At 34.5% G+C, this 576,716-nt stretch overlaps 5 protein-coding genes across 5 annotated transcripts; 2 read left to right on the top strand and 3 right to left on the bottom strand.

The window, feature by feature from the left end:
* Positions 1–2,391: 2,391 nt before the first annotated feature.
* PRSS35 (serine protease 35) lies at positions 2,392–18,230 on the bottom strand. Its single transcript, XM_051993223.1, is given in 3 exon segments — positions 2,392–3,931; positions 3,934–4,793; positions 17,678–18,230. Coding segments are annotated over 2 exon segments (1,233 nt in total). The 5' UTR covers positions 4,769–4,793; positions 17,678–18,230; the 3' UTR covers positions 2,392–3,533.
* A 133,366-nt stretch (positions 18,231–151,596) lies between these two features.
* Positions 151,597–423,201, top strand: ME1 (malic enzyme 1). Its single transcript, XM_051997329.1, has 14 exons — positions 151,597–152,143; positions 201,623–201,756; positions 217,238–217,387; positions 284,634–284,709; positions 285,891–286,052; positions 306,965–307,068; positions 368,864–368,973; positions 380,101–380,198; positions 381,941–382,054; positions 401,319–401,424; positions 403,230–403,372; positions 405,916–406,089; positions 418,107–418,205; positions 421,356–423,201. The coding sequence occupies exons 1-14, from the start codon at positions 151,688–151,690 to the stop codon at positions 421,524–421,526; spliced, it is 2,097 nt and encodes a 698-aa protein (XP_051853289.1). The 5' UTR covers positions 151,597–151,687; the 3' UTR covers positions 421,527–423,201.
* A 6,785-nt stretch (positions 423,202–429,986) lies between these two features.
* RWDD2A (RWD domain containing 2A) lies at positions 429,987–438,354 on the bottom strand. Its single transcript, XM_051997328.1, has 3 exons — positions 438,105–438,354; positions 437,518–437,749; positions 429,987–432,843 (listed from the first exon to the last, which is right to left on the bottom strand). Exons 2-3 carry the CDS (start codon positions 437,719–437,721, stop codon positions 432,166–432,168), a joined length of 882 nt encoding a protein of 293 aa, XP_051853288.1. The 5' UTR covers positions 437,722–437,749; positions 438,105–438,354; the 3' UTR covers positions 429,987–432,165.
* Positions 438,355–441,422: 3,068 nt separating this feature from the next.
* On the top strand, positions 441,423–464,420 carry PGM3 (phosphoglucomutase 3). Its single transcript, XM_051997327.1, has 13 exons — positions 441,423–441,560; positions 445,342–445,547; positions 446,728–446,912; positions 448,430–448,497; positions 454,887–455,020; positions 456,313–456,508; positions 458,202–458,359; positions 458,975–459,058; positions 459,641–459,739; positions 461,349–461,468; positions 462,059–462,181; positions 462,945–463,118; positions 464,185–464,420. Exons 2-13 carry the CDS (start codon positions 445,344–445,346, stop codon positions 464,272–464,274), a joined length of 1,635 nt encoding a protein of 544 aa, XP_051853287.1. The 5' UTR covers positions 441,423–441,560; positions 445,342–445,343; the 3' UTR covers positions 464,275–464,420.
* A 908-nt stretch (positions 464,421–465,328) lies between these two features.
* DOP1A (DOP1 leucine zipper like protein A) lies at positions 465,329–565,066 on the bottom strand. The gene is made up of 39 exons (XM_051997326.1): positions 564,770–565,066; positions 546,972–547,162; positions 542,001–542,182; positions 536,221–536,391; positions 535,372–535,561; positions 533,016–533,114; positions 530,973–531,072; positions 529,906–530,015; positions 526,520–526,628; positions 524,493–524,613; positions 522,952–523,071; positions 521,239–521,353; positions 520,813–520,842; positions 520,174–520,404; positions 513,374–513,995; positions 506,461–506,735; positions 498,172–498,324; positions 495,566–495,666; positions 493,662–493,921; positions 490,849–492,856; positions 489,699–489,810; positions 489,436–489,618; positions 488,801–488,926; positions 484,933–485,067; positions 480,106–480,161; positions 478,975–479,079; positions 478,242–478,308; positions 477,681–477,825; positions 477,436–477,515; positions 476,711–476,820; positions 476,008–476,157; positions 475,786–475,847; positions 474,481–474,633; positions 473,571–473,707; positions 472,966–473,021; positions 472,063–472,227; positions 470,447–470,576; positions 467,771–467,830; positions 465,329–465,974 (listed from the first exon to the last, which is right to left on the bottom strand). The coding sequence occupies exons 2-39, from the start codon at positions 547,107–547,109 to the stop codon at positions 465,669–465,671; spliced, it is 7,473 nt and encodes a 2,490-aa protein (XP_051853286.1). The 5' UTR covers positions 547,110–547,162; positions 564,770–565,066; the 3' UTR covers positions 465,329–465,668.
* Between the last annotated feature and the right edge of the window lie 11,650 nt (positions 565,067–576,716).

The raw sequence follows: 576,716 nt of genomic DNA, 5'->3' as shown, positions 1-576,716 counted from the left end.
ATCTACTAGCACCACTCTTGGGACATTATCAAGCACTTAATGAATGCTTGTTGACTGATTGATTGCTTGTTAAATCTAAGAGCCTATGATCCCATAGCATGTGGGGAATTCCAGTTCACATTATTGGAGGAAGTATCTTGCTCTGAGATCAAATTTGAACTCAGGTCCTCCTGACTTCAGGGCTGGTGCTCTATCCACTGTGCCACCTAGCTGCCTCCAGTCCAGCATTTTATCCACTGTGATAACTAACTGACCACATATTACTCTGGGATATAGATCTAGTTATTAGGAAATATTTCCTCAAATCCAATCGAAATAATCTTCTTCTTCTTCTTCTTCTTCAAGCAAACTCTAAGCCTTCTTATACATGATATCCCATAAAAAAATTTAATGTCAGCATGTATATCTCCCATAAGTTTTTTTTTCCTAGTTCCTTCAACAAAACCTCAGGGAGCATGGTTTCAAGTGAGTCAACCATCTTGGTTACCCTCATCTTTACCAGCTGATAAACTTTGGCTATGTCAATAGACAATGTCAAAGACATTAACAAATGTCCTTCCTATATTATTTTAAGGTACAAGAAATGGACCATATATTCTAAATGTGGTCTGATTAAGGTATATTATAGTGATCCAACTGATTCCTTTTTTCTGAATCCCATACTGTATTAACCTAAACAGACAAACTCACTGATGTTCACATTGATGCAATGGTCATATGATAATGGCATTAGCCCAACAATAAACTACAGTGCCATTCCTCTTTAACTACCCCCCTCTACATGCTTCTATTAATGCAGCTCAAGAGTGCCCTATATTTTTTCTGGCTGATATGTCACATTGAGTTTGAAATTTATTAAAACCTTAGGTTGTTTTTTTTATGTGAATTATTGTTGACTCATGTCTCTTTCCCATCATCCCATTTCTATATGGATGACACAGATATTTTGACCCCAAGTGCAAAACTTTATATTCACCTCTTTTAAATTTCATCTTAAAAATGTAGAAATATGTAGAAAAATTTAAAATATATTGGATTACTTGCTGTCTAGGGGAGAGAGTGGGGGAAAGGAGGGAGAAAAATTTGGAACACAGGGTTTTCAAGGATGAATGTTGAAACGTATCTTTGCATATATTTTTAAAATAAAAATCTATTATTTTTTTTAAAATCAATTTATTAGATTTCAGCCTAGAGAGATTTTTTTTGAACTCCCATTCTATCATCTATTAATTAGCTCTTCCTTCCAGTTTTGCTCAAATTTGACAAATCCTTGGGATGCAGAATGAAAAAGAAAGATGGATGAAGATTCTGAGTTCAAGCCCTGATTCTGCTAATTACCACTTCAGTGATCTTAAACAAGTTATTTAAACTTTCTGGGCCTCTATTTTGTAGATGTGGCATCTACAAAATGAGAATATAACAAATAACCTTCTAAATCCTTTCCAGCTCTAAAACTCTGACCGTATAACTTATATTTTTGTCAAAATCTTTGATAAAAACATTGAACAGAAGAAAATCAAGGGAAAAGCCCAGAAACATTCAAGACCTTCCTCTAGGTGGACATCAACTGATATGGATCTTGTGAAGCCAAATCTTGTTAAGGAAAAGGATGTATTATATGGCCTCAGAGGAATATGTAAATTCTTGTTCAGTCTTTTCAGGAACATTGGAATTTTTGTTTCCCTATTTGGGACTTTCTTGGAAATGATACTAGAATAGGGTTTGCCATTCCCTTGTCCAGTTCATTTTACAAATTAAAAAACTAAGGCAGATAGGGTTGTCATTCTCTGAAGCTAGATTTGAATTCAGGAAGATGTTTTCCCACTCCAGGTCCAGTACCCTATCCACTGTACTACCTATCTGCCCAATGTGTGTGTATGTGTGTGTGTGTGTGTGTGTGTACATATGTGTGTGTATGTATGTGAATATATATAATACAGTACATTTAACCTTAAGCACCTACATTTTTTAAAAGTAGAGTCTGTGATTTCATAGAAGTAGGGAGTGCCTACCAATGCTCTTTACCAATATACTTGCCTTCAATTTATAGTTTTAGAAAATTCCCTGTTGCATTGAGAGTTAAATGGCTTGCTCAGTGATACACAGCCAGCTTGTGTCAAGAGGCAAGAGCTGCATTCAGGTCTTTCTGACTACAATGCCAGATACCTAGCTACTATATCCTACTCCCTCTTGCCCAGTGTGAACATATCTAACCACAAAAATGTTTATTTCCCAGATTTGTTATTATCATATAAAAATGGCCAAGAAAAGATTTTTAGTTGTTGGATACATAATGATACATTCTTGCCTTCAATATAGCACCATCAATAAAGCACCAATCAGCAAACTAATATATAATTATTTCTCCCAACTTCACACACAGTACAAAAATAATGTGAGCTGAAACTATATTTAAGTTGATTCCTCTGAATCCTCCATTTCAGGAAGTTGTTATTACCAATGAGAAATATAGCTTGTACAAAGGTATAAAAAGATATACTTGGTCTCCTTAGAAGAAAAGATTTAAAAAAAACATTTTAATGCTAAAGCAGTGTATTAATTAGGTGAAAGTTAGGGGAGTAAAGGAAAGACAGTAATATTCCAGATACTGAATAAGGATCAAAAATCCACAAGTCTCACCTGGGCTTATCCCAAGAATTAAATTTTTTTAAATTAGGAGATCCTTAACTTGGGGCATCTTTCTGAACTAATGGATCCCCAAACCATGTCTACTCTGGATTGTGTCCCAAGGCTCTGTTTTGACTAATATTGAACTTAGGTGAATTGATGTGATTGCTCCCAGTGATGAGATGATCTGATTAGAATGACAGATCATCCAAACACATGAAAGTTTTTGACATAGAAACATAGAATATTAAAAATAGGATAGACACTAAAGAACTGGCATATGTGGCAAAAAGCTAATAATATTTGTCAGAAAAAATAACTTTCTTGAGGAGTGGGGAATAACGGAATTCCTACTTTGAAAAAAATTAGCACCTAGTAATACAGAGTAATACAGTGTTTATACTCACTGGGTTCTCAGTATCTCTCAGTTGACCTATTTTAAATATTGTCTATCGTGGTTTATCTGCTTCTGCAGATACAGTTCTACAAGTCCTATGGAGTATCAGTTATCTTAGATACTAATTAGAGCAGAACCCTGAGAACAAGTCTATTGAGAAATTACCTATTATTTAATAGTACTAGTTTGAGGCTTCAAAATTTGCCTGATTGTTTTTTTAAGGCAGAAGGAAACACATTTTGTTCACAAACAACTTAAAATGAGCACAATTTAAAGAAAAGTATAAACTTTGGCACTAGAGTGCCTGTTCCATTTTAGTAGCTATACAGACTTAAAATTCTCTTTGAAAAAAATTATGAAAATATTCTCATATGTCTTTTAGGAATACTTTTTGAAATGCTGAAATGCTGATGATAGATGTAAAAATCAATCATAACCTGAGATGAGGAGCTGTTGTAGTAACTTGAGACTGGTTTTTGGTATGTTTTGAGGATGTGACTTTTTACAGTTAGCCATAAGTACAATCAGCATCATTTCCATGGATCCATAGGCAAATCTGTGCATATTTGAGAGGAGTAATGCGTACAGCAACATTATAATCCTTCTGGACTCCGTTGATGTCCATCTGCTGGTGGCCCGAATAGACAGCAATGATCTTGCGCTTCCACTTCTTGTCTGGGTCCTTAAGGCGGAGATAGACCCCAGAGCCTGTAGAGCCAGGCTCTGCATCACAGTACTGGTAGAAGAGGTCATTAGATTCATCCGACACGCTGCAAAATCGGTAGACCAACTGCCCAGATCTATCATTGTCAAAACCTGAGAAATGAATCATGCTCCCAGGCATCTTCTTGATGGTTGGACTGACACCCAGCTCCATATACTTCTTTTTATGGGGACGTTTCAATCAAGAAGAGCATAATCATAATCCAGAGCCACATTTTCTCTTACTCCTCTAACCCAGCCTTTGGGAATGTAGGTTGTCTTGACCCTGGTCCACTGGAAAGAGGGCTTACCTTCAGAGCCTTTCTGACCCCTTCCTGATTCTTTCTTTCTTCTCCTTCCTTTGGATCTTATACCTAGCTCCTCTTGGGTATCATGTAGTGGATCTCCATATTCAGCTTCTCGTCGAATCCTCTTAGAACCTCTGGGTTTCTTGCCATTCCTCTTGGACCTCATCTTGAGCAATCCTACCCTTAGTTTTTTGCCCCCTTTAACGTAGTCCTGTCCATCATGAATACAGTGAGCTGCCGTTAAGACATGGTTAGGGGAGATGAGAATACCACTACAGCCCGTGGAGAGCTTTACTGCTGTGCTGAAAGGGAAATTGGTTACAAATCGCTTGTCCAAGATACTGAAGCGACTATCAATGCCATATACTTGTCGCTTTCTCCTGGATATAATTTTTCTTGTGGTGTTCTGAGTAGGCTCAAGCATCAATCCCTGGACATTCACTTGAGTCAAGGTTCGAGTACCATTTTCAAAGACAGTCTCATAAGAGAGAGACTCCTCCAGCTCAGAAACACTTGGCACTGGTAGTTCCTTTTGGCATTCAATACCACATACTCTGTTTAGCACCAACTTGGCATCTGCTTCAAATTTGGGGCTGGAAAGATGCAAAGTTCTTTCACTGACCACCCGAGGTATTTTTCGTAAGTGCCAGGTAAAATCCTGTTCCATTTCAGAGCCACCAATGACAGTCCATGCAGGGATAGAAAAGATCAACCAGAATAGTATATTTTCCATTTTGATAGTACAATTCAAGCTTGTCCTTCAAAAAGAAAAAGAGGAAGGTTAGTATTTTATCATCTAGAGATTCTCATCAAATTTCACTTACAGTTAGAAGTAATAGCTTCCCAAGAAGGAACATTGTACTTTCACCTTTCCAATATGTCGAGAGTCCATAAGTGATTTTTTATGTGTCTATTTGGGTATTGGCCAGAAAATTAATATACTTACAAGTACATTATCTTTTCCATTGATTTTCTTAGTCTTTCCCAAAACACCAAAGAAATGCTCATAACTCCCCTTCCCACAGAGACCCATCAATGCTAGTCAGAGGTCCTTTTCTGTAAAATTACAGAATCTGGGTTCCCTAAGACTTCAAGAATCAGCGTTTGAGGCTCTGGTGCCTGAGCAGGGATCTGGATTAGTCACATCACAATGGTTTTCTATGACCACTAGATGGCAAAATTTGATTTGTTTATTAGAATTAAACTTTTTGTGATAGTGTTTGATAAATAAAAAGAGCACTATAAAAACTAGACCCACATCTTAGTCTTATGTGTATTATAGCAATAGAGATATGCTGTACAATGATGTACACAGAGATCATATTGTATCACCAAAGTTCGTTATTATTATAAAAAGAGATCTAACAGTAAAGCTGACGTGATAGTCATAGGAAGAGCTTGGTCACTGGGAAGCAAAGAAAGGACTGTCCTTAGTGTAGTATCAAGTATTTAAGTACTAAAGAGAATTAGTCCTTCTCTTATATATATGCTAATGTAAAATGAGTTATGAGAATGGTGAAAAGCTGCAAAGTAGGTCTTTTGTTGTAGAAATCACCAACTAAGCAATAACAAGCCCTTATTAAGTCCCCATTAAATGTCAGGCACTCTGCCAGGTGCTGGGAATATTTTTTTTAAAGGTAAAAATAGTCCCTGCCTCCAAGGAGGTTTTATTCTATAAAGTAAGATAATATGTATGTGTATATATACATACATATGGAGAGAGAGACAGAGACAGAAGGAAAAAATGCTTGTTACTATCTACATGTATGTGCATGCATATGTATACATACACACCCAGACATATATAGAGAAAAATTGTAAAATAAATACAATACATTGGAGAGGGAGAGAGCAAGTTACCCTACTGTAATGGTTTAGGATCTGCATATGCCTTCTTTTTCATGTAATTTTTTGTGCTCTGCTGATACATCTTTCATCCGGGGAAAGCAAACAAGAGGGCATGTGCTATGTGTATTCTTCTAGGAATGCATTGTATGTCTGTCCTGGAGAACTATCCAAAGATCCCAGCAGAAACAATAGCAGGCAGTGATTGTGTGAATGCTACATCAACCAATCAATCAATCAATCAATATTCATTAAGCCCTCATTAGTGACAGATCCTTAGCCAGACTCAGGGTACCCAAATAATCCCAATTTGCAATGAATTCACATTTTAATGGACTAGAGATTTGGTGGTTGCTGGCTGATTTGGCTTCTCCAAACCCATTCTTTTCCCTTCAGATTGATCTCATGGCAAAAGATAGAGACCTTCTCAGCACTATTAAACACAAGCAAATGTTGCTGACACATGGAAGTGTGGCTAGGATATTACAGTACCAGAAAGCCCATGGCAAGAGAGCCTGAAAGATGACCAATGTTTAAGAATGACAGAAAATTGATGGTGATGTTAATACAATCATAGAATTTAGTTTTGGAAGGGAACACAGCGATGACTTAGTCCAGATTCCTCATCTTACAAGTGAGAAGATTAATGTCCTGATAAGCTAATAAACTTGACCTGGATCACACAGTCAATAAAGAAAGAATGAGAACTTGAAGACAGGTTTTCTGACTCTAAGGACCACAGTTATCTAACTCTGCCTTCTCATTTTTTCCCAGATTTGTCTTTTCCTTAATAGGAAGAGCTGAAATTTAGATAGTTATTAAATAAAAATAAATTTAGCCAGAGATATATAAGAATCACATGCAATATGGATTACAAGGGGGCTTATATCACAAGACAAAAATGCCATGGGAAACTTAGGCAAAAGGGACACCTCCCTCCCTGCCAGGAGAAAGCAGTGTGAAATCTTCACTAGAAACCCTGCTAGAATGGTAGAAGTAGAACTGTAACTATTAATTTACTAATTCCCATTTCTCTAGTATTTTAAGGTTTTTAGTGACATTTTCACACAATAATCCTGTGTAGTAAATAATGAAAGTATTATAATTCTCATTTTACGGTTGAATAAAACAAAATTTAGACACATAAAAGAAAAAAATTGCTGAAACTTACTTAAATTCTTAAATTATCTCATTTGATGCCCATAACAATAATGGTAGGCTAAGTGATACAGACATTACTCCATACAGTTGGCAAATGAGAAAATTGAGGTTCAAAGATATTGTGACTTAGTCATCATGAACCAGTTGGCAAGAATATAAGGTAAGATTTGAACTCATGACTCCCTATCAGTCACACTACCTCCAATATGTCAATGGTCACAAAATGGGTAAACTTCTGATACAAGATTTGAACCCAGGAATTTCTTGGCTTTACAACACCTGTTCTTCTAAAGGTTATTAGAGATCATCTTCTTCTGTCTGGCTATAAGTCTAGAAAGACTTTTTCTTAAACAAAGTAATGGCTGCTCTTTATGATAACTGATAGCTTTTCATCAATCATTCTTTTAATAATTTCATTAGAAATTAAAGCCAAATTCAGTTGCTTCTAGTTTTCAGATTATTCTCTATTCTTTTTTTTTAAATCAGAATATGTGCTCTTCTTTACTCTTGCAGTACCTGTCTTTGTCTGACATGATTATTTCAAACATCATTAATGGGGGCTCAACTATTCCAACAATTTTTAGTGCCTAAGGATACATAGTTAATCATGGCAAGGTGACTTGAATTTACTAAGGGCAGTTAGGTGCTCCCTTGCTTACATCCAGAGCATGAATTCCCTATTAGTTTCCCATTCCCATTCCCATTGTAAGTTTTCCATTCAACTAAGGCTGATTTCCTCTAAAAATTTTTTAAATTTACAGATCTTTCCTATCCTTCCTTTGAATCCTTTGAAATCTGTTATTTCAAATTTAGGTTGCATGCCAGATAATTCTCTATCTTTTCTCTCTTCTATTGTAAACTTTAGGAGGAAGTGTGTCAGTGTATATTTCTTTTTGTCTTCCTCTTGGTAGGAAGATGCAAAATTTAGATAGTGATTAAATGAAAAATAAATTTAGATAACCAAGGGTATACCACACAACCAAGAGGACTTCTGACTGGCTGAATTAAGCCAAGCATTGTAGACTTGACCAATTAATTTGACATGAAGTATACTTCTGTATTCCAAATTCCAAATTGGGTACAAGGTGGTGTTGGTAGTAGTATTTTGAGGATATAAGAGGTCATTGCCCATGGGATCTATGAGGGAAGAGATGTTTTTTACTGTGAGAGAATCATGATGGACACAAGGACCAAACTAGATACAAGGAGAGTAACTAGAGAGAAGGCATAAAAGCTAAGTACTATCCTGTCCAAGAATGGAGAGTTTTATTTTTATCTTCACTTCTAATTATCTTGCTGTGGCATATTATTTCTGAATTTGTATACTGTATTTTCTTTTCCCTTATAAATAAACTTTAGAAAACATACTCTTGTGGTCTGGAGTCTGTGGAAATAGAGTAGAAGGGAAAGAGGGGGCAGATGCCAGAATTGGGCATCTAGTTACAATGTCACTGGCAGAAGAATGGGGAAAGGGAATCATGGATTGAATATATATTGCCAAACCCATGGAGCTAAGCAGCCTCAGGGCCAGTAAAATTCAGGAGAAATTTTTCTCAAGTTGGAGTTCAGTGATTACAAGGTTAGGGGGAGAGGGGAAGGAGACATTATTAAGTATTCAGTGGTGATATCACTGGAATCACTGGAACCAAAAGTAAAACAGTACTGTGCTGTTTTGGACTGACAAGGTCCAAGGCTGGTTCCTTAACAAGTCATTCTTGCTTGTTCCTTACTCCTTACATTGTTTTCTCTGTTATGATCACATACAGAATAAGGGTCTTAGTAAAAATATTTTACATAAATATTCAGCAAGAATACATTGGGCACAGTATATATACCCAGGAGTATTCTGACGCCAGTTCATATGGTTCCAGAGAGACCACTGCTAAATTTTCAGTGTGAGCATTTATTTACACCTTGGAAATTGACAAATGCTACAAACAAGATATTTATTTATTGTTTTGGTGATTGTCTAGACTTTAAAAAATCATGAAGACAATGTTAATAAAGAAGGTTAAACTTAAAAGTATCATGTAAGAACATGTTTTCCCCAGAGAACCAGCTGATACATATTTACCAGCACACTCTGCATACTCAAGTCCCTTGGGGGTACAGAACCAAAATTAAGCAAGCTTCTTGTCACCAAAGCCCACTGGACCTTTCCATCTGACTTTGAAACTGAATTTTCCTATATGTGTTGCCTCTCCTTATTAGATTGTGGGCTGCTCTTTGAGAGTAGGGACTTCTTAGTTTTTCTATTTATATCTCTGGCATTTAGCATAATGTCTTACACATAGGAAAAATGTTCAAAATTAGTTTTTCACAAAATGTTGCAGTTTCAAGGTAATGTAAAAAAATGAGCATTACTGATCAATCAGCTTTCAGAAAGAACTAACTGCAAAGTCTGACAAAGGCCTAGGCTAGACACTGGCTTAAACCAGCCAGGGTCAATGATCTGGAGAAGGCTTTTTCTTCATGTGCTTGCTTAATAGACTCATTGCATATTATCTGACACACCCCAAAGGCAGAGATAGTCGTCATATTTGAATATGGGATGTATGATCAGGAAGGGGGAACATGTCTAAGAGCAACATGTAAGGGATAAATGAGGAACACTAAACCAGAAGGACTCTGGATTATCAGAACTCTAAGAGAGGAATAAGACTAACGTTAGAATATAAAAGCTTATTCTCCTTTCTGTACCATTGTGTGAACTCATATGAAATTCTGACAACCATTTCTGCAGGAGTATATTAAAAGCTTCATCCTGTGACTATGAACCACTACATAGAATTCCCAATCCTTCCATTTTTGTCTGCCTGCATTTTTTATTTCCTTCACAGGTTAATTGTACACTATTTCAAAGTTTGATTCTTTTTGTGCAGCAAAATAACTGTATGGACATGTGTACATATATTGTATTTAACTTATACTTTAACATATTTTACATGTATTGGTCAACCTGCCATCGGGGGGAGGGGGTGGGGGGGAAGGAAGGGAAAAATTGGAACAAAAGGTTTTGCAATTATCAATGCTGAAAAATTACCAATGCATATATCTTGTAAATAAAAAGCTATAATTAAAAAAAAAAAGCTTCATCCTGGGGCAGCCTAGGTGGTCACTTAACCCCAATTGCCTCAACAAAAAAAGAAAAAAAAATTCATCCTGAATTAATTTACTACATCCTTTTTAGGGTTCTGAATTTTATTTATAACACACATAATAAACATTCAATAAATGCTTTTTCATTCATTCATCTGAATAGCAGCATACATGTAAAAACTGCCCAACTGCTTTGGAAAAAGATGTTTACCAATGCCTTACTCTGGAAAAGTGATATTTTCAGCTACTTCTACACAAAAATAACAGTTACCACCTAATGCATCATTTTTAAACATAAAGGATGATGATTCAATTCAATAAACATTCATTGAGCATCTAATATGCTTAATACTAGCACACTATGATAGCCACTAGAGGAAACTTAAAATATATGGAGTGATTTTGATTGCTGTGGAGAGGGAGGAGAGAAGGGGAGTAATAGGAAAACTAAGTCCACATAGTCCTTTTCCAATTTGTTCCTGAGCTGAGAATCTCCTCTCTCTTATCCCACTCAGTTCCTTTACAGAGTTAAGTGGAATCCTTGGAATGAATTGAAGGGGACCCTGACTGCTGACCCAATAATAGAAGAATTCATGTAAATATTTAGACCTAAAGCAGTAGCAAAAAATAGAATTCAGAAAACATACTTAAGAATGACTAAGTCTTCTATAGTTAGCTCACTGGGTACTGCTCAGGAGGGTCCATTTGACTAAAGAAATAAAGAGAGCTCTTGGGATATATAAACCAAAAAGATGGGTAGGTATCTTTCACTTGGAGAGAAGAGGTTGCTTACCAACTGAAGACCTGCAGGTGACAGCAGGGAGCAGTTCAGCAGAGATGCCTAATAGAGAAGAGTGTCAGAAAAATGAATGGACGAATAAATGGGCATTTATTAAGCACTTAATTTATTTATTAAATTTATTTAATTAAGCACTGAAGCATTATGATGCCATTATCAGAGGACGCTGAGAAAAAAAGGAACCGTGAATCACAGTGGTCATTCACATTTCTGGCTTATACAATATCTTTTGCGTTTTCAGGGTATTATCTATCATTTCCTTTCTCCCCAATAGTTGATGTACACTATGGGACAGTTTCCTAGATAAGGAATCTTTCATGTGATGTATTTGGCTGGACTAAATAAAATAAGAAAGCTTTTTTTTTTTTAAACTTCTGTATCCTCGAACGGGAATGGAGAGGAGGGGTGGAAGGGAACATCAGTGGGAGTGTGGGAGCTGTGCTTTTGAGTGAATCCTAACCCAGTAACTTCTCACCTGAGAAAGCTTTCTCTACCTTTAGGTGAGAGGAGATTATGTGTACAATATTTAAATAAAACATAGTTTTTGCCCTCTTTGAGTTTGGATTTAAAAAACAGTGATTATGGATCACAGAATCTTAGAGCTGGAAGACACACCAGAAATTACCTAATCCATATGTCTTATTTTATAAGTGAAGAATGTTGTTGTTCAGCCGTTTATCAGTCATATGTGATTCTTTTTAACCCCATTTGAGGTTTTCTTGGCAAAGATACTATAAGAGTTTGCCTTTTCCTTTACCAACTCATTTTATAGATAAGGAAGCTGAAGTAAACAGGGTTAAGTGACTTGTCAAAAAGCTAGTAAATGTCTGAGGCCAGATTTGAATTCAGGAAGAGTAGTTCTGAAAAAGTAAGGAATTCACATAAAAGATAAAAGACCACACAGATAATTAGAGACCAATGCAGAACTAGGACTCAGGTTTCCCAATTTTTAATTTAATGCTCTTTCCACCACATTTGTTGCTTTATTGTAACTGAATTTAATTTGGGTTTTGCTTCTTTTTTTAATTAACTACATTAAGTAGCTGAAAATTGAATTGCTAAAGATATTTAATAAGAAATGATCTTTCTAAAAGCAAATCTTTAGTAAATTGTGCCACTCTACATGTTATTATCTTCAGTGTCTTAAAACCCTTATCATAATAAATGTTATTTGCCAGCTATATGAGAATACTTGGATATGTGCAATATTACTAAAACACAGAACCAAGTCTGGAAATACTAAGGTAGCTTACAAAAGGCAGGGCTTCACAATGTGACCTCAAAATCAAAGCAATTAAAGACCATGCATTTGGTTAACCTTTCTAATTTAGTCTATAATTAAGTATATTTTAAAATAGGATGAATACTGAAGAACATTTTACTTTGGAAAATCTGAGTTTGCCTTGTGGTGAACTTTAAATGCAGAATCAGTGATAGCTGGTGCCGATGAAAGAAGTGATCTTGGAGCAGGATCCCAGGTCCATCTTCACAGAACCTGCAAGTGACATTTATTTTTTAAAGCAGCCCCATCCTGGAGGGGTGGAAGCTGGCACACATTGAAGATTCAGGTATGTGTGCTCTGCCTTTTCCCACTCCCTTTTCTTTGTCCAATCTTCCTCTGTAACCATGCACTCCATTCTGACTTTGCAAAGGACCAGAGCTGTCTGCTCCAAACCCCAGCCTTGGATAATAAGGCTGAGGTCAGAACAGTCATACTATACTGTGAGTCAGCCTCCACAGTTGATTATGGGGTAGGCAGATCACAGATGGGAACATAGGGAAAGAGAGAGGCTTGCAGTAATTAAATGAGAAAAATGTATGTATGAATACATAATGTATATGTATGTACATATGCATATACACATATAAGTACTTCACAAACCTGAAGTGAAGTGAAAAAAGTGAAAACACTAGATACATATATGAGTTTTTATTATTTTTTATTATTATGCATATTTGTAGTCTGACATCAGTTAGTGATGACACAGCTATGAGTCTATGAGATGACATTTGTATATAACCTACCAATACCCCAAAGTGTCCAAACTTCATTCTAAAGGGGCATTACTTTTTTTGCATACTTAATTTTTATCTATTAAGGTAGTGGAGTTGGGGTTTTTTTTTTTTAATTTTTTTGTCCCAACTCAACTGTCCCCTCACACACCCAATGTTCCATAATCCACTTATTTCAATTTCTTTTTCCAGGCTGTTCTCCATTCCTGAAATACATTCTCTACTCCATTCTGCTTCTTGAAGTTCTTAGTTTCCTTCAAAGTTCATCTCAAATATCACCTCCTCTAAAGTGATTTCTTCCTGATTTCTACCTCCCACTACTAACTGCCTTTCTGACTCCCAAACTTACTTTGTTTGCATTTTGTATTTATGCATATGGTCTCTGTTAATAGAATGTAAGCTCTCTGAGAAAGGGATCAATTTAGTTTTGTTTTTATATCTCCAGTGTCTATATAATAAGCTCTAAGTAAATACTTATTGGCTCATTGATTGACATTTATTAGCTGTGTGATTTTAAGCAAATCACTTATACCCTCTGATCCTCAATTTTCCCATTTCTAAAATGAGGGGATTGGATCAGATCATCTCTATATTCCCTTCCAGTTATGTTATATTTTGAATATCTATTTATTTTGAAACATATGCCTACTTATTTATACATATTTATTTTTGAATACATATTGAATGAAAATATATTGAACATTTGAAGTTCTGTAACTATAACTTTATTGAAAATTTATAGTTTTATAATAATGTTACATAATAGTATTTTAGTATAATATGTATTAATATTTAGTACATATAATATATATATTTAGTATAATATTAATATAATAGCATTTTATAATAGTATCAGCTGAAGTTAGAGGAAAGCTTTGAATTATTTTAATGATCTGTGTTCTGCTATCTATATTGATAGACATTTGAGTTTTTGTAAAACTTTCTGTCCCATCTTCACTTTTTAATATTGTACCCATCTTTTAAGATCCAGTCTATGAAGTCTCTTTTACTACTCCTCAGACAATCCTTGACCCCGTAGACCTCAAATACCACTTAGTTTTTACTTCCTGTGAGAACATATCATGTAATATTTTGTATTTTAGTTATTTGTGTCTGTGTTTCCTTATGAGATTGTAAACTCCACTAAGGAAAGAACTGTCTTTTTTTTTTTATCTTTATATCTCCCCCAGAAATAGCATCAGCACAAGGATCTAGAAACAACAAATAAATGTTTCATGTAGTTCTAAAATTTTCTTATTTTCTTATTAAATGAAAAACATCATTAATTCTCCAGTTTGCAAGTACATGACATAATTTTTGGTTGCAGGCTAGAAATTCTCATGCTTTTTACCTCAAGACCACTAGATGGCAGAGCCAGACAGAACATAACAATTCTTGCCAATTAAACTTAGGGATTTAAGAATGTTCAAAAAGGAAGATTATAGGGGTCTTCTAATATGACTCTCTCATTTTACTGTCGAGGAACCTGAGGCTTACTGTATTTATTTGTATTATTATTCAGTGTGTCACGGTAGATAAAGAGCAAACCCAAACCGAGAACCCAAACCTTATGACTTAAAATTCCTATTCTAGAGGCTTTGGATAGCTTTCTAAGGAACAGAGAAGGTACTGACCTACATTGGTAGAAGGAGTGTTTTTTAAGATAATTCTCCATATCAATGAATTCACAGGTCTAATCCCTGTCTCCGTTCTCCTCCTTATTATTTACTCAGCTGTGAATTATATTTTACTTTGAAAGATTCAGCATAAAAATGATTGAGTAATAGAATAAAATGCTTTCATAATAATAATGGACATTCTTCCATTATCTCATTCAAACCCTGTTCAAAAAGTATTATTATCCTCACTTTATAAATGAGAATCCAAAGTCTTAAAAAAATTTTTTTAAAGGATTCTGTACAACTAGTTAGTATCAAGACTGGGATTTGAACTCTCACTCCAAGTCTCACCCACCATCCATTGCTTCTCACATATGGAATGGATTACATTAAGAAAACCTACCATGTAGTCTACATAGTATGAATTGATGAACTGAGGGATAATATTATCCATTAGCAGCCAACCTTCTGGTAGATGTTTGCCAACCAGAACTGCTGTGCCAATTGATTTCCCCTGATCCAGATGCCTTCTGAATCTTCCAAAGCAGCAGTCATCTCATTCATCAGGCTAAGGGGAACTTAGCCCACTCTCTATATCATGTATGTTGGGAATTAAGAATATTTGAATCAATCAACAGATATTAAGCTTTTTTGTTGGCTTTTACATGAAAATAAATGGCAAAAGACTTAAAATTGATACTGGGAATCAGTCTGTGGGCCTATTTTTAAATGTAGTTTGAAAAATGGAAATAAAACAATGTCTATGACATTTTGCAATAGTTTGGGGGTCAGGATAATGGCAGAGCCACAGTGGACTATAATTCAATCATATGTTATTTTAGTTCACTTTAAAAACTTTCTACTATTTTGGGTTCCTTGGAGTCTTATTAGTGCAGTCTCACGATATATAGTAGGTTTATTTCTAGAGAATGATAATTCATAAAAATTTGGATTGATTAATCAGGAACTTATTCATTAAAGAAATTCTGCAATGAGTTCTTTTGTAAAATAAAGATTCCTGCCAAGAATAAGGAGGGGAAAAAATAACATCAAAATGAGTAAGGCATGCCTTCTGGGTTTTGACATACTGGGTTATATTAAAGCAGAAATAAATTCTTCTTGGTAGACTATTTTCCAGGCTTTTCAATTTACTTATACACACAATGCTTTTTAGCTAAGACACAGATAACTTTTAACTAGTCACACAAAATAGGAATAGAAAATGAAACCTAGAAATACAAATCGCTACAATAGAATGTATATTTCTTGAGGTTCTGGACTTTTTAGGGTTGGTATTATTAATCTTTATTATTTTGATTTTTATATTGCCAGCACCTTGTCTAACTATATGCCTGACTACTGAATGAAATGAACTTAATAAAATAATGACATTTTTTATTTCCAGTAGAAAGTAAGCTGCTTAAGGGTAGAAATTTACATTTTTCTCTTTGTAGATCAAGTAGTAGCAAAGAGTAGGCATTTAATACATGTATGTTGACTGATTGATTCTGTGTTCTGTTACAGGATTTAAAGTTGCAAGGGATCTCAGAAGTCATCTAATCTGACCTCTGCATATTAAAGATGAAGAAACACCTTCTCAAAAAGGTAATTTGCTCACACAGTGGGTGCTCTGCAGTGAATATACCTTGCTTATCTAAGATAGGCTGAAATAAGCAAATGCTTCATTTAGTGAGAAAAAAAATTAGTGTTAACAATACTCATTACCTTTGTTCCTTCTTCCCCCTCCCCCCAACACTTTCCACAGAAAATGCAGCTAAAGTGAATTTGGAGGCAGAGGATCTAGTTGTGAATTCTAGTTCTATTACTTACTACCTGTGTGTTCTCAGATAAATTACTTAGGTTCTTCATCCTTAAAATGAAGGGGGTAGATTAAGTGAGCTTCTAAAATGCATTCCTGTAAAATGCATTTCATAAAATGAAATCTATGACTCTATGAGCATTTACTCAAAATTAGAGCAAGTGTCACATTGCCAACATTGTTTCCAAATCCAGCTCTTTACTAGATTTGAAATCCTCTGACAATTTTTAATCAAAATCAAGACTTGTAAAATGCCGGGCTACTTCTTTCAAGCCTAAATCTCATGTGGGGTGACATATCCTCTCTTCCCTCTCAAATGTTGAGTCAGTTTGGTTCTAAAAAAATACTACAGATGGCAAAGTCATTTTCAAGAAAAGATCTGCTCATTCCTTGAACCCCTTATTCTCCAGCCATGAAAGCCATCAGGTTAAAAGGGGCAACTCCTATTTCAGAACTCTGTAGGGGAAATTTAAGATAGAGAATAAAGCCAAACTGTACTTAAAATCTCTTCTTCTCCAACAGAGGCACTAGTGGGGAAATGGTGGAGGGGATGAGCAGCCCAGGCTCTGAAAGACTTTGTGAATGCTCCCTCTGGGACCTTTTACTGGTCTGTATGCAGCTAGGTTCATAGAAAAAGGAAAACAGAGAAAAAGAAAACCGCCCATTATAAATCTGCCAAAGATACTTTCAACAAGAAGAGAAGGCTTTCCAGGAATGGGTTTTACACCTTTTTTTTTTTTAATGGCATCTGTTAATAATTATATAAATTAAAAGAAAGGCAAATCCTTCGATACTACTTAACTAGCAAGAATTTCTTTTGGATTCCAAATGAAATACTGTCACTTAATATTTAAAGCATCTGTAGTAGCAAAAAAGTTTTCTGCAAGCCTATTGCCCAGCCTAGAAGCTGTCCAACAGAAAATTTCTGGAAGTGCTGAGCTTGGTCCTTATCTTTGGGGGCACTTAAAAGTTGCCTCAAGAGTCACATCCTTTTTCCAGGAATACTCCCCAGGTGTTTAAGAACATGGAAATGTAAATTAAGCACAAGTGAGAAAAATTCTCATGTACTAGAGTCTTGGAATCAAAGAATCATAGTTTTGCACTGGAGAAGACTTCAGAAACCATCTAACTCAATTTCCCTTCATTTTACAAATGGGGAAACTGAAGCCAAGGAAATGACTTGCTCAAGATCTGTGATAGGCAGAATTTGAATCAAGATCCTCTGACTCCTAACCCGGTATTCTGAGTCATGCACATGCATCATGAGAAAGGTGGCTTGTTCCCTACCTGTTGGCTCCAGAAAAGTGAGTGGAATGACAGTCGCAGAGAAGTTACCCAGCTTGGCTTAGGAGATTCCTATTTCGGACATGGAGCCTCGTGGGTAGGATAAAGGAGAGCTCCAGTACCATGGGCTACCAGGGCTGGAGTCACCCCCAAGGAGCACTGGAGGAGACTGAGGAGGCGAAGTGGAAGCCGGGTGGTTCTTTCCAAAGAAGGGGGGTGTGGGGAGGAGGAAAGAGAGAGGGGGAGAAAAAGGGGAGGAGAGAAATAGAAGGGGAAAGTGAATGACTCCCAGACTTCGGAGCGAACTCAGGGTGAAGAGACTTGGGAGGGGTCTTTCTCTGGAAAGGAAGGAGAGGAAAATGAGAAGAGGGTGGGGAAGGAGAGAGGGGAAGGAATCTGAAGGGCAGGGGGAGGGAATTCTTCGGGGACTGAAAGAAGAGAGAGAGGGAGGGATCAGAAATTCTAGGGAGTGCCCTCTCCTCAATGAATTAAAAAGGGATAAAAGCGAGGAAAGTGACCTTGCTCTAGGAATTCAGTCTCAGCATCTCCCGGCAGGGATGCCCGCTTTCCTGGGTGAAAGGACGGAGCTATCAATGCTGAATTAAAGGGTCCCTTAGGCTCTCATGGGGATGGAAGGGAAGAGGAAAGAAGGGAAGCATGGGCGGGGAATGGGGTGGGAGCTTTCGGAGGAATCGGGAGACGAAGCTAAAATCTGCAAGAACTAAATAAGATTTGGCTTTTTTGTACTTAAGACTTAAGCTCACTACTTATTTTTCCCCCTAGGGCAAACCCTTTTTCACTAACTTTTCAGAAAGACTTCCCCTCCACTTTCAAGGTAGCTGGCCTTTCTGGAAAGTGAGACCCTACGGGCTGGTGCACCCTGTCCCCAGTTCTATAGGGAAGGAGAATAGATCTAGAGAGACAAAGGAAAGCTGATGGTCAGATATCCGCCCAGGGGAGATGAGAAATCTGTTCACTCTAGTGAAATTCCCATGGATTGTCGCATTCATTGTGGATCTTTGAAGACTATATAGGACTAAGGGTGGGTACATCCGGAATGGATACTAAAAGTACTGCGTGATTTGTGATTTGCCACTTAAAACCTTCTCTGAGCCACAGTTTCCTCATCTGTAAAATGGGAATTTAAAAAAAAATACAGTTGAAGTGAGGATAGTGCTGTTAAAAAACAAAACAAAACCCAAAAATCATATATGAACTATAATTAGGAAATGCAATGTAGTTTAATGGATGAAAGACATAAATTGAGGTCTTGCCCCTGACATCCTAGGACTTTGAATGAGAGTAATTTAACCTCTTAGTGCCTATTCTAAGACTGAGTAACTAAAGGGTAAGGCAGAAGAATCTTCAATCCTAAGAATTCAAAATAATATATATGAGACCACAGGTTCATGACATGTGTGTGTTTCGGGTATGTACTTTGGCTCACTCTCCCAGAGCCAAGCAGGCTACATCTAGGGCATCCCCAGGGGCTTAAGAGCATGTTTTTCTCTAATGCCATCACTTGGAGCCCCCATAGGTAGGCTGCTATCTCCCCAGTGTCCCCCGTTCCATAAAACCACCTAACATCAATTAGCTTTAACAAAGGATCCAGCAGCCCACTCGTGATTCTTTGGGTTCTATTGATATTGAATTGGTTGCAAAACCGCTTCTGCTAACTTCCAAATTAACTCCTTTTTATCATGAACTCACTATGTTCCTTCTATTGTTAATTCTCAGTGGCTAGGACCATTTCACATCAATTCTATTAATATCCATTAATCAATTCCACCAATATCCATTAACATGAAATTCCATTTGATATCAGTTCCATTACTATCCATTAATCAATTAATCCATTCATCAATTCCATTAATACCCATTAATGTCAAATCCCATTTATTATCAATTACTTTTACAAAGGAATGTTTACTTTAAAGATATAATAAGAACAAATACAAACATTTTATGCAATACCTGGGGGCATATTTATTATTTAGCTCAGTTCCTACTAACATTAGGCTACCCAAGTTCATGTACAAATATAATCCAACTGTCAAATGAGTCCTCATCTCAGTTTTCTCTGGTCTAGAAGATACTCCCAAAAGTTACTTCTTGTTTCTGGGACATCAATACTAGGGCTACAGACTTCAGTCTTGCTGTCCAACCAAGACTGATAGCCTGCTTCTGAATTTTGAAACTCACTAGTTTAGAAACTCTGCTCTCTTCAATAGAAATGAAAAGAATAAATGCAGAAGTCAAAGACTGTTTCTTGGGGCTACATAAAAAGGCAAAAAACCCAGTTTCTGCTCTTTAGGAGCTCACATTACAAACAAGCATATGTGTTCAAGACATTTATACAGAATAGATGGAAGGTGATCGCTAAGGGAAAACCTTAGGAAAGAACATAAAAGCTTCATGCAGAAGAATTGAGTCTTAGGAGGAAGCCAGGAAAGCCTTAAGGCAGAGTTGAACCGAGAGAGCATTTCAGGCCTAAAGAACAGTCAGTGTCAGTCAAGGGGATACTAAGTCGGGAGGGAGGATATTGTAGATTTGTTGGCTATAAGGAGGAGAATAAAGTATAAGAAGACTAGAATGATCCAGATTATAAAAAAGCCAAAGAGAGAATTTTATATTTGACCCTAGAGGCAATAAGGAGCCACTAGAACTTATTGCGGGAGGAAGATGACGAAGAGCTACATTTAGAAAGATCCCCTGGCAGCTAAGTAAAGAAAGGATTATAGTAGGGAAAGACTTGGGTCAGATAAACCAAACAGAAGGCTATTGTAAAAAGTCTGGGTGGGAAGTAATGAGGGTCTACACTGATGGTGTTAAATTCAAATAGAAAAGTGGAGGGCACCAAATCTATATAAGCTACATGATGACCTAGAAAATCACATTAATTTTATCTATGTTTAATTGTATTTTTATTTTGTTAAATATTTCCAAATTCCATTTTAATTTGGTTCAGGCCACAGTTGAGGGTTTGAGGGTCCATGTTTGATACTTCTGTCTTACATCAAGATGGTAACTCGATGAATGAAAAGAAAGAGACAATGAGCAGAAATATGAAGATAGAAACAACAAAACTATGTAAGTATTAGGCAGGTAATAAGTTCTGACCAAAAAAATACATGTTTGTTAAATTTATATAATTGTGTTTGGGAATGATGGTGATTTTCAGATAAATCAGTTGTGCTTAGCCTAGGAATTCTCTAAAAACTGTTAATTTTTGTTAATCTGGAATATAAGGACTACACTAAATGGAATATTGGATCTCATGACATTAAGGGACCAAATTACCCCAGGTGATTTATAAAGAATGACAAATATTTCAGCAGGAAAAGAGAGTAGTGGTGTTTGAATTGGATAATTAGAATTATTCCATCTCCATTGAAAACTTCCACACCCAAATGTCCTAGAAAAGCCCTACAGATCATTCTATCCCTGACATATATGTATATATATATATGTATGTGTAGGTGTATGTGTGGTGTGTGTGTACACACATATACTCATGTACATACACACAGGTATAATATATATGAAGAGACAGAAATAAAGAGAAGAGAAGAGAGAAGCATAAGAATAAGAGATGAGAGAGAAAAAGGGAGAGGGCAAGAGATGAAAAAAAGAAGAGAGAAGAAAGACAGAAAGAGAGATTGAGAGAGACAGAGACAGACAGAGAGGGAGGAGTGAGGGAGGGGGGAAGAAAGGGGAAGAAGAAACAGAGGGAGAGAGAGAGAGAGAGAGAGAGAGAGAGAGAGAGAGAGAGAAGAGAGAGAGAGAGAGAGAGAGAGAGAGAGAGAGAAAGAGAGAGAGAAAGAGAGAAAAAGAGAGAGAGAGAGAGAGAAAATTATGCTGGACCTGGAGAGTCAGGAGAGCTTGGTTTTATCCTATAGACACTTGTTCACTATATGACTCTAGTCAAGTCACTTAATTGCTCTAAGTTTCAGTTCCTTCATCTATTGAAATGAAGTTGGAAAAGTTGATCTCTGAGGTCCCTTTCAGCTGTAGAACCTGTACAGTTCCATGATCTGTAAAATAAAAATATTAATTCTCAAACTATACCTGTCTCATTAGTTTATGCATAAAAGTCTCTTTACACACATACACATAAACACATAGTGTATGCATATACATACACATCTATGCACACACATATCTGTATATATTTAAACATGTACATAATATAGCATGTGTGTATGTATATATAATATTTTCCTATAGTATGGAAGTATAGAGCTGGGCATTGAATCCAACCCCTTTTCATGGGACTGGCTCCTTGCTGAAAGACCTGAATGGTTCATCAGCCTGGTTGATTCCCTGATCCTCATGATTTGAATGCTGTGTTGAAGATAATTAATTGTATCTAGAAGGAAGCCCTAAGCTTACATACTGTCTCAGACATTACCTGTCCATGTGCCCCTGGACCAATCATTTAGCCTTCCACAGTATACTCACCTGTAAAATGGGGTTAACCATAGCACCTTGGATTTTTGTGAGGATCAAATTAATTAATATATATGCTTTGCAGAGCTCAAAATGCTATATAAATGTAGGCTAATATTATCTCTTCAACTTGGTGAGTGTTCCTACAGACAAGCAGACAGCATTTTCAGGCTCTGTACAGATTAGAGTTTGTTAGAGGCTCAGACCAAAATAGAGCAGATTTCCTCTGATAGCAGAATATGTCAAAGTGATCAAAGGTGGCTAAGGAGAAACAGGGAGAGGAAATTCTTTACAACCCAGAATCAATCTTGAAAGGACATTTCTTTGAGCAACCACAGACTGTAGCTTGTATCTCTCTGCCTCATAGAGCTGTTGCTAAAGACTTCCTCACTAACCTTTGGCTCTAAGGCCCGTTCCCAGTTCTGTGCCACATTGTGTCAGGCATTGTCCCATTGATACTCTTGCTTGTTCTTTTTTTCCTAGTACATTTATTTATTTTTAGCACATGTTTTATGAATCATGTTGGGAGAGAAAAATGAGAGCAAAAGGGAAAACCATAGGAAAGATGAAAAAGAAGAAGAGGAAGAGGAAGAAGAAGAGGAAGAAGAAGAGGAAGAAGAGGAAGAAGAAGAAGAAGAGGAAGAAGAAGAAGTGAACATAGCATGTGTTGATTTACATTTAGTTTCCTTAGTTCATTTTCTGGATGCAGATGGCATTTTCTATCCAAAGTCTATTGGGATTACTTTGAATCACCAAACCACTGAGAAGAACCAAGCCTTTCATAGTTGATCATCACACATTCTTGCTGTTATTGTGCATAATGTATTCTTAGTTCTGCTTGTTTCACCCAGCAGCAGTTCATATAAATCTTTCTAGGCCTTTTTAAAATCAGCTTGTTCATCATTTGTCATAGAACAATAATATTCCATTACCTTCATGTACTGTTGTAACATACTTGTTTAGCCATTCCCCAACTGATGATTCCCCTACTCATTTTCCAGTTCTTTGCTACCACAAAAGAGCTGCTACAAACATTTTTGTACCTGTGGGTTCTTTTCCCTCCTTTATGATTTCTTTGGGATTCAGACCCAGTAATGGTACTGCTAGTCAAAGGGTGTGCACAGTTTGATAGCCTTTTGGGCATAGTTTCAAATTACTCTCCAGAATGGTGGGATCAGTTCACAACGCCACCAACAATTCTTGTTTGTTTTATTGGCCACAGGTACCAGCTATACTTATATGGACTGATAAATCAGTGATTCAGTTCAAGTATCTACTTTTCAACCCTACATTCTACCAGGGACTCTCTCTTGCAAATCTTTCCAAGAACTGAAGCGACACCTGCCATTGTTCCCTAAAATAGAGTGATTTATACATGCAAGATTCCATGAGCAGGAGGCAGTGAAGTCCTTCAGCTGGGAGAAATAAATAGATAACCCCAGGAGAAGAAGGATCTTGCCCAAGAGAAAAAACCTGGGTTATACCTTGGGGGTTGGAAACCACACTAAGTGTGGAAACTCAAGGTCCTGGCTTAAAATCCTAGATCTGCCAGTTACAGGACACTTGGCAAATCAGTAGACTTCCCTGGGCTTCTGTTTCTTTATCTGTACAATGGGGGAGTTGGTTCCGCTAGTTGACCTCTGAGATTTCTGCTGCCTCTTAAAAGAAGGCTCTGATGAATTTGTGGGATGCTTGTTCTATCGTTTTAAGTTGTATCTGACTCTTCATGACCCCCTTTGGGGGTCTTCTTGGCAAAGAGTTTGCCAATTTCTGGCATGGCTTGCCATTTACTTCCCCAGCTCATTTTACAGATGAGAAAACTGAGGCAAACATTGTTAAGTGATTTGCCCATGGTCATACAACTAGTGAGTATCTGAGGTCTGATATTCTAGCCACTTTGACGCTGCCCTAAAGGATGGAGTAGTTGCCCAGCTTCTTTGACCCCATATGAGGTCTTATAACTGAATGGAGAGAGTCAGGAAATTATATTATCAGTAAATTTTTGATTTGTGCACCTATCTTAAATATTCACACACCCAGAGCCATGAAAAATTTCTTGAGCAAAAGGGGATGGCAAGTGGAAAAAGTTTAATAAGCTTAGATTATTGGACATTAAAATTGATAAGAATGGGGCAATTCCCTAGAATTGGACTTCTCAATCTTCCTTTTTATCATGGATCCCCTTAGCATTCTGGAGAAGCCTATGAATCCCTTCTGAGAATCAAATTTTTAATGAATAAAATAAAATACATGAGATTACCCCCAAAATTTTTATTGAAATAGTTATCTAAATACTAAAATAAATAAACAAACAAGTTCATGAACCCCTTGAAATCTAGCAGACTCTTTATGGACCACAAGTAAAAAATTACTGCCCTGAAGGGACTCAAATTACCTGGAAGTAATTTTGATTGGTAACAAGCTCTTCTCTGCAATTGTACTTCATTTGTTCCTTTCTTCTCATCCTTCTATCTTGCCTTGATTTTGTCATTGGCTTACAGGCGTCAAAACATTAGAAGATCAAGTATGGGACCAAAAAAATCAGAAGTTTTATTTGGGAAGGAGAGAATAAGCATATATAGTATGTATGTATATATGTACCAGGCACTGTGCTAAGCTCTTTTCACATATTATCCCATTTGATCCTCATAACAGCTCTGGTAGTTTTTAAATTTTTAAAGGAGTAGAGACTTTGTATATACATTTGCCTCATAGAGGTTTTTAAAATTATATTTTAATCCCTGAATACTTATTATATTATTGTGCATATTGTATTACATTGTGTAAATATAAATATTGTATTTTTATTCTATTTAACCCCCTGTGTATTTATTGTATTATTGTACATATTGTATTATATTGTATAAATATATTATATATTTAGCCACCAGATGGCATTCATATTCTCTGCCCAGGGAGTCAGTTCCAAGCTCATCCTGATGACAGAAGGGCTGAGTAATTACAATGCTTTCTATGGCTCAAGGACAACTGATGTCCTTCCTACTGATCAACTTCATCTCTCTCTAGATCAGCAATGGCTCCGTTGTTAAAGAGTATGTTGGTTTCCCCAATTGGTACTTGACTCTGAGCCCCAACCTACTATTGAAATCTTATCCCTTTATTGAATTTGCTGTATTTTAATGAGCACTAAATTCAAAGATCAAAAATTGGAAAGCATTTCTGAGACCATCTAAACGCCAACTCTATCACTTTGCAGATGAGGAAGCTAGACTCAGAGAGATTAAGTAATTGGCCCAAGATTATATAGTTAGTCTAAAAGTAGAACTTGAAGCCAGGTCTTCTGATTCTAAATCTCTTTTCCATAAATCACCTTTATGCAGAAGTAAATAAGCATGCTGGAGTTGTACATGCTCTGGGGCAGCTCTTCCAATATCCTCTTGGCACCTTGATGGAGCTTGGGACTTGGAGTGCCTCAATTTCCCCAACTGTAAAATGAGGAAAATAACATTATCTACTTTGCAGAGTTGTTGTGAGGATCAAATGAGATATTATGTATAAAGGGCTCAGCACAGTGTCTGGTACATATACTATATAAAGGCTTATTTTCTCAGGTCAGGTCCCCAGAGCATGGGAAGCTTCTTGTCTTCTCAGAAGTTACCCTGAAAGTTTGTGAGATGTTTTGTTCATGAGTCTCTCCCAGGAGTATTTCTCTCTTCCCACCCCAATGATTACCAGTTAATAACAATTATTCAGAGTTAATTAGCTTTTAGAAATAAGAATTTACCAAATCAGTATAGTTAGTAGAAAATATCCAGATCCACAAAGTCAGTCTCATACTCTACCAAAAGTTCATTTTGTATCTTAGGGGAAGTGGGTTCAAGCACTTGTGACAAAAGAGAGAAACTTACAGATTCTAGTTACTGAGGTCTTTTTCTCCCTTTTGTGGGATGTCCCCTTAGGTATAGTATAGCTTTTCCTTTGGGTTACTGATAGAACTTTGAATCTGCCTTTTTTCATCATGCCCAGTCTACCTTTGAGTCCTAATACAGACACTGTTTCCAGCTTCTTTTGTCCTCGAGATGTTGTTATAACTGACTTAAAAAAAAAAAAAAAAGCCCAACTCCTTTGGTTCTCTAAAACTCATGAGATCTTACTCTTGGCAAGGATTGGGGGGGGGGGGAGGTGTAGTATAGAAATGTGCTGAAGAATCCATTTGGCCAATTCTAATTTTCAGGGAGTCATTTTTTTCAGGAATACTTTGTAATTCACTTGCTAATTTTCCTATCTTTCTTCCATAAGTCTTATTTTTTTAAAAAAAATTATTTAGTTCATTTTAAAAAATAAACAATTCTTTAATTCTTCTAGGAATAATTTTTGGATTGTCGCCCAAGCTGCATTTTTTTCCTTTAAGGCTTTATTTGTAGGTGTTTTTGAATCATTGTCTTCTGTGTTTGTTTTAAGCTACTCTGTCATCAAAATTAGCTCCTTATAATCAGGTTCTTTTTAAAGATTTACTCATTCTACCAGCCTATTTCCTGATTTTTGTGTCCTGCTACTGCTTTCACATCTCAGTCTGGTGGTTTACTTGTTTTTAGTAGTCCAAAAGTAGTGCAATCCAGGGTGAGGTCTCTGCACTGATCTAAGCTCTCCATTCTCCTGACTCAGGTTTAGGGCTGTTGATTTATGCATGATTGAGTTTCAGGAGATTATTGCTGCTGTTAGCTTACTGAGAAGTTCAGCCAGTTCAGGATGACTAAACTGCTGTTTCCTCTTTGGTCAGAAACTCCTCTCCTGGTTATTCTACCATAGGCTTGTGTGCAGAATTAAAAGGTGGAACTGAGTTACCCACTCTCATTCTGGGATTTCAACCATACCAGTATGTTTCTAGAACTTATTCTGCACCCAATAATCAGCCAGGGTCCTGCTTGATCTTCTCCATTACTCTCTATACTGAATCTATAACCCAGAACTGAGTAATGGTCAAAAGAACTGACAGATAACACCCGTTCTGCACCCAACCTAATTCAAACATCTCCTAGGATAACACACTGATGCATTTTCTAAGTCATTGAGGAGAATGCTGGATGAACTAGTCAAAAATGTTTCCTCTTATTTATCTTGACACCACCTTAGCAATTCCTTCTCAAAGGCAACATACAAATATAAGAGGAGGTAAATTGACTCAATTAAGTCATTCTTACTCCCTTTAACCAAGAGGAAAGCAGTTTTCTATTGGATCAATCATAAATGTTAAACTGTCGAATGTCTTTTATCAATTAATTATCTTTGAAAGCCATTACATGAACTATGTGACATAACATGGAAGATATATTAACAGGTTAAGGAAAATTGGCCATGTTCTGCAGGGCTTTTATCAAATCATAGAGCTAGTTTAAAATCACAAATTTGAGCATTTAATTCCTTAGTGATGGAAATTAATTGATAAAAGACATTTGACACTTAGTTTAACATTTATGATTGATTCAATAGAAAACTGCTTTCCCCTTGGTTAAGGAATCTTGGTACCTACTTTAAGGGGAGTAGGAATGACTTAATTGAGTCAATTTACCTCCTCTTATATTTGTATGTTGCATACAGCTGTTTTTACTCATAAGCATAGTAACAATAATCAAATAAATGGTTCATAGTAACTAATATACAATACATGATAAATCATAAAATATCTACCAATTGGTTGAGAGTTTACTATTTTCCTTATTCTCAAAAGCCCCTAAGAAAGGGTTTCCCTGGACCCAGTAGCTGTAGGAAATGTACATCCTTCATTCCTTAGTGGATGCTAAGGGGAGCATAGGATTAAGAATAAAGAACTGAATTTGAATCCTGCTCATTTATTAACTGTGTAACTACTGACAAATCTCTTAAGACCTGTCTGCCTCAGTTTCCTTACCTGAGAATGGAGATAATAATAGCAATTACCTCACAGTGTTGTTATTAGGATCAATTGAGTTAATATAAGTAAAGGGCTTTACACATCCTCCAAGTGCTATATAAATATCTGATGATCAGATGGAGGGGAATACAATTCCCATAGCATGTCCAACTTATATTTCTAATAGGACTAGCCATTAAGGGCCAATGCTGAAACTCTGGAAGCACAAAAGATCCAGGACTCATGATATGGGGAATGTATTAGAATCTGAGTAACCTCTGGATCTTGGCTCAGCCTTTAGCTTGATCCTGCCTATATTTTTGTTGCTACAGGCCCCTCTTTTGTGCCCATCACTAACTAGCATGGAGTAGAGTGAGTGAAGTAGGTGGTTAACCCAGGCAAGACACCTGTTTCCTCCATTACCGGTCCTGACCTTCCTCTCACATAGATCCTAAGTGTGGCAACCTTTTGCTGAAGATCTGTCACATCATTTCAACATTTATTTTTTTTTAAAGTTTTCCTCCCTTCCCTCCCTCCACCCCAAGACATCAAGCAATATCATACAGGTTATATTGACTTTAAATTAAAGTTCTGAAAAGCCAGACTGAGTCTTTTAAAAACATAACCACTAAGGTTATCTTGATTTCACAGGAAATGAAAGACCTCCCTCCCAGACTTTGGAGACCAGACCTTATATTATCTTTATCTAACACTAATATAAGGAGATATCTCTTCTTTATCTCAATTCTGAGTCATGGCTCAGACCATTCAGTATTTTCTAATTCTTTAGAAGATATTTACTTTATCTCCTAAATCTGTAGGATGGTCTCAGTTGATTACATTCTTCTCACTCAAGGGTTCTTAACCTTTTTTGAATTATGGACCCTTTTGGCAGTCTGAGAAAATGTATGAACCCCTTCTCAGAATGATGTATTTCAATGCATAAAATAAAAGACATAGAATTATAAATAAAATAAAAAAAATTTAAGTATGTTTATCTCTAACTATAAATATGGGTTTTATATAGTAAATATGTAAAAGTTATATAATATAAATATATATGTGTAGATATACATGTGTTTTGTGTGTATATATTTATATATACCCAAATTCACAAAATATATGTATGTATGTATACATACAGATTAGTTGTTAAATTGTTTTAATCATGTTTGACTCTGTATCTATTTGAGGTTTTCTCAGCAAAACTAATGGAATAGTTAGTTATTCCCTTCCGCTGTTCATTTTACAAATAAGGAGCTGTCACAATGGATGGAAATGGAGTACAGTCCAGCACAGACCTGGCTCCAACAAACCAGAAGTAGGCTTTGGGAGCCATTGAATCAGCTGCTTCCTGAGCTCTCAGCTCACAGACCATAAGACCAATTTAAACAACTAGTCAGGAAATTATAAGGAGATCTGTCTCTTTGCTAGTATTGAGGTAGGATTCTATTGCTTTGCCCATATTTAGATCCAGGTCATAGTCCTGGGTTGAGGAAATGCTCTAGCTCCAGAGCTTGTGGTCAAATTAGAGTGGTGACCCTCCTCACAGTTCCAGTACAGAAAAGAGTGCTTGTGGTCACTCACAGACCAGAGCACAGGTCATGAGAGTAGTAAACACACCTCTCCTTAGATCATATCACCTTGGAAAAACTGAAAATTTACAGGTCCTTAGAAGTATTTTTGAAAAGCAACTGCACAAAACCCCTGAAGGTCAGGAAAATGCACCCTTTTCCCTCTAAGCATAATTCCACTTTAACAAGCAGTTAAAAGTCAAGTAATAGATTGGGAAAACAAGTGAACAACAGAAAAAAATTCTGACCATAGAAAGTTACTATGGTGACAAAGAAAATCAAAAACACACTCAGGAGAAGATAACAAAATCAATACTCCTACATCCAAAGCCTCCAAGAAAAAATAAGAATTGGTCTCCAAACATGAAAGAGCTCAAAAAGGATTTTGAAACTCAAGTAGAAGTAGAAGAAAATTGAGAAGAGAAATGAGAGTAATGCAAGAAAATAATGAAAAACAAGTCAACAATTTGGTAAAGGAGAAAAAAACACTGAAAAAATTACACCTTAAAAAGCAAACTAGGTCAAATGATATAAAAAGCCCATGAGGAGAAGAATGCCTTAAAAAGAATTGGCCAAATGGAAAGAGTGGCACTGAGGAAAAAACTCCTTAAAAAGTAGAATAAGCCAAATTTCTTTTTCCAAGAGGTACAGAAACTCACTGAAGAAAATAATTACTTAAAAATTAAAATTGAACAAATGAAAACTAATTACTTTGTGAAAAATTAAGAAACAACAAAACAAAATCAAAAGAATGAAAAAATAGAAGCCAGTGTTAAATATCTCATTGGAAAAACAACTGATCTTGGAAATAGACCCAATAGAAACAATTTAAAAATTAACAGATTACCTGAAAGTCGTGATAAAAAAAGAGCCTATAAATCATCTTTCAAGAAATTATCAAGGAAAACTTCCCTGATATTCTAGAACCAGAGGTTAAAATAGAAATTTAAGAATTCACTATTCACTTCCTGAGATACTAAAATGAAAACTCCCAGGAATATTATAGCTAAATCCCAGGGCTCTCAGATCAAGGTGATTTAGCATCTTCTATATGAAAGGATCAAAGGGCTCGAAATATGATATTCCAGAAGGCAAAGAAGATAGCATTACAACCAAGAATCACCTAGCCAGTAAAACTGAGTATAATTCTTCAGGGGAAAAAAGTGTACATGCAATAAAATGGAGGATTTTCAAGAATTCTTGATGAAAAGACCATGTCTGAATAGAAAATGACTTTCAAATACAAAACTCAAGAGAAGTATAAACAGGTAAACAGGAGAGAAATCAAAAGGGACTTAATAGATATAGGAAGGCTTACATTCCTATGTGGGAAAATACTTGTAACTCAAGAATTTCTCATTTCTCATAGATAGAAGGAATATGTATAGACAGGCACAGGTATGAGTTGAATATGAAGGGATGGTGTCTTAAAAAAGTATAATTAAGAAGTAAGAAAGGAATATACTGAGAGAAAGGGGAAGGAGAGGGAAAATAACATATTTTTCTCATAAAAGAGATAAAGCTTTTATAGTGGAGGAAAAGGGGACAGAAGGGTGAGTGAACTTCAATCTCAAAAGAATTGGCTCAAATTGGGAATAACATACCCACTATTAAGGGTTAATTCTTCTGAGTTATTTTGTATTAGCAACAGCTAAAGAGAACTGGGTCTTGCTTTTTCCAGGATCCTTCTTCATTCCTGATCTATTTCTTGTAGATTGTATCCTTGCTGTTAATTCAATTGGAAAAGGGGGCAGAAGGGTGAGTGAACTTCAATCTCAAAAGCATTGGCTCAAATTGGGAATAGCATACCCACTATTAAGGGTTGATTCTTCTGAGTTATTTTGTATTAGCAACAGCTAAAGAGAACTGGGTCTTGCTTTTTCCAGGGTCCTTCTTCATTCCTGATATATTTCTTGCAGGTTGTATCCTTGCTGTTAATTCAATTAATTTTTCTAAAAATAGGGATTTATTGGGTATAGCATCTCTGGATGTTTTTAGACTTCTCCAATCTATTTTCCAATCTTTCATCTTCTGACGTGAAAACCTAGGGACTTAAATACATATAATTATTCCTTTCATATCACAACTTACCCCATCTCAGTTTTGATATATTTCAGGTTAGCATAAGAAATTAAATGGGAGTTTTTAGGGAGTTTTCTGGAAGCCACAGAAAAAGTTTAGAAATTCAGAAATGCATAAAATACATCTATAGGACTGTAGAATATCAATCCAAATTTTATAATAAAATACTATAAACACCCCATAAAAGGAAACATTCAGACTTCTCAGGTATAGAGGAAGGGTCAAAAAGTTTTGTATGGCTTTTCCAAATCACAAGGATGCCCTACCCTTAACCTCCAGAAGGAATAACTATAACTCTTTTCTCAAGTCCCTTCAGTTCTGACCATGTCATGAGATTCCAAACATTAGACCCACTGGTCTTAAAACTGGGAAACCTACACCACTTTCACCCTTGAGAAATGCCCTATTCAGTCTGACTCCCTTTTCTCTCTTGATCTAAAGTCCATATGGCTCCATCACCCTTACAGATTTCTACTCTGTTAGAGTTTGGAGAGTCCTTAGAGATTTTATCACCCACAACCTCATTTTATTGATAGGAAAATTAAGGGTAGGGAAATGACTTCAGGATCATAAAACAAGTTAAGGGTGGAACTAGGATTGGAACCCTTATCTCCCTCCAAAATCAAGGAAATGTTTTTGAGATCTTGCTATCTTGGGCCACTGGAGGGAATTGTGCTCTCTCTTTCTCTGTTTGTCTTTCTCCCTATTTCTGTTTTTCTCTCTCCCTCAATCTCTGTCTTTCTCTATTTCTCAGTCTCTAACTATCTCTCTCTGTCTTTCTCTGTCTCTCTCACCTATACCCTATTTGGATTAGTTTTTGTTTTGTTTTGTTTTTCCATTTCTAATTTATCTGCCTAGAGCAAATTTCCTTAGCTGGGTTGTTATGTTTGGATCTGCTTTTGGTGATGAAATTGCTCTTGCTAGGTACTGCTTCAGACTGGCGTGGGGCCCTATGATCTGGGACCCTAAGGGCCATGACATCCCTCTTTCAGCCAGATTTTCCCTCCTATTCCTTCCAGCATGAACTCTCCTCCCCAGACTCTTTCTGACCATGGATCCTTCTGCCGGACTGCCCTTAGTTCCTTCCTCAGATAACAAGCAGGGCTAATGGACACACCTTAAAGCCAAAGGATACTGGGATACCTCTTCTTTGTCTCTCTGCTGATTCATGGCTTAGACCATACACCGAGGAGGAGTTGTTTTATGAGCTCCAGGTTTCACAATAATTAAAAGTAATGTTTAGTATATGTAGGATGAGACATATCAACATATCTCACCTCATCCTACCCCCACACCCTGGTGCATGATCATATCAGCAATACACAAGCAAAGATAAGTGGTTGTTATCAAGAGTGTGTTGTTAAATGGTTAACAACCAGCTCTGAGGGGTGGGGTAAGAGGAATGTACCCAAAACACACCTTTAAATTTAATTTACATTATTAACATTTTCTTCATCACTTTCTTAATTCTAGACAATAAGAAAATTAAATCAAGCCTTGATTTGTAATGTTTGCTGTTTTCCAAGGTGTAAATGCTCACACCAAAAATTTAACAATCAGGCTCTGATTGTTAATCTAATCAGGCAACCTTGTGGCTCCAATTGCATTATCATCATCCTTCCATTCCCTCATCACCACCCCCAGCTATTTCTTTTTCTTCTGCATGGAACTCACTGGCATATCAGGTTATCATGTCTACTTTAGGCCTTCGATAATAATTTGTTTTGTATCTTTCTAGCATATTTGTTTTGTAATTTGTTTTGTTTCAGGGAGGAAATTGGGGTTAAATAATTTGGCCAGGGTCACACAGTTAGTAAGGATCTGAGATCAAATTTGAACTCAAGTTATAGTACTCTATCCTCTGTGCTATCTAGCTTCAAGTATATTTATTGTACATTTATCCCTTCCACATCACAACTTTCCCTATCATGGTTCTTGATATATTTTGTGAGTTGGCATAAGAAATTAAATGGGAATTTTGGAGGAGTTTTGCAAAAGCCATAAATAACACATAAAGACCAACAGACCACACAAGAAAAGTTTAGAAACTTAGAAATACATTATGAAAAGTTTAGAAACTTAGAAATACATTATATATAGTATTGTATAATATCAGTATAATTTATTATTTAATACCATAATTTCAGACTTTTTCTCTGGCAAAGGAAAGGCCAAAAAAATTTACATGGATTTTCCAGAATATAGGGGCGCCACATCCCTCAACCCCTGTGATGTGGAAGGAACCTAACTAAATTAGGTTAGTTTAATGCATGGTGTAGGGGAAACACAGGCTTATAGGAGTAAAGTTGAAAAAAAACTTAGAGATCATCTGGTCCAACTCCCTCATTTTATACATGAAGAAACTGAAGCCTTTAGCAAGTAATTTGCTCAAGGTCATACAGATAATGAGTAATAGAGGCAGGATCTGAATTCAGGTCCTCTGACCTCAGAACAAATGTTCTTTCCATTATATTACACTATCAGAATCCTGCCCTTCTAAGGTCCAGCTCTAAATCTGTGATCCTATAAACACCTAGAGAGTAGGAGTTTAATAAACTTCTATTCCTGAATTGGGGGCGACTCGGTTGTTTAGTGCCACCTGAAGTTAGGTACATTCATCTTCTTGAATTCAAATCTAGCCTCAGACACCAGTAGCTGTATGATCCTGGGCAAGTCACTTAACTCTGTTTGCTTCAGTTCCCTCATCTGTAAAATGAGATGGAAGAGAAGATAGCAAACTACTGCAGTTATCTCTGCCAAGAAAACCCCAGATGGGGGAATGAAGAGTTGAACATGACTAAAATGACTGAATAATAACAACAAATTACTGAATTGAATAACATCTCTCTAAGCATCAAACCTTGTACCCACAGAAATTGTCCTAGAACTCTGGAATGAAACAAGTTGAGATGGTAAAGTTTTCACTTTCCCCAGAAGATTCATAAACTGACTTACTATGGCTGCAGATCACCATCCACAGGAGAAGCAGCCACTCAGGATGAGAGATTATATTTCTACTTTCTCTTTTTCTCTGCTCCCAAAAAGCACTTACTAGCTTTGTGACCCTAAGTAAGTCATCAAATTTTTCTCAGCCTCAATTTCCTCATCTGGAAAATGAATATAATAATAGCACCCACTTGACAAAATCATTGTGAGGATCTAATGAGGAAACATTTGCAAAGAATTTACAAAAAGTTGAAAGGGGGGAGGATTCTAGGAAGATGGTGGAATAGGTTGGTAAATTTCAAACTCTCCAGATTTCCCCCACAAATAGAACAAATTTGCACCTCAGGGTAAACATAGACTGGTGAAAAATCTAGAAGACTTGGGGTGGAACTGGGATCTTCCTGATACAACCTGAGAAGATCTGAAGAAAGATCCCAGGCTGGGGATTAACCAGCTCTGAAAAAATATCTAGTGGGGATCTGGGTTTGGCTGGGGCCTCTGCAGGAATCACAGAGACTTTCTCCTGGGACTGTCTAGTAGGGGTTTGAGTCTGGGAAGATGAAGTGAACCTGGAATGATTGGGAATGCTGAGATGAGGTCCTGGGAGAGAAGGAACCAGCACCTAGTGAGTATAGAAGCAGTGGGGCAGGGACACTGCAGGGACAAGTGCTGTGGGCACTTGTAAAAGGGGGGCTCTTGATTTGGGATTCCTGGTCAGAGTGGAGAGCTAAAGGGAAGCTTGAGGCACCATCCTCCACTCCACTATTGGAGGTGCTTACACTAATACCTGTTATTATTTTTTTTAAATGAACCAGCAAAGAAAAAAGAACCCCACCATTGAAACATATTATGGGAATAGGGAAGATTGGGGTCCATCTTCAGAGGAAGACACTTTAGTTTAAAAAAAAAAAAAAGCTTCTACAAAGAATAATATGAAATGGCTCTCTGCCCAGAGAATTTATAGAACCAAAAAAAAATTTTTTTAAATCAAATGAGAGACATTGAGGAAAAACTAAGAAAAAAATTAAAACCTTCTAAGAAAAATGAGATTATGGAAAAAAATTAATCAATTAGACAAGGAGGTACATAATCTCAAAGATGAAAATAAATCTTTGAAAATTAGAATTGGATGGAGAAAGCCAGTGAAGTTATGAGAGGCCAAGAATAACAGAACAGATTTTTAAAAATGAGAAAATAGAACAGGATGTGAAACATCTTATAAGAAAAATGACAAATCTGGAGAACAGATCAAAAAAAGAAAATATAAGAATAATTGGACTGCCAGAATGTTGCGACCAAAAAGAGACCTTGACACAATAATATAGGAAATAATCCAAGAAAATTGTCACATGAAGGGAAAGTAGATATAGAAAAAATCCACTGATCACCACCTAAAAAAGACCCTTTGTGGGAAAGACACAGGAATATTATTGCCAAATTTTAAAACCCCCATATTAAGAGAAAATCTTGCAAGAAACAAGAAAAGAACAATTCAAACACATTGAAGCTACAATTAGAATTATACAAGATTTATCAGCAGCTACAATAAAAGGCCAAAGGTCCTGGAATCATAGTTACAGACAAACTTTCCATAATTTTGAATTTTAAAAAATGGATCTTCAATGAACTTGCAGATTTTCAGGACTTTCTATGAACCAAACCTGAACTTAACAGGAAATTTAACATATAAAAGCCAATATTAAAGATCAATTTTAAGGAACTCAACATGGACTAACTGCTTAAACATGAACAAATTCTTTATGTTTTTTTAATATGGGAAATTTCTACTATATGTTTAAGACTCACATCAACAATAGGGTAGCTCAAAAGAAAAATTGGCAAAGACAAGATAATGAGATGCAGAGGAACAATAGTCACAAAGACATTTGGGGGGAGGAGGGTTTATAGTTCTGAAAACTTACTCACAAAAATTTAAAATGTTATATAAATTCTAAGTATTTGTCCAACCCCTTTATTTTTTACAGATGAGGAAACTGATACTAATAATCTCTTCAAGGTGACATAAGTAGTAAATATCAGGGCTGGGATTTGAATTCAAGCTTTGTGACTCCAAGTTCAATGGTCTTTCCATTTGTCAAAGGCAGTAATAGTTCCCAGGACTACTCCCACATAGGGCTTCACCCTTACTTTGTCATATACCATGGTGATCTCATCCCTTATTTTAGCCTCAAGAACTTTTCATTTGTCTCCTCTTGACCTCTGACTCCAGAGTTCATAGGGACTGAGGAAGACTATTGTCCCAAATGTTAGTGATCTTTCTACTGGCCAACTACAAGAACAATTTATGACAAATTATAAAGTAAAAACTTTTTTTTTTCTGTAAATGGTTTTTTCCCCCAATTATATGTAAAACAACTTTTAACATTTATTTTTTAAATATAATTTTGAGTTTCAAATTTTCTTTTTCACATCTTCACAGTTAAAGGTTCTGAAAAAGGCCTCATTTCCAAAATATATAGAGAACTGATTCAAATTTATAAGAAATCAAGCTATTCTCCAATTGATAAATGGTCAAAGGATATGAACAGACAATTTTCAGAGGATGAAATTGAAACTATTACCACTCATATGAAAGAGTGTTCCAAATCATTATTGATCAGAGAAATGCAAATTAAGACAACTCTGAGATACCACTACACACCTGTCAGATTGGCTAAGATGACAGGAAAAAATAATGATGAATGTTGGAGGGGATGCGGGAAAACTGGGACACTAATGCATTGTTGGTGGAGTTGTGAACGAATCCAACCATTCTGGAGAGCAATCTGGAATTATGCCCAAAAAGTTATCAAATTGTGCATACCCTTTGATCCAGCAGTGTTTCTATTGGGCTTATATCCCAAAGAAATACTAAAGAAGGGAAAGGGACCTGTATGTGCCAAAATGTTTGTAGCAGCCCTATTTGTAGTGGCTAGAAACTGAAAAATGAATGGATGCCCATCAATTGGAGAATGGCTGGGTAAATTGTGGTATATGAATGTTATAGAATATTATTGTTCTGGAAGAAATGACCAGCAGGATGAATAGGACTGGCGAGACTTACATGAACTGATGCTAAGTGAAATGAGCAGAACCAGAGATCATTATACACTTCGACAACGATATTGTATGAGGACATATTTTGATGGGAGTGGATTTCTTTGACAAAGAGACCTGAGTTTCAATAGATAAATGACGGACAGAAGCAGCTACACCCAAAGAAAGAACACTGGGAAACGAATGTGAACTATCTGCATTTTTGTTTTTCTTCCCGGTTTATTTATACCTTCTGAATCCAATTCTCCCTGTGCAACAAGAGAACTGTTCGGTTCTGCAAACATATATTGTATCTAGGATATACTGCAACATATCCAACATATATAGGACTGCTTGCCATCTAGGGGAGGGGGTGAAGGGAGGGAGGGAAAAAATTGGAACAGAAACGAGTGCAAGGGATAATGTTGTAAAAAAATTACCCTGGCATGGATTCTGTCAATATAAAGTAATTATTAAATAAAAATTTAAAAAAAATTTTTTCTTTTTCTCCTTCTTCCCTAAGATGGTAAACAATTTAATATAGATTGCATATGGGAAATCATGTAAAACATATTTCCACAATCATCATGTTGTCAAAGAAGAAACAGAACAAAAGGGGAAAAAACTACCAAAAACTATAAATATAAAAATTATATACCTTAATCTGCATTCAGACTCCTTTAGTTCTTTTTGAAGATATGGATAGCATTTTCCAGAATTGTCTCAGATCATCACATCAGCTATCATAGCTGAATATCACACTTCCTGATACTTTCTACAATGTTCTTCTGGTTCTACTCATTTTACATTGCATTGGTTCAGATAAATCTCGTGAAAACGTTTTTTTTAAAAAAACTGCTTCAGAACCAGAGGCAGTGAATCCTTTTATTGCCCTATACACTTGATGGTCCAGTATATCTGAGTACTGGAACAGAGCCAAGATGGTGGAGAGTGGACAGGTCTTTGTCTGAGTTCTTCTTGGCTTCCCTCAGATCAACACCAGATCAGGCCTCTGAACAAGTTTGGAGTGACAGAATCTACAAATATATGGAGTGTAATAAATTTCCAGCAGAAGGTATTTTGGAAGAACTCAGGAAAGGTCTGTTTCAATTGGGCATGAAAAAGATGATCAAGTGAAGGTACTGCTCAGGGACCCAGGGCAAAGTGACTTCTGTATGCCAGGGAAATCCACTGGGAGGTCTGTAGCCAAAATATAACAACTTTTGGTATTTTATCCTGCTTCAGTGGATCAGTAGATTAGCTCTCAGGCTTCAACTACAGAAGGCAAATAGCCACAGCCACCCAGCACAGGAAGGAAGCCAACAGCATCAGCCCCAGGGTACAGTGAAGCTGCTATAACCTGTAGAACAAGCTTGTGAAAATCTACCCTTTGCCATAAGAGGAAACTCAAGAATCAAACAAAACAAAACAAAAATGAAAAAAATAGAATAAAGTATAAAATACCTCATAGGAAAAACAATTGATCTGGAAAATAGATCCATGAGAGATCATCTAAGAATTTTTGGACTCCCTGAAAACCACGGTGAAAAAAGAATCTAGACAACATATTTCAAGAAATCAACAAGGAAAGCTGCCCTGGTGTCCTAGAACCAGAGGGCAAAATAGTCATTGCAAGAATCCACCAATCACTTCCTGAAAGAGAACCCAAAATGAAAACTCCAAGGAATATTGTAGCTAAATCCCAGAATTATTCGATCAAGAAGAAAACACTACAAGCAGCCAAGAAAACAAAACAAAACAAAACAAGTCAAATGTTGAAGAGCCACTATCAGGATTACCCAGGATCTAGCAGCTTCCACTTTAAAGTATCAAAGGATCTGGAATATGATATTCTGGAGGGCAGTACCTGAGTATTTATTAATTTGTTCTCATATTAGACAGAGTGAATCTGCCACCAATTCAATGTTTTATTACTCAAAAGATAAGAAATATAGTTGGATACTCATTCTTATTTTCCTATTTTATAAAGAAGGTTAGTAAATTATAATTTTCCATTAGAATTCTTTCCTCTACAAAACACTGATGTGTTCCTAACCCTAAGAGTCTTAAAAATTCTCTTAATGGTTTTCATTTGCCACACTATTTGCATAAGAAGGACTACAGACTTTGAGGAATATCATTTATTAATGTTTGATGTAAGATCTATAGTAATATAGATTTAACTCTAGAATTATTCCTCTGTCCTAATTTTATCCTTCAGAGGTAATTTTATCCTATCATAAATCAACTTATTATAAATAAGTTACCTCTTCTAGTAACTTACCATCTTTCTGAAATAGATTTGACATCATAAATAGCTAAGCAAACCTTCACAATGTCATTTTTTATTCTTAGATTCATAAAAGCAACACCAGGCAGCATATTTGTTCATCTATTTTCCCCCTTTTTATCCTTAATAATTTCATTATCAGCAACAACTGTATGAACATTGGGATCCTGGTTTGGCTTCAATAATTTAACATTCTCATCCTCATTTATTAAAGAACAGTGAAAAAAATTAATCAGTGGCAGAAACTAATTGATAGCTAGAAATCTGGATATCTCTTTTTTCTTCTAGCAATTTTTCATGCTTCTGAAAAATATAAATCAAAATATAATGGCATTTTATGATAACTATCTATTTCTGAAATCAAGGAAAGAGACATGATTTGTAAGTAAATGAAAAAGTTTGGCTACATTTTGATTTCTTTCTCTTTTTCCCTCCAATTTTGAGCTTTTATTTTAAGTGCTTCTTATCCCAGTAAAGAAGGGCCAGCCAAGCTGCCATAGACCTAATTTATAAATTAACATTCTCCCAACTAAGTGCTACAGTGGGTAGAATGCTAGGCCTGGTGTCAGGAAGATTCATCTCCTTGAGATCAAATCCTATCTTAGATTCACTTGAATGAATTTTGTTTTATTTTACAAAGTATAAAGCTGAGGCCAGAAGAAGTTTAATGACTTTTTCAAGGCCATAAAGATAATAGGGCTGGGATTTGGATCCAGATTCTGACTCATCCATGGTCTTTCCCCAGTAACAGGGTACTAACATTGTATGTATATTTAGCAGTTTTCCTTGGAAAAATGAGAGAATTCTTTAATTAAATTAAAACATGCTTTGGTTTCTACTTTCTGTGTGATCATAAGCAAGTCACTTAACCCTATTTACCTCAGTTTTTTCATCCATAAAATTAGTTGGAAATGGAAATATCAAACCATTTCAATATCTTTGCCAAGGAAGCCCCAAATAGGATCATGAAGAGTTGGACATGACTGAACAATAACAACAAAAAATTCTCCTATAAGGTTGGAATTGTGTAGGGGAGCTGATTAAACTGCATTATATATCCACAGAAAGTAAAAGAAAAGGGAATGCAGTAATTGAAGTCTCTGTCTGTATCCATTTGAGCCAAGAAAAAGGAGCTAAATACTTTAAGAGAACTATTTTCTCTAAGAAAAAGGATAAATTTACATTCATTAATGAAGTTCATTATAAGGAGCTCTTTACACCATGGAGTAAAACTCCAACTTAGAAAACTACATATTAACATTATCTATATTTTATTGTATTTTTACTTATTTTGTTAAATATTTCCCAATTACATTTTAATCTCATTAAGAAGCACTCAGAAGGGTTAAGGCATAGATACCTCTGCCCTACACCAAGAAAATCCCAAATCTAATCATTAATTCTAACACTGCCATTAACTGTCAAAACAAAATAGCAAACTCAGGTTATCCAGACCTGGTTAGACAACTTCTATATTTTAGAACTAAATTTTAAGACATAATAAAATGAGATATAAAGACAATCTGCACAATGATTTGAAATGCTTCAGCCAATGTTAGGAAATACTAGATTGAAACCTCAAAATGTTCAACATTCTGGATCAAAGCCAACCAAAAGCAGATCTAATCACACATTTAGAGCTTATGGAGAAACTAAGTCTCAAGAGATATTGATTTGTTCAAGATCATACGTAATATAGCCCAAAGAATGTTATTTAAGTTGCTTAAGGAATCCTCTCATTTTCCAAGGAAAACTGCTAAATATATCCACAATGTTAGCACTGTTGTACTGGGGAAAGATCCCTGACTCTTTCATCAGAGAATCTGTATCCAAATCTCACTTCTATTACTTTGTGTGGCTTTGAAAAAATTAATTAACTTTCCTTAGCCTCAGTTTTATCATTTATAAAATAAATGGATTGAAAAACTGGCTCCTAAATTTCCTTTCAGTTCTGACCTATAATCCTACAATCATAAAATCAAAAACATAAGGCAACAGAACCACTAACTTTTATGAAATGCTGGGAAATGCCCTGCCTACATGTTCTCTGTAGGCATCCCTCAGCTTAAGAATGGATTATATTCTAAAAGTTTGAGAGTCAGTTGTTTGGAACTCTGAGTATTTTCCCACAGACACAATATATTATACATAGTGGTTAGGCTCCTGGACTAGTTCACAAAAGCTGAAGAAACATTTTTTAAAATTTCCCCTTAAGAGTACCCTAACCTCTAATTTAAGATCCAGTCAGAGATGACAAATTTTGGTTCAACCCACAATGTAGTTAAAATATCTATTGTACAATTAATGCTCGCATTTAACACACAGTATATAGAAGAATCAATATTATAAAAATTATATAACTATCTTATAAATATTAAATATTATCAAAAAGATATTAAATATTGGTTGAAGGGATGAATGAATAATTCTAAACAATTTTTTTTTCCAAAAATGCTTGCAGGATTCCATTTTGGAATACTTTAGCACACCTACCTTTTCCCTTTCTTCTTACCTCTTCTCCCTGCATATAGGATCAGAACTGAAGATTTCTCCTTATTTTATGTTCTTGTGTATGTATTTGTTTGTTTTTATAAAGAATTATGAACTTTCTTTCTTTTTTGATATGATTTTTCTGTGTAGCATGATAAATGTGGAAATATGTTTAGAAGAATTGTACATATTTATTTATATTGAATTATATATTGAATTGTTGCTCTTCAGGGGAGAGGGGAGGTGAGGAGGGAGGAAGAAACATGTGGAACACAAGATTTTGCAAGGGTGAATGTGGAAAATTATCTTTGCATATATTTTGAAAAATAAAAAGCTATTATTAAAAAAATAATAATAATTACGAGCAAAAAGAAACAAGCATAGATATGGCCCCTTTGGATGTAGTCTTCATGTTGTTATTCTCCTTAGTTGACTTCCTCCCTATCTGGTAACACCTTTCAAATATTCTTTGCTAAATTATCATTCATATCCTGCCTCGTAACTATGGATACGACTAAGGATATGTTCTGCTCCCTCAAATTTTGAAGTGCCATAAGCTGTTGATTGCTCAAAAATAAGGACTGAGAAGAGGACACTGAATTAGTCAATTAAGAAATCATTGGCAAATTTAGGAAGCTTTTCAAGGCAAGTGATGAGATCAGAATCCAAACTGCAAGGAGCTAAAGAAGGGAGATGAGAAGAACAAAAGACAAGAAGCTTAATTTCTAAATGTGTGATTAAGAAAGAGAAAAGAGAAAAAAGGAAAATCATTTGATGCAATGATGCAGAAAACTTGAGTGTGTCTGTCAACAGCAGAGAAGGAGTCTTATCTAGGGACAGACTAGAGAATGATGTGGGAGGGGGGTTGAGAGAAATCTGTCAGAAGAAATCTATCGGGAAAATAACATTAAAGGCACAAGTAGAAGGGTTTTGCTACAGTGGACATGTTTTCATCAGAGTGGAAAAGAAAATGAGTGCAAATGTATCTCTTTTACATCCTCAGTCTAAGAGTGGTATCTGCAGACCCTCTATAGGGAGGCTAGTGTCCTTTAGCTCTTTAACTTTTGGTTTTACATCTAGGCTCCTATATAAACTAGATTGAATGGTTTTGTCTCTTGCCTCTAATGGGCTAAGCACAGAAGGTGGTCTCTGTGCCCTTGGGGTTTCCATACCTGCTAAAGGTATGACCTCTAGATTTATCTCATCCTCCTTGGCAAAAGACTCTCTCAGGTTGGGACAAGCCTGGAATGCCTCCGTGCCCAAGAATTTCAGAAAACTTGGATTTCCTCTCTTTGTAGATTTTGACTTCGAGCTTCATATGGTCTAGTGTCCCATATCAATTGTCCAGTTGTCCACTTTCCCAGAATTTATGCAGGATTTGGTTATAGCTCATTAGGTCCTTCATAATACAGCTCCAACCTCTGCTATTACCTTAATGGCAAAATGACTTAATAAGTGCCAAAAATTGATTTTTTCAGGGGTCATGACTCTCTCCCTTGGCCACAATCACCTCATCTTGCCATGAGCTTGCTGCAATCTACGGCCAGACTTGGCAAGAGCATGGTGCAGCAGACAAACAAATGGACCTGGACAAATCACTTAACCCAGTTTGCCTCATCCAAACTGGAGAAAGAAATGACAGATCATTTTAGTATTTTTGCCAAAAAAAAAAAAAAACCTCAAATGGGATTACAATGTCCACAGTGTCCACTGATGGTATACTTCCTTTACAAGTCCCAACCTCTTCAATAAGCTTTTTTTATATGAGCAGTTCTCTTGCTTGTAGATCTCAGACTACCTTCTCCCCTGGAATCACTGTGATTTTAGATGCACAGGGCTAATGGGGATGGGGAATCAACATCCCCAATGTTTTTTTTTTTTTCCTGACCTGTAATAATGTATGCTGAGCACAGAGTCAGCTAAAGCAGCTTCCTATCTCTGGCAAGTAGCATCCAATTTTGTGCTTCTCACGACATGGGTTGATGGATTGTTTCCTCTCCATTCTTGGAACTGAACTGCATGTGCATGTTCTGAACATACTGAACTTATCAGTAACAGCCTTCTTCCAGGCCAAGAATTCTAAATAGTATATGGTATAGTGTTAGAGAGATTCCCCTAGTTTCTGGTGGCCATCAGCTCTTTTATCTCTAGTGTCGGTATATAACTTTTAGTTAATTTTTTTTTTCTTTTCTTCCTTTCTTTTAGGTTTCCACAAAGTCTTTATGGAAAATTCTTTTTTTAAAAACCTTGAGTTTCTCACTTGAAGTTGTTGAGGGATTGCTGTCTCCTAAACTTAATTTTGGGAACATCTCAGCATCTTTATTTTTTTTAATAGTAATTAGTATCTTGGTTCTTTATCTGGGGCACTGGGCCAAGTTGTGTCCTTTACTGAACTTTTTGGTGAGATGACTAATCATGCTCTATTTCTTCCTGGATTGCCTGGGTTCCTGTGTTAACATTCACCTTCTGGGGTTAGACTTCTCTTCCCCAAAACTCTGGATCTTTGAGGTTTGAAGTGCTGGATCTTCAAGACACAGGCAGAATGCTAAGAAACTCAGAGCCCTGTTATGCCCTGTTCTGACCTCTGCCATATCCACCTGGTTACCACCATTATAAGTGGTTTCCATGGTTTCTAAGAAGAGTTTCTAACTCCTCCCTCAACCTGTCCTAAGGGATTTTTGGATGAGCCCTCTGGTCTCCCAGTCTCTAGATACAGAACCTTTCAAGCTACTCATGTTTTCTGACTCTAGATACCTTAAAGGAGGGCAAATTTATTAGCCTGCAATGGCCCTAGCTTTACCTTTTCCCAGTACTTATTGACTTCTGGTTGATTTTTTGTTTCATTTCTGGAGTGGAAGAAGTCAGTTATTATAGTTTCTCATTGGATTTCTTGATCATTTGGCCTGGTATGATTTTTATGGTTTAACTGGTATAAGTCTGGGGGAGTTCAAGCAGCTATATTGGCTAGAAGTCCATGGTGTCAGTGAATAACACTAAGGGCTTGCTTGTATAATGGGGGATACATATTATAATCAAATTGGAAAAAGCTAAATCTAGTGTTTTAGGAGGCAGCTAGCCAGGTTCTCAAAAGCATGATCATATTTCTTGTCCCAGTGTTCTTTAAAACGTGCCAGGAAGTCTAAGTCAGAACATCCATTTCTTCCTTTCTGCTTATGGTTTATCTTATTTGTATATTCATGGGTAAGATTTTTGAAAGATTTTATACAGTTTTCCCAAATCATTAACAATAGCCCCCAAACCTCAGCAACATCTTCAGCTCCCTATGCATAATATATATATATATATTCCTAGGTGATGAGACGTCTCTTTTTCAAGATTAGAATTTACTACCCTCATGAAACACTTTATATTCCACATTTTTGACAGAGGCTCTACAAACTGGCATGTTTTTCAATTTTCAACATTTACTTTTATATGATTTTGATTTCCTTCTTTTTTCCCCTCTCTTCCTTCTCCCTCTCCCCAAGACAGCAAGTAATCTGATCATATTAAACATGTTTTCACATTAGTCACGTTGTAAAAGAAGAATCAGAATTAAAAGAGGAAAAGCATGGGAAACAAAAAGACAAAAAAAAAAAGTGAAAATAGTATCCTTTGATCTGCGTTTGGTCTCCACAATTTTTCTCTGGATATAAGTAGCATTTTCCATCATGAGTATTTTGGAACTGTCTTGAATCTTTGTATATTGCTGAGAAGATCTAAGTCAATCATAGTTGATCAGAGAAAGTACAATATTCTCTTGGTTCTGTTCACTTCACTTAGTATCAGTTCGTATATGTAATTCTAGGTTTTTCTGAAATCTGCTCATCATTTATGTTAGAATAATAGTATTCTATTATATTTATATACAACAATTTGTCGAGCCATTCCCCAATTGATGAGTATCCCTTTGATTTCTAATTCTTTACCACATCAAAAAGAGCTGCTGTAAACATTTTTGTACATGTGGGTTTTTTTCCCTTTTTATGATCTCTTTGGAATTCAGACCTAGTAGTGGTATTGTTGAATCAAATAAACTGGTACTTGTTTATTGAAAACTTCAGACCATCAGCTAGACAATTTAATACTTTCCATAATCTTTCTGCATGTTCTTCCAAACTCTTTCCAAATCCACTGTGATTAGCTCTAAATAATTTGTGTCCCCAAGAACCTTTTCCATAAGTCACTGAAAAGTAGGAGAGGATCCAGAAATCCCTTGGGTCATGTACTTAAATTAAAAGAATACTAATGAAAAATCAAGGCTGCATTTTACTTATTTTCTTCTCCCAGGAACTGCAGAATATGCAGATCAAGTGAAGGAATAAACAAAAGCAATTTAGTCATTGAAGTATACTCCAGACCAGCTAGATGATGAAATGAACTAGGTAAGATCACATAAACAGATTACAAGAGTGACAGAGAGGAATAATAGGACTGTGATGGGGGTCTTTGTATCTAGATGCAATGTACTAGGTCTTTAAGATCCTTTGAAATTATGTTTCTTTGTACTCATATTTTTCAGTTATTAATAAATAAAAGAGATTTCTTTGTCCCTTTAAACTGTTTACATATGCACGAGAATCATCCTTCATCAATTATGAGGTATTTGAATATTCAAACATAACAAGCTACCCGAGAGCTCTACAATTTCTTTGTATTTAGGTAACAGTTTTGTGCTGCAAGAGACAGAAAAATACTTTTCTGCAGAGAAGGATCTAAATAAATTATTAAAGAATGTTTGTCTATGCATATATATTTTATAGTTATAGACATAGTTGTCTGAAAGAAGTAAGAAAGTTTAATTAAAAACTCCTAAAATATGTAAATGAAGAAACATAGATTTCAAATAGGATTGAATAGTTTGGAACAAAAAATTAATTGTGACATAAAAATAAAGACTTAAAAGAAAAACCCCAGGGACATTATTGGCATGCTATGGTCCATGGGATAATGAAAAATCGGATATGACTGAATAACAACAACAATATGTATTTTTAAAGTATGTTATTTCAACATTCCCCTGTCTTTTTATATCACAAAGATAATAATGATGATAATAACATAGATTTATAAAACATTTTATCATAATTTCATATATGTACCATCTGGTTTCTTGCCTAACAATCAGAGAAGCTATTATAATTCCAGTTTTAACAATGGGAAAACAAGCTCACACAGGTAGTTTTTCAATAAGGTCTACAGATGCTAATTAACAGAGCTGGAACCAGAAGGTGGGTCTTCTGACTCCACATATAATTAAATCAATCAATAATATAATAATAATTTAAAGACCTTTTGAAAAAGTCATAATAATCAATTTATTGGTTTATTTTCTTTGTGTAACTACTATAAAAAGTAGTTATGGCAAATGGGGGAAAAAAGCTGCCCCCAGAGCCAGAGAAATTGTTGAAATCCTGTCTGTAATACATAATGGCTATGTGACCCCAGGCAAGTCACTCAGTGTCCCAATCTAAGACTAGAAGTTGTTGAATAAGTGCCAGTATTCATTGGCAGAGGAAGTCTCCCCACTGAGCTCTTACCAATGAAATTACAGATTCCAGCCAAAAGTCCCTTGTATTTCTATTACCAATAAAATCATAGATCCCAGCCAAAAGTTCTTTGTACTTCTATTACCAATAAAATCACTGATTCCAGCCAAAAGTCCTTTGTACTAAACTATACAGATTCATCAATTTGCTTATCTCTATCACATCCCAGCCCAGAATCTATATTAGCATTTCAATTTTACAGATAAGGGAATGAGAGTCTCATTGATCATTGATATAACTTTCAAGTACCCATTTCTCTCTCTCTTTTTTTTTATCATAGCTTTTTATTGACAAAACATATGCATGGGTAATTTTTCAATATTGATCCTTGCAAAAACTTCTGTTCCAACTTTTCCCCTCCTTCCCTTCACTCCCTCCCCTAAATGGCAGGTAGTCCTATACATGTTAAATATGTTAAATATACTTTATTTAAGGTATCCATTTCTCTATCCTAGGCTACACTAATGAGGAAGCTCCTGGGAATATTGTTTCCTAGGCTAAATAATTAAAATTTGTGTTTTATTTTAAGATATTTCTCTTGCTTTATGAAATTCAGCCATTGTTAACATAATGATGGTTACACTCATTAAAAACAAAAACAGAAGATATATTTTTATCATATAGTTTTAGTCTTTCTCTAGTATTTTCAACCCTTCTTATCAACCACTTTACTCAGAGTAGTGAAGCCTTTCTGGAAATATAAATATCTGCACATTTCACGATTTGTAAGATACATAAAAAAACTATCACATATCAAAGGTATTGTATAATATTTGCCTAATGTCACATGATAGAAAATGTTGATATTTTCATCATATTTCATTTTAGTTAAATTAAGTTCTTTGGATTTAATTTCTTAAACCACATAAAAAGGTCACTTTATCAATAGAGCAAACATTGTGTGATATTTGTCATTCTTATGCATGATAGTGATCTCAGCATGGCCAGAAACATTTTCTTTCCTTCTTTTGTTTCATTTGTTGTTTTTATTCATAAATTCATTTTATTCATTTGTTTTTATATAACATTAATTTTTGACTATATTTATGCACACAAATATATCTATATATATGCACATACTTACAATACATACCCATATATCCACACATACATCCCTCCCTCCTCTTCTGTGTGAGTCATGTCCTGAAACAAAAATAACAAAATAAAATAAAATTTTTAAAAAGAGAAAAATGGAGCTCAGCAAAACTAATCAACACACCAACCAAATCTGACAGCAATATTCTACATCCAAGCTTCCACCTCCACAGTGGAGAAGGAAATGGTGAACCACCACTCCCTTATCTTTGCCAAGAAAATCCCAAATGGGGTCATGAAGAGATGGACATGTCAAAAATGACTCAAACAACCCACCTCCACAAAGAATCATGTGAGATGCATTTATTTGTCTTTTCTTTGAATAAGCAGTATAGTTCAATATTTGGGAAGCAACAAAGTGATGTAATTGCAGTTGCTTAGGATACATGAAGTATTTGGTGCTGAATTTAAATGAAGAAAGCCTCTGTGTCATATATTAAAACCTACGATATGAAAATCGTTACTTTAAGGTAATTATAAAGTCTTCCTACTGCAGTGAACATTAACACTGACTATAGTTTTCAAAACATTAAAGTATTTAGATCATTTTAGATAGGACTTGTTTTCTTCATACCATTTGAGATAAAATTTGTAAAATGCTTAGCACAGTATTTGGCACATAATAAGTGCTCAATAAATGCTTGTTTTCTTCCATTTTTTCTTCCCTAAATGCTCCCCATGTCTCCATTCCCCCCACCACAATAAGGAAAAAATTCAGGAATCACTCTCTTACCCTTTGGTAACAGCAAAATTAGGAGGCTTCCAGTGGAGAGGGCCCTTCCATTTTGGGGGTTGTGTTTGGGCCAGTTTTGACTTATAACTCATTTATAGATGGTCAGTATAGCACAGTGGAATTAGGAAAAATTTACTTTGAGAATAATTGTCTCAAAAGACCTGAAACAATATTTACCATCGTGTGTGTGTGTGTGTGTGTGTGTGTGTGTGTGTATGTGTGTATTTAATCCTATACTGATTTGCAGAAGTATAAAGCTAAATAAGTCTGCTCAAAAAGTAAGATTACTGATTCAGTCAGGATCCTTCCTCCTACTTTGAAAGTTTTTCAGATGTTTCTTCCTATACTGTCCTATAATCTCTTCCTTTCCTTCATCCCTTCTCTAATTGTCTTTGAAATGGGCCTACAGCTTCCATGAGTAATAGAATATTATTATTTTTTCTCTACTATAGAACTTCCCAAATTTATCTACAGAAACAATCAAGACAGGCTGCAACTAAGTCTTCTCCAACAGAATTAACAATTTTATTTTATGAGGCCGCAGAGTCCCATGACAATGAGGAATGTTGTTAGTTTGCCAAGAGCTGTTGGAACAAAATTTCTTATTGTGTTGATGAAATTTGACTCAGAGAACTATAAACTTACTATATTTTCTTTTGATAGGAAGCATGGAATAGTGGAATGGGGAGCTGGAATTGGAATTGGGAAGATTTGGATTACAGTTTTGCCTCTGATATATAGTAGCTGTGTGACTTTGGGAAAGATCAAACCCCTAATTTCACAGGTGAGAGAATAGGAAGTTAAAGAAATTGTAGTAGGTAACCAAGGGGAAAAGTACCAGAGCTAGGTTTTGAACCCAGATTTTCCAACTTCAAAGGCAGAACTTACATTCTATCAGAGGAAAACAAGAAGCTAAAAAGGGACAGGATGGGGTAAATCAGAATGGAATGAAATGAATATGAATGAAATATGACTTCCATTGGAACAGACCAATCAGACAAAGGCAGGGTAGAAGGATCTTCCAGCCTCCGAAGGCTGCAAAAGCAGAGGGATCAATGCTTTACAATCAATCCACCAACAAACATTTCTTAAGCACCTACTATGTGCCAACTGCTGTGGTCATCCCATCCCATAAGAAGAACTCTAGTGATTAAGGGCCTGGCTTCTTGATTCAAGAAAGTTTACAAAGTGTTTTCCTCATTCTAACACAATGAGCAAGTTTCATTAATCCTCAGTTTATAGATAAGAAAACTCAGCTCATAGAGGGAGAATGACCTGCTCAAGATCATTATTGTTTGTCCTTCATTCTGGAAAAGGACCATAATATCAGAGAGGTGACGTCAGAATGTGCAAGTGAAATGGATTCAAGTGAGGGAGGATTGTGCAAAGTCACCTGCAAACTTTTGTGTTCATATCTTCTGTCTCCCAGTCCCAGTAGGACCAAAAAAATTTATTTTAATTTTTATAGCTTTTTATTTTTCCAAATACATGCAAAGAAACATGTTTTCTACATGTTTTCAACATTCTTTACAAAACCTAGTGATCCAAATTTTTCTCCCTCCATTCCCTCCACCCCCTTCCATAGACGAAACCAATCCTTCTAAATTCTGAGCATGTTGGTCACATTGCACAAGAAAAATCAGATCAAAAGATGAAAGAAAAAAAACATGAGAAAAGAAACTAGCAAACAAATAACAACAACAAAGTGAAAATACTATCCTTTCATCCACATTCAGTCTCCATAGTTCTCTCTGTGGATGTGGATGACTCTTACCATCACAAATCTATTGGAAGTGCCTTGTATCACCTCATTGTGGTAAAGAGCCAAGTCCATCACAGTTGATCATCACACAATCTTCTTGTTGCTGTGAACAATATATTTTTAAAAGTTTAATTTAATGGCCAAGAATAACAGCAAAGCTTGATTGTTACTATAGCAAGGGACCATCCCAAATCACCAAGTCACTAGCCCATAAGTATTCCCAATGTTCTAATGCCCTTATAGGCAGAGAATGCATTAGGGAGATTTAAAATAGAGTTAGAACAAACCTTGCTGCTGGCAGTTATTGAACTAGCTGCTATTGGTGGCATCTTGTGTAAGATTTGATTGCTGGCCGAGAGACTGAAACTAGTGTAAGATTTGGTTTGAGACTAATAAGTAATAACACTGGGTTTACAAAGTGATTTATGCATGTATTTTCTCAATTGATTTCCCCAACAACACTGGAAGATAGCGTGATATTATTACCCCCTTTTATAGATGTAGAAACTAAGGCTAAGGGAGGTTAAATATGTTACCCTATGATCACACTAAGTAATAGGTTTCTGAGAGAGATCTTCCTAATTCTGCTGTACCTCACAGTACCAAGCTGCTACCTGGAAGGTGATAATTACATTATTTAGATCCCCAGTATTTTGGGTATTTCTTCCTTGGAAAGATGATCATATTTTTCTGTCTTTTTTGGTTGTTCTTAAGTTATTTCTGTTGTGTCTGACTCTTCATGACCTCATTTGGGGTTTTCTTGGCAAAGACACTGGAGTGGTTTACCATTTCCAAATGAGACAAACAGGATTAAGTGACTTGGAGACAGCTTTTTGAGTTAAGTAGTTTTTGGTGAGAAGCCGCCCTCAACAGTATCTCTGCCTCTTATTTAATGGCCTGAGATTCTGACCCATCAACCTCAGGACATGTTTAAGAGACCCAGAGAATCCAGAAGCATCTCTATGCAGTTTTAAGGCATCATAGAGCAGAGCACTGATGGCTATCTGAAATACCTTTCACTTGGTTATTAAGTTAATAGATTTAATTCTACAGCTGCAAAAATTTGTCCTGTGATGTTAATTCATAACTCACTGCACATATTAACCATATTCTGTGACTATACACCAGACCAAAATTCAGAATGTACTCCTAGGGCATAAAGCTTTAGGTTCTTTGGTGACAATTTTTTTTCTCATTTTAAGTTTTCATGAGGAAATTGAGGAAGACTTTTAGCATATTAGGTGGGTCCTCTGTGGTGGTCTTCTGGGAGAAAACTGGAAGAGATCAAACAGATTGGTCAGGCATGGGGGGGGGGTGATCTACCCCAGTGGAAGGTGCTCTTTAATTAATAGGGTCACGGATCCATTTGGGGATGTGAATTTCTAAGTCCAGCTCCCAACCTAAAGGCAACAAGGCACAAAGTAGATAGGATGTTTAACCTGTATCCAGTGTGACCCAAATCCAAATCTGATCTCAGAAATTAACTAGCTGTGTGACACTGGAAAAATCACTTTACCTTTGTTTCCTTCAGTTTCTTCATCTGTAAAATGGAGATAATCATAGCTCCTACTTCTTCTACTTATAATAACAATTATAATTGTGACAGGGTCTAACAAATAGTAGGCGATTCATAAATACTTACTCCTTCCCTTTACATAACCCTCTCATTTTTTCCCTGGAGTATAAATTTTCTCCTAATGCAATCAACTGTCAAGTCTTCTATGAAACTTTTCCCAACACTGACACCGGTTATGAATACTCTTGCTCTCAAATTTTCTTGTAAGCATTTATGTAGCAGCTGAGACTCCCTGTACATGTGGGCTCCAGGTTTGAATTCCCTGCATATTGTGGGTGTGCTTCAGGTCATCATTCACTCAGAATCCTGCATTTATCTGTGCACATGTTGTATCCCCCTATAGAAAGTCAGCAATCTCAGAGCTGTTTTCTGTTGTGTTTTTTTGGGGGGAGGAGGGGGTTTGGCTTTCCCATCCCCAGTACCTCAAAAAATGCCTTATGCATTGCAAGCCCTTATTAAATGGTTTTTTTTTTTTGACCAAATATTGACTATGTGCAAGGCACTGTGCTAGGTTGCTATGGGAACAGGGATAGCTGCAAGATATTACTGTTCTAAAGAAGTAAGCAATCTAATAGCTTGGAAAGATACATGTAAATAATGATTTAAGGGAATGATGGATGCTTAAGAATCTTTGCAAGGGGCATTTGAGTTTTCAGCATGAAGAAATCACTTTTGGCTAGGAAAACTGGGGTCGTTTACCATTAGATTGTAAACTCCTTAAAAACAGGTACTATTTTTTGCTTATACACACAAACACATATACATGTGCATTTATATATATACACACATGTATATGTATATATGTGCATGTGTATATTCTGCATATATATGTGATATAATATGCTACATAATATATAATATAATTATATATGTACATAGATATTTGTTTATATATATATGTGTGTGTGTGAATATATATATATGTATATATATATGTATGTATGTATATAAATTGGTATTCCTGAAACTTAGCACAGTATGTGACACAAAGCAGGCCATTAATGAGAGTTGATTAACTGGTGGAGATTGAGACCTTAGAAAGCAAGCAGAGAAAAGCAATCTGATATAATAGAAAGAGCATTGATGATGGGGTCCTACCTCTGATATTCACTAACTTGTCACAACCTCTCCAAAACTCGGTTCCTTCATTTCTAAAATGAGGGGGTTGGACTAGAAGGTCCCTAAATCCTTTTCCTTCTAGTTCTGAATCTGTGAGTTTGTTCTAGACATGAGGGAACAGTATGGTCAAATGCATGGAGCCCTTTGGCCTTGGCTGAACCCTGGACCTCAATATTTCCATGAACCTTTAACATTTTGTTCACTGTGCTCACATTGATTGCTTAAAGTAAATGCATGTGTTTGCTCTTTCAGAAGAGTGAGTGCAAATGCATTTCTTTTGAAGACAGTGCTTTTATTATTCTTTTGCCAAGTTTTCCTCTGGCGTTTTCAAAGAGAGGTTTTTTTTGAAAGTGTCAGATGCCACGTTTCACCCTGGATACCCGAAGATGTTTTAAACCGTTCAAGCCTCAGGGCAGAGAAGTCTGCAGATAGACCAAACCAAAACAAAAACCAACGATTTCTAACTGTATAATCAATTTAAGTTTGCAGAGATAAAAATCTTCCATTAAAAAAAAAATGCAGTGATGAACAAAATCTGTCAGGAATCTTCGGCTCTGAAAACATTTTTCCAGCAGTCTTTGATTTCTCTTACCTAAACTGATTAGGTATGTATGTGTCATTTGGAATGAAGCATGGGTAGAAAACAGGGATGTTAAACATGACAAATAGTAGTTTCCTTTCGTGGCAACTCCTGAGATGTTCTGGTAATAATTAGAACAGTCAATCTGTTTGGAGGAATTGTTTTCCAAAAGAAAAGAAAGTGTCCATTAAATACTATATCAATTTATTTCCTCAAATATTCTAAGGATTGTACATCCTTGGAAGAATAATGACAAAATATGAAAATGGATTGACCCACTTCAGTGCTGTATTAGCTTTTGGATCTTTTAAAAATTAATATTTTTAAAGTGCATATACATATTTTCACACTAGACCCCAAAGTTTTTATTTTCTTTTTATTAATAAGATACTGAAATCAATCACTAAACATTATTAAATGTCTATAAGGTGCTGGGCATTGTGCTAAGCATTAGTGATGCAAAAAGATAATCCCTGATTTTATGAGGCTTACAATCTGATAGAGACAAAAGACAAATAAATACAAAGCAAGCTATATACAGTCTGGATAGGAAATAATAAAAAGAGGAAGAACACTGAAATTAAGAGAATTTGGGAAAAGCTTTCTGTAGAAAGTAGGATTTTAGTTGGGACTTAAAGGAAGGTAAAGAGAGCAGAAGAGGGAGAGAGTTCCAGGAATGGGAGACAGCCAGAGAAAATGCCTGGCCCCCAGATACAGAGTGTCTTGTTCGTGAGATGGCCAGAAACTCATTCTATCTTTGTCCACGATTTAGTCAGGATGCTCAATTCTTTGATAGATGAGAAGAGAAATAAATATGTCCCTCTTGCAAAAAGGCAGGTATTTATTTTTACTCTGCTTCAAATGGCAGTCCATTAGGCATCCCCAAGGGAAGTAGCAATATCACTCTCCACCCTTATAGACTATGAGATACTAGACACGAGGTGATTAGTAAAAAGAATACTCAACACGTAGTAAGAAGGGCATGGGTTCAAATCCCAACCATATTATGGTTATTTATTTGACCTTGAAAAACTTAATCACCCTTCTGGGTTTCAGCTTCCTCTTCTATCAAATGAGGAGGGTTAAAATCTTTTCTAGTCTTAAATCAATGATCCTATTCAGGGTTAAGGGACTGAGACAAGTCAGAAAAGAAAAAGAAAAAGAAAAAAAAAAAATACAGGGATCTTGACCCTAAATACCAAACAACATTTTGCTTTGCATATATTTAAATAATCCCCCCATTTAAATATATAACTACATTGATGTAGTTTTTACATTTTTGAAGGTATCCTCATATCCTACATTCTCTCTTTCCATATATAAATATATATGTATATATATTTATTATACACACATATATACATAAATATATGTACATACACACACATATATGGAGGTAAATTAACCCTTATAGGGCCCAGTGCCTGAAGCCTAAAGGCAATTGACATGGAGACCTGAGGAATTTGCTTCCTGAAAATCTTAAATGGAGGGCTTTATTCTCTAGTTCATAGCTCATACAGATATTTTGTGACTATTTCCTCTTGGCTTCCTATACGAAGACAGAAAGTCTTGGATTTGATTTTAGAACTATTGTAGTTTGTCTCGTTCTCAGAGGAACAAGAAATCAAGGATGTGATTCTAGGACGAGGATGTAAATTGGATTTAAGTGACAGAGGGATGTGCAAAGTCACCAGCCTCACTGTACATACAAAAAAACAAATAAACAACTCTTTGCTGCTGGGCCATCCCATGATCTTGTGGGCAAGCCTCTTCTTTCCTTTGGTACAGGGCTTTGTGAGATCTCAGGAATTTGGAAAAGCTTCCAGGGGTTCATCAGCTGAGCCCAGGAAGATTCCAGTTCTTAGGAGTGATCAGCTTGAATCAATTGAGGAGTTAATAAAGGCTTGAGCCAATAACATTAGAATACTACTGCCCCTCAGGGTAATCCCAGAATCCTGATAGTCAGCCCAGAATCCTATGGCCCGACTTAGTCTGCCATGTTTGTGTGGTAAAGGAAGTCCAGAGTCTCACTACATATAGAAGAAAAAAAATAACTGATTTTAACCAGTTCCTTTTAATAATTCCAAAAGATTCAGAGAGGAGAAACATAACTGTGGAAGATTTCTTTGCTGTAAAAAGGCAAGGAACATTTGAAATCGAATAACAATCAATATTCTCTGGTGTATCCTGCCCTTCCCTACAGAGATAGCAATGAAAGGATAGAAGGGACTAAGAATTGAGAAGTATGGAGTGTAAGAATAAGGATTTGATTAAGAAAATAATAAGATCTAATATTAATATAATGCTTTGTGACTGGCAAAGCATTTTGCATGTATTATTTCATTGTTCTTCATCACAATATGGTAGATATTATCCCCAATTGACAGATTAGGAAATTGAGAAGTTAAATGATATGTCTAAGGTAACAAGTTAAAAAAAAAGTGGGAGAATCAAGATTCAAACCCAATTCTATTGCCTTTACAAGACCAATACTTTTTTCACTATATTGTCTTCCTTGCCTTAGATTGTCCTGCAAAAGAATCAGGCTTTCTAACTCTTTAGCTCTCTTCTGAACATAAGTATTTAAAGGTGAAGGTATATAAAGTAAAATTTTCAGTTGGCACAGGGTGGTAGAGGAAGAAGCAGGGAGTGTGCTGGTGGAGAAATCTGGCAGTGCAGTAGGGTAGACAAGGAGGAAATGCCCTGGCAAGGTTATACATGTCCTCTAAAATTTTTTGCACTGGGGCAAAGTGCTACATCCTAGTTATGGTTCTGCTTAAACGATGAATGATTTTCTCTGCTGGGCCCAGTCTTTAGTAGACATTGCATAATTTGTTTTTTAAAAAATCTTAACTGAATAAGTAATGACTGATAACCATTATTCTGTCAAAACAGAGAATACAAAATGGGTTTTGGAAGATATAAAACATAGAGGGAATATGAAAAGATTGAGGTCTACATATTCAAATAATGAGGAAAATGGAAGAAGCAAACCTCAAACCAAATCAAGGATAATATATAAAATAAAAGCCTCAGGAATCAGGTAGAAATACTGTGTCTGGTTGATCCAGGCTACTGGAATTGTTGAGCTGGTTACAGATATAAAAGAAAAAGAATCTTTAGGCGTTATAAGGAAAAAAGATAAGAGGTAAAGAAATTGCTCCATATCTTTAGCTATAAAGATGCCAGTAAAATATATTTCCATTTTGCCCCAGGACTATTAACTTCTTTGGGTTTTTGGTTTTTGTTTTGCCAAATATTTGCTTATACTGTTTTATTCAGATTTATATAGTGTATGTGTCAACAAAACATGCCTGTGAAAGAATTTCCTCATGGGAAACAAATTTACATTTTGACTATTAATTCAGTTGGAGTCCAACCTTAATCAAAAGAACCAAAATACCTAACTCCTTTTTGTATCATACCGATAGATCTTGGCTTTTTGTATATTCTTAATTTGTTTTTAATTTCCTGTTCAAAAAAAAATTCAAATTACCAGGTGTCCCAAAAGTCTTAGTATAGTTTTAAGTTTAACCTTAAATCAACATGGTCAAACCTACACTTTAGGAAGACTAATTTGACAGATACATGGAGGATGATTTGGAAAGGGAAGAGATTCAATGTAGAGAGACCAATCAGAAAGCACTGCAATTAGTAATCTAGGGATGAGGTAATGAGGGCCTTCACCATGGGAAATTTTGCAATATCAGAGAAGAGAATCCGAAGATGAACACAAGAAATGAGAAGAAAGTAAAAAATAAAAATAATGTTGTAGTTAAAACACTGGACCTGAGTTCAAATCCAGCTTCAGATACTTACTATGTGACTATAAGCAAGTAAATATCTTCACCTCTCCTAGCCCTCATTTCCTCATCTTTAAAAAATGGGATGATGATACTGATAATAATAATAATAACAACAACACCAGTAGAAAACATCTGCTTCTATTATAATGAAAATAAAATTAGATATTTGTATGGTTATTTTTAAATCATAAAGCTCTATATTATTAATATTTATATACAATAATATAAATGAAATCATATGTAACATATAATAATTATCTAGAGCTGAATTTTTTGGTTAAATTTTCCCTCATTTTGGTTGCTAAAATCTGGCTTACTAGCTTACTATGCTTTCTCTCCAACTGTCTCCCTTAATCTCTTGTATCTCTTAAGGACAACACTCTTTAATTTAGTGTCTTTTTTTATCTTGAAGAATATTGTCTGTTGTGAGTAACTGGGAAGCTCCTCCTTCTTTTCAGATAGCCTAAGTTGATGATATCATGGTTCACCATCCCAAGATCCTCTGACAGCTGGGCAACTCTCATATGATTCAGACACATCCCTTAAATGGATGCCTCCAAATCCTAAATGATGTTTCTAATCTTTGCAGTCACTTCGCAATTTTTTCATCCTCACCTCAGGTGTTACTGGTAACTTGACATTAGGTTTTCCATACCCCTAAAATAACTGCATAGTGCCCCACCCCAAGCATTAATGCATTAGAATATACCTCATTTATTAAAGGTAGCCCCTCTAAGGATCTCTCACAGTAGTTTTCACTTTCTGTGCTTAACACCCCTCAATGTACCCTACTTGAGTCATCTATACCAGATAACATTCAAATTTCTCTTCTTCTTCTTCTAGGGCAGGAGTTCTTAACCTTTTTCATTTCATCACCAATCTAGTGAAACATATGATGTTTAACATACATTGGACTAATTGTCATCTAGGGAAGGGGATGGGGAAAGGGGGGAAAATTGTGTTTCACAAGGTTTTGTGAAAACTAATGTTGAATAATTGTCCATGTGTATATTTTTAAAAATAAAAAGCTTTAATAAAGGGGAAAAAAAGAAACATATGGACCCCTTCTCAGCTACTACAGATGGAAGATAAATATTTCAATGAAAGTTCCCAGGCAAGTCTCACTTAAGACTTGTATTACATTTTGACAGAAAAAGCCTGAGTATAACAGGGGGAGGATTTATTTCCTTTTTGGCTTATAGTTCCTTCTTAGGCTATAAGCTTGGGAAATTTCACGTATGACAGACTCCAATTCCCTCCTTGTAAACACACAATTCACAATATTGACATGGACTTAACCCTTTTCCCTTGTCAGGAAGAAGCCCAACCAGCTATTATTATTATCAGACATAAACAAGTCTCAGACTATCCTGTTTGTATAGAGTGATTTGTAACACTGGAACTCTTTATGAGACTCCATCGTCTATACCCTAGTCTCTGGACATCTTTAAACAACCTTTGAGATATTGATTAGCATATTTTTTAGACAGATCTGGGATCTGGTCTATCAGGTGCATTCCAGCTAGCTCTTCCTTGACCCCTCCTTTGAGCTAACAAATTCTTCCCTAATCCTGAGCAACTCCTAACACTGAATTTCCCTTATAAAATTGCTAAATCCTTTTGTAAGACCAAGTCCACTAAAAGATGTTCTCTCTCTCCCCCTCATAGTGTCTTCCCTTTAATGGTGTCTTTCCCCATACTTAGAACTAACTCTAGCTAGCTCTAGAGATTTAACCTGCCAGTCAATGGCATAGCTATGCTAAATGGCAAATTTAATGGATTCTTCCAAACTCCTTTCCTTGGTAATCCTATATGCATTTAAAAATAATGTTCTTAAATGCCCATAATCTATAGTGGGTCTTTTTAGTTTGGTAGTGCCTACCAGATTTAGTATACTACTAGCTCAGGCTTTGATATCCAAAAAGTGAAGAAGCATTAAATTAGCACTTTAGCAGGGAGGTCTTCAACTAAGTGTTTTAAGTAATTTTGAACTGTATATTGTTAAATCTTTTGGAAAGGTAAGGGATTACCCAACAGTGCCTTATTCCTGCCTAATGGAATTTCTAATTTATAGTAAGTAAATTAAAATTAATAAAACTTTTGTTAGATATGTAAAAAAAAATAATAATGTTCTTAGATGGCATCCATGACACAAAAGATTGAAACTGCCTGTTCTAGATCCTAGGTTTAATAATGATCATGGATCTAAAGCTGGAAAGGACCTCAAAAACCATCCAGAATCTTACAAATGAGGAAACTGAGATCCAGAAAGAGGCAGTATAGTACAGTAGAAATAGACTGATCTTGAATTCAAAGGACTGATCCCAAGGTCTCAATCTTCTCATTTGTAAAATGAAAAGATTAGATCAGGTGGCCTCTGAGGTCCCTTCCCACTCCAGCTCTGTAAATCTGTGTGATCTATTCAATTCACACAGGTCAAGATTGTAATGCGGGCCCTCTGACTCCCGAGTTGGGGTTCTTTCCCAATAAGTAAGGGAAAAAAGGATAAGAGCCTGAGGCCCTCAACACAAAAATTTATACTAGATAAAAATATCTATACCCTGCATCCTCACTTCATTTAGAACTCTTGTCATATCATTGCCATCAATATTAATTTCCGGAGAAAACAAATACACAATGTTCAAGAGGACAGGGCCTCCTTCCAAAGGAACACAGGCTAGTTGGATAAGTAATATCAAATAGAAATATCTAGGCATGGTTTGTAACTATCAAAATATACAAAAGTTATGGAGTTTTGCCTGTAGGTTTTTCTAAAATCTAAATTATTTAAGCTTAAATCAGGTTTTCCTAAATGAATTCTTTAAAACAAAAAAGAAATTAATACTTTTCTTCTGACATAAAATTTAAAAAGAAATCAATTTAAAATGAACAAATGTTTAAAAAATGGAAATGCCATCCAATCTTGAAGTCTGGTAGGATTGAGTCCACATTCTGATATGTGAGGACCCAGGTTTCAAGTCCTGCCTCTAACACATGATGGTTGTATGACCTAAGACAAGTAATTTAACATTTCAAATATTCTAGGAAACTTTCTAATACTCTAAGTTGCAGAGAAGGGGATTTCTCACCAGGTAGTGCCTCAGTAAAATAAGAGGTCTAGAACCTATACCTTTATGGACAATGTAAAGGAATGCCTTATTCATCCTAACTTTTATTTTGAGAGATTGAGGTTTTCTTGAAGATTTGGGAGATAAATTGAAAAATCAAATATTTTGACCACAAAAGTGAGGAAAGTGATTATCTCTACAGTCATAAACCTGAATTTTCAAGAAAAGGACTATATAATCAATGTCCTTTGGTTAATAAGGCAGGGAAAAATTAAAATACATTTCAGAAAGATGCTTTTGTATCCATGATTATTATTTTTCTTCCTTTTAAAACTCTCTGGCATCTTGGTAAAAGAAATGTATGCTTGCTTAATTTTTAAAATTTACTTCCTGAATAAATGATGAACCAGACTGTCTCTGCTAGCTCTTCACTCCCTGTAGGTAAATTTGGTGCTTGAAGAGGTACAATTAATTCTTTCAAGTAATCCTGGTTCTGCTTGAGTACACTGAAATGATTAGTTAAATGATATATTCAACGCCTGCAAAAGTGAATGTGTGGCCTCCAGAAATGTTTAATTTACTTTATCACTTATTTAAGGCACCAAAAATTTCATTGTCATAACTATTATTACTGGAAATCCTAAAAGGCATTATACATTTTCCTGTTTTCTTAAAATGTGTACACAGGTAATTTAACCTTTTCTTAAAAATCAGTGCTCTATGGGATTATAATGGAATACTGTTGTGCTAAAATAATAATAATAATGATAATAAACAGGAAGATCTCAGAAAAGCTTGGAAAGACTTCTATGAGCTGATACAAAGTGAAATGTACTATGCTCAAAGTTACAGCAATATTTTGACATGATTATTCTCAACAATAAAATGATCTAAAACAGCTTTGAAGGAATTGTGATGAAAAATGCTATCCATACTTTGAGAAAGAACTGATGATATCTGAATGCAGATTGAAGTATATTTTTAATTTTTTCTTTCTCTTTTCTTGACAGTTTTTTTGGGGGGGATCTGGCAATATAGTCATATTTCTCTTCTTTTTTATAGTAGCTTTCTATTTTTCAAAATACATGCAAAGATAGCTTTCAACATTCATCCTTGCAAAACCTTGTGTTCCATGTTTTTCTCCCTCCTTTTCCTCTACCCTCCTCTCCTAGACAGTGAGTAATCCAATATAGGTTAAACATGTGCAGTCTTTCTAAATATAGTTCTACATTTATCATGCTGCATAAGAAAAATCAGATCAAAAAGGGAAAAAAAGTAAGAAAGGAAAAAAAAAGCAAACAACAATAAAAAAGATGAAAATACTATGTATGTTGTGATTCACATTCAGTCCCTATAGTCTTCTCTCTGGATGCAGATGGTTCTCACCATCACAAGTCTATTGGAATTAGTCTGAATCAATTCATTGCTGAAGATTCAAGTGCATCAGAATTGATCATTACATAGTTTTGTTGCCATGTACAAAGTTCTCTTGGTTCTACTCACTTCACTTAGCATCTGTTCATGTAAATCTCTCCAGGCCTGTCTAAAATCATTCTCGTTATCATTTCTTGTACAACAATAATATCCCATAACATTCATATAACATATAACATTCCCCAATTGATGAGCATCCACTCAAGTTTCCAGCTCTTTGCTACTATAAGAAGGGCTGCCATAAACATTTCTGCACATGTGGCTTCTTCTCCCTTTTTTATGATCTCTTTGAGATACAGGCCCAGTAGAGACACTACTGGATCAAAGGGTATGCACAGTTTGATAGCAATTTGGACATGGTTCACAACATAACTATTAAGAAAATGTTTTGCATGACTACATATGTATATAGCTTTATTTGCTCTTCTCAATGAGGGAATGGGGCAGGAGGAAGGGAGAAAATCTGGAACTCAAAGGTTTGAAAACGAATATTAAAAACTGGTTTTTACTTGTAACAGAGGAATAATAAATTATTAAGTAAATAAAGAAAAGAAAAAAAGGGGGAAGGGGAATTGAAGCTCATTGTCATGGACATTTAGTTATAAGAGTGTTTGCCCAAAACCAGTCTAAAATTGTACTTTCTGTAAGTTTTCTGCCTCCAACCTTTTTGTTAGATGTCACTTCCTGGTATTCTCAGCTTGCCTTCATCTAGAAGACTTTCTTCTAATTTCTGCATTTGGAAGGTAGCCTAGTCATATCAAACCTAAAATTACATTATAAAGTGAAATGCAAAATGGATAATTTTGATTATATTAAATTAAACAGGTTTTTCACAAATAAATGCAATGCAGTCAAGATTAGAAGGGAAGCAGAGGGGCAGTTTAGGTGGGGCAGTCACCAGCCCTGAAGTCAGGAGTACCAGAGTTCACTTCCTAGCAGTGTGACCCTGGGCAAGTCACTTAACCCCAACTGCCTCAGCCAAAAAAAAAAAAAATACACACACACACACACACACACACACACCACCACCACCCCCCCACACACACACACATATATATAGAAGGGATGCAGAAAGCTGGGGAAAAAAATTTTCATAGCCAATGTTTCCAATGAAGGTCTCATTTCTAAAATATATAGAGAAGTGGATCAAATTTATAAGAATACAAAGTATTCCCCAATTGGTAAATTGGTCAAAGGGTTTGAACAGACAATTGTCAGATGAAGAAATTAAAGCCATGTATAGTCATATAAAAAAATTCTCTAAATTACCACTGATTAGAGAAATTTATACCTTCCTGATTGGTTAAAATGACAGGAAAAAATCATGATGACTGCTGCAGATGATGTGAGAAAACTGGAACACTACTACATTGTTGGTAGAATTGTTAAATGATCCATCCAATCATTCTGGAGAGCAATTTGGAATTTTTCCCAAAGGGCTATCAAACTGTGCATATCCTTTGAATCAGCAGTGTCTCTATTAGGCCTGTATTACAAAGAGATCATAAAAGAGGGGAAAGGATCCATATGTGTAAAAATATTTTTAGCAGCTCTTTTTGTAGTGGCAAAGAACTGGAAATTGAATGGATGCCCATCAGTTGGGAAATAACTGAATAAGTTATGGTATATGAACACTATGGAATATTATTGTTCTGTAAGAAATGATCAGCAGGATGAATACAGAAAGGCCTGAAGAGACTTAGATGAACTGATGCTGAGTGAAGTGAGCAGAATCAAGAGAACATTGTACACAGAAACAACAAGATTATGTGATGATCAACTCTGGTGGACTTGGCTCTTTTCAACAATGAGATGATTTGAAGCAATTCCATCAAATTTGTGAAAGTGCCATCCACATTCAGAGAGAGAACTATGGAGCCTCAATGTGGATCAAAGCATAGCATTTTCTCCTTTGTTGTTCTTGTTGGTGGTGGTTTTTTTCCCCTTTTGATCTGATTTTCCTTGCACAGCATAACAAATGTGGAAATATGTTTAGAAGAATTGTACATGTTTAACTTTTTCAGATTGCTTGTTATTATGAGGAGGGGGAAGAGGGAAAAGAGGGAAAAAATCTGGAACACAAGATTTTGCAAAGGTGAATTTTGAAAACTATCTTTACATGTATTTGGGAAAATAAAATATTATTTTTAAATTTCTGCTTTTGATCTTTGAATTGGTTGATTCTGATTGACTAAGTCTTTGAGTTTGATTTTTATGAATTCTATGTAAAGTAGAAGCAAATAATTCTGAGTAAGAACTGAGGGTTTTCTTGTGAATATAGTCCATGAATATATGTTCTTGGGTTTATGTATTTTAACTGCTTTATTGTGTCTCTTGGTTCTTAATGGTAGTTCACATAATGAGATTTTTAGATAGGTGGGATGTTACAATTATTATGAAATGTTTACATTTTAAAATAGATTTGGTGTGATAAAAACATGGAATGTTAGGACAGAAAGAAGCTTAAGTTCATGTAATACTCTCCTATTCTCTCTCTTTCTTCCTTTCCTTCCTATATTTATTTATTTCTTAACTGATAATCTTCAGAATATTGCTGTCAATAGCTCCATACCTCCTTTCTCCCTGCTCCCTCCCTGAAAACTTCGAGAGCATTATAAGCACTGGCTATGTGTGACAACATATATCTCTTTCTTCTTCACCTGTTGAGATGAGAGATGCTCCCTCCTTTAGTTCAGACCCTATTCTCATCTTGCTTGGACTATTTTGATGACCTCCTAATGACCTCCTTACCTCCTGTCTTTCTCATCCAATCTGTCTTCCACACAGCTGCTAAAGTGATATACTTAAGCACATGTCACTTCCTATCCCTATTAATCAGTCTCACCAATAGGGAAAGGGAGTGAATAGCCTCATCTAATAGGCTGTGTAAAATCTTATATGTGGGTATATCTCCCTTTGGTCCTTGGAATTATTATCCATCTGGCCACAGATTTTTAGTTAATTCCAAACTCAGGAGGCCTCTAGAGGCTTCCTCTTCCTTGTAAGGGTAAACTACAAATGCCTCTATATAGCATTAAAAATTCTTCATAATCTAGCTCCACCTAACTTTCCAAATTGATTGCATACTTTTCTACTTCCATGAATTCTATATATAATCAAATGTTCCCATTTTTATGTTCCCTCTCTGTAACATTCCCTCTATTGTGGCTATTTGGTCCCTTATGCTTGAGATATTTTCATTCCTCCATTATACCTCTTTGGAATCCTCAGTGCTCAGCCTTTCCTGATATCTACAGGTATTTGTTTTCTCTTGATCTCTTCAACAACGAATTTGTATTTATTTTATTCTGTGTAGAGGATAGATTGATAGTTTAGGGGAAACATCTTCTCCACGGAGGAGGGGAGAAAAAAGAAAAAAAAGAAATTTTTTAAAAATATAGCTACAAGTTTGTATATAGAAACAGATTATTCAAAGAGAGGAATAATTCTATGGATTCCATTTTGATTTAGGCCTCCACTATCTTTCTTAGAGATCCCCTATCCCACTAGGACTTTCTGATGAGATTTTTTTCCCAGGGAAACATCCCTGCTGGAAGAAACCTGATCTTTGACAAATCCTTAGACTTCAAGGCTAACAAGTTCTAACCCCAAGGTTAAGAAAATTTTCCCACAAATCAATGGACTTCCTATTGCTATTAATCAGTCTCACCACTAGGGAAAGGGGCTGAGTACTCTCATGTAATAGGTATACTTTTGTGAGGCAGGAAAAATCTTATATGTGGGTGTATCTCCCTTTGTTCCTTGGAATTATTATCCATCTGGCCACTGATCTTTAGTTAATGTTAATTAAACTTTTTTTCTTTTCTAGCATTGCCTCCCAATCAAGGTGGGAGGAATAGCTCTCTGAGAAAGAGAACACTGATTGAATGATGATTAAGTCTTAAATAAATAGGACAGATGATTAAAAATCATTTTAAAGCCTCTATACTTAGATTCCAATCAAGGAGATAAGACATAAAAACATTAAAAAAAAAAAAAAAAACTCTACTACCCCATTGCTTCAATGCAACCATATTCTAAAAGTAAAAATCAGAAACCCATTTTATTTGACTTCACTTTTCAGGTCTTTTAGTAGCCATGATACCAGAGTGGTGCCCATGGAATCTTAGAGATCTTTTACAAATCAGTTAGAATAAATAGAGGGGTGTATATATGCTTGGAAAGAAATGAACAAAAGTAACAAAAAGTGTATTTTTAGTACTTTTCCTTCCTTCATATACCTTAAAAACAGATTCCTCAAACTGTACCACTAGCACAGGTTATTGTTTGCTGTGTTCTGGGTTTGATTCAGATGCTCTTCCTGACTCTTTTTCTGTGACTTTGCCAGTTTTTCATATAGCATATCTAGGACTGAAATGTTAGATCAAAATGTGAGTATCCTATTATCAGAAATGATAAAAGTAACTGAAAGATTAGGTCCTATTTTTGTCTATGTGTTGCTCATTTCTCAGTTTGAAATGAACTTTTTAGGTTAGTTGGTTCAAACCCAAACTTATTTTCCTTTTTTACCACCCTTCATAGTTTGTCAAAGCTATTTGTAATCTTTTGTTTTCTTTTCTATGCTGTCTTACAAATGAGATTATATTTCAAACCAACCAGCTATCATGTATGTATCTCTAGATGATATTAGCTATAAATAATTAAGCAATAACATGAAGCAAAATGTAAAAAAGTATTTTAAGAGAAGAATGAGCAAAGTACTATAAGAGCTAACTTTAGATTAAGGGAATTAGGGATAGCTACATGGAGGAAATGGCATCTGAGCTGTGGAGAAGGTAGAAAGAATATTCTAGTCAAAGGAAATTGCATGATCAAAGAAGTGGAGACAGGGAATTGATAGGAGATCTAGGGAACAATGAGTAGTAGTATATTTTGTTTGGGAGTATAGAATATATGGAGAACTAATGGGAAAAGGGATTCAAAAGGTAAATGGGTGTCCTTAAATTCCAGGCTAAGGAGTCCAAACTTTACTAGAAATTAACAATCTATTCTGAAACTGGAAATTGCTTATATGATGATCCTATAAGACTAATTAGGAAAATATACATTTTAGGTATTATAATCTGTATTTTTTAGTCAACAAGCTATTGATTGCTCATTATATATTAAAACCACTATGAGACACTGTGGGAATTACAAAGCTGTTTATAATCAAGACCATTCAAAGGAATCTTTTATTGATTTCACACACATACATAATAATATTTTATTTTTTTCAACCACATGTAAAAATAGTTTTTAACATTTAATCTTATAAGATTATGGGTTCCAATTTTCTTCCCTCTCCCTCTTCCCCTCTTCGAAAAGACAGCAAATAATCTGATACAGGTAATACATGTATATTCATATTAAATATATATCCATATTAGTGATTTATAAAAGAAGAATCAGAACAAAACAGAAAAATGATGAGAAAGAATAAAAAAAAGTGGAAATAGTACATTTTGATCTGCTTTCAGACTCCATCAGTTTCTTCTCTAAGTATGTAGGGCATTTTTCACCATGCCCTTCCACTATTCCATTTTGGAATAGTCTTTGGAATTGTCTTGATAAGAACTAAGTCTATCATAGTTGCTCATCACATTATGTTGCTGTTACCATATACCAAAGTTTCTTAAATTGTGGCTCACAATCCCATATTGGGTCATATAACTGTTTGTGAGGGTAGTAAAATTATGACTTATTATTAGTAAATGTTTGATTTATATACTTATTTTGTATACCTATATACCTGGGGTCACATAAACATTTCTTGTGTGAAAAGGGGTCATGAATGGAAAAAGTTTAAGAATTACATACAATGTTTTCTTAGTTCTATTCACTTCACTCAGTATTAGCTCCTGTGAGTTTTTCCAAGTTTTTCTGAAATCTACCTGCTCACTCTTTCCTATGGCACAATAGTATTACTTACATTCATGTACCACATCTTGTTCAGTAATTCAATGAATATCCCTTCAATTTCCAAGTCTTTTGCTACCACAAAAAGAGCTATTATAAAAACATTTTTGTACATGTGGTTCCTTTTCCCTTTTTTATAATCTCTTTGGGTTATAGACCTAATAATGGTATTGCAAGATTAAAGGGTATATGTTTTATAGCTCTTTGGGCATAGCTCCAAATTCTTCTTCATTATGGTTAGATTAATTCACAACTCCATCGACAATGCATTAGAGTTCCAATTTTCCCAATTTTTCTTCACCAGAATTTATCCTTTTCCTTTTCTGTCATATTAGGCAATCTGATATGTGTGAGGTGGTACCTCAGAGTTGTTTTAATTTGCATTTCTCTAATCAATGATGATTTAGAGTACTTTTTAATGTGACTATAGATAGTTTCAATTTCTTCATCTAAAAACTGCCTGTTCATCTTTGAGCATTATCAATTGGGGCATGACTTGTATCCTTATAAATTTGACTCAAGATATCTTTCATTTAACAAACACATAGTAAGTGACTGATGTATGTACATTTTAATAAATAAAAATTTAAATAAGATTTTCCTTCATGCAGATGACTAGGGGCAAAAGGTATAAAACAGAAAGGTATACTATGTAATATAATATAAATTAACCAGAGTTCTTTTTCATATTTCACAAAATAAAAACAATAACCTTTTAAACTGAAATTAAATACTAAAAAACACAATAATGACCAGTCTGTTTACTTTCAATAATATTCTCAATAGAACAATATTTCCCAGGTTCTAACTTGCCTGGGGGCAATTCTTAATTTGCCAAGAGTTTTCCATGATCTTTCTTCCATCCTTTTTCTCTCCTCCTCCATAAAAGGTCCTCAATTTAAAAATTAAAAACCTATGTTTCAAGACTTCTAGATCATGTGACCAAAAAGATTTCTAGATGGTGCTCTGATCACTTTAACTCTCAGATCTCACCAAAACAGAAATTATGTGCCAAAGATGAAGTAATTTCTCCTATTTCCATAATTTAAGAGACCTAGAATCTAAAAGAAGTTTAAAAAAAAAAACTAAATATCTCTTGAACTGATGCTTACCCTGAGTTCACTCAGCAGCTTCTCCCCCTCTGCCTACCACACTACTGACAACGAAGTTAATCTACCTGACCCAAAAACTCTACACACAAGCTTACAACAAAACCTAAGGACCTGACAGAAGACTTGTAACAAAACCCAATCCCATACCTTATTACAACTTCTCTCTTTCCAATGCCCTGAAGATCCCGGCTCCAGACTGCAGAAATTTACTTGGTTCATCACTTTGACAATGCTTCAGGCTACAGAAAATTGCTGGGTCCATGACAGACATCCTAGAAAAGGCAGCATTCTTGTAGGAGAAAGGAAAAACAAAGGGAACCTGATAGGACACTGTGTGAGGAATGGATAGAGTAGAGAAAAGGGGCTGTACAACACTCTAAGTTGAAAAGATAGAGCTCAACATCCAACTGGGGCCACTTATGTACCCGGAAAAGACACCCAGGTGGTGAATTGTGAAGTACTTATGTGGGAGTAGGTTAAGATACTTTGAGATAGAGAAACCAATATCAGAGGCAGGGAGTCAAGAAATGAGGCACAGAGAAAAATAATGAAAAAAAAAAAAAAAAGACTGAAATTACCAAAGATCTTAGTAAAAAGAAAACTCTACGAACTTGAACATAAATAAATCAATAGGGACAACATAAGTAATAGTAGGAAATATGGCATTCAGATCAAGTAAATGATCAGTAAATGATTCTTCCAGATTAGCTATCTATGAATAAAGATAAAAAAAAAAAAAAACAAGGAAATAATCTAAGACTTGATGAGACAGAGAAATCGACAGAATTTGAAAATATGGAATCACAACATTCTGTTCCTGAGAGTTTTAAAAGAAAAATGATCTCTTGTGCAGCAAGAGAATTATATAAATATGTTTATACATATTGGATTTAACATATATTTTCACATGTTTAACATCTAGGAGAGGGATTTGGGGGAAGGAGGAGAAAATCTGAAACATAAGGTTATGCAAGGATCAATACTGTCAAATTATCTATCCGTGCATATATTTTGAAAATAAAAAGCTTTATAAAAAAGAGAGAGAAATGAGAACTAGGAAAACAGAATCTATGGTTTGTACAGCAAAAATATTGAAAAAAATAGAAAATCATAAATCTTTGATGGCAAGTCTCATCAGAGAAACAAGAGAGAACAATAGATTGGGAATGAAAATAAACAGATGTGAAAGACAACCTAAAAAAAGAGAAACAACAAAAAATGCAATAAAAATAGGCATAATTCAAACAAAATATACTGATCTTGAAGAGAAAATATGCAGAAATAAGCTAAGTATCAAAGGTTTCCCCAGAAGAACATACAAAAAACCTAAACATTATAATTCAGGAAATAATGTAAGAGAAATGCTCCAAACTTCTGGACACAAAAAAGGAAATGCCAATGGAAAAAAATTAATAGATTACCACCAGGAAAAATATCTAAGGCCACAAACTCCAGAATACATGATGATTAAATTTAACAATTCGTCTCAGAAACAAGTTTTGTAAGTATCAGTAAAAGAAGTTCAAATATAATGATAAGAAAATTTTTAAAATACCAGTCTACATTTTACCCACCAGAAAATGTAGGAGGGAAAGGGATAATGTATTCTAAAGAACAATAAAACTCTAGATGCAGCCCAGGGTTATGTGCACTGCAGATTTGAATTTAATGATAAATACAACAGATGGGGAAAATGAAAAATGAATAAATGAATAAAAAAAGGTCAACAATAAAGAGACATTTGAAATATTTTTAGAAGGAAACAAGATTTAAAGCGATATTTGCTTTTTTAACTTCCTAGACAATAGAAATGTAGGAGAGGTGAATGAATGTATCAGCCAAGGACAATAACAGCAAAAAAAAGACAGAAGAAAAACCAGAAGAGTCTTCTTTCTAAAGAGGAGTAAGTGAGGAGGCAGGAGGAAGGGAAATTATTTTCCCTTTCAAAAAGGAAAAGAATAGGAGCCTTGCTTCTATAATATGAGGACATTTCACTGATGAAAGCTCCTATGAGTGAAAAGAATGTTAGAACCTTGTGCTATGTGGTCTGGGGGATTCAGTGCTTGAAAAGACTACTCATTTCACCTAGGGAGGAAAGAGGTGTAAATCCTGGAAGCAAATGACACTTAGGGTATGGGAAGGCCTACACACAGGGAAAATAGTTTGAGGCTCTGATAAAGAGAATTTCTCCATCTGAATACCTTACATTAGTACTATTATATGATATAATTAAAAACAAAAATCTTTGTAAATCCAGGAATTTACTTTTTTTGTAACCTATACATTTTATTTTATGCATTTAAATTCATTATTCTGAGTTCATAGCCTTCCAAAGGTATTTATGACACACACAAAAATTAAGAGTGTCATCCATGATATTTCAGAGGCTGATGGAAATATTGAAATTATGATCCTTTTCCCCAGTCCAACACCATAATGATATCCCTACAATGACTATCATAGAAGATAATTTCTAAAGGCCAGAGGGAAACATTATTGGTTCCCTAACAATCACTGTTTAAGATGTCCTTAAGATGTTCTAAGATATAGGACCATAAACTTTATAGTTTAAAGATACATCCTAGAATAACTAGGCCAATTTTTAATTTCTAGTGAACCACAGATTTGAAGTCCCTAAACCAGATTATCATGGCATAAAATATATCAAGAGTGTTTCATAATTTATTGAAACTTTATAAATGTTTGCATAATCTTTTTATTTCAAAATGACTTGTTACTTTGTTTCACAAGGTGATGATTAAAAATAACATTGTATCCAAATTGAATATTGAGCATTAGGGTAATTTCCCACCGTGCTGGCAAACACTTGTTCAACATAAAAAACCCTTGTTTTCTGAAAGAATTGCTGTTATGTCCCCTACCACACTTCTTCTTTTGCTATAAAGTTTTGTTTTTCCTTCCCATTGACTTGTCCACCATGTGAGTGGTACTTCCTGATAATCATCACAGGTTGGACTTGGCCTTTTTCAACAATGATGTGATTTAAAGCAATTCCAAGAGACTTGTGATGGAAAAAGCCATCTGCATAGTCCTCTCTATGGAGACTGAATGTGTATCACAGCATAGTATTTTCACCTTTTTTTGTTGTTGTTGTTTGTTTGCTTGTTTTTTTTCTTTCTCATTTTCCCCCATTTTGATCTGATTTTTCTTATGCAGCATGCTAAATGTGGAAGTATGTTTAGAAGAATTGTACATGTTTAACTTATGTTGGATTACTTGTTGTCTAAGGGAGAGGGGAGGTGGTGAAGGAGGGAGAAAAATTTGGAACACAAGGTTTTGCAGGGATAAATGTTAAAAACTGTCTTTGTATTTTGAAAAATAAAAAGCTATTATTTTTTTTAAAAAGATAATCACTCCAGGTGACATTTTACAGTGAGACATTGATTACCTTACATCTGGGTATCTTAGAATTGCTAATTAGCACCTGTTCATTTAATACCCTTGTTTTCAAGTGTCAGTAATTTAAAAAAAAATTATTATTATTGTTTTTCAAACAGCCTAAAAGAAATATAATTATTTGTTCCATTCTGGTTGTTTTCTGTTCCTCTGCTCATCTTTTTAGTCTCTCCCTTCTTCTGCAAAATATGTAGGTGTTACTAGAACATGTCTAAGGTCCTTTCCTTATATCTAGGATTCTATATTGATTTGAAGAGCTCTTTAGGTTCTCACTCCTCATTTATGAAAATAATAACAATCTATGCAAATCAATATAAATTTTTGCAACTAGTTCCATCTGGAAGCCTAAATGAAAATTCCTGGCACCACCACAATTGAAAGAAGAAAACGAGAGGAGGCCTGGGTAATTATATTATCATCAAGTAAGCAATAAGAAAAGAATGTTTCTGTCTCTCCCTACCATAAATCACTATGTTGTTGATACCACCTGTTAAACTTCAAAGGAAATTTCCATCCACAGAGCTCTGTCTTATAAAGCAACTTCCTTAACTTGGATTATATATGCACTTGATAAGTGAGGGGGAAACACCTAAGAACACAATTTGGAAGAATTTTGCAATAAGCAAATGAAAAGTCCCAGGAAAATTAGTTCTTGTCCTTTTCCTCTACAAAGATACTGTGTGGAAATTCCTATTCACAGAGTCATAGAATGGTAAAGCTTGAGAGGATCCTGGAAATCTAGTCTGATGTCTTTATTTTACTGATGAGGAAATCAACTGCTTTCTGTATTAAACATTTCCTTCTCACACTCCTGAGTCATGAAACCTGGTTTCTTCCAGCTCCTCCTCCATGACAGGATTCTTGACCATCCTCATTATTAATGGATATACTTCTCTCATGTCTGTTCTTTCTGCCCCACCCTACAAAGACTGTAACAGAGGAAGAAATTAACCTCTCAACAACCTTTCTTTGATATTTGTTTATATCATCTATCTTATTCTATCTAGATTTTTGTGGCAGCGATCTCTTGAATACTTGGTTCAATTTCTCAATTGAGTACCTAGCTCAGTCTTCCTCTTCACCCCAAATTTCCCTTACTCCTTGGAATTTCAACATATATATTGACATCCTCTTGTAATGCCAGAAAAACTGAGGCAAGATAGAATTATCTATCTCTCTATCTATCTATTATCTATCTACCTATCTAATTTATCTCTAATAAATTGGGAAAGTTAATCAATGGATTAACTGGATCGGAATCTCCTCTCCAAGTATCCAGTATCAAATGTGGGGTATAGAGATTCTTTATAGGGCGACAGGAACAATGATATAATGGGGGAAGAGGCACTGGAGATGGCAATGACATCTGATAATTCTGATGGGATAAAGTATCTTTTATTCTAATAGATTGGTATGGGGAGCAGCATCTGATATTCTAAAATACAAGATATCTTATCCTTATCAAATATTCTGATGATTAAGAGGAAAGGGTGGTATGATAGCCTGAGGTTTGGGGCAGAATAACTGAGGTAGGGCAATTCAAGGAGACTGTGGCATAACACTCTTAGGATGATCATATCTTTGATTTCATCATTAACCCAAGGCCTTCCAATCAATCAACAAGCAATTATTAAGCACTTAGTATATGTTAGGCACTCCACCAAGCATCGAAATTACAAAGAAAAAACAAAAATATTCACTGCCGTTAAGGAACTTACATTCTAAAGCAAGAAGTCTTAATTTTTTTCCCTTTCAAGGATTCCTTTGATAGTTTAGTAAAGCCTACAGATACTTTCTCAGTATAATGCTTTTAAAATGCACAAAATAAAATAGGATTACAAAGATTTCTGTGTTGAAATGCAGTTATATTCTATGTGAGTATAAGTACATATATAGATGTATGTATGTATGTATATACACACATATGTTTTTGATCCTAGATTAAGAATGTCTGTTCTAATGGGATAATAATTTATCATTCTATCTCCATGATCCAGAATTATGAAATTCCTTTGACCATAACCTCTTGTTCTTCCAACTCTTCCCATACATTTATGTTTCTAAATCTATTTTTCATCCTCACTGAAAGTCCTAGTCACTTCCTACCTCCTATACTAGTTGTATAGGCCATTAATCTTTCTCTAATGTTACTTTCTTCAAATCTTGAACAGTTAACTTTGCACTATCTATGCCCCCTTGAGTCTCTTATCTTCCTCTCCTATTACTACTCATTTCTTTCTGAGCCCCACTTCTGGAATAGCACCAAGTATGAATAGCATTTCTCAGCAAAAGAATTACTGCCTCAGTGAACAGATTGGGTCCTTTCAAAGAATATCAATTCTATACATTAATACTAACACCCCACCCAATCTTTCATTAGTATCTTTAAGGAAGAGATGGCCCTTCTATTTGCCAAGGACAACCTCTCTAATTGTGCCTTTTATCCTTCCATTTTATCCCAAGATTTTGCCCCTTGAATTATATCTCCTCTAATTTTCAATCCTTCTTTAAACACTTAAGCTTCTTCTGTTGCCTACAAGCATGGCCAAGATTTCCTTGACCCTAAAAAAAAAAAAAAAAAAAATCTCACTTGATTACAACCATCTCCTCAAATTCCAGTCCTATATCTCTCTTCCCTTTTACAGTTAAATTCCTGGAAAAATAAGTCTACATTGGTTGCCTCCTTTCTTTTTTTAATCATTTTCAAACTCAATATGTCCAAGACAGAGTTCATTATCATTCTGCTTTAATCCATTCCTCCTACTAACTTCCTTATTTAGGTTAAAGAGTACTACTATCCTCTTAGTCACCCAGGTTCATAGCCTTTAGGTTAATCTTAACTCTTTATTCTCCTTTATTCCATATCTAAATGGTTGCCAAGTCTTGGGTATTTTACCTTCAAAAAATCTCTCATATTTGTTTACCTCTTTGTAATCACACTGGTTAGCTGGGTAACACAGTGGATAGAGTGCTGAGCTTAGAGTCAGGAAGACTAATCACCTTGAAATCAAGTCTGGCCTCAGATATTAGATATGTGACCCTGGCCAAGTCACTTAACCCTGTTAGCTCCAGTTATCTATAAAATGAACTGGAAAAGGAAATGGCAGACCACTGCAACAAAATTCTGATGGGATAATGAAGAATGGGACGTTATTGGAAAAAAGACTGAATAACTATAAATAAACAATCACCATCCTAATGCAGTCCCATATCACCTCTTGCCTGAACTGTGGCTATATTTGCTCTTCCTGCATCTCAATCTCTCCTTTGTCTCATCTACCATTCATGGAACTATCAAGTTGATATTCTTTTTCATGTAAATAGTATTTATTTTTTCCAATTACATGTAAAGATAATTTTCAACATCCAGTTTTATAAGATTTTTAATTCCATATTTTTATCCCTTCCTCTTTTCACACCCTCCTGCCCAAGATGGCAATTTGATATAGATTATATATGTGCAATCATGTTAAACATATTTCCATATTAGTCATGTTGTGAAAGAAGAAACAGAACAATGGGTGGGGAAACACTAAAAAAAAAGCAAAGAAAGTGAAAATAGTATGATTTGATCTGATTCACACTCCATCAAATACAGATCTAGTAGAGGTATTGCTTAACCAAAGAGTTTGCACCTTTAATTGCCTTTTGAACATAGTTCCAAATTGTTCTTCAGAATACTCGAGTCAATTTACAACTCCATCAACAATGCATTAGTGTTCTAATTTCCCCACATCTTAATCAACTTTTATCATTTTCCTTTTCTGTCATATTAGCCTATCTGATAGATATGAAGATCTATCACAATTTAAGACAACCTCAGAGTTGTTTTAATTTGCATTTCCCTAATCAATAGTGATTAAAAACATTCTTATATCACTATAGATAGCTTTAATTTCATCCTCTGAAAACTGTCTGTTCATATCCTTTGACCATTTATCAAGTGAAGAATGATTTGTATTGTCATAAAGTTCTTACTTTTCTAAATATTTGAAAAATGAGGCCTTTTCCATCTACACGTTATAAACATTGTTTCCTAGCTTTCTGCTTTTCTTTTACTCTTGGTTGCATTGGTTTTGTTTTTGCAAAACTTTTTTTATTTGATGTACTCAGAATTATCATTTTATATTTCCTAGTGTTCTTTATCTTTTGTTTCTTCATAAATTCTTCCCTTCTCCATCAACCTTTCCTTACTTCTCCATTGACATTCCTTACTCTCCTAATTTGCTTTTGATATCACTTTTTACGTCTAAATCATGTACCCATTTTGACCTTATCTTAGTATAGTGTGTTAGATGTTAGCCTAAACCTATATGCTGCCATAATATTTTTCAGTTTCTTCAGAAGTTTTTTTTTTTTTAATCAAATAATGAGTTCTTATCTGAGAAGCTGTAGGCTTTGGGTTATCAAACAGCTGATGACTATAGTTCTTTATTACTGTCTTATGTATCTATTCTACTGATCCACTACTTTATTTTTTAGCCAATATTACATAGTTTTAATAATTGCTGCTTAGAATATAATTTTAGATCTGGGACCACCTTCCTTTCCATTTTTTTTTCATTAATTCCCTTGATATTCTTGATCTTTTATTATTCTAGATGAATTTTCTCATTTTTCTCACTCCACAAAATATACCCTCTCCCCCATTTGGAAAGTGATCCAATATATGTTAAACATGTACAATTGCTCTCTATATATTTCCACAAATATCAAGTTGTACAAGAAAAATCTGATCAAAAAGGGGAAAAAATGAAAAAGAAAACAAAATGCAAGCAAACGACAACAAAAAAGAGTGAAAATACTATGTTGTGGTCCACTTTCAGTTCCCACTGTGCTCTCTCTGACTACAGATGGCTTTCTTCATCATAAAATCATTGGAACTGCTCTGAATCACATCATTGTTGATGAGAGTGATGTTCATCAGAACTGATCATCATATAATCTTGCAGTTACTATGTATAATGATTCCCTTGTTCTGTTCATTTCACTTACCAGCGGTTCATGTAAGTCTCTCCAGGCCTCTCTGAAATAATTCTGCTGATCATTTCTAATAGAACAATAATATTCCATAACATTTATATACAACAATTTGTTCAGCCCTTCTCCAACTGATGAGCATCCACTCAGTTTCCAGGTTTTTGCCACTACAAAAAGGGCTGCCAGAAACATTTTTTCACATGCATTGAAAAAAGCAAGTGAAAAGATCTCTAAGTATCCAAATGCATACTTGATCTTGTCATACTACATCAGACTTGGATTTTCTTTGTAATTTTCCTTTTTATCTTCTCTTGCAGCATCACCCACATCAATCCTCTCAACTTTCTAGTTGCTCTTTTTATGGTTTTTTTCCCTATCTGACTATAAAGTACTGTTTTGTTTACTTCTGTCTTGTGACAAATGAAAAAACCAAGAGATGTATTTCTGTGAAATTGTAACAATTTATTAATTATGGGTAGCAAAGAATAAATTGAGGTCACTGACCCTCTCAGAAACCAAAGACGAATTTTGAGGGCTGCTGAATGTTTAAATATCCTTGGAAGACTAGATTTTCCTGAGCCAGGCAGCAATCAACTCTGATTAGTTAACAATTAATGAGAAAATGAATGTTATAATGAGAGGTAGCCTTATTCTAATGAGGTACTAGAATACTGATTCTGATAATGTTACTCTTGGACAAAAAGACTCATCTCTGCCTAGGACACTCCATTAGGCAATCTGTAGAAAGATCTATTTTCTACTCCAGTCAGACCTGAGTACAACACAATAGGCTAGAATTCATCTAGATTACAGGATCTTTACTATTAATCAGAACTAAGCTTTCCCAGTTGAGTGGGAATATCAACCCAATTTCATCATCATCTTGGTGCTTCACCCTGACTGGAGGAATGAGGAAATAGAAAAGGAAAAAAATCTTAGTTTCCCCTCCTCCCCCTGACATTAGTTAATTATTAATAATCTTCTTTCTCAGTTTGTAACTTTAATGTCTAGCACAGCAGAAAGTGGTACACAATGAAGCTAGATGCTTTATATATCTAGCTCCCTTTGTTTGGCACAGAAGGGAAATTGAGTATGTTCAGTTCGATCATCAAATTTCTTCTAGAATTTTTATCATTCCTTTCCTCCCCTCTTTCTTTTCTACTCCTCACTTTCAGCCTTGGAAATAAATTTAAAATAGTAGCTAAATGAATAATTGAGTACTTAAATAGAAATAAGATCACCCTGTACTCTGAGGGTATCTATTCATGATGTAAAAAAGAACATTTAGGAAAGCTGGGAATATACTTGAAGTTGGAAGAGATTCAGTTGCAAAATTCTTAGCATAGACTTATTTCAAACTTAGGTAGTAGAGTACAACAATTTTTGTACATAGAGGTTTTCTAGACTCTGAAATACCTAAAATGTGTGGTTTTCCTCCCCTTAGGGACTGTCTTTTTTATTTAAATTGTTTATTCTTATGAATTTGAAAAACATTAATAAAGATGAACATCTCCCTATACAAATAATAGTTTTAAAAAGATAATACTGTATATAAAACTGTGAACCTTTATTAGGTATGGTATACATGTGTGTATGTGAGTATACACACATATTGATAGATATTTTTTCCCATGTCAACTCATTATTTATATTTCCTTCTTAACTTCTTTCTTTGCTTTTCTGTGTATTTTAAAAATATTTTACTAATATCCTTTTCTTTTTTTTCCTTTTTTTGGCATCATTATCAATACACCCTTCCCTTCCCATCTTTTACTCTTTCTCTCCCAGAAAAATAGCTCTTCTTTATAATAAACATAATGGGGAAAACAGATTGGTCATAATTTAAAATGTATGTCTTTTTGTATCTTTAGTCTACCTCTACCTAAATGTGAAGTATGTTTCCTCAACAATTTTCTGGAGTCATGAATGATCAGAGTTCTTAAATATTAGAAGATTATTATCTTTTACAATATTGTAGTTATTGTATAAATTGATTCCTGGTTTTGTTCATGTCTGTCTTCATTACTTCATCGAAGTCTTACCAAGATTACATGAAACTAACTTTTGTTATTTCTTATGGCATAATAATATTCCATTAAATTAAATTAAATAATACTTGAAAAAATAATTAGAACAGTTCCTGCTACTCTATATAAAAGTTTAATACCAAAAAAAAGTAAAGAATGTTAAGGGAAAAATATATATATGTGCTCTGTATGTATACAGATATGAATATATGTACATATTTATAGATTTTTAACATATTTTATACCAAAAAAGTGAAATATGATCTAAAACTACCAGATTTCAAACTATATTATAAAACAAAATCATCAAAACAATCTGGTACTAAGATAAGGTCAAACTGGGTTCATGCTTTAGACATAAAGAGTAATATTATAAGCAAATTAAAAAAACAAAAAATAGTTTACCTCTCAGTTCTGTGGAGAAGGAAGGAATTTGTGGCCAAAGAAGAACTAGAGTACCCTATGGAATGCAAAAAGGATAATTTTGTGTGCATTGATTTTGTTTGTATAAAAACAAATTAAAAGTTTTTATACAAACAAAATCAATGCACACAAAATTAGAAGGGAAGCAACAAACTGGGAAAAAATTTACAATCAAAGGTTCTAATAAAGGTCTCATTTCTAAAATATAAAGAGAACTGACTCAGATTTATAAAGCTTCAAGTCATTCTCCAATTGATAAATGGTCAAAGGATATGAACAGACTTTGGATGAAGAAATCAAAACCATTTCTAGTCATATAAAAACATGTTCTAAATCACTATTTATCACTAAATCATTAATCAGAATTGATATAAATTAAGACAACTCTGAGGTGCCGCTACACACCTTTCAGATTGGCTAAGATGAGAGGAAAAGGTAATGATGAATGTTGGAGGAAAAGTGGGAAAACTGGGACACTAAAACATTGTTGATGGAATTGTGAACTGATCCAATGATTCTGGAGAACAATATGAAACTATGCCTAAAGGGATAGCAAATTGTACATATCCTCTTATCCAGTAATGTTTCTCCTGGGCCTGTACCCCAAAGAGATCATAAAAAGGGAAAAGGACCCACATGTGCAAAAACTGTTTGTGATGACAAGAAACTGGACACTGAGTGGATGCCCATCAGTTGAAGAATGGCTGAATAAGTTATAGTATATTAATGTTATGGAATATTGTTGTTTTATAAAAAATGATCAGCAGGATAATTTCAGAAAAGCCTGGAGAAACTTACATGAACTGATGCTAAGTGAAATAAGTAGAACCAAGTGAACATGGCAAATGTAAACAACAAGATTATATGATGATCCACTATGATGGACAAGGCACTTTTCAGCAGCAAGGTGATTCAGGCCAGTTCCAATGGACTGATAATGGAGAGAGTCATTTGTAACCTGAGAGTGGACTGTGGGGAATGAATTGGATCACAATATAGTATTTTCCCTTTTTTGTTTATTTGTTTGTTTTTTGTTTTCTTTCTCATTTTTCCTTTTTTTTGTACAGCATGAAAATTGTGGAAACATATATAGAAGAATTGTGCATGTTTAACATATATTGGATTACTTGCTGTCTAAGAGAAGAGGGTGGGAGGAATGGAGGGAGAGAAAAATTTGGAACACAAGGTTTTGTGGGTAAATGTTGAAAACTATGCATATATTTTGAAAATAAGAAGCTTTTTAAAACACCTGGTACTGGCTAAGAAATAAAGTGGTTGATAGTAGAATATTTGGGATATAAAATATATAAAAGTAAATTACCATAGTAAACTAGTGTTTGATAAACTCAAAGATCCAAGATTTGGAAGCAAGGACTCGATATTTAACAAAAACTGTTTAGAAACAGGAAAGCAATTTGGCAGAAACTAGGCATAAATTAACAATTTAAATCATATAGCATAATAAATAAAAAATGAATACATGATTTACATATAAAAGGTGATATCATAAAAAATTAGAGGAACATGGAAAAAATTACCTGTCATCTATTGATGTATACACACATGTATGTAACACATATACACAGACACATGCACACACATATCCTTTCTCTTTATCTTTGATCTCTTTGGGGTATAGTGTGTTATCTTTGGATCACGTACATTGGCTTTTTGAGTATAGTTCCAAAATTTTTTTATAATGGTTGGATCACTTCACAGAGAAACTACATTATAACAAAATATAAACCATAAAAACAAAGCAATATCAATACTAAACCTATATGCATCTAATACTACCGCATCTAAATTTTTAAAGGAAAAGTTAAATGAATTACAGGTAGAACTAGATAGTGATACTATAATAATAGGAGAATTTAACCCTTCCCTCTCAGAATTAGATAAATGTAACTTAAAAATGTAAATAAGAAAGAAGATAAGGTGGATAGAACCTTAGATAAGCTAGCAGAGATAGCTATCTGGAGAGAACTAAATGCAAATAGAAAAGAATGCACCATTTTCTCAGTGATACATGGTATCTTTATAAAAACTGACCATACATTAAGGCATAAAAATTTTTATAGTTAAATACAGAAAAACCAAAATTTCTTATTAACAATTCAGAGCATTTTTTTCACATGCTTGTTGATAACTTGTATTTCTTTTTTTGATAAATGGCTATTCATATCTTTGGGAAATTTTCCTATTGAAGATTTCTTGTTCTTAGATATTAATTCTTATATATTTGTTCTTATACATTGATTCTTACAATATTTTGGAAAGCAAACTTTTATTAGAGAAGTTTGCTGCAAAGAAAACTTAATAATTGTTTTTTTCTTATTCTAATTATTTTGCTTTTGTTTGTGAAAAAAAAATCATTTTTAAGTAATCAAAATTTTATTTTATCTCTGGTAATTCTCTGCCCCTCTCTGCATCAAGTTCCTATCCATAATTCTGAAAGATATCTTGTTCCCTGAAGCTCTAATTTGTTTTTATAAGAAGTTTTTCTTTCTAATCGTTGTTATTGTTATTTATCTTTCATTCTTAAAGAGGATCATGACATCAAGAAGGTGATGCTATGACATGCAAGTGAATGGGATTTAAGTGAGAGAGGTCTGTGCCTCCCCTCCAGAGCAAGCTGGGTCCTGTGACAAGATATAGATCAAGCAACTACAGATGACTTTGAATGCAGTGGAAGACCTTGGCCTTCTTAACCTAAGATCTTTAGCAGGACTCAGTTTGACTGAGGCAATGACCATTCAGTGATTAAGGCTAGGTAAGAATTGAAGCAGGATGGTTTATTTCACCCAGTCAAAAAATAATAATAACAATGTTAAAAGAATCTTAAACAGAGGTGGTTTTTTTTAGATAAAGCCTATAGATTTTATTTTTTTGAAAGTAGAAACAAGCTTTTTTTATATAAACATATTTATAAAATTATCTTGCTACATAAGAAAAATCAGATCAAAAAGGAAAGAAAATTAACAAAACAAAACAAAATAACAAAAAAAAAAACAAAACAAGGAAACAACAACAAAAAGAGTGAGAATGTTATGTTGTGATCCACTTTCAGTTCCCACAGTCCTCTATCTGGGTGTAGATGGCTCTCTTCATCACAGGATCATTGGAACTGGCATCAATCATCTCATTGTTGGAAAGAGCCATGTGCATCAGAATTGATCATCATATAGTATTGTTGTTGAAGTGTACAATGATCTCCTGGCTCTGCTCATTTCACTCAGCATCAGTTCATGTAAGTTTCTTCAGGCCTTTCTGAAATCCTCTTGTTGGTCATTTCTTACAGAACAATAATATTTCATAACATCAATATACCACAATTTATTCAGCCATTTCCCAGCTGATGGGCATCCTCTCAGTTTCCAGTTTCTTGCCACTACAAAGAGGGCTGCCATAAACATTTTTGCACATACAGGTCTCTTTCACTCCTTTAAGATTTCTTTGGGATATAAGCCCAGTAGAAACACTGCTGGGCCAAAGAGTATGCACAGTTTGATAACTTTTTGACCATAATTTCAAATTGCTCTCCAGAATGGTTGGATCCATTCACAATTTCATAACTCCACCAACAATGCATCAGTGTCCCAGTTTTCCCACATCTCCTCCAACATTCATCATTATCTTTTTTTGTCATTTTAGCCAATCTGAGAGATATTTAGTGGTACTTCAAAGTTTTCTTAATTTGCATTTCTCTGATCAATCATATGACCTAAAATGGTTTTAATTTCTTCATCTTAAAATTGTCTGTTCATATCTTTTGACCATTTATCATTTAGAGAATAAAGCCTATAAAGTTTAGAGAAATATTCTGACGCTAGCTTTCCTTGCATTATATTCACTGAATTAGTCATGAAATGTATTTCATGCATTCCTTTCTATGTATTTTGGCAAGAGAATATTTGTAGGGAGAGGATGCAAAAAAAGGCTCGCTTTTCCAATTTATTTCACACAATAATTTTTCTAATATATACTTTTTTAGTTTTTAATTTTGATTTTCAGTTCCAAATTTTTGATTGCTCATTATCAAGTGAGCATTTTATAATTTTTTTTAAAAATTTAATCAAAACTATATTGTTTTTCAAGGCTACCTTACAACTTTTTCAATGATTTCAAGATATGACTGGATAGTCTTTATCTACTCTATCTCTATCCCTGTAATTCCCTAAATCCAATTTACCTCCTTCTTCACCTCTAATTTCAGCTATGTACTGGGAACAGCCACATTTCAGATTATTTCAAAACTATGACATCTTCAAGGTCCTGATTCTCTGATCCCCCACCCCTTCCTCTCCCACTCCCTACATTCTTTACCTTCGTCACAACTGCTAGTCCCACTAGCATATCACTAGACCCACATTTAATTCCATAATCTGCTACTTTAATACTATGCTCTCTAATCCTGATTACTAGTTGATGAATACCAATGGATAGTCAGAAAAAAAAAAAAAACCTAATTTCACATTCTAAAAATTTATAATAAACAGCCTGAACTAGATGCCTATTTCTGCCCCACATAATTCTACTTGATCATTAAAGCTCATTTCCCATTATAACTATCCTAAATTTTTTTCTTTTTTTTAATAACTTTTTATTGACAGAACCCATGCCAGTGTAATTTTTTACATTATCCCTTGCATTCGCTTCTGTTCCGATTTTTCCCCTCCCTCCCTCCACCCCCTTGCCCAGATAAGCAGTCCTATATATGTTAAATACGTTGCAATATATCCTAGATACAATATATGTGTGCAGAACCAAACAGTTCTCTTGTTGCACAGGGAGAATTAGATTCAGAAGGTAGAAATAACCCGGGAACTATTCTAAATTTTAACCTTATTCCTAAAGCCCTTGACTACTTCATACCCATACTGCTGTACTCAATACAGCAGATGAATTAGTCTTCTTTACTGAAAATTGAGGTTTTTTTTTACCCTTCCTTCTCAAAACTTTTTACCATTACTGACAATTTTCTATTTCTCTCAGATGAGAAGGTATTCCATTGTTTGCTAATGCTTAACCTTCTTCTGGACTCTTTATTGTGAATCTCCCTTGCTTTCTTCCAGGTCTCTGCAGTCCTAATTAATTTTTTCCTTATCTTTTCTATTTCCTTTTCTTCCTCCCTTTTTCAAGGAGTTCCCTTTATTCCTCTAATAAGATACTCAACTCTCCAAAATGTTTTAAAAGTATCCCTGTTTTCTTGCCCATCTGCCACTTCTAATTCCATCAATCTCTTACTTTTTCTACCTCTACCATTCTATTCACACTACCCTTTCTCAAAGGTCACCAAAGGTGTCTGATAATTGTCAATTTTTTTTTTTACAAGTCCTCTTTCTTCTTCATCTCACTAAAGCATAAAACCACTGATTTGTTCAAAACAAAACTGTCTTTGCTCCCAAATCTGCTTACCTATAGACTTCAATATTGTCATCAGAGAATTCACTAAAACATTTCATACTCAATATTTTGGGGTTATATTTGATGCTTCCTTCACCTCTTACAACCAATCAGCAAGCCCTGTCTAGTTTTCTCTATTTTCTACATCAGTGGTATTGAACTCAAACAGAAATAGGGGCCACTAAATCCAACATATATCTATCCTAATGCTTACACTACCTTTTTCATAGGATTGTCATTTGTAAATCTTAAAAAAATACATTAATGTAAGTTGATGTTATGATGGAAGCCAGAAAATGAATAGGAAGGTGAGAAAATGAATGAGTTTTGAGAATAGGAAGAAATGTAAAGCCCTTTACAAAACTATTTTAATTTTTGTGAGGAGATATTGTTCAATTTTCAATCTGAATTTTGTTGAGGTATGTATGATCAATCAATTTTCTTGGTGAATATTAGTTCTTCCAATTCCTTCAGAAATGATAAGTGTCTTCTTCAAATGTGTATAATGTTTTACTTTGTTTTGTTTTTTGGGGAGTTCTGCAGAAACTTTGGATGCTATTTATACTTATTCCCATGGTATGATCATGACAGTGAGCACTGAAAGTTCAAGAAGTACAATAGACATGTTGTATTTAGGGGTAGCAAAATTCCATACTATTCAGACTCTAACTCTGTACCATTTTTTTATTATGGGCATAAATAAATGGTCTTGCTTCTTGGAGATTCTGTAGCTAGCTCCAAGTAATATAAATGAGTCAATATTGCTTACTATTAAATATATGTAGATTACACATACATAAATATATACAGATTATACATATACAGATGAAATATATGTAGATACATAGATAAATCATTTGTATATTAATAAATAAAGTCTTTCTAGGATCTTCATGTATTGAAAGTTTATTCTTCCTTGTCTATGGAATTTAAGTTACTAGCATCTTATATAAACAATCCCAAAGGAAAAATATCATCTAAGTACCTTAGATTCCTACTTGAGGAAAAAAAAAACAATCAAGATCAGCATCCTGGCATTTGCCAAGTTAATTATCATGAATTCTGTGTTAATTATCACTTGATTTTTTTTTTTGCTTCCAGCCTTAAAATCAATCAAGTTCTTTAAACACTGGAGCCTTAATATCCTCCCCACCCACCATGATACAGTGACATTTCATCTTTTCCTCCAAATGAACTGACCTTCAAAAGTTGATGTGAGGACATATTTCATGGTGCTTGCTGCAGGCACATCTTATGGAGCTTGTCTTGGGTACCAATATTATATAATTATATCACATTTTCATTAGAATACAACATGGGATAGAAGCAAGAACATGGGTCAGATCTGCATTAGAATCCCATCACTAACAAACTATCTGGCCATAAATAACACAAAACTTCTTTGAAGCTCAGATTCCCCATCAGTAAAAGAGAATAAAAATAGACACAGAATTTGAGAGTTGGAATAGGCCTTGGTGGCCATCCAGTCTGAACCCAAAGGGATTCCCATTATAACATACCCAAGAAGTGGTCATTCAGCCCCTACTTGAAAATTGCCAAAATCTGGAGGCCACCCACTCCGCTTTTGGACAGCTATAACTGTGAGGAAATTTTTTTCTAGCATCAAGTCTAAAATGAGCTTTTTGCAATTTCTACCCATTATTCTTGTCTTTTTTCCCTCCAACCACTCCTCCTATGATATGAAATATAGAAGTCTTTGCATTATTCCTGATGCTTTTCAGTTTTTCAATGTCCTGGCAGTCTGGTATCCAATACAAAGGGTACATAGGATAGAACTGGAGATCTTAAATTTTGTCTACATATTGTAGAAACTTTTGGCAGCCTGGTTAAAGCCTATTGGTTCCTCAAAAATGATAGTCTTTTTTGAAAAATCACAATTAAAGGAAATATGAAATTTCAATGTGAGGTTAGTAAAAAATAAAGATGCAATTTTTCCTCCTCCAAAGATTTCCTTCTCCTCTAAGACCTAATCACAGACTGAATGAGAATCAGTGAAGTTATGTTACAGAGGGACAATAACCTCCTTTTTCCTTGGGCAGGAAGCTGGTGCATTAGAGCGTATAGGGCCTAGAGTCAAGAGGACCTGAGTCCAAATTTGGCCTCAGATACTTATCAGCTGATTGACTCTAGGCAAGTCACTTAACCTCTGTCTACCTGTTTCCTCCACTACAAAATAGGGATAATAAAAACACCTCCCTAAAAGGGTTGTTGTGAAGATCAAATAAACGCTATTAACAATATATTTAGTACCATACCTGGAATACAGTAGGTACTATAAAAGCCTTCCCTATTCTTTCCCTAAAGTTCTGCTCCCAGAGTCAAATTAGCATTTTTGGCTGCCACATCACACAACTGACTCATGTTGAGCTTGCAATCCATTAAAAGTCCAAAAATGTTCTCAAACTGCTGTCTAACCAGGCTCTCCAATCCTGTGCTAGTCAAGCCAATTTTAGACCCAAGTATAAAATTTGACATTTATTCTTATTGAATTTCATCTCCTTTAAATTTGGTCCAAATCCCTTAGCCTGTCAAAATTTTTTGTATCCTTACCCTGTCATCCAGTATATTAGTTATCCTTTCTAGCTTGATGAGCATTCCATCTATGCTTTTGTCCAAGTCAGGGATAAAAAACAGTATTTTACACATCACAAAATCAAAGATTTCTGGGACATCCCAGTAGGGAGACCTACTTCCATAGTAATATTGAACCAAAACATACAGTGGTGGAGGGTGGCTGGCAGGCTAGAAAGAAATAATGTATATAAAGTATTCTGCAACCTTTAAAGTACTATATAAGTGTTAACTTTTTTCATACCATGTTTTTTCTCAAATAGTTTCTTTTGGACTATAATAATTTACAAGGCTTTCTAATGAACCGAGATTTTTTTTTCTTTTTTCTTTTTTTTTTTAGGATTCTGTTTTTTTTTTAATCCACTCTGCTATTCACTTCCATTTCATGGGAAAGTTCCTCTCATTTCCATTAACAGTTATGGTTTACCTCCATTCCATTTTCTCCCCTGTAAATACTTTTGTTCTCTCTTTCCACCCAGTCCTTAGTCCTATTTTTTTACCCAGCCCCTTACTATCTTATCTCCTATCAGCCCTCCCCATTCAATTAATAGTTTTTTTTGCTCACTTCACCCACTTATCTTCTATCACTCTTACTTCATCCTCTCACCTTTTCTCCTGGTGTTTCTGCCCTCCCCTTGACACTGCTTCTCACTTTTCTTTTCTTTTTCCTCCTCCTCCTTCTTTATATGGTTAGATAAATTTCTAGACCCAACTGATTAAGCTATTGCCTCTTAGAGTCCAAACTGATAAGGTTAAGCTTCAGACAATGCTCATGCCCCTCCCTTCTTTCCCTAGCTTGTAACAGGTCTTTTTCACCTCTTCATATGAACTAATTGTCCCATTATACCTCCTTTTTCCTCTTTTTTTCCAGTACAGACCTATTTCTACTCCTTGATGCCTTTTTTCTTTGATGTTATCACATCAGGGAATATTCACAACCATACCCTTAATCCATGTGATACCCCCCTCTGTCTACTTCAGTGACAGATATAGTTCACAAAAGTTACAGATGTTTTCCTATCTAAGGATGTAAACAGTTTACTATATATATATATATATATATATATATATATATATATATATATATATATATATATACATATATATATATATGTATATATATATATATGTATGTATGTATGTATTTTTCCCCCTGTTTACCTTTCTATGCTTCTCTAGAGTTCTGTGTTTATAGATTAAATTTTCTGTTTAATTCTGGTTTTTTCAATAGAAATGATTGAAAGTCTCTTACTTTATTGAAACTCTATCTCCTCCCCTCAAGGATGATGCTGAGTCTTGCTGGATAGTTAATTTATGGTTGTAACCACAGGTCCTTTGTCTTCCAGAATACAGCATTCTAGATCCTCTGATCCTTTATTGTAGAAACTGCCAGGTCCTGGTAATCCTGACTGTTGTGCCTTCATATTTGAATTGTTTTTGTCTGGTAGTTTGCAATACTTTTTCCCTTCAGATTTTACTTTTGGGATTTTCCTTGTGGGATCTCTTTCCGAAGTTGATTGGTGGATTATTTCAAAGAGTATTTCTCACTCTGTTTCTAGAATATTGGGGCAGTTTTCTTTAATGACCTCTTATAGAATGCTATACAGGCTCTTTTTTGATCATGGCTTTCAGGTAGACTGATACTTTTTAAATTGTCTCTTCTAAATCTATTTTCCAGGTTGGCTATTTTGCCAATAAAATATTTCACATTTTCTTCCATTTTTTCATTATTTTTAGTTTGTTTGATTGATTCTTATTGTCTCACAAAATCCTTATCTTCCATTTGCCTTGTTCTAGTTTTTAATGTGTGATCTTTTTCAGTTAGCTTTTGTATCTTTTTTTCCATTTGATTAATTCTTCAGACAATTTTTTTCCTTCCTTTTCCAAGTTATTGTTTCTCTTGCATATCTTTTGTTTCCACTCTCATTTTTATTTCTACCTCTCTTGTTTGCCTTTTTAAGTCTTTTATGAGCAGTTCCAAGAAGCCTCTTTGGACGTAAAACCAATTTATCTCACACTTTGAGATTTCTTCTGTGGACATTCTGCTCTCGTCTGAGTTTGTGTTTTGGTGTGCCCTATCACCACAGTTGCTTTCTGTGGTCAGAGTTCTTTTTATTTTTTGCTCATTTTCTCTCCTTTTCTTTTGGTATACCCTCATTTTTTTTTTGTTTTTTTTTTACTTTTAACGTGGACTCTCCTCCTAAGGTAAAGGTAGCACTGTCCCAAGGCTTCCTGAGCCTTGGTTTTGAGCACAGGGGCCACTTGTGTTTGTAGGGAGTAGCTTTGCCTACTCTGTTTAGGAAATAGACTGATTTCCCAAAGTTTGCCTTCACATCACCAACAAAACCCAACAGCAAGAGATACAAAGAGAAATTCCATTCAAAATAACTGTTGATACCATAAAATATTTGGGAATCTATCTACCAAAGGAAAGTCAGGAATTATATGAGCAAAATTATAAAAAAGTCTCCACACAAATAAAGTCAGACTTAAATAATTGGAAAAATATTAAGTGCTCTTGGATCGGCCGAGCGAACATAATAAAGATGACAATATTCCCTAAACTAATCTATTTATTTAGTGCTATACCAATCAGACTTCCAAGAAAATATTTTAATGATCTAGAAAAAATAACAACAAAATTCATATGGAACAATAAAAAGTCGAGAATCTCAAGGGAATTAATGAAAAAAAAATCAAATGAAGGTGGCCTAGCTATACCTGATCTAAAATTATATTATAAAGCAGCAGTCACCAAAACCATTTGGTATTGGCTAAGAAATAGATTAGTGGATCAGTGCAAAAGATTAGGTTCACAAGACAGAAGAGTCAACTATAGCAATCTAGTGTTTGACAAACCCAAAGCCCCTAACTTCTGGGAAAAGAATTCATTATTTGATAAAAACTGCTGGGATAATTGGAAATTAGTATGGCAGAAATTAGGCATGGACCCACACTTAACACCATATACCAAGATAAGATCAAAATGGGTCCATGACCTAGGCATAAAGAACGAGATTATAAATAAATTAGAGGAACATAGAATAGTTTATCTCTCAGACTTGTGGAGGAGAAAGAAATTTGTGACCAAAGATGAACTAGAGACCATTACTGATCACAAAATAGAAAATTTTGATTACATCAAATTAAAAAGCCTTTGTACAAACAAAACTAATGCAAACAAGATTAGAAGGGAAGCAACAAACTGGGAAAACATCTTCACAGTTAAAGGTTCTGATAAAGGCCTCATTTCCAAAATATTTAGAGAACTGACTCAAATTTATAAGAAATCAAGCCATTCTCCAATTGATAAATGGTCAAAGGATATGAACAGACAATTTTCAATAAGAAATCAAGCCATTCTCCAATTGATAAATGGTCAAAGGATATGAACAGACAATTTTCAGAGGATGAAATTGAAACTATTACCACTCATATGAAAGAGTGTTCCAAATCATTATTGATCAGAGAAATGCAAATTAAGACAACTCTGAGATACCACTACACACCTGTCAGATTGGCTAAGATGACAGGAAAAAATAATGATGAATGTTGGAGGGGATGCAGGAAAACTGGGACACTGATGCATTGTTGGTGGAGTTGTGAACGAATCCAACCATTCTGGAGAGCAATCTGGAATTATGCCCAAAAAATTATCAAATTGTGCATACCCTTTGATCCAGCAGTGTTTCTATTGGGCTTATATCCCAAAGAAATACTAAAAAAGGGAAAGGGACCTGTATGTGCCAAAATGTTTGTAGCAGCCCTATTTGTAGTGGCTAGAAACTGGAAAATGAATGGATGCCCATCAATTGGAGAATGGCTGGGTAAATTGTGGTATATGAATGTTATGGAATATTATTGTTCTGTAAGAAATGACCAGCAGGATGAATACAGAGAGGACTGGCGAGACTTACATGAACTGATGCTAAGTGAAATGAGCAGAACCAGGAGGTCATTATACACTTCAACAACGATATTGTATGAGGACATATTTTGATGGAAGTGGATTTCTTTGACAAAGAGACCTAACTGAGTTTCAATTGATAAATGACGGACAAAAGCAGCTACACCCAAAGAAAGAACACTGGGAAACAAATGTGAACTATCTGCATTTTTGTTTTTCTTGCCGGGTTATTTATACCTTCTGAATCCAATTCTCCCTATGCAACAAGAGAACTGTTCAGTTCTGCAAACATATATTGTATCTAGGATATACTGCAACATATCCAACATATAAAGGACTGATTGCCATCTAGGGGAGGGGGTGGAGGGAGGGAGGGGAAAAAAATTGGAACAGAAACGAGTGCAAAGGATAATGTTGTAAAAAAAAAAAATTACCCTGGCATGGATTCTGTCAATGTAGAGTAATTATTAAATAAAAATTAAAAAAATAAAATAAAATAAAATAAAAAAAGAATTAAAAAAAAACAAAAAACAAAAACAAAAACAAACAAAGTTTGCCTTCTCAGTTGGGCCCTGGAAGCTGCATCCTTAATTTGTTTGTCTACTGAACCAGGACTGATAGTTTTAGTTGCTGATTTACTGTAATCAGCTTTCCCAGAATCTAGCTGAGCTGAGCTGAACACCCTTTTCAATCTAGTGAGACTGACTTTTCTTGAAGTTTTTTCAGTCTGTCTCGAGGTGGAAAGAGGTTTCATTCCATCAGAATGTTCAGAGCCTTGGTTTCATGTGGTTTTCAAGGGAAACTGGGAGAGCTCAAGCACCTTTCTGACTTTATTCTGCCATCTTGGCTCCATCCCTGGAAGTCTGCTTATACCCATTCATGGTTCAGCAGGCTCAGATGACACATCCTCATGAACTGAAATCTTTTAACAAAGAGCAGTTTAAAACATCTGTGTTCCTTATTGTACAAATTAACAAAAATATCATATGATGATCTTAGCTATTCTCAGCAATTCTGTAGGGCTTGTGATGAAAAGTAATGTCCTCTTCCAAAATAAGAACTGGTAATACCTTTTCTTTACTTATTTTTCTTAGTTTTTTTGGTCTTTTCTTTCATAGAATGACTTACATGAAAATGTTTTGAATGGCTACACATATGTAATCTATATCAAATTGTTTGCCTTCTCAGTGAAAGGGAAAGGAGGAGAAGGAAGGAAATAATTTGGAACTCAAACTTTGAGGGAAAAAATGTTAAAATTGTTTTCTTCCATGTAATTGAGGGGAAAAGTAAATAATTTTTTTAAAAAGAAATAAAATAAATTTACAAGGAAAAAACCAAACATTCACGTTCCTGTAAGGTCTTTCATAATTAAGTACTAAGTATGCAAAAAGGCTTAGAGATTCAATTTGTTTGAAAGAAAAAATAGATGCTATTGATAATTAAATTGTCATCAGTGGAATTAGGCAGAAGACTCTCCTTTCCCCCTTTTCTAAATCATAACAGATTTATGTTTAGAATAAGGGAAAAATATCTTGCATATGTGTGTATATAGAATCCTTACATCATCCATTTCCCAGTAGGTTTACTTTTTTTGATTTCTTTGGTATAATTTTGCTGTTACATAGTTTTCCATTTTTATTATGGGATTGAGAAAGCTTAAATAAAACCAATTGTATTCAAATTCTACATGTCCTTAAACCAATGCTTTAAAAATGAACTTTATACAAATATGTTCCTTTTCCCTGTGTGAATAGTTATGCATCTATTTGATTAATTTCAATGCACAAAGTAATTTTATACTTCCTGCTATGTCAGGAACTTGAATAAGACTGATTCCAAGAGCTTTGTGGAGAATGTTGGTCACCCCAGCTAACTGAAATGAGCCAAAGGAAATGAGACCTTGGAATGTCTTGCTTAAGAAGCAGTTTATGCTTTTATCTCAGCTTAAGCAAGTTATTTGTCCTGCTAGAATTCTCTCACCACCATGAGATATAAAAGATTTCAAGGATTATTGCTCTTGGGTGTGCTCCAGTAAGGGCATCACTGACAAAGGAAAATTAGATAATTACTGGAACCATCAATGAGGTGCTGATATTTTGAAGGACACAGTGAAGCCATCCACCAGTACATTTGGCAAGGAATTCTAACAATTAAACTCTAATCTACATAGCTGCATATAGAGAAGGAAAGAACTTTGTCAAGCATTCTCCTTTTCCTCTCTCTTTTAGAAGCATGAATAACAAAGGACCTTAACTTGTTGTGTATTGAATTGATGAGGTTAGGATAGCAATTTCTTGTTCAAAATAAATGTGACAAATTCATGAGGCAATTCTCTTTGCCAGAAGGGACATTTATTTAAAAGAGATTACAGACCAAATGAAGAGGTAAAATAAACTCCAGGAGTGATAAATATGAAATAGATTTGGGAGAGCAATATGGTTACCAAGGAAAGGAGTTTGGAAGAATCCAGTAAAGAAATATACAATGAAACCTCAGTATGTCATTTATTGTAGGTTAAATTCATAGAAGAGTTTTGTAGATTAACCAGAATTTACTATAGTAAGGAGAAAGATGCTATTAAAAGGAAACTCTATGAGGAGGGAAAGAGAGAGAGTCCCTAATAATGGGCTTAGTCCTGGGACTTAGCAAAGGATTTAGCAAAGGTTTTCATCATGAGCACACCTTTTATAGGGGAAATACAATCTTAGGGGTTTTCTCAGGGGAGGAGGGGAGGTACCAGGGAAGAATTTGGTAACTTAGAGAGAGGGATTAAAGACCACCTAGATGGAATGCATTTGCAAGTCCCAGGTCTGTCCAAAGATATGCTAATCAATGTCTCAAAGGTTGTTTAAAGATGCCCAGAAGTTGGAGGAATGGATGATGGAGGCTGATAGAGTTCCAGTCTTACAATCTCTCTATTTATAGAAACAGGATAGTCTAGGACTTGGTTGTGCCTGATAATAGCCAGTTGGACTTCTTCCTGACAAAGGAAGAGAGCAAGTTTAAAGTCCACATCAGGCTTTTATTTTAATATAGTAAACAGGTAGGTAAGTAGGTAGATAGATTCTTTATTAAGGGCTTACTATGAGCTAGATATTATGCTAAATGACATATATGTATATCTATGAAATCCTATCTGATTTTTACCAAAACTTTGTGAGATAGATATTATTATTACCCCCATTTATACATTGTTGAGGAAATTCAAATAAACAATGGCGAAATGGCTTGGCCAGGGTCTTATAACTAATTAAATATCTGAGGCCACATTTGAATTCAAGTATTTCTGACTTTAGGCCCAGTGCTCTATCTGCTATACCACCAGCTGCCTCTATGCTTAGTTAAATCTTAAAGTTCAAACTGGGGTTAAATCTTGACTTAAATATTTATTAGTTTTGTGATGCTGGGCAAATTATTTTACACCCCAGTGCTGAAGTTCCCTTCTCTGCATAAGAAAAAAGTTGGTGCAGATGACTTCTGAGATTCCTTCCCATTCTAGGTCTGTGATCTCAGGAACTTCTATGTACGTCATTCAATTAATCAACAAGCATTAAATTTCTATTAAGTACCAGGAAGTAGGTATACAAAGACAAAAATTAAATAGTTCCTTCCCTCAAGAGTGTTACATTATTTATGACAACTCTCTATAATTCAGCCTCTGAGACAAAGATGAGGAATTCCCCACACTGATGAGTTTCAAATCTATATTTGCATATTTATATAAAAGGATCCTACTGGAATATGTGAGAAGAGATATTTTTAAATACTATTTTTGTGGTGCAGGAAGCTGAAGTAGAATATAATTTGCTGAGCCTTAAGGAACTGATGCAGGAAATACCCAAGGAGACATTAGGCCATGCTTAAGAACAACTCTCAGTAGCAAATCATGAGCTTCAAAATCTCAATCAAAGAGACCCTGGTTCTTCTGGTGCTCATTTTGATACCCTGGGAGGAAAGGACCTAGAAAGTTCTGCCTACCCACAAAGGGAAAAGATAGCACTCAGGATTCAACTTGCAAATCATTTAAGTAGCCAGAAAAAGGGAGGTAATAATATTGATGAGGTCTTCTGATGGTTGCAGAGGAAATGAAAAAAATTAATTTCTGAGGCAAGTAAGAAGAAGGTACTGTTAGAGATGAGTTTTGCTCCCTGGTCCCACCCTCTGGATTTCAATCCGAAATCCAAATTAGGTCCAAATTAGATCCACCTTCTGTAGAGGTCTCCAGCCATCTCACCTCACAATGCCCTGTCAGAAATCCCAGTCATATCCCTGAGGTTAACTTTTCCTATAAAATCTAGTTATGGGCCATCCCATGGCTGCTATCTGCCTTTGGGTCAGTCGGCCACAGCACTCTGCCTCATGGTTTTGATGCAGTTTGAGTAATCTCAATTCTTGGTGATCAAGCGTTAGTGGCAATAAGAGAGTTGTTAAGAAGAACCCCCTTTAAATCGGCAGCAGGCTCAGAGTGAAAGAATTCACTCATTCCCGAATTATTAGTTGTAAAATGAACGTTTATTATTGGATAGAAATCAGTTTCTAGTGGGAAATGGAGTTTTGGCACTGAAAATGCTTTTTCACTGAGCAGAAGGGTCCTGGCAGCTAAGAGTGACAGAGATCTTAAGCTACCTAGATCCATCAGCCAAGACATTGGTTGAGGGAAGCTGTTATATTGGGTATGTCAGTGGGGGCTGGGATAGCCCAAGCAGATCAGACCAGGTAGGTTTGGGACAGTGGAGGTTCCTGGACTTAAATTCTTATTAGCCGGGATTTCCTATTGGAATTAACAACACTTCAAAGAGGTGCTTTTTGACCAGTATTTCTAAATGAATCAAAGGCTCTGGCTTCCTAGAAAGATAGTAAACAGTTCCCTCCTGCTTCAGTTTCTTTCCCCTTCCGCTATACCTTGAATAGCTCTCCTAACTCCACTATGCTTCTCAACCCTACTTTTCCTTACAGCTAACTCTTTTTGGGTGCTAAGTCCCTTTCAGAATTTAGCTTGCCAGCTAAGGGAATACCCCAGCCTTATGGGATGCTCCCTTTCTACTGGGTTATTTTGAGTTCCACTGAGGAACTTGTCTTTCCAATGCTCTTCCACTCCCACTTCATATTTACCCTTCCCGATATCTATTGTATCCCTTTATTTTGTCTGTAACTTCTTCCCTAAATAAATATACCTTTTATCAAAGAGACTGAATTCTTCACATGACTGAACCCCAAATTTTGATGTGTCTACATCCCCTGAATCATTTTGGTGCTTGAACCACATCAAATATATTTACATTCACAAAGGCTGATATTATTCCTATACTTAGAGTTTAATGATGCCTTTTGGTGCTAGAATTATGATTCCCAAGGAACCATTTTAATACTTCTTGGCAATGCTTAGAAAATGAAACAGGTTATTTATAAAACCATATTGTTCTTTATGGGAAAGATCATACTACTATCATTCTATCCTTATAATAGTATATTTTTTTAATTGTATCGTTGAGTTCAAATTTAATTATAAAAGTGGATTTCATCAACAATGATTTTTACCTTGGTGTTAAGTGATTAAAGAAGGGTTTTATATTAGGTGTCATGGTTGTGAATGTTTAAGATGATTCTGGAAAACATTTGGTCTATGATACCAAAAAAAAAGCACTACTTATTTAATGAAAGCTTGGTCTAGCTGATTATTCTCTGACACTGGAGAGAGTCACCATGATACTTTACTATGAAGACTTAACAAGAATGGCTTATAAAGCAGAGCAAAACACAGTTGCCTTGGGTCCCAAGATTCCCATTTCTGGGATAAGGATATCTGGCAACAAGATAATGCTCAGAATTGCTTAGGAGAAAAATCAGAGGGAGATTACCTATCTAGCCTGGTGTGCCATAAGCCTTTGGACTGTATAATAAACTATTCTCTCCAGAAAAATCCTATCTCAAGTCTTTGACTAGATTTATTTGGAGGGTCAAGGAGGGACTAGATTTCGACACCAGGTTTCAATTGCAATAGCACCCTGCAATTTCCTAACATTTGAAGCCTCTTACTCTGGAACCCCACAGAAATGCTAGCTCCCTTCTCAAGAGATAATGAGGAGGCAGGTAAATGGCTCCATGGATAGAGCATTGGCCCAGGAATAAGGAGAAATTGAGTTCAAAATCTTGCCTTAACAGAAGCAGCTACACCCAAAGAAAAAACACTGGGAAATGAATGTGAACTATCTGCATTTTTGTTTTTCTTCCTGGGTTATTTTTACCTTCTGAATCCAATTCTCCCTGTGCAACAAGAGAACTGTTCAGTTCTGCAAACTTATATTGTATCTAGGATATACTGCAACATATCTAACATATATAGGACTGCTTGCCATCTAGGGGAGGGGGTGGAGGGAGGGAAGGGAAAAATCGGAACAGAAATGAGTGCAAGGGATAATGTTGTAAAAAAAAATTACCCTGGTATGGATTCTGTCAATATAAAGTTATTATTAAATTTAAAAAAAATCTTGCCTTAGACACTTAATACTTCCTACCTGTGTCACTCCAGGTAAGTCAACCCCAATTGCCTCACCAAAATAAACAAATAAATCAAATAAAAAGAGTAGATAATGAGCTTCAAAATTTCCCCCTCTGGAGAGTTCTAGGGGATTTCCATTTTGGCAAAGGGTTCAAGCTGGTGATCCTTCATTCTCCCCACCTCTACTTTTGACTCTCTTCCCTTCTTCTAGATTTCCAGCTTTTTGATGGCAAGGGTTGTCTTTTTACTCATATTTGTATCTTCAGTGCTAAACACAATGCCTGAAACATATTAAGCAAGGACTTAATTAAATGTGTCTTTTCTTTCTTTGCCTTCAGATACATCATGGAACATGGAGGCCATCCTGGGCTCTTGGAGGCTATGACAGCAAAGTATAGACTCCAGCTGTTTTTCCCATGCTGGAAAAGATCTGAGTGCAGTTTCACTGTTAGATTGTGTCTCCTGTCCAAGGACCAACCTTGCTACTAAAGTGAAAGACAAGCTAGAGTTAAATTTCCACAGAACAGTTAAAATTCAATTCCTTTGAAAGCATGAACAGACAATGAGAAATACTGAAAAGCCAAGCTCCCTCAGAATGTCGTAAGCTTCAAGGTAATGTAAGGTAATAAGTATCTCTGACCAATGATCTTTTAGGAGAAGAGATACACTGGGCTTCCAACTTTTGATGTCTAGGCTAGAAACTGGTTTAAACTGAGCAGGTTCAAGGACCAGGAAAAGGCTTTTCTTTATTGCTTAATGAGCCCCATGCATATAAACTGACACACCCTGCATAGAATTAGCACCTCATTAACAGAACTGGCCCTGATCATCCACAGTAGGCTTGCCAAATCTCTAGGTAATTAATACTTTGGTTACAACAACTCATGAAACAAAGAAAAATACTAAATGACTCTTAACTTATGCATTCTAGTGGAAGGTTCAGAGGGGTAGAAAAAGATGCTAATAATCAGTTTTTAGACTATAAATAATGATTTAACTATTGGTATTAGAAATACAAATTCAGCATCAAATGAGCAATCATTCAATCAACAAACATTCACCAAGTATCTACTAAGTGCTGGTGTGAGAAATGATCTCCAGGGAAGTTTTTCACTCTTATCTCTACAAACAGGCTCAGCTTTATAACCCATGATAAGGTGATGTTAAAAGGGGAGTCATATTAGCCCCTTTTGATTGGATGCTTCCAAATCTGGTGAAAGGAAATGCATAATAAGGTTCTGATAGGTTATAGATTAGCTATGAATAATTAGGGTAATGAAGGATTGATAAGGATCCATTAGTTAGATTGTGCATTCACCTTATCAGCAAATGGTGAGATGAGCATTGGTCAGGGGTGGGGTCAGGATTAAGATAAAGGAGGTCTGCAGCTTCCGTGAGCCCTCACTTCCATACTACTGCTGTTGTGAGCTATAGGGGCCATGCACTTTCTCCTAAGAAAAAATAAAGACCTTTTTTGATCTCTAACTCAGATTCCGAACTTTTGATTCTTGTGGTCTTTGTCTCCCACACTCGGAACTATATTAAAAGCCTTAGAGATACAAAAAAAAAAAAAAAAAAGGAGCAGCTCGATGGCACTGGCCCTAAAATCAGAAGGACCTAAGTTCCAATGTGGTCTCAGATACTTAATACTTCCTAGCTATGTAACCCTGGGCAAAACACAACCCCAATTGCCTTGGGCGAGCACACACACACACACACACACACACACACACACACATTACTGGAGGATTGAACCATATTAACATTGACTTTCTTCTTGTAAGTGAAACCAGAACACATTGCAGGTAAATTTGCAAAATGGAAGGATGGTTCATAGATTCTCTTTGGATCTATAAATATTGAACGCAAGAAAAGCACCCACACTCCAAGTGTAATAGGCAAGCATGCCTGAACATGCTTACTAATGTTACCTTTCAGTCTGACATTTGACCTAATCTCTCATTTATTTTTATTTCCTGAGCTCTGGAGTGATTCAAAGGTCCATCTGGACAATTTCCATCTCATTAATAAAATTACAATCTCTTTCTTGTTAATTAGTTAGCTCCAGTCTTCCTTCAATTCATTAAATACTAATTATTTAATAAACTTTAGCAACCATCTTCCCCATAGCAATTAATCTTATTTGTCTATAATTAAATAAATATTAAAATTATTGTATATAGACATGATTTATTAATATATCAAAGCCCTTATACAGCAAAAAAATATAATATTTTGATCATACGAGAATTCATAACCTGACTCACTTCAAACCCTTAACATAATGACAATATAATTTATTTAGAAACTCTATCCTATATCATTAAATTCACTCATGTTTCTTCTCAAAATGGATAAAATTCAATCTCACGTAAAATTCTCTTTTTTTAAACCTTTTTCCTAGTAATCACAGCAAGCTGTTTATTCAGAACACACTATACTTAACCTCTATACTACATATTTTCTTATAGTGTAGCCATGTAAAGCTATGGCCTACCTTTATCCCAATTCTCACTCTTATAAACAATGAGGGTTCCCAGAGCTAGGCTGGCTATACCTTCTCCTCAGAGTTCTATGGGTACCTCTTTAAGAGAAGAGTTGATTCTCTAATACCATTAGTGTAAGCTCCTCACAGGTATACTCCTCCTCCCTATCCCCAGGATTATCTCTGGGAATCAGTTTAGTAGGCCAGCTAGGTGGCACAGTGAATAGAGCATCTGTCTAGAGTCAGGACCTGAATCCAAATTTGACCTCAGACACCTATTTAACTATGTGACTGAACAAGTTACTTAAGCTTGTTTGTCTTGCTTTCCTCGTCTATAAAATGAACTGGAGAAAGAAATGGCAGACTACTCTAGTAGATTTGCCAAGAAAACCCCAAATGAGGTCACAGAATTATTTATGACTGAAAAAACAACTGAACAACAAGTAGCAGCTACAAAGAAGTATTTATTAAGGTAAAATATTAAGAACAGTTTATACAAAACATTCCCACCCAAAAAAGTCTGTAATATACTATCTCTGAAGTATAAGGTCATGAGAAAAGAAAACCCAAGGTTAGAGAATGTTTGTAGCTAAGGCAAACTCAAAACTCTGGATTTCTGTTAGTCCTTTTCTCTCATTCTTGGGATTCTAAAAAAGTTCTCTTCAGGTGAGCTGTTATCTTCTGTCTAGAACTGTGAGGCAGAAAATTTTTACCAGGTATCCTTGGATTCCATTTAGGTCAACAATGGAAAGATAGAAACTATTTTTGTTCTTGAAGGAAGTATAATTCAAGGACAGCAATAGAAAGATGGAATGACCAACACGTCAAAGCTGGAAGGTCCTTCTGTGGTCAGAGAGTAGATAGAGAAGACCTACCTGTTTGAAGCCCTAGGTTCTTCCTCCTCCCTGACCAAGCAATTCCTCTGCAGTAGTGTATTAGAAAACCACATGTTCTATTTTCTGGAAGAAAACTCGCTCTTTTCAACTTACTTCATAATTTATAGATTATCCATTCTATTAGAAAATATCTACTATCTGGCATAATTTCACTCTAAAGGCTTTTAAAAACTTTTCATACTTAGTCTCAGTCTTTTGATTGGTTGATTGTTAAGGAATCAAAGTTAAAATGACATGAAATGGAGTTTTAATCTCACCCTTAGAATTCTTCTTTATAATACTCTAATTATAATACTTCTGACAAGGAATATTTCCCCCTCCCCTCAATAGTAACAACAACAACAATAATATTAATAAGAAATAGCATTTATATAGTGCATCAAAGCTTACAATATGCTCTACAAATATTATTTATTTTATCCTTGCAATTGAACGAGATAAAATGAGATCTTTCAAGACAGTTGTGAAGGCTTCATCTATTTCAAAGTTTGAGTAGGCCTGAAGGACTTTAAGGTCAAGGGCATACTTAAGTCCCCTTCTTGTTATCCTCCCTCTTTCAGCCAAATATGGGCAACTGTGTACTTGTTGGCCAAGTTCAATTTCTTGGGTAGTTCCCGCGTTTAGAATGTAAGATCCTCAGCCAATAAGGATAAGGGTCAGTGGTGGGAGGGAATTTGCGTTGGGGATAAAAGCGCCGACCCTACCCCCTACGGTGCTTCTTCCCTTCGGCTGTCTGCTCGATGGTGGGACGCCCGATTCTCGCGGGAACGTAAATAAACTTTGCTTTGCTTCTAGAAATCTATCCAGCTATTTTATTAATGGTTTCTGACACACACAGTTTTGGGGGCTCGTCCGGGATTACACTACTTGCAGTGAGTGGGTGAACCCTTGGGGTGCTGGCGGGGTGGCGCCCTGCCCTGATTTAGGCAGCCCGCCAGCGTCCAGGGCTTCTCCTTACTCCCCAAGGAAAGTGGGCCCGAAGTGGAGAAACTCAGAGCAAAGCAAAGGGAGAAACTCCGCAGTAAAAATCCCGACTGGTCGGTGGAGGACAGATATCAGTCAAGCAATTTGCTGCGCAGCAACCCAGAAAAGGTAAGCCCCCTGTGAGGCTCTGAGTCTTAAACTCGGAGGGGTCTCTGGACAGGAGCCTGTGAGGCCTAGAGTCTTAAACTCTGGGTCTCTGGACAGGATCAGTTAAGCCCCCTGTGAGGCCCTGAGTCTTAAACTCGGAGGGGTCTCTGGACAGGAGCCTGTGAGGCCTGGAGTCTTAAACTCTGGGTCTCTGGACAGGTAGGCTTGGCTAGGCCTTCTAGGGTGACTGGAGTCAATTGGCAACAATTGGCGTGTTTGGGTGTTTTTGGAATTTAGATTCCGTACAAATTCAATGGGTGTGGCCCAGTCCCAGCCAGCCCTCGCGGAGAGAAATGAGAAAAATGATCAGAGAATACCGGTAGATAGTCCCTTGGGAAACAAATTAAGTAATTGGAACAAACTGCCAAAATATAAAGGAAAAAGCAAGAAAAAGATGATAAGGTATTGCTGCTTTATCTGGGGTGACAAAGATATTGGTGGAGGCACTATTTGGCCTAAATTTGGCTCCCTTGAAGATTGGGTGTGCCAAATACTGAATTTGTATGTTAATAACAAAGAACCTGTTAATCCAGAGGAGGTTCTATATGCAGGACTATGGCTTTCCGGGGCTTCTATAAGAGTCGAAATGTAAAGGACACGAAGGAGGTGCCAGAGACCATGTCCTTGGAAACAAAGAGCTAAAGAAGAATGTGACTACCTGCAGGTAAACTCTGAAGCTAAGACCTTATCGTGAACAAACAATACATCCTAAATTCCTGAGACAAGATGATGTGTGTCCCAGGAAATTGGTCTTATCAGCCCAGGAACTAGATAACGATTATGCCCCAGGATGTCTGCCACACATGTGGTGTGACATTCTTCTCTTTGCAACCCCCCACTCAGAAATCACATAAAACTAGACCCTCTTCATTCAATAAACTGAGACTTTGCTCCACCTCAGCTCGTCTCCCTCCTCATTTCTAACCCCATCCCCTTTCAGGCCTAGCCTTACAGATAGATGTCCACCTCGAGACCCACACTTTGATGACCTGCTGGACGGGTCAAGGAGGAAACTTTAAAGACCCAGCAATGGGACCCATTGTTATCTCTCCCTCCTCCATACTTACCCCCACCCCCAGAAGAAGCCATGGTTTTAGGAAAGGGAAGGAGAGGACTTAATCCCATCAGCTCTCCAGGGCCCCTCAGGGCATGGGAGGATTTAATTCGATTGACCCCACCTGGACTCCGAAAAGAGTCATTTTCCTCTTTAAGGAAGGAATTAGATCAAATTCAAAGAGATATCCGAAATCATCCTTTGCCGGGAACTAAAACCCCAAGTCCTAAATTATATCCCTTAAGAGAGGTTCCTTCGGCCCAGGGAGGTATAGGATTTGTGAACGCTCCCCTGAGCACCGCAGAAGTCAGGGCCTTTAAGAAGGAAATGAGGTCCTTGATAGAAGACCCCACTGGGCTAGCAGAACAGTTTGATCAATTCCTGGGCCCTAATCTTTTTACTTGGGGAGAATTTATGTCAATTTTGAATGTTCTCTCCTCACTAGAGGAGAGGGGACTAATTAGAGGTGCAGCTATGAAGGAGTGGATCAGGAGAAACCCTCCAGCTGCAGGAGTAGTTTGAGCTAACCAGAAATACGGTTAGCAGATCTCAATTGGGATCATAATCACCCTATACATCGGGGAAGTATGTGGGATCGAGAGAGTGTGGCTTCTTTCCTTTCCCATGGGTCCTGACTGCAGCAGGGCCACGTGGGACCAAGGGAAAGAAACTGCTATTTGGTGAAAAATACAGGTTATTAAAACAAAATGCTGGTAGTGTAATGCTGGAGAAACTGAGGCAGGAGAGAGATTAGAGAGTTTTAATATTTTTATTAATGGGAGAGTAAGATTGACTGGACAGGACTCTCGTCTCAGATTATCCAGTCAGACAGAGATAAGTACACTGGGACCAAGGAATCCATATTGGTCCCAGGGCTGGAGGACCCAAAGAATCCAGCGTCCAGCATCCAGCTGCCAGACGCCATTCTCCAGCCATGAATGGAAGAACCCCAACTTCTTAAATACCTTTTTGGAGACAAAGAAGAGAAAGGGAGGGAAAGTTTTTATCAGGGAGGGGAAGCCATAAAATCCTAAAAAATCCGGAGACAAAGAAGTAAAGATATGTGGGTTATCTTGGAATATTTTAAGGGATATTATAAATCCATAAAAGAGTCAGGAGATCTACTCTTTTATCTTGCTAATTTATAACCCGAGAGCGAATAATCCTTAGTTTTACTGGGTCAGAGACAGAACAGTTAAGGAAACTGAGACAGGGAAACTGAGTCAGGACAGTTAAAGAGAACTGTGGCATAACATTAGTTTACCTTAGGGGAGGTTGGGGTTGTATCTCCCTACTTAGATGGTGTGTGTTCTAGAGGTATTGGGTAATTTGTAACTGAGTTATGCCTTAAAATTTGTCATCTCTGTTGGGCAATTATAAGTTTTATGAAATTTGGTTCAGTTATTTGAGAGTCTTGGAAGTTTTAAGTTTTAAAGACAAGAGACAAGAAAGATTGATTTGCAAAAGCAATCAATAATTTAAATGGAGCATCTAGTATTGGTTTGGGAGTGTTTAACTTATGTCAGAGAAGGTTTAAGCAAATAAGCTTTGGAAGGAGAGAGATGGGACAGGAAGAGATGGTGGGAGAGAAAAAGAGAGGAAAATAGCTCTCCAAAAATGGGGAAGAAAAAGGCAAATTCCCTCGTGAATCTGCCATTTGCCATGGGAAAAAGGAGATATATCCCATGAGGTTGGGGCCTATCTTGATCTGGCAGATTGGATCCTGGGGAAATGGCACCCTAAAAAAAGGTTAATTGAGATAAATTAGGGTTGGGAAGCATGGTAGAGTGGGGGAAGAGTGGCCACATGGAGAAGGAACCCTGTCAGGTGATCTAATCCCCCTTCTCCATTAAGTATGGTGGCTACAACACCTTGCTGGTTCGGCTATCAATTGCTTCTACTGTAAAGGAACAGCCTACATTTATATGGTGTTAATAACTGAATGTTTTATTTTATTTTTTTTAAGTCTGCTCTAAGAAGTTTGTTGGAACTGTAAGTTATCTGAAAGTGATTTATTTCTACTAAGATTCCATCTGTCTAAAGCAAATTATTTAATGCTTTGAAATAGCCCAGGCAATAAAATTCGAGACAGCCGCAATGAGGTAGATTTAGGATTTATTTGGTACCGAGTTCGGGAAGGAGTTCTAATTGAATTCCGTGCCCCCACAACACTAGGGATAGCTTTTATATTTGTTCGGCTATTATTACATTGGAATCTGTGATTAGCATTTTACTACAGGGTGGGAGTAGGTATTCTGTTGCATAAATAGACCACCCACCTGGAACAGATAACCTTAAGGGCATCATTGACCCGGTCTTTTGAAATACAAAAGAGATCCCCAATCTAACTAAGCAAACTTTCTTCTGCTGGCCCGAGGCGGGAAGGAGGGATTTGTCTTGTCCATTTCAGCTTATTTACGTGCATGGTAATCTCCTTGTTTAAGGAAGATGATAAAAAAAATTACTAGAGCAGGATTTTAATTTGATCTGATAATTTGATAGTGTTATTTCCAAAAATTCTTTATTTTAGAATGAAGAGAGTATTGTTATATCTGAAAGATTTAAAAGTTTCTTTTATGTGGAAACGGATGCACAACATGTGATTTAGAATTGTTTTTCTTTGTTTTTGAGTATTTTAAAGGCAAATGATCTGAACTATCTACTTAGATAAGAAAGATAGCTTAGATAAGAAAGATAATGTGATTCTTGAGAACTAGATTCATCTGAAGCCCTTGATTAATAATTGCTGTAGAAGATAAAGTCCTTTGGCACTGCAGCTAATATTTGCTGGGAGTTTTGAATTCAGGTGTGACTGCATAGGTCAAAAGGTGGAATGGTTAAAACTTAAGGACAGTTACCTGAAGTAAAACTGCATTAAATAGATATTTTAATTCGGGGCCAGAGTTTGGTTGCTGCTATTAATCTTTTAACCTTTTTACTTCCTGGGGCTAGAGTTTCTTTATCTAAAGGTTTACTTCGCCCAAGTACTTGGGGCCACTCCCACCTTGCCTTTTGAGAAAGCTGGAAATCTCATTGCCCTGATTAGGCTAAGGTTTAGGCCTAGAGCCTTTTACATGATGGAGGGCAGGGCTATCTCTGGAACCCTAATCCTAGGCCCCTGATTTACTTATCAGATTTATATTGTCATCAGATCCGTTTTTCATGTTTTGCATGATCATGGGGGGGGGGCTATATGGGAAGAGAACATTTGACACCCGCACAATTCCCCATTAAATAGTGGAGAAAATGAAATGAAGGGGAATTCACTCTAGGTGAAGGGAAGGAGGCTTATAGGATCAGCTGCCCATGTTGCATTGCTGGAGCAAAGGCTCCTGACCAGTGGCTTTCCTTTCTAAAGTATTAGATCTGATAGCCAAAGGATGGCTGACCTATGTACAAGCAGTAGCTGCTACCACTCTCTTGGTAGAAGACAGTAGGAAGCTCACCTTTGGAGGCAGTATTAGAGTAAGTCTCTCACACCAAGTAAAAACTCTTATTAAATCAGAGGGCTGGGAAATAGCTCACAGATTTCAGAATGTTGATAATCTTAACTCTGCCTCCTTTCCCCAGGAACAGAACCACCCCTGCAGAGGAATATTGTTGTTAAGAGTTAAATCGATTTTCAAATGAAAGTAAGAGGATTCACAAGACTCCCCAATGCCTGGGGGAGTAAATTGGTTTGTAGATGGATCCTCTAGAGGGTAGATGGGAAAAGGAAAAATAGGTTTGCTATTGTGGATGGAGATAGGACTTCCACTGTTATTAGAGGCAGTCTGCCTGCCCATTGGTTGGCTCAAACTTGTGAATTGTATGCCTTAAATCAAGCCTTGAAGTTATTGAGGGACCAAGATGGGGATATATATATATACTGATTCGAAATATGCTTGGTGTGTGGTGCATGTATTTGGAAGGATTTGGGAGGAAAGAGGATTTGTAAATAGTAAAGGAGAAGAACTGGCCCATTATACACTAGTTAGAGAGGTACTGGAAAACATTCTGGCCCCTAGGAATGTAGCAGTAATACATATAAAGGGACATAAGATGGGAAGCTCTTTTGAGTCAAGGGGAAATAGATCAGCAGATGAGGAGGCCAAGGGAGCTGGAGACCAGGAGATTTCTCATGATGACTGCGATACCTGTACTTCCCCCTAGTCTACCCTCTCCCAGTTTTACTAGAAGGAAAAGAGAAGGCCTCGACTCTCGGAGCAGTTGGGAACTCAGAAGGACGATGGCTCTTATCTGATAGCAGAGGTACTGACCAAAGCAAGTATGAGGCAGGTCCTTCAGCAACTGCACCAGGGCAGTCTCTGGGATGTCCAAAACCTGTGATGCTGTGCTGACAAGGTATGTTCCCCTGGCCTATATACAATGGCCCGACAACTGGTGGACGGCTGTCTCATTTGTCGAAGGACTAACTAGGCTGCTCAATGCCAGAATCCCAAAAGGGGGACAACCTCTGGGAATCAGACCATTCCAAAGCATCCAGGTGGACTTCACTGAGCTGCCACCAGTGGGTCGCCTCAAATACTTGCTGGTCATAGTGGACCATCTGACCTCATGAGTGGAGGCATTCCCCTCAGCCCGAGCAACTCCCTCGACAGTAAGGTCTTATTAGAACAAATTATTCCTAGATATGGAATAGTGGAGAGGATAGACTCGGATTAGGGAACACATTTTTCTGCCCAGGTGGTGCAGAATGTGATCAAATCACTTGGGATCTCCACACCCCTTGGCATCCTCCCTCTTCTGGGAAAGTAGAAAGGATGAACCGAAAATAAAATGGCAACTGACTAAATTATGTTTAGAGACCCAACTACCTCTTGCTCTGGTCAGAATCAGAACCAAGCCATGTAGAGAAATTGGGCTTTCAAGTATTGTATGGTCATCCTCTCTAGGCTTGTCCTATGGGAAACTGGGGCCCTATCTTGGAGACAAAGGATTTTTCTTAAGAGATGTTAAATCATTGTTAAGACATTTACAAGAATTTCAACAGAAGGGTTAATAGTTCAGACTCCTCTAGGTTTCCCTCTTCATAGAATTCAGCTGGAGATTGGGTGTTAATCCATTCCTGGAAGGATGAGAAGCTGACTCTGCTGGGACGGACCCTGATGGACCCTGCCAGATAATACTGACCTCTCGGACACTGCTATTCGCACCCGGGAGCGAGCCTGGACACACCACACCAGAACAAAAGGACCTGTGGTGCCACCTTTATCTGAGTGGACAGTTGAAGATGGGGAGACCTCAAATTACATTTGAGGAGGGAACTTCCACTGAATGGGACACATTCTGAATCCAGTGTGCTGTAATTGCAAATGATGATTTGGGAAGAGAGAAATGGGGTTTAGACACCTCCATTAGGTAAACCTCCAGACTGGAGATGCAAATGGTTGGGGTGATTCCTGGCCTCCAGAAAGAATAGAGTATGAGCCAGCCACTTGGGCTCAAGATGGAAGATGGGGATATAGAACCCCAATATATATGTTGAATAGGATAATTAGGCTTCAAGCAGTTGTAGAGATTATTACTAATCAGACGGCTGAGGCACTAGATCTTTTGGCTGACCAAGCTACTCAAACCAGAGAAGCTGTTTTACAACATAGACTGGTGCTGGATTATTTGTTAGCTGAGGAAGGGGGAGTCTGTGCGAAACTGAATTTATCAACATGTTGTATAAAGATTGATGACAATGGAAATGTAGTAAAAGAAATCACTGAGAACATTAGGAAACTTGCTCATGTTCCCTTACAGACCTGGACCTCACTGTTCAATACTTCTTGGTGGTCCTGGTTTGGGGGAAGCTGGTGGAAACAGCTCCTTTGGTTTGGCCTCATAGCACTCAGCGGTGTTATATTGCACCCTATTTGCATACCTCGTTTGATCCGATTAATAACCAGAATAGTCCAAACCTCATTATCTAGAATGATTAGGTTGGAAGAGAATGTTGAAGGGTCTGTTAGATTTGTTTGGGGCAATTGCACCTACCCAAACTGACTACTCAGGAGTCACTCCAAATGATGTACAGAAAGAATTTATTAGAATCTCGAGAAACGGACTGTCCTGGCCTGTGGGCCTGAAAGGACAGCAAAGATACCCATAGGAGGAGTCATTCATGTGAAGATGCTTATGACTTTTATACATTTCAGACAAAGAACTCCCCAAATCCCACCCTTTACAGGCTGTGATTGGTTACATAAACCTTTATCCCCCCATTTGGTCAGTGGAATGCAGAGAAAAAGGTGATATACAGCTTTGGCCACTTAATTCCTTCTTTGGACAATGGAATGCAGTCCAGGTCTCATCTAAAATCACGTGACTGGGCCTATAGGCCTGATCTACTTCAGTTAACAGATCAATATGTGCTTAATCTGTAAGTTCTTCACCTTTCCACACAATCCCCCCTGTTATTCATAAATAGATATGTATATATATTTCCTCATGAAGAACTAACATTGTGGTCAAATTCGATTAACATTTCTACATATTGCTTGTAAATCGCTTCATCAGGATCATCCCTTGCTACCGTCTCCCATCCCTCCTTTTGTAAAGTCATCATTTTAATGGCATCCTCTTATAAGATTCTTGACAGTGACTTCTGAACTATTTTTGTTACCAACGTAATCGTACAGGGCAAACATAATGGCAACAGGATGATTCCACATATAGCTATTAACCCAGATCCCAACAGTTGTTTCCACCAGCTTCCACCGAACCACGACCAACAGCCATTTGTAAAGGAAGGTTTCCAAACCTGCATGGGTACATGTGCAACCTTACGGGTGTTCTTCGTGATTTCCTTAACAATTTGCCCATTATCATCAATCTGCATACATCAGGCAGACAAATTCAGTTTCCCACAGACCCCTCCTTCCTCAGCTAGCAAACAGTCTAGGACTAGCGGGTGTTGTAACACTGCTTCCCTTGTCTGAGTTGCCTGATCAGCCAGTAAGTCTAAGGCTTGAGCAGTTTGGTTGGTTATTACCTCTAGGACTGCCTGTAGCCTAATCAACCGATTTAACACATATATCAGTGTTCAATGCCCCCAGCTACCATCCTGGGCCCATGTTGCTGGTCCGTACTCTTTCATAATTCTCCCCAGGCATCTCCCACCCATTGGCATCATTTGTCTGGGTCAAAGAAGTATCAATGCAAGTTAGGGAGCTATCCGCACTTCGTGTTTCCCTTTCCAAATCTTATATAATCATACCTCCAATTGCTGCCAACACATGATGGGAGAAAGAAAAATTTAGGTCTAATTATACCTACATAACAAACCCCAATTCAGTTTTTGGGTAAATGGGTATAAGCCCCCTCACCACAGATCCAATAATGCCCCTTCAGGGCAGGATTATCTTCATACCAAAATATAACATATATAACAGGTCCACTTGAAGGTGGAAAATACCTGACATCCCAGGGACCGTCATCTCCAAAGATGACTTTCAACTATCCATTGGCAGGTGAGACTATTTTCCCCAGTTAGATCCTGATGACTCCAAAAATTATTAAACATTTTCCTAACAGTGCTTTCTCTATTTTCCCACTTCCATTCCATTGAAGTGTAAGTTGAACCTGGTGCTGTGCTATTCAAGATTATACATGTCCACATCTGGGGTCCTTCTGGGTCAGGAATTAAACAGGCAGGTGGCATTTTCCTTGCACACCCCTCACTACTATCAGAACGTTGGATACAGCGAACCATTGATCTGTCATAACAAGTTATACTGGTTTGGTCCCATCTATTTACATACCTACTGCAGTCTACTGCTCACTTCTCTGGCCTGCGAGTAAATGTCCATGTACATTCACTTTCTCTCATCTGTGGCCCTGTACCAGACTGATTCAGGCAATCTCTCCCTAAAACTGTACTGGTCAGAGTCCAGTGATGCTTTTCTTCTACTGACCAGAAACCTGTTCCATTGTGTATCACTGACCTGTTGCTTGAGATTCAGGCCGGAGACATGGGAATAGGAACCCAGGACCACCGTGTAAGTTGATCAGGTCCCCCACATATCCAACAGTCAATCGATCTAAAGCTAGTGGCTATTGTTTGGATCAGGGTTTGAAAGGTATTTTCATGCCCCACTGCTCTCGAGGTACCAGTACAAAAAATGTACCCACATAACATCATACATGCATATACAAGGCGCAGTTTCCAACCCTTTGGGTTTGGTTCACACCCCATTCTTCCTGATAGTATATAATATCCCTAATCCTAACAAAACAGTTCAACAAAATGTAATATCTAATACAAACAAGAAGAGTCCCAAGAGAGTTCCCCAAATGAGACAAGTCAAAAAGATTTTACATGCACAATTCATCAGTCTTTGCTAAGTTTCCTGTAATTTCAGCCACACTTTCAAAGTTCCTGGATCAGTCTCTACTGCCCACTTCTTTGGCACATCCACGGGATCTTTGACTCGAGTGTGATGTGTTCAATCTTTCTCTTTGGTGTGTATCGCTGTATCTGAAGTCAACAGGATCTGGAACGGTCCTTCCCAGCTCAGGGTCAGCTTGTCCTCCTTCCACGTCCAAACCAGGACCCAGTCTCCAGGCTAAAACTTGTGCACTGTGAATCCTAAGGGAGGAGCCTGAGCAATAAGCCCTTTTAGTTTTGAAGCTTTCAGATGTTACAGTAAAGACAGAACATATTTCTTTAAAAACAAATCCTTGGTCTCAAATATTGGATTCCAGGAAGAATTTTGAATCCCTTTTGGATAAGAGTGACTATACAATAATTCATAAGGTGATAATCCCACCTCCCTTTGGGGTTTTGTCCTATTCTTAATAAGGCAAGGGGATGGCACTTGGTCCAGGGCAATTGTGTCTCTAATGCCAATTTAGTCAATTGCTGTTTAATTTCCTTATCCATCCTTTCCACTTTACCTGATGAGAGCAGAGGTCATGGGATGTGTAAGACCCATAATAGTTCTAGAGCTTGGGCCACAGATAGGAGGATCTTAGCTATGAAATGGGTGCCTTGGTCGGAATCTACCTGCTCTACCATCCCATACCCTGGAGTGATTATCCTCAGGGAGGACTTTTACAACTGCTGAGGCAGTTGCCCAGGTAAGGGGAAAGGCCTCTGCCCATGAGGTCAGATGGTCCACAACGACCAACAGGTATTTGAGACGCCCCACTGGTGGGAGCTTGGTAAAGTCCACCTGCATGCTTTGGAAAGGCCTGATACCAGAGGGCCTTCCTCCTTTTTGGGCTTGTTATTGGGCTGCCCTATTCATCCTTTGACAAACAGGATACCCACTGACCAGTTGCCTGCTAGTGTGTACAAGCTGATGCCACAAACATGGTCAGCACCGCGTCACACAGGCCTCGGACACCCCAAGGACTGCCCTGATGTAAATGTTGGAGCACATGTCCCATACCTGCTGTGGTCAGTACCTCTCTGCCGTCAAGGAGGAGCCAGTGCCTCTCTTTATCCTCCTGAGCACCAAGGCTTTGGATATCCTGCTTCTCTTCTGGAGTAACGGAAGGTAGAGGCACTAGAGGCAGAATGCCAGAAGTAGCACCTTCATCTCCTCCCTGCTTACAGATTCCTCTCCTCCAGCCCATTTCGCCTCCTCATCCATAAAGCAATTTCCCCCTTGTCTCAAATGAATCTCCTCTTTGGTGCCCCTGCACATGAATCACTGCAATGTTCTTAAGAACATTGACATAAGATTAGTCAAAATTTCAGTGACCAATGCCCTGTGTGCCAATCCCTTACCTTTCTATTTCCATTCTTTCTCCCAAGTAATTTATAGGATCTAATTTCTTTTTCCTTCACTTATACAATGACCTAAATGTTTTACCTCGCATTTCACAAATTGCATTTGGTCTTAAGAAATTCTCAGGCCCTGTGCTCCTAATATTTTAGGAGCTCCTAAATAATTTAACAAATTGATAGTGACTTGGACAAGGCCACTCTTTTTCCTTCTTGCCACAAAAGGATCATCTACATATTGTAAGACTTTTAACAGTAAGAAATTTATCCCAGAATGTTCACACAATTCTTACATACCCAAGTAGATGTTTCATAAATTGAATATTATACCAATCATTTTGCTTTTGAAATACCCAATACACAGAAAAATCCCAAACTATATATTGTCTATAACAAAAAACTTTTTCAAAAAGGACAAAGGTAAAAACTATTATCCTTGGAGTCCCTTTAAATAATTGGCATCAATACAGTTAATTAAAACTTCCTATTTTCACATGAAAGAATCTGAAAAGTTCTTAAAAATGTCAATTAAACTTTTTGAAATAATACTTTCAAACTATAGATCGCGTTTATGATCATATTCCTTAAACAAGAAAACCATTATGTTTCAAAGAAACAAATAGTCAGTCAATTAACCAAGCCAGTACAGAAAGTGACTGGAACGCACTTGGTGAGGGGGAGGAGGGGAAGAGAGGATTCCATGTGGCCACCCTTCCCCCACTCCTGCACTCTTAGACAAAGGATTCCCTCCAGTTTCTCCACTCAATTTCCCACTTAGGAATCCTTCTCAAGCTTTAGGCAATCAGTTTATTTCCTTTTATTTTCCAACTGATTCCTTTTTGATATCATTCAGGCTCTCAATTTTCTCCTACAAATCAATCCTTCATAAATCTCCTGCATTCTTCCTTCCAGTTCCCTTCAGAACTTTTAAGATTCACAATATAGTGAATAGCTAGAAAAACTCCATGAAGCATAACTTACAATGTTAACAAATTACCCAATTATGTTTCCTTGTTTTCCACGTGTCCAACATTCTAAATTTGGATTCCTCAATGCACCCTTTCCTTTATTGTTTCTGACTCCCAGCCCCTCCTGGGTCCCTTATATTCCTTTTTAGCAGCATCCGAGTTATGGATCTGCTGAATCATGAACCTATTTCTCTTTCTTTCTCTCTTATCCCTGTGCTTTCCCATTCCCTTCTCTGCCCCTCTTTTTCCTTAGCCCGGTAGTTTCCCCAATAAAATTTCCAAAGAAGACCGCATTTACCCTTCAGTCTTCTATAACTTCCTATTTATGTCCAGCCAGGCATTAGATACAAACTGCACCTTTAACATCTGTTCATTTTCTGGGCTATCAGGATCTGTTCCTGAATATTTTCTTATTCCTTCTCTAATTCTAAGAACTGCGCTGGTGACTCGTCCTTTTCTTGGGTGATAGCTAAGGCCTTGTTTATATTTTGCCTCTTTGGGAAGACATCCCTCAACCCCACAACTATTAATTCCCTCAGATCTTGCATATTCTGTCTATGCACCTGAGTATTACCATCCCACCCTGGGTCATTCACAGGATACTTCTGTGATGGGGACCGCCCCATCATTCAGGGGTGGGTGCCTCCTTTCCCATTTCCGCAAGGCTTGTGCCCGAATTGAGCAGTACTCTTAAGGAGTAAACAATATTGACAATACATGCATTAATTCCCCTCAGTATATAAACTGGGGCCCAGGAATCGATCTAACTATTTTGACGTCCCCAACTGAGTCCTCCATAACAGAAACTAATTCTTTTTAAATGCCCTGACCTCACTTCTTGATAGGGGTGCATTCACATATCCAATGTCCCCCTGAGCCCCACCTAATGGGACTTCCCTGAGGGGAAACATATCGGCATCCCCCGCTGGGAGGGACACCTCTCTACTTATATCTCCCACTGAACTCCGTGTCTTTCTTGGGAGTGATCCTGCCTCCTCCCTACAGGGGAGTCTCTGAATATCCTTCTGCACCTGGTGCAATTCCCTGGAAATAGGAGAATACGGCCCTTCTCTTATCTGCTCTCCTGGAGCTTTAGCCATGAACTGGGCCTCAACCGGCTGGGGGAGGGGGCAGAGCTTCTAAAGGGTCCCAATCTTGTTTCTCTTCCTTTACTACTTTCTCTTTAGTCCCTGACCCGGTTCTGTTTTCTCTGACTCTGACTCATCAAGCCAAAGATTAGCACAGGTGGATTCTTCTGGGTTAAAAGAGTCTTTACCATTCACATACAAATTCAATAGTTAACATCCCCAATCCTCGGAGGAACCAAATCTCAGCCAAATCGTTCCCCCACCAATATTTTGGCAGCTCTAAACAAAGCAGCAATATTTAACGATCTTTCTTTTGTCCTTTCCTTTGTATCTGGGAAGTTCCTCCCAGTCCTTAAGTCGACTTCCTAATGGGCTGTCGACTAGAATTCCCTGGCTAAGGTCCTGACACTCACTTTTGGACTGTGATTTCCCCATTTAACTTAGTTCCTCAAACTAAGTTCAGCAGTTTCTCGGCAGCCTCCCTTGGCAGTTCTTTACCATTGGGGCCTGTCACAGTCCAGCACTCCACAAAATTTAACGAGGGCTATTCCCTCGGGTTCCCTAAAACCCAGCCAATAAGACCCCCAAACTATTCCAAGAGCTTACCGAGCCACACGGTGCAGATTCTAAACTGCGCCGGCCAGTCAGGACATTCGTTCCTTCCAAAATATTAGTTTCTGTACATCACTGAGTCCCCCTGCTTCGGTCCGTTGTCTGATAGGGAGGGAGGACACACATGCTTGAGTCGGAGACCACTGGAAAAATTTCTCTGTGGGCGCCCGCCTCTGCTCAAGGTGTGCACCCGTCTCCCCAAAAGACACCATCCCGGAGAGCCCCCAAAACTGTTTGGGGCAATTGCACCTACCCAAACTGACTACTCAGGAGTCACTCCAAATGATGTACAGAAAGAATTTATTAGAATCTCGAGAAACGGACTGTCCTGGCCTGTGGGCCTGAAAGGACAGCAAAGATACCCACAGGAGGAGAGTCATTCATGTGAAGATGCTTACGACTTTTATACATTTCAGACAAAGAACTCCCCAAATCCCACCCTTTACAGGCTGTGATTGGTTACATAAACCTTTATCCCAAAGGTTTGGGATATTTGGTCAGTGGAATGCAGTGAAAAAGGTGATATACAGCTTTGGCCACTTAATTCCTTCTTTGGACAATGGAATGCAGTCCAGGTCTCATCTAAAATCACGTGACTGGGCCTATAGGCCTGATCTACTTCAGTTAACAGATCAATATGTGCTTAATCTGTAAATTCTTCACCTTTCCACACAGATTGATGGTGTTAAAAGGACAAGGGTGGGAACCAATGGTCCAGGGGGGCAGGCAGGAACCAGAAGGGGATGAGAAATTCAATAGAGAATGTGAAGTTATGCTACAAGAATTTGAAGAGATCTCAGTGTATAAATAAGAGAGGGGACTGAACGAGATAAAATGAGATCTTTCAAGACAGTTGTGAAGGCTTCATCTATTTCAAAGTTTGAGTAGGCCTGTTCAAGGTCAAGGGCATACTTAAGTCCCCTTCTTGTTATCCTCCCTATTTCAGCCAAATATGGGCAACTATGTATTTGTTGGCCAAGTTCAATTTCTTGGGTAGTTCCCGCGTTTAGAATGTAAGATCCTCAGCCAATAAGGATGAGGGTCAGTGGTGGGAGGGAATTTGCATTAGGGATAAAAGCGCAGACCCTACCCCCTACAGTGCTTCCTCCCTTTGACTGTCTGCTCCATGGTGGGACGCCCGATTCCCCCGAGAATGTAAATAAACTTTGCTTTGCTTCTAGAGATCTATCCAGCTGTTTTATTAATGGTTTCTGACACACACACAATGACAATAGGTGCTATTATTATTACAGATGAGGAAACAGAGGCAAAGAGAAGTTATATGACTTGTCTAAGATCATACAGCTAATCTTGTTAGTATTTGAAATCAGATTAGAACTAATTTCTTCCTGACTTCAGTCCCAGCACATTATCTTCTGTGCTACATAGTTGCCTCTGATATCTACCATGTCTGTGTGATAAACACTCAAACCAGAGGTTATACAAATGAAGGAATTTGTAAGAAATATCACTACATGGATCACTTGGCCATCTAATTTTACAGGTCTTTTGATAAACAAGCAAAAAGACTACCATGAAGATATGACTTTGGCTTGTGTGCCAAGATTTATTTCAAAGAATGAAGAGAAATTCTATAAAGAACCTGACAATATCCTCCAAATAAAGTCAAAACGTAAATTGATATTTGGTGCCTTCAATGTGCAGGTAGACGCAAGAGAAGAGAATGAAATAAATGTTAGAAAAATATGGAATTAAAATTAAAGTTGGATTTTCTCTGGTTAGATTCTTTGGCTTCTCCTGCTTATAAAAAAAATTAGGGTGATTGTATCAAGCCAAGCTTCAAAATACTACAGAACATCCTCAACAAAATTCATGCTCACTCTGAAGAAACAGGAGTAACATTCTACACAGGAAGAGCCAAATGCATGAAGAATGAGTGTTGCTTAGATTGCCTCTGGCAGCTGACTCTATTTTGCAGATCCTTTTTCATGTAGTTATGCAAATAGACAACAATACAGACTTAAAGTTGAATGGGAATAAAAGAATGGGCTGAATTACATTTACAAAACTGTATAGGGCTTTCAACAATTCCAAGGTAAGCCCTCACATAAACCACCTGTTTAACATGTCATAATATTTCTGAGAGTCCTAGAGCATCACTACCTCCAAAGAATCAATACGGCAGGTGATCCAAAAGACAATAGAAAAATATATATTGAGATGTTGAGATAGGAAGTATGGCAGAGTTGTGACCTCTTAGTCAGGAAGACTGAATTCAGTTTCTGATATATGCTAGTTGTATGGCTGCTACCCTTCCATAGGAAGCTTTTCTGTCTTCTCATCCCTTTATCTCCAGCTATAGTTATTTTCCTGTAGGATCCCAATTGGTGAAAGCCATAACAAGGACTTTAGAGGTGGAATGTAGAGTCCCTATCGAAGTGAAAGCCATACCAAGGAGTGGTGAAAGTCATGATAAGGACACGATGTCCAGCAAATAACCTAGCATGTGTGTGTCTGGGGATTAAGTCAAACCGGGACTAGCTTACAGCCTTGAGAAGCCTTACATTCAGGTTCTGGAAATAGGCTCAGTTCCCAAGCAGTAAATTAAAATATTACCCAAATTGCATCAATAGTATGATGCACTATAACTCCTCTTGCCTTTATCTGATTTCTGTAATTACCATGGAACTTTTTAGGGGCCTTTAGCGGGAATCCATTGAATACCCTGGCTATTGTCCTAGGCAGCATGATGGGGATCACAGAGCTATTGACATGTCTGGCAGCCACCCTGGACTGCGATCAATAAAGGATTTTTACAATCATCCTGGAGTCTCTTTCTTTGGTAACAAGCTTACCCTTTGGTTGGAGGTGTCCTAAATGGACACCAGGAGGCTTTGAGCTCCCTGGTTGGGGACTTCTGGACCCTGCACTTCCCCTCTCTTCCTATCTTCAATCTATTCTACATATATCTTATATATACCTATTTATGCACATGCCATCTCCTTTATTAGAATGTAAGTTCCTTGAGAGCAAGATACTTTCCATTTTTTGGTAGCATCCCCAAGCATTAGCACAATGCCTGACACATAGCAAGTGCTTAATATATGTTTATTGATTGATCAGAGGTAAGTGCTTAAACTTTTTCTACTCATGACCCCTTTTCACCCAAGAAATTTTGTAAAACTGTGGGTATATAAATATTCAAATAAAACATTTGTTGACAATAAATCACAAACTCACAACCTTCACATTCGGTTATGAGATCACATATGGGGTCACAACCCCCACAGTTTAAGAAGCTTTGCTCTTTGCAACTTTAAAACTGTAAGTTGCAAAACAGCAGCTTATATGTATTAGGAGATAGCTTTCTAATGCAGAGTTCCATATACCAAAAAGGTGAATGGGAATGGTGACCATTACTAATTGTGATTTGCATGCAATAAATAGCATAAAATATGCCATCCAAGAAACTTATAATTGGAAAAGAGGTGGGCCAGTGATATAGCAAGACTGAGAGAGAAAAGATGAAAAATATGGTGCCCATAAAATTTCAAAAGACATAAGGAAGAATCTCTGTTATGTTAGGGAGAATCTTTTTGGAAGGCTGAGGGGGAGATAATGGACAAAATTACACAGAATGAGAATACATGGATGAATTGCAATCTGAATGGTTGGGATAAATACTCAAATAGTGAAATAACTGATGCACTGAGGTACTGAAAGATAAAAAAAAAAATGATTTACATTGGTTCAGGATACTGTATTATAGATACTTTACAAATAAATCTTGAATGTTTAGTTCTCAAAGTTTGGTCTAGAGAATCCTGGGGATCTCTGAAACCCTTTCAGAGGATCTACAAATTCAAAAATAGTTTTTATTTCCAATATGGTAAATGTCTATAAATATAATCCAGATAAACAAAAACTCTTTGGAGAGGTCCTCAATAATTTTTAATAGGATAAAGATATTGAAAACTTTTGTTTGAGAACCACTTTATTCACATATTCATGATTCTCCCAGCCTATCTAGTGTGTGATGTTATTTAAATTTTTAAGTTTAAAATATGTTCTTCCCTGAACCCATTCCTCTAATTTTACCTTGCTTGTGCTAAGATTGTTCTGAAGTGACAAGACATTAATTACTAGAGTTCTAGGTATGATTCCAGTCTTCTGAATAAGTTTACAGGCCTTGGAACACACCAAAGTCCCTTCTGTATACTAGTTATTACAATTCTCATAAATGTTTGCCATAACAGTTTTTCTAACTGAGAAAAAAACTCACACAACTATTTTATGGTTTCACTATTATATTTAGGGCAGCTAAGTGACACAGTGCTGAAGAGCTGAGTTCAAATCTAGTCTCAAGACTCTTACCAACTGTGTGATCCTGAGTAAATCACTTAATCTGCTTTGCCTCAATTCCTCATCTGTAAAGTTAGCAGGAGAAAAAAATAGCAAACTAGTCTTTTTGCCAAGAAATCCCAAATGGGGTTATCTTCCAACCTAGCCTACTATGTGGCTGTGAACACCAGGCTTCATTTGTTTCTTCTGTTCTTACTATTGTAATGCTGGAGAAACTGAGCAAGATAGAGATTAGAGAGTAGTTAATAATTTATTAAATGGAGAGATTTACTGGGATCAATTGGATCCATGATTTGGTCCCAGGGCTGAATGAGACTATATCGTCTCCAAGAATCCAGCCAACAATTACAGTTCTCAATGACATATATACACATGGCTCAGATGCAGGGAGTAGATTGAGGTGTTATGCCACAGTTCTCTTTAACTGTCCTGACTCAGTTTCCCTGTCTCAGTTTCCTTAACTGTTCTGTCTCTGACCCAGTAAAACTAAGGATTATTCGCTCTCGGGTTATGAATTAGCAAGATAAAAGAGTAGATCTCCTGACACTTTTAGGGATTTACAATATCCCTTAAAATATTCCAAGATAACCCACGATAGCTTTACTTCTTTGTCTCTGGAATTTTTAGGTTTTATGGCTTCCCCTCCCTGATAAAAAAACTTTCCCTCCCTTTCTCTTCTTTGTCTCCAAAAAGATATTTAAGAAGTTGGGGTTCCTCCATTCATTGCTGGACGATGGATTCTTTGGGTCCTCCAGCCCTGGGACCAATATGGATTCCTTGGTCCCAGTATACTTATCTCTGTCTGACTGGATAATCTGAGACGAGAGTCCTGTCCAGTCAATCTTACTCTCCCATTAATAAAATATTAAAAACTCTCTAATCTCTCTCCTGCCTCAGTTTCTCCGGCATTACAGTTACTGGATATTTGTGTTTTGTTCCTTTAAGGTTTCTACATGATAAATGGACAATTAACAGGGGTCTGTAAGACTGCAGCCGTTTGCTTGGCCTGTAAAGCAAACTCGTCTCGTCACATAGAAAACTGCAGACCAATTTATTTTGGCCTCCTCGTATTTTGCAACAGTCTGGTGAACTGAGTCTATCTGAGACTGATCTAATCTTTATGTGTTAGATTTGTGTTTTTGTTCTAGATTTTGGTCAAATTACAGATATTGACTTGCTTCTGGAACCTGGATCAGCTTTGATCAGCTTTGATCAACTTTGATTGTCACCACGGCACACACCCACTCTGCAAGGAATGAGAGCCTCCTATCACTTCATAGCCTGAAGCAGCAGTTTTAAAAATGAGACCATGGATTGTACCCTGCATCGAGTGTACTTTGGACTGATATGAGGGACTTTGGGAATGGTTGATGACTGACTGTTAAACCTTACCTGGATTATCTATTACTGTGTGTTTTAAGATTTGGGATGAGATTTGTTAAAACTGTGTAATTATTATGTTTGAGGGCTTTTTAGGAAATGCTACTGTATTAGTCTGTTATGTGTAGGGATTTTGATTTGCTCTTGGGATTTATATGGGGAATGGTCATTTGATAATTCCTTTCCGTGAGGAAAAAAAAAAGGGGAGTAGAGATAGAACATTGGGGAAACTGGTATATTTTTTTCAAAATACCTGAAAGAATAGGAACCCCTAGCTTCCTATTCACTTTGCCTTAGGCATTTCTGCCCCACCCCCTATCTCACTTAGTTCAGATTGAATTTGGATGCTTTAGTTTTAGAATCCCTTATTTTGTTAAAATTTCCCTGGCAGACTCAGTTTTGAGATTTTTTTTTTAGAAAAGTTTTAGAAATCAGACACCTGTCCTGGGACTGGCAGTCTCTCTGATCTGTTTTTTCCATTCTTGTAACCCCAGTTCATTAAGTATTTCAGCATTTCAAAGGACCTTGAAGTTTGGCTTGAGGCACCTAAAAAGTTTGGAGTTTGCCTGTCTTGATGGTCTAATTGCATAATCTGCTCAGAAATCTGTATTCTAATTGCAGTCCTATTTCTCTGGGTGGGGACGGGTGGAGCTACTACAAGCCTCATCCTTCCCCCATGGAGAGGGCTGCCTCTCTGACTGGGCCTTGGACCCTGCTGCTTTGTGAGCAGAGACTGAGTTAAGTGCACAAATGACCACAGACCTAACTGTCCATCTCAAACTGGATTCTCTGGCTGAGATGGTGCTCCAGAACTGTAGAGGGCCTGACATGCTTGCAACAAGGGAGCCTTTGTACAGCTGTTAACTCTGGGGTTATCAGGGAGAGACTTGCTCTTGCTATATAAGTCCTTACATTTTTTCTAGTTTTATTTTTGGCTCATTTGCTTTACATAAGGTGGGTCAAAGACCTCCTGGGTATCTAGAGGAAGGTGCTAAGATTCAAAGGTTTGAATATTTAGGAGAAAGAGTGTGGAATGTTATGCCACAGTTTTCTTTAACTGTCCTGACTCAGTTTCCCTGTCTCAGTTTCCTTAACTGTTCTGTCTCTGACCCAGTAAAACTAAGGATTATTTGCTCTCGGGTTATGAATTAGCAAGATAAAAGAGTAGATCTCCTGACTCTTTTAGGGATTTACAATATCCCTTAAAATATTCCAAGATAACCCACGATAGCTTTACTTCTTTGTCTCTGGAATTTTTAGGTTTTATGGCTTCCCCTCCCTGATAAAAAAAAAAACTTTCCCTCCCTTTCTCTTCTTTGTCTCCAAAAAGGTATTTAAGAAGTTGGGGTTCCTCCATTCATTGCTGGAGAATGGCGTCTGGCAGCTGTATGCTGGACGATGGATTTTTTGGGTCCTCCAGCCCTGGGACCAATATGGATTCCTTGATCCCAGTATACTTATCTCTGTCTGACTGGATAATCTGAGACAAGAGTCCTGTCCAGTCAATCTTACTCTCCCATTAATAAAATATTAAAAACTCTCTAATCTCTCTCCTGCCTCAGTTTCTCTGGCATTACAGAGGCAGGGGCAGAGTCAGGGTCCTGAGAGTGGAACAGGACTCTAACAGGACGGTGTGAGCCTTAGAAGATGGGATAACATAATCAGGGGGAAGCATCTTGATAAGACTGTATCTGATATTCTAATAGCTTGGGATGGGGAGAGGCATTCTGATATTCTATCAAGTATTCTGATAAAGAGAAAGGATAGGTTTTGCAGAACTGAGAAGCAGGAAAACTGAGACAGGACTGAGTCAGGATAATTAGGGAAACTGAGTCAGGACAATAAAAGAGAACTGTGGCATAATATATAATTATTCTTTCCTGATTTTCCGTGTTCATAGTAAAGTCTGCTTTAGCAGTAGCACCAACCGACACAGGATGAAGAGTGGTCCTGAAGCAGCCTGAAGCAGCATTCTCTCCCTGCAAGAATGAGAATATCTCAGTTTTTAGCTATTCCATGACCAGATGTGAACTTGGTGAGGACAATATTTTCTAACAACACTTTAAGTTTGAGCCCACTTTCTCAGAGAATGAATGGGTAAATAGTGGAGAGGATGTATCTGGATTATTAAGAGAAGTTTTTGTGTTTTTTATACCTTGTTAGTACATATCCCTTTGTAAAAACTAATTGATATTAATTGATTAATTGATGTGTCGTAGTTCATTATTTCAGTTGTACCTAACTCTTGTGATCCCAACTGGGGATTATGTAACAAAGAATCAGAAAACAACAACTACAGTGGAAACTGGGAATATATGCAAGGGCAATAATAGACAATAAAATAAAGACACAGAGAAAGGTGGAGAGAGAGATAGACAAACAGAGAGAAAGAGAAAGATATTTAAAGAGGCCATCATGGCATCCTGGGTTCTAGAAGTCAATGCCAGTGGAGTAAAAATTTTGTCAGGTTCTATTGTTCTGGTAAAGTTTTGAGAACAGGCTGACAGATCCCATATCTGTCATGTGAGAACCAGCCTGGCTACTATGTTCAAAGAGACTTCCCATCAGGCTGGCTGCAAGGAAATGAATTTTTCAGGCATGGCAAACTGTGAATATCATCTACTAAGCTACATTTTGTATGGGTGGGGATAGTAACCATGCCAACAAAATCAAAGACTTTCAAAATATTGAAGAAATACAATTAGAGAATATTGTTCCCGTAGTATGGTATAGTATAGGGCTTCTTAAACTTTTTTTACTACCAATTCCTTTTTGCCTGAGAGATTTTTACATGACCCTCAGGTGCAGAGGTAGATAAAATAGGCATACAAATCAAACATTTATTGATAATAAATCATAATTTCATGACCCCCACATAGAGTTACAAGACCTCATATGGGATCATGAACCACAGTTTAAGAAGTTTTGGTCTAGATCAGGATTTCAATCTCAGCTCTGCCAATGTGTAACTGTATAACTAGGAATACTTAAGCCTTTTTACATTTCTGGGTCTCACTTTTTCATCTGGTTCACATATTCTTTAAAAGAACCCCTTACAGCTCTGAACTATATAGATGTTTAAACTATTGCCAGATGAGACAATTCCATAAAATGGAGAACTGACCTGAGTTTTTATAAGAAATAAAAAAATCAAACAGTGGACATTTTTAGGCAAAAAGCAAATTATATCATTGCTATAGCTCCTAGAAAAATGGGCTTTGAGTCACAACAACAAAATGGGTCACAATATTGCTACAACAATTTAGCAGTGATAATCACAGATCAAATGCCCTGGGTTAAAGGGCAAGCAGTCACAGGATGATTCATTTTACCCCCTGCCATTATCTTCCTTCTTGCATCTGTCCTCATTATTTTCCTGCATTTATGGCTTGACAAGAATAGAAGAAACTAGGGAATGGACAATAATTGGCACTTTTACACTGGGCCTTTATTACTGATGCTCTGCATTGAGGACTTGAGAACTACATGTGAAATTCTGAAGAAAAACCATGATAATACAATGGGGAAGAGTTTTGCTTTCTTAGTCACTTATAATGTACCTAAGGAAATATTTTTATATACATAACAATCAACCTTAACACCTCTAATAAGCAATACGGAAATCCACTAAGTCCCAAAATTATATAGGGCAAAAAGAAAATGAATACCTCCTCCTTTTACTTCTCTATAATTGTATGAATCAAGATAATTAACATAGGCCCTGGATGATATCCTCCTCACCCCAAGAATTTTTGTATTATTACAGGCTGGCAACAAATCCTTAAAAAATGTGTCTTCTTGATCTTATTCCTATATGGAAGAAAGCACTGGAAGAATATAAACTATGATACTGAACATCCAAGGCCAGGGACAGAGATTGATAAGAACATATTAAGTTGAATAGACAGTAGATAAACCAGCATATTCTATGCTAGTACCAAAAAGTAGGAAAGAAAGAAGAAAAAAAAAAAAAGATAGCTGACAGTTTTGTGTCTAAAATAAAAACACAAGTATCTGAGAATTTATCTGTGGAGGAGTGTGTGTGTGTGTGTGTGTGTGTGTGTGTGTGTGTGTGTGTGTGTGTCTTCCTCCATGTCTGTCTGTCTCTCTCTCTCTCTTTCTCTCTCTCTCACTCTCTTTCTTTCTTTTTGTTTGACTCTTTCAACATATCATCTCATGACATAGTAGAAAGTACACTGCCTTTGGAGTCAGAAAATTTTAGTTCAAATCCTGGCTTTGATATTTACTAATTATTGGATATAGGAGAGTAGTTTTACCTCAAGAGGAAATCCAGAGAAGTAGAAAAAACGATTTGCTTGGATTCAGATTGTATTTATTTCCATTTGATCTTGGACAAATTATTCCACCTTTTTGAATAAGTTTTTGACTTGTCAGATGGGGAGACTGAACTTAATGATCTCTAAAGTCTCTTTCCAGGGTTATTTATGACCATAAAAAGCAAATCAAAGCAGCAGAAACCAAATACCTTCTTTTCAGTACTTCTAAGAAACTCAGAACTTGGGCTCAGATTACATTAATGTGCTCTACCCTATAAAGTCTTAGAATAACAGGGATGAAAGGGAATCCAAGTTCATCTATTCTTACCCATTTTTCATACAAAAAACCTAAATAAACAATAAAACAAAAAACAAACAACAACAACAAAACACTGTGCTAAAAAGCATGGTATAACACTGAGAAACGAGTAGAAATAATTAGAGAGACAGGTCCAGTGGTTTCATTGTTGCAGGAAACTTCAGATGAGGAAACTCCCTCTATAACAATGCATATTAGTAACAGTTTCCACGAGTTAGAAACTTGCCTAGAGCAATGGAAAGTTAAGTCACTTGACCAGAGTCTTACGTGTAGTGTCTCATAAACAAGACTTGAACTCACAATCTTGATAGTTCCAATACTGGTTCTTTATCCAATATAAAAAGCTGTAACTTGAAAATAATTAAAAATGCAAATTAATGAGAAAACTCCAACTCTATTTCCCTTTGGGCAGACTGTTATAAATGGATGTTTGCATATAAGTTGATGGGGTGTGTGTGTGTGTGTGTGTGTGTGTGTGTATTGGGGGGAGGGGATTATTGAAAAGGGAAATCCCTGATTGATTCGATGAGTTCCCCAATCAACCTATATTATAGGTTATGTGCCTATATATTAAAAGCATGCCCCATGTCACGTATTAAGTAGTGATTTTGAGGGCTCTATTTTACCTGATTTTGTTTAGCTGGAGGATTTTTTTGTCCTCCAAATAAAAAGGCCATTCCCAGGAAAAATACTGTGGGATCAATGTTTTCCAAACTAATTTGGATACCAAAGACTTCTATACTTAAAATATATTGACAGAAACTATATGTAAAAATGTATAGGTATTAAGGAGTAGCAGGGAAAATTGAGAGTAAAATTGAAGAAATAAAACTATAATTATACTGAAAATTACATTTTGATGCACAATTCCATATTTAATATTTCAGAAGGAAAATATCATTAACAGAAATTTTCTTATATAACTCCTATTCTCATTGCCCAACTCTGTGGCTCTGTAGTACAGATCTTAGTTTTGGAAACCATGGCATAGATTAGTCACTGAGCCTCAGAGAAGTCCATTATGATGGTAAGCAAGACTCAGGAATGCCTCATGAATCAATATGTGGTAATCAAGAAAAATATATAAATAGTCTATGGTCAGAAAAATCACCATGCTGGTTTCCTTCATTTCTCATATCTATACTTGTCAATTCCTTTGGATTCTAATTTTCTCATATCTATCCTTTTTCTTTACCTCATACAGCAACTATACTCATTCAGGTCCTTCTCACATTAAAATGGCCTTGAAAATGATCTTCCTCCCTCAAATCTCTCCTTTCTCTAATCTATCCAAAATTTAATCTAATCCATAAACACAACTGCAAAGTTGATATTTATAAAGCACAGTTTGTGTCATTTCCTTGCATAAGAAACTTTTGTCTCTAGGATAAAAAAAATAAACCTCCCGATTTGGCAGGGAAAACCTTCACAATGTTTCAAAATTATGTTTCCAAACTAGTCTCATATTATTCTCTTTTATGTACTCTCCTCTTCAGTCAACTAGCATATTTAGCTGTTTCTCACACATGAAATACTATTTTCTGCTTCCATGATTTGCCACATCCCTATGGCTGAAAATCTGTCCCTCCTGTTTTCTATCTTGTATAATCCTTAGCTTTTTCCAAAGCACTTGTCAGGTACATGGCTCTAGCAGAAAGCCTTCCCTTAACTTTGCAGTTGATTTTGCTCTACCTCCACTCCCTCCTTTACTCTAAATTACACATGCACACACGCATATAATATACACATGTAAAAAAATACATATATATAGTTGTTTGTCCTTAGTTCTCAAAGAGGACCATGACATTAGGGAGGTGATGCCATAACAAGCAAGTGAATTGGATTTAAATGAGGCAGGACTGTGCAAGGTCACCTGCCTCATTTTATATATATGTTATTTATGAAGGCAAATGGCACAATGGCCATATATCTGGCCATAGAGCCAGGAATACCTGGTTTCAAGTCTCAGAAACCAGATATTGTTTCTGGTTTCAGATACTGGTTGTGTAACTCTGGCCAGGTCACCTAACTTCTCAGCATCCCAGACAATTCTCTAGACCAGGTTCCCAGTTTCCAACATCATTGAAATCACAGATTTAACATAAAAAATATCTTTTGTTTACCTACTCATCTCTGTCTGCATTGCTCTCTCTCTGTAGAAATGTAAGCCTCTGGAGAGCAGGAATTATTTGTTAATGTGACAAAATAGACAATTCTCCTTGTCCCCAACTCTAAAGGCTAGTTAGTTCAAATCTATTCCCAGAAGTGTAGCTCTGGATTAGAGGCAGACATGAGATGAATCTGGGAAAATCCTGAATGAATGAGATCCATCAGGCCATTTATATAAATATATGCTTATATTTATATAAATTTATAAGTAAATATAAATTTATATAAATTAAGGCATTTATCAAAAGCTTACTATTTGCAAAGCACTATCCTGAAGTCTGAGCATACAAAGATAAAAGGGTAATATATTCTCCCCTCAAATTGCAACTCCAGGGATGTACTCATTTTCATTATCCCAGAAATTCCTACAGTCTTCTAATCTTAGATGGGTTCAAACTTTCTTGTTTCTCGCCTGGATGGGTCACAGATGAAATATTTTCTGGTGGCTGATCTTTAATCTGATAGTTCATTAGAAAAGTACCCCTTGATCTAAAAGTATTTTTTTTTCTTTAACACTTTTTGGGTTGAGTAAGCCAGTTGGATAACGAATGTGTCTAACACTAACTATTACCAGGCATCATTCCATGGAATTGTAACTCTACACTCTTCTGGAACAGACTTTAACCTTACAGTTTTACAATTTAATCTTTGCCACAATCCAAGCTATATAATTACCTCTAAAGTACATTCACCAGGTGTTTCCCTAGGAAACTGAAACAGCAGAATTAGGTTCAGCATAAACTAGCTAAGTTGTGGAAGTTTTTTGGATTTATTCCTTTTTTTTAAAAAACACTGAACATATTCTAAATTAATATTAGTTGCTATGTTTTGGGGTCAGCTAGGTGGCACAGTGAATAGAGTGCCAGGTCTGGATTTATCTTCAGGAATTCAAATATGGCCTCAGACACTCACTAGTTGTAGGACCCTGAGCAAGTCACTTAATCTTGTTTGCTCCAGTTCCCTCATCTGTATAACAAGAAGGAAATGGCAAACTACTTCAACTATGTTTGCCAAGAAAACTCTGAATGGGATCATGAAGAGCTAGATAACAACAGTTTGGGGTAGATGGGTTATAGAGAGCATGCAGAATTCTAAACCTTTTTTGTCTCATTCAGGTATTCAGAGGGATGTGAAATTTGTTCTCCCCACTCACAAAGGTATAATCCTAATCTGCAAACTAACAATCAACCTTATTTTTTCTCTCTATCTCATCAATACTTCATCTGCAGAAAGCATACTGCCTTCTACTCAAAATTCTTAAGGCTGAGAAAACTTCTTTTGGAGAGTTGTCTAGGGACTACTAAGTATTCCTGGTTCAGGAGAAAAGAATGAATTGTAGCAGTGTATTCAGCCTAAAACAACAGGGCCTTGACCATTTCAGCTTTTAAAAGCTATAAATAGTAGTAGCCTTTATTATTGGAGGCACAAATAGCCATGCTGTGCAGACTATACAGGATACTAATCTTAGGTACAATTACAGTTTTCATACTAATTCTAAAATAAAAATGTCAATATCTCTGGAATCAGGAATCATAAACATTTAATGTAGACTTAGGTTTATTTGATAACTACAACTGGGTCTGTTCCATCCATTTAATTCACCATGCTTGTATTCCTACAAGTCCCTTTTCACCACCACCACCAGTAACATCATCCTCAAGAATATTTTTATGTGAATAACTGAGCCCTCTGAAGCACTTTCTAGTGTCAGGATGAAGTGTCAGAAAAGAAGGAAGGTCGTCTTTGAAAACAATGCAAGAGCTATATAAATCTTGCATTGTTTTCAAAGACGACCTTCCTTCTTTTCTGATAGCAAACCAAAGATACAAATCTGTGTTTTGGAAAGAGAAATGGGGAAAAAAAATTCTTTCATAATGGAAAATGGAAAGGAGATTTGTCAATGGATTGAAAATAAAGGCTGAGTTAGAGTAAGGAGTTAAAGATGACACTGACATTATGGGATTGGATAACCAGGAGGAAAACAGTATTCTTGACAGTGATAAGGACATTTAGAAGGCAGAGGGCTTGTGGTGAAAGTTAATTATTTTTGTTTTGAATATACTTAGTTCTGATTTGGACATAATAAGTCTGAGACACCCATTTCAGTTTGAGATATTCAAAAGGAGAGAGACTAGGACTGTAACTCAGAATCATCAGTATAGAGATAATAATTGAACTCAAAGGAACTAATAAGATAAATGATAAAATATAGAGAGAAATGAGATGGGGCCTGAGAAAAGAGTGTGGAGAACCATCAAAGAAAATTGAGAAAGAGTAGTTGAATAGGCAGGAGGAAAATAAGGAGAGAGTAGAGTCATGAAAACCCATGTCCAAACTAAGCCTAACCTTGTGACAAAGAAAAACAATTAAATCAAAACCAATCAACAGAATTTGTGTAGGACAGTATATGCAACAATCAACACCTGTACTCCCTCACCTCTCTCCCAAAGAAAGTCAATGTGTTTTCTGGGACCAAAATTATTTATTACAATTATTCAAAGTTCAGTTTTCTTTTTTCTTCACTTGATTATAGTCTTTGTGTATATTGACCTATTGTTTGTGCTTACTTCATTCCATATTCGTTATAGACAAGTTTTTCCACATTTCTCTGAATTTCTCATAATTGTCATTTCGTATGGTACATTGCATTTGCAACTTATTGCACTGTCAACTTTCAACACCAACTGATCTAGCAATGGAATGTTTACATTTAGTAATACCAAGTGTCTTGCACATAGGAGACACTTAAATATTTGCTGGCTACAAGATAGCTTCAAGATAATTCAAAAGATATATTGAATTGAAGAAACCTTTGGAATGTCAAAGCTTCCTGAATCATACAGATGATAGAATCTCATAACTGGAACTGTACTTCCACCCAGTTTAAGATTTCCATTCTTGACAGATAGATGGCCATCTACCTTCCATGATGAAGAATCATTTACTTTAGAAAGTAAAGCTGGGGCAGCTAGGTGGCACAGTGGATAGAGCACCAAGCTTGAATTCAAGAGGACCCAGGTTCAAATCCAGCCTTAGACACTTAATACTTCCTAGCTGTGTGACCCTGGGCAAGTCACTTAACTCCAATTGCCTCAGCCCAAAAAAAAAAAAAAAAAAAAAAGCCCATTTCATTATTGAATAGCACTAGTTGTAAACTTCATTATGTAGAGACAAATAGAGGGTAGCAGTCGGTATTTGCATCCAAGTTTTCCAACTTGGCTACTCCAGGTTTCCCTAATCCTGAACATGGGCACATGGAACATATTGCTGATTTTTTTTGCCATCTGTTGCATGTTTTCTTTTGCAGTCTTGAGCCACTAACAAATATGATAAGCATATCGCACAGAATACATTGAATTTTCATTTAAGATTCTAATATTGTTTAATAGGACAGCAACAAGGACAGACTATGGCACCCACAATAAAAATCATTCAAAGGCCACTAATCAACCGTTTGGGGATATGGCTGATTGACTAGTTATGAACTCTACCATGTAAGCCCTCATAGCCTATCTATTACTGTCTTGGTATTTGTTGTTACATTGTGGTAGCAAAAAAACGGGTTGTGGAAGTCTTTTTTTTAACTTCCATATTTCCATATTTCATCACATTGCTGATAAAAAGCTTGTCATAAGACATTACACTTGTCATTTCTTTGTTCAGAAATGATTTATTTAATGTTTAAAAAGAATCACTTCTCCTCAGCTATTAAAACAATATTCTGGATACTTTTTTGTATACTTAGAAAACTCAAGAGAAGTGTTTGGAATTAAGACTTTCTAACTTGGCATAAAGTAATTCTCAGAGGGCCAAATACATATTTCTAACTGTGTGGGAAAGCATTTGGCTTTGAAAGAAAATTATAAGGAATGAAAACATTTTCTTGATTGTGCTGTGAATTATTTCTTGTTGTCAGGGAACTGGTTGCTAAGTATGATTATTTGGATATACTTTATGTAGTAATCAACTACCAACTTTTGATTATTCTTGAGGAATTTTGACCTCCCTGAACTCTTTCTTACAGGATCACAGCTGGAAGAAACCTTTGAAATCATTTAGTCCAACCTCCTCTATTCTCCATTTTATGAAAGGGGAAGTAAAACCAATGAGATAATTTGCCCAGGGTTATCCAAATCCAAAGCAGCAAATCTAGCATTAGTACCCAGGTCCTCTGACTATAATTACAGTGTTCTTTTTACTATATAGCATGCCACCCACAACTGACAGGCTTTATTGATCTGGAATTCAAAATCTGGAAATCCACCCCCCAAATAGAATACCTTATTTACTAGCCTTTTGTAAAGAGTCTACCTTCTGTAAAGAGACTACATGATGATGTCTTAGTCTTGGTCCAAATAGGATATGGGTCATTACCAGCATAGCATGTTCCTTTTTTCTATAGCCTCCATTTCTGCTGCTGGATAAACAAGAGATGAGGTAGGGTGTGAGGATGGAGGAATAAGAAGATAATTTTCTTCCTTGTGTGAAGATACAACTCTGCCCTTCTCAGGGTACTGATTAATTTTTCTTAACAGAATAAATTCAATTTTAATGGAATTATTTCAAATGGAATAATGAGTTCTACTAATTTCTGTATAAAATCAAAGAAGAAATGGTAAAGAAAATTTAAATCTGCTTCTTAAGATAGGAGTTAATGACTCTTCTGAATGTAAATCCTACCACAATACATAGCTATTTTGAAGCTATTGAAGACCTGACTTGGAGTAGAATGAGTATAGGAAAAAGTAATCTATCTATAAAAGACAGGCATCTCCCTTCCCCCCAACACATACACATTTTTTCCTTAATAGCAAAAAGAAATGAGCTGAATTCAGTTCAATAATCATTAAGTGCCTACTATGTATCTAACCTATATTAGGTAAAGAGAATATAAGAATAAAATGAAAGGATCACTGCCTCAAGGAATCTACCTTCCTTTAGCAAGGGGCACCGGAACTGACCCTTGAAAGAAGTAAAGAATTTTAAGACAGAGAGGTAAGGATAATACCAAAATGCACAGAAATATGAGGTGCACTGTTTGGGGTAGAGTTGATAGTCTACTTTGGTTGGACATGGTAGGGGAAGTAAAATAAAAATTTTAGGTCTCAAGCATTGAGTAGAATAAGTCCAAAATTATCTTAGATTAAGCAGAAACAATTAATTAGATGCTAAGATGAGATACAGTGTTTATCCAAGAAATTCCTTCCATGTATTTCCACACTGACAAAAAATTTTTCTTATATTCAGATGACTAATTTCCTTTCCAGATTTAAAATTCCATGATTATATGCAAGATAATATTCTTTCAATAAATTTGCTGTGGAATTTATAAAAACATAATATTTTTTGGAGAAATAATGTTGCTGAACTCTTGGAGAAAGTGAAAAAATATCACAAGGCATATTTTTAGAGTATATTTAATTTCAGTGTTTTATTTTCAAAATGGTTTCTATTTTAAATTACCCATTTTTTAACAATGGGTGTTACTAATGATGATGATGAACTAATAAACTACGCATTTTGGCAGTCAGAGTTTAGTTGCTATTAGTGATCTTTTTTGCTCATAATACTTGGACTAGAGAGGCAGCATAGTACAGTTAATAGAAAGCTTGCTGCAGAGTCAGGAAGATTTGGATTAAAGTGGGCCTCTAGTTTACACTGACAGTAGGCGATTATAAGCAAGTCTTTTAACTTCTCAGTGCCTCAGGAATCTGCTTGTTAGATGCAGAACTACTGATCTGTTTTGGAAGATGGGGAGTAGTTTCTTATTTCAATAAAGTTGTGGGTTCATTCTATAGTAAAATTTTAAAAATCATATTAATAACTAGCATTTTATATGGTGCTTTTAAGGTTTGCAAAGAACTATATATATTAATCTCAATTGATCCTCAAAGCAATCCTATAAGGCAGATGTTGTCACTGCCTTTATTTTACTGATGAGGATACTGAGGAATATTCTTTAACTTTGCTATAAAAATGAACATTGTTCCAGATAGCTAGAATATAAAATTAAGTATACATTGTTTCTTCTATTCTCCTTTGCTTGGCCCATAGGATACTATGGGAAAATCCAATGCTTCTATTTTATTGCTTTATGCCTTTGGAGAAAGTAAGAGAAAGCACTGATGAAAAGAAAGAAGGCTGATTAGACTTTTTGAACTCTAAATCAAAGAAGCTTTGCTTAATATATCGTTGTTTCCATTTCTCCATCTATAAAATTCAGGACATATTTGGGTATATGTGCTATAGTGATAACATTCATTACTGAAATACCTTTTGAGAAGAATTTCTTATGTGATTCTTTTTTTTTTCCTTCTGATTTACTTCCTCTCATGCTGAAATGACCATTTGGCTATAAAGAAGATTGGAAAGGAGTATAGTTATATATTTATTAGTAGAAAAATAAGCAATTTAAAAAATTTTACTTGGAATTATTTTATATTATTCGATGGAGAAATAGCAAAAAATTTCTGATTTGGTTCTGAGTACCTAAATTTTTTTTTCCACAACTCAGCAACAAATCATACTATATTGAAGTAGAATCCATGCTATAGTTAATCAAGAATGGTCAGATTGAAAAACTGAGGATTTTATGTGCAGTTTAACTAGAAATCAAGATCAGTCAGGATATTGCCCACCTATATTGACACTCACAGTTAATTGCCATTTAAATGGCCATTTAATGCATGTCAATAATATATTAGTTGTTCATAGTATCCAAAACAGTATTCCTGATATAATGATTCTTGCCAACATTTCAATTGCTTCATTTACATTCTTGTAACTGTCTGGTCTCTTGATTCTCTAGTGACCTACTTTCTTTTTCAAAAAGTTCCTTCTTGTGAACATACAACTGCAGAACTTCAACATTTCACTTTATTAAGTGGAACAAATTAATAAAGGTTCTTTCAAAATAATACTATTTTTCGTTCACTAGCTTCACTAAACATCCAAAATCGCTTTCTTAAGTAGAAGTACTTATTGCATAGTAATATCAACCATATAACTAATTTTAAAAATTAATTTATACATTCTCAAACCATGAATACTGTCAATATAATGATCAGAACACACAATGGATTTTAAATGCTTATTAATTTGCAAATGTCTGCAGATTTGACAGTTGTAAGCTGGGAAATTTTGACTCTTTTATTATGTTTTTCTTCCTTTGTAATGAATATATTGTAGATTCTCAATATTTTAATAAATAGAAATGGGATTTAAAAGATGGTTTTCAAGACTTCCTAATAATTGATAGAAGAAAGAATATGGAAATCATTGTGTGAATCATTATTCAGAGTTCAACATTATTATTTTGGAATAAAGTGCAGCATCACACCATATTTTTTTTTCAGAATGATGATGGTGATTGGGATTGTGTGGAGTTTTGCAGTTTTGAAAGAGAAAAGTGTATTGATTTAAATGCTCTCTCACCCATAATGCTAACATCTTATTCAGGAACCCGTTAAGCACTTCCATGACTATTGCACTTGAATTTAAATTTAAATATGGCCTGATTTTATTGTCTTTCTTCCCACATGTATTTCTTCAAAATGAAGATCTACTTTTCTTGTTGATAAAGAATACATGTAAGTTGATAAGTAATAATGATTCAAATGAAGACTATGATAGTCTCATTCCTGTTTCATTGCTTCAATCAACAAACAGAAAATAGATTCCATATATTAAAAATGGCAAGAAAGGGAAAAGAAATATAAATAATATACTAAAAATTGAAATAAAATATTTTTGGATTGAGATTTGTATCATCACATAATAGTTAAAATGAATAATTTGCCTCAACATAGCTATATGATATATTCATTTGTTATATATAATGTAAAACATATAATGTAATATATATGAATATATAAAATATATCTATAAAATACTCTTAGACAGAGTAAATTAACAAATGTGTAGAAGCTTGGATGTGAAACTTTTAATAATATGATTTCTTGCTAAATTAGGTGATTCCTAAATTTAATATGAAAGACCTTTTTTAATACATAACCTTGTTAAGAAGTGCTTTTTAAAATATTAGTATTGTGTCTAACTTGTCATGTTCCAACTAGAGAAGATTCTGATGTTGCTTTTTTGCTTAAAAGATATTTTCTATTCTTTGTTTTCGCTGCCTTACCCTCTCAAGCAAATACAACTGTCTTTTTAAGTAGTGGAGTCTAAAGCAAAGTTATCAAGGCTGGTGTAAATGGGAAATTGTATCTCCAGGATCTTGGACATTTAGAAAATCTAAAGACAAAAACAAAACTCATGCTTGCTAGATATCTGAACCATTAATAGAAAAAAGGCCTCATGTCACACATGGAAAAAAATGGAGAATAATAATCACTGCTACCTCTCATTTGTCATCACAGAAGCTGCTTCTCTTTTATTACAAAGAAAACGTATTGCTGAAGATTTGGCCTTAGGAATTCCTCATGATCTTTCCAATAAAACTGCATATTCATTCCCCAAGTGGTAAAAAGAAAAAAGTCCAGTAAGATCTCCTTTTACCTTATCCTATTTAAGGTTATTAAACATGTCTTGTTAGGATGCATAAATTCAGTAGTGACCTCATCAGCCCTGAACATTTACTCAAACTCACATTTTCTCTCTCTAATAAAAAAACTAGCATGCCCCTAAATTATAATATTAACAATCTACAGAGAGACAGTTCTATTTTGAAGATCCTATAGTTTTCCTTTCTTTTCTCAAAAACCATTAAGAAGATTAATAAATTTAAGAACAAGGATGAAAAGAGAATTTCAAAATGTAAGTAATAAAATAGATTATTATAAATATCCAAAACCCACATACTTAAATTAAATAAATGAGTAATCTTTCTACTATGTCCATAAGTTCCTTCACTAGCCCAAAGTCTAATTCATGAAAAATGCAACCTTTTCTTTGGGGAAAATAGTTTGACCCTGTTGCAACCTTTCTCTGTTGGCAAACTAAGTCTCTCTTCAAATTTTATATTTCTGGCCTATAAGTATTCTAAAAGCATTCTTTATCAATCATGAATGAATCTTCTATATAATTTCACTATTCTTTCTATTTCTCTGTCTGTCTTTCTCTTTTTCCTTTAGAAGCACTAAGAGCCTGAATATCTGTCACTAAAAAGTTAGATTAGACTTAGACTTCACTTTGGAAAAGTTTTTGGTCACATCACAATTGGATGCTTGGGGTCATATGATAGTTTAGAATTTGTTTTCTACCAATTTTCTAGTAAGTCAGCTTGTAGGTCATGAGACACTAATGGCTAGTATGTTCCACAGGCTGCTAGTCAAGGAAGTGTGTTCTAAGTTGTGAATTGAAGCTATCTCATTTAAAAATGTGAACTAATTGGGGCTAACTTTTTGCAATTGATTTTTTTTTTATCACATTACTCTTTAGCTTGAAAATTTTTTAATTGTATATTTTTAAACTCATAACAAACTCAAGCTCTTTTGAATATGAATATTTTCATTTTAATTGTAAGGAAAATGTAAGAACTTTGAAAGGATTTTTAAGGTTCTGAGGAAAGATCTGTGTGAAAATTATTTATTTACTCAAGTAATGAATTTTTTAAATATATGCAAAGATAGTTTTCAACATTTACCCTTGTAAAACTTTGTATTCCAAATTTTTCTCCCTCCTTTCTCCCCATCCCTTCCCATAGACAAAAAGTAATCCAATATATATTAAACATATGTAATTCTTGGTATACATATTTCTACATTTTATCATGCTGCGCAAGAAAAATCAGATCAAAAGGGAAAAAATGAGAAAGGAAAAAAGCAAGCAAACAACAACAAAAAGGTGAAAATATTATGTTGTGATCCACATTCAGTGTCCACAGTCCTCGTTCTGGATGCAAATGGCTCTCTCCATTACAAGTTTACTAGAATTGGTCTGAATCACCTCATTGTTGAAAAGAGCCACGTCCATTAGAGCTGATCATCACATAATTTTGTTGTTGCTGTGTACAATGTTCTCTTAACTTCACTTAGCATCAGTTTGTGTAACTTATCTCCAGGCCTCTCTAAAATCATCCTGCTGATCATTTCTTATAGAACAATAAAATTCCATAACATTCATATACCATCACTTATTCAGCCATTTGATGGACATTGGATATTCATCCAATGATGGACATTGACTCAGTTTCCAATTGCTTGTCACTACAAAAAGGAATACTATAAATGTTTTTGATCATATGGGTCTCTTTCCCTTTTTTATGATCTCTTTGGAATACAGACCCAGTAGAGACAAAGGACATGCACAGTTAGCCCTTTGGACATAATTTTAAATTGCTCTCCAGAATGGTCGGATAAGTTCACAATTCCACCAGCAATGTATTGGCGTCCCAGTTTTCCCACATCCTCTCCAACATTTGTTGTTTTCTTTTCTTGTCATTTTAGCCAGTCTGGGAGGTGTGTACTGGTATTTAAGAATTGTCATATTTGCATTTCTCTGATCGACAGTAATTTAGAGCATTTTTTCATATAACTAGAAATGGTTCTTATTTCTTCATCTGAAAATTGTCTTTTCATATCCTTTGACTATTTGTCGGCTGGAGAATGGCTTGTATTTGAAATAATCAATTTTAAATGAGAATCTGTATTAACTAATATATTCAACCAAACCTATTAAGATAGATTAAATCTGAATCCAGGAAGATGAAATTTTCTAATAATGACATTCTATTTTAAATTTATTTCTGAAGTTCTAATCCCTTCTTAAAGTGATTTCTGCACTTACCTACACATTCTGACAGTGTTTTCAGACGTGGCAGAACATGATGGACCTGCATTGGTATTTGTCAGAGAGTGTGACTGGAAGAATTTATCTGAGCATTATCAGGGTTACATTGCATGGCTGATTTCATTACCTGGCTAGCATGAAATATTTATAGCCAGGGTTGCAGTGTGGTAATGCAGTGATGGCAGATTGTCAATGGAAATTACCTTTGCAATAAAAGGAAGGAAATTAATATTTTTAAGAGATTAGTACAAATTGTTTTATCCAACCCAATTCTTATTTCAAGTTATTAAAAAACTATATGTTTAATGCAGCTTACTAATAAAAGTCTACTAAACTACTACATAGTTTTAATAACCTTCAGTGTTGGCTCCAATAAAGAACCTTTTGGATGTTTTTAATTATTATTGTGTGAGGCCATTCCACTATACTTAAGAATATTGGAAAATGCGATATATTGTTTAGCATAATATTTCAGTTAAATGAGAATTGCCATAAACATGTCATATGGGATACCAATGTTCAATATATTAGAATAGAATAAAATATAATTATCACTAAGATTATACTGAACAGAATTCAATCTTTTGTTATTAGAAATGTTATCAATGGAAAAATTGTTTTCTTTTAATTCTCAATAGTATAGTCCTATGAAAAAAGGAAAAAAAACCTATTATATGTAGTTAACCAGCTAACTCCAAGTTCCTCTCCAGATTTATTACCTTATGATGAAGAAGAATCTTAGTATGATAGCATCAATCTATAAGTTGCACTGTTGCTATGGGGTACCTGCAGTGAGTCAGATTCATTATGCAGATTACAGGTTATTGTTCTGTACCTGAACTATATTGATGATTTCTTTAACAGGGAAGCATGTTGGCTAAAGTACTTTGTGTTTTAAAAAAAGATTCTGAATATTAAAACTCATTTAAAAAATTGGGCAAGTAAATATATAATTGAAAGAAAAACTTCAAACAATAATAAGAAAATGCAAAGTAGAAACAAAATAATCATAATGGATAACAGTTTGGAGTAAATCAGCCTGTAACAGCATAGTTGGCATCTGTCAAACTATTTGATTCCACATCTCAGTACCAAATATAAAACAGATTAAAACTAATTGATAAGTAAATATATATATTAAGGACCTATTGTATGCTGGGTTAAATATAAGCAGTATTATTATAATACTTTGGTTACAATGGATTGCAAAGTGCTTTCTTTTTAAAAGTTAAAATTTAACATGACAATATACTAATATGGGAGGCAGCTAGAGTACAATGAATAAGATATCAGATCTAGAATTAGGAAAATTTGAATTTGAATTTGACCTCAGACACTTATTAGATGTGTGATTTTGGATAAGTCACTTAATCCTGTTTACCTTAGTTTCCTCATCTGTAAAGAGAGCTGGAGAAGGAAATGATAAACCACTCTAGTATCTCTGCTTTAAAAAAACCCAAATAGGGTCATGAAGAATTGGAAATAATTAAAAAAAAAAAACAAAAACACTGAAGAACAGCAAATACTGATGTGATTTGACAAATATCTCAAAATTTATCTTCTATAATGTTCTGTTCTGATGCTTTGTATGGATATGGTCATAAGATATAGTTCTAATGATATGCTATGTCTGCTTTCTGAAAAGCAGCCTATCTAAAGGACAAAGAGGTTCATTACTGGTGTGTTGACTGTTAAGTGATGAATAGTGTGTCCATGGCAACCTGAACTTATACTTTCAACTATGTCTTCCTTTTCAACATGATCTGTTAAATGCTATCATTCAAAACATTTTTTGAATTGCTTTTTTTAGAATCGTGATAAAAGTCTCAGATAAATTCCTTTGAATTTATTCCCTTCTATGGTGTCAAATTTTTTTTGCAGATGGATCTGAGGTTTGTAAAGAGCCAAAGGTTATTCTGGTTGGTAATCCATCTCGATTTTCGATTCTTTTTGGTGTTTTTTTCTTTGTAAAGAAATAACTTTCATATAATAAAAAATGTAATAGAATATTTGTGTCTCAAACTTGCCATTCTAAAAGAAAAATTCCAAAACTGTCCTGAGCAACAATAGCACTATTTCAATAAAATTAAAACTGTCCAGGTTATTCTGAAGTATATGTTATGCTCCCTCATATATTTCTGTCAGTTGGGCAAGTTTTGATCAAATTTGGTTCAGCAACTAAATAATTTGGTATTTGGAAATAGGAAAAGAGAGAAAAGACATTATAAATATGATTACTAATTTTTATAGCACTTTAAGAACCAAGAAATTAGTTCAAAGTAGCATATAGGTATATACATATATAGATATTTGTAAATACACATACATGCTAGAAACATATGTTAACACTAAATGACCTAATCTTCTGTTTGAATATTTGACTATTTTAGCAGAGAACTGCATTTAAAACAAAGACTCAAGGACACTGGAATAGACTGATAAAATTATATGGCTGAAGAATATAATGAGTGCTGAAATGATAAAATAGGGGGTAAAAGAATAAACATTTATTAAGTTTAAAGCACTGTGCTCAGCACTTTATAAATAATTATCTATTTGATACATGATGAATTCTAAGCCTGAAAGGAATTCTGAAAAGAATGCTTTATAATTTTTTCAAAAGCAAAGATATTAAGCAAAAAGAGCATTTCATAATGATGCCAGACCAAAAAATATCTGAATTGGTATTTTACACAGTAATCATTTATTCATATTGCAAAGTACTATATCTAATAATATTTCTTTTATGCATTTGTCTTTATGAAAATAAAAAACAAAATCATAACATGAAGTAATCAAAGCTCTCCACTATGTACATAAAAATTCTACCCATTTATTACATTAAGATATTTCCTAAAATCAAATATACTCTGTTGTAAAAAGCTATTGAATGTTGCATTTATTTTTACTGAGCATGGAAAATTAATTGTGATTTTGAAATGAGTATTTTGATTTTTGTAGCAAACAGCTACAAATTCAAATTTTCATGACTAGCTTTAAAATCATATCCATTGCTAACACCAGAGGCTTTTTTTGACAAGTATTTATTCCCACACTTCAAGGATCCATGATTTCATTAATGTGGATCACTCTCTCCACCTACAGAGATTACAACCTTTCTGTTTAGCAGACAGCTCTTAAAACTTGTTATAAACAAAAGTTTGGTAGTCAGCCTCTTCAGACAGGTAGGCTTCTCAGAAAGAAGTAGGCCCCTACTGCAACCTACTCTCCCTTGGAAGTTTCTGCCAGAGTTAAACTCCATCAGTCACCTTTATGACATGCAATGACACCAGAAGGGAACACTGGAGAATGATTTTCTGAAGTAACTGTGAAATTGAAGTCTCTTAACAAGAGATTCTAAAACAAAAGAGATTATTTCTGGAACTTTGATTTTCTATGTCCTTCTAGTTAAAATGATTCATAGGAACTTTTTAAAAAAGGATATAACTGATATTCTATCAACAAAATAATTTTCTCTGGTGCTTTAGTAGCTATAAAGTAGGAAAAGTGACATCAAAGAGATGTGTAATGGCTTCCTATGCTCAGGACTTTCTCTCTAGAGTGAAATTCTGATGAAAGATGATTCTTTTCACCAAAATAAATATATAAAGACTGGAAGAGGAGAATAATGATCATTACTGTAACATCAGTTCTCTTGAACTTCTTTATAAAGCTGATTTTTAGAATTAACTTTATAGACTAATGTTATGAAAGTAAAATTTTTATAGCAGAATTTAGGATCCTTATCACTTGAAATTATGATTCAGGGAACATGATTTGACCTGCAAAATATTCACATCTATATATTAGATAAAGAAATGCTATAATCTGATTCTGTTAACATATTTATTTTTCTTTTTTTTTTTTTTTTTTAATAAATTTTATTTTATTTAATAATAACTTCGCATTGACAGAATCCATGCCAGGATAATTTCTACACGACATTATCCCTTGCAATCACTTATGTTTCGTTTTTTCCCCTCCCTCCCTCCCCCCCCCCCCAGGATGGCAAGCAGTCCTATATATGCTAAACATGTTGCAGTATATCCTAGATACAATACATATTTGCAGAACCGAACAGTTCTCTTGTTGCACAGGGAGAATTGGATTCAGAAGGTAAAAATAACTCGGGAAGAAAATCAAAAATGCAAATAGTTCACATTCATTTCCCAGTATTCCTTCTTTGGGTGTAGCTGTTTCTGTTCATCATTTCTCCAATGAAACTCAGTTAAGTCTCTTTGTCAGAGAAATCCACTTCCATCAGAATACATCCTCATACAATATCGTTGTCGAAGTGTATAATGATCTCCTGGTTCTGCTCATCTCACTTAGCATCAGTCCATGTAGGTCTCTCCAAGCCTCTCTGTATTCATCCTGCTGGTCATTCCTTACAGAGCAATAATATTCCATAACATTCATATACCACAATTTACCCAGCCATTCTCCAATTGATGGGCATCCATTCATTTTCCAGTTTCTAGCCACTACAAACAGGGCTGCTACAAACAACATATTTATTTTTCTTTAGCACTATATGTTAGTACTCTCAGTTCTACTGATGCTTAACTTTTTTTCTAGGACAAATTCATTTAATTGTCATGTGCTTAAACTAATAAGAATGACCAGCAAAGTATAGGATCTCAATTTTTAATAAAAAATTGTTTCTTCAATGAAAGATGGTGTTTAATCATAAGAAATTATATTATTAAACATCTCTTGGATTGCTATAACAGGCTCTCTATAAAAATATAACATTTTGTGTAGGAAAAAAAAGCTTCGAGGAAGATTCAGGGGGTGAGATTTTTAAAGTAGATACTATACAAGGAAATCAGAATAAAATAAATGCCCCTGTTTTCTTTTGGTAAGTTTAGGTCCTTCTATGATGTCTCATTATTGTGACTCATATTTATATAAAGTAAAGCCAAAAATATAATCATAAACTTAAGGAGAAAATTCAATGTTAAGATTTCCCCCCCAATACTAACAATCATACATCTGTCATGAATAAAAAATGTCTTACATTTATATAACAGTATATAATTTCCTAAGTACTTTCACATTTATTCCCTGTGTCTTTAAAGCAAGCGCAATGGAAAGAGTATTGACATTAATAATTAAGACTTTTGGCTTGGAACTCTACCTTCTGCACTTATTATCTTTGTTTGTTTACAAGAGGCAAGTCACTTACCTAAGCCTCAATTTCCTCATTTGCAAAACAGATATTAATCAATAAAGGCTAGTAATACCAGGCTTTTATGAAGTTTAAGTGAGATTAATAAAGTGCTTTATAAATACCTAGTATATTGAGATACATTAAACATGTATTGTTATTGTTTTACAAGTAAACTACAGCACATTGAGCTTGTTTGACTTTCTAAATGTCGTTCTTTTATTCAATGTTTATTTTTAAAAGTATATTTCTAAAGTAATAAGGATGAAAGTAAAGAGCCTTGCAAATACTATTTAATAAATGCTGAATTGAAATGAAAGGGCCAGATATTTGCCCAGAAAAAAAAGAGAAATAAGTGTGTGTTAAGAACAATAGAAAGCTGACAAATTAAACTTAACAGGAATGAGTCACTGAACTCATTGAAGTAAATTTCCACAGCAATTTAACTTATCTGGGAAGACATAGTACTAATGACCTGAAGAGCCAGTCTTTTGCTTCTAGAATGATAAAGAGTTATAAGGACTTCAATCAGGTCTTTCTTAACATATGTTATAATATTATTCACCACAGGTTGAAATGTGATATTAAAACATATAAAATGCGATAGAAAGACATTATTGGGATTCTTAAGGTAAAACCAAAGACTTAACCAGAAACATAAGAAAAATCTAGTGTTGAGATTTTCCCCCCTACTATTATACCTAGTATTCTTCTCTTACTATTTTAGTAACTTAAACTTAAAAAGTTAAAGTAAACTTAAACTTAAACAAGATAGTTCATTTACTGAAGTACTAAAAGTACTTTACTTTAGAAGTCGTAAGAAGGTGTGATGTGCATCTAGCACACTACTAGTTTTTCTTCAATCCCTTGGAATTGAGATTCAATATCTTATTGCTAAAATAAACTATTGTCTGAAGTTACTGGTAACTTCATAACCACTGACTCACTTCAATACTCTTTCTTCTTAAATTATAAAAACATGTAAAGGAAGGAAGCTTAGCAGTACTAGGTGTTAAACTATCTTATAAAGCAAAAATTATCAAAACTATTTGTTACTGGCTAAGAAACAGAATGGTAGATCAATGAAACAGTATACATACATGGAGTAGTAAATGATTATGGTAACCTTGTATTTGACATATGTAAAAGAGTTATGTTTTTGAGATAAGAATTCACTAATTGGTAAAAATTTTTGGGAAAAAGAGAAAGCTGTCTGGAAGAAATTTGGTAAAGACTGAGATCTTATACCACTTACCAAGATAAGCTCAAAAATTGATACATGATCTAGATATAAATGGAAATTTCACAGGAAAAGTAGAACATAGTATATATTACCTATCAGATTTAATGGATAGAAGAATTTATTAATAAACAAAAGATAGAGATCATTTGAGATAAAATGAATAATTTTGACTCCATTAAATTAAAAATGTTTTGTACAAATAAAATCAATTAAGCCAAAATTAGAAGGAAAGCAGAAAAAAGGGGGAGGGGGGTGGGAATCTTAGAGTTTTCTTACATAAAGATCTTATTTCTTAAATATATAGAGAACTTTATAAACTTTGTAAGACTATGAGTCATTCCCTAATTGATGAATGATCAAAGAATATGAATAGGCAGCTTTTTAATGAAAAAATTCACAAATTTTTGTGAATATATATAGTCTTACAAAAAAAGCACTTTTTCCCACTGTTGATTAGAGAAATGCAAATAAAAAATTTGAAGTAATAATCTCACAACTATCAGACTGGTTCAAATGAAAGAAGAAAATAACAACTATTAGAGAGGATGTGGAAGAACTGGGATACTAATACATCATAGAACTATGAATTGATTCAACCATTTTGGATTGCAACAAAGAACAGTAAAACTGTGAGTACCCTTTGACTCAGAAATACATTATTAGATCTGTTTTCCCAAGATGATCATGGAAAAAGAAAAAGAACCTATATATTCTAAAATATTTATAGCAGCTCTCTTTGTGGTGGTGAAGAACTAGAAATCGAGGAGATGCCTGTCAGTTGGAGAATGGCTGAATAAAATGTGGATAAGATTGTGATGGAATACTACTGTACTGTAAGAAATAATAAGTGGATTGATTTTAGAAAAAAAAGGAATGATTTGCATGAAAAAAATGAAATGAGAAAACATATATAGTAACAGCAATATTGTTCGAAGAACAGCTATGAATGATCAAGTTATTATGAGTATTATAAATATTCAAATCAACTTCAAAAGACTTATGAAGGAAGATGTTATCTACCTCCAAAGAAGGAACTGATTAAAAGTACTCACAATACAGTTTTATGTATATTTAAATGTGTATAATGGTGGCCTTCTCTAGTGTGAGGTGAGGAGACAGTTTGGAAGTTAAAATTTAACCAAAATTAAATTTTAAAAGATTCTCCATCTTCTTGATTTCTTTATAACATCTAAAAGAAACTGAAGATCATCTCTTTTTTGGATAAAATCTTCTCTCTTGTTTTTTTGATCATAAAGATACTATTGACAAAACTAGGAATGGAGTCCAGGTCTTAAAACTCTTTTCTATATTATCTTCCTCTGGAGACTTCTCTTTGACTTAATGGGAAACAGGACAATAACAAAAAAATAATAAAAAATATAAAATTTTGTTTAGTTTCTCTGAGATTTTCTTGACTATAGTATAATTTGCACACTCAAGGTCAATTTAGGAAATACTGTGGAGTATATGGATACATCAGGATAGGAACTGGACCTGTGATTTCATCAGTTTTGGAGGGAGGAAAATTCTAAAATACTATTTGTACTGAAATGACTAGCCTAGTAGAGTAAAATTGAAGTGTGGGCCACTAGACTGTATGTGAAGATCCCTGCCAGCCACATATTGACTTAGAAAACCACATGTTAAACAGTGTTTTATATATTATTGTTCAGTTGTGTACAATTCTCTGTGACTGTGGACCACAGCATAGCAATACTGTTCTGGGGTTTTCCTGGCAAAGATTCTGGAGGGGCTTGCTATTTCCTTCTCCAGAGGATTAAGGTAAACAGAGCTTAAATGAGTTGTTCAGGATCAGATAGCTAATGAGAGTCTGAAGCTAAATTTGAAATCAGATCTTTCTTATTTTTGGAATTATTATTGGACCTGAGATACCTAGGTGCCTCTATTATATATCATATATTTATGTAGAATACATATTTTATAGTGCATTTCATTTATTTTGTTAAATATTTCCCAATTACATTTTAATTCAGTTCAAGCCCTCTTGGGAGTATCCTGGCCTCTTTTTTGACATATTTGTCCTGGAACACTGAGAAATTAAGTGACTTGATTCCTTTGAGTCCCAGCTAAAATCCTACCTGGAGCATTAAGAAGTTCAGTGACTTGATTCCTTTAAGTCCCAGCTAAAATCCTACCTTCTACAGGAAGCCATCCCTAACCCCTCTTAATTCTTTGTTTTATTTCCTTTCCTTGTTTTAATTATTGCCTATTTATCCTGTATATGATTTGCTTTGTATATATTCATCTGCATGTTGTTGCCAGCCATTAGATTGCAAACTCTTTGATGACAAGAACTATCTTTTGGCCTCTCTTTGTATCCCTAGTGCTTTTTTCCTGGCACATAGTAGATACTTCATAAATGTTTATTGAATTGAATTGCAGAAGGTCACAAAGGTAGAATGTATCAGAAGCTCGAATTTAGGGTTTCCTGATCTGAGGCCAATGCTATCCACTCACCAAGATGTCTCAGAAAGATAAGTAGATTATATACAAAACTATAAAGATAGGCAGGTTTCTGTGAGTTTTATAACTCATCATTTCAGAAATCTCAAATCAGAATGAAGAAAAATATATCACAAAATTTTAGATATGAAATTTGCCCTAGAGACCCATTCTACTTCTAATTTTACAGGTGAGAAAATTCATCAATAGAATGAACTAACACATCTGTAAACTGAAAACTCCTCTGTAAAATTGCAGCTAGACTGGTTATGTGAGTTGCTGAAATTCACCTTGCTTAACCCTCTAAGGCAAGTTGTAGAATCAAAGGATTTAGCCCTGGAAGGGACTTTTTAGTGTGATTCCAATCCTTACATTTCACTGAGAAGGAAATTAAGGCCCTAAAAAGGCTAAGTGATTGGCAGATAGGTGAAAGAGAGAGTTGAGGAGGCACAGTGGATGGGGGCTAGCTTCAAAGTCCTGAAGATCCTAGTTCCAGCAGTCTGACAAATACTGCCTTGGCATCTAACCTTTAAATAATCCAGGCAAGCTCAAAGTTACACAGTTTGTGCAAATCTTTAGGCATTTTCTCATCAATATTTCCCTATACTAATGAAATCAAAAGTTCCCATTCCCAGTCCAGCAGAGGAATCAAAGCTAGGATCTCTGATTCAAAAACTGTTCTTTCTACCATACCACACTGTCTTTGATATCTTGCTGCCTCATTTGAGTTGTTTCCCTTTCAAAACTGCATATAATCTTGCCTTACAACTCATTGTCTCCTCTTTATTGGCATATTAAAGCACCTATACATGAACTCTTTTCATAATTGAATTCTGAATTCAGGGACCATCAGGTGTTTCTAAAACTAGTATCTCCCCCCCCCCTTTCTTTTTAACATTATGTGCTTATCCTCTTTTGAGGAACTGTGCTACACATACAAACATATATATATATATATATTCACACAGACATAGACACAAGGAGACTGTCTGCTTTCAAGAAACAGGCCTGTTAACATCATATACTAGTTTTAGCTCCCACCTTGCTCTGCCAAAAGAGCTGGCCTCCAAGATGGCTTTATGTCTTCAAGACTTGAGCTGGCCTCCAAGATGGCTTTATGTCTTCAAGACTTGAGAGAATACCAGAGATCTCTTGGAAAGAAATGACCCGAGTAATAGGAAACTGAAAGGAAAACTACTTTTAAGGTGGGTTCTTGTTCTCAGTCCTTAATTTCCCTTCACATTATAATTCATTTCTTTTTTTTTTTTTTTTCAAGCCTAACTTCTCGGGCTTCACGATCTTTTCTTTCATGCTGGCTTCTGACTAGACTTATTACATCTCCATTAGCAATTCCTCTACCCAAAATTTGGATGACTCAGGTAACCAAGCACTCAGTACAAAATAGTAAATAAGCCATTTAGTCTGAGAATCTGGGTTTGAATGCAGGATCTACTATATTATTGGAAGAAATGGAGGACAGTGGAAAAAACCCTTAAATTTGCAGGGTTCAAATCCTTTCGGCTAAAATTAGATTTGTGACTTTTAAGTCAGTAATTCTGGGCTTGTTTCTTCTTCTGTAAATTGAGGGGGGTTGGGTTAGATTGGTCTTTTGCAGTTGTAAAACTATATGATCCTGTAAGGAACTAGATAGCTTCTGAACTTCCTTCCAGTCCATTTCATGATTACTCCAGAGCTCAGCTCCCAACTCGGTAAAAGGAAGGGGTGGGGGAGTGGCGGGACTTGAGCTCTAGAACCCCCAAGGTCTCTTTTAACTCTAAATTTTGTGATTACCCTGAACCTTGATTTCTAATTCTGTACAATGTGCCCAGGATCTCAGCTCCCAATCTATGACTCTACAAGAAGGAGGGACATGCAGGTTACCGTCTTTAAAATGATATTCTTTAATATAGTAAAAGAAAACATAAGGAATATATAACCACAGGAGATAAAAATGCTTGGATGACGTTTGTTTTGCTTTAAAAGGTGGGGGGGGGAGATGCAGCTCAGCCTCTGGGCCTGGGGGCCACCCGTAGTGGGCAGTGGGCTCAGGCGTGGTGGGCGGGGCTGGTTAGCGGTGAGGACCACGCGGGGATGGGGCCGCGAGGGGTGGTCACGAATGGATGCTCCGCTCGCTCACAGTCCGAGCTCCCCTCTCGTGGCCTCAGGGAATTTGAGCTCTGGCCAGAGCCACCGGCCTCGCCACCGGCCTCGCCGCTCCTCCTCCCAAGGCCGACCTCACTGCTGCCATGACTCAGCGCTTCTACGGGGCTGCGAGCAGCCGGGCAGAAGACACCAGCTCCACTCAGGCCAGGCCCGGCGGGTCTACTCCCGGTACTTCCACCCCCGCCAGCGCCTCCTCCGGCGCAAGGCCCTCCCCACTGCGGCGGCGGCAGCGGCGGCGACAACCACCACAAGAATCCCAGCAGTCATCAGAGTCCAGCCTCCGACCGCCGCCTCCGCCACCGCCACTCCTGCATCAGCCGAGGCAGCCGGCGTGCGCTCCCCGCCCCCCCACGCTCCCGACGCCGCTCGTCCCGCCCCCCCGAGCTCCCTCAGCTCTCCCCGCGCACACGAAGCCTTCCAGACGCCGCCGTCGCCGCCCGAGTCTCCCCGAGTGCCCAGCAGCCATGGAAGCCCCTGCTCGCATCCTCTACACCCAGAAAAGGGGCTACGACTTGACGCGGAACCCCCACCTCAACAAGGTACCCGAGCGCCCGCGCACGCTCAATCCTACATCTGACCAAGTCCGGGCGCGGGCTCTCCCAGCTGCCGCCGCCCACCCCGCAGCCAGGCTCGAGCATCGCCCCGGAGGAACAGTCATCCTCACACCCGGGCAGGCGAGGTTCTTCTCCCGCTCAGAGAGGTTCAGGCATCCTCCTCCCCAGGGAAGCTCAGTCCTCCTCCTACTCAGAAAGGCTCACTACTCCTCCTGCTCAGAAAGGCTCACTCCTCCTGCTCAGGAACGTTCGGTCCTCCTCCTGCTCAGGAAGGTTCTGTTCTCCTCCGCTCAGGAAGGCTCTGTCCTCCTCCTGCTCGGGAACGTATCTGTCCTTCTCCTGACCAGAGAGGCTTAGTCCTCCTCCTGCTCAGGAAGGTTCAGTCCTCCTCCTGCTCAGGAAGGTTCAGTCCTCCTCCTGCTCTGGAAGGTTCAGTCCTCCTCCTGCTCAGGAAGGTTCAGTCCTCCTCCTGCTCAGGAAGGTTCTGTTCTCCTCCGCTTAGGAAGGCTCTTTCCTCCTCCTGCTCGGGAACGTATCTGTCCTTCTCCTGATCAGAGAGGTTTAGTCCTTCTCCTGATCAGGGAGGTTCAGTCCTCCTCCTGCTCAGGAAGGTTCAGAACTTCTCCTGTTCAGGAGGGTTCAGTCCTCCTCTTGCTCAGGAAGGTTCAGTCCTCCTCTTGCTCAGGAAGGTTCAGTCCTCCTCCTGCTCTGGAAGGTTCAGACCTCCTCCTGCTCAGGAAGGTTCAATCCTCCTGCTCAGGAAGATTCAGTCCTCCTCCTGCTCAGGAAGGTTCAGTCCTCCTCCTGCTCTGGAAGGTTCAGTCCTCCTCCTGCTCAGGAAGGTTCAGTCCTCCTCCTGCTCAGGAAGATTCAGTCCTCCTCCTGCTCTGGAAGGTTCAGTCCTCCTCCGCTTAGGAAGGCTCTTTCCTCCTCCTGCTCAGGAAGGTTCTGTTCTCCTCCGCTTAGGAAGGCTCTTTCCTCCTCCTGCTCGGGAACGTATCTGTCCTTCTCCTGATCAGGGAGGTTCAGTCCTCCTCCTGCTCAGGAAGGTTCAGTCCTCCTCTTGCTCAGGAAGGTTCAGTCCTCCTCCTGCTCTGGAAGGTTCAGACCTCCTCCTGCTCAGGAAGGTTCAATCCTCCTGCTCAGGAAGGTTCAATCCTCCTGCTCAGGAAGATTCAGTCCTCCTCCTGCTCTGGAAGGTTCAGTCCTCCTCCTGCTCTGGAAGGTTCAGTCCTCCTCCTGCTCAGGAAGGTTCAATCCTCCTCCTGCTCTGGAAGGTTCAGTCCTCCTCCTGCTCTGGAAGGTTCAGACCTCCTCCTGCTCAGGAAGGTTCAATCCTCCTGCTCAGGAAGATTCAGTCCTCCTCCTGCTCAGGAAGGTTCAGTCCTCCTCCTGCTCTGGAAGGTTCAGTCCTCCTCCTGCTCAGGAAGGTTCAGTCCTCCTCCGGCTCAGGAAGGTTCAGTCCTCCTCCTGCTCAGGAAGGTTCTGTTCTCCTCCGCTTAGGAAGGCTCTTTCCTCCTCCTGCTTGGGAACGTATCTTGTCTTTCTCCTGATCAGGGAGGTTTAGTCCTCCTCCTGCTCAGGAAGGTTCAGAACTTCTCCTGTTCAGGAGGGTTCAGTCCTCCTCTTGCTCAGGAAGGTTCAGTCCTCCTCCTGCACAGGAAGGTTCAGTCCTCTTGTTCAGGAAGGTTCAGAACTTCTCCTGTTCAGGAGGGTTCAGTCCTCTTGCTCAGGAAGGTTCAGTCCTCCTCCTGCTCAGGGAGGCTCAGTCCTCCTCCTGCTCAGGGAGGCTCAGGCATCCTCTTTAGGAGATTCAGTCCTCCTGCTCAGGAAGGTTCTGTCCTTCTCCTGATCAGGAGGTTCAGTCCTCCTCCTGCTCTGGAAGGTTCAGTCCTCCTCCTGCTCAGGAAGGTTCAGTCCTCCTGCTCAGGAAGGTTCAATCCTCCTGCTCAGGAAGATTCAGTCCTCCTCCTGCTCTGGAAGGTTCAGTCCTCCTCCTGCTCAGGAAGGTTCAATCCTCCTCCTGCTCTGGAAGGTTCAGACCTCCTCCTGCTCAGGAAGGTTCAATCCTCCTGCTCAGGAAGGTTCAGTCCTCCTCCTGCTCTGGAAGGTTCAGACCTCCTCCTGCTCTGGAAGGTTCAATCCTCCTGCTCAGGAAGGTTCAGTCCTCCTCCTGCTCAGGAAGATTCAGTCCTCCTCCTGCTCAGGAAGGTTCAGTCCTCCTCCTGCTCTGGAAGGTTCAGTCCTCCTCCTGCTCAGGAAGGTTCAGTCCTCCTCCGGCTCAGGAAGGTTCAGTCCTCCTCCTGCTCAGGAAGGTTCTGTTCTCCTCCGCTTAGGAAGGCTCTTTCCTCCTCCTGCTTGGGAACGTATCTTGTCTTTCTCCTGATCAGGGAGGTTTAGTCCTCCTCCTGCTCAGGAAGGTTCAGAACTTCTCCTGTTCAGGAGGGTTCAGTCCTCCTCTTGCTCAGGAAGGTTCAGTCCTCCTCCTGCACAGGAAGGTTCAGTCCTCTTGTTCAGGAAGGTTCAGAACTTCTCCTGTTCAGGAGGGTTCAGTCCTCTTGCTCAGGAAGGTTCAGTCCTCCTCCTGCTCAGGGAGGCTCAGTCCTCCTCCTGCTCAGGGAGGCTCAGGCATCCTCTTTAGGAGATTCAGTCCTCCTGCTTCTGTGAGGCTCAATCTTCAGGTGGTCCTGCTCAGGCAGGCTCAGCCATTCTTACCCACCTGGGGAGACTTAGTTGTCCTCACATTTTTTCATCTATTTGCTTAAAGAGACTCAGTCATATTTTTACTCAGTCATTTTCACATTCAGGGAAGCTCCACCAGTCTCCCTCAGTCATCCTCATGCTCAGGGAAGCTCCATCACCTTTACACCCAACACCTATTCATAATTGTGTTTGTTCACAGATTCAGTCATCCTCACATTCAGTGTCTCAATCCTTTTCAGTAATTTATAGTGTCAGTCATATAATCATAAGTTAACACACAGGCTCAATCATAAAATTGACTCTGTTTCTTACACTTTGGTAAGCATCAGTTAGCTATCATTCTCAAAATAATAACACTGACCTTTACTGATATTTCTAGTAGCAGCTGACATTTACACACTGTTAGGCATTGTGCTGAGTGCTTTATGATGTCTTCTCATTTGATTTTCATAACAGCCCTTGGAGATAGGTGTTTTTATTCCCCTTTTTACAGATGAGGAAAATGAGACAAACAAATTAATTGACTTGCTCCGGGTCACCCACTTGTACAGATATGAGATGGAATTTAAACTGTGGTTTTTCTAATTTCAGAAAGATGAAGTTGCAGAGTGGATAGAAGCTGGGCTTGGAGTCAGGAAGACTTATCGTTTTGGGTTCAAAACTGATCTCAGACATTATTAGCTGTGTATTAGCAAAATATTTTAACTTTGTTTGCCTGTAAAATGAATGGAGAAAGAAATGGCAAACCACTCCATTATCTTTGCTAAGAAAAATCTAAATGAGATCATGAAGAGTTGGATACAATTAAACAACTTTCTGATTACAAGCCCAGCATTCTTATCTATCCATTGTGCCATCTAGCTGCCCTAAATCCAATGAGGTTCAGTGGCGCCCAGCATGGATTTACTTTTATACTCAGAGAAGACTACCTGTTCACTTTTTTGTTTATAGCATCATTCATATCCTCATGCACATGCACAGCCTCTTTTATTTAATGTTCACTGTTGTGCATAGGATTATTCATGTATATTGTGAAACTCAAGCACAATCAAATGCTTACATAATCACAGATCCAGTTGTATGTTCATCCTGATAGCTCAACATATGTTTACTTTTAAGGAGGTTCAATAATTTGACTCACTGGCTCAATCATTTTTATTTGGAACTATTCAACAGGTTGGACTTGATTTTCAGAAATACCATTATATAATTTTGTATAAGCTCTCAAAGACAATTGTTGCTTTTTCATGTGTTAATACTATGCTGTACCAAATTAAGGGTTTATCACTAAAGAAGTATCAACTTTTAGTGGCATAACCTGTTTGAATTTCCTCAAATTAAGAAGTAGGAAGTCTTCTAAAGGGGAAGAGTTGAATAAGCAATCTGAACAAAGGTGAGCACATTCTTGTTGAATTGTTTTAGTCATGTCTGACTCTTCGTGCTCTCATTTGGAGTTTTCTTGGCAAAGACATAGGAATGTGTCTTTCTCCAGCTCCTTTTACAGATAAGGAAACTGAGGCAAACAGGCCTAAGTGACTTGCTCAGGATCCCATAACTAGTAAGTGTCTGAGGCTTCATTTGAACCCAAGTTTTTTTGACTCCATGTCTAGTACTATCTGCTGTGCTATTTAGCTGCTTCAGAGTTCACTTAGTACTTTTATATTAAAAACTTCTAGCATTAAAATCCTTGTAATTCTCACTTGCCCATAAAGAGTAATAGATTATTTAAGGACACTAGCACTACTATCTGATTTTAAAGGGGAAGCAAATGATTATGTCAGCATATTCAAAGACAAGTTTTTAAATTTGTTGCTATCATTATGCCCAAAGGGCTATCAAACTGTCCATATCCTTTGCTCCATCAGTGTTTCTACTAGACTTATATCCCAAAGAGATCTTAAAGGAGTAAAAGGGACCCACATGTGCAAAAATATTTGTGGCAGCCCTCTTTGTAGTGGCAAGAAACTGGAAAGTGAGTAGATGCCCGTCAGTTGGGGAATGGCTAAGTAAATTATGGTACATGAATGTTATGGAATATTATTGTTCTATAAGAAATGACCAGCAGGATGATTTCAGAAAGGCCTGGAGAGACTTACATGAACTGATTCTAAGTGAAGTGAGTAGAACCACACAGCAAGATGATCAAGTCTGATGAATGGGGCTCTTTTCAACAACGAGCTGATGGAGGCTAGTTCCAGTGATCTTGTGATGAAGAGAGCCATCCACACCCAGAAAGAGAGGACTGTGGGAACTGAGTGTGGATCACAACATAGTATTTTCATTTTTGTTGTTTGCTTGCTTTTCGTTTTCTTATTTTTTTCCTTTTGGATGTGATTTTTCTTGTGTAGCCAGATAATTGTAGAAATATGTATAGAAGAATTGGACATGTTTAATATATTGGATTACATGTCATCTAGAGAAAGGGACAGTAGTAAGGAAGGGAGGGAGAAAAAAAATTTGGAACACAAGGCTTAGCAAGGTGAATTTTGGAAATGATCTATGCATATGTTTTGAAAATAAAAAGCTTTATAGAAATAAATAAATTTGTTCCTATCATTAAGTATATGCTAATTATCACATTTTTGTAGTTCAATATATCTCTCATGTGGTATGGCACTCATCATATTCTGTCCTCTACTATATTTGCATACATAATAATGGATATATAGTTCTTTGCAAATCTTAAAACACTGTACACATGTCTGCTGTTATTTCTGTGATCATTATTAACCTTTCTGTTCAGTAGTAACCTCATTGAGAGGAGAGACTGGAAAAAACTGTCCACACATGTTACTTCTCCTTCCTCTATTCTCATATTTTAACCCTTTGCAATCTGAATTCTGACTTCGTTGTTCAACTGAAACTGCACTCTCTACAAAGTTATCAGTAATCTCTTACTTGCATAAAGGGATGGTCTTTTTCTCAAACATTATCCATCTCAATGTCCTTGTAGTTTTCAACACTCTTGAACACCTTTCCCTCTTGGATATTGTTTGGATTTTTATGACACTACTCTGGTTTCCTTCCTGGTATTTGCTTCTTTTTTAATTTTCCTTTGCTGGTTCATCTTCTGTATTTTGCTCCCTACAAATTGTTGTTGTTCTGACTTGAATCCTTTTCTCTTTACTCTCATTTAATCTTTTTGCATGAATTTAATTAACCTCTCTGCAGATGATTCCTAGATTTATGGTCAACTCTAGTCTATGTTGAATTTCAGTAACATTTTCAGTTGTCTATTGGATATTTCAAACTGCATGTCACAAATCTCACAAACTCAAATGTCAGAAATTGAATTCATTAACTTTCTTTTATATTCATATATATATATATATATATATATATTTAATTTTATTTTACAATTGCAAAACCTTTTATTCCAATTTTTCCCCTCCTTCCTCCCACCTCCTCCCCCAGATGGCAGGTAGACCAATATATGTTACATATGTTAAATGTGTTAAATAACAATATATGATTACATGTCCATACAGTTATTTTGCTGCACAAGAAGAATCGGACTTTGAAATAATATACACTTACCCTATAAAGGAAATCAAAAATGCAGGTGGACAAAAACAGAGGGATTGGGAATTCTATGTAGTGGTTCACACAGATTTCCCAGAGTTCTTTTGGTGGGTGTAGCCGGTTCTATTCATTATTGAACAAATGGAACTGATTTGGTTCATCTCATTGTTGATGAGAGCCACGTCCATCAGAATATATAGTATTGTTGTTGAAGTTTATAATTATCTCCTTGTCCTGCTCGTTTCACTCGGCATCAGTTCATGTAAGTCTCTCTAGGCTTTTCTGAAATCATCCTGCTGATCATTTCTTACAGAACAATAATATTCCACAACATTCATATACCACAATTTATTCAGTCGTTCTCCATTTGATGGGCATCTGCTCAGTTTCCAGTTTCTTGCCACTACAAAGAGAACTGCCATAAACATTCTTGCATATACAGGTCCCTTTCCCTTCGTATGCACAGTTTGATAACTTTTTGAGTATAGTTCCAAATTGCTCTCCAGAATGGCTGGATGTATATTCACAATTCCAGTTTTCCCACATCCTCTCCAACAATCAGCATTATCTTTTCCTTTCATCCTAGTCAATCTGAGAGGTGTGTAGTAGTATCTCAGAGTTGTCTTAATTTGCATTTCTCTGATTAATAATAACTTGGAGCAACTTTTTATATGGCTAGAAATAGTTTCAATTTCTTCATCTGAAAATTGTCTCTTCATATCCTTTGACCATTTATCCATTGGAGAATGGCTTGATTTCTTTTAAATTAGAGTCAGTTCTCTATATATTTTGGAAATGACGCCTTTATCAGAACCTTTGACTATAAAAATGTTTTCCTTCTAATCTTGCCTGCATTAGTTTTGTTTGTACAAAAGCTTTTCAATTTGCTATAATCAGAATTTTCTATTTTGTGATCAGTAATCTCTAGTTCTTCTTTGGTCATAAATTCCTTTCTCCTCCACAAGTCTGAGAGGTAAACTATTCTATTTCTTCTTCTAATTTATTTATTATTTATTTATTCTTCTCATTTATTTATAATCTCATTCTTTATGCTTAGATCATGAACCCATTTTGACCTTATTTTGGTGTACAGTATTAAGTGTGGGTCAATGCCTAGTTTCTGCCATACTAATTTCCAATTTTCCCAGCAGTTTTTGTCAAACAGTGAATTCTTATCCACAAAGCTGGGGTCTTTGGGTTTATCAGACACTAGATTATTAAAGTTATTGACTGTTTTGTCCTTTGAACCTAACCTATTCCACTGATGAATTAGTCTATTTCTTAGCCAATACTAAATGGTATTGGTAACTGCTGCTTTATAATATAGTTTTAGATCTGGTACAGCTAGGCCATCTTTATTTTATTTTATTTTTTTTATTAGTTCCCTTGAAAATCTTGATCTTTTGTTCTTCCAGATGAATTTTGTTGTGTTTTTTTCTAGGTCATTAAAATAGTCTTTTGAGAATCTGATTGGTATAGTAAAATCATTAACTTTCTTGCCATATCTACCTTTATTCTAAATTTTTCTAAGTCTTTCAAGGGCATTAGCATTTCTTTCTAGTTCTCTCAGATTTTCAACTGTAGCATTTACTTAACCCTTTATTTCCTTACTCCATATATGCATTTATTTCCCACATCTCATGGTTTTACATAAAAATATAGAAAGTCTCTTATTTTTAGCTCCTTCTCCTTACTCACATAGCCACTACTTCAGTTCAGATACTCATATCTCTTAATTGATGTCTTCACTTCAAGTCTTTCCTATCTCTAATCTACTATCCACACAGATGTCAGTGATTTTTCTAAAATGCAGATCTTAACCATATTTAGCTCTCTACTCGGTAATCTCCAGGGGCTTTTTAATTTCCTTCTAAACTTACTTTTCAAGACTTACTTAGTTATTCTCTTTCTAACATTTTACAGTCCAGCCAAACTGACTTTCTTGCTGCTCCACAAACATGACACTCCATCTCTCATCCTGCTCTTTCCCATGATTGTTCTCCATATTTGGAATATATTCTCAACTTACTTTTCCCTCTCAGATTTCTGTTTTTCCTTAAAACTATGATCAGGTTTCATCTGATATAGGAAGCCTTTCCTGATCCTAGCTGCTCTCCCAATTTCTTAATTCCCTCCTGCTAACATTTTTCTTGCACTTATTTTGTGAATATGTGCTGCATACTTACTTATATTCCTGTCTTCTCTCTGTGAAGTCTTTTTGTTTTATGTTATTTTTGTCTTTTTGTCTTTATATCTCTAGTATCTAGCACAGCACCTGGTATTCATTGATTTATAGACATATTATTTTGTATTTAATATAGCATCACGTACAGTGTCTTGCACAAAATTGATAATATAAATGAATTGAAATTTAGTTTAGTCTGTACTTTCAAGACCCTAATTCAGTCGAACCTATTTCTCTTATATAGATATTATACAATGATATGATACTTTGAGAATAGCAAAATAGTCTAGCTTTAAACTTAACAGGCTGTAGAACCCAACATAGCTCATCATATTTTGGCCATGTATTTTAGATACAATATTTTAGAAAAGGTACATCTTCTAATGCTGATTCATTAACAAGAATTTTGGCAATTCTATGGTTATTCTGAGTCAGTGGATCCAGAAAAATCTTATGAAATCTTAGAATTTTCATTAATTCCCAGCTTAAGGCTCATGTACTTCACAGAATGTTCTCTAATCAGTTCATTCTGTGGTTATCAATTTTCTGTTAGACTTCTGGAGAGTTAAACCATCAAGGTTAGAAATCATAATTGGTTGTCTCATTTTATCAATGAGTACAAAGACCCCACCAACTCTTGAACACCTAAAACATCATATCACTCACTTGACACTTAGCATATGTATTGCCCTGATTTTAAAAAGCCTTTTTGGAGTGACAGGAATCGTTTTTATTTTTTTAAAAAAATATTGCTGGTGTCTATCTTACTGCTCTCAAATAGGGGACTTCACCATCATATTGATATTCTCTCAAACATCCTTATTGCCCAATTCCTAGGTTCACTCATTTACCATGACTTTACTCCCTCCCTCTGCCTCAGCTACACATAGAGATGGCCATAATTGTTGATCTGGCAGTTGTCTGCAAATGCTCATTTTCCATGTTTGTAAAATCTAGAATTCCCTTATTGGAAGAACTTGTTCTTTATCTTTACCATGACCTCTAATACCTTGACTTTTTGTTTCTTTCTTAGGCTACCATCCCTGTCCTAGCTATACTCCCCCCTTAACTAATCTCTTAAGCCCTTAGTAAACTAGTTCAATTCTTACACTGTCCTCTGCTCTTGAATCTTTTGTTCTTTTTATCTTATTTTCAGTCTTGGCCAAGGCTCAGTTTTGGATTGCTCCACCATCTCTTGCTTTTTCTCCTATTTGTGCTGCTGAACGAAGTTGGAGAAAGTCATGAAACTGCTGAGTGGGTCCATTGCATATTTATGTAATGTTACCTCAACTGAGGCCTTACTACAGCAAGGCAGTCTTTTTATACCTTTGTTAGTGACTTGGTATCCTACTCACCACAATGGCTTCTCCAAATCTTTTCCATCCTTTCTCTCATACCCAAACCTCTCACCTGAGAAGTTTGCGTCATACTTCACTGAAAAAAAATTAAAGCTATTCTTCCTCTTTTCTCCTCTTCTTGCATCTCCCAGATGATTTCTGGCACTTTCTCTCCCTTCTCTGTCTCATCTCAAGAAGTGATCCTTCTTGCTAAAGTTAAGTCTTTTGCTTGTGCAAGTGATACCCTTGCATCACTGCCTTCTCCATCAGATTGCCCCCTCTTACTCTCACTTTTCTTCAATCTCTTCTTGTCTACTGGCTGTTTCCCTAATGCCTACCAATATGCTGATCTTTCCTCCATCTTCAAAAGGACCCTTGCTTAATCCATCCATATCCTTTAATTATGTATATCATATCTCATCTCAATTCTTGCCTTCTTGAATTTCCTACAGCCTTTAGACTATATTGACACTAGTTTTTTTTTTTTTTTTTTTTTTTGTTTTTTGTTTTTGCTGAGGCAATTAGGGTTAAGTGACTTGCCCAGGGTTACACAGCTAGGAAATGGTAAGTGTCTGATTCCAGATTTGAACTCAGGTCCTCCTGACTTCAGGGCTGGTGCTCTATCTACTGCACCACCTAGCTGCTCCCTGTATTGGCACTATTGATCACCTTCTTCCTGAGTTTTTGTGACATTACTCTGTCCTGTTTCTCACTCTGACTCTTACTCACTCCCACTAAATATGGATATTTCTCAAGGCTTTATACTGGATTCTCTTTTCTTCTCCCTTTATATAATTTTGCTAGATAATTTCATCAGCCCTCATGGATTTGATTACACTTAGCCCTTCCTCATTTTGGACTTACCCCGTTTGTGGTTTTTATATATTGTAGACAGATATGAGAAATTAAATGTTTTTTTTGGGGGGAGTTTTATGGAAGCTGCAGATGGCACATGAAGGTCAGCAGATGACAGAAAAAATTTAGAAACTCTTGAAATTCATAAAACATTTATGGTATTATATAATGTCAATGTATTTTATCTTTTAATACCAAAATAATTCAGACTTCTTTCTGGGGAAGGCCAAAAAATTACAGAGCATAGCGGCACCATACCCATAACCCTCACCATAAGGAAAGAATAATTGTACTGTGCAGTGATTCTCAGATTTTCTTATCCATCCTTAATCTCTGCTGACCGCTAGTCTTATATCTCTACCTACTTATTACACATCTTGAATTGGACATTCTACAGATATCTTAAACTTAACATGTCTGAAATTAAAGCCATCATCTTCCTCCTCAAGCTTTCTCTTTTCAGCTTCTCTGTTATTGCTGAAAGTATTCCCATTCTCCCAATCACCAAGGCTTGTAACCTCATTGCCTTCTGCAACTTCATACCTAATCTGTTACCTATGCCCATCATCTGATCTGAACTATTGGAGTAGCTTGTTGATTACTTCTCAGTCAGTTCTTTCCCCTTCCAGTCCATCTTCTGCTCAGATTATCAAACTGGTGAAAATCTGACCATGTCACTGCTCTTTTCCCCACCACACCCAACTCCTCTTTTAATACACTTTCCTGGCTCCCTCTCACTATCAAAATAAAATAGGGAATGTTCTGGCTTTCAGAGCCCTTCATAAACACTCCTCCCTTATAGTTTTTAACCTCCTTATGGACTTTGATTGGGCTTCCTTATTGTTCCTTGCACAAGACATTCCAGTGACTGGCTATGGGCATTTTCTCTGCTATTTCTATGCCTAGTATATTCTCCTTTTTTTGCCTCTCAGAATCCCCAGCTTCCCTCAAATCTTAGCTACCCTTGACAGCAGGGCTTCTGAAATTTCTGCTTTTAATCTTTTTACATCTGAGCAATTTTTATGTGACTCTAGGTAAAGTAGGTATACGAATCAAACATGTACTGATTATAAATCATAAATTTATTTTAAAACAATTCGGTATACATATAAATTTACCATTTATTAATTAAAAATGAAGGCAAAATTTGCATACTAATGAGATCGATATGCTTGCTTAATTTTAAATAAAGAATTACATTTTGGCAGAATATTTGATACCTTTTACTATCGCCATATTTTTTGTGATACCACACCACATTCAGTTACACAATCCCATATGGAGTCATGACTCATAGTTTAAACTTTTCTCTATAGGATGACTTTCCCAGTCTCCCTTAATTCTAGCACTTTTCCCGTTGACTGTCTCCAGTTTATCTTTTGTGTAACTTGTTTGTGTGCAGTTGTTCCTATGTTTTTATCCCATGTTTAACAGAGCGCCTTGCATGTAATAAAAATTTAATAAATAGTGATTGAAAAAAAGAAAAAGAAAAAAAAGACAGAGAGGAAAGACCCTTGGCAGGTCACTTAAACCTGATTGTCTCCCTCCCCTCCCCCCCCCCCCCAAAAAAAAAAAAAAAAAGGAGAGGGAAAAAAAGTTAATTGATATAGACTGGCCAATTCAATGATAGGAGGCAGAATTGGAATAGGAAATGGAGAAAGAGTAGGAAAAGAAAGGGTTCCTGGATTTGAAGTAAAATGACTGTTTCCAATCCCAGCTCAGCCATTTACTCCCTCTGTGACTTTGGGTCTTACTTATCTAGATTTTAGCTTTCTCATCTCTAAATGATAGATTATCTCTATTCTATCTCTATCATCACCTGTTCTTATGTGTTAGTTAAATGCATGTCACTGGAGAATAAAAAGAACAGAACAATTTCCCCCTTTTTATGTATTTAAAGAAAGAAAGAAAGAAAGAAAGAAAGAAAATAACTTTCTTAATTTTTATGGGTGATAATTGTGTAAAGAGCAATAAATAGCATATAGTCTATGAGTATATATATCTACAATGTATAGATATGCATATTTCTGGCAAAGTTTGAATTTAAATTGGCAATTTTCTACTTTGCTATGATATAATTTAGCTAATCTTGATATTTTTGAAAACATGTTCCTAATGAATTCATAATGAATTTCCTCTAATATGTCATTACCCATCAAATGGCTTGAGTACACAACTATTATTTAAATAACAAGTAAAATAGAAGCAAACAGTCATTGGGCATTATCATTATTAGTTGATATTTGAACTCTAGATATAATGTATTTATACAAAATTTAGTTATTCCAAGATATAGAATCATTAGTAAGCTAAAATATTGTACCACAGAACAGAATCTGTTATGACATGAATTTAACAATTCTTTGCAAATTGAAATATGAATTTTACAGCTTCTAGATAATCATAATAGATCCACTGACATTTAATTGAAGAAAATTATTTTTTTAAAAAAAAAGGACAGTGATCAATATAAAATATCTTATAAGAAAGGCTTTATTTAAGTGGAAAATTTATTGACACCAGTGCTCTACTGGCAGGGTTGGACTGCCCTAGGGAACAGTTAATCAGGCATGTACCATGTAGCCTGGAGGTAAGCTGACCTCTTTGTACATATTTAGTTGAATCTGTGACCTTTCATTTCTGGGAGGTCTGCTCAGTGGCCCAGTGTGGGAATTTGATGAATTTTCCTTATAGAGGTAGAATAATAACTTTGTCTTTTTGGATGAGGAATTGTATTTTTTAATTCATTTGGGGAGGGAGACATTTTCCAATTTCTATATATTCAAATAATGAAGATTATACCATTTCTATCTAACAACCTTTCCTCACAAACCTTCCTTTTCTCTTAACTTTCTTATTTCTATAAATGCCACTTGTAGTCTTAGCCATCCATCTCATACAACTACCCAGTTGCTTACTTAATTCTATTGTGCTAAGATCCATGGAGGCACTAAGATTGAGACATGATTGAACAACTTAGTACTTTGAATAATTTCTTGGAAGTAAGTCTACAATAAAGTACAAAATTTAAATGAATGAAGTAACATAACCTAATGCATAATAAAACACAGAAAACTAGTTTTTAATTTTAGGACTGATAGCATCCTGCAATTTGTGTTCTTTTTGAAACTTTTGACAAGTTGCTTAACTTTTATAAATTGAAACCCTAACATATCTCCTATAACTCAATGTATGCAAAGGAAGTTTTAACCTATTTGGTGGAGAAAAATTATCCTTGTTTTTGTGATTCCAATATCATTTGTTCTCTTGTTTATTTATATCTAAAAATATGTGCACTCCAGGTATAACTTCACAACAGAATAATGAGGACTATCATGTCTCTCTTCTGAGAATCTGAGACCTCTTTGTAAGGAGCAAAAGTAGAAGTGTCCTTATGTTACACATTCTTATCTAATTTACTATTTATTATCATTTTGAGTTCTCCTGGCTTTTTTAGGCCAGCTCTGACTTAGACAACTTAAGTTTCAGACTGTGGTTTCTCAAGCTTATTGTGTGTATCTATAAACTTACATCTTTTATAAAAGACCCCCAATTATGAAATGCTAATGACTTGCCTAAAAGTGTATATAACACAATGTCTTTAAACATAATGGGTCATCCATAAAATGTTCAGTATATAAAACTGATGCACATTTTAAAATTATATTAAAAATTTCTTATGTCCTTATCAATTTTCATTCCTTTTACAAATATGAAAATAACTTCTAATTTAAGGTAACTCTTATTCCAAACAAGCTATGTTTGTATAATTTTCAGTCTTTAACAATAAGCATTCCTTTTGATAATCAGCCAACAAAGGTTTATTAATTGTCTTCCAAGTATGAAATTTTGTGCTATGCATTAAGAATAGAAAAACAAGAATGAAAAAATATCTTACCTCAGGGAGTTAATATTTTATTATTGTTGTTGTTATAATAATAATAATAATTATTTTTTCAAATAGCAAATGTCAAGTAAAACTTTTTAGTCCTTTATGGATTTTCATATCATTTTTATCCATATTACTCTGATAGGCTACCTTTTGCTTTAACTTGTCAAGGCTCAGTTCTCCATGCCATTTCTTGAATCAGACCGCAGATCTCTCCTCACCTGCCTTTATAACCTCATCTTTACTCGTTAGATTTAAACTCCTTGAAGGCAGGAACTGTCTTTCTTATTTGTATTTATATCCTAAGACGTAGCACAGTGCCTGGCACATAGTATTTCATACATGTTCCATCTCTATTTTTACTCAGATTAATTTTGAATGATAATATTATGAAATCTTAAAATTAAAAATAACATTGTGGCTATATGCTATCAACATGAGCTTTATCTGTTGAGTTCTTTGAATAGCAGCTATAAAAATCATCAGAAAACTATTGGAAACAACAACAAAAAAGACAAGTCTTTGTTTTGGGGGAAATCTTGGAGGCTTAAAGAACTATTCAAATCTCAGTCAATTTCCAGCCTTCTTGTGTAATTCTAGGCCTAACTCACTGCACATTTGCTGTGTTCAAGATTGTCTATAATGATGAATGGGCTCTTCAGGTTTTCTATCCAAATGGCTATCATCTCCTGGATAATATGAATTCTTCATCCACTTGTTCTTATTGTCTGAATAACCAGGCTGAATTCTTTTAAGTGATATGGATTTCAGTGTTCTGGCTCTTGATGGAAACAGCACAAGGTCATTGTAAACAGCATCTGGAGGACCCTACTCATCCAAAAGAAGCCTTTCTGGAAAGAATTAAAGTTGAATGTTACTCAAAAATGAAGAGGAGAGGTACACGATAGTTGTGAGCAGACTGTATCACATTACAAATATGTAATTAATTGGGAGGTAAAGGTTGGTAAAGGGTGTTATGGAAGAAATGTATTATTGAAAAAAGAATTAGCCAAAAATGTGAGAGAAAGGGATCTCAGTAATTAATCTGTGTCTGCCACTGGTGTCCTTAAGAGAACTTGTTGAGTTAGTGTTTTTATGATCAAATAGGAATAATAGTTAAGCAGGATAGATATGGATGGATTGGAATTTACATTATTAAAGAGAATAACCACATTGATGAGATCACGGATGCACTGGTTTTGGAGGACTCAAAACTTATTTAGCCAGGTCCTGAGGTAGGAGAGAGATTCAGCTTTCCCCAGCAAGGTAATTCCAGAGACCCAGTGCTTTCTTTGTTGGGCTGCTGACTTTAGGGGGACATAGAACTTTTGCAAGGAGTTCATAAATTTGTGTGCAAATCTTTAAGTTAACATTTTAATAACCAGAATAATTAATATATTTATATATAAATTAGTATTTTTCAAATGTATGTAGGTATGATATAAATAGTAAAAAGCAAAGTTATTTCAAAGTATTACTGAATTCATAACAGTTTTTGGTGTGGCTTATTTTGTTAGTCATTGTACTGATTAAGACCTGTACTACTATTACAGTTATGCCACCTTAAAATGTGGGTCCATGAGATTTGATCATCAAATTCTAATAAAAGTTTCAGAATCAACGGTGCAGGCCAACAGCAGTTCCCATAATCTGGTAGTTATCTAAGCCAGGTAGGACAGTGAAAGTCCCTTAATAACTGTAGTATTTCCTGATTGTAAAGTAGCGTAAGATATTTTGTTGAGTATACTGGGGGCTGTGACGAACTGATAAAGAGTGTAAAATGTATGATCTATAATTAGGATTGCTAACTCTGGATGATTGGCCCCTTAAAGTTTTAATTTGTCAGTGATGAGTTTTTTTCTTTTGTTATCTTATATTGATTTGATTTTTAAAAAATAATCTATGTTCCCCTCAAGCTTTTCTCCATAAGGCAAAGGGAACTTTCAAGAGGATCTTATGGTATCACATGGTTAGCAGTCTTGATTGCTGGCGTTGGATTTGAAGGTGGAGGGGACATTTGTTTTAGGAGGAAAATAGATGGAATCAGAGCTTGGTAGAGAAGGGGCAGCCTCCAGCTTTGGCATACCTGGCCATCTCTTACCCCAGCCCTGGCCATGATATCCTCCCAAATGACAGCTCTGTGAGATGTGCGGGAGCCTCAGCACAGAGGCCTGAGCTGGTCCCATCAGCCTTTCACTATCCAGGGAGGTGAGTGGTGGAAGGTCTTTAAAAAAGGACCTGGAAATCCCCCAGTTCAACTCCTTTACTTTACAGGTAAAGAAACTGACACATAAAAGTTAAATGATTTGCCCAGGTGACAGATATAATAAATAGTATTCAAGCCAAGATTCAAACCTAGATCTTTTGATTCCATATCCAGTGCTCTTTCCATTTCCCATGTTACTGCAGGGGAATTAAGACTTATGAAGGCAAACCTCTCCGGGGGTACCCCAGAGACCTTGGGACTCTGACCAGATCTTCTTTCAGCCCAACTTCTGTTTTCTGCCCATGAAAACTCAATGGCCAGATCCATGAGGAACTTTGATTCTGCGCCTTTTCCTGTTAGAAGGAAATAACGGTTTCAATGTACTCTTTCCATAACATGAAATACTTTTTTTGCTTAACATTTTGAGTGTCCCCCTCCTCAATCCTAGGCTTCCTTTTTCCTTCATTCTTTTCTTTGGTTTTCCTTCCTTATCTGCACAGGAGATGTTCGTGCTCCCTATCCCCTACATGCTTCAGGCACATAGCCCAAGAAAACGGGTAGGGGGAGTGTCCCATACTTTTATGTGTCATGCATTGAAAGCTGCCTTCACTGCTTAGCGAGGCTTTGGGTTTTCTGGAGGCACTCCCCTGTTCAGACAGAGCCTGATCTCCGTGGATACCGCTTTTCAACCCCACGCCTTGGGGTGAAGAAGGCTCTCATTGATAGCACCAAGGATTTTCTTAAGATTTTTCAGTAACCGGTTTACACACCCCTTTTTGTATTAGGTAGTCTTGGGCTTTGCCCTTTAAATGTTTTAGCACATACCCTCCCTTCCCTGGCTTGTGTTGGGAGTAGAGAAGAGTGCTAGAGGTTTGTGAGTAAGGGAATGACGAGATCAGACTTATGCTTCAGGAAGATGACTTTGGGAGCAATATGAAAGAGTATGGAGAGGAAAGAAACTAGAAAGGCCAGTTAAAATACTGTTATAACACTCCAGGTGAGAGGTAATGAGGACCTGAACAAGACTGATGACAGTGGGAATAGAAAGTAGAGGTGAGTTGTGAGAGATATTGCAGAAATGTGATTGATAGAACTTGGCAACTAATTAGATAATTACGTGTGAAGATGAGGGAGGAGTCAAAGAATACTGGAGTTTCTGAGTCTGGATGATTCACTATTTATTGGGAAATTAGGAGTAAACTTTAAAGGATTTTAGTCTATTTCAGGAGCTAAAAGGAATTTTGCAGAAGTTTTAGACAAGCCAGCCAATGTTGAAAGCAATTGAAATCTTTTATTTGATGTATTTCAGGAAGAACTTTATAAAGATTGCCATATGACTTAACTGGAAACATTCAAGTGGATGGGAGGCAGAGGCAACAAGGGAAGGATACTGGGACAGCTGGTTGATTCTCTTTGGAATAGGATCATAGATCCTTACAATATTATCTCCTAATCAGGACAGCCTTTTGACCCTGTCAATCCCTGAAGCTGGGATTAAACCTTAAAAACAGGATTGGGAAGGGAAGAGGAAAGAGATACAATTGGGCATCTTGCCAGGGAGCTTTGGGCTTATGGTAAGAGAGTTTGTAATGGTCTTTACTCCATCTTCAGGACCGTTAACTTGGCTCAGGCATAATGGCAGCTCCTCTGTCAGAGCAGCTCGGGTGTTTTCTAATAGATGAGGCAGTCCAGTTTAGACAGATTTGAAAGGTTTCCTATTCTTAAAGGTACAAAGAGCTATCAGTCACCTGAGAAACTGCAGCTTGTTTTATGAATATTCCAGGGAAGGGGCCAGGAAAAAAATGAAGTACAGATAGATGTCCAGGGAATAGAAGATAACCTGTTTTAACAGAGAAAACTTAAATTGGTGGTGGTGGTGGGGAATCCAAAGTTTTCTAAGACATAAAAGGAAAACAAGTTATGTTTTGGAGATTGAGATGCTGGCAGATCAGGCCAAAATATAAAGTGTGAATGTCTTTGTGCTTTTAGAGGCAGACATAGAGGCTCTTAGGGTTTTTTTTTTTTTTTTCCTTTTTTTTTTTTAAATTAGATTGAGAAATTGAAACATGGTAGAAGGGGTAAGATGGCTGGCTTTACATTACATTCGGAAGACCAGGATTCAAGTAGTTATCCTGACACTTATATCTAGCAGTATATTCCCAGGGCAAATCACCTGGCCTCTTGAGAACTCCATCCAGCCTGAGTTGTAAAATAGTTTCTAATCTTTATTTTAGAGGAAACCTCCACATCAGGAGCTCTTGTGAAATACAGCTTGTGTCACAAACAGAATACTTTTTTTAGCTTATTTAATCTTTTAAAGACAACTTCTAGTTGTCTTAAATTCATTCTCCTTAGCATTTTTTATTGATTAAATATAGCATACATGTAATATTTGAAGCTGATAATTCTTGGACCATTACTTTGTTGAATGACAAATTGGAATCAATAATTATCTTGAAAGACTCAAAAAGTGGTCTACAGTAGGTTGAAATATATTGTAATAGAAAGATAGGTAAATTCTTGCATGTGGATAAAAAAAATCAAATTTATCAGCATAAGGTGGGGAAGTCTTAGATTTGGAAAAAAAAAAGGAAAGGCTTTGGAAAATTTAGTGGACATAAGCTCAATTTAAATCACTGTCATGAGGCAGACATAAAAAAAATTAATGTGATTTTAGGCCATGTAAAATTAAGAATTTAGTAAGTAGAACAAAGGAGATTAAGGAGATTATTATTTTATTTTATTATTATTTATAAGAGATTCTTTAAAAAAGAAAAATTCTTTTTGGCCCCCAATTCCCAAATTTCTGGTTGAAGGTCGAATGTTTTGGTTAAAAATGTGTAGGTTGATTATACTTTTGTTTTCTAAGTAAAACCTTAAAATAAAAAAAAAAATAGAGCTTAGGGTCATAAAAAATTAAGATTAAGATTATTAAAAGCAGACCAGGTCTGAAATAAATTTATGTATGCCAACGCGCATTTAGGGTTTGTTCTTTTAGTTTTTGTATGACTTGTTTTTAAATAGGAATTTGTATTTGGGGGGAATGCAGTTTATTTGCTGCAGGCAACTATTCATGTTTTCTGTGTCTTAAAGATACCTATGTGGCTGAAATAAACTGTAACCTTACTGGATAGGTATGATTTATACTTATCAAATGATCTTTAGAAATGACTCCAAAACTCTAATAAGAGATAGCTTAATTGTTATGTTATATATTGGATTTAACATATACTTTAACATATTTAACATGTATAGGACTACCTACCATCTAGGGGAGGGGGTGGGGGAAAGGAGGAGAAAATCTGGAACAGAAGATTTTGCAAGGGTCAATGTGGAAAAATTATCCATGCATATGTTTTGTCAATAAAAAATCTATAATAATAATAATAATAATAAAGTGTTATGTTAAATTGTGCACAAATACCCTTGTAGCCAGTGTGATCAATGGCCGCATTTCATATGTGCCTGTAGTTAACTGTCCATATATCTATGATTCCAAAGAGTATTATGCTCATTTATTGGACCTCATATCCTTTGACCATTTTTCAATTGAGGAGTGACTGATATTTTTATAAATTTGACTCAGTTCTCTATATATTTGAGAAATGTGGCCGTTATCAGGTTTATCAGAAAAATCCCCCCTTTTCTCCTTTCCTTATAATTTTGGTTGCATTGATTTTGTTTGTGCAAATTCTTATTAATTTCATAAAATCAAAATTTATAATTTGTAATTTTCTATTTTTTAATCCTATTTTCAATTCATATTCATTTCTTTCTGAATGGTGGTCACCTCAAACATTTATTTCTACCTTCGTCTCTCCTCCAGACTAATACTTCTCATTGACTCTTAAGAGAGTGACCTATTGCTATGTGCAGTCTTATATAGTCATATTTACTCATCTGTTTGATATTAAATTAATTTGAATTTAATATTTTTCCTCAAAATAATTTAGTTAATTTTAATTTGTCATCATTCTACATCCCATGTCATGAGCTTAATTTTCACTTTGACAGATAACTAATTTATTGTCTGTTTCATGTCTCTAGAATTCTTATGCTCCCTTAAGAAATAGACCTTTTATGAAGCTATTGGAAACTGCATTATAATTTCAGAATAGTGTTTTGAAAGTAATATGTACACTCATATTTTGACACAAAATTTTTTTTCAGTCCAATTTCTTAAGGGAAGAGAAAACGTGACCATTATCACTTTCTAGTAAATGAAGCTTGCCATTAGAGATTTGATAAATTCCCTTAATTTCCTTCCTGTGGTGATAGCCTAAAATGTTATCTGAATAATGGCTTTATTCCCTATAGGAATAATTCTCTTTATAATTATCATCAGTAACATTTAGTGAACATTTTATGTGCATTGTTCTAAGTGGGACAATTTGGAAAAGGAGAAAGGAGCTAAACTTGGAGTCTTTCAAATCTTCCCCTTCACTCTTTAGTTGTGGTCATTCCATTTACTTAGAGCTAAAAAAAACTCACCTTCCATATCTGTAAAATTAGGTTTATAAAACTGATATACTTAGCTCTTTGTGTTAATAAAACTAATAGTACTTATTATCTCTTTGTGCTATTCTGAAGATAAAGGCAAATTAAGTGTAATTCTTGGAAAACCTGAAAGTTGATAAATGTCAGCTATCACTTAGTCCCTGACCTTTTAGCAGGTTTTACTTAATTTTAGGAGTGGATATAGTAGATCTTTTCCTTTTCTTTGCCAAGATTTGCAGCTTCTTATTTATTTATCTTACCCCCCCGGACTTTGCCCTTTCAGTCCCTGCCTTCATTTTCTTCCAAATGATGCTTTTAAAAATTGAATTAAATTTTTCAAATTTTCATTATGTATTTTTTGTAACATTTTTAGTTCTGAGGTGTCTTCCTTCCATCCTTTCCATGCCATATTTGAGAAGGCCATCATTTGATACAGATATAGATACACACACACACACACACACACACACACATGCATATATATGTAAAACCATACCTTGTATATTTCTGTTTATCAGTTCTTTCTCTGGAGGTGGATAGAACCTTCCTTTGTAGTTAGAGTATTTGTAATAATCAAAATAACTTGGTTGTTCATAGTTGTTCTTCAAACAATATTGTTATTACTATATACAACTTTCTCTTGGTTCTGCTTATTTTACTCTTCATTATTAAATGTAAGTCTTTCCATGGTTTTTTTTTGACAGAACAGTAATATTCCATTTACTTAGATCTAAAATTAAATGATCTACACAACATAGTATTTTCACCTTTTTTTGTTTGCCTTTTTTTTTGCATTTTTTTCTTCTTTTGATCCAATTTTTCTTGTGCAGCATGATAAATGTAGATATGTTTACAAGAATTGCACATGTTTAACTTATATTGGCTTACTTGCTGTCTATGGGAGAAGGTGATGGAGAAGGAAGGAGAAAAATTTGGAACACAAGGGTGCTTTTTTTTTTTTTTTGGCAAGGGTGAATGTTGAATATCTTTGAATGTATTTTGAAAAATAAAAGGCTATTATTTTAAAAAAAATTAAGTAATCTTGATAATTTGACTCACTAAAGAAGAATATTAATTAGAGGTAGTTGATTAAGTTCTCATAGAAGACTGTCAAAGCAGTATCATATTTTTCTTAGCAATTGTACAAGAACCAGACAACTGAATGAAGCAAACATTTTCATTCCGGGAGAAGGCCCTTTAAGTCTAAAGCTGTGAGGTGCTGAAGTTTTGACAAGAATAGGCTAATTGGCAGTGCTAGAGATTAAGTTGTTTTTGCTCTATAGTTAGAAGACTGGTTATAGTTGGTTGTATTTAAGCTTTTTCACAAGTATTAAGAACCAAAAAGGATGTTGGTGATGCTCAGTTTATTTTGTTGGCTAGACTTTCTGAATTAGGCAAGTGCCTGTTTATGTGGTCCAGGATTTAAGAGAAATATCAAGCATGATGTAAAATAAATGTAATACACTGTGCTACCATTTTGTGTTTCCTGTGTTTGTATTTTATTGGATTTTTGCATAATATGAGGGAAGGAAACTATTTTGTTCTCAGCAAGATAGTTGTATCCTAGATAATTATCAGATGAAAAAATAAAGCCATTTGTAGTCATATGAAAAAATGCTCTTAAATCTATTGATTAGAGAAATGCAAATTAAGACAACTTTCAAGTACCACTTTATATCTCTTTGATGGCTAAAGTGACAGGGAAAGATAATGATGAATATTCGAGGGAATGTGGGAAAACTTGGACATTAATACATTGTTGGTAGAACTGTGAAATGATTCCACCATTCTGGAGAGCAAATCTGGAACTGTGCCCTAAAGAACCATCAAACTGCACCTACTCTTTGATCCAGCAGTGTTTCTGCTGGGCTTATATCCTAAAGAGATCATAAAAGAGGAAAAGGGAATAATCACATGTAGAAAAGTGTTTGTGGTGGCCCTTTTTTGTAATGGCAAGAAACTGGAAACTGATTGAATGTCCGTCAGTTGGGGAATGGCTGAATAAGTTATGGTATATGAATGTAATGAAATATTATTGTTTAATAAAAACTGATGAGCAGGCTGATTTCAGAAAAGCTTGAAAGTGCCTACATGAACTGATACTGAGTGAAATGAGCACAACCAGGAAAACATTGCACACAGTCACAACAAAATTTTGTGATGGTCAACTGAAGGACTTTACTCTTCCTCAGCAATGTAGTATTTAAAGGCAATTCCAATAGACTTGAGGTGAAAAATGTTGTCCGTATCCCGAGAAAGAACTATGGAGGCTGAATGTGGATCGTAGTCTAGCATTTTCACCTTTATTTGTTTGCTTTTTTCTCATGGTTTTTTTCCCCTTTTGGTCTTATTTTCCTTGTACAACATGACAGATATGGAAATAAAAATTTTAAAATGAGCCTAAACAAAAAGTTGTGTTCTTTCCAAACCCAAACAAAAGTGAGAGCACAAGAATGGAAATGGAATTCAATTGATAGATTAACTTTGAGACCAAGACAAATAAGTTTGCTTTTGTTGTGATTGTTTACAATAAGTGTATTTTTAAATTATTTTCAAACTTAGAGTATATTACTTTTTAGAATTTTCTATCTGTTAATTTCTAATAGTAAATCTTTTATAGAAAATATTGATTAAAATAAAAATGTTAAAATGTATTCTATTTTTTTTTTTACTTTTTTATCAGTTGTTGGTCAAGTTCTGATATGTACAAGAGAAAAAAATAGTGTTATCTAGTACTTTTACAAATTCAAAAGCCCTAGAAGCTGTTTTTACTAAGATGCTATAACATCTTTAACCTAGTAACTGATTGACACATTTTTTACTGTGCTATGGGTTCAGAATAATCCAATAGCTGACAAGCAGGTTTTAATGATGAGAAGCTGCTTTTTTTTATTAATATGGTGAGGGAGATGGCTCTCTGAAGGATAGAAACAAAAGTATCATTGATTAGATCATAGATTTAGGTCTGGAAGAAACTTTAGAAGGTATTTTTTTCAACTCCCTCATTGTGCAGAAAAGGAAACTGAGACCCAAAGAAGTTAATTAACTTGTTTCAGATTTCAGAGGTAGTGATAAATATAATAATTGAATCCAGGGCTTTTGGTGTATAAAAGGGAGAAAGAAACTATCCCTCTTCCCTGATGGTATATTTGCTCTAGAGACTATTATGTAAGTTGAAGAAAAAAATAATGTATGACCAACTGGAGCAACACTGATTAAAACTACAACAACTAGAACTTTTACAAACTAGTGTTTGGGACAAATAGACCTACCCAAATTGACTACTACAGAGATCACTCATAGAAAGCAGAATTATTTATTAGAATCTTGAGAAGCGGACCCCATCCTGGTCTGCGAGCAAAATTTCACAGCAGGATAGGGTCAGAGCCTTGAAAATGCTTACAGCTTTTATACATTTCAGACAAAGAACCTCCAAAATCCCACCCTCTATGTGTTGTGATTGGTCACATAAATCTAGTTGGTCAGTGGAATGTAGCAGACAAAATGATATACAGCTTCTTCAACCGCGTAGTCCAGGCCTTATCTAAAATCACGTAACTCTGGAGAAGCCGAAACTGAGGCCTATAAGGCTCGATCTATTTTAGAATCTGTAAGTTCTTCACCTTTTCCCACACACTAGCATCACTATTTCACCAAAATGCCAGAATACTTAGAAATTTATGTAGGTTAGGTACAACTGGGAAATTATCTTGGGATGTCAGGGCCAGTCATCCCATAGAAATAGTTCAGCCTGAGATTCTAAATCCTCCAGGTTTTATTTGATAGTAAAGGATGCTTCTTGATATTTACATATTCTTTGAAACAACTTTATCAAATTTTCTTTTTTTTTCAAGCCTCTGACTCTTATTTTCTAGTATTTTCTCTTTCTTACTCTAGATATCATGAGCTTTTTCAATTTTCCCCAGTTTTCCCTTAAAATTTTTCTGTTTTGTCATCTGGTTTCACTCCTTTATCTAAGGAGCATCTCTCCTTTTTGCCAGAGCTAACTCCTCCCTCTATGTCTTTGATTCCATTGTTTTCTTTTTCTAAGATCTGACTCTACCACTGATCTACTCTCTCTCTCATTTTTAATCTGTTCCTCTTTTCTTAATTGTTTTCTTTCCTGTTAACAGATATACTTGGGACTCTTCCTCCTGAAAACAACAACAACAACAAAAACAAAAAAGAAAATATCTTGCTATCAATCATAATCCTTCCCCCTCCCCAAATTGGCCTATCATTTCATCTTTCTTTTATTGCCAGATTTTTTTTTTGTGGAGATTTAAACTTCTTGCTTCAATTTCCTCATACTTGACTCCTTTCATTTTGACTTCTGCCCTTATCACAATTTCAGAACTGTACTCTTTAAAGTTTTGATTTACTAATTTTAAAATCTATTCGATTTTCTTGATGCTTTTTTTGTTTTAATTTCTGGACATTAAAACTTTCCTTTCTCTTGGCTTTGGTGCCATAGTACTCTTTGGGTTTTCCTCCTACCTTTCTGTCTCTCACTACCTCCTAATGTTCTGTCTGTCTCTAACTTTAGGTCTTCCCCCAAGGTTCTGTTCTGATTTTTTTTCCCCATAGAATAGTAGGAGTCTTAGAGCTGTAATAGATATTAAATGTAATTCAGTCTAATTTCATTTTGTGACTGAGAAAACTGAGGTTCTCTTCTCTCTCCTATGCTCTCAAAGTGTTTTCATCAATAACCATGATTTAAATCAACTAATTTTTTTCCCTTTAAGATCATTTACCTATATTCATTAAAAAAAAATCTACAGGTAGTTTTGTGTACTTTATTTTTGAAATCGAGGGGGGCAATATGCAAAGAGTGTCAGAGCACTGCATTTGAAATATCAGTTTTGCTAATTACCATACCTGTGACTTTCAAGAAGTCACTTAATTTCTCTGGGCCTGAGTTTCCTCACTTGTAAAGCAAGAAGATTAGATTAGATAGAACAACCTCTAAAGTCCCTTCCAGTTCTAAGTCTTTGACTCACCCTTGGGGTTTTTCGACTTTGTTGGGGAAAATAGAAATCATTTGCATTGAAAGTCGTCTCTCCTCTCCCCTTTTCTACTTGTCAAAATCTATTGACATCATTCCCCAACTTTATTCCAGTCTCTTACATGAGATAACCCTTCTCTCCAAAGCCAACTTTTCTAAAAGGAATACTTGATTCTTCTATTTAGATTGGCCCCTCAAACATCTTCCTCTCTAATCTTTAATCTCTCCCTATCTACTAATTCCTTTCCTTCTGCCTAGAAGGAAGTCTGTCTTCCATCCTGAAAAAGCCCTTCACTTGACTATGACATTCCCTTTAAACAATAGTCCTTTATCTCTCTGGAAAAGAACATTCTAATCACTCAGGTCCTTGGCACTGCCAGGTGGCCGAATGTCAGAAAGAGTTATGTAAATGAGAAATTCGTTAAAGAAGATACATTATTATTTGCTTTGTGACTGAACCCTAATGATTGAACCTTTCCATCTGTCATGTGGCTAAAACCTTTTTTATAGTGGCCTCTTCCTATTAGATGTGATCTCTTTGAGATCAGGAACTGTCTTATTTAGTTATATCCATAGCACGTAGTATAGTGCTTTACCCATAGCCTTCAGTAAAATGTCATTCATTCCTCCTTTTCTCAACCAGATTCACAGAAAAAGCTTCCCATTTCTTGTCTCCTCTCCCTTCTCATCTCTTGGCAGTATGTCTTAATCATCACTCAGTTGTGACTTCCCATTCCAAAGTTACTATTGAACTTTTTATTTGTCAAATTTTATGTTCTTGACCCCTTTGAAGCCCTTTGGAAGGGGTTCTGGACCCCTTCAACATTATTGGTTACACTCTCTTTTTAGATAATCTCTTCTCTGGATTTTTATGACATTACTGTCTCCTGGTTTTTCTGCTGCTTCTCTAACTGCGTCTCATCCTCCTTGGCTGTTCTGTCAGAAATCCTAACTGGGACTACCCTGAAGCTCTGTCCTGGCCTCTTTTCTCTCTCTACACTCTCCTACTTGGTGACCTCATCAGCTTCTGTGATTTTATTTATTATCTTTATGCAGAGGCTCCCCCAAAACTTCCACCTCTTTCCTGAGTTCCAATTTCATATCACTTACAACTGAACATTTAAAAAATTTTAAACTCAACAAGTCCAGAACAGAACCCATTTCACTCTTCCCCCCTAGAAGCTTATTTTTCTCCCAAACATCCGTTTCTTTTGAGGGTATCACCAACCTTCCTGTCTTTGGGCTTCAGAGTCCTGCATCATCTTTAAGTTTTCCCTCTTTATATATATAGCCATCTGCCAATACCTTTGTAATCTCTCACATTACAGCTTTTCTCACTAATTATACAGCCATCATCCCTAGCTTTCATAACCTTTCACCTAGACTATTGCAATAGCTTTCTAATTAGTTTGCCTGCTTCAAGTCTCTCCTAATTTCAATCCATCCTCCCCTTAGCTGCCAGTGATTTTCTTTAAACACACGGCTGACCATATCTCTTCTTTTTTCAGAACATTCCTCTAGTTATTTTCTATGGTCTCTTGTATAAAATAGAAGCATTTATGTCTTTTAAAAAAATTTTTAAAATGTATTTTAAAGGCCTTTACTCCTGATCTATCTTCTCCAGTCTTTTTATCTCCTTCATCTACTTTGTAGACCAACTACACTGTAATTCTAGCCATCCCTCTTGCATGAATCCATCTCTTATCTGTGTCTTTTTACTGAAATTTTGCTAAGTTCTTCTTGCTTCTATCTCATGGAGATTCTGACTTTATTTATCTCAAGTTCTGTGTACTGTATGAAGCATTTCTTTATTCCTCCAGTTGCCTGGTTCCTCCCTCCCAAAATTGCCTTGTATTTACTTTGTATTTATTCCCTGTACACTTGTATAGGTCTGTGTAATTTCTCCTGAAAAGAATAGGAAATCTTTGAAATTAGGGATTTAATTGTTTTTTAAATTTAATTTTTGTCTTTGTGTTCCTTATGGCTATGCTGTCTGGCACCTACTTTCATTCATTCATTCATTGGTTGGTTTATCTGTTTAATTTATTAAATTCATTAGATAGTAAACTCCTTGAGGGCAATAACTAACTTTTGCCTTTTTTTTTTTTAAATCCCTAGTGTTTAGCATATAGCCGGCTTGATATAGATATTTTAAAAGCTTGTTAAGAGGCAGGCACTAGTGATATAAATAGGTAAAGAATGAAATAAAGCAACAGATGGTTGGATTATGCTTTTTGCCATTCTATAGGTATTACATCTCATTAGAGAATTTACTCCATTTATATTTTTAGTATTTGAAGTTTTCAGATTTGTCCTTGGGGTGTGGTACAGTAGAAAGAGGCTTCCTTCTAGGTCATTTTTGTGGCTATGTGTTATCAACATGAGCTTTATCGGTTGAGTTCTTTGCCTCTCTGACCTTGGACAATCTTAATGTCATACATTTCCCTTCCATTATCTGTAATATGAAAGCTAGATGGCTTCTGAGATCTTATTCACTTCTTTTGTCCTTTATGTCTCGAGTTCCTTAGCATGAAGAACATTTTGTTTTCCTAAAGTAGTGAGTCTACTCCTGGTTGCTTCTATGGATTTTTTTAGGTTTTTCTCTTAAGATTCAGCATCAAGGCTGATGGAAAGGCCTATTGGTCCTCTGGCTCACCAGAAAGAATAAAGTTGATTTGTTTGGATTCTGATTGACTCAGATTGAATATAACTAGCAGTCATTTCTGTTTTAGCCAGAAACCGGAGGGTCTTCCCTTCCCAAATTCATTTATTTATTTAAATTTTTTTTTTTGACCTGGTGAAAAGAGGAGATTCTTTGACTCAAAGCTTCCTAATCTTAATCACTGAATGGGTGGTGGCCTCTGGCAAATTGAGACCTGTTAAAGACCTTTTTTTTCCAATTCATTAAAAAAAAAAAAAATATATATATATATATATATATATATATATATATATTGAGTATAACACACTGTTTGAATATGGAGGAGATGAGGGTGTTCAGGAAAAGAGCTAGGCAAATAAAAACATAATTGCTATTTTCAATACAGTTGTACCCTATTATCTTTTTTTCACTTAGAAAAAGTCATCACTTATATTTGTATCCTCATATGGTATTTATATTCAATTCAATCTGAGTCTATCAGGACCCAAACAAGGACCAAATTGGTATTGTTATTTTATGGCTCATGATGGTTAATAGTGATACTCTAGGTAAAATACAAAACCAGATCTGAGTTTGAAATAAGTACATGGCTTATTGTGATTTGAGTGGTACGAATTTATTTCTTATTTTGTAATGCCACAGTTCTCTTTTATTATCCTGACTCAGTTTCCCTAATCCTGACTCAGTCCTGCCTCAGTTTCCCTGCTTCTCAGTTCTGCAAAACCTCCCTCTTTATCAGAATACTTGATAAGAATAAAAGATTTTATGTTTTAGAATATCAGAATGCCTCTCCCCATCCCAAGCTATTGGAATGTCAGATACCATCTTATCAAGATGCCTCTCCCCATGTCCGGACTTCCTCCCCCCATTATGCCATCCCATCTCCAGAGGCTCACCCCACCCTGTCAGAGTCCTGTTCCTGCTCTCAGTACCCTGACTCTGCCCCTGCCTCAGTTTATCCCCTGCGTCTAAGCCACATGTATATGTGTCTTTGAGAACTCTCATTGTTTGCTGGATTCATGGAGATGGTAGTCTCATTCAGTCCTGGGATCAAACCATGGATCCATTTGGTCCCGTAAGTCTCTCCATTTAATAAATTATTAAATACTCTCTAATCTCTATCTTGCTCAGTTTCTCTGGCATTACATTTTATCCCTGATACTTAATGAAAGGAATGTGTGATGGTAAAAGGGCCTCCTAGGATCATTTCTTAGAAGGGTAAATTAGATTCTGTATTTATCCTTGTTGCACATAAGTTTTTCTCTCCCTACTTCTAACTTTTTTTTCATGCTTATCCAAACATGCATTGTATGCGTGTATGAGCAGATGTGTTACTTTTGAGTTGTTTGTTGGCACCCATTTTTTGCAATTATATGGAATCAGTTGAGGGGGAAAAGCACTGGCTTTTTATCCCCTCTATCTCTTCATGCAGAGTAGATGATTTTATATTTTATTTTGGTGATAATAGAAAGTTTAAATTAAGAGTTTATTGAGCAATAAGGTTTCATATTTGAGCCAACACTTTCTTAAAATCACTTTGTTAGCTTTGTGTAAGTTTTGGAGTATTTGGAGATGTTTAAGAAAAGGTAGAACTGAATTTGCCTGACTTGTTAGGTTCCCATGTTTTGTGAATTACTCTTCAGCAGTATATTAATAAATTTTTAAATAGTATGTATACTCTTCTATAATAGTGTTATGAAATAGGATATTTAACTTACCATAAAAGATGGTAGAAAGTATGTGCCATCTCTTAAAGCATTATAATCTGCTGCTTCAAAATTCAAATGAATACAGCACAAAATGCAATTTAAAATTAAATATCTAACTTTAATAACAAGATTCTGGAAATACTTAAATTTAGCATAATGCCTTGTGTACAATAGGAACTTAATACATGTTGAATGAAATAAATGACTGGATGAATTTTAATTTGTAAATTCTTGTTTTAGATAATGACTAATTTTAAAGTGTCTAACATTTATAGTGTTTGTTTTAATGTTGAAAGGATTAACCGGAGCTTGAAGACATTCAGTTTTAGGCAAAAATTAGTTTTGACCAAGAGAACCTTGTACACAGCAACAAGATTATAAGATGATCAATTCTGCTGGACTTGGCTCTTTTCAACAGTGAGATGATTCAGGCCAGTTCCATTGGACTTGTGTGATGGAGAGAGTCATCTGCAGCTAGAAAGAGAACTGTGGGGAATGAATGTGGATCACAGCATAGCATTTTCAACTTTTTTGTTGTTTGCTTAATTTTGTTTTCTTTCTCATTTTTTTTCTTTTTTGATCTGATTTTTCTTTTGCAGCATGATAATAGTGGAAATATGCTTAGAAGAATTGCACATGTTTACCATATATTGGATTATGTGCTGTCTCTAGGGGAAGGGTAGGAGGAAAGGAGAGAAAAAATTTGGAATACAAGATTTGTAAGGGTAAATAATAAAAACTATCTTTACATATATTTTGAAAATAAAAAGTATTTAAAAATTAGTTTTGAGAGTTTTGAAAGAGCTTTGAAATATGTGCTTTAGAATTATGTATTTTAAAAAATTACTGTGAACTTTAATTACCTCAAAGTAATAGGCTAGAATATTTAGTGTTTTAAAGTTTGTGAAGCACTCCAGTTATTTTACTCCTGTCCTCTAAAGTAGATTATTATCCCCATTTTATTTTGAGAGCATTGAAGCAAACAGTGGTTAAATGACTTGTCATAGGTCACACAATAATAAGTGTCTTGGATGGATTTGAAATCAAAACTTCACTCTAGGCTCAGCCCTCTGTCCACTGTGACACTTTGCCTAAAGAATAATGTGATCTCATCTTTTACTTGCTGAGTAAATTTAATCAAGCTACTTTTCCTCCTTGGCCTCAGTTTTGTCACTTTTGAAAATTAGATGGTTAGGCTGGATGATTGATGTGGTTCTTCCAATTTAACAGCTCTATGTCTATGATGTATACTACTGAAATACTTCAGGGATTTGTGATTTCAGCTGTTTGGAAACGCTGTGCATCAATAACTTATGATCTGTTCTGACTTAGTAGATTATCTTTAAGAGTTTCTATGCCATAAGAATTTATCATTCCGCAGTTTGGTGGTGTTCTGCTCTAAACCTAGGTAGGCCGTACCTTGGATTATAGACATACAAATTGTTATTAAGCTTGTCCAGCTAAGGACTACTATCCAGACACTGTCCTCTGTTACCACAGTCTTTGATGTGTAAGTCTTTATTTTAGGATAATTAATAACAACAAAATAGATTTTAAAGAACATATAATATTGCATTTTTAAAACATTTTAAATTATATAAAGGCCTTTGCTTATATTTTTATTTGATTCTCCCAACATCTAGCTCTGAGGTTCCTAGCACAATTAATCAAAAAGACTTATTAATCACTCACAATATGCAAGGAACTGGGAATGCAAAGGCAAAAATGAAATAACCCCTGCTCTTTTGGACCTTGTAGTCTGCATTCTATTGTTACCTCTATTTTATAGTTGAGGAAATTGAGCCTCAGAGAAGTGACTTGTACAGGATCACATGCCTGTCAAGTGATAGAGGCTTGCATTAGGACTTCTGATTCTAAATTTAGTTCTTTTCCATTATACCACACCATTTCTAATTCATGAAAGATATTGTTAATATATAGCTGAAATGTTGTTGTTGTTGTTGTTATTTATTGATTGATTCTGTTTAACAGGGAATTTTTCTCTCCTTCCCCCCATAATCCTAGGAATATATAAATAATAGAGGGCTGATTTGGAATTGGAAATAGATTTAGAAATAAAATTATGTATAAATGATTTTAGTCTATATATTTTAAAAGATCCTCCACCCATAGTGAGATCTATATGTCATTCCTATATCAATAGCAACCATTATTATGCTCTTTTAGAAAAAAAAATGTGTTTGCAAAATGGAGAATCTGTATTCTAAAGAATATTGATGAAAATGGAAATCTGACTTTTTTTTTAATGGTTCTCAGTTCTTTGTTCCCAGCTACGTGTAATGTAGACGTCTGTAATGCACATGCTTATATTTCCTCAGAATATTCCTTAATGTTAATTTTGTTCAAACTGTAAATCAAAAGAAGCAGTCAGAGGGAACACTACAATAATGAACTAGTTCACAAAAGAGAATGATACTTTATTTGGGAGACTGTACATTAAGAAGCAGTGTGGCATAATCAGAAGAAAAAAATAATGGTTTAGGAGACAGACTCTCTGGATTCAAATCTAATTCATGCTTTTTAAACTCCGGACAATAAATTTCATTCATTTACAAAATGAGAGAGAAGATTAGATGATTTCTAAGGGTCTACATATGCTTTGTGTTGTACTTGTTGGCTTAATTCAGTCTTAGTATACCAAATTTTGACATTTGGTAGGGATAGCAAGATAGCAGAAAAGACATTTTTCTCAACAGTAGTAATACAGGAGGCCTCTAAAAGCTGGTTTTCTTTTCTTTTAGCAGGAGTTATATTTTTTAAAATTATAAGAGATTTTCTACTTAAACATTACACATTTCAGTATCTTGCTTGTTGAATTAGCTTTTTGTTGGCCCCATTCAAAGGAATTTTGAATACCCCTTTCTTTCTATAGTAAAGAACTTGTGTAATTTTTTTCTTGCTACAAATGTTGACTCTTAAAAATTTAAGGACTACCTATTAGACCAAATTGTAGGATTATTTAGATCATATAAAAAAGAAATGACATTTTATGCCATGCTAATATTTAGAACTATAATTTCCCCACACATTTGTAAGAGGATTAAATCTACTCAGAAAACTCACAGCTAATACTTTTGCTTATTCTCTGTGTCTGGAAGGTTGTAGTATTTTTTCCAATTTCTTTTTTTCTTTTCAAAATACATGTATAGATAGTTTTCAACATTTACACTTGCAAAATCTTGTGTTCCAAATATTTTTCTTTTCCTTCCACCCCTTCCCTTAGACAGCAAGCAATCCAACATATGTTAAACATTTGTACATATTTCCACAATTATTATATTGCATGAGAAAAATCAGATCAAAAAGGGAAAAAGAAGAGAAAGAAAAAAAAAGTAAACAAACAACAACAAAAAGGTAAAAATGCTATTTTGTGATCCAAACTTAATCCCCACAGACCTCTCTGGGTGCAGATGGCTCTTTCCATCCAAGTCTATTGGAACTGCCTGAATCATCTCATTGTTGGAAAGAGCCATGTCCATCAGAATTGATCATCATATAATCTTGCTGTTGTCGTGCATAGTGATCTCCTGGTTCTGCTCATTTCCCTTAGCATCACTTCATGTAAATTTTTCCAGGCCTCTCTAAAATCATCTTCCTGATTGTTTCTTATAGAACAATAATATTCCATAATACTCATATATTATAACTTGTTCAGCCGTTCCCCAACTGGTGAGCATCCACTCAGCTCCAGTTTTTGCACACATTTTTGCACACATGGGTCCTTTTCTCTCCTTTATTATTTTTTTGGGATACAGTCGCTGTAGAGACATTGCTGGATCAAAGGGTATGTACAACTTGATAAGCCCTTAGGGCATAGTTCCAAATTGCTTTCCAAAATATTTCCAGTTCATTTTTAAAAATTATTGAGATAAACACTTAGAATATGGAAAAGATGGCGTTTTTCAGGGAAAGGACTAGGTAAATAAAATAGTTGTATCCTATTATCTTATATTCACTTAGAAAAATTCATCACTTGTATTTGAATCCTCATATTCTAGCTATTTACTTTCTTTTTTTCATCATTATAACTTTTTATCGACAGAACCTATGCTTGGGTAATTTTTTTTACATTATCCTTTGCACTCACTTCTGTTCCAACTTTTCCCCTTGCTCCCTTCACCCCCTCCCCCAGATGGCAAGCAGTCCTATACATGTTAAATATGTCACAGTATATCCTAGATACAATATATGTGTGCAGAACCGAACAGTTCTCTTGTTGCACAGGAAGAATTGGATTCAGAAGGTAAAAATAACCCGGGAAGAAAAACAAAAATGCAAGCAGTTTACATTCATTTCCCAATGTTCTTTCTTTGGGTGTAGCTGCTTCTGTCCATCCTTGAACAATTGAAACTGAGTTAGCTCTCTTTGTCGAATAAATCCACTTCCATCAGAATACATCCTTATACAGTATCATTGTTGAAGTATATAATGATCTCATGGTTCTGCTCATTTCACATCAGTTCATGTAAGTCTCTCCAAGCCTCTCTGTATTCATCCTGATTGTCATTTCTTACAGAATAATAATATTCCATAACATTCATATACCACAATTTACCCAACCATTCTCCAATTGATGGGCATCCACTCATTTTCCAGTTTCTGGTCACTACAAACAGGGCTGCCACAAACATTTTGGCACATACAGGTCCCTTTCCCTTCTTTAGTATTTCTTTGGGATATAAGCGCAGTAGTATCACTGCTGGATCAAAAGGTATGCACAGTTTGATAAACTTTTTGAGCGTAGTTCCAAATTGCTCTCCAGAATGGCTGGATGTATTCACAATTCCACCAACAATGTATCAGTGTCCCTGTTTTCCCACATCCCCTCCAACATTCCACATTATCTTTCCCTGTCATTCTAGCCAATCTGACAGGTGTGTAGTGGTATCTCAGAGTTGTCTTAATTTGCATTTCTCTGATTAATAATGACTTGGAACATCTTTTCATATGGCTAGAAATAGTTTCAATTTCTTCATCTGAGAATTGTCTGTTCATATCCTTTGACCACTTATCAATTCGAGAATGGCTTAATTTCTTTTAAATTGGAGTCAATTCTCCCAAGAAGGGAGCCTTATGGAATTAGAGATAAAAGACTAGGAGAAAGTAAGTACAATTGGACATGGCTCCAAAGGTGATCCTGGAAAAAAGATCCAAGTGGTGGAAGGCAGTCACCTCTCTGGCTAATGAAAGAAAGGATGTAAAGGATATGATAGATGCTAAGAATCTAGAGATGGATAGGTCTAGAAAGGCTGCATAAAGATAAAGAGATGGCATTAGTGTCAGGAAGAGAAGGTTCAAGTCTCTCCTCTGACATGTACAAATGATCTGACTCAGGACAAGTCCTTTAACGTCTCAGTGTTCCATGCAATTCCCTAAGACTAAATTAGAAAGTCAGAAAAAAATAATGTCCATAATTTCTTTAAAAAATTATTATGATTAAAATGAGCACTTTGGACTGGATTCTGTGATCTGAATGTATTCTGGATATAATAGTTTGGGGAAAAGATTGACAAATTGGGAAAAGGGGGGCATCTAGGATGGTGAATGGCTCTATGATATATGAAAACTTAGATTAGAGGAACTAGGAATTGTTAACAAAGTGAAAAGAAAATACAGGAAGGACATCATAGCAGGGCACAGAAGTCTGGGGAAGAAGAGATTTGTTCTGTTGGACCACTGATCAGAAACAGTAACAGAGTAGATGCTCTATAGACTAATTTAAGCTAAATATCTGATCTTCACAACAACCCTAGGAAATAGGTGCTGTTGTTACTCTAATTTTATAAAGGAAGACTCAGGTTAAGTGACTTGCCCAGCTTACATACTTTTAAGTGCTTGAGAGGCAGGATTTGAAGTTTTTCCTTAACTCTGATAATGGAGAGTACCTCTTTGTCCAGTGAAACTTCCCCAGTAATACAACATCAGTCTTCCAATAGAGGTCATATAACATATCCCAAGTTTTCTTCTGGATTGCCTTAATATTTCATGTAAACCAAAAAAAAAAAAATGATTAAGAGATTCTGTACTGGTATCTTAGGTGAAGTTCTGGTTTCCTACCTAATACAGTGGGTCCCTCAGAGCCTAAGGGTTATCACAGTGCTTACACTAAAAATATTCCATTGCCCTCAGGTTAAAAGTAGTTCTTAAGGTGGTTAGAAACAGTTCAGTCATAAAAAGTCATAAACCTCACAAGAAATCTTGCATTTCAGACCAAAAACCCTGAGAGTCTTCCTCAGTCAGACTGATTTTTTTTTTTTTTTTTTTTGACTGGGGTGAAAAATGTCATTCCTTGTTCATTTCTTTCTTATCTAATCTTAATCACTAAATGGGAATGCCTCAGTCAAACTGAAACCTCCCCCTGCATCATGGGCAATCTCCAATCTTTGTGATCTCTATCTGACCACTGGACCCAGATGGCTCTGGTGAGGCTGGTGATCTTGCTTCCAATCCTCCTTCAATTAAATAATTGATTTTATTTCACTTGCATATCATGGTACCAATTTCCTGAAAGCGTAGTCATCTTCCAGAATGAAGGGCAAATAACAACCCCCTCAATCAAGCAGTTCAGAAAGATAAAAGATTATATTCATGACTACGATTTTCTTGGAGCCTTAGAAATATTTTGTCAAAGTCCTAAGAACCCCTTTTATACTCTCTTTTGCCTAAAGGGCCTATGGCAAGGTCACAAATCAATTCAACTGGAGGTAAAGGTCAGCACCACAATATCCTGGGCTGCTGCTGGAAGGAAAGGATGTTACTTTATACCTCTCCAGCTCCCTTAGTATCCTACCTCACAACACTATGCCCCTAATCAGCAATAGCTGGTAGGTTGAATCTTCTAGTAGGCCCACCCTGCTGGCTAAGATCTCCAGCTGCTTCAGCTAGCTCAAAGCCTGCCCACATGCCCTCTGGCTGCTTGCGGAATGAGTTTATATTTACTTACCTTTTTATTGCTTCTGGAACTTGCCAGTAGCTGATTGGGGCTCACCTTACTGACCTCTGACTGAGAACTAAGGTGCCATGGTCCTTTGCACTCTCACAGCAGGTTGTTTTGGAGCTGACACAGGCATGCTAAGTGTCAAAGTCAAAGGCATCATCTCAAAGCTACTGTTGCTTTCTTCCTAGGGCACCTGTTTTCCCACTATCCTAATGGCTCCTTGCTAGTGGAGCAATATCACCCAGCAGATGCTAGCACTTCTGTTTTACACAGTATCTTACTGAAGCCAGGATTATCCAAATGACACTGGCTGGGCTGTTGAAGACAAAGGACGCTGTTACTACACTTACAACAATACTTTCAAAAATAAATCACTGCTATTGATCTTACTTTCATTGCACGTTGTCTTGGTACAAGTTTGTAATGAAATGGCAATAACAATCTAGGCTAGTATTGTGGAAGTATGAGGGATTAATTTATAGCTCCTTAGTTCTACCAGTATCCTGGTCAACAAGAAATAAATAGCTGATGACAGCTTTTGTGCTACTCTGCACAAATCCTCATTTGTATAATGTGATATAAGGGGCTCACATCCACCATGTACCTATTGCCCTCTGAGAAATCCTCAACTTCAATTCTTCAGAAATGTTAATGTTGTGCTATGCAGATTAAATATTGATGTAATTCAAAGTTATTTGGGGGGGACAGCTAAGTGGCGCAGTAGATAGAGTACCAGTTCTGAAGTCCGGAGGACCTAAGTTCAAATCTGGTCTCAGATACATAACACTTCCTAGCTGTATGACCCTGGGCAAGTCATTTAACCTCAATTGCCTCAGCCCAAAAAAAAAAAAGTTATTTTTTATTTCCTTGTAAAATCTCTATATCCACATACTCTGCAACAGATGTTCAAAATAAGGGATAGAGATTTCTGGTGCCCAAGATGGAAGTGAAAAAGGAACTCACGTGAGGCATCCCAAATTTTCCAAACAAAAGAAAATAGTTACATGCAAAGCCTCAAATAAAGCCTGAATTGGTTTTAAGCCCAAAAGGAAATCATGGAATAAGTTTAAAAAAAAATTAAAGCAAATAAAAGGAGAAGAAAAATTGGGGAAAGAAATAAATAATTCAGGAAAATTATGAAAAAAGAGTCAATAGTTTGATAATGGAAGCACAAAAAATATAGAAAAAGACATACAAAAATTCATTTAAGAAAATAACTCCTTTAAAAAAATAGAATTGGTCAAAGAGAAAAGGAAGTAGAAAAATTCTTCACTGAAGAAAATAATTCCTTAAAAAATGTAACTGGCCAAATGGAAAATGATATACAAAAGCTCCCTGAAGAAAATATTTCCTTAAAAAGCAAATCTGGACAAATAGAAGATAATGACTTTATGAGGCACTGCAAAACAATAAAAATCACATCAAAAGAATGAAAAGTAAAATAAAACATGAAATTTCTCACTGAAAAAAACCACTGTTCTGAAAAAGATCAAGATCTATAGATAAAGAAAAATTAATTTAAGAATTATTAAACTACTGTGCCTTTCCAGGCAACAAGTACATAGCAACACTTGCTTAGCTGCAGGATTCGAGTTTATCTTTACCTAGCCCTGCATCTCTCTTGAACCTCTCCCCTTTAAAATGTCAGCCAGCAGGCCACCAAAGAGAAGAATTAGGAATGAGTGTGTTATATGTGTATCATTAATCAGGATAGCAAATGGATGAAACTGTTTCTATAGAGAATGCCTAGTTTCTATCAGTACACAAAATATTGTCCCTTCATGCACTGATTGATTTATCTACTTTATGTTTTTTTATTTTTCCTTAGTAATTTTGTGGTTTTAAGGCTTAAATATGGAGTTTGTTGACACAATAAACAGAGAATCTTGTTTTCTGTCTTTTCTTGCTTTCATGATCTTTGTGAGAGCCAATGCAACTAGTCTGTCATTGGCATTTCACAGACTACCTGAACGCCATGATAAGAGAAGGAGAAGGAAAAGGAGAAGAAAAGAAGAAGAAGAAGAGAAGAAGAAGAAGAAGAAGAAGAAGATCATTTTAAAAGAAATTATCACAGAAAACTATCTTACCGTAAAAACAGAGAGCAAAATAAAATGGAAAGAATCCATCAATCATTACCCAAAAGACATTACAAAATGAAAACTCCTAGAAATATCAGCCAAATTCTGGAGTTCCCAAACCTAGGAGGTTAGGTAGTCACCAATTCAGAGATTGTTCATCTATAGTCAGGATTACACAAGATCTAGCAACTTCTATATTGAAGAACCAGAGGGTTTGTAGTATGTTATTGCCTATGATGGCATGGCATGAAGAAAAATTAAGGGGTGATGTTTCACCAAGAAAAAACAAAACAAAACGATTTTACTGGGAGAAAAGGGAAGGGAGACATAATGAGGTAAATTATTTCATTTAAAAGGAAGGCAAAAGAGCAATTATAGTGAAGAGGAAGATGGGGGAGGAAGGATAGGGGTGGTGGGAAATACTTGAATCTTAATCTCTTCAGAATTGGCCCAAAGCAAAAACAACATGCAAATTCAGTTGGATATAGGAAACTATCTTATCCTATAGAAAAGGAATGGGGATGGTGGAGAGAGGTAGAAAAAAGTATTGACTAGGGGAAGTGATGGTCAAGAAATAAAACACTTGTGAGGAAGAATAGGTGAAAGGTGTGTGAGACAGAGACAGAAAAAGAAAGAAGGAGAAAAAAAGAGGATAGAAGGAAATAGTTGGCTATCTTAAGTGTAATTGTGAATGGGATGAAATTATCCATAAAATAGAACAAAAAACACATAGAATAGGTACTGCAATATGCTGTGTACAAGAAACACATTTGGAGAACACCAATTTTAACTTATTTTTTTGCCTCATCACCACCTCCTCAGTTTTCCCAGTATTCTTCCCTTCTTCCTTTTTAGTTATCAAAGTCTCCTACTGGGTTATTTATACTATTATAAAAGACTGATTTAGTTTAAAATATTATAGTCTCTCTGTATTATTTACATATTAACAGTTCAATATCTTCAACTAAAAGTTGTTAAGATATGTCTGAAATACCTTTTGGAGGAGAGTGGAATAGGAAAGAGGAGCTCAAATATGTTGGACATATTTTATAGTTATAAAATATTTTATGGTTTCCATATTTTGTCATACTTCATGACAAAGAAACTTCAGGAAATTTTTTTTTTATCAATCCTAAATAAAAAATTTATTTCTAAAGTCTACACAACACCTGGGTAGAACAATGTATTTTCAGTTACATGGGAGAGTGATTACTTGCTTTGGGAAACAAAGATTGCTTTTTAGTGAAATTAAAAAAGATTTGTAATGGAATCTTTGATTTTTGGTATAGATTGAAAATTTGCATTTATCATAATAGGTTACTAGAAAATAATAGCTTCCTTGTATCTGAGTTCTCTTTGCTGGTATAGCAACACTAAAAATCCTTCATTTTTTTTTCCCCCAGAAATCAAAAGAGGCCCAGAATAAGGGAAGGATGGTTTTGTTAGGCATTCCATACACATTCTACAGAGCAATAAGATATTTCTCCAGCAATTTAATATTTTTTTTAAAAATATGAGTAATTATTTCCCTTCAGAAAATGCATAACTAGACATCTTACTGATTTATTGTGGCCACATATATTGTAGTAAGTTCATTCAGAAGGTAAAACAAGAACAGCAGAGTGTATGATAGGAAATTAATAAATGAAAATTCTTGACAAAACTAAAGCGGATATATGAGGAATGTGAAGAATATCTTTACACTAGTTATAATTGAGCTTTTCAGTTCCCTTAGGGATTTCTGTTTATAATGTTAAAAAAATAGACTTATACTTTAAGAATTGCAGCAATGTGGGAAAATAGATATAAAGGAAAAAGTATTGTACTTGGAGTCAAAAGTCCTCATTTTACTATTACTTGTATAATCATAGGCAAGTTGTTTTTCAAACTCTCTAACTTTGGTTTCCTTACCCTTCCTTCTGGAAACTTTTTTCCTTTCTGTGTTTTTACTGTTTTCACTATTCTCTCATTTCTTTTTTCCCCCCACTATTCTCTCTCTCTCCCTATCTAGCCTACAAATCTACATACTTCATCTTTCTTTATCTGTCTCTTGGGTTCTAGGTCCAAATTTCTAGCTTTCTGTTAGATATATCCAACTGGAATTTTTATTTCATAAGCTTCTCAAAATCAGCTTGTCTAGAATAGGATTCATTCCTTCCTCTAACCTTTCTTCCTTATGTTCCCCTTTTATGTCAAGAACATGTCTATTCTCCTAGTCACCCAGATTTTCAACCTATATGTGATGTTCTTTTTCTTTTTTCTTTTGCTCATTCACCTTGAACTCACTCACTCAGTTACTGAGTCTTACTGATTTTACCTCTGCAGCATCTCATAATCTTTCCTTCTCCAGTATATGGCATTGTTGATTGCCTAGTACGGGCCCTTTATCTTATCTTATCTAGTCTGTTGCTATTGCCTTGTATTTGATCTTCCTGATCAAAAGTCTGTCCTATCTCCACCCTGTCCTTCACACAGCTGCCAAATTGATATTTCTGAACAGGTCTCACTTGTCACTTCAGTGTCTCTCCTTTTTTATGACAGAAAATTCCTCCTTAAAGCCCTTTAGTTTTGTTTCCATCCTCTTTTTTCTAATTTTAACACTGCTCTAATCTTTACACTCAAGTCTGTGCTCCTTTTAAACTGGCCCCCTTGTTGTACCATAGGTTGCCTTCCATGGCCTGCCTATATAACTATATGAAGCACACACTCCTGTCTCTTGGAGCTCCTGGATTCCTTTAAAGCTGGCTCAAATGCTGCTTTCTTCCTGACGTCTCACAGTTGTTAGTGAGATACCTTTTCCACAAATCATTGTATGCTTGTTTTATGTTTACTTTATTATTTATTTTATTTAATTTAAATCATTATGTATTGACTTTATATTCCTAATGTGAGCCTCTTGAGGCAAAAATTATTTAATTTATATTATCCCCTGAGAAAGCATTGTACCTGGAACAATAAGCATTTGGCCAGTGCTTATTTAATTGGTTGAATGATCAAGATTCCTTCCTTAAGAAGATTGTATGATTCTGGTATGATTCTCTTTTCTACTACATAATCTGCTAGATGTGTTTTAGGCTATAAACATAACAAATAGGTGTAAATGTTGTAGTGACTTGTAGCAAATCACAAAGCTGATGAAAAGCTCTAGTCCCTAATAGGAATTCTTAAAGCATTATGTACTCTTGTCTTATAGAACAAATATAGATGATGCCTATTTACAAAAGAATCTGTGAGACAGATGATATTCTCTTTTTAAAAATTATTCATTTATTTATTTTTATAAAATTTAAAAATTTTTATAAATTTATTTTTATAAATATTTTTAATATCTAATCTTACTCCATCCACTGAATAATTTGAAATTGTCATCATATAATAACCATTCAGGGTCCAGAAAAACACATTTTCATATTGGCCATATCCACAAATCTATGTCTCATTCTTTTTTTTTTTTTTTGCTGAAGCATTTGGAGTTAAGTGACTTGCCCACGGTCACATAGCTAGGAAGTGTTATGTCTAAGTTCAGATTTGAACTCAGGGCCTCTTACTTCAAGGTCAGCACTCTCTATCCACTGTGCTACCTGTGTCTCATTCTTTAAATCTGTCATAACTTTTTAGTAGGAAGTGGGTATCATGTTTCATCTTTGATCTTTTTCATTATATTGATTAAAGTTCTAAGATCTTTCAAGGTTATTTTTTTATTGTATTTGTATGCTCCTAGTTCTAATCATTTTACCAGTATTAACCTTCACTGTAGCATTTTATGTTGAATCATTTCTGTTCATCATTCCTTTCAAAATTCTGGTAAACACTGCAATTTTCTTTGAGACATTTAAAGGAAGAAGTGGAGAATATGGGAGTGTGTTTATTTGTCTTATGCAGTAACAGCCTCAGATTATATAAAATAATGATTAATAATTGCTTAGTTTGTCTTGTATACATTTGATTATCTTTTGTTCGATGTTTAGAGAAAAGATAGTTTCAGTTCTCTTCCACCTGGGATTTTATTTTCATTTCTGCTGGACAGTCTATCCATTTTCTTAAGCGGATATAATAATTATCACAATCTAGAAGATTGGCCAACCAGTTTTCTGCCTTTAGCAGTGAAACATCATATCTTTTGCTTTGTGAGTCTCCAATTTAAAATTTTGTTTTTAAGAAAGAAGAAGAATGAAAAAAGTTTGTTACTTGGAATATAAGCATAAATCACAGGTAGTCTGGAAATTTAATATTAGTGAAAGCTTTTGCTATATTCTGTTACATTAGAAACTCATTATTACCAACTTGAAAGCTAAAAGGTATACTGTGTATATATGATCACTTGTAGAAAGCTTCATTAGGATAATATTCAGGTAGAAATCTTTTGAAATAGAAACTAAAACAATCCTTAGTGATAAGAATGTTTGTTTACACTGACATTTCATCATCAAGTGATGAGACAGAGTTTGCTTATTAATACTAGGAAATATATATCTACATGACCTTGAAAACTCAGAATATGGTGATATAAGATAAAAAGAGTAGAGAATTCTTAACTACTGTTTCATTACAAGAACAATATAAGAAATTACATACACATACATGCACACACACACATATATAAATGTGTGTATATATATATAAATGTGTGTATATATATATGTGTGTGTATATATATATATATATATATATATATATATATATAGTTATTACTTTTAAAAACTCAGACTTGTATTTTAAATCAGTACATTTCTGTCGCTTCTCAGGCATTTTATGTCCCCTTAAATGATATTTTTAATTATGGCATATAAGAGTATGAGCTGAATTATAGTGTTTTAAACTTACACAGATTTCTAGATCCAAATAAAAGAGTTGAATTGGCACTTCATTATGTCTAGGAAAATATAGTCACCAACATATAGGAATTTTTCTAGTGACTGTACATCAAAGAATATGAAAAGATTTCCACATGGCATCATCAGTTATTTACATGACAAAATATTTGAAATCTGTTAGACATAAAAATTTATTTAAGATATTTAGAAATTTTTATATTCAATGCTTTCTAACTTAATGGAACAAATGGCTATATTAAGTCTCATTATTGAATAATAAATGAACAGATGTTAGTATTTTAGAGAAGAAAGCTATATTCCCAGAACATTGAAATTTTGAGGATTATAGTCTACAAATGGAAATATCTGATAAAATGTCTAGTTTGCCCTTTGTTCATGGACATTCATATTTATTTGAGATATTAATCTCAAGTCTCTTTATTTGCCATTTACATTGAAAGGAAAATCTATTATATTTTATTTTCTTTCTCCCTTAAGCATACTAGACACACTATACAATATTTGTATCATAAAAGGAATTTGGCAGAATCCTTCCTTTTCCTATTTTAAAAATGTTTAAATTAATTTTTCTTTAAATGTTTGAACTTGCTCAAATTCATTTGGTTCCTGATTTCTCTGAGATTTCATTTGTTTTGTTATATTAATCTGGGCATTTTGTATTTTGCAAATTTAATTGGTCGATTTTATTGGTAATTTGATAAAATCTTAGAGTTTCCTTTATTTTTTTCTTGATTTGTTATATACTCGTTTTAATCTTTATATTCATAATTTGATGTCATCTTTCTTAAAAATGAAATTAGCTAATATTAATTTAGCAAAATGTTTTATTGGTTTCTTCAACAGTAGCTACTAGTTTGACTTATTAATTTTTTTGTTGGCTTTCAATTGTGTAAATCTCTTCCTTGATTTTCTTGGTGTTTTAATAGAATTTTAAAAAAAAATTAATTCTTTGTTCTTTTAGTTATATGCCCAGTTTGTTAACTTATACTTTGTCTCCATTATTAATAAAAATGTTTAGAGATAATATACTTTCTCTAAGAACTGCTTTGGCTTCATCTAAAAAATTTTTTATGTTGTTACTTTGTTGTCATTATTTTTAATGAAATTACCTATTATTTTTAAGATTTGTTCTTTGACCTAGTGATTGTTTAAGGTTAGATTATTTAGTTTGCAGTTAATTTGTAATTGCTTCTTTAGTGGTCCTTTATTAATTATAATTTTGTTGCATTGTGGTCTGTAAAGAATTGCTTAACATTTCTGCTTTTCAACATTTGTTTGTGAGATTTTATGACATGATAAATGAATATTTAAATACTATATCATTTGACACCCACACCCACACACCTTTTTGCAATTTTCCTATTTATCTCTTAATTAAGCTTCTTTTTGGTGCTACCTCATCCTAGAGCATGATTGCTCCTCTTACCTTTTTTTAACTTCACCTAATGTACAATAATTTTGCTCCAGTTTATCTTTTTTCTTTTTAACTTTGTGTGAATCTTAGTTTCAATTGTATTTTTTGTACACAACATATCGATGGATTCTGCTTTGTAATCCTTTGTTATTCTTTTCCTTTTTACAGATGAATTCATCCCAATTCCATTCACAAGTATAACAGTGAATTATATGTTTTTATAATCCTGTTGTTTTAAGGTTTTTCTTCCTTGCATTCTGTTCCATTTTTATAAAGGAGATGATGAACAAGAAGCATGCTCAGCATCTATATTCTGGGTTTAATATAATCTACTTTGGCTATTCTGCCTTTCTTTTCTTTCCCTCTTCCAGATTCCAATCACAAGTTCTTGTTTTTTCTTTCTCTTTAATCTTCATGATCTGTCATCTATAGTAGAATTTTATTTTAATCAGGACCAATCCATATCTTACTCTTCTTTTTCCTTTTCCTTTTCCCTTCTACCTTTCCCCTCTGGTTTTGCTTTTGAGTGGAATTTATTTTTGCACCCAACTTTGTATTAAATAAACTTTGTGAACTTTGAACAGTTCAGATAAAAGTGAAATTCCCCCATTCACTCTTTTCTTTCTCTTTTTTGTATATAGCATTCTGTTTGTACACTGTTTATGTGAAACAATTTTCTCCTTTTCTTGACTTTTCTCATTGTTATTGTATTAGTTTCCTCTTCCCTTCTCTCTTTTTCTTTTTAAGATCAGCAAAACAGCAAAACCACTCTCTTGGCCTCTTGTCTTTTTTTATATATAGCTTTTTATTGACAAGATATATGCATGGGTAATTTTTCAGCATTGACAATTGCAAAACCTTTTGTTCCAATTTTTCCCCTCCTTCCCCCCACTCCCTCCCCCAGATGGCAGGTTGACAATAAATGTTAAATATGTTAAAGTATATGTTAAATACAATGTATGTGTACATGTCCATACAGTTATTTTGCTGTACAAAAAGAATTGGACTTTGAAATAGTGCACAATTAATCTGTGAAGGAAATCAAAAATGCAGGTGGACAAAAATAGAGGGATTGGAAATGCTATGTAGTGGATCATAGTCATCTCCCAGAGTTCTTTCGCTGTGTGTAGCTGGTTCAATTCATTACTGCTCTATTGGAACTGATTTGGTTCATCTCATTGTAGAAGAGGATTGGCCTCTTGTCTTAATAGATTCCCTCTATGGTCCCTGATGATTTGAAGGGGATATGTTTATCATCTTATATTAAAATGTAAACAGTTCATCATTGTTTAATCCCCTAGTATTGTTTGCTTTTATTTCTCTTTTTATGTTTCTCTTGACTCTTGTGTTTGTATTTTGGAGTTTTTTCTCTGTTCTAGTCTTTTCATCAGGAATTCTTAAAGTCCCCTACTTCTTTTAAGATTCATTTTTCTGTTGTAGGATTTTCTTCAGTTTTGCTAGATTAGTTCTTCATTGTAAGCCATATAGCTTCCCTTTTGGAATGTAGTATTCCAAAATCTTTACTCTTTTAAATCAGTAACTGTCAAATCTTGTGTGGTCCTGACTCTGGCTCCTCAGTACTTAAAACATTCTTTTCTTTCTGGATACTTGCAATACATTTTTTTTCCTCTTGTCTTGGAAGCTCTGGATTTGGGCTATGTTTTTCCTGGAAACTATCATTTTGTTTTACTGTATTTTTTCCAGAAGACATGTGAATTCTTTCCTTCTCTTCCCTTTTAGATTGAAAAGATCCAGGAAGTTTTCTTTCATGATTTCTTGAAATGTGTCTAAGTTTTTTTTTTTTTTTTCAGTAGAGATGGTTGTGGTTTTCATGTAGTATGATGATTCTTAATTTATTTTTCCTTGCCTGTTTTCCCTATCATTTCTTTTTCTCACGTGAGACACTTTTTATTTCTTCCCTTTTTTTTTTCTTTGATTTTTAAAAAATATGTTTTGGAGGCATTAATTTCTGTTTAGTACACTCTTAATTTTCAAGAGCCTTTTGCTTGGGTAATATTATCTTTTATACCAAAACATTAATTTTCTTTACGATTCTTTATTCCTTTTCATTTGTTTTCCATTTATTTCCTCTAACACTCTTGTTTCTTTTCAAATTTCTTTTCTAGTATTTTCATTTATAAAATAATTTAAATTTTTAGTAGTGTTCTTTGGTTTGGTTTTCTTGGGGGTCTTTGGGAGCAGTCTTCATTTCTGTTCAGTAATCACCACCCCAAGAACAGCAGGTATTAAAGTCCAAATCCTTTATTGTCTCCTTGCTAGGGGCTGGGCAGCTTTCTTAGAGGCCCTCCTGGAGTCTTGGTTTTAGTGGAGAAAATGAAGGAGGAGAACCTGCCACCAGGAGCCTGACTGAAGGTTGAAATGGATCTCTGTCTTCTTGACTCAGAGAACTTCCAGTGCACTTGTCTTCTCTAGCTCTCTGTCTGAGCCTCTGAGAGTTTAAGCTCCTGCCTCCAGTTCTCTTGTCTTTTCTGCCTCTGAATCTTTGAATCTAGCTGAGGCTTCTAGCTTATATACGCTATATTAAGTGTAAAGCAATCATTATATCACTAGGAAACCATTATTTGTTGTAAGATTAAATCAATCATACTGAACTTAGAGAACTATGAAACATCATGCTAAACAAGATAACCATTATCTCATCAATTCCACTTAGTACCTTGTTTCAAGTTCAGAGTTCTGGCCCATAACAATTTTTAAACTTCATTCTTACAGGAATTCGAGTTGAACTTATATCAAAGCTTTGAGCCTTTGATCACAGATGCTTTGGAGTAATTTTCTTCTTGGTTTGTGTTTTGATCATTTCTGTCACTGTTATATTACCCTTTTTTTGGGGGGGGGGTTCCTGAAATAGTTCATTCTTCTAATTTCTTGATTTTATTCTTAATTCTGTGAAAGAACATAATATTTAGAGCAACTTGCCTATGTTTAATATTTAATTTTTCATTGATTTAATAATCATTTAAGTAAGAGTCAGTGGATAAAATGATGTTATACTCTGGGGGAAGAACAAAGATAATTCAAACATAGGTCTTCTTTCATAAAAGAAAGGGTATTTAACATATTTACAATATTATATACCAAATATTTAGTAGCTAATGTTAGATAAGTGTACTAAGAACAAAGGTGAAATAATGGATATTTTGCCATAAAGGCTGGAGAAAGAAAAGATTATTTCTGATTGTAAGAATCAGTGGAAGCTTCATATAAGATTTTTGCACTGGAAATTGAAAGATGAGTAGAGTTTCAAAAGGCAAGAATTTTCAAAAAGAAATTCAAAAGGGAGGTGAGAAAGTACTAATATGTCCATTAAGTAGTTCAGTATGATTGGAATGTAATTTCTCCTTGTATTTGTATAGTCCTGCATATTTTTCAAAACGGCTTCATTTCTATCAGTTATATATTTTATCTTTATATAACATCACAAAAATAAAACTAAACAATTGTAATCATACATTATTAGTACTCTCTTAATCTGGTATTCTTTGAAGTAAACCATTTTGCCTTAGTTAAAAATCAAGGCAAAATTTCTATTGTTTTTCTGTTTGTTGTGCTTTTTCTGGGATTTATGTTATATTCATTTATTCTTAGGGATTGGCTTTCACTTTGGAAGAGAGACAGCAATTGAATATACATGGATTACTACCACCTTGTTTTCTTGGCCAAGACATCCAAGTCTTAAGAGTTATTAAGAATTTTGAGCGGCTGAACTCAGACTTTGACAGGTAAATAAATCATTTTTAAAGATATTATTATATGTTTAATAGCATTTGTGTAATTTTCTGTGGTGTTATTTAATGGGCAAGTTCAAAGATGAAAAAGTAAAATCCCTTCATTTATAATTCTTTTAATTAATATATTACAATATTTCAATGACTCTGATTCCATTGATGTGAATGATTCTTCCAGTGATTCAGATAGTAATCTACCCATACATTCACCTTTAGCAACTCTTATCCATGTTGTACCAAAAATTTTTCTTAGAGGATTTGGCCAATGTGCCTGTCCTTGTCTGTAGATAGTGTTTACATAGCACTTTTATGCTTATAAAATACCTTACATAAGTTTATCTCATTTGATTTTTAGATTCTTGTCAGGTACATAATATTATTGTTCTTATTTTTACAAGTGAGAAAACTGAGACTGAGAGAGTTTAAGTGACCAGGGTTATAGTCATTGCCAAGCATTCAGGACCACTCTAGTTTCCTGTAGCTGATGCCCATCTGTTGGACATTATATTGGTACCAGTGGAGCACATAAGCTGTTGTCTCTCATATTGCTACCTAGCTAGCCCACAACATTTTCTAGCAGTAAATTACTCAAAAAAGATATGTTAGGCTGCTTCTTGTTTGGAAGTCTTCATTGAGAATATTTTGTAGCATATTTGAACCTACCTCATCTCTCTTCCTTTTTGGTAATGCATAGTTTTGATTCTTTGGAGATAAGGAATTGTATCTTTATAGGATCTCTAGAACAATATTGGTAAGGAAAAGATTAGAAGGTTGTGCCTCATGTGTTGGGAAGCACTTTAGAGTCATCATTTGGAGTATTTGCATTTGGGGCAAATTTACTTGGTAGAGGGAAAGAGAATGTTCATGCATAAGACATTCCAATAGTAGATGCAGTAAAATGGGGAGTTGAACTTATCCCTTAGAGAATCTAGCCCTCATTGGAACCCTAGAAAACAGGTGCCATAGTGGGTAGGACCTTGAGATAATCCACCTTGTAGTGACAAATTTCAAAAAACAAAACAATGGGCTTGGGGTGGGCTGTGGATTGCCAAAGGGAGGGAGTATACCCTTAAATGTTAGTACCCTGGAACCAAAGCTCATTTGCTCTATGCTGATTAAGGCTCTTCCATCCTATCTTGTTTCTCCCTAATTGAAATGTGAAAATTAAAAGCTAATTTGGAAGGGCATTCAAATTTATAAGTTAATAAAAGAGCCAAGATTTAGAATGAGGAAAGTATTTTAAGACCTTTGATTTTTAAAAGGTGTCTGTCTCATTGAATCATTTGCAGCCATTTTGATTGATCTTTCTTCATCTTCATCTCCACCTTTTGTATTATTTATGTTATCTGCTGCGCTATTGTTTCTGATGTGACACCACTGTTTCTTTTATTATTTTGAATTTTTTGTCTTTATGTTTTAATTGGATTTTAATTTTTTAATTTCATTATATATTTTAATAATTTATTTGCTTTATATTTAAGGTTTCCTCTACTCTTAGCTACTTTTGAACTGACCATAAAATAGTAGACAAAAATCCTATGTCGTGCAATTTATTCTTTTCATCTTTTCCTTGGACAATACAGAAATTAAAAAAAATTTTTTTTTTGAAAGATAATCCTGAAATTGATACTGATGCTATTTGGGATAGGTAATTCTCTATTTTCTAATTTCGAACATGCAAGACAAAATTACATGGAATTGATTATTTGTGCAACATGAAATAGAGTTGGCTTCTAAGACAGCAAAAAACTTTAGCCTCATTTCTCATGGAATAGGATTAACTCAATTTGCTAAGTCTTTACATATTCTTTTGCTATTTCTTTCTTTTCAAGTAGACTCTGACTTAAACATTGTCAGTTATTTTACTGCTAGATTGGAAATCCTTTATGATTTATAGTAATAAAATTTAAGGCAGTGACTTAAAAATAAAGTAATTAGTGGTATTGGAATTCATTATGACCAAGTTGGTAGTGTATTCTATTTTGTGAATAAAATTTTTAAACTTACTTGAAAAAGGACCCAACCATTTAAGTATATCTTCAATTTGCATTATAAGTTAGTATAAATCTTTAATCAACAAATGTTTATGTCTCCCACAGTGTCAGGCACTATGCTAGACTCTAGAGTTGAAAAGATAAAACAAAACATTCTCTGCCTTTGAGGAGCTTACACTTTAGACAGAAACAGTAGGAATACATATAAGTGAATGCATATTAAGTTTGGAGAAGAGTAATGGATCACTGCTGGAGGGATCAGGTGGGAAATAGTTGTGCTTAACAGAAACTAGGGAATTCTAGAGATCTCTTTAAGGAGAGAATATTATGTAAGCATGAGGATTTAGTTTAATTAGCTCATGCCTGTGCAAAGACATAGAGAATTGGTGTTTAATATATGTTTGTTGATTGATAGAAGCAAATATAAGAAACAGCAAAAGAGCTAGTTTTATTTTACTAGATAGTGTATGATTTGTCAATAATAAGACCATGTAGATAGTTGGAAACAGATTGTGAAATGCTTTAAATGCCAAATAGAGAAATTTGGTTTTTTGTCCCAAAGGAATAGAAGGCCAGTACAATTTATTGAACAAAGAAGTGATATAGTTCAACTTTATTTATTTTTTTTAAGGAGAAAGTCTTTTTTTTATTATTATAGCTTTTTATATACAAGATATATGCATGGGTAATTTTGCAGCATTGACAATTGCAAAACCTTTTATTACAATTTTTCCCCTCCTTTCCTCCACCCCCTCCCCCAGATGGTAGGCTGACCAATACATTAAACTTTTTTTAAGTTTATTTTTTAAATTTTTTTAAGAATGTCTTTTTAAATATCTTTAAGAATATCAATTTGGCAGTTGGGTGGAAATTAAATTGGTGGAAGGGAAGAATTTGATATAGGGAGAGCAATAGGATGCTATTGAAGTAGTCCAGATCTGAAATGGAATAGATAGTGCCTGTGGAAGTTGAAAGAAGGGCCATAAGGAAGAGAGATGTTGCAGAAGTGGAAACAGAATTTTACAGTGATTGGATATGTGGAGTTATAGAGAATGAGAGAACGAAGATAGCTTTCAGGTTCTGAGTATGGGTGATGGGAAGGATCATTGTGCCCTCAGTAGAAATAGGGAAATTAAGAATCTGGGTATGGTTGGAATTTTTTAAAATGAGTTCCATTTTGGTCCTATTGAACTTGTGGTACCTATTATTTATTTGGAAATGTTATCTATTGGAAATCTATTACCTATTCCAATGGATAGTTGGAATTACACAGCTGGAGCTCAAGAGAGAAACTAGTTCTGGATATCCAAATCTGAGCTCATTGAGAAAGAAAATGAAGACAGAAAAGAGAAGAAGATCTAAGACAGCCTCTGATTTTACACATTATGGGGAGATGATAGAGATGGAGGATATAGACATGAGAATAAAATAGTCAGAAAAGTAGGATAGAACTAAAAAAAGAATAGTGGAACAAAAACTATTTGGGGAGAAGTGGTGCTATCAGATGGTGTAGAGAATTCAAAAGAATGAGTATGGAACTGTCAAGAAAGCCATTGGATTTGACAATTAAGAGATCATTGGTAACTTTGCATAGAACAGTTTCAGTTGAGTAGGAAAGCAGGAACCAGAGTGTAACTGATTGGCAAGTGAGTGACAGAAGAGAAAGTGGAGGCAACAAGCAGAATGGGCTTTTGCTAGGTGTAGGGCTGTATGCTAGGTGTAGGGCAGAGATGAGACAATTGCTTGGGTGAATGGTAGAGTCAAGAGTTTGAATTTGCTTTTTTTGGTTTCTTATTTAAGAATAGGAGACCTGGTGTATTTCTCTGCTACTGGGAATGAACAAGAAAAAGGAGAGGTTAAAGATTGGAGGGACTGATTATAAAAGCATTCTGTCAGAAGAGACAGAAATGGACGAATGGGGAAATGGAGTCAAGAGTTTGGCCTAATTATCTCCACAGGAAAACTAAATGGATGAAGATGTTACTTGTTTAAATAATAATTTCTTTGAGTGAAATTAATTGGTCTGTGGAGTCTATGGAGCGTGTCTATGTTCATACACATGTATATTTGACACTTAAAGCAAATTGCCAAAACTTGATAAAATTGCCCAAAATGGACAGCAAGAAGAGAGCAGCATGGGAGATAATATGGAAAATAAATTTTTCTGAAACAAAGGCTCCTCTTTTTAATACTAAGATTCTTTCATGGTAACACATTATCTGTGAGTCAGAACACTACAGTCACTTGTACAAGAATTGAAATTAATAATAATAGCTAATATTTATTAAACATTATAACACTGCTAAGTAGTTTATAATTCTTGTTTCATTCTGATGCTCTATCTGTTGTGTCACCTATCTGCCCTTATTATCCAGAAATTAACATATGGTTGAGAAAATAAAATGGGCCAGTCTTTGATGAACATGAGGGATAATTGCTGTAGAGCCTGTATACTTATTGTTATCTTTATGATATCAAGTAAAATTGGGAAACTTTGCCAGTTTATTGACTCCAACATCCTCACTGTGCTTTCCATTAATGCCTTCTTTATAGATAACAAATGCTTTTATCTTATACCTTTTCCTTTCTCTCCCCTTCCATCTTTTTATATTTACTGAAATCTCTTGCCTTCCTGACATGACATGGCTTCACTTTTTCTAGCACTGGGTTCCGCTTTCTACTCATATCCCCAGCTCACTGAGTAGTGAAGGCGTCAGAATATTTCTTTCTCCATATTGCTACTTATCATTGTAACTAATTAACCTCTTATCCTTTGAGCTCCATTTAATCCTTGCTTATCACCCATTTAATATTGTTATATAGTATCTCTTGAGCCCTAATTTTCTTTTTTCTTTGATTAGTTCAGTGTCCCTGTCTTTATTTCTTCCCCAGCTTCTATCCTTGTCCTAAGGGATATAAACATATATATTTATATTCCCTCAAATATCCCCAAAATTTCTTAGTTCCTCAGCTTAATAAATACCCATGACTTCTTCTCTTACCTCTGCAGAGATAGTCATACCATAGATCTTGTCATCACTCACAAGTGTTCTACTTCTGTGTTCATGAACTCTGAAATTGCGTTATCTGATCATAATCTGTTTCACCTCTTCTTCTGCTTTGAACTCCTAGCCCCATTCTTCATCCTCATACGGATTTTCATCTTCATCTTCCCTCCTCAGTTCTTTCTCCAGCTGTCTATCACTCCTGCCTTGGTTACCTTTTCTTCTCTTCCCTATCTTGACAAACCAGTTCTGTACTCTACCAACTGTCCTTTTCTCTCATCCTTTGCCCTCTTCTCATATCACCAGTTTTGTCCTCACAAGCTTCAGTTTTGACTACCACCTGCTTCCTTTTCTCCTATTCCAGTCTCATGAAGCTAGAGAAAGTTAAAAAAAAATAAATAAAGGTAATCATGCTGACTGGAACTACTACAAACTTAAATTACATGATCTCTCCTGGACACTCTGTATTCAAGACAGTCCATTTATACTTTGCTAATTGTGGCCTTTCCTTACCTTGTCATCTCTCTTCAAACCGCCATGGCTCCCCTTACCTTATGCTTTCAGCTGAGAACCTTCTATAATATTTTACTAAATAAATTGAGACCATTCACTGAGAGCTGTTGCTTCTCCTGTCCTCATCTCACATCATTCAGATGCCTTCTGCCAGTATCTATCTCCCTTATCCCCGTCTCACATGAAAAAGTGCCCCATTTTGCCAGAGCAAGCTCTTTTACCTGTCCAACTATTCCCATTCCACCCCATCTTCTCTGGATGATTTCTGCCTTTATATTCCCACTCTCTTATTAATTTTAAATCTCTTCTTAACTACTGGCTTCTTCCCTGCTGATTACAAACATATATATTTCTCCCCTATCTTCAGAAAGCCTTCACTTGATCCATTAATCCCCATTACTGACTATCCTGTATCTCTCCTTCCTTTAATGGCTAAACACCATGATAAATCCATCTGTAATCCGAGCTTTCTTCTCTCTTTCCCTCACTCTTTTCTTAACTCTCTGAAGTATGGTTTCTGACCTCATCATTCAATGGAAAGTGCTCTCTTCAAAGTTTCAATGATCTTTTTTCCTCCCCTTCAACACGTTCCCCTTTCTTTAATACATGTAATTTTATTTGAACTAGTTTTAAACCAGTGTACAAGTAAAACTTCCCTCTCATAAATACTATCACTGATTTCATGGAATGAGAGGCTTCATTTACACTTGTGTAGGGGACTGGTAAAGAAATTAGAGGGTCATTTTGGTTCTTTCAATTAAAAGAAACGAACAATTACCAAGGCAGAAGATACAAAATGTACTTTCTGCTTCCCTTCTCTTGTCTGGATTTATTTTAAATGGCCCAAATTTGTCATACTCCAGCTTGCTGATCCGCATTTGCTGAAAGGTGTAGAGAGGTCAGGACGGAGCCTTGAAACCAGAGTATTTGCCCTCAGGTAGGACAGTGATCATTATTTCATTGTTCTGGGAACTAGGGCTATAATCTTCTGCATCGGATCTGCAGTGCCTGGATACATACCATCAAACAAATGGAATATGAATACTCATAGATGTCAGTATCACACTTCATGATTTACTTGGAGGTGGTTTCATGAATCACGGGATTTCACACCTTAAAAAAAATGGTTGGAAAAGAGCTTCTGAGAAGTTAATCCTTCATTGCCAGTGGTGATGTAAGCCGCACCAGAGCTGGTGTAACCAGCTGTAAACCAGAGAAGAACCAGGTATAGCACCAGCCAACTCCTGCTTCAAGAATGGAGTTATATAATGCAACTTCTTGATGTCACTCATTGCTTCCCTCTCAAATGCACTTGGTCAGGATCTCTGTGAGGTAGTCTGTTATATCTTGGCCAGCAGGTCTAGCTGGAGGATGTCCCGAGCAAGTGTGTGACTTTCATAGATGCGCACAGTGTGAGCCGCACCATCACATTGGTTACAATTAGAGGCATCCAGGGATAGCAGAGTCTGGATGGCAACATACGTGGTTGGGGTGTTGAAAGTCTCAAACCCAAGTTGTGTGATCTCTTCTCTGTTGGCTCTGGGGTTGTGGGGGCTTCGGTGGGGCCACATGGAGCCCACTGTAGAAAGTATGGCTGTAGATCTTCTCCATGTCATTGTGTGGAAGTATCAGACATGTGATATTGTATGGCTTCTGAAAGAATTCAGGTTCAGACAGTCTCCAACCCAAGCAAAGAAAGGCCTTTTAATGAAATTCACACACTCAATAGGTGGGCCAAGGTCTCTGAAGGAGTCAGCAGCCCAGTAAAGCAAGACAAGGATTTTTAAAGTAAAGGGTACTGATTACATCACAAGATATAGAATTTTTGAGCTTATAAGAGGAGTTTGCTGATATGGGGAGGATCTAAGGCCTTGATGGAACTGTGTATGCAGTTATTCAGAATGCATACAATATGTTGGAGTGTATTAATGGATGGTAATAGTGTTATAACTAGCTTAAGTTCACCAAGAGCAAGAGAACCTGCTCAGGCTCCATGTGGGGGAAAAATTTATTGAGCTTTGTGGTCCAGTGTCCTGTTCTGCATCCTGTTGGTGCTACTCTCTCACAGGTTGGTTTCTCTGTTAGGCTTTGTGGTAACTGTCGCATGGAGTCCAGTGATGTAGTTATAGAATAAGCTGGCCTGCTGATTGTTGTAGTGAGACCCATGACTAATGATTTCTGTGGAGCTGGGGATGGGTTTGGGCTGGACTGGGGCAACAGTCAGAATGCTATCAATTATAAAACTGTGTTCGGTGGGGTAGTTTAGAGTCAGAATATCCTTCTCGCTCTGGGCCTCATCCCTCATGTGCTTGTCCTGTAGATTTTGCCTTTGTAATCTCTCTCCTCTACTCTGAGCCACCATGATGGTGCAGGCCTTAATCATTTTTATTTTTTTTTTTTTCTTAATAATAAATTTTATTTTATTTAATAATAACTTCGCATTGACAGAATCCATGCCAGGATAATTTCTACACGACATTATCCCTTGCAATCACTTATGTTTCGTTTTTTCCCCTCCCTCCCTCCTCCCCCCCCCCCAGGATGGCAAGCAGTCCTATATATGCTAAACATGTTGCAGTATATCCTAGATACAATACATATTTGCAGAACCAAACAGTTCTCTTGTTGCACAGGGAGAATTGGATTCAGAAGGTAAAAATAACTCGGGAAGAAAATCAAAAATGCAAATAGTTCACATTCATTTCCCAGAATTCCTTCTTTGGGTGTAGCTGTTTCTGTCCATCATTTCTCCAATGAAACTCAGTTAAGTCTCTTTGTCAGAGAAATCCACTTCCATCAGAATACATCCTCATACAATATCGTTGTCGAAGTGTATAATGATCTCCTGGTTCTGCTCATCTCACTTAGCATCAGTCCATGTAGGTCTCTCCAAGCCTCTCTGTATTCATCCTGCTGGTCATTCCTTACAGAGCAATAATATTCCATAACATTCATATACCACAATTTACCCAGCCATTCTCCAATTGATGGGCATCCATTCATTTTCCAGTTTCTAGCCACTACAAACAGGGCTGCTACAAACATTTTGGCACATACAGGTCCCCTTCCCTTTTTTAGTATCTCTTTGGGGTATAAGCCCAATAGAAACACTGTTGGATCAAAGGGTATGCACAGTTTGATAACTTTTTGGGCATAATTCCAGATCGCTCTCCAGAATGGCTGGATTCGTTCACAACTCCACCAACAATGCATCAATGTCCCCGTTTTCCCGCATCCCCTCCAACATTCATCATTGTTTTTTCCTGTCATCTTAGCCAATCTGACAGGAGTGTAGTGATATCTCAGAGTTGTCTTAATTTGCATTTCTCTGATCAATAGTGATTTGGAACACTCTTTCATGTGAGTGGTAATAGTTTCAATTTCTTCATCTGAAAATTGTCTGTTCATATCCTTTGACCATTTATCAATTGGAGAATGGCTTGATTTTTTATAAATTTGAGTCAGTTCTCTATATATTTTGGAAATGAAGGCCTTAATCATTTTATGCTTGGACTATTGCAATAATCTGAATCCTTTCTTTGCTTCAAATCTCTTCCTCCTCCATACTGTCCTCCACTCAACTATCAATTTCATCTTCTAAAAGTACAAGTCTGACCATGTCACTTTCCTGTTTAGTAAACTTTACCTCTAAGATCAAATATTACATCCTTTGTTTGGCTTTTGAAGTCCTTCACAAATTGTCCCTTCCAATCTTTCTGAGTCTTCTTACACCTTATTCTCTTACATGTTATCTGAGATCAAGGAACACAAGCTTCCTTGATGTTCTCTATCTGCTAACTTGAGTATTTTCATTAGCACTTCCCAGTGGGTGAAATTCTCTCCTCTTTCTTCTGGCTTCCCTCAAATTTTAGTTCCATCTTCTGCAAGAGGCCTTTCCTATTGCCCTTTGGTGCTAGTATTTTTATCTATCAGTTATCTTTTATTTGTCCTGTACATATTTTCTTTGTATGTAGTTTTTTTTTTTTTTTTGGCACATCATCCCCCACATTAAACCGTGAACCCCTTGAGATCAAAACTGTTTTCTGTTTTTCTTTGTATCAACATCATATAGCAGAGTGCTCAGCACATAGCAGACACTTAGGTGCTTGTGATCAGCTTAATCCTCTGGGACAAAGTTTTGGGAAGACATTTATGAGAGTTGGATAGCATGGAGTATATATAAATGACTTATAAACTGCATTGTTGAAGGGAATAATTGCACCAATTATAGAGGAGATAGAAGGGAGCATTGGATTATGATAATACCAGTGTCATTATCATCCAATAAGTGCAAAAAAATTACCTTTGGTTAATATATTATCTCTGACAGTGATATCACTGCATGTTTTACAGAAGGAAGACAATCCCAAATCATCACTGCTGTCTAGCAGTATTGTATAGTAGGAAGACACTAAACTTATTCTTCCCTTGCCACATAGTGTCTGTTTGACCTTAGGCAAGATGAGCTTTGCACCAGTTTACTTATCTCTGAAATGAGGGTGTTGAAATAGATAATTTTCAAAGTTCTTTCCATCTATTGATTAATGGCTAATATGTTTTATGATACATATTTTATGTATGCATGCATTTTTTCAGGTTGTCTCTTAAACAAACATCTTAAATAAATATCTCCTTATAAACTTATTCCATAGTTTTATTATTTATAACATAATGAAATGTTTGCTTACATTCATTCAAAAACTTAACTTTTTCCAGCTTCAAAGGGTGCACTGAAGTTCTAGTATTTTGCCCATTCAGTTTTGATCCAATAAAAAATCATTAAGGTATTAAGCACCTTTGTGGTTTCTTCATCTGTAAAATGAATTGGAGAGGAAAATGTCAAACCAGTCCAGTATCTTTGCCAGATATATGAATATGGAGACAGAAATAAAATTATCCCCTGCTAGGTGGAAATAACACATACATAGATATGGAGATATAAAATATGTAAAAAATAAATAAAAAGTCATTTGAAGTGGGAAAGGGGAAGAGTAAGGAATCATTAGCTTTAATATGGAAAGTGGCTACTTAGTTAATTCTTAGAGGAGAGTAGGTATTCTAAGAGGCTGAAGTAAGGATAGTAAAGAGCACAGCTATCTGTCTGGAGAGGGAGAGGGAAAAATTTGACTGGAATGGAGTGAGCCTGTAGAGTATAATATGAAATCAATCTGGAAAGATAGTTTGAAGTCATATTTTAAATAGCTTTAAGTGCAAAATGCAAAAAGATGTATTCTTAGTGCAAATGCACTCTCTATGCATAATCCTTGATAATCTTGTGGGATTTTAAATATCTTCCCGTTTCTTTTTTTAATCTTTATCTTTTTGCTGTTGAGTATGTTGTTTAAATTTTGTCTTTATATTATAGTTTTTAGTCTTTAAAAAATATTTTTCAATGTTATTTTTTATTTTTTTCACACTCATTTCTGAATATGTCCTTCTGTTTTTCTCCCTTTCCCATTCACTGAGTCTTCCCTTATAATTAAGATTTAAAAAAGAATTTACTAGAACTAACCAATATACCAACCATGCCCAATAGCACATGCTGTACTACGCAAGATTATGATCTTTCAAAACCAAAGGCTGTATAATGACAGTGAGCATACCTGGCCTTCCAAAAAAAAAGTTCTTAAAATGCCGTAATGGCTCCTTAGAAGAATGAATGCAACCCATAGGAACTTGGGGCTAATGCTTTTTCTTCTGCTATTCTCTGAGTAGGAAAAGCTAAGGGAGAAGTGGTTTGAGGCAGAAACCCTACCTTCAGCTGGCTCAAGTTTTGGGGGATTTTTACTCCAATTTCTTCCCCGGGATATGGGGGAGTGGGGAATGTGTTGTCAGCTGGACTAAAGGGAATCACAGTGACACCTAGTGGTTTTGCTAACATTTCAGGGAACTGATCAAATAATCTTTGATCTACTGTTGTATTAGCTGAGAAACCTTCTGTATTTTCCTTTGCGAATATTGATTTTAGGGATGTAAGGATTTTTTTTTTTTTGATGAAGTTTGGGAAAAGTTCTTCTGTATCCATGATTTATAGTGCTCTTTCCTAGTGGATAAATGGTTAAAAGTTGTAAACAAACATTTCTCAAAGGAAGAATTGGTAGAACTGTGAATTGGACCAGCTATTCTAGAAGGCAAAATAGAACAGTGTTTAATGTCCTTTGATTCAGCTCTCCTTGCTGGTCACATATCCCAATGAAGTCATTGAAAAAAGGATATCATTATATATATTAAAATATTTATTATATTATTTTATATAATATGACATTATATTATTTACTTTTGCTTAGTAGCAAATAGCTAGAAACATGATAATTCCATTGATTATTAAACAAATTTTGGTAAGTGAATGAAATGGAATATCACTGTTCTGTAGGAAATGTTGGAAATGAACTCAAAGAAACATTAAAATATGTGAACTGGAGCAAAATAATGCAAATAGAAATAAAATTAATAATGACTACAATGGTATAAATGGAGAAAACAGACAGAACAGTAATAACAAATCTAAACTGAATGCTGTGATACTATAATGACCTAGTTTGGCCCCATGGAAGAAATAATCTCCCTCGCTTCTTTGCAGTGGGGAAGGGGAATTATGGGTTTAATACTGCCTGTAAAATCAGATTTGCTTGGTGTATTGATTGGTTTTGTTGAATAGTTACACCCCCCTTCCATTTTTTCCTATTATCTGTCATAAGGAATAGCTCTCAACAAGGGGGAGGTGAAAGAGATATATTATATATTAAACATTAAAATGTCAATAAAAATTTAGGGAAACAGAGGAAAATCTTGATCAATACTATCTCTCGTGGTTCTTTTATTCCATAGTTATAATAATAGTGGAAGTTCTTTTTGTCTGGAGTGGGTGATGAGAGTGGGAGGTTTGAAATGTCCCACAATTTTCTTTTAAAAGAAAATTTTTTTTCTTTTTTTTTGTTTTTGGGATTTTTTAACAATATGATGAAATATTGAGTGACTGGCTCCTGGATTATGCCCCTGGTTAAGAGGGAGGTATAAGTGAAAGGGGAAAAGCACTTCCAAATCATTTGGTATTGGTTAACAGATAGAGAAGTAGATCAATGGAACAGATTGAATAAGAAAGTAACAAAACCCGGAATTTACTAATTTAGGATTCAACAACCAGAAAACATAAATTACTTAAGAAAAAATTTTATATTTAATAAAAACTTCTGGAAAAACAAGAAAGTAATCCCATAAAAATTAGGCATAGACCATTATCATCTTATGCCACATTGCACAAATCAAAAGACAAATGTAATTTTAATAATAAGGATCATCCCATAAAAATCTAGAAGAAAAGCAGATCATATACTTTCAATAAGAAATAGAGCAATTACAAAAAGATAAAAATAGATAATTTTGATTACATGGAAATTTAAAGTTTCAATGCAAAGAAAAGGAATGCATCTGGGTTAAAGAAGAAAATAGTTGAATGGGGAAAAATATTAGCATTCAAGTTTTCAGGTGAGGGTTTGCTATCTTAGATATATGTGTGTGTGTGTGTGTGGGGTGTTAACTACTGTATAAATGACAAAAAAAATCACTGTTCAGTAGATAAGTGGTCCAAAGATATGATGTGTTCCAAAGAAGAATGACAAACTATTAACCGTTCTGTTAAGGAATGCCTCACATCAGAAATAAGAGAAATGCAAGCAAAAGAATTCTGAAATTTCACCCTATTTGCAAATTGACAAAGAAAACAAAAGATAAGTATAATCATTATTAAAGGCACTCTAATTCATTTTTGAACTAGTGAATCAGTACAGAATTGTACTGTGAATCAGTACATCTATTATAGAAAAAGTGATGAAAATGTCTATACTTTTTGATTCAGAGATTCTATTACTAGGTATATACCCAAAGGAGGTCTTTGATAAAAATAAAGTCTCCATATATATTGTAATATTATAGCAATGCTTTTTTTAAAAATAGAAAATAAAATACAACAACAACAACAACAAAAAAAAAAACCCTGGAAACACAAAGTATATGTCTACAGACCAAAGAATGTCTAAACAAATTGTGAAATGTGAATCTACATGGAATATTACTTTGCTGCAAGAAGTGTGGAAGATGATGGATTCAAAGATGTATTACATGAACTAATACAGTAGTCAGTGACAAGATAACAGTATACACAATGACTACAACAGTGTAAATGCAAAAAACCACCACAAAATAATTAAAAGTTAATATTGAAAATTATAAAAACCTAGCAGAGCCCCAAAGCAGATGTGGAATATTTCAGTCTTTTCTAATATTTCCAATATTGATCATTTTTTGCCAATTTTTTTCTTTTCCTTTAAAAATGTTATTTATTATATGGGATGGCTCTCAGAGAGGGAAAAGAGATATCAAGAGAATTTTGACGATGTATGTAAAAACAGAAAATATTAATAAAATTGTATTTTTAAAAAAGCATTTATTAAACATTTACAATATGTCAAAAACTGTTAAGATTGAGGAACAAATAGAATAGGATATATGTGTGTGTGTGTATGTGTGTGTGTGTAGAGTCTGTGTTCTTGACAATCTTACCTTTTAATTGCTACATAAAAGAAAGTGATACTACATAGCACATCAAAAATCCCACATTTCCTAGGTATTTAGGCATATGTGGTAAGACTCAGGTAGGACCTTAGATAGCAGTAGAAAGAAGGGATAATCAGGGATAAAAATCTTCCATCTTTACCAAAAGGAAATTGGGTTATTGATTCCCATCCCACACAGGCCATGGGAACCCTCAGGCAGCCCCAGTGGTTTTTAGGTTGCCTCAGTGAGACACTAGGGAAGAAGGCAAAAGGATAAGGGCTACCTCTACTGGTAGTGAGAGGGAAGTCAGATAGATTTTAATTTCTTTAAATTCTTTGTAACCTGTTTCCTTGATTGAAATTGCAACAATGATTCTTACTACCTCCCTGCTAATTCTCATTCTCTTTTTAACTTGGTGTTGTCTGGGAAGGGAAACCACCTCCCAGTTCCTGCCCTGTCCCCTGCTGCTGTTAAGAGTGGTCTCCCTGTCAGTACTTCCCTCCCAGTCACTATAAGCTCAGGTGATTGACTAGCTGGACTCCTTCCTCCCACTGTCAGTTTCACATTTCAGATGGTTGACTTGTCTTTGCCCTTTCTCTGTAGTCATTCTTTGTCTGTGGAGGCCTAAAACTACATTTTCCAGGGGATTGTCCATTTAGTGAAGACTGGTTCTGCCCGCAAGAAGTCTTCCATGTATTAATTTTTTTATGTTACTTTTTCCATGTGGAAATTACTGGAAAATTATTTCTTTGTATCTGCTATACCTAATACAATTCTTAACACATAATCAGAGGTTGTTGTTTGTCCTTTGTTCTCAAAGAGGACCATGATGTCAGGGAGGGGATTTAAGTGAGGGAAGGTCGTGCAAGGTCTCCTCCCTCATTTTCCCTTACAGAGCCACCTGGCTCCAGAGGCCAGATATAGATCAGGAGGACTGGAGATGGCCCAGGATGCCAGGGAGACCTGGGCCTTTTTAAGTTAAGATCTGTAATAGATCTCAAAGTTTGACTGAGGTTGCTGCATTCAGTGATTAAGGCTAGAGACCAATTGAGGCAAAGAATCTGGACACATAATCTATCTACTTGTTTCTGTAGCACAGAGAATTAAGACAGGCTGATCCAAAGGCAGAAATAATACTGCTAAAGTGACTTTAATATTTAAGCTATGTGTCACTTTGGCAATAATTTTAGCTTGTCTGATATCTAGCTCAGTTTTACAATCCTTTACTCAGCCCATATTTTGTTAGATGATAGATTGCTAATGAGTATTTGAACATAATAGCACTCTAATTTTAAGAAAGTATATGTATTTGCTTTAAGAAATATTTTAATTAGATTTCTGGACAACTGCTTTATGATTAACATCTAGGTGTATTAGGATCTGGATCTAATTATGTTTCATTCCCCACAGATATCTTCTTTTAATGGGTCTTCAAGATGAAAATGAAAAGCTTTTCTACAGAGTGCTGACTTCTGACATTGAGAAATTCATGCCTATTGTTTATACTCCCACAGTGGGATTAGCTTGCCAGCAGTATGGCCTAGCATTTCGGAGGCCAAGGTATGTAATTTATACTTAAATCAAATCATTGCACTTTTTTTTCCCCTTTGGAAGGCTTTAAAAAGAAAAAAGTAGTTGACTAACATCCAAGATTGTAATAATTAGAATAATTGAAACTACATTTGGAGGAGCAATAAATTGTGGTTTATTTGACATATTAGAAATGTAGAAACATGGATAAATTTTGTTATCTCACTAAAACAAGTTGGCTTATTTTACAAAATAATTAATCTTTGTTAAAACTGATGTTGAGGGTCTGAACAACATGGTGTTATCTGCTTTCAGAAAAGTCATTTTTTCTGGAAACAAAGCACATACTGCATCATCTCATATCAGAAATGATTATTAAATTTCCTTCAAAAACAAATTTCTTAATAAAGAAGATACAGGTGGTTTTATTTCATATTTCTTACATGACAAATATTTCTTATTTGTAGATTTACATGTCATTACTAGATATATCCTTACAAATATGTTTCTTATGCTTATTGATATTGTGGTAAAAGGCAGTGGATTTAGATTGGAAGAAGTTGAACTCAAATCCTGAGTTGTATTCTTCATTACCTGTTTTATCTTACAGAAGTTACTTAACTGTCTGGGCTTCAGTATTTTCTTTTGTAGAGTTAGGGAAATGGACTAGATGCTGTTGTAAGGTTAAACCCATTTCTAACTTCTATGTTGCTTTCTAGGAAAAGGAAAGAGAATGGCTTTCCTACTTTCCCAATTTCTTTTCCTTATTATTTCCTTAATTTTAATTTCATTCTTTTCTTCTCAAATTGCTGATTTATTAGACTGCTTTACTCTGAGAGTTTTCTTTTGTAGATATCCTTTATTAAAAAAAAAAATGTATTAAGCCAATGTATTGTGCCAAAAAATGCAAGATGTTTTAGAAATTATTGTTATGGAAAGCAGCATTTACTAAGATTGTCAAATTGGCTGATAAGTGTACTACCCAGAAGTATTAATACACGCTTTATTTATGATAGTCCATATTTCCCTCCAACATGTATAACTGTGACTTGGTATGGCATTTAAGTTATAGCTGAAGGTTAGAGCCTATTATCTGCATCAGGAAAAACTAAAAATCAAGGGTTTGCTTATAATATAATAGTGAAGGATAAGTATTTGTGATTTAATTTAGACCTTTAATTAAGGCCTTATTTGCATATATCAGAATTTTAAAATGATAGAATGAATCAAAATAAAATACAAGTTATATGAAATTTAAATATATTTATGGAAAACAAAACATTTTTCCCTTTTATGATTATCAATGATGATAATAACAGTAATCTATGGAGAAGAATTTAATTCAGACAGTTATAATTGACAGAAATATAAATGTAGCAATGAATTTGTTACTTCTTTTTCCTGTGAGATGTTTAAGCATTTTTACATCAACATTTTATATTCCAAAATTGACATTTTATGAGAGAAAAAAATAATTTTTATTACTTAAGTCTTGTAATTGGTATCACAAAGTTCCAGTTTTTTATTCAACCTTAATATTACCACATTTATGGATACTTCAGTTCTTAGATTTCAAACATTATGAAGATCTGGGCTTCTTATATTTGCTTCACGTGAAAGATTATTAAAAAAATGGTAATAGGTAAAATTTTGTTCCACAACTCTTCAAAATTGAAAATATTTGGTTCATAATTGAAATGTCAAATTATGAAACACTAAACTAATTTTATAATTACATTTTACTTAAAATTGACTTCATTTATATGACATAGAATAGTGGCCTGCATTATTATATAGAGATATAATATCAAATGTATATTATAATATATATATATGATATATCAGTATATTTATTTGCATACAGGTTTTAAAATGTATTTATTTAAAACAAATACAGAAAAGAGAAAATTGTCATGTGCATGAAACATGAGAGAATTCAAAATATGAAATTATAAATATTCATTTCAAAGAAGTCTATATAATAAATACTATACATGTTGTTCAGAACTGTCCATCTTTTCTGTTTTCTTTTGTTCTCTGCTATGTATTTTTTACTTTATTCTTTTTACCCTATTTCTTCCTTCCTCCATGTCCCTCAAGAAAACTATAATTAAGTACAGATACATCCATATACATACATATACACATGGTCATGTTATTTATATATATATAAGTATCTATAATTATATACATGTTTACACATATACATCTATGTAACACAGCAGTATGCTTTTTTGTCTTTAGTTTCTCTGAAGGTGGATAACATTATCCTCCATAAGTCTAAGTCTTTACATACTTTTCTAAATCCACCAACTCCTCATTTTCTATACTACAGCAATATCCCAACCATCTGGTTATTTAAATAATACAATATTGACACATAGTTGAATTTCCCTATCTTTCTTTTTTGATTTAAAATATTTTAGCTTTAGCTTTGAGATAAATGATTATTACTCTGGCTTTTTTTCTTAATAAATTTTGTTCCTGATGATCATTGTTATTATGTTTGTGTCTCTTATTTCCTATCCCTGCAGACTTCTCTGTCTTATCTTGCCTTTCTATTACTTAATCTCCCCCACCTCCAAGATAGGGATTACTTATCCTCCCCCTCTACTTCTTCCCTCTCTTTTTAATCCCATTTCTTTTAATCTACATACCCTTCTGTATCTCTCCACCTTACCCTATTTCTTCCCCTTCTTATTTTCTTATAAATTTAGACTTTTTATACATGTGTGTGTGTATATTGTTCCCCTTTAACCTATTTCTGCTGTGAGTAGGATTCCAGAACTACCAGCCCTCCTCCTATTGTCCAATTCCTGTGTCAGTTCTTACTCTCACACTTCATTTGTATAACATAATTATTATTTTTTTTTTTTACCATTTCCTACATAGTTTTGCTTTTTAGAATAACATCATCCTCAGCTCTACCTCAAATCTTTTTTTGAGCTACCTAATTATTAATGACAATTAGTATTAATGGTTTATATTTTTATACATAGAAATTGAAGAGTTTGTCTTTATCGAGTCCCTTGAAATTAGTCTTTAATGTTTACCACATATTTCTTTTGAATCTTATTTATCAGATTTTCTGTTAAGTTCAAGTCTTTTTACAGGAAAATCCTGAAAATCCTAAAAGTCTGACACGTCTTCCCTCACTCCCCTCTCCTGTTCAGGATTAGGCTTACCTTTGCTGTTCAATATATAATGTTCCAAGACCCTTTTTTTTTTTTTTTTAATGTAGTTGATGCTTGATCTTGTGTGATTATAATTGTAGCTCCACTGTATTTGAATTGGTTTTTGTTGTTGTTGCTCGTAATATTTTCTCCTTGATCTGGTGTTTTGGAATTTGGCTAACCCTAAAACTAATTTTATACTTAGATTTTATTTAAAACTGACCTCATGTTTATGTAAAATGTGACCTTGTAGAATAGTGATCTGCAGTATTAAACATAATACAGTATCAGTATATTTATAACATTGATCTGTACAAAATTAATATTTGTATGAGAGGCAATATTAGCATAGAGCAGGGGTCCTCAAACTTTTTAAATAGGGGGCCAGTTCACTGTCCCTCAGATTGTTGAAGAGCCGGACTATAGTAAAAACAAAAACTTTGTTTTGTGGGCCTTTAAATAAAGAAACTTCCTAGCCCTGGGTGAAGAGGATAAATGTCCTCAGCTGCTGCATCTGACCCGTGGGCCGTAGTTTGAGGACTCCTGGCATAGAGAATAGGACATAGACACAGAACAGAAAGACCTATGTTCAAATTCTTCCAAGTACTTTTGAAACTCTCTGAGACTATAGGATACATTGCATTGGTAGAGAGAATTTTCTCATCACTGTTTTCAACATCAGGAAAATCATTGCTGATGTTTCTACTTCCTATCCCTTTTCCCCTAATAGTTGGGTATAAAACAACAATAAATCACATTTATAGAACTTTAAGGTTTATAGGATTTAAAAAAAAAAATCTTGTGTGAAAACAAATACTTTATGCCCATTTTATAGATAAGAAAATTAAATTTCTGAAAAAGATTGTCATTTGTTTATAATCTAGTGTGAAGGATCAACTTCTATTTTCTCTTAAGAAAAATCAACTTCTATTTTCCATTAAAAAAAAAAAAGGAATGATTAATAGGCCAATCCTGTATCAAAGCTCAAAACAGAATTTTTATGGTTGAAATATCTAACTGAAAGATCTTATTGTTATGGCTTTTTGTGCCAGCATTAGTATTCAAGAATGCTGGAATATTGTTCTTTCCCTCTGCCAACTAGAAAGTTTGCCAGGATACAAACTTTGAAGTAATTAGTGGTATGTCTGACAATGGTAATTCAATAAGACTGTTCAGGTTAAAGATATTTATACTGGTAAAGTATCTAATAGTATTTTTAAAAATATTACATTGTTCAATTACTTCAACAGGGTACAAAAAGCAATTATAGCAAAATAAGGGATGAAAAGTGATGCTTTATCTAAGATGCAGTGTGATTGCAGCATTGTATAAATAATGCAATATAAATTTACTTATTTATTATTTTTAATAATAGCTTTTTCTTTTCAAAATACATGCAAAGATAGTTTTCAACATTCATCCTTGGGAAATCCTGTGTTCCAAATTTCTCTCTCTCCCTTTCTCCTATCTTTCTCCCCTAGACAGCAAGTAATCCAATATAGGTTAAACATGTGCAATTCTAAATAAATTTACACATTTATCATTATTATGTATTGATTTAGAAATAAGAGACCTGATTTTTAAACTAGAAGCTAAATTATAGCACCGCTGAGGTTACTCTACTTTCCTTTCCAATATTACTTTTTTTACATGAAAAACCAGAATATCAGCAAGTTCAGAGCGATTTTAGAGGACATCTAATTTAATCCTCTGTTATAGATGAAGAAAGTAAAGGTCCTCAAATAATGGTAGTTTCCCTAAGTACATACTATGAAGAAGTGGTAAAACTAAGATGTGTATCCCAATTTCCTGATTCTAGATCTAATACCCTTCCCACCAAATTGTCATTTTTCCTCTAAAGGAAAAAAAAAATTCATCAGTTATTTTCCTATTTGTGTTTATTCAGAGCTCTAATATGACTAAAGATCCCAGATTTTTAAAAAAAAAATTCTTGGTTGAAGAAATATTTACTTATTACAGTTTATATTTCCCTTAAACAATGTAATTGATTTTCTTTGCGTATCATTATCAATCTTTCTTCAGGTATAAACTTTTGTGCCACCCATCATCCATGATATGATTGTTTATTGAAGTTCTGCTTTTTCCATTCTAGTAGAAATATAAAGGAAATAAGGGATCAGTCTAATTTCACTTTATCTAATCACTTCTAATTATTCTTTCCAGATTTTATCCAAATCAATAAACCATAATGTTTTGAACAAGCATTTTCCCTTTGTACAAAATCCAAATTGGCTTCTTTCTGCATTATATTGTCAGTTTATTTTTCCCATGGGGGAAAAAAATATAACAGTTCTACAATATATGTAAAAATCACCTGGAGGGAACATGACACTTCTCAAGGACAGTTGTTTGGAGCACTTAAATGTTGTAAGAAAGTAGATAATTACCTCTTTTATAAAACCCAAATCAGATGTTAATAAAAGATTTTTTGTTGTTCGGTCCTTTTCAGTCCTGTCTAGTTATTCCTGACCCATTTGGGGTTTCTTGGCAATGATACTGGATCACTTTGTTATTTTCTTCTCCAGCTCATTTTATAAATGAGAAAATTGAAGCAAACAGGATTAAGTGACTTGCCCAGGGTCTCATAGCTAGTAAATATTTGAGGCCAGGTTTGAAATCAGTAAGATAAATATTCTTGATTGCAGATCTAGCACTCCTAACTACTGTGTGTGTGCGATCTAAAGCTGTCCTTTAACAAAGAAGAGTTTATGGCATTAATAAGTAGAGCGTTGAACGGATGGTGATAAATGTATAAAGTGATGCAAAGTATATAGGTATAGGGAGTTGTTCAGTTGATCAGTTTCCTGATCAACTTAATGAAATTGCAAAGTAATGAGCTTTTATTTGGGATTGTTTATACTGGCTTTTTGATATTTACTATGTTCAGCAATACTTCACTGAGGATATCCTTGGTCTCATCTCTCCAGGATAAATTGCTTTTTTTGTCATGTTATGGATTTATTGATTATTAGTTGATTGACTTAAACTATTGTGGGTTGGGGCTACCCCCTTTTGCTAAGCTTATAAAAAGCTTGTTTCAGTGTCAGTTCTTTTCCCATTTCCCCTTTTTGGTGAGAGCCAGAGAAAACTCAGGACAGGTAAGAGACCAGAGATTTGAGGGCAGGAATTTGGCCTCTAAGGAATTCTTATGTACTGTAATAATCCCACAGTGATTGGCTGAACATCCTCCTCAGAGACGCAAACCTTTTGGTTTAAGAGATGGTAGATGCTGGGAGGATTTCTGGATGCCAGGTTCTTAAAATGTGAATATTGGACCCACCTCTGGAGAGTCAGTGGCAGACACATTACAGTTGTTACGTATCAAAGGACTACAGGAAAGCCTGTCTATGTAGCCAGATTTTCTGAGTCACAGACTTCTAGAAACAAAAGGGGCATTCCTGAGCAATGCCAGTCTTAGAGAGCACTAGGACTCAGCCTTCTAAAGAGAGGAGAAGGAATTCCAGGGCTGATCCAACCTCATGGAGAGAAGAGAAGCTGATGATCTAGCCTTCTGATGAGAGAACATGGATTTCCTGTGTAACACCAGTCTCTTGGAAAGAAGATACTGCACATGGCCCCAGAGTGAAGCAAAAAACCTGGACTTTGCCTTCCACTATTGTAAGAGTCCTTTTAATGGGCAGCCACAGTGCAACAGGAGATTTGAGTGGCCCAGAAGTAATCTCTGTGGGTATAGGACTGCTTCTTGGGTGAGATCCTGTCAATATTGAGATAGCTTCTTAACGGGAGAAAGCTCTCTCTCTCTGGTTGGCTGTGTGTGACCTCACAGACCCTTTTTATGCCCACTGCGGGCAGCAAGTTGCTCTCTTCATCCTGGGGTAGCCAAGCCGAGTGGATGGATAGCCAAGACAAGTAAGGAGGTTGATAGTGAACATGTGGGTCTTCAGACCAGGTGCTCACTAGGGAGTTAACAAGTCAAGGCATTATGTTAGTAGGTATAATAAAGGCTTTAAGTTTGCATATGGCTGTTCTTGAGCGCACTATCGGTTATTAAACTATGATTCAAGAAATCGTGGCCAGAGGCCTCTTCAGAGGCCTCAGAGGAGGCGAGTTGGTAAAATCAGTTGACACTGCAAAGGTCAGTGGCCAGAGGTACTCTGAGGGCCTAGGAGTCAAGAGAGACTGGTAATAGTAACTGTTATGAGAGCATGTTACACACTATTATTGTAATTTGCTAGAACAAAGGAAACTTACTGGAAGGAAGAAAAGGGGCAACTACAAAACTATTTTCTTTCTAAGAGTAAGTTATTCTAAGCCCATACACAATAGTAAAAAAAAAAAATTGGAAGAAGCCTGTGTGTTCTGGTAGTGAAAGTAAGACTCATCAAGATGTTGGAAAGTTGCATCTATAGTAATCTCAATTACATTTCACTTCTTGCCACTTGAAACATAAAAGGGAGATGTGCTAGGGTAAGAAAAGGTCCCAGGTCATTATAGGTACCAAATAACAGCTTTGTTGCTCACTGCCCAGTTTTGGGTCACAGATCCAGGTTGGACCAAGCAAGAAACCTCTGCCTAGGAAAGATGCTCCTTTCTGGGGAAAGGAGTAATACTATGTTAAGTTCCATGCCTAAATGTGAAGGGGCAGGTCAATTTTCCAAAAGTCCCCACTTGAAGGAACTGTGTGACTCAGTCTTTACTGATGCAGATGTTGCTTGTGGATTAGGAATGAAATAAATTGGAGGGAAGAAGGAAGAGGAGAGAGGTCAGAGAATGCAACTGCCTCTCAGTCTCCTTATATTGTTACCATCCTTTCCCATGAAGGGATCTTTTCTGTTGGTCAGAGTTAGGTCTCCAGCAGCCACCAGCAGGTGGTCCTGTAACACCCAGCAACTACCACCAGGTTGCTTCCATAACAGTTCTAGGCCCAAACAGTGGGCCAAGAGAGGAGCAAGTTCACAAGCAAGCACAGGCAGTAGTGTGGCTCACAACTCAGGAGAATGTTTATAAAAAATGGAAGAAGAGCTGTGGAAGAAAGAATAGAAAAGGAGTTAATAGCTTGGTACCTTAAGAGGTACACAAGCAACAAATTTCCTGAAAATAAGTATTTAGTCACTCCATAGAAAAAAAGAAAACCATTTAAAAAAGTCAAAAAAATGAAGAAAAAATAACATGTTAAATTCCTCCTACCAGAAACAACTCATCTGGAAAACAGATTGAGAAGAAAAAATTTGAAAATCCTTAGACTATTTGAACTATCAAAAATTAGCTTTAGCTTCGACATCATAAAAGAAAGCAGTCCAGATTTCTTAGAACTATAGTGCAAAGTAGAGGTATGAAATCTCTGTTTATTCCTAAAAGAAACTCCTAAATGAAAACTACTCAAAAACACAGTCCAAACCCAAATCTTCAAGGTTAAAGGAAAAAAAAAAAAAAACAGCTAACAACCAGAAAGGAATAATTCATATATGAGAAATCAGTAAGAATCACACATGATTTAGCAACCAATACTTTAAGGAATGTAGAACTTGGAATACGATATTCCAGAAGGCAAAAGATACGTTTAGAGTGATGAATTAACTCACAAAACAGCATAATATCCTACAAATAAAAATATAGATCTTTAATAAAATAGAGGACTTTGAAGCATTTCAGATGAAAAGACCTGAGCTGTCTAACAACTATTAAGTTCAACTGCAGAAGTTAAGGAAAACATTAAAAAAGCAAACACAAATGAACAATCATAAAGAGTTAAAGGGATAAACTGCCTACATTCAAAATATTGGAAGGTAATATAAATGCCACCTCTGAATGCAGTGGGGGTCATGGGAGATTTTTAAATAGAAAATATCTAGGAGTGGTCAAGAGTGGAAGAGGGAAGAAGATAAAGAATAGAGAAAATTATCTCAGCGTGTGCAAGTAGACATCTATACAAATGTAGAGAAAGGAGTTAAGGGAGCATTTGATACTTTAATTGTGAGTATCATCTGAGCTGATCAGAGGAAGAAAGAACACACACACACAAGTGCATACACATGTACAAAGGCAGTGAGTTCACTCAACAGAGAATAAAAAAAGAACGGGGGAATTAGACCGAGTATATAGTAAGAGAGATTAATCCAAAATAGGACAAATTCTTTAGGATGCACAAAATCATTTATAGTCTTTTCAGGGACATAAAAGAAATGATATCTGAAAGAATGCCCATAAAAAAAATATGATACATTAATGTACTGTAAGAAAAAATGAATGAGATGGTTTCAAATAAGCCTGGGAAGACTTTTCAAGCTGATTGAATAGTAAAATGAAGGGGTAGCTAGGTGGCGCAGTGGATAAAACAGCAGCCCTGAAGTCAGGAGGACTTGAGTTCAAATGTGGCCTCAGGCACGTAACACTTCCTAGCTGTGTGAACCCTGGGCAAGTCATTTAATTCCAATTGCCTCAGCAACAAAACAAAAACAAAAAGTAAAATGAACAGAACTAAGACAACAATTTATGTGATAATAATAAAAACAATTAAACAACAACTTTGAAATAATTAGGAACTCTACTCAATGGTAATGATCAGCAATAATTCTAGAAAACTAAGAATGAAATATGGTATCCCACTTACTAATAGAGATAGTAGAGGACACAGAGTGTGAAATGAGCTTTTTTTTTTTTCCTTGAATGTCCAGTGTGAAAATTTTTTTGCTTGACAATATATATTTATATCAGGAATGTGTTTTTCTGTAATTCTCAGAGATGAAGGGTAGAAAGGAAATTAAGACGACTTTTTTCTCATTAAAAATATAAAGATCTTAAAAGTTATTTAAAAAAGAAAAATGATTTTCAAGCATCTGTAGCATCTTTTTACTCACATGATTGAGTGAGAAGAATACAGAAATACAAATTTACTGTCTATTTTTTGTTTGCTACCAAAAATAAAAACGCTTACCTTTGTAGAAGAAAACATACCTATTTTTTTAAACAAAATGATTATTTTTAATATCCTTTTCTTTTTAAATTTTGAGTTCTAAATTCTCTCACTCCTCGCCTTTTCCCCACTGAGAAGACAGGCAAAATTATACATGTGAAATCATACAAAACATATTTCCCTATTATTCATATCACAAAAAACCAACAAAATATAAAGAAGATAAGAAAAGTTCATTTCATCTTACTCTCAAGAATTTATCAGTTTGGAAACTGAGTGGATGCTCATCAATTGAAGAATGGCTGAATAAATTATGGTATATGAATGTTATGGAATATTATTATTCTGTAAGAAATAATCAGCAAGAAAGATGACTTCAAAAAGATCTGGAGAGATTTACATGAACTGATGCTAAGTGAAGTGAGTAGAACCAAGCAAACATTATACACGGCAACAAGACAATTATGTGATGATCAATTCTGATAGATGTGGGTCTTTTTAACAGCAAGGTGATTCAGTACAATTCCAGTAGTCTTGTGATGGAGAGAGCCATCTGTATTCAGAGAGAGGTCTGTGAAGATCACAAAATAGTATTTTCACTGTTTTTGTTGCTGTTTGCTTGCAATTTGTTTTCTTTCTCATTTTTTCCTTTTTAATCTGATTTTTTTGTGCAGCATGATAATTGTGGAAATATGTATAGAAAAAATGCATATGTTTAACATATATTGGATTATTTGTCAGTTAGGGGAGGGATGGAGAGAGGAAGGGAGAAAAAATTTGAAACACAAGGTTTGGCAAGGGTAAATGTTAAAGTATATATGCATATGTTTTGAAAATGAAAACAAAGAATAAATAGAAAGTCTAGCATATATAAAAAAATAATTTATCAGTTTTTTTCTCTCTCTGAAGGTGAATAGCTTTTTTTCCCCGAGGCAATTGGAGTTAAGTGACTTGCCCAGGATTACACATCTAGGAAGTGTTGTCTGAGACCAGATTTGAACTGACTTCAGGGCTGGTGCTCTATCCACTATGCCAGTTAGCTGTCCCGTGAATAGCATTTTTCATCATGAGACATATGGAATTGTCTTGGATCAGTGTATTGTTCAGAATAACCAAGTCTTTTACAGGAAAACTTATTTTTAAAAATCCTCTCCCGTAAAAGTATTTATATATATTTAAAAACCCTCTCCTGTAAAAGTGTTTTTTTTATATATATAGATAGATATAGATATAGATATATAGATATAATTCCTGACTTCTAGATAAATAGCAATTATTTTGTTTTAAAATCATTTCTGATTATCAGTATTACATGAAACAAAGTTGAAAATTTTATACTCACTAATAGCATTAGTGTGTCATGGAGAATATTTTATACGAAGTCCAAATTGAAAAAGGAACAGGTTATTATAAGTAGCAAGATTTTTTAGGTTTTTTCTATTTGTAGATGACATTGATACTAATTGTAAGCATTTAAGGGGTCTTAAAGGAATTTAATGAAAACAATAAGAGCCCAGAAGGTGTTTTTACTATATTTTAATGCTCATAAAAGAAGAAAGAAAAGTGAATAGGAATACTGGAAGAAAAGGAGGATGGATGGGGAATTTATCTCACAAAATTGGGGTTATCTTCCATCTCATTTCAATTTCAGAGGGAGTATGAAGACAATAATTTTTCTCATTCATAAAATGATTTTCTGTTTATTATTATTATTATTATTTTTGCTGAGACAATTGGGGTTAAGTGACTTGCCCAGGGTCACACAGCTAGGAAGTATTAAATGTCTGAAGTCAGATTTGAACTAATGTTTTTCTGACTTCAGGGCCAGTGCTCTATCATTTGTGCCATCTAGCTGACCCCTTTATTTAGGATCTTAAAGCCTGAAATGGGTGACTTAAAAAATTAGCCTTAATAAATGTATAATTATAATTAGTTGAAGAGCCTGGAATAGCATATGATTCTTTTTGTATCTAATATATTTGGGAATATGATAACTATCATTTCAGTCAGAGATTAACCTATTTTTTTTCTGAAGACAAGGATGATGATCTAGATTTGGAATTAACTAGAACCAACAATGTGTATAAAATTTTCTTTTCTTATAATGGAAAACACTATTTTTATGAATACTTATGTAAGTAGTTTAATAATTGTAGTATTAATTGACATAACATTTTAAAGTTAACAAACCTGTTTATGAAATACATTATTTCATTTAAGCCCTTCATTAACCTTATAGTTTTAAGTACTAGAAGAATTATAATCTTATTTTTACAAATGGAGAAGTAATCTCTGAGAGGCCAAATGACTTGCTCCTGGTCATATATTTATTTAATGTCAAAGGTAGATTTTAAATTCTTTTTCTTAGAAGTTCAGCATTTTGTCCATTATAACATCCTGCTGCTTATATTTTTTCTTTTCTTTAAAAAAATAATAATAGCTTTTTATTTTTCAAAATGCATGCAAAAGATTGTTTCAACATCTGCCTTTGGAAAACCTTGTATTCCAGATTTTTCTCCTTCCCTCTCTACCTCACTCCTCCCCTAAATATATTTCCACATTTATCCTACTATGCAAGAAAAATCAGATCAAAAGGAGAAAAATAATAAAGAAAAAGAAACAAGCAAACAATAATAGCAACAAAAGTGAAAATACTGTTATGATCCAGATTTAGTCCCCATAGTTCGTTCTCTCTCTCTCTCTCTCTCTCTCTCTCTCTCTCTCTCTCTCTCTGCAGATGGCTCTCTATCCCAAGTCTATTGGAATTGCCTTGAATCACCTTTTATTGAAAAGAGCCAAGTCCATCACAGTTGATCATCACATAATCTTGTGTTTATTGTATACAATGTTTGTTGGTTCTGTTCGCTTCACTTAGCATCAGTTAGTTCCTGTGATTCCTTTTAGGCTTTTCTGAAATCATCCTGTTGATTATTTCTTACAGAACAATAATATTCCATAGCATTCATATACCAGAATTTATTCTGCTATTGCCCAGCTGATGGGCATCCACTCAGTTTCCAGTTCCTTGCCATTACAAAAAGAGCTGCCATAAACATTTTTGCTCATGTGGATTCTTTTCCTTTTTTTTATGATCTCAGTGGGATTCATACCCAGTAGAAACTGCTAAATCAAAAGGTATGCAAAGTTTGGGCATAGTTCAAATTGCTCTTCGGAATGATTGGATTAATTCACAGTTCTGCCAACAATGCATTAGTGTCCCAGTTTTCCCATATCCCTTCTAACATTTATCATTATCTTTTCCTGTGAGTGGTATGAGCTGGTATCTCCGAGTTGTTTTAATTTGCATTTCTCTAATCAATAATGATTTAGAAATTTAAGAATCAAAAATTAACTATGACAGTTTATGGAATATCTAGATATTGTAGGTTTAAGCTGAGTGTATGAATAATTAAGAAAAATTGTTAGATATGTCTCAAGTAATATGAATATGTTTTAAGTTGTTTTTTTAAATCACAAACAAAATGTATTTTTGAGAAAAATCTAAGAAACAATGTTAATGATATTAAAATGATTGCTATTATCACTTTATAGGTAGATTTTAGCTCTAAATTATGCACTCAGGAAATTGTTTATTTCTAGATCATTTATTTATTTATTTGTTTGTTTATTTATTTATTTATTTGCTGAAGTAATTGGGGTTAAGTGGCTTGCCCAGGGTCACACAGCTACGGAGTGTTAAGTGTCTGAGCTCAGATTTGAACTCAGGTCCTCCTGACTTCAGGGCTGGCACTCTATCCCCTGTGCCATCTAGCTGCCCCTATTTCTAGATTCTTTGCCTGAAATTAGGACAAACTATCACCATGGGAATGGTACCTTGTTTATCACTATGATGCATATATCAGTAGCCAAGGCAGATAGTTATGGTTATCTGATACACATAACTTTCCCACCCATATCACAGAATTTCAGCATTTCCTCAGTTAGTTACCCTCTATTTCAACCCACCCCAGATAAAAAAATATCCTCTTCAATTTGTTGCACAAGTGATTAAATTTCCTTTAAAATTTTCTAATCTCTAATGAAGTAGACAACTGCTACCTTGGTGTAGTTGTGATTGTTAAGAAGTTTTTCCTTAGTTCAGGTCTAATTTTTATTCTTTGAAATTTCTAGGCAGCAAAATGCTACGGTTCCAGAAAAAATACATATAATCATTTCTCCACATTAATTTTTTCCTAGATAGTTGTCAGATCTCTTTGCTTCTACCCTTATCTTCTCTTTCTGAGGTGACACATCCTCAGTTCTAATACAGTCCAACAAACATTTACTAAATTCCTATTATTTGTAAGCTTAAGTGTCTTGAAGATATAAAGTAAAAAGTGTCAAGGACTTTCTATTTAACAAGAGTTAGAATATATAAACAGAGAACTATATGTACATGATTATTTGAAGAGGAAAAGGATATTAAAAATTAAGGGATGTTTTCTAAATGTTTTCTAAAGGAAAAGCACAGCAGCTCTTAAGAGATTCTAAGAAGAAGTAGTAAAGAAAAATTACATTCCACACATGTAGAGTAACCTGTTAAAAAACAGACGCAGAAGATGGAGCATAAAGTTTGGGGAGTAGGAAATAGACCTTTTTGGCTGGAATGTACAATGTGTGAAAGGGGAATAAGCAAAATCAGCTTGGTTGTAGGCTGAAGCCATAGGATTTTGTAAAGATCTTAAATTTTCATTTTTAAAGAATAGAGAAAGTATTTCATATGAAACTAAAAGTCTCATTACATGCAGCTTTTTTAAAAAGTATATACTAAATCACATTAGTTCTAAATTAGTCTTACTTGCCTTGGAACTTCTATTATTCTCTGGTTCATTTCAAAAGCATCATTTTTGTATAAAGTAGTTTCTTAGCCCAGATGACTATAACAACATTAATAAGTTATTAAAAATGGTAAATGAAGAAAGCAAGTTCTAAATAAATAAATTATACTCAGGTGGTGCAGGAAATATTTGAGCATTATTTGGACCTTTATCACCAATTTTTAATTATTCCTCAGTGTATTCCTCCTTTCATAAAAGATTTCAGAGAAAATCTCTTAATTTTTTTCTAATGATTTATTTTGGATTTATATTTCGAATGTGAATTTATTTTTGAATTCCTTGAATTATTTTGAATGGATTTTACCCTATTGTTTGCCTTCACTTAGAGTTAACTTTATTGTTTTCTTATTATCTTTGCTGCTTTCTTAATCTTCCTCACCTCCTGCCTGAGGAAGAATTACTAGTGAGAGAGAGCCAATGTCTTTAGGACCTTTTCTTCCTATAACAACTCTTTAACCATAAAGAAGGAATTATAGATATTAGAAGTATTTCTACATCAGCAACATGAAACTTTGTACTTTTTTTTTTCATTCAGAAATGCTTTTTTAAAAAATCTTCTTTCTCTTCTGATAGTAATTTCCAGGTATTTAGTATAACTTAAGATTTCCTGTAATTTAAATAAAGTAGTTTTTCTTTTTAGCTTAGGTTGACTCCTAATAATCAGTTCAGAAACCGTATTAGATACTTTGCTTTCTGATATGGTAGTTTCTGATACGAGAATCAAAAATTCAAGGTTATGGTAGAATTTAAATTTGTAGGATATTTAAACAACAAAATAGGTTTGTTTGTTTTTTTTTTTTAATGGAAATTTGTTGTTCATTTGTTAGCTATGTCCAACTCTTTCTCACACCAAGGACCATAGTGGAGTTTTCTTGATTGGGTACTTGAGTAGTTTGCCATTTTCTTATTCAGTGAATTAAGGTAAACAGAGTCAAAGTGATTTTAGTGGAGATATAGTTCTTGTCAATATAGTACTCCATCTAGAATTGCTTTTCTAGCTGCATACTTCAGCTTTCATTGTCAGGCCAGGAACTGAAAGGGTAGTGTTAACACTGCTCTCTTAAATTTCAGTCACATAACCTTTAAGAGTTAGGTTTTCTTATACAGGCATTCATGCTCCACATTATCATTTAAAGCTTGCCTTTCCTTGCCTTAACATGACATGATAAAGCATTTTAAAATAGTTAACATTTATATATCTCTTTAAAATGTACAAAGCAGTTTACATATTGTAATCTAATGTGTTCTTTAAAATAACTGTGGGGCAAGCATTATTATTTTTTAAAATCGGGAATTGGATTTTTTTTGTCTTTTTAATATTTTTATTTTCCCCCCACTTTAAAACAGTTTTTAAATTTGTTTTTAAAACTTTGAATTCTAGATTCTCTCCCTTATCCCTGTTCCCACCTCCCATTAAGAAAAGACATTGGAAATTATGCAGATCATTTCCATAAAAATCATGTTGTGAAAGAAAACATAGATCTGCCTCCCTTTGGGGGAAAAAAAATTTAAAATTGAGAAAGAGAGAGAGACAGAGACAGAGACAGAGACAGACACTGAATGACTATGCTTCAGTCTGTATTCATGCACAATCGATTCTTTCTCTGAGTAAATATAGAATTTTTCATTATAAGTCCTTCAGAAGAGTCATGGATCATTATATATTTGAGAATAACAAAGCCATTCATATTGATCATCTCAGAACATTACTATTACTTTGCTTTTTTCATTTTACTTTGCTTGAGTTTATGGAGAACTTTTCAGGCTTTTCTGAGAGCATCCTGCTCATCATATCTCATAGAACAATAATATTCCATCATAATCACAAACACAGTTTATTCAGCCATTCCCCAATTGACAAGCATCCCTTCAGTTTCCATTTTTTGCCCTGAAAAGAAAGCTGCTCTCAATATTTTTGTACATATAGGTCCTTTTCCTTTTTTTTTTTTAATCTCTTGGGATTCATACCTAGTAGTGTTATTGTTATATCAAAGGATATGTCTGATTTTATAGCCCTTCAGGCATAGTTCATATCTTTTAATCATTTATCAATTAGGGAATTATTCTTATTTTTAAAAAATATATTTGGCTCAGTTTCCTTTATGTTTGAGAAATGAGTTCTTTTATACTTTAACATATTTAATATTTATTGGTCAACCTGCCATTTGGGGGAAGGGGTGGGGGGAAGGAGGGGAAAAGTTGGAACAAAAGGATTTGCAGCTGTCAATGCTGAAAAATTACCTATGCATATAAATGTATGCTTTTTTATATTTATATTTGCTATTTATAAATAAAAAGCTATATATATGTATATGCATATACATATATATGAAATGAAGTCTGAGAGAGACTTTCTTCAAAATACTTTTTATAATTGCTATTGCTAACTGTATTTTCTTTCATTTTATTCTCCCTCTTTTTTTACCCTTTTTCCTCCTCAAAAGTGTTTTGCTACTGACTACTTCCCTTCCCAATATGCCTTTTCTTCTATTATTCTCCCTCCTTCCCGTATCCCATTCCTTTCCTACTTTCTTGAAGGGTAAGGAGATTTCCATACCTATGTTAAGTGCATATGGTATTTCCTCTTTGAACCAATTCTGGTAAGAGTAAGGTTCATTTATTCACTCTCTCTTCTCCTCTACTGTAAAAGCTTTTTTCTTGTCTCTTTTTAAGGCAGATAATTCATGCCATTCCATTTCTCCCTTTTCCTTTCTCTCAGTGTATTCTTCTTTCACCCTCAATTTTATTTTCTTATAGATATTATCCCTTCTTGTGTCCTTTATTTATATTACTTCAACTGCCGTAAATAATGAAAAAGTTTTAATGAAATACAAGTATCATCCTCTTATGTAGGAATGTAAATAGATAAGCCTTATTAAATCCTTTATGATGTCACTTTTCTGATTATGTCCTTATGCTTCTCCTGAAGTCTGTATTTGAAAATTAGATTTTCTATTCCGCTCTGGTCTTTCCATCATGAATGCTTAAAAATCCATCATTTTGTTGAATGTCTACCTTTTCCCCTCAAGGAGTATACTGAGTTTTGCTAAGTGATGATTCTTGATTGTAATCTTAGCTCTGTTGCTTTCCAGAATAGCATATTTATGATATAAAAGCTGCCAAATCTTATGTTATCCTGACCGTGGTTCTACTATACTTGAATTGTTTCTTTCTGGATGCTTGTGATATTTTCTTCTTGACCTGGGAGTTCTGAAATTTGACTATAACATTCCAGGGAGTTTTCATTTTGGGATCTCTTTCAGGAGTTGATTGGTAGAGTCTTTCAATTTCTATTTTACTCTCTGATTCTGAATATCAGGACAGTTTTCCTTGATAATTTTTTGAAAGATGATGTGTAGGCTCTTTTTTTTTATCATGACTTTTAGGTAGATCAATAATTTTAAAATTATTTCTATTAGATCTATCTTCTAGGTCATTTGTTTTTCCAATGAGATATTTCACAATTTTCTATTAATTTTTTTTGTCTTGCTTTACTGTATCTTGATTTCTCATAGTCTTCCATTTGCTCAGTTCTAATTTTTAAGGAATTATTTTCCTCATTGAGCTTCCTTTCCCATTTGGCCACTTGTGCTTTTTTTTTTTTTTTTTTTTTTTTAAGTTTTTTTATTTAATAATTACATTATATTGACACTCATTTCTGTTCCGATTTTTTTCCCCTCCCTCCCTCCACCCCCTCCCCTAGATGGCAAGCAGTCCTTTATATGTTGGATATGTTGCAGTATATCCTAGATACAATATATGTTTGCAGAACCGAACAGTTCTCTTGTTGCGTAGGGAGAATTGGATTCAGAAGGTATAAATAATCCGGGAAGAAAAACAAAAATGCAGATAGTTCACATTCGTTTCCCAGTGTTCTTTCTTTGGGTGTAGCTGCTTTTGTCCGTCATTTATCAATTGAAACTCAGGTCTCTTTGTCAAAGAAATCCACTTCCATCAAAATATGTCCTCATACAATATCGTTGTCGAAATGTATAATGATCTCCTGGTTCTGCTCATTTCACTTAGCATCAGTTCATGAAGGTCTCTCCAAGCCTCTCTGTATTCATCCTGCTGGTCATTTCTTACAGAACAATAATATTCCATAACATTCATATACCACAATTTACCCAGCCATTCTCCAATTGATGGGCATCCATTCATTTTCCAGTTTCTAGCCACTACAAACAGGGCTGCTACAAACATTTTGGCACATACAGGTCCCTTTCCCTTCTTTAGTATTTCTTTGGGATATAAGCCCAATAGAAACACTGCTGGATCAAAGGATATGCATATTTTGATAATTTTTTGGGCATAATTCCAGATTGCTCTCCAGAATGGTTGGATTCGTTCACAACTCCACCAACAATGCATTAGTGTCCCAGTTTTCCCGCATCCCCTCCAACATTCATCATTATTTTTTCCTGTCATCTTAGCCAATCTGACAGGTGTGTAGTGGTATCTCAGAGTTGTCTTAATTTGCATTTCTCTGATCAATAATGATTTGGAACACTCTTTCATATGAGTGGTAATAGTTTCAATCTCATCCTCTGAAAATTGTCTGTTCATATCCTTTGACCATTTATCAATTGGAGAATGGCTTGATTTCTTATAAATTTGAGTCAGTTCTCTATATATTTTGGAAATGAGGCCTTTATCAGAACCTTTAACTGTGAAAATGTTTTCCCAGTTTGTTGCTTCCCTTCTAATCTTGTTTGCATTAGTTTTATTTGTACAAAGGCTTTTTAATTTGATGTAATCGAAATTTTCTATTCTGTGGTCAGTAATGGTCTCTAGTTCATCTTTGGTCACAAATTTCTTTCTCCTCCACAAGTCTGAGAGATAAACTATTCTATGTTCCTCTAATTTATTTATAGTCTCGTTCTTTATGCCTAGGTCATAGACCCATTTTGATCTTATCTTGGTATATGGTGTTAAGTGTGGGTCCATGCCTAATTTCTGCCATACTAATTTCCAATTATCCCAGCAGTTTTTATCAAATATTGAATTCTTTTCCCAGAAGTTAGGGGCTTTGGGTTTGTCAAACACTAGATTGCTATAATTGACTATTCTGTCTTGTGAGCCTAGCCTTTTCCACTGATCCACTAATCTATTTCTTAGCCAATACCATATGGTTTTGGTGACTGCTGCTTTATAATATAATTTTAGATCAGGTACAGCTAGGCCACCTTCATTTGATTTTTTTTTCATTAGTTCCCTTGAGATTCTCGACTTTTTATTGTTCCATATGAATTTTGTTGTTATTTTTTCTAGATCAATAAAATATTTTCTTGAAGTCTGATTGGTATAGCACTAAATAAATAGATTAGTTTAGGGAGTATTGTCATCTTTATTATGTTCGCTCGGCCAATCCAAGAGCACTTAATATTTTTCCAATTATTTAAGTCTGACTTTATTTGTGTGGAGACTTTTTTATAATTTTGCTCATATAGTTCCTGACTTTCCTTTGGTAGATAGATTCCCAAATATTTTATGGTATCAACAGTTATTCTGAATGGAATTTCTCTTTGTATCTCTTGCTGTTGGGTTTTGTTGGTGATGTATAAAAATGCTGAGGATTTATGGGGATTTATTTTGTAGCCAGCTACTTTGCTAAAATTATGAATTATTTCCAATAGCTTTTTGGTAGAATCTCTGGGGTTCTCTAGGTATACCATCATATCATCTGCAACACTTGTGCTTTTGAAAACATTCTTCTTCTCATTAACATTTTGTATTTCCTTTTGCACTACTATCAATTCTCTTCCCAATTTTTCCTCTATTTCTCTTACTTGATTTCATGGCTGTTTCATGACTGAGATCACTTGTTACTTTTCTTGGAGTCTTTGGTTGTAGTAACATTGACTTTGTTATCTTCTTTTGCTTGTGTGTTTTGAGCTTCCTTGTCACTATAGTAACCTATTGTAATCAGAATCTTTTTCTGTTGTCTATTCATTTTCCTAGCCTGTTACTTGACTTTTAACTCTTTGTTAAAGTAGGGTTCTGAAGGAATTTATGACTAAAAAAGAACTGGAGAACATTATGAAATGCAAAATGGATGATTCTGATCACATTAAATTTAAAAAAGTTTTACACAAACAAAACGAAGCAACTTATTTAGAAGATTAGCAGAAAGCTGGTGGAAAAATTTTATAGCCAGTGTTTCTAAAGGCTTCACTTCTAAAATAGAGAGATTTGTCTTAAATTTATAAGACTACAAACCATTCCCAATAAAAAATGGTTAAAGGATATGAACAGACAATATTCAGATAATGAAATTAAAGCCATTTGTAGTCATATAAAAATGCTCCAAATCATAATTGATTAAAGAAATTAGCATTATCTTAATGCTAAGTTACTACTTCACATCTTTCAAATTGATGACAGGAAAAAATGACTTGGAGGGCATGTGGGAAAACTGGGACACTAATGCATTGTTAGTGGAGTTGTGAATTGATCCAGTCATTTTGGAGAGCAATTTGGAATTGTGCCCAAAGGACAATCAAACTGTATATACCCGTTGATCCAGCAGTACCACTATTGGGCCTGAATCCCAAAGAAATCATAAATGTGTGCAAAAAATGTTTATAGCAATCCTTTTTGTATTGGCAAAGAAGTAGAAATTGACTGGATGCCCATTAGTTGGGGAATGGCTGAATAAATTATGAATGTAATGGAATATTATCGTTCTATAAGTAATGATCAGGACAGGGACAGCTAAGTGGACCAGTGGATAGAGCACCAGACCTGAAGTCAGGAGGAACTGAGTTCAAATCTGGCCTCAGACACTTAACACTTCCTAGCTGTGTGACCATGGTCAAGTCATTTAACCCCAATTGCTTCAGCAAAAAACAAAACAAACAAACAAACAAACAAAAAAAAAAAAACAACAAGAAAAGAAATGATCAGCATGATGATTTTAGTAAGACTTGGAAAGACTTACCTGAACTGATGCTAAGTGAAGTGTATAGAACCAAGATAACATTGTACACAACAAGAAGATTATATAATGAACTTGGCTCTTCAATAGTATGGTGATTCAAGGCAGTTCTGGTAGACTTGGGATAGAAACTGCCATTCGGTTCCGGAGAGATTATTATGGAAATTGAATGTGAATCACAACATAGTTTGCTTTTTCCCCCTTTTTCTTATTTTTTTCCCTTTTGATCTGATTTTTATTACATAGAATGATAAATATGGAAATATGTTTAGGAGAATTTCACCTGTTTAACCTATATTGGATTGCTTGCTGTCTCAGGAATGGATGGGTCAGGAGGGAGAAGAAAGAGAAAAATTTGGAATACAAGGTTTTGCGAAAGACCTTTTCATGTATTTTGAAAAAATAAGTACTATTAAAAAATAAAATAGGGCTCTGTTTCCAGGGCACTGTCCCAAACTTTAGGAGTTTTGTGTAGCTGTTTATAGAAATCCTTTTAGGGATCTGACCACAAGCAGTGTTTGTTGATTTGGAACTGTTAGGAGTGTCTCTACCCTCTGTAGTTGTTAAAATCTAGTTTGCTAAAGAAACAGAGTTCTTCCTCAGTGGTAGTAAAGAGATTTCCTGTGAACTGAGGCCTCCCTAAATTGCCACCACAGCCCATGCCTACTCCTGGTTTGCTCATTTCCCAAAGCCCTACTAAACCTTTCCTGCTCACCTTTCAAATCCTCTTGGGAGTCTCTGAGCTGAGAGGTCTAGAAGTTGTCTGAGCTTCTGCTGATTCAGAGGCCGCAGCCTGTTCCTGCTTTCTTGGCTCATGGCTTGGGACTGCACGACTCTCACCCTGGTGCCACAGGCCTTTCCTGCTGATCTTCCAAGTTGTCTTCACCTGGAAAATGGCCTACTCCATCTTTTTGCTTTTCTGATGCTCTAAAATGTGTTCAGGCTATCAGCAGTCAAAGCCATTAGGCATGGCTCCTGTTTAGACTGGTTATTCACTTCTGGACCAAGTCAGCCAGGCCACCCACTATTGAGATGGCTCCTTAGTAAGCTCAGCTGGTGCTGTGCTAAGCTGGGCAAGTTGCTTAAGCTCCTGATAGCCAGACTCCTCTGCTGCTGCCCTGAAACTCCTCCAGACATAGAGATGCTCATAATGCACTTGCCTTGGCGTATCAGTATCATGGTTGCTGCTGAGTTAGCTATTAGTACCCACGGCCACGATGACTGATTGTAGCTGTTTGTGGGCCTCTAATGACTGAGGGGACCATTGGGTCTCCTAAACAAGTACTCCCATATTAGAGCACCCATTTTCTTAAAGTCAGGAAAGAACAAATACAAGAAACTGATGAGCCATAAAGTAACAGTTGAAAGTAGGTCAGTTACTTCCCCCCCCACTCAACATAGATAAACAATTGTTATAGTCACCAAGGAAAAAACATTGAAGAATGGTGTGGGATGAGTCAGAAAGGGTTATCCTATTTTGTATTCACCCTCCATTGTATCTCAGGACCTTCTGAATCATCATTTCTTTTAGCTTTGTAGTCTGTCAAAAGATTTTATCGTCACATAGTACTATTCCTGTAATCATACATGAATAGAATGCAGGTCTCCAAAGCTACATGTAAAATTGGAATCAGCTAGGGACTATGTGAGAATGTTCTGTATAATTACTAGAAAGTATACATTTTAGTATTGTCTTAATAATGGATCATCATCCCTAGCCAATTTCTCCATTACATCAAAATTCTTATACTTGTATTCTGTGTTATTGATGTCTGAAACTGCTGATAGCCTGAACAAATTTTAGAGCATCGGAACAAGCAAAAAGATGGAGTAGGCCATTTTCCAGGTGAAGACAACTTGGAAGGTCAGCAGGAAGGGCCTGTGGCACCAGGGCACCAGAGTCGTGCAGTCCCAAGCTCTGAGCCAAGAAAACAGGAACAGGCTGCGGCCTCTGAGTCAGCAGAAGCTCAGGGAACTTCTAGATTTCTCAAACCAAAGACTCCAAAGAGGACTTGAAAGGTGAGCAGGAAAGGTTTAGTAGGGCTTTGGGAAATGAGCAAACCAGTGTCAGGGGCCCTGGACCTGAACCTCCTGAAGTGAGTTGAGGACTCCTTTGTGCCAGGACTCACCCTAACCCAGGATTCCTTGATTACCACGCTGAAGTGGTGGAACCTGGCCCGTGGCAGGGGAGGCACAGAAAGGATGGGCTCCTGAAGTGGTGGAACCTGGCCCGTGGCAGGGGAAGCACAGAAAGGATGGGTTCCTCCTTCGGGGAGGGATTGGGGAGGAGTCCCTGTCCCTCTAGATGAATTACAGGTGGAGGGAAAAGGACTATAAAAGGAATGGACTCGGGACAGCTTGCGGGAGACACCGCTGACTTGTAACACCAATAAACATCGTTGCGTCTATCCACCTCGGCTCCTCTGTCTGGTATTTCCCTCCTCCCGTCTCCACGAGGAGGGCCGGAGACGTCCGAAGCCCTGTCCGGCGACGTCCGAAGCCCTGTCCGGCTCGGGGAAGCTGGAAGAGGCAGTCTCTGTTAAGGTTCCCAGTGACTAGGTCTCGGCCCCTGACAAACCAGGAGTAAGTATGGGCTGTGGTGGCAACTTAGGGAGGCCTCAGTTCATAGGGAATTTTTTTTCCCCTTTAAGGTTTTAATATTTTGTCTGTCTCATTCTAATCCAGAATCATTCCCCCCTAAAACTTATACCTATGATAAACTTTTGGCGTAAACTTATTTTCAACTACATAATGTTAGATTTAATTTCTTTCAAAAGCCTCTCATCACACTGATTTTTAAATAAAATTTATCACTTTTTTTTTTTTGAGTTTCAAAGGCAAAAATTTAGAAAATGTTCATTTTCTCATTTGAAACTATTTTAAATCTTTGTTTAAAACTTTCTTGTTAACTTTTTTCTTCAAAAGTTGGCAAAAGACATCTTATACTTATAGATCTTATAGAAAACAGTTTTTTCAAGTAGTTTTTCTTCTAATGTTTTACATTGTTAGAGTCTTCCACAACTGTTAAAAGAAATGCAGTTGTTTTTAAGTTTCTAATACTTCCAAAGTAATAGTCAGAAAAATGTGTTTGGAAAAAGCTGTTTCTCCCTTTAGGGAAAGGAGAATGTTGTCATGTTATTGACAAAAACAAAACAAAAAGGCATACCCGTAAAAAAAAAAAAAAAAACATAAACATTTGTTTTCAGAGTGTGAGGATATTTTGTATCTTTTCTATTGAGGTGTTAGGAAAATTAAGAACAAAATAGGGAAATGGCATAAACTTGGAGAGGATGCATTCTTCTTTTACTTCGTGCCCAACCCAACAGTTTCTTCTTTGTTTTATTAAAAAGAGGGAGAACTTGAGAAAATATATTAAAGAAGTATTGAGGAATCTTGGAGTGATTAAGAAAATCTGTGACAATCAGAAAAACCTTTGCTAAGAATCTATAATCATTTGCTAGTTTGTGATGCTAGTCTACTTTGGAGTGTTTGAGACAAGGACAAGCCTGAGAAGGGTTTGACTTTAAGAAAAAGAGAATAAGTTAGAAGTAGTTTAATTAATTCTGAGGCTAAATCAACTTCCAAATTTATAATGGTCAAGGACTAATGGAGAGGGGAGTTCATAATGTATTAGAACTTGTTTATTATCATAAAGTTTTTTTTATCACTCAACAGTGCTTGATGACTACTGACTATATAGTTGGATGGATAGCTCATAGTTTGTCCATTATTTATGTATTTTGTTCAGACAGCATGAAAGGATTGTAAACTGGACCCAGAATTCAAAGGGCAAGAGCAGGTTGTATTGCTTTTGGAAAAGTCTAGTGATTGTACGGACCTCAAGTTTTTCCTTTAAAGAAAAGCCTATTTTTTTTACAATCATCTTTTTCCTGTAATAACATGGTTTAGACAACTGTGTATATAAACTAGGATAAACTAGGGATAATCCTAAAAGGAAGGGAAAGGATTCTTAAAGGCAAATTGGGAAAGGCTTCATCCAGATGTATGATTTTCTCTGACACTTAAAAGAAGCCAAGGAAACTAAGAGGCTGAGGAGGGAATGAGTTCCAAGCACGAAGAGAGACATAGAGCCAGAAAAGAAGATGGTCCATTCATGCCAGGGAAATTGATGGGTAACTGGTAATTTTCAAGCAATGTAAGGAGATATAGACTAAGATCTTCCAGCTCAGTGTATAGATATTCTTTTAAAATACTTGGGGAATGATATGGATAAGTCTCAGAGGATGAGGAGGCATCAGAACTTCCATGGATGATATACTAGATTCAATAAATAGATAACATGGTAGAGTGGAAAGTGTGCATTTGGATAAGAAGATCTGTGACCAAATCCTTAATCTATTACTTGGTACTACTTTGTGGAAGTCAATTAATCTTTTGGGTTCCACTTTCCTCATTTGAAAAAAAAAGAAGACATTTATGTGATATCAGATAGCCATTCTGGAGCTAAATCAGCAATTGTCATTCTTTAAATGGGGAAAAAGGCGAAATTTATGATGAAATTCTGTCTAGAGTTCGAATTTGAAACAAGATAGGCCTTGTAAGTGAAATATTCCCCATTTTGGAAACATTATTTTGGGAATCCTTTTTATAAAGATAGTATTTGAAGCTCTGGAGTAGATAAGATCACTGTAGGAGAGAGTGTAAAGAAGAAAGATCCAGGGACAGATACTCTTGGAAGAAGAGCATAAAAGGAAATAAAAGAGAGTGGGGAGGAGAATAGAAAACATAATGTTAAGATTTAATTTCATTCAACAAAAATTTATTAACAGTATATGCAAGATATTGCCCTAGTTGTTGGAGATACAAAGATTAAAGATGAGAGACTGGTTCTGCCCTCAAAGTGCTGATAATCTAGAAGTAGAAATAAGACATGTTCATTAGATAACTTACTGATTGTAATCTGCTAAATTGGTTAAATAGAGCCATCAAAGATCAATGAAGACTTTCTGAAGGAACTAATAGTCGAGTCCAACCTTAAGATTTCAACATATGATGGGGTTCTTTTTCAGGTATGGAAAATATTAATACAAATATTTAGAGGCAGAAGAGGGCAGTATGAGATTGGGAAATAATTTATAATTCATTTTTGCTATAATGCAGAGACCTTGGAAAGAGTAGTATAGAATAAGACTAGGTAGATAGCTTGCTTGAAAGGTAAAGTGAAAGGCCTTGAACACCAGAAAGCAAGGTTTGCATTTTATTCTGTAGTCATTGGGAATGCCACTGAAGGTTTTTGAGCTGGAACGTGACATGATGAAACCAAAGAGCACTTTGGCAGTCCTTTGAAGGATGGATTTAAGAGAAACCAAAGGAAGAGAGAATTTCAATTATATCAGATACTGAGATTTAGAGTAAAGAGGGAGATAGCATTATTGTAGTAGAAAGAATGTGATATTTGGATGCAAAGGGACCTAGTTTTGTATACTAGCCATGACACTTGGGCTCTGTAACCTTATGTAAATCACAGCTTCATTGAACCTGTTTCTTTATATGTAAATCTAGGAACTTGGGCACTATGTGCTTTAAGGGCTCTTCTGCCTCTAACTCTCTGAGTTAGATATGAGTATTAAGAAAAGGTCTCCAGGAGTTCATTGATGGTCTTAGAGAAAGCAATTTCAGTAGAGTAATTCAAAGAGAATGATGAAGAGGCTGTAGAACAAAATACTTCTAAGACTATCATTAATTAATGAGGTTAGTCACTTAATCTCTCTGGGCCTCAAATTCATAATCTCTAAAATGATTCAGTTCAACTAAATGATTTCTTAAGTTCTTTCTTATTCTGATATTTGAGATCAAGTCTAAAAAGAAATAGAAGCAGAGTTCTCTGCCTGATTTCTTTTTTATAAGCTGGTTGTTGCTTGTCCTTTGTTCTCAAAGAGGATTATGACTTTAGGAAGAGGATGCTATGATATAAGTGAGTTGGATGGGGGGGGGGGCACTGTACAAGGTTATCTGCCTCACTTTCTCTTCCAGAGCCATCTGGTCCAGTGGCCAGATAAGAAATTAAGATGACTGGAGATGGCCCCAGATGCAATGGGAGACTTGGGCCTTTAGTAAAAAGATAAAAGAAGGAAAGGTAGTAGCTTGAAGATGTTTTAGAAGCAAAGGAAAAGGAAACTAAAAAGGCCATGAGAAAACTATGCTTCTTGTAGATAGAAATGAAGGAACCAACATGTAGCTAACAGTTTAAGATGAAAGAAGGAGATTAGGGATGATTGATGGAGCAGAATCCTAACAGGAGATAAAACATGATGAAGTGAAAGGGATAAATAGAAGGGTAGTAAAGGAGTAAGGTCACCTATTCTTCTTAAAGGAAGGAAAGATGAAAATGAATAAATTCAGATTTTGAATAGTGGAAAGCTTATGGAATTCATTCTAGATGGCTTCTGTCATCTTGCTAAAGAAAGACAGAGTTCACAGAAAGTGCCAAGTATGAAAAGGCTTTGGAACAGCCACTGTGAAGAATGTAATGAAAATTGATTGAGAGATGAATAAATTTACTATGCAGCCATTAGACCTTAGACTAATACTATAAATTTGAATTGGCCTGAATAAACATAGATTTAGGTTTTGTTTTTGTTTTTACTTTTATTTTTTCTAACAACTTCTTAGTTGATATCTACCCTTGGTGATTACAAAAAAATTAGAGTTTAGCAGTGTGGGAACACCAAGATAGAATGCCTAGGTTATTATTGATGCCAGAATGCATTATCTAGATCAGAGCTTCTTAAATGTTTTCTTCTCAAAACTCTTTTTGCCCAAGAAATTTTTATGAGCAGATAGTTACAAATCAAACATTTAATGATAATAAATCATAATTTCACAATCCCCACATTTAGTTATGTGACCCCATATGTAGTAGCAATCCACATTGAAGAACCTTTGATCTAGATGACTAACCATAATTAGCAAAAGCCTAGATAAGGAAGGTAATTGAAGCTAGAACAGAAGTGATGAATTAGGCAAAGAGAGGGGGTAAGGTCATGGTGGGAACAAAAGGAAGTTTCAGTAGTTCAAAAGTCAGAGAAAGAAACAAAGTTGTCAGAAAAGCCAGAGTCTTCTTTTAGCTTTCTTTCCATTACTTTGTATCTGATCTCTAAGTGTGTTTGCCTTTGAAAATTTTAAAGTAATTTATTTTGGTCTGTTGTTTTCACAAGCAAGAAAAATACTATTTTAATTTGCAAAACATGCAATTGTCATTGTTATCTATAGAAAAGATGATGACCTTAGCAGATTCACTAGCTCAATACTGCAGAGTATACTGTCATATACATTTGCAAAACGAAAGGCAACAAAATCTAAATTTTGTGATACAAAATGGTATTTGAAGTGTAATTTAAAAATTATCACTCAGCTTTGTGAACAAAGAATTAATCTATTTTTCCGTAACATTTAATGAGAGTTTGGTTTAGTATATAATGTCTTGGTGCTAGTATATTAAATGTGACTGATACATATAGGAATTTAGGAGGAAATACATATTTTATAAACATAGTTGATTTCTTTATGAAATAAATTTTCACTGTGCTATGAAGTAACTTATTTGTAAAATAGAAAAAGTTTAAGAATATTATTTTCCAAATGGAAGAAGTTAATTTTTATTGATAGTGTGCCAGACAAATTCCAGATGTCTGATTTCAGTGTTACCTTAGGATTCCCTCCAATATGATTTCTGAACTTTCTGTGAAAGTTCTTTTGACTTTCTACTTTTAGATCAACAGTTCATTGATTTATTCTTTATTAGACAATGTGCTATTGTCATTTTTTAAAAAAGAAGGAACTGTATCAGGAACTGATCATCTTGGAGTAAATTTATTTCCATTTTTTCATTAAAATGAAAGATGAACAGAATTTTGTAGATAAAATTTACTTAGATTTTGGCAAAGATGTTAATAGTTTGATAAAGTCTTGTGGAAAAAATTAAATGAAGCACATTAAATAATAATATAATTAGACAAAAAATTGGTTAAATGATGATATCCAAAGTTGTTTCATTCATTGTCAGCCTAGAAAGAAACTCCCTTGAATTTTTCTAGCAATCTGTGTTAGGTACTCTGGTGTTTATCAGTGTCCTTGATTGGGGTATAGATTGAATGCTTTTTCAATATAGGGCTGCCTAATACAGGAGATGGGCAAGTTAGGATTTTAAGTGACAATGACAAGGCAGAACATTGAGACCAATTAGATAAAAATAAGGTTTAAGGTAGAATTTTTTAAAGCAGCTTCACAACAAGATGGAGAGGCATGGCTAGACAGCAGTTATCACAGAAGGGTCTAAGGATTTTCATAGTTTACAGATTTAATATGAGTCATTAGTGTGCTATGGCTGCCAAGAAAGCTGTGATCTTAGTATGAGTTAAGCGGTAAATAGTATCTGGACCACAGAACTGAGTCTCCCTGCTCTCTACCTTTGTCATTCTGTGTCTGAAGTTTTGTTCTCAGTTCTGAGCATGGTATTTTTTGAAGGCGATTGATAAACTGGCAGATGTTCAGAGCTGGGTAGCCTGAATGCTGGAAAATCTTAAATTAACTGAAAAAAAACTGGCCCATTTTAGCTGGAAGAGGATAAAACTTGGATTAAGAGATAGATATGATGGTTGTTTTCAAGTAGTTGAAGGACTGTCACATGGAAGAGAGATAAAACTTGTTCAGTTTGCCCCAGAAGGTTTATAATTTCATCCATAAATGTTTCTGGGACAATCTGGCTTGGTTGGGTCCTCAAACTAGGCTTTCCAAAGATCCATCTGCCTTTTATTGATTTGCTATTCTGTGAATTATACTAGTTTTAAGTTATACTTTGTAACACTTTACCAATGAATTTGTATTCTGAACTGATGCATCTCTTGGTTGCTATGTCTCTTCATTTGGCAAAGAGATAATATGAGTTGCTGACTCTACATCTACTTTCTGTGGGAGTTGTTTTGCTCAGTTAACCTTCCATAAGAAATGGCAATAAGAATTAATGTCTTCACTTTATTCTCATCCAATGTTTTAAAATCTGTGATTTCTTTAAATAACCTGGGTTAAAGCTACTATGATTCACTTTATAACTTTGAGGATTTGACTACAAATGGTCAGCCAATTCCAAAATGACTTTGACATTTTTTCCAAAATATCTCTTACTATAAGATGGGGGTTTCAGAAATACTATTAATGATTTACATTTATTTAATTGTCTTTTTTTCCTTATCGTCAGAGTTTGGTTTCTCTTTAATATTTTACAAACTGAAAAATGAGAAACTCCATATTTTCACAAGACAGTTTTAAAAAGTAACTATTTTTACTCTGAAGATATTTTTTTATATTCTTCCCAGAAATTGTTTTAAAATTTGGGGTAAAGGAAAGAAGACAGAAATCAAATTCAGCTGTAAAGTTGATAAAACAACAGGACATATTATAGAAATTTGATGAATTTTATTAATTTTAAAACAATCATGAAACAGCTAAATTCCTTTGATTCTATAAAAATAAAAATTGTTAAATTGTAGGAATTGAAATTTACCCACATAAATGTTTCTAGTTAAATTTGGTGAATATTTTATAGTGCTATTAGAACACATGATTTTCTAGAAGTAAATTGGCTTAAAGTGATGGAAATATGATTGAACTCAGCTAAATTTCATTACCATGTGTTTGATTTTTTTCTCAGCTAGCAAAGGAATGTTCTATCTTTGGTTTGTTGGATGGAAAAGGATGATAGTTGTAGGTAGTCTTCATGTGATACTTTTCATTCAAAGTTCTGCATTGAGTGCCAATGGTGATCTAACATTTCATTTTTAAATGAAATACCATGCTGCATCATGAATGGATTTTCAATTAACATTACTTGAAAGAGATACTTTAAAGATATTTGGGGTTAAAAATTAGAAAATGTATATGGAAGATCTATAATGGTTTGATCATCAGTTCTTGCTGACTATAGAAGATGATACTTGGCACTATTTTTTGCTGTATTTTTTCTTTTAATGCTTTTAAATTGCCATCAGCCATGGTTATTTTAGCTTCTATTTTGCAATTCTCTAGTTTAAAAACTTTGTTGTATCTCTTGCTTAATGAGGCCTGGACTCATGAATACCTGGAATCATGATTTGCTTCTGATTTTACTGACCTTGAGCACCTTACTTAACTTCTCAGTGCTCCAAATAGCTATATTATAAATTACATATGAGTTTCAGTCTGCATTGAAGAAGAAAAATAACTATTATTTGTTTGTATAGCACTTTAAGCTTTGCAAAAAAAAAAAAAAAAAACTTAACTACCTTAGTATCTCTATTTTGCAGATGAGGAAATTAAAGATTAAATGACTTGCCTGTGTTTTGAACTCAGGACTTCTAACTCCAAATTCAACATTTCTATCCACTTTACCACCTAGTTGTCCATAGTAGGAGGAATGTCCTCTCTGAGAGTTCCCCATATCAGTGAAATCATATATCTGTTCCCCCCCCCCAAAAGAAATAATTTTCCTGTTTTTGCTTAATATCAATATTGCTTTAGTGATTATAATACAACTAGGAAGATCACCTCAAACCTCAAAAAAGAGCAGGTTAAAAAAAAGAGTTCCTATTTAGGTCATAGTATAAAATAGAAATTATGTTAATAGGATGCTGTCAAAAAGAACAGTTGATCGTAGAAAGGGCTGTTATAAGAAGTCAGTTTGGTGTGGTTGAACAAATGCTGTATTTGGAATTAGAAAACCTGGATTTAAATTATGGCTCTGCCATTTACTAGCTTTATTATCTTGGAGAAGTCACTAAGGCTACAGAAATAAATTGACAAGGTTATTCTATATTAAGAAATTACACTTTTGATCTTCATTTTCTTCTAAATGATAAAAATAAAATACCTTTTATACTCAGTTTCTGTCTGTTTCCCTATTCTCTCTTTTTTTCCCCTCTGTCTCTCTAGTGTGTGTGTGTGTGTGTGTGTGTGTGTGTGTGTGTGTGTGTGTGTAACAGTGTGCTTCCTTTAGACTTCAACAGCTGGACAGATTGTAAGAGGCTAAAACAGGCCTTGAAATTGAAGGGTGATGCTATATTGTAAGTCATTATGGACTTAGTTGTGAATCTGAGACTTTAGTAGCTCATTTGATTCTGAAAAGACCAGCAACTATAATGAATTTGACTTGGATAAAAATTTGGGAAATGTGTTGAAAGGTTTCGATAAGTTAGGGTAAAGTCCCTCAATGAAAGAGCCAAGCCCTGAACCAGAAAGAGTGGTCAAAAGGAGAAAGATAAAAGTGATAAACTACCCACAAATCTAGGGTCTGAGGAAATAGAATAGAAGTGGAGAGTATACTTTCATTGCTAGGCCTTGTCTCCCCACCTTTTCTGAAAGAGCGTCACAGTGCCTTGGCTGAGAGTTGCAGCTGAACTTAAAACCATGAGCAATAGAGACTACAGCTGCCACTTGAGGAACAAGCCCACATAAGTTCATCTGGTTGATTCATCCATGACTGATGTCACACTTCACACCCACAGTATCATAAGGACAAGAACATTGAGGTCCTGCAATTTGTAGTGCTTGGCCTTGGCCATGTCCTTCCCACATATGTACTTCTTTAGCATTGTACTTCAAGATGACTTTGATGTCTCCTTCATGGACTCTGAATATATTTGTGGAAGAGAGTGCCAGGATTTTTGTGGGAAATTATTGGGTAGCTTCTATTCTTGCTATGTCTTTTGAGTAAATGTCTTTGCTAAGATGTAATTCAAAGATCAGTAAACTCTTGTCTGGGGCCAAGTCTGGCCTGCTACCCTTGAGCTAAGAATAATTTTTACATTTTAAAATAAAGTTTTATTATAGTTTAAAACATGAAAAACATTCTTTGTGCATTAGCACAGTCAGGTAATGGGAAGCATAGAAATAGGGATTATGAACTAGAATAGCTAGAATAGCTACCCATAAGATTACTCCTAAAACCTGAGGTGGGTAACCATACTTTTGGGGATACAACCTGAAAGTGGAAGTTCAAATTTGGAGGAATTGGAAGTACGGATTTATATATTCATTGTTTTGAATGAAAGATACTCATTCCAGTATTTGTTTTACAAATATATTTGGGGGAAAAAAAAACAATGTTACTTGGTGTAATTTATATTTTTTGCTTAAAACTGTGGCTTCTTTTTCTAGAACTTATTCATTCTCATTATTTCAATAAAACTACTTTCTCAAAGGTCACTGACAGTTATTAGATCTGATGGGTTTTTTTCCCCTACCCTTATTGTCCTTGATTTTCCTGTTGAACTTGTGGGCTTTTCTTCTTTGAGGATATCCCCTATATTGCTGGTTTATTTAAATTTTTAAAAATTAATCTTCTTTTTTTATCTTGTTTCTTCACAATTATTATTTTTCCTCCCCCTGTTGAGCCATCCTTTGTACACGAACTTTTTAAAATGCATGGAGAAAAAGCAGTTTGGTAAAACCAACTAGCACATCGATTGAGATTGCTAATATATGACATTTCATATAAAGAGAACAAAATACTACCTCCATAAATAGCATGTCTCATTAACAAAATCAAGAGGAAATAATAGAAAGGGAAATTACATTCAGAATAAGACAAAATAGATAAAATATTCTGTAATCAATGTATCAAAGTATAAGCAATATTTTTTAAAATAACTTTTTATTGACAGAACCCATGCCTGGGTAATTTTTTTACATTATCCCTTGTACTCACTTCTATTCCAACTTTTCCCCTCCCTTTCTCCATCCCCTCCCCAAGATGGCAAGCAGTCCTATACATATATAAGCAATATTTTTATAGATTTAGTTGTAAAATGCATGATAAAGAAAAATTTAAAGGAGGAATATTTGTTGCTTATGCCTGAACCATACCAATATAATGAAACCAAAGTTAATTTAATGTTTTGATGCTGTGCCAAACTATCAAATATATACTTTACAGGACTTGATGCAGCCATAACAAAAATTAATTTGACACTAGTTATAGAATATCAAGAGAAAAAAATGAAAAAGAATAGAAATGAAGGGGCAATAAGCTTTTCCAGATCTCAAACTACATTATAAAGCAACAGCCATAAAAATTATTATTTATTGGTTAAAAGATAAGGAAGTAGATTAGTAGCAGAGAGGGAAGATCAATAGAACTCAATAATTTGGTATTAAATTCTTTAGGAAAAGATTGCTTATTTGATTAAAAACTATGGGTAGGCTTAGGCCAACATCTCAATCATACTCCACAATAAATTCAAAATGGATATGTGCCCTTAATAGTGAAATTCATACTATAAAAATTTTAAAAAGAATCAGGTTATCCATCTTTCATAGATATCAGTAAGAGAGACATTTTTAATCACCAGGGAGAGAGAGAGAGGCAGTTATAAAAGACCATTTTGATTACATAGAATTGAAAAGGTTCCAAATAAGTAAAATTTAAGAAGAGAAATACTTAAAAGGGAAACAAATCTATTATGTGCAGTATAAGAGGTGTGGGGGTAGGGGTGGGAGGGTGGGGAACCAGTGCCCAACAGTTAAATGGTCAAAGAATAGATATACATGAACAAATTGTTCTCAAAAGAAGCATTGTATGCTGTCAATAAAAATATGGAATGATATTTCAAATTCAATAGTTCAAACTGTTAATAATTAGTAAAATGTTAACCTAAAGGATCTTGAGTTTGGCTTATACCCTCCAAATTAGCAAAGATGACGGAAGCTAGGAATAAGCAATAAAGGAGAGATTTTTAAAAATAAGCACACTCTAGTTCCTTGTTGATAGAATTGTGAATCTGAACAACCATTTTGGAAAGCCATATGGAATTATATATTCATTCTTTTAAAAATATACTTTATTATATAGGATGGATTTTTGGGAGAGAGAAGAGATATTGGAAAAATCATAATCTAATAGTAAAAGATAAAGTTTTTTTTAAAAAGAAAAATAATTTTATATCCATAATACTCCATCTCTAGAGGCTATCTCTCTCACTTTGGTTTCTGAGTTACCAGACTTTAGTAATACTTCCTATGCTTTAATTGCTCTTTTTGGGCTGCTTCCCTTGACTTCTCATCTTCTACTGATCCACAAAGGTGAGAATTTCCCAAAGGTCAGTCCTTAGTCCTCTTTTCTTCTCCATACTATTTTCTTGGGAATCTCTCATTTTTAGAGCAACTACTATTATTTCTGTGCAACCAATTTCCAGAAATCTTATCTCTAATCCTGAACTCCACACCTTCATATCCATTTATCATCTCTATCTTGATGTCCCACTTTATACCTCATGTTCAAAGTATTCAAAATTGTGTAGATTTTAATCCCCAAAAACTTGTTTCTCCTTCCAATTTCACTGTTTCTGTCAAAGACACTTGCTCCCTTGTTTTTAATTTTAGAGTTATCTTTGCTTTCTTTTTTTCTGGACATCCCTTTTCTGATCAAGTACTAAATCTTGTTGATACTATCATAATTATTTTCACCATTCTAGATCCTTGTTACCACCTACCTGAAATACTGCAACTGCCTTCTAACAAGGCTTTCTGAAACTCTAATTTATCCTTCATATTGTCGTAGATTAATCTTTTTTATATGTAGATGTGGTTATGTCATTCCTTATAACCCTTCATTGATTCCTTGTTATCTAACAAGTAAATTTTATATTGCTGAGATTGGCTTCTAAGACTTTCACAATCTCCTGCCATGGGATCTTTTCAGGCATGAAAATCAGGCTCATCTCATATCATTCTCCTCCTACTCTAATTTCAAGCCAAATTCTTCAGTGTACTCTAGGCTTGTTAAATACTCTCTGCTTTCCTGTCTTTGCCTTTTTTAATGCAGTTCTTAGTATTTAGAATGCTTTTCTACCCCTAAAATGCATTCCTTATGAATTCCTTTCTATCCTTTGAAGTCCAATTCAAATACCATTTTCTTAAGAGTTCTTCTGCATTTTTCTTATTCAGAAGTGTCCTAACTCTGTATTACATAGTTTGTATTGTATTTGTCAATTCTCCTTTAGGTCTCTCTCCCCTTGAGAACTGGAACCATTTCTTATCAAAATTTTATATCCTATTGTCAAGCACTCTACTGAAGACATCATGGGCTCATTAATCAGTGTCTCTTTTATCTGATTCAGTTATTGTTCAGCTTCTTTTTTTGGTGTATGTTAGTTTCAGATAATACCAACTTTTTTTTTTTCATTGTTCTTTTTCTTTTTTCTTTTTTTAAAAAATTATTATAGCTTTTTATTTATAAGATATATGCATGGGTAATTCTGCAGCATTAACAATTGCCAAACCTTTTGTTCCAATTTTTCCCCTCCTTCCCCCCACCCTTCCCCCAGATGGCAGGTTGACCAATACATGTTAAATATATTAAAGTATATGTTAAATACAATATATGGACAATGCCGACTATTATAGCTATATCAAAATCCAATTACAGTTACTCAAAACTACTGTGATGATTAATAGTGGCTTACCAGGAAAGTACTAAACTAGAAATAGATTCTCTATTCTGTACATATTTTACTGGTAGTATAGTGTGGGATAAATCAATACTGGCCTGGTAGTATAATGTGGGATAAATCAATAGTGATCTTGGGCAAGTCATTTTGGCTTTTATGTTTCATTTTACAAAGGTCATTGTTAATTATTACATTGTTACAATTGTGAAACAGTAAGTTTTAAGTTTTCACCAAGATCTTGTATAAAGACAGGCTACATTATTTTTTAGATAACAGAGCTTTTCCTGTTGAATTTTTATTGAATCTGATTATTTCTTCCCTTTGTGGTTATCACTTCCAATGACTTACCTTGTTTCCAACCAAAATAATTCTTCCTATCAAAGTCACTGGCAGTTTTTCCTAAGTACTACAGAAATGATGTCTTATGAATCTTTAGAACAATTCATTTCTTAGGAAATAGCATTATTCTAAGCAAGTAGGAAGAAAATTATTTTACACTTATTTATAATAAAGAATTTAGTCTGCATAAATAAGATATGGTTATAAAATACTTATTACCATTTAAATCATGTCCTTGAATTTATCATGAATAAAATGTACTTAATTTGTTCAACTTAAAATATTCTTTCATTTGTTATTAGCTGTATTTGATTTCATAGAACAATAATGAAGGAAAACAGGTATTCTTTTCCAAGGTTTTAAGCATTCCTTTGCTAGAAACTAACTTGGAAGGTGGCAGATAAGATATTCATTTTAGGGAGCTCAGGATTAAAGAAACATCACTCAGTACCTCATTCATCCTACTAGCAAAATTGCTAGTAAGATAATTTTCTTCTTTTGAAAAATAAGTACTCTGGATTTAAAACAGCTTTTGTAAGTGAAGGGTTACTTGTTAACAAAAAAATTCTACATGGTTTTTAAAGAATTACTCAAGGTTAACATTCTTCTTTTTGGATGTTTTATATTTTCTAGGAAATATCAAATATAATGCATTATATAAAACAATATATTGTCCTAGAACAAAGTTTTTTAGAGAAAGTGTGTTTTCAATAATATATCATTTCTATGCTAATTGAATTGATTCATGTTTCATGAGTATTTTTGGTTAATTATTCCACTATATATGTAAACATAAATTTGTATGATTTGAATCTTAAAAATAAAAGTATATTTTGATGATTCACTTAGTATGCTAAGGACTTTAATCTTAACCAACATGCAAAAATTGTTTTAATATGGTATTTTAGAAAATAGATTTGGCATCATCTCTCAGTATTATTAGTGTATATTTCATTTTATTGAGCTTCTGTATCAATGATGTAGGTATAATATTGTGTGGCAGATGTAATATTTTAAAATATTTTTAAAATAATTTTTAATTTTTGTTATTCTGTTCTTGTTATATACTAGTATTAGTGGCCCATCTCTATTTTACTAGGGCCTCCAAAATTTATGAGAAAAAAATAATTACATCCTTTTGTCAAATAATCATATTAAAGCATCATCTTATTAAGCTTTGGTCATGTTTGAAAAATAATCCTTTGGATTAGTAAGTAGTGAATTGGTTGTATGAACAATTTCTAAATCCCACAGGGACCTTTCTTGACTTTTCTGAGATTTGAAAGCTGTCAGCACACCAAGTCATTATTAATTAGAGAAATGCAAATTAAGACAACTCTAAGATACCACTACACACCTGTCAGATTGGCTAGAATGACAGGGAAAGATAATGCAGAATGTTGGAGGGGATGTGGGAAAACAGGGACACTGATATATTGTTGGTGGAATTGTGAACACATCTAGCCATTCTGGAGAGTGGTTTGGAACTATGTCCAAAAAGTTATCAAACTGTGTATACCCTTTGATCCAGCAGTATTTCTACTGGGCTTATATCCAAAGAAATGCTAAAGAAGGGAAAGGGACCTGTTTGTGCCAAAATGTTCGTGGCAGCCCTGGTTGTAGTGGCTAGAAACTGGAAAATGAATGGATGCCCAGTTGGAGAATGGCTGAGTAAATTGTGGTATATGTAGTAAATTTTATGCAATATTATTGTTCTGTAAGAAATGACCAGCAGGATGAATACAGAGAGGCTTGGAGAGACTTACATGAACTGATGCTAAGTGAAATGAGCAGAACCAGCTCAATCAACAATGATACTGTATGAGGATGTATTCTGATGGAAGTGGATTTCTTTGACAAAAAGATCTAACTCAGTTTCTATTGATCAAGAATGGACAGAAGCAGCTACACCCAAAGAAAGAACACTGGGAAATGAATGTAAACTGCTTGCATTTTTGTTTTTTTTCCCAGGTTATTTTTACCTTCTGAATCCAATTCTTCCTGTGTAACAAGAGAACTGTTCGGTTCTGCACACATATATTGTATCTAGGATACACTGTGATATATTTAACTTGTATAGGACTGCTTGCTATTTGGGGGAGGGGGTGAGGGAAGGGAAGGGAAAAGTCGGAACAGAAGTGAGTTCAAGGTATAATGTTGTAAAAAAATTACCCAGGCATGGGCTTTGTCAATAAAAAGTTATAATAATTAAAAAAAAAAAAAGGAATTTGGCTGTTCTACCACTTCATGCATTCATATTTAAAAAAAAAAAATGTCACCACAAGTTACTGGGACCAAATTCATTGTCATGTGGAGTTCTATTGATGTATTCAATATATTGTGCATCCCCTACTTTGTTTATTGTATATGTTGGGGAAGTTATAGATGGAATGAACTTAGGCAGTGTGGTGTTTGGGGATATTGAAATAGGTATTATATTCCTTTTCTAAACTTTCTTTACACTTATAATTCTGGGCCCCAGAGTTTTCACCATGCTACTGTAGAACAAAGATGATTTGGAATTCACTCAACCTTAAATATTGGAACTAAAATGTTTGTACTAGCATTAGTCTCTGGTAACCAGAAGTGCTATGAGCCATACAAAGAGCCTTCCTGGAAACTACAGGGGCATGATCTTGGGGTTTCCTGTAGCGAGTCCAAGCAGCTATGTGACTTTATTGCCAACCCTACAAATCCCCTAATTTTTCCATTATTATCAAAGGCGGGTATCATTGTAACTGCTTCAATACTCTGTTTAACTGTGATTGTGCTGGGCATCTTCTGACCATGAGATATGATATTTGACCCAGAACTCATCAACTCTAGCTAGTATCCACAGCTCTGATCTTGTCTTTTCTTTCCTAACTCATTTAATGCATCATTTAATCTAACCCAGCACTAGTTTCAGCAATGGTCCCAAAAGTGATTTGACTGTGGTCAGGTTCCAGTGAGTATTCATTCCTCATTATTCTGGAAAGTTATATCTAGGACAGATGGAATCTTCTTTATGAAAAAAGGTTGGAATCACTACATGAAGAGTATCTCTTTTTGATAAGATCAGTGTATATGGCCAGCATTTCCCAACAAGCATTTACTAAGTGTTTACTGTGTGATAGGTATTGCGCTATGCTTTGGGAATACAAATATAAGATAGAAGGAATATAACCTTTGTCTTCAAGAAGCTTACATTCCAGTGGGAGAAGACAAGGAAGGGGCAGAAGGTGCCAGGTGCAAAGTAATGATGGCTATATCTATAGTGCAGCCTGATGAAAAATGAAAAGATGTCTTATTTCAGTATCCTCCTTAAATGGAGGTTCTGAGAAGAGCCATTTAACCAAAGGAGCAAACTTCAAAGACAGAAGTTATTGAGAAAGTGTGAATTCAGGGATTGAAATGGTCTGACAGGATGAAGAGATTTTTGTGGTGGTATAGGAAAATCAGGGGGGCAAACTGAATCCTGCTCCTCACGAACCCCAACATCATTCCCTTCTCATCTTTTATTCTGAACTTGGGGGTCCTAAGAGTTGTATTTCTTTCATTTTAGAAGAGGGGAAGCCAGTAAGATTCCAGACTGGAGAGCAGGATTTCCTAGTCAGTAAACATTAAATAAATTCTCTATGCCAGGAGTTGTACATAGATAAAAAAGCCATAAAAAAAGGAAGGGGGGGGGTGGGCACAGATACAAGGACAAAAAAAAAAGTCCAGGGTCTTAAGGCGTTTTCATTTAATGGGGAAAAATTTAGACAGCTAAGTTAGGAACTAGCTATATGCAGACTATGTGCATATAAGATGCCTGGAGACAAAGAAGACTTACCTTCTTGAATCTATATCTGGCCTCAGATATTTACTAGCAATGTGACCCTGGGCAAGTTGGTTAACCCTCTTGGTCTTAATATCCTCATTTGTAAAAGAAGCTGGAGAAGGAAATGGCAAACCACCCCAGTATCCTTGCCAAGAAAACTCCAAAAGGGGTCATGAAGAGTTGGAAACAACCAAAATGACTGAAAAACTACAGCTATCTCAAAGAGGAGGCAATAAGATTGAGGAGAACTGGGAAAGGCTTCTCTTAGAAGATACAATTTTAGCTAAGATCTGAAGAAAGCTGGGAGGTGGAGATGGAAAGGAACACCAGGTCTGAGTTCCAACCTGTAATGATTTATGAGTAAGTTAGGTAGGCAGTGTCACTGGATCCCATGATAAACATGGGAGGGGAGAAGACTAGGAAGGGAGCAACCTTTGAAGGACTTTTATGTTTGATCTTGGAAGTAATAGAAAGTCATTGAAGTTTAATAAATTGGGGATGATGTTTAGGAAAATGGTCCACAAGATCACTTTGACATCTGATGGAGGATGTATGGGAGTAGAAGGGTCCTTGTGGCAAGAAGACTAACTAGCAGAGCATTTCAGTAGTCCAAGGGAGAGAGATGATGGAGGTTGGTAGAAATGTTGGAGGAAACAAGGGAGCATATATCAAAAATCTACAAAGGGAAAGTTGACAAGACTGATTAAATGCATTGTGCCTGAGGGTGGGAGCAAGGTGGAGAGCATGTTTTAGATTATACCAGGCTTTGAGCCTAGGAGACTAGAAAGGTGGTGGTACCTTCCATACTACTGAGAATATTAGGAAGAGGAGAGTGTTTGGGAGAAAAGATGATGAATTCAGTTTTAACCCTGTTGGGTTTAAGAAATCTGTAGGACATCCAGTTTGAGATGCCCAGCAAGCAGTTGGAGATAGTTGGATAGATAAGAAGAGAGAGTAGAGCTGGATAAATTGATCTGAGAATCATTTGCATAAATATAATAGTGAAATCCAAAAGAGATTACTAAATGAAATAGTATAGAAGAAGAAGAGAAGAAGACTCAGAGTGCTGAAAAACACCAGAGGAGGCATACTCTATGTGGAAATGCAGGAAGCTCTGACAGTCACACAGGAGGGTCCAGGGCTTGAGAGTCATCCCTTACAACTCACTTTTAGAAAAGTTTGCAATTCCAATTTCAGATATCGTGAGACATGAAGGAAAGAATCACTATGAAATTGAGGCATTAAAAAAATAAACGTACTTCCTAGACATGAAACTAAATGATCGAGAGTTACATTACAACTGTAAAATTTATTATTTTAAAATAAATTTATTAAATAAATACTAAATTAAAATTAAATAAAAGAAGCAGACTTCTGTTTGTAGCCTTGTGTTTCTTATGTCATAAAATCATCAATTTTTATTCAGTGCATTCTATTTTTTAGGGAGTCCATTACTTGGATAAGGTTTTGTATTTCCCTTAATGAACAATTTATTCTCTTTCCTCTAGAATTCTCATTTCATTTAAAATGCTTATTAATTTCTTGTTTAAATTTCTCCCAAGAATTTCTAATAGTCCTTGTGTCCGTGTCATACTTTTATCTGAGGGTGTGTCTATAGTTGTTGTGATAATCCCTTCTTTTTCTAGGTGTTTGTGCCGTGGACATCCCTGGATCATTAAAGTGTTTCTTTCATAAGTGTATTCTTTTTCAGATTTAGTTCCTGAAGAAGTACTTTTTATTATATCCAATTGATTGCTGCACTTTTATATGTGTTTGCGGATACCTGTTTGGATCAGTATTGTTTGGTGTTATGTTGTTGGTTGTCACTTTCACTGGTATCTGTCCACATGGTGCTGACAAGTTTCAGGCCTTCCTTGCATTCTTCAAGTACAGAGCACTTCTGGTCAATTTGCCATAAACTTTTAGAACCTCTAGCAGCTGTGAACTGATTAATGCTTTTTCAGTAGTTTTTCTTATCAAGCTCCATAGTAGTTCTGGGTTTAGAGTCATAGAGGTGTTTTTCCATCCTGGAAATTCTTTGTCCTTATGCTTCAAGTCTTCTTGTTCCCAGTGGGAAGGTGGATTGGGGTCTCAAAACCTCATGGGTTCCTGAACATCTTGGGGTTTCCTCTTTGGAGCACTTTCTTTCTGTTCTTGTCCCTGAGTCAGGGAATGTGGGGGAAGGTACAGAGCCAAATGGGTCTGATAGTTCTTTGAAGTTTCCTCAAAGGAGCATTTTAGTCTTCCTGTTCATTATCTTTGGACCACCTTGAGTCAGTTGTGAGATGCTTGCTACTGCAGTAGCCCTGGCTTCTCTGGCTGAATCCTTTCCTTAATGCCTGAAGGCTTCTGGATGTCTCCTTAATACAAACCTGGGATGAATGAAAATATTTAATATAGCTTCTTTTTGTATTTCTTAATCATTATTATATGTAGTATTCTTTTTTGGTCTTTACTGGAAGCACATATGCGTTAAATAACAACTAGTAATCTACTCCCATTTATTCCACTGTCTTGACAAGAAATGACCTAGTAGAGGTGGAATATAGAAGACCAGGAATTAAATCATACCTTTGATGCTTACTCTGTGACTTGGGGTAAGTCACATAGACTTGATATAGAATCATTAGTTTAATATCTGTATCTTTTGGGTTGATTTGAAAATTTGGACGGTTGGAAAATACAGCTTTATGGATTTTTTGTATACTTGTTTTGTATAACTATTTGAAAAAATTTTAACAGGAAGGTTGTGCTGTTACTTATCATAGGATCATAAGGTCTTAGATGTCATCTTATTTAACTCCCTCATTTTACAGATAAGAAAATGAAGATAGAGAAATTAAGTAACACAAGCACTGCCACACAAGTTTTAGGTAGCAGAGGCAGGATTCTTCTAATTCTAAATTCAGTTGTCTTTTTATTGTACTATGTTCCCTTTCACACTTTTTTAAAAAAAATTCCTTTTGATAGGGAGTTACTATTACTCTTCCTAAAGTGACATTCTTGGTAATAGCTTTCCAAAATATATTTTCACATTTTAGAGCTTTGTTTTATATTGTAGCTTTCATATATCAAGTAAATCTATGTTGTCCTATAGAGGCAGCATAGTATTGTACATAGAGCCCTGGACTTTAAATAAGGAAGATCTGAATCCAAGTATATCTCAGTTCTCTGCTAGCTTTGTAGCCCTGAGCAAGGCATTTAATCTTTAGGTGCCTCAGTCTTCCCATCTGTAAAATGAGAGAGTGTGATTTGCTGGCTTCTTAATTCTGTTCCCTGGTCCAAATCTGTGATCCTATGAGATCCTCTTGAGGAGAATTTTGCTATTATTAACAATGAAATTGAAATCACAAATCTTTGTTATCACAGCAGTAATATTTAAAAAATGAAAAGACATGCCCTTCTACAATTTCTATTAAAGATGTCAAACTGGCTGCCCTTGGGCCACAAGCAGCTAGAAGAACTCAGAAGTATAATTTGAACCAGATTAAAATGTAATTGGGAAAGTTTAACCAAATGAACAACATTGATATGTTGATTGTGGTTTTCAAAATCAGTATATACCTAGGAGGGATCTATTTCTATTTGAGTATGATACCACTGATTTACATATTTCATCTTAAACTCAGTAAAAATTTATTTCTTGGATTCACTTTATAATGGTCGAACTTTTATTGTGTAGTTAATTCAGTTGTATTAATGTAATGAATGCCTCCTGTTTATGGCACAGTTTCAGATTTTTTTTTTTAATGTTTCACTTAATTTTTCACTTACAGTAACATTCATATTAAAAGAAAGGCTTACTATAACTTAATAAATGAACTTTTTATTGCTTTGAAACAGAAAGTTGAATGTTTCATCAATCAATTCCAGGGAAAAATCAGACATAAGTGTTTCTCCAAACTTAAGACCACTTCCAAGAAATTTTTGTGCCATGAATGGACTATAATATATTAAGAAAGCAGAAAACAAAAAATAGAACTAAAAGAAAAAAATAAATGGCAAAATTATTTTTTAAAAAGTGAGGACTATATCCTTTGAACATTAACATTGTGATAGAGCTGTTATAGAAATGAAACACTGATAATGCTACTATTTATCTGACATAATTGTTGAGATAAATTTTTAAAAATACTGATGAGAAACATTTAAGAATGTGCACAAATGTATGTGTAAGATTTAATGAAACTTTGGAAAAGTCAATTTTTTTATTGCTATAACCTGAACTTTTTGCACTTTCCCAGGGAAGATGGGAACAGTCTTGTAAAACTCAGCTTAATGGTGGTCTCTTCTCAAAAGAATTTGCTTGGACTCCTCTTTTGGCAAGAGATCAAGTTTCTCCATGTGTCTTTTTGTTTTTCTGCTAATTTGTGAAGAGGAAAAGTTATTAGCTTTGCAGGCAACTGCTATAAATTGTAGCTTTCCCTTTTAAGGCAAAATATTCTCATACCTGCAGTTCTCAGCAAATGCATTTAGCTGTCTTTTTTTCCTACCACTTGAGTGGGACATAAAACTATGAGACAACATAATTTTTCAGTTAATGTTTAATCATTTAGTTTTGGAAAGAGAATACGATTTTTACCAACAGAAGGAAGAGCAGTTTAAAAGTGCTGCTACTCTGCTGTATTTGTTTTCCTCTATCACTATTCAGTTGCCTTTCATAGCTTCCTTCTTCCTGTTCCCCCACTGGTTCAAATACTTGGGCACTTTCCTTCTCTCTCAGCATTGTCTCTATTGTTGATCTTTTCCAATCATAGTAACTTTAATTTGCATTTCTTTGCAGCTGAAACTTATCGAAAATTTAGATATTCATATCCACCTGGGCCCTAGAGTTCTAGCTTCAAATTCCCCAAACCAGTTAGACAACTCCACTAGAAAGTTTTGCTGATAGCCAAAACTCAGCAAATCTACAACCAAACCTTTTTGGGTTTGATCACTCTATTATTCTTCTGAGTTCCTCGGGATTATTTAATTAATCCATTCATCAGTCATTTAAAAGCATCAGTTAAGCACCTATTAGGAGATATTGTACCAAGTTCTAGGGATGTACATGATATAAATAAAATGATGATATCTGTTCTTTGGGAGCTTATTTCATGGAGAAAAGAACAAGTACTATATATGTGCTTTATATATATATATATATATATATATCAACAAATAATATTTGTATATATCCTCTTTAAATTTATGATATATATTTTCCCAGGAAAGACTAGAGAGCTAGATAGAAAGCAAAAGAGACAGGGAGAGGGAAGGAGGGGGCAGGGAAAGAAAAAAACAGAGATAGAGGGACATGGTGATCTATTAGAGAAGATAAGAGGAAATAGGAATAAGTGTATATAAATGTAGAGGATTGGCCTTAGGAAGAAAGAAGGCTGTTTCTTTGAAATGAGTCATCTAAACAGTGGCCAAATGTGATAAATTCTTATATTGCAGTACTTTACATATATCTATGATTTCATTGGTGTTAAGTGTTCTCTCTACTAGTTTAGAGTGAACTTGAGATAATAAACAATTGAACCAAAATTCAGGAAAAGTGATTATTTTGAGATAGTAGAAGGGCTGCCATTAGAAAGCAAGATTAAAGTTTTTCTCCTACTTTCCCCCAGAGTAGAAGTAAAAGTAATTGCTAGAAGATGCAAAAAGACAGATTTAGGCTTTATATGAGCCTAAGTAACAAGTAATAGGTCCAAAAGTACCTTGGAATCTGTGGCATTCTTTCTCCCCTTGTAATGCTGGAGAAACTGAGGCAGGAGAGAGATTAGAGAGTTTTTAATATTTTTATTAATAGGAGAGTAAGATTGACTGGACAGGACTCTCGTCTCAAATTATCCAGTCAGAAAGAGATAAAGATATACTGGGACCAAGGAATCCATGTTGGTCCCAGGACTGGAGGAGACTGTCATCCCAAAGAATCCAGCATACAGCCACCAGCATCCAGCTGCCAGCCTCCAGCAATGAATGGAGGAACCCCAACTTCTTAAATATGTTTTCTCTAAACAAAGGAAGGGGTAAGAAGCGAGGGAAAACCTCAGAAAACCCAGAGACAGGATGTCTGAATACAAAGAAGTAAAGATACCAATATCTTGGAATATTTTAGAGGGATATTGTAAATCCTTGAGGACACAAAAGAGTCAGGAGGCCTACTCTCTTGTTTATCTTGCTAATTTATAACCTTTGAACAAATAGTCCCCAGTCTTACTGGGTCAGAGGGGGATTTACAACTAAAGAGATTGAGACAGAACAGTTAAGGAAACTGAGACAAGGGAACTCGTACAGGGAAACTGAGTCAGTATAGTTAAAGAGAACTATGGCATAACACCCTAAGAGTCTTCAAATAAAGGCTTTCTTCTATAAACATCTGAGAAATTAAAATTAAAAATCTACAATTGTGGTAAAATCCATAATACATTATTTATATTATACTTAATTTAGTTGGAAAATAGAGGAACTATTTTATATGCAAACAGTCAAAAAGTATGGTATATTTCATTAGGAAAGGAATTTTTATAATGATGGCATACTTTATTTTCATTTAGTTGGAAGGGAATTCCTTCCATTATCTTGCCAAAATGATCATGGATTAACTTCAGGGGCAAAAAACTTACTGACAACAATTCCTTAAAGAGAAGTTTTTTTGCTTTATTTTGAAATACATCATTTCCATCCTTTTTTATCCATCATTTATTGACAGTGTATTCTAATAGCATTTTTTTTGAAACTAGGAGTAATTGTTCTTCCAATATAATACTTAAAGCATTCTGGGCAAAAAATAAAGATTGTTCACAGAGAGTAGCAATATTTTGTATTTAAAATAAAATCATGACTGACTGTAACTATTCTTCATCATCTTCTTCATCGTCTTTAACACCAATGGAGAACAGTAATTTACTGAGTATTTACTTTATGTCAGATACTGTGCAAACTACTGATGATACACAAAAAGGTAGAAACATGATGATCTTTGCCATCACCATATCTCTGTGTCATATCAGCATTACAAAAATTATATTAATATTCTTTTACAGAATAGAAATTATACATTCCTCACACTTAAATGTTTTTGACTTCACTTAATTTATTTAGTGCAGGATTTATGTTATACAGCAGGTAGGTTTTTGATAATGATGACCTGTTATTATACTGATTCCCCAGGTCCAGTTAAACACATCAAAGCAAAGTATAAACTTCCATGGATAGAGATAGCATATTCTGTCCTATTTCTGTTCTTTTACACTTTCTTCAGATGTGTTTTCTTTGTTCCCTAATTCTTAATGTCTGTTTTGTACTTCTTGGTATTTTAATTTGGGAGAAGATAAGTAAGATTAATTGTTCCCATTGCTTGATCTTTGTTTTATAGGCCTTAGTCCTTTAATTAGTCTTTTAAGAATTAGAATTAATTAGGGAGCAAATAGTCCCTTACTATATAGTCTAGACCTCTGTGGCCTTATCAGAAAATCACATTCTGGTCAGGGGTGGGAAGGTCCTGAGGGGATTAAATATGTCCTTAAGAAAATGATTTTGCAAGTGTATTTTGTCTAACAAATGTACATAATTTTTTTTTTCCTGAGAAGAGGAGAGATACAGTTCCCAAAAAGAGGTTGGTTATACTAAATAATTGTAGAACTTTTCTTTTCTTTTTTCTTTTCTTGGCTGAGTCAATTGGAGTTAAGTGACTTGCCCAGGGTCACACAGCTAGGAACTGTTAAGTGTCTGAGGTCAGATTTGAACTCAGGTCCTCCAGACTTCAGAGTTGGTGTTCTATTCACTATGCCACCTAGCTACCCCTCATTATTTTTTTTTAACCTTTTTTATTATAGCTTTTTATTTACAAGATATTTGCATGGGTAATTTTTTAGCATTGACAATTGCAAAACCTTTTGTTCCAACTTTTCCCTTCCTTCTCCTCACCCCCTCCCCCAGATGACAGGTTGACCGATACATGTTAAATATGTTAAAGTATACATGTCTATACAGTTATGTTGCTGTACAAAAAGAATCGGACTCTGAAATAGTGTACAATTAGCCTGTGAAGGAAATCAAAAATGCAGGCGGACAAAAAGAGAGGGATTGGGAATTGTATGTAGTGGTTCATAGTCATCTTCCAGAGTTCTTTCTCTGGGTATAGCTAGTTCAGTTCATTATTGCTCTATTGGAACTGATTTGGTTCATCTCATTGTTGAAGATGGCCATGTCCATCAGAATACATCCTCATAAAATATCATTGTTGAAGTATATAATGATCTTCTGGTCCTGCTCATTTCACTCAGCATCAATTCATGTAAGTCTCTCCAGGCCTTTCTGAAATCATCCTGCTGATCATTTCTTACAGAACAATAATATTCCATAATATTTATATACCACAATTTATCCAGCCATTCTCCAATTGATGGGCATCCACTCTATTTCCAGTTTCTGGTCACTACAAAGAGGGTTGCCACAAACATTTTCACACATACAGGTCCTTTTCCCCTCTTGAAGATCTCTTTGGGGTATAAGCCCAGTAGTAACACTGCTGGATCAAAAGGCACAGTTTGATAACTTTTTGAGCATAATTCCAGATTGTTCTCCAGAATGGCTGGATGTATTCACAATTCCACCAACAATGTATCAGTGTCCCAGTTTTCCCACATCCCCTCCAACATTCTGCATTATATTTCCTTGTCATTCTTACAGGTGTGTAGTGGTATCTCAGAGTTGTCTTAATTTGCATTTTCTGATTAATAATGACTTGGAGCATCTTTTCATATGCCTAGAAATAGTTTCCATTTCTTTGTCTGATAATTGTCTGTTCATATCCTTTGACCATTTATCAATTGGAGAATGGCTTGATTTCTCATAAATTAGAGTCAATTCTCTATATATTTTGGAAATGAGGTCTTTATCAGAATCTTTGACTGTAAAAATGTTTTCCCATTTATTGCTTCCCTTCTAATCTTGTCTGCATTAGTTTTGTTTCTCATTATTTTTTTAAAAGCTTTTTATATTCAAAAATACTACTCCATTCTACCCTTCAATTTAATAAAGCTCTGTTGTGGATGATTTTAGACAGGTCTGGAGAAACTTGAACTGATGCTAAGTGAAGTGAGAACTAGGAGAACATTGTACACAGCAACAGCAAGATTATATGATGATCAATTCTGCTGATGTGGCTTTTCAGGAGCTAGGCGATTCAGGCTAGTTCCCATAGTCTTATGATGGAGAGAACTGTCTGCATCCAGACTGTAGGGACTGAATATGAACCACAACAAAGTATTTTCACTCTTTTTGTTGTTTGCTTGCATTTTGTTTTCTTTCTCATTTTTTTTCCTTTTTGATCTGATTTTTCTTGTGCAGCGTGATAATTGTAGAAATATATATAGAAGAATTACACATGTTTAACACATATTGGATTACTTGCTGTCTAAGGGAGAGAAAAAATCCAAAACACAAGGTTTTACAAGGGTGAATGTTGAAAATTATCTATGCATATGTTTTGAAAATAAAAGCTTTAAAAAAAAATAATGAGGGGCAGCTAGGTGGCACAGTGAATAGAGCACCAGCCCGAAGTCAGGAGGACCTGCAATGGATACTTCAAATTGGATATCTCAGAGACAGCTCAGATTCAGTATATTTAAAACAAAACTCCTTATTTTTTTTCACCAAACCTTCCCCCCCATTTAAACTTTTCTATTACTATTGAAAGCATACCCATCCCCATCTAGATAATGAATCTTTGTATGCTAGATTCTCACTTTTATTAATCTCATATATTCAATTTACTAGCAAAACTTAGGTTTTCTATTTTCACATCATCTTTTGTATAGGTCCCTCTTTTCTCAGCCTCCTCCCTAATATGTAAACTTTCATCATCTTGTGGACTATTGTAAGTTTCTAATTGGTCTCCCTGCCTCGAATTTCTCTCCACTTTGATTAGTTTTTCACTTAGCTATGAGAAGGGTATTATCCTAAATGGGTCCCAAATCTTGTTTGTACCTTCACAATGTCTCTAGTACATGTTCCCTTCTCTTTGTTCCCACAAAGACAAAACTGATGAATAATTTGGAACTGAAGGACTCTGTAGAAATACTCAACTAGACCACTGTAGTAGCCTTCTGATTGCTCTCCTTACCTCAAGTCTTTATCTTCTCCATCCTCCACTTACTTCCAAAGTGATTTTCTAAAGCTTAAGATTTTTAATAAATTACCTCAATATTTAGTAAACTGAAGTGATACTCTTTTAAGATTGAATATGAACTTTTCTTTGTGGCATGTAAAACTCTTTACAAACTTGTCTTTTCCTAGTTTTCAAGTCTTTCACATATTTACATTTACTCTCTTCCAAAGAGGGGAGCAAATTTTCGAAAGAGAATTCTTTGATTCAGCAACAATGGCCAAGTTACTGTTCCTTACAATACAACAAATCTTTTTGTTTCTGTGCTTTTGCTATGTTTATTTCCCATGCCTGAAATACCCTCCATCCTCATCTCTGTCTAATAGTTTTACTTCAAGACAACTAAAAATCTTACCTTCTGTGGAAAGATTTTTCAACAGCTAATACCTTCATTCTGACTATATTGGTATACTATATGTACATAGTTTATTGACTCTGCATTAAAATGTGAGTTCTTTGAATTCAGGAAGTTTTCCCACCTCCATCTTTATATCCCTAGTGCTTATTTTAAGTGTTAATATAGTCAATGTTAGGACTGCTTGCCATCTGGGAGAGGAGGTGGAAGGAGAAAGGGGAAAAATCGGAACAGAAGTGAGTGCAAGGGATAATGTTGTAAAAAATTACCCTGGCATGGGTTCTGTCAATAAAAAGTTATTAAAAAAAAAAAAAAAAGCAATTATCATGGGGGCAATTAGGTGGCACAGTGGATAGAGCACTAGCCCTGAAATCAGGAGGACCTGAGTTCAAATGTGGCCTCAGATACTTAATATTTCCTAGTTGTGTGACCCTGGGCAAGTAATCCCAATTGCCTCAGGAAAAAAAAAAGCATTTATTATATATATTAAAAGTATTTAGTTGACTGTCTCAGAGATTTGTTATGTTATTGATGTATATATTCCCTTCCAAAATGTAGATCAACTCTTATTTACTTAAGTATGTAACATTCCTGAGTTGTAGAAGAGACTAAAAAGAGAATTTTCAAATAGTTAGGTAGAACTTCAGATAATAGACTTGTAATTTATTGGTACTTACATATTACAATTTTGTCTAGATTGCATTGTACTGGCATAGACTGAAATTCTTGGAATTCTTTTATGCCACAAGGAGGAGGACTTGAGTATAAGATGATTATGGATATATTCTCTTACTTTTCTTTTAATGAAATAAATCCTTTTAAAATTGCACTGTACTGGCATGGATTGAAATTCTTAGAATTCTTTTATGCCATAATGAAGAGGACTTGAATGTAAGATGATTATGGATATGCTGTCTTACTTTTCTCTTAATGTAATGAAAAATACTTTCTTACTAAGAAATTGAGATTTGGAAAATGTTAAGTCTCAAAAAATTAATATTATATGTAAACTATAGGAGACCAAAAAGACTCTCTTGATACCTAAAATTTGCATGTTAAATTAAATATTTAAGTTAAGAAATAGATGCAATGTGAAGAATTAAAATATATCTTGCAGTTATAAATTTTTGAGAACATACTCATGAAGTTAAAAGTGATGGGAAAATTTCAACCAGGGTTTTAAAGAAAATGAACATTTTAAAATTATTTCAGTCAGTTAGATAAGTACATAGAATAAGATTGGTTTCTTTTTTTCTTTCCTCTTTTTTTTTTTTTTTTTTGGCTTGGCTTGGCTTGGCTTGCTTTTCTTATCAACTGAAAACTTCAGAAATAGACAAAAACCATGTTCATTCACATCCCATTCATTTAAGAATGTCATCAATAAATATCTTTTTGGCTTAAATTTTCCATGTTATGACAAGATATACATTTATGTCTGAGAATTAATGTCTCATAACCAGTTTAACGCCAGAAAACATTAGTCATTCTTGTGCTGAAATACTTTTGAATATTTCATTGGGTTCCAAGTTCTGGTGTCTTTCCAGAAATAGCTACAAATAATTCTTGAGATAAGTCTTGGCCTTGGTCTTTAGTCTCAGAAAGACTCTCACAAAATAAGCATTTTTACCATAAATGACTCTGGGATTAACTGAATAGAATGTATGTAGTCAAATGATTCTACCATTGAAGTTCAATCTGTTAGGGGGTTAAGGAGCTATATAACAAAGCCCGTATCTTTAAAAAGTTTACACTTGTTAGAAAAGTTAAGAATAATATTAATGAAACAGTGAACAAACCATACTAGAGAACATCTTCAATTCAGTTAATTAAGGACTTTCTATGTGCAAGAGGCCCTGTCAGGACCTGGGTTTACAAAGGTGAAAAAACTTAGGCTTCTCCCTCAGAAAAATCGTAATCTTTCAAAATGGATGAAACATTTAAAAATAACAAAAGTTTAAGTATTAAGGGCAATAAGAATTTAGTAGAAATCACTTATGCTTGAGACTAATAAGAAAAGTTTCATAAAGAATATAAAATTGCTGGAACTTTTAAGAAAAGTATTTTAACAAATGGAGCTGTAGAAAGTTCCCAAAAGAAGAACATAGTATGGTTTCATGCCTGCATAAACGTAGGAAAAAGCAGGATAAGAATGGAGAATAGTCTGGACCATATATTGAATGAATAGAGAGAATTGTGAACACGGCTCTTCTGGGTCTTAAAATCAGTAAAATGAAAGACTAGCATTTTATTTGATGTTTGTGATCCATCAAACACCTCCAAATTAGAAATTATCCAGTCAGAGATAAAGCAGTTTCACCTGTCTCTATACTGTAGAACACCAAGAACCCAAACAAGATAAAAATTCTGTGGACTAAAGTTTAACTATACTCACTACGAATCTCCTTCCCCTGTACACATCATGCTTCTGGCAGTGAAGATGTATGTACACGGTGACTCATGGGCTTGCAAGAGATTGTAGATCCAGTGGTGCAGAGAGCGCTAGTCTAAAAAGTAGAAATTTGCTCAGCCCCTGATAATGCAGTGGCAATATTGTATGCTGCAACAGAGCTCTGCCTACGTGGAAAATCAGAGGAAGAAGACAGTACACACGTCTGGGTTTATAATAGAGCTGAACTCTACATCCTGCCCTTTCTCATGTACTCCCATTGCCACAAAGAGATCTAAATTCCACAAGTCAGAGGTTTGCTCAAGGGTGCAGTAGCAATGTAGCAGAACGGAGGGAATGCAGCAGAACATACATAAGGATGGCTGTGTGGAGTTCTACTAAGGCTGAGCAAAAGAACTGGGAATCCAGCTGAAGCAAATTGTGTCCCCCTAATGACATTTGGGGCAAAAGTCACAGCACAACTATGGTCATGGACTGAATTATTTGGATGGGAGAAGCCGAGGTATTTTGCGATCCAACCATAAGGGAAACGCTATCAGAGAGGAAGGACTCAGAAAGAGAGCAATAAGGGTAAATAAGGGAACAGGGGAGGGGAGGGAAGGGAAGAAAAGGGAAGACTGAAATGACCAAAGATCTCAGGAAGAAAAAACAAACTCAGAGACTTTGAATGTAAGCAAATAACCAACAGGGAAGATATTAGTACCAGAAAAAACCTTCAGATCTTGTAAACAAGTTTAGACATCTATGAATAATAAAGCAAAGCAGAGGAACATGATACGAAAATGAATGAGGTCAAGGTTAGAGGATGGAAGTATATTTGCTGTTCTTGAATTCTTAAAAGAGATTAAGAATCATTAGAGCAGAATTTTTTATTTTCACAGTAGAAATAATTAGGATAGAAAAAGAACTTGTTGAAACCAAGGTGGCATATCTCACCAGACAAACAAACAAACAACAACAAAAAGGTATTTGATTGGGAATGTAAATATAAGAAAGTAAAGGACAAAAAGCAGGAAAGTAAAAGGGAAAAAGACAAACAAAAAGCAATAACATTAAAGAAAACATGTTCTGCATGAGACAATATAAAGGTTAAAGATCTCTCAGAAAAAACATGATATAAGAAGCATACAAGAAAATTGCACAGAATTATACACAGGATAAAAAAAAGCATTAATCAACAGAACCCATTAGTCATTATAGGTTAGGAGGAGCACCCTGAGACTGCAACCATGTTATGGTTGCATAACATGTATACAATGTATACATGCATAAGATATGTAATTGACTCTGCCCATTCCCTCACCTCACAAATCCCAAATATTTCAAATCCTGTCCATTTGACCTCTACTATACATACACCTCCTATGCCTCTCTTTCAGACCTTCATTACTTATTCACTGACTAGTATAACAGCTCTCCACAACAGGTGTTCCTCCTTCTAGGCTGTTCCCTATACAATTTATCCTTCCTATTTCTGACTAAGTGATCTCCCTAAATTAACAAGTCTAATCATTTTACTCCCCTACTCAGAAACTTTTGAATTACTCTTTGCTGTCTATGGCATGAAACAACACTTCATACTGTTTCTCTCCCATCCAAACTGACCTTTTCACATCTCCAATCTCCTTTTCCAGCCTTATTTCTTTCTAAAAATGTTTCAAATACTTCTAATGAAGAAATGTCTTTTTTCATATATGGTTAGGCTCAGATAATACAGAATAGATGACCTTCAGCTAAATCATGAGCTTCTTGTTCTTTGGAAACATTTTATTCCATTTCCTCCAGCATTTTCTGATGGATACAAAAGAGTTTTACTCCCTTTACATTTCTATTCCCTCTAAAATTGAAGGTGTTTCTTCTGATTCTTGTGGAATTTGTTGTATCTCAATGGAATTTTTTAATTTAACTATTATGCATCTTAAATTTTGCAGTCTTTACCCCTCAGGTAATTTATTAGTTCTTTTGATTACTACAATGTTTTCTGCATGCAGAAGTTCTGGGGAGTTTTCTTGTATTACTTCTTGCATTATAGTGTTCTGATTTTTTGTTATGTTCTTCTGGGATACTGACAGCAACAGGCTACTCCAGTGTAAATTTCCTTTATCATTAAGATCTATTTGAGCCTGTTGACAGAGAGGCTTTTAAAAAGTCTATACAGATTTATGCTTCATTTTACATGTACATCAATGTCATTTTAATTCCATGAAAAGCTAACAAAAGACCAATTATTGTTGTCCTTTTGAAATTGTTGATAATACATCATTCTGAATATCAGTTCATGAGAACCATTTTTCATTATTATCCAGAATCCCAGAGTATGCATTAATTAATAGGTTACTTTTAGAGTTTTCTTTTCATTGACAGAAGATGGGTAAAACTTGTATAATTTTAGATATAGTTCTTTCTGAACATTAAAGAATGGTGGCAGTAGTATATGAGCTCTTTCAATTAATCATTAAATACAATATGTACCAAAAAACTACTCTCATTAAGAAAATAATTTTTTTAGTCTTTATATTAAAGGAAATTTCAATAGACTTTTTTCAAACACTTCTTGACCGATTATTAAGCCCAAATGGGTACCTAGAGAAATTGAATTCACATGTTATTTGAGTGTTGCATGTAAATGAATCATTCTTTTGTTTATTTTGAAAAAGACATTTGAAGACTTCTCTTTTTTTTTCCTGTGTTTCTAAAAACATTAATTAAGGGAGGCCTCCTTTTTTCTTGCACTACAATGGAACATATTAACATCTATTGTTTAACCCACAACTCTGACTAAAAAATAAAACAAAACAAAAACCTTTACCAAAGCACAGGGGTTTGTTTGCTCATCAACCAGATATTTTCTCCATGTCTGGTTTGTTAAATCAGCAAATGACTGCCACTTTTGGAAAGATCTTATGTTAAAAATTTTCGACAAGCAACTGAAAGTTGAAAGTATATTTTGAGATCATCTTTCCTCCTATTGAAAAAAAAAATCAAAAAACAAAAGCCTGTCATTGAAATTTAGAGAATTCTTTATAACAAAAGAAGTCAGTTTGAATGAGAGAGAAACAAAAGCCCCCAACCTTCAAATGGAAGTTTTGCAAAGGAGATTGCTTATCATTTCAGTTACTTCTAGTAATCATCTTCAAATTATGAAAGAAATAAATTATAAATTATACTGTAAGTTAACACTATTTGTAGTATTTTATCCTTTTCCATTTTCCATATGTCATTTAATGAGTGAATTTAAATAATTTGCCCAACATCCATTTAGCAAAACTGACAAGAAAACTTAAATATCCTAGTTGTAGATATAAAGGAAATTCACAGAATCCTAGAATTGGAAAGAAAAAGAATACAGAAGTCATGTAATCTAATGCATATTTGAAGAGGAATTATTTTTATAACATCTCTCATAAATAGTAGTCCTGTCATTTAAAAGTAGTGGGAAATCTGAGGTAGCTTAAATATTTTTGGAAAGATTTAAGTGTAACAAAGGGATTGGGGGTGGGGGTTGGATTCTGGAAAGATGGCCTAACAGTTTGGTTAATTTCAAGCTCTCAATTTCCTCCATAAATACAACAAATTTGCATGTCAGGGTAAACATAAACTGGTAAAAAAAATCTAGAAGACTTGGGGCAGAACTGGGGTCTTTCTGATATAACCTGAGAAGATCTGAAAAAAGACCCCAGGTTAGGGCTTAACCTGTCTGAATCTCAAACATCTCCACAGAGGACCCTTGGGGCTAGCTGGGTGAAGCCTCTTCAGGAATCACAAAGTCATTTTCCCTCCTAGGGTTTGAGTCCAGGAAGATGAAATGAACTTGGGTTGATTGGGAACACCAGGCGCCCAGCTGTGCTACTACTGAGACAACCTCGGGGAGAAGGAACCAGCACCCTTGAGTGCAAAGGGAGTGGGGCAGGGACTTTGCTAACAGCTAGAGGCACTTGCAGGAGGATGGAGCTCTTGGTTTGGGGTTCCTGATCAGAGGAGAGAGCTGAAGGGAAGCTTGAGGCACCATCCCCCCACCCCACAATTAGAGGTGCTTACACTAAGTAGCTCTTATTATTTTCAAAAAAGGTGAATGGCCAAAGAAGAAAGAACCCCATCATTGTTATGGGAATGGGAAAGACTGGGGTTCATCTCCGGAGGAAGACACTTTAAAAAAAAAAAAAAAGCTTCTACCCTAAAGAGTACCATGAAATGGCTGCCCACCAAGAGAGAATTCATAGAAGTCAAGAAAGAGTTTAAAAACCAAATAAGAGACATTGAGGAAAAAAACAAAAATGTAACGTTCTCACCAAAATGTAATGTTCTCTTATTGGATTTTCTTGGGGTCTCTGGAAGCAGCCTTTGTTTCAGTAAATCACCAGAAGTACAGTCAGGTGTTAAAGTCCAAATCCTTTATTGTCTCCTTCAAAGTCTCCTTTCCTGGGGCCGGTTTAGCTTTCTTAGAGGCCTATCTGTCTCCTTGGTTCCAAGAGCTTGAGTTCCTGCCTTCTTCTCTGCCCTCTAAATCTCTCCAAATAAATGCTGGCTAAGGTTCCTAGCTTATATATGCTCTACACTGAATATAAACCAATCATTATATCACTAGGAAATCATTATTTGTTCTAGTATTAAATCAGTGCTAAACTAGATTTAGCCATTGTCTCCTCAATTCCACTTAGTACCTTGTTTCAAGTTCTGGCCCATAACACAAAAAAACAAAAACCGTCAAAGAAAACAAGATTTTTTTTTAAAAAACCAACTAGAAAAGGAGGTACAGAGAAATAAAGATGAAAATAATTATTTGAAAATTATAATTGGACCAAGGGAAACCAATGAAGCTATAAGAGACTAAGAAATAACAAAACAGATTTTAAAGAATGAGAAAATAGAACAGAATGTAAAACATCAGAAAAACAACAGATCTAGAGAACAGATCAAGAAGAAAAAATATAAGAATAATTGGACTGGCAGAAAGTTGTGACCAAAAAGAGAACTTTGACACAATAACGCAGGAAATAATCCAAGAAAATTGTCCTGGAGTGACAAACATGAGGGGAAAGTAGAAATAGAAAAAATCCATCTGTCACCACCTCAAACAGATCCTTTGTGTAAAACACACAAGAATATTGTTGCCAAATTTTGAAACCTCCCAGATCAAAGAGAAAATTTTGCAAGAAACAGGAAAAAAGAAAACAATTCAGATACGCTGGAGCTACAGTTAGAATTATACAAGATTTAGCAGCAGCTACAATAAAAGACTGCATTTCTCAGAATCTTGTCTACCGACAGTCAAAAAAAAAAAAAAAAAAAGAATTAGATCTGTGGCCAAAAATATATCCAGCAAAATTGTCTATAATTTGAATGAGGAAAAAAATGGACATTCAGTGAACTTGGAGATTTTCAGAAGTTTCTATCAACCAAACCTGAACAGAAAATTTAAAATGTCTCAAAGATCAGTTTAAGCAATTCAACATGGACAAATTGTTTTTTTCACATGGGAAATGTAAACTATATGTTTAAGATTCACATCAACAATGATGTAGCTCAAAAGAAAGATTGGCAGAGTTAAGGTAAAAATAGTAGACGTTATACGAATGATGTGCAGTGGAAGAATAAACATAGAGACATTAGAAGGGGAAAGAAGGCTCATAGTTTTGAAAACCTACTCACATCAGGAGTAGGCTCAGTAGCCAACACTACATATACAAATGACTATAGCACCCTCCAAATTTCAGGGATAGGAACAATGTTTCTGTGTGTGTGTCTGTGTGTGTCTGTGGTGAGGGAGATAAGGGGAAAAAAAGAATAAAGTAAATAAGGTGTGTGCAGAATACCAAAGAACAATTTACAAGGAAGTAAAGAAAAAATTGTAATTTCTTCCACTAATATACTTTCTTGATCTGGTAATTTGTTATAAACTGTGAACTCTCTCTAATGTTCTACTGGACAAATGACAATGTTCTTTGTTGTTTTGCTTTACTTTGTTTTATATTCCTTTTCTATTTTTTCTTTTTTCTTATTCTGTTTTTTTAAATAAAATAAATTTTTAAAAAAGAAACAGACTAGATGGCACATTGGACAGAACACCAGAACTGGAGCCTGGAATACCTGAAATCAAATACAGTCTCAGTCATTTACTATGTGACCCTGGTCGAATCATTTAACATCTGTTTGCTTCACTTTTTTCATCTATAAAATGGGGATAATAATAGTACTTACTTCCCAGAATTGTTATGAGGATCAAATGAGATTATAATTTAAAAATGTACAGTGCCTGATAGAAAGTAAATACCATCATTATTATCATTATATGTAACTGAAATCTTTCTCTCCATCTTCCAGTTTCTGGTCATTATTCTTTTCTTTGGAGTCTCTTTTACATAACAATCCATCCCTGGATCTCAGTTTTCTCATTTATAAGATGAGAAGGTTTCAATTAGATAATCTCTCAGGTCTTTTCCTCATCTAAGTCTTAGGCACCAGACTTAGAAATACATTTAAATAATTTTCTGAGTTTCCTTATGTCTGTTTAAAAGCCTTGGCTTTCTTCAAAGACTCATTCCAGATGAGATTAGCCCACCTTCTCCCTGACACTTTCCTCATTCCATTTATTTAGTCTGATGTATGACTTTTAATTTGATATCTTTTATTTTTATATGATTTTCATTTCTCTAATCCTTTTGCCCTTCAGCCAGCCATTCCTTGTAACCAGTATTTCAAAAAGAAAAAATATTAGTTTTGCAAAATCAACCTATGCATCAATGTCTGACAGAATTTGTAATAGTTTACATTTACATGGGAACCATGGTACCTAAACATAAATTTAGAGAGTAAAGTTTTTTTCTTCTCTCCATTTATATTGTTTTAATTATATAGTATTGTTTTCTGATTTGTTACTTCTCTCTTCTCTCATGCTTCTCTGAATTCTTTGTGTTTTTATTTCTCAACATATGGTTATATTTTGTTCATGTAGCTCTTCCTCAGACAGTAAATACTGTTTACAGTTTTTCTTACCACACAAAATAAAAATGTTCTAGTATTGTATTTGCTTTCTGACTGATCTCCTTGGGACATTTATTGAGCATTGAGATGTTTAGATTAGCATCATTTGTTGATTCCAATTCCACAGAATATTAGTATCCTTTTTTCCAGTAGCCCTTCTAGGATTGACTGTTCTACTCTTCAATCATTTTAGTCAATTTTGCTGGTTAACAGATGGAATTTTAGAATTATTTTAGTTTTCTTTTCTCTTATTATAATCTTTATATTATATATAATTATAACTCTGTTGTTTTGCTTTATTTTGTTTTGTATTCCTTTTCTATTTTTTCTTTTTTCTTATTCTGTTTTTTTCAAATAAAATAAAATTTTAAAATAAAGAAACAGACTAGATGGCACATTGGACAGAACACTAGAACTGGAGCCAGGAATACCTGAATTCAAATACAGTCTCAGACATTTACTCAGACATTATAATTATTATTATTCTTTCTCATGGTGTTTAGTGAATTTCTGTTTCTCTTTTGAAAATGAATGGTTCATATCTTTTGCTTACTTGGCCACTGGGGGAATAACCATGACTTTCAAAGACCATAAAGTGGCTTCCACAAAACTGTATTGTGATGCTTTGTGGTGTAATACCATATTTTATTTAAAAGGGAGAGATTTACTGGGACCACATGGATCCATGGTTTGGTCCCAGGGCTGAATAAGACTCTTGTCTCCAAGAATCTAGCCAACAATGTGAGTTCTCAATGATATATATATATATATATGTGTGTGTGTGGCTCAGACACGGGGTAGACTGAGGCAGGGATGGAGTCAGGGTGCTGAGAGCAGAAACGGGACTCTGACAGGGTGGGGTGAGGCACAGGAGATAGGATGACATAATGCGGGGGGAGGCACCTCGGAGATGGGGAAAAACATCTTGTTAAGACAGTATCTGATATTCTAACAGCTTGGGATGGGGAGAGGCATTCTGATATTCTAAAATATAAGATCTTTTATCCTTTTCAAATGCTCTGATTAAGAGGGAGGAATGGTTTTGCAAGATTGAGCAGAAAATTAAAAACTGAGGTAAAACAATTAGGGAAACCGAGGCAGGACTGAGGATAACTAGGGAAACTGAGTCAGGACAATAAAAGAGAATAGTGGCATAATATTCCATACTCTTTCTCTTCTGAATATTCAAATCATTAAATTATCTTCCTCTAGAAGGTCTTAGTCACCATAATTTTGAACAACCCTATGTGAAGCAAATAAACCAAATTAAAACTAGAAACATGCAAGGACTTATGGCAAGGACCAGTTTCTCCCTGATAATCCCAGAATTATTAGCATCAAACAGCATTTCTCATTAGGGAGACACACAGGCCTCCCTGTTCAGGCCCACTGCAGTTGGGGAGCATCTCAGCCAGAGAATCCAGTCTGAGATGGACAGTTCACTGTGAGTTAGGTCTGTGGTCATTTGTGCATTTAACTCAGTCTCTGCTTATACAGGGAGTAGCAGTGCTCAAGACAGTCCTGCTTCCATCCTAAGAAGGGCACCCCAAGTCTGTCAGGAGCTGCAAAGGGGGGAAAAAGTGGAGTCTGGAGTAGTTCCATCTGTCCCCTCCCGATAGAACAGGAGCTGCTACTAGGAAACAGATTTCTGAGCAGAGTGTCAGAGTATATACACAGTTAGATCTAAGCAGACAAACCTTGAACTTTTAGAGGCTTGGTGCCAAACTGCAAGGTCCTTTGAGAATGCTGAAATACTAATTAAGGAACTGGGGTAATAGGAGTGGAGAAACAGATCAGCGAGATTGCCAGTCCCAAGACAGATGTCTGATTTCTGGTTGTTTCTAAAAAATAATCCCCAAAATTGAATCTTCCAGGGTAATTCCAACAGAATAAGGGATTTCAAAGTTAATACATAACCAGCAAATCATAGTGGAGTAAATTTTAAGCAAGGAGTAAAAATGAAAAGGACTGTTTAAATAATTTTCAACTCAATCTGGACTAATGAGATAGGGGGTGGGGCAGAAGTGCCTAAGAAAAATACATCCCATGCATTTCCCCAATTTCCTGACCAGTTTCTTCCTCCCTTTTTTTTTTTCTCATGGAAAGGAATTATCAAATGACCATTCCACATATAAATCCCAAGAGTGAATCAAAATTTCTAGACATAACAGACTAGTACAGTAAATTTCCTAAAAATCCCTCGAACATACAGCATTAGTTACACAGTTTTAACAAAGCCATCCCAAATTTTAAACATAGTAATACATGACCCAATCAGGCCTAAATTCCCCCATATTAGTCCATCCTGGGTAAGAGATGAAGCCTTATTCAAAACTACTTCAGGCTAGGCACTGGCAGGAGACTCTCAGTCCATGCAGAGGATACATGTGGTGTGGCCTGTCATGCTGGCAATCATAGCTAATCTAGATCCCAAAAGTAAGGCAATACTTGTAATTTGACCAAAATTTAGGACAAAAAACACAAATCTAGCAAGTAAAGGTTTGAACAGACTATACAAAATGTGAAGAGGCCAGTATGAATTGGCCAGCAGCTTAATAGGTTTTCTTCACAGGACAGGCAAACGGCTGAGCTATAGTCCCAATAGATAAAACGGCAGTTAAGCTTTTTCCTTTCATTAGTTAGAAACCTTAAAAAAAACAAACAAAAAAAAAACCTTGAATATCCAGATGCAATATCGGATAACAGATGATCAGACTAAATACTTATTTGCTCAAGTATTTAGGATATAAGGATTACATATAACTAGGTGGGAAATAGCAAGGTATGATATAATTGAATTGCATTCACAGTTTCCATTGACCAATGCTCTGATCATAGAAATCAGTCACAGGAGGAAAAAAATACAGAGACACAATTATAACATGACATAAGCAGTTAAAACTTAACTTTCAGCAAAATAGGATGAAATAGCTTTAATTCATTTTTACTCCAGTTAATTGTCCCACTAACTTTTTAAAACTTCCCAAATAGCATTAACTACAAGCCCAAGAAAGTTTACTCCCAACAACAAATCCCATTAACCAAAGTTTCAGATAAATCCTGAACAGATACTTAGCATAACCTTATATTTATAACAGTAAGAATTTGTCTCAGTAAGTTCACTTCTTTCATATCTAAGTAGACAGTTTCATAAGTGAACATTATATATACAAATCATTTTGCTTTTAAAACACCCAATAAATAAATATTCCAAATTACATATTGTCCATAATAAACATTTTTAAAAGGACAAAAAAATAATAATTCTTTTCAGAAGCTCTTTAAATGACCTCAGGATGATCCAATACAATCAATTAAAACTTAGATAGAATATCCTATACAGAATATCTTAATATCACATAAAAGAATCCAAGAGGTTCTTAAAACTATTAAACTTAGAAATACCATAATCTCATATTGATCACAAGTTATCTTTCATATGTAACAGAAACATTTTCAAAAGGACAGGGAAAAACTATTATTTTCAGAAGCCCTTTAAATGGTGGGCATAACCTCAGGATACAATTAATCAAACTTATACCGAATACCCAATTCCACATAAAAGAATCTAAAAGATTCTTAAAAAACATCTTTTAAACAGTAGAAGCAATTAATAGCTACAGTTTGTCTAAAAAAAAAAAAGTCACCATCTTAATGGGCGGGGGGAGAAGAGGATTAGATTGTCCATTTCCACTTGGTCACCCTTCCCCCATTCTACCATGCTTCCTGACCCCAACTTCTCAACAGCTAACTTTTTTAGGGTGCCATATCCCCCAGGATCCAATCTGCCAGCTAAAGACAGGCCCCAACCTCACGAGGTATCACATTTCCCCTGGGAAATGGCAAATTCACTAGGGATTTGTGCCTTTTTATTCCTTATTTCTGGAAAGCCATTTTCTTCTCTCTTCCTCCTTCTCTCACACCGTCTCTTCCTGTCCCATCTCTGTGTTTTTCCTCCCTAATGCCTACTTGCTCAAACCTTCTCTGACATATTTTAAACACTCCCAAACCAATAACCCTTCTAACTAAATGCTCCATTTAAAGTATTAATTGCTTTTGCCAATCAATCTTTCTTGTCCCTTTAAATCACTCTTTTTTAATAAACTTTAAACTTTAAGATTTGCAAATAACTTTGAACTAGATTTCATAAAACTTATAAATATACCCAACAGAACATAGTTTACAAATTACTCAGTCCTTCTCGAAAGTAACATACCATCTAAGTAGGGAGATACAAACCTCACCTCCCAAGGTAAGCTACTGACATTTTGTTTTAACAACCTATATTTTAACTTAAAATCTAATCAAATACAGCTTTAAATTCCCAATAATATAAAACTGCTTTTCCTATCATATTTCAAATAATGAATTTCACTAAACATCATAGTGTCTCCCCTTCCCCTCACCCTACGTGGCCATCATTCCCAGTGGACTTTGCCTAAGCTCCAACTTTGGCCAGAGTTGGAACCTTCAGAAAAGTCAGACCCTTCTTTTCCTAATTAGAGGCACATGACCCCTTTCAGGCAAGTTAACAGAACTTCTTTAACAAGCTATTGTTTTTTTTAAGATCTTACACTTAAAGATAACTAAATCTAGCTCTGCAATTGCCCAAAAGAATACTCAGAACACATCTAGCATGCAAAGGCATATTTCCCACAATTTCCCACAATTTCCTAAAATTCCTAATCAAATGTTTTCTCCAGCCTCAGTTTCAGTCAGATAAGGTTTTATTGCCCTTTACTTTAGTAGGCTCTGAAAACCTGTTTCAAAGAAAAAACCATCAGCCAGTTTAAAAATACTTACAAATTGATAAGATGGTATCTGATATTCTGATAGCTTGGGATAGGGAGAGACATTCTGATATTCTGAAACATAAGATCTTTTATCCTTATCAAATATTCTGATTAAGAGGGAGGGGTGGTTTTGCAGGATTGAGCAGAACAATTAGAAATCGAGGCAGGACAATTTAGGGAGAGTGAGTCAGAATAATTAGGAAAACTGAGTCAGGACAATAAAAGAGAACTGTGGCATAACATTGATGGCCTGGAAGTGAACTCTGAGTTTTCAAAGGCATTGCCAGTAGAGTATTAGCTCTGGCAGTTTCAAATATGTTGGAAAGGCTTTGAATATGATTCCTGTAATTTATTGTGTCTGCTTTCTAAGGATTAATTTATCTAAGTATAGAAATGTTAATCACCATTAAGTTAACCCATTGGTAAAGACTTCTTTTTCTTTCTTTTTCCTTTTCCTCTTCTTTCTCCTCCTCCTTTTTCTCCTCTTCCTCCTCCTCCTCTTTTGAGTTTCACGCTCTATCCAGTGTCATATTGAATTTTTCAAGCTATACTTTTTAACTAATTTTTTCATGTTTACATGGTCACTGCTTCATTGTTAGTCAAGCAAGGAAATGTACTTCACACATGCTAACAAATGCTTGTATTTGTAAAAAAAAAAAAAATACATGATTATATGAATGTTCCTTTGATTATTGCAGGTTTAGCCATTGAAAAACTTTGTTGCACAATTACTTAAATGTAATGGATCAAACTCCTAGAGATAATATGATTTTATACAGTAAATCAAATTCCTTATCTGGTTTAAATTGTTAAGAAATATCTCTACACTAATGACTTAATATAGAAATGTCCTTCATTCCTTAAAGAAAAGTTAGGTGTATGGAGTATAAACTCTTGTAGTTCTTACTATTAAGATATAATACATATTTGCTTTCTTAGAACCAGATTAGTTTGGTCAGAAGTTTGGGTACTAAGTTATGATTTTTTGTTCCTTTGCTTATAGTAATCCACATCAGTCAAGGGGAATCCAAACATAGAAGCATGATTGAATGCTTGATGTATAATAGAAATATATATTGTTTTACTGAAATGTAATTTATACTCTCATTTTTTTTTCAATTTATTTGAAAACTCCTCTCTCTTGTTTGTTTTTTTAACAGAGGTCTCTTCATCAGTATCCATGACCGAGGTCATATTGCTACATTGCTAAAGTCGTGGCCTGAAGATACTGTCAAGGTAGGATATTGTTTTTCCTGTAGTATTTGTTATTTTCTCTGTAAAATTTAATGAAATATCTTCCCTCCCTCCCTCCTTTTCTCCTTTTCTCCCTTCTTCCCTTCCTGTTGCTTTATCCACTGTACCACCTAGTTATCCCTAAATTTATCTTTTCTTTATGAATTTTGTCTTAATCTACATTTACTTTATTTATGAATAACTGCCCATATGATGTTATTTTAGCAGGATAAGAAAAGTCCACCTTCAAGGCAAGTTTTGATGAGTCTCCCTTATTGGTTCAACCTCTTCATAATGTGGCACCATTCTTTCTTTCTAATCTTATTTCACATTACTCTCTTTCATTTTACCATGTTCTAGGCCAGGGGTCCTCAAACTATGGCCCACAAAGGCCCACAAAACAGTTTTTGTTTTTACTATAGTCCGGCCCTCCAACAGTCTAAGGGACAGTGAACTGGCCCCCTATTTAAAAAGTTTGAGGACCCCTGTGGCAAACTGAGGACTTTTATTCTTCTCCAGATTCTACATTCTACCTTTTACCTCTCTGTACTTGCATAGGCTATGCCCTACAACTAGGATAGATTCACTCACAGCTTACTTGGGTCTCTTAGAATCTCTAGTTTCATTCAGTAGTCACTCCACATGTCACTTCCTAATGGCCTTCCTGCTCCTCCTCTTCCTTCTCCTCCTGCTTTTTTGAGTTTCCCTCTTTATCCAGTGTCACATTGAATCTTTCAAGGTACACTTTATAACCATGTTTACATGGCCACTACTTCATTGTTGGTCAAGCACAGCAATGAACTTCACACATGGTAACAGATGTTTGTATTTGTAAAAAACAAAACAAAACAAAGCATGATTGTATGAATGTTCCTTTGGTTATCACAGGTTTAGCCATTGAAAAACTTCATTGCATAATTACTTAAATGTAATAAATCAAACTTCTAGAGATAATATAATTTTATACAGTAAATCAAATTCCTTACCTGGTTTAAATTGTTAAGATATTTCTTAACAATTTAAACCAGGTAAGGAATTTGATTTGAATTTAATTGAACTGAATTCGGACTATTATTTTAAAGGCCTTCCTTGTCATCAGAGATCCTTTACATGTACATTCATTATGATATGTATTAGACTTTCCAAATAGTTATCTATAGCAATAGGTTTCTTTTTCTCTCTAGGCTATTGTGGTAACTGATGGAGAACGGATCCTTGGTTTGGGTGATCTTGGCTGCAATGGAATGGGCATTCCTGTTGGCAAACTGGCATTGTATACTGCCTGTGGAGGGATGAATCCTCAAGAGTGTCTGCCTGTTACCCTTGACGTGGGAACTGAGAATGAGGTAAATGATTTCTTAAGGCCCAATACATTTAAACAATTAAATTGATTCTTTTCCACATCCCTGGAATTTAATCCTTTGGTTTATTTTTTCTTCTAATCTCTCCACTCAAGGGTTAACCTTTTCTACACTTCCTTAGTACTTTGCTTTCTGATGAATATTTTGTACTCTCTCTTAATAAGTAGATTTTGTTCTGTGACAGCATAGATTAGAAATATTTCTGTTTACAAATATGTGGATCATCCCTAGAAGCTGTAATGTTAAGAATTTGGTCCAGTACAAATTGTTCTTGTATTAACATGTTTTTCAAATGACTTGGAGTGTGCTCTTTTATCAGTTTTAGGATCTTTGAGTAAAAAAGTAGATTTCCTACTTTTCCATTCACTCTTTTTCCAGCTGATAGCTAGAGCATGAAAATTAAAGGGAAAAATCTCCATAATGGTTATGAGAAATAATGGTCAAATAGGAGTAAAATCCTAAGGCATTTATTTTATAATTAAAAGCTAAATCCAATATAAATAGTCGTCATATAAGGTCTTACTCTCAAGTTGAGATCATTCAGTGTTTATAGTTACTTTTGTTACCTTCTTATCAGTAAATTCTCACATCATTCAAGGATTTGCCTTTTAGTTATACTAATACCTTGTTTGTCTTTGTCCTTATTATGTATTTTTTCCATGCTAGTTTTGATTCTTGAACAACTGAAATCAAAATCTGTTCCTTGTTACCTAGATAAGAGTTTCTTAAACGTTTTCTACTTGGATCTCTTTTTACCTGAGAAATTTTATGTGACCCCATCTGAAATCTGAGTCAAGGTCCTTCTGGCACTATTTCTGCATATGTGTGGTAAAAGTGTGCATGTTGTTTGTTCAGACCCAAAGCTTTAGTGAAGTCTCACAATGAAACATGAACAGGTGCTGCCATAAACACTTTAGATTCATTGTGCATTTGATTTTGAATTGATTTTTGGTTGTTGGATTTGGAAACCTTTTACTATTACCAATTTCTCACTACCCCCACATTCAGTAACATGACCCTATGTTCGGTCAAAACTCACAGTTTAAAAACCTTTAACTTAGATTGTATATTTTTTATCCATATAAGTATCTGTTTTTGTAAAGCCATATTGAATCCATTTATCAGGTGGGAATCTTGTAAAAAGTTCTTCTTACAAAATCTTTGAAAGCAATTTCCTTAAAAATTCTTATTTGCTGCACCATCAGATTTTTAAGTAGAAATAAATATTTTAAATTTAAAGGAACTTTAGAGTTCATCTAGCTTAACAACCTCACAATATGCATGAGGAAACTTAAAATCAGAGAAGTCAGTTGATTTGTCAAGGGTCACACAGATAATAGCTTACAGAGCCAAAATTCAAATTCAGGTCCTCCATACTATAAATTTAATCCTCTTTCTTTACTCTGTTATCCTAAATATGCTTATCCTAAATAAATGTTTTCAGAAATTTTGAAGATCTCTTTAAAAAGTTATTGCTATTCTTGCCTGGTTTAAAATATTCCACATTAGTAGAAAATATACTGAAAACAATACTTAGAAATCAAGAAATCTATGTGGCATCTTAAAATATAATTTATGAGAGATGAGGTTCACTGACTATCTCCTCCTCCTTTCCCTTACCCCTCCAAAAACTAGAAGGCTCCTCTGGCTTTCTTTAAGGTTTTCCTCAAATTCCACCTTTTTCAAAAGACTTTTCTTCGTTCAACCCTCCCTTACTCTTTGCCCTTCACTGCAGTTGAAATCCTTCTTCCTATTGTGGCTAGTGCCTTCAGTCTAAGCTAACCTTCCCTTTGCTTTATCCAAATCTTCTCTGTTCAGTATTTGCATGATGACTTCCTCCAATAGGTAAGGTCTTTGCAGGTAGTGACCATGTGTTTGACTTTCTGTGTATCCCTAACACTTAGAATAATTCCGACATATAGTAAGCTTTTTTAAGAAATGCTTGTAGATTGGCTGACTAAACTGATGATGAGAGGAAGTCATCACCCCAAACCTAAGAAATCTATTTGAAAATTATTCCTTTTGTCTAAGAAAAAAAGTTGTAAGCATGTGGCTGCCAAAGAAAGAGTTAAAACATTGCTTTGTTTGATGTTTCTGAAAGAGTCAACCAACTTTGGGGTAGTCGTTAGGGCTTTTCCTAGATACCGTTGACAGGTCTTCCTCCATACTTGTAGCTTCCTTTTACATTTTCTCTGCCACTATCCCTTCAATTCCTTTATGCTGGTTGAATGCTCAGAGGTCCATGTTGGGATAGATAAGTGGCTCAGTGGGAAAAGGGCTGGACCTGGAATCAGGAAAACCTGAATTGAAATCCAGTCTCAGACACTTACAAGTGGCATGACCGTGGGTAAATTATGTAACCCTGCTTGCTTCAGTTTCCTGTGGCATATAAACTGTCATGTCTTTTCTGTTGTGAGAATGACTATCTGTTTTCCTTTTAGTGTTTACAAAGAGGCAGATCCATCCTATCTTTACTTTCTCCATGCTTGCAATGATTAATGAATGGTTATCACATTCTCAAAAGACCAGAGAAAAATGAGGTTTCAATTTGAAACTTCACTTTAAAAAGATTTCTGGCCTTCCCTTTATATCAATTTATCAAGAACTCTTATGTGAATGGTCAGCTTTATTTACAGTAGCGTGATAAGATTAATATCCGCCAGGGCTTCTCTTACCACTCCCTTGCTGGCCTGTCCTAGCATATTTTTCCTTAATTGGCATTACTAATGAATAAAAAAGCCTCACCTTTGGGTCTTTCTGACTTGGTGAATGTCTAAAGATCACATGATTGACCATACCCTCCCCTGTTCAACAGATTTGTTTCTTTATGGAGGCAAACACCACTTCTATAGAATCCAGTTGCCATTGTATCCTCATTGATTGTCCTAGCTATGTTAAGGCTGAGTAAACTTTTTATTAACTGCTCTGACTTAGGAGTGCCTTGCTTCATTTCAACATCAAAGTGGAACTAATAAGGTCCTAGCTTAATCCTTTCCCTAACACTTGGTGGTGTTATGGAATCAAGGGTTTATACTTTGTGATAATGTGGCCAAATTTAAATTTATTTTAAAATGTTCAAGGGCTTAAAAATATATTTAATTGGATCTGGAAGTTGTAATGTGTCATAATTCTTTCTGTTAATTTATAGATCCTCCTCTGAAAGATGAGTAGGATGGGCATTGGAAGTGGGAGGGCAATAATGGATTCACGTGTCCCCTTGAGAAAATTTTGGGAAAATAAGGTAGTATTATATGTTTTTCTCTTAAGGACCTCTAGTTATATGTTATAACAAATGATCCCTGTTTCTTAATCTTATTGCTGAAATTACTCCTAAATAAAGAAAAGGCCAAATATCTTTTTTTTTTTAATATTAAGTTTTTAAGACTCTAGCCTATGTTAACTTTTCTTAGTAAACACTAATGTAATTTCTAATTTCTATCTCACTTTGCTTGCTATCTGTACTTTGTGTATTTTAATATGGATAGTTGAGTGCATATGTTTTGTTGATGGCTCTTTCGTTAAAATTTGTCTTTTCTGCATTTCTCAGCATCTTTTCTGCTATTTTTCTTCATTGTAGCTACTTTACATATTATGTGGAATGGTATTCATAGACAAGTTTCTTCTTTTTTCCTCTCTTTTTAGACCTCTTTTTTTTTTTTAAATCGTTTGCACTAATACAAGTAAATGCATTCTTAATAATCCCTTTAGATGTTTCTATTCCTATCTTGTATATATCCAAAACAGTACTAGTAGTGAATTTGTGAATTTACTCATAAAAATTGGTAGTGTTCCACATGCCTTTCTTCCCTTCCATTGCTTTATTTTTAGAAAAATCCAAATATACTCCAGCCACGAAGAAATGTATGAAATTCACTTTTGGCAGGCATCAGAATCTCATGGACAGCCTTGCTCTAACTCCTTTCTCTGTCTCCCTCCTTTATTTTTGCCCTATGATATCTTTTTCTTTTTTTCTCCCATGCCTAACTTAATTGCAAACATAAACAATACTACTCTCAGCATCCAAAGTTTAAAAGGTTATTATGTTCACTAGTGTATTGTGAGTACTTCATAAATAATTATACAATATTTCTTTTTTCCCAAATGATACTTGACCACAGCAAAAGCAGTATCAGAATTGTTTTTTAAAACTTATCTAATTAAATTACTTTTTCATCTTGAGATCAGTTCTCAAGTATAGTATAGAAAAGATCATAAGTATCTCACTTTAAATTTCACATAATATCTTTAATGAACACTATTATTATCAGATAAATTTCTTGACCTCATAACTTTTACAACATGATACATTCTGTTTTATAAAGAATTCACTACATAATTTTAATCATATGGTTGGTTCCTAATGGCTAATATTCTCCCATATCAGAATGGAGAAGACAGAAGAATGTAAAAAACTAATCATATTTTGACATCTTTTTCCCAATTTTTTTTTCTTAATTCAATACACACACACACACACACACACACACACACACACACACACACACACACATACACACACACACACGAAGAAATAGAAGAATTTTAGTTCTGGAAGCCATTATGAGCACACTGGCACTTAAACTTTACTTGTTAAAAGACTGCCAACATATTGTTTAAAATTTCTATGGGTAAGAGAACAGCGGAGATTTGAGGCAACATTAGATTTCAGATTTTATATTTCATTTGAGTTGCTTTTGAATAATTTTTAAAAATTAGCAATCCCCCATTCTGTAGACTTTGCAGCAGGGTTGTTTGTATATGTATAAATAATAATTATACCTCCTTTCAAAATAGATTTTATTTCATAATGCTTTTAGAGGCCTCTCTTTTTTATCTTTTAGAACAACTAGGGATCACATATTTACTTGAAAATAATTTTTTTTTAGATTGAGTGGCTAAAAATGAAAACATGAAATGGAAAATAAGTAATCTTGTGTTTTTTTTTTTGTTTTGTTTTGTTTTGTTTTGTTTTTCCCTGAGGCAATTGGGGTTAAATGACTTGTCCAGGGGCACACAGCTAGGAAGTATTAAGTATCTGAGGCCAAATTTGAACTCGGGTCTTTCTGACTTCAGGGCTGGTGCTCTATCCAGTGCACCACCTAGCTGCCCCAATCATGTTCTTTAATAAAAGGCAGTTGACAAATTAACTTAATTTTATATATAAATATCTTGTGAAGTAGTTAGTCCAAATACTTTTTATTCCTATTTCCTTATAAGTAAACAGCATCAGAGAAGAACACAGATATATCAGAAGTGAGCTTAAATCAAGTTGTTTTTTTTTTTTCCAAGTCCTTTTTTCTTTTTAATTTGCCATTTAGTCATTTTTACCTAATTTCCATGAAACATCATTGACAAGCTTAACTGACATCAATGTAAAAGCTATAGAATAGGAAGTAATTTAGTTACATTTTGGTTTCATCTGTTCATTAATGTAGGCTTTGATACAACTATTAAGAGCCTACCTTTCTTCTTCTGCTAGGTGTTGGACATTACAAAGTTCAAGTATACCTAATCTTTGCCATCATAAAGCTTAGACTTTAATAGAAAGATAAGACACAAATACAGATACCTATACTATTTAATATTATATTAAGTGCTTTGGACATTTGCAAAACCAAATGCTATATATGACTCAGGGGGAAATGTCAAGGGATCAGAATTACACATACATACCCCTACCTGAATAAAAATCTGCCATACAGCATTCTTAAGAAGTGATCAGGGCCAAGATGGTGTAGAGGAGGCACATAGCTGTTTTCTCTCAGAATCCATTTCATTACAAGCCTCTGAATTAATGCTTGACTGAAAAAAAACCCACAAATAGTTACCAAGAGAAGACATCCTTGAAATTCGCCAAGAAAGGTCTGTTTTTGCTCGAGGGTGGGGACGATTTTAGATCGGGCGCAGGCTGAGGGCAGGCAGCAGCAGCGAGAGCATGGGAGGCAGCTTGCAGCCAAGTAGACCGGAGCAGGGTGGGGTGTGATCTCAGCATCTCTGCAGCTGGGGGAGGGGAGGGGGAAGCTTTGCTCCAGCAGCAAGCCAGCAGCCCAGCAGAGAAACTAAAAACATCGGGGGAGGGGTGAAGAATACAACCCCGAACAGCTGGAGTCTCTTGGGACCTGGCCACCCCTCCCCCACAGTGTCTCAGCACCCTCTCAGAGTCTTAGAGCACAGGCTCAGCACAGTCCTGCCAATACCTCGCTGCTACCCCCGCAGTCTGTAGAGGAAGCTCAGTAACACCACCCAGCCCCAAAAAACAGACTCCATTTAGGGTTTTTTTCTTTTTTTCTTTTTGCTAGTTTGTCTTTGATTCTTCTCTGACAAAATGAGCAAAAAATTGAAAAGGACGTTAAACATTGACAGTTTCTATGAAGATAGAGAGCAGACTCTAACCCTGAGGAGAATAAAAACAGACTGTCTCCAGGTGAATCCCCAAAGGAGGAGATCATCTGTTCCTCAGCACAGATGAACCTCATAGAAGAAATTAAAAAGGCTCTCACAAGAGAGCTAGGAAATAAATGGGAAAAGGAGAGGGAGGCTTGGCAAAAGAGTCTGGAGAAGTCATCCCACTCATTTAAAGAGAGACTGGATAAAGAAATAAAATCCTTGAAAAATAGGATTAGTGAACTGGAAACAGAAAATAGCTCTCTAAAAAAATAAAATTGGTGAAATGGAAAAAAATTGCATAGAACAAAAGAACTCAATTGGACAATTAGAAAAAGATATTAAAAAAGTGAATGAAGAAAATATTTCATTGAAAATCAGAATCGAACAAATGGAATTGAATGACTCAAGGAGACAAGAAGAATCAGTCAAGCAAATCCAAAAAATTTAAACAATGGAAAAGAAGGTGAAATACCTTCTTGGGAAAACAACAGACCTGGAAAATAGATCCAGGAGAGACAATCTTAGAATTATTGGACTCCCAGAAAAGTATGATGAAAAAAAGAGCCTGGACACTATTTTCCAGGAAATTATCAAAGAGAACTGCCCAGAAGTCATAGGAACAGAGGGAAAAATAGACATTGAAAGAATTCATCGATCACCTACTGAGAGGGATCCTAAAATCAAAACACCAAGAAATATAGTGGCCAAATGCCAGAACCCTCAGACGAAGGAAAAAATACTGCAGGCAACTAGAAAAATTCAAATATAGGGGAGCCACAATAAGGATCACCCAGGATCTAGCAGCATCCACATTAAAAGATCGAAGGTCCTAGAATATGGTATTCCAAAAGGATAAGGAATTTGGCATGCAACCAAAAATAACTTAACCAGCTAGAATGAGCATCTTTTTCCAGGGAAGAAGATAGACATTCAACGAAGTAAGCAAATTTCACCTATCTTTGATGAAAAAACCAGAACTTGACAAATTTGATCTGCAAATATAGCACTCAAGAGAAATCTAAAAAGGTAAAAATAAATCTTGGGAACTATATTTCAGCTGTAAAGATGTATAAAGAATACATGTATACCTTGTTCTAGAAACTAGATGTGGAAAGGACATTGTACCAGAAAAAAGGCAAAGTGGGGGTACTACATCTCATGAAGAGGCAAAGGAAACCTATTATATCTGAGGGAAAGAATGGAGGGGGATGAATATAGTGGGTATCTTACTGCCTTCAGAATTGGCTTTAAGAGAAAAATTTTAGACATATTCCATTTATGGTGAAACTTCTCCCACCTCATTGAAAAGTGAGAAGGGAAAAGTGAAAAGGGAAGGAATAAGCTAAGCGGAAGGGAATACAGGAACTGAGAGGGAAAGGGGTAAGATAGGGGGAGGAAATCTAAGGCGGGGGAGGGGAGATACTAAAAAGGGAGGGCTGTGAGAAGCAAGTGGCGCTCACAAGCTTAATACTGGGAAGGGGGTAAGGGAGAAAGAAGGGAGAAAAGCATAAAAAGGGTTAACAAGACGGCAAGTAATACAGAATTGGTAATTTTAACCATAAATGTGAACAGGGTAAACTCTCCCATAAAGAGGAAGCGGTTAGCAGAATGGATTAAAAGCCAGAATCCTACAATATGTGGTTTACAGGAAACACACCTGAAGCAGGGAGATACATGCAGAGTAAAGGTCAAAGATTGGAGCAAAATCGACTATGCTTCAGGTGAAGTCAAAAAAGCAGGGGTAGCCATCCTGATCTCAGATCAAGCTAAAGCAAAAATTGATCTAATTAAAAGAGATAAGGAAGGGCACTATATCTTGCTAAAGGGTAGCATGGATAATGAAGCACTATCTATATTAAACATATATGCACCAAGTGGTGTAGCATCTAAATTCTTAAGAGAGAAATTAAGAGAGCTGCAAGAAGAAATAGACAGCAAAACTATAATAGTGAGAGATCTTAACCTTGCACTCTCAGAATTAGATAAATCAAACCACAAAATAAATAATAAAGAAGTCAAAGAGGTAAATAGAATACTAGAAAAATTAGATATGATAACTCTCTGGAGAAAACATAATGGAGACAGAAAGAAGTACACTTTCTTTTCAGCATGTCATGGAACCTATACAAAAATTGACCGTATATTAGGACATAAAAACCTCAAACTCAAATGAAGTAAGGCAGAAATAGTAAATGCATCCTTTTCAGACCACGATGCAATGAAAATTACATTCAACAAAAAACCAGGGGAAAGTACACCAAAAAATAATTGGAAACTAAATAATCTCATACTAAAGAATGATTGGGTGAAACAGCAAATCATAGACATAATTAATAACTTCACCCAAGAAAATGATAATAATGAGACATCATACCAAAATGTATGGGATGCAGCCAAAGCAGTAATAAGGGGAAATTTCATATCTCTAGAGGCCTATTTGCATAAAATAGAGAAAGAGAAAGTCAATGAATTGGGCTTGCAACTAAAAATGCTAGAAAAAGAACAAATTAAAAATCCCCAGTCAAACACTAAACTTGAAATTCTAAAAATAAAAGGAGAGATCAATAAAATTGAAAGTAAAAAAAACTATTGAATTAATTATAAAACTAAGAGTTAGTTCTATGAAAAAACCAACAAAATAGACATACCCTTAGTAAATCTGATTTAAAAAAGGAAAGAGGAAAATCAAATTGGTACTGTTAAAAATGAAAAGGGAGAACTCGCCACTAACAAAGAGGAAATTAGAGTAATAATTAGAAGTTACTTTGCACAACTTTATGTCAATAAATTCGATAACTTAAATGAAATAGAAGAATACCTCCAAAAATACAGCTTGCCCAAACTAACAGAGGAAGAAGTAAATATCCTAAACAGTCCCATCTCAGAAAAAGAAATAGAACAAACTATTAACCAACTCCCTAAGAAAAAATCCCCAAGACCAGAGGGATTTACATGTGAATTCTACCATACATTTAAAGAACAATTAAATCCAATGCTAAATAAACTATTTGAAAAAATAGGGATTAAAGGAATGCTACCAAATTCCTTTTACGACACAGACATGATACTGATACCTAAACGAGGTAAGTTAAAAACAGAGAAAGATGCTAAAATCTTAAATAAAATATTAGCAAAAAGAGTACAGAAAATCATTCCCAGGATAATACACTATGACCAAGTTGAATTTATACCAGGAATGCAGGGCTGGTTCAATATTAGAAAAACTATTAGCATAATCAACTATATTAATAACCAACCAAACAAAAACCATATGATCATCTCAATAGATGCAGAAAAAGCATTTGATAAAATCCAACATCCATTTCTAATAAAAACACTTGAGAGCATAGGAATAAATGGACTTTTCCTTAAAATAGTCAGGAGCATATATTTAAAACCATCAGTAAGCATCATATGCAATGGGGAAAAACTGGAACCTTTCCCAGTAAGATCTGGAGTGAAGCAAGGTTGCCCACTATCACCATTATTATTCAGTATTGTATTAGAAACACTAGCCTCTGCAATAAGAGTCGAGAAAGAGATTAAAGGAATTAGAGTAGGCAATGAGGAAACCAAACTATCACTCTTTGCAGATGATATGATGGTATACCTAGAGAACCCCAGAGATTCTACTAAAAAGCTATTAGAAATAATTCATAACTTTAGCAAAGTAGCAGGATACAAAATAAATCCCCATAAATCCTCAGCATTTTTATACATCACCAACAAAATCCAACAGCAAGAGATACAAAGAGAAATTCCATTCAAAATAACTGTGGACAGCATAAAATATTTGGGAATCTATCTACCAAAGGAAAGTCAGGAATTGTTTGAGCAAAATTATAAAAAAGTCTCCACACAAATAAAGTCAGACTTAAATAATTGGAAAAATATTAAGTGCTCTTGGATAGGCTGAGCGAATATAATAAAAATGACAATACTCCCTAACCTAATCTATTTAGTGCTATACCAATCAGACTTCCAAGAAAATATTTTAATGATCTAAAAAAATAACAACAAAATTCATATGGAACAATAAAAAGTCGAGAATCTCAAGGGAATTAATGAAAAAAAAAGTCAAATGAAAGTGGCCTAGCTGTACCTGATCTAAAATTATATTATAAAGCAGCAGTCACCAAAACCATTTGGTATTGGCTAAGAAATAGATTAGTTGATCAGTGAAATAGGTTAGGTTCACAAGAGAGAATAGTCAACTATAGCAATCTAGTGTTTGATAAACCCAAAGATCCTAACCTTTGGGATAAGAACTCATTATTTGATAAAAACTGCTGGGATAACTGGAAATTAGTATGGCAGAAATTAGGCATGAACCCACACTTAACACCGTATACCAAGATAAGATCAAAATGGGTCCATGATCTAGGCATAAAGAACAAGATTATAAATAAATTAGAGGAACATGGGATAGTTTATCTCTCAGACTTGTGGAGAAGAAAGAAATTTGTGACCAGAGATGAAGTAGAGACCATTACTGATCACAAAATAGAAAATTTTGATTATATCAAATTAAAAAGCCTTTGTACAAAAAGAACTAATGCAGACAAGATTAGAAGGGAAGCAATAAATGGGAAAACATTTTTACAGTCAAAGATTCTGATAAAGGCCTCATTTCCAAAATATATAGAGAACTGACTCAAATTTATAAGAAATCAAGCCATTCTCCAATTGATAAATGGTCAAAGGATATGAACAGACAATTTTCAGAGGATGAAATTGAAACTATTACCACTCATATGAAAGAGTGTTCCAAATCATTATTGATCAGAGAAATGCAAATTAAGACAACTCTGAGATACTACTATACACCTGTCAGATTGGCTAAGATGACAGGAAAAAATAATGATGAATGTTGGAGGGGATGCGGGAAAACTGGGACACTAATGCATTGTTGGTGGAGCTGTGAACGAATCCAACCATTCTGGAGAGCAATCTGGAATTATGCCCTAAAAATTATCGAATTGTGCATACCCTTTGATCCAGCAGTGTTTCTATTGGGCTTATATCCCAAAGAAATACTAAAGAAGGGAAAGGGACCTGTATGTGCCAAAATGTTTGTAGCAGCCCTGTTTATAGTGGCTAGAAATTGGAAAATGAATGGATGCCTATCAATTGGAGAATGGCTGGGTAAATTGTGGTATATGAATGTTATGGAATATTATTGTTCTGTAAGAAATGACCAGCAGGATGAATACAGAGAGGACTGGCGAGACTTACATGAACTGATGCTAAGTGAAATGAGCAGAACCAGGAGATCATTATACACTTCGACAATGATATCGTATGAGGACATATTTTGATGGAAGTGGATTTCTTTGACAAAGAGACCTGAGTTTCAATTGATAAACGATGGACAAAAGCAGCTACACCCAAAGAAAGAACACTGGGAAACGAATGTGAACTATCTGCATTTTTGTTTTTCTTCCCGGGTTATTTATACCTTCTGAATCCAATTCTCCCTATGCAACAAGAGAACTGTTCGGTTCTGCAAACATATATTGTATCTAGGATATACTGCAACATATCCAACATATAAAGGACTGCTTGCCATCTAGGGGAGGGGGTGGAGGGAGGGAGGGAAAAAAAAATCGGAACAGAAACGAGTGTCAATATAAAGTAATTATTAAATAAAAATTAAAAAAAAAAAAAGAAATCAAGCCATTCTCCAATTGATAAATGGTCAAAGGATATGAACAGGCAATTTTCAAATGATGAAATTAAAACTATTACCACTCATATGAAAGAATGTTCCAAATCACTATTGATCAGAGAAATGCAAATTAAGACAACTCTGAGATACCACTACACACCTGTCAGATTGGCTAAGATGACAGGAAAAAATAATGATGAATGTTGGAGAGGATGTGGGAAAACTGGGACACTGGTGCATTGTTGGTGGAGTTGTGAACGAATCTAGCCATTCTGGAGAGCAGTCTGGAATTATGCCCAAAAAGTTATCAAACTGTGCACACCCTTTGATCCAGCAGTGTTACTTCTGGGCTTATACCCCAAAGAAATATTAAAGAAGGGAAAGGGACCTGTATGTGCCAAAATGTTTGTGGCAGCCCTGTTTGTAGGGCTAGAAACTGGAAACCGAATGGATGCCCATCAATTGGAGAATGGCTGGATAAATTGTGGTATATGAATGTTATGGAATATTATTGTTCTGTAAGAAATGACCAACAGAATGAATACAGAGAGGCTTGGAGAGATTTTCATGAACTGATAGTAAGTGAAATGAGCAGAACCAGGAGATCATTATACACTTCAACAATGAATGTATGTGAGGATGTATTCTGATGGAGGTGGATTTCTTTGTCAAAGAGACCTAACTCAGTTTCAATTGATAAATGATGGACAGAAGCAGCTACATCCAAAAAAAAGAACCCTGGGAAATGAATGTGAACTATTTGCATTTTTGTTTTTCTTCCCGGGTTATTTTTACCTTCTGAATCCAATTCTCCCTGTGCAACAAGAGAACTGTTTGGTTCTGCAAACATATATTGTGTCTAGGATATACTGCAACATATTTAACATATATAGGACTGCTTGCCATGTAGGGGAGGGAGTCGAGGGAGGGAGGGGAAAAATCGGAACCGATTTTTAATTTTTAATTTTTTTAAAAAATTACCCTGGCATGGTTTCTGTCAATAAAAAGTTATTATAAAATAAAATAAAAATAAAATTTTTTAAAAAGTGATTAGCCAATCTTTTCTTGAAGACTACTGAGAGAAAACTTCTACTCCCTCTATGTTCTATGATTCCAAATCTAGTATGGTTTATTTGTAAGTTTTTCCTTTCTATCCTATACATTATTTTTATTTCTGTCTTCTGGGATTAAACAAAACAATTCCAATAGCTCTTGTAGAAATACTTTAAATATTTTAAGGTTTTTGAAAACTTAAAGATGACTATCATTTCCTCTATGGGTTTTCTTTTCCAAGATAAATATTCCCTGTTCCTTCAGCTGCTGCTTCCAGTGACACTCCCCTGAATGTTATGCCAAAAAGTGGCTACAGTACTTCAGAGATACTCTGAAAAGAGTAGAATGTAAGAGAACTTTTTACATTCTCCTTTAGCCTTTCTTAATGTGACATTAGTTGTTGTATTTGTTGGTAGGGGGAGGCCTCCCTTCCTTCCTTCTCCCCCCACTTCCATGTCATTATGTTGTTGAGAGATTATAAAAATAATTTTAAAGGAGGTAATATTCATATTGAACTTTGAAGGATGGGTAGAAATTCAGTAAGTCAAGAGGGGTCAAAAGACTCTCCTATATGGGGATGAGCACAAATTAAACGCAATTTTTTTGGAAAAGAGTGGGATTTTGAAGAAAATCATTGTTTTCACTGGGTTATAGGATTGTAGAAGGAAATAATCTGATATTAGACTGGAAATATAGGGCAATACTAGGTTTTTAAGGGTGTTGAATGCCAGGCAAAGAATTTAAGAGTAGGAAAAGTTTAAGAAATCAGAAGAGGAAGGTAGAGATCAAAGGGGAATGAATGGTATACTCTATGTCCGTGAGGGAATTGTGAGATTATGATTTCTGTATCCTCTCAGCAGGAGTGAGACAATCTGTGGGAGAATATGAGAGGAGGCACTGGAGTGGAATTGAAACCAGAGAACTGAAAAAGGAGTTAGCTCATTAAATGGGAGATATTTGCTATGATCATATACAATGTGATGTAGAAATTCATCAAACTCAAAAAAATCAAATAGTTGGAAACAGGGAAAGAGGAGGGAGATAATACTGGAATGAGAATAGACACAAGAAAGTGAACTTCGGAAGGTATATGCCAAAAGAAGGATTAAATAGAAGAAAATTTTAAAAGACAATTTCTGTTTGAGGTCAGAGAATAGAGAAGAGGTAGTGAAATAGTAGCAGATTGATTGCTTCATTTATAAACCACTGGTGTTGATCACATTCCTTCTTTTTCACCACTTCTTTAAAAAGGAAGAGGTATAATGTGCTAAAAAGAAGTAAGTAGGAAAATGTTTCCAGTAAATACCTCTGATAAGGATTTGGTGTTCAATTAATTCAAAGGTTTGTATTTTAAAATAATAATTTTCTCAGTATTTAAATGTTCAAAATATTTGAACAGATTGGTCTCAAAAGATGAAATTGAAGTTATCAGTAGTTTTGTATAAATGCTTCCAATCACCTACAGTAAGAGAAGTTAGAATTGAAACAATTTTGACATCCTACTTCATACATACCCAATTAATTGGTAAAAATTTATAGAAAAGGAAAATGACAATTAGTGATTGGGAGGTAAGAAAAGATTGCTGGTGAAAGCTAGAATTTATCCAGTTAATTTGGAAAGTATTTTGGAACTATACTAAAATTCACTAAACTATGCATATACTTTTGATCCAGCAATAACACTTATAACCCTTGAGAATGAAAGAAAAGATCCACATATACTATATATATATTCTCTGTTGGGATCTTTGCAAACTGTTAAGTCATTAGAGTTGATAGAGACAATAATTATCTAATTTAGCATCGTTCAGTATCATTGATCTGATCTTACAAAGAGATGTTTTGGGCCAGAATTTGAAACAAGGTACTAAGTAGAACTCATAGAAACAATGCTTGTGTTCTCACTTTTAGAGAACTCATATAAGCAAGAAGTTTTTAAGTACTCATTGGAGTTCACAAGTATGGGAGATTCACAAAGTAAACTATGTAACTTTGTGAATTCATACCTCCCTTGAAGCTCTTAGGGCCAGAGAGCACACTGGGAGAAAACCCATAATCCCTCTCTCTCATATATAAGAAGAAAGCAGAGGCCCAGTTGAGAGAGTTCAGCTGAATTAGATTGGAGAGGAGCACGCTGGGACAGACACAGAGCACTCTGGGAGATTGAGAGGAGAGAGAGAAAGAGAGGGAGGGAGGGAGGGAGGGGCCTCTAAGCTAACTGGGCTATTTTGGAAGGAGAAAATAAACATTTGCATTTTTACCAGCTGGCTGCATTTTGAGTGATTATTTACTTTTAACTGATACTAAGACTGCCTCCAGAAAACCTCCCCAAGAAACTCTCCCAGAGACAACCATTATATTTTAAAGAAGAAAAACACCACAATTCTTGAAAATGTATTTACAAAGAAATAGATTTATATATTTTTAAAAAGTATCTATAACAACACTTAGTTGTAGGAAAGAACTAGAAACAAAGTGGATGTTTATCAATGAGAAAATGGCTGAACAAATAGTGGTATATGAATAACAATAACCAATACAGCATCCATTGATGATAATAATGGCAGCTAGAATTTATATAGCACTTGTATGCAAAGCTTTTTACAAATAGTCTCATTCTCACAACAACCCTGGGAAGTAAATGCTATTCATACTCTCATTTTATAAATGAGAAAACTGAGGTAGAATGATTTGTCCAGGGTCATACAACTCTTGAGTGTTTATTGGACTAATATAACTAGTACCAGCATAGGTGACAGCTAATGAAATTGCCTGGAGTTGGGAAATGATTTGAACTTAGGTCTTCTTGACTCCAGGCTGGATTCTTTATCCACCATACTTCCTAGTTGCTTGTGATGGAATAGAATATAATTGTACAGTAAGAAAAAATAAATTAAAAAATTGCAGAAAATCCTAGAGCTGTTACAGACTGTAGAGGACAATGTACAAAAAACAAACAAAAAAACAAAAACAAAAACAAACTGTGCTTCACTCTAGGAATACAAGGCAAAAGGATAGTGACTGCCTACCAGAGACTTAGAATCTGATGGAGAGATTCAAATATAAAATCCTCTGTTTGATTTTCAAAGCCTATCTCTTTCCTATTTGTCCAATCTATCACACACATCCCCATATATTCTTCAAACCAATGGCACATAACCCCTACTTGTTTTTCTTTAAAAAAAAAAAAAAAATCCATTTCCCAACTCGAGGCATTTTCATTATCTGTCACCTATGCTGGTACTAGTTATATTAGTCTATTCCAGTGGTTCCTATTATCTGCAGGGATTACCTTATTCTCCTCTACATACTCTGTGAATCCAGTGACACTCTTCCCCAAAGACTCTCCCATCTCTAGACTCCTTTTGCATTTTCTCTGGATGTTCTTATGCATGGAATTCTTTTCCTCTTCATCTCTATTTTCTGTCTTCTTTGTCTTTCTTCAAAATAAAGTCCCATTTTCAACAATGCAGTAATAGCAGAGTTGGAAAGGGAAGAAAGATAAGGTCCATTTTAAATAAGTTGATTTTAAGATACCTCTAATACAAATAAATTCAAGGTATCGAAGATGTCATTGGTGATGAGAGACTGGAACTCAGAAAAGGGGTTAGGGCTAGATAAATAGAGCTGAGAATCATCTCAGGGTATTCATGCCTTATGAAAAGCCTTTTCTGGGAAGTCTTTCAAACAAAGAAGACAGAGGCACATGGCCTGGATTGAGATGATGCTCAGTCAAAAATAATGACTAAAGCAAGCCCTTCTTTTTCTCTCTTAATTTTGCATAAAGGGAAAAAAGCATTGAACATCAAAGCTAATAATTTGAATTTAGGATTTGCATTAATGTGACCGTATCTTTATGACCTATTTACATCATATTGTCCCCTTATTGAAAGTTTCCCCCTTTAAGTAACACTTGGTTTTCCTAGAGGAGTATCTAATACAGAAAAAAAGAGAGGTGTATCATGCAGGAAATTAGATTTACAAAAGAACAAAATATAATGAAACCCTACAATAGCTGTGATTCAAATATCTTTTTGTCAATTGAGAGAAAGTCCCAGTTACTGCTCTCACCCAATTTATTGGTTAGGTTGCAGAATTTATTTTTCTCAGTGATATAGTTTTTGAAAGCATAAAACACTTGGTAGTAAATATCTTAGTCACTCAAGACGTACAAACAAGAGTGAGATTTTTAAAAAATTAACTCATTTCCTTTTGTGCTCTAAATAACTGAATAACACTTCAAATTGGCTTATTTATTTCTTAGTACTTTCTTGAAAAGAATTAATGAAATGGTTTGCCACTGACAGCTTAAAATTGCCATTGTTCTTTTCAACTGTTGAGTGTTTTCTTCCTTTATCTGCTATTTGGATTTACCATTCATTACTCCAAACAAAAACATAAAAGAACTTATTGGTTTTTCTTGCTGAATTGTATGACTTTTGTGAAATCATATGGATTGAGCTGGAAAAGAATTTCTAGGCTTCAGTGAAGTTATGCTTTGAATGGGGTTGAATTATATATTGTTGAGCTAATTATGTCTTTTCAATGTTCAGTCAATAAAAAGCTCATGACTATTAAATTGATTGTGTTTTCATGGGAAATTCATTACCATTTTGCATTCAGTCCATTTATTGATTTACCATTCTGTATTGGGTCATCTTTAAATTAGTTATTTATGTAGCTTACCTAAATGATAGTCAATTGTGCAGTGCCTAAAATGATATAATACATCCTTTCTACTGTCATGTATGGGTTTTTTTTTTCATGATTTATAATTAATTTGAAAGAAATATTTTTAATAATGTTACATTTGAAAACAACAGGATCACCAGGACCATATTGTCCTTTTATGAATTGAAGCTTCTTTTAGGTACTTCAAAATATGGATCCACCCCTCATATTGCAGTTTTTAACACCTCTCCAATCTATCCTCAATAGAATTGCCAAGTAATCTTCCCAAATAAAAACTTTTCTGAATATATTTTTGAGTTTCTTATGCTTTAGAACATAAATATTTATAAAATTCCTTGAGTATTAGAATGAAAATGAATTAAAGTTCACAGTATTTGTATTTATTGCCCTCTACATATACATCAGATACTGCTTTTTTCATCCTATTGTATTTTATGGTCTTGTTTATTCTTCCTTTTGATTCATCATATTTTGTTAGGTTTGTTGAGGTATCTTATTGTGTTGTTATCTAATTCTTTTTACAATTCAGTTAATACTGCTTTTAAAACATAACTTTTAGGCTGGTATGTGTGTGTGTGTGTGTGTGTGTGTGTGTGTGTAAACTTAATATCATTCTTTTTTTCCAGTTGTATATTCAACATAATTCCCTTGTTTCTTGATACTTTCTAATTTAAATTAACCCATTATCAAGACTGTAATTCCAGATGTTGTGGAGTCTGCTGAAAAATAAGAAGTTTTATTCTAGCCCCTCATTTTAAATATCTCTATCTTAAAAGCTTTTCCTTTGAACAGTATATTGTTCATTCATTTATGTTCTAAATCCATTCTTACATCAATTATATTGTATAAGTAGACATACAATACATTTATTCGATGTTGTAAATGTCAAATTTAGTTTTTACTCTGTTATTTAGGCTATTGTATAGTATTTATTTTACAGGATGTTATTTAGCAATTGTTTTATCAGTAAAGAACATACTATATCTTACTTTTACTTATACTAATCCAGTACTGTTCTTTTCACATATAGACAAATCCATCCCTATTCACATTTCTAACACTGAACAAAATTACTGTTTGTATTATTACATATTAAGTTTCTTTTTTTTTCCAGTTTCTTCATATGTCTTCCACATATATCTTCCACCTTAGATAGAAATGCTCCACTGGCATTATCCATATTCTTTCTCAACTTCCCTTTATTTTTCATCTGTTTTTCCATAATCATTGTATTCTCTCATTTCTCCTTAAAAGATTAAATTTTCATATTTTTTTTATTTATTTCACCTTTTCAGTCCCATTTATGTGCTTTATCTATTAACCAAAATAGAATTATAGAATTTTAGACTTGAAAAGGACCTAAGCAATCATCTGATTCCAAAAAGAATTCTTCTACATGATTGATCATTATATTTTCCTTTTCTCAGAGGCAATTTTCTCTGTAAATTTTTTACTCTTTTTTTTTTTTAACTTGACATATAAATTGCTTTATTTTTTGGTATATTCTTGATTTGCCTACAACTTCTCTGTCATATTTCTGAAATCCTTGTATTTTTATTCAGTTCAATTCAAGTTCAATTCAGATTAAATGCAATCTAATATTAAAGATTAAAATTTTTAGGGTCTACAGTTTTGTGGATTACTGCCATCCATAGTAGGGTATCTATTATACCTTTGAAAAAACTGAAATGACATCTAAGTTTTAACTTTCTTTAAAGACAGAAATTGTTTTCTTGATTGGAAGTTTTGCTTTTAAAAATAATATGTTGTTCATATATTAAATCTACTATATATTATCTCATATATTCAATCTTAGAAAAAAATATCATAAATCATTTAGATTTTGCTTGTTTTAAGAATAAGTAAGACTCTGTGTGTATACATACATATAGTACTAATTACTCTATTAAATAGATAAGCTATGTATTATGAGCCTAGTATTTAAAAATTCAGCATAAGAAAATGAAAAATTCAGACACTGCTTAAATGCCATGCTTCTATGAAGATTATGCTGGAGTTCCCCCGGTAGTGTAGTAGATAGAGCTTAGTTTGCCTAGCATCACGAAGACATGAGTTCAAATCCTGCTTCAGACACTTACTAGTTGTGTGAGTCTGGGCAAGTCATATAATCTCTGCTGGCTTCAGTTTCTACAACCGTAAAATTATGTCAACAATAATAGCACCTGCCTCCGAGAATTCTTGTGAAGATCAAATGGAAATGTTATTAATGCACTTAATACAATGCTTGGCACACAATAGGTGCTTAATAAATATTTGTTTCTATCTTACTATAATTATAGCTTCCTTGCTTTTCAATCTCAGTAATAATTTGTTTGCAAAATCTGAATTTATAGTTAATCTCCTCTTAACATCAAATAATGTTGAAGATCACTTCCATTTCCTTTAAATTATAATAGGGAGGAAAACAAAGAGAAGGAAAAAAAGCATTTATGTAGCATCTACTATGTGCTAGGAGCTGTATTATAAATGTTATCTTGAATAGTTCTTTAATGTTAAAACGTTAAAATTTAAAACTAATGTTTTTAATATTAAAAACTACTTTTTCTACTTTATATTTTTATACCCAGATAAATAGAATTCTGAAACATAGTATTGTTCAAATTGTTTTGGGGGGTTAGAGTAATAATAGTTACCATTTATATAGCTAGCACTTTAAAGTTTTCAAAGCACTTTAGAAATAATCTTGCATTTTATCTTCACAACAACTTTAGAATATAAGTGCTACTTACTCTATTTTATAGATAAAGAAATGGAGGCAAATTAAGATTAAGTCACTTGGTTAGGGCCAAACTAGTAAGCTAGTTTGTTTTTATAGTTAAATTTGAATTTAGGCATTCTAGACTCTAGGTCCAGTGATCTTTTAACTGTACCATTAGCTGCCTTTAAATATAAGAATAAAAATTCAAGATGAAAATTTACAAAGAACTTTTCCAGAATAATGCTGTGATAAACTAAAATTCAGAGGTGTTAATAACTTGCCTTCAGATAAGTGTTAGAGCCGCATCTGTCCAGTGAAAACTCTTCCCGCTGTATTGTTGGCTTACTCATTATTCTCTCTCTCTCTCTTTCTCAATAGGAGCTTCTAAAAGATCCATTATATATTGGACTGAGGCAGAAAAGAGTGAGAGGAAATGATTATGATGCATTTTTGGATGAATTCATGGAAGCAGTTACTTCCAGGTACGTACATAATTCTTATTTTACATTTTTCAGTGTATACTATGGAAAAAATAGTCGAAGTTGCCCCCCCTCCCAAAAAAAAAAAAAAAAATATATATATATATATATATTTTTTTTTTTTTGTAAAATGTGAAAGTTAAAAATATAAAAGTTCCAATGGATTAAAGAAATAGAATTTAAAGTAATTAAATGAGAATTGAGTAATCTACATCTCGAGTTAGTTACACCTAATTCGTGATTTATAAATTGTATGATATTAAGCATTCATCCTCATAAGTGATTTCTTTGCCTAGTAGAGATAATATGATGTTTACCTCAAAAAAGGAAACATTATATATATACTTTTCTTTCTTGAACTTCCTTTCTTTCAAGTTTCACTGAAAGTTGTATTCTGTATCTGTATCTCTGATAGATTAGAAATGGGTTTTAGAATCTAATGGCTATGAAATGGTAGGGCATGACTATTTCTAGAAGCTAAATTGCCTAATACTTAATGAGTCACCAGTTAAAGTGAACAGTACTAGATTCAGTTACTTTTTCTTTGCAGCATCAGTGAGTAGTGGCAGAGGAAGAGATGGATCCTGAGCATGATTTTAAGAGTATAGCTTATGAACTATAAAGCACTAAGCCTTTCACATTCAGCCCCTGACTGTTGATGGGCTTTACTGACAAAAAGATTCAGCTGGTAGAATTTGCTTTGGTAACTCAGCACAATTAGGACTATTCTAAGTGGAAATTACTTGGTAGGTCTTAAACTCTTGTATTCTAAACATGGGACTCAGAGAAGGAAGATACCTTTTTGGACATGAGTTTAGTGGAAGAGTAGTTTCCAAAGTTTGAGGAGCAAGGTAAGAAGAATAACTAAGCAGGGCAGATGGTATCAGAAAAGAATTTTACTAAAGTAAAGACTTATGCATTCCATAATCAAGAGTTAATTAAGTAGATTCTTAAGGCAGAGACCTGATAGCCTTGGCCAGCCAGAGCCATGGAAAGAGAACTAAATTATTTTCAGGAGCACCTAGGTTGGCAGGCACAGTGTATAGTGTTGTGGATTTTGAGTCAGGAAGACATGAGTTCAAATCCTCCCTCAGATATTTTGTACCTGTGTGACCCTGAACAAATCACTTAACCTGTAACTTAAGCTCAATCTTCACCTGTAAAATGGGGTTAATTATCTTCCTTTATTGTGAGGATCAAATGAATTAACATGTGCTTTTCAAACTTAAAAGTATGATATAAATGTTAGCTATTAGTATTGTTATCATCATCAAGGGCAAAATTTGGCAAGTAGGAAGTAGATAGGAAGATGGATTACATGCAGAACAGTCCAAATAGCTCATTAAAAAGAATTGAACAAAATATATTACTCTTGCCCCTTTCAGTCATTTACTGCTATAAATCCTCCTTTTATATTTTCTTTTAGATGTTCATAGTAAATCCCCATTAAACCACTTGAGAAGTTGGTATGGGTACTTCAAAATACTTAAATCAGTACTGAAAATGTACAAGTTAAGTGTTGATTATTTGGTACAAATTGTTTTCATTTTTTTTCACGAGTGCTGATGGGATAAAGTGTAGGATAAAGACAATATTTAATAGTCTGGGTTTAATCAGAAAATTTTCTGAAGGAAGTGGATTTTATTATTTTTTTAAAGATTCAGGGTCAATTTAGAATAGTAAAACAAAAGATCATATAGTATAATTTGGAAAGCTATTGATTTGGTATTAAATATTATATTACACTTGAGTTTCTTGTTTTGTGATGCTGGAAAATTTTTTCATTTCTTTAGGCCTCCATTTTCTCACCCTTCAAAGCTTCCTTCCCCTCTTCCCCAACTTTTATTTACATTAACAGACCAAGATACCCAGAGAGCAAATTTGACCACTTCTTCTCTCAGGATTTCAATGGTAATCCTGAGATTCTGGAGTTTCCAATACTATCACACATGGTCCTTCACCAGTGTATTTTCCATGAATCATCAGCCAGTAACCTCATTTAGCCTTAGCAAAAGCATTTTAATAATATTAATAACAGTTATGGAAGGGTTGATACAAAACAATTCTCCCCAAAAGCCTAAGGTACATTTTCTTATAAGTCCAAAGTCTAGAGAAAGAGTGAACTTACACTTAGAATACAGTGGTAGAATGACTGATGTACAGAAAGCATTTGTGGCTGTATCTTTAGCCAACTCACAATTCTGGATTATGGGATGTCCTTTTTTGATATTCTAGCCAGCATTCTTTTCTAGTTCAAGAAGGTCACAAGCCTTGAGGTGACTTCCTTCAGTGGCAGTCTTTTGACATCTTTTCTTTTTAGTTAGTGAGACTCTTTTTGCATTGAATTGAATTTAGTGTCTCCTTTTGGTCCTTCCCTTTGAGAAGTAGTAAATTAAAGAAGGATGATAGAGGTGGAGGAGAAGGGAGAAAAAGTACAAAATTTCTCTTTCCATTCCAATCAGTTTTCTCTCAAGGTTTAGCTCCAACTATAATCATCACTCTTAGTTGTGAAATCTTCAATCAGTAGAATTCACCACTAGATTAGATTCACCAGTAGACTGCCTTCAGTTTTCATACATAGGCCAAATGACCACTACTAATCCTCTCAAGCAATAATATTACTTTCTTTTTTTTGACCCAGTCAAAAAGACTCACAGCTTAAAAATTATACCTTGTTTACACATTTAAATTTTTATCACATTCATTAGTTGGTTAATTGGGATAAAGGAAGACCCTCACTCTTATACTTGTAAAATGAAGGGTCAGATCTGATAAGTTCTGCATTCCAGACCTTTCAAGCTCTAAATTTGTGATCTTCTGAATATTTTTATTAAATATGATAAGTGCATTGAGAGCATGATGTTAAATTAATAGCCCTAACTTCTCTTGTCTTAGAATATTATAAAAGTAAATACAAGTTGTGGGTCAGCATGATGGAAGTGAAGTTCAAATGAGTAATAAAAGAATTCCTACATTGGAAAGGGAGGTTGACCTCCGAATTCTACTTCAACCTGATAATGCCTTAATTGTTTGAAGTGGCCAATTTGGGATTCCAATATTTAAAAGTCATTCCACTTTAGGGAATATTCACAAAAACAGTTTAACTAATATTAAAATATTAGCATCAATAAGTGAATTTTTCTGAGGTTAATAGAAATTCAACTAAAAGTTGGAATTATTCTTTGTAAGAGGGGATCCAGAAAAACATTCTAGGATTTCTGTGTCCCACTCAAGGACCACTTGTAGTCAGAATTATAAGGGCTAACTCTTTATTATATGGAATGGTATGTTGGCATATTATGAACAAATATCCTTGTCTAATGGTGCTGGAGACAAGGAAATTAGTGCATTAAGACAATGGCTTTATTATACCTTCTTTCATGAAGGAATATTAACAGATATGAAAGAAATGGAGTGTTTAGCAAAGAACAGCAAAAAAAAAAAAAACTTTCAAGGAAACCTGATGGAATAAATAATGAAAAATAAAATAATGAAAGATCATTGACCTTTAAACAAGCATAGTATATTTTAAAAATTGCATTATTTTTAGAAAAGAATACAGAGGAAAAAAAGATTTTTGTAATCCAATGGTAACATAAACCAATTGTGGTATATAAATATAATGAAATATTACTAAGAAATGAAGAATATGATGAATACAGAGAAGTGTAAAATGGCTTATATAAACTAATAGAAAGTAAAATATTCAGAATCCAGACAGCAGTAAATAGAACAACTAAAAGAGTGTCATTACTGACTACATGACTACAGCAAATGGAAAGAATAGCAAAATCACAAAATAACCAGAACTAAATGCTTCAAACTTATTAAAAAAAATAAAGAAGCATTACCCTACATAAGAGGTATAACCTCCCCCTTCCCATTTGAAGAAGTAGGGACCAGTTACATGGAATACTGAATATAATGATTGGTTACTTTTATTGTGGCTAGTTTTACAGAATAATTTCCCCCTCTTCCTTTCATTCTTTATTATATTAAGGACTTGCTCTCTGAGAGAGGAGGTAAGAGCAGGAACACAGTGGGAAATATAAACAATGCAAAACCAAAAAATTACAATAAACATTTATTTTTAAACAAGAAAAGAAGAGGTACAGTTTAAATGCCTAAAGCCACACTATAGATTAGAGGCAGAATAAATGATAGAACCTAAGTCTCTTGATTCTTAGTTGTGTCTTTTCTTTTAAAAAACTTTATTTTTAATTTTTAATTTAGCAATTATCAGTAAACACAAATATAAAAAAGAAGCATATATGATAACCGAACTTCTGAGTTTTTTCACAGAAATATTTGTTCACATATATGTATATTTATATGTCTGTGTATATATGTCTGTGCATATGTGTGTGTATACAGTAATAAAGCTACTCTGTTTATGTTCTTTTATTTTTTTTTTCTGTGTATTGTACTTTACTCTGCTATCTTGTCATCTGTAATCACTAAGGATATTGATATTTACTTAGGTTGTAATTAGCATATGGAAAAAGTAGCCTTCATCCCTGGCTTCCCTAAGAAATTTTATTATGATGTTTCACTATGTTTGGAGTAATACATTTAGGAGAAGTTATCTTGGTCTACAGCCATACCATGTGTTACAAAGCTTGGTGGTATTTTGATGTGTGGTACTTTTCTCACTGAATCACTCCTGCCTTGGCAGGAGTCCATAGGCTGCTCAGACTCTTCAGATGAGCTGTTAAGTTGTTTGTGTTCACATATCAAATTTCAAAGGGATAATTAAGTATCCTTCCTGAATTTATAGTTAACCAAATTAAATTCTGTATTTGTTCCATCCCTTAATGGTATTCACTGGAAATATAAATGTATATCCTAGATAGATCCCATTTGGGATTATTATTAAGGACATGAGTGTGTGTCTCTGACCTCCATGGCTGCCCACCAGGAAAGGACTAACCACTGTCCCATCATCTTTTTATTACTCAGCTCTACAGCTGAGAATTTCATTGCTATAATTTGCTTTGCCATGTCCTCTCAAGCATTGGAGTTGCTCCAGTCATTATTGGGACATCTATATATATCAGGAACTCCAAACTAACCCAGTCCTAAAGGAGGGCAACAAGGTGACCAATATTTACCCAGTGAGAAGGAACTGAACACAGCAACTATTTTACTACTTGAATATAACCCCTTGGTATGGGAAAGTAGAATGGTATGGTGAATAAAGCAGTAGACTTGTAGTCAGAAAAACTTGGATTAAAATCCTTCCTTAGATAGAACATTTGGACCTAGAATCAGAAACACAAGTTCAAATTTGGCTTCAAATACTTTATTAGTTATTAGTTCTATGGGTAAGTCACTTAATATCTGTGCTTCAGTTCCCTCGTCTTTAACATTAAAGTGGACTGAATTCTCTGGCTTCTAATGTTCATATTTTAGATGTAAATATGTGTTCCTGAGGATAGAGTAGATTTCAGAACTGAGGATTAGTTTTCAGGTTAGATTCCATCATTATAGAAGTCATTAGTGTTTTTTATAATTACTTTTACTTCCAATCTTTTGGGTCTGCTTATCCTTCATGATATCCCAATATCCCATGTCTCTGGAGCTATTTGGATAAGATTTATGCATCATACCCCCTCCCCCCCCATCTTGCTGAAATGGACTTTTTAATAATGTTAAAATAGTTATTTTTAAAGAATTACTAACAATCATCATACCTTTATTAAGTTCTAACATTTTAAAAGTATTGTGTTAAGCACAGGATACACAAAGGTAGATTAAAAGTAAATTTTTCTCAAGTTTATGATCTCATAGGAGATAATAAGATATGGATATAAAATACTTTGATATTATGAACATAGTAACCTGTAATGGAAAGATTAACATAAATATGAATAGAAAATTATCAGTTTAGAATCACAAGTAGGATTGAGGAAGGCTTAATAGAGTAGAACACATTTGGCTTTACTCTTCAAGAAACAGGATTTAGTCAGTTAGAGTGAGAGAACCCATTCTAGGCATTAGGAGTATGATGTGAATAAAGATATTAGAGAAGAAGAGAGGGCAAAAGAAGAATAGAAAGCATAAATAGGGTATATTAACAAATAAGACTAAATAAAAAGAAAATGAAAAAATCTATTGTAGTTGAGTTTGCAGTGTTTTTTTGTGAATTTTTTTCAGAGTTCTCCCTTCTTAAGTGTTTTGGCCTAAGCTTATATAATGATTCCCTTTAAGACACTGACATTAAAGATTTATAGGCATATTAGGCTACTAGTGATATTGTATTTCTGTGTTTGACAATTAATGAAAGCTGGATTGTGATTATTAAAAATCAGTTTGTAATTTTTGAACACATACCAGCTGATGCAGGGCAGCCTAAAAACATTCTTTTGATAGGGTAAGCTAATTTGGATATTACTAAGTAGAAAATGTCGTGCATAGCTGTACTTTCTTAGTTTCCCTAAGCTTCTTTTTAATGGGTAAAATGTACAGGAGGTAGATATTTGCCACATATAACATGTGTGGTTGGTCAAATATACCATTTACGTCTTTGTTCCAAACTTTTTTCAATAACCATTTTTGTTTACTTATATTTTCAATTAGAACAAAACTAAATATAAATGCCTATGCCCTTATATGCTATCACCTGATATTTCTTCCTGTGGTTTCAAGATAATGTGCATTATTTGAAGGAAAAAAATACCAAATGGAAAACATGCTTCTTATTGAAGAAAAGTGGTAAACATGACTCAAATCAGTATACTGACTCATTTTTTTCCATTTTCTAATCCAAGAAAAATATCAGATTACAATTTAACACTAAGATTTCTGTAAATGAGAACTATTTATATCAGCTTTTGTCTTTCACTCTCATTTTCATTAAGTATATTCAAAATGTAGTTGAAAAAAGAATTGCTGATCCTAATGGGGAAATTAAATTTTTAAGGATACATTGCTTCAGTGAATATGGTACCTGCTTCTTTATTTTAAAAAGTCTCGATGTATTTCTGAAAATGATTGGATAAGCAGAACATTTATTATGCAACTATTATATATCGGTCATTGTTAAGGGTCACAGCCCTAACTCCCAAATGGAATAGGCCTTATGTGACCAGCACTGCCTGTCCACCTGAAATGGCGGAGATTGTAAATAATGAGGAGTGAGAGCCAGGGTGGTGTGAGACTCCATTTATTACAAAGACTGCAGGTATTTTTATCATCTTGGTGCTTGTTTCTAGTTACTGCTTCATACATAATCACGTCCTACCATATAGTCAATACATATCCTCTACAGGAAGCTATGCATAGATGTAATATTCTTCTCTAAAATATGTAATGTTCTCTGGGAGCAGGTTTCTTGGGGGGCTTCTGGAGGCAGCCTTAGTTTCAGTTCAGTGTAATCATCCCAAATGCAGCCAGGAGTTAAAGTCCAGATCCTTTATTGTCTCTTTCCTAGTCTTGTCTCTTTTACTAGGGCCCAGTTAGCTTTTAGAAGCCTATTTCTCTCTTTGGTTTCCAGAGTTCCTGCCGCTAATCCTTTGGCTCTGCCAGCTTCTGTCTTTAGCTTCCTCCGAATGAGCTTCTAGTAGGCTTCTCCTTCCTGGCCCTAACAATTCCTCCTTATATGCCCCACACTGAGTATACATCAATCATTATATTGCTAGGAAACCATTATTTGTTGTAGGATTAAATCAATGCTAAACTAGATTGAACCACTGTCTCCTCAATTAGATTGAACCACTGTCTCCTCAATTCCACTTACTTAGCACCTTGTAAGAATCCTAACACGTAGATATGATGTGTGCATTCCTTTCCTAAGGATATTCAGGATACTCCCCTCTAAGGCACACCTCTCCTGGGAACTGCCATGTTGCTTCTTTATGTGGGACCCCCTTCTTCCCAGTGCCATCTTGTTCACCCTTATAAGGCTACCCTCAGATTACCTGAGCCGTGCCCTGTGTGATGTCCAAGGCTGGCGGGGGGGTTGGCAGGCCCTCTTACAAGTCATAGTACTAAACTCTGAAGATACAAATACAAACAAACAAACAAAAAAGCCCAAACAAATCAGTCTTTGCCAGCAAGAAACTTATTTCTAATGGGGAAACATGAGCTATCAAGGAATCCTGTAAAACAGGATGAGAACATGGCAAGGAGACCAAAAGAAAATTTTCTTATAAAATATTTTATATTATTGAGATAGTGGCTAAACAAAAGGAAAAGAAAGTAAATCCAATAAATGAGCCTCTGATAGGCCTGAGCTGGAAATCAGGAAATCTTGATTATAGTATTATTTGAGCCACTGATTCTCTGTAGAACATTGAATAAGTCACTTGCCTTCTCACATTCTCAACTTCTTCATCTATAAAATAATTAGATGACAAATTTAGGTCATCTAGTCCAGGGCTTCTTAAACTTTCTATTCATGGCCCCTTTTTGCCAAGAAATTTTTACATGACCCTGAATATATAGATATATGAAGTAGGTATACAAATAAAACATTTACTCATAATAAATTATAATCTCATGACCCCCACATTCAATTATGAGACCTCATATGGGATTGCAATCCATATTTGGATAAGCTGGGATTTAGTCCAACCTCCAAACAAGGTCACCAAACCCCTTAAAGCTAAATTGACTCACCAAATATCACAGATAGAAAATAGTAGTCCAGATATGAATATAAAAACAAAATGGAGAGTTACTATCAAATGCTGTCTGAGGTGTGCAAATGCTCAACTAACATTAATAACTATAAATAATGTATTGAACATATGTAATAGTTCTGAAATTGATAATCAGTTATCACCTTGAGATTTATTAAATAAAAAATTTAAACTTCGTATAGTATGAAAATATCCTACTGGCTATTGGACAGATACAAAAATAAGTGATCGCTCTTGTCCTCAGTGAATTTATAATTTAATGAAAAGCATAAGATATGTACCAAAATAACAAGGGAATATCTGACAAGTGTCATGTGAATAATACAACTAAAAGGCTATAGTAGAAGAGGAAAGAAAAATAGATATATGTTCAATATGAAATCTGATTTTTAAGGGTATGCTTATATATGTGTAATACCCCTTCTCCCCTCCCCTACTACCAAAAATGTGAAATTAACCTAAGTTAATTATCTGGGGGGAAAGTATGCTTTTGGTCACAAAAAAATGACTTTACAAAAGAATATTATATCAGCATAAATTTATCTAGGGTTACCTAGGATACCACAGTGGATAAAACACTGGACTGAGAGAGAGGAAAACTTAAATTCAAATGCTGCTTCAGACACTTGCTAAACTCTGTGTCTCTGGGGATAGCATTCAAAGACTGGATGTCTCTGTTTCCTTAATTATATAATAATAATAATAATAGCATCTACTTCTTAGAATTCTTGTAAAGATCAAATAAAAATAATATTTGTGAAGTGCTTATTTAGCACAGTGCCTGGCACATAGTAAGTGCTTATTAAATTCCCATTCTCTTCCTTTTCTCCTTTCCTTATCACCATTAACAGTAAAATACTAATTAAAACTATATAATACTTTTTGGTGAATTAGTAGCATTATTTTAATATACAATCTGTATCGCAAATAAAATAAGATGTTTATAAAATTTTATTAAATATTTTTAGAAAGTATAGGGGTTATATTCTTGTAATTAAAATAGCCTATATCAGTTCTATGAAAAATAAAGGCACGGTTTTGTGAACATAGTATATAAAGCACTATTCTTAGAGCCAAGAAGAGTTGTGCAAGTAAGGTACCTGATATATATGTATTGGCTGTGTGATTCTGGGCAAGTCATTTAATTTCTTATTGTTGTAGGCAACTTTCTAAAACTCTTAAGTTGAAGAGAAGGTGCTAATTTTAAAGAGAGTTTTCTCTTCCAGGAATTTTCCCTACCAGGGATTTCCCTCAAATCCAGTTCCTATCTTTTTTTATTACTCTATAAACTTAACAAACATCAATAAACTAGAAATTAGGATGATATATGAAATCGTGACTTTGCATTACATATACTTTTTTTATTTCAAATTATGCAAAGAAGTTCCAGTGCTCCCTTGCCTGTCTGGTTCCCCCTCTGAAATTTCTTCTGCTGTCTTTTGTTTATTTTTAATAGCTCATTAATAATTTTTTTCTTCCTTTTTAAGGTATTATCAGTATAACTGTAAACTAATTTTTGATTTAAGAATCCTAATACTCATGGTTTCTTATTAAAACATTAATAGGTGATGATTATATGATTCTCTAAAGTCCCTAATTAGATTATAGCTTGTGAAAATATGTGGCATTTCTTAGAATAATGATAAAATAATCCATGAGTAAAATGCATATTGATGAAAGATTATTAGATGTTAAGTTTTACATGGAAATTATTTTATCTTCAGAAATTTTATTTAAACTTTGCTACTATATAGCAAGTAAGAACAAAATAATCATATTGCCAAGATTATTTGAGTTTCAATCACTGAACTGTCATTTTTATGTTAGTGAACTATGAACTAAGCCAAAATTAACACAACATGTCTTTGATTTAACCACTATATGATGATTAATTCTTATGACTGATTTTTTTTTTTTTGTAGAATTCACAGATGGTAAGCTATTTTATTTCACATTAGCATTCATTAAATAAAGCCTTCTGTACTATGTAATCATATAAAAGCTGTTGTATTTGTAGAAGTAAAAAAAATAAAGCAAACATCTTTAGAAGGTTACTTTGTTTACCAGCATGGTTAAATTAGGATGTAATAAAAATTTTAAGTAATATTCTAAGGCAAATTAGAAAAATTCATTGCTTTTTATATTTTCCAGCAAAAATGAAAGCTAAAGAAATTAATACTATTGGTTCTTGAGATTCTTATTATTGTAGAAGTAGTCAACTACCACATATTTGTAAATAGTCATTAGAAATTATCAGAATTGTGGTGATGTAAGAAAGGTACTGAAAAATTATTTTACTATATCTTCTCTTCTTTATATGTTAGGAATTATGGATGTGGAATTTTAGTCTTTATTGATATATTGGTTAGTTTTGCTAAACTATCTTTTTTTTCCTTTCTATCTTTTATTCTTTAAAAAAATGTAATTTAGTATTTTATTTTTCTCAGTTACATGCAAAAACAATTTAACATTCATTTTTAAACCTTTGAGTTCCAAATTCTTTCTCTTCCTCCCTCTTCATATGTTTTATAACTTGTTACAATATATAGCTTTCTGGGGGTGGGATGAAGTAGGGTGAGGGGAGAGAATATTTTGGAAATAAAGTGATATAAAATTTTTCTCAACAAAATATTCAAGATGAAATTATTTCCTTCTGAAGGAAAAGTTGCATATAGATCAGGAGGAAGAAATGAGATGTCAAAAATTTATAGACTATCCAAAAGTCACTTGTCTTTATATTAGAAATACTTTTTTTAAGATGAAAATTACAGGAGGTACTGAAAATGGCAACACTGAAAAGCTTTCATGCAGAAAAAGAATTGATTGTATTTTAACTGAAAGAGGAAAGTAACTACTTATTTATTGTGAGAATCACTTCAAAATTAACTGTCTTTATATAGTCAGATCCCCATTCTATTAAAGCAAAGATTAATAAAATCAATAACAAACTAGAAGGCAGAATAAAAATTAGAAGATAAAGTGTCCAATTTATGCAACTATGGTATTATCTGTTAAGCTATTAATGCTAGAAAACAGGAAATGGATCAAAGAACAGATAGTGGCACCATTTTTAATATGCCTTATCCCAAAAAAAGTTTGATCTCCATGCCATGCAGAGAAAGATGGTAGTCAATAGAAATCCAATTTAGAACATAAACTTATTTTCAAAATCTTATAGAGCATAGAGGATTTGGAGTCAAACCTCTGATGTTTGCAATGTAACATTGGGCAAGTTATGTAACCTTTTTTAGAATACTGTTTCTTCCTCTGTAAAATGAATATTTTGGACTAGGTAGCTTCCAAAGTTCTTTTCAGCACTTAATTTATGATCCTTTTAGTGATGATGTAATATTTTAAGCAATGTTGCTTCATAAAGCAAGCAATAAAAACAAATTTAAAAAATTTTTAGGAAGAGTCAGGTCTCCTCCCATCATTGATTTTACAAACAAGGACATTAAGATGAGAGAGGTAAAATAATTTGCTTAAAATCATTTTGGATTAATTGTTAAAGCCAGGATTTTAACTCTGCTCCTTTGGAACTACAGAGGGAAAGGGGATAATCAAAATGAGACCCTAACAACTTAAGAACATTGTGTTCTAAATCCAAATGACATTTACATATTTATATATTTAAGTTTATGAACAATTCGTTTTAGTACCCACTTTGCATCAGTCTCTGTATGAGGTGCTAGGGAAAGATCACCAAAAAAAAAAAAAAGAAAGAAAGAAAAAAGAAAAGAAACAGGCCTTACTTTCAGTGAATTTATATTCTATTGAGGAAGACAACCTGCAGACATATAATTATAAATAGAATAAATATAAAATTAGCACAAGATTGCTAAGTTCAAGATAAAGAGGAATGAAAGGCACAAAACACTTGGAAGATTAGAGAAAAACTAAGTGGCGATTTTGCTGCATCTTTAAGGAGGTGAGTGATTTATTGAGGTGGATGTGTTCTTGCTACCAGGAGCGGTCAGTTAAAAGGCATAGAAAGGGGTGATAGAGTGCAGAATGTGAGGAACAAAAAGAAGATCCGCTTGGATGGGTGCAGAGGTGAAGGAAGAGGAATGATAGAGATTAGTCCTGAATAATAGTTTATGACCACATTTAAAAGGCTTTAAAAACCAAAAAGGGGTGTTTATATTTTATCTTGGATTGATTGGGCAGCTATTAGTGTCCACTGAATAAGCAGATAAGGTCAGATGTGCATGAAAAGTCACTTTGGTATCTGTAAGTTGGAATTGGGAGAAATTTGAGTCAGGGACACCAGTTAAATGTCCAGTGCTCATGTTCTGTCCTCTTTGCTAAATGTTTTATTTTCCCTCTTCCTGCTAAAACAGTCCACTCACATTGGCCTTCTTAATATTCCTTACACACAGCATTTAGTTTCCCCCCTAGTGTCATTGCACTGGCTATTCCTGGTGCCTGGAATACACTCTCTTCTTCCTACTTCCTTTAGATCCAAGAAGCAAGGGATGAGAACCTGAAATAAAGTGGTGTTTGGGAGGAAAAGAATGGGGTTGTATGTTACAGATATAGAGACTGAAATGGATAGAGAGAATGAGGAGTCAAGCATATGCTAAACATATGACCCTAGGACACCAGAAGAAGCATGGTATTCTTAAGAGAAATGGAACAATTCAGTAGAAGGGAAAGTTTAAGGGAAAAGAGAACCCATTCATAAGTATGAATTCATAGCATTTCATAAATAGTATATCTAGATAAAAGCATACTACAAATCTAATGATTTTCCTTTTTCAAAAATGAATCTATTCAATATCATATATTTCTGAATGAAAGATCAAAGAGCTATATACATACCTGAGAAAGTAAAGCTTTCAAATATTAGCATTGTGTCTGTGAGAAAATATGAGTTTGAGATCCTGTTGTCATGTATTTGAATGACTATAATGTAAAATGGAAATAAGAATTTCAATAGTTCTAATTTCTGCAAATAGAGCTGGAAAGGACTAACCCTTTTATTTTATAGATAAGGAAATTTACTGTTATATCTTCAGAAGAAAACTAGAACTAGTGGCTACAAGGTTTACATTGGGAAATAAATTTCAGCTCATTATAAGAGAGAACTTTCTGGTAATGGATATACAGAAAAGTAATGTTCTGCTTTGTTTAGTATTGTGCCTCCCTCCCCCATCACTATGAGCAAGCTATATGATCACTCCTGAGGGATGTTGTTCCTTATTTTGGTAGTTAAAATATAGGACAAATTGAATTTTCGGTCCTCTTCAACCTCTTAAGATTCTTCTCTTATCATAATTGATCTTAGTAAATTTCCCATTTTAAGTAATAATTTGTTTTATAATAATCTTTAAACTACCCAAGCTTCATAATAAAATTTAACTCCTTGAGAAACAAATGAAATATTGAAATGTGTTAAATTATTTTAAAAGGATTTAAACATTATACACTTCTCTAAGCTATATGTCCTGATCAGCTGGACTGATCTTTTTGTTGTATGCTTGTGTTAGAACAGATGTTCTTGAGTATCTCTACAACTAACTAAACTTGCTTATGTTTATCCAGATAAATCAATTTAAACACAAAGCATCACACCAATTTTTAAAAGTCATTCTGTATACACATTCATATTCTTTGTACACTTATCTTCCTTTACTTTTCTTCTTGTATTGTCAGTGTCTGTACTCTTCAGTATGCTTGTTTATTTTACATTATATCATTTCATAGACTTCCCCCTCCATTTCTTTGTATTCCTCAAAATTTCCAGTTTTAATTTTTATTTCATTAAATTAACATACCACAGTTTATTTAACCATTTCCCTATTGTTGGACATATGTTGCTTTCAGATTTCCCCCCAATTAATAGCATTATGAACAACTTTTATGGATGGCTCTTTTTTGTTTTTGTTAACGTTTAGGGGACATATTCTCAAGCATAGTAGTATTTTGGGTGAAGGGATATTGTTATTTTTTATAATTTTGTTTGCCAGATTATTCTAAAGAAAGATAAATAGTATATCTGTTTCTCTACATCCTTGCCTAGAAGCAGAAAAAGCACAGGAAAGTCTTTCAGATGAGAGATGAGGAAGAGAGAAAATAATGAGATGCCACCAATCCTGGACACCAAATGAGAGTTGGCTCCTTTTCGATTTTTCACCCTGCCAAGGACAGGGCAAGAAGCGATTAAAAGAGCATGAAGTGATCACTGGAGTCCAGGAATTGGGAGGTTGGGATGTTACTAGACATACAAGTACAAAGAATAAACCATTCCTTCTCACAATGAACTTATAGTCTAATGGGGGAATACAAGTGTATATAAAAATATGTACAACATAAATATCAAGTTAATAAATACAAATTCTTTGTAAAAAGTAAATGCCAATTATATGTAAAAAGTAAATAAATACCAGAGAGAAAGAGTAGTAGCAGGAAAAGTATTATGCAGAAGAGAATATTTGAGCTCTATCTTAAAGAGAGAGACTCTGAGGTGGAAGGGAAGGAGGAGTTCATTCCAGTTATGGAGGACAGCCAGTGCAAAGAATAAGGGATAGAAATAATATAGAATAAGAGAAAAAATAAGAAATAAGAGTGTCATAAGTGAGATACAGAGAAAAACTAGTCTGATTGTGTATTCAACTTCAAGGAGAGTAATGTCCATTGAGATTGGAAAAGTAAATTGGTGCCAGATTGTATGGATTTTAAAAGCTAAAAAGAGGAGTTTGCATTTTATTTTAGAAGCAATAGGAAGCCACTAGATTGGTTGAATAGGGGGAGTCATGTGGTTATACCTATACTTAAGGAAAATTACTTGAGTATCACTTTAGAGAATGAAGTGGAGTGATGAGTGACTTGAGGCAAGGAAGCTGTTCTAAAAAGTCTAGGTGGGAAATGATGAGGGTATGACATTCAGTCCAAGAGATGTTGTAAAGTAGAGTAGCCAGGTTTGTCAACTGATTTTATATGTGGAAGAAAAATGAAGAGTCTAGGATAATATCCAGATCACAAACCAAATAACAATTGACTGTCCCAAACCAAATAACAATTGACTGTCCAATTTAAACTTGTAAGTTTGAGACTTATAATATCTCTGAGCTATTGCCATAAGGTTATTTCACAATAATTGTGAAATTTGGTCTGTTCAAACAAACTTACCTACTTAATACTCCCCAGTCTTGGCAATTCATCTCTGACCTTAATGCTTTATAAAAGCTGTCCCCAGTATGAATACTACTTTCCTCGCCCCTGCTTCTTAAAGTTCTTGGTTTTCTTCAAGGCTTAGTTCATGTACTATTCTTTTGGGAAATCTTTCATTATTCTCATCTCCTTTGTACTATCTCCCTCCTCTTCTAATCTGTTTTATTCCCCCAGTAGAGTATAAATTCCTTGAGAACCAATATTGGTTTTCATCTCTAATGTCTTGCACAGTGTCATTTTCATAGTAGACCAAAAACTTACTTTTAAGACCCCACTGAATTAAATCATCTCAGGAGCATTAATAGATACAATTTGAAAAAACAATAAGTAGATATAACATGAAATAGATTTGCCAGTTTTCTATAATCATCCTTTTGTGTAGTGATCAGTGACATATAAAGAATCGTATTTGGATTGTTATCACCACTATTTGATTACTAATTACATGGTAATGATACTTGAGAAAATAAATCAAAAAGATTGGCTGAACTAGATCTATATAAATAAATTTAATGTATGCTTAAATATATTTAACAAACATTTAAATTCATAAATATAAATAAATAGATGATTGAATTGATTTATGTTACTGGTAAAATAATTTTGTAACTGTTGAGGGAACAGTTTTTAAGATATTTCAATAAGGAAAAGTTACCCAGTAATTAGGGGAGGGGGGAAAATAATGTCATTATCAAAAAGGTGATAAAAAAGACATAAAAAAATGACCTGTCCATCTGCCTACTTCCTAATATCTATGAAATCTTATGGTAGCTGAGTGAAATGAGCAGGACCAGAAGATCAATATATAGTTCAATAACAATACTATATGATGATCAATTCTGATGGACGTGGCCCTCTTCAATAATGAGATGAACCAAATCAGTTCCAATAGAGCAGTAATGAACTGAACCAGCTACACCCATGGAAAGAACTCTGGGAGATGACTATGAATCACTACATAGGATTCCCAGTCCTTCTATTTTTGTCCGCCTGCATTTTTTATTTCCTTCACAGGCTAATTATACACTATTTCAAAGTCCGGCTCTTTTTGTACAGCAAAATAACTATTTGGACATGTATACATATATTGTATTTAACTTATACATTAACATATTTAACATGTATTGGTCAACCTGCCATCTGAGAGAAGGGGTTGGGGGAAGGAGGGAAAAAGTTGGAACAAAAGGATTTGCAACTGTCAATGCTGAAAAATTACTTATACATATATCTTGTAAATAAAATGCTATAATAAAAAATATGGACAGCAACCTATAAAAAAAGAAATCTTATGGTAATGATCAACATACATATTGTGGAGATCTTTGATAAATAGATAAGAAAGGAATGAGCAAGTTTTTGCAGATTATTTTCTATATAGATCACGTCTTTCACGTAGTTAACTGAATATTATAAAAAATATTTTTTAGTTACATTCACCAAAAAAACTCTTCACTTAGCAGAGAAAAATATAATCTTAAAGACATTCTTTCAAAACAAAGTATCTCCCATATATGTTAGGATCATATAAGATCATTGATAAATTTTATCATAGCATCAATTCTGTTCAGTGACGATCTGATTGTTAATATCAAAGTGGATGACAGGAGATGGAATGTAGTGTATAAGAAATAGCAAATAGTCTTCATTGACTGGAATTTACATTTTTGTGGAGAATGGGGGTAGCGGAGGAATAATATGTAATCATCTCATAAAGATAGATCAAAGACATATTGTAGACGCTTTTAAATGCCCTAAAGACAATAGGGGACTAGTGTGGCTTCCTACGCAGGAGTGAACTAGTTAAACCTATATCAGAATCTATGTTAAAAATGAGGTAGAGAAGGGAGAAACCAAATGTAGGTAGACCAGATATACTATTTAAATATCCAGATAAAGAGTGATAAGACCCTGAACTGAGGTGACTGTGATGATTGTAGCAAAAATGGAAAAAATAAGAGACTACTGAAGGTCTGTAACCAACAAGACTTGGCAGCTAATTGGGTTGAATAAGTAAAGATTTGAGGATAACTCCTAGGTTGCAAACATGGGTGACTAGAAGAATGTTGATGACCCCACCGAACTAGGAAAGTTAAATGGGTATGGATGGGAAAAGAGGACTTCTGCTTTGGCCATGTTGAATTTGAGATATTTATGAGATATTTTTCACTTTAATATTAAAATGAAAAATATCTCATAAATATCTCAAATTCAACATGGCCAAATTTCAAGTATCCAAGGCAGCTAGAGATAGAAAAGGGATTTAAGGTACATTTATAGATTTTGAAGTCTCTTTTGTAAAGAGGTAATCAAATCAATGTGATGTAATATACTTGAGAAAGAAGATTGAGGGAAAAGCTCAGGATAGCTCTTTGGATAGAGATTAATGAATAGGGTATTGGACATTGATAATGATCCTATAAAAGGTACCAAAATGGATTTGTCAGAACTGTTAAAAATATAGCAGAGCACTATCATAATAATCCAAAGAGAAGAGAATTTAAATAAAGAAGGAGGAAGTGAGAAAAGTCCCTCAGATCTTAGGAAGAGATATTATAGTTGACTGGTAGTAATAGAGGTCAGGTTGCAAGAGATGAAGAATTGGGAAGTGAGAAAATGAAGACAATGAATGTACACACCTTTTTCTAGGAGTTCATCTGTGAAAAAGAAGCATGATTATTTTACTAATTCAGCCATGAAAAGAAATATAGCATGATAGTTTGAAGGAGGAACAGTAGGATCAAATGATAGTGGGGGTTTTTTGTTGTTGTTATTTGGAGATATCTGGATAAGTGTATAGATAAAGAAAAAAACAGAAAGTAAATATATGTTGAGAAGGCTGCTTGAGAAGAGATAAAAGGGGATTCGTTACAAGATATAAATAAAGAAGTTGGCATTGGCAAGGAGAAGGTCCTTTTTGTCCTCAGAAACTAGAACAAAGGAAGAGAGGAAGGGATATGGTGCTGAGATGATTCATGAAAAGAAGAGGGAATGTGTGATAGATGGCCTTTTTTCTTTTTCAGTGAATTATCAGGCAAGATAGTTAAAAAGTAATGTTTGGGTGGTTTGTGACAAGTTTTAAATAATTACTGAAGGGAATGTGAGAATAAATTTTAAAAAAGATTGGCATACAGTAATAAAACCATATTTGAGCCTTTAAAAATGGGGATTTCTTTACAATTCAATAGAGTTTGATGCAGATGCATAGCAACTACCTTTTCAAATGGAATAATCAATTATTACTATACTATAAATAATTACTACTATCCTGTTATTAGATCATAATGATCCAATCTAATTTACTAGATCTTTAATGTCATGTAAAAAATACTTTATGGCACCAAGAAAACTTTTTATATGAGCACATATTTTACTGTAGTTTTTTACTTTTAGGGGCAGCTAAATGGCACAATGGATAGAACACCATCCCTGGAATCAGGAGGACCTGAGTTTAAATATGGCCTCAGACATTTAACAGTCACTAGCTGTGCAATCCTGGGCAAGTCACTTAACTCAATTGCCTTGCCCCGCCCATTATGCTTTTAAAAACATGTTTTAAAAATACTCTTCTTTTTTTCATCTATTTGAATTTAGCTCTTCAAAATATCTTAAATGAGAAAAGAAATTAACATTCTTTTTATGATACATTTCACATAGTATTGAATAGCTCAAATGTTTTATGTAGTAATAAACAGGATTATTTTTTTAATATATTTTTTTTTACTTCTACCTGGAAAATCAGAAGAAAGCTCACTTTTTTTTAATATCATGTGTTTTTCTTTCATTATCTAAAACCACTATATTTGCTTTCAAATTTTCTATCACATTTCAAGAACTTGAAGAACCAATGTTAAAATAGCAATCCTCAGGAAATTGACTTTTGCTCTTCATTTTTTCTGGCTATGACACACCAGAGTAGCCAACTCATTTCATTATTACTCCATTACAGGATGAGTATTACTAAAAAATATAGCTAATAAATAAGTTAATAGTTGTAGTGTACTCTGAGCTAATTAGAGGAGAAAAACAATACAAATACAACATGTTTTACATGTGATAAGAAAATAATTATGAGTCTAGAATCAGTTTTTGGCTGAATAACAATAAATGTTAACTTCAGAAATTTAGTCCCCTATATAGTAAATTGTCTAGTTGTACCACAGCTTATGAAACTAAGACAGGCTTAGAGCAGTTGTGATGTACTTTAATGGAAGTAGTAGTCATAGTTAATAAAGTATTTTTCATAGTCCTTAAGAATAATCATATGAGAACATATATAAGAAAAAATATGTAAGTACATGTATATTTTAAATGTATATATTGTGTATAATATATGACATATTTATATATTTCTCTGTGATAGTATTTCTAGGTATAATTTTGTCATTGAGGGGGGTGGAATATGAATAAAGAATGAATATGTAATTTTGTTTGTTTGGATTCAGTTAAAATTTTATTAAATGGATGTTCCAAATATATTCATATAAGTAGTATTTTTTCTTATTCAGTTCATCTATCTTACAAAAATTTTGTTTATATAGGGTTAGAAAGCTTGATGTTATACCACACTTGGCTTGTGTCCTTTGTTGTAACCAGACTTTCATTGAACACCCATCCAAGCCTCAAAGCCTATAGAACTTGGAGAAAGTTATGTTATGTAACATTTTTTTTTTGCTCATTCTATCTAACAACTACATAGGGCAGGTTCCTCCCTTGGAAAGTGCTTCTAATTTTATCCATGTTGAACAAAGTTTGTGCTCAAAGAAAATATTCAAAGATTGTACTAAGAAAAAAAGAAACATATGTTTGTGTAATTGACTTGCCCTCCCCTCTTTCTTCTACACATTGATCACTACACATTGATCAGAATACTGGTTTTTCCTGGCCCTCATAAGAAGAAAGTTCAGTATTAAATGCTACTTTTCATTAATTTAAAAAATGACAAATTTTTGACATTCATTTGATTATTTTCCAACTCACCAGAGTTCATATTAAAATTCTCTGGAATGACTTTAATCATGAGGCATTGCTATCTAAATCTGTATGTGGCTCTGAAAAAGTTTCAGAGTGTTTCTTCTTAAGCTAGAGTGTTTTATGTTCAAAGATTTTTACACCTGGTCTGGTCATCTTTTAATATAACAGCTGCAGGAGCACTCCCTGGCATGTTTTTGAATATTTCCGTAAAATAGATTTTAGAAATTTAAGACAATACAAGAAATCCAAATTGTTATAAGTTGAGAAACAGCACTGTATAGCCAAGAGAATTAGGACCACAAGACCTGGCTCCATTTCCTACATCTGTTGTTTACTCCCTGTACAACTTTGGGGAAGTCCCTTTACCTTTCTGAGTCTCAAATCCTTATCTCTAAAATCAGGGTACAGGGAAAAAATTAGGAGACACTGACTTCTGAGGGTTTCAATTTCCCATATTCTCTCACTGTATATACTCTATTGTCATTTATATAATATTGCATATGTGGAAGTATGGAGGAATTGTTATCTTTGTTGTTAGAGAACCTGTCAGAACTATGAGATCATAGTTACAATTAGAACAATATACGTAGAATTTATTCAAACTTATCACTATTAGCATAGAAATATTTCTTGCAGTAGAACAATTACACATATATACATACATGTACATATATTTATACATGTATATATGTATATGTGAAATATATATATATTCCTCATAAAGTAATACTGGTTTAAGGAAGAATTTAATTAGAGACAAAACCAAATGTTTATCTGTTTAAGGATTTATGTACTGCAAATAATTCTAGAAATCTCACTTAGCTGCTTTGTTGTCAGTTTTTTGGACAATTTTGTAACTAAAGTACAACTTCCAAAATAAATATCAATACGCAGTTTTACTTTGTAATTAACCCATTCACACTTTTGGAAAAAAAATTGTAATTTCATTTATGTATGTTAAAAACTCCCTTTAGCAGTACTGAGTTTACAACATTCTTTCTGTTATTATTTGCTTGCATTTTTGTTTTTTTCCCCAGGTAATTTTTACCTTCTTTCTAAATCTGATTTTTCTTGTGTAGCAAGACAACTACATAAATATGTATACATATATTGTATTTAACATATACTTTAACATATTTAATATATATGGGACTACCTGCCATCTAGGGGAGGGGGTGGAGCAAAGGAGGGGAAAAGTTGGAACGAGTTTTTGCAAGAGTCAATGTTGAAAAATTACCCATGTGTGGAGGGGGGGGAAATCGGAACAGAAGCGAGTGCAAGGGATAATGTTGTAAAAAAAATTACCCTGGCATGGATTCTGTCAATATAAAGTTATTAGAAAAGAAAAGAAAAGAAAAAGAAAAGAAAAATTACCCATGCATATGTTTTGTTAATAAAAATCTATAATAAAAAAAAATTCCATCAAAAATAATCAAGTTAGCATTTGTATTTAAAAAAAAAAAAAAGAAGTACTGATGTAGTGTTCTTTGTTGGTTTTCTGGAGATCTTGGGAGTAGCCTTCATTTCAGCAGATTAATCACCACAAGAATAGCCAGGTGTTAAAGTCCAAATCCTTTATTATCTCCTTCACAATCTTGTCTCCTTTCCTGGGGCCTGGGCTAGCTTTCTTAGAGGCCTTCTGGAGTCTTGGTTTCCATGGAGAAGCTAAGGAGCACAGCCCTGCCACCAACATGGTGTGAGATGGGATGAATGAATCTGTCTCTCCTTGCCTCCTAGAGCTTGAGCTCCTGCCTCCAGTCCTCTTGTCTTCTCTGGCTCTGTCTCCGAGCTCTCTGAGTCTCTCTCCGAGCCTTTCTGAGTTTCTCTCTGGCTCTGACAGGCCTTGGTCTCAGTGAGGTAAGTACAGGAGGCCAGACACTACGTTACTGTGAGATGAAGTGAATGAATCTGGCTCTTAGTCTGAGTCCCAGCTTATATGCTCTACACCGAGTATAAACCAATCATTATATCACTAGGAAACCATTATTTGTAAGATTAAATCAAACATACTGACCTTAGAGAACTATTAATCACCATGCTAAACTAGACAACCATTGTCTTCAATTCTACTGACTTAACACCTTATAAAAATTCTTATTTCAGCGTTCTGCCCCATAACATACTGAGTTCAGATTTGTCTGCCCAATATATGTGGTAGAAGTTAAAGACAGCTCTAGAACACTGATAGAATGTGCTCAATTTTAATCTCTTTGGAAATCTCCCTACCATTCATTTCTGTCTTTGGGTATATAGAAAAAGGAACTTTAATTGAAGTAGTGCAGTGACTGCTGTTCTACCCTAACCTTTTACATGAGGTCACCAGCACACATACTTCCTACAGACTTAACTGTTAATTATTGTGCTGTCATTTTAATTCAGTGAAATTTAATAAAGTTAGAACATATGTTGATTAAGTATTAATTTTTTTAAGGCATTATGTTATATGCTGGTAAGTTTCAAGGACTAAATAAGACAGTGTAGTATCCCTTCCCTTCTGGAACTTACAATCTAATAAGAATTATTTAAGTAACAGAAATGTTAACCAAACATTCATGAGCACTAGTATGTATAAGACAGCAAGTGCCAATTTCTCCCTTGTTTCTGAAAGTATATCTGACCACAGATATATTCTGGATCATAACATGTTGAGAACTTCAACCCCATTTTTTTTATCTTTCTGTTTCTTTTAACATGATATATATGACAGGTGATAAAGGTTGTATAGAAGCCTGTTAATGAGAGGTGTCTGAGGGAATACAAAATGGGAAGAGATAATGATTAGCTAGAGAAAATCTGGGGAGGTGATTTTGCTAGCATTCTTCAGATTTTTCAGTTAGTGTTAGTAAGAAAAGGAGGATGTAGTTAATCCGCATAGTTCAAGGGTAATAATAGAAATAGTGTCTAGAAGTTATAGGAAAGTTAAGGAAGAATTTAGAGTAGCTACATGGCACAGTGGATAGAGCCCTGGACCCAAAGTTTAAAAAGGACCTGAGTTCAAATCTAGCCTCAGACATTTAATACAAATTAGCTGTGTGTCCGTAGGCAATTCACTTAACTCCAATTGCCTCACACTCATTTATTTATTTATTTATTATGATTAATTAGAATTGTCCAAATGTGGAATGGACTGCTTTGTAAAATTGTACACTTGCTACTAGAAATTCTCAAGGAAAACTAATATCTTTCCAATAATGTTTTAGAAAACACTCCTGCATATGTGAATCTCTAAAATCCTTCTGATACTAAGATTCTTTCATTTTTATGAAATTGAGATATGTAACAGTTAGGAATTGCTTTACTTCACAAAAGTAGAACTTCACAAAACTAAGCTTTCCTGACTCATCATTTTCTTTTCTATTGTACTGTCCCTTCATGAACCTTTCTAGAACTAATCCACTCAGCTTCTTCCTTGTCTGAATTCTGTACACTTTTTTTAAAAAAAAATTTACACTTCAATTATAAAGCACCTTAAGATCAAAGACAATATATTTTCTTTTGCATTCTTTTTAATGTCTTACATAGTGATGAATCCTATCTATATAGTAAAATTCTACTGCTTAATTAAGTCAATAGGTCATCTAATATTGCTTCTGTAATGTTTTGATAGCACCTATCAACAACAATAAGTTTTTATTAAGCTTTATAGTGATTATTGCTTGGAAGTTTGATAGTATTGATGTTACTAAGTATATTAAGAAGAAACACAGAACACCAGATTTCCTTATTGAGAATTTTTTTCAAGAAAAATACTTCTGGCATTTGAATAATATTTTTCCACTGGAAATTTCTGAAGTTCTGTTGCCAAGTATTCCTTTGTTTCTTAAAGCTGGAGAGAAAAAAATCCCTAATAACATTCTATGACAACTCAAGAGATTATTCTTATGTTTCTTTGATTTCATTAACGCTTTCTGCCATTTTTTCCCAAATCTATCCATTTTAATAGTGAAAAAGCAATCACTGTTTTCCATGTTAATGCACAATTGATTCATAAATATGTTTAATTTAATATCAATTTTTGTGGTATTTGTATTTTTAATTATTAATATTGTACTTGAAAGGCCTCATTAAACTTGCTGCTGATGCCACTTTTGTTGGCTTAGAATTTTCTGATTTGAGTCCAAACAGATTTCTTTGTTTTTGATAGTTTGCCAGAAGACCACAGAAGCTATAATTATATATGGAAAATATTTTTAAGCAGTATTTTTCAGGCTAACACACTAAGTACAGCTGGTTTGGTATATTTTCCGAAAAAGTTTTCCGAAAAAGATTCCAAAATGTAAACCAGCTGCTTATATATTGCTTTTCAGTTTAAGTTACACTATCTTGCAAGATACTCTTAAAATGACCATTTCTTGAAAGACTATAGAGGATTAGTGATTATTTAATGCCTTGTCTAGAATTTAGTTAAACTAACCTGCCTATAATAGGAAAAGTGTGCCTGCTATAAATTTAGATTAAAAATCAACTTTTAAAAAGATTTTAAAATATAAAAAAGTATATGTTAAGGTTAAGAAAGGAAAATTCATACCTCATGTTGAATATTGAGTATTTTTTTTAAAAGTAGATTTTACTGCAGATTAGTAATATTAGAAACAAATTTAGTCAGTAAACATTTCTTAAGTTCCTACTGTGTGTCAGTTACTGTGTTAAATACTGGACCAATAAAACTAATTTTGAGATATATCAACTATAAAAGTCACCAAAACTTTTTTTGAGGGGTAGGGTGTCTCCCTGTCAAAGCAAACTCTTCTACATCAGTAAACATCAAGCACCTACTATATACTAGACACAGTGTTAAGTTCTGGGGATACAAAAAGAGGCAGAAGACAGTCACTGCTTGAGCTTATAGTCTAGTGGAAGAGACAATGTGCGAACAAATATATACAAAGCAAGTTATATATAGGATAAATAAGAGATAATTATCAGAGCGAAGGCACTGAAGTAAGAGAGATTGGGGAAGGCGTGTGAGCTTTTACTTGGAACTCATAGGAAGCCAGGAGAGTTATTTGGTAAAACTTAGGAGGGAGAATATTCCAGGCATGGAGGACAGTCAGAGAAAATGCTCAGAGATGAGAAATAGAATGTCTTGTTTGTGGAACATCCGGGAGAGCCAGTGGTACCAGATCAAAGCATAGATGGCTGGAAAATGGGGAGGGAGGGAAATAGAGAGAGGGAAGGAGAGAGAAGAGGTGATGAAGAGCTTTTAATGCCAAGCAAGATATTTTGGATTTGATCCTGGAGGCGCTCTAAGCTGCTAGAAATTATTAAATAAGGTGATAAGATTAGCTCTACACTTTAGGATATCACCTTGTGTGAAAGATAGATTGGAGTGTGGAGAGGTAGGCAGATCCAGCAGCAGGCTACTGTGAGAGTCCAGGGATAAGGTCACAACGCCCTGCCCAGAGTGGGAGCAGCGTCCAAGGAGAGAAGTGTCTTTGAGAGAAAGTAAAGGCAGAATGAGCAGGGGGAGAGAATAGGGTGAGATATAGTGAAGGGAGCCCAGGATGACGTAGGTTGTGAGCTTAGGACTGAAAGGCTGGCTCTACCTTCTACTATATTAAAGAAGGGAGGAAGGAAGAGGGCTTAGGGGGAAAGTTGATGAGTTCAGTTTTGGACAAACTGAATTTAAGATATCTATTTATTACATTTGAGATGTCTGGAAGGCAATTTGACATGCAAGATTAGAGGTCAGAGAAGAATTTAGTACAAGATGCGTTTTAAGTAAGAAAATGGTAACTAAATCCATGGGAGCTTGATCCATTCCATTCTTCTTCACAAATTGTCCCCCTCTTCTCCCAGCTCTTTTTCTAATCTTGCCTCATTTACTGACTCCTTTCCTGCTGCTTACAAAAATATCCTGGTCTCTTCTATCCTTAAACTGTTATTTGATCCAGTCACCTCTGCTGACTTTAGTCCTTTATCTCTTCTTCCCTTTCTGATTCAGCTTAAGAAAGTCAGCTCTATCCTAAGTGTCTACTTCTTCCTCTCCTCTCGCTGAATTTTAAATTCTGTATAATCTGCTTCAGACCCCATTACTCTTTTGAAATTGGTTTCTCCAAAATCAGCTATGACTTCTAAATTAGCAAATCTAATTTCCTTTTCTTGTTTCTTATCTTTATTTACTCTACCATCTTTGGCACTTCTATATTTAATGATGCTATTTTCTTTTTTTTCTCTTCTTACCAGTTTTCTCTTTTTCCCTGTCTAAATACACCTCAGTATTCTATTTCTTTAGAAATCTGTTTCTTCTAGGATTTCTTGACATTCTTTTCTCCTTTTCCTTGTGTAAACCCTCCTTAGTTTTCTTGGGTGGATCTTCATCTAAATCTACTCATACAGAAACCAGAGAGCTCTGTCCTGAATTCTATTCTCTTTTTGTTGCATGTGATCTTAATGATCCTGTGAATTTTTATGGATTTAATTATCATCTCTATGCAGATAGTTTCCAGATCTGTTTATCTAGCCCTAGTCTTTCTCCTAAGCTTCATTCTTGAATTAATTAAAAAAATTTTTTTTAACATCTTAAACTCAGCACATTCAAAACAGAACCATCTTCTCCATTGATGTTGAAGGCACTGACATCATTCCAGTTACTCAGGTCCACAACTTATGTATTATCCTCTGTTTCTCTCTTCCAGTAATTTTACATATTCAGTCTCTTACTTTCTTATTGTTTCTGTATTCATAGTATTCTTCAAATTTGTCCTCTTCTCTCCACTCTCAGATACAAATCTGGTATAGTTTCTCATCTTCCCAAGCCTGGACTATTGTAATTGTAATCTGTTTGGTCTTTTTACCTCTGAATTTTGTATATAGTTGCCATTATGTCAACAGAGTAACAAGTTGAATTACCTCCAAAAAGTAGGTCTAGTAAATTCTTGTAATGCCAGACCACTACACAGATGTTCCAGAGGAGTCCTCATTAAACAAAATTTTATTAGTTCTGCCTCTCTATGTGGATAACTTTAAAACTTCTTTAGTATTTTTTCTTTCTTTTAGTGTTGGCATTTTCCAGGGTTCTGTTCTTTTCCATCCTTCTATTTTTTTCCTTTGATAAGTTCATTTATTTCAGTTATTAAATTCATTTATTTCAGTGATCACTTCTGTGCAGATGATTCCCAAGTCTATATCTATAGGCATGACCAGCTTTCTAAATTCCAAATCCTCATTTCCAGCTGTCCAGTAAATATTTCAGCATGTGTCTTTTATCTACTTTACATATAAAAAATATCTCCTAAATCAAACTAAAATGATAGATCAGAATGGTATTATAAAAAGTGTTCATACCCAAATTTCAGCAAAGCATTTCAAAAAAGTTATCACAATTTGATAGAGATTTAGGTAGATTCTTAACTAGTGAGTGGACCTTAGTGTTGATTAATGGAAGGATATAATATTTTGTCCTTAGTTTTGACTCTGTTTTATTCATGACTTAAAGGGATACATAGCATGTTAATCCAATATATGAAGGCATGAATTTAGTTGAAAGAAGTAGCTCATATGATAGAAAACAGATGAGGAATCCAAAAGATTTTGATAAACTGGTCCTAATCAATTGAATTTAATTGAAGTATATGTAGAATCTTTGACTTGAGTTCAAAAAATCGGTTGCACAGATGTAAGATGGAAGATAGATATATCCTAAGTATTGTTCATGTGAAAATGATCTGGGAGCGTATACAACCAAGTATAGGAGATAATCCCTGCCCTCAAGGGATAAATCCATCAGTCATAAAATAAAAAGAAATAGAGTATAATCTGTTATTAAGTATTAAATTATAGTATGGCATATAAAGGCTAAAGAATTTCCTAAAAGAAAAAGATCAGTATGGATTAGATAATAAGGAAAGCTTTCAATAATCAGTAGAACATATTTGGCTTCAAATAGTAGGTAGGGAGAAAATCATTCTAAGAGAAAGACTGTTGAATTTATTTTTTTAGCTATTACAGGAAAATTTTTACTTTTGAATTAAAAACAAGTTAATAAAATCAGGAAATATAAAGAAGAATTAAAGAAGTAAATATAAAGAAGATTTTGCATTTGCCTAGAGACCAAATACGATGTCAACTTAAGTCTTGCCTGACAGGCCATTAAATTAGTCTCTAGACTATGTTAACAAGAAAGATTATGTCTGTTTGACTCATGTCTAGACATTGCTTGTTTTATCCAGTGTGTGACTGGCATTGACTGACAACTGTGTGAGGTGAAGTGGGCTGGCAAAACTCTATTTTATCCCTTTTCACATTTCCACATAGAAGGTAGGGGAAGGGAGAAATGAGTTGTTTGTTTAACATTCTGAAAAAGTTAATGTAAGTGTTTACCATGTCTTAGTTAAATATACCACCCATAAATAACAGTGGAATCTAGATCTATCAGCAAGTTGCTACTGTTAAATTTTTATTAATTGTTTTTAATCTTTTAAACAGGTTTCATGTTGGGGTAATTCAAGGACTTAAAAATTGAAAAAGATTAAGAGTTCATAAATATTATATATCTATAACCCGTGTGTGTGTGTATAGTGTGTATGTATATATATATATATATATATATATATATATATATATATATATATATATATATTGTAAAGGCTGTTGGCATCCATATTTTTAAAAATTCAAATTCTTTTATTTTTAATTTGTAGAATAACCAATGCCCTCCCTTGTGTCACAAAGTGAGAATTTGGCCTATATTTCTTAGCTCTTCACATTTTCTCCCTTGATTCTCCTAAAATGTCATTAGGTTAGAAATGAACAGAAAGCCAAAATCAACCCTGTAAAATCATCTTATTCCGTGTAATGATGGCTTAGATACTGCTTTCTTTTTTCCATACATATTTATCATATAATTTTTATCTAAAACAATATCAAGATGAAGAAAGTAAATGTGATGATGAGAAAATGATTTACTTATAATAAGTGTGATTTCCAAATTCAACAGTGAACCATTGTTTTTATAGTACATTTTTTCCTTAAATATTCACTCTCCATAGGATAGTAGAACACAAATCAACTAGCTGATTCGTTCTAGGTTAATTTTTACTTTTGTTATCATTTGGTCATTATTATTCCCTATACTTGCTTTTCCTTCAGCTGGATCCTGGCAGCAGTATTACTAATAGCTATTATAAATAGTTCGTCCAAATTAAACCAGCTTAATTAAAAAGTTAAAAAGACCATTCTTTACTTTCTTCTTGTTTTTGTTTTTGTTCTAGTTCTTTCTTGTTCTTTCTTCTTCTTCTTCTTCTTCTTCTTCTTCTTCTTCTTCTTCTTTTCTTCTTCTTCTTCTTCTTCTTCTTCTCTTCTTCTTCTTCTTCTTCTTCTTCTTCTTCTTCTTCTTCTTCTTCTTCTTCTTCTTCTTCTTCCTTCTCCTCCTCCTCCTCCTCCTCTTCTTCTTCTTCTTCTTCCTTCTCCTCCTCCTCCTCCTCCTCTTCTTCTTCTTCTTCTTCCTCTTCCTCCTTCTCCTCCTCCTCCTTCTCTTCTTCCTTTCTTTTTCTTCTTCCTTTTCTCTTTTTTACTTCTTCCTCTTTTTTTACAAAAGCAGTTTCAGAGAGGGAAAATGAAATTAGCATTAGTTAATAGTTTGATGAAGTAATTTTGAGGAATATTTAAAGTAGTTCAATAATAATAGCCGACATCTAAATACCATTTTAAGGTTTGTTAAACATTTTACATATATTAAGATTTTTTAAAAAGCAAGCTGATGTTGGGTGGAGGGAAATTGTATTCTTCAATAAGATGTCACACTAAAAAGTAAAAGGGTTTCTTAGATGAATTGTAGCATCTCTATAGAGCCACTTCCTCAAATCCCATTTGCATTGATGGTCCATGTCCTGAGAAGGAAACTATTTCTCTTTTTAGAATTCTGAAGTGCTGTAATTTACAACTCTGTATCTAGTGTGCTTTTTTGACTATCAGCTAAAATTGGCTACCTTTCAGAAATTCTATTTACTAATCAGTATAGTAAGAATAATTATTATGAAATATCGCCTTCTTTATAGATGCTTGAAGCTGCTTTTCTTGTCTATTTTGTCCTTAGGCTTTGGGGGTTGAGTTTTTTTTGGGGGGGGGAGATTAGCTCCCCATGAAGATGCTACAATCAGCTATTCTGCTCCAGGGACATAGCTTCTGACCCCTCACTTCTGCCCCACCCTCCTACTTCTCCAGTCAGCAGTATGACTTTTAATGGATCCTCTGAATTTACATGTTTCCCTGGGATGGAGTGAAGAGGAAAACCACCTTTTTCCCTCCTCCCTCAAATAGTTCTTTCAGGGGCTTGGCTGCAAGGATTTGGCCTCCTGGGATGCACTATTCCAAAATGAATTGTTTTGTTATATATATAAGCACAAAGGTGTGTTTGATTCTTTCTGCTAATACCAAAATATTTTCTGTATAATGTCATTTGTCTTCATCCATTAATCAAAACAATTCTCAAATTGATTGTGGCTTTGTCCACATCTCATTTTTATATCTTTGATTTGATCAAGTATTTCTTTCTGTAATTATATTAATTGAGATGGAGTTAGAAACCCTATGTCTTGGAGTATCAGGGTATTTTGGGAGGGGTATGCAAGTGATGATGGGATTGCAGATTATTTATAAATAATTAGGAGAAGCATTGTAGATTTCTAATATTCAAACAAATTATGTTAAACCATATTTTACCCTTTAGTAGAATATAAAATCCTAAAAGGACCAGACCAGTTTTTTTTTTTGGTATCTTTTTATCACTATATCCCCTGTGCTTAGCACGTAGCAGGCATTTACTAAATACTTGTGAAATTTAATTTTGTGTCAGCCTTTTTTTCTATTGCTTTCATAAACTAAAATGAAATAATTTTAGTGGCTGAAATCATATAGCTGGAAAGGTTATTAGAGTTCAGATATTTATATAGTTGAAGTGACTTGGCAGAACAAGATTTAACTGGGATAACAGAATTGTTATCAAATAACTTTAAAAAAAAAAAACTTCATGACATGTGACATGAAATAAATTCTTGGCCACAGGCATGAAATCTATTCTAAATAAAAGCATGGTCTTGTTTAAATTATTATAACTGATTTTTAGAGAGTAAAAACAATTTAAATTGTTAGCATCATGAATATATGTATGGACTGGAAGACAGAACAAGACAGTGCTTAAGGTAAAACCAGCTCACTTTTTTAAAGGAAAAAGTGGTTCATTTTAGAAGGAAAACTTTTTAGTCATGAAATTTTTAAATATTTTCATGAGCTGTGAATTATGATTTTACTTGTAGAAAATTTTTGTTTTGAGTTGGAATGCTTGATTGTGTTTCATAATATAGTTATGTATACTTTTACTAATTGAGGACAGGGTAAAACTTGGAAAGCATTGTTTAAACGTAGATTCATTTGAATTGTAAAAAAAAAATTGGAATCATAGATATTATTTTTGGCTATTCTCTATGTTTAGAATTGATTCTTGCAGGAGATATGCTCATGGCAAGTCAAAAAAGTCCCTTTATTATCATTCTGTTAATAATTATAGGGAATAACATAGCTAGCCTTTCCCCAAGGATTAAGTCTTTGAGATGTCACTAATTTGTGGGGTAGTATAACTCAGTTCCTCAACTTCTAGCCATATGTAACTTGTTCTTTGAAAATAATTTTAATATCCCTACTCAGTTGAATTTGTATTTACTCAGTGCATTGTTATTTAATGGATATCAGTTATTGGTTTATGGGGGTTAGTAGAATAGAATTAAGTTTAATTTTGTTAATGATTTAAGAATAAGAGACATGAAGGTTATAATTAATTAATTCACCATATAGTGATGATAATATTACTTGTGTATGATTTTTAGGATAGCTTTATACTTTATCAGTTATGAGAACTTACATTAATTTGTATTAGAAATTTGCTGTATTAGCACAATTCACCACAACTACCATCAGTACCAGGAAACTTTGCTTGAAAACCACAACTTCCTTATCCTGTTGTTACAATGTTCTTAAATCCCAGAATACTACTGACCCAACATAATGATTGATAACCCGTGGAAAGCTTTTCCTTTGCTAGGATGGCCTATGAAAGACCCAAGAATTCTAGTAGTGATTCATGGACATCTCCTTTGGTTAATAATAGCAATTCCCTGACTTCTGAAAGTGAATAGTTATAAGTTAAAGCCTCATTCAATTATTAGTGGCCTTTCAAAGGCTAGAACTCAGCCTATAAGCAGAGGGATGCTTGACCATGAAGAAGGTCTTGGATCCAATTGCTTAGGGACCACCAGTCTCCCTAATTAAATTATGCTTGGAGTTTTGGATTTTTGTGAACCAGTTGGAAGATCAAACTAGAGTTCTTAATCCCTTTTGATTGCCCTCCCTAAAGAACCCAAAAAGGAGCACTCCTATTTTGTCCTTAGGCTTTGGGGGTTGAGGTTCTTTGGGGGAGGTTAGGGAGAGAGCTTTCCATGAAGATGCTATAATCAGCCATTCTGCTGATTGTTTTTTTTTTTTTATTTCATTAATTAATGGAATCAAAATTCAGTAAGATTCAGAAAGTGTTAAGATAAAGAGAACTTAGGAAAATAGTATCAAAATTAGAGTAGCACTCCTATGAATTTGAACTGAATAATTCCACAGCTCAGAACTCAAAATGAAATGTATGCAATTTAACATTAAAGTAATATGTTGGAGAGTTATGGATTGAAATTACATCTCTTAACTGCTCAAATCTCAGAATTCAGAAAGAACAATTCACTTCTACTTTTTGATTCACAGAATATTCCCAAAGTAGTTTCAGTTTGTTAGTCTCAAAGACTCAACGTTTTGAGTGTCATTCTGTGGAACTGGTTTTGACAAATTCTTAAAAGGTACACTTTATAACTGCACTTAAAGGGAATGACAAATTATTACAGGATGAAAATGTGATTTATTTATTAGAAAGCAGAATAGGAAAATTTTTAGACCACTTTCAGTCTTCAAGAAAATAAAAAGTAAGTAAAGCTGGAATTTATTTGCCCTTCTGTTGCTTACTGCTTTTAAGCAATCTGAAGATACCTGTTATCAGCCCTTGTTGGGACTCCTAGGTTGAAAATGAATCCTAGGTTGAAAATGAATCCCAGAGTGCTCCCCAAGAGAGAAAAGCTTGCTTTAAAATCAGGAAGGACTTGAAAAGTAAGAAAAATTTAATGGATGTGGGTGTGTAGGGTATGGGGGTGTGTTTGAAGACTAGAATAAGTTAAGGTAAAAAAGCAGGAGGAAAGAATTCAGCTTTTGAATGAATTTAAGAGAAATAGATTAAAAAGTTCACCTTAAATCCTTTTTAAAAATTTTAATCTCTATCAGACAATTTTTTCAGTAGTACAATAAATCCAATTAATATTTATTATTTTTAAAATAAAAGCAGATACTTTAAATCAAGAAATTCTTATGATACAATGATTTTATATCATTTTCATTATGATATATTGTGATAAAATGATTATGATACAAATCAAAGACTAATTCTAATTTAAGTCATTGTTGACCATTTAATAGTGAGGCAAATTTTATTATAAATCTCAAAGGATGATCTGCTTTATTATCAAAGACCTAATGAAATCATTGTGTTTTTTTAAAAGTCAAAGAACTTGTTTAAGTATACTATTTTATATCAATGAAAGGTATTATTTTTAAATTTATGTTTAATTAAACCAGTGTGAAGGCAGCACAAACACTAAAATTGGAATGGTACAGAGAAAATTAGCGTGATCCTATACAAAAATTACATAAAAGATCCTTAACCAATCATAAGAGGGAACAGTTATGAATCATAAAGCCTCTTTCTATTTTTAGTGACCTCCCATGGTCTATAAAAGGGCCTAACCCAAGAGCTAGGGATTCTTGACCATGAGGAAGATCCTGGATCCAGTTGCTTAGGGAAAACTAATCTTCCTAATAAATTGATCATGCTTGGAACTTTGCCTCAAATTTTTTTGTTTATTTATTTTTTATTTTGGGGGAGAAGTTTGATCGCAAATTGGATTTTTGAAACTCATAATTCCAAATTTTAAAGAACTGAAAACAACTATTCTTTGACCACCCCTGAAAGGAGGAAGTAGCAAACTAAATCTTCCTGTAATGTGGAATATTTGGAATTATGAAAAGCACTTAGCTTGGTTTCCTTTTTAAATCCTAATATTCTTAGTTTTATTCTCTTTTATTAGGTGATTTAAAGATCTCATATGTGTAATATGAGATTTAAATTTTTACTTAATTTAATTTAAATTAATTTTTATACCACTTTTTTTTATTTAAATTTTATTTACCACTATTTTTTAAAATTTTATTTAATTTAAGTTACCACTATTTTTGCTGAGGCATTTTGGGTTAAGTGACTTGCCCAGGGTTACACAGCTAGGACGTGTTAAGTGTCTGAGACCAAAATTGATCTCAGATCCTCCTGACTAAAGGGCTGGTGCCCTATCCACTGTGCCACCTAGCTACCCCTAGATATCACTTTTTAAAAACCATACTTTAAGTTGGGATTTTGTTCAATTCAATATGAAACAAACAGTATGCAAGTTAAGATTTCTGGTTATGTTTTAGAATCTAGGATTTCAAGCAAAAAAATTTAGAAAAAAGCTATCCAGTGGATGCCCTACCTTCCACCCCATCATACCTCCACTGTTCCACTATAGGGAAAGATGTATTTGGGGAGTATTTATGCCTATGGTTCCAAAATAATTTGAAAAATAAAAATATTATGGTTTTACCAAGAACCGAATAGCATAGGGAATCAGGATAAACTGAAAGTGCTGGAAAAAAATCAAAGGGAAGTAACAGGAATACTTTAATGACTTATAGCCATTTTACAAATGTTTTAGTGATCTTTTATGCTAAATAATAACCTCCATTGATAACTTTATAAGCTTGAAATTCACTTAAATTTATATTCTTTTATATATTTAATATCATCCCTTCTTTACTTTGCTTTGAGTGTAAGAATGTTAAACTCTTAATGTTTTAACTTATAACCACAACTTAACCGAATTTTTCTTCAGGTTTTATTATTCAGCTTTTCATTCTTTATGGATAAAATAAAATTTCAACTTTTCCTTTTTTATTAGATATCAAATACTCTGCAGAATGTTATCTTTTTTAACTTACAGGAGAAAACAAAGTGACTAATGCAGTACATGTGAGAAAGAGGAGACAGGACTTCTTTCCACCACATCTGCTTATGATTAAACCTTGCCAACTTCCCAAAAATCATTTGTAGGTCTATTCTGACTCATAGTTGTAACCATGTACTTTTCTGTCCCACACTGTTCCTTCTGTCCCACATTGAAACATCATCATTAATGTGTCAATTTTAACCAAAGACCTTTTGTTCTTTGATTGTTTTCTCATAAAAGATCAATGAAATTTCTGTAGAAACCTTCAAAAAGGGCAGTGTTCTTGATTATGTTAGTGAATGATTATTTCACCTAGCTGCCCTAGGGATGCTTTGTAGATGTTTTCAGAAAACCTAAGATAAGCCTGGCTATTATTTTGCTGCTCAGTAGTAGCCTTTCAAACAACTCTTTCCAAAAGGGGTCTTCCCCCATAAAATTGCCATATAACTCTTCTTCTTCTATGATGTCAACTCTGATTGATGATTTCCAACTCTGAGAAGCATATCTAGGAAAGAAAAATCTTTTCTATTTATTTGTATGAAATTCACTTTCCAGTCATTTAGTTTAATGGTTCTTTTAGTTTATGTATCTGTTGAGCTTTCTAGGCCTTAACTTTCTTGTAACTTAAAGATATCTCTCAAGTGGTAGCATTTATAGAACTTGAGCCATGTCTTTTAACTGCCAAAGCAACCCCAAGAATTAGAGGGGGATCAAGAGAAGTTAATAAATTCTTTGTCTTTGGTGATCATGACAGAACCATAGTCCTTTTTGAAATCTTGTACTTGGAATCTAGAATTGAAACTTAAAGAAACCAAAAAGATTTGACCACACATTCTGTTTGAATTTTTAAAAAATTATCAGTGGAATTATAAAACTTCAGTTACCAACTTGTAAACCTCTTTTTAAAAAATCAATCATTAGGGCTAGTTTTATGTGGTTCGTTTTGGGATTTAGTTTTACTGTGGTTTTTTCAGATCACTTTCCACTTTTTTCATTATGTCTCTGAAATGCATTGTACCTGTGGAACAACCCAGAATACTGAATTATCTCATTAGGATTTGATGTCCATGCAAGGGATATTCAAGACTTCTAAACTTATTCTTTAGTTTGTGAACTCTTAGTCTTGTGCTAATATTTAATCTTATTTGAAATGCATGCCTATTCTCATCTATCATTTACGTTGCCTGATACTATCTAAGCCCTTTGAATGATACTTTTGAAATACTTAATTAAGATGGGTTTAATGATTATTTACCAGAAAATATATAGGAACTATATAGATTTCGAAGACTCCTTTGCAGGTTCATCATGTATATCCAAATCTGTGCCGTAGGCCTCATGGTGAGTACCCTATTCTCTTCTTTCTACTTATGGATGATCTCTTTAAGTCCCAAGAATTTAACTGTTGCCTCAGTACTAGATCAGTATAGCAAGCCCCAATCTGTCTCTTGAGTACTACTTCTGCAATTCCAACTGCCTATTTGAAATTTCTCTCTGGATTTCTTATAGACTTATTAAATTTATTGTGTCCAGTAAAACCCCTACATTATGCTTTCTCCTCAAATTCTCATAAATTCTTTATGTCTGTCAAGAGTACCACCCTTCTTACAATTATCCAAGTTGGTTTTTATTGATAAAATATTTCTCTGCCTTTAATATCATGCTTGCTATAATCACTCATTTGAATGTTCATCACAGTTTTCTCTTAAGTCTTATCTGTCAAAGAGGTTTGTACTATTACACTGAACAGGTATGAGTAACATTTAGGGCTAAAGTTGCTTTACCAAATGAAATTTTTTCAAATAAATAAGGGATCTTACCTTCTTTGTACCTCTCAGATATAAAGATGTGTTTTATGTAGCAAGTTGTTATGAAAACCTACCTTTTTTCTTCCCATGCTTTCATTGAGGATCTCTTCAGTCATAGACCTTTCTTTTTTTAAATGGTATTTATTTTTCCAAATAGATGCTAAGATAATTTTCAATATTTACCTTCGCAAAACCTTGTATTCTAACCCTTTCCCCCAAGACACAAGGTTTTTCCCCCCTCTTTTTGTAAATATCCACTCATTTTTTAAAATAACTTTTTATTGATAGAACTCATGCCAGGGTAATTTTTTACAACATTATCCCTTGCATTTACTTCTGTTCCGATTTTTCCCCTCCCTCCCTCCCTCCACCCCTTCCCCCAGATGGCAAGCAATCCTTTACATGTTGAATAGGTTACAGTATATCCTGGATACAATATATGTGTGCAGAACCGAACAGTTTTCTTGTTGCAGGGAGAATTGAATTCAGAAAGTATAAATATTCCGGGAAGAAAAACAAAAATGCAAGCAGTTTATATCTCCCAGTGTTCTTTCTTTGGGTGTAGCTGCTTCTGCCCATCTCCACTCATTTTTTAAATTAAAACTTTTTATGCATAAATAATTTTCAAAATTCATCCTTGCAAAACCTTATGTTCCAAATTTTTTTGTTCCTCCCCCCCCCTCCCCGTTCCCTTCCCTAGATGGCAAGTAATACAATATCTGTAACTTGTAAAATTCTTCTATACATATTTCTACATTTATCATGCACAAGAAAAATCAGATCAAAAAGAAGAAAAATGAGAAAAATAACAAAAAGCAAGCAAACAACAAAAAAAGATGAAAAAAATTTTGTTGTGATCTACATTCAGTCCCTCTCTGGGATTGTACTCTTCTCTGGGTGTAGATAGTTCTCTCCATCACATTGGAATTGATTTGAATCACCTCACTTTTGAAAACAGCCACATCCATCAGAATTTATCATTGTATAATTTGCTGTTGCCATGTACAATGTTCTCTTGGTTCTACTCACTTCACTCAGCATCAGTCCATGTAAGTCTCTCCAGGCCTCTCTGAAATCAGCCTGCTGATCATTTCTTATAGAACAATACTATTTCATAACATTCATATACCACAGTTTATTCAGCCATTCTCCAATAGATGGGCATCCACTCAATTTCTAGTTCCTTGCCTATAAAAAGGGCTGCCACTGACATTTTTATGCATGTGGGTTCTTTTCCCTTCTTTAAGATCTCTTTGGATTATAAGCCCAGTAGAGACAGACACTGCTGGATTAAAGGGTATGCACAGTTTGATAGTTATCACCCTTTGTGCAAAGTTCCAAATTGCTCTCCAGAATGGCTGGATCAGTTTACAACTCCACCAACAATGCATCAGTGTCCCAGTGGAAATTGTCCCTCTTAAAAATATCTTGAGAATTGACCAGTTGATGATACCTCAATGTCAATTACTTCATCTGAATTCATTTGGTTATGTCCAGTCATACTTCCAGGTCAGTTGCATCATCTCTTTTTTTCTAAAGGTAGAAAAGAGGTAGAAGAGAACTCAGAAATTAATTTTCCAACTATAGCATCTCCAGAAAGTAAACATCCAGCCTGTCTCCAGAGGCAGAGGGACACATTATGGCCCCAGGCAGTCCATTTCATTTTTTAGTCACTTTCAGTTTTCTGTAAGCTTTTCCTTACGACAAATTGAAATTTGTCTCTATAGATTCCAATTAGTACTTCTAGTTCTGATTTCTAGCGCAAAATAGATCCAGTTCCCCTTTGACTTTGGCTTTGACAGGTCTTCTCATTTTCAGAATAGCTGTCACATTTCCACAGTTTTTTCTTAGTTCCTTCTCCACTTCCTCCATAGTCTCCAAGTAGCCCCCAAACCTCTTGGTCACTCTTCTCCAAATGCAGAATAGCTGGACAGCATTCTTCCTGAAGATGTAGTGTCCATAACTGACCATTGTTTTCTAGTTTCAAACTGATGAAGTCAAAATGTGGTAGTATAATTGTTTCATTTTAGGCATTCTTTCTTTCATGATGTATTCTAAGATTATATTTAGCTTTTGGGATTGCTATATCATGTCATTCCTTTATTGTTATTTGTAGTATACTAAACTCTTGAGGCTTTTTTCACATGAACTGTTGTCTGGCCACATTTCTCAGGTGTTTACAGGCCTGCTGAAGTGATTGAAATCCAAAGTAAGGCATTCTGTCTCCAAAAGATCCATGTTTAAAATGTATGACTGTTACCTTGATGAGTATATATTATTTTGAGAAAGTTAGGGGAAAGGATAGTAAGTTTATGGTGAGAAATAGAAAACAGAATTATCTAAAATAGAAATCTGAACATTAACACACAGTTTCAGATCTTGGACAGACAGGTAATAGAATTGAGATTTATGTTTGAAGACAGTAGAAAATGGATAGGGGCATCAAAAAAAGAATATGGAACTGAAAAATGGAAAGGGGTATGTGACCAGGCATAGAGGAGAATTGGTAGTCCTAAAGTTCTAAAGATAAAGATGTACTTCATCTACATAAGTTTTATATAGAACTAGACCTACATGTTCGTTTTTGTTATGTAGAAATTTGGGAATATGCAACATTGTTTTTCTTACTTCTATAGGATGTTTTTGTGCAATTAATCAAAAAACACATGATTTCAAGAAAGTTATGAGTTTACCTCATGAACTTACAATAATTCCAAAAGTTTACCTTTAACTGTATTCCTAGTTTAAAAGTTAAAGGTAGGCAGTAGAATTTTATTACAATAAATGTTTGTTGGCTCATTAAAAAAAAAATTAAAGCTGTTCTAATATCTGATTAGTATGAGACACTGTATAAAGTGTTTTATGAATAGCATATAGAGGGAAAAGAACAGACTAAAATATTGGGGGAGGTTAGCATTTCCTCTTTAGGAAAAAAAATGAAGAAAAGTGGTTATTAAAAAGAGAACTAGCCTCATGTTTTCTTACTAATTGTGTAATGAGAAGATTGAGTATTATTTTAAAAGAAGCTTCTCCAAGTCTTCTTAGAGATTTATGGTCTAATAGGGTTCTCCAAAGTAGTGTATGCATAATAAAAAAGGACACATAGATATTAGAGTTGCAAGAAGAAAATATTACAACTTCTGTGTTTTTATATTAAAACACTTTATTATTACTATTAATATTTATTTACTGTTTTGTAAAGATGGGGCCTTAGTATTACTTCATTACTCAGAAGTCACTAGATGGTAGCAGAAATAGAATTCCTTATTCAAAACTGAAAATTTCTTTTTCCCCCATAAAAAAGTATAATTTTAAGACTTTCTTAAATCAAAAATATCACACTCCCACAATAAGGAAATCTTTGTCAACCTTAACTCTGGAAATGTGTTAATTTCACAGAGACAAAGTCATATTTTGGACATATATATTGAAGTATAGGCATGTGTGTTAACTTAAAAAAAACTCAAAACATTAAAAAATGGCTAAATGTGAAGAAAAAAATAAAATAATTCTTTAAACTACTGGAGGTAGGTGGAAATTATACTATATTCCAAACTTTTTTTCAAAATAATGGAGCACGGGCCAAAAGAAAGCATATGTTGGCAAAGTCTTGAATTAAGTCATGGTCACTAATTTTGAGCTACTTTAGGAAAAGAAAATATTAGCAATTTAAATCAAAGCAATTATATACTATACTATATAGCAGTGTTTTAGCTCAGAAAACATTAATCCATTTCAAACATGAGATGATATGTTAGGAAACCCTCCCAATAAACATGGAGAGTGTAACTAGAGATAACACATTATTTTAGCAATCACTGTTTTGATGCTGGTAACCATGACAAGAAAAAATACTTAGTAACTTAGTCATTATTTCAAAAAATATCAATAGCTTTGGTTTCATCTTGGAAAAAAAAGTTTAGAGTTTACATATTAATACAGATCTTTTGTTTTGGGCTGCAGTGTCATTGAGAGCAAGTCAAATTTCTGATTTACATTCGATTTATATGTATATCAAACTCCGTTTCTGTGAATGATGGTGAGAGATTAAACTTTTTGTGTATCAAGTACAGTTCCACATTCCTTTATAGTCTACTACTAAATAAGTTTTTCAAAAGTTGACAAGAATAATGACATCTTTTTTCAGTATTTAATATGAGGTATGAATAAAAAATAAAAAATATTGTTTTTTATGTGAAAATATTTATCTATTTTTCTAATTGCATGTAAAAAACATTAAAAAATTTTTTTAAATGTTAAGTTCCAAATTCTGTTTCTCCAAGAGTCAACTAGATGCAATAATGAATGAAGCACCAGCCCTAAACTGGAGTCAGGAAGACTTGAGTTCAGATCCAGCCTCAGACACTTAATACTTTCTGGCTGTATGACCCTGGGCAAGTCACTTAATCTCAATTGCCTCAGTAAGATAAAGAATAAGAACAAATTTTATTCTTCCCTCTTAATACCCACCCCCACTGAAATGGCAGACAATTAGAGATTATACATGTACAGTCATTCAAAACAAATGTCCACACTTGCCATGTTGTAAAAGAAAAAAAAATCCTCACCCAAAAAAGCAAAAAAAAAAAAAGTTTTTTTTAAAGTATACTTTGCAAATCACTATTGATCAGAGAAATACAAATTAAGACAACTCTGAGATACCACTACACACCTGTCAGATTGGCTAAGATGACAGGAAAAAATAATGATGAATGTTGGAGGGGATACAGGAAAACTGGGACACTGATGCATTGTTGGTGGAGTTGTGAACGAATCCAACCATTCTAGAGAGCAATCTGGAATTATGCCCAAAAAGTTATCAAACTGTGCATACCCTTTGATCCAGCAGTGTTACTTCTGGGCATATATTCCAAAGAAATAATAAAGAAGGGAAAGGGACCTGTATGTGCCAAAATGTTTGTGGCAGCCCTGTTTGTAGTGGCTAGAAACTGGAAAATGAATGGATGCCCATCAATTGGAGAATGGCTGGGTAAATTGTGGTATATGAATGTTATGGAATATTATTGTTCTGTAAGAAATGACCAGCAGGATGAATACAGAGAGGCTTGGAGAGACTTCCATGAACTGATGGTAAATGAAATGAGCAGAACCAGGAGATCATTATACACTTCGACAATGATATTGTATGAGGATGTATTCTGATGGAAGTGGATTTCTTTGACAAAGAGACCTAACTCAGTTTCAATTGATAAATGATGGACAGAAGCAGCTACATCCAAAGAAAGAACCTTGGGAAATGAATGTGAACTATTTGCATTTTTGTTTTTCTTCCCAGATTATTTATACCTTTTGAATTCAATTCTCCCTGTGCAACAAGAGAACTGTTCGGTTCTGCACACATATATTATATCTAGGATATATTGCAACATATCTAACATATATAAAACTGCTTGCTATCTAGGGGAGGGGGTGGAGAGAGGGAGGGGAAGAACAGAAGCGAGTGCAAGGGATAATGTTGTAAAACCCTGGCATGGGTTCTGTCAATAAAAAGTTATTATAAAATAAAATAAAATTTTTAAAAAAGTATGCTTTGATCTGCATTCATATGTCATCAGTTCTTCCTCTCAAGATGATTTTTCATAAGTCCTTCAGAATTGTCTTAGATGATTGTATTGCTGACAGTAGCTAAGTTATTCACAATTGGTCATCATACAATATTACTGTTATTGTGTACACTGTTCTCATGGTTCTTCTCATCTCACTCAGCATCAATTTGTGTAATCTTTCCAGGTTTTTCTGAAATTCACCTGCTTATTTCTTACAGCACAAAAGTACTCCATTATCTTCATATATTAGTCTGTGTGCTATTGCCTAATTGATGAACATTCCCTTGGTTTCCAATTCTTTGCCACCACAAAAAGAACTGCTATAAATATTTTGGTACATGTACTGCCTTTTCCCTCAGTTCCCAATTACTCTCCAGAATGATTGGATCAATTGACAACTCCACTAATAGTATATTAGTGTCCCAGTTTTTCCACATACCCTCTTACATTTATCATTTTCCTTATCTGTCATATAGGTGTGAGATGTTATCTCAGAATTGTTTCAATTTCTCTAATCAGTAGTGATTTAGAGTATTTCTCCAGTAGAGTATTTTACCTGTAGTTGGCTTTGATTTCTTCATCTGAAAACTTCCAGTTCATATCTTTTGACCATTTATCAATTGAGGAATGACTTGTATTCTTATAAATTTGACTCAGTTCTCTATATATTTGGGAAATGAGATCTTTATCAGAGAAACTTGTTTTAAAAAACTTATTGCTTTCTTTTTGATCTTGACTGCATTGGTTTTATTTGTGGAATGACTTTTTAATTAAATATAATCATAATTATTTATTTCATATTCTAAGGCTCTCCAGCACTTGTTTGATCATAATTTCTTTCCTTATCCATAAGTTGAAGAAGTAAACTATTCTGTGCACTCCTAATTTGTTGATCCCTAATGAGATCACTGTGTCTAATTCTTGTACCCATTTTCATTTTATCTTGGCATATAGAGTGAAATGTTGATCTGAACATAGTTTCTACCAAACAGTTTTCTAGTCTTCCCAGCAGTTTTACTCAGATAGTGTGTTCTTGTCCCAAAGCTTGGTATTTTATTGTAATTACTGTAATTTAAAGTATATATTATTGTTTTAAAAATAAGGATTGTCCCATTTGACAGGAAACTCAAATATGATAATGCCATTGCTAAAAATATTTTTAGTAAACTAAAAACTGCCTTCAGAAACTTGTTTCACAGCCTTTTGAATAATTTCAGTGCTGTCAAGTTTTGATCCTTTTAGAATCAAATTTTCAAAGCAAGTATTCTTTACTTTGAACTGTTTTTGTTAGTATTATAATTTTTTTCTTTCTGATTCATATTTTGATTAAATCTAAAAGAAGAAAGGAAGGATATCTTTCTGTGAGATTGGGGAAGAAGGATGAAAGAATGTGAAGATGGATAAATTGAGCCCAAAATAAGGACAACATCACACTTGAATGGCTTTTCTTGTCTTTTGTCAAATCTTTTTAAAAAAATGTTTAAAAGAAAGAAAGGGAAAAAAGTATGGAAACTCTGGGCCAATAAGCTTGACTCTGATTTCTTGTAAAATTTGGGAACATTTGGTTCAATTCAACAAATATTTATTAAGTTTCTGTGTATGTCTGGGATTTTGTGCTAGTTGTTCGTAATACAAAGACAAAAATAAAACCAATTAATTGTTCCCCCAGCATTTTCATTTTTAAAAATATAAGCACCTTAACTTTATCAAAGGGTTAGACTACTGCATTGATGTAGATCTGGACAAAAATCTGATCTGGTCCAGTGACATAAAGTGTATTGACATGCATGTGGCTAAAGAAATGTTAAAGGCTTTTCTTCTATACCTCCTGAATCTTTCTTAAGGAGCAGGTGTAAATGGATTAGGCTGAAAAAGGAAGAATGGTTAAAAATGGTAATTAAAGAATGATACCTACTACTAAAGTAGTAAAGGGAAGCAATCAATAGAAGAGAATTCAAAGAGCAGGCACTAGGCTTGTTTATTCATAACTGGGGAAAACCAAAAACTGTCAGTACCTCTAGAACTAGAGGTGGAGGCTAGATAATATTTTGATAGTATAAATGATGAGTAACCCTTTTCAAAGTGTAATGATACATTGGTAAATATTACGTTGGAGGAAGATTTCTAGTGAAATTACAAAGAATCTGTTTTTGGCCATATACTGTATAAAAATGCCATATAAAAATATTACTAGTTTCAGCAAAGAAATAAATAGGATACTTATCACATTTGTAGGTGACATGACACTAAGAAGGAATAAAATTTCCTTTACCTTACTTTCTCTACTTTCACTATACATGACAGATATAAAAGATTTGCAAGATAACTTTATTTTAGGTTTCTAGATGGGAGAGGATTTAAAAAAAAAAAAAGTTGTATCGTTTTCATCACAATATCCAAAATGAAGAATTATAAATGAAAGCACATTACTTGCACCATTTAGCACCTATATATGTCTTCAGATCTCACTAAGAAAACATTATAAATTTACAACTGAACCACATTGTACCCTAAACACTGAAGGCAAACCATCCTGTGGGAATTTCATCCCAACCACTGAGAGATTATGACAGGCCTAGAGCCACATAGCCAAGTAATTAGTAGATACTGAAATATAATTTAGGAAGCCCTGATTGTGCTTCACATGATGAAACCACAAAGTCTTGCTTCCTCTGAACTTAATCATATGTCTTCTAACACAGTTAAACTAATAATATATAACACATAGTAAGCAGTATGAAAGCAATTCCTAAAAAATGTTTTTAAAACCATTTTTCAATCTATTTAGAAACCAAAAAAGGAGAGGAAACATCTATGACAAGTACATTTGTACATGAGAGGTTCTTTGTTGTCACCATATATTTTCTTAGTTTACTGACTCCTGATATATTTAGTACTTCTGTATTTTAGGTCATTTTAAATTGATCTTGTAATGCCGGAGAAACTGAGGCAGGAGAGAGATTAGAGAGTTTTTAATATTTTATTAATGGGAGAGTAAGATTGACTGGACAGGACTCTCGTCTCAAATTATCCAGTCGGACAGAGATAAGTATACTGGGACCAAGGAATCCATGTTGGTCCCAGGGCTGGAGGAGACTGTCATTCCAAATAATCCAGCATCCAGCTGCCAGCCTCCAGCAATGAATGGAGGAACCCCAACTTCTTAAATATGTTTTCTCTAAACAAAGGAAGAGGTAAGAAGTGAGGGAAAACCTCTATCAGGATAGGAAGGCCATAAATCCTAGAAAACCCAGAGACTGAATACAAAGAAGTAAAGATATCAATGAGATATCTTGGAATATTTTAGAGGGATATTGTAAATCCTTGAGGACAGAAAAGAGTCAGGAGGCCTACTCTCTTGTTTATCTTGCTAATTTATAACCTTTGAACAAATAGTCCCCAGTCTTACTGGATCAGAGGGGGATTTACAACAGAGATTGAGACAGAACAGGTAAGGAAACTGAGACAAGGGAAACTCATACAGGGAAACTGAGTCAGGACAGTTAAAGAGAACTGTGGCATAACAATCTAACTAAAGAATCTTCTTGGATGATAGAGTGATATTTTGTAAACAAGGAGTAGAAAATTTTTCTCTTTTAATAATCTACATTTTCTTTCTTCCTTTAACTCTTTGCCCATCTTCTATATATGCTCCCTTTTTTGTTACTGCAAGAACAATAGTAACAACAGAAAATCAGTTTGGAGGAGGAGTAGAAAATGAATGTCAAGTGAAGACATCAGTATTAATCATCTCAAATTTTAGACCTAAGAGAAACCTTGAGGACTCTCTTACATCATAGCCCACTGACAGTGAGAGCAATTGAGAAAATTTCTGGCAACATGTACCATTTTGAAACAGAAGTACCCCTTTCTTCTATCATTCCTTCTCTCATTTTCCCTTGTGACTTTTTTTTCCCTAACCTCTGCCTAAAGGAATGTAAATTTTCATCCCTGAGACCTCTCAAGATATCCCAGGGTTCATGTGCTAGATTTCTTTCTTAAGGGAATGACTTAAATTCAGATCACTTTGGCTCGCATTTATTTGCCAATAAAAGATCTCAGACCAAACCCCACTTAATCTTTGTTTGGGCCTTGATTGCCTCAGCGTGAATGTAAATCGTAGTTGTGTCAGTTTTGGCCAGAAATCCAGAGGATCTTTCCTTTCCAGATTAACTTTTTTTTCCTGAGTAGGTAAATTTTAAAAAGGCTGCCTCAGTTCTTACTACCCTTAATCTCTGAATGGGTTGGTTGTCTCTACCGAGACCTGCTAAAGACCATAGTTTAAGAAAGCCAGGGTCTTCCACAGTATCCAGAGTCATCTCCAATTATTTTGACCAGTATCTGGTCACTAGACCCAGACAACTCTGAAGGAGAAAGTGAGGCCAGTGACTTAACATAGGCCTTCCTTACTTAAACAGTTCACTTGCATGTAACGCTATCATCTCCCTGATGTCTTAATCACCTTCAAGAATAATGGAGTTTTTTCACTTTTCATGTCTTTTTTTTTTCCTAATTGTGTGGTACCTGAAGTTTTTGTTAAATCTGCTTATGACATTGGAGATGTTCTTTCCCTTGATTATTAATGGATTAGGCAATCCTAAATCCTAAATTTCTTTAAGCACAACCACCCAGGGTCACTGATCCAGTGGATAGCTAAATGTTTATTTGGCAGCCACTGGAATTAATCTAATTATTGTACTTCTTTGATAGTAAAACCTGGAGCAACAGTAGGCTTCTATAGCTGTAATTTTGCTGTAGAAGCCTAATCCCAATGAGTATTTCTCTAACCTATATGGTCAAGGTAAACCTGACCACTCATAATTATCTTTAAATAGCTGAGCATTTGGAACTATACCCTAAGGGCCCTCAAACCGTGTGTACCCTTTGATCCAGCAATGTTTCTACTGGGTCTGTGTCCCAAAAAGACCATAAAGGAGGGAAAGGGACCCACATGTGCAAAAAATGTTTGTAGCAGGCCTTTTTTGTAGTGGCAAGAAACTGGAAATAATGACAAAATTATGTGATGATCAGTTCTGATGGATGTGGCTCTTTTCAACAGTGAGATGATTCAGGCCAATTCCAGTGATCTTGTGATCTAAGCCATCTGCTCCCAGAGAGAGACTGGGAACTGAGTGTGGATCACAACATAGTATTTTCATCTTTTTTGTTGTTTGCTTGCTTTTTGCTTTCTTTCTCATTTTTTGCCCTTTTTGATCAAATTTTTCTCATGCAACGTGATAATTGGGGAAATATGTATAGAAGAATTGCACATATTTAACATATGTTGGATTACTTGCCATCTGAGGGTGGGGATGGAGAGAAAAAAAATTGGAACATAAGATTTTTCCTTTTTTTTTTAATTTCTCATTTTGTTTATTTTGTAAAATATTTTCTAATTATATATTTTTTTAAAATTTTAATTTTATTTTATTTAATAATAACTTTGTATTGACAGAATCCATGCCAGGGTAATTTTTTACAACATTATCCCTTGCACTCGCTTATGTTTCGATTTTTCCCCTCCCTCCCTCCACCCCCCCACAAGATGGCAAGCAGTCCTATATGAACATAAGATTTTTCAAGGGTGTGAATATTGAAACTTATCTATGCATATGTTTTGAAAATAAAAAGCTTTAATTACCCAAAAAAAAAATTGTACATTTATGACCTAAAAAAGAAAAGAAAATATATCTCCATTATCTGAGAAATTCTATTGGAAAATATATGGATTTTTACAAACTATTCTTATTAAGCTTGTAAAGTATTTATTAAAATAAATGCCATATATAACAAGTAACTTTAGCACCATTAAAACTTATTGATGTTCTTGCTGTTCTCCACCCTTTCCCTGATAAATATTTCATTTTCTAGATATTCATTTTATTTGTAAGGATAAGGCAGTATTCCCTTATAAGATCGAAAAATTGCTGTTGTTCTTGGTACAATTTAAGGTATGATTCCTTAAAATCTAATAAGAAATCTCATACAAGTTAACAGCAATAATAAATAAAATGTTTAATTTGGCCCATCCTATATGTCAGCTAACCAACTCTCTTTGGAGCTCCAAATTTCCAATGTATAAATTATTTTGAAATATGCTTAATATGGTAATAGTGCTTTTATTGTATATCAACATTGTATATGAAAAATGAATATTATTTGTTTTTTTAAAAATTTAATGACAAATTAAAGAAATATACATTTGCCTGTTTTTCCCTTCTTTTTCCATTGTGTGATAGCATTTTAAATGTAGAATAAATGATCTTCCAGAAGTCATCTTCAAAAAGGTGAAACATAATCCATGAAAAATTATAAATTATTGATAAATAAAAATATTTTTGACATTTGCATAACTAGTATATATTTTTAGTTAATATATTAGATATTTTAATTGATGAAAAGTATTTTACTTTAAGAATTGCATGAGCAGTATTTGCTGCATGCTGCTTATTTACTGCTCATTTCCCATTGGCTACTTGTTCCTCCTTAAATAAATTTACTACTACATGATAGTTATAAGGAAATAATTAAGAGACTTTTAGATGTAAGGGATTTCACATAAGAGATAAGACCAACAGCATGGAAGAGTGGATAAGTCAAAGGCTTTAGGAAATAGAGGTGAAAAAATAGAAATTTTGAAAAGAGCAAATATGTGTATTGTCATTTTTTGTATAATTATTCCTGTAATCAGTAATTTTTATTATGCATATTATTGGTTTCATTTCAGTAAAAAATGATAACATTTGTATTGTTGACAATGACCAAGAAAGAAGTTTGCTTAAATCATAATTCTGTAATCAAATTCTGATTACTAAAACAAAATCTATGCAAAAAGACTATTAAACATAGACAAATATTGATGATTAAAGCTATTCTCATTTTTTTGTTTGTTTATCAAAAGATGAGAAATTTGAACCAGGCATAGATAATTCAGTTCTGCTAACCAACACAGAAAAAGCCCACTCACCATGTTGATTTGTATTCACAATATTTACATTTCACGATTACTTGAAAGTTCTGGTGGAGCAGCTCTACTAAATACTAATCATTTCTACCTCAAGGAAGAATAATATGATTCCTTTGCATATAATATTGTATTTTGAAATGCTTTTGAAATCTGAATGAAGTTTGTTTTTTTTTTAGAAAGCATTAGGCAAATGTTTTTTTGTGAACAGAGAGATTATAGGATCATAGACTTACAATTAGAGGAAGTCTTAGAGGTCATCTAATCCAGTTTTTTCATTTTACAGATAAGGAAAATGAGTTTAGATAGATTATGATTAGCCCAAGGTCACATAAAAAGTGGCAGAGTTTTGAATCCTGATCCATTGACTACTAAAAGCAGTATTCCTTTCCACTGGAATATATTTATAAGTCTAGTTAAATAAGTAATTACTTTGAAGTATATTTTAAAAATCCAAATTCCAGCAGAATACCAATTTTATCACCATGAAAAAGGAGTCAGGATGACATATATAAATCACATGTTTTCTGTTTATTTGAAATCATTAGGTTTTAACATTATTATTAAGTTATACTTCCCCCACTCCCCTATTATATAGCTGTCTTCCAGTAAAGGTATATATAATAAATGATTTTTGCAGACAAACAGCTAGCAGTTCATTGTACACCATTAAACAGACCTCCATGTCAAAATATAACATGATACATTAAAGAGCTCTAGGAAATATCTGGAAGAATACTTACGGATAATGGCAGTATTTCAGTGAGAAATTAAAATAATTTCAAAAAAAGAGAGAATTATCTTTTAATTTTTAATCTTTTCTAAGATTTTAATACATTTCTAAAAATGTATAATGTTGTTACTTATTCATTACAAGTAATTCTTATGCCCATTGCCAATACAGATTGACTGTATCTTCAAATTTTTTTTTTTATAAACCTTATAATTTATTTCTCAAATGTGCCCCCATCAGGGAATTAAATGCTTTTAGTCATAGCAATTATTTCAGAATAATTACTGAATGACTTATCCAGATGATTTTAAAATATATTTGAGTAAGTCTTTAAGTTTTATTTCTATTAAAGTCCAGAACAGCAAGCTTCTGAACCTTGATAGACATAATTAAAATTTTATTTCCAACAAATCATATACCTGGTACTTGACAATATCTTTGAATAAAGTCTAGTCCTACTTAATCTTTAACAAAATCTCTAATACAGGGATTCTTAACCTAGAATCTGTAAACTTAGAAAAAATAACTTTCACTGTAATTGGTTTCCTGTGTAATCTCATGTTTTTAAAACTTTATTCTGAAAAGGGGTTCCCTTTTACCAGGTTTTTAGAGGGTTCCATGACACAAGCAGAATAAAGAACACCTCCTCCCAACCAATAAAGTTTTCAGAAATTTAGATGAAATCACAAACAGTATATTTAAGTGGATATAGTTGCTATATTGGTCTAATTTTCATTCAGAATTTGAGAGAGATTGTCATTAAAGCTTAGTCACTTACAGATTTAGTACTATTTTGGGATAAAAACACCCTATAAAAATTTCCTTTGCAAACATTCTTCTTTACATGTGCAGTAAATTATTAGATCCTAGACTTTTTTTTAATAGTCAAGGTGAAAGCAATCAATCTTGAAGTTGAGATATTTCCATCTGTTCTTCATACAGTAAGACTTGTTAGAAAGTATGTTGCCAATGGCCATATTCCAATTACCTTTCCAATTATGCTATTTGAGTATAAAAGTCTTATTTCAAACATTGCTTGCACAAAATGGTAACAAATATAAACATAAATATTTTTATTGTTAAAAAGTTTATAATATTTCAGATATTAGATATATACTATGTATATATATCAACATATTAATGTGATTTCTCTGATATGTAAAACCCTCATTAAGAAACTTCCTTCCATTTTATGTGGATTACCAGTATATCAGCAATTTGACATCTTAGAATGTTGTCTGGGGTATAGAGGGCCAGAACTCTGGAGAAGCAAGGATACTTACAACAAGGTGTTAATTCAGTGGCATTGATGAGATGATGGTTCTCTCTAGTACACATATACTTAGTATTTAGCATGGTGATGTAATGGTTCTCTAATTTACACATATTTAGAATGCTGTAATGATGTAATTGTAATAGGGTATTTAAGGGCTGAGAAGGGCTGGAAATAAGATATTCCATTTTTGACCATCCTACTGGTGGCTCTCCTGCCTCCTGCAGTTCTCCACTAAGATCAAGCCTGGTCCCTAAATCCTCCAGAAAGCTAGCCTGAATATTATACTGAGGCAGTGACAAACTATATAACTAGTCCAGGGACACAGCTGGTATGAATGAGGCAAGACTTGAATGAAAGTCCTTCTGACTCAGAGATCATCTTTCTATTCTCCATGCTGTGTTATTTAAACAAAAACAATAATCTCAAATGCAGTTTTAATCTCTTAACAATCCAAGTAACCCTCAACCTGTAACCATTGTAGTTAAACAGAAACAGTAGTTTCCAATGTAATGTTTATTATTTATTCTCAATTCAGATAACTCTTAAATTGCAATTATATCCATCAGCTTTTTTATAATGAATACCAATGTTCAGCTTTTAATTGTAGAAACAGGCTTTTGTTTTCAACTTAATCTTAGGCCTTAGATAAACATTTAGAAACACTATAGATTCATTTTATAGGGTTGAGTTTAAAATTTAGGGCCTTTGGTATGTTTCTTTTTCAAGGTAATAATTCTAGTATATTGAGGAAGTAAGGCATTTTGATTAAATTAATTTTGTATTCAGTTCTTGTCCAGAATATTTCTAAAATATGCAAGTATATTTTATTGTTTTAATAATTGAGGTATACTTAAGAGAAATCAGTTTTTATTTGACCATTAGAAATTGTGTATCTTAGGGATTATTGTACTGTAAGGTGTAAAAGTAAAAAATTGATTTGAAATTATACATCCTCTGCTACCTGCTAATAACTATTTGCCCTTGGACAGCAGAGTATCAGTTTATTCATGTGTAAGGTTGGTGGGATAGACAGGATAATTTCTGGTATCCCTCTCAGATTTAAATACCATAATCCACTTCTGTTCTAATTATATCTAATTAGATGTCTGAAATTGGACATACTTCACTCCAAATCACCATTCTAGAAAAATTGTACTGGTTTTTTGCTTAAGATTTTACTATATACTCACTGTGAGAAAGTCACATTAAAGACTCAGTTGTGTTTTGTGTAAATTTTTTTAATGTAGGTTAAGGGAGCAGCTAGATAGCACAGCGGAAAGAGAGCACCAGCCCTTAAGTCCGGGGAATCTGAGTTCAAATTCAGCCTTAGATATGTAACACTATGTCACCTAAGGCAAATCACTTAAGTTAAGAAAAAGTATATCTCCTTGTTTAATTCTGCTTTCCTTCTTTATCTTATTTAGCTTTCTGTATGACCCTTGAATACATTAGGGTTCTGAAAGGACTCTTCCTCCCACCCCATTTAGAATATAAAGAATTCATCAGCTTATACTCCTTTTCATGTTTGCAATTACGTTTACTTATTTCTTTTTACTGTGATACCTGCATTTACTTTTTGGTTTCTACCCAGCAACCTTTCTCAGAAATTCTCAAAAAGTCTTGACTTTCATTAAAGATTCACTTTTTTCTTCTAGTTTTGGCAAATAAGTTACTCTTGGCCTGTTTTGTCTTTGAGAATATTGCAGGGGGGTAACAAATTAGCTTGTGGGACACTCTCTGTTTTTCATAGCCCAATAAATGAGGAATGGTTTTTATATTATTACTTTATTTAAAATAAATTGTACCTCATTATTTAAGTAAAGTAATTTGCCAATCCCTATAATATCATATCACAGGCTTCTTTTTCCTTTGTGGTGATAGCTGCTAAATCCTGTGGAGTCATTACTGTGGCTCCATGGTTCTTTAACTCTTTTACATTGCTTACAGTATTTTTCTTTGATCAGAAACATCTTTAATTTTAGATGTGATGTTCTTGGGGGCTTTTAAACATGGGCTATTTCTTTGAGGATTTAATTAATGGATTCCTTTTTATTTTTATTTTCACCTTGCCCTATGAGATCTGGGTGGTTTTTTTTATAATTCCTTGAAATATGATATCCAGGATAATTTTTTTGGTCATGAATTTCAAGTAGCCCAATTAGTCTTTGATTATCTCTTATTGGCCTGTTTTCATAATCAGTTTTCTTTTTTCTTTTTATTTATTTATTTTTAAATTTTTTTTTAAATTTTTATTTAATAATTACTTTATATTGACACTCGTTTCTGTTCCGATTTTTTTTCCCTCCCTCCCTCCACCCCCTCCCAGTTTTCTTTTTTCACAAAATTTTATATTCTCTTCAATTTTTTCTATCCTTTGATTTTGTTTTAATATTTTTTCTTATGGAATTGATACTTTCTTTTTGGCCCATCTTAATTTTTAGGGAGCTCAATTTTGGAGTAACATTTACCACCATCTGATCTCATTTTTTTTTTCCCTCATTGCTTTATTTTCTGAGGGATTCTTGTAGTGACTGTAGCCAAGATGTTCTTGGATTCATGGAGTTATTCCTTTTCTTGGTTGACAATATAGATTTCTTTCAAGTGCCCAATATTTCTTCATTAAGTTAAACTGTTTCTTCTGTTAAGCTTTTCTCTGAGCCTCAGTTTCTATATTGGGACTTTATGCTTGAGTCTATGCTTTCCATCCTCTATGCTTTGATGATTTAGGCAGGCTCACTTGTGTCCTGAAGGCAGGGGTTAAGAGTAGGTATTGTCTTTTGTATATCCTGTTTTTTGCCTCAGCATCCTGGTTGTTAGATTCAGAATTTGGTTCTGATTTCTTCTTTTTCTCCTTCTACTTTACTGTTCGAGGTCCATTAGTGAGCTCCATTCATTTATTTGACGGGTCCCACTGACAGCAGACTTCCTGTTGGACCTCAGGGTCTTTGCTTCCCCCAAGCTTCCACCTCCCTTTCACTTACTGTGATATTAGGTGTACTTTGGATTATGGGTTAGTGAGATGTTTCTCTGGCACTGCTGTTCATTGGAAGATTCTGTTGGAGTACCAGGCTGCACCGTTTTCCTGGACACTGGCCTGGTCTAGTCTACAGTTCTGAGTCTGCACGATTTCACTTTTTGACATCAGCCAACTTTAGCTGGTCTCTGCATAAAGTTTTGACAAAATTCTGGGAAGCTAGGAGGTCCGGTAAATGAAACCCCTGGTCTGGAGTCAGGAAGACCTGATTTCAAATGTGGCTTCAGACATTTACTAGCTGTGTTCAAACCACTTAATCTTTCTTTGCCTCAGTTTTCTCAACTGTAAAATGGGAAGAATATAGTCATTTATTTCCTAGGTTGTTACAATGAGCAAATGTAATAATAATTGTAAAGTACTTGTAAAATTGTAAAAAAACTTGTAAAATGTTATTTTGTCATTTCTGGCATGCCTTACTCCTGTGACCTCCATTTGGGACTTTCTTGGCAAAGATACTGAAGTGATTTACCATATCCTTCTCCAGTTCATTTTACAAATGAGAAAACTGAGGCAAAAGTGAGGGTTAAGTGGCTTGCTGAGAGTTACACAGTTGGGATCTGAGACCAGATTTAAACTCAGGTCTTCCTGACACACTATCACCTAAGTCTCCTAGCTGTCTATATAGTAAGCACTTAAATGGTAGCTCTGTTGTAAAATGTGTGTATGTATGTGTAAGTGTTATTATTAATTACAATATTAGAATGTATAGAGGAGGTTTTAGCTGTTTCTCTTTGATTTTCTTTTTTATTCCTCCTTCTCTAACATTTTTAGTGCTCTAATGAGGTATTGTTACTGGATACAGGCTTCTTTAGGTCCTTATATGTCATTGTATTCCCATGATTCATCCCAGTATATTTTTATCAGGCTACTGTATTGTTGCATAATGCAAGAAAGAAAATTCCTAAAAATGATTTTAATAGCAATTGGAAAACTCCAGAAATATATCCTAGCAATGTTGCAAATTATTTTCCAGATTTTCAGATCATGTCAACATTATCCAAAATATGAACTATGTTATAAAGGGTAAGCATTCCATAGTGTTTATTTAAACTTAATGTGTGGAATTTGACTGTTTACCTGATTTAAGGGGAAAAAAAAGCTAAAACACTTTTCAAATAATTTGAATACCAGTGTGAAAATATGGGATTTAGTTTTGGCTATCATGCATGGTAGTATTAGCAACCTCTTATTAAAATGTTATAATTATATAAGTCCTATTTTATCAGATTTTCATTTAATTTTGGTCTGGTTTGTTCAGATAATAATGTATATATCCTGTTAAGAGTGTATAGGAGGTTGCAAGATTAATTGCTTATAGATTAAGAATTAAAGGAAGAATTCAAGTAAAAAGTATTTTAAAAGATAATAAAATTTAATAGAGGTTATAAAACAAAAAGAATTTGTAAAGAAATATTCCATTTCATATTAGACCTGAGGATTAAGTTATCTCAAATACCTTCTTAAACTTGGTTAGTTGCAAAATAAATATTAATGTTAAACAAAATTAACACTGTTTTAATACTACTTGTTAGTTTACATCTATTACTTACTAGAATTTCTCAGATAATAAATTTTGGATTTTTAAAGTCTTGGATGTAATTAATGGCTTTATTTTGCTATCATAAATAATTGACATAATTCTTCTTATACGTACATCTGCAATTTAAAGATTTATTTTTTGCCAGTGATACTTCAGACATAAGATATGCCTTACTATGTGCTGGGCACTGTGCTTAATGCTTTTTGCAAATTTTTTTTATTATAACGACAGTACATATGCATAGGTAATTTTTTACAACATTATCCCTTGCACTCACTTCTGTTCCAGTTTTTTCCTTCTCTCCCTCCACTCCCTCCTCTAGATGTCAGGCAGTCTTATACATGTTAAATATGTTATCGTATATCCTAGATACAATATATGTGTGCAGAACCAAACTTGTTGCACAGGGAAAATTGGATTCAGAAGGTAAAAATAACCTGGGAAGAAAAACAAAAATGCAAACAGTTTACACTCATTTCCCAGTGTTCCTTCTCTGGATGTAGCCGATTCTGTCCATCATTGATTAGTTGGAACTGAATTAGATTTCCTCTTTGTCTAAGAAATCCACTTCCATCAGAATACATCCTCATACAATATCGTTGTTGAAGTGTATAATGATCTCCTGGTTCTGCTCATTTCACTCAGCATCAGTTCATGTAAGTCTCGCCAAACCTCTCTGTATTCATCTTGCTGGTCATTTCTTACAGAACAATAATATTCCATAACATTCATATACCACAATTTACCCAACCATTCTCCAATTGATGGACATCCATTCATTTTCCAGTTTCTAGCCACTACAAATAGGGCTGCTACAAACATTTTGGCACATACAGGTCCTTTTCCCTTCTATAGTATCTCTTTGTAAGACCAGTAGTAGCACTGCTGGATCAAAGGGTATGCACAAGTTGATAACTTTTTGGGCATAATTCCAGATTGCTCTCCAGAATGGTTGTATTCGTTCACAGTTCCACCAACAATGCATCAGTGTCCCAGTTTTCCCGCATCCCCTCCAACATTCATCATTATTTTTTCCTGTCATCTTAGCCAGTCTGACAGGTGTGTAGTGGTATCTTAGCTTGCGTTTCTCGGATCAGTAGTGATTTGGAACACACTTTTATATGAGTAGAAATAGTTTTAATTTCATCATCTGGAAATTGTCTGTTCATATCCTTTGACCCTTTATCAATTGGAGAATGACTTGATTTCTTATACATTAGATTTAATTCTCTATATATTTTGGAAATGAGGCCTTTATCAGAACCTTTAACTGTGAAGAAGTTTTCCCAGTTTGTTGCTTCCCTTCTAATCTTCTTTGCATTAGTTTTATTTGTACAGAGGCTTTTTAATTTGATATAATCAAAATTTTCTATTTTGTGATCAGTAATGGTCTCTAGTTCTTCTTTGGTCACAAATTCCTTCCTCCTCTACAAGTCTGAGAGGTAAACTATCCTATGTTCCTCTAATTTATTTATGATCTTGTTCTTTATGCTTAAATCATGGACCCATTTTGATCTTATTTTGGTGTACAGTATTAAGTATGGGTCCATGCCTAATTTCTGCCATGCTAACTTCCAGTTTTCCCAGCAGTTTTTGTCAAATAATGAATTCTTATCCCAAAAGTTGGGATCTTTGGGTTTGTCAAACACTAGATTTCTATAGTTATTGACTATTTTGTCCTATGAACCTAACCTATTCCACTGATCAACTAATCTATTTCTTAGCCAATACGAAATGGTTTTGGTGACTGCTGCTTTATATAGTTTTAGATCAGGTACAGCTAGGGCACCTTCATTTGATTTTTTTTTTCATTAATTCCTTGAAATTCTCGACCTTTTGTTCTTCAATATGAATTTTGTTGTTATTTTTTCTAGGTCATTGTCTGATGGCTATAGCACTAACTAAATAGATTAGTTTAGGGAGTATTGTCATCCTTATTACATTCACTCGGCCTATCCAAAGGCACTTAATATTTTTCCAGTTATTTAAATCTGACTTTATTTGTGTGGAAAGTGTTTTGTAATTCTGCTCATATAATTCTTGACTTTCCTTTGGTAGATAGATTCCCAAATATTTTATGCTATCGACATAGCATAAAATATTTTTCTTTCTCATGTTTTTTTCCCCCATAATAGATGATATATACATGTTTGTTCCATTTCTCTTTCCTTCTCTCCATTTTATATGACTGAATGGGCGGTTGCCTCAATCCAACTAAGACCTGTTACAGACCTTAGCTTAAAAAGGCCAAGGACCCCCATTGCATCCAGGGCCATTGCCAGTCATCCTGTTCTATATCTGACCAGTGAACCAGATGGCTCTGGAGGAAAGAGTGAGAGAGGTGACTTTGTACAGCCCTTCTGCCTCAAATATAATTCACTCACCTGTCATGGCATCCCCTCCCTGATATCCCCTCTTCAAGAATGAAGGACAAACAACAAAATGACTGTATCCTATAAGATCATCTTTAGGGGATCTCATCCTGAGCTTGCCAACCTTCCTCATTTTCTCCTCTTGTCTCAAAGAAATGACTAGTTATTACCCAGAGAGAGAAAAAGAGAGAGAGACTGACATTTGAGCTCTAGAGAGAGGTGGGATGTATAATTTTATGTCATGGTGTTCACACAGTGATTTTTTTCCTGGGTATATGATAAAGACAAAATTTTTAGAATGGTCAACGACTTCATCCAGGAGGCTTTACCATGCAACCAGCCCAATGCCATCTACAAACAGAAATCAAGTATTTTTTCTCCTCACTGAGTCTCTCTCTTTTAAAATGTGGACCACAACAGTTTTTGACTCTTCGTGTATTCATTGTGAGAGTTTATTCACAATGGTTAAACTTTTATATGGGATTATTGTAGTGGGTAATGTCCTTCATTCCCTTTTTTTCCTGGTTTAATAACATTTAAGTAGTTAGGTTTGGGTTGTTTTTTCTATAACAAGAAGAGATTCTCAGAGCAGTCTATCCTTTATAGTTGTATGAAAGCAGAAAAGCATAAGTTGTATAGAAAGAACACAAGTGACTGAAAAGGTAGATTAGGGATAGACTATAGAAGGCCCTGGATTTCAGAAGTTCATTAGTCAAAAGAACAAGGAATGACACTACTGAAGTTGTAGTACTGTAAGAAATTTGATCTGGCAGCATTGTAAAGGATAGACTGCTCTGACAATCCCTTCTCTCCTTCTTCCACACAATTCTCTAAAAACCAATATGACAGTGAAACATAGGAAGGAAGAATAAAAAGAAAAAAGACAACTAGAGAATATCATTTCTAAAATCGATGTCTATGTAGAACCACTAACTTGTTATAGAAAAAAATCAATAAAAAACTAGAATGGCTATGAAACAGATGGAATGTGATATTAAAACAGTCCAAACCTAACTACTTAATAGAAGGTTAATTAAGTCAATACGATTTATTAAGTACTTTTTATGTGCCTGGCATAGTGGAAGGAAGAGGAGGGTTTGAATACAAAACTAAAGCACTCCCTACTTTCAAGGAACTTACCTTCTGTTAGGGAAGATAGCATTTACATATATCTTTATATAAGGAATAAATACAAAGTAGGTTGTTTTTTTTTTTGTTCAGAGGAAAACAGTTAAAGACATTTTTAAAAAACGTCATGCAGAAGTTTTAAAAATATCATACATCCTTAAGGTGAGTGCTGAAGGAAACTTAGAGATTCTAAGAGGCCAAAGAGAAAAGGGAGAGTATTCCATGTCTGGAAGATAGAGATGGAGGATCCCATGTGCAGAACAACATGTAGGCGATATGATTAGATTGCATAGTGTGTGGAGGAAAGTAGTGTGCCAGAAAATGTGAAAGGAACAAGGAGCCAGGTTATTAAGATATTTAAATGCCAGACAGAGCCATGGGGGTTTACTGAGTAGGGGAGTAACACAATCAGATTTGTGTATCACAAAACTCACTTTTGTCATCTGTGTGAAGGATGGATTTGAAACCGGGATAGACCTAAGGTAATAGTAGTATGATTGAAGAGGAAGAAATGTATGTGGGAAAATATGGAGATAAAAATAACAAGACCTAACAATTGATTTGGTGATGAGGGATAAGAAAGTCAGTGAAGAAGTGAGGATGATCCCAATTGACTGATTGGAAAGATGGCGGTATAGTTGACAGTGTAAGAGGAAGCCTGAAAGAGGGATGAGTTTGGGAGAAAAGATGATAAATTCTGTTGTAGATATGTTGCATTTGAGATGCCTACTGAACACCCAGTTAGAATGAACTTTAGATGGTTGATGATTTAGTATTAGAAGGGAGAGAGACCCTAGAGAGGATTATGTAGATCTGGAAATTATATGCCTAAAGATGAAGACTAGAACCTCTTCAACCATAGGCAGAGTCTCTGTTTTTATTTATTTATATATATATATATATTTCTATATATTTATAGAGTTATATATATAGTTATTTAAGGCCTCTGTTCTTGTTATTGCTTGACCATGTTGCAAAGGAGGGTATTTTTCAGCAATGAGTACATGTGGTATCTCATATATAGAAAACACATTTAAAAGGCACTAATAAATCAAATTTTAAAAAAGAAACATTCATGAAACCTGTTTTTTCATTTGTCATATTTGCATTAAATTATTTTGATACCTATTGAGTCCTTTCTAATAGTTTTTATAGCAATGAGAACATATAATATTTTCCCTTTTTTGCATTTATTCTTTCTGTGGGATATCCTGAAATAGATTCCTTGAAGATGGTGTCACCTTGAGCAGATATCTCTTCTTTGTCAGTTCCAGGATTTCTATAGATTCTATTTGCTACTTCTACATGTAATACATCGAGTACTGGGGTGACGAATCCAAATTCGGTTGTTCTACAATATTATGACAAGTAATTTCTTAATTTAAAATGAAAATATTGTCATTTGTCCTTCAGATTTCCAATTCTATGTTGGCATGACTTTTTAAAAGCATATGTTTTTTTATCTCTACAGGTATGGAATGAATTGCCTTATTCAGTTTGAAGATTTTGCCAATACAAATGCATTCCGTCTTTTGGAGAAGTACCGGAACAAATATTGTACATTCAATGATGACATTCAAGGTAATAAAATTTTCTGTTTTCCTTGTATTAAAGGTAACAACAGTGTGTTCCACTTAGCTTATATGAATTTTATTCAGACTGATATACCCAAAAAAATGCTTTGTGACAAGATAATGCATCAATATTCAATAGATGGAGAGTGAATAATTGAGAAGTCAACCCCCCAGTGCCACTTTTTCTACTATTTCTAGTTATTCAGACAAAGAAAGAGTATTAAGTATCAGGACTAGAAAAGACTTTAAAGATTATCTAGTCCATCCCCTCATTTCACAGATAGAAAACTAACACTTAGAGTCTGTGAAGGAAAAAATAAACCAGCTTGTAAAAACCTGACTCTATAAATAGGTTTGAAAATAATATTCAATCTCCATTCAACCATCTTTGCAAATTCTACACTGTTGTTATCATAGTTATCTTTAAAAGTTCTGTACATTTCCCCTCTTTACTCAGCTTTACTATCCACAACAGATTGCCTACCTCATCTTTACCCTAGAAGGAGGCACCCTACTGGAGGTCTTACCACTTTCTCTTACCACTTCTTGTCCTGTATCTGATCTCCTCTGCCTAAAAAACAATGTTCCCCCACTTTCAATTAATTTTAGCACAGTAAACATTAATCACTTAGTTGTATGCAAGGTACTGTGATAATCACTGAAGACACTAAGGCAAAAAAGAAAACATCTCATTAATCAAAAAAATCTATATTTTAGTTCTGTCATCTTGTGTCTGCCTAGCGCCTATAGTAACTGGTGGTAACAAGCTATAATTAAGAAAAGATATATTTATATATAATATGTAGATACAGTGTTCCTACTTAGCATATGATGGGTGACAGGAAGTGGCTAAAACCAAGAAATATTATTGATAGAACCTAGAAGAGCCATGGACAAGAAAAACTTACAGTAGGGGATATATGTGAGTGAACAGGAAATATCTTATATACTGAATATCTTATATAATGAAGTAAACCAAATCTGAGAATCAACAATAGGTATAGAGGATCTATTCATTCATTTCAGTTCAATTCAACAACTATTTAATAAGTACTTAATGTGTACAAAGTATTGTGTGGTTATAAAGGAGACCTTGGGGCTTCTGATAAAATGGTAGAGTTCTAGGATGCCCAAATATCACTTTATCAGGATTCGGAGATGCATCCTCCAACTAGGCAATATAATGAATCACTTTTAGACTCCTTCACCACTCAAGGAGTCCAGTGGGACACCCTATGAATCCTCAAACCAGCCCTAGTCTAGCAGAGAGAACAGCTTCAGGGCCATTGAGGCAGGGTCCACCAAGGCACCAGTGATCCCAGCCAAAAGACCCTAGGCAAAATCCAGCTATTCTTGAAGTCCAGTGGCTATAAATAGGAAAAATATACATATTTTTCAGTTGCACATGATACCTTTTCAAAAATTGATCATTTATTGGGGCTTAAAGCTCGTATCAAAAAGTGTGAATTTAAATACTAAATGCATTATCTACTCATCAAAATGCAGCAGGAAAAAAACATATATATATATTTGATAAAATCACCCAAAAGAAAGAATTTAGATGTAATTGGAGATAAATAGCACTGTAGAAAACTGGTGGGTCAAAGAGTCAATTATAGAAATAATATAAATTTCATCAAAGAAAATGACAATAATAAGACAACAACACAAAAACTGAAGGGTTGCAGTTCTGTTCGTAAATATGTATCTCTAAATGTTTTTATCAACAAAAGAGAGAAAAAACCAAATTGATTGGCATGTAATTTTTTTAAAAATCAGCATTGAACAAATTGAAATCTTTAACTGTCTAAAAAAGTAAAACTTAGAAATACTGAAAAGTATTTGACTAATAATGTTAGAAGCAAAAAATCATCAAATTGATAAGTAAAACTAGAAACTACAAAAAAAAAACAACAACATGTTTTTAAAAGTTAGGAAAACCAAATTGTATAAAAAATGAAAAACTACCTATAGCAATTGAAAAGGAAATAATAAAAATTATTAGAAAGTCTTTGCCCATTTACATGCTAACAAAATTGTCACCTTAGAGAAAATAGATGCTTATAAAATATAATCAAATTAACAAAATTAGAAAATAGATCAATTTACTAACCCAATATTGGTGGGGGGAGGGGGGGGGAGAACAAGCCATAAAATAATTCCCAAAGAAAATAGCTTTATGACCACATGGATTCATGAGTGATTTCTAGAAAATGTTCAAAAAACCAAGTCATATAATATGTAAGTTCTTTTCAATAATAAATGAACTGGAAGGTACCCTTCCAGTTCTTTGTTGTTGTTGTCATTGCTACATCTGAGTCTTCGTGATCCCATTTGGGATTTTCTTGGATGGATGTGAACACAGAAAGATGAATCTTTCTGACTACAGGCCTGGTACTGTATTCACTGTTCCACCTAGCTGCCAATCCTTTCCTATGGTACACATATAATCATGATACCTAAACCAGGAAGAAAGAAAACTACAGACCAAAAATCCCTAATGAATATTGATGCAGAATTTTTAAATATAATATTAGCAAGTGGGCTGCAACAGTAATTTGTAAAATTATATGCTATGACCCAGTTGGATTTATTATAATGGAAATGCAAAGTTGGTTTGACATAAGAAAACGTATAAATAGTGAAAGAAAAAGAAATTGAAATAAGCATAGACAAAAATAAACAAGATTATGTGATAGTATATACTTAGAAAACAAGATAGTGAAAAAAATAACTTCAGCAAAATTACAAGATAAAATCTAAACCCACATAAATTAGCATCCTTACATATAACTAAGAAAAACCAGCAAGAAGAGCTAGAAAGAGACATCCCATTCAAAATAAATATATAGTTGTGAAACTTTTTGTTTAGGCTACAAGTCAATGATCTCTCCCATTCCTTTCTGGAACTATATATCTCACAATATTTTTTGCCATCTTCCCCTTTTCATACCTTTACATTGAAATCAAATATCAAGGTATATACTAATTTAACTTAAAAGGGTGTTCTTTATGTGATTTCTTGGCACTTCTAAACAAAAACTATTTTCATGGCAACCATATGGCAGAGACTTGTCATGAGCCCTGCAATATGACATGCCCAAATATCCCATGTAATAGTTTCTTGTTGTTTTTGGATATGCTATTAAAAAACAAAAAAACAACCTATGTATTCTTTTAAATTTGTCTTTCCAAGGAAAATATCTGAATGAGAAAGAATTAATACATTCAGAATTTAGATTAAAGGATAGGTTTTTCATTTTATTTTTTCATGGGTTTTTTTCCCCTTTTGGTCTGTTTCACAACATGATTTGTATGACTGAATATGTTTAACTTAGATCAAATTGCTTACCATCTCAGGGAAGTGGGAGGGAAAGGAAAGGAGGGAAAAATGTGGAACTCAAAAAATTTTTAAAATAAATGTTAAAATTTGTCTTTATTACATAAATGGGAAAAATTAAACTTTATTTTGAAAAATAAAAGCAAGAATAAGGGGGGGAAAAAGAATATCTGAGCTATCCTTAAATTTAACTGCATCTTCCTTTCATCATCTGGCTATAGTCACCACAAGAATTTAGAATACCAGCAGCTAAGTTAATTTTTTTAGTTTTTCAAACCATAATTCTTAGTATACCTTGCCCCCTTTTCTGCCCCTTGACAAAGGCATTTCAGAACCAAAAGGGAACTATACAAGATTGAATGTCATTTCTATTTTTCTTAGCTTCATGGGTTGCCATGGCCAAAGGATTCATCATTGAGTCATCAGCTATAATGAGTCTTCATACTTAACTAAATTATGACCTCAGAAGACAAAAAAAAAAATCTATTTCTGAGGCTCTTCTCAAAACTTTTCTAGCATAATATAACCTGCCATAAACTTATGCTTTTCTGCTACTGCCAAGTACCCAAGGTTATCCTCTATGACATGATGAAGAAAAAATTAGTATGGGAGAAAAATCATAGAATCTTAGAATGAAGATAGACTTTAGAGGTCATCTAGCTCATCCTTCCATTCAACTTAACTTTTAAATTCTTTAGTAAATTTTATTAATATCTGTATTTTGTAAAGCTTAGTCATTTCCTCACCCCCAGATCTATCTCTATAACAGAAATTTTTGTAAATATGAAGAGAATAAAGTACAGCAAAAACTAATCACATCTCCAAAATATCTAACATTATATGCATTGTTCCACTCTGCCATGAGTGTAGAGGAGTTGGAGGAAATGTTTTCTTATATTTCCTTGAGGGAAGCTTGTTTATTTATAATTATACAATATAATTTAAAATAATTTTCTGGCTGTTCTTTCCATTTACATTGTTGTAGCCATTTTTATTTGATTTCCTGGCTCTACTGTGTTTCTTAAAAATTTTTACTTAATTTTTTCAATGAAGAAAAATATAATATTGATTATTTGACATCTAGGGGAGTGGTTGGGGGTAAAGGAGGGAGAAAAAAATTTGGAGCACAAAATTTTGCAAGGGTGAATGTTGGAAATTCTATGCATGTGTTTTGAAAATAAAAATCTTTATTAAAAATTAGCAAAAATGTATTTTATTTGCTTTTAGAAGTTATTGTTGTATAAATTCTTTTCTTTACCATGTTCACTGTTCTTTGTATCAATTCATACAGGTCTTATAAATTTCTTTGAAATGATGACCTTTATTATTTCTTATAGCACTGTAGGATTCTATTACATTTATATACCATAATTGTTCAGCCATTTCCTTATTAATGGATACTGTTCTTAGTTTACAGTTTTTTGCTAGCCCAAAAAAAGCTGTTATGAATATTTTTGCATATGTAGTTTATTTCCTTCTTCCTATGATCTTTTTTGGGTATATATCTAGTAGTGGTACTTCTGGGTCAAATGATATGAACAGTTTAGTCATTTGTGGGGCATAATTTCAGATACTTTCCCAATTGGCTGATGCAATTCACAACTCTTTCTGTTCATAAATGTACCTATTTTTTTCTACAGCCTCTACCCTCCAGAATTTGCCATTTTCCCTTTTTTGTAAGCTTTCATATCTTTTATAGGATAAAACCTTAAAGTTAATTTTATTTATTTCATTTCATCTATTTATTTATTCATATGTTTTTATTTATATGTTTCTATTAGTGATGTGCAGTATTTTTTCATATGTTCTAAATAAGTTAATAATTTTCTCTGAAAACTGCGCCTTCATATCTTTACCTTTTTGTCACTTGGTAAATGGCTCTTTTTTTTTTTTTAATAAATTTGAATTTATAAATTTTTTATCTGAGAAATTTGATGCAAGTATTTTCCCAGCATTACTTATTTCCTTTTTACTTCTAACTATATCAGTTTTGTTTGTACAAAAACTTGTCTCATTTCTATCTTTTATTTATTTTTGTCTTTTATCATTCTTCTATCTAGAGATCCTCACTCCTCTAATTTGTTGATGATGTTACCTTTTATGTATAAGTCACAGACTCTTTTGCCATTTATCTTGACATACACTGTGAAATGTGGGTCTATACCTAGTTTTTGCGAGGTTGCTTTATACTTTTCTCAAAAAATTTTGTAGAATATTAAATTCTTTACCTAATGTTTTGGTTATTTGGGATTGTCAAATACAAGGCTACCATTCAATTTAACTTTAAAACAACTTAATTGGAAAGAGATACTTTGTCTCATTTGTGACAATGAAATTACTAGTTAGGCAGCTAGGTGGTGATATAGTGCATAAAGCACCATGTTTGCAGTCAGAAGATCTGAGTTCAAAGCAAGCCTCAGACATTTACTAGCAGTGTGACCCTAGGCAAGTCACTTAACTCTGTTTTGCCTGTTTTTCATCTGTAAAATGAGATCACACTGAGGAAGAAAATGGCAAACCAGTGTCTGCTAAGAAAACTACATGGACAAGTCCATGGGTTATAAAGATTCAGACATAAGGGAACAACTGAACAACAAAATCACTAATTTACTAAAATATTTGCTGCATTTTAATTATATAGATATGTCATCAAATTTTTTTAAAATCAAAGATAGGATTTATCCATAGGCATGTTCCTCTTTTGATGGATTGTTCAGTAACAATCTTTAGTCTTAGTTAAGGCTAGAGATCAGGGTCTACTAAAAGATTCTCTTCTTTCTATCTTCCCCACTTCCATATAACCTCTTTTTTGTTTTGTTACTTTTGGTGGATAAAGAATTCACCATGCAAATATCCATCATCTTACAGGACTCTTTCATCAACAGTCCCCAGAATACTTGGAAATTTCCATGAAGAGGGCCTTAAGTCCCAGATCTCGGCTCAGACTCATTGACTAACTGACAGATGCTCATCGATGCCTAATTCTGTGAGCTATCTCTATCAGTCTCTTCATCCTTTCTGACTAAAGCTTCATTCTTGAGGCAAATTAAGGATACTTTTATTTAACCACAAATACCAGAGATAAATACTTGAATATACTGTCAGCCTCTGACATAATTTCTTTGCTTCCACATACCCTTATCATTATAATCATACTATCTCATTATAGACTCTACTCTTAAGGCCATTACTAATTTCCTTATGTTCATTAGCCCTCTACAGATATAGTCATAAGCTTACTTACTGATTACCATGATTAAGATAATGTCTTTGAAGGTAATTAACATTCAAGAGTAGTTGTATTGTATTCCCTCCCAATCAAGTGAAGACCCATTTCCTCTTCAGAAATAATCAGTACTTTGTCTAAGTAGCAATTTTGAAGTTATGACTCACTAAAAAGAGTCCTATTTGTTATAGTACCTCATAATTTCATATACTTCTTGTTTGGGGGAAGAGTAACCCATCGTAATATAATTCACAAGGACTACTGTTACCTCTGTTTTACTGAGAAACATAGTAAAAATAGAGCTGTATAAAAATTAGATTTGACCCAGATTCATAGCTCAGTGATCTAGAAATTGTTTTACTTTAAGAATAACCTACCAAATGAAATATAAAAGACACCAGTAAAAGCTGCTAAGTTTTATTTCAAGCAGAAGCCATAAAGAGATGAAGCCATGTAATTATGTTCAAAGCAGTGGAACCACTCTGTGATGTGTTTAAATTAACATGCCAAAATGGGGTAAGTATAAATGGTCACATGCTCAGTAAGCCAGAATTTCTTTAGCATAGTAAAGAAAACGATTAGTAACAATTCTAGGTCAATTACATATGTGGGGGTGGGGTGGGGAGGTGGGTGTGTGTAAATAATATGCGTACATTACACTAAAATAAATGATTCTTTGATCTCTTCAGTATGGACATTTTCTGCAGCAATTCTGATTGTAACCCATACATACTTGTCAATGCCTTTTAATTCTTAGTGATGTATCCCTATAATTTTACCACATCAACTTATTATATGAGGGGCTCCCTTCTCTTTCCTAATATCTTGAGGATATCATTGTATCATTCTAGCTATCCCTCATTCTCACATAAGTAATTCATTTTCTTTTTTTCTCATATGTTCCTTTTTTTTTTTTTTCCAGGATTCAAATATAGGCTCTTTTAATTAAAAATTTAATTTTTAGGACAGAAATCTTACAAGGAAGTTTTGTCTTTTTTTAAATTATAGCTTTTTATTTAGAAGTTATATGCATGGGTAATTTTATAACATTGACAATTGCCAAACCTTTTGTTCCAATTTTTCCCCTCCTTTTCCACACCTCCCCCAGATGGCAGGTTGACCAATACATATTAAATATGTTAAAGTACAAATTAAATACCCAATAAGTATACGTGTCCAAACAGTTATCTTGCTGTATAAAAAGAGTTGGACTTTGAAATAATGTATAATTAGCCTGTGAAGGAAATAAAAAATGCAGGTAGACAAAAATAGAGGGATTGGGAATTCTATGTAATGGTTCTTAATCATCTCCCAGAGTTCTTTCGCTGGGTGTAGTTGGTTCAATTCATTCCTGCTCCATTGGAACTGGTTTAGTTTATCTCATTGCTGAGGATGACCAGGTCCCTCAGAATTGATCATAATATAGTATTGTTGTTGAAGTATATAATGATCTCCTGGTCCTGTTCATTTCACTCAGCATAAGTTCATGTAAGTCTCTCTTCAGGCGTTTCTGAGATCATCCTGTTGGTCATTTCTTACCAAACAATAATATTCCATAATATTCATATACCACAATTTATTCAGCTATTTCCCAGCTGATGGACATCCACTCAGTTTCCAGTTTCTGGCCACTACAAAGAGACCTGCCACAAACATCCATGCACATACAGGTCCCTCTCCCTTCTTTAAAATCTCTTTGGGGTATAAGCACAGTAGAAACACTGCTGGATCAAAGAGTATGCACAGTTTGATAACTTTTTGAGCATAGTTCCAAATTGCTCTCCAGAATGGCTCTCCAGAATTGTATTCACAATTCCACCAACAATGTATTAGTGTCCCTGTTTTCCCACATCCCCTCCAACATTCATCATTAAATTTTCCTGTCATTCTAGCCAATCTGACAGGTGTGTAGTGGTATCTCAGGGTTGTCTTAATTTGCATTTCTCTGATTAATAATGGCTTGGAGCATCTTTTTATATGGCTAGAAATAGTTTCAATTTCTTTGAGAATTGTCTATTCATATCCTTTGACCATTTATCAATTGGAGAATGGCTTGATTTTTTTATAAATTAGAGTCAATTCTCTATATATTTTGGAAGTGATGCCTTTATCAGAACCTTTAACTATAAAAATGTTTTCCCAATTTATTGCTTCCCTTCTAATCTTGTCTGCCATATGTTCCTTCTTAATGGCATCTTTGAAGCATCTTTGTTCTTGTTCATGATAGCTTATTTTTTATGTATTGTGGCTAACTCACATCTCCATTGCCCTTTGAGTGATACTTATTTTTAATACTTTGGAGAACTCCATGAGTTTTCCATAAATATCATCCGTGTAACAATGCTGGTATAATTTTGGCATTAAAAATATTTTGATTCTGGGAGAAGTTTTGGATCAATAAAAGATCATTTGTAGTTTTTCAAAGACAATCTATTCTGCTATTCTTTTTTAATTGAGGGCCAATTCCTTATCCATTTGTGCAAACTTCTGATTCATAAGCTTTATACTTTGCCATCCAACTGCATGCCATAAGCTAGGCAGTAGACATTCTTCATCTATTTGGTTTTTCTTGTGTATCAGCTTAGACTGAATTCTTGAATGGTTTCAGATATCTTCCAGGCTTTGAAATGTATTGGGTCTTTCTTTTAGCAAAATGTTATCCACTAACAGGAACATCTTGATTGTTACATCATATTTCATTCAGTGTTCATATGAGAAGTGATGAGGTCCTAAATGTTGTGGTTGTATGAGCAGAGAGGATGGGACAGATTTGAAAGAATTTCAGTATCAGACAATTTTTCCTGCCACTAAAGGGGAAATAATCAAACAAGATTTTCTTGTGCTACTCTGGTAAGGACAAATTAGTGGCTGAGAAGTAGGATATAAAGATAAATAACAAAGAATTTCACCCATAGGATGGGGATAAACATTTCAAGTGAATAATGAATTCACCTGTAGTCAAGATCAGGACCTGTATGTGATTGGAGAAAGAAAAAAGAGGTTTGTATAATTACACTTTAGATGGCAGCAAGGAAAACTATCAATGTTGATAATCACAAAAAAGGAAAAGGAAAAAAAAAAAACCATGAACTATATAAAAATGTTAATTATAATAAGCTACAATAACTTAATTACTACTATCTGTAAGCATATTATTACTATAATAATTATGTTGTCAAATTGTACATTTTCTTGGATTACATTTCTAAACTCTTATTATAATATTAGTTTTCAAAATTTATGTAGTATATGTGCAACTAAACTTTAAAATTGGAAAAAACAGTTTCCGGTAAAACATGACTGAACATCATTTTATAGATTGAGTTCTTTCTAGGTCATTAATGACCTTATTATTCTAAATTCCATGTCTTTATATCCTCATATATATTCTTAGTTCTCTTCATGTCATTTAAACTAGATTATGGCCTTCTTCTTGAGACCTTTTCCTTTCCAAGCTTCTATGAAACTTCTTTATGTTATGACTTTAATTATCAAACAGCATGCTAGACATTGTAGTTTGTAGTAAACATGCTTAAAAATGAATTCACCATCTTTCCCCTCAACATACCCTTCCCCATCTAATTTATTTCTCTTAATATACAACTATCCATAGGCCACCCAGACTTTTAATGAAATCTTCTCTTTCTCTCTTTTTAAGTCTACTTATCCAGTCATTTGCCAAATTCCAATCGTTTCTGCTTCCATGGTGGTTCTCTAGTTCACATAAAAAACTTTTTTTTAGTGTGAAATTGGAGAATAGTCGGTATTGCTGTGCATATGTGAGCATTCTCATACAGATACACACATAAACACACATGCACCTCTTTAGTTTTCATTTTAAGCAAACCATAATATAAATGCCAATCCTCTCAAACTTAGGATAACATAACATTCATGATATCTTGAACTCTGGAAAAGAAAGCATCTTATCTGCAGATGGCTGACAATGGATTTATTGCCTTAGACTGATTGACTGGATTAAAAACCATCAAGTTATAATTACTATACTATGTAATGTACTGTGTGTTGCTTCAAATACGACCCTGAATTCTTCCTAAAAGAGGGGTTCTTAACTTTCTTTGTGTTATAGATCCCTTTGGCAGCCCTGTGAAGCCTACAGACCCCTTTTTAGAATGTTTTTAAAAGCATAAAATAAAATACTTAATATTGCAAAGGAAACCAATTACATTGAAATGAAATTTTTTTTTCAAACAAAAAATTTTTAAATAAGTTCAGATTGCCCTACAATCTGTAACCTCTTAGGAATGAGAAATAGAAAATCCCTTATCCACCAGGATTGTATATTAGAGGATGTATTTTAAACCTTCAGACTTTCTGTTTATTGTATTGATTATCTATTTTCAAAGGTTGTTTTATCTTTTTTTTTAGAGTAATTTCAAAAGTAATTTTAGACTATCATTTGAAAATAATGATTGAGAAAGGTTGGAACCCAGAAACTTTGAAGGCACTCTAAACCTGTGTGATTTTTTAATTCTAAATAACAAAGACTGTCAGCTTAGTAACTGGCAAATTACTGTTTGAACATTGTTCAAAATTACCTGTTACAGGAACAGCATCTGTTGCAGTTGCGGGTCTCCTTGCAGCTCTACGCATTACTAAGAACAAACTGTCTGATCACACAATTCTATTCCAAGGAGCTGGAGAGGTACTTCAGTAAAATTACTTTTATGTCATTTTAATAATTAATAATATGTCTAAGGTATTTTGACAGATTTATAGTAGGTTTTGCTATATTTTTCCTCAAGAATACATAAGATAAGTGACATACCTACTTACTTTCACAGGAAAAGCATTATCACTACTCCATTTAAATTTTATTCACACATTGATTTAAAAAAAAAGTTTCCACTCCTTGAATATGTATGAAGACCTTTGAAGAAACATGTAGTTAAAATATTAAATCATCCAAAACAATTTTCTCAAAATAACTTTAAAATATTAATGAAAAAGAGGAGTCTAGGGTTTCCCAGTATATTCTTAATATTCATAGGTAAAAAACATCCTAAATTGTTGGCAGGACATAGCCATTAAGTCAAAATTATTCACTGTTTTGCTATCTTTTTGTGCAATTTGAGCATCTAAGAAAGGAAAAACTAGACTCCAGTAATTGTCCACCCCCAGACACAGAATTAACCTGTTAACTGAATTTGAATTTCTATTAGGCAAATTGTCAAAATATGTTTAGAATTATCAAATATAAAATGTATCGGAATAGAGAAATGTTTTGTGGCTTGTGTTTTGGTTTTGTTTTAAAACTATTTTAGAGTAAAAAGATGGATCCTGTTGGATAGAGAAGTGAAGGTATTATATGGGTGTTTAAAACCATGTTTTTGCTTCTTTGTGGAACTTTTAAAGGAGATTTATCATTTTTAAAAAATATATGTTTTTATGGGTGCATGAAGCTAGAATTTTAATGAAAAATAAAGAATTGGCATACAGAATGTAAAAACTAAGACATGCATTGGTTTATTTTGGGGAAGTCATCAATTTATTGCATATTAATGTTGAAGCACAAGAAAGGTCAAAGATGAAATGACTATTTGATGAGGTTTAATTTCTTTACCACATCTTAGATGAATATTTATATACAGCATTTCAGTTTGGTAATTCTATTCTCTGAGTTTCTAAAGGATTGTGGTAAATGGAAAAGGTCAATTTGGGATAGTCAGAAACCTCCAAAAAGTGGTTCATAGTAGAAAATATTTTAAAATTGGACAATTCTTTAATTTTGAGGGATTTTTAAATATCATAGGTTTTATGATATTTCATAGAATTTACTAAATAGAAACAGAAAAGTTTAGTTTTTGCTTTATTGAAAATTTCATCTTGAACTCATTCACTTTAAGAAATCTGATAAATAAACTTTAGGAATATAGTACCTTTATCTTATATTTCTACCTAATTTTGTTGGTTTGCAGTGAAGTGATCATAACCTAATTCTAACTATCTTTGCCCACATCAAGGAATCTAACCTTAATATTTAGGACACGTAATCTCATGGCCTTGATAGCACTGTGTAAGATTTTATTAGCTTTATTTGAACATTTTCTTTCAAACCAATCTTGATTAAATTGTGAGAAACACTTAAACTCAGTAAAATGAGTGATTCACCATTACATTTTGTTTTGTAGAGTAAAACTGTTAAAAACTTGTAATTTGTAAAGAGAAAGACCAAATACTGCTTTTTTTGATTATTCAATAAGGGAAAAATGAATATTCACCCCATATTGGGGAGTAAAAATATGTAACTTATTAGATGAATCCTATGTACCTTTAATTATTAAGCTAGAATAGTATAAATTATAACTTTAAATAAGATTCTACAAGGTAAAAGCTTTTTTAAAAATTTTGTTTTTATAGTCTTTGTTTATTATAAATTTTCCTTAGGCTGCCCTGGGGATAGCAAACCTTATTATTATGGCCATGGAAAAAGAAGGGATATCCAAGGAGAATGCCATTGAAAAGATATGGTTGGTTGACTCAAAAGGCTTAATAGTTAAGGTAAGTCATTATTTCTATTAATTATAATAAAAAGTTTATTAAGCAAATTGGCTGATCTTTTAAAGAAAAAAAAAGAAAAATGGATTTTTTTTTCCTCTGCAGTCATACAAAACATATTTCGACATTAGTCATCTTGTGGAAGAAAACAGACCCCCCCCCAAAAAAAAAAAAAAGAAAGAAAAAAGAAAGAGGAAAAAAAAAGAATATTTTCAAAAGTATTCTTCAATTTGCATTCAGATTCCATGAATTTTTTCTCTGGAAATGGATAGCATTTTTTTTAAAGTTCTTCAGAATTGTCTTGAATCATTGTTTTGCTCAAAATAGCTGCCTTTCACAGTTGATCATTACACAATTTTGCTGTTATTAGATATACTATTCTTGTGGTCCTGCTCACTTCACTTTTTTATTAGTTCATAGAAGTTTTTCTAAAAACCTCCTGCTCTTCATTTCATATAATAGCTCAGTACTATTCCATCACAATCACATACCATGCGTTAGCCATTTGCCAATTTATGGGCTCACTTTTGATTTTCAATTTTTTACCACCACTAGTTTTGTACATATAAGTCCTTTTCATTTTTGTTTTTTATTTCTATGAGATACAGGCTTAATAGTGGTACTACTAAGTCAAAAGATATGCTTGGTTTTATAGTCCTTTGGGCATAGTTCTAAATTACTCAATAAAATGGTTGAATCGTTTTACAATTCCACCAACAGTGCATTAGTGTATCAACTTCCTCATACTCTCTACAACACTTGTCATTTTCTTTTTTTGTCATATTAGCCAATCTGATTAGTAAGGGGTAATTCTTCAGAGTTGTTATAATTTGCATTTCTGTGATCAATAGTGATTTATTAATTTTTCATATTGCTATAGATAGCTTTGATTACTTTGTATGAAAACTACCCTATGATATTCCTGGAAGGTTTTATTTTTAGGTCTCTTTCAGGAGGTATATTATTTCAATTTCTGTTTTACCCTCTGGCTCTAGGATATTAGGGCAGTTTTCCTTGGTAACTTGAAAGGTGATCTCTAGGGGTTTTTTTGATCATGGCTTTCAGTTCCAATAACTCTTAAATCTCTTCTGAACCTGTCTCCCAGATCAATTGTTTTTCCAATGAGATATTTTACACTTTCTTCTATTTTTTCCTTCTTTTCATTTTACTTTACTGCTTCTTGATAATTAATGAAGTCATTGACTTTCACTTGTACAAATATTTTTGTTTGTAGTAGTTGTTGCTGTGATGAAATCAGGGTTAAGTGGTTTGCCTAGAGTCATAGAGCTAGTAAAGGTGTGAAGTTGGATTTGAACTTATGTCCTCCTGACTCCAAGACTAGTGTCCTATCCACTGTGCCATCTAGCTGCCGCTTTCAGTTCTAATCTTTAAAGAATTATTTTCTTCATTGAGCTTTTGTACCTCCTTTTCCATTTGGCAGTTTTGATTTTAAAGAGTTATTTTCTTCAACCAATTTTGCTTTTTAAGGTATTCTCCATTGAATTTTTTGTGCCTCTTTTTACCATTTGACTTGTTCAGTTTTTTAAATGTTTGGCGGCTCTCTCCTCCTTTACCCTTGTAGTATTTTTTGTGCCTCCTTTACACAACTGTTGTCTTTTTATTTTGTTTTGTTTTGTTTATTTTTTATTTTGGTTGGCTCTTTTTCATGATTTCCTTACATCACTGTCATTTCTTTTCCCAGTTTTTCCTCAGCTCTCTTATATGACATTTTAAGTCCTTTTTAACCTCTGCTAGGAATTCTTTTTGGGCCTAAGACTATTCTCATTTCTTTTTGAGAGTTTGGATATAGCAGTTTTGACTTTATCATCTCAGTTTATGTTTGGATCTTTTATGTAATAATAGTAACTTTCTATGTCAGGATTTTTGTTGTTGTTGCTGTTTGTTCATTTTCCAGCCTATTTCTTGACTTTTAGTTTTATATTAAAGATTGGGATGGAGGGGACCCTGTCTCAAGCTTCAGGTTTTTTTGTGCAGCTGTTTTCAAAGCCAGCCCTCGGGCTTTGTAAGTTTTTAAAAGAAACGATGTGTACACATGTAATATATAATTATAAAATTTATACAAAGAAAATATGAAATAATTTTAGAGTATTATTGATGAGTAGCAGGTTAAAAGAATTAGGGAAAGTCTCTGGTAGGAAATATACATAAGCAGAACATGGAAGGAAGCTGGGATTCCCAAAAGGCAATTGGGGGGGGAGAAAAAGTGTAAGCTTGCAGGGAGAAAAGTGTAATGTTGGATAGAGACAAGCAAGTGGAGCAGTTTACTTGCAACAAAAGATGGATAATGGGAAGTAATATGAAATAAATCTTGAAAGACAGGTTGGAACCAGATAATGAAGAGCTTTTAAATGGCAAACAGTTATTTATATGCACATCTGAGTGACTGTAGGGAGCCTCTGAAGCTTTAGGAGCAAAGAAATTAGGTGATTTGACCTATATTTTAGGAATATTGATTGAAGAGGAATTGGTCCTATGGGTGTTGGTCATATGGGGTTGGTCATATGAGTGGTCGTCATATGGGTAGAAAAAAAGGGCCACAAGAAGTATTACAGAGGTAAGAATTAACAAAACTTAGTAATTTTTTGGAAAAGAGAGGAAAGGTATAAAGTAGAAGATGACTTCTCTTCTATGAATCTGGATGACTGGAAAGATGGTTGTGCTCTCAACTGAAATAAGAGGTTAGGAACATGTTGGTTTAGGGAAAAGATAATGAAGAATATAGAATATCTAAGGATTAAAGACATTATTTTAGCTATGGGACTGTGTGTGTGTGTGTGTGTGTGTGTGTTTTGAATTGAGCTATATTACAAAAATAAATAAATTTAATATCTTAAGCAGTTTTGGTATCTGTTGACCTAATAAACCCATATTCTAAATTCCTTGGTCTACAGTATTATGTATGGTAGTTATAACATGCAACTGCTGGTAAACTTCACCAATCACTCTTACCTCATTTCTTTAACTTGCCAACATAAAGAATTATGTATGTTCTATGTGCCAAGATTACATTTTATATATGTGTGTGTGTGTGTGTGTGTGTGTGTGTATTTAAAGATCTAATATAGTTTATGAGGTATTTTGTATAAAAGAAACATGAGAACTGAATTAATTTTATTTTTCACTTTAATTTTATTAGAATTCATTTTGAAGGGTTAACAAATGTTAATTAAACTAATGGTCTGTTTTTTCTTTGAAATTTGCATTATTATTTTGTAGTTATCCTAATATTATTTAAATAAACATATTTATAACTATCTTCTGAGGGATGGCTGTTAATAATTGTTTTACATGTAAAGGAATTTAATGTAATAGAAAAATCAGGAGTATCAAGCTTTAGGCTTTTTATTTGTCTTTCTCCTGTATTTCATAGCTAGGAATCCTTAATATCAAAATATAAAAGTTACTATTAGAAATATCATATTACAACCTCAGTTCATTTAACTGAATTGTATAATCACTAAAGTATATGCTTAGTATGCTTTTTGTTTTCTATCACAATCATTCTATCATCTATATTTCTGTCATATTTATATTTCATAGCCATTATTTATAATGAAAACAGCCTCACTAGACAGAACATCAGGATTAGAAATTATTCAGTAGCATCAAGAATTAAAAGTAAATTGAAGCCTATAAGATTTGTTGAGAATATTCAAGTGTCTTCACAATTCTCTCTCCATGAATTTTATCTTCATAAGAGTTTTTGATGAAAAATGAAGTCATTACTTGATGAAAACTACTCAGAATATCCTTAGTGGATTAAAAGTATATTGGAAAGTAGAGTTGAGTTGAGAAAATTATAAAATGTCAGTAAAACTTGAATTTAAAGTAATTTCAGAGAAGATATAGAAAGCTACAAAACCAGAGGAAACATTCTATTAAGTATGTTTTGACAATTAATAAACTAAATTAATTCTATGTTATGATTAAAATGTACAACAAAATGAAGTTGCTTTTACTGTGGCCATATTTTAAGTTGCTATTTTTGTTGTGTATGTGTGTGTATGCATGTATGTATATGTGTGGCATGGTTGACATTTTACTTAGTCAATGGAGCTATATTTATCATAAATCATTCCTTTCCTATGTTTAATAACATAGTTTGCTTTTTGATAGAAATTCAGGTAAAAGAATTTCTTTGATTCTTCTAAAGATGTCAGTAACTAGGAATGCAAAATCAAGGATATCAGAAATTTATTAATTTGACTTTTAGCCATTTAAAATGTTAATTTTTTTGTCAGCTATGTAACATTTTATGATATTTATCCTCAACTGAACAAGATGGATTTGTAAAGCTAATGTTTCCAAAGTTATTTACTTTTGGGTGCTATGTCTGCAATTTATGTCTGTCATCATTTGAATAGTAGTATATGATTGTTGAAATTGACTTCCCCCTTTCCTACAAATATTTAACTCCATATAACAAAATTCATTGAAAGTATTTACACATTATCTACTCATAAATTAGATTATGTGCAAAAAAAAAAGATAGACCATTGAAGAGCAAGATTTATAAAAATATAACTACCATTCTTTTATGAACGTGAATTTTACATAGTGTTCTTGTTTGTGAAATTATTTCATATATATTAGTTCATTTGGTTCCAACTGTAGCCCCATAAATAATGTAAACATCATTAACATAATTTTACAGATGAGGAAATTGACACTCTTACTTCCCTAAAGTCAGAGCCATTACTTGTGTAAAATGGTAGAAAGGATGTATTAAAATTGGAATCAAAAGGTATTTATTTTTCATGTGATCTTGGGCAACTCTATTCTCTGAGCCTCAAGTTTCATCTCCTTGATAATTCCTATCTCTAAAGCTATAAAATAATGAGCATTTTTATATTTCATGTTCAGTGCTGTTTATACTAAACCATAATTTTTTGTATTTTCAAAGAGAGAAGACATGAATATTCCTTTTGAAAATTTCCAATGAACTTTCAGAGCATTCTTCCAAGCATATTTTTTGATCAAGGAGAAACTATTTTATTTCATATGGTTTTTCTGCTCCATGCAGCTTGGCATAAAACATGTCTTAAATAGCAGTTACATGATTTCATCAGCTCTGATACAGCTCTGTGATAGACACATTCAGTTAGATTCCTTCTCCACATGATTGTGGCTGAGACCTAGCTGGTACAGTTTAAAAAACATTTGTATAGTAACTACTATGTTTTATGCTCTTATGTTAAGAACTAGGGGAAATGGTATATCCCTACACTTAGAGAGTTTGGATTTTCAAATAATTTGTACTCCCTATATTCACTTAGCTCTCTGAGAACTCCCAACTTACTTTTTCTTTGTTAGTTAAAAAAACATAGAATAATAGTTTGAGAGAGTAAACATAGGAATATTTCTTAGGATGGAAAAGACCTATGCAAGTTTGTAGGCAAAAGGGAAGAACCAAAACAGAAAAACTGAAAATGAGAGAAAGTAAGGAAAGGAATGATGTTTTGAGCAATATAACCATAGGAATAATTCCCTTTTATGTAATGATTTAAAGTTTATAAAACACTTCCCTCACAATAATTGTGAAAGACTGGCTTTTTAAGTATTGCTATATCCTTTCTTGCTATAAGAGGTTATAACTTTTATTTCCATAGCACACATTTTACAACATGAAGAGAGTATCAGTAATCTTAAACTAGGATAGACATTTCTTTTACATGCTCAGATATTTCCCACCTAAGAAAACCCTCATAACCATTCCCTAAAGTGATCATCTTTTATTTCTCCTCTATTTCACTGACAAAATCCTACAATTATGTACACTCCTTTTTCATCACCCATTCTCTTTTTATTCCCTTAAAATTTGGCTTCTGGCCCTAAATGAAACTTTTCTCTAAGATTATCAGTGATCTTACAAAACTTACAAAATCTGATGACCCTGTTTAAAATACTAATCCAGCTTCACCTGTTTGTATCATTTGACTACATTGTCAGTCACTTTCTATATACCTTTTCCCTTCTGTAATAGCACTCTCTTGATTCTCTTCTTACCTGTCTGACTGCACATTCTCTTTTTTTGTTTATCACCTATCTTCTCCCACCTAGAGTGATCCTATGCATTTCTCTGTGTTTAAATTTCTTTTTGAAGATGACTCCCAAAAATACATATCCAGTCCTAATCTTTCACTAGAATTCAAACCTCAGTTACCTGCTAAACTATCTGCTAAACTACCTGCTGACTACCTCTACATCTGTTTATCATTAATACAGCTAATCTGTCTTGTCCATGACAAAATTCATCATCATTACTGCCTCTAAGTCTCCTCTCAGCCAAATTTCTATATTTCTGTTTAGAGTAGCATGATTTATGCCTCTTTTCTTTTTCATCATACATATCCAACTGACTGTCAAATACTATTGATTCTACTTCAGTATTTCTTGGAATTTGTCCCTCTGAATACCTACTACTACAATTCTCCTGGATTATTTTAAGAGCCTCCTAATTGCTACCCCTTCTCTGCAATACCTCCTTCACATAGATGCCAAATTAATGTTTCTAAAACATGGTTTTGACTTTTTAACTGCTTTGTACAACAGCAGAATCATAAAAATTGAATTATAAGGGAACTTCTTAGTAGCCATCTAGATCAATCAGCATCCATGTGGTAAATAATAACCCTGGTGAATATTTCTCTAGCCTTTGTTGGAAGTTTTCCATTAAAGTAGTTCATTCCAGTTTTTTACATTACTCTCCTTGGTAGAAAGTTTTTCCTCACATGAAATTTAAAATTACCTCTTTGTATCATTCACCATTGTTCTTACTTCTGCCTTTTGATGTCAGGGAAAATAAGTCAAATTTCCCATCTGATTGTCAGCTCTTCTGCTTCAAGCAGCTATTATGTTTATTCTTACATGGGAGTCTTTTGACTGAATATACCCACTTCTTTCAGCCACTCTTTATACTGCATGAACTCAAGTTCTTTCAGCATCTTTTTTGCCCTAGAGACTGGACATTGTCTTATCACTGTTTTTTCTAAATCTGGTACTCAGAGTAAACAGCTGTGATCATACCCAGCAATCAGAATACAATGGATATATTCCTTTTCATGGGAAAAATATCTCTCAAAGCAGTGCAAAATTAGATTGAATTTTTTAACTAACATATCACTCAACTCACCTTTGGCTTATGATTGAATCACCCCCAGATCTGTTTCAAACAAATTATTGTAACTTATATTTGTAAAATCAATTTTTAATGTTAAGCATATGATTTTTCATTTATCCCTATTAAGTTCAATCTAGTTCAGTGTGGTTCATTGTCAAACTCTTTTAAATGCTGTCACTTAACCAAATTTGATAAGGATGCCATTGATGTTTTTGTCTAAGTAATTGATTTAAAATGTTAATATACAAGAAAAAAACAAAAACAAAAAAGATTTTTTTTACTCCTACAAATTCTACTCTTCAAAAACGAACAAAAAATATAGTCAGACATTATGAATTTAAGACAGAAATTTGTGAAAGAAGGCCGACTGCTTGACCTAAAACAAAATATATTTATTAGTAATGAGTTAGAAATTATTTGTACTGGTCATGGCCTCTAAACATGATCACAAAACTTTGAACAGTTTTTATACTTGCCACCAAAATTCTTACTTTTAAAGGATAAGCAAATAAATCATTCAACCTAATTATATCTAAAACAAAGAAACCATGAAAATCCAGAATAGGAAGAAAATTAAGTAATCATTAACAATAATAAAAGTAGCATTTCTGTAGTATTTAAAAGTTTGTAAAACACTACATATGTTTTATCTTGTTTGATACGACAAATGAGGAAACTGAGGCTGACACAAGTTAAGTGATCTGCCGTGGATATCTGAGGGTAAACTAAATAAAATAAAATTTTAATATAGTTAGTATTTTAAAGATCTAAGAAGAAGGAAAGTGCCTTCAAATAATCTATAACAAAAAAATTCAAGTAAAATCTCAGAAATAAATTTTTCGTGGTAAAGATAGGAAATGGAGGAGGGAAAACTATGGCCATAATCAATCAATAAAAAACAACTAGGTTACAAATAAAATTGTGAGTCTTAAGTGTAGAAAAAAATTCATGATGCTTTAAAAAACAATGAAGACAACTTTGAGGTACCACTACACATCTCTCAGATTGGCTAAGATGACAGGAAAAGATGATAAATGTTAGAGGGGATGTGGGAAAACTGGGACACTAGTACATTGTTGGTAGAGTTGTGAACTTCTGAAACCATTCTGGAGAGGAAGGAACTATTTCCAAAGGGTTACAAAACTGCATAACCTTTGATCCAGCAGGGTCTCTACTGGATCTATATCCCAAAGAGATCATAAAAAAGAAAATATGCAGAAATGTTTGCAACAGCCCTTTTTGTAATGTCAAGGAACTGGAAACTGGAAATAGTTGAAGAATGGCTGAATAAGTTATGGTATATGAATGTTATAGAATATTACTGTGCTGTAAGAAATGACCAGCAGGATGATTTCAGAAAGGCCTGGAGAGACTTACATGAACTGATGCTGAGTGAAATGAGCAGAACCAGGAGATCATCGTACATGGAAACAGCAAGATTAGATGATGATCAATTCTGACGGACATGGTTCTTTTCAACAGTGAGATGATTCAGACTAATTCCAATAATCTTGTGATGAAGAGAGCCATCTATACCCAGAGAGAGGACTGTGGGAACTGAGGGTAGACCACAACACAGCATTTTCAACATTTTTGTTGTTTGCTTGCTTTTGTTTTCTTTCTCATTTTTTTTCCTTTTTGATCTTATTTTTCTTGTGCAACATGATAAATGTGGAACTATGCATAGAATGTTTAACATATATTGGATTACTTGCTGTATAGGGGAGGGAAGATAGGGAAAGGGAGGGAAAAAAATTGAAACACAAGGTTTGACAAGGGTGAATGTTGAAAATTATCTCTGCATGCATTTGAAAACAAAAAGCTATTATTAAAAAAAATTAAACTAAATTAAAAATAAATAAATAAATGCACAACCTGTAGAGTCCAAAATCAAAAATGATTCTGTAATGACAAACTTTATAAATAAGACTATCAAAGTGATCAGATTACGAGTTTTACAACACACAAGACTGAGAACAATTTGGGGAAAAGATATGGAAAAGGGATTATCTTCTTTCTGTGCCCTAGTTATTGTGAAATAGAACCACTTAGTGAATGCTCATATCATCATTTGATGGTTATTAGCCTTTTTTTCCAACATTTTTTCAGCTTTCTTCAGTCATCACTTAGATTCAAATACTTGGGAATCAGTCTATGGGTGATTTATATATCTTACTAGACGTGAAGCCTGTAGATCAACTTTTTAGCCTTTATCAGTTTCAGGATTCAAGAGATGACAGCAGTGATACTATAATTAATAGAGTAGATTGTTTGTGAAAAATATTATTTTTCTTGACCTATTCTTTCAACTCTAACCTTTCTTCTTGTACTTTTTTCTTTTGCACTGTGGTATGGAACTTCCACAAATGATCATTTCCTAGAGAATACCAGTTAATTTTGATTTTTTTCTTTTCTTTCTTTTTTCTTTTGCTGAGGCAGTTGGGGTTAAGTGACTTGCCCAAAGTCACATAGCTAGGAAGTGTTAAGTGTCTTGAGGCTAGATTTGAATTCAGGTCCTCCTAACTTCAGGGCTGATACTCTGTCTACTGCACCACTTTGCTGCCCTGAAATTAGTTTTCTGATTTGAATCTCATTACATGTAGAAAGGAGGAGGAAACAGAAATAGCTAGTAATTTTTAAAATACATAACTTGCCTGCCCTCATATCTTCTGTAGTCAGAAGAAAACAGAACAATTTGAGAGAACTCTACTTGTTTGGATTATTATGTCTGTTATCATCTTCAGAAGAGAGGTTCAGACACATTAATGATTTAGTGTTTGTCAAATTCAATTGGAAAGTATTAGTGAAATTTGTCTTTCCACATGGATTGTTTTAATAATGTTTTTTCTATTGCCCTAGATAGATTGGTAGTTTATAATAAATTTGTGACATATCTTAAAAACTTGCAAAGAAATTCTAATACTGGCTTAGTGAGTAGAAAAAAGGCACTTTTTCTTGTGGTTATATGCATTAATGGTGGAGATTATTATTCCCATGTTGGCTTGCTTTTCATTACTTATCAATAGTAATCAGAATGTTCACTTTACCTATATTGGATCAGAAGCATCTTCATCTACAGCAACTATACATTTAGTTAGGGCATAATTTGGATACTCATAGTTCTGTATAGGACTATAAAGGATTTCAAGCCACAGCCATTTTCTTCCTTGTACACCCACGATGGAGAATATGAATTCTTAGGAAAGGGTAACAAGTCAAAACTGTCATCATTTCATTTCAGAATGCCAAGGGCTGAAAATCATTACTTTCATAGCTGCTGCATGGTTCCCACAGGGAAATGTCCATCTCATCAAGCCACAAACTCATTTGGCATTTCCAGAAGTTTGAGACCTATGGGAGAATAATGATGGAAAGCCAGAGTGATCATGAATTGCAAATTCCATTCTTTTGTAAAAATGGCCCAGAATCACTTCTGTATAAATCAGTTTTTAGAGAAATTACATCATTCTAGTGAGTAGGTCAAATAACTGAAGACTGAAAATGGCATTTGGCCTGTGTTTTCAGGACTTTCCTTTCTGAAATTTGTTCTTAGCCCTTTTGTAAAACAGGTAAGTTAACATCAGGGCTATAATAAGTATCAGATAAAATGTAAAATCATACTTTTCATAAAAATCATTTTAGGAAAAAAGTAAACAAGCCAAAGGTAAAGACAATTTTCAAATGGGAGAAAGATAAACTATATTGAGTTTTCTTCTTAATTATGTAACTAATGCAACAATTTTTGAAACTCAGTTTTCTCATTTGTAAATCTGTCATGTACATAAATTACTATAAGACTTCAACTAATATTGCTCTCCTAGATAATTTTAGGTTTTTGTATTTGTGGTTAAAATATTTAAGTAAAAAAGATTCAATGAATGCACATATTTTATTTTTTACTTTTTTTCTTTCTCTTGATTTCAGGTCACTGTTAGTATATGATATTGTATGATAAGTCAAAATTTTTGAAAAGCATTATATAATTACTTTAATGTTTTTTAGAAATTGGAGTGCCATCTTTTTTAATTATTTGAGACAGTTGTCTCCAAAGTTTGATTCAGAAGGACTTGAAACCACATTTTTGGGTTAAAGATCAGAATGATACTTTAGCACATAAACATCATTATGCCATTTCACACTTAAGGTATTGATTGTTGTAAAATTGATGAAAGTACTCAATCTTCCATAAAACTGAAAGAGTTAAACTCTAATAAATGCCATACTTTTTAGAATAAATACAATCCCTAAGATCCATGCTTAACATCGAATGGCAAGAAAAGATTGTTAAAAATGAGTTCTTAGAAAGATGTGATATCTCCTTTCTCTGAAGTTCTATATTTGTTTATATTTTCTTTTGCTCTTGTCTGCCATATAATAGCAGTTTTTGAATGAGTACCACTTCTTGACGTTTATTATTGTTGATTTTTCCTCTTATTTTGTTATTTAAATCATCATTATTCATTACTTGGGGAAATGGAGAAAAATTTGAGTGATAATTTAATATTTTAAAAATCAAGCATAGATTTTCCTCCAAACAACTGTAAAATAACACCTCAAATCAAATTATAGAGTGGCATAGCTAACATAAGATCAGGATAAGAGTTTTTCCAGCTTAACACAATTTTAAAAATCAGGAGAAGGCTATGACTCTGGGGTGGGGACTGGCCTGGAGCCCACATGAGAACAATGCCAGCTGGGGGCCTTGGAGTAGCGATAACTTCAGGAGCTTGCTCTTACTTTCAACAGACAGTAAGGGGATATGGAAACTGGTCAGAAAGAGATTACAGTGGATCCCTGTAATCTGAACTGACACTGGACAGAGGATTGGGTGCTGTGTGGTAACTGTTGCTTATAACTTCTGCTGGGCCAGAGTTTCAAGGTGGAATGTTTGTAGTCCCAAGGGACCATTGCTTTGCATCCTAAAGGAGTAAGGAACTAAGGAACAGCATCCTTTGCAGTCCTAAGGGAGCAGAGGTTTGAGGAACAGTCATACTTGTGGCTGCAGGGGACCCAAAGCCCTTCGGGGTAAGTACAAGATCTCAGATAAAGACAGCAGTGGCCACACCTCTCGCTGATCAACACCCTGAAAGTATTTCCAAAATTTTGAAACCCCCAGAAGAGCTGAAAATAGCAGCGGGGAGGGGGAAGAAGGGGGGGGAACCTAATCTTTGAGACACTTTCAAGAACAGAGTCCAACTCAAGTATAAAGTTCAAAGTCAAGTAATGGGAGGAAAAAATAAGCAAACAAACAAAAAAAGAAACCAGTCATCAAAAGCTACTATATCATGACAGAGAAGATCAAGACACAAAACTCAGAAGATGACAACAGTGTCAAAAGAATGACAAGCAAAGCCTCCAAGAAAAATGTGAATTAGACACAATCTCAAAAAGAATTCCAAGAAGAACTAAAAAACTTATTTTCAAAATCAAATGAGTGGAAGAGGAAAAATTTGGAAAAGAAATGAGAGTGATGCAAGAAAATTATGAAAAGACAATAGCTTGGTAAACACATACACATACACATATACACACACAGAAAATAACAAATTAAAAAACAAAATTGGCCAAATGGTTTTAAAAAAAGAAAGACACAAGATTTTCCTGATGAAAATAACTTCTCAAAATGAAGAGTTTGCCAAATATAAAAAGAAGTCAAAAAGTTCACTGAAAAAAAGAATTTAATAAAAATTAAAATTGGTCATCTGGAATCTAATGACTCCATGAGACATCAAGAAAAAACAAACAAATATTTTTTTAAAAATAGAAGTGTAATGCCAGAGAAACTGAGGCAAGGTAGAGATTAGAGATTTTTTAATAATTCATTTGAAAGGGAGAGATTGTGCTGGGGGGGGAAGAGAGGAGGAGATCTTGCCTCCAAAGCATTCAGCAGTGAATGTGTGCTTCCCATGAAATATATGGCTCCAAGCTACCAGAAGGTAGACTGAGGCAGGGGCGGAGTCAGAGGACTTAGAGTGAGAACGGACTATCAATCTCGTTCTGACAGGATGGGGGGGAGGGATAGGACCATAAATTCTTGATGACTTAGACAGGAAGTTTGAACTCCCCCTTATCTTTAGTTTACACATTTACAATTAGAATAACTAGCCCTGAGTTATATTAGTCCTAATGAATCAAATGGGGTTTGCAATTAAGGGGATTGAGGCAGAACAGTTAAGGGAAACTGAGGCAGAACAGTCAAAGGAAGTATGAAATCTCTCATGGGACAAAACAGCTGACAGATAAATTCAAGAATTATTGGACTGTCCAAAAGTCATGATCACAGAACAAACAACATCATATTTCAAGAAATTATCAAGGAAACCACCCCTATATCCTAAAATCAGAAGGTAGAAATAAAATTTAAAGATATTCCAAAATGAATTAGGGTTTTTATCAAATTCAAGAGCTCCCAGGTTAAAAAGAAGCTACTTCGAACAGCCAAAAAAAAAAATTCATTTAAATACTTCAGGATTGCAGTCAGGGTCACCTAAAATTTAGCAGCCTACCATGTTAAAGGAGCAGAGGCTTCAAATATATTCTGGAATGCAAAGGAACTAAGATTGCCCAGCAAAACTTAGCATAATTCTCCAAAGTTGGGAAATTGGTATAGAATACTTACAAGCATTCCTGATAAAATTTGGCTTTCAAAAAAAATTAAAAGAAGCGTTAAAGAGAAATCATAAAAGTTTAAAAAGTTAAACTGTTTACATTCTTGTATGGGAAGGTATCATAAAACTCTTACGAATTTTATCATTATTAAAGCAGTTAGAAGAAGTCCACAGAGAGATGGGAGTGAGTCTGTTACGTTGGGAAGATCAAGAAAAAAGGAGAAAAGTTAAAGGGAGACATTGGGAGAAGGAGGGAAAGGAAAAAAAATGGGGAATATCATGTCACATGAAAGGCATGGAAGGAAGAATTTTATAAGAGGGAAAAATGAGGTCAGGGAGGAATCTTGAACCTCATTCTTTATCTGAATTGGTTCAAAGAAAAAAGAATTTGCATTCCCAGTACATTCTAATTGACTATAAAACTCAATCTTACCCATCAAGTAGTAGTAGGGGAAGAAGAATAAGAGAAATGGGCGGGGTGGGGAATGATAAAAGGGAAGGCCAATTTAGGGAAACATGGTCAGAAACTAAAGACTTTTGAAAGGGACAGAGTAAAAAGGAGAGATAAGTAGAAGAAAGTAAAACAAGAAATACATAATATTCATAACTATGAATGTGAATGGGATGAATTCCCCCCCTAAAGCAGAAACAGCAGAATTAATTAGAAATCAGAATTCAACAATATGTTGCTTTCCAGATACTTAACTTGAAACAGAAACACCCATAGTTAAAATGAGAGACTGAAAAAGAACGCTATTATGCCAAAGTGAAAATGGTAAGAGTAGCAATCAGTGATCTCATCAAAGCAAAAGCAAAAATACACCTAATTAAGAGATAAGTTGGGAAACTATGTCTTCCTAAAGATACCATAGACAATGATGTAATATCAACTCAACCACACACCAATAATATAACAATTCAGATTCTTAAAAGAAAAGCTAAATTTAAGTTATAGGGAAAAATAGCAAAGTTTTACTAAAACTAATTCCTCTTTCCCTTTTCAGAACTAGATGAGGCATAACATTTAGAAAAGTTAGTTTAAAACGTCTAGAGAATATTGAATGGAAATAGAAAAGAGCATACCTTTTTCTCAGCTGTACATGGTACCTTAATAAAAATTGGCTTTGTATAGGCATAAAAATCTCACAACTGAATGCAGAAAAGCAAAAATATTAAATACATTTCAGACTATAATACAATAAAGTTTACATGCAGTAAAAGTCCATTGAAGCAAATAATCAAATCCTAAAGAATCAGTGGATGAAAAGAACACATCCTAGAAACAATAATTTCACTAAAGAAAATGAGAAAAAAGGGAAAAGGACCCACATGTGCAAAAATTTTTGTTGCAGCTTTTTATGGTTACAAGGAACTAGAAATTGAATGGGTGCCCATCAGGTAGAGAATGGCTGAATAAATTATGATATATGCATATTATGGAATATTATTGTTCTATATGAAATGTTGACCAGGGTGATTTCAGAGAGGCCTGGAGAGACTTACATGAACAAAGGACCAGGAAATTGTTGTACACGGCAATAGCAAGATTATACAATGATCAATTCTGATGGACTTGGCTCTTTTCAACAAAGAAATGATTCAGGCCAGTTCCAATGGTGTAGTAATGGAGAGAGCTATCGGCACTCACAGAGGATTGCGGGAATTGAGTGTGGATCACAAGATACTGTTTTCACCTTTTTTATTGTTTGCTTGCTTTTTTCTCATTTTTTTCTCCTTTTTGATTTGATTTTTCTTGTGCAGAATAATAATTATGGAAATATGTATGAAAGAAGTATGCGTTTAACAGATATTGGATTACTTGCTGTCTAGGGGAGGGGGAAGGGAAGGGAGAGAAAAATATTTGTAACACAAGGTCTTGCAAGAGTATTGAAAACTATCTTTGCATTTTGAAAATAAAAAGCTATTTTTTAATTGATTAATTTTAAAAAAGTAAAAGAAAATGATAATGAGATATCTCAAAATTCTTAGGATTTAGCCAAAGTAATACTAAAGGTAAATTTTTTTTATCTCTAAATGCATTTATCAATAAAAAGAAAGAACAGATCAATGAATTGGCCCTGCAAAAGCAGGCAACAAAAATCCTAGAAAAAGAACAAATTTAAAGTGCCCAATTAAACACCAAAATGGAATTCCTGTAAATCAAAGAAGACATTAATAAAGTTGAAAGATTAAGAAAAAAATCACCAAACACCAATTCAACTAACAAAATTAGGAGCTAAGTTTTGGGGAGAAAAAAAGAAACAATAAAAAGATAGACCATTGTTTAATTTGATATTTTTGTATTTCATTAAAGCTTTTTATTTTTCAAAATATATGCATGGATAATTCTTCCATATTAACCCTTGCAAAACATTGTGTTCCGATTTCCTCTCCTTCATCCCCTCCCCTACATGATAAATAGTTCAATATATATTAAACATGGTAAAAATATATGTTAAATCTAATAGATGTATAAATATTTATATAATTATTTTTCTGCACACGAAAAAAGCCAATTATAATTTGATTTTTTTAAAAGACCACAGTAGTAGTAGTAGTAGTAGTAGTAGTATCAAAAATGAAAAGAGTAAGTGTACTACTAATGATGATGAAATTAAAGTAATTACTGGAAGTTATTATTCTCAATAACATATTAGTAAAGTAAATTATGTAAGTAAAATGGATATTTACAAAAATATAAATCGCTAGATTATCAGAAGAAAATAGAATATTTAAATTACATTATCTAAGAAAAAGAAATTAAGCCATAGAATCCCCAGAACCAGATGGCTTTATAAATTAATTTTTACCAAGCATTAGAGGAAAAATTAGCCTCAATACTCAAATACAAAATTTAAACTCTTTTGAAAAATAATGGAATTCCTTTTATGGAACAAATATAGGTTTGATAGTTTAACCAGGGAAAGCAAGAACAGATGCCAATTTTTCTAATTAATATTGATGCAAAATTTTAAAAATAAATACTAAAATTTTAAAAATACTACCAAATACATTACAACAATATATCACAAAGGCCAGATATAATTTATACCAAAAATACCATACTGGTTCAATATTAAGAAAATTATCAGCATAATTGATCGCATTGACAATAATGATAACAAAAATTATAAGATTATCCCATTAGATGCAAAAAAAGCCTTTGATGATATAATACCCATTCCCATTAAATGCTAAAAAGCATAGGAATCAGTGGAGCCTTTCTTAAAATAAGTTGTATCTGTCTAAAACTAAGAATAAGCATTATCTGTCACTGAAATAAGAAGTTTTCCAGTTAAATCAAAGGTGAAGCAGGGATATCCATTATGACCAGTATTATTTGTTATTGTATTAGGGATGCTAGCTATAGCATTAAGATGAGAAAAAGAAATTGAAAAAACAAAGCGCAGAAGTAAAACTCACTCTTTAAAGATTACATGATAGTATACTTGGAGAATCCTAATTCTCTAATTTAGTTGTATCAGTTAACAACTTTAGCAGCTTTACAAGATATAAGATAAACTCAGTAAATCATCAGTGTTTCCATATAATGGGGGGTAGAAGGGGGAGAGTGGACGGAACAGCAGGTAGAGATAAAACTCCATGTAAAATAACTGCAGACAATTTAAAATACTTGGGAGTATATCTGCCATGGCAAACCCAAGGACTATATGAACACTTTTATAAAATATTTCACACAAATCTAAATAATTAGAAAAATATTAATTTCTTATGTATAGGCCAGACTAGCCTAATAAAAATGACAAATATTTATTTGGTGCCATCCCAATCAAACTACCAAAGAATTACTTTAGAGCTTTAAAAAAAAAATTCATTTGGAAAAACAAAAGATCAGGAATGTCAAGAGATAGAAATGTGAAGAAAGGTGTCACAGAAGTATCAATTTTAAGCTATGTCGTGAAATAGCTATCATGAAAGCAGTTTAGTACTGGCTAAGAAATAGAACTATGGACCAGTGGAATAAATTATACACAATATGAAAGAAATAGAGAACCATAGTAATCTAAGTATTTGCTAAACCCCCAAATCCAAGCTTTGGGGGCAAGAACTCAAATTAGGTGATAAAAATTGCTGAGAAAACTGGAAAGCATTTCAGTAAAACCAGCCATAAACCAAGATATCATATACCAAGATAAAGTCAAAGTGGGTACATGACATAACTTAGACATAAAGTGTACATGACATGATTTAAACATAAAGGTTGATTCCATAAGCAAATTAGGGGCGCGTGGAAATTTTTTCTGTCAAATTGTTGAGAAGACAGTGAATCTTCAAGACTAAAAAGGATCACAAAAAGTTAAATGGATAATTGATTAGTGAAATTATAAAGGTTTTGCACAAACAAAAGCAAAAACAATACAGCTTAAATTAGCAGAAAAGTGGGAAGAAATTGTTTGCAAAAAGTTTCTCTGATAAATGCCATTTATCTCAAATATACAGAGCATTAAGCCAAATTTGTCAAAATAAGAACGATTCTCCAATTGATAAATGTTCAAATGACATGAACAATTTTCAGAAGATATCAAAGCTATCAATAGTCACATGAAACAGTGCTCTAAATCACTGATTAGAGAAATACATATTGAATAAAGGGCTGTCAAACTGCATACCCTTTGACCCAATAGTACCACTGCTTTATATTACAAAGAGATTAAAAGAAAGATAAAAGAACCTATTTGTACAAAAATAGTTATAGCAACTTTTTTTTTTTTTGGTAGCAAAAAATTAGAAATCAAAGGGATGTCCACTAATTAGGTAATGGCTAAACAAACTGTGGTTTATGGTTGTGATGGAATATTATTATGCTTTAAGAAATGGCAAGGATGGTGATATCAGAAAAACCCACGAAAAATTGTAGGAACTGTGAAAGGAGAACATTGTACATGATAAGAGCAGTATTGCAATGATAATTAATCATGAAAAATTTAGCTACTCTGATCAAGCCAATAATCCAGGACAATTCCAAAGCACTCATGATAAAAAATGCTATTCATCTTCAGAGAGAGAGTTGATGAATGAAAGCAAATTAAAACACACTTTTTCTGCGTTTGTGATTTTGTTTTTTTTTTCCTTTTTTTTGCCACATGGCTTATATGAAAATACGTTTTGCATGATTTTACATGTGTAATTGATGTCACATTATGTGCCTTTTCAATGGGGACAGAAAGAATTCAGAACTCAAATAAAAATGAATTTTAGGAGCCGCTAGGTAGTGCAGTAGATAAAGCACCAGCCCTGGAATCTGGCAGACCTGAGTTCAAATGGGCCTCATATCTTACTAGCTGTGTGACTCTGAGCAAGTAACTTAATTAACTTGATTACCTCCTCCCTATACCCCGTGCCCCACAAAAAAAAATTTTAAAAGTTAAACGAATAGTGAAGAAAAAGAAAAGTCAAGTGAAAACTTTGGTTATGAATTATGTAACTTACAATGATGTTACTTTAATTCATGTCCATTTTAGCAGATTTATCATTTCTTTTTTATTTGTTTTTTTAGGGACGTGCTTTTTTAACACATGAAAAAGAGAAATTTGTCCATGAACATGATGAAATGAATAACCTTGAAGAGATTGTCCGAGACATAAAGCCAACTGTTCTCATAGGTAACTCTACTTTTTTTCCCTCCATTTTAAATTTGAATTTATACTGTGTATGTTTTTACAGTTTATTAGAGAAACATATTGCTGCATTTAACCTGAGCTCAAGAAAAGTTTACTTAATGGAATTCTGAACTTTTAGAATTAAAAAATCAAGTTATAAATGCATTTTAAGGAATAACATCTTTTTAAAAATATTTTTTATTATAGCTTTTGATTTACAAAACATATGGATGGGTAATTTTTTAACACTGACCCTTGAAAAACCTTCTGTTCCAATTTTTCCCCTTTTTTCCCCCAACCCCCTTCCCTAGATGCCAGATAGTCCAACACATGTTAAATATGTTTAAAGTATATGTTAAATACAATATATACATACGTATTTATACAGTTGTCTTGCTGCACAAGAAAAATCGGATTTTACTTCAACAACAATACTATATGATGATCAATTCTTATGGATATGGCCATCTTCAGTAGTGAGATGAACCAAATCAGTTCCAATGGAGCAGTAATGAACTGAACCAGCTACGCCCAGAGAAAGAACTCTGGGAGATGACTAAGAATTCCCAATCCCTATAGTTTTGTCCACCTGCATTTTTTATTTCCTTCACAGGCTAATTGTACACTATTTCAGAGTCTGATTTCTTTTTGTACAGCAAAATAACGGTTTGGACATGTATACTTATTTTTTATTTATACTTTAACATGTATATAACTTGTAAATAAAAAGCTATTTTTAAAAAATAAAAAATAAAATGATTGATCCCTTCTCCAAACATGAAAAAAAAAGAAAGAAAGAAAGAAAAATTGGACTTAGAAAGAAGGTTAAAAAAAAAAAAAAAAAAAAAAACCTGAGAAGGAAAACAAAAATGCAAGCAGACAACAACAGAAAGAGTGGAATTGCTATGTTGTGGTCCACACTCATTTCCCAGTGTTCTTTCTCTGGGTATAGATGGCTCTGTTCATCACTGATTAATTAGAACTGATTTGGATCATCTCATTGTTGAAGAGAGCCATTTCCATCAGAATTGATCATCATATAGTATTATTGTTGCAGTGCATAATGATCTCCTGGTTCTGCTCATTTCACTTAGCATTAATTCATGTAAGTCTCTCCAACCTCTCTGAAATCATCCTGCTAGTCATTTCTTACAGAACAATAATGTTCCATAACATTCACATACCACAATTTATTCAGCCATTCTCCAATTGATGGGCATCCATTCAATTAAGGAATAGCATCTTAAGAAATTACCAAATTAAGAAAATACCAAATACCAATTTGATATTCACATACGTCTTATTTCTGCAAATACTAGGTGTCTCAGATAATTTTAGCAGCCTGTTAGCATGACAATCCACCTAGAACATAAGCTCATTGACACAAAGAATTATAACTTCTAGTTATTGTTAGGACCTGGAGTGAGATCTAGGACTTATTATTCCCTTATCTTTTCTCAGTGTCTTCCATAATACAATCATAAGCAAGACAGAAGCATGTTATTGTCTCAGTCTTACTGGGACAATTATCATAAAACTTTAAAGTGTCCATTGCTAAAACAGGCATGAGAATTGCTTCCTTTGTGTTTCCTGTGGTCAAAATTGTGAATGTGTAAAGAGCTAAAAATAAGAACTATTTATACTTATGAACTTCTCTCTTCCTTTTTCATCACGGTAGTTTAAAACAAAAGACTCATATTTTAGTTAAGCCAACTCTAGAAAATTCTAACAAAACAGCTTTTCTAGATACTCCTGTGAGTTCTTGATGGTTGAAATAATCACATTCCTTTTCACTGTGTCTTGCACAGGAGTTGCTGCCATTGGTGGTGCTTTCACAGAACAGATTCTCAAGGACATGGCTTCCTTCAATGAGAGACCCATCATTTTTGCTCTAAGTAACCCAACAAGCAAAGCAGAATGTTCTGCAGAGCAGTGCTACCGAATGACAAAGGTAAAGAAGGAGGAAGACTGGCATTTTGAAAAATAAATTTGGTTTGTCCCAAGAATCTTAGAATAGTAAATAAGTCCTGGGAAATGATAATAAAGAAAGGGCAAAAGATACTTTTCTAAGTATTGAAAAATTGATAGCCTGAGATGGCAGTTAAACTACTTGCTTTTCTAATCTATTGCTTGAAGCAATAAGATATTTATCCTGACATTCAATACTTTTTGTAAAATTCAATGGTATTTGATTTTTCTAATTTCATTTCACTGACTAATGTGATAAACTCATAAATCTGGAACCGCATCAGAGGAAAAAAAGAGCCTATTCCCAATTGCTTACTGAAGTATTTTGATGCCCTTTACCAGCTGTTCCCAAACATTGAAATATACAATACAAAACCATAATTTTATTTTTGCTCTGCTAAAAGCTCTCCTCCCAGGTTCAGGTTTTGATGCCAAGGGTGGAACTTTGGATAGCTACTCTTCCATTTAGCCAGCCTGTATACATGAGCCTCTAAATCCTTGATTACTCTACTGCCTCAAAGAATTAAAGTAACATTCATTCCAAGCAAAATTTGACCTTTTTTTCTTCGAAATTCTTAAATGAAAACACCTGGGAAATTTATTATTAAAAAATAAGAAATTTTTAAAAATAGTTATTATAGAATTGCATAAATTTTTATGTTTTTATTTCTTAAAAAAAAAAAAAAACATCAAGATGAGACCAGAAGAGTTAATCTGTGCTTTAAAGAATGGTAGCAGACTGGAGATGGGATTAGGGGTGACTTCTCAGCTGGTTGTCCTCAGCCTAGTCCTTAGTCCCTGTTGCTTTTGGTATAAATTATACATGACATTTCAAGTCCAAACTCTGCCTTTTCATTGGTTCATCCTTGGAATGCTCTCCTTCCTTATCTCTGTCTACTCCTGGTCTCTCTCCTACTTCAAGTGGCTTCTCTTTGAAATCACCTTCTCTCTATTCCATAAATATCTTGTTTGTACTTAATTGTTTGCATATTGTCTCCTAATTACAATGTCAGCCACTAGAGGATAGAAACTGTTTTAGCTTTTCTTCATATCCCCAGCACTTAGCACAATTCACTACATATATTGTTTAATAAATAAATGTTTGTTGACTAACTGAAAAATAAATGTATAAGTAAATTACTAAAGTCATACAAATGTAATTAAACCAAACCAAAGAATAGTTTGAAAGTAAAGTCTTCTTCCATTTTAACAGTGCTTGTAACTGGGACAGGATGGGGTAGGTGGGTCAGAGGAGGATGACTAACCAAATGAAGAAATTTTTATGGTCCCTCTGACTCTCAAGTTTCCTTTGAAACCACTATTCTTCCTGAATATTGGTGGTTTTGAAATCTATACACAAAGTTATCATATTGCTGGAGGTTTTTTAAAATGTAATTTTTAGTGAACTACAATTCAATTTATTTATAGTAGTAAATTTCTTACAATTGATAGTTTTGTGCAGTAACCAAAGCTTAAAGTTATTCAATCTGTCACCAAACTTGCCTTGATAACATGCTACCAAATGAAACAAAATACTACCTTATACAGGCTCACTTGGAAAAGTAACTCCTCAACTTTGCAATTTTTTATTTCTTGAAATAAGTTTGAATTGTTAGGTTCTATAGCTTTAAAAAAAAAAAAAAGACCTCACATTGCAAAAACTGATATTTACAGGGAGAGAATTCTGAAAGATCTGTTGTTTGTTCTTTGTTTTCAGAGAAGACCATGACATCAGGGAGATGAAACCCTGACATAGAAGTGAATTTCAGAATTTAAGTGAGGGAGGTCTGTGCGAGGTCACCTACCTCACTTTCCTCTGCAGAGCCATTTGATTCCAGTGGCCAGAGATCAGGATGACTGGAGATGGCCCCCAGGATGCAGTAGGAGACCTGGGCCTTTTTAAGCTAAGGTCTTTAGCAGACTGAAACCTCACCCATTGATTAAGGCTATGTAAGACATGAGGCAAAAATCTCCTCTTTCAACTTAGTCCAAAAAAATCTAAATAAATTAATGAATGAATCCTGAAGGGGAAGAACCTCAGGGTTTCTGGCCAATGCAGAAATGACTGCTATTTATATTCAAAAAGGTCTGTTGATTTTACTGTTGTAACCTCCTCTGCATACATACAATCCTTGGTCTAAAGACTGTCACTTCTATTGAGTTTTTGGACTTGATACATTGGTTTTGTGAAATAGACTTCTTGAATGATAGAAACATAATGTGTGGTGGACTCACTGCTTTAAGAAAATGCCATTACTCTTTAAGTGTGTACTGGTACCATGCACAGATTGACACAATTCCCAGGTCGGCTCCTAGTGTCAAATGCTACACATCTGACCCTAGAATTTAGTACAGTGACATTATGGAAATGTCCAACTTTCTTTGTGAAGGTGCAATTAAAAAAAAAAAAAAAACATTAACTTTCTCTGCTAAAATACTGATTATGGCCACAAGATAGCTCTATTATACTTTACTTTAAAACATATACTGTTTTTGTGAAAATGATTTTTTTTTTTCCTATTCCAGGGACGTGGAATTTTTGCAAGTGGTAGCCCTTTTGATCCTGTCACTCTTCCAGATGGTCGCACCTTCTATCCTGGTCAAGGCAACAATTCCTATGTGTTTCCTGGAGTAGCTCTTGGTGTTATAGCATGCGGATTGAAGCACATCACTGATAAAATCTTTCTTACTACAGCCGAGGTATGATTATGAAGTGTACTTAGTGACTAGTCTATCTAACACTTCCTTCACACAGCTAGAAAATATAAGAATCAATGTTCTAGGTATCTCAATTCCAAATCCAAAAAAAACTTCTTTGTACCACACAGCATATCTTTTCAGAATAATGAGTTTTTCAAAAGCAAAATCTTTACCTATTTACCTAAAGCATTCTCATGCTTTAATATATTTTATAAACTAAAAACTTGAGGAAGTAACTTTTTAACTTAAGAATGCCCTACAAGTACAAATCATAATTAAACTTAATTAAATTGGAATTAATCATTATATTTCTTATCGTATAAAATGTTGTTATGAATAGAAACTATATTTGCATAAGTCTTTCTGTATCCAGTACTCTGCCCTTCCCAGAGCAGAAGAGTTGCAGTGGCTGAAACTGCCCTGTGGCAGTAGATGTCTGGAAGAAAGAGTGTTCCTGGCTTTTCCTGAACTGCTCTGGGAGAATGGCATCTGATATTTTGAGGTTCCTTTAGCCCAGCAAAATATATTAAATATAAGCAGATGTTCAAATTCAAAATAATTTTTTTCCATGCTGTTCTTACATTAAGGAAAATAAAATCATTGTTTGTTTATAACAGTTCTCTTACCAGGAAAAGAAAAAAAAAAGTCTTAGAATTCCATAATCAGTGAATTTTTTTTTTTTTTTTTAATCCTAAATCACTCTGGCTCCCTCTAGTGATTGTTTGATTGCCCAAATTTGATGCCCCTAGAAAGAGGTAATAATAATACCAAAAGGAACTAAGTTAAAATAAACCAATATATGGATTTGATTAGCTCCCTAGAGTCCTACTTTGCTCTGTATAATCTTATCTTTTCATCACTATTCCTGTCTCATATTTTCTATCCTCTGCTGCATGCACTCTTCTTTTTTGAATACCATTGGCGAACTCTAGTTAGAAATTGCCCTCTCTTGTTTGCTATAATATAATGAAAATTTGTTTAAATTTGACCCTACTTTTCTGATCAGTATATAGGTTCCTTTTTCTCATCCCTTAGCTGTGTAGTCTAAGAGATTGAATCCTGAACTCTTTTCTGAAATCTCCTCTATTCTTATGCCTTTATCTGCTACTTACAGTGGTGATATCTCTGTATAGTCATATTTTTTATTTATGTTTCTGTCTCTTATTTTCAGCTGCCTTACAGATATTTCCAAATGAATGTCAGAATTACTTCAAACTTATCTTATCCAAAACCAAATTCGTCATCTTCCTCTCAAACTGGTTCCCACTCCCAGTTTTCTTGTCTTTTAATAGCATTACTATTTTTTCCAGTGATCTAAGGATCAAAACCTTAGATATCTTGAATTTTCCTCCTTTTCTTTCATATGCAACCTTGTCAGCCCTACTATTTTTTCCAGTGATCTAAGGATCAAAACCTTAGATATCTTGAATTTTCCTCCTTTTCTTTCATATGCAATCTTGTCAGCCCTACTATTTTTTCCAGTGATCTAAGGATCAAAACCTTAGATATCTTGAATTTTCCTCCTTTTCTTTCATATGCAATCTTGTCAGCCCTTTCCAGAATTTCTTGTTTTAGCCTTTTCTTTCCATTCACATTGCTACTATCATAGTCCAGGTCCATATCACCTTAGTGCTAGATTATTCAAATAGACATAACTTACTTTATTTTAACAGCCTCTTAAACACACTACCCTTAGGAATAATCTTTCTAAAACATCTCCATATATCTGCCATTAAGTCTAAATACAGAGTCTTGACATTCAAAGCCTTTGGTATTCTGGCCCCTACACTATTAAGTGACCCCATTTTATTTCCCAGTGTTTATCTAAAAGTTTTCCCATTCAGTCCAGTTTCTTTACTATATTCCAAATATTCCATGCTCACTCAGGGAGGTAAAGGGTAATGAAAAGTTAGAATACTAAATTATGATCTGGGATACCTGGATTCCCCTGATAAATCATTAGATCACTAGCTAGCTGTGTGACCTTATGTTATTTTTTAATCTCTCTGTACCTCATTTTCTTTATCTATAAAATGAAGTGCTACACTAGATTTCCAAGGACCCTTCATGCTATTTTGCAATGATATGATTATGATTCTACTATTTCTTTTGAGCCTTCAGTTATATTATTTGCTTCTTTACATGTACATACCTTCATCTAGACTGTATCAATCATTATCAGAGTTAACAAAGCCAAGCTCAAGTCCTCAATTCTTCATTAAGACTTGTTTAACACATGTAACCTTGAGCTGCATGTCTTTTGTCTGTTTGTTTATTCTTTATTTGTACTATATATTTTTGGTACTTAAAATCTGTTCTGAATATTCTTCTAATTGCTTCATGTAAATCTCAAACTGATACTTAAGCTAAAAACATCATTCTAAAAAACAGCCTCTCTTCCTCTAAAAAAAAAAAAAAAAAAAAGCTAAAAACATCATTCTAAAGTGCTTCAGTTGTTTCTCCTGTAGAACAAGGGACAATGTTGAGTTCATGTTAAGTGGTCATTAGATTCTTAATGAATTCTAGTGAAGTGACTCATTCTGTGGATATTAGTTATGTGGAAGTGCCAAACAAGCATTCTCTCCCTGCTAAGTCCCCAGGAGAGGAGTGGACTGTTCTTTGTTAAGAGTTATTTATCTCAAGCTTATCAAAGAAAGATCTTTCTGAAATGTTTCTTAGGAGTTCTGAATTTATCCTGATATGATATGATATGATAGATAGATAGATAGATAGATAAACATGAATGAGATAAGATGAGATCTTTCAAGACAGTTGTGAAAATCGAGTAAGGCTTCATCTATTTCAAAGTTTGAGTAGGCCTGAAGGACTTTAAGCATTAAGTCAAGAGCATACTTAAAGTGTCCCCTCCCTGCTATTCTCCTAAAGGCATACTTAATGTCTCCTCCCTGCCATCCTCTTAAGTACATACTTAAGCCCCCTTTTCTTGTTATCCTCCCTATTTCAGCCAAATATGGGCAATTATGTACTTATTGGTCAAGTTCAATTTCTTGGGTAGTTCCCGAGTTTAGAATGTAAGATCCTCAGCCAATAAGGATGAGGGTCAGTGGTGGGAGGGGGAATTTGCATTAGGGATAAGAGCGCCAACCCTGCCCCCTACGGTGCTTCCTCCCCTCGATTGTCTGCTGATGGGTGGGATGCCCGATTCTCAAGAAAGTATAATAAACTTTGCTTTGCTTCTAGAGATCTATCCAGTTTTTTTATTAATGGTTTCTGACCCACATAGTCTTGGGGGCTCGTCCGGGATTGCACTACTTGTGGTGAGTAGGTGAACCCTTGGGGTGCTGGTGGGGTGGCACCCTACCCTGATTTAGGCAGCCCACCAGCGTCCAGGGCTTCGCCTTACTCCCTAAGGTAAAGTGGGCCCGAAGTGGAGAAACTCAGAGCAAAGCAAAGGCAGAAACTCCGAGGTAAAAGGTAGAAATCCCGACCGGTGGGTGGAGGACAAGTATCAGTCAAGCAATTTGCTGGGCAGTAACACCAGAGAGGTAAGCCCCCTGTGAGGCCCTGGAGTCTTAAACTCTGGAGGGGTCTCTGGACAGGAGCCTGTGAGGCCTGGAGTCTTAAACTCTGCGTCTCTGGACAGGACAGGCTTGGCTAGGCCTTCTAGGGTGAATGGAGTCAATTGGCGACAATTGACGTGTTTGGGTGTTTTGGAATTTAGATTCTGTCCAAATTCAATGGGTTTGGCCCAGTCCCAGCCAGCCCTCGCGGAGAGAAATGAGAAAAATGATCAGAAAATGCCGGTAAATAGTCCCTTGGGAGATAAAGTAAGTAATTGGAATGACCTGCCAAAATATATAAGGAAAAAGCAAAGAAAAAGAAAAAGATGATGAGGTATTGTTTTGTTTGGGGTGATAAAGATATTGGGGAAGGCACTATTGAAGACTGGGGCGCCAAAGCCTGAATTTGTACCTGAAAGAGAAGGAAAAGATTTAATTCCTTTAGCCCCTCCAAGGGCCCTCGGGCCGGGAGGAGAACTTAGGTCTATTTTGACTAATTAGGGGTGCAGCTATGAAAGAGTGGGACAGGAGAAACCCTCCAACTGCAGGAGTAGTTTCAGCTGACCAGAAATACTGTTAGCAGATCCCAATTGGGATCATAATCACCCTATACATCAGGGAAGTATGTGGGATGGAGAGAGTGAAGACGGTGGCTTCTTTTCTTTCCCTCCCATGGGTCCTGACTGCAGCAGGGCCACGTGGGATCAAGGGAAAGAAACTGCTATCTGGTGAAATTCATTATTTTAAATATTGTAATGACCACGTATTTAAAATCAGCCGGAGTCAGTTATTCAGGTTAAGGGAAAAATCTTCAATCTTTATTGAAGTGAAGAGGTGAATAAGGATTGCGATAGCAATATGGGCAGCTGCGACAGGAAGCCAGCTAACAGAGGGGGATCTGAGCTGAAAAAGGTCATCGCAATGGCAAATGCAAGCAGTCTCTCCTTCCCCTTCCTTTTCTACTCCCCTGCCTCCACCCATCAAAATCATCATTTCCTATACAACACATCAGGACTTGCACAAAGAGTGGGTGGGGGCCATTCTTTCTCCAAGCTTATATATTAATAGAGTATGGTCCAATTACTATTTAGCCTCATGTGCTTGGGACCTCTGCATCAACTCAAGCCTCAGCCCATTACAAAATATGATGGCGAAACTGGTTTTATATTATTGGGAATTTAAAGCCGTGTTTGGGATTTTAAGTTAAAATATAGGTTATTAAAACAAATGCTGGTAGTTTACCTTAGGGGAGGTTGGGGTTGTATCTCCCTACTTAGATGGTGTGTGTTTTCTAGAGGTATTGGGTAATTTGTAACTGAGTTATGCCTTAAAATTTGTCATCTCTGTTGGGCAATTATAAGTTTTATGAAATTTGGTTCAGTTATTTGAGAATCTTGAAGTTTAAAAAAAAATTTTTTCTTTGACTTAAAGACAAGGGACAAGAAAGATTGATTTGCAAAAGCAATCAATAATTTAAATGGAGCATCTAGTATTGGTTTGGGAGTGTTTAACATATGTTGGAGAAGGTTTAAGCAAATAAGCTTTGGAAGGAGAGAGATGGGACAGGAAGAGATGGGATAGGAGAGAAAAAGGGAGGAAAATAGCTCTCCAGAAATGGGGAAGAAAAAGGCAAATTTCCTAGTGAATCTGCCATTTGCCATGGGAAAAGGAGATATATTCCATGAGGTTGGGGCCTGTCTTGAGCTGGCAGATTGGATCCTGGGGAAATGGCACCCTAAAAAAGTTAACTATGATAAGTTAGGGTTGGGAAGCATAGTGGAGTGGGGGAAGGGTGGCCACATGGAGAGGGACCTTATCAGGTGATCTAATCCCCCTTCCCCATTAAGTATGGTGGTTGCAACACTTTGCTGGTTCGGATATCAATTGCTTCTACTGTTTAAAAGAACAGCCTACATTTATATGGTGTTAATAACTGAATGTTTTATTTTTATTTTTCAAGTCTGCTCTAAGAAGTTTGTTGGAACTGTAAGTTATCTGAAAGTGATTTATTTCTACTAAGATTCCATCTGTCTAAAGCAAATTATTTAATGCTTATTTACGTGCATGGTAGTCTCCTTGTTTAAGGAAGATGATAAAAAAATCTAGAGCAGGATTTTAATTTGATCTGATAATTTGATAGGGTTATTTCCAAAAATTCTTTTTTAGAATGAAGAAAGTATTAATGTTAAATCTGAAAGATTTAAAAGTTTCTTTTATGTGGAAACGGGATACACAACATGCGATTTAGATTTTTTTTCTTTGTATTTGAGTATCTTAAAGGCAAATGATCTGTGTGATGTTAAATTTAGAACTATCTACTTAGATAAGAAAGATAGCTGTATAAACTGTAAACCCTTTACTGTGATTCTTGAGAACTAGATTTTCTGAAGCCCTAGATTAATGATAATTGCTGTAGAAGATAAAATCCTTTGGGACTGCTGCTAATACTTGCTGGGAGTTTTGAATTCAAGTGTGACTGCATAGGTCATAAGGTGGAATGGTTAAAACTTAAGGACAGTTACCTGAAGTAAAACTGCTTTAAATAGATATTTTAATTTGCAGCCAGAGTTTGGTTGCTGCTATTAATCTTTTAACCTTTTTACTTCCTGGGGCTAGAGTTTCTTATCTAAAGATTTACTTTGCCCAAGTACTTGGGGCCACTCCCACCTTGCCTTTTGAGAAAGCTGGGAATCAGGCTGATTAGGCTAAGATTTAGGCCTAGAGCCTTTTACACTATGTATTGATGGAAGGCAGGGCTATCTCTGGAACCCCAATCCTAGGCCTCTGACTTACTTATCAAAGATCTATATTGTCGTTAGACACGTTTTTCACGTTTTGCATGGTCATGGTGGGGGTTATATGGGAAGAGAACATTTGACACCCACACAGTTCCCCATTATATACGCGGAGAAAATGAAATGAAGGGGAATTCACTCTAGGTGAAGGGAAGGAGGCTTTGCTGGAGCAAAGGCTCCTGACCAGTGGCTTTCCTTTCTAAAGTATTAGATCCGGTAGCCAAAGGATGGCTGATCTGTGTACTGGCAGTAGTTGTTACCACTCTCTTGGTAGAAGAGAGTAGGAAGCTCACTTTTGGAGGCAGTGTTACAGTAAGTGTCCCACACCAAGTAAGAACTATATTAAATCAGAGGGCTGGGAAATAGCTCACAGATTTCAGAATGTTGATAATCTTAATCCTGCCTCCTGTCCCCTGGAACAGAACCACTCCCGCAGAGGAATATTGTTGTTTAGAGTTAAATCGATTTTCAAATGAAAGTAAGAGGATTCACAAGACTCCCCAATGCCTGGGGGAGTAAGTTGGTTTGTAGATGGATCCTCTAGAGGGTAGATGGGAAAAGGAAAATGGGTTTGCTATTGTGGATTGAGATAGGACTTCCACTGTTACCAGAGGCAGTCTGCCTGCCCATTGGCCGGCCCAAACCTGTGAATTGTATGCCTTAAATCAAGCCTTGAAGTTATTGAGGGACTAAGATGGGAATATATATACTGATTCGAAATATGCTTGGGGTATGGTGCATGTATTTAGAAGGATTTGGAAGGAAAGAGGATTTGTAAATAGTAAAGGAGAAGAACTGGCCCATTATACATTAGTTAGAGAGGTACTGGAAAACATTCTGGCCCCTAGGAATGTAGCAGTAATACATATAAAGGGACATCAGATGGGAAGCTCTTTTGAGGCCAGGGGAAATAGATTAACAGATAAGGAGGCCAAGGGAGCTGGAGACCAGGAGATTTCTCATATGATGGCCTTAATACCTGTACTTCTCCCTAGTCTACACCCTCCCAGCTTTACCCCGAAGGAAAAAGAGAAGGCCTGGACTCTCGGAGCAGTTGGGAACTGGGAAGGACAATGGCTCTTACCTGATGGCAGAGAGGTACTGACCAAAGCAAGTACAAGGCAGGTTCTTCAGCAACTGCACCAGGGCAGTCTCTGGGATGTCCAAACGGCTGTCTCATTTGTCGAAGGACTAACTAGGCTGCTCAATGCCAGATCCCAAAAGGGGGACAACCTCTGGGAATCAGACCATTCCAAAGCATCCAGGTGGACTTCACTGAGCTGCCACCAGTGGGTCGCATCAAATACTTGCTGGTCATAGTGGACCATCTGACCTCATGAGTGGAGGCATTCCCCTCAGCCCGAGCAACTCCCTCGACAGTAAGGTCTTATTAGAACAAATTATTCCTAGATATGGAATAGTGGAGAGGATAGACTCGGATCAGGGAACACATTTTTCTGCCCAGGCGGTGCAGAATGTGATTGGGGCCTTAGAAATCACTTGGGATCTCCACACCCCTTGGCATCCTCCCTCTTCTGGGAAAGTAGAAAGGATGAATCGGGAAATAAAATGGCAACTAACTAAATTATTTAGAGACCCAACTACCTTGGACTAAATGTCTTGCTCTTGTTCTGGTCAGAATCAGAACCAAGCCATGTAGAGAAATTGGACTTTCACCTTAGGAATTATTGTATATCATCCTCTCTAGGCTTGTCCTATGGGAAACTGGGACCCTATCTTAGAGACAAAGGATTTATTTCTTAAGAGATGTTAAATCATTGCTAAGACATTTACAAGGACTTCAACAAAAGGGTTAATAGTTCAGACTCCTCTAGGTTTCCCTGCTCATAGAATTCAGGTAGAGATTGGGTATTGATCCGTTCCTGGAAGGATGAGAAGCTGATTCTGTGCTGGGACTGATCCTACTAGATAATACTGACCTCTCGGACACTGCTATTCGCACCCAGGAACGAGGCTGGACATAGCACACCAGAACAAAAAGACCTGTGGTGCCACCTTTATCCGAGTGGACAGTTGAAGATGGGGAGAGGAGGGGGGACCTCCACTGAATGGGACACAAATTCTGAATCCAATGCATTGTAACTGTATGACTTTTCTTACATTAATTACTTTGGGAATTACTTTGGGAAACTCTCATGGGGCTTTCCCTGAGCTTTGAGTTTGCCTATTTCCTCATGATAGCCATAGAAACCAGACCTTTATCTTCCAGCTCCTCCTGCTCATGCAGAATATAGGGAGAACTTTTAACTTATCAAATTGTTGGGTCTGTGGTGGATCCCAATGACTGAGCTAATGGCCATGGGTACCTATCCCCTTAAGCCCAGCCTGGATCCTTAGTAACTGATCCCAAATTCATAATGGGACTGATTTCTGGAACTTAGAAGAGAAATATCAGTGGCCATTGACAGAAGATAGGGTTTGTTAAACCTAATAGGTCAATGGCCAGTTGTTAATTGTAGGAGGAAGGATCAGGGTTTATGGAAATGTCAGTATGTTACCTTTGTGGGGGAAGGTCCCCTAGGGACGAGAGACCAGCAATATTGCCCTTTTACAAGGAATAGTTCAGACATATTTTCGAGGGAACAACCTATTCTAATGGGTCATTATTGGAAATGTAGTTTAACTGCTTATACTTACCTGACTCTTAATTGGACAGGGATTTGCTATATTGGACTAATAAGGCCAAAATTTTTCTTTCTTCCTGAATAGGCAAACCAATATTTAGGGATTCAGTCGTATGATGATTTGGGAAGAGAGAAATGGGGTTTAGATACCTCCATTACTCAGACTGGAGATGCAAATGGTTGGGGTGATACCTGGCCTCCAGAAAGAATAGAGTATGAGCTAGCCACTTGGGCTCAAGATGGAAATTGGGGATATAGAACCCCAACATATATGTTGAACAGGATAATTAAGCTTCAAGCAGTTGTAGAGATTACCACCAATCAGATAGACGGCTGAGGCACTAGATCTTTTGGCTAACCAAGCTACTCAAATAAGAGAGGCTGTTTTACAACAGCCTTGTGCTGGATTATTTGTTAGCTGAGGAAGGGGAAGTTTGTGTGAAACTAAATTTGTATATTTTGTTGTCTAAAGATGTTGAAGAGATCTCAGTGTATAAATAAGAGGGGGGATTGAATGAGATAAAGTGAGATCTTTCAAGACAGTTGTGAAAATCGAGTCAGGCTTCCTCTATTTCAAAGTTTGAGTAGGCCTGAAGGACTTTAAGCATTAAGTCAAGGACATACTTAAAGTGTCCCCTCTCTGCTATTCTCCTAAAGGCATACTTAATGTCTCCTCCCTGCCATCCTCTTAAGTACATACTTAAGTCCCCTTCTTGTTATCCTCCCTATTTCAGCCAAATATGGGCAACTATGTACTTATTGGTCAAGTTCAATTTCTTGGGTAGTGCGTTTAGAATGTAAGATCCTCAGCCAATAAGGATAGGGGTCAGTGGTGGGAGGGGAATTTGCGTTAGGGATTAAAAGCTTCCACCCTGCCCCCTACGGTGCTTCTTCCCTTTCATTGTCTGCTGATGGTTGGGACGCCGATTCTTGAGAGAAAGGCATAATAAACTTTGCTTTGCTTCTAGAGATCTATCCAGTTTTTTGTATTAATGGTTTCTGACCCACACAGACAGACAGACAGATAGATGGATGATATGCATACATACTATACATATATAGAAATAGGGAGGTAGTACAATGGATATAACTCTGAACCTGGAATCAGGAAGACTTGCATCCAAATTTGGGTTCAGACATTTATTAACTGTGTATCCCTGAGTTATACATCATTTTAACGTCTATTTATCTCAGTTTCCTCAACTGAGAAATGGGGATAATAATAGTACTTACCTTGAAGGATTGTTGTGAGGATCAGATGAGAGATATTTGTAATGGGCTTAACACAGTGCCTAGAACATAGCAGGCGCTATATAAACGTTTATTTATTCCCTTCTCTTCCTAATAGATGACTATTTTAGGAGCATGGTGAACCATGCCATGCTTTGGCAGCAGTTTAATAGTCAATATTTCTGAATATTGTATCATATCACCAGAAATGTGTTAGTTGAATGGCAAATTAATGGTTTTTCCTTGGCACAAAGTAGCTGTAGCTTTATAAGAGGTATATATGATATTAATTGAAGATATAAAAAGTAGAATGTGATAATAAATTCTCCTACAGGCTGTTGAATTCATCTTGAATATCTCTTTTTCATTTCTGCTATTACCACTCTAGATTCTCCTCATTATATATGGCTTGAATGTATTGTCTAACAGTGATACTGGCCAGTGAATACTCTGTCCCGGAAAAGAGGTGCTGCTCCAGTCAGTCTGTCAACTGGCATTTATTAAGTCTTTACTGTATCCCAGGCTCTGCGCTGAGCTCTGAGGATACCAAAAAAAAGCCAAAACATGACTTCTACTCTCAAAGAGTTCATAGTCAGATGGACTGGAAAGCAGGCAATTAATTATGTACATATAAGGTATAAACACTGTAAATCTGTATAAAGGGAAAGTAATCTAAGCTAGAAAATACTTTAAGGACAATGTCTGGGATGAGGAGGGATTGAGAAAGTGTCATTTAAGCTTTGTCTTCAAGGAAGCTTGGGGAGCAGGCAGGAGGAGGTGATGGAAGAGCATTGGGGCCTGATGACAGGGTCACATTGGCGAGCCCTTCCAAAGGATCACCAAACAAATGTGCTCCCACCACTCCACTCCCATCGGCCAGACCATTTACTTATATATATTTTTTTATAATTCAGATTTATAATTTATGTTATAATTATAATTAATGTTATAATGAAGGAAGCCTGACTGATTTCTTCCTCTTTGTGGAAGTTCTTCCCCCTTCACAATTCATCTGAAATATCTCACCCAAATTAGCACAAGATTCTGCCACTTCCTGCTTTTTAACCACTTTTTAACTACTAACTGAAATTTATCATTCCCTTTAATTATGAATGTAGTTAATAAATCATAGTAGTATTAGCAGTGCCTGTGACTTAGTCAACAATGGAGATCATAAATATTTTTGTATCACATTACAGTTGTTGCAAATATCCAGAAATATTATTTAGGCTCACTACTCCTTTGAAATTACTAGAGTTAGTATACTAGCTGAACATGATCCCAGTTTTCCTGTCTATAGACTGCATAACTGATTTCCTTTGTAATCCTATGTATTTTGTTTTAGTCATTTAAAACATTACTGTAAGAAGGAATCCATAGCTTCCTTCTTTAGCTGCAAAGGAGTTCCATTACATAAAAGAGGTTAAGAACCTCTGAGCTATCTGGGAGTTTTAAAATTTTTTTTAGTCTAGTTTAATCTATAAATATTATTTATATTAGATTCATGTTTAGAAATTCAAAAAGCTATTAAATTGTACTCAAAAAATGGTTTAAGCAATATTATTCATATGAAGTAAGTTGCTATTTCCATGCTCTTCCCACCCACACCCATCACTCATACTATTGTAATAAAGGCCTACTTTATGAGCTGGAATGTTAGGCAGTATGATTCACTAATATTGCTATTATTTCTAGCACCAAATCTTCAAGTTTCTCAGATATAATAAGCACTTAACAAGTGTTTGTTTGCTTTACAGAATTTCCATTATAGATCAGAAATTATCTTGAATGGCTAAAAATTCAGTGTTTTTCCATTTTATTTCTAGGTTATAGCTCAAGAAGTGTCAAATAAACACTTGGAAGAGGGTCGTCTCTATCCTCCTTTGAATACCATTCAAGATGTTTCCTTGAAAATTGCAGTGAAGGTAAAACCTCTCCCTTTCCATCTCCCTTCATAAATTAAATCTGGTCATTAAAAAAAATACACCTTCTGAATTACTGCGCATTGCCACTTTATGCTCCTCAAATCTATTTCTAATCAGTTGCCAAAAGTATCCATTCTTCTTTCAGCATCTCTCCTTCCTAACCCTTTCTCTACATTCATAGTCATCTTCCTGCTTCTTTATCTCTCACTTAGACTATTTTAACAACCTTCTAAATTGATCTCCCTTGCTTTTGTTCTTTACTCTTTCCCCTCCATATATATACTTAAAATAATATTCCTTATGAACAAGTGTGACTATGTCACTCTCATGCTCAAGAATCATCAACTATAAATACAAATCTATCAGCTTAATAATTACTATCCTGAACAATCTGGCAATTTTTTTGTTTAATTTTTCAACCTAAAAATGATCAAGTATTTTCTCTTACTACCAACTCCCTCTCTCCTCCACTGGAGAATTTTGGGGTGGTTTAGAAACAGACTTGTAACAAATATGCATAGTCAAGCAAAACAAATTTCTATATGGACCACATGCAAAAACATAAAGTTCATTCTATATCCTGATCCCATCATCTGTTGTCAAGAGAGTATACTTCCTTATAAGTCTTCTGGAATCAAGACTAATCAGTGCTAGGGAAGCTGGATGTCACAGTGGATGGAGCACCAATCTGAAGTCAGGAGGATCTGAGTTCAAATGTAGCCTCAGATACTTAATACTTACTAGCTGTGAGACCCTGGCAAGTCACTTAACCCCCACTTGCCTTGCTCCCTCCGCCCAAAAAAATCAAGAATCATTACTACATTGTTTTCATTCTATAAGTTGTTCTTGGTTCTATTCACTTTGTGTCAGTTCATACAAATTTTTCTGAAACTGTCCATTTCGTTATTTCTTATGGTACAATATATTAAATTATACTTGTGTATTATAATTTGTTAAGCCATTCTCTAATTGATGGACAATTCCATAGTTTCCAGTTCTTTATCACTACCAAAAAAATCTTCTGTGAACTTTTCCTACTTCTTTGATTTTTTTTTTTTTAAGGGTTATATAGGTCTAGTAGTAGAATTATTGCATCAAGGGTATACTCATAGCCTTGGATTAATTTTTGATGCTTTCCTCTCATTTCACATTTAATAATTTGCCAAGAAACCTTTATAATCTACCTTATATTGCTCCCTTTTCTCTATACTAACTCAAGTCCTCATCATTCTTGTATGCACTACTGCAATAGATTTCTAATTGGTCTCCCAGGCTCTAGTCATTCCCATCGCCAAGTCATCTTCCAAATGGCTGCTAAAATGATTTTCCTAAAAAACAGGTCCTGCTTTGCCAATTCTGTATCCAAAAAGCTCCATTTCTTCCTTTTAACCCAAGATAAGATACAAACTCCTCTTGTTTGACTTGTAAAGCCTTTCACCATCTGGATACAGTTAGCTTTTCAGATTTGTTCCATATTACTCTGTTCTCTATAGTCTTAGAAAAGTATGTAAATGCCAGCTATTATTTCTGTAGAAGAATTCATATGGCCAAGGAAGTTTGGAGAGTTTGTTTTTTTAGGATAGTAAAGAGCTAAGTATTTTTGTATACAGAGGAATCAATGAAGATTGAACCTAGCAGAAAGAAATGAAACAACCTGAAGGAAATGGAAAGTTATTGATTCAGAAAAGCATAGGTGGAGGGGTTACCCTTTTAAATGATGAAGACTTCATCTTTTCCAGTCCAGAAATGAGAAGGAAGAAAGAGAGAATAAGTGAAATTTGAGAAAATTTGAGGCAATGAGGAAGATGTGATTAATCTCTTACAGATTTTCTTCATATAATAAAAAAATAAATAAAGGTTTCTTTTAAGAGTACAGTAGGAATAGGAATGGAAACATGCTAAGTTCAAGAAAGGTTTGAACCAGCCATTTCAGGTTTGTGATAGGGAGTCAACTAGTCAGCAGTACTGTGCGATAATGAGGTTAATATTGACAATATTTTGGAACAATTCTAGTAATGTTTTATATATTGCAAATGAGAAAGTGGGAAAACGGGGACAAACTTGGTTTGGGATTTGATAAGATGGAAATGGTAGATCATAGCAGCCAATAGTCTAGGATAGTAACAGATCTAAGATTGAAATCAGTAACATTGAGTCTCTGCTTCACAGGCAACAAATGAAGCCAAAAGGGTGATGATGGTTGGACATAAATATTCAAACTTAATAGTTATTTGTGTACATCTTATCTGTACCCTCAAGCTTAATCTCCTACTCAGAGTTAATAGCTCCATGAGGTCAGGAACTCTGTCATTTAAAAAAATAATTGTCATCCCAGAAAATGAGTTGGGGATGCAGGAACAGTGGTTTCCATATTCCATATTTCCATTATGTTGGTTGAATTAAATGTTCTGAAAGAACAGATTGAGAAACTAATTGTCACTGTATCAATGAGGAATAGGTTCATTTAGCATGAAAAAAAAAAGAGTACTGGAAGGTAAACTCTTTGGATAGAAAGAGTATTTTGAAATTTTAAGATTAGAAATTGCAGAACTGTTCAGATACATCAGTGACTAACAGTCATTTCACGTTTGAAGACAGGCTAGCAAATTTCAGGAAAAACTGGGATTGGTATAAGCTGCCAAACAAGAAGTATCAGTTATTAATAATTGTAATATAAGGGCATAATTTATTCTAGTAATTATATAATATTCCTTATGCCAGATTAACAATTTGGCTATTTTCTCTTACAGTTTTTACTTCCATAATAATAACTAGAATATTTCTATCCAAATCTATCTGACTTAACAAAAATATAATACTTTTCTGTCTACAAAAATCATCATAAAACACTTAGGAAAAGATTATTTTCTATGTTAGGTCAGAGGAGATTGATCTTCCTGTATATAAGAAAAAGAGAGACAGAGAAGGACTTAGTATATGTTGTATTCTGACAAATTTGGATTCTGATAGATAGAAAATAGATTCTGATCTGGCAATGTCTTTTGGTGTCTGAGTAATGTTTGGTTCCTGAATTGCTCATTGATACATTGTGACTCCATAATGAATATAATATACTACACTACGCAACTAGTTATTCCTTTAAATTCAATATGTTTATTAATATATGTATATACTTTATTGTATTTTCAGATTGTGGAAGTATCCTACCGTGATAAATCAGCCACTGTCTACCCTGAACCCCAAGATAAAGAAGCATTTGTCCGTTCTAAGGTTTACAGCACTGATTATGATCACATTCGACCTGACTGTTACTCTTGGCCTAAGGAGGCAATGAAAATACAGACTGTAAATCATTTCTAGAAATACAGTACAGTAGTAAATATTTGTGGCTCTGTTAATGCGTTTTGAAGGTTTTTCTTTGTCAAGATGAACAGTTTTTATAATGATTGAAAAAGCTCTTAAATTAACATGATAATCTTTGTTTTTATTAACTTTGTAGTTTAATTATCTCTTGGTTGATTTAATCCAGATTAGGATAAACAGCCCTTTGGACAATAGTCCTATATTTGCATTCTGTTTGTTCATATTTTCAGTATTCATCTTTGTGTCCCAAGTTCTTTTTAAAAGTTGTTGAAAATCTGAAAAAAATTCTCATTATTTTTACATAGTACACTGAAGAGTAACACTAAAACTAGCAATAAATCAATATAAGCAACTTTAACATATGTGATTCTTTTGTTAAGCTATACTTTTTTTATAAGAATAGTAAATTTTGGGAACAGAGCCTTTCTACTAACAACAGAAACTAGTGTCAATATTTTTGCAGTTTCTAAAGACTGACTTCTCAGGTTTTCATCAATACCCCTTGATTGTGTTGGTTCAGTTTATGCAACTGGTTAAAAATTTTTTTGAAGAAGGCTCAATCAATACTGTTTACAGTGTTTTGTATAACTCCCTGTTTGTTTATTTCTTTTCTATCATTCTCCTTATTCAGTAATGCTCCACTTTGTCCACTGCATTCCCAACAAAGAACTTCACCACCTTCTTAGATACACCTTCCCACTATTCAGCTATCCTGCCATAGCTTTGGGGAAAGGGACCACCCCCTTATTTCCAATGGAGGCTCATTCTCATTCTCTGTGATAGAGTGACAGTGAAATAAAGAAGGCAGATGAAGGAAAAAAAGATTTTATTTTTAGCAAGATTCCCTAGGATGATCCTTTTAAAAATACCCCTGGGTCTGAGACTAATCTCAGTACCCATAATAAGTTGTCTTGCTGTATGGCCCAGTGCCATAACTTCAAACTGGATGACTAAAATATTTCCCTCTTTTCCGTTTCAACTATGATGCTTCTCCATTAACTCAGGAAATTGAAAACTAGCTGTATTGCACTAAAGTAATCTACCTCTGCAGTTCAGAGGGAAATTTTAAATGAAATTTATATAACAATATTCCCAATATGTCACCTTTATCTGTTTTTAGTTATATTTTATAAGAAATAGTCTTGAATCAAATATAAACCATCATTTTAAAATTACCATGACAGCTATAGAATTGCATTTTATGGGATGCTGAAATGAGTGTGATAAAGAGTTTTACTTTTAACAGCAATTGAGCCAATGACATAAGTCCTCAAGCTCAGGTTTAACAGTCATTTAATATTTATCTATAGAATTATTTTAAGAAATTTTCATCTTTTTAAGGTCATGCTTTTGGAGATATACTTCAAGGTAAAATATACTAGAAAAAGTATTTTTTGCAAAGTTGAAGACTAAACTGAATTTTATTTTAAGGGATTAGAAAAATGAAGCAGTGGTGAAAGTAGGAGTTTTGAGAATACAAGTCATCATAGAGAGTTGTTTAAGTGTAATTGTTTTGTGAAAGTAGTAGAATGAATTTCCTAATTCTTGTCCATTTCCATGTTTTCTTATAGCTCTAAGAAAACCTATTTACCTATGCAAAAGGATTGTAATAAATTATTAAAACTGTAAATGCTTAACTAAAAAGTGAATTAATAAAATAAGATGCCCATGATCTTTCTTTTTTTTTTTTTTAATGATTCCTATCAATACATCACAAATCAATCATTTGTTATGGTCTTGTGTTAGTTGATATCATGGGTTTAAAAAAAATTAAATTTTACTATGAACCGGCAACAAATTAAATATTTTATTGTTAGATTTTCATGTATCTTTTCTCCAATGAGCCATAGAGATGATCAAGAGAACATAAATCCAGAATTCACAAGAAAAATTGATAACATGACATTAAAATATAGCAGACATTATATAATTGTAATAACTAGTCTTGGCCCTGAAGAAAAAAATGAGGAAATCCACCTTCTTCCTTTTCTCAGAGTTTTTATGGCAGCAGAATGTTTCATATATTATCAGATTTGGAGGTTTACATTGGATTTATTTAACAATTTTTTCTTTGTTACCAGGAAGTAACTCACTGGGAGGTAAGATAGATAAATAGATGTATATTTGAAAATGATTATTATGTGGGGAAAAAAATGAGTAAGATCTCAGTTTAAAAAGAAAGAAAAAATAGATGATAGAGCATTTAAATTAATATATTTCAATTAGTAATACAGAATTTTTTTGCACCTCAAGCAAACATCACAAAGTCTGCTTAGGCAGAAGTTATATGAGGATAAACCATTCCTCTTGGGGAAACGCAGTTTCAGAACACTACAAGACTGAAGGAACAACAATTTATTCAGTATTTAAATGGACTTTCCAGGCATGTTGTGCTCAACCCCCCAAGAAAGCAGGCCATTTGGTCACTTCCTGTTTTAACTAATGTTCTTGATAATGAAGTGCAAAGGTAGGGCTTTTTCTTCACACTGACACCGGCACTGGTAATGGGAGTAGAAAAGTCCTCAAAGCAAAGAGATAAACCAATCCCTTCCCCAAACCTGCAGAATATTATATTATCAGAACTGGAAAGCAGCTTCAGTTTCTGGCCTCAGTTTTTTATTTTACAGAAAAGAAAACTTGAGACCCCACAATGGGGAAATAATTTGTGGAAGATCATTTAAAAGGAAAGACCTAAGAAACTAGAACCCAGACCTTTCAGGTCCCAGAATTAGAATGCTTGCAACTTGATTGTTGAAAGGCAGCTTCCACTCTATAGTCCTCAGCAGAGCATTTATGAATGGCTCAGAAGAAGGGCTAATCAAGGAGGGGAAGGTTCCACTTGGGCTTTTAAGTCCCAAAATCAACACTGCTTTTGTTTGGCCAGAAAGTTTGCAAAGCTACGGGGCACAAAGCTAAAAGGGATCTTACCTCCCCTCTCACACTCCTGTTCTCCAAGAATCTCCTCTATCTCTCCCCTCACTCAGAAGGAAAGTGGCTGAGAACTGAACCTGGAAGCATCCAGGGGCTTTCCTTCTCCAGCTCGTGGAGCAGTCAGGGGCATTCTTTCTGTTCCTTCTCCCCAGACAATGAGACTTAGATCCGTCCTCTTGATGTATACTTCTCTCCCTCTCATTTCACCCACAGTCTACACTCACCCCCTATTCTGCCCTGCTCCCTTACGGTGAAAGGTACATGACCTCTCTCTCCATCCCTCCAAATCTCAGAAATAATCAAACTAACTGGGTAAATTGCCCATGCCCACCTCTTTTTTTTTAAATACCTTTTTATTTTTCAAAATATATGCAAAGATAAATTTTCAACATTCACCCCTGTAAAATCTCAAGACCTGTATTGACCAGTAGGTGAATGGGAGAAATTTTATTTCAAATCACTAAATATCCCAAGAGCCCTGAACCTATTTCCCATCTTATCCGGCATCCATCAGAATACCAGGTTCTATCTGGCTTGGGGATTTTGCCAATGAGGCACTTCGGCTCCCTTCTCCCAACAAAAAACAGGAATCCACCTCCAGAAACTCTACTTCCATCCACCCTGAAATTAGTAATCCTTTTCATTAGTGGTGAATGATGAATAAGCATTTATTTTTCACTACATGCTAATGCTAGGAATACAAGCAAGCTAGATAAGTCCTGATCTCAAGGAACAACCATTGCAATAGGGAAAGGTAACATAAAGTGAAAATAGATAGGTTGGAGTTTGCTATGGCAGGGAAATAATATGGAGACCTAATTCTGGGCGAGATAAGGGGATAGATCACTATACATAAGGCACAGACCAAAGGGGATATGGATGTCTGGAGTACTTCTTTGGAAATAGCCAATATTTTGATCTGACCCCAGACTATGGTTCATTTCTCAATCATTATCTATTAAGAAACTAGAATCAAGCAGGAGTATTTTGTCATTTCTGCTGCCAGTTTGCCATCTCATCCTTCCTACCTCTTATTCTTGTTCTGAAATCAGTTCTATCATCACTACTAGAAAAGATGGTGCAACAATCTACAACCCATAGTATCTGGCATTAAATAAACAACTTATGCTTAATCATGTGTCCACCAATAACACAGCTTAGTCTTGGGGTAAAGGCAGAGTTTCTGGAGGGAGATTCCTGTTTCTAGTGGGGAGAAGGGCCTGAAGTGCCATCTTATATTACAAATTCGTTACTATGAAGATCAAATGGTGTTCCTTGGCTCCCCTACATGTGTTTTGGCCCCCTAGTAAATTAGGAGATCCTTGACAGTGAGAACTTCACCTTTTATAATTCTGTCCCTATTGCCTGATATCAATATGTCCTGCACATAGTAACTATTCAGTCAGATTTTGTTTATTGATAAGTGGACACCATTTTCGGAAAAATCTTATCAAAATCTTTCAAACTATGAGTTGCAACCCTATAAAGGATCGCATAACTGAACATGGGGCTTGCTTAATTATGATTTATTATCAGTAAATGTTTGGTTAATATAACAATTTTATATATCTCTATACCAGCGAGTGTGTAAAAATTTCTTTGCAAAAAGAGGTCATGAGTGGAAAAAATTTAAGAAATCATGCTTTATACAAGCCCTGCAGAGCTCTTGGATATGAACTTGGGGAAAAGGAGGAAGGGGGGAATCTTCATCAGAGGAATTCTATTTTCTGTCTGGGACAAAGGACTTTATACCAACACCAAACATCAAAAGAACACAATTTTAGGATGGGGTAGTCTGGCCAGAGCTTTTTATTTGGCTGCTCTTAGCTAGGTACGACTCAGTAGAGACTAACCCCTCAGACTTTTTTTTGTTTTTTGCTGAAGCAGTTGGGGTTAAGTGACTTTCCCAGGGTCTCACAGGTAGAAAGTATTAAGTGTCTGAGGTCAAATTTGAACTCAGGTCCTCCTGACTTCAGGGCGGGTGCTCTATCCATGTGGCTGCCCCTCAGGGAGACTTTCTAATCTCCATACCTTGATAGGATCGCAGAATCACTAGAGCTGTGAGGATCTCAGAGGCCGTCTAGTCAGACCATCTGCCTTCATTTTATAGACAAGAAAACTGTCCCACGTGGCTTTGTTTACCAGCCTAATGTCCAACTGTCTGAGCATGCAGGACTGAATATGGGTCCTCTCCTTCTAAGTTAGTTTCCCTTCACTCCACCCCATCACCCAGCAGATATTCCCAAAGAGTGAAAGTCCAGAAGAAGGTACCAATGAGTAGTTCAGAGGCCATATTACCACTGGAGACAGCCCACAGAGACATCTCGCCTAACAGAGATACACACCTAGTGGGAAGCAGCAGTAAATAGAGATTTCATCAGAAGGTATCAGCATTTCTCTGCAGTACTGAAGGTAGGTTATTTCCCTCTCCATGCCTCAATCCTAACCACAGGGGTTTCTGGCATGGGCTTCTACATACGTGCTTCCTGAGCACTCATCCTATATAAACCAACCACATTTGGTTCTTGGTTACATGCATTTTCTTTTCACAATAGCTTTTTATTTTCAAAATACATGCAAAACATGATGGTTATGAAAATATGTGTAGAAGAATTGCACATGATTGACATATATTGAATTGCTTGCCATCCGGGGGAGAGAGTGGGAAGAGGAGAGGAAGTTGGAAGGGTGAATGCTGAAAATTATTCATGCATATGTTTTGAAAATAAAAAGCTTTAATAAAAATTTAAGTTTAAATTTTAAAAGTACATGCAAAGATAATTTTCAACATTCATTCTTGCAAAACCTTGTTTTCCAATTTTTTCCCTCCTTTCCTCCATTCCCTCCCCTAGACAGAAGAGTAATCCAATATCTGAACATGTGCAATTTTTTCTATGTATTATCATGCACAAGAAAAATCAAATAAAAAAGGGAAAAATGAGAAAAATAATAAAAAGCAAGCAAACAACAACAAAGATGAAAACATTTTGCTGCGTCTGTCTCTTTCTCTGGATGCAGAGGGCTCTCCATTACAAGTCTATTAGAATTGGCCTGAATCATCTCGTTGTTGAAAAGAGCCACGTCTGTCACAGTTGATCATAAATAATCTTGTTATCACTGTGCACAATGATCTCCTGGTTCTGTTTGTTTCCCTTAGCATCAGTTCATGTAAGAGTCTCCGGGTCTTTCTGAAATCATCCTGCTGGTCGTTTCTTATAGAACAATAATATTCCATAACATTCATATACCACAATTTATTCAGCCATTCTCCAATTGATGGGCAACTACTAAGTTTCCAGTTTCTAGCCACTACAAACAGGGCTGCCACAAACATTTTTGCACATACAGGTCCCTTTCCCTTTTTTAGTATCTCTTTGGGGTATAAGCCCAGGAGAGACACTGCTGGATCAAAGGGTATGCACAGTTTGATAACTTTTTGAGCATAGTTCCAAATTGCTCTCCAGAATGGCTGGATATGTTCACAATTCCACCAACAATGTATTAGTGTCCCAGTTTTCCCACATCCCCTCCAACATTCTGCATTATCTTTTCCTGTCATCCTAGCCAATTTGATAAGTGTGTAGTAGTATCTCAGAGTTGTCTTAATTTGCATTTCTCTGATCAATAACCATATGTTTTCTACATGTGTTTCCTTCACTGGTGGGATACAGCTTGGGGGAAGGAAAGTCCATGTGTATATGATTCAAAGTCTGCAAAATTTTGAGGCTAGTCACCTAATAAAGGCAAGAAACTGAAATAAAAACAAAAGCACTTCTGAAGAAATCCACCTAAAGGGCTTCCCTCTTTCCATTAATTGGCATAGTAAATCAAAAGAATGTTGAAGTTGAGAAAAACTGGAGGATGAGAAATGAGGAGCAAGATACAAAGCTGAATGAGTGCAGTTTGGAAACTTAGTTCAATGAGAGCAGGGAGCAATTCTCAGCAGAAAGTAAAACTCATTCCCACCCATCTGATTGATAGGGATTTCACACTAACAACAGATTTAACAAGAATAGCATGATGGTAACTCTATTATTGTGTTATCAGAGATGTTTCCTTTTCTGTCCATAAATGAGTCCTGGACAAACATGTTTCCAGAGAGCATGCTTCTCCACAAACCTTCCTTAGCCGCAGTTACTTTTTCACAGATGATATATTAGTGGAAGAGTGTGTCCAAGGTTTAAGTAATATTTTATTACTACCCTCCTTACCATAGAAATTTTATTTAAGTGCTTTTACTTTGAAAATAATTACATTCTCCTCTAGCTAATAAAAAAATAGACATGAATGGGGTACTTGGTCGAGTGGATCCAGACACCCAAAGAGGAACCTTGAACCTGAGAGGTAGTCATCTTAGAGTGAGGTGGAGAACACCATTTGGAGATGGGGCCTTCCACAGGGGCTGCAGCTTTCCTCCTTGGGTTTTACTGGCTAGATTTCCTTCTTGAAGACCTGGCCTTAAACCAAAACCAATATGATTCTAATTGGCCTCCAATAGGTCCTAGGCCAAGCCCAATTTGGTCATTGTTTGGATCCTGGTCAACTCAAATTGAATGTTAACAGTCATCTTTTCTGCTTTGAGCAGAAACCCTAAGGTCTTCTCCCCCCCTCCCACCAGATTCATTCATTCATTCATTTATTTATTTATTTAGATTTTTTTTTTAGACTAGGTACCTAACCTTAATCATTGATTGAGCATTGTCTCTGTCAAATTGAGACTTTAGCTTAAAAAGGGCCCAGGTCTCTCACTGCATCCAGCATCATCTACCATCTGCAGTCGTCCTTATCTACATCTGGCCCCTGGACCCAGGTGACTCTGGAAGGGAAAATGAGGCAGAGTTTCTTGCCCAGCTCTCCCTCCCTTAAATCCAACTCACTTATATATCATGGCTGACTGGAGAGTAGGTCAACAATTCATCAATTATAATCTGAACCCCCCCTAGTGCCTTAGACTGAGAGTGGTTTGTCTTGGGCCCTTATGTGAGGGTCTGTTTCCCAAATGCTATATGAAAATGACAAAGATGTTCTTCTAGGGTAGGAAAAAATGCTCAAAGAGGATTAGTTGAATTAATTGAAAAAATTGAGAAAATATTGTAGCTGTTTTCAATTATGAAAAGGGCAACGGGATTACTATTATTCATTCTCCTTGACCTCAGAGGACAAAAGGAGGAGCAATAAATAGTTGGAAGCTGCAGTGAAACAGATTTAAATTTAACAGAAGCAGAAAACTTTCTAACATCTAATGCAATCTCAAAGTGGAATGGACTGCTTTGGGAGATAACGAGTTCCTCCGATCGGAGGTCTTCATATGTGGAAGCTGGATGACCACTTGCTGGAAATATTGTAAACCTCATTCTTGTTCAGGATTAGGCTGGCCTGATGTCCTGTTCAACTCTGAAATTTTGCTACAGGAGAAAATATTTTATTTTTGATGCTTGTGATTTTTCAAAACTGTAAGTTAGCTCGTTTTCAGACCAAGATGTGGAAAACCCAGTGAAGATATGGAAATAAACAAAAGGAGTAGAATTTGAGTCAATGCAACATTTATTACACAGATACTACTAAATATACTTGTACTGGGGATACAAAGATAAAAAATGACAGTCCCTGTTCTCAGGGATGTTACATTTTAGAGGAAGTGGGGAGTGGAAGCAAGATATAACACATACACTAATACATTTACAAAAGGGAGGAGGAGAAAGAAGAAATCCAGACAAATTGTACTAGGAAAATTGACAAGTACTTTTTGCTTTACTAATAATATATCTCAAGTAGGCAAATAGCAGATATTGTTGCCCATTCAACAGACAAGAAAACAAGTACATTTAGTTGAACATTTATGAGTAATAAGTACACTTTTGATATTTTAAGGATACTATATGAAAAAATTCACCTACTACATGACATATTTTCACTTACAGAAAAAAATCTGAAAAATGATTCTTTGAAAATGTAATAAAAAGTGAACAGCTTTTTGTATAAAGACATGACACTTAAAACAAGCATTCCCCTCCCCTTCTCTCCCTCCCCCCATCTTCCTAAATTGTCAGATTATTTTAGGATTTAGAGCTAGATGAGCTATATCAACTCACAAGTTCTTAACCAAGAGTCTGCAAATTTGTTTTCAAAAAAATAATCTGATAATTATTTCAATATAGTTGGTTTTCTTTATAGTTTCATATATTCTATTTTATTCAATAAAAAAAATTGTTCTAAGAAGGCTTCACCAGAGTAGTCCATAACACAAAGGTTAAGAACCTCTAGGATAGCCGGACATAATTTTATAGATGAAGAAACTGAATCCCAGGGAAGTTAAAGGACTTTGCCTAAGGGAACACAATATTAAGGAGCAAACCAAGGATTCAAAATCAGATCTTCTGACTCCAAATTTAATGTTCTTTTCCCGACACCAATCCTGCATGATGTTGGGCTACTCATTCACACCATTTAATATGGATTTACTGATGCTACCATATGATACATCCTTGCAAAAGGGCTGGCCAAAGACACAATTCCAGCTTATAGCCATGCTAACAGGGTAGGAAGCTTACTGTCCTGCCTTAGGACTTAACTCACAACAATGGGCTGCTGGTTAGCACCATGTTCTAAACTGAGATAATCAGTCCAAGAAATTAGTTGGAATAAAATTCTGCCAGATCATGCCCATATTACACATTTTCTATTATTTTTTAAATGTTCTGTTCCTTTTATTTGTTTGCTATTACAATCTCAACTTAAGTTAGTTAGGACATTAGTTTAGTCTTCCTTTCTTCTTCATAACACCATAACGGTTTAATTTTTATCTGTCCTTATCCTCTCCAAGCTGTGAGCTAATTTTGCATCTCCCTTAATAAAGAATTTCACAGTCAGTGCATTTCAGCAAGAATACCCAATGTTTACATAGATGAGATGGGGTGAATTTGCTCTTGCTTTCAGGTACTTTTGCGGGGTCTAGAATGAACCAGAAGGCGCCTGCAACCATTTAAGAACCCCAGATCTTCTTTACCTGCATAAAAGTTCCCTACCTTGCAGTTGGTCAGAGTACAACAGATTTCTTGTGATGGTCATGGTGTCCTAGAGCTGTTAACAATCCCAAACTAAGTATTTACAATGGGTGCTCAATGGCAATCACACTAATCCACAAACACATATTTCTACATATCTACATTGTACTTAGCATGAACTGTGTTTGGTGGTACATCATAAAGGGAACATAAAACAGGGCTACAGAGGGTGCCTAATGATCCAGATACTCAGTAAGCAAAGCATCCTAGTGCTAAAAATGCATGAGGGGGCAAAAAGTCATTAATCTTTCAAATGAGGCACACTGTTTTTAAGAGGAAGCATTGCCTAATGGTTAGAGGGCTGGCCTTGAAGTCTGGAAGAGCAGTGTTCAAATCTGCCTCTCCAATATATTAGCTTTGTGATCATGGGCAAGTTCCATAACCTCTCAAGATTAAATGTTAGAGTTGGTATTGACTTGTATCAGAGGAGGAACTTTTCAACTGAGAGTTTCCTAATGAAAGTAACAGGTTGATACTGCACACCTCCTTTACTACCCCAAAAAAGGATGATTAAAAACAAACAAAAAACTCACTTCTAGACTGCAGCAGCTAACATATCAACGGAATTCCATTTAAACTCAAGTTTTTATTCTTAGTGGAATAACTTGCAAAATTACAACTGCTGCTCTGTGAACATATTTCTAATGGTCGGAATGTTTGCTTTCAATGCCAAATAGAATCTGAAAAATATGTTCACTCTGATGCTTTCTGAGGAATTCCAAGAACTTGCCCAGATCTATGTGGTAATCATGCCTGAAACCATGACCATTATGGCTCTCAAACTGCAACTCTTCAAAGATCTTAAAGATCCGCAGCTCATCCCCGTTACCCTCTACCTGCACAGTTTCCGCATGCTTGCAGGAAATGTGCTTCCAGTTGGGATAGCGGATAGTGTGCCAGAACTCCTCACACTGCTCTTTCGTGCCCTCCACACAAATTATACCTGGCTTCCCTGTCATAAAAAACCCGGTGAGACTTTGACGTTTTGCACTGTCCAGAATCCTCTTCCGCAGTTCCGGCCGACAGATCTGGTGGCTGTAGATCCACATGCGGTGAAACATGGTCTTCACGATCTTGCGCTTCACCACAGGCTCAGAAAAGAGCTTGCTCTTCCGGAAATAGGGGGCGCTGTTGTCCCTTATCCACTGAACGGCCGCACACACGCACAGCTCTCCGGAATCAAAGGTGGTGATGTAGGCGGTGAGATCTTTATTGAGCTGCAGCTGCTGCTGCCGGTCAAGGGAGTAGGAGCGCCCAAAGAGCTGCAGCTTGGCGTTGGGGTAGTTGTGAGGAAAGGCGACCTGCAACTCAACGTCCCCCTGGGAAGGGAAACCAGACAACGCGTAAAGCACCACTGCAGAGGAGTGCCCGGCTCCTAAGAAACGGCGATTCCCCTTTCCTAAGTTCTAATCTATGGCAAGTGCTTGCAGACTTTAAAGGGCCGCCCCACCGCGGGCTATTCCCGATCCTATCCCAGGCACATTTACACAGGAGTCACGCCGGGGAGCAGGGCCACACTGGGGCTCTGGCCCTGCCCGGGGCATTCAGAAAGGAGGGATAAAAGGCACTTTGCTAGACGGATCACAAAGAAGGCAGTCCCTGTTCTCAATTCACATGTCAAAGCCCCTGTTTGGAAGACACACAAAACCCCATCAGAAGTTTCTGCTGATAAAAATCTTTCTTCTTAATACCCATGGTGGAGAAGGACTCCTATGTTCTTGGAAGCTACTGCCCGGGGCAGTGTGAGATGGTCCTGCTGGGCTGGCAAGGTAATACAGCCCATCTATTATCCCAGGACCACTTCAACACCAAGATGTTTGGAGAGGAAAGGATTTTATGTTATTTTGTTATTTGTGGTGCCAGCAACTTTTAAAGTCCTCCAACAAGAAAGATTTGCATTACCTACCTTTACAAAATGGTGTGAGAAAAGTGCTCTGCCAACTTTAGAATATATAAAAAATTGTCAGCTATTACAACAACCGAGGTGTTTCAGTGCCCACTACAAGAGGGACTACCCTTATAAATGGACATAGGGCTCTTGAATGTATGTGCAGGAGGAGGCTAGAGATGAAGGGCACCTTAATCGAGCTCATTGAGAACAAAGCCTAGGCACTCTAACTCCACGATATGCAAAATAGTGCATCCTGAAGCTTTAATTTAATTACAACAAATAATCTGTTCTAAAAATTTAGGTTTTCTAAATCTTGCCCTCTCTTATCAAAGCTTTTAAAAAGATATTTTTACCTTTTTTCCTCTGGGTGGGAAAAATTTTTTTCCCTTAATGCTATACTTTACTGTGGCTTCTAGGGGGAAGTTATAAGGTAGTAGTGAATTGTGTTGGAGAAGGGCTGAGATGCTTTGAGATCCAGCTCCAAAAAAACCCACCAACAGAGGGCAGGCAGTCAATAAGTGAGCTATAAGAATATCCTAGAACCAAAGGGTAAAATAGAAATGGAAAAATTCACCAATCACCTCCTGGGAGAAATTCCAAAATGAAAACTTCCAGGAATATTATGGCCAAATTCCTGAGCTCCCAGGTCAGAGAGAAAATATTATAAATTGCTTGAAAGAAACTATTCACAAATACTGTAGAACTGCAATCAGGATCATATGAGATTTAAAGGAGAAAAAAGCTTGGAAAATGATTTTCCAGGAGGGCAAAAGTAGCAAAACCCAGCAAAAAGCTGAGTATAATTCTTCAGGGGGGGAAATGAATATTTAATGAAAAAGAAGACAAATATGCCTGATGGAAAGACCAGAGCTGAATAGAAAATGTGACATCCAAACACAAAGCTCAAGAGAAACATAAAAATTTTTGTTCAATATGAAAAAGAAATCATGACGGACCCAAATAAGGTCAAAGTATTTGCATTCCTATATGGTAAAATGATAAACATCACTCCTAATAACTATCATTATTAGGGCAGTTAGGAGGCATCTGTATAAACAGAGGGCATGGATGTGAGTCAATTATTTTGGGATGATCTCAAAAAAAACCCAGATGGGTAAGAAAAAGAAGGGAAGAAGAAGAAGAAAAATGAAAATTAAATCACTTAAAAGAAGCACATGCAAGGAAGAACTTTTACAATGGAGGGGGAAATGGGGATGGATGGGTAATGCTTGAATCTTACTGTCATATGAATTGGTTCAAAGAGGGATGTGTTGTGGTGTGTGTGTGTGTGTGTGTGTGTGTGTGTGTGTGTACACACATCTGGGTACAGAAATTTATCTTACCCAGTAGAGAATTAGGAGGAAAAAGCAGTAAGAGAAATGAGGAAGGAAGTTTTAAGAGGCAGAGGATTAAGGGAAGAAGTGGTCAGAAGCAAAATAGATTCTTGAAGAGGGACAAGATAAAAAAGGAAGAGAGAAGAATAAATAGCAGAAATAGTATGGAGAGAAATACAGTTAGTAATCATAACTGTGAATGTGAATGGGGTGAACTCACCCACAAAACAGAAGCAGATAGCAGAATGGATTAGAAACTAGAATCCAACAATATCTTGTACACAAGAGAAACACTTGAAACAGAGACATACACAGAGTTAACACAAGGGGCTAGAGAAGAATCTATTATTGCTTTAGCTGAAATAAAATAAAACAGTGGTAGCAATCATAATCTCAAACAAAGCAAAAGCAAAAAGATCTAATTTAAAAAGATAGGAAGGGAAACTTCATTTTGCTAAAAAGCATCACAGACAATTAAGTAATATAAAAAAATTTGGTGCAAGTTTTTAACTTAATGGCTCATTTCTCAAATATATGAGGAACTTGGTCAAATTTATAAAAATAAGAGCTGTTCCCCAATTGATAGTCAAAGGCTATGAATAGTCAACTATCAGTGAGTAGTCATATAAAAAAATTGCTCCAAATCACTGTTACAGCAAATTAAAACAACTCTGAGGTATCATTTTATACCAATCAGATTGGCCAATATGACAAAAGCTAGAGGCTGTGTGGAAAAACTGATACCCCAATGCATTTTGGAGAACAATTTGGAACTATATACAAAAATCTATCAAATTGTTTATCATACCTTTTGACATAGCAATACCACTAGATTTCTAGATCTATATCCCCCAGAGATCAAAGGAAAAGGTCGTATATATAAATATTTAGAGTAGCCCTTTATGTGATGTCAAAGATTTGGAAATTGTAGGGATGGCCATCAATTGGGGAACAGCTGAACAAAACTTTGTATATGAATATGATGCAATACTATTATGCTATAAGAAATGATAAGAGGAATGGTTTGAGGAAGATGTACAGGAATTGAAGCAAAGTGAAGTGAATACAAATAGGAATTCATGGTACACTGAAATAGCAATATTGTCATGATGACCAACTGGGAAAAACTTAGCCATTCTTTTCACTATAATGACCCAATACAATTACAAAGGACTCATAATGAAAGAAAGGCTTTTATTATGAGAGAGAACTGTGAACTCTATGTGTAAATTAAAGCATCATTTTCTTGCTTTCTTATTTTTTCTTGCTTTTTTTTTGCAACATGGCTAATATAGAAATATCTTTTGGATGATTTCATATGTATAATTGATATCACATTTTCTTGCCTCTCAATAGGTGGAGAGGCAGAATAGGGAAGAATTCAGAACTAATTTTTTAAAGAATATCAATAACAAATATGTAATAACTATCTTGAAACAAAGGAACAAAAAATCTAAGGAATCAGGATTAGGTGAAGGGAAGAGGAGGAAGAGGGAATTTTAAAATTCCTTTAAAAAAGGACTTCTAAAAAGTCTCAAGTAAAATGGATATAACACTTTGTTTACAACAGAAGAGGGAAACTTGAAACTGAATGTCTTTTGTACAGATAATATTAATGCATCTGTGATAAGAAGGGACGTAGTTGAATGGGGAGGGGGGGGAAATTTGATAAAAATTTGCCATCCAAAATATAATTTTAAAAACATATAATACACACACATATATAAATATAAATATGTATATACATATATAATTAATTGACATTTCCTAATAGATAAATTGTAAAAAGATATGAACAGTTCTCAAAGGAATTGTGTTCACAATCAATTTTTTAAAGTGCTCCAAATCACCAAACAAATGAAATAAATCAAAACAACATCCTATAAATTGGTAAAAATAAAAAAAAAAAATTTGGAGGGGCTGTGGAAAACAAGGCACACTAATACATTGCTCATGAAGCTCTGAAACGGTAGAATCATTTTGGAATTATGAAAATAAAATGACTAAACCATCACTTTGAGTCTGAGATTCTATTCCTGAGCTTTTTGTACCCCAAGGAAATCAGCAATATGAAAAAAAAGTCTTCAATTACTCTCAAATATGTATAGGAGCACTTTTTGTGATAAGATAGAATTGAAAATAAAGATGCTTATCAATTGGGGAATGGCTAAATAAATTGTGGTACATGTAATAGCACATTATTGTGCTGTGAGACATGATGTGTATGAATAAATACAGAAAAGCATGGAAAAATCTGTACAAATTGATGAAGAGCCAAAAAAGCAATATACATAATAATTACAAGGTAAAGTTAATGTACCAAAATTATAAAGACTAAACAGGACTTAAGTGAAGAGATATGAGATATCCCTAATCTATACCTGGATCTTTTGAATGAATCTGTCAGTTGAACTGATTTTTTTTCCCTCTCGAAAAAATACCGCTGGTGGAGGGAAAAGGATTTATGGGAAATTATGGTCATGTAGAAATAACAACAAAAAAATCAACAAAAAATTTACTTTAACAAAGAAATTTGGAAATCCTTTTAAAAAATACCAATTTAAAAAATTTTTTCAGTTTCATTGAAGCACTAATAAAAATCTTACTTTGTGTAATGTCATTGGCTATAACATAGGCTTTTAAAAACTCAAAAGAGCAAAATCTAGATTAGCGAGAATCGTGAAAACCATTAGCAATATGTAACTATTTGTTGCAGGTAATTGAATTATTAAGAAATAACAGAATGTTGGGCAATTCAGGAGACTCACCTCAAAGTCTGTATAGACCATAACTACAAACCCAATTCTGGGGGGCAGGGGTCCATTCGGATTTTTCAAGTAGGACCTCACTCGCCTCACGGAATTAGCATCCTCAAGACAGACTTCTCCTTTGTTCGGAAACATTGAAAACAACATTTCCAGCTCTAGCAGCTGAAGCTCTAGACATTCATTGACTGAACCCACTACCGACATCTTCAAAAAAGCCTGGAAATCCAATTGCCTGAAAAGGGAAAACAAAAAACAAAAAACAAAAAACGGCGCGACCACATTTAATTTTGCAGTTGCTGAAAACCCAGTGTATGGGCGCTAAGCACCCAGTGTATGAGCGTTGAGCACCCAATGCGTGAGCACCAAGCCCTGGGGGCAGCTGCCAGGTGGGTCTGCAGAAAAGGGCAATCGCTGGGCTGCCAGTCAAACCAGACTGGCCTCCCGAGACCCGAGAAGACCCAATAGTTACCCCAACGAGCGTTACCCAAATGGGCTGCCTGCTTCTCCCAGATGCCTGGGCTGCCTTGCCCCCTTCTCCACCACCCGTGTCCCAGCCACCAGTTTCTACCCGACCCACTGCCTCTCACCGCCCTAGGACTACACGGACTGCGGGCTACCCGCGCTGCGGGGCTGTCTCTGCTACGGAAAACGATCCGCCGCTGCCGCCGCCTCTGCTGCTGCTGCCACCTCCGCCGCTGCCGCTGCTCTCTCTGCCACCACCGCCTCCACTGCCGCAGCCTCCCTAGCTGTCGCCCACCCGCTCCGCCCCCAGCTTCACTCTTGGGGGCTAGGGGGTGTGGCCACATTGCACAAATCTCACATCACACTACGGATTTTTCTCCCATATAGAAAATAAGGCAGAGAGTCCCTCCCCCAACTGCTCAAGGGGGTGGGGGGCGCTACCCGGGTCTCACCCTTTAAGTTTAGACCACCAGTTCTGAGTTAGTTAGCTTTATACCAAACACTCAAGAAACATTAATAAAGCAATTTACCCCACTAAACATGGGGTGGGTATAGTTGCAAGAACACTGAATCTCCGGCCAGAAAGCAGAGAAAAACTGAGTCCTCTCACTATCTCAATATATTTTCTGAAAACCAATTTCTTGGTCGGTAAAATGGGGATGATAATGTGAATGATCCCTAGACCACTAATGAATGAATAAAGCATTTATCAAGCTTTGGGTTTTGGCTACAACAGAGTTCCTGCACTCAAAAAATAGGGGAAAACTTGTCAGGTGCTTGACGGATGAACCTTCAGTAGTTCTTTTTTGTATTACTGGCCATATTAATTAGCTCTAAGCAGTTTTGGCACAGCCCCTCAATTCAGAAGGTCACTGGTTTAACAGCAATCTGTAAATGTCTGGGAGTTTGAGAGAAAGGTGGAAGGAGGCAAGGTACACCGGGATAGGACACATTAGTCTACTGCCCAGTCTTTTCTATCTCTTCTCTCTTCCCTTTGATTCAGCCAAGATGACGCCATTGAATCCTTCTTTCTATCACCATTTTTCTAACTCCCAAGTTGAAAAGTAAGGCTCTCTGGGTAAAAATATGCTTGGTTGCCATGGTTACTTCCTATCCTGAGTCTCCATGGCAACTAACATTCACTAAACTAGCAAAATAGAAGGGACTACATTCATCATTTACTTTTTTTGCATATCCAGAGCATCTTTGTATGATGGGTTATAGGTAAATAGACAACTGATAGGAATGCTTTATTAGTACATTTATCTTGGACAGACATTGAGGAAAGGCAATGATCTGGATCATAACTGAACAGGAAAAGAAGAAACGGACTAGATTGTCTTTGAGAAATTTTATGATCCCAAGTTTTCCCCTAAAACAAAAGCTCATCTTAAAAACAAACAAAAAAACCCAAAATTTTTCCTATGATTTAAGGGCTATTAGATTCTAGAGTTGAAGGTCTTTCAGAGGGCATTGCAGAAAAATATAGTGGTTACTAGTAAGCTACACACTGTCACCAGCCAAGAATTCAATCCACAAGCATTAACCAAGAATCTATTATGTACTAGGTTCTGAAGTAACAAAAACAAAAAGAAAAGCAAACCTTGTTTGCATTCTCTGTAGAGATATATAGAATATATACATTGATATCTATATATCTATATGTATAATAACTACAGGGCATTTAGGAAAGTAGAGCACTAGAATTTTGGAGGAACAGGTAAGGCTTCATATAAAAGGTGGTCCTTGAGCTGTGTTGAAGGAAGTGAGAGCTTCTATAAGAGAACAGCCAATCTGGCTAGGAGAATTGGAAGGTCCAATGTATTAAGAGGACTGAAAAAGACAGACTGGGACCAGACTGAGAAAGAACAGCTCTATTTTATCTTAAAAGTAAAAAAGTCTTTTTTACTCAGGGTAGGATGGGAGCTTAAAATTAATTTGGCAGCTCTGTAAAGGTCGACTTAAATATGGGGGTACTTAGGATAGGCAAGGAGATATTGGGAGTCCACTTCAACAATCCAAAAGATCTGAAGAGGGGCTCAATGAAGATCTCTGATTGAGAAGATATTGTTTGCTTGATATACTGTAGAGGTAGAAATGGCATCTATATATATGTGTGTGTAACAAGGAAACATCAAGGTTCTAGAATGAACCTGGTAAATTGGAAGGGTGATGGCGGGCAAGTTCCATAAAGCAGAACTACCTATAGAATGAAGGATGTGTTTCACTGGCAGAAATTCCTTCTACCAATACGCTTCCTTTGCAACTTCTAGTTGGGACCAGATTGAGGAAGAACAGCTCTATTTATCTTAAAAGTAAAAAAGGTATAACCAGAGTTTACTCAGGGTCAGATAGGAGCTTAAAATCAATTTGGCAGCTAGAATTACCTAGAAATTTGAGTTATCAGGGGTCATCCAGTAGTTTGAGAGTTTGTTCTCATAGAAACTAGGAATAGACATCAGGTGACTCCAGAAATAAATGGTCAGGAAAGATGGGTGGGTCAAATTTGGACAGCCAAATGAAGGTCCTTACCCACTTCGGGTGGACGCCCTGAAGTGGACCCGACAACCGGGGTAGAAGTCACGTGGATGGGCAGTATTCTGCACCCTGGCAAGGAGAACCGTTGTCAAGGAACGGCCTAGGGATGCGAGATGGCCTGCCAATCAATCAAACAATTAGTACTTATTGAGTGCCGCAAAGGCGAAAAAACAAAATGTGAAGAGAGCAAGCACTTAATAAGTGCTGAATGGTTTGACTGATTGGATTTGGATTCAATATCCCCAGGATTCTTGCCTGACACACACAGCAGGTGCTTATGGAATGCCTGCTTCTTGGGTCGTACCTCGTGGACCTACCTGGCAGGGTGGTACAGATGGTGAAGGAAACACTTTTAAAAACGTTAAAGTGCCACAGGAGACGCCCTTTGAGATAGCAAAGGGAAATAAGATGCTGCAGGCAATATCTACGAGACAGAAGGCGGAGGCTACGAAGCTGGACTCCAGCTACAGCCCAGGGAAAAATAAATTAAAAAGATCTTGAGGAAAAATCTTCGATCAACCGCCTTCGAGAAAAAGCGCAGAGAAAAAAAAAGCGGGGCTGCGCCAAGACTTGTTTCGCGCACGCGCAGAAACCCTCTGCCTCTCCCTGAGCACTGCGGCAGCCGCCACGCATACCTGAAGAGAGCGCCAACCTCCAGGAAGTAAGCCCCGCCCTCGCCATTGCAACACTCTGCCCAGCAACCCACCAGGACGCTGTAGGCCGCAAGCGCGAAGAGCACGTGAAGCACAAGATGGGTTCCCCCCCAACCCCAGGCGAGGGGTGGAGTAAGCACCACCCTCTTCCTTGCACCAATGTATGGGATTGGTTAAGGGATGTAGTCTCCAGGCGGAAGATATCAAGAAGAAACAGCCACGTCTAAGGAGGGAATGGGAGGGATTGAGGGGGCGGGGCGCAGCCGAGACACCAAAATTTTAGTACTTGGAGCATTTACCAAGTTATTTTTTTTAACGTGTCCCACGCAGCTGCAGAGAAAATCCCTCCGCGTTTCCGGACAGAGGGCTGGGGGGCAAAATTGGATCTAGGTGAGCGCGGAGGTATCCATCCCTGCCCTTTCTGAGTGTCGGGAAGAAAAGGATGACTGTTGCTTTGGGGGGGGGGGCCCTGACGGGGAGGTGGGGAGTCACTCAACCACTGAAAGAGCTAAAGAGCTCGCGCGCAAGTTACCCTGCGTTTCCCCCCTCCATCCTTCTATGCTGCACTCCCCCGATTGACGTCACCGGCAGAGCTCGAGGGGTCGTGCGCGTGGGTGGGGGGAGGGTTATGATGGGAGGGGCAGTGTCCACGTTGGCAGCAGGAGAGGGGGCTCTAGTAGAGGGGCGAAGGCTGCTGATGTCCTGACCCCCTACTCCCTCCCCTTCCCTTCCAGTGCTCTGGGGGAAGGAGCTTTTCATGGAGACCTGGAAACTTTGAAGAGTGGGAGGGATGGGAGAAAAAAGAGGCGGGATACCGGGGAGGTAAGAAGGGGGCCGGAGGAGGTGTACCTGACCCCCACCCCCACTTTGTGACAGGGAAGGGCTTTCTCCTCATCCCTTTGTGAGATTTAGTATGTCAGAAATCCGTTCATACCCTAGTGAAAGATCCCGGGATTTGGCCCTTTCCCAGTGGGAAAGAGGGCGTGGTGACCACCAGGAAGACTGAGCTTTTTTGTGATTAAAATGAGCTATTCCTTAAACCTTTCCTAGACCTTTGTTTGACCCCCTCCCCGGTTTCTTGAAGGGCTACGATTCTGAGTTTTTTGTGGTAGAAAACTCTTCCTTCCGAGGTGACACTCCCTTCTGGAAATAGCCCCTGGAGCTGTATCTCTGTGGCCTTTTGAAGCCTGTTGCATTCTAGAATTGCTTTGGAAGGTCTGATTTATTTACTTTTCTGTATTTTAGTTCCCGTAAGCATCCTGTGAGAAAAAAATCAGTGGAGTCATCTTCCCCTCTCTCCTTTTTCTTCCCTTCTCATTTTTTATTCTTTTAAATTTTTTAATCCCTAATTCATTCCCTCCTTCTAGCCCTTCCCTATTGAAAAGGCAAGCGATTTATTATTTATACATAGACATAAATCATCTTTGAGCTTTTATTACTGTTTAAATTGTTCTTTTTAGTATGTCTGACTCCTTCGTGATCCCTGTTAGGGTTTTCTTAGAAAAGATAACTGAAATGGTTTGCCATTTTCTCCAGCTCATATACGGGTGAAGAAACTGAGGCAAACTCTATTAGGTATTGTGGCTAGGAAGTGAGGCCACCTTTGAACTTAGGCTTTCCAGGCTTCAGGCCAGGCACTCCATCCATTGTGCCATTTAGCTGTTGCTCTTATGGGATTGTTTGGAGTCCTTAAATTCCTCCCTCAGGGTACTTGAAATTGGATCTTCAAGCTTTGGCTAAAGTAGACATTGTTGAGGTCTAGATTTGGGGTACCTAAATGAGATTAGGGTTTAGTTAAGGTCTAGTGACAGGTTTGGGGTACAGGGAGTCAAGCAAAGCTCCCCTGCAACGGCGGTAAATGGGGTTGATGAGGATAATGCAGCCTTACCCAGAAGAGTATTTGCATTCCCTGGGAAAGACTGATCCCACACATTATGCACTTTTTGGATGCAAAACCTACATTCCCTGGGAAAGACTCCTTTCCCATACCCAATCTTAAGTATGTTCCTTTCGGATGTAAAACCCAAATTGTTTTGTTTCTGTATAAGAGTAAGCCCTGAGAAAATGTCTTTTGGCAATTCTTTGATTTTGTCCACTAAGAGAACATCTTGGTATCTCTTTAATAAAAGCCGTTTCTAATCACAGTCTTTTGTATAGCGTTTCTCGCTGCGAACCCACCCTAACTTGGTGTTCTGGAGAACTAGGAGACCAACCCATTTTCCTGCCACTTTCCATACCTCATCAGGGTCTAGTAGCGCGAGTTCCCAATAAAAAGCATTTATTGGCCGGGAGAGCTAGATTGATAAAAGAGGTTTATTATTAGGTGAAGATAGAGATAAGGAGGGCACTGAACAAAGGGTCCAGTGGACCGAGGGTCCTCACATGGCTATCATATTTGGAATCTCTGCCAAGAGGGGTTTCCACTGTGGCCTTTTTATAATAGGAGATGTAGCTCCAGGGTCTTTTGGGTGTAGCCCCAAAATTGGCTCAGATCCGGGTGGGCCTGGGACAGGTCTGGATCTTCTATTGGAATTCAAAGGCATTAGGATTTGTGAGTCAAAGGGTAATTAATTACATTCACTAGGAGGGGATGGGAATCTAGAAACTAATCTTTCCCACATCAGACATTAATTTGACAGATCTTTATTGAAAGTGCCTAATCTTTGCAAAGTTCGATTTTATTTGTAAAGTATCAGGCACTGATTACATATTTAGATTACCTAGTCCATGTACCCATTGAGTTTATAGACTAATAAGCTAAATGTGTAATATAATACACATAGCTATTAAAAAGAATTACCCCAAAGTTCACAAAATTAGTGTAAAATGCTATATAGTATTATTACTAATTTGGGAAGGTATCATCAAAGATGTCACAAAAGTAGGTAGTATTTGAATTGTATTTTGAAGGATGATTTATATTCCTAGTAGCACCTTTAAGATCATGACGGCTCTTAGGAAGGTTAGCCTTAAAATGACTTTTCCTGGGTTTATTCAGTTTTAGGTTCCATATTAGTTTCTGGAGAAGTCAGTCTAATTGATGTGAGAAAGATTCCTTTCCAGATTCCCATCCTCTCCTAGTTAATAATGTAAATTGCCCTTTAACTCACAAATCCTGGTCCTTTTGAATTCCAATAGAAGATCCGGACCTGTTTCCAGCCCCACCCGCATCTGAGCCAACTTTGGGGCTACACCCAAAAGCCCCTTGAGCTAAGTCTCCTATTATAAAAAGGCCACGCTGGGAACCCCTCTTTGCAGAGATTCCAAACTTGGCTACCATGTGAGCACCCTCTGTCAAGTGCCCTCCTTATCTCTACCTTCGCCTATACTTTAACCTTGCTTACCCAATAACAAACCTCTTTTATCAATCTAGCTCTCTGGGCCAATAAATGCTTTTATTGGGAACTCAAAGCGCTGCTACTAGACTCCCTTGTGCTGAATCTGTACCCCAAACCTGCCACTAGACCTTAACCCTAATTTCATTTAGGTACCCCAAAGCTAGACCTCATCATAATCATTTCTTTACAGAGATTGCCTTCAAAAGCCTTTTTTTAACCCCTTGCAGTCTTTATTATTTTACTAAAAAGGTTGCATTTGGGAAAATTGGAAAATAGTATGGCAGAAACTCACACCACTACCAGGTCAAAGTGAGTTCATGATTTAGACATAGAGTGATACCATAAGCAAATTAGAAGAAGAATAACAACAAAAAAGCTCAGATCTGTGGAGAAGATTATGAAATGCAAAATGGGTAATTTTGATTATATTGAATTTAAAAGTTTTTGTAGAAACAAAACCAATGCAGACAACATTAGAAAGCAGAAAACTGAGAAAAAGATTTTCTATTCAAGGGTTTTGATAAAGCTCTAATTTCTAAAATATATAGAGAAATGACTCATTTATTAGAATCCATTCTCCAATTGATAGTCAAAGGATAGGAACAATTTTCAGATGAAGAAATTAAAACCATTTCTAGTAATGAAAGCTTAGAATTTTACTTGTATTTGTAGTTAATTAGTGAACATTAAAGCTTCAATATTTTTCTGAAAATGGTAGCAATTATATAATGTATATTCAAACACATAATTTCACAAAAGGAATATACGGTTTTCTGGTATGGTGTTTTGTTCCAATTTTATTCTATTTTTTTTTCAAAACTTCAATTTTTTAGACATGGATTTAAATGCTATTACCAAATTCTCAGCATTACATGCCAAGCCAGATGGACTCATTCTTCAATATGGTACTGCTGGATTTCGAACAAAGGCAAACTGTCTTGATCATGTCATGTATCGAATGGGATTGTTGGCTGTCCTGAGGTCAAAACAGACAAAGTCTACTATAGGGGTTATGGTCACAGCATCACACAATCCTGAGGTAAGGGGTTCAGGGCTTTGAAAAAGTAAATCTTTCATTTAAAGGTAAAAACCATTGTCTTTACTGTTTGAATCAGGGTATAAAATTCAAATGGCTTATGAATCTCTGAATCTGCTACAAAGTCAGATAAGCTTTCTTCTTAAAGGGAGTTTATGACTTTTTAGAAGTGAGAAGAGAATGAAATAATGTTGCTCTTTGGAGCAAAAGTTTGTACTAAAAAAAAATGTTCTTCCAAATAAAGTGGAATTCCCTGATAGGGAAATGATATTTTTAAGCCAAGTCACTTGAAAGTAAATGGAGATCTCAGCCGAGAATTATCTGAAACTTATTTTGGGTAGTGTTCAAGCAGTTTCTTCACTAGATTATGAATAGATCCTTTGAACTGAATACACAAAGCCAGAAAAATAATTTCAGGTTGGGAATGACTTTTTGATCTCGTATTGAACTGGCCTGAAGTCGTCAAACCTATACATACTTAGTTTAATTTATTATTTACCCACTGAATGTAAGGTACTGTGTGTTAGGCACTGGGGAAACAAGTTATAAAATTTTAAGCATTTTAAGTTCCATGGACACTTAAGTTCTATACTGCTTACATTTTGAGAATATTTTTTAAAATGAGGTTTGTAAGACAAGGACATGAAATTTTTTTTAAAGGATTTTAAAAAGTACATATGAAAAGTTGTTTTTTAACCTATTTATGTGAATAACATGTTATGTAAATACTTGTTTGATTGGTGGAAAGAATCCTAAACTTGTTGACTGGTTCAAGGAGGCAATATTATTTGAGACTGGAGAGTTTCACATAAACTGTCATTAGTTACTATTTCACACATGATGGTCACGATGGTGTTTTTCCAGAAGAATGGGCAAAAACAAAGATCTTAGAAAGTTCATGTGTCCCTTGTTTGCTGAACAGAGTACATTTAGATCCAGAAGTGGACAGTAGCAGTGTCTCATTCTGCTTCAAGCTTTCAAGGCATTAAATGATGACCAGTGAGAACATTTTCTTTTAAAATCATCTTGAAACTCCTGTGCTGCTGTGGCAGAATAACACTACTTCATTCTACATTTACCACATTTTGGATGGTTCTGCACTTTGTACTCAGAACACACTTAAATTTCTTCTCCACCCCCCCCCCCCTTCCCCGGCCCCCCCCCCCCCTGCCCCCTTCCCCAGGAAGACAATGGTGTGAAGTTGATTGATCCTTTGGGAGAAATGTTGGCTCCATCCTGGGAAGAACATGCCACCTGTTTGGCAAATGCTGAGGAACAAAATGTACAAGCTGTCCTGACAGAAATCTGTCATCGAGAAGCTGTGAACCAGCAAGAGAAAGCTATGATAATTATTGGCAGAGATACCAGGTGACTAAAAAAGTATCCAGTGAAATCATTTTTTCTAGGAAAATGATAAAATAAATGATCACCAGTTATTATGTCATGAATTACTAGCTTTACAAATGTTAGGTTTAAAATTATTACAGCAACAACCGTATTAGATAGCATTTATGTCATGCTTTATGAAGTGCTTTACAAATATCTTATTTTGTCCTCTTAAGAAGTTTGGGAGAAAAGGGCTAGTAAAGACTGTTACCCCTATTTTACAGAAGCAACTCCTATCTTCCTGACTCTAGGCCTAGGGCTGGACCACTTTACAGTCTCATTGAAAAGTCTTGCCCATGCTATTGAAAAATAAGAGTCATTCATTCAATTTATTGTTTTCCCTATACTGGAGTTCACTGGAACATACTACACTGAAATACCACAACTTTCTAGCACATTCTGCTTATTTGACATGTTGGCAGCTTGTAATTTTGCTATAATTTCTTTTTTTGTTTAATAAATTTATAAACTTTGAAAAATAAGCGTCCTGATATTTATGCTAATAATCCAAAGTAACATCCCACCTTACAAATATCTTTCCTTGACATTAGTAAAATTATATCCTTATAAACAATAGAATCTATCCAAATGCTTTAGGGATAAAAGTAGTGTAGAGCTATTCTAAGAAGATTTTTATCTTCTCTAATACCTAAAGCTAAAGGAAGGAGGAAAGATTGTATACATTTTTACACAGAATTATTCTACATTCAACTGCTTTATTGCCAAATAAGGAAACAGTTTTTAAAAGATTTTTGTTAAAAAAAATTGTATTTTATCTTGCTGTTAGTCTGTTATTATTTCATATATACTCTGGTTATTCAAATGCTCATGTTAACTAAAAATTACTTAAATTGTTAATTGGTTTGAGGATGCTTTAAGTTGGTTTAGTTGAAAGTTTCAATTGATAAATGACGGACATAAGCAGCTACACCCAAAGAACGAACACTGGGAAACAAATGTGAACTATCTGCATTTTAGTTTTTCTTCCCGGGTTATTTATACCTTCTGAATCCAATTCTCCCTATGCAACAAGAGAACTGTTCGGTTCTGCAAACATATATTGTATCTAGGATATACTGCAACATATCCAACATATAAAGGACTGCTTGCCATCTAGGGGAGGGGGTGGAGGGAGGGATGGGGAAAAAAATCGGAAAAGAAACGAGTGCAAGGAATAATGTTGTCATTATATAGTAATCATTAAAAAAAAAAAAGTTGATTTAGTTGAGACTTTAATACATGGACAAATTTGTCTAGGGTTTTTAAGGTTTTAAAATCTTTTTTAGCTTAAGGCCATTTGGTATTAGAATAATTTACTTTATATTTTATTTCAATTTATTGTGCCATACTTTTGTACATTTTATAGCAAGTATATTCTTGTAATATTCAATGTTAAATAGTTGTATAGATGTTACTCAGAAACATTCAACTTGGGATTCTGTTTTTGTTTTTATCCATTGAATAATTTTATTTTCTTTTTTAAAAAATATTCCCCCAAGGCCTAGCAGTGAGAAACTTTCACAGTCTGTAATTGATGGAGTAACTGCTTTAGGAGGCCAGTACCATGGTATGTATTCATCTAGACGTTTTGGGTTTCATTTTAAAGGTGACTATAATGGATAACTTAGAGGATGCAGTTTACAAATAACCACATTTTAAGAGGTACAAATAACTATAAGAGGATCTAAATCTACAAACAAGAAAATGAAGGATTTATAAATTTACAAATATTTAGTCCTAGTTAGAGTTCAAATCAGGGAATCCATTTTGCATGTCCCCCAGTACCTGATGAGCTGCCAATTTCTTACTGATTGTCAAATAATGGGAAGCATCTACTTTGAACTGCCCTGTACTGCCATGTGGTCATTAATATTGTCCTTCTGGATCCCAGGTGGTAGTCAAAAGGCCTCTCCCTAGTGTACCTAACTCCATATGAGGGAAAGAGTCTCAAGGGTTTGGACATTTCTAACCCAATCACTATGTTCATAAGGAATATTGTCCAATGCTTGGTAAAACTTACTGCTTTTTAGAAATCAGGATCATTTGAACAACAAAGAAAGTGCTATATTTTTCTTTGGGTCAATTTTTTTCCCCCCTAAATGGAGGGCAAATCTTAAATACAACATTGGATTTTTTTTTTTTAAATCCAATTATGTATGCTTTTTACAAGTGCTAGCATATTTTTTTTTTTTTTTAATGGAACAAAATGGTTGTAAATTGGGGCAGTTAGTTGGTGTTATGGATAGAGCACCAGCCCTAAAGTGAGGAGGGTCTGAGTTCAAATCTGGTCTCAAACACTTAACACTTCCTGACTGTGTGACTCTGGGCAAGTCACTCAATCCCAATTGCCTCAGCAAAAAACAAAAACAAAAAAGTGGCCAATTATTTCAGAATAATTGTTCTAACACATATTGGTGCCAATCATATATTGTAATGACCGCGTATTTAAAATCAGCCAGAGTCAGGAATTCAGGTTAAGGGAAAAATCTTCAATCTTTATTGAAGTGAAGAGGTGAATAAGGATTGCGATAGCAATATGGGCAGCTGCGACAGGAAGCCAGCTAGCAGAGAGGGATCGGAGCTGAAAAGGGGCCATCGCAATGGCAAATGCAAGCAGTCTCTCCTTCCCCTTTTCCACTCCCCTGCCTCCACCCACCAAAATCGTCATTTCCTATACACACATCAGGACTTGCACAAAGAGTGGGCAGGGGCCATTCTTTCTCCAAGCTTATATATTAATAGAGTATGGTCCAATTACTATTTAGCCTCATGTGCTTGGGACCTCTGCATCAACTCAAGCCTCAGCCCATTACAATATATCAACTCTTTCAAGGATCCTGTGAGGTTGTTAGGATACTGTGATATTTTTTCAATTCATTGATCATTATTTAAGCACATAATGTATACATAGCAGCATGCTAATAGCAATTATCTTATAATCTTTGTATTGCGTGTACCAAATATATACAGGTGTAAGACTAAGCACAGTTATAGGTAAAGCTTTATATCCCCAGAGATGAGCTATACTTCCAAAAGGGAAATTAAGCAAAGAGACCAAACAATAGCATTTACTCATTCCCCTAAATGCTTGCATTCTTTTTTCTACCACTACCACTATACAGTCTACTTTGAGTTGTCTTTTCTTATTTCTTAAAATTGGGTGACTTCTTTAGGCCTTTGACACTGTAGAGTATTGCTCTATTTCTTGAAAGCTCTCTCTTTTTTTTTTTTTTTTGAACTGCTTCTTTTGCCTTTTTTTTTCTTTTCTTTCTTTTCTTTCTTTTGTCTTTTAAAAACCAGTTTTTCTCTTTGATCAGCTTCTCTTTATTTTCCCAATTTACTCTTTTCTTCTTGAGCACTTTTTGCTCCTTAAATATCACTAATTCCCAGTGCTTCAGAAATCGCCTCTATGTTGAAAACTCCTAGTCTTGCCATTATCTGCTCTTCCATCTCTTCTTTCTGTCTGCAGGACTGTTCTACTTATATATCTTGACATCACTTCGAATGTACCCCAAACTATCCCAACTCTTCCATTTTTCTCACTAGTATTCATCAAGTTTTCTAGACCAGAAATAATTGGAATCATTTTTTGCCCTGAGTTAACTTAATGTGTGAGGCAATGCTTTTTAATTCACGATGGAGACATTCAGTAAATGTTGATGTTTTGATGAACATTTGTCACCAAGATCTTTTGCTTATTTCAGAATATCTTTTGAATTGCCTTCAAAAAAAAATTAACCTTTTTTTTTTTTCAATTAAAAATCTTTTGTCCTGCTCCCTTTCTCTCATTGAAAAAGAAAAAGAAAACCCTTATAACAAATATTCAGTCTGGCAAAACAAATTCCTACATTGATCATGTTTGTATGTTTCATTCTGCCCTTGAGTCCATTACTACTTTGTCAGAAAGCAGGTAGTATACTTTATCATGTTATCCATGGGGTTGATCATTTATATTGATTAAAATAATTAAGACTTTGAATTGTTTGTCTTTACAGTGTTATTATTATATAAATAATTTTTTTGATTCTGGTTATTTCACGCTGCATCATTTCATGCAAGTGTTTCCAGGTTTTGTCCTTTACTTTCTAATTTTTATGTTTATGTAATGTTTTATATTCTAAGATAACTGGTGGTACATGATGTTGGGAAGAACCTAAATTCAAATCCCACCTAAGACATTAGCTGTGTGAATAAGTGGGCAAGTCACTCAATCTCTGTTTGTAAGTGGCAGATAGTAGGCACTAAATGTTAAGTGCCTCCTTTCCATTCTTTTTTTATGCCAGGCCTGGACTTTTGCTTTATGTTACCTATTTTTCCTAATATTCCCCCCCCCCCCCCCCCCGAGAACCATTTGATAACAAAAAATAAAAAAGAGGATGGAAAATTAAGTAAAATAAACTTAATACATCAAAAAAAACAAAAAACAAAACCAAAACAAATCATTCTTACCATATATACTGTATACATATATCCAGTTTCATCTCTATAAAGTATAGATATCTTTTCATATCTCTTTGAGTCCAAGCATGGTTATGACAATTTTAAAGCATTCAGTTTTGTTATTTCTATTAAATATTATATCTTCTGGTTCTGCTTACTTTGCACAAGTTCATATAAATCTTTCTGTGGTCTTCTGTATTCATCATATACATTGTTTCAGCGCATTCATTTACCAACTTGTTTATCCATTTCCCAATCAGTGGGCACCTGTTTCTCCTCCCCCAATTTTTTTACTACTACAAAAAACATTGCTGTTCATTTTTTGGAGTCTCTAAAATCATTCTGCCTTTGATTTCTTTGGAGTATATGCCTGGCAATAGGATTTCTAGTTCAGAGATATGGTTGGTTTAACCATGTCTGGGATAAGACTTGCTTATTTGTTTCTCTATAATTTTGCTATTTGTTGTTTATTGTGACTTTCCCCTATTTCTATTGATTGAATCTTGACTTTTTTTGAAGGTTCATCTCAAATCTCACTTCTTCCCTAACACCTACTAATGTCTTCCTTCTCTGAATGTCTGTTTTAATTACAGTTAGTATTGCAGTTTTACATTTAGTTTTTCTTTATGTCTTCCTTCTCTGAATGTCTGTTTTAATTACAGTTAGTATTGCAGTTTTACATTTAGTTTTTCTTTGTTTTAGATGTTTTACATTTGTTTCTCCACTTAAGATTTAAAGTTTCTTTAGAGTTGTGAGAGAAATCTTTTTTATGTATCTTAAAAAAATCACACTTAAGTCATATACAGGTTCACTTCCACTAATAACTGAGATATGTAAGAACAGTTTAAAATCATTAATTTCTAATTTGAGTGAAGCATTCATGAACCCCAAGTATTTCAGATACTTGAGACATGTAATTTTTAAATTTTATTCTGAATATTACAGAATTTATTCTTACCCGTTCTGGACTTTGTTTGGATTAATTTAAGTCAGAAGTTACTTATTTACATTACTATCAAATGTATACATAATACATTTGATTTTTAAATGAATCCAAATAATTTAGTGTACTTGAGCAATACTTATTTGGTCATGTGAGCTTATTTTGAAATTAACATTTGGGTAGGACTAATATAACATAACAATAATAATTTTCTTCCTAGCATGCCTATAAAAGATATAAGTATCTATCTCCATTTTGCAAATGAAGATATTCCACCACAGTCAAGTAGAGAGCTAGAAATTGAATTCAAGTGTCCTTAAGTCTCAAATCTAGTGCTTGACTTATTAATAATCCTTGCGGCCTAGTGTATTAAAATTCTAAAAGGAATCACTCCTATATTGTAGAGAACTAAAGGTAACAGGACAGTACCATTCAGCCATGGAAATTGTTTATTTTTTTGACCTGGACACATTTTGCACAGATTGGTTCTAGGATATAATTTCTGAATAAAATTAATTTTCTGAGATATATTTTAAAAACTAATAATTTAAAAAGTTGTTAAATGCTTTAAATGTAACAAGTTTTTGTCTTATTTTAAATTATTTGGGATTATGCATTTTTAAGAAGGTGTTCTTTTACTTCACCTTCCAGTAATGTAATCATGAACATAGTTATTTTAAAATCCTTTCATTCAGTTGCTATTTATTTTTATCTGTGTAGCAAAACATAAAGTAGAAGAGTTTCAACCTATTGACATAAATGAAATTAACATTTTATTCTCTTTGTCCATTTAATAAATGTCTTTGTTTCTTGAAATGTTTTACAATGCAGGTAAACTCCTAAATTAAGAATAGGTTTGTGTTCCCCAAAAGTGATTGATTTATATCATTTCATGAAAGAATGATAAAGATTATCTGATTCTTTACTCAATGTACTTATACATAAATACACATCTACCTATTTTTTTCTCTAATTTTGCTTCTTGTAACAACTTTGGCCTTTTTAGCATTGTCATCTCTGGTATTCTCTTATGGAGTGGTGTTAAAAACCCAGTACTAGACTCTGGCTTGTTAGTATTTTGTTACTAGTATACCTTATTTGTTTAATTTTATCTTTGGGAAAAATGGTTGCCTTATGGGTGAGGAAGGGAAACTGGAATACAAAATTTAGAGGCTTTGGAATATTTGTCTATCTTACAACTTTGACTAAATTGGCCCTATTTATTCTCAGGTTTGTAGAGCTAAATAAAAGCTTCTTTGAGGTATTTGAGATGGTTTCTAGTAATAACTTCCCACATTTACTGGCTCCTTGGAGTGTGATAGGAACGACAGAATAATAGTTCTGAGAATATTTATCTTTCTTATCTTACTGTAGTGTTTCCCAAAGCTTCTCTTTGGGTCCTCTTTCTGTCAAGAGGTCTCATAAGCAGCTGATGATTAAAGGATCATCTCTTTGCAGATGACTCTTAACTTTACTCATCTAATCCTATTCTCTCTTGAACTCTAATTACATGCCATTTACTGCCTTTTGGACATCTCTTTTTAGTCATTTCAAGTTTTTGGGTCAGAAACTCATTTTTCTCCTACTTCCCTTACTCTCACCTACCCATCTCCAAACAGCCTCATTTCTCTTAAGGGTGCTACCAGCCACCTTGTCACCTAGATTTGTAACCTTGTATTCATCTTTGATTTTTTTTCCCCCTCTCCTGTCTTGTCAGTCATGTCATGTCATGACATTCAAGTCTCTTGCATCCATCTCTCTTTCTTTTACATTCACAAATACTGTGATTAGACCTTTATTACCTTTTGATTGGACAGTTGTAATAGTTTTTCAATTAGTCTTTAATCTCCTTCCTCACACAGGTGTCAGATTTTTTAAAGCACAGGCCTAAGTCTCTTGCCCTCAGACCTTCAATGTGACAGAAAAAAAAATACAGTTAGACATTTGAAGCTCTCCGTAGTCTGGTTCCATCCTGCTTTTCCACTTTATTTCCTCCCATCATCGTTCACTACATTTCTGCCAAACCAGTCTACTATACATTGCCCAAACTTAACACTCTCAGATACTCCCCCAGTACTTAGAAACCTTTCCTTCCTTCAAGGCTACCTCTTAAATGGATCTTTTCTTGATGGTTATTACCTTTTTCACATTCCTCTTACTTCCCATTACCACACCTCTTCAATTTGTTAGTATTCTTTCCCTATTTTCTTTGTAGTTGTGAAAGAAGGGTATATTTATTTCATTTGTGACTTTGTATGATGCCTTATAAATAGTAGGTCTTTAATCAGTATTGAAATGAATTTTCATTTTGGGGCATTTTTGAGATCTTTATTCTTCAGCTAAGAAATTACTTTATGATACTACATCTTTTTATTGCTTACTGTGAAAATTTCAGTTACATGTAATTCTATGAGGCATATGAGGGTTTTAATTACTTTGAATCTGAGTAAAATTTTGGTAATTTGAAAATCAGTTTGGCTTTTTTCCCCTTTCTCCCCTGGAACCTTACTTTTTAAAAGAGGATTGATTAGTCATTTGACTATTCTCCAGTCTTATTTTTTATTTGTTGGTAGATTATGGCCTAGTAACAACACCTCAACTTCACTACCTGGTGTGCTGTCAAAATACTAATGGGCAATATGGGAAGGCAACTGTGGAAGGCTACTACCAGAAACTCTCCAAGGCCTTTGTGGATCTTACAAAACAGGTGCAAACCTCTTCAAAAATCTGTTTTAGAATTTGACTTTACCAATCCTTTTCTTTTACTCTCTTCTCTGACTTCCTTATCTCTTAAGGGGAAAAAAATTGTGTGTATGTACACATAGATCTATGTAGTGCACATCTGTAATTCTACCTCATTGGATATACTGGGAAGAGTGGATCTGTTGACCCTGTAAATTCTGAGCTGCTATGCAGATCATGTGTGCAAAACTAAATACAGCATCAGTATAGTGAGCTCCAGTGGGACTACTTACTCATGAAGGGAGAAAATTGTTTGAAAGTGTGAATGGAGCAGGCCAAAGCTCCTATACTAAGCAAAGTAGGATTAGTCGGTGAGCAGCCCCTATACTTAGAATCTAGGTAAGATGGGACACTCAGTCTTTAAAAACAAACAAGAACTTAATGAACCACCCATAAGATGAGTGTATAAAACTGGCAAGAAACTGAACAGTCTTTTTGACCAAATATTGTTAATAAACATTCAGTTTTGAATGCAAAAGCATGTTGCTGAATTGTAATTTATTTTAAATAATGGTAACTCAAATGATGATTTTTAACTCATCCCTTGATAGCAAAATAAATTATAGAAATCGTTTTTTAAACAAAGTTTTATTGATGCATTTTGGTTTTTCTTCTCTCCTCCTGTCCATCCCATGCTTTCCTCTGTAACAAAGTAGAAAATAGTTAAACAAACCAAAATATTGACTGCATTTGATAGTGTATACAACATTCAATGGGCCTAGTGCATTTCTTCAATGAATGAACGTAGGGGCATTTCTTTTTTCCCCCTCAGCATTAAAATTATTACATCTAAGCCATCTCCTATGTAAAAATTGATGCCAAATAAAATTGATTTCTAGGACCAAAATAGCATGTCAAGCCAGTGAAACTATTCAAATTATCAAACTTAGCTGGATTTACTTTGATATTTCTTAGTTTTACTATTAATACAATTTTTGTGGGATCCTTCTAAAAGTATCAGAAAACACATGTACAAAGTTTATCTTTTTAGATTAAATTGTTCATAAGATATCTGTTGTAAAGGACACATAGGGCAGCTAGGTGGCACTGTGCATAGAGAGCAGTCCTGAAGTCAGGAGGACCTAAGTTCAAATAATCTCAAACATTTAATACTTCCTAGCTGTGTGACCCTGGGCAAGTGACTTAACCCCGATTGCCTCAGCAAAAAAAAAATATATATATATATATATATATATATATATATTTTTTTAAGATCTCATTTTATTCCCTCTCTTACATCTTTTTCTCCTTTTTAAGACTTTTAGCAGTGGCAATGAATCTAGAGCTTTGAAAATTGACTGTGCAAGTGGTATAGGAGCCTTGAAACTGAAGGAAATGGAACACTATCTTCCACGAGAATTATCATTTCACATCTTTAATGATGGAACCAAAGGGAAACTCAATCACTTGTGTGGGGCTGATTTTGTGAAAAGTCATCAGAAACTTCCACTGGGTATGTAGTATTGGTCACAGAAAGTTTGATTATCAATAAGAAATATAGAACTGGAAAGTAATCTATAAAGAAGCTGCAATCTATAAGAGTTTAATAATTTAATTTATACAAAGTTCCACAGCTAAAATAAAAGCAAGAATCAGGTGTTTTATCCAAACTTTCTGACTTTCACTGCCTTATTCTTCCTAGTAAGCAAAGTAATCTTTAACTGAGAGAAATTCAGATGAATTTATTTTAGTGTATTTTAAATAGATTTTCAAACCAGAGTAATTGTTTTTGTTGGTACTTACCTCTTCCGAAGTCTATTTCAAGCTAATTCCTTCTGTTAGAGATCTATGTTATTTTGCTTCTTGAGTTTTGTCTTCATGATGACAATTGACTACTTTTTCATTTGGCAGATTTTTCTTTTGATTTGATCTATATGCTTAAGCTTAATAATTTGCCATTTTATGTACAGCATTATGAATATTAAGTGTTTTTATGTATTTTCTTAATCCTGTTTTTAAAGTTGAGGAATCTAGGTTTGAGAAGCTGAAATTTCCTCATCATTTAACTATAGCAACCAACAGGAATTGATTAAATATTTGCTCTTTGACAGGCATTATGCTAAACACTGGGAATATAACAAAAAGACTAAAATATCCTTCCCGCCCTCAAGGAGTTCACATTCAAAGCAACCTGGAGTTGAATTCATTCAGTGTAGTACTCTTTGATTTATGTTATATTTATTAAAGGCTAGCCCAAGAATTTTGCTGCTCTGGTTTTTCATAAAGGATTTATTTACTATGATGTTCTGTCATAGTGGAAGGAATGCTGGGCTTAGAATCTGGAAGATGTAAATTTGACTCCCATCTCTGCCCTTACAGCTTTGTGACCCTGGACAAGTTAACTGCTTTCAGATTTAGTTCCTTTTTTATGCAAAATGGAAGCTCAAATAAGATAATATAAAGTACTTTTGAAACCTTAAAAGTGATATCTAAATGTTAAGTATAATTCATTTTAAATTGTCAGTAATGAAACTTATCTTGAGCATTGCTTAAGATCTTAGTTTCTGTCAGTAAATTGAATGGGGATTCAGTATCTCTGCACATAACAATTTTAATTTTGGTTACTTTGCATATTAGTCGTAAGGATCTTCCATATATTATACTATCGTAACTGGGAAAAATAGACCAAAGTTTTATGTTCTCTACTGACATTTAGTAACGTTAAGTCCATGAATTATATTATGCAAATCACCTGCAAAATTTTTTGATTCTTTTAGCTATTTAATATTTAAACCTAAGGAATTGTTCAAAGTGCTTAAAAGACTGAATTTTCTTAACATTACAAAAAAATTGGACAAACATGTAGACTACAGTTCATTTTTAATTAGCTATATTTCATTCAAATTTAATTGTAATCAGGAATTTTTGAGAGCTACTTCTGGAATTTATTGTAATACATTTTATTTGTAAGGACCATTAAGGTTAGTACTTAACATCCAATTATTTTTTTAAAAATCCCTTTCTCATGAAATATTAGTACAACTCTTAGGAAAGATCTATTGGACATCATACTTTCATTGAGCAGGACAGATAGGAACACAATTCACATGTTTCCCAGGGAATTATTTTCCCATCATGATTTCAATTTTATGTTAATTTTAGGATTATAAGATTCAGACAATTGTTTAAATTATTTTGCTTACCAGGAATAGAAGTAAAGCCCAATGAGAGATGCTGTTCCTTTGATGGAGACGCAGACAGAATTGTTTACTACTATAGTGATGCTGATGGCCATTTCCATCTTATAGATGGAGACAAAATAGCAACTCTGATTAGCAGCTTTCTTAAAGAGCTTCTTTTGGAGGTAAGATAGGATTTATAGAGTTCAACAGTATAGTAGTTTGCCCATTTTCTTACTTGCATACAAATGAAAATTTCTGTATCTAAAAAGAAGTTTAAGACTTTGTACATGGTCTGAGGTTGCCATAGATGATGGTAGTTTTAATTATTTGATGCTAGAGACGTTTTAAACATGCAGCATTTCATCTTTGGAATTTGAAATAACCTGTCTTTGGATACGGGTCAAAGTGCCTGTCTTAACTAACATGTTTCATTTTTTAAAGTATAATATTTTCCAGAATCTTGACACAACCTTGTAGTTTTCAAAAAGCTTATTTAACTCTGAGTTTTAGAAGATGAATGCTCTTCTACTTCTTTTCTTTTTAGTTGTTTTAAGTCATAAAATCATGTATCTATCTTTAACAAAATACCATCAATGAAAATCTGTACTTGACAAGCAATAATCAGAGAATGATTATTCACATTATATAAACTTTTCAAATTGCAAAAGGATTTATAACTGAAGTGCTCTGAACTCCACAAAAGTATTTTAAAAATAGTACTCTCTACTTATTTCTGCATCTGTAGCTCATTGTGGGTTCAAAAACAAGATTAAGCATACTGGTTTGGATTTGTTTAGGTTGGAGAAAATCTGAAGATTGGTGTTGTACAAACGGCATATGCTAATGGGAGTTCAACACAGTATCTAGAAGAAATCATGAAGGTATTCACTTTCTGATTATTTTCTTGGTAATTGCAGCTTATTGTTAAAAGATAGGTATATTTTAGTAAATTAAGAATACATTTATCATATTTTTTTAAAGAAAGCTTCTCACAGATATTTTATTTTTTGGAAACTGAGAAGCAATAATGCTTATTAATAGGCTTTAATTTTGTCTTGCCTGATTTATTTTCTACTGTGTTATTGAAACAACTCCCGGAGGCAGCTGAATGGCAGTGTGGATAGAGTACCAGCCTTGAAGTCAAGATGTGAGTTCAAATACAGCTTTAGACATGTACTAGCTGTGTGACCCTGGGCAAGTCACTTAACCCCAGTTGCCTCAAAAAAAACCCCAATAATAAACAACTATTATCTTGGTGGCATTGTTGCCAGTGGCTTTCCTTCTAAAAGACTTTTGGCCTCTAAGTGATTTTAATGAATGATAAGAAGCCTTAGGTACCTCCATTGTCTCTTCCCACCCGAGCTTTCATTTTTAATTTTTTTTCAAAAATTACACTGCCACCAGATTTTTTTTTTCCTGAAATAGCTGTGAACCTATTAATCTTTTCTATTTCCTTGTGATAGGTACCTGTTCATTGTACAAAAACAGGAGTAAAACATTTACACCACAAAGCTCAAGAGTTTGACATAGGAGTTTATTTTGAAGCAAATGGCCATGGCACAGTAAGTTCTCTCTAAAAAATGACTTGTAGAATTTTAGCGGGTAATTTCTCCATTTTCTGATGTGTGGGGATTGTGTTGTTGAGAATTCCCTTTACCAATGCAGATGGACATTTCCCCTGCAACTGAAAAGAGGTTAAGTTACTAAGAGGTTAAGTGAATTGTCCAGAAATAGTGTCAGAGGCAGGATTTAAGGTCAATTTTTTAAGTGCTTTGCAACACCACTTATGCTCCTGTACGTGACAAGTTTTTCCAAGGTCAGTTCTTATTTATTTAGTTTACTAAAAAAGACATTTGACCAAATCATAGTTAGAAGGAGAAGTTTATGATCAACGTATTTGTGTGTCTAATAATGCTGATCAGTTGTACCATAGCATATATATCTTAAATATGTAGTCAGTACAAACCTAAAATATTTGCCTAAATGTCAGTATTTATCATCTATTATCATTGTTCTAAAGTTTAAAGATAAGGCATAGCACTTAACTAATGGGCACTTCGGTTTTTTTATTTTGGAAAAATACCTTTATCCTATATAAATTTGGAAAAACAAATTTCAAAAAGAAAGGATTAAAGGTATCTGCTTTGCAATGATTGATAGTTTGAGCTCCCTTCTATCCACCTACTCATTCCCATATAACATTCTACATGAAGTTACTAAAAAAGTTAGTTATTAATTACTGAAAAAGTTACATTTATCTAGGAATTTAGTAAACATCATTGATTTCAGATGTAATTGGAAATTCAGGAACCTCTATAGGCTTTTGATGTGAACTTTCTAGATAAAATATGTGATTTCAATAAAATGTAATGAAATTTCTCTTAAAAGTTAACCTTAGTAGTTTTATTTTCAGGAAGCTGACCTGGGTGATCCACTTAATGTGGCTTTTATTGTTCTTGATGTTAAAGCATGCTACCTTTTATGTAACATATTCATTATTATCAGAGACTATCGAGCTCACATGCTGTTATCTAGTCTCTTATACTCACCTTAAGTTTTCTCAATATGTTTCCTTTTCACAGATATTTTAATGAAGCAGCTGCAGTTGGGTTAATAGCCCCTGCACCCAGGGCCTTTTTTCCTTCCAGTCCCCTTTAATAGTTTAAGAAACCATGATTGTGCTCAAGAGTGGGTATATATGCTCTTAACCTTCTCTACTAGTTTGGTTGGTAGGTAGAAAAGTGGACAGCAATGTGTGTGTCTCTGATAATAGTGGCCATAATTTCAGTTCCAATTTTGTCTTTAAAAAAAAATCTATTGGAGTTCCTTTTTAGAAGGTACACTTCCAATTTAAGATGTTTCAGATTTGTGTGTGTGTGTGTGTATCTTTAGCTGCTGAATCACAGATCATAAATTTATAGATGATTGACTGGGCAATTTAGTAAATTATTTTATCATCTGGAAAAAAAATCCATTCTTTTGAATTCTCATTTCCTATTTTAACTTTTGTTTTTGCTTTTCTAAATGGCATTAGGGACACCATTCCTTATAATGTCTTTGATGTCCACCAAACCATTGTCTTTTAGATTTATAATCGAGGTGGAGGTAAGTAAAGAGTTTGAAGTGATCATATTTAGTGGAAATTATTGTGATTTTGTGATTTCATTTCAGGTACTTTTTAGTAAGACTGCTGAAACAAAAATAAGGCAACTAGCGAAAAAGGAAACGAATGATGAAAAAAAAAGAAAAGCTGCGATGATGCTTGAAAATGTTATTGATTTGATTAATCAAGTAAGAACTAAAATAATATATTGTTTAAAAAGCATGCCAGATAATGCTTCCTAGAAGGATTAGTGTTATTTTCATGTTGAGGGGAAATTACCCATGGGAACAAGAATAAGAATGGAAGAACTCTGGTAACCATTTTGGAACATTAGGAAATAATTCATTTCATTATACATCTCACTCTTAAGATATAATCTTATAATAACTACTAAGAGTTTGTGAAAAAAAATTAAATACAGACACATCTTTATATACAGATATGTACATACTGTCTTATATCCAGAATGCCTTATCACTCCCATCAACATGGAATCAGTCAGCTAAGTAAATTGTAGGAAGAGTAAAACTTAACTCTAAGATCCCGCTCATAATATATGGTATTGTTCTAATCTTAAAGCTGCTAGTTTAGTGATTGAAGATGTCTTGCAAAAAATTTTAGTGTATAATCTAAAGAAGGACAAATAAAATGTGGATTTGCAAGAGAAAAAATTCACAATTATTCACGTGAAGAATATTTAGAAGAGAGTTGCTGTAGTTTTGACACTTAATGGGGGAAATTTCTTTTACCTCTTTATAATTCTCTCTTCATTCTGCAGACAGTTGGTGATGCCATTTCAGACATGTTATTAGTTGAAGCAATCTTGGTTCTAAAAGGCCTATCGGTACAACAGTGGGATGCTATTTATACTGATCTTCCAAATCGGCAACTTAAAGTCATGGTGAGACACCCCCTTCTTTAAGCTACTGAAGCCAAACTTGCAGATAGGAAAGTATTAAGTTACTTCTTATTGGCATTTTCTTCATTTTGGTGAAGTAATTTTTTTCATCCTTATGCAGAATTTTAAGTAATGTTGACTGATTTTGCTTAGATATAGCTGCAAGATTATAGCAGAGCAACAAGGTAGTGCCCTAGATAAAACACTGGATCTTAATTCATTTGTGGTTTTAGACACTAGTGGCATGACCTTGGACAAGTTTTTACCTTGCTTGCCTGTTTCCAAACACTCCCGTTTCTTTGCCAAGAAACCCCAAATGGGGTCATGGAGAGTTGGACAAAAGTGAACAAAATTATTAATAGATTCCAGGAGACTTTATGAAAGTATAACTTGTGATAGGAAGATTTTTAGAAATTAAGGGGTTATAACAAAAGGCAAAGTTTTAAAGTATTAAAGTTAAAATATTTGGTATATGTATGTTTCCTTTTACCTGTGGTAGTTTATCAGCATTTTCTGACTTTTTTGCCTTATTATAGTAACAGCCTTGAAATTAGGAATTAGTTTATTTACACAATGTCAGAATGTTGAAACTGTCACATGAAGAGCCATTAGTGTATAGTTTAGAAGGTATTTTGAGACTCAGTATTTTGGAGTGTTCTTTTTTTGCACTGGAATTGGATTAAATAGTCTTGTTGGGATAGAAGATTAATAAAAAGTAAAAAAGGGGAGAAATAATGAATGACAAAGATAATTTTTCTTGTGTTAGGTTGCAAATAGGCAAGTAATTGATACTACAGATGCTGAGAGACGAGCAGTTACACCTGTAGGACTACAAGAGGCAATTGACGACCTAGTGAAGAAGTATAGGTCCTCACGAGCTTTTGTCAGGCCCTCTGGAACAGAAGATGTCGTCAGAGTATATGCAGAAGCAGATTCACAGGTAAGAATTAGGCTAAAAATGACCATTTCTTACTTGTGGGTTCACCCACAACAGTTTGGTGTGGCACAGAAGCTTCAGTGACCTCATATATATCTGTATAAATTCTTCTGGCAGTTACGTAATTCAAAGAGAGTATATCATACATAAATTTAGAGCTAGAAGCCCTCAGAAGCCCTCTTCCAACTTGCTTTTTAGAGCCCTAATTTGAACCTGCAAAAAGCTGACTTTGCTGAATGCTGTTAGTTAGAAAATGCATTTCCCAGTAACTTGGAACATTGAGCAGAATTATTTTCTAGAAATCTATGGTCAGTTACCAGTACCTGTAGTCTGACTACAGATCCAGTACTCTTACAGATCCAGTACTCTTTCATCTAAAGCAAAAAACTAAGTTAGAGGGAAAGCAGTTGGAAGACTCATCTAATATTAATCTTTAATCAGTCCATCACAGGCCAATGAAAACTGATCTATAAACATAACCTTATCTAAATTTTGGTCTCACTGAAAAAGTATCTAGTATCAATTTTTTCTGTTTCCTCATTATGACTTAAGCTTCTTAACTTTTTAAGCTTTTTATTCTTTGATACATTAAAGCATTCTATAGTTTGGAAACAGTATCCTATTTTTATCATTTTAGATAATTCTAAGGCTATTTTCTGATCCCTTTAGATTAGGCATAAATTTGCTTAAAGTTATCTGATTTGCTATTAGTGAAATACTTCATAATTTCCTTAAGGATCTAGAGCTATTTCTTAAAAGTATGTCATTGAAGCCTAGAAGATTAAAGAACTGCAAGACCCCATCTTATTCAAGAGAAAATATCTGACTAAACATGCAGACAACAGTAAATTTTCTTTTCAGAAACTTAAACAGAATTGGAAAATGACAAACACGTGCTTTTCTATTTGAGTATGTTAGCAAAGGAGGAGCAAGTTTTGATTCATTTTTTTAAAGTAGTCACAATGACTTTTGCCAGACAAGATCCATTACTTCTAAAATATGAGAAAAATGAAGCAGCAAGTATTAAAATACTTACATGTTCACTAATTATTTTTAAAATAATTCACAGGAAAATGCAGATAAACTTGCAACTGAAGTAAGCTTGGCAGTATTTCAGCTGGCTGGAGGAGTAGGAGAAAGACCTAAACTGGTTTTCTGAAGAAAAGTATGGCTCATTTTTTCAAAAGTATGAAATAAAAATAAGTGCCATTATTATCTAAAGATAATGATTGGAAGTATTTTTTAATTTCCCATGTCATCAATCAATCAACTGAAATAAAACATTCCATTAATTTTCAAAATAAATATTCAGAAGTCCTTATTTTTAATATTATAGTGAGTGATTGTTTTGTAAATTTATTTTCTTGGCCTAGATAGTAATCTATTTAACACAACTTAGTTGCTGAATATCATGACATTATTTTGTTTATTTTGCTGAGGCAATTGGGGCTAAGTGACTTGCCCAGGGTCACAAAACTAGGAAGTTTTAAGTGTCTGAGTTCAGATTTGAACTCAGGTCCTCCTGACTTCAGGGCTGGTGCTCTATCCACTGTGCCATCTAACTGCCTCCATGACCATTATTATTAAGGGGACAGCTTACCTGGTTGCAGTGCACAAAATAGCTACGTAGGGTGGTTGGTTGTTTTATTGAGAAAAGGTACTTGAGATTTAGATAGTTTAACTTTTTCTTATTTTGTTTTTGGATTGTGTTGGCATCTATCGAATGTTTTATGGTGGATATTATCTTGAAAAATTCTATTCTGTGACCTTCCAAAAATGAAAGGAAACCAAGAAAGATGGTATTAGAGATAAAATTATTAAGTACAGTGTTTCCCTTTCAAGTGATCACTTGAGGGAAAAAAGGGCCAGCCTGTTGTACTTGCAGTATAAAAATCTAAATGTATTCAGTATAGAAATGACATTATTGGCAGATTGTGTCTTAATACTTACCCATATACTAGTGCTTCCTAGGATTAAAAACTAAAGTAGCTTAGAAATTTGATATTGTATTTGTAGTCCACACTAACTAAGTAGTGTGATGATAACATTTAGGTTTGACCAAAGTTACTTGCCATCTTGCCCAGGCTTACCCTGAACTGAAGACCTAATGGGATAAAGTTAATATCCCTCCACAATTTTTACTTTTTAGTAGTATGGAATTATTAAGGAAACAACTGGTCCAAGTAATTTTAGATAAATAAAGCTGAAACAAATAGAAAAAATGTGCAACTTGTATTTTGCAGAATAAAGACATAACTCAAGACAGTAAAACAAGTGAACTGTGTGTGTGTCTGTGTGTGTTGCATATGTATATAGATATATATATAGAGAGAGAGATTTTTCTGGCACCATAATTAATATGAGCCAACAAAATTTAAACGTGATTCAGGCCACATCCAAAACATTTGCTCTTATATACAAATTTTTAAATTAAATACAACCTGAAGTGTTGTGTTCTTACATACATACATACAAAAGAAAAACTATACAACGCAGAAAGATTTCTTTTAAACCATTACATTTAAATTGAATAGAAGTACCATTTCCAATGAATCAAGTTTTTATGACCCCTTCCAGAAAATCCTTCTCTATCATTTCTTCAATTTTCTGCCTGGCTTTGCTGGAAAACATTTTGTTATTCTCCATTTTAATGTCCTTATTAGGGAAGGAGTTTGGGTAGAGGACAGGGCTCCCTGAGTGTCCCACACATCTGCTTGTGACTTTGCTATTGAAGACTTGGCTGAGCACATTGAAGAAAGGCAGGAGCTGCTCAATATTACGCACAGTGTAGATGGTTAATAACAAATGTCCTGGTTCCCAACCTAATGTTCTCCCTGAGTTGTCTTCCTCTGGGTTTTTCTGTGGAAACAAAAAGGTAACTGTCATTTAATAGATGAAATACACCACATACCTAAATAGTTGCCAACTTCCAATGATCCTCCTTTCCCCTATAGCCACTCTGTTTCAGGCCCTTATTACTGTCAATTGTTGTTCTAGACTCAAAAATTTTGCCAATTCTTAGATATCAAATAAAATATCAAATTATGATCTTGGCATTCAAAGTCAGGTTCATAATCCACTACTTTCCCCATATTATATTATCTTTGCAAAAGCTTTCTTTCCTACTGCTGTTAGAAAATGTATTTTCTAGTTACTTGGAACATTATGTTTCTCTAATATTGTTATACTTTTGCTCTCAATGAAAATAGAATCAAGCTACTTTCTAGAAGTTACTAGGAGTTACTTTCTAGAAATCTAAGAAATTAACAGCTTGTTCTTGGTACATATTCAAAATCCAGAAGCTTTATGGAACCTACATTTTAACAAAGTTATATATGTACCTATAATTCATAACCACAATTTAACCACCATGTATGCAATATCTAAAAGTCAAGACTAAGGATTAATCACCCAAGAAATGGAAATTATCCAGAGTAGATATTGTTTTGTGAAGTGAAAAAAGCTGTTTTTATACTAGAGTCCATGTGGCCAACCCAAATAAAAATGGGTAGGTAGCGTAGAAATCTTTAGTTTGAGATTTCTTAGATATAAGATCCTAAAATTTTAGTAAACATTTCAAGCAGGAAATTGACCTTAGAGATAATCTCAAAACTCAAAAGACAGTATGAACAAAGAATGCCACAGAGATCAGGGAGGAGACAGAAATAGGAACCCCCCCCCAAAAAAAAAACAAAAAACAAAAAACTTAAAACAGTTTAAGTTGTGGGCTTATATGACAAGACAAACTGTGAAATAAAGGAGAAAGAAAAAAAAGGGTTGCCAGATAAGACTGAGACCTAAGAAGGGAAACTGGCCTATGCTTCTATCCCTAAAGACAGGCACGATATTTTAATTTCTGAGGTCAGTTATTATTGGGATGCTTTCTACCTTTTGCCCACAAAGAATGCCTTAATACCACTACTTTTCAAATGGAGAAGATATACAAAACAGCTTTACTACTCTTTTACACTGTTTAAAAAGTATTTTGTAATGGCAATCAGGAGGTTTGAGATGGGTTAAGATTACTGTACACTTTTGAATAGAACAGAAGATGAGTACTCAACATGGTGATGGTCTGAATCACATAGTTGTTGGTTATTTGACTACAGGCAATTTGACAACTTGCAGTTTTTTTCAGTGAAGCCAGAACATCTTTAAAAATGAAAACTACTCACACAATTCTCTCATAAAAATCAACAATTGTTCTGAGAGTCATCTTGCTGTTTTTCAAATCAGTGAATACAAATGTTTAAATATGAGTTCTGGTACTATTGTTGAACCTTCGTTCCCAAACCAAACATCAAATAATAAACATAAGGTGTACAATATCAGAAATTTTGATATGCTTATGCTTATTAATGTTTTTAATGTCTCCTTAATATAGTTTTAAAAAAAAGTTGACTTGAATTATTCAAAAGAATTCTATTCTTACTCAAGTTTCCTCAGTTACCCATAAAAAAATGGAGAAGAACTTAAGGCCCATCTCCCTTTGCTTTCATCAAAATAGCCTACACTTAAGTCTCTGAAGAAAACCTTCCTCCCTGTTTACCTCTCTTGCACTTGTTGAAATCCAGACCTGGGTATGGCTGTGAGTATCTGGTCCTGATGTGGCAGCTTTTGCTGCCATATCACAAGCATCAAAGAGCCACCCTCACCTGATGCTTGGCCATCTCCAATCCCTCCAAAATCACTGTCTTAAAGTTCTCCTCCTTGTCCTGCGGAAGGAAAGAGGAAAACTCACAGCCTTTGATCCAATTCAAAATATTTCTGGCCATGAAGACCTTGTAGTTAGTAATTTAGATAAGATGAGAAGATTCTTTCCACCAAAACAATTTTCTTATTCCTTCAATATGTCTTGGGCAACAGGCTAGCAAGTCATCCCTTAAATTGATCTAATTGCAAGTGTGCCTGAGTACCAAATATATCACACTGATAACTTATTAGCAAGAAAATCTGCTTATATTTCTAGACATGATATCACGAGTAAAGAAATCCTATTAACAATTAAAACTTTCTAAAAGGACATTAAATAGAATGATCTAACTCCTCTCAAACTCAGATCCTCCAATCTTTACATCCTCAATACTTTGAATTGTTCTTTGTGTCCTTACACTTCTGGGGAAAGAACAATTCAAATCTGTAAATGGTGCCTTTTTAGCAGCCACGTTTCCATTTTCATATGGTAGAATGAAGTTTGGAACTGCTGCTTGAAAATGGGGCTCCAGAAGACTAGAAATTTTCTAATCTTCATATGCTGTAAAGTGGAATTCATAACAGTACATTTTTCACAAGTCAATTTATGAAAGAATTTGGGGATTTAGGAAAACACATTTTTTAACATTAAAAAATGACAGTAGGTTTACAGGACACACTGATAAACACTTTATTTCATTGTCTTTTGGCTTTTGAGCCAACGATCATATTTTATTGGCCAAAATCAAATTAAGGCATTTACAACAAAATCACTCAGGTGAATCAAAGAATATATTTTGGAGGAGAAGGGCAATCTTATCTCTTTACAGTATCATACGTCCTTGGAATTGCTGCTCCTGCCCATTTTTTTAAAAATCCCGATCTGTGATTTCATTAATATGGAGAGCAGCTCCCTGGTGAAGAAAGTCTTTCCCCAGTGCAAATTAGCAACAGATCTGCAACTTGGGAGTTTTAAACAATTGCCTGGAGTACTAAAAGGTTCAAGTCCCCATGCAGAGACACAATCAGTACATGCCACATGTGGAGCCAGAAACCTATCAAGTCCTGGTTCTTGAGGCCAGCTCTTACCCGTCCTGATTTTTTATGTCTAAAAATTTTTAATGGCATATGGTTACAAAATATAATTTGGGTCCTATGCTGGATATCTGGGGAATAGCATTACCTTTGTTTTTTCAGTCACTCTTTATTTCAGATATACCACTTTAAGTGTAATTCAACTATTTTAGCAAATAATATGGTTTAAATTATTTAACCATAATAAATAAAATCCTAGCATATACTTCCCACATGAATAATCTAATCTTACTGAAAAAAATCCCATAGAATTTTTATGACATTTGCTTCTGAGAAAACCTTTTCAGTACCCAAATCAATTTCCTAACTCTCTACTCCCACACACCCAGGATATACTTTGAATTTAGTTCACCTCTATAGTTTCTAAACAAAAGACAGTGGTTTTCCTGGCCATTTTTTTTTTTTTAAGATTGCATATTATTTGGTCCTAACTAATATGTTTGTATTTTCCAATATATTTTCATTTTTGGATGGGCAATTTTTAAAGATAACATGAAATGATAAATATATATTCAGTGAACAAAATCAATGCTAATTAAAAAGCTCTTCAAGCTATCTTTTCAAGGTAACGTTACCATATAGATTTGTCTTCATTTTAATGTTTCTGCTTCTGAAAACCCCTTTTCTGTTAATATTTTCATGTAGTATTTTTAGGACACCTTTAATAGATCCACCTTTTTCCCCCCAATATAATTTTTTGCCTATGCTTATTTCATTTTGACACTTTTTTCCCCTTGCAATTTAGCCCGAGTCCTGAACCCCAGTGTTATTTTGATTTCAATAATATGGGTGGAATATTATGGAATTTTTATTTCATCATTTTTAAAGCTTCCTGTTCTTGATCTAATTATACATAAGAATGAACAACAGATTATATCCTACAGATATTAAAATTGTGTGTGCATGTGCACTAATGTAAATAAATGATTCTTTTGCAATTTTATGATGAAATCCAATTTGCTTTCTACAAACTTTAGTTGGCTTTATTCAATTTGTTTAAAAAAAAAATCCCCAAACTAATTTTTTTTTAAATAAAAGTCATCTCTAAACTTATCCTTTATTACCGCTCACTACAAGTTCTAGATAAAGCAAAAACAATAACTAAAATGGGTCTATAGTGATATCCTAAGAGTATTTTAAAATGTGGTTAAAGTCTCATAGGCAAGTTCTAACACAATAATACTTTATTAAAAGACCAATATTCCCCCCTGCCTTTTCGTTAGTAAATCTGGGCTAAGTTTATACATACAAAAGACAGTTTTGTATTTTATCAATGTGGCTTGACTTGGGGAGTGAACAATACTTGATAAAGCACCCAGTTTCTCCTAAAATCTATTAAATAAAGCCATTAATTGCTATTATATTTGTCTGAATACAGGACCACACTTTCTTTCTGTCCCCAAGACCCTTAATCTGATTTGTATATCTGAGAACAATTTAAAATTATTTTTAAGTATTTAGACTCTTAACTCATAGCTGACCCAATAAAATATTTTAATTTATGTAAAGTTACAAAACCCAAAATTAGATCAAGAAAAAGTTACCTTCACCCTTTTCCGGAGGAGTTTTGCTAATCGGACTACATAAGGTTTAAATTCCCGTTGATGTGTACCCTGTCTTCTAACTTCCAAACCAGAATCATCTGAGGCTTCTGGAATGAAGGCCCAGCGATACCTGTTCATAAAAGAAAAATGAAAAAATCAATGTAACAACTCATTAATAACTTTTAAGGCTTACAAAGTATTTTCTCACAATCCCATTTTACAGATTAGGAATAGATTCAATAAATCTAAATGATTCAATAAAATTAAATCATTTGCCTATTGTCTTATGGCAAGTAAGCAATAGAGCTATGATTCAAAAACACACATATCCTGATGCCAAATTCAATTTTCTTTGTACTCCAATGTTTCTTCTTCCCGCCCCAAATTCATTTGACAGGAGTTTTTTGTGTTATGGACTCATCTGGAAATACATAAAAGACATGAGGTCTTTTTCAGAATAATGTTTCTAAATGCACAGGATTACAAAGAAAACCAATTTAATGAAGTAGCTATCAAAATACTTAAAATTGAAAAAAAAAAAAAGTTAAGTTAACAAACCTCAGGTTGTGAATGGTTCAAAGACATATAGTAGGCTCTCTGACTCCCTGGCAAAAAGATCCCCAAAATGATTAGGAAATATATAAAGTGGTTTGTGTATAAATTGTTGGAGAGCAAAGTCTACTATATGGAAATATAGTTTTACTATAATTAAATGTCCCATTAAACTCAGATTACCAAATATACATATTCTTCTTACATTATGAAGCTATTTTAGAAGAATTTATATTCTTTTAAAGAACATCACATTTTTGGCCCTTTATATATAAGAAACTACATAGGGAAGTTTATTTTCCCTAATATAATCACATCAATCTTTTAATACCAACTAACATGCATTGAAGTGTCTACAGAGGTCCAAGGTACTGTGCTAGGTACTAGAGACAGAAAAAAAAAAAGTAAAACATTTCTTGTCCAGAAAGGGCTTACTAATTCTACTGCAGTGAAAGGATGAAAAGATGGAACTTTTCTGGAAGCAAGGAGATTAACAACTTTTTACACATCAAAAAAATCAAGGTTCTATGTGATGATCGCGTATTTAAAATCAGTCGGAATCAGGAATTCAGGTTAAGGGAAAAATCTTCAATCTTTATTGAAGTGAAGAGGTGAAAAAGGATTGCGATAGCAATATGGGCAAGAAAGATTGCGATAGCAATATGGGCAGCTGCGACAGGAAGCCAGCTAGCAGAGGGGAATTGGAGGTGAAGGGCCATCGCAATGGCAATGTGAGCGGCTGTGTCAAGACGCCAGCCAGCAGTCTCTCCTTCCACTTCCCTTTCCACACCCCTGCCTCCACCCACCAAAAATGTCATTTCCTATACAACACATCAAGACTTGCACAAAGAGCGGGCGGGGGCCATTCTTTCTCCAAGCTTATATATTAATAGAGTATGGTCCAATTACTATTTAGCCTCAAGTGCTTGGGACCTCAGTGCATCAACTCTACTCTCAGCCCATTACAGTTCTATAATCAAGATTTTGACTTATGTCAAATACTTTTCAAAAAGTCTTAGAAAATCTTAGGGAAAAAACAAACAGTTCATTCTGCTTTTACTTACATCTGAAACTGAGGAAGATTTTCAGATGGTAATGCCAGAGCCAAATCCAAAAATTTGCAAGCAGAGAGGTAAAGGTTTAACCATCGCTGGCTGTTGTATGAAGTTGAAAAACCATTGCCTCCTGTATATGTGGTCTCCAGACCAGCTACAGATGGTCCTGAAGTTCTAAGTCAGGAAAAGATACATCAACTGTATCATAACTGGTTCTTGGAAAAAGCTTTCATTGGTATTTTGTTTAAAAGAATAGAAAAGATATTCACATCATGTACCAATGCCAACAAAACAATGATGGTATACAGCTACTCTTATTTGACTAGCTTTATCGATAATTGTCATGGTCAAGTGAATTTTGCTGTGCAACTAAAAAGTTTTATTAAATCCTAACAATACAAATTTCTTAAGTGGTTATAGTGACACATGCAAAATGTCGAAGTATAAATTGCAAATAAAGAAAACATGTTCTAGTTTGCTAAATACAGCTTTCTTAGGCAACAAATGTGACATTATAATATTTTATAAATCTAATGCTGGGAGATGGGCCTAAACGTGTCTTTTGGGCCATTTTAAAAAAAAAATCATATAATGATTTTTCCAAGGACATGATCTTATCAATGGGATAGTAAAATTAGTAATGAAGAATTATAATTAAATGTCATGGTTCACTACTTAGAACCAAGCTCATGTACTTCAATTCTTGATGGCATGAATTGTGATTACCCTAGTCATAAAAGTTAGGGAGATCTATATTCACATGTGACTACTGGAACAAGAATTTACATAGCTACATTTATTAAAAGGCCAGAGTTCTGGACTTGTCAAATCAAAGACTTTTGTGTTGTTTGCATTTGTTTAGTAAAACTGAAAGTGACTTAGGGCTAATAAACTGCAAGTAACCACACCTACTTTGAAATATCTTCATCAGCGCTGAGTTCCTGTTCCATCAGTAAAAACACCTGCACCTGAAGACCAAACAAATCAGGTGAAATGTTTTCATTTCATCAAATCCTATTATCAGATAATCATCATGCTTTAGGGCACACATTTCTTAATGTTTGGGATAAATTTCCAAGTTCTTTTTAACTATATTTTATTTTTTCCATGTGAGAAATTGCAAATATTTTGGAGTGTGGAACCACAAACTGATGCTAAAGATGAAAATAGCCTTTCTGCCGATGTCACTGGGGGAAAGTGAATGAACAAAGGAACTAACCTAACATCTCTCACAAGGAAAGAAAAACTATTAGGGGAAATGCAAGGAAATATTTTCAAATGGAGACAGATGAAACTAAAGAACAAATCTAATACATAAAGGGTGATAATGGCTAAGGCATTCTGCTTAAGTATTAAACTTGATGCAGAAATGGACTTCGACATAGTTAAATTCAAAACAGTAATATTGCAGGATGGCTGCAATAAATTCTATGCTGAAAGGCTCAAACCAAAGGCGAAGTATTAACATACAGCTATGGCTGGTCTTTCCATCTCAGCTTTCAAAACCAACAACTTACTAGTTCTGTGATCATAGTTGGCCAAAGTGAGGTAAGGTGCTGGGGAGACATTCTTAAAAGTAACACTCTGAAAAACAGGAAAACTTGAGAGTGAAGAGTGGGCACCTGAGGCAAACGGAGACTTTCTACCAATCTTTCTGGAAGAGAAAAGCAAGACAAAGGATTTCTTATTGTGGGATAATTCTGCTCATTTTTCTCCCCCATCTAATGTAATGTAGTCAGTTGCTATTAAGGGCTTTCTTTGTCAAATGACAAAGACATGTCTATGACTGATTTCTGCTGAAAGAGAAAACCATGACCTGGCTGGAAAGCTCCCTTCTCCAAGGAGATTTCCTCATCTTCACACCTATATTTAGTCCTAAAGCAGGTAACAAACATGTTTTCGGCATAAGCAGCTCAAAAGATGAGGGTAATTTTTCAATTGAGTCAGGAATATGTAAAATATGAATTCCAACATGCAGCTTCTACAAGTAAGCTGGCCCAGTGGAGGTGATAAAGAGGATACAAAGTTGATTATTTTCTAGACAACTGGAGAGTCCAACAAATATATATTTGATGAAAATGGTTTTACAGATAGCATTTCTGCAGAGCTACAAACATTATCATAAACCTCAAAAACACTAGCATCTCTTTATAGCAAAAATTTGACTCTCATATATCACCAAGTTTCAATAAAACCCTAACAGTAAATAAATATACCCTTCATGCAATGCTATTAGAATGTCTCAAGCAATTCTACTTCCCTCCCAATATGTTACCCAAATCTTCTTACTTCATGCTTCATGACAACAACTGTTGTCTTGTATATAAAGTTGATTTCACATAGATTTTTATCCTGGGGAAATTTTTCTGTAAGGAATAATAAATTACAAAAAGCATAAGAGAAAAATAACAGTTTTCCACTAATTACCTTGTATATCTGGAAGGTATTTCTGATACTGGTCTATTTCACTGCTAAAAATAGCAAATGCTAATCGTTTTAAGAGCATGGCTCTCTGTTCTAACTCCACATCCCTGTTGGCAAAGAGATTGAGTGAGCTGCTTTGAGCCACAGCTACTCGTGCTGAAAAAGAAAACATGCATAAACATTAAACAGAAACAAGAATGCAGATGCTCTAGATTACCTAGCAATGTATAAGATGGTAGCAACAGTGTGCAGGAAGAAGATACAAAATTCAGAAAAAACAAGTAGACAAAGATCTACAAAAAATAGTAAATAATCCAAAAGTATAGGATGCACAAAGATAAAAGTAGGAACCTCAAATAAAGAAAGGAAAATGATTTATCAGGAGGGGGAAATGGTGGATAAAATTAATTAATGCTCCTAGCAATACTATGGATTTTGCAATGCTCTTTAGATGATTTCCAAAGGCCTGAGATCTATAGGATAAGGATTTCAATTCTCACTTTGCAGATGGGGAGCTTACGACTAGTCCAAAATTCTCTTGATTCCTAGTTAGAAATCTTTTCATTGGTTGCTCTCGATGAAAAATTAGGACAAAAACATTTAATTAACTATTAACATTCACACAGCTTTTAAATTTCTTCAAAGCATTATACATATGTGATCTGACTTAAGAATAACTACACTCTCTATGAAGTAAGCACTATAGTTATTATCCCCTTTTTATAGGTGAGGAAATTTAGACTGAGAAATTAAAGAGTGTTTCACTCTCCCACAGTTTAATAAATATCAGAGGTTAATTCAAATCCCACTTAACCCACTACTCCATGATACTTCTTCAAAACAGCAAATGATAACTGTTTTAAGATAGTGCAGTGGAGAGAGTTCTGGACTTGGAGTCACAAAAATGTCAATTTAAATCCAGCTTTAGATACCAGCTGTCTGCCCTTAATCTTAACCTGTTTCCTTTTTTGTAAAATTAGAATGATGATAGTAATAGCATCAACTTGCAGGAGTACTATAAGGATTAAATAAAATAATACATGTAAATTGCTTTGCAAACTTTTAAAATGCTATGTAAATATTAGCTATTGTAATCTGGCTTCACTTTTCTACTGGCAAAGAGACTGAGTGAAGTGCTTTAAACCATAGCTTATTGTGGTCTGCAGGCATTTCGGTGTGTACCCATGTAGGCCGGCTACTGGATAATCTTTACTTCATTCAATTTGGTGTTTTCCAGAACAGAGGAGTGAACAGTGAGGACTGTGCACATGCAGGAAGGATATTACTCTGTTAGTCTATAATACTTACTCATTAAATCTCTAAATGTTGTTTTATCGTGTGTCATCAAGTTGTCCATAATTGCTCTCCAACTAAAAGAGAAAAGGGTTATAATGTGTAAGAAAATAAAAGACATTTTAGGGGGTTTCAATGAAATTTCTGATTTATTGGATTTGGGCTGACAATTTAGGAGCCAAAACATCTGGTATAGATAAAGCCCCAGCAAAGTTGATAAAAGGAAGGTTTACTTACTGATTGACACAAGAGGCATCCATTTGGAAGAAACTGGGATCCATAAAGAGATCAAATGCTTCTTTTTTCCATGCTCTCCGTGTATACTGATACCCACTAAGACTGCTAAGTAGCTGAACACAGGCCCGATAACTGGGTGCATTATGGGCACTTGAAAGGGGGAAAAAATCAATTTACTATGCAAGTTGTAGTTTAGTTACTGCATTTAGTTACAATTATAGTCACAAATAGTTAAAAAATATGAAATGAAAACTATCTCAATGCAAAAGAATGACTAAATCTAGTTGCTACCATATCTCATGGTAAAGGAAAAGGAAGGGGGAAAGAATAAGCATGTATTAAGTGCCTACTATGTGCTGGGGACTGTGCTATACACACAATAAGTCTTACAATAAGCATGGTAGGTGGGTGCTGTAATTATCTCCACTTTACAGTTGAGAAAACTGAGGCAGAAGTTAAGTGATTGGCCCAGGGACAGAACTAGTAAGAGTAAAAAAATGTCTTTGAAGTCAGGTCTTCTTGACACCAGGCCAAGAACTATTATCCATTGTGCTACCAAGTTGTTTTAGATAATAAAAATAATAGCATCAATGTCCATAATTTAATGAACAAAGCAAAAGTGGCCATAAAGAAACAACTTGTTTCCATTTTCTCAAAAGAAATTTTAAGATTTTTATGCCATATATCTAAAGAATAATAGTACCTGTGATTTCGGAGGTAGGGCACAACATAATGCATAATATTTACTAGTAACGGAATGACTCTTTCTTTTTCATCACTGTAGAATACCATATCCAGAAGATGAGCAAGAACCTACAAAGCATAACAATCAAAAAAATGTGATCTTATGAGCTGAAACAATACTGTCAAAATAGGCTATATTATATTAGGCTTAAAAGAAACCTGGAATTCTTAAGAATTCCTACCAATAACTTAAAAGTTCATTAGTTAAATAGGACTCCTACCTATTCCCTACTCCCTCCCAAAGGAAAAAAAAGGACTTTAACATATATTATTTTCTTTTTTACTTATCATAACTTTGTGACAACCATTCCTGAGATATTGGCAAACAAAAGCTTAGAAATGTTAAATGAGCCTACCAAATCAGTAGGCTCAAAAAACAAGCTTTTTTAAAAAGTAGGGCCATGCCACTACTTCTCTTACACTGTGTAATGTAAATAGTAACATTTAAAAAAATTTTATTTACTAAAGAATACAATAAACATAGTTTAATTAAGTGAAGATACTATTTAAGAAGCTAAATAAAAATTATAATTTAAAAATTTATTTAATAATCCTATTTATTGAAAAAAGTGCAAAATGTTTTTTTAAAGTAAGACATTAAGTAACAGGAGCCTTCTTTATCGTCAGCACTAATGACAGCACCTTAAAAGTCATACAGGATTAAATTCAATACAGAAAAATTACCTCAGAAAGTAATGTCAGGGCATGAACACTATACACCGAAGGAGTTATATTTGATGTTTCCATAGCAGGTGACAACATATCTAAATAAAACAAAAGGCAAGCATAATAATAATATATTCATTCAAAACAGAAGTCACAAGGATGACTATGGAAGCAAAGCTATCTTAGTCTACTTACTGAATTCTTAAAAAAAATATATATCAATATGACTCCAAATAGAAACTAAATTTGTTTTAGGGTAATACCTTCCACGTCAGATTCCAGATTGGTGCCATCTACCATAATTTTGGGGGAAGCTTTAACCTCCAAATTTCGACGTAACCATGTAGTCTGCTCCAAAGAAGAGCCAGCAATTGCACCGATTGCATCAACTATTTTATGAGTAACATCCTAAAGAAATAAATACAAATAAACTTGGAAAAAAGACAATTAATGTCCTTACATCTAATTACACAAGCTTTTTGTGTTCAAATTTTTGATGTAAAAAACTGTTTTAATACTAGCCCACAGTATCATATATTCATAGTATATAATTTTGGTTTTCATGGCATTTAAGAGTTAAAAAAAAGACTTTGATAGGTGAGCATAGTACCATAATAAAACTAAGGGAAACTAAGGAAAACTAAAGGCTGGAGAAATTAAATTATTTGCCTAAGATCCTAGAGATATTAACAGGTAATCAGGAGCAGGTCTCCTAACTTGCCATTCAGGTTTCTTTCCCCCCCTTTACTTTTTATTCAACTGCATTTAATAGAAGTGATTTGGAAAAAAAAATTAACAAAGTGTAATCAGACATAATACTTTACCTGAAGGTCTCTTTGGTCTTTTTTATTTTCCAAATTAGGATTTTTCATAATGAATTCATTGAGAACTCTAAAAATATGCCAGACAGAAAAAGACTATATTAAAGAAAAACAGGATAAAACTGAATTCCCCTGATATATGAACTAATGCAAAATGAAATAAGCAAAACCAAGAAAAAAATATTCACAACTACAACACTATAAATCAAAAGAAAAAACTTGAAATGGAAGGTTGTGTAATAGTGACCAAGTTCCCGGCCTCAAAGAAGAGAAATATAGCTTCATTTTTTTTGCAGAGACAGAGGCCTGTGGGTATATAACAAAACATGCAGTCACACTGATGTGGTTAGTTTTGTTTAGTTTTATAGGACATTTAATCAGATATGCCCCCCCCCTTTTTTTTTTTTTTTAATTCTCTGTTACAAAGAATGGCTTGGGTAATGAGGGTGGGGAGGAAACCTTCCCGGAATAAAGCTGGTCATTTTTCATTACCCTTGTTCAACAAGGAAACAAAAGGTCCAAGACTTTTGTCAGTTTATCTGTCCAGTTAGCTCATTCTGGAAGAAACTAGTTTGCTTAATTTAATTTCTAATTACTACCCCCCAATACTCATAAAATATCCTATGATGAGGAAAAGGGAGGATATAATAGTTTCATACTGACCACTCAGAAATAAGTATATTAAATGTGTACATCATCTTTATTAAGAGAAAATATTTTCAGTAAAACTGCTTACCCAAGGATAAGAAACTGCCCTGGAGCTGGGAGGCTCAGCTGTATGGAATCTTTTAGAAGAATCAGCAATGATGTCCAGCTATCCACTAAACTGGGTACTGGAATCCTATAAATCAAGTATAGCTTTATAAATAAAGTCACACCAAATTTTAATCTTGTTCCCATTATTTCTGTGACAAGCTTATTAACTACTTCCTCTGAAAAATCCCCTGATTTTTTTCTAAACATGGGTCCAATTCAGATCTCTTAAAAACAATATATTCTCTATTATCATAAAAAAATTTTGAAATATCTAATCTGAAAATTTCTAGGAGTTTTAGAATGTCTTGCTATGGAACTCAGAATAATAAATTTTATTAATCATTTGAACTTCCAAAGTAAATTCAAATTATACATCTCAATTTAGTCATTTGATATCACATTCACCTATTTTCTACCCTAATCTTTCCATTTCCCTTTTATATTAGCTTCTTCACCTATAAGTCGCCACATCAGCATAGGGAAGGTTGACTGTCTATCCAGAATACCCTTCTCTCACCTGCAAAGAAATTAAGATTATCTTTGTTTAAGCTTTACCTTAAACTTACCTTCTTATTATATATGTTCATATCTTAAGAAGTCTTTAATCTATATTGTATTTATTAAAATTTACACATAACTTTACAGTTAATATGCTTTATAAGAGATTATAAAAAATAACAAGGGATAGTTAGGAAGATTTATTGTAGTAAAGATCTTGGAAGTATTTCACACACAAGTATAGGTTATGAACCTTTCCTCATCATCAATAAAAACAAAAGTAGAATTACTACAATTTAGATGGATCAGTTACAGAAAATGAATGGAAACATTTCTTCCCAATAGCTATCTGACCAGTAATCCCAATATTGTAACAGAACGTTAGTACTACTTTAGTAGTGATTCAGGTCTTTCATTTTTTGCAAAAATTTCAGTTTTCCCAAAGTCTTCTCTCTTATACCCAATTCAGTCTTTCATGTAATTGGACTTGATTATGAAAGTTATGAGTAACAGGAAAAGCAGTAGAGAGTTGGAAAGCAATGAACAACAAAGATTCAAATTTCCCTTCTCTTATTTCTCTGCTGGTAAAGCAGTAAGAAAAAGATCGTCTTACCTTTGAATGTAAGCATAAAAAAACTGTAGCATGCAGACTTCCAAAGAAAGATGTTTCTGAAAACAGAAGAAATCTGTTTCACTCTAAAGAAAGGCACTGCCTTTGTCTTTTCATTAATAAACTGTAGCACTTATCACACTGTCTTCAGTTTTAAGAAAAATTAGGGAGTGAATTATTTTTCTCCTTTATTTTATTTAAATGTTTTATTACATTTTCTTTTTAGTTTTTAGCTTTCCCTCTTGTTCCAAAAAACATAAACATCTCTAGTACTAAGTACTGGATATATATATATGTATAGAAAGACGGACGTGACATAGATAGTGTGGAAGGGAGTTTTCATTCTAAAAGAATTTTCTAACTCACATTTCTTTCTGTAGTACTTTAAGCCTTGCATCAAGGTTTGGTCAGTGCCAAGAAGCTTGATGGAATGGAAAGAATATATGATTTATTGTCACTTGATTCAAATCCTGGGCTAATCACCCACCATCTCTGTGAGCTTAAGTGGTCACTGAAACTTCTTTGGGCCTATTTCCTTATCTATAAAAATTAGGCTAGATAACCTCTAAAGTCTCTGCTGGTTCATCTTCTATGATACTAGTAGGCAATTAAGATAACTTTTCCCCCAACAAGTATTCCTTATAAAGCTCTGGACAATCTTCATTTCCTAAAAGAAGGAGATCACGAATGAAATGCATTCAAGAAAAGTAGCAGAAGATGAGAGAAATGGAAAGAGCTTACTGTGTGTCAGGCACTATGCTAAATACATTACATTTATTATCTCACTTGATTATCATGATAAGCCTGAAAAGTATATGTTATTTTTATCCCCATTTTACAGAATGGGGAAACTGAGGCAAAGAGGGTTTAAGCAACTTGTCCAGGGTCACACAGTTAATAAGTGTCTGAAATTACATTTGAACTCAAATCCTTGACTCTTAGTATGGGACTGTAGTGTGGTACCGATTCGCTGCCCTGTTCAAAGCAAAACAGTTATACAAAAAAAAAATTCCTGTAACAAATATGAACAGTTGAGCAAAATTCCTCCAATGACTGTAAACAAACACATGTGTATCTCATTTTGTATTCTAACTCGATCACCTCTCTATCATAGATGGCATGTTTCAGCATCAGTTTTTTTGGAATCATGATGGATCACTGTAGCAATAATAGTTCTTAAGACTTTTAGAGTTGTTTTTTGTAGTATCATTATTATTGTATATCTATTTTCCTGCTTCTGATCATTACATTATTCATTAGTTCATAAAGATCCTCAAAACTGTTCATTTTTACAATACTGATGTTCTAACGTGAATTGTTCTTCAGGATCTATTTACTCGACTTTGCATCAGTATGTAAGTTCTTTGATTTCTTTTCAAAATCATCTGTTATCTTTTCTTACAGCACAAAGAATAGTAATCTTTAACATTCCTGCAATATAACTTATTCATACATTCCTCAAATGATAGACAACCCTTTAATATCCAGAGTTTTTATTTTTATTTTTATTCTTTGTCACCACAGAAATAGAGCTGCTATAAATATTTTTGTACATAATTTTTTTTCTTTTATTGATCTCTTTTGGGTGCAGGCCTGGCAGTGGTAAACTGTGTAATAGGGCATATACTATTTAGGAATCTTTTGTGTATAGTATCAAATTGTTTTCCAGAATGGTTATACCAATATATAGGTTCACTAACAATGCACCAATGTGACTGGTTTCCAAACTGCCCTCCAACATTTACCAATTTCTCTTGTCATCTTTGCCTCACTTATGTATGTGAGATGGAATCTCAGAATTGCTTTAATTGGCATTTCTCCAAATTAGTCATGACTTAGAGTACTTTTTCACATGGCTATGAATAGTCTGGTTTTCATCCCTTGAGAACTGACTAATAACCAGAGAAATTTGCAGCAAAGATTATTTCCTCAGCTATTTCTCTCTTAATGATAGTTTTATTATATTTGTTTATGAAAAAAACTTGAAATCCTTTGTAATCTAAAGTATAATCTTTTCAGTAATCTTTTGTGTTCTTTGATCATGAATATTTTGTTTATTTGCAGATATAACAGACAACTTTAACTTCTCAAATTTGTTTATAACTTTTTATATCTAGGTCATATAATTCACTTGAAATTTTTCTTGATATAAGATGTGAGGTGTTGGTCTAAATAGCATTTCTCCCATCATGAGCTCCTAGTTTTTGTCAAGTTCATATAACTATATTTGAGGTGTTAGTGTTTAAATAATACTAGGGTAATAAGATATATTTGCTTAAGTATAGATAAAGTTCTTTTTTTAACCAATATCAAATTATTTTTTAAAAATCATTGCTTTTTAAATGTTATTTTAAGATGTGGCATTGCTACGTCCTCTTCATTCCCATGTATTTTCATGATTTCTCTTGAGGTCCTTGATCTATCCCTTCTCCTTATGAATTGTGTTATTATATGCTCTAGTTCTATGAGGTAGTCCTTTGCTAGTAGTTTGAAGGGTGTGGCATCGAATAACAAAATTGATTTCAGTAGTATTGTAAATTTTTTTTGAGGGCAGCAAATTAGCTAATAGTTTATTTATTTCATTGGGGTTTCCCCCCACCAACAGTCTTTAATTGGTTAATTCAATGTTTTTGTTGTTTTCAATTCTACTGATTCATTTAATTTTTAGACTTTTTATTTTGGCATTTAATTACATATTACTTTCCTGTCTTCTTCCTATAGTCTATTTTTAGCGTGTCAGAAAATATTAACACTAAGTCTAATTAGAAAAATATTTCCATGGCTATTTATTTACCATACTCTCTTGGTTTATAAAACACATCCACTCCAAAAAGCTTCCAAAAGATTTCAAACAATAACATGCTGATACTCTTGATCAGTAACTTCAATTTAACTCATGTTAAAATTACGTTATTGAATTTATCTATCTATTTAAATTTAAAACCAGCTAGAAGAATAGCTTGCTAATATAAATTAAACATAACAAATTAAAGGTCATAGAAAGATATGAAAATAACTTCTGAGGCACTAAAAGATATTTTAGTAAGACGATCGATAATTTTTTAAAATTCCTTTCCTCTAGCATGGGCAACCTCTTCTCTTTTAGTCAAAACTATTCTTGCCAAGTGTTTCCTGCTATTGCTAAAAAGTTACAAGGATCTATTTGGCTCAAAAACAGTTAAGAGTGTCATATGAATTCATAGTTTGAGTCTTTAGATGAAAAACTTAAGAAAAAGATAACAAGAGAAAAATAAAATAGGTTTCTTAGGTTCACTGTCTTCATTTCTTCAGGTCTGCAGCTGAATTTTCTTTGGTTTGACCAGATTTATATAGATTTGTTCATTTTCTAAGTTTCATTTATTTACCCTCATGTAAAGGTTGGTTTCAGTTAAGACAGGAGGTTGAGTTTCAAGGGCAAATGGCAGCAAGGCATTGTCTACACTTTTGCCTTCCTCTGCCCCATCACATAGTACCTGATGATTATCTTAAAAAGGTTATAAATTCCCTGAGCATAGAGACTATGTTGTTTTTCATCTCATAATTAAGTTCCCACCATAGTACCTCACATTTTTCTTTCTGACTCTTAAGACCAGTGTTCTTTTAGTTACACTATTAGTTATTAAAGAAAATACTGTTTAGCACAGAAACTTTAACTACCAATAGCAGTGGTCTTTAAGTTTTTTTGACTGTATATGTGTATCAGGAATAAATTTTTAAGCATCACCTCCAGTATGTATAAAATAATGTATTTATAAGTTTTTTATATATGCATATATATTACTTATACTGATTTTGTACATTATAAAACATAAAAATTAGTAAGCATTTATTAAGAATCAACAATATGTTAAGCACTGGGCTAAATGCTGCAGGTACAAAAGAGGGAAAAGCCAGTCTTTGCCCATAAGGAGTTCACAATGTAATGGAAAATGATGAGAAAAAGATGAAATAAGATCAACAGGAAGCCACTAAAGTAGGCGACTAATATAAATAGATTGAGCTTTAAGAAAAGTCTTTTGGCAAGTGTATGAAAGATATATTGCAGAAATCTGAGGCAGGGAGTACGATTAGAAGCCTATTTCCATAATACAGGCAAGAGGAGATAAGGACTTGCACTAGGAATGGTGACTGTGATTAGAGAGAAGGGAATAGAAGTGGGAGGTGTTGTTTAGGTAGAAATGAAATATTTTGGCAACAGATTGGATATATTGGGTAAGGGAGAGAAAGCAGTCATAGATGACACCAAGGTTGTGAATCTGAGTGATCAAAAAAACGATTTGGACAGACGAAATGGAGAAGTTCAGAAGCAAGAGAGGTCTGGAAAGAGGTTGATCTCACATAATGAGATTTTTGATGCAAATTGCTCATTCTATATGACTTATTCCATGCTACTCAAAATAAAAGGAGAGGAGCCAGAGTTGTCACTCAGTTACATCTTGGCACACAAAGCTAGCCTCCAAAGGGCAACTGCTACAGCAACAAGTTAATCTGGTGAGTTGTAGGAAGACAGATTTTCCAAATAGCACTCGGACAACTCCTTCTATGGATGCCTAGGTAGCTATTAAGGATTAAATGTTCTGAAGGGCAAATGCCCAGCTCAACAATGGAAGGTTAGGGAGCTTCTTACAGCAAAGGTAAGTAATCCTTATAGTAGGAGAAAATTGGAGATAAACCCTGTGAATAGTTATCATAAGGAGGTGGGATATAACTCACCTTCCCACACTCAAAATGATCACATATTCCTTGGAAGTAGCTAGGCCTACTTTGGAGACCACTGTTCTACAGCATTTCTGAAAGAGAACTAACACCACAAAGCATCATTTTTCATACCTTATCCTTGACAATGGCTGGTGGCTGCTTCAAAACTTCCTTTACTGTTTGAATAACAGTTTCAGTTCTCATGACACTAATTGAGCGGACCAGTTCAACTAGCAAAAGCTGTTCTTCACTGGCTGCAGGAATAACCTGAAGAGGATGATGTGACATTAGTTTTAGATTATGAACTGTCTGAAATCAGAGATTCTCCCCCACAGACTATTCCGAGAGCATTGGAATAGTACAGGGGGTGTTTAATGCATTGCAACTATTGAATCAATCTGGCCTTATCTAGGCAAGCATGCTTACCCATACTATTCAGTCCCTTATTCTCTTCTTCAACCCCTCTACCTCCTTACAAAACTCCTAATTTCCTCTTAACTGTGCAAAGATGACAAACTCTCAACTGGCTTTCCTACTTCCAGTTTCTTCCAATTAGAAAACACTTCCACTTTAATTTTTTTATACTATACTTATGTGTGTACATGTGGCAATCTCCCATCAATATGTAAACACCTTGAGAGCAAGATAAGCTTTGTTTTGTTTGTATTTTTGCATTTCCAGTTCCCAGAAGGGTGCCTAGTAAACAGTAAATGTTTGTTGATATCAATTGAATACTGTCCAATTTTAGTTCTATTACATTCTCATCAGATGTAGAAAGATGCCATCACAAACAGAAAAAATTTACTATAAATTTGTTCTTAAGTTTTTTTTAGGAATCAGTATATGTTATATATGAAATCAGTAGAAAATAGTAAACCACATGTTTGGATATGTGATCTTTAACAGTTTTAACACTCCCACTTAATATATATACTGTAGTCAAAAGAAATAGGCTAATTATGATAGGCTCTCTCTCAAGACACTTCAATAAAAAGGAAGGAAAAAAAACCCTAGTTCTCAGAAAATGAATGGAAGACTTTATTAACACACTTTTTTTCCATACATTGACCAATTCAGAGCCATATTTAGATACAAAACCAAAATAGTTTCCATAACAATGCAGAGGCCAGTTATATCCGATATATTTATTACAATTATATTCAAGCAATCAGCTTAGTAAAATAAACCAATGTCCCCAAATTCCTATCATTATTGTTTTCTTTAACATTAAATTACTCTAGAATTTAAAAAAAATTAAAGATGATTTAACTATATTCAGTAGCTGCACCATACTTAAATTTGATCGAAAAATAAGATGAAATCTCAATAGATGCAGGAAAAACTTTTGACAAAATATACCACCCAATCCTACTGAAAAAACTAGAAAGCATAGGAATAAATGGGAGTTGTCCTTAAAATAATAAGCAGTATTTACATAAAATCATCAGCAAGCAATATCTGTAATGGGGAGAACCTAATCAAAGATCAGGGATGAAACAAGGATGTTCATTATCATTCAATATTGTCCTATAAATGTTGGCTCTAGCAATAAAAAAAAAAAAGAAAAAGAAATTAAAGAAATTAAAATAGGCAATGAGATAAAACAATCTCTCTTTGCAAATTCTATTAAGATATACTTAGAGAATCCCAGACAATCATTTAAAAACATACTTGAAACAATTAACAGCTCTAGCAAAGGTGCAGGATATACAATAATCCCAAACAAACCATTAGCATTTCTATATGTTACTAATGAAGTTCAACAGCAATGAGACAGATAGAGAAATTCCATTTAAAATAACCATAGATAAAATAAAATATCTGGGTGTCTACCTGCCAAGACAAACTCAAGGACTATACGAACACAATTACCTAACACTTTTCAGACAAATTAAGTCAGATGGAAAACTATCAAATGCTGATAGGTAAACTGAGCTAATATAGTAAAAATGGCAATGTTACCTAAATTAGTCTACTTGTTCAGTGCCATATCAATCCAACTCCCAAAAAACTATTTTATAGAGCTAGGGGAAAAAAATTACAAAATTCATCTGGAAGAACAAAAGATCAAGAATATTAAGGGAATTAATGAAACAAACCACAACAACAACAACAAAAAAACCAAAAACAAAGGATGGTGACCTAGAAGTACCAGACCTAAAACTCTATTACAAAGCAGCAGTAATCAAAATCATATGATACTGGCTAAGAAATAGAATGTTGGATCTGTGGAATGGAGTAGATACACATAACACAATAATTAATGACTATAGTAATTTAATGTTTGATAAATCCCCAAACTCCCAACATCTAGGATAAGAACTATTCCACAAAAATCATTGAGAAAACTGGAAAATAGTATGTTTTACTCATACTCAAACTCATAGACCTACATCTCACACCCCACACCAAAAAAGGTGAAAATGGGTACATGATTCAGGCATGAGGGGAAATACTATAAACAAATTAGGAAAGCAAGAAATAGTTCACCCATCAGATTTTTGGAGAGGGGAAAAATTTATGGCCAAAGAAGAACCAGAGAACACTATGAAGTGCAAAAAGGACAAATTCTAATTAAATTAAAAAGTATTTACACAAACAAAATGAACATAAACAAGATTAAAAGGGAAGCATAAAGCTGTGAAAAAAAATTTTATATCCAAGGTTTCCGATAAACGCTTCATTTCTAAAATAGAGAGAAAATTTATAAGAATATAAGCCATTCTCCAATTGATAAATGGTCAAAGGATATGAACAGACAATTTTCAGTTGAAGAAATTAAAGCCAATTCTAGTCTTTTGAAAAAATGCTCTAATTCACAACTCACAACTCTAGTTCACACCTCTCAATTTGGCTAAGAAGAAATAATGATAAACGTTGGATTGGATGTGGGAAAATTAGAACACTAATGCATTGTTGGTAGAGTTGTGAACTGATCCAACCATTCTGGAAAACAATTTGGACAAACTGTGTACACCCTTTGATCTAGCAGTGTTTCCACTGGGCTTGTATCCTAAAGAGATCATAATAGAGAGAAAAGGACCCACATGTACAAATAGCACATGTTTGTAGCAGCCCTTTTTGTAGTGGAAAGTGGAAACTGATTGGATGCCCATCAGTTGGGGAAAGGCTGAATAAGTTATGGTATATGAATGTTATGGAATATTATTGTTATATAAGAAATGATCAGTAGGATGATTTCAGAAAGGCCTAGAGAGACTGACATGAACTGATGCTAAGTGAAGTGAGTAGAACCAAAAGAACATTGTATATAACAACAAAATTATGTGAATCAATTATGGCGGACTTGGCTCTTTTCAACAATAAGGTGATGTCGGCCAATTCTAATATTCTTGTGATGGAGAGAGCCCTCTGCATTCACAAAGAGGATTGTGGGGACTGTATATGGATGACAACATTGTGTTTTTCACCTGTTATTGTTTGCTTGCTTGTTTTTTTCTTTCATTTTTTTCCTTTCTTTTTCATCTGATTTTTCTTGTGTAGTATGATAAATGTGGACATATATTTGGAACAACTTCACATGTTTAACCAACCTATATTAGATTACCTGCTGGTTAGGGGAGGGAGAAGGGAGAAAAATATGGAACAAAAAGTTTTGAACAGGTGAATTTTGAAAACTATTCTTGGCATGTATTTTGAAAAATGAAAAGGTATTATTGAAAAAATAATAAAATAAAATCATACCTTTCAGGTGAAAAAAAAAAGAAAGAAACCCAATTTAAATAAAACAGTCATAGTAATCACATCTGTCAGGTGTGCAACACTTTCCACCTGTAGTTTATCACTTCTCAAATGAGAGGTGCTTCTTTTTCTTGTCCTAATTCCAAATTTTATATCTGAAACTTTTCCCAGAAACTAAGGTAAAAAATCATTATTTCAAAAACATAAAAAATGACAAATTACTAATAACAGAAGTTCTAGATATGTACTTACAATATGAACAAACTAATTAAAGGCAAAAAGGAGTTTTGATGTATACCTTTGTCCTAGAAGTAGTTTTGTTTTGTCTTCTTTCATTCCATACAAATGCAATGGCAGCCATGAAATGCACCCCATGATTCATTGAGATTGGGCCCAACAGTTCAAGAATCTGCTGCCTCAAATTCTGAAACAGTTTAAGCAAAAGTAAAACTTTATATAACAAATAATTTTGTGTCTACTAAAGATTATAAAACAAATAAAAAAAAAAACCAGATCTACAATTTAAAAAATAAGCCAATCAAGAGCCAAAATAATATTCCATCTAATGAGATACCGAAAAGCTAAGAGAAAAAAAAAATCATCTATCAAAGACTTTTAAAAGGGATTTGACATTTTTGAACAAAGTAATTTTCAATCAGTAGATAATCCGCAAAGGAATTTTTGAAAATTATAGTTTACCCAGTGTTCCTCAGAATTGATTCAGAGGTTATTATAGTACTCTATAGTATCTATAGTACTATAGAAATAGCTAAGATCCATCCTCCCCTCATTCCTGGGGCTCCAGTACATTTCTACTTCCTGTGTGTGTGTGTGTGTGTGTGTGTGTGCGTATTATATACATATAATATAATATAGTAATTAGATGGAGAAGAGAAAAATTAAGCAATGGTAATTTAACATGAGTTTCCTAACCTTTGTGGAACCAAGATTAATAGTAGTAACAGATGCAGCTGCAGCAATAATTGTTTTTTCTGAAGAGTCAGCCTGATGCAGGATGCTCCAAAGCAGTGTCACAGAGGACATAATCATGTGAAGGATGGAGAGAATCCCACTTCGTGCCTCAAATAGGTGCTTCTGGTCAACATTCACCAAGAGCTAAAAGAAAAAAAGAAACATGAATATCTAGCTAAACCTAATATGTGCATCATTAATGCTATCTGTTGAACCCACCTTACCTGATGATACTGTGTGGAGGGATCCAACAAACAGTAGTGGATGATAGTTGTAATACCTTCTAGAAGAGTAAGTATCATATCTGGTGGAATAATTGATGCCATCCAAAGAGGCCTATTTAAAATACAGTGTTTTCATTTGATTAAAGAAATCTATTAAATCAATATGTTAGTAAGATATACAAACATATTTATTATCTACTTAATTAGATATAGTAATTTTCCAATGATTAGTGAGAGACAGAGAAGAAATTAAATGATTTGGTCAAGTTTACTATAAATTTTTTATGGAGTTCTAGCTGGAGTAAGCTAGCTCCATTTTTGGTTAGTTTCACAGACATAAGAGTAGCTTGAGCTTAAAATCAGTGATCAGGAGATGAAGAATACAAGTCAAATGCATAATCAAAAGTAAGAAAAGGTAAGAAAAGGAAAAACAAATATCTTCTGAATTTACCATATTTACAAAATGGAACAACATTCATACAAGTGACTGGTAACAGAAAGCAAAGTTCTATTAGAAATGCTGTATTTGTTTGAATATAGATTATACTTATAACATTTCTTGGTTGGGGGAGACACAAACATAAATCTTTGGAAGAAAAAATATAGATTCACACAAAATAGAATTACATGAAGTTATTGTATTAAAAATCATCAAAAATTTAAAAAAATTCTTCCAAATTAAAGTTATATTCATTTTTATTACCACTGATCTTTTTTGAATTTACTATCATTCCCTTATTCCTGACCTTCTCACATCATTTTCATTACATTCTACTGTATTAAAAGACAGCATAGTTTTGAAATCAATGGCAATTTCAGTACAGACATCTTTCCCAATTTCAAAAACTACTCAAATATATTAAGATTCTCTTTAGTTCCCAAGATCTCATCTTCCATTACAACTTCTCTAATTCTAATAATTGATTTATACAAGCCAGTCTGGAAGAGAAATAAAAATAGACTATATTCATACAAATATAGTATTCCTGAACTATTGAACTACTTCTACTTCTCTTCAGAAATGAATCTTCACTATGTTGTAGTTCACTCCAATTTGGTGGCCAAAATTGTGATTGGTTTTTTACAAATAAACATTTCTTTTAACATAAGTCATTAAAGCACAATAAAAATAAAAACCAATACCACTTGCCTACTGTCAGATAGTCCTGTTTCATATTTGTATTGAAGAATTAGATTATCCAAATTCCTGCAAAGCTGGAGTGTCACAGAAACAACCACTCTCTGTAGAATTTTTCCCATATAAGGCAGAGTAGATGTGATTAAGCCGATCCACTGGGGATGCATCTTACATGCACAGTGCTGATGTAAAGCTCTTATCACTGCACATAGGAACATGCCTTGACACGTGATTGGCTGGGCATGCAAATACTGAAGCGAAGTCATTGGCTGGTGTGGGTTGATATGTTCTAAGTCAGTTACCACGAATTCAAAACCTGTTTCATTCTCTTCGGAAACAGTCATTACATGATGCTCTAAAACAATCAGCCTCTGAAGCACCTTTAAAAGTTGAGACTGTAGAGTGCTGCCATTGTCCAATTCATCCTCTGAGAAGTTAATAAGACTATCCTCTGAGAAACCTTCCTCAATGGCTACAATGTTTTTACCTGACATCTTTTCACTATGCCATTTTTGTGCACTGAAGATAGATGATAATAAACAATGAAGAATAACTTTTTGAACCTTGCACTTGGACAACATATCAGAAATAAAGCTAGGGAAGCCCTTTGCTGAGCTTTCTATAACCTTGGCTAGCTCAGTAAAGAGAAGTGTTAAAATTTCAATGCTCATCATCTGCATATTGCGATTGCCTATTAAGTCTTGTGGTGTGACCTTGACATGAGTTGGATAATGGCTACGCATATAATACAAGCAAAGAGAAATAAGAATTTCTATATACATGGAACTCCGAAAGTTATGGTTAGAATCCACAGGAATATGACTATAAAAGTCTTTACCCATAACAGAAATTCGATGTCTGGCCAAAAGATTCTGAAGCAAAGAAAGTTGGGGAGTATATACATTATTGACACTAGTGGTGGAAATGGCATTTACAAAAGCAATAGGATTAGTTTTCAAGATAGCTTTGATAGCAGAAAAAGCATACAATGTTCTTGAGGAATCATATAACTGCAGATACAGTAATACGTGCTGATATAATGGGTGAATGTTGAAGTTGGGAGATTTTCGTGTTCCTGGAGATCCCATATCACTTTCAATTTCAGAAATTTCACCTTCTCCACAGCTATACCAGTTTTCTAAGTCCAGACCATCACTAAAGAATATACTGGTTTGCTTAACCTTATCATTTTGAACTTTTTTCTTATCATCATCCTTCTTTCTGGCAAGTTTTACTTTGGGTTTTGCTCCAGGCTGCTTTCCTGACTCCTTGACAATTGTTTCCTTTTCTGAGACTTTGTCTGGCAACTTTTCTTTGAAGCTGAATTGAATACTACTATGACTTCGCTGTCTAGACTTTGCTTCTGCTGAATTGCTACAAGGTTCATGGAGTGTGTGGTGCGTTACAGAAATGCAAGGTGAGGAGCTGTTCCTAGAGATTCCATTAGAGGAAGCTTCCAGCCCTGCCTCAGCAGACAGAGATAAAAACTGACAACTTTCATTGCTAAGCAAACTGCTCTGGCTATGCTGGATGACTTGATCTTCATTCTTAATCGCCTCATCACATGGATCTACAGTACTGAATTTGGGTGTTATATCATCTGTCTGAAGTTGATGTTTAATTGATTCAGATTCTTCTTCAAGGCCACTTACAACTTTACATATGAGGTCAAAAACTACCTGCTGCACGATATCATCTGCTGAATCTTCCTTTGGGCTCTGAGAATTATCTGAGGCATTCATGTTTTCGGTTTCCACATCATAGCTCAAGTTATCTCCACCAGAAGACTGGGAGCAACCTGAATCTGAACTTTGAAGTATTTCTATCTGTTGATCTGGAAGGTCAAAATCAGATACAACCATTGGTATTGTCTCACTACTAGTACTTAAAAGAGAAAGCCTGTCACTTAATGGATTGACTGTTAGACTAAAGTTCTCCATTTCATCCATCACAAGCTGTTTCTCATTGCTTTCTTTAGTTGTAATGAGTTGAACTTGATTTGTAGGTATATGGGAAAATGCTTTAAAAGAAGAAAAAACAAGACATATTAGAATATTTTGCAAAATACTTTTTTACCCCTGAAATTACTGTCATTATATGTGAGACTTTACAAGAAAATGACAATTATTAAACTGTTTAGGTCTTTTTAAATTAATTATATTGTATTTGTATCATGTATTCTAATATAAGTAATACACACATACATACAAATATGCATATATAATGTAATGGGCACATAAGGGAAAGTTAAGTGGACAAAAGTTTAGATTTTATTCACAAAGATTTTCTATCCCTTTTATTGAAGCCCAGAAATTTGAGGTATTTGTATTGTTTTGACAGGATGTATACAAAATATATATAGGACATTATATATCATTTGCAGAAGATCATTCAAGTTATAATACATAATTATACAATAAGAATGGTCAATGGTTATGCTTCTGGCCAAAATCCTGAAGTTTAAAATTACTGATTTGTGCCTATGAAGAGATATAAGGTTTGATAAGATTCTTTTTCACAGCTATCATCAGAGCAATTCTTAATGTTTAACTTCTGATTTATTAATCAGAAAAGCCCTCAATTCTTCAGAGAAGCAGCCTGCCCTGATGAATGAAGTATCCTTCTGATCATGATTCCCTAATCAACAAGAATAAAGGATAAATAGACAGGATTGATGTAAAATTTACATCTGGGAAATGATTCTAATCTAAGAAGTGATTCTAATAAGGGTAAGTTTCTGATGAAATGTTATCAACTTATATGAATACATCTTTTATTAATTGATGATTAGCATTAAGGATGAAATTTTTTTGTATTGTATTTACCATCATTGCAGGAAAAATTCTGCATAAAATGCTTGTCATTTTCCTCTTCCGTATAACAGGGCACTTTATTCCAATAACGCTCTGCCTGTACCCGTTGCACTGACACTCTCTGAGTTTTAGGATGAAGCAGGAGCAGCAGCAATGGCTCTAGAACTCTTGCAATGTCATGTCTTTGGAGCACTTGATTCAACCAAGCTTGTCCCACAGAACTAGTGGAACCATCCAGGCTATTAAGGCTATCTAACATGATGAAGAGTGATCTAGCATGAAATAATAACAAAATAGAAAAGCAAAGAATCATTATTTTTCATTTTTCTTCCGAGTAAACTATTATAAAATGATCATATTCTTATATGACGGACACCTAAAATGTATCTTATGATAAAGAAGGCATGTTGATAGCTTTAAGTACTGTATTTAGAGTTGGAAAGAGTATGTGAGATTATAGATGAAGAGACCTGGGATCCCGGAGAAAAGAGGTTTGGTTAAGGTTACACAGGCAGCTGAGATTTAAGCCAATGTCTTTTGACTCTAAATTTACTGTACTTTCTCCCATATCTTGCTACCTCTCTTTAATTAGTGATTAATTAATCTGCCCGAATTTTCTTCTTTCAATCTGAATTGTGTCAAAAGACAGAGAAAACTGCTACCATCATAGAGAGTGACACTTTTAAAGTAACTTTTAAAGTAAAGTGTTCTTCTTTTCTCAAATATAATCGTTCTCTGGGAGCAGGTTTCTTGGGGAGGTTTTCTGAAGGCAGCCTTAGTTTCAGTTCCAAGCAATAATCACCTCAAATGCAGCCAGGAATTAAAGTACAATCCTTTATTGTCTCTTCCAAAATAGACTGTTAAATTTTCCTTGGTCCCGACAGCTCTTGTTGCTAGTCTTTTGCCTCTGTCTCTGTCTCTGTCTCTGCCTCTGCCTCTGCCAGCTTCAGCCTCTCCTCTTCCAAATCCCCAGTTTTGCCTGACTGCAATCTCTAGCTTCTCAATCTCCTCAACTGACTGACTCCACTGACTCAGCTCCTTTTATGCTCTTTTAGCGGTGTAAACTCAAAGGTTGACTCCCCTCTGAGAGTGGGATTGTGGGAGGTCTAACTTTGTGAATCTCCCGGACTTGTGAACTCTGTGAGCTAATGTGTGAACTCTCAAAGGTGTAAACTTAAGCATTATTTTATCAATTCCAGTGAGTTAACACCTCGTTTCTAGTTCTGGCTTATAACACATAGTTCAATAAATTTCAGGGGCATAAACAGGGCCAAAGTGAATAGACCATAAAGTGGGCCTCGGGCAATAATGAGAAACTGAACTACTGCTCCTATTTAGATGCCCATTTTCTAAATCTGAACACATTTTTGGAGGATGCTGCAGATATATATGTATGCCTATTTTCTGGTTTGTGGATCAGCTCACAAGAGTCCATGATTAATATACCGCTCCCACAAGGGAGCTGTACTTTTAAAAAAAACACTATAAAAGGCTGCTTAGCAAGAGTGAAAACTTTCTAGTTTGTGTCAAAGTAGTTTGAGACCTCAAGGCCCATGCCAACAAAAAAATCAGGAATGTATGCAGAGGAAGTGCTTCATTATCTCTGTGCTTCAAAAAGGTTATTCCAGAATTGTAAGAAGAAAATCAAGGAAAGAAGCAACATGACTTAACGGAAAGACACAGAACTTAGAGGCCCTGGGTTTGAATCCAGATAATCTCTAAGAACCCTTCCAACTCTAAATATATAGTTAGAATAATGTATTTAAAATTTTGTAAAAAAAAATACTAATTGTATTTAATAGATAAATTAATATAGTTTTATAAAAGTGGATAATTACTGCATAAACATATTTTTCAAAGGAAGACAGTGTTAGGATAGGATAGAAAATGATTATACAATAGATATGATAACCAACCTGTCAAAGGAACGGGCAAAAGATGATGATTTATTTATATGAAGGTCCCTAGTTAGATGCCAAAGTACTGCAAACTTTGCATGTGCTTCCATTCTTACTTTCTGTAGAAAAACATAAAAGTTTAGCTAATTTATTTATTTTTCTTTGAAGACAGACATTTTAGAAAAAAGCAAATTTTCACATAAAGTAGGTGATATATATCTCTACAACATCACCTACTTTATATGAAAATATAAAAACAAGTTGGATGATCAACTCTAGCTAGTTTACACTAAATTTTATTTAATTTATATTTATATCTTACAAACCACAGGAGCCTGAAGGAGTTAATACACTTCACAAAGTATCATGATTGCAGGAGATAACTATATAACTATATAAAATGACAGGATCTAGTTCTATAATGTAAATATGTTTTTATCAGTTGATTTAATTTTGGGGAATAATCACAATATGTTGTATTCCCTGAAATGACTTATTATTATTATTAGTAAAAAATAATAGCTAATCTTTATATAGAGCTTACTATGTGCTAAGTACTTTGTAATTGTTTGATCCTCACAAAATCCCTGGAGAGTAGGTATTATTGCCATTTTGAAGAAGAGGAAACTAAGGAAAACAGGAGGTAAGGGAGCATTACATCTAATAAGTAGCTGATGACAAATTTGAAATCAGGTTTTCTTGACTCCATGGTGGTCATGTGCTTAATTACATTTCATTTCTATTGAAAAATATTTTTTGATCTTACAGTCAAATGGTAACAAATCACTTAAATTATTCATATCTAAGGAAAAGTATTCAGGTAAAAATAGATAATATTTAAAGTTTATAAAATAAAGTCTTTCCCAAAGAAAAATCCCAATGAATATTAAATATAAACACATTTAAAATACACCAAACAGAAGCTACCCCATTCCTGCCTACTGCACTCCCCCCAAGCCCATAATTATGTACATTAATTTCTAATATCCTAATCTTTGGAGAACAGATATCTTTTTTGTCCAAATTACTCATGACAGAGACTAGAAGCTACTCAGATAATAATAGAGCATTAAATTGCATTTTCGTGAGTATTTAAGAATTTCCATGAAGACAACAACCAAATAATATTAAAATGAAATGGATATTCTTCTTAAAAATGGATTTTCTAATTATCTCTAAATAATTTCTAATAATCTCTAAACAAGTAAAAATATACTGGGAAAAATATCTTACTTGCTTTTAAATTTAGTTTTAAGAGGCTAAAAAAAAGGGACAGCAGAACTATGTTTACTATATTATAGTCTCAATCTGAAGAAATCAATGAAAATAGTGTCGAAAAAATAAGGTGTGTGTTGCTGTTAGTGCTACTTCTTGTTTTCATTTTTAAAAATTGGCTGACTTCTCTATCAGTGGGAAAAAAAAAACAACTAGTCAACGAGAACATCTGACTTAATACACTTTCTCAGAAACATGCTATGGGCTTTTTAGTCATTTAGAAGAGTTTTAGGGTATCCTCTCATACTTTTAAGTTTCCAAATCACTTGATTGAGTAGTACAGGCATAAAGTGTATTTTTGATAATACCTGGCTGGCTGTTAGATTGAATTCTGTCTATGATTTACCATGACATAAGATATGTAAAAACATATAATCATTCATATTTTATAAATTCAAAATGTGAAAAATTTTAATTTTATAGATTTAGAATTTGCCTCTGGGTGATATATTTATTTAGTCTTTAAAAGGAAACAAGAATATTTTAATTTCTATCAACCACAACAGTGAATTTTCACTTTCTTTTCAAAGAAGTAAATTAAATTTTCAACTATGACATGCATTATGTATAATACATATATATGTATGTGTATATAATTTATATATCAGAATTGCTGCAATTTCTAATTTTCCCCCCTTAATAAATCAATAATGTTCACAGAAACATAAAGTGTTCATATCTCTAATTATTAGGCTGTTACAGAATTAAAAGTCAAGGGCAGGAACTACTGCCTTCTTGTCTCCAGAGGCTAGCATAGTACCTTGCTTAATGTAAGTTTATGGAGTTTATACATAAAATATAATATAAATATGTGTTTATATTATATATAACCATATAAATATAAGTTTATTTCCTTTGTCTTTACATATTATACTTGTATGGGTAGAACACATCTTAATAGTCTTAATAGTCCCTCCAGAATATGAATTCCTTCAGGGCAAAGAGTCTATCATGGTTCCTTTTAAAGATTTTCTATTTTGCTCCTAGCTCAGTGCTTTTATACATAATGATAGCTTTTTTAAAAAAATGCAAACTGCCCTGGGTCTGGGACCAGTTATGCTTTTTAAAAAATCTAAAGCTTATCAACTGAAACAATTTCAATTTATAATACACCAGGAATAGAGATTTGAATCTAGAATTGAAATTGTCATTTATGATGACAATTTGAATTCTTTTATAAAGAATAAGATACATTTACTTTAAATAGAACCAGTCTTTTTTTTCTCCCAAATAAAACCATTTTCATCCCACCCTACATATTTTGGGAAAAAACTAAGTTCATTCCCCCCAAAAGTTACTTTAACGTTTTCCAGAATATTAACATACAAGATGAAAGAAGCTGAATTTACCTTATCTCTGTGGGTTAATTGCTGACTTATAACATCTTCACAGATGCTAGAAGAAGGAACCAAGTTGTGCAATTGATAAAAAAGTTCAACACTCTTCTGGTGATGCTGGGGTGTTCCATCGCCCAATTGGTCCCATAATGTTAAAGCTACATGCTTTAAAAATAAGTGCAAAACAGGCACTATTATAAAACAAAAATAATAATGAAATACCTTATATGTATCACTTCTAAGAAGAAATTATTAACTTGACCTACTATGAACCTACAAAGCCATTCTGTAAGATCAGTAGCAAAAACAAACTAGAATGAAAATTTAGGAAAAATAAGTATATTAATCTGCTTGAGAAACAAAAGATAGCGAGAAAAATCTTGGGAGTCAGAAAGCTTTTTTCTTAAAAAAATTTTATTTTAAAAGTGTATTATTTTTCCAAGTTTCAACATTCATTTTTGTAAGATTTTGAGTTCATTTTTTTTCTTCCTCCCTTCCTTCCTGTCTCCCTCTCTTCCCCAAGCAGCAAGCAATCTGATATAGATTATATATATATATATATATACAATCAACTTTTACATATTTTCATACGAGTCATGTTAGGAAAGAAAAATAAGAATAGGAGGGGAAAATTACAAGAACTAAAAACAAAAAGAAAACAAAACTGAAAATAGTATGAATCAATCTGCATTCAGTCTCCATAATTCTTTCTCTGGATGCACATAACATTTTCCATTCAAAGTCTATTAAAATTGTCTTACATCATTGCATTGCTGAGAAGAGTTAAGTCTATCATAGTTGGTCATCAAACAATCTAGCTATTATTGTGTACACTGTTCTCCTGGTTGTGCTCACTTCACTCAGTATTCACTTCATTAAAAAAACTTACATAAAACTCTTCAAATATCACTTACTAGACATATTTCCATGGATTTCTTAATGTACTTAACTTCTCTAAGCATCAGTTTTCTCATATGGAAATGGGGAAAATAACGCCAGAAGTACATACTTGGTGTAGTCACTAAAAAACCAGCTCTAGCCTCTGAGTCAAGAAGACCTGATTCAAGACTTGCTTCTGATATGTACAAGCTATGTGACCATGGGCAGAGCTCCATTCATGCCTGTAAGACTTTACAGTATAGTTTGATATATACTCTATAGTATACTGTATACAGTGTGTGTACACACATGCATATATATATAGATAAAATACTGTATTATATTACAATGAAGAATTCCTAACACTGATGATCCAGATTTTTAAAAAGCACTTTCATTTTAAACTAAAAATGCACGGGGAAAGAGAAAACTACAGACATATATCTACCAAATTAGATACCATACAAACAAACAAAAGTGTTCAATTATACACAGAAAAGAGAATTAAAAGAAAAAAGTCAGTAATGGAACCAACAAATTCAGATGTCTATACTCAAAAGAATAAAGTAGGGGTAAATAAGCAAAATAATAGAAAAACTTGACATCTATATCAAAATGTTTAAATTAATAGCTGGAATGTAGCAAACAAATAAAAGATAGGAGGAGGCAAGGTAGCATTATATATTAATAATCTACTTTCATCTAAGCTTATCTTACCAAATAAATGAATTGAACTAGAGCATTGTGGAGAACATTAGGGGGAAAAAAAATCTAAGCAGTAAAAATATAAAAGTGATAGTCATCAGAATCTAGTATAGCTAAAACTGGGACAAGAGAAAATGAAAAGTTTTTATAACAAATAGCTGTCAAAAGCCTAGCATAGAGGCATGATGAATCACACGAAAGAATTCAATTACATGGAAATCTGCTAATGTTTCCCCTCACTGACAAAAGCAAAGTAGCCAAAAAGTTCAGAAATAAATAATTTCCTTTTTTAAAAAATGAGAAAACCAAAGAACTCTTCTTTTAGACCTCAGAAACAATAACAAGGAAGAGCTAGTTATCAAACTTAAAAGAAGGGCAGCTTGAGAACCAGGAGATCATTATATACCTCAACAATGATACTATTTGAGGATGTATTCTGATGGAAGTGGATCTCTTCGATAAAGAGAGCTAATTCAGTTTCAATTGATCAAAGATGGTCAGAAGCAGCTACACCCAAAGAAAGAACACTGGGAAATAAATATAAACTGCTTGCATTTTTGTTTTTCTTCCCGGGTTATTTATACCTTCTGAATTCAATTCTCCCTGTGCAACAAGAAAACTGTTCGGTTCTGCACACATATATTGTATCTAGGATATACTGTAACCTATTCAACATGTAAAGGACTGCTTGCCATCTGGGGGAGAGGATGGAGGGAGGGAGGGGGAAAAATCGGAACAGAAGTGAATGCAAGGGATAATGCTGTAAAAAATTACCCTGGCATGGGTTCTATCAATAAAAAGTTATTTAAAAAAAAAGAGAGAGAGAAGGGGAGCTTGGGAAGAAATTCTCTCCTCAAAATAATCTGATGCATCTAACATTTTAAAAAGATTTCAGAGAGTTAGAGAGAAAGGTAAGACAAAATTTCCTCAAAGAAAGTTAGCTTAGGAAGGGACAGAGAATGTTATTAGATGGAAACTATTAAGACATAAAAAAGAAAGAAGAATTCCAATAAAAAAAAACGAACTATCTAAAGAAATATGGTAGTACTGAATATGGAACAACCAACTCAAATTTTACAAAAAGATGTGGAGAAGATGAGAGCAAGGGTAGGTAATGGAAAACAAATATAAAAGGGTAGTATGGTCTTTTAAATGATGTTGCCATACAGCCCTGTTTGTAGTGGCTAGAAGCTGGGAAAATGAATGGATGCCCATCAATTAGAGAATGGTTGAGTAAATTGTGGTATATGAACGTTATGGAATATTATTGTTCTGTAAGGAATGACCAGCAGGATGAATACAGAGAGGACTGGCGAGACTTACATGAACTGATGCTAAGTGAAATGAGCAGAACCAGGAGATCATTATATACCTCAACAACAATACTGTTTGAGGATGTATTCTGATGGAAGTGGATCTCTTCGATAAAGAGAGCTAATTCAGTTTCAATTGATCAAAGATGGTCAGAAGCAGCTACACCCAAAGAAAGAACACTGGGAAATAAATATAAACTGCTTGCATTTTTGTTTTTCTTCCGGGTTATTTATACCTTCTGAATTCAATTCTCCCTGTGCAACAAGAAAACTGTTCGGTTCTGCACACATATATTGTATCTAGGATATACTGTAACCTATTCAACATGTAAAGGACTGCTTGCCATCTGGGGGAGAGGATGGAGGGAGGGAGGGGGAAAAATCGGAACAGAAGTGAATGCAAGGGATAATGCTGTAAAAAATTACCCTGGCATGGGTTCTATCAATAAAAAGTTATTTAAAAAAAAAAAGAGAGAGAAGGGGAGCTTGGGAAGAAATTCTCTCCTCAAAATAATCTGATGCATCTAACATTTTAAAAAGATTTCAGAGAGTTAGAGAGAAAGGTAAGACAAAATTTCCTCAAAGAAAGTTAGCCTAGGAAGGGACAGAGAATGTTATTAGATGGAAACTATTAAGACATAAAAAAGAAAGAAGAATTCCAATAAAAAAAAAAAAACGAACTATCTAAAGAAATATGGTAGTACTGAATATGGAACAACCAACTCAAATTTTACAAAAAGATGTAGAGAAGATGAGAGCAAGGGTAGGTAATGGAAAACAAATATAAAAGGGTAGTATGGTCTTTTAAATGATGTTGCCATACAGCCCTGTTTGTAGTGGCTAGAAGCTGGGAAAATGAATGGATGCCCATCAATTAGAGAATGGTTGAGTAAATTGTGGTATATGAACGTTATGGAATATTACTGTTCTGTAAGGAATGACCAGCAGGATGAATACAGAGAGGACTGGCGAGACTTACATGAACTGATGCTAAGTGAAATGAGCAGAACCAGGAGATCATTATATACCTCAACAACAATACTGTTTGAGGATGTATTCTGATGGAAGTGGATCTCTTCAATAAAAAGAGCTAATTCAGTTTCAATTGATCGAGGATGAACAGAAGCAGCTACACCCAAAGAAAGAACACTGGAAAATGAATATAAACTGCTTGCATTTTTGTTTTTCTTCCTGGGTTATTTATACCTTCTGAATCCTGAATCCAACTCTCCCTGTGCAACAAGAAAGCTGTTCGGTTCTGCACACATATATTGTATCTAGGATATTCTGTGTCCTATTCAACATGTAAAGGACTGCTTGCCATCTGGGGGAGAGGGGTGGAGGGAGGGTGGGGAAAAATCGGAACAGAAGTGAGTGCAAGGGATAATGCTGTAAAAAATTACCCTGGCATGGGTTCTATCAATAAAAAGTTATTTTAAATAAATAAATAAATAAAATAAAAAATAAATAAATGAGGTTGCCATAAATGTTGCCACATTTAGTGCTTTAAGCCATTCTTATACTTAATTGCAGATTCTTTCCTTCTATTAGTTTCATTTATTGTGAGAATGTTAAGATTAATAATTATAGTTTTTCCAGTACTGTGTCCATTGGTGGTCAAAAAGCAATGATCTAATAATTAGAGTACCAGTGTTTAAGTAAAAGTTTATAGATGGGGCTAACACCATTTTTATTTTATTTTTTATTTTCTGAGTCACCACCAGCATCACAATCACCACAGTTAAAACTGAGTAAGAATAATTCCGGTCAACAGGCCTAAGCCAAGTGATTGCTGTGATCTTTGAAAAGATCTGTGACTCTAAAAGATTATGGGAAAAGATGCTATATGCCCAGAGAAGGACAAAAACTATAATTTGCAAGTTATAAGTCAGTGAGCTTGATTTCAATTACAGGCAAAGTTAAACAATATTAAACAATATTAAAGGGATAATATGTGAATATGTGGAAAGAATTGTCACAAAGATGAAGGATAGCTTCATAAAGAAGAGGTAATATCTTGTCATTTTTTAAAAAAATACAGTAACTAGACTGGCAGATTAGGAAAATTTGAAAGACACAGTTTACCTAGCCTTGAGCCAAGTACATGATAATATCTAATACTATTCTTATGTCTAAGATGCAGAGTTTGAGGTAGGCAATAGTACTGTTAGAAAAATTTGGAATCAGTTGAATGTCAGACCCAAAAAAATTCTTGAATGGTTCATAGTCAACTGAGAAGGAAGCCTCTGGCAGATTTCCTCAAGGAAATCTTTGAGACATTTAACATTTTTATCAACTGCTTGGATGAAGGCTTAGATGACACACTTATTAAATTTTCAGATGACAAGAATCTAGAAGAGATAGAAAAAAATGTTGGATGATGGGACAGAAAAGGAAAACACAACAAAAGGCCTAATAAGATTTAACTTAAAAGAGATAAGTGTAAATTAATACTTGGGTTTAAAAACATCAATTTCCTAAGTGGGGAAACTATGGTTAGACAAAAGTCCATATAAAAAATATTTTGAGTGGATTATAACCTCAAAGTGTAACTCTAATAGTGTGAAAGCCAAAAAAAAGAAGGAAAAAAAAAAGAATGTAACCCTTAGACTGCATTAAGAAGAATATATTGTCCATAGCATAAGAAAAGACAGTCTTTTCATGTATTGTATTCTGATTAGAGCACAATTAGGATAGGCTTACACATCTGGAGTTGGAAGACATCTCAAAAGGTTTTGACTTAATACAATTTTCTCATTTTACAGAAGAAGAAATAGGGACAGAGGATGTTGAATGACTTGCCCAACAGAGTGCAAGTGGTACTTAAATGTCAAACAGAGTTAAGATTTGAATTCAAATCCTAATTTCAGAACTTGTATTCTCAAAAAAAACCCATCTTGTTCCATGAATTCTGCTTCCTATTATATTTAGATCTGAGCACCATATCTTAAGGATACTGACTAACTAGAATTTATAGAAAAGAGCAACCATGATGAGTGATGGGTAACAAAGCTATACAATATGAAAATCAATAGAAGGAAATGTTAATGTTTACTATCAATGAGAGAAAGTTTGAAGGGTTATGTCTCTATTTGATCCAGAAAGCAGAACCGATGAAAACTGGGAGTTTAAAACTTGACTCAATGAAAAGCTTCATAATAATTAGGGTTATCCAAAAAAATGAAATAGGTTGCCTTTTGCGCTAGTAGTCTCACCAAAGGTCTTCAAATGAAGTACTGAATGACAATTGGGGAAGGTGCAGAAAGGATTCTTGACCAGATTCAGGCTAGATTACATTGCTTTCCAGTTAGGATTATGATTCCACTATTTTTATTTCTCCTGTACCCTACGAGATTTTATAATTCCTACAACAGCAACCATGATTTGTATTTAATTTTTCAAATAAATGAGCACTTTCTTTAGATGTCAAAAATGTTATGTGCCATTTCACTATCACTATCATAGGCATAGTGAATGCTTGAAAGTTTTTTTTTTTTTTTAAGGATTTAAAATATGTGAAATTCAATTTAATTTTAATACTATATAATAATATTAATGGTATTATAAACATGAAGAATAACAATTCAGATTTTCAGAAGGCCTATTACAAGAAACAGATCAATTAAATAAAAATTTAATAATATAAGAATTCTGTCATGTCCTCCATCACCTGATAGTTATCATAAGACTATCAGAAAAACAAGACAAAAAAAATCAACCTTTGATTTATAACATACCCATTAGTATAAATGTCATTTTACATCCTTTTCTCAAACAATAGCTGTTTTTTAAAAATCTTGTAACCATTTAATTTATTATGTATATTTTTAAGTAAAATCTCTTCAGAGATTTCTTCATAGAAGAATAGTTTGTCATATCAAGCATTTTGTTTTTTATAGTCAGAAAAATATGAAAGAGCCATATATTGCTTAATCTTTTACTTTAAAATCTGTTTTTGAGCATTTCCATTAAATGTGTGAAAATCATAAAGCTATTTGAAAAATATGATCTAAAACAGGGATTCTTAACATTGGGCCTATGATCTTTAAAAAAAAAAGATAATTCAACAGAGCATTTTCACTTTTTTTAATGGTTTGCTTGAATTTTATTTTCTCTCTTTTTTTAAAACTTTTTGATCTGATTTTTCTTGTGCAACAAGATAACTGTATAAATATGTATGCCTATCTTGGATTTAACATATATTTTTACCATGTTTGACATATATTGGATTGCAGGCCATCTAGGGAAGAGGGTGGGAGGAAGGATGGGAAAGTTGGAATACAAGGTTTTTCAGGGGTCAATATTAAAAAATTATTCTTGCATATGTTTTGAAAATTAAAAACTTCAATTAAAAATGTGATAACTATTTCAACAGAACTGTATTTTTATTTTATGCACTTAGAAACATTATTCTAAGACCTTAAACATGACTGAACTGCCAGGAGTCCATGATACCAAGAAATTAAAAATTCTTGGTCTAAATATGGCAGATTTTTCATTGACTGGGTTGTCAAGTTGATTCTTTAGTTAAACTTAGGAGACTTAACTATCAATAAAGTGAGAAAGAAGTACATGATCTCTACTCTTCCATAAAAGGAGAAAAATAAGAATCCAATCTGTTCCTATCCAGAGAATTTTGCTCTCTAGAATGAATTATACCATAAAGGTCTTAATAGTCAAGGCTTAACTACATAGAAATTATAACACCTCAAGCACTCCTTCCAAAACGTTCTCCTATTGCTTAGCTGATACTGATCAAACCATTCTTCTACTTTTCTAATTCATGAAATTCTTGCCCTCCTTATGCATGATTCTTTTCATGAGCATTAAGAAATTAAGTTAGGACAGTAGTTGGTGTAGTGAATAGAGTACTAGCCCTGAAGTCAGGAAGACCCGAGTTCAAAATTTGATCTCAGACAGTTAACACTTCTTGGCTATGTGACCCTGGGCATTGCCTCAGCAAAAAAAAAAAAAAAAAGAAGAAGAAGAAGAAGAAGAAAAGAAAAAGGAATAAAGTTGATGTGACTAAAGAAATGTGTAAAAAGAAGCACAAAAAAAGAGGTATATGTGTTACGTATATATAAATCCTTATAAGTAGACATTATATTATCAGTATACTATGATTTCTTTTCTCTAAAATTCAAGTTTTTATGCTTAGTATTTAGAATCATAAATTTGCATTTGCTTAATCCAATCCCCCACTTTATAAATAAACAGACCAAGAACTAAACAACTTCCCAAAGATAATGGGGCTAATAAGAAGCAGATATAGAACTTCAAATGTAGTATTCTTTCCAATGCACTTAGAGTAGATAATTTCAATTGTTTATCATTAAAAAAAAAACATTTTTATTTATCATACTTCTTAATTATTTTAGTGTTGCACAGATTTCTTATACTATACCTTGAAAAATTCAGTCTTTTCAGCAGTGTACCGTAGGTTGCCTTGAGTTAAGGGAGGCCTAATAACTACAGCCACTCTCCCCTGGTTTGGACTTAGGGGCTGTGTAGGTTCCACACTGTTCACATTTTCCCCAGTAACAACAGCAACTGATTGTGTCAATCCTACCAAATCCATTACTAGTGAAATAGCAATGCTTTGGATACTGAAATCACTTGCTTGACTACAAGCATTCATCAGCGTCTGGAGCCAGAATGGGGGCTGGACCTGCTCACAGTCTGAAACAAAACACAAGAAGGAAATATAGATTATTTTCCCAAACAATTTCAAGTATAAATAAAGCATTTGTTAAGCAGATTTTTTGTCACAGAACTGAAAACAATCACTAACAAATTTTTTATAGTCAGAAAATGAATTTATTTTTATATCACATCACTATATAATGATTTTAGAAATTATTTATTAAAACTTATTAAAAACATGGCTTCTTAGCCTATATCAACTTTTATTAGGGGAAGGGGGAATGAAGACAACACTAACAAGAAAAGAAAATCTACCATATTTTAAGAATACTTTTTGCTGTGCAGTTTAATTAATAATACTATTAAATCAACACAGAATTGATGAGTGTCTACTATATTAAAAAGGTAAATTTTACTAAGAAATGAAGCAAAATAAAACAACAAAAGAATGAAAAGAAGAATCAAGGTGGGCATGTTTATTAATTAATCTGGATGCTTAATGATATATGTATATGTATGTATATATATATATATATGTGTGTATGTGTGTGTGTGTGTGTATTTCACATAGGGGATACAACACTGGACTTAGTCAAGAAAGTCTCTATTAAAATCCTTTCTAAAGATAGTTATAATTTGAAGTGAAGAAGTAATTTAATGTCTCTGAGCCCATTTCCCCCTTCATAAAAGAGGGTTAATAATGGCACATGTCTAGTAATCCTATTATTATATTATATATTGTAATACATAATAAAACATTATATGCATATATTATATAATAATCCTATGTAATAATTGCTTATTGTGAAGATCAATGATGCAGTGTATGCACAATGCTTTGATGAACAAGATTTTCATAGACTAAATCATAAAGCATTTATAAAGCACTTATCATGTGCAAATAGAAAATAACACCATTACAAAAACCCTAAGGGGAACTGGTGTTGGATATAGATTTCAATTACCACCTTAGACCAGAAGAAATAAATCCTTAGTCCTCCCAGGAACCCTTCCCCCAATCTTAGCTTTGAGTAGAGACCCTGCCTCATCACCTCAGAATTAGGCAGAGTTTTATTCTGTTGTAGTCTCTGGTCCCCTAGATAGGGAGAAGGCACTAGCATCTACAGGGCTGACACGGGTCCTGACACAAGTTAACATTTGAGCTGTCTTAAAGGAAATTAAGTATTCTGAGAGATAAATGGAAGATGTCCCCCAGGCTTGAGGGACACCCAGCACAACATGTCAAATATAAGAGTGTCACATATGAGGAAAAACAAGAAGGCCACTTTGGCTGATCATGATGCACTAAGTATATGTAAAAAATCTGGAAAGTCATAATCTGATCAAGTAACATAAAGCTTTAAATAACAAAAAGAGTTGCTATTTGATCCTAGAGGTAATAGGGAATGACTGAAATTTATTGATTAGTAGAATCAACTGAGGGCAGCTAGATGGCACAGTGGATAGAATGCCATGCCTGAAGTCATGAACTCTTCTTCCTGAATCTGGCCTGGAGAAGGAAATGCCAAAATATTTTACTATCTTTGCTAAGAAAACCCCAAAAGGAGATGACAAAAAGATGGACATGACTGAACAACAACAAAAAGATTGGTGGACATGGTCAGACCAGCACGCTAAGAAAATCATTTTGGAGGCAATTTGGAAGATGATCTGAAGTGAGGAGGAAGCAAGGAGACTAATAATTAGGACAGATGAGAGATTCTGAGGACATTAAAGAGGGTAGTAGCTCACTAACGAGAGAGAGAGAGATGCAAGAGATGTTAGAGAGATAGAAATTCCAAGTTTTAGCAATAGAAAGGTTTAGCTATTGAGGAAACAAAGATGACACTGAGGTTTTGAATCTCAGTGCCTAGATACAGGGGTCCTCAAACTATGGCCTGCGGGCCAGATGCGGCAGCTGAGGACGATTATCCCCCGCACCCAGGGCTTTGACGTTTCTTTATTTAAAGGCCCACAAAACAAAGTTTTTGTTTTTACTATAGTCAGGCCCTCCAACAGTCTGAGGGACAGTGAACTGGCCCCCTATTTTAAAAGTTTGAGGACCCCTGGCCTAGAAGAACAGTGGTATGCTTAACAAAATTTGGAACAATGATGGATTTGGGGGGGTCTTCTCATTATAGCATGGGGTGATCTTGGGTTCTTGAAGACTGCCACCATAATGTGTAGAGGGCCGGAACTCTGAAAAAATATACTTGAAATAAGGTTAACTCAGTGGAATTGATAAGATGATGGTGCTCTAGTTCACATGTATACTTAGTACTTACTTAGTATGGTATGTAATGATTCTCTAGTTCACACATAGTCAGTATACTACAATGATGCAATTGTACTAAGGTATATAAGAGCTGAGAAGGACTGGAAATGAGACATTCCATTTTTGACCATCTTCCTGGTGGTTTTCCTGCCTTCATCACTTCTCCACCTAAAGACCAAGGCCTGTCTGAAGGGCCTCCAGAAAGCTAGCCTGAACATTACAATAATGAATGCCAAATTTTGAAAGTTCTACCAAGATGAAAAGGTTTAAATTATAGGTTCAAAATGAATTGCCTGCTCTTTGAGGACTAGCCCGGCTAATTTTAGAGGCTAATCAGTAAAGGATTGGCCAACAGGTGACTAATTTTTTTCTTCTAGCTAGATCACCTTGTAAAGAGAATCTAACAAGACAAAGATGTCACCTATGTAGAAATTATAAATTCTTCAAGTTTGAATGTAAGTAGTAGACTAGAAACTACAAACATAGCATCTTTAAATTTCAACAAGGCATTTGACAAAGACTTGTGATATTCTTGTGGAAAAGAAAAAAATGAACTGAGTGAAAATATGGGGATTATTATTATTATATATTCAATACTCTTTGAATAAATGCACTCCCCCCAAAAAAACTGGAATTTATAATTGTCTATAGCAATAGATGATAAGGTTATACTATGAGCCTACTCTTAACATTTTCTGAGTGACTTGAACTAAAATATAGGTTTTTGAATGAAACAAAATTGAAGGGATAATAGATTAGTTTTCAGAAGCAGAAACCAGAAAAATCTTGATAGGAATCTTTAAGATTAAAAGTTAAATTTAATAAGAACACATATTCATAGTTGTGTACTTAACTTTAAAAAATCAATTATACAAGTATAGAATCATTCCATTAAGAACTGGTAAACATATCTGTCTTTTAGCATCAGCTTAAAAACATCAGCTAACTGGGCTTATACCCCCAAAGAGATACTAAAGAAGAGAAAGGGACCTGTATGTGCCAAAATGTTTGTGGCAGCCCTGTTTGTAATAGCTAGAAACTGAAAAATGAATGGATGCCCATCAATTGGAGAATGGTTGGATAAATTGTGGTATGTGAATGTTATGGAATATTATTGTTCTGTAAGAAATGACCAGCAGGATGAATACAAAGAGGCTTGGAGAGACTTACATGAACTGATGCTAAGTGAAATGAGCAGAACCAGGAGATCATTATATACCTCAATAACGGTACTATATAAGGATGTATTCTGATGGAAGTGGATTTATTCCAAAAAGAGAAGATCTAACTCAGTTTCAATTGATCAAGGATGGATAGAAGCAGCTACACCCAAAAAAAGAACACTGGAAAATGAATGTAAACTGTTTGCATTTTTGTTTTACTTCCCGGGTTATTTTTACCTTCTGAATCCAATTCTTCCTGTGCAACAAGAGAACTGTTCGGTTCTGCATACATATGTTGTATCTAGGATATACTGTGACATATTTAACATGTATAGGATTTTGCCATCTGGGGGAGGGGGGTGGAGGGAGGAAGGGGAAAAATCGGAACAGAAGTGAGTGCAAGGGATAATGTTGTAAAAAATTACCCTGGCATGGGTTCTGTCAATAAAAAGTTATAATTATTAAAAAAAAAAAAAATCAGCTAAAACTGTAAGATAGGAGAAGCAAGAGGACAAATACCTTCCAAAGAACATATAAATCTCTAAAATGATACAATGGAAATAAAACTGAACATGGAGTCAAGAGCGTGGAATAGGAGAGGCAGTATCTAAAACTGGGGAAGAGAGAGATTTAAAACAGATAAGAACTGTTTCTCATTGGGAGTTTGATGGTGAAGAGAATAGAAAGTGAAGAGTTCTAAGACAAGCAAACTGATGGTTAGTTTAAAAAAAAAAGGAAACTCAATACTATCCTTTAAACCTAAGATATAGTGGAAAACTGGAGCTGTAAATGCTAAATAGAAGCTCCAATCTGTCAGTGACCAGGAAATTAAATTAAATTAATATCAAGGTTTATGTGAAGAATATTAGAAAGGGAGAAACTAAGGTAAATTAATGGAAATGTCCTAAAGCTCACAGATGAATGGAATTAAGCAGTAAGATTTTGTGAAACTATGGACTGTTAAAGCCTGAAACATGGGATATAACATCAACCTGAGAGGTCAACTTTTGCATTTTACAAGAGAGGATATTGTGGAAGTGAAGGTGGTTACTTAAGTGGAGTAAATAGGTGGAGTCAAGACTACTATTTTTTTTTCCCCCCTAAGGCAACTGGGATTAAATGACTTGCTTAAGGTCACATAGCTAGGAAGTACTAAGTGTCTGAGGTCAAATTTGAACTCAGGTCCTCCTGACTGCAGGACTGGTGTTTTATCCACTGCGCTACTTAGCTGCTCCTACGTTTTTTTTGTCTACTTTAATATACTTTCCCTCCACATTGTTTATTTTCTTTTAGCACTTCAGTATAAAATTCCCCTTAATCTAGGAAACTAGTGTATTGTCATCTGGAATCAGGGGAAAGAATCAGATTGTGGTCTTTTTACCCCACAGGATCCCAGAATATGGGATCCTGAAAAAAAATATATCTATGACTCCAGTCACCTAGTTGGCTGGTTACATGGTACATATTATGGCACCACAAGTTCCATTTCAGAAATATATAGTATTCACCATATAGAAATGGTTAATTTATATTTCTACTGTACATATATACTTATATATGCATTCTATATTACTTTTAAATTACATAAATAATACTAAAAAGAGGCCTTCTAATGATAAATACTAGATCACTGGAGATTGGTTTGAGATACAGCTGAATAAGTTATTACTCGAATCTAAAGAATAAATAAAAAACAAAGAAATGTTGTAGAAAAATATTACAGAACTTAAATTTTCATTACTGTATTATCAACTACAAAAGGAAAGATGAGATCAGTTTAAAATCAACCACATGAACATTTTAATTAATAAATGATTGTAAGTTAAGACAGGCATAGAAAACTTCCCTAAAAAAATTATAATCATAAAAACTTTTATCTCATATTCAGCTCATTAAACTTCTGAGCTTACACTTTGTTTTTTGTGTCATTTTTTTTTTACTTCTTTCATATTAAATTTTAACATCTATCCTTTCTTCTTGCTTCTTATTCTTCACCTGAAGCAGTACAAAGCAATGTGTTGCATTGCTGTGCAAACCAATCACAATGATTACCACAAAGAAGTGATAAGAGAATAAGTGAGAATAAAGGTATTCTGCCTCCTGATTTCCAATCTACATTAAAGCACAATATCTTTAACAAAGATAAAGATTTTTCCCAAAAGTAAAAACATCAAATTCACAAGTGTCTTGATTTTGAAAAGATTTTTTTTCAGAAAAATACAAGACATTGGAGTTTGTATAAACCAATAATGGTTTATATTTTATTAAATGCGACATTCATCCAGTTTTATATTTCTTTTATATTTCTTTATATTCCCTTTCTTTACATTTCTTATATTATATTTTCTTATTTCCAAGAAATTCAAAATTATAAATTACAATTGTAAACCACAATTTGGTAGTCACATTCTGCACTTAAATTATGTAGCAGTCATACTGAATTTCTTAATTTTAAAATACATCATAGTAGTAAAAAAATTTTTAATGTAATTACATTAACTTTAAACTCATTCAAGATGTTTTAACATGATTTGCTATACACTAGTGTTTTTATAATAAAATTTTAAATTAAAACTATAGAGGGAAAAAAATCCCTCTGTAACCTATTATCATTTACATATATTTAGGAGACCAATAAAATAAATGAAGACAATATACAACTAAGTAGAAACAGCTGTACTTCGGAATATAACTAGCATCTGTAATAAAACCCTTGAAGAAGTTTTCTTTAAACAAAATCTATCATCTTACGCTCTAAAATGAATGATAATGATTTCGATCATCCAAATTTATTCTTTAAGCATATAAAAAATTGAGTTGAATAGAAGCAAATGTTTTTAGAAATGTACACAAATACACACTCTGAAACACAATGGATCCAATGCCTTATCATATGTCAATATGTATTGATCCAATGGATATAAATATTGCATTATTTTAAAACCACAGCTAGAAGAATTGGGAGTTTTTTCCCCCACCTCTGTTTCTACTCACCTGCAAGCATTAATTGCCAAAGACATGAAAATCACATCTACCACAATACCAATTTCCCCTCATAATTACAGTAGATATCTTGTTTCCAAACTATAACAGTACAGATCTTTTTATTAACTATCTGCAAAACAAAATTAGAGTCCTAGTTTTAAAATTTGGGGCTAATTTTTTAAAGAGAAAATTGACTTTGAACAGCACATCCAAAGAAAATACTGAAATATAGGCAACCTAAATAAACTTACCAATATCTGATTTCTCAGAATGTAACTCTGATGTATGGTTCCCCTCAGCAATGTAAACAGGAAAGCTTGAACATTCAAGGAATAGCTGACAGGCAGCAATAAAGGCAGAAAGATATTCTTTTGATGGCTTTGGCTTATTTATGTCTTTCCCTTTAACATCTCCTTGTGAATCCCTGTCCCATTTTGTGGTCTCTCCTTGTTCTCGAGTAAGATCCACACGATGCTCCGTTGTCAAAGGCTGAGACAAAGAATTATCCTGAATGATATAGAGGTTGATAAGTCTGGTTAAAAACTGCTGGACATACTCCAAACAGCACTGCATTGCAGTCTTTTGGGCTGTCTTTCCACTTCGGATTGCTGTCCCCTGTGTGACTATGGAAGGTGGTTGTACAATGGTTTCTTCAGATCCCACTGTAGATGCTGTTTCAGTCTCTGAAGATGTGCTACCAACTGGAATAGAAGCTGTTCCCTGTCCCTCACTCAATTCTCTATCAATGTCATCAGTTTTATCTGCCTGATACTGTACAAATTCCGTAAATCCACTTTCCGAGGAGCGACTACTTGGAGGATTTTCACCATCTTCAAATACTTCAATAGGATTTTCAAGAGAGACTGATGGAATCTAAGAAATTAAAAATAGAAATATATACATATATTTATACACGCACATATATATCAAGATAAATGCATTTATTTCATAATCAGAAGAGGATCATGACAAATTTAACTTTATAACTTTAATTTATATTTATATATATAAATATATATTTATATAAATTTAATTTATATATATACATAAAATATATGTAAATTATAATTTATATATATATAATATATAATTAATAAATAATTATATATTATATATATAAATTATATATATAAATTTATAATCACTTTAATGTGATTTATAACTTTAATCATTATACACTATTATTTTCTGAAAAGAAAAATTTATATCTCAGAATCAAATGTTCAGAATTCACATGGTAGAATCTCTACTGAAAAGAGCAACTCACACATTGAAAAAGCTTTCCTAAAAGTTATTCTAAGTTTTACTTTGTCTATGTTTTTACCATTACTGCTTTAGTCAAATTTCTTTCCTAACAATCTCAAGCAATACTTTCTCATTTTTATATTATGACATGTAGAAAACCAATGGTTTTGTAAAAACTTATGTTTTCTTTAAACACATCGGAAAATTCTCAGGAGTAAAAGGGCTTGGCATTTGCCACTGATGAGAATCTGAACCAAGGGCTACATGACATAAATACACATTTTATATTTAATTATTAATTAAGAATCAATTAATGTCTTATTTAAAGACATTTATATCTGAGACCATAAATTGTTACCAATGAAGTTTAATAAACAATATTGTATTTTGGGAGAATGGATGAATGTATGTATATACATATAAACATGTACATACATATGTATGTGTACATGTACATACATATGTATGTGTATACAATGTTTACTATGTTTCAAATACTAAGTATTTTAATAATAATAATGATAAATATTAGTAATAATAATAGCAAACATTTACATGGCAGCTACTCTGTGTCAGGAACTGTACTAAATGCTTTAGAAATATCTCATTTGATCTTCACATTAACTCAGAGAAGTAGGTTCTATTATTATTTCCATTTTACAGGTGATTGAGGCAGACAGAGTTTAATATGACTTGCTCAAGATCACATTTGATTTCAGAACTGGCATTCTATCCACTGTGTCACCTAAAGGAAATTGTTAAGTACTCAATGAAATTCTAAAGACAAATAAAAATTATTACAATGTGAAGGGAAAAAAAAAAAAACTACCTAGATAGCTTTGTTTGGCTCCATAGGAAATTTCACTGACCAATTCAGATTTTTTAAATCACGAATATAAAATACCAAAATCACATGAGAAAGAAATCAGAACAAGCTAGAGTTGTCGATAGACTAAAGAGAGCATAACGGTATTAAAAAAAAAATTGGTGGACAGAAGAAGAACAAATAGAATTAAGATAGATGAGAGGTTAACAAATGTAAAAAAAAGCAAGAACTACTCTATTTTTCTACATGCCTCTCAACTGCTTCTCTTCTCCCTTCCAAGAGAAATGACCTTTGATTTAAGAATCAAGTTGAGGGATTTGGGGGGCAGAAGGGAGAGAGAGAAAAAAAGCTTAATAGGAAACTGAATCCCCAAACCAAAAAGATAAGAAAACTAGCTATTTTTTTCCTTCCAAATATATTTCTACATTTATCATGCTGCACAAGAAAAATCAGATCAAAGGAGGAAAAATGAGAAAGAAAGAAAAAAAAAAAAAAAGCAAACAACAGTAAAAAAAAAAAAAAAAAAAGGTGAAAATACTACGTTTTGATTCACATTCAATCTCCATAGTCTTCTCTCTGAATGCAGAGGCTCTTTCCCTCCCATGTCTATTAGAATTGCCTTGAATCATTTCATTGTTGAAAAGAGTCAAGTTCATCACAATTGATCATCACATAATCTTGGTGTTGTTATAATCAATGTTCTCTTTGTTTTACTCATTTCACTTAGCATGTAAGGCTTTCCAGATTTTTCTGAATTAGCCTGCTAGTCATTTCTTATAGAACAATAATATTCCATTCCATTCATATACCACAACTTATTCAGTCCTTCCTCAACTGATGGGTATTCATGCAGTTTCCAATTCCTTGCCACTACAAAAAGAGCTGCTACAAATATTTTTGCATACATAGTTTTGTTTTCCCCCTTTTATAATCTCTTTGGGATATAAACTTAGTAGAGACACTGCTGGATCAAGGGGTATGGAGAGTTTTATAGCAATTTGGTTGCTCTCCAGAATGGTTGGATTAAGTTACAACTCCACCAATAATGCATTAGTAAAACTAGGTATTCTGAAAAAGTTCAAATCACCTAACCTGAGTAAACTTCATCTCAGGACACAGAAGCCCATACAAATGTGACTGCTTAGCCACTCTTAGTTAGCACCAAAATTATGGACAATAAAAAGACAAGCTGCAAGACTGAGTATATATTGATTTGATTTCCCCCAAAATGTAAAAAAAAAAAAAAAACAGTCTGAATATGCTGGTAAGCAAAATTCTAGAGGGGATTATTAACAGGATGGTTTGGTAGCATTTAGAAAGGGAAGCAAAGGTCATGAAAGAGTCCGTATAGATTTGTTAAAAGATCACATAAGAATAACTTCAATTGCTTTTTTTGACAGGGTTAATAAATAATGTGAATGCAAGTTTTAACACATTCAAATTTGAGTAAAATAACTGGTAAAATTTCCACTGTTATTCTTGTGAACAACAGAGACTAGAAGAAAATAGAATTAGTTGAATGCAAGAAACAAAGACACATTTGTTCCCTATTTGGAGATTATTTTCTAGCAGAAGACCCTTGTACTATTCAACAACTTAGTCACTTAGATGAAGCCTATAGATCAAAGGATGAAAAAGATTATAAAATTTCTGAGTTGGAACAGACCTAGATCATCTATCCCAATTTATTTCAATTTGCAGATAATGTATCTGGTGGCCCAAAACATTAAGTATCAATTTCAAAGTAATATAGATACTAACAGAGCTGGGATTCAAACCCAGATCCTGACGCAGAACAACATGGTAAATTTTGAAGGATTATAGAGTCCTGAGAAAGCATTTATTAGATGTGCAATATTTATATCCATTGGGTCAATTCATGTTGACAGTATAAGAAACTGGATCCATTGTATTTCAAAGTGTGTACTTCTGCACATTTCTTAAAATAGCTGACTCTCTTCAATTGAATTTTGTATATGTTTATATGTTTTGTATGTTTATATGTATACATATACATTTTGTATACATGTATGTATATACATATGTGTATACACACATATACACATATATATTTTGTATATGTTTATATGTTTTTCAACTGAATTCTGTAGATGTTTAATGTTGTATATGTTCTCCTGAAATCATTATCATTAATTTTAAAGTTTAAGGTGATAGGGTTTGGTTAAGGAAAGTCATCTTCTTCAAATGTTTATTACAGATGTTATTTTCCTGAAATACAGTCTATTTAGTTGTATATTTTTATCATTCATTTTAAGTATATATAGGTCAAATATATATAAGTATATAGAGATCATAAAGAAACTATTACTATAGAGCTTCCTTTTCTGTTTGTCATATTTGCAAAAGACAGTAATCTGGGAACAATAATAAGGAAAACCAAGATCTAAAAAGATTTTCACAAGTCACCATAATAGATCAAACCTAATACATAATATGAAATGTCATCAGGACAAATGTTACATTGCTACATTCAACTTCAATCATTAAAATAAGACTACATCAGAAGGACAATTTCAGCAGGAACAACCTTAACAAATTAGCATGCATTTGGAGGTAAAAGTTGAGGAAGGCAAGGGGGAAGGAGAACCTTACTATATAAAAAAATCAATAAAAGAAACTGGTAATATTTACCCTGGACAGAAGATTTAAGACAGGTCTAAGTTTTCAGGCATTTAAAGGGCTATCATGTAGATTAGGGAATATATTTTATTTAGTACAGAGGAGAAGTCAGAACTGTGCTAAGGAACTATAGACAGATCTTCCTGATATTAAGAAAACTTCCCATCGATTCAATCTATCGAAACTGAATGAGCTGTCTTGCAAGAACAGATAGGCCTCTTCGCACCGAAGTTTTACAAGCAGTGTCTACAGGAACACTTGCTAGAGATGTTATAGAGAAAAGGCAGGGTAAGTTGAACTAGATGAATTCTGAAGCCCTTCCCAATACAGATTTTATAAAGTATCATAAAAAATACCATTAAAAAATACTGGACTGGAAAAGAAAACAAAACAGGGAGAAAGGTCAAGCGATAACAGAAAGATGAATCCTCAAAAGCTAAAAAGAACTAGAGGAATCCTTTATGTAAGATTTGAGGAAGAAATGAACAAAAGTAATTCAAGATTAGAAAATGCAGATGAATTTAAATTTATATCAGTTAAGGAAATATCAATGAGATCTCAGATTAGGTGTTCTTTCTATGCATCCATAAATTTATTTTAAAAAATATTTTGATAACTGTAGTTCAAAAGTTCTAGGAGCAGCTAGTTGGAGAGGTGGATAGAGCACTAGCCCTGAAGTCAGGAGGATCTGAGTTCAGATTTGGCCTCAGACACTTAACACTTCCTGGCTGTGTGATCCTGAGCAAGTCACTTAACCCCAATCGCCTCAGCAAAACAAAACAGAATTCATTTCTAGGTAATCTTATGTACTTCCTTTTATGCATTAAATGATGTAATTGAAAGGAGTCTACAGGTTTCACCAATCTGCCAAAAAAAGATAAAGAACTGTTCTGTCTTGTATCAATTTATGTACCAAAAGCATCAAGTTAAAATTTGTATTTGTCAGCTTTTTTCTGATACTTCTGTGACTCTAACTGTGCCCAAAATATAGAGTATCTCAAGTCTTAATGTAACTTTAAGGTTTAATAAAATATTAAGGCATAAAACTACATCAAGGCTTTTGGGACACTCTACATGGAATAAGACAAAATGTAGAGGTGTAGAAATGAAGAAACTATTCAATTCACTTCATTAAAAGCTTAATTTTCCACTTATTATTATGCAAATATTATCTACATATTATGCAAATAATATCACTTAAGATGCAAATCTCATTTTAATAACTTTAAGACTTGAAATAATACATTTCATATTAACATAATGTTGATTATTTAGGTTAAAAATGGTAACAAGCCTCTGAAATCTTACATATATTGATAATATTATACAGTATTATAATGTATCACATTATATAATGTGATACAATGTATCACAAGCAGATCTCAGGAAATTTATATGGAAAGATATTTACTAAAATTAAATAGAGGTAGCTAAATGGGACAGTGGATAAAGCACCAGTTCTGAAGTCAGAAGGACCCGAGTTCAAATCTGGATTCAGACACTTAACACTTCCTAGCTGTGCAACCCTGGAGAAGTCACTTAGTCCTGACTACCTCAGCAAAAAACAGCTGACTACCTCAGCTAAGTAAAAGTTGTTTGTGGTAAACACATCAAGTAGGATCAAAATAGGACCCAGTCTAGAAACAAGTTTTCATTTAACAGCCTTAACACTTCCTAGCTGTGAGACCCTGGGCAAGTCACTTAGTCCTGGCTACGTCAGCAAAAAACAGCTGACTACCTCAGCTAAGTAAAAGTTGTTTGTGGTAAACACATCAAGTGGGACCAAAATAGGACCCAGTCTAGAAACAAGTTTTCATTTAACAGCCAACTTGCATCAACTAAAAAGATTCCCCATTTAAACAAATGATACAAGTGCTAGACTTCTCTTTAAAGAAGATTGATCATGTAATTCAATCACTACAAAATAAAATTTTAAAAATCTTCTTTGTCACATGAAAGCAGACTTTTTACTTTAACTATACTCGTTAAAAAATATTAAGACTTAACAGAAAGTCTTACATTTTTTGCTATTGTAGCTCTCTTTCATACACAGATTTCCATAATCGCCTGCACTGCTCCTTCCACTAAGATTTATCAAATTGCCTCAACATTGCTTCCCCAAAAGTCTTGATTCTGAGGATAGTTATAAAGTTGCATTCAAACATGTGCTTTTATACTAAGTCCCTTTGGTTGTTCCTCTAACACAAAGGATAAATAAATAAATTGGAAAATAAATAAAAAAGCCAGGGCGTTCAGCTTGCTTTGCCACAAAGACAGAACTAAAGAAAACAAAACATTAGATATCTGAAGGGAGAAATGAATCGGTAAAGCCAACATTACCTTTTTGTCTTCCCATTCTTTGATAGAGTTCTGACCACCAGAAAATCTCAAAACGCTGCCTGTGCCTGCAGATAACAGAGGAGGCTGGACCTTGCTAAGGATCTTTGAGCAGAGCCTGAGTGAATCTGTCAGTTCTGATAAATACAAAGTCTGAAGATGGCTTGTCAGTGCAGAAATCATCCTAAGTAGCAACTGGGGCAAGTGTTCTGTTTGTATTTCAATATAAGTCTCCTAATAAAGAGATAATTCATTTGGGAAAAAATTTGAAAAATGATAAATTCAACTTCAATCCAAGATGTTCCCAAAGTCTTTAGTGTAGTTTTAAGTCATTAAGATTTTTGCAATCCATTTATTTAAAATTATTTAAAATGAAGTTGGCAAATTTACCTATTCATAATATTTTAAATATACCATGCTTTTAAATAGAAATGTCAACAAATTATATTCATTTTGAATAGAGAGAGAAAAAACATTTCTAGTTCCAAATTCCAATTAAAACATTTAAATATACACCATGCATGTTTTAAGTCAACCCTAAGTATATGGTTACATTTTTCAAATTCAAATATAGTAAGAAAAAAAGTAAACAAAAGTAATTTGTAATTCATAAATAAAGAGAAAATAGGTTCAATGTCATACCTGACACAGCACCCTCATACTTCTAGTAGGCTTTGAAATGAGAGAGCAAAAAATAAAAGAGAAAATATAAGAGAAAAAAGTTCCAACAGTTTTCATTGAGATGGTTGATAAAAAGTATTTTTTTAAAAAAATGCTCATGTGTTGGAATACAGAATGCCATCTACTGAACAATTAGCATTCAATCATAATTACAAAACCTTAACATTACTCCGTGTATGTGCTTATTTGCATATAGACATCAGTTCTTGTTACTCAGAAAAAGGACACAGCATTCACAAAAAATCCCCACAAAAACAAATGCTATGCTAGATGGTAATAAAGTTTTTCCATTGTTAATGATAAATCACTAGAGGATTAGGTTTACTCATAAATGTGAAATATCTATAGTTTTGTTTCTTGGTTTTTTTGTACTATATGTATCCTTACCAAAGAAACTATATCCAACAAAAAATCCACTAGCAGGCAGAAACTGGTTAGCTGTAGCTCAGATGACTCACTGCTATCTCCAGGTCCAATCTGAAGTCTGGCATGCAAGGTCCTCCTACAAAGGGAAAAATACAGTTTATGAAGCATAGTAGTAAGCATGTTGAATGTATGACAATACCAATAATAGCAATAAGTATTCATTTTAATATTCCTGAAGTTGCCATGAAGATTAAATGGCTTAATTCCTCTTTCTATGTTACTAAGGAAGGTTCATGTTTAATTTAGTTTTTAAAATGTATTACATTTCTGTTACAATCTTGTTTGAAAAAGCAAAGTCATACTATTTAAACAATAACAATTCAGGGATCTATAATTTTGTAAGATACCCCCTCCCTCCAGTGATGAAGATCATAGCTCCTTTATAACTGAGTATACTATTTTCAAGAACTGATAATCCCAAAAGAAAAACGAATTTCATTTCCCTTAGCCAAACTAGCTATGAGCCTTTCTGAAGTTTGTTAGGCTGATTCTTAGGTAAATGATATATATGGTCCATCCCCAGATCTATATTCAAAATTTCTGGTTTGATGGAATCTACCAGTTTCTGTTCTCTGGATACAGTTTTCACAAATGCAAGGTCACCTCCATGCAGTGATGAGACATTAAAATGGACCTTAATTTGAGATAATAATAATTCTCTAAATTTTACAGAGTACTGTCATTAAATCCTCTAACACAAGCAGTGAGTGCACAACACCTCCAATTTATAAATGATATGAAGATTCAGAGGCACCAAGTGACTTGCCCAGGGTCATAGTTATTAACTTGTCAGCACTGAGGTTCCTGGTTTCCATGCCCACCGAATGTCTATCAACTAAACTTAGTAAATAAGAGGGATTCTGTTATGTTTAAGATATCACATAACACATTCATTCAAATAACATTTATTTTACATGGCTAATGTAGATAGGAGGTAGGATCTCTGACATTCAGGCTATGGACCCTGAGCAAAATCACTTAACCTCTCAGCAGATGAGGCAATCTTTAAGACCCAAATCTGCAGAATGAGAGAATCAAGAACAGGGACAAACCAAGTTGACTTTACAAATCAGAGAGCACACATGAGAATTTAAATGACCAAATCCCCTCTGCTTGCTTAAGAAAGGGACTTTTAAATACATTTAAATAAATAATAAGTTAGACCTTGTATATCTTCCTTCCCACCTATTTTATTATGTAGTCTGTAAAGGCTCCTTGAATATTTAACAAAAGCAGTATGGTATAGTGAAGAGTGCAATGGATTTAGATTCAGAGGACTGTCTATAGGATCACATTTAGTTATATAATCTTCAGCAAGTCTATTTCTCTGAATAACCATTTTATCTTCTGCAAAATAGGAGACAGCAATACGAACTCTACCCAAGAGTTGCTGCGATATTTATAGGCGAATTTGTAAAGTAATTTGTAAACTGTAATGGATTATATAAATGTTAATTATTATAACTAAGTCCACATAGTTTAACTATATAGTCTGTCCAAGATGTTTATTACATTTAAAAACCAATTTAATCACAGTAGTATGAGTTTCTGCATATCTGAATTATAGAAAGAGTACCAAAAAAGCCTTTTTTTGATTTGTCAAATTTTAAAGCAAAATAGGAAAAGAACCAGTTCTTTATGCATATTTTACTCAAGTGAATTAATTTTACATACCTACAGCATTCTTCAAACCAACGTGCAATATAATCCCACATATAATAAGGCTCAAAGGAATTAAAGAGAAGATTGGCTGTTTTAATCAGTTCTGCTGTTTTCTTGTTTTCCCTCAATTTGCTAAAAAAGAAAATAAATACAAATAATACTTTTCTACTCTTTTCCCCTACTTCCAATTAACAATACTGGAATATTTTAGTACTATTTATGTTACACTTTAGAATCAGGAAATGTTAAAATATAGAGAGAGGTTAACAGACTATGAAAAACATTTACTTGCCACGCTTGTATAAGAATTATTACAGTTAATATACTGAAGAATTTGTATTCTCCAGTAAGTGGAACCCAAATCTGGAAGTATATATACTACAGGGAATATACTACATGAGATGATGTGTATAAAATGCTTTGTAAACTACAAAGTATTGTAAAAAATATATCTGAAATTGAGAGTAAGGAGAATCACAGAATCTTAAATTGTGGGGACCTTGGATATTATCTTTTCATCAAGGCAGGGAACCATCCTGTAGCATTCTCAAATTCACTCACACTATTTGGAGGGTAATCTGTTCCACTGTGATTTTAGAAAATTGTTTTCTCCTCAAAAATGAGGGCTATAAACAGAATGTTTCATTTCTAAGTAACTATTACTCAAATATTTCAGAACTGCCATCATGTGAATCCTAAGTCTTCTCTTTTTTAAGTTAAACACCTTTAGCTCCTTTTCTTCAGACCCTTCTTGATCATTTAAAAAATGTTCCAGTTTGTCTTTGTCCCTCTAAAAAAGTGGCATAGAGCTTTAAAGTATTCCAAATGTTGTCTCACAAATACAGACTATGGTGGGAGTCATTCTACATATTACATATTTCTATTAATGAAGTCTAAGATGTTTTATTGGCAGCCATTACACAGTTGAATTATAATGACTTTGCAGTCAGTTAAGAGTCCTAGTTCTCTTTCATTTAATTTGCTATGTAGTCATCTCCTTTCATTCTACCCTGACTTCTCCAACTTATTCTTATATTGTTAATGTTTTAACATGAACAATAATTTAATGAGTGAGAGACTTAACATTTATCTAATTAAATTTCATTTTGACAGTATAAATCCATCATTCCAGACCACTGAGATCTTTCTGGATCCTGACTTTCTTACTAAATTTATTAGATATCTGTATATTTAGATTGACTGTTTTCATGGAAGATATTAGTGAAAATGTTGAGGACGAGGTCAAAGTGTTAATATTGTCTTATTAACCAATACTTACATATCTATTTTTAAACCAGCTATGAATACATTTGTCCATATTTCTCCATCTTACATAATTTTGAAAAGTTTGCTGATTTTATTGAAATTCAAATATGCTATATCCAATACCTTTAGAATGAATGCATAAAATATGAAATCTAGTACTCTTGTGTTTTAAACATATTTTGGAATATAGAAATGGTGAAATTATTTTCTTATTTCTAATTTAAAACGACTGTCACTTTAGAACAAATATGTTACACAACAGGTTTTAAAACAAGTCATTTCTGTACCTGCTTAATTGTGTATGATCTTTGCTGAAAGGTGGTTCTACCTGAAGATCCAATTCTGTCCTACATTGTGTATACAGTGTTCTAAATACTTCAATCAGAACATCTTCCAATATGACAGGTCCTATAATAAATGTAAAAAGTAAATACATATATCTAGGATATACTGCAATATATTTAACATATATAGGACTGCTTGCCATCTTGGGGGAGAGGGGGAGGTGGAGGGAGGGAGGGGAAAAAACAAAACATAAGTGAGTGCAAGGGATAATGTTGTAAAAAATTACCCTGGCATGGATTCTGTCAATACAAGGTTATTATTAAATAAAATTAAATTAAAAAATATATATGTAAATACAATAATGACATATTAGCAAAGGACCATGTAAAGACTGTTTACAAAATTAAATGTCTTGTTCTTTCCCTTCCCACTTCCCTCAGATTCATACAAAGCCAAGTATAATTCCACATTTTATGTGGCTATCCTTAGAAAACAATAGAGTGACTAATGAAATTATATATTTGGATTATAAAATGGAAAATTCATGATTAGAAACTTTTAGCACATGCATTATCCAAGTAAACTTTGGTTTGATCTTTAATCTTTCAAAAAGCAAATAACTAAAAATTCAGTCTCAAAGCAGTGAGATAACATTTTTACTATTTTGATCTTAAATGTTTCTTAAAGAGAGTGCAAGTTAATATACTTTTAAGGAAAAGGGAAGGGAATTAGCATTTTTTAAGCATTTCCTATAACACACATACTGTGTTTAGTATATTATAAATATTTACCTTATTGTTGTAGTTGAATGGCCTAAATGAATTAATATATTACTACATCTATTTGAGGTAGCCAAAGTAGATGAATTAGATAGATTCATTACTGAACAGGAAGAAAAGGGATGCATTGCATTTGGGAAACTGAACAATGCTTTTAATCACATCAAAGTGGATAGAAAGATCCTTCTTTTTTCAATAAAACTATTCTTTTGGCCAGGTTTTATAGTTGTAAATCTTGAAAGAACATTTCTCAAGAAATTCCAAGTTATGGCCTAAAGTATAATGTAACTACACATGATAGATGTAATCCAACAATGGCAAATGTTTAAAATGTGACATAAGGAATTCTATGTAAGTGAAATTATCATTGAACAAGAAATTAGCTAGGTACAAATGATATGGTAATATAGATGAATAAGCTGAGTATTCACTGGTACACTCAAGAGTATAAAAGAGGTAGAGGCCTTTGGCACAAACAGGGATCACCTGTGGAATATCTAAAGAAAAATATAAATAAGAAAATCACCAGTAAAGATTGGGATAGGCTAAAAATGTGCACCAAAAGAGGGAAAAAATGACGAGCAGATCACAGATCCCCTAGTTAACTCAAATTAATGCTTATAAACAAGCAAATGCTGACTACAACTCAAGAATTTTCTGTCTTGAGGTAATTTTTCAGATACCATTCTGTTATTACTAACTTTAAGGCTGTCAATTTATTTATATTATTTGTGACCAAACTACTGTTAACTAAAATTACATATTAGATCTATGAAAGCCAAACAAAATAATGCAAACAAGAAGACACATAAAAAAATTAGGGTGCAGAAGTCAGAAGTCAGTAAGGCTATTCTGAACTTTACTTTCTTTGCTTATGGGCTTAACTCTAAGTGATATGAGATAGTTAATGACTGAATTTCTATCTCTTTACCTTAAAATGACTGAATTTCTATCTCTTTACCTTAAATCACTAGCTTACTAAAAATGCCTTAAACAGCAAGAATTCCTTTGGGTGGCCTAATATGGCAAGTGAGTTACGGAGCTCAATTAGAACTGCTGATATATCCATTGTAAAAAACTGGATTTTCTAGGATGGTTTTTATATCAGATATTGATAACATACCAAATGTTATCTACTAAAATGACCTAGAAGATGACATATAGTTGTATGTGTATACACACACACACACACACACACACACACACAACTGATATTTGTTTTTTAGTGATACAGAATTTCAAAATATTACCTAGCTCAGGTTTGTCCAGTAAACTGATTAAAATGCGAAAGGGTTTTAGGTCCTGCATTAAGGTACTTTCTTCTCCAAAGCCATTCACTTGTAAAATTCCCACCATTGCCTTTTAAAAAGAAAAGAAATATGAAAATTAGTAAATAGAAAAATAAGTCAGATACTATAATGAAAAACCAAACAAACAAAACACCAGGCATGTGTGATATGTTTGAATGTAGTTTAAAATAAATATGTATACATACATACATATTATATATATATATATATATATATATATATATATATATATATATATATATATATATATATATATATACACATACACACAGAGAGAAAGAGAGATAGAGAGAGAGAGAGAGAGAGAGAGGATAATAACATATATTATGATGACATAACATCTCTATTATGCTACTGAAATAATTATTTCCTTAGTACAATTTTTTTCCCTCTGGTAAAGAAAAATATTCTTTCTTATCTCTGGAGATAGAATTACAATTAATATACATTATCATCTTACCATTTTTACTATCTATGTTAATTTCAGACTAGTAGTCAACAAGACTCATAATCCTATCCATTTTCAGTTCATTTTGAGCAGTCACCTCACCAAGTATTTACTCTAGTTATATGGAAATTCCTTAAGAAAAGTATTAGATAATTGTGGAAATATGTATAGAAGAATTGCACATGTTTAACATATATTGGATTACTTGCTGTCCAAGAGAGGGGACTGGGAGAAGGGAGGGGAAAAAAATTTGGAACTCAAGGTTTTCCAAGGGTAAATGTTGAAAACTATATTTTGAAAATAAAAAGCTAAAAAAATTTTTTAAAGAAAAGTATCAGAGTAAGAAAGAAGAAATGTATGCCTGATTGGGATTGGGGACAAAGCAACTCAAAAATATTTCCATTAAAATGGAGTTTTATCATAGTTGTGTTCGTGTTGGAAAGCCATCTATGAGAGACTTTAAATGGAAGCATGTGGCAATAAGAATTTACACAGTACCTACAATATGTCTAGTACTGTGCTAAATAAACTCTTTTACAAATATTATTTCACTTCATCCTCACAATAACCTTAAAGACAGATGTTATTGTTTTCAGATCTGGGGAAACTGGGGCAAAAAGTGACTTCCTCAGGAGGACACAGCTACTAAGTATCTAAACATAATTTAAATTCAAAGCCTGCTTCCAGGCCCAGCATTCTATCCGCTGTGCCACCAGTTCCTTAGGAGAATCCATTTGACTAATCTCTGCGCTTCCAATGAGAAAAAGACCTAACCCACATAGGAAAATAAAATACCAAAAATTTATTTTCACAATTTAAGAATGCTATGAAAAAGTAAAAGGCTTCATAGGAAAGAATTCTCTGAGGCTTCATCTCATATCTATCAGTTTGACAAAAAATAACAAATGCTGGAGAGACATATTAATATATTGTTGGTGGAGCTATGAACTGGTCCAACTATTCTGGAAAGCAAATTAGAATTTCACTAAAGAAGTCATTAAACTGTTTCCCTTTAACACAGTGATATCACTCTAATAATGTCAAAGACAGAAAAAAAAAACCCAAAATATTTGTTATAGAACTTTTAATAATAGCAAAAACCTACAAGGAAAGTAGCCTTATACAAGGTGCCCACTGACAGGGAAATGGCTGGACAAATGGTGGTATGTGCTAGTGCACTAGCTCTGGAGTCAAAGTCTGGAGTACTTAAGTACAAATTCCACTTAATACTACCAGTGTGACTTGGGCAAATCTCTTAATCTACCTAGACCTAAGTATCATAAATGAAAAACAAGGGAACTGGAATAGATGGTCTTTGAGTTCCCATATAGCTCTAGATCTAGATATTAACCTGACGTCCAAATACTCTGTAAGGTGTATAAACTTGGATGTGAAAAAAATATATACCTTTATTTTAATATAACTGTTTTTCTTTATAATTCTATGCATTTTATTTTATGTACTGAAAAACTGTCTAAAAAGAGGTCCATAGAATTTACCTAGTTGATTAACAAGTCTAAAATATAAAAAAGGTTAAGAACTCTTGCTCTACAGCTAAGATCTTAAAGATTATTGTACCTTATAAAAAGCATAAACATGTCTCCATGACATGAGAAACTTGGAAAGCTTGCATGAATATTAGTAAGATGATGTTAGCAGAAAAAGGAGGATAATATACATGATGACCACATTAATATAAAGAAAAACAATACTGAAGTAATTCAAAACTGTGACCGATGCAATTCACCATCAAAGAAAAGCATATACCTCCCATGGGGCTCTCATCAAGAGGGAGTGGACTAAAGGTACAGGAAATGGTATAAATTGTTAGACATAGTCAAAGTTTTGATTAGCTTTGCTAAACTATATCACTTTGTAAGAAGAAAGGATTCCAGAGGGTGGTAAAGAAATTTTGGGGAAACAAAAATGGTACTTTAAAAACATCATTAAAACATTTTTAAGAGCTGTTAGAGGTGAAAGATCAGTCATCGACTTACCACCCACAGCAACAAAATCTTTCCTTGTACGAAGAAGTATGAATAAACAAAACAAACACTGTGACCATGCATGAAATGGTTGTATCATTCTCCACTAGTAATAATCCATTACTATTTCATCCAGAGGCTTGGTTAACCCCACTGGTTTTCTGAGATTATGAATAATCATAGCATGGATCAGTGCTTTAAAGGGCTTCAATATTCTTTTCCTTTACATTATTGTGTTTAATGTGAAATAGCGGTCACGAAATCTAGTACAATCTTATGCTGCATTTAGAAAGAGCTTATGTCCATAGTACAGTTTGGCTGCACTGGGCTCTTCATTTCATGCTGTCAGGAGCACTGTGTTAAATTCTGGCCAGTACAGGTAGTGATAAGCTTGAGAATGTTTGGAGAAAAGCAAACTAAATGGTGAAGAGTCTCAAGTTCATGGCATATGAGGACTGGTTGAAAAAAAAATGAAGGATATTTAGAGAGGCCATAAAAGAGGATGAGACATGATATCTATCTTCAAATATCTGGAAGGTTCTCATAAGTAAGGCAAATTTGGGCTTCATGTAAGGAAAAAATAGAATCATGAGGTAACTGGATCTTCATTATTAGAATTTTCAAGCCAATTATGGATGACTCCCTTTTACATATGATATAGAATCTCTTCTCAGGTAAGGATTGGCATAACTAGCAACTGAGATCCTTTTCCATTTATGACATTTTAGATGCTTAAGAATTATTATATGCAAAACAGAGGAAATACAAAGGAATTAACTGCTAGAAGGATTTAATAAAGATTAATAAGAGAAAAAAAGATTGTTACTAGAGATTATAGTTTGAAAATAATTCCATAATGAATAAGCTAAGAGTAAAATTGAGGTATTAATTACCTGGACCAACATTTCTTTTGAAAAAGTAGTAAAGTAATAAGTGGCATGTTCCTCAGGATTACTGTGTCTTGTGCTTCTGGGTCCTATGATAACACCATTGTTATCAAAGCCTCCAAGCAAACAAACATAAAACATATTAGTATTCCAGCCACAAAAATCTATATCACCAATTTAAAAACCATAGATCTCAATAATAGCCAAAACATACCAATTTGTAGTCCATTTAATGGCAGCAAGAGAGATAATTTTATAAAGTTTAATAAAAGAAAATTCTGTGTGAATGACATTCTTTTAGAATAATTCTCCTGCTTACCAAATAATGTAAGGTAACTTATTTTTCAGGATATAGTAGGCAAATTTTACAGCCCTTCATACACAACTGCAAACAGTTCATCAATCTCCATAAAGTTCTCTGTGAGCTAAAGGCTCATGACTAGAATTTAGTGAGGCCTTTGAATTCTCTTAGGTATATTTCTGAAAGAAGATACATGGATCCCTCAGGAGGAAAATCTCCAACAAAATATTGAATGAGATAAAGGTCTTATCTGGGAAGAATCATTTGCCCCACTTAACCTCAGTCTACATCCCTTTTAGGTACTTCATGACCTTAAAGGCAAAAAATTATTTTTCACTAATTCAACCATACTATTAATTTATTTACATTTGCAATTGTAATTCTTTTCTGTACAAAAGAACATGATAAAATGGATTCATATAACAAAAATTCCAATGAGATCTTCTTCCATAATGTATAACTACCAACCAAATAGGGAATCTTCATTAGGGAAATCTGAATTCATATCCGCTTTCTTATGAATTTTTATTATTATATAAAATAAACAAGTGAATCTACAATATGTTGTATATTCTTTCCTGAAAAGTTTTTATATTTTCCTTATGCCATATGCTGAGAAAATTAATATTATTTAAGAAAAACAAGCAAACATCCATTTTATGGTAAAACACAAAATTCTGACAGTTTCTTTAAAGAGTCAAAGCTTTAAAAAAAATATATCAAAGCACTTTCAGTTTTTTCAGGCTTAATCACACACATGTCACATACCTACCTAGAAGCCATGCATAAAGCCTGCGATTCAGAGACATATCTCTTCTTAGAACCACATGAAGAGCTGCTGATAAGATTCTGATCATGTCAGGACGAGTTGCCTGAATAAGGGAAGAACACAGTTTCATTTCAAACCTTTTCTTCTGAGTTTCTTTAAACAAATTCATGGTAACAGTGAGGAATTAAGACCCCAATTCTGTATTCTAGATTTTTTAACTTCTTTTCATTTCTTTCTATTTCCTTTCTTATTATCCCAATGAATTTTTTTTGTTTTTATAATTATTTTACCTAGTAAGCCCTAAAGAATTCAATTCAATTTTTCAATTCAAAAAGGTATACAATTTTAGCTCTAAGGAAATCAAAGAAGCCTGTCAATTAGAATGCACATTTCAGGAATACTAAAAATCACTGTCTAAAATAATAATTTTAATGCCCAACTAATCTACTATTATAGACTCTTTCTGGTTAAGGTTAAAGCCTCTGTTAAAATGAAAATATGTTATCTGACATAAAGTAATTATTAGACATCAACACCATTAAATGAATTAATTTATCAGATTAGCTTTGATCCCCTGACAGTGGCTATTTGATAATAGGATGTTATATTTTAATTGAGGTGAGAATAAAAAGCAGATGAGAAAAAAATGAGGAAAGAAATCTAGAGCACTGTGGGAGAAGATAGCTGTGGGAAGCAAGTTTTGATAAGGTAATATAAATAAAAAGAACCTATAAAGCCAGAGCACAGTATTAAGACCCTTGGTATATAAGGAAGCTCATACTGGGACAGGAGAAGAGTTGCCAAGAGGGGAAATGACAAAAAGAGGAACAGAAAAATTTGTTTAGTGCTAACACAGTTGTGAACAATTAGCAAAGAAAAAATTTAATGAGGAATCCTATTCAAATTGAATTATTGAAAATCACTGCTAACTGCTATCTTCATAAAATTAGAGGCTAAAATTTTTCCCTCCTGTTAAACTTGGGCAATAAAGAAACACTTATGTATCACAATGAGTACTAAATCAGATTTTTGAACATACTGGAATTTAGACCATTTCTTCACAAATGAGAAAATTAACTGGTCAATTCTAATCAACTACATGATTCATTTGTGATCTCTCAGGTTAGTTGTGATCAACCATAAAAAAAAGTATACAAAATGCCAATGAGTGGCTAAACTGTCTTTCCAATTGCAACCAACTCTCCAATGAAAATGATATGGCTCTTATATTTCAAATTTTCAATCAGAAGTCAAGATGGGTAATAATCAAGTTAGAGGCAGCAGGTATACAATGTTAGGCAGATCTAACACTGATTTGATAGCTATACTTTGCCCCCTTTTTTGCTTTTTGATGTTAAATTTTTACAAAGACTCCTTAAGAAATTATAGACATATGTGAATCTTTAAAAAAAAAAAAAACTGTTTAGTTCCTTTCATTTTCCTTTAAGAATTATTCTCCATTCACTCTTCAGCTTACGATAAATCCTGCTCTTAAAAAAAAAAAAGATTCCTGTTTTGAGAAGTCATCCAGAATAGTAAAAAAAAAAGTTCAGACTCAGGAATACTTGTGTGATCTGAGCCTCACCTCTGACGCAAATTGGTTGTATGACGTTGTGTTAGGCTCTGTGTGTCCCCTGAATCTTTCTATGATAATAAATTATAGAACAGTTGTTGATCTGCAATAATAGGAGCTTCCTAAAGGATAAAGTCACATGAGCAGATCAAAATCAATCCATTCTTCCCATTGAAAATATCCCACTATATTCCTACCAATTGGTTTATTAAATACAAAAATGACATACATGATGACTATCATTAAAAATGCCTATGCATAAAATACACATATTTGATTTCTAAAACAAGTACTTTAAAAGCAGCTAGATGGCACAGTGGATAGAGCACCAGACCTGAAGTCAGGAGGACTTAAGATCAAATCTTGCCTCAGATACTTATCACTAACTGTGTTGTCCTGGGCAAGTCACTTAATCCCAATTATCTCATCAAAATAATAAAAAATAAAAATAAAAACTATCATTAATATTTTACCTGGCTCATATGGAAAGGAAAGCAGAAAAGTATAAGGTCCAGAGTGCTTCTTTGTACAAGGACACTCGAATCCTGTACTGAAGTACTTACTGCTTCCACCTGCAAAAAGAATGCCATGAAACTAACAGTACTTACTTAAAATGAACATTGATATAATAACAATGAAATTATGCCAACAATGCAAATCAAATCTTTCCTTCTCCCAAGTTAGTAGAAGAACATTCTGAGCATATTTATTCTAATTAAATGTGATGATTTTAAAATAAATCCAAAGCAATCTCTTTACATAATTTAAAAAACACTTTTAAAATTATAGGAAGGAATAATAAAAGAAAGAAGTAATTAACAAAACCATTTGATTCTGATTTTAAAAAAGAAAAGATAAATGGAAAAGATCAGATGATTAAGAATCAAAAATAATTAAGTGAAAAACTCCCTATTTGACAAGAATAACTGGGAAAATGAAAACCCAACCTGGTGAAAATTAAGTTTAGACCAACATCTCATACCAGGACTTCTTAAACTTTTTATCCACCTGTGATCCCTTTTTGTCCAAGAAATGTTTACATGACTCCATATGAGATCATGAACCACATTTTGAAAAGCTGGATCTTTTATCATATGCCACAATACACCAAAAATGGCTATGTATTCTGAATATAAAAGAGTATACTATTATTATAATTAGAAGAGTACCACAGAAGGTAAGGAATCTACCCTATCTATGGTTTGTAAAGCCCTTTATAACCTGCATCCTTCCTATCTTTCTGGTCTTATTTAATTTACTATCCCTCCATCTACTCTAGCATCTAGTAATGTTGACCACCACCTTGCTGTAGCCCTCCCATAAGACATGCTGTTGCCAGATTCCATCAACTTTCCTTGGCTGCACATATGCCTGGAACACTCTTCCTCTTAATCTCTGCCTCTGGGATTCCCTAGCTTTCTTTAACTCTCAGCTAATGTCTTCTCTAAGAAGACTTTGAGAGTCCTTCTTAATCTTAGTGCCTTCCCCCAGAGATTATCTCCAATTTATCCTTCACTCCCCACACCCATATGTGCATGTGTGTGTGTATATCTATTTTGATATATCTTATTTGAATATAGTTATTCATATATTGTCTCCCCAAGAAATCCTGAGCTTCTTCAGAGAAGTGATTCTTTTTGACTTATCATTTTACCTCAGCACTTATAACAGTGCCTTCATCACAGGCACTTAATAAATACTTGTTTACTATGGCTTGGGAAAAGGGGACCAAGTGAGACAGCAGTGATTAGAAATTTTGATTAAATGAAACAGAAAAGTTTTTTCTTAAATTTCAGGAAAGTATAATAAGAATACAAATTGTTAAATAGGAATAAAAACAGCTCTAAGGCTTCCCCTCACAAAAATAAATTGGCAAGGATGACAAAAGAGAAATCTGTGCTAGAGGAGTTATAAAAAAATAGCCAAATTAATACATTGTCAATGAAGCTGTGAATTAGTCCAAACATTCTGAAAGGCAGTTTGGAATAATACAAATAAACAATGTAAATAAAATTAAAATGTTTATACTCTTTGAGCCAACAATTCTGCTGTTGGATAAAGAACACAAAGAGATCAGTAACAATAATGGCAGCAGAAAACTTGAAATAAAGTAGAAGCCCATCAACTGGGATAAATCTAAAAAAATTATAGTATATGAATAAAAAGTAATGACTACAAAAGTAATGCTGGCTATATGACTGATTCAGAGAAACTTGGGAAAACTGATGTAACTGATGCTGAGTAAAATGAGCAGAATCAAGAGAATTTACAGAATAACAAAAATATAATGGAAAATTTAAAAGACTTCAGAAATCCAATTAGCCAACTATGATTAAAGAATGATGATAAAACACATCTTTTACCTCTTGACAGAAATGATATGTTAGAAGTGCAAAATGAAACATACGCTTATTTGAGAGCCTTTTCTTAGGAAGAAGAGAGAAGGAGGTGAATAAATAAATACTAATAGAGATACAAAAAATTTTTAAGAAAGAATAAGTAAAATATTAAAACACACAGAAAAAAAGAATGCAAAAAAGAGAAATTTTGCTATTGCCTAAATTTAATATTCAATTTTTTCAAAACAAAGTTTATGCAACAGAATTATAGGGTTTTATATATAATTTTTTTTTGTGTGTGTATAAAATTATATATGATTATATATAATCACACTTGAAGTCATGTTTATGAATGACTAAGTTTATAATAAAAAAGTTAAAAGAATATATTTTTAGTTGTACAAAGATTTGTAATAATTATGGTAGCATATGCCAAGGTTTTTTTTGGTTGGTTTTTTTTTTTTATGAAAACAGAAACATTAATACATACCATTAGCTCAATATCACTGCCAATTATATAAAGTTGATCCTCCATTGAAAGCTTCCTGTTCAAATGGGAGAGAACATAAGTAATTCCAGGTAAACGAACAGCAGGACTGGTAAGAAGACTACCCCAGAGGGCACTGTAGAATGCTGACTGGTCCACTGCAGCAGCAACTTTTTCCAACAAGGTATTAGTTCTAAGGTACAAAACAAAAGATTTATTGAAGAATTCTTATTTCACATACATTAAAATAAAATACTCTGCCATGGAAAAATAAATTAATGACACACATCTGCTGAGGAAAAAACATGTACTACTTTGGCTATAAAACATGTTCAGTAGTTTACTTAAAATCTTTTAAGAGTTTCTCTAATGTTTCCTCTAAACTATGTTATATAATTCAAAGTTACTGTACTGTCACTAATAATAATCACCAACCTTATATAATGTTTTAAGGATCACAAAGTGTTTACAATAGTAAGTCATTTGTTTCTTACAATCACCCTGTGAGGTAGACACTATAGGTATTATTTCTGTCTTAAAAATGAAGAGATTTACACTAATATGTTTAAGTGTGTTAATGTTCACACACTTGATAAGTATTAGAAATGGGATTCTCAGATTTTCTTAAGGTCAATTCTAGCAGCTTACAATGAATTGTAGCCTTTCTAATTTATTACATTACACAATAAAATAAACCAAAACTTTCTTTTAATCACTTTACCAAATATCAGTATTTTGATTGCTTTTCATTTGTTGTAAGCCAAGTTTTCAGATCTCAGGAAAGCAACTAACAAGTTGTTTATTATTTACCATCATAAGTAACACCTGCCATATGAATTCCAACTGCCTTACCTTTCATAGTACTCTGACCCTTCCTCTAAGCCAGGCAAAATTCCAGTTAACAATCCCTGCAGACCAGGTTTTAATGTTTTACCCAAAGGTAGGTAATAAATCTCATATAAACTCAGCAGTGTTGGCTTAACAGACATGGCAGCATTGGCAAGAAGAGGAAAAAGTCCAGAACTGTTTAAAAAAAAAAAAAAAAGAAAAAAGAATTGCAAATAATATTCCACCAGCATGGACAATAATAAATGGACAACTTGAGGCCTATATTAGAATGAATAGTCTCTATTACATGAATCCTTTTATTAAAAGAGCCACAAAATCTCTAGGATCTAAGGAGGATAAAGATATGGATAAGAAGAAGTAAGAATGAGAAGCAGGATGTGTCATGCAAGGTAACAATGGAGAGAGAATAATCACTGATACTTGTTGTATTCAAATATTTGTCACTTAAGTATTGCATAAAAAGATTTATTTTGAAGGGAGGACATAAGCCAGAAATACTGCGGCTGGTTGTAGTTAAATTTAAAAAATGTTCAGATTCAAAACATTTCAAAGTTGAAAGATAGCTCAGTGATCATCTGACCCAACCCATACTTGTAAAACAATTATCTCTACCACATGTCTGACAAGTGGTCACCCAGCTCTAAATCTAATATTTTAAATGAGGGGGAATTTGCTATCTTCTGAACTGTTGCATCCCACCCCTGCCTCCATATTCTCCTGGAAAGCTGTTAGAAAATTATGTAGTCAAACTCAAATAGAAATTGGGATCACTAACCTATGAATCCCTGAGGGCCAAAAACTGACTAGTTTTAAAATGTAGTATTATCTGTGTTGTATTGTATTATTATTTATTTTGTTATATATTCCCTAGTTACATTTTGGTCTACTTCAAGTTGCACTTGGGAGTGTTGTGGGCCACATGTAGCCCATTAGCATTACCCACCTGACACCTGTCTTAAAGAATGCCTAAATCTGCTTTGTTACAAGTTCTACTGATGTTCCTAGTTATGCTCAGGGTCAAACAAAACAAGTTTCAATCTCTTTCACATGGCAGTACTTTAAATATATTTGAAAACAGATATTTTATCCTTAAAATTTACTCTTCTCTAGGCTGAAAATCATTGGCATAGGAAGAATGAGGTAAAGTACTCTATTAATACAGATCTGTTCTATAAATTGTTATTATAGTTATAGTTGTTAGAACAACTGTTCTATAACACAGATCTTTGAATATTTTGTGGGAGGAATGGGGACTGCACAGTTAAGTGACAATAGCACTAGGGCTTTAATACCCAGAAATTATGCCTTATTAGTAATCAATATAATAATAACATTAATTACTCATAAGACTAGTTTTCTTGGATGCCATAATCACACTTTTGACTCATACTGAATTCATAGTCCATTAAAACGCCAGGATATTTTTAGAAACAACTGCCATCCAACCATGCATTGCCAATTTTGTATCTGTGTTTTGTTTTGTTTTTCTACTTGTCTTTCTCTTAATTTCAATGATTTTGTGAAAAATCTTTTAATATTTTATCTAACAAAATTTGTCCATTTTGTAATCTCTTTAATCCTTTATTTTCTTGAGAATTCTTCCACCACCCATAGTTATAAAAAGTATTGATCTTTATTTATTAAAATGATGAGACTTTCTGTCTATACACGTATATATTCTGGGTTAGCTATAGCATATGTTATAAGAGATTTATCTAAACCTAATTTACAACAAACTGCTTTCTAATGTTTTCAACAATAGAGAGGCCTTCTCCCTAGTGCTGCACTTGATTGCTAAACATATAAACCCAGAGATCACAGTACTGAGCATAAAACTGAAGACAAAGAAAGGCCTCACATATAAGAAAAATGTTTACAGTAGTACTTTTATGGTGGAAAAAGACAAAAATTAAGTGGGTTCCTGCTGCCACCTTAAGAATGAAAATTTTAAAATCTGTGATATTAATATAATGAATAATTATTATGTAAAATTATTGTGTGTGTGAATGATAAATATAAATAATTCAGAAAAACAAGGAAAGATTTGGATGAATCATGAAGTAAAATTCACTCTATTTCTTGGTAAAGACCTGGAGGGTATCAATAAAATAGAAAAGTATGTAAGAAAATAGAACAGATTGAAATACACAATTAACTATCTTAATTATAAATGGAATTAACCTTCTTCCCTCCCCTACCCCACCCCGATTGTCCCTTAATGGAAAAGGATAACAAAATGGGCTAAAAAGAATTCAACAGTATACTGTTTGAAGGAACTGCACTGGAAGGATTGAGTTATACAAAGTTAAAATAAGGGACAGGAAAAGAGGTGAAATTTTTTAAAACATATAGATAGCAATCATGATATCAGATAAGGCAACAGCAAAAACAGAAATAGTTAAAAAAAGAAAGATAGAAACACTGTAATGAAATACTGTTACTTAATATATGTCAAATGTTATAGTATATAAGTACTTGAGGAAAAGCTGACTAAATTATAGAAAGAAATAATATCAAAAACAAGTTTTCATATAATGCTTTAAGGTGTACAAGACACTTTACTCCAAGTCCAGAAGTTTATCCACTATGTTGCTGAAGCTCCTTAGACAAATATAACAAAAATATTAAAAAGAAATTATGAGACTCAAAATAAGTTTAGAAAGATTGATGATAGTTTAGATACTGAATGGAAATAGAAAGAGATACATATAGTTTTTACTCTTATTTGTGCATAGCATCTTTAAAACACTGACCATATGCTAGGGCAAGAATAATCTTATCAACAAAAGTAAAAAATATATTAAACAAGGGCAGAGAGGTGGCACAGTGGATAGAGCAGCACCAGTCCTGAAGTCAAGAGGACCTGAGTTCAAATTTGACCTCAAACACTTAACACTTCCTAGCTATATGACCCTAGGCAAGTCACTTAACCCCAAATGCCTCAGCAAAAAAGCAAAAAAAAAAAAAAAAAAAAATGTACACACACATATATAAAACATATCTTTTACTGACAATAATGCAAGAAAAGGATTTTGAAGAAAGAATTAGAATTTAAGTGAAGATCAAATAATCTAATCTTTAAAAACTAGTAAATCAAAAAACAAATAACATATACAATAAATAATTTAAACAAAGAAAATGACAAGAGAAGAACTGTTGGAATCTTTACAAACTGCTAACTTATTAGAGTTGATGTTTTGGGCCAGAAGCTGAAACAAGGTACTAAGTAGAACTAATTGATACAATGCTCGTGTTTACATCTTTACTCATTGGAATTCACAAGTATGGGAGATTCACAAAGTAAACTTTGCAACTTTGTGAATTCACACCTCCCTTGAAGCTCTTAGAGCCAGAGAGCACTATGGGAGAAAACCATAATCCCTCTCTCTCGTATCCCACAATTCCTCTCTCTCATATATAAGAAAGAGACAGAGGCTCTCAGAGAGAGATTCATTCCATTTTCCACTTGGCTGGCTGGTGGCAGAAGAGAACTCAGCTGAATTACATGGAAAGAGGAGCATCCAGTCAGAAGAAGCTACGAGTCGAGCGTTCAGCTGAAGATTGAGAAGGGAGCATCAGTTCAGTTGAGGAGAAGCACTCTCTCGGAGGCACAACCAGATTCATCTTCATCTCACACCACTGTGGTGGCTGGGCTCCTGCATTTCCTCCACTGAGACCAAGGTCCATCTGAAAGACTCTCCAGAAAGCTAGCCGAGCCCCAAGTGAAGGAGACAAGAGATTCATTTCATCTTTGTGCTGGCTGGAGGCAGAAGAAAGCAGAGGCAAAGGACAAGTTGCAAGAGCTCTTAGAACTAAGGAGAGAGAGAGGCCTCAAAGAAAGCTAATCGGGCTATATTGAAGGACACAATAAAAGATCTGAACTTTTATCACCTGGCTGCTTTTGGAGTGATTATTACTTTCAACTGCAACTAAGGCTGCCTCCAGAAACCCCCCCTGAGAAACCTGCTTTCTCCCAGAGAAGAACCCTTACATTATTTTAAAGAAAAACAAGAACTTCACAAAGAATATTTTTAAAATTTGAGGGATGGAGTCAGAATAGTCCTTAGGAAAAATTTTCAGTAATTAAAAAAACCCCAATTAAACACACAAAAAGAGAAATTCTATCAAGAAATGAACAAAAGTGAAAGCATAAAAATCACACTGAATTAATTAACAAAAGTAAGAGAGGAACTACTGGGGAAAAAAATTTGATAAAATAGATATTTCATTAGCTAACCTACCTTAAAGAAAAGAAATATGTTGATAGCAAAAGTGAAAAAGAAAAATTCATACAAAAGGGAAAATTCAGGAAATTATATGCCAACAAAATTGACAATTTAAATTAAGTGAAGGAATATGTATAAAAATTTTAAAAATACATTAACAAAAAAAGAAATAAGATTTTTGAATAACCCAAATAAGTAGAAGAAAGTGAAGGAGCCAAAAATACACTCAGATTTCTTAACTGCAAAATCTAATGGCTTATCTCAAGTATCATCCTTTTTTGGCCTCTGCAATATGTCAATCACTCTTCTCCTGAATACTCTTTCCTTTCTGGGTTTTTTTCCCTGTTTCCTTCCTACTTGCATAAACATTATTTCATAGTATTCTTCACAGGATCTTCATCCAAGTCATGTTCTCCAAAAGCAGGTACGTAAAGCAGTCGTTCCAGTGGATGTGGAGTCTGGAAGACCCGAATTCAAATACTGCCTTAAACACTTATGTGACACTGCGCAAGTTGTTGGGTTCATTTTCCTTTTCTAAAAAAATGGGGATGTTAATAACTATCCTCAAAGGACTCTAAGATAACATGCAAATCCCTTTGAAAATTAAAGCTTTATTATTAACTATGAATGTCTACAATAGTCTATCCTGGATCCTCTTCTTTTCTTTCTACATACTATCTTGATAGATGATTTCATCACTTTCTATGAGTTGAATTATTATCTCAAGGCAGACAATTCCCAGATCAATATATCCAGTCCAATCTTCTTTCTTGTGCTCCAGTTTTACATTACCAAATTCATCTTAGACATCTAAAAATGAATATCCCATTGGCTCAACATGTCCAAAATGGAACTTAATATGTTCAGCTTCCACACACTTTCTTTTTCCAAACATCCCTATTACTACAAAAGACATACCCATTGAGCCACCAAGGCTCACATCGATGATTTCACAATACAAACAAGATGGAAGGAAGAAACATAGTAAATAATAGATTTAATTTTTTAAAGACTGTGTCCCCCTATTTCTCCTGGCTAGAAGAGTGGGAATTACTCATAGGTCTTATCTCACTAGTCATAGGCACAAAAGCTTTGACCTGTTCTGTTTCCAATCTAAGTTGGCTTACTCTTCCTTTGGCAACTTGGCCTTCCTCATCCCTCCTGTTCCTAGAGGTATTTGGTATTAATGCCAAAAACCCAACTAGCATAGTCTATGAAAACCCAGAACTCCCAAAGCTCAAGAAATTTTCCAGCCTCAGCCTTCCCAGTGGCTAGGTTTACAGCATGCACCATCATGTCCAAACATAATAGATTAAAAAAAAAAGTCTCTGAATGGCATAAACAAGTTGCATAAAAACTGTAATATTAAGAATTGAAAACCTATCATGATGAAGGCTAATAGCTTCCCTATTAATTTTAAGAGTACAAAACAAAAGAAATAAGGTTTTTTTTGTACTAAGTATAAAATGGCAAAATGAATATATTTTTTTTTGTTTTATAAAATGTTTACATGGAACCATAACCACACAGTATACATAAATAGTAAAATACACTTACCTGTAAAGAAAAAGATCTTTGGCAAGGCGCTTAGGTCCAATGATTTTGAAGATAATCTCATATGTTTCAAGTGCTTTTCGATGAACTCCACCAGGCAATGCTGGGTGCAGGCATTGTGCAAGGCGTTTGCCTATAGTCAGCTTTTTTGGTACTACCTGGTATTTTGCATTATTTTGTAAAACCTGGTAGAAAACACTTATAGTACATTAAAGCAATCTCCTGTGTTTCATTTTATCTGCTACTTCTTAATTTTAATTAAAATCAACCAATAAACATTTATTAAAGTTCTACTGGATTCCGAACATGTGCCAGGCATTATTAAAATACAATAAATGAAAACAATCTCTACTTGCAAGGAATCTACATATTAATAGGAGAGATAAGAACACATAAAATATATGTACAGCATGAATATGTTAATAACTGCATACACACACAAAGGGTAGTGAAATACAATGTAGTGTGGAAGGGAGAAAGAGGGCACTAGCATTTGGGAAGATGGGCAAAGAAAAAGTTTTTATGCAGAATATGGCACTTGAATGTATCATCTTTATGAACTGAAGGAGATGGACCTTATAAGATGCAAGTAAGGAAAGAAACAATACATTCCAGGCATTGGAGATGTGCAAGGAGATTTAATGTTATTCGTGAAGAACAGAGAGGAGGACATTAAAACTGGAGTTTAGGAGGAGAAGTGATATTAAGGGTAGAAAGATAGGTTAGTGACAAGTTGTATTCGACATTAAAAATTAAAAATAATAATGAGAATTTATTTTTACTCTAGAGGCAAGAGGAGGCCACTAAAGCTTGTTGAATAGGCTAGTCATATGGTTATATCTGTGCTTAATGAAAATCCATTTGGCAGCAGCATGGAGCATGGGTTGGAGTAGGGAGAGACTTGAAGTAAAAATATCAATTAGCTACATGAAGAGAGTCTGAACTAAGGTGATAGGATAACTTTGTAAGTGTAAATAAGAGAGTTAGATGTGAGAAATGTTGTAAATGAGAAATGGAAAGATCCTGGAAACTAGAAGGATAGTAGAGCCTGGGACAAAAATAGGGAAGGATGAAAAGGAAGACTTAGGGGAAAAGATAATGAAATGAATTTGGGACATTTTTAGCTTAAGATGTCTCCAGGACACCCAGTCAATACCCAAAACCAAATATCCAAAAAATAGTGATTTAGAACTGAAGCTTCATGGAGAGATAGACTAATAAATCAATCTCAGAGACATGAATGAATAAAACACTTATTTTATGCAAAGTACTTAAAGAATTAAAGATGATAATTAAACTCATGTAAGCTAATGAAGTTAACCAGGAAAGAGAATAAAGAAGAGAAAAGAAAAGGATCTAGAATGAAAACATGGGAAAATCCCCATTTATGGGACATGATATAGACAGCAAGCCAAGAAAGGAGACTTGAGAAGGGCAGCCTCAGTGAGAAAGGAGAAGCAGAAGAATATAGCAGTGTCAACAAAAACTCCCAAAAGAAAGACTATTCAAGAGGAGAGGGTGATTGTGTCATCTGAGATAAAACCCATTTTGGGAGAGAGCAATTTTAGTTATGTGATCAAATCAGAAGCTAGACTGAAAAGTTTCAAAGAGGAACAAATGAGAGGAGAGAAAATGGAGGCAGAAAACGTCTGTATCTAGATAGCTTTTTGAATGAGACTGATTGAGAAAGGGAGAAGAGGTCCAGGAAGATGGCTTCTGGGATGGTAGCATCTAATGAAAAAAAAATTTTTTTAAGGATGAAAAGAACAAATAAGTAAAGGTGGTAATGAAGAAATCAATTGACAAAAGAAAGGTTGAGGATTTGATAGGAGGCTAATAACAGAGGATACAACTTGCTGAAGAAGAATGTGATAGTTTTAAGTATAGACACAAAAGGGTGATATCAATTAAATTACTGAAGAATGATTTTATAGAGCTAGGAAAAAAAAAAAAACAAAATTTATCTGGAAAAACAAAAAGGCAAGAGTATTAAGGAATCAATAAAAAATAAAGTCACAGCCTACCAGTACTAGATTTCACACTACATTAAAAGCAGCAATCATGAAAATAACTGGTACTAGTTAAGACTCGTAGAATAGATTAGGTAAACAATACACAATATTAAATAACTACAGTAATTTACGATTTGACAAATCCAAAGATCTAAGTTTTAGATCTGACAAAAAGTACTGGAAAAATGCACAAACTAGAATATACCAATACGTCAGATCATATACCAAGATAAAGTCAAAATGAGTACGTGATTTAGCCATAAAAAGTGTTGTCATAAGCAAATTACAGAAACATGGAAAAATGTACCTGCCATATCTATGGACAAGGAAAGAGTTTATGACCAAATAAGAGATAACAAGGATCATGGAAAGAAAATGGACAATTTTGATTACATGAAATTCAGAAGTTTTTGCACAAAGTTAGAAGAAAAGTAGGGAAATAGGAAAAAAATTTGAACACCAAGTTTCTCTGATAAAGGCCTCATTTCTCAAATACATATGAAACTAAGCAAAATTTATAAAAGAGCCATTTCCCAACAATGATCTAAAAATAGGAACAGGAAGTTTTCAGAAAAAGATATCAAAATTATCACTATTTATAATTTGGAACTATGCCCAAACAAAACTGATATCCTTTGACTCAGAAATAATAGTACTAGATATGTGTCTTGTAGATATAAAGGAAATTGGGAAAAATCCATATGTGCAAAAATAGTTACAGCACTTTGGAGATCCATTAATTGGGGAAATGGCTGAACAAGTTATGGTATATGATTGTGATGGAATACTATGGTGATAAAAGAAATGACAAGTAGGATACTTTCAAAAAAATCTGAGAAGACTTACATGAACTGATCAAAGTGAAGTAAGCAGAACCTAGAGAATATTATACGAGTAATAGAAATATTATAATGATGATCATTTGTGAAAGCCTAAGCTACTCTGATCAAGATAATAATCCATGACAATTCCAAAGGACTTGTGATATCCACTCTTGTAGTGAAAACTGATGAACTCTGAGCACAAATTGAAACATACTTTTTTAAACTTTCTTTATCCTTCTTGGGGTTTTTTGTGTTTTCTTTTACAACATGGTCAATATGAAAATTTTTTTTTTATGACTTCATGTGTATAATCGATGTCTCATTGCTGGCTGGTGGAAGAGGTGTGGGAAGAAGGAAGAGAATTTGTAACTCAAAATTTAAAAGAAAAAAATATTTTTTTACATGTAATGAGAAATGTTTAATGAAATGAATAAAAATTTATTTTACAAAACTAAGAATATATGTAAAGGAAATAATGTCTTGACAAGGAAAAAGGGCAAATCTATGTCAAAAAAGAGAGAGTGGGAGATAACGAGGTTTTTTTCAGTTAGATGAAAAAAAAAGAGAATGAAGTGAACTCATACTAACTGGCCTTAAAATAATCTTTTCATTCAAGTAAAAGACAATATTCTCATTTGAGAAAGAAGAGTGAGGGAAATGTTAGTAGGGCTGGTGGGTAGAAAAGGATGTACAGAGTGAGGTAAAGAATCTATTAGGGAGGAAAAAAAAGGACTGCCTTATAATTTTGAGGATTCAAACTGAGATTATATAAAATGAATTTATTGTGTATATAGTCATCACAAAGTGGTGAAGATCTTTTTCCAGCAAGGTTCAGAACTTCTAAGAGAGGAAAAGATGAATTGTAGGAATAATCCAGGACTAACATTTAGCAATATTGCAGCAATGGGAAGAGGGGGCAAGGGACAGAAGATCAGAGAACAATTATTAAAGTTGGAGAGGAAGAATAGTGAGGTCAGAATAGGACATAATGACTCCAAAAAATAACAAAGACTTGTTGGTTTTGATGAAGGTGAAGATTGGGTTAAGAAAGGATGAGACATAGGGGAAAGTAGGTTATGGTCAGATAAGATAGCAATAGAGTTGCTAATTAGAGGTGCGGCAATTGTGGGCAACAGCTAGGTCTATATGACCATTTGTATGTATGTGGTAGTTGATAAAGTAGGTTATAGGACAAAAAGAAGCCAGAAATTGAAGGTTAGGGAATTTGAAAGAGCATCAATATGTATATCAAAATACTCTATATTAAGGACAGGAGTTGAGGAAGAAAAGAAGATAGTGAGCCAGGTGCTGAATTCCTTTATAAAGGAGGAAAAATGATTTGGAGGCTGGCTTCCACTTTTTGTTTTAATGCTCATTAACAAACCAAATTATCCTAATTCACTATTAATCATATTATTGGTATGATACTCAATTTATTACTATTGATTATATATTTTATTAACATTATTAATATCTAACTGCTGGATACGTTATCTTTACATAATTATGAATGTAAACTATAAGTAGTTACTAAGAAAAAATTTGTGATTATTTTCTCCCCCTTTTCTGCATCCCATAATCTTCTTAAAAATTAAAAAAAAAAAAATCGGGGCAGCTAGGTGCACAGTGGATAGAGTACCAAATCTGAAGTCAGGAGGACCTGAGTTTAAATCTGGCCTCACACATTTAACACTTCCTAGCTGTGTGACCCTGGGCAAGCCACTTAACCCCAATTGCTTCAGAAAAAAAAATTTTTTTCTCCATTCTGGCAAAATATTCCTTAGTAACCTATACGTTATCCATGAGAGATAAAATAATGTCCCCAAGCCTGGACTTTAGTGTAATTAAGTGACTTGTACCAGCCATTTAAATACCATAATTGTCACAAAGCAAAATCTGGCATAAAGATAGTAGTTAGGAATCCTCAATAGATATTGACTTAAAATGTTAATGCAATGAAAATAAAAAGTTATCTTGCTAGTTACAAAAGTGAAAATAAAATATTTTGTCCTTTTCAATGAAGAAAAAAAATTTTTAATTCCCTATTTTAATCTTTAAAGAAAGCCCACCAAGTCATAAAGTATAAAATATTTTCCTGCTAATTATTTCTTTGTTCAGTGTACATAGAAAAAACTTACCTTGTTAAGCTTTCCAAGTGCAGATATTAAGTCTGCCCATTCACTGGAGTATTCAAAATTCTTCAGTGCTTTGTCGATAGCTGCTACATAATTCCTGTACTTGGAGTCACTTAGTAACTCCAGCTCCTCCGTGTTCATCCTCCCACAGATTCACACTAGAGGCCAGCTCGCAAGTCATGTAAAATCATTACCTAGAAGAGGTAATGTGAGGGAAAAATTGATATATAACATATTAATATTATATAATAACATATAACAATAATAACAAATAATATAATAACTTCAGAATTTATTGTAGTAAATCTTATGGCTATTTTAAACATTGTAAGAGTGAGAGATGGTCAAGTCTGGAAACAAGAATGTGGGAGGAACTGGGATGCCTTCAGGGGTAACTCTGCACATCTTTCATTGGACTATTTAAAATAATTCACAGGGGCAATTTGTTGGTGCAGTGGAGAGAACACCAGCCCTGGAATCAAGAGAACCTGAGTTCAAATCAAAAACCGAGGTTAAGTTCAGGACTTAACATTTCCTAACTGTGTGACTCTAGGCAAGTCACTTAACCTCAATTGTCTCAGCAAAAAATAAAATAAAGTAATTCAAATTTTGAAGATACAAAAATGAAGTGGAGAACTCCAAGATGGTGGAGAGTAGATAGGCCACTGCCTGAGCTCTCCTCAGCTTCCCTCAGAATCAACACTAGATCAATGCTCTCAACAGATTCTAGAGTGACAAAATTCACAAACATTCAGAGTGTAATCATTTTCAAGCATGAGATATCTTGGAAGGACTTCGGGAAAGGTCTGTCTCATTTGGGCAGTGAAGAATGAAGCCTAACAGACTGGAGGAGTCCAGCATGGGGAATCTACCAGCTCTTAATCAAAATAAAGCAGCACTGCCTATTTTGTCCTAGTTCAGAATGGATTGGAAGACCAGCTACGAGACCTGCAACACAGCCATAGAAGGCAAATTGTGATCACCTTAACCCAGCATAACAAGTAGGACTTGGCCAGGCCATTTAATACAATGGGGAAGCTTGCAACTCCAACCCTAGTTTAGTCAGTGAGAAATCTGTCACCCTGCAGAAGAAGCCTGAGACAATTTCCCCGTGTCCTAAGAGCAGACCTTAACCTTTAAAAATGAGCAAAAAAAGCTAGATCATAGCAAGCTACTATGGAGATAGAGAAGACCAGAACACAAACCCAGAAGAGGACAGCAAAGGCAAAATGCCTTCAAGTGAAGCCCCCAAGATGGGTATGAACTGATCTCTAGTTCAAAAGGCTCTCTTAGAAGAGTTTAAAAAAGGATCTTAAAAGAGAGATAGAAAAAAAAGGGGGGGGGAGGGAAATGGGGAAAAGAAATGAGAATGTTGCAGGAGAGTTATGAAAGTGGGAAGGGAAAAGCCGACAACTTGGAAAATGAAGAACAGAAATTGACTAAAGAAAACAACTCCTTAAAAAACCAAAATAAATAAATAAAATGAGTACAAAAAAAGAAAGTATAATTGGCTAAATGCAAAATGAAATAAAAAAGCTAACTGAAAAAAATAATTCACTAAAATTAGAAGTGGACAAATGGAAATGAATGACTCAATGAGAAATCAAGAATGAATCAAACAAAATTTAAAAAATGAAAAAATAGGAGAAAATGTAAAATACCTTATTGAAATAAGAACTGACCTGGAAAATATATTCAGGAGAGAATCTAAGAATTATTTTACTCCCAGAAAGCCACAATGAAATAAAAAAGAGCCTAGACAACATCTTTCAAGTAATAATCAAAGAAAACTGCCCATCTATCCTAAAGCCAGAGCATAAAATAGTCACTGAAGAAACCACTGATCACCTCCTGAACAAGACTACAAAATTAAAATTCCAAGAATATTGTTGTTAAATTCCAAAATGATCAGATCTAAGAAGAAAATACTGCAAGCATCCAGAAAGAAACAATTCAAATATAAAGGAATCACAACCAAGCTTCCAAGACTAGCAGCTTCCACAATAAAGGATTCAATGACCTGGAATATGATATTCCAAAGCTTGGACTATAACCAAGAATTATTAATTATACAACCCAGCAAAAATTAAGCATTATTTTTCAGAGAAAAGATAGATATTCAATGAAATATAGGATTTTCAAACATTTCTGATGAAAAGACAGGGCTGAACAGAAAATTTGATCTTCAAATACAAGACTCTCTAAGAGAAACATAAAAATGTAAATGAAAGAAAAAGAAATATGCTTTTGTAAAGGTTAAAATGTTCTCTCTATGGGAAGAAGATATGTGTAACTCGAGAACTGTATCTTTGTCAGGGCAATTAGAAGGGGTATGTGTAGAGGGTGTCATTATAAGCTGACTTTAATGATGATATAAAAAAGAAATTAGGTATGGAAAAAGGGATTGTAGAGAAGAGGAAAAGGAGAGGTAAAATGAGGTAAATTATGCCACCTGAAGAGGCACAAAGGATCTGGAGAGGTAAAATGAGGTAAATTATGCCACATGAAGAGGCACAAAAGATCTATTATAGTTGAGGGAAAGAAGGAAGGGGAATGAGCATTGTTTGAACAAAACTCATCAGATTTGGCTTAAAGAGGGAATAATATATATATACACTTAGTTTGGTATAGATATTTGTCTCATCCTCTAGGGTAATAGGAGGGGGAAAAAGGGGGGAACCTAATAGAAGGGAGGACAGGAGGAAAAGGATAAGAAAGGGGGGGTTTGAAAAAAGGAAGGGCAGACTGAGGGAGGGTGGTGGTCATAAGCAATTCACTGATAAGAAGGGAAAGGGTGAAAGGAGAAAGAAAAGTATAATTTGGGAAAAATAGAATGGCGAGGAATACAGAATTAGTAATCTTAACTGTACCTGTGAAAAGGATAAACTCCCATAAAATGGAAGCAGATAGAAGATTGGAATATTAGACAGAATCCTACTGTGTATTGTTTACAAGAAACAAATCTGAAGAAGAAAGATTATATAAAGGTAAAAAAGGCTAGAGCAGAATCTGTTATGTTTCAGCTGGAGTAAAAAAAAAAAAAAAAAAGGAAAGGGTAACAATCCTGATCTCAGATCAAGCAAAAGCAAAACTGGATCTTATTAAAAGAAATAAGGAAGAAAACTTGCTAAAGGGTACCATAAATAATAAAGAAATATTAATTCCAAACATATATGCACCAAGTGCTATAGCATCCAAATTCTTAGAAGTTCTAGAAGTTAAGTGAGTTTCAAGAAAAAAGATAGCAAAATTGTACTAGTGGGGGATCTCAACCTCCCTATTATTTAGAACTAAATAAATCTAACCACAAAATAAACAAGAAAGAAGTTAAGGAAGTTAATGGAATTTTGGAAAATTTAGGTATGATACACCTTTGGAGAAAACTGAATGCGGATGGGAAGGAATGAATCTTTTTCTCAATACATGACACCTACACAAAAACTAATCAAATATTAGGGCACAAGAACTTTACAATCAAATGCAGAAAGGAAGAAATAATAAATGCATCCTTTTCAGATCATGATGCAATAAAAATTACATGTAATAAAGGGTCTTAAAACCCTTTTAAGAAAAAGAGCAAAAATTAATTGGAAATTGGTTCAAACTATAAAGCATAGAAACCATCGATAACTTAATTCAAGAGAATGACAATAATGAGATAACAAACCAAAACTTATGGGATGAAGCCAAAGCAACTCATAGTGGAAATTTTATATCACTAGATGCTTACATGAATAAAAGAGAAGATCAATGAATTGGGCCTACAACTAAAAAAGCTAGAAAAAGAACAATTTTTTAAAACCCCAATTAAATACCAAATTAGAAATCCTGAAAATTAAAAGATTAATAAAACTGAAAGAATATTATTGAAATAACAAATAAAACTAAGAATTGATTTTTATGAAAAATGCAAGAAAATAAACTTTTGGTAAATTTGATTGGAAAAAAGGAAAGAAAAAAACAAAATGCCAGTATCAAAAAATGAAAAGGGTTAACTTATCACCAATAAGAGGAAATTAAAGCAATAATTAGGAATTATTTTGCCCAATCATATGCCAATAAGCATGAAAATCTACGTGAAAGGGATGAACACGTATAAAAATATAGATTGTTCAGATTAACAGAAGAGAAAATAAATTGCTTAAATAGTCCAATTTTAGAAAAATTGACCATATCTATAACCAATCTAGCAGAAATTATACAATTATCTCGATTGATGCAGACAAAACATTTACAAAATACAACATCCATTCCTATAAAAAACACTAGAGAGCAGAGGAATAAATGGAGTTTTTCTTAGAATGAAAAGAAGCATCTATCTAAAATCATCAGCAAATGTTACATGTAACAGAGACAGAAGAAGCATTACCAATAAGATCAGGGTGAAACAAAATTTTCCATTATTTTATTAGAAATGTTAGCTTTAGCAAAAAGAGAAGAAAAAGAAACTGAAGAAATTAGAGTAGGCAATGTGAAAAAAACTACTACTCTTCTACAGATGATATGATACACTTAAAGAATCCTAGAGAATCAACCTAAAAAACTACTACAAACAATGAACAACTTTAATAAAGTTGTAGGATATAAAATAAACCTACATAAATCCTTGTTACCAAATAAACTCCAGCAGCAATAAACAAAAAGAGAAATCCCATTTAAAATAACCATAGATAATATAAAATATTTGGAAGTTTACTTTCCAAGACAAAGCCAGAAACTTATATGAACTCAATTACAAAACACTTTTCACACAAATAAAGTTAGATCTAAACAAGTAGAAGAATATCATGTGCTTATGGGTAGGCCAAGCTAATTAATAAAAATTACAATTCCATCTAAATTTAAAATAACCACAGATAATATAAAATATTTGGAAGTTTACTTTCCAAGACAAAGCCAGAAACTTATATGAACTCAATTACAAAACACTTTTCACACAAATAAAGTTAGATCTAAACAAGTAGAAGAATATCATGTGCTTTTGGGTAGGCCAAGCTAATTAATAAAAATTACAATTCCACCTAAATTAATCAACTTATCTAATACCATACCAAACTGCGAAATTACTTTTAGAGAGATAGAAGAAAAAACAAAATTCATCAAAAAAAATTATATCATCAAAAAACAAAAGACCAAAAGGTCAAGAATTTCAAGGGAGTTAATGGGGGGAAAAAAAACCAATGCAAAAGAAGATGGTCTAGCTGTACTAGATCTAAACTAGATTATAAAGCAGCAGTCATCAAAACAATATGGTATTAAGAAATAGAGTAGTGGATGTTAGGGAATGGCCAAATAAGTTATGGTAAATGAAAATGGATTATTATTGTTCTATAAGAAACAATCAGCAGATTCACCTGGAAGAACACAAGATCAAGAATTTCAAAGGAATTAATGAAAAGAAAAGCAAATGAAGGTGGCCTAGCTGTACCAGGTTTAAAACTATATTATAAAGCAATGGTCATCAAAACCATTTGCGTACTGGCTAAGAAACAAGGAAGTTGATCAGTGGAATAGGTTAGGTTCACAGAACAAACTAGTCAATGACTACAGATCTAGTATTTGACAAACCCAAAGACCCCAGTTTTTGGGATAAGAATTCACTATCTGACAAAGACTGCTAGGAAAATTGGAAACTATTATGGCAGAAACTAGACATTGATCCACACATAAAACCGTATACCAAGATAAGGTCAAAATGGGTTCATGATCTAGACACAAGTAATGATATTATAAACAAATTAGAAGAACATAGGATAGTTTACCTCTCAGACCTGTGGAGGAGGAAGTAATTTGTGACCAAAGAAGAACTAGAGATCATTACTGATCACAAAATAAATAACTTTTGATTATAATAAGTTAAAAAGGTTTTGTACAAACAAATCTAATGCAGACAAGATTAGAAGGGAAACAATAAACTGGAAAAACATTTTTACATCCAAAGGATCTGAAAAAGGCCTCATTTATAAAATATATAGAGAATTGATTCAAATTTATAATAGTTCAAGCCATTATCCAAATGATAAATGGTTAAAGGATATGAACAGACAATTTTTAGATGAAGAAATTGAAATTATTTGTAGCCACATGAAAAGGTGCTCCAAATCACTATTGATCAGAGAAATGCAAATTAAGACAACTCAAGATACCACTACACACCTGTCAGATTGGCTAAGATAATGACGAATATCAGAGAGGATGTGGAAAAACTGGGATGCTGATACACTGTTGGTGAAACCGTGAACAGATCCAACCATTCTGAAGAGCAATTTCGAACTATGCTGAAAAAGTTATCAAACTGTGCATACCCTTTGATCCAGCAGTGTTTCTACTGGGATTATATTCCAAAGAGATCTTAAAGGAGGGAAAGGGACACACATGTGCAAAAATATCTGTGGCAGCCCTTTTTGTAGTGGCAAGAAACTGGAAACTGAGTAGATGTCCATCAATTGAAGAATGGCTGAATTATCGTATATGAATGCTATGGAATACTATTGTTCTTTAAGAAACGATCAGCAGGATGATTTCAGAGAAGCTTGGAGAGACTTATATGAACTGATGCTAAGTGAAATGAGTAGAACCAGGAGATCATTATACATAGCAACAAGAAGACTATACGATGTTCAATTCGGATGGATATGGCTCTCTTCAACATTGAAATGATTCTAACCAGTTCCACTTGTGCATTGTTGAAAAGAGCCATATATGCCCAGAGAGAACCATGGAAACAGAGTGTAGAACACAATATAGCATTCTCACTATCTCTGTTGTTATTTGCTTGCATTTTGTTTTCTTTCTCAGTTTTTCTTTTTCTTCCTTCTTGATCTGATTTTTTCTTGTGCAGCAAGAAAACTATAAATATGTATACATATATTGGATTTAACATATATTTCAACATATTTAACATGTATTGGATTACCTGCCAGCTAGGGGAGTGGGAGGAAGGAGGGGAAAATTTGGAACAAAAGATTTTGCAATGGTCAGTGTTGAAAAAATTACCCATGCATATGCTTTGTAAATAAAAAGCTTTAATAATAATAATAAAATAAACAATTAACAGGATGATTTCAGAAAGGCCTAGAGAAACTTGCATGAACTGATGCTAAGTGAAGTGAGTAGAACCAAGAGAACACAGCATTAAGATTATGTGATGATCAACTCTGATGGACATGGCTCTTTTCAACAATGAGGAGATTCAGGGCAATTCCAATGGACTTGGATGGAGAGAACTATCTGCATCCAGAAAGAGGATGAGGGGGGACTGAATGTGGATCACAACATAGTATTTTTCAACGTTTTTGCTGTTGTTTACTTGCTTTTGGATCTGATTTTGTGTGTGTGTGTGCGGAGTGATAAATGTGGAAATATGTTAAGAAGAACTGAGCATGTTTAGCTTACATTGAATTACTTGCTATCTAAGGGAAGGGGTTGAGGAAATGGAGGGAGAAAAATTTGGAACACAAGATTAGACAAAGATAATTGCTGAACATTATATTATGTTTGAATATATTTTGAAAATAAAAGGCTATTATCAAAATTTAAAAAAGAATACTTTAAATCACTATTGGCCAGAAATACTGAATATTTTATTTTATTAGCACTTAACTGGAAACCATTCCTCATCAGTTGGGGAATGGCTGAATAAGTTACGGTATATGAATGTTATGGAATATTATTGTACTATAAGAAATGATCAGCAGGCTGATTTCAGAAAGGCTTGGATAGATTTACATGACTGATACTAAGTGAAATGAGTAGAACCTAAAAAACATTGCTCATAGTCACAAGATTATGTGATGATCAACTGTGATGAACTTTGTTCTTTTCAACAATGAGGTGATTCAAAGCAATTCCAATAGAATTGTGATGGAAAGAGCCATCCACATTCAAAGTGAACTATGGAGACAATGTGGATCAAAGTATACTATTTTCACCTTTTTGTTATTATTGTTCGTTTGCTTTTTTCTCTTTTTTTTCTTTGATTTTTTTATTTGATTTTTCTTTCACTGCATGAGAAATATAGAAATATGTTTAGAAAAATTGGACATGTTTAGCAAATTGCTTACTATCCTTGGAAGGGGTGGGGAGGAAGAAAGGAGAAAAACGTGGAATGCAAGACTTTGCAAAATTGAATGTTGAAAACTATCTCTGCATGTATATGGAAAAAATAAAAAACTTAAAATAAAAAGATACAAAAAGCAAGGGTACTCTTTTGGCTCTTGTTATTATGCTATATTTATTAATATCATGATATGATATGAATGTATTCCCTTTGTACCAAACTGGAATCATAAGATCTTGGTAATATGAAACATTACAGACCCCAATTGGTTTGGGAGACTATCTCATAAGAATTTTACTATCATTGTTTTGATCAATCAAAACCTCCCAGCCTTTATTTATATGCTAAATATTGGAGATACAAAAAAAGAGTATCTTTGCCGGCAAAGGAGCTTATAATATAAGGTGTAAAAGACAATACATAACAAAAAAGCTAAAAAGTGTAAGGAGAATAGAAAGGTAGCAGGAATAGAGGCATAAGGGAGAAGTCCAAAGAAGAAGCCAGTTGGAAATAAACAATGTAGAAATTTATTTAGTTTGACTAGGCATATTTGTTGCAAGATTTTGTTTTCTCACTCCCATCCCCAGCCCTCTACCACAATAAGGGGGGGTAAGAGGGAAAGAATAATTCTTGTTAACAGAAAAAATAAAAAAATTTGGAAGAAATAAAGATTATAACCTTCTTTGATTAAAACGGAAGCCATCTGGTCTAATCTAAAATGTTTTCCTTAGTTAAGAACATACCAAACAAACCCAACACAAACTTTTCAGTTCTCTCTACTCCTACCTCCTTATCCCCTAATCCCTAAATCAAAAAACAAAAACAGGAAAGAAATGAGCATATATTTTTAAATCTAGAAATCTTCAAATTAGAGACTATTCTATACATGAATAGAAAAAATTATTGTAACTATTACTGGCTTTAAGATTTTTCTCTTCTAAATCAATCATTGAACTACAGATCAATCAATATTAAAAAAATTTTTTTTCTAAATTCTATAAAAAGTTATACTGACTATGAAATAGCAAGTAAATTCTTTTCAGTCACCTCATGGTAGATTTATTTGCAGTTAGCTGGACTAACAACAGGCTAGCTTCTGGTAACCTCTTCTGATACTACTTGGGGTAAGAAACAATAATGACAAAATTTACGGTACAGTATATTTTCAAACTTGAAAACAATATTCTTGGTATGACAAAAGGGAAAAGCAAAGGGATCAATGAGAGAGGAAAAGGATCCATATGAACAAAAATATTTATAGTTGCATTTTTTATGACAGCAAAGAAATTAGAAACCAAGGCCCATTACTTGAGCAATGGCTGAACTAGTTATGGTATATAACTGTAATAGAGTTTGATAAATGATGAAGGAGATGGATTCAGAAAAACCTGGAAAACTTGTATGAACGGACACAAAGTAAAATGAGCCAAAACAGGAGAACAAATTATATAGCAAAAGAAATATTATAAAGATAATCAACAGAGTGGGAAATACTAGTTTTCAATGAGTTTCTTTTCTATCAGTTCTCTACATCCTTGTATATCTTAGAGTATACAAGGATTGTAGTATATTGCTCACATAAGGTCAACACACCCACGGGCATGCAAAAACCATAGTGTTTTCTTCCACACAATGTCAAGGCAGATGAACTTGGAATCAGGAGATTTGGGTAAAATCCCACTTCTGACAAGGCAAGACCCTGAGCAAGTTACTTGACCTCCCGTTCTGCATGTGTATAATCTATCTCACAGGTTGTTGTGAGGAGTGATATATAAATGAGAAAAGCTATAATCAGCAGCAGCAGCTGATGATGTTATATACAGCAAGAAACTAGGTCTCAATGGGAAAAATCTGCCATCTTCCCTGCAAGACCATATTGTCTCATATATTCAACATTAAATACATACTCTGTATAATACATTGTTTTCTCATGAATAGTTTGGTAAATACTTAGAAGGAGTTAGTAGTACATACGGAGTATGCAGTATGATAAATGCCAAACTATTTTTTTCATTTCTAGCTATGCCTTTAGGTTACAAAACAGTAATTTTTAAATCTCATCTTTGAAAACCTAAATATTAGAAATGTACAGTTTTGATAAGAGTAACATTATAGTCCTTAGTTTGGATACATTTTTATCATATTTTACCTTATAATTATTTGTCTATATCTTATTTACCCTAGAAAGTAAATTTCCTCTCAAAAAAAAAAAAAAAAAGGTAAATTTCTTAAGGGAAGGAAAATGTGTTAGTGGTCTCTGTATCATTCTGCAAATAGTATTTAGTAGTGCCTTAGACATAATACCTTAATAAAGCTTGCTCAATATTTTCAAATTTCAAATTATTTCTAGTCCATTTAGCATCAGCTGTGATCATCTGATAGAACTTAATGTCTCAAGCTACTTCAAGTTTTAATTACCATAGTTCAACTGTAATTACTATTAATATGGTTTTTAGAGTCTCTTCAAATCAAAATCTATGATCTTATGAATTCAACAATGCTTTACTGTTTACAAAGTATTTTGTCCATAATAGCCATGTGTAGCAGATAAAGTGAGCACAATTAATTAGTTTCATTTTGCAGGTGTGAAAACTTAAGACTCAGAAAGGTTAAGTGACTTAACCATTAGCATCCAGATATTGTTAAGCATTAGAGCTAAAAAACACATTTTTATGCTCAGATTTGTGCTCTTCTCACTATATTATGCTGGAAGTTGACAAAGCCACTGGTGTGAAATGTGATAGTCAAAACAACTCAATAATCTCTTCATTTTTTCCTTTTTTGTTTCAGTAGCTGTTAAAAAGATAAGGCTTTTTCACTTGACCGCTATAATCTCCTCATGACTCCTCTAATAGATTGCACCCGTCACAGTCTCTTTTTCTCTCATGTTGTTTCTCATTATTGACTGGTTCCTTTCTCTGTCAATATACTTAAGTCTTCTCTATCCTTAAAAAAATAAAACAAAAATCTTCTTTCACCTGACCCTGACAGTTCAAGCTTTCAAATCTCTTAGAAAAGGCTATCCATGTAAATCTTAATTTCCAGATCTCTCCCTCACTACACTACTAAACTGAAACTTCTCTTTGTTACTAATTATTTCTTAACTGCTAAATATAGTGTTCTTTTCTTATTCTTCATTTGCTGGACTTTGAAGCTTTTGAGGTTGTCAATACTCACTTACTCCTAACACAAACATATATTCTTATTCAAGCCATGTCAAGAAATGCTGATTCTACCTATACAATATTTTTTGCATCTATTCCATTGGTTCATTCATGATGCCACCAATGTCAGGGTTACTATCTCTCTCCCAAAAGTCTCCTAATTGTATTCTGTCTTATGCTTTTCCTTTCTCTAATTCATTCTTTATAAAATTAGAAAGCTAGTATTTCTAAATTAAAGGCCTGATTATGTCATTCTCTGTTCAGCATTGGTAGCCTCTTATTTCCTCAAAGAAAAAATACATGCTTCTGTTTGGCAGTTAAAGCCACCTTTCCAAATATTGAATGGGCTTCCTTTCTCCTCCCAATTTTACATAAACTGTACTACCTCCTCTTTACCATGGCTGGAATGACCCCCTTCCTCATCTCTACCTACTAGAATTCACAGGTCCCTTTCAGTTTCATCTAAAACGCCACTTCTTATGAGGTCTGTTCTGACTGTTGCAATTATTGGTGCCTTGCTGCATTTCTTTTTGTACCTATTTTGCATTCATGTCTTTATATGCATGATGTTTTCTTCAGGACTGGTAAATTCTTTCAAGATGAAGCTGTTTTTGTCTTTATAGTCTCAGCACTGGCAAAGTATCAGGAGGCAACAGAAGGCCCTTACTAAACACTTATTGATTTGACTCCAAGTTCAGTGCTTTCCCTCCTATTTCATATTTCTTTATTATAGAAAATCAACTTCTAGTTAATCAGAAGCACTATACCAAACTTAAAATTTATTTTAAACATCCTAATACTTGTTCTATACTAAGTAAATAGTACAATGAATCAAGTACTTTTCACACCATTATAAATTAAATTATTTCTGGAGGAGTCATCTTTTAAACTAATTTTTTTAAATCAATTTAATAGAAAACCCTCAGGAAAATAACAGTTAATTGTAAAGTGTTTTCTACTATGTTATAGAATATGTTTCCTGTAAATCTAGAATGAAAGTTTGAACATATTTTTGTCTCATATATTCAACAACCAAAGTTTCTCCTAATAACTACCACATAAAAGGTTGTAGTAGCTGATCATTTCTACTGAAGAGTAAGAGTCCTTTAAAATTATTTAAAGGTTAAGATCTCTTCCTCATAGTGTTTTCAGAGGTAAGCACTTAGAGAGAAAAGGGGCCTTAGGGATAGATTTTAACTAGTTTGAAAGAATGGAAATGTTGAGATTCAATTTTTTAAAAAACACTTATTTTGAAAATAGTTAATTTCATTCATTAATATAAAATGGCTAGTATTTTTAGGAGCCTGTGACTTTCTATACAACTAATTATTTGAATTCAACCATTTAAAAAAAAAATCCATCTGTAAAAGTACAGCATGACACAAAAGACTGATTTATATTCCAAAACAATGAAAGCCTTGGACTTTGAAAATGGATACAACAATAGTTGTTTATGTCAAGTTCTAGAATAAATCAGACATGAGAAGATGTAAAAAATGCAGAATGAAACAGCTGAAGTGTACAAAATGGCAACTACTTGATTTGTCAAGGAAAAAAAGAGAAACAAAATCTATAGTACAAAAACTAAACTCAGGGAACAACAAGCCACAGAAAATTTTTTTAAATTTTGACTTTTTAAAATTATTTAAAAAAAAGAAATGTTATTTAGTGAATAAAGAGAGGTGATCTTTCAGACATTCCTGTTGATATCTGGTTGTGCTGACTATGACTTCTTAGTCATCTAGGAGCATAAAAGTTTCTACCCATATGGGCTGAAGAGCTCCTACAACTTAAAAGTCTGAAAATGACAGCAATTATCATACTTTGTTTTGCTGCAGAACAGACTTATTTCCACATATAGACATATCACTCCCTCAACAAAAATTTATTTAAGTGCTAAAGTCTCCGTATTGAATATCCTTGCTATTTTTAGGGCTAAATAAATCTTTTGTTAACTACTCGATGACCCATTTTGTCCAAACACAGAATTTGAATTAATTCCAATATCAGCATCACTTCTAATAAGATGGACCTACTAGTTCTAATGCCGTTTTAACCATGTGACTTTGGGCAAGTTCCTTAACCTCTCAGTGATTTCAGGCAACTCTTTAGGAAAATAAATTGCAGAAAAAGTGCCTATTTACATTAACAAAGTGTTCCACACTGAGAGTTTTCTACAATGACTAAATTACAAAAAACTCTCTTTAGCACAAATGAAACTTAATTCCCCAAATTCAGAGAAAAGTCACTGGAAGTAAAAGGGAAGACATTTTTATTATATACTTTGAAAGAGTATGAAATGGAGATTCATAGTTTTATACTGACTTCTCTCTTTTGGCATTCTGTTGGGTATTTGCAAATACCTATTTTTTTGTTGTTGTTGTTTTAATATCTAAGTTCATAAAAACAACAAAAAAAATTAAACAAAAAGGATATATTATTGCTTTCCACCCTCTTAATAAGTTTGGAATAAGATTTATGTAGCTATACAACATTTTGGAAAATGATATGTAATCAACTTGGCACATGAAAATGAAATTAAAAAATGATTTTGTAATACTTTCCATTCAAGAAAAAAATAAATGATTTGGTTACAACCGCAGAAAAATAAAGAGAAATAGTGCTGCCTCCATTGATATTTACTACAGATAAACTTGTCAGTTCCATGTATATATTAAGGCTTATGGAAGTCTGAAAAATTAAAAAGAATCTCTATATAGTCCCAGATAATAAAGTAAGGGAAAACTAGAGAATTTGACTTATTCTTTTTTCCTTATGATATTACAGTAAGCAAAGTGAGACATTAAACAATTTTACAAAGTAACTTTAATTATGATAATAGATGACCAATATTTTTACCAAAATAGTGATTTAACAAAATTATAATGAAAATGTTTTTACAAATAAAAAGTGGCCATCACTTTGGAATGAGAGGTACAGCTATTTTTCTGGAATGGTTTCATTGATGCCTGTAAAAATTAGGTCATTTTTCTTTGAAAGCACTACCCTTTGCTATGGAAATGTACTACCTTTGCATTTTTCATGTAATAAATAAAGTTTTAGTTTCTATATGTCATTTATGTTTATCATCTAAATTAACAATTATAATGCAAATATAGCTTCATTCCTGATTTTCTGCACTATTAACATGCTTGAGACAACTAATAATGTGCTCTATCCCAAAGTATTTAATTCAGCCTTAAATAAAAAAGCTATTTTTCAGGGCATATAATAAACAATTATATAATGTAGTTAGTAAACTTAAAAATGTAAAAAATAATATGCAGATTTGTTTCTTCCCAACTAGAAAAAAGTAAATCAAAATGCCATTTCTAATCTTCCTTCCCAAGTAAGATTTCAACAACCATCTTCAGTGTGATCTATAACCAACATGCCAATTTAGTTTCAGTTCTTTTAAGTTATATTCTTTTTATACATTGGAACTATATTATTAAAAAATGATGGATAGTGTCTTGTCTAAATAGATGCTATTACAAGAAAATTACTCTCTTACTGACAAATTAAGTCACAGGGAAATTAGCACAAATATGAAAATAGTTATGGATTAAAAATGTTGACACTTTAACAAGAGAAATCTCAGGGAAGATCTGAAGATCAAACTAAGTCAGAACATTTGAGTTGTGAAAAAAGCTTTGGAGGTTAAAAAAATCAGTAAGTAGGATTTGGCTTCACAGAAATCTAAGCTGTTTTAACAGTGGCATAAGAAGGAAAGAGAGACCAGAGGAACATTGTCATCTTTTGCCCTCTGCAAAGGCAAGTTTGATGTTCAATCATATTTCAAGGATGAAATTCAATACATTCCCACTAGCAGCAGAGTGAAAGTTAATCATGAAAGAAAACTTGCTAGGCACAGTGTTATGTGCTAAGTAGGGATTCATTAAATATCTGTTGACTTAATGGAAAAAGCAGTTAGATTATTACTACCACTGGGGAAAAATATAGAGAGAACTTTTTTTTTTTTTTTTACCAGCCAGTGATGAAAATGTTAAATGACTTGCCCAGAGTCACACTGCTAGGAAGTATTAAATGTCTGAGGCAAGATTTGAACTCAGGTCCTCCTAACTTCAGAGCCAGTGCTCTATCCACTGTGCCATCTAGCTGCCCTAAGAATAACTTTAATCCATACTATGCTGAGAATTGGAAACCCAGGTAAGAAATAATAGGTCAACTAGAAGATGTATACAATGGATTAAAAATATATGTGTCAACAAATAAAATAGTTTTTGATAAATATTAGGAGGAATTATCCTGCCATTCCTGGCAATCTTTACATTGTACTTTGATTCTTATATGTCAAAGGTACATATGCAAAATGCAGCACAGACATTAACAGTCACTCACTACCAGTATACTGGATCTTTTTGCCCTTAATTAACTTCCAATAATATCTGTGCTCATTGGACCAATAATAAATACCTGAAACAGAAACCTCAAAAAATTCCTACAAGAACTACTTGCCAACATTGGAATCTATAAATGGATTCATATAGACCAGACATGATTTCCTAGATATGGGGGGAAAATTTTAGAATAGACAAGTTAAGGAATATGAACTGTGATACTTTCTGCTGAACAAATATTGAAGTGTTAGATTTGGTCTTTAAATATTATAAAAGTTTTAACAAAATAGTATTCCATAGTAATCAAAATTCAAATAATTCTTTCCTTTCCTCCTTCCTCTAGGACCTTGTAAAAATTGGTCAAACTTTCTAGCCTCTTCATTGCCTTTTCTACTGATTCCTTCCTTTCTCCCAACCAACATGCTAAGATTCCAACTATATTAAAAAGCATTCTTTCATTACTGGTATCGTGCATGTCAGCATTTTATCAACAATTTAGAGCCTCAGAGATCTACATAGAACAATGAGGCTAAATGATTTGACCAAGGTGACACAGGCAATTTGTCAGAGAAAAACTTGAACCCAAGAACTTCTGAGTTGAAGGCCAACTCTCTCTATTCACTAAGCCATGCTGCCTTCCAAAGAATTTATTTTCTAGGGAATTCCAGATATAAATAATATCATAGATCAATCTCTATCCCTAACCCTGATCTACCAATTCAAACTACTGTTTTCTTCTCTTTACTTTTCCTCAAGTTATTTTTTGAGGGAGACGGATTGTTTTTCTTGTTCTTTAAGCTGTATATCATTCTTGGCTGGTTTATTCTTTCTTTGTCACTGTTGATAACCTTTTCTGGAGTCACCAGTACATTGCCCTGGTACATCATAACAAATGTTGCAAGTTCAAAAGTAAAAGACATTTATTAAAACAAGGCAGAAAACAAGGTTTGAATCAATTGAAAAATCTTTGCACTTGTGTCTACTGGAGGGGCCTGTACCCCCCTAAAAAATATTAAAAAGGGAAAAGAACCCACATGTGCAAAAATGTTTGTAGTTGCCCTTTCTGTAATGGCAAGGAACTAGAAACTGAGTGGATGCCTTTCAGTTGGAGAATGGCTGAATAAGTCATGGGATATGAATGTTATGGAATATTATTGTTCTATAAGAAACGATCACAAGGTGATTTCAGAAAGTCCTGGAGAGACTTACATGAACTGATGCTAAGTGAAGTGAGTAATATTGTACTCAGCAACAAGATTATAAAATGATCAATTATGAGGGACATGACTCTTTTCAATAATGAGATAATTCAGGCCAGTTCCAATGGTCTTGTGATGAAGAGAGCCATCTACACCCAGAGAGAGGACTGTAGGAATTGAGTGTAGATCTCATTATAGTATTTTCATCTTTTTTTGTTGTTGTTTACATGCATTTTGTTTTCTTTCTCATTTTTTTCCTTTTAGATCTGATTTTTCTTGTGCAGCATAATTGTGGAAATACATATAGAAGAACTGCATATGTGTAACATATATTGGATTACCTGCTGTCTGGGGGAGAGGGAAGAAAAAAATTTGGAACACAAGGTTTTGCAAAGATGAATGTTGAAAACTATCTATGCATGTTCTTAAAATAAAATCTTCCAAAAAAAAGAAAAAGAAAAATCTCTACACCCAAACTTTTATCTCCCATGCTGCCAAGAATCAATAAGGCAAATTCTACTTAACTGATTCATCCACAACACAGGAAGAGAAGACAATAAATTCAAACTAATGGCAATGTTCTGAAGCTCTGAGTCCAAAGTTACTCTGCTTAATTACTTTCCTTTTAAGTTTCATTTTAACCAGTTAGTAGAGAATGCTGATGTCCAGAGGCTGGACAAACACTGCAGTCTCTCCCAAAGAGGGTTCATTATAGTTCACATTAGTGGTGTCAAGCTCAAATAGAAATAGGAACATTCATCTATTAAGGATCTCTGCAAGCCGCACATTGACTTAATTTTAACACGCATTAGAATATTTTGCTGAATTTTTATTTATTTTGTTAAACATTTTACAATTACAATTTAATGTGATTCAGGTCATAACTGGGAGTATTACAGCTGCATATAATCAAGGTCTATATGCTTGACACTTCCAGACAAAATGTCAGAATTTTCAATCCTGTTTGCTTTCTTTCCAATTTACTGCTTTTTTTCTCACTTCTTTCTCTATTGCTTACCTCCAGGTGCTGCTGAGGGGACTCTCAGACTTTTTAAAACTTCCCAAACCTTGCAGAGTCTCACTATCAAGTATAAAGTCATACACAACCTCTTGGGAAACGTACTCCAAAGAATTTCCACCTGAGTGAAGATCTTCTGGCCTCAAGCACTGTGAAAAAATGAAGTCCACAGATATGTCCTTTAAAACAGGGTATTCCATTTCCACCACTTTCTTTCCATTCATTCACTCCTTAATTCCTTGAAATCTATATTCTATCAACATTCATTCCATAGAAATAACTATATGTAGTCAATGAATAAAAAAGCATTAAGTGTTATACTATGTGCATAGCACTGGAGATACAAATAGAAAAAAATGAAGATTTTTGCTCTCAAGAAGTTCACAGTCTTATGGGAAAATCAAAAACACTTAAGATGGAAATGATCAGTAATCCTTAAGTTATATCAGCAAAGTGAATGGCAATGTATCTTTTCTAGTTGTTATCTTGAGTGACAATATATTTGTTTCTATTGTAAAACCACTGGTACAGCCTGTAAAAGATGATTTATTTGGAGCCCTACTCAATTAGGGCTCTCGCTTTATTCACAACAAAGTTCTGTATATAAGGCCCTAAAGCTGCAGATTCAAATTCACTTGCTTGACTATAGGAAATTAACTGAAGGCCTTGTTATTCCTTACTTCACAACTTGTGACCCTAATGATATATTATTTTGTTTATTTTAAATTATACACCACCTGTCAATCAATGAAATCTGTATTTGGTTATTTTTGAGTGACTAGACATCTAGCCATATAAAAATAGGACCAGGGAAGGACTCAGATAGTGAGGAAGATCTGAGGTCTACTTCAACAAAGGGAACCATGGATCCTTTAATAAAGTGCCAAGAGTTCTGCCTAAGTCACTTTTAATGTTGATGGAATAATTTTAATACCCAAGCCAAAAACATAAGAACTTTCTTTCCTAAGTCTCAACAGAAATCTTCAGATTATCTACCTGTTGTTGGTAGTTGGCAATTTGTATGGGTATGGACGATGGGGATAATAGCGCATTTCGCTACAAATGTTGCTCCCCTAGAAGGAATGCTGCCATTCTCAATTATCTCTCCCTCAAAGCCTTTGTGACTGCTTTCCTGATTCTGAGACCTCTTTCATCTCTTTTTCTTTCTGTCCATTTTCTCTCTTTTCTTTTCTATTTCTCTTTTCTTCTCTCTCTTTCCCATTCCTCATTCCTCTCTAAGTTCTCCAGACTAGAAATACAGGGACTACTGGGTGGCCCTTGTTTTACTCCTCCTTAAGCAATCCTCACCCTCCTCTCAAGGTCTCAGCATATTACTGCCAAATTTGGTGTGAACACCCATTTGGTTAGGCCTACTAAAAGCTAAGAAGTCCCAAATTCAAGAGCTCTGTCAATCTCAGATTCCCTGATAGCTGGGATTACATGTTTCTTCAACAAACTTTTCTTGTCTTTTTTGAAGCTTTCTCTTTCCTCTTCCCTAAATGTAGACATGAACTAAATTTCTTTTTTTGGTTCCTTCTCCTTTAGGTAATTTCCATAACACTATACTGTCACCACTTTTCTCCTGCCTTTTCCTCCTGTTTCCTTCCAAGCATTACCCAAGGTCCTAACCTCAGGAAGAAGAAAGACAAAAAAAAAAAAAAAAAACCACACACACACACACACAAATTATTCCAAACTACATGAATAATCAATGAGCGAATAATTTTTATTAAAGACAAAAAGGAAATTATAGTAATAAACAACATCAAACATAAGTCCTTAAATTAGAAAAACAACCTTCTCTAAAAAGAACACTTGCTATACTTTTTGGAATCTAGAGGAGACGCTATCCAAAAGAATATTTCTTTAGTAACAACTGAATTTCTTTTCTTTTCTTTTTTTTTTTTTTTTTACTCTAATGGCTTTTTAAAAAAATTTTTATTTAATAATAATTATATTGACAGAATCCATGTCAGGGTAATTTCTTTACATTATCCCTTGCACTCGTTTCTGTTCCGATTTTTCCCCTCCCTCCCTCCACCCCCCCCCCCAGATGGCAAGCAGTCCTATATATGTTGGATATGTTGCAGTATATCCTAGATACAATATATGTTTGCAGAACCGAACAGTTCTCTTGTTGCACAGGGAGAATTGGATTCAGAAGGTATAAATAACCCAGGAAGAAAAACAAAAATTCAGATAGTTCACATTCGTTTCCCAGTGTTCTTTCTTTGGGTGTAGCTGCTTTTGTCCGTCATTTATCAATTGAAACTCAGGTCTCTTTGTCATAGAAATCCACTTCCATCAAAATATGTCCTCATACAATATCGTTGTCAAAGTGTATAATGATCTCCTGGTTCTGCTCATTTCACTTAGCATCAGTTCATGTAAGTCTCGCCAGTCCTCTCTGTATTCATCCTGCTGGTCATTTCTTACAGAACAATAATATTCCATAACATTCATATACCATAATTTACCCAGCCATTCTCCAATTGACGGGCATCCATTCATTTTCCAGTTTCTAGCCACTACAAACAGGGCTGCCACAAACATTTTGGCACATACAGGTCCCTTTTCCTTCTTTAGTATTTCTTTGGGATATAAGCCCAATAGAAACACTGCTGGATCAAAGGGTATGCACAATTTGATAACTTTTTGGGCATAATTCCAGATTGCTCTCCAAATGGTTGGATTCGTTCACAACTCCACCAACAATGCATTAGTGTTCCAGTTTTCCTGCATCCCCTCCAACATTCATCATTATTTTTTCCTGTCATCTTAGGTGTGTAGTGGTATCTCAGAGTTGTTTTAATTTGCATTTCTCTGATCAATAATGATTTGGAACACTCTTTCATATGAGTGGTAATAGTTTCAATTTCATCCTCTGAAAATTGTCTGTTCATATCCTTTGACCATTTATCAATTGGAGAATGGCTTGATTTCTTATAAATTTGAGTCAGTTCTCTATATATTTTGGAAATGAGGCCTTTATCAGAACCTTTAACTGTGAAGATGTTTTCCCAGTTTGTTGCTTCCCTTCTAATCTTGTTTGCATTAGTTTTATTTGTACAAAGGCTTTTTAATTTGATGTAATCAACATTTTCTATTTTGTGATCAGTAATGGTCTCTAGTTCATCTTTGGTCACAAATTTCTTTCTCCTCCACAAGTCTGAGAGATAAACTATCCTATGTTCCTCTAATTTATTTATAATCTCGTTCTTTATGCCTAGGTCATGGACCCATTTTGATCTTATCTTGGTATATGGTGTTAAGGGTGGGTCCATGCCTAATTTCTGCCATACTAATTTCCAATTATCCCAGCAGTTTTTATCAAATAATGAATTCTTATCCCAGAAGTTAGGGGCTTTGGGTTTGTCAAACACTAGATTGCTATAGTTGACTATTCTGTCTTGTGAACCTAACCTTTTCCACTGATCCACTAATCTATTTCTTAGCCAATACCAAATGGTTTTGGTGACTGCTGCTTTATAACATAATTTTAGATCAGGTACAGCTAGGCTACCTTCATTAGTAACAACTGAATTTCACTAAAAGATGAAAAAACAACAACCCAGAATTAAAGAAATCCAGAGTTGTAAAGAAGCTCAGAAGCCAGCTAGTCCAACACACAGTAATGAAAAATGCACCTAATAGTATTCCCAACAGGTGGTTACCCAGAATTTAAAGAGCTTCAAAAAGGTAAAAAAAAAAAAAAAAAACTTCAATGAAAAAACTCAAATCTTGAAACTAGTTTGACTGAAAGGAATTTGACAAATTTAGGATAACAAGAAGAATAATCTACATTTATATAGGTTCTTCATAGTTTTGGATAACAGATACAGAAGGAGAGAGAAAGAAAAATTTAAGTGCTTACTATCTGTATCTCAAAGGGATCAAAGAAAAAGAAAAGACTATAAATGTACAAAAATATTTATAGCAGTTCTTTCTGTAATAGAAAAGAACTGGAAATTGAAATGTCCAACAAGTGGAAATTGACTGGAAAAGTTATGGTACATGACTTTGATGGAATACTATCATGTTAAAGATAGGATAAGCAGGATGGTTTCAGAAAAAATTTTGGAAGATCTATATGAACTTCTGCACAGTGAAATGAGCAGAATCAGGAGATCATTGTACTTAGTAATAGCAACATTGTAATGATAATCAACGGTGAAGACTTAGCTATTCTGATCAAGAAAATAATGTAAGGCAATTCCAAAGACTTGATGAAAAATGTTATCAGCCTCTAGAGAGATCTGATGAACTGAATGTAGACAGAAGCATTCTTTATTCACTTTTTTCTTGTGTTTTTTTTTTTCTTTTGCAATGTAGTTAATATGTAAATATGCATTTCAAGATCTCACACGTATAACTGATATATTGCTTGCTTTCTCTCCTCCTAGGGGAGGAGCTGGAGGGAGATAATTTGGAACTCAAAATTTTTTTTAAATGAATTTAAAAACGAATAAGTATTAACTATGCGCCAGGCCCAGATGTGTAAAGCAATTTACAAAAACTGTGTTATTTAATCCTTACAACAGGTGCTATTAACCTACCCATTTTACAATTAAGGAAAGAGATGGAGACAATAATTAAGTGACTTGCCCAGAGTCACCTAGCTATATTTGATCAGGTCTTTCTGATTCTACAACTCTATTCCATAGCACCAGGTAGGAGTTTAGACTCAGAACTAGAAGGTATGTTAGAAGACACCAGATTCAAAGCCCCTTTGATGTGGTACAGCCTTTATGAAGGATGTAACAATAACCCCCAGGCCACTTAGCCTTGGGAGTGATATAGTTTAAAATGACGTAATTCTTTACTCAATATAATCAGGATGTTAAGGCTACAAATATTGCTGACTGTCAGGTAATAACCTATTGGTCAATAATTACAGTTTGAAACGAATGAGCAACAATAATGAAGTAAAGTTAACATAGGAGCAGAACAAAATTGGGTGTCTGCCACTTGACCTGGTGATGTTTCAGACCTAAAAACACACCTCCAGAATGTTCCCCATGAGCTCTGCCTAGAGAACTATGGGTGCTGCATCTGCATACAAAGTCAGAATCAGACCACTCCTTAACTCCTCCTCTAAGCAATAAAATTAGCACATCATTACACGAAGCACCAGGCCATCTCAATTTCCCCTATAAATTTACTTGCTTGCTCCTGGTTCTTTGCCAACTTCTTCTGGAATTTAGCCCGCTCTAAAATGGCATTATAATAAACTTTGTCCCTTGACTTGGAGATGGGTCTGAGGATGCAAATATATTTGAGACACCTTGTGACACCAGCCTGGAACCCAACATTTTGGGATCTCCCTTGAATCCCAATATCTTTAATTTTTTTCTTTAGTGAGGAAATAGAATTCTTACAACAATCTTGTGAGGGAAAAGAGTAAAAATATTATCCTTATTTTGCAGAAGGAAAACTGTAGCTAACAAGTCAAGTGACTTTCTTAAGATCATATCAAAAGGCAAAAAAAGCAATTTGAACCCAGGTCTTCTGACTATAAAAGCTCAATAACACCCTCTATATTATCTATGAAAATTCAAGGAACGAGTGGGGGAAAAGGTAAAAAGATAAGCAAGAAGGCAATATAGTCCCCTTCAAGAAATAAGTATTTTTCTAGGATTGGGAATCTATTTCAGAGTAGAATGCATCTTCAAATAAGCATTCTGGAAAGAAACATTTCAGATTGCAAGATGTGGCCAAGCCTGGAATGACAGCTTGAAAGTCACAAAAATAACAAAGGCTAACCTGATTTAACAAAGCTGTTTTAATTTTATGGTACTTGTAGTCGGTAAAACAGGATGCATCTTTGCTCCTGGAGAACTCTTTCTTCTAGGTAAAGAAGGAAACCCTAAATGTTTTTATGGTAAGATGACCCAGGAATAGAGATTAAGTTCTATAGTGCTTACAAAACAGAGTTCTCAAAATAGTTGTCCACATTTTTATAATATCTTGCCTTCACATACGCTACTTACTCCCTTAACTAGACTAATTCACTGATTCTTTCCATCAACTTGAGGTTCTTTTTTTGGGTTGGGTGGGGGAAGTATCTGTTTTTAAATCATGATTAAAAAGACACTTTTTTGATGAAATTTTTTCTCATCAATCCCACCAAATTTGGACAATTGCTTTATTCTACCCCACAACTACAATGATTTATATGTCTAAAAGTTAATAATAAACCTTTGTATGTTTTAGATGTTTTATATACATCCACAGAATAAAGTTTATGTAAATAACTTTCCATATTTATTTATCCTGTTTCCACAATTATGCTGAAATTTTTTCCCTAAAAGTAGGGATCTATAACTCTGTATGCAACTCCTCACAACATTTTCATTACTTTGTATCTGTTGCTCACTAGCATTAATTACTTTTTTTCCTTCTTATACACATCTATAAGGCATACCAAAAGAAAAAAAAATCAAAATGCATGACATTATTTAAATACTGTTTTTTCATTTAACATAAAATCTGTTTAGTTGCTAAATCCCTTGCTAATGTTGCTCCTAATAATGATGATAGTCTTATAATTTAAGTTTAAAGAGCTAGTAGGGAAGACACTGGGTTTGACACCAGAAGACCTTGGGTCAAATTCCAGTCAAACCACAGGTTATTAGTATGGATGTGGCAAGTTACTTCACTTTTCTAGTTCAGCATAGTCATCTGTAAAACACGCAACTTGTACCACGTGGCTTCTGAGGTTTCTTCTTTGGGTTCTAGGTATACATATCACACACCACTATTAATAAATCATAATTTTGCAACTCTCACCTTCAATATAGGATTGTGAATCGCAGTTTAAGAAGCTGGAGTCTATATGGTAGTAAAGTTGGTATATTTTTAACTGCCTGAATGACTAGACTCCAAGAATACTCATTAACAAGTTGATTAAAAGTTAGAAGGATCCACTGCAGTGCTTCAAGCATCTGTGCTTGGTTTAGTGATGCTTAACATTTTTATCAATAATTTGGATAAAAGCACAGACTGCATAGTTGACAAATCTGCAAATGACCTAAAACTGGAAACTACAGTTAACACAGGATTAGAGTCTGAATCAAAAAAAGACTGGTAGAAATTATATCATTGGATCAAACCTGAGAGAAATAACAGTAAAGACTTATCCTTCCTTTTATAAAAAATCAACTTCAAAGTAGAATATGGGAAATGCTTGAATAGACAGTTTATTTAAAAAAAAAATTTAAGCCAATAGGCATAATAATACTTGGTGACTTAATTTGATTAGTGGAAACTCAATATGAATCAACAAGTGTGAAGGCAACCAAAAAAGTTAATGCAATCTTAGTTTGATTACTTTGTCAATCACTATTCTCTACTTTAATCAAACTACATCTGAAGTTCTGGGTTCAATTCTGAGTGCCATATTTTAAAAATTTAAATTTTAGATACAGTCATTCAAAAAAGACCAATCAAATGGTGAAGGGCTTCTAGATTATATATTTTAAGTAACAAAGAGTTGATTTGCTCTCTTCTAGTATTTGAAGGGTTGTTAATACTGACAAAGGGATCAGAGATATATTCTGCTTGGCCTTTAGAAGACAGAATAAGAATGATGGTTAAAAGTGAGACAGGGTGGGAAGGAGAGGCAAATTTACATTTGATATAAAGAAAAAAGTATCTAACAATTAGAGCTATCCCAAAGCAGAAAAGGCTGTCTCACAGATGCAGTGATCTCACTCATTGGAGGTCTACAACAAAAGATTATATTACCTAGACAAATCACAAAAGGGATTTTTTATTCAGTCACTTGGACTCAGTGACCTTTTTAGGTCCATTACAACTATATTACTAAAAGTTTGATTTTCCGAATTCTTACATAGTAGTAAAAGTTGCAATTATTCTCAATCTTAATTTAGAATTGACTTCTCAAAAATGATTTGTATTTTGTTACAGCTCAAGTTCTTTTGAATGCACGCACAAAAAATAATGGATTTATAGAATCTATACTTTTATTCATTACTATCTTCCTGAATATTAACTAAGCTACTAATAGGCTAAAATGACACTATAAAACATAAAGATTGGATTTCTTTTCTTATTAAAAGTCCAAAACATCACTCCTACCTAAGGATACTTAGTCAATCAACCAACTAGTATTGACCTTCAAAACTTTTCACTTGGGTTACTGCACATAATAGGTCTACCTCTCAAATCTTTCCCCTCTCCAATTTGTACTCCACTTAGCTGCCAAAACGACTTTCCTAAAAAACCCACAAATATGAGTGATGATGTTTATCTTTATACTAAACTTCAGTGATTCCTTCCAGGAATAAAGTTACATAAGTTATTCATTGCCTGGCCCTTTCCTATCTTTTCAATCTTAAACTTTATTCCCCTTTTAGGGAATATGCAATTCAGTTACACCAATCAGTTTGCTCTTCTTCCCACACAATTCTCCATGCCTTTGTGCCAGCTGATTCATATTCCTGGCATGTTTTCCCTGTCATCTTTTCCTTAGTTTCCCCATCTTTCTTCAAGTTTCAGCTCAGAGTTCACGTTCTGCTGGAAACCTTACCCAGTCATACCACTTCCCATTCTTGCTCTCTTCCAGTGCCTTCTCCTTGAAATAACTAAATGTAAGTTGGGCATATATATTTATACATTGTCTTCCACATTCAAATGTAAACTCCTCCAGAACAGAGATAGGATTTGGTTTTTCTTCATATCCCAGTTTAGCAGTACCTGGAACATAGGAAGCTCTTACTACTTTCATGTTGAATGACTGTCAGACCTTAAGCTAGGGAATGGAATGGTTGCTCTTTCTGTCAAGAAAGATAAAAAGTACTGAAAAAAGCCCCAGTAGTTGGAGATAAGGTGGTAGTGCCTAAGCTGAGCCTTAAAGGAAACAAGGGATTCTAAAGAGCAGAGACGCAGAGAGCATATCCCAGGCATCTAGACAGCGGGACATGAGTGTGCCCCAAGGAAAATAACATCTTAACACATCCTGAAAAGACAGGCTGGGGTGGGAAAGGCCAAAGTGAGGAGCTCATATTTGATGTGGAGTATAAAAGAGAAGGGCTGGGACTAGACCCAAATGTTAAGACTTGAAGGTTACTGTTCTTTCTACTTCAGACATGTTTACTCCCAGTCTTTCTTGGAGGTTCCTTTAAGCTCCGCATTGAAGGAAATGCGATTTCTTCCTAACTTGGTGTATTTTGGATCTACTTTGCAAAATCTAAAATTCTGTGCATTAGTTAGATCTTAGTGAGTGATATATAATAATATATCATATAATATAATAAATCACAGATTCAGGTAAAGAGACTACAGATCATCTGGTACAACTCTTCATTTTTCAGATGAAGAAACTAAAGCCCAGAGTGATGAAACCATTAGATTTCATAAGGAGTTTGTGACAAAGTCTGTACTATACCTGGATACATCTATCCTGGATCTACACCATACCTGGATGTCCAGATTTTTAGCCCAGTGTTTTTTTTTCCTTTTTAACAGTTCCTCCTTATTTTACTTTTTAGTTTTAATCTTAGTTATTTTCAGTGAGTCGAGTTTTTAAAATATTTTTAGTTTCTTCAAATAATCTTTCAAGTATCCTATCATATTCTATATTGTAAAAAAAATTTAAAGGAGAAATTTCAAAAGAAAACATAGGCATTTATTAACAATTCATTATGACATTTTAAGATACAGTATACACTATATTAATAACCTATTTGGGAAATTAGGCTAAAATTGCTAATTATGGTTAAAGATATTAAGGAAATTGGAAAAGAGCTAAAGATGTGCAACAAATGAACATGACTCAAAAGATCATGAGAAAATATTAACTCTAATATTAATATGGCTCCTATTCTCTTTTAATAAAATACAGACTTTCTGTTCATTTTAGTAAGTAGTATCACAGCATTATGTTTTAGAAAATCAATTAAACCAAAGAACCACAAAGAGGGATTTTATTATAATGTTGTAATATATGTAATCTTTGATTTTTATATATAGCACATTCTTTGTTAGTCATTTTAGCTACACAACAAATATTCAATCTCTCATTTCTTAGGTTTGGGTCTTAATCAATTGAAACTTCTAGAGGAAGGAGATGTTTAAATTAATTCATTTTGCTACTGCTTAATAAGTAGGCAAAAAGGTGCTGGAAGAAGCTGATTAATGAATGGTTAAAATGAAGTTTGTTACAGCCTTCATTTATCCATTCCATAATTTTCAACCCATTGTATGCATAATTAAAAGTTAGATATATTTCTATAGATGATGTTAGTATGGTGCTGTTTTTCCTAACAAAAATTAACATTTGATTTTCTAATCCTCAGAAAGTAAACCAAATTCCAAATATAAAATTAAATTACAGTTAATTTTCTCCTAAGTCTTTCTTTTCTGTCTAAAAAGTTCCAAATGTATGTACTGCTTTAAATCTCATATGGTACAGGAATAGGTGTTCCCACAACAAACTTCCTCTTATCAAATGCTGGCAAAATATAACTCAGTTGCCTAAAGAACTAAGTTCTGACAGAGTCACATAACCAACACATGACGAAAGCTGGTGTCTTTATTGTTTTTCAAGACACATCTTATTTCCCCTATGATAAGTTACCTTAATTTTTAAAATTTACTTCAGATCAAGAAACATACAAAAAGGTGAGGAGAAGCCAAGATGTTTCGTGAAAAGAGCACAGGATTGGAAAATCAGGAAAACCTGGGGTCAACGTCCCATCTCTGCTATTAATCACGTGACCTTATGCCCATTAAAACTCTGAATCCAGGTCTCTTACTTTGGAAGAGATCAGAGTGGATGTTCTTTAAAGTCAGATTGCGGACGAGAAGCTCTTTTCAATATATGTAAGGTGGGAACGGAAATAAGAAAATCAATAAGGAAAAAAATTAAAAGACTCTGGGGCTTCCAATTCAAAATACACTGAGAATCCAAATGTGTCACTGCTCATGCAATTCTAGGGGTAGCTGACTCTTCTTCCCAGCAAGAGGTAATGACACTCACATCTTCCTTTCTTCCACAAACCACCCCCACAGAATTGTAGATGCAACTTAACCTCTATTTCCAGAAGCCAGAAACTACATCCTCCTGATGAGGCTCCGGGAAGACCACCCAGCCAAAGCGAATAACCAATTCCCAGAAATTCTGAATTAACTAGACTCCATACAGGTGTTAGATGCTTTGGGCTAACCTAGCTCCGTTCAGCTGGGGAGGCGGGGCACGAGGGATGAGCTCCTCGGCCCACCTCCCCTACCTTAGGGTAGAGGAACCTCTCCTTTGAGATCTTTTCCCTCCGATCTCGGATCTCCGCTGCCCACGCGGAAGCTCCGGGTCCCCCGCGGCCTCGAAGTCGCTCTCGCGGGGCCCTTCCCGGCTTCGGCCGCCCCGCCCCCGCCGCGGCCCCGCGAGGATGGCGGAGAGGCTAGTCCCCGGCGCCTAGGAATGACCCCGGGACTGCGTATGAGGGGCGCGTCCCGACTGTTCCCGTTACCTGGTTGGGGCTGGGCCGCTCTGCGCCGGCTCCGAGCTCCTGGCAGCTGGGACAGCCGAGGGACTGGGAGAGGGGGCCCCCACAGACCTAGAGGCCCGGCTGACAGCTCCCGATATGCACCGCGACAGGGCCCACGCTGACGTCTGAGGCGTCAATGATGACGTCACCTCTGCCTGAGCGGCACTCCCACGGCCTTTACCTTCTCGCCTCTGGTCATAGCGACCCCTGACGGCAGCCTAGACTAGGAGCGATAAGACAACCTGGGGCAAGGTGGAAGCGAGTAGTCCTAGGCCTACCTCCATTAAAATTCCACCTATTACAGGAAGTTTTTCCCAATACCCCTTAATTAGAGAGCCTTCCAAGTCTTAATTACTTCTACTTCTCTTATATGTTGTTTACTTTGTATATATTTGTTTGCAAGTTTCTGCAATCCATTTGTTAGTACACTCCTTGAGGTT

Source organism: Antechinus flavipes, chromosome 4, assembly GCF_016432865.1.
Source record: "Antechinus flavipes isolate AdamAnt ecotype Samford, QLD, Australia chromosome 4, AdamAnt_v2, whole genome shotgun sequence".
NCBI lineage: Eukaryota > Metazoa > Chordata > Mammalia > Dasyuromorphia > Dasyuridae > Antechinus > Antechinus flavipes.
Note: the sequence above shows the minus strand (reverse complement) of the source record. Positions and strands in the feature narration are given on the sequence as shown.

What these genes read in the sequence shown, in the direction of transcription:
- ME1 (XM_051997329.1), top strand. Translation starts at nt 151,688, where the DNA reads ATGACTCAGCGCTTCTACGGGGCTGCGAGCAGCCGGGCAGAAGACACC. An exon ending in GGCCTGAAGATACTGTCAAG is followed by an intron (nt 284,710 to 285,890) that starts GTAGGATATTGT and finishes TTTTCTCTCTAG; the next exon opens with GCTATTGTGGTAACTGATGG. An exon ending in TCTTTCTTACTACAGCCGAG is followed by an intron (nt 406,090 to 418,106) that starts GTATGATTATGA and finishes TTTTATTTCTAG; the next exon opens with GTTATAGCTCAAGAAGTGTC.
- RWDD2A (XM_051997328.1), bottom strand. Translation starts at nt 437,721, where the DNA reads ATGTCGGTAGTGGGTTCAGTCAATGAATGTCTAGAGCTTCAGCTGCTA. An exon ending in TGGTCTATACAGACTTTGAG is followed by an intron (nt 432,844 to 437,517) that starts GTGAGTCTCCTG and finishes TTCCCTTCCCAG; the next exon opens with GGGGACGTTGAGTTGCAGGT.
- PGM3 (XM_051997327.1), top strand. Translation starts at nt 445,344, where the DNA reads ATGGATTTAAATGCTATTACCAAATTCTCAGCATTACATGCCAAGCCA. An exon ending in TTTAGGAGGCCAGTACCATG is followed by an intron (nt 448,498 to 454,886) that starts GTATGTATTCAT and finishes ATTTGTTGGTAG; the next exon opens with ATTATGGCCTAGTAACAACA. An exon ending in ATCTAGAAGAAATCATGAAG is followed by an intron (nt 459,059 to 459,640) that starts GTATTCACTTTC and finishes TCCTTGTGATAG; the next exon opens with GTACCTGTTCATTGTACAAA.
- DOP1A (XM_051997326.1), bottom strand. Translation starts at nt 547,109, where the DNA reads ATGAACACGGAGGAGCTGGAGTTACTAAGTGACTCCAAGTACAGGAAT. An exon ending in CAAAAGAAATGTTGGTCCAG is followed by an intron (nt 526,629 to 529,905) that starts GTAATTAATACC and finishes TCTTTTTAAAAG; the next exon opens with GCAATGGTGGGAATTTTACA. An exon ending in GATCATACACAATTAAGCAG is followed by an intron (nt 523,072 to 524,492) that starts GTACAGAAATGA and finishes TTTCTTTTTTAG; the next exon opens with CAAATTGAGGGAAAACAAGA.